This window comes from Excalfactoria chinensis, chromosome 3 (assembly GCF_039878825.1).
Source record: "Excalfactoria chinensis isolate bCotChi1 chromosome 3, bCotChi1.hap2, whole genome shotgun sequence".
NCBI lineage: Eukaryota > Metazoa > Chordata > Aves > Galliformes > Phasianidae > Excalfactoria > Excalfactoria chinensis.
This window is the reverse complement of record NC_092827.1, coordinates 31,003,411-31,497,476: the sequence shown is the minus strand read 5'-3', so window position 1 is coordinate 31,497,476 and position 494,066 is coordinate 31,003,411. Positions and strand designations below refer to the sequence as shown.

At 39.4% G+C, this 494,066-nt stretch overlaps 8 protein-coding genes across 19 annotated transcripts; 4 read left to right on the top strand and 4 right to left on the bottom strand.

Annotated features, from left to right (window-relative positions):
• Positions 1 to 3,107: 3,107 nt before the first annotated feature.
• On the bottom strand, positions 3,108 to 11,889 carry PRSS35 (serine protease 35). Its single transcript, XM_072330856.1, has 2 exons — positions 11,647 to 11,889; positions 3,108 to 6,178 (listed from the first exon to the last, which is right to left on the bottom strand). Exon 2 carries the CDS (start codon positions 6,161 to 6,163, stop codon positions 4,922 to 4,924), a length of 1,242 nt encoding a protein of 413 aa, XP_072186957.1. The 5' UTR covers positions 6,164 to 6,178; positions 11,647 to 11,889; the 3' UTR covers positions 3,108 to 4,921.
• A 37,761-nt stretch (positions 11,890 to 49,650) lies between these two features.
• On the top strand, positions 49,651 to 203,135 carry ME1 (malic enzyme 1). Of its 2 annotated transcripts, none has more exons than XM_072330846.1 (15): positions 49,651 to 49,711; positions 50,199 to 50,411; positions 88,969 to 89,102; positions 93,074 to 93,223; positions 112,703 to 112,778; positions 114,918 to 115,079; positions 132,688 to 132,791; positions 171,815 to 171,924; positions 178,334 to 178,431; positions 179,861 to 179,974; positions 191,238 to 191,343; positions 193,242 to 193,384; positions 195,063 to 195,236; positions 201,322 to 201,420; positions 202,977 to 203,135. In XM_072330846.1, exons 2-15 carry the CDS (start codon positions 50,310 to 50,312, stop codon positions 203,133 to 203,135), a joined length of 1,731 nt encoding a protein of 576 aa, XP_072186947.1. In that variant the 5' UTR covers positions 49,651 to 49,711; positions 50,199 to 50,309. The 2 variants fall into 2 exon arrangements, with proteins under 2 accessions (XP_072186947.1, XP_072186946.1); XM_072330845.1 differs by lacking the exon at positions 49,651 to 49,711 and adding an exon at positions 49,868 to 50,089.
• On the bottom strand, positions 136,040 to 137,729 carry LOC140250502 (uncharacterized). The gene has a single exon (XM_072333247.1). It carries the CDS (start codon positions 137,583 to 137,585, stop codon positions 136,101 to 136,103), a length of 1,485 nt encoding a protein of 494 aa, XP_072189348.1. The 5' UTR covers positions 137,586 to 137,729; the 3' UTR covers positions 136,040 to 136,100.
• A 1,913-nt stretch (positions 203,136 to 205,048) lies between the features above and the next one.
• On the bottom strand, positions 205,049 to 207,152 carry RWDD2A (RWD domain containing 2A). Its single transcript, XM_072330855.1, has 2 exons — positions 206,844 to 207,152; positions 205,049 to 205,726 (listed from the first exon to the last, which is right to left on the bottom strand). Exons 1-2 carry the CDS (start codon positions 207,039 to 207,041, stop codon positions 205,049 to 205,051), a joined length of 876 nt encoding a protein of 291 aa, XP_072186956.1. The 5' UTR covers positions 207,042 to 207,152.
• On the top strand, positions 207,090 to 217,258 carry PGM3 (phosphoglucomutase 3). 3 transcript variants are annotated; one of them, XM_072330847.1, is made up of 13 exons: positions 207,090 to 207,235; positions 208,272 to 208,477; positions 209,000 to 209,184; positions 209,677 to 209,744; positions 209,922 to 210,055; positions 210,242 to 210,437; positions 211,567 to 211,724; positions 212,426 to 212,509; positions 213,321 to 213,419; positions 213,741 to 213,857; positions 214,478 to 214,600; positions 215,188 to 215,361; positions 215,939 to 217,258. In XM_072330847.1, the coding sequence occupies exons 2-13, from the start codon at positions 208,274 to 208,276 to the stop codon at positions 216,023 to 216,025; spliced, it is 1,629 nt and encodes a 542-aa protein (XP_072186948.1). In that variant the 5' UTR covers positions 207,090 to 207,235; positions 208,272 to 208,273; the 3' UTR covers positions 216,026 to 217,258. The 3 variants fall into 3 exon arrangements, with proteins under 3 accessions (XP_072186948.1, XP_072186950.1, XP_072186951.1); XM_072330849.1 differs by lacking the exon at positions 207,090 to 207,235 and adding an exon at positions 207,564 to 207,690; XM_072330850.1 differs by lacking the exon at positions 207,090 to 207,235 and adding an exon at positions 207,704 to 207,733.
• On the bottom strand, positions 217,258 to 282,613 carry DOP1A (DOP1 leucine zipper like protein A). 7 transcript variants are annotated; one of them, XM_072330837.1, is made up of 39 exons: positions 282,487 to 282,613; positions 273,245 to 273,436; positions 271,858 to 272,039; positions 269,720 to 269,890; positions 268,160 to 268,349; positions 267,529 to 267,627; positions 266,913 to 267,012; positions 263,984 to 264,093; positions 261,823 to 261,931; positions 260,037 to 260,157; positions 259,267 to 259,386; positions 253,788 to 253,902; positions 253,391 to 253,420; positions 252,755 to 252,988; positions 249,968 to 250,592; positions 248,462 to 248,736; positions 247,659 to 247,811; positions 244,614 to 244,714; positions 243,099 to 243,358; positions 240,428 to 242,435; positions 240,207 to 240,318; positions 239,405 to 239,587; positions 237,157 to 237,282; positions 236,052 to 236,186; positions 232,617 to 232,672; positions 232,109 to 232,213; positions 231,586 to 231,652; positions 229,866 to 230,010; positions 229,521 to 229,600; positions 228,889 to 228,998; positions 228,636 to 228,785; positions 228,210 to 228,271; positions 227,261 to 227,413; positions 225,931 to 226,067; positions 224,677 to 224,732; positions 223,639 to 223,803; positions 221,991 to 222,120; positions 220,138 to 220,197; positions 217,260 to 217,868 (listed from the first exon to the last, which is right to left on the bottom strand). In XM_072330837.1, the coding sequence occupies exons 2-39, from the start codon at positions 273,380 to 273,382 to the stop codon at positions 217,563 to 217,565; spliced, it is 7,479 nt and encodes a 2,492-aa protein (XP_072186938.1). In that variant the 5' UTR covers positions 273,383 to 273,436; positions 282,487 to 282,613; the 3' UTR covers positions 217,260 to 217,562. The 7 variants fall into 7 exon arrangements, with proteins under 7 accessions (XP_072186944.1, XP_072186945.1, XP_072186938.1 ...); XM_072330840.1 differs by having other exon boundaries at positions 263,984 to 264,066; XM_072330839.1 differs by lacking the exon at positions 282,487 to 282,613 and adding an exon at positions 274,293 to 274,406.
• LOC140249369 (syncytin-2-like) lies at positions 255,178 to 259,233 on the top strand. Of its 2 annotated transcripts, none has more exons than XM_072330851.1 (2): positions 255,178 to 255,457; positions 257,042 to 259,233. In XM_072330851.1, exon 2 carries the CDS (start codon positions 257,563 to 257,565, stop codon positions 258,898 to 258,900), a length of 1,338 nt encoding a protein of 445 aa, XP_072186952.1. In that variant the 5' UTR covers positions 255,178 to 255,457; positions 257,042 to 257,562; the 3' UTR covers positions 258,901 to 259,233. The 2 variants fall into 2 exon arrangements, with proteins under 2 accessions (XP_072186952.1, XP_072186953.1); XM_072330852.1 differs by having other exon boundaries at positions 255,178 to 255,453; positions 257,042 to 259,200.
• A 1,524-nt stretch (positions 282,614 to 284,137) lies between the features above and the next one.
• On the top strand, positions 284,138 to 364,426 carry UBE3D (ubiquitin protein ligase E3D). 2 transcript variants are annotated; one of them, XM_072330854.1, is made up of 10 exons: positions 284,138 to 284,263; positions 284,408 to 284,607; positions 285,706 to 285,796; positions 293,031 to 293,262; positions 298,648 to 298,717; positions 301,060 to 301,129; positions 301,888 to 301,996; positions 306,403 to 306,572; positions 329,070 to 329,208; positions 361,582 to 364,426. In XM_072330854.1, the coding sequence occupies exons 1-10, from the start codon at positions 284,202 to 284,204 to the stop codon at positions 361,600 to 361,602; spliced, it is 1,164 nt and encodes a 387-aa protein (XP_072186955.1). In that variant the 5' UTR covers positions 284,138 to 284,201; the 3' UTR covers positions 361,603 to 364,426. The 2 variants fall into 2 exon arrangements, with proteins under 2 accessions (XP_072186955.1, XP_072186954.1); XM_072330853.1 differs by lacking the exons at positions 284,138 to 284,263; positions 284,408 to 284,607 and adding an exon at positions 284,722 to 284,867.
• Positions 364,427 to 494,066: the final 129,640 nt, after the last annotated feature.

Below are 494,066 nucleotides of genomic sequence, written 5' to 3'. Positions count from 1 at the left end.
AAATATTGCTTGTATTGGATGTGGTGGTAATTGCTGCTGTAATCATTTCTAAACTTTCCATTAAAACTTTCCCAAACAGCTTTCATTCTTGCCAGAAACCTCTCTTTTTACTGCCAGTGATCAAATTGCCACTGGCTTCAAGGACACAGAGAGATATGATAATGCTAAGAGCCAGCACTGTCATATTTTACATATTTCTGACTTGGCCTGGTTCAAAAGCTCTCCAAGGTAAAAAATACAACAATTGCTAACAGCAGAAACAGAACTAATTGCTTATTTTAGAATTAATAAGTTGTGGCATAGTTTGTGAGTCATTTCCTTGCTGAGACATTTTTTTTTTTAATCATCAAAGTTGCTCACAGTGTAATTATCTTGAAGACAGGAGTAGGCAGGGAAAATTTTCCCATAGCAAATTTAAAGAGACATTCATTAGTATCTTGTGAGGCCACAACCAAGAGGATCCAATGAGAACATATTAAAGGTATTCACAGAACAGATTCAGTTCAGCGACGATGTGGCTGACAAACTGCATCGTGAAAGAGGAAAAGAAAAACAATAGAAAATATTTATTGACGTAGTATGTGCATCGAATAACATCTTAATATACCAAAGGTTTGCATTAGTTTTCCCAAGTGAGCCATCATTTTGTGCAGCTAAGAATTGTATAAAAAGACACGTTTTTGAAGTCTGCTGTCACACTACATAAAGTTAAGAGCATTAAAGAATGATACAAGCCACTTCTTGGGGTTTTTAACCTAAATGCTATATCACACTTAGAGCAAATGATGGTGCAAGCAAAAATGAAAACCAGGGACTCAAACCTGCTGCCAAATCCTTTGAGATCCTGTGCAAATTTAAGCATTTGGTCTAATAATATTATTTATTTTTTCATTCTGTTCTCAAGTCCAGTAAGTTGTCAGTGGAAGTATCTGCAATATGTTGTGCTTTAAAATTAGAATTGGCTGATTAAATCTCTACAAAGACACAAAACAAACTAAAGCTATTTGTAAAAAATGATTGGCTAGACTTTGTAGGTATATGCAACAAGAATGGAACCACCAGTTCAAATTTGGGATTTCTTTCTCTTTCCAAGAAGGAACGGCCTTTGCAGAAATCCCACCAAAACATCAGGTTTGGAAAACTTCCCAGGGAAAAGAATTCACTTCCCACTCTGTTGGTGACGCGCTGTTCTGGGAGATTCTGACCCTTTGGGCTTTGGGTCTGTTGCTTCCCAAGGACTCCGACTTACTGTGATTTTGGGCAAGGTCTGTAGATGTGGGTTGGCAGCTGCTGCCTGCTTGTGGTCCCTGCCAAAGCCTTAGCCCTGTCAGCCCTTTCCTCACGGCTTGAGGCTGGGAAGAAGAGCCTCAGGCTCGGTAGCGGAAGGAGTCTGTCTATGTGACTTATGATTTTTACATCTTAATCTATACTGCTATGCCTTTACCAGATGCCTGCTACTGCTTCCAGTGGGTCCCACTGCTACCTCATGGCCATTTCATCTGTTACTCTCCACACTTTCTTTACTCCTTGCATACCACGCCATCTCCTTTGTGAAATACCAACTTCTTTTGCTCTCTCTGTCGCCACTGCTGCCAGCTGCAAGCTGGTCCCTTATCAGCAGACTGGGAGGAATGCCCCACATGCCTCTCGCTCTCTCACATGAATTATTATTATATGGAGCCATATTCTGGGCTGATTCAGACTCTGTGCAGACTCATAAATCTGCAGAATTTGGATCTTAAGTTATAAACTGACTCCAGGGGTTTCTTTATGTAATTTTTAAATCATCAGACACTCTATTCCTCATATAACAGAAACAATCTTGCGTTTTCCTTTTGTAAGATAATACAAACTTAATTTTTCACATCATAGATAACCCCTTGACTTCCATGGCACTTCTCAGAGCCCCAGACTACATGTGCACAATTGCCTTGCAGAACCTGGTCTGGGTGCGTTAATGGTTTAGACATGAGATGTACCCTTCTATTCTGGGAAGCCAGCCTTGACTCCTGTGCACTACACTACTCACAAGGAATACCCTTCTCCTTCATTTCTTCATAGATAGCAAGATGCCAACTAATGCAATCTGAAGGAAACCTGAAGCTCGGAAGTCCTTGTGCCACTTGTAGTGGTGGGTAACTGTAGCTCTGTGCAGTGCGTTGGCCAGTGCATAAATACTTGATTTATGAACTATTCAGGAAGCAGTAACAATGCCTACCACAAAACATTTCCATCTTTACTGGGGTAAGTGGCAGATCTAAATATTGTCTGGCATTAACATTTTGTCCATTCATGTCTGCTTGGCCTGACAAACAGCACATACTTTCCAAACCTATATATTTGCATGTCTGTGCATGGGCACTCAGACACAGAAGCTTGGTGAGGCATCAAGAGCAGATGATTGTTAGAAGATCAACTGAAAGCTGACAACAACATTTTTCATTTTCACCTTGTCCCCAGTTCCCAAACTAATGAAGAAATAATGCCATTTCTTTTCCTAATGAGCACATCTAAGGAATACTTCCTAAAATAAGGAATGTACTATGTTACCTTACTGTGATCAGTTTTGAACCCAAATCAAGAATGAATCCCTGGAGGCATTCAAGGCTAGGCTGGATGTGGCTCTGGGCAGCCTGGTCCAGTGGCTGGCAGGGAGGTTAAAACTAGAGGGTCTTTAAGGTCTTTTTCAACCCAGGCCATTCTATGAGGATGGAGTTGCATCAAAATCTATGGAACTATGCTGACTTCTATTGATCAGCAATGTGGTACCTCAATTGTTACCATAGATATGAAAAAAGGCACTTAGGAAAAAGATTACAGAACTGCCTAAAGAATATTATAGGCCAGCTGCATAGAGCAAGAGCATTAAAAACTGAACTGAGGGGATTTAAAATTAGTCAGTGAAGGCATATATCTTAATTAAGATGTTAACAACAACAACAACAATAATTAACTTTTAAATTACTTAGACATAAATTTCTAAACTTTAACAATTATTATGAGGTTGTTGGGGTTTTGTTGCTGTTGTTTGTTTGTTTTGCAAACAATCACAAAAGTCTTTAAAAAAAAAAAAATAAAAAAAAAAAAAAAAAAAAAAAAAAAAGCTGAATGTTGCCTGAAATGGCTGAAGTTGAAAGAAATATTTTCCCTTAAAGTGAGATAGATCCAATTAGTGGAATGTTGTAAAAGTTAAAGTATGGAAACAAGTGTTAAATTTTTTACACTTTGGCAATAATATGACAACATTGCCTGCACATTCAAAGTGTCAGGTTTTAGGTTTTCAATCATCTACAGAAAAAGTAAGTTATTAAAAAGGATCATATTTCACTGAAAAATGTTAAAAGCATATTTGAAATATACCAACAGATGAATAATATTTGAAAATCTTGTTATACTTTTTCCTTCTGTGTGGCAAGAAAAAGGATTTTGGTCAGTACAAACTTATCAAAAAATGGAAGATTTCAGTGTTGAATAATTAGGAATGCAATTAAATTCAGCAGATGCATCTGAAGTACACACAGCATCCCTTTATGTTAATTAGATTAACATAGCACCATAACAACCCTGTGCACTTCAAAATCTTGATATAAAAAAAACAAGATTAAGACTTGCAAGGCAATTAACAGCAACCCATCTTTAGAAAGGCGATTCATGTATAGAAGCATGTAGAAGTCAAGCTCACTTTGTGTTTTCATTAACTCTGTGGTTCAGCAAACACATTATACCACATGATTTGATAACTACTGCTGCTACATAGCGTGATATCTCTCATAATGCAGTATAATTTAGTTGGGAGTTTTTTATTTTTGTTTTTGTTTTTTTAATTTTACCCTAGAACTCAAGTTTTGATGGAGTCTCAACATGATGTGATTAAACTACCCACTTTGTAAAACTAAAGGCAAGGAAATACTGCTTTCCAACTCCCAGCCTAATATCCAGGGCATTCTACCTATGAAGCTGAATTCTTATAAAGTAATTTTAAATGCCTGCGAAAATGGTTAGCACCCAATAAAGCCGTCACCTGTGGCTTTGAGGTGAAGCTCTAAATGATTGTCAAACAGCCACCGCTTTGCCTAATGGGAAAGCTAAACATTTGAAAAGAAACTAAAGCTACGTCTCTTTAAACGCTAACTAGAAAATAAATCCATATGTTTAAGACTTGTCTAGCTTCTCAAAGGATATTTAAAGGCATTAAGTTACATTCTAAGGTTTCCTCTTCCAAGCATGGAAACTTCTGCTCATTAATTTCTCTTTGTTGTTTTTACTGAGCAATGAAGCAAAACTTGTCTTTTAGGTCTGGTCATCATCTAGAGAAATGTGGGATTTCCATAGGAGCATTCCTCCAGCAACCAGAGCTTTCCAAAATAACAAGCTTGAACTAGATGGCTGTTTCTGAACACAGAGCTGTGGTCTTTAGAAAATGACAAAAAAAAGTCTTGGTCTCATGCAGTACACATACATTCTGCGCATACAGTAAAGTGATGTATGTGCAACTTGCATTTGTAGAATTGAAATAGAACCCTGAGAAAAGCAAATCCATTGGAAAAAATGTATGGTGTTAAATAATACCAGTTTGAGAAGTTCTAATCCTTCCCATGGGGGAAAAAAAATGACAAACAAGTGTTGCCATTTTTTTTTTTTTTTTTTTTTTCTGAAGTGAATGAATTTATCAAAATTACAAATATAAATATAGTTTGGGATTTCAAGTGCAGACCTGGAGTTGATTACAATTAAAAACATGTTGTTTGACAATGCTACCCATCCCCCAGCCATTCAGAGACACTCAAGTCACCATAATGTTATTTGTGAGCATTGAGTTTGAAGGCATCCTGATGTGGAACGATGTTCTTTTGGTAGCCACTGGCAGCAGATTTTCACTCTGTGATATTAAGGGTGCTTGGCAAGTTGGTATAAGCTTTCTTCAGCCTTGTGTGCAATTCTCATCTTTCCCGTGTATCCAGAAGCAAATCTGGGCATATTTGAGAGGAGTAATTCTTACCGCTACATTGTAATCCTGCTGTTCCCCATTGACATCCACCCACTGGTGGCCCGAGAATACAGCAATGATCTTGCGTTTCCACTTCCTCTTGTTTGGCTCCTTCAGACGAAGATAGACACCAGATCCAGTGGAGCCAGGCTCAGCATCACAGTACTGATAAAAAAGATCATTGGACTCATCAGAAATGCTACAAAACCTGTAGACCAGCTGCCCGGATCGGTCATTGTCAAAGCCTGAGAAGTGGATCATACTTCCAGGCATCATTTTGATGGTTGGGCTGATTCCCAGCTCCATGTATTTCCTTTTGTGGGGTCGCTTGAGCTCAAGAACAGCATAATCGTAATCTAGGGCAATATCTCCCGAGAAACCCTTAAACCAGCCTTTTGGGATGTGGGTACTCTTCACTCTGGTCCACTGGAAGGAGGGCATGCCATCTGAGCTTCCCTGCTTCCTCCCAGATCTCCTCTGCTTTCTCCCACCACCTCTGGACCGTCGCCTTAGGCCTGTGGTAATTTCAGGATCTTCTTGGGCCTCAGGTGCTTCTCTCCTACTTCTTTTAGCACCTTTGCGTTTCCTGCCATCACCCCTGGACTTCGTCCTCATCAGACCCACCCTCAGCCTTTTGCTGCCCTTAACATAGTCCTTGCCATCATGCAGACAGTGGGCAGCTGTGAGCACGTGCTTTGGGGAAATGAGAATGCCGCTGCAGCCAGTGGAGATTTTCACAGCTGTGTTGAAAGGGAAGTTGGTTATAAACCGCTTGTCATAGATGCTGAACCTACTGTCTGTCCCATATATCTGCCTTTTCTTTCTCAGAGATCTATGTGTCGTTGTGTTTCCAGCTGGATCAAGTGTCAGCCCAAGGACATTCACTTCAGTCAGGGTCCGTGTGCCATTTTCAAAGATAGTCTCATAGGATAAGAGATCCTTCAAGTCAGACAAGCTGGGCACTGGCAATTTCCTTTGACATTCAATTCCACATACACTGTTCAGCTCCAGGTTGGGTTTTGCTTCAAATTTGGGGCTGTCAAGAGAGAAAGTTCTTTCACTCACAATCTGGGGAACCTTCTTTAAATGCCAGGTAAAATCTTGCTCAGTTCCTGTTCCATTAGCAAGACCCAGTGCAGGCATGAAAAATACGAACAGCACCAACATGTTCTCCATCTTGTCTGGTTTTTTCTGAAACAAAACAGAGAAGTTTGAAAATACCCTGTTGAAATGCATACAAATATCTTAGTTTCTAAAAAAGCAAAACCATGCAATACTAGGACTGACATCAGTGGAACAGAATTTAACATTCTGCTCAAAATAGAAGTGCCTTCAAATATTCCCTGCACTGCCTGTGATGTTCCCAACAGTCCCTAGTTAGGCGGGTGTGACTAGTCAACCAGCATCTACACTGAGCTACCTACTGATGAACAGAGCTGAGTTTTACCTGCTTTTCCCTCAGCAATCATAGTAGTCTCAGTCATTCAGCTCAGCCAGCTGCCTGGTTTTATCTATACTGTATGAATGGAATTATCTTTTAAGATTCTGCTTCTTTACAGGTTATACTGGTTATAAGATACTAGTGATAAGCAGAACATGGTTGAATGTTATTGACATATTTAAAAGCTATCCAGAAGTTGGCATGCAGACAAAGATGAATAGACAGACTGTACCCATTAGATTAATTCCCTTAGGAAACTGGACCAATTACAATCTTTGATATAATGGCCAAAAATGGTTCTGCCCTTCTCATCCAGCTAAGATCTGTGAAACTGCATGCTATGGAAAATAGCATTTTTCTAATTGTTTTCCCAATGAACATACTTAGAATGACCTCTTTGCCAAAGGTCTTATTTTCTGGAAGTGACAAAAGGAACAATTTTGGCATCTACAGAAGGCAGCCAGTGCCATTTTAGACACCCTCCATTGCTTCTGCTCTGAGAAGCAGGGGTCTCCAGCATCTCCTGAGTTGTATCTCCTGCATGCTAGGGCCACCAAAACCTCCTTCATTTCTTTTGCATAGGCATCTCAGTTACAGAATTTCAAAATCCATGGTTAGAAGGGCAGAAAGCTGAGAGAAGAAGGTGGTTGGTCTACAGGAGACTCCTGGTTATATGCACACAGGAATGCCCAGCCAAGTAAGAGAGACAAGTCAGCTGACTCATGACATGCCTTTCTCCTGGAGGATCCCACAGAGGCTGCACAAACTGTGCAGTCTGTGTCATATAGTCACATGTGGAAAACCCCACCTAACTGGGGTGATGCACCACACAAAGAGCAAATATCTCAATTCTGAAAGACAAGAAACTGTATTATTCTCATCAGTAGCTAGGAAACATGCAGAAAGAATGTAAAATTGTTAGAAGTTTGTGGCAGAGCCAGAAACTGAACCCAGAACTCTTGATTCTGAGCTCAAAACATTACTGAAAAGACCATTTTTTTCCCTTGGCAGCAGTGATGTCAGTGGCATTAACCAATTACTGACCAGTGCCATTGGCACTCCATTCTCATATCCTTTATTCCAATTACAGGGAAACCTCAGCAGTGCATGAAGAGCCTATGATTAAACCTTAAAAACCAAGCAATTCAAGGGTATATATGTGGTTAAGCTTTCTGGTTTACATTATGAGGGCAGTGTAAATCAGGGTAAAGACAACCGCTTTTATTTTCCTGAGCTTTGTTTAGAATAACACAAGTAAAACCATACAGTGAAATAACCTGGTTACGGGCTAGCTAAATATATAGTATAAAAAAGAAAGGATCATGTGTGCAACATGGGGGGAGAAAAATAAGTGTTAGTCTCACTTTAAGAGCGATGCAACAGATCAACAACTCTTAAAATTTGATGCACCTACACCATATTGACACAGCACTTGGCTGTAAGAGGCAACATCCATCACTTTTTATCTGACTAAACACTATGCCTCAAACACTGCTTGTTGATTCTGATGCCAAATTCAGAGAGCAGCGTTAGAATAATTTCTAATGCTTTTCACCTCAGCCTGCATGGAATGCTGACTTTGAGCTGGGGTTTATTTACCTGGATATGCTTAAAACACATTTTACAATACCATATATATTCTTATCTTGGCTTTAAAGCAGCTTACTAAGGTTTTGAAGATGTGTAGACTCTTCCAAGACATCTGGAGATTAGAGTGATTCACAGGCCTAAGCTCTGGGGTGTATGTAGTCATACTGAAAAATATTTGAAGATTTTGAAAGCCCAGCAGAGTCATTCCAGTAGCAGGGAAGACACCACTTGGCCATACCAATGTAGGTCACTGGTATAACGGAAATCAGCATATTTAAACATTATTATTTATCTACAGTACTACTTTCAAGCCCTCTTTTCTACTTTTATGTCCCTCCTTTCTCACACTCTCTCAGCTTGTAGCCACTTGCATCTCACGGACTTTAAGCCAGGGACAGTTTCTATAGTGTGAATAAAGCACTGTGGACTTCTCTTCCATAATGTTGCCCAGTCTTTCCTTGAACCCCCAAAATCATTGCCCCACACATCTCTGTATCAGGGCATTCCACTGCTTAACTACATGTTGTATGAGAAAGCATCTCCTTTTCTTCATCTTAAGCTGACCACAGACTAGCATGATTTTATGATAAATCACATTATACAAATGTGAAAAAAAAGCTGGCTTAGTTTGCTGTGTCCTATTATAGAATTTGAAAAATAAATAAATAAATAAACAAATAAGGTATTAAGAAATCAGCTTCTTCCATCAGGCTTCAGAAGAGACTTTCTTTGGCTTTTCTCCTAAAACATTCTTCCCTTTCTCAGCTCTTCTCCAGGATCTGGGTAGCTGAATTCTGTGAGCACTAAGGAAAGTTGATTCACTAACTGCTAGTTCATATAGAAAGGTGCCTGGCTTGAATTACCTTCCATTGAGATGGCCAAAGCCTTCCCAGCTGGACCTGCAAGGAACTTTGCTTTGCATGGAGGCATTCTGCAAGCAAATGGGCAGAGTACTATGCCTCTCTTTAGCCACTCTTTAAAAAGGAGGAAAAAAACAACAAACACACAACCCTGAGCCTTCTGTTTGAAACACTATACTCAAGTGCTCACTAGTTACAAGGAGTCATGAAAGCCAAGGTTTCCATCAATTATAATGAACCACTTGTTGTTTGTGATGAACTGACTGGACAATTACACTTCAGTAGAACTGGATGAAGTCCAAGCCAAGGACTTTGATGAAAATGGTAATTCTTGTCATTGCCATTTACAGCCAAGCACTCAGGTTCTGTTTACTAAACTGAATTCTGCTGCTTAGGAAGGCCAGCATCAAGCACAGGCAAAGTGAGCAGTTGCTATGGCCCAGTGTGGGCTGCTGGCATGAGGGAAAACAGGGAATTCTCTTGCCAGACAGTGGGGATGGAAACAAATTGACAGTCACAAGGACACTCCTGTAGAGTGAAAGAAGGGGAGAGAGAACACAGGCTCCAAAATGAGGAGGATGGGCTCAGAAGGCCACATGATGGAAAGGAAAAAAGATCCTCAAAGTCTTACTAATGCTTTGTGCCACACTGTTCTCTGCTCTTCTTCCAAACCCGGATCTCTGCCCTCTCCTTTTCTTTGCTCCTTTCCCATACACATTTTGGGATGGCTTACAATAATTAGAAGCCTTCAGTCAGCTCTGTCTTTATGGCAGGATGAACTGCTTCAGAGAAGAAAGCAAACAGAAACTGGGAAGTAAAGGAGTGTTCTGGCTTTATGATTATATCAGAATTCTCCCTCTGGTTTCCAAGCCCAGCAAATAGCCCAGCAAGGACTCTGTTCAGTGGCATTCCAGCACCCATATGTACACATAAAAGCATTTTCAGCTTTTCTTCAGTGTCGAACCTTTCTGCAATCACAAAGCATACCCATACCCTACCTTTTTAGGATATCCTTTAAACATCTTGTCAGCATGACCTCCAGCAGAATCTACTCCAAAATGCTTCTCTTCAGGCTACCAGAAACACAATTTGCCTTCTAGTGTGGCTCAGACACAAGAAAAGTTGTGCCCAGCTGCCTCCCAATGCCATATTTTGGTCTGTTCATAGCAGCCTGAGCAGCCTGAGCCGTCTTATTGTATGAAAGTCAGCACATGCCTAGATTTACATTCAGATTTCAGACCATAAAATAGAAGAAGCTGTAACACTAACCAGCTCCTTAAATGCTTTTGGCCTTGCTCTTGAAATGGTCTTGGAATTGACAGTTCACCTTTGACACAGCGAAAGAGAAAGCAGATTTTGGAAATCCTGGAAGGAAGCATCACCCTAACCCTGCCCACTGCTACCTCCACTCCTATGGAGGTGCTCGCTCTATACATTTCATCCTCCACTCTGACTGATTTCATCCTCCACTCTGACTTATGGAAAAACAAACAACGCACACAACAACCACACAGTGACTCCTGGGTTTTGTTTGTTTGTTTCTTTGTTTCCACAAGATTTAAGCTGCCTCAGCGTCTACAAGAATGAAATTGGCAAGGAGTTTGGAAAGCTCACGTGGACTTACGAGATCACACCAAAAAAATAACGGGGAAAAAGGGGGAAAAATAAATAAAAGAGAGGGAAAAAAAAAAAAAAAAAAAAAAAAGAACGGGAAAAAAAAAATGAAAGAGAAAAATAAAATAGGTGATGACGGAACTGGCTTCACCTCGGGCCCAGATTTTCTGTCTCCCGGGCAGAGCAGGAGGACCGCTGGGTGGCGCGCCCGGACAGCGGCACGACTCGGAGCGCACGGGCACAGCACGGCACGACCCGGATCGTATCAGAGGGGCTCTGATCAGAGGGGCTCGGCTCCTCAGCTCGAGGGCAAGAGAGGAGGACGAACGCTTCGCAGCTTCAGTACAAGCGGTTACCCCTCGCCGGGAAGCTCTCCCAGCCGGCAGCCCCGCTCTCCTCCCCGCCGGGACATGGGGAGGGGGTTGGGAAGGGATCCTCAGCCGCTCTGTGGCTGCCGGGGTGCGGGGGGCATCCGTAGCAAGAAGGGAGCCGGGGGAGGACGGCGACTGCGTTCGTATCTTTGTTTTTCATTGCCCACTCCCCTTCTGCTCACCGTTCCGATGCACTAATCGAGCAGAAGTGTGGTGCTTTCTTGGAGGAGTGGGAGGAAGGCTCTAAAGCCCTTCGGCCACCCTCTGTCCCGCTTTCGGGCGTGACTACGGGGCGCCCTGCTTTCTGCGCCCGACCCGAAGGAGCTCCTTCTCTCCCAGTCCGCAAGCTACATACTTGGCACAGCTTTCCGCGATTCCGAGATAAAGCTTTTTCTAACAGTGACGAATCTGGATAAAATTAGTGTCAGTTCCAAAAGGAGGGCAGGAATGGCAGCACAAACACTACGGGGGTGAATCAGAACTCAAGGAGAGGTTGTTTTGAAAAACATAGAAGCTCCGGAGCTGTGCGGAGACAAAACCCTTGAAAGCGTAAAGCAATGAACGTGCCCCCCCTCCGTTGTCCGCGGAGCCGTCTGTGCTTAGAAAGGGGATCAGAGATCTGCGTCACTTTTTGGTCCTATCAAAAAGAAACCCACCAGGACGGCAGGGTTACTCAAAACCCGAGGCACCGACCCCTCCGCCTCGCTTCACAGCGGGCCCAAGGCCACCTGCACGCCGCGCCTCCCTGCCTGCGGAGCCCCCCGAGCCCGTCCCTGCGCGTACCTGGCAGCGCCGAGCCCCGGCCGGGGGGCAGCGGCCACATCCACGCAGAGCCCGTGTCCCCGCTCCGCCGCCGCTAAGCACCCGCCGCTACTGAGCACGGGGCGGGGGGGAGCCGCCGGGTCTTCCCAGGTGGGGGAGGGGATGGAAAAAAGAAGGGAGGAGGGAGGGGGAGGGCCAAGGGGAGCCGAGGCAGAGCCCCTCGGATGGGATGGGATATGGGATGGGATGAACGGACGGGGCTCTGCCTGCGGGGCGGGGAGTGCATCGCCGTGGGGAGCCGGGGTGACCCGAGCGGAGCTGGGGCGGGAGCGGCTGCTGGGAGAGTAGGGGAAGGCGGGGTCGGGCGGGGGGGGGTGGCGGGGCCCCGAGCCGGGAGGGTGCCCTCCCCTGGGGCGCCTCGCTCCGCCCGGACCGCGCTCCTCAGGGGCTCGGAGGCCGGGGAGAAACGTCCCCCTTTCTCGCTTCTCAGAATCACAGAATCGCAGGGGTTGGAAGGGACATCAAGAGAACACCAAGTCCAACCTCCCTGCTAGTCAGATACCCCGCAATAGTTCACACACACAGGCATCCAGACGTGTTTTGAACATCTCCGTGGAAGGAGACTCTGCAACCTCTCTGGGCAACCTGTTCCAGGGCTCCGTCATCCTTATGGTAGACAAATTCTTCTATATGGGACTCTATGTACAAGTTTTAGGCCATTACTCCTTGTCCTGTCGCTATGCACCACCAAGAGAACCTGGCTTCATCCATTTGCCTCCCACCTCCTTTCATGTATTCATAAACATTAATCAGATCCCCCCCTTACTCTTCTTTTCCCCAGGCTGAACAGACCCAGATTCTTCTTTCTAACCCCTCTTTCTGTCTTCCCCTGCCCCAGAGCAGTGAGCTCCCAGAACCCTGCTGGTTGTAGCCTTGTGGGGAGATGGAGCACTGGAACTTTGGTGCTCCTTCCCTCACCACTCCCTTTGAGACCTTGGGCTGGTGTTTTCTGCTCCATATGTCCTATTCCAATGTGGGGACAGTGTGGGCCTTCTGAAGGGACCAGGAGACCCAGCTGGTGCCCACAGTCCTCTGCCCTACAAGTGTTTCTGAAGCACTCTGATGCCACACGAAGAAACTCATTTATTAAGGACTTCTGCAAGTGCTTGACTTGAACCATGTCAATGAGCTCATATGCTGAAAACAGCTCCCGCTAGAAGATGGCCTGCTTGGTTTGCCAAAACCATCAGGAAACATGTGGCATTGCTAGAGATCAAACTGAGATCTCCAAAGTGCTATTTCATGTCTCAAGGATAAGAATATCTTTCCTTTCAAAGACTTTGCTTTTGAAATTTAGTGGAACTATTATATGAATGGGATGAGAATAAACTATTGGCCATTCTTCATAACGTTCATTTTCTTGCTGTTTTGCTTGTGTTGCTGTCTGCCTGTACAACTTCAGACCAAGGTGTAATGGTAATTTTTCATGCACCTGAGAAAATGAGCCGAAGAATTCCCATTTTACATGACGAGGAGAGATAGAAATCCACATTATGAGGCAGTTAAATTTTGCAAGCAATTTTTTGTACTTTCACACTGGTTCAGGCCAAACCTTTTTTAGACCAAAAGCCTATTAAAGTGTATTAGTGCAGGGCAAGATCATGTGGTATTCCTCTTGAGAACTTTCCCTACCACCAATATTTCAGGCTCAGAGGCTTTATGAGGAATATGCCATTTCTACACACTACTACTTTCCCTTAAATCTATGTAGACCTTTAGTGCCCACAGCCAGCTCTGGTGGCTAGTTCCATAGGTCAGCCATACCTTATGCCAAAACCCATCTCTGTGTGTTGTCAACCTTACTACTCCTAGCTTGCTTACACTCACTTAGAGTCACCCTTCACATGCCACATCTAAATGTACAGGTCTTCATCACAAAGACCCTGTAGCCACTCTCTCACCATGAAGGATTCTAGCTAAATAAGCTGTGTTGTATGTGAAAATAACTCATTTCTTTAAATCCTACTTCTGATGCACACGGACAAAAATGACATCTGAAGGATGATGGGGGTAAACACTTCTTGGTAGTGGCAAGTAAAAACGAGGAGCAGTGGCCACATGCATTGGTAAGCTGTGTTAGTATCTGCAGCCTGGGAGCTTCAGCTTGACCATCAGAACCAAATACCAGAAGAGTCATAGGATCATAGAATCCTTAGAGTTGGAAAGAACCTTTAAAGTTCATTTAGTCCAACTCCCCTGCAGTGAACAGGGACATGCACAGCTAGATCAGGTTGCCCAGGGCCTAATCCAGTCTTGCCTTTAAAGTCTCCAGGGATGGGGCATCAACCACACCTCTGGGCAGCCCAGAGTCATGCAGCATTGGCACAAGGTGCACAGAGGTCTTGTGGAGTCACTGTCCTTTGTGTTTTTCAGCCCTCAGCTAGACAGAGCCACAGCCCTGGTCCAGAGCTGGCAGTAGTCCTCGGTAAAGTGGCAGCCTGGTCAGGGTGACCTGCAGAGGTCCCTCTCAACCAATATTTCTATGATTCTTTACCTCAAGATGCAGGCAAAGTAGGATTTCTGTGGCAGCACAAAGGTGTTCTCTGTCCTGTCTACTGTTGATTTCCCAGCACCTCCTACTTTTGCATTGTTTTGTTGTTTGGTTGGTTGTTTTTTTTTTGCCAGATGTTGAGCACTATGCTGATGTTCCTGTGGAACTGCTTCCAAAACTCCAGTACTCTCCCAAGAAGCACTCACCAGATGACCTGCATATTCATTTGTGAAGTAAGAACCATTTTTTCCCCGTGTGAGCCACTTCACATTTGTCTACATGGAACTCCATCCCCCACTCTATTGCTCAGTTATTCCCTTTCATAAACTTTCCTGCAGTTCTTAGCTTTGTCTTTATTAATTAACCTATATGATTTGGAAGCCTCACCAGACTGTGCAGCCCAACCATTCATCCCTTTTCCAGATCAATTATGAACATTCAGAATAGTGCAGGGTACAACAGGTTGTTGCTAAACTGTCACCCCTACAAAAATTAGTTACTTAGTACTCCATTCAATCTCTTATTTTTCAGAAGAGACATGAGGTTTGTTTCATTAAATAAACTCAAGGTAATGGGACCAGTGTGCTCATGTGGTGTCACCCCACTCTTTCCTCCTTTCTCAGTCTGCTACAGGTTAGTTTGTGCTTTCTTGTTTTTCTTTTTAACTTGAAAAATTGGCTAATAGGAATAGGTTTTGTTCCCGATTTCACATTTCTGCCTCATCTCAGGTGACACTCATTAGGAGTTGTCAAGATAAATGAAAAGTCTAAAAATAAAATAAACAATTTTAATAAGCATAACGTATATATATATCTGTTTTCTATTTTTCTTTTTCATTTTTTAACCAGGTTCCTGAATACTGTTTCATTACGAATACTTCATTTCTTGCAATAGTAAGATTATGCATTGTGGATAACTCTTAGTGCAAATTTAAAGATGTTGGAGGGAGAGAAAAAGTAATTATTGCATTTAAAATACACCTCAAAATAACTAAAGATTATTAAAAGATATCAAGAATATGTATTTCATAGTAATGATTTTTTAGAAGCGTGCTGCATAATATACATAGTAGGGCTGTACAAATATAATTGTTGGGAAAGTTCCAGCATGCTAATTTTATCCTTCAGAAGTAATTTTACCTCATTAGAAGATTAGTGAGCCCTTATGGTATTTCTACATGTCCCAAAAATAAGTTTGACATCATATACCAACTGAAAGACATTCACTTGGAACTGTGCTTTGAAAGACTGATGCCTAAGAGAACAGAGAAAGGGAAAATGAAAAGCAAATAAGTATTAACATCAATAATGTACTGTTTTCTATTGAAGTTCTTCACCATGGATCTATGGAGAAAATAAAGCAAGTTTTTACCACCAGATTTGAATGCACTCAAAGAACTGTAATTAGCTGAAAGTAGATAATTCAAAAAATGAGCTACGAAATGTTCCCAAATAAGATTCTTTTGGATTTTTTAATTTTATTTTTATTTTTTTGCATGTAGACATCTGAGATAGGAGCCTCAGTTTTCCACGTGGGCAGCACACACAGGGTGTGGACGCACCAGCTGCATAGACGCTCCCGGAATGTAGTCTGGCCTTACAAGGCTGGACGAATGCATTCTGCTCCCAGGCAGGTTTTGTGCATGTACGAATAGTTTTGGATCATAGCAAGAAAACGTCTTGTCCACAATCTCAGGATTTTACTCCATGTAGTGCATTATGCCCAAACAGAAAGACAAAGCTACCTACAAAGTACTCTTCTGTGTAAGAGCTGTGGGGAGAGAAAACAGAGATGCACCTCAGGAAAACAAAACAAAAAGTTGATAGATGTCAAAAAAGAATACAGATGCCTGTAGCCAAATTAAAAGTTCAATGCACAGTCCCTTGCCATATTCGATGTGCAGAGATTAAGTCAGTTTTACTCTCTTCCTTTCATTCTGCCACCCCACATGTGTAGATGTATACCTCATTCCAAAACAAGCAATTACTTGGGTAGTGCATGTAAGCCCATTTCCATCTCCCTTTAATTCTCAAGTTCATCTCAGTGCTCTTCCAGTTCAGCAGATAGTGTATATTTCAATTCCTTTTTACTTTCCCTGTCCAAAGAAGACTGATTTTTATGAGCTTTAACACTTTTCCTGTCCCCAAACATTACACTCACAATATCCCATTGGCTCATGATGAATGGTTGTGAGATAATTCCTACTGCTTTCAGAACAAAGGGATGTGAAATACAATAGATCTTTCTTACTGGATCAAGAATGGTCTCCATGGCAGTGCCTCTTCTGTGGCAGCTTGTTGCCACAGAAGCCCTTTTGTTATGTGGACCAGTTGGGCTTGGTTATTGTGCTACTCAGAGGTTCCTGTGACACAGTGCTGACCGGTTAGACTAAGACATTAAATGAAACAGACCTCTGTTAGAGACCCTGGCACTGAGGACTTGGAAAATACGCAAGAACTGCAATAAATCACATCATTTTTTAAGACTACACACCGTGAGGATAAAGAAGCATCACTGGCTCAGGAGGATTCTGCATAGACTGATGGACTATCACAGTGCAGGTTGTGAGGTAGTTATTAAATTTAAATTGGGTATAGGTGTACAAGGAAGTATGGTGCCAGAACAAGGATGTTAGCAATGAGTGCAACGTCATCAACAGAAGAACTTACAGATGAAAAAAGAAACAGGAGGAATGTGGGACACAGGGCATCTGTTTGAGACTTGATTTTCACCATGTGACTCTATTATATGAGAGATTAGGAGGAAAAAAAGAACGAGAAAAAAATAACCCTACCATCTTGAGGTAGTACAAACAGAAAAAAAAAATCCCATTTCAGAGGTAAAACTATGTCAGCCTTGTGGTCAAATCAAGAGGGTGCTTTCTTCAGAGAAGCAAAAAGAAGAAACAAATGTGGAAATGTAAAAGCATGTGACCCACATGAAGGAGACTGTGAGTTAAAAGCCCAGCCCCCAAGGGCTAAGTCCTGCCTTCCCTGGCTTTTACTCCCCCCCATATCTGCAGCTGAAGAGGAAGCAATACAGACTTGTTGCTCTGAGATTTGTATATGGTTAGTAGAAGAGCACAGTTGGCTGTGCAGTCATCAGTGCTAAAAGAGCAATGCTTAAAATTCTTAACTGATAAGAATCATGGAGATTTAATACATATAGAAAGCAATCACTTTCCTTGCTGAAAATTTCCACAAGGAGAGGTTTTTCTGGAGAACTGTCAGATGGCAAATATTATATTCAGCCAATATGTTGGCAAGTTGCTGGTAGGTACTATTAGGGGGTGAAAAATTCTAAAAACAAACCAAAGTAAAAAGAAACAAGTATTTTTGTGAGCATACTGCTTTGAAGCAAACTGTTTCCTCCAATTGATATTCCCATTGCACTGGAAAATACAGTGAACTGTGGATGGTAAATGGAGTACAATGATATCCATAAATGACATATTGATGTGAGGAGAGAATAAGTGAATGTCCAGAGTTTGAGAAGCTTTGGAAAAACACCTGACTTTGCCTGGCTAAAGCTGGATATTCATTCCATCCCTGGGCCTCTAGATTACTATAATGGAAACAGCATACTGCAGAGGAAAATTAATAGAGTGATGGTGACATGTTAGATAAAGATTTCTAGCTACCATCAGCATGGTTGACACAACTGATTAGAAAGGGATTCTAAGGAAATTAAAACTATTGAGGGACATTGTGCATAGTATCAGTATTTAAACTGGAAGAAGGTCATTGGAAATGAGACATGTGTCTTAAAAGTTTGAGCACTGATAAGTATTAACAGAAACAGGTTACCTGAGAAAATTTGACATTTGGCATAAAACTGAGTGCTCATGGTAGTGTAGCACTCTTCTTCTGGAAGCCCGGTCAAATTAGTAAAAGGAGCATTAACAGAAATTACTTTTTGGAGTGCTCAAAAAGAGAAAACAAACAAATAAAAAAAGAGATGTTGGCCATAATCCATTGGTAATAAGAAATACAGTCTTCATTTTCTTGAAACACTTTTGATTGAAGGTGATCATAAACCGCTATCACAAAGATGCCCAGAAGAGAACAAGATTAACTTTTCAGCTACCATTGCACAATTTACTCACTGAATAAAAACATGAGAAGAAATAAATAAATAAATTTAAAAGCCTTAAAGAATCATTTGTTTAACCACATTCCAGAACTGTGCTGAATCAAAAGGCAAATCTGACTGTTTATTCTTAGTAAGCTCTATGTATGAAGAAAGAGTTGAAGAAAACCTGGTGATGCCATTTTCAAATTCCATTCACAACCCTAAAATAGCTGGATGTTTCTGCTAAAATTGTTAACATCCTAGTACCTATTAATGTTAACTTTTATAGGGTTTCATTTGAGACTTCAAGCTAAATATCCAACTGAAATGAGCCTAGTCATTTTATACCTCTCAGAGCCATAATTACTATCTGCTGCCTAGGAAAACAACGCTGGAGTAATTGCCAAAATCCATGGTGAACACAGCATCATGTTTGCCAAGAATGCCTCGTTGCTGTCCAGTGCGTGTTAAGCGAACATTATCTTTGGGTCTCAGCAGCTGGCAGGAGAAAACGAGGGCCAAACAACATCCAGGACATATTTTTAATGCTTCCATCTTCTGCTTCACGTCCCACATAGATCTCTCCTGTGTCGTCTGTTCATATATTCTCACTCACCTCTGCTGAGCTGGTCAGGAGACAGGCTATTATCTGAGGGGAAGCACAGCTGCATCTAACTTAATAGGGAATCATTTCTGGGGGTGTTACAAAATACATATATGCTCATTACTATCCTTAATAGCTCTAAAATCTCTGCATATTTCTAATAGATTTAATGTTGTCTGTAGGCTTTCAGCTGGAATCATTTCCACATGCCAACAACCCAGTGAAAAAAGGGGAAGGAAGGCAGAAAGGCTTTGCCCTGAGCAGAGTCCCCTTTGCACTTTCTCAGTGTCAACTTCTGCAGCAGTATTTGCACAGAATCCCACTTCCTGTCAGTCATTGTGACCTTGCTATTGCTCTAAGAATTTCCAAAGGTCCAGTGTCATTCTCGAGGTGTTACAGGCAGAAGTGTCCTCAAAGACAACCCATGGGAAATATGAATAGATATTGAGGGATAGCTTAACATATATTCTAGGTGATTTTTGTCTTTTGTTTTTTTTAAAAGCCTGACCTAAAGTTCACATTTTTCTTAGTCAAGAGGTGTTTTCAGACTGCCCTACAACTCATCCTCTTTCACTGCCTGTTGTTGTCCTTCCATGCTCAAGCAAGGTGCATCCTTACGCAGCCATGGGGACTGACTGGTACCTCTCTCAGAGCAGTAGCACCATGACTGAAGAAAGTCAGAAGGAGCAAACAACAGCATGCATTTTTTCCCCTGCAGTAGGTTAAGAACTCACAAAATATGTTAATGGACCTGAAAAGAAAGTAGTAATTAGAAAATGTGTTATTGATGTCTTTTTCAGAAGTTGTTTGAGAAACATAAAGAAGAGAGTAAGTCTAGAAAAACAGGAGCTTTTAACCATGGTACAAGCCAAATTTCTTAGAATATTCTGCTTCTCTTGATTTCTGCCTCAAAACTCTCTAGCATGTTGTCAAGTTATGATGTTCATAGCAAAACATGCAGTGAAAGCAAAGCAGAGCTGATTGCTGATAGCTGCAAGTTGTTTATATCAGACTTTCAGAGATGTTGTCTATACCACACCAGATCAACAGTAGCACTTTGATTTCCTTTTCATTTGAAATGAAAATTGCAGTACTGATGGGATGACTTTGTGAATTAAACATGCTACAGAATTCATCATTGGTGGCATCTTCCATGGCCCTACAGATTATTTCATATCAATGTGATATTCTTCTTTAGTCTACTTGCTAGCTCAGCTGGTAAGGTATGAGAGACAAACCAAAAGCCCAAATGAGATGGTGGGATGACTTTTTTTCACTTTACAAGCCTTTGTATCTGGTGTCAAGAGAGAAAAATGATGGTGAAGATTTAATATCTATATAGATTCTCTTCCTCTACTCATTACAATTTTTGCTTCTGATTATCTCTCCAGCCCATCGGCTCCCTGAATTCTTCAACTGTAATATAGCAAAACAGATGCAAGAAGATTGACTTTAGAATGAATTTAATGCAAGTTAAAATAAATGGAAAATTACAGCCCCAACTTGTAATGGAAAACTGATACTCATCTGAAGAATTATCACTCATCCACATACTTCTCCTTGGCCAAGATTTTGAAACTAATAACTTCACACAACTCAGTTACCAAATCCCCATTGGCAGGGTGCACAGCCAAAACTTGCTGAGATCGGGTTTGTCTGTCTCTTGTGTTTGCATGGACCTCACCTCATTTTCAACAGAAGCCAACAGTGTTATATATTATTAACAGAAACTGAAAAACTTCTTACTGGATAACTCTCTATTGTGGCAAGAATAAGTTATGAGCCTTCAGCTGTTACTTGTGGTTCCCCATTTCACTTTTATGAAGATGCTGAGTATTGTTGTGGTGCTGACTCCCCTCTCTCAAGATCATCCAATGTCTTCCAGTCATTAAATGTCTAAGCAAGAACCATCCTCCCTCATCTTCTCTGGTGTTGTCTCTCACCTCCTCATTCCACTTTGGAAGAAGCAAAGAATCATAGAATTATAGAATCAACAAAGTTGGAAAAGACCTAAAAGATCATCCAGTCCAACTGTTCACCTATTACCAATAGCTCCCACTAAAGCATGTCCCTCAACACAACATCCAATCATTCCTTGAACACCCCCAGGGTCGGTGACTCTACCACCTCTCTGTGCATTTTTGTTACATCATGATACCCTTTCAAATCCTTTCATAGAGCTCCTTTCTGTGATGCTTACAGGATTCTCACCACACTTAGGCTACTGATGGGTTGCAACCAAGCATACTGACTGGTATCATTTTGTTATCTCTAGTACCCTTTCTGCCCATATTTCCTTAAAGATACATATCAGCAGATGACTATAGGACAATTAGGATGGAGACACTTTGAGCAATAACAGCTGTATGGGAGATTGGTAATCACAGCCTGAACCTCTGATTAATCAGCTGAGGCAAGTATGGGGTCAGCTGTGGGAGCACAGGTGAGAGTGATGTAGCTGTGCTCCCGGGAGGGGTGGAGCTTGACTCCATCCCCTCTGAGACCTCATTTAAGGGCTGACTCCCACTGGAGCAGTATCTCTTGGAGATTGCTCACCAGGGAGGACTGCCTCAGCTGCTTCAGTCAAGGCACCACCGTTGGTGAGTTTTTCCTTTACTTATTCACTTATATACCTTCTGTACATTTTGTTTCCATCTGTACATTTAAAACCAATACATTTGGCGAGCCAGGCAGGAGCCTGCAAATATCGAAAAAAAAAAATGTCTTTCCTGTGGAATGTGTTTAGCTGGTTCAAGGGGGAGAAGATCACCCCCTTAGGGAAAATCCTCCCTGGACAAATACCAGGGTTTGAGGCGTCCCCATATTTTCAATTAGCTACGATTATCGAACAATGGGGGCCCTTACGGGTAACGGGCAATATGTCCCCTTACCATCTAACTGAATACTTTCAGGGGTTGCAAAAAGATATTTTAACAACCAAGGAAAGGCAAATGGCTGCATCCATGGCTGCTTGGCCTTTATTGAATGCTTTAAATCAGGCAGAGGTTAAATCAAATAAGATTGAACATGAAAATCAATTATTAAAAGCCCGCATTGAAAAATTGGAGGGCGAAATTAATCTATTGACGGGGAAAAATTCATCATTTTTTTCAAACACCCCCCAAATTAGATATATTACAATGGATGATAGTAGGGATCCTGAAACATCGGATCAAACTAAGGTCACTAAATCTGACCTAGAAGAGCCACTTAAGACGGACTTATTAGAAGTCCGTCCTATGGTAACTCAAAAAACAAAAAAAGTCCAGGAGCGACCAGCAGGGGTGCCTCCTGATCAATGGACCCCTGCTGATTCCTATTTACACGTAACAGCACGTCCATACACACCCACCGAACTTATGGATCTAGTACAGCGCTTCAGGCAAAGACCGAGGGAAAGTGTCCCAGCCTGGCTGCTACGATTATGGGACTCGGGAGCAGAAAGTGTAATAGTTAGCGGCTCCGAGGTATCTAAACTAGCAACTATAACAGTCCATCCTGCCCTGAGGCAGAGATTGTACTCAGGGTCCCAATTCCCTGAAGAGAATCATTCAATCGTAGATTGGATAATGGCTGCCTGCCGTATGGTATGGTCAAATAAAACAGACATGCCAATACATACAGGAATGTGGTCTTCTATGGAAGACCTACAAAATTATATCCGGGAACTAGGCATGCGAGAGGCTGTCTATGAAGATGTATCTGTTAGTCCGGACATGGTGAAATTTTCCGCAGGAATGAGGGACCTAATTTTACAGCAGGCTCCCTCACATATGTATGGAACATTGGTTTCTATATTGAATCCTTTAGTGGCCGCAGAGGCAGCAGTCCAGCATGCTGCCCAATTGGTAGCGGACCTGGGGGAAACTGAGCGCCTGAGAACCAAGCGCAATATTAGAGTAATTGAAGATTCTGAAGTTTTTCCAATAACCCGAGCCAGGAGATCGGCTCCACGAACCTCTCGGGCGGGACCCATTAGGGTGTCCCGAAAACAAATGTTTAATGATCTACTCCGAGCAGGTGTTCAATTTGCCAAAATTGATGGGCAGCCCAATCACGTTCTGCTTCAGTTGTGAAAACAGCTGAAGGATGAACAAAAATTTCAAAACCGCCCCAAAAGACCGGGGATAAGGCTTATAGAACGACGACCAACAACAGTTTGGAATCTAGAAGACTTTGTCGTACCAAATAGGAAAAAGAGGCCACCTCAGGTGCCTCGGGTCATAGTACCAGAGGCATCAGAGGTAAAAGACCTGAATCTGGCCCAGTTTATGGCGTGATGAGGGACGTCAGTCACCCTAGGGCCTCTAGACGGGACCGGAGGCCCTATGTGGAATTGACAATATATTGGTCCCGAGAGAATGTGCAGAAGGTTATGGCCCTCGTTGATACTGGGGCGGAAACATCTATAATATATGGAGACCCAACAAAATTCAGAGGGAACAAAGTAATGATTGGAGGCTTTGGGGGACAGACCGTTCCAGTCACCCAAACTTGGGTAAAATTGGGGGTCGGGCGCCTCCCACCACGGGAGTACAAGGTATCTATTGCTCCAATTCCGGAGTACATATTGGGAATTGATATCTTGTGGGGTCTGGCTCTCCACACAACAGTGGGAGAGTTCCGGTTACGGCAGAGATGCATTAGTATCCGGGCAATTCAGACAATATTGAGAGGCCATGCAAAACATGAGCCTATTTGTCTGCCCAAGCCACGTCGGATTACTAATGTAAAACAGTACAGACTCCCAGGTGGGCAGGATGAAATAACAAAAACAGTGCAGGAATTAGAAAAAGTGGGTATTATAAGGCCTGCACATAGCCCGTACAACTCCCCAATATGGCCAGTGCGAAAATCGGATGGAACATGGAGGATGACAGTGGATTACAGGGAATTAAATAAGGTCACGCCGCCCGTTCATGCAGCCGTACCCAATATTGCCTCCCTAATGGACACACTAAGTAGAGAAATTAAAACGTATCACTGTGTCCTAGACTTAGCGAATGCATTCTTCAGTATTCCAATTAGTGAAGAATCACAAGACCAGTTTGCATTCACATGGGAAGGCAGGCAGTGGACTTTTCAGGTTCTGCCGCAAGGGTACGTGCATTCACCTACTTTTTGTCATAATTTGGTGGCGCGTGATCTGGCTAAGTGGCAGAAGCCACATAATGTAAATTTATATCATTATATTGATGACCTCCTGTTAACATCCGATTCATTAGAGGCGGTGAGACAAGCAGCAGATTTATTGATAGCTTATCTGCAGAAGAGAGGGTGGGCTATAAACCCACAGAAGGTGCAAGGTCCGGGGCTATCTGTAAAATTCCTGGGAGTAATTTGGTCCGGAAAAACCAAAGTACTACCCAGTGCAGTAGTGGATAAAGTCCAAGCGTTCCCAGTCCCTACAACATCGAAACAGCTACAAGAGTTCTTAGGTATATTGGGGTATTGGCGCTCCTTTATACCTCACTTAGCTCAGTTGTTGAGGCCATTGTATAAGCTTACCAAGAAGGGTCAATCATGGAACTGGGGGAAGGTAGAACAAGATGCTTTCCAACAGGCAAAGCTGGCAGTTAAACAAGCCCAGGCATTGGGTATATTTGATCCGACCCTCCCAGCTGAACTAGACGTTCATGTTACCCAGGATGGTTTTGGCTGGGGCCTGTGGCAACGCCAGAGTTCTGTTCGAACCCCCATTGGATTCTGGTCTCAGGTTTGGCACGGAGCAGAAGAAAGATACAGCATGATTGAAAAACAGTTATTGGCTGCCTATTCAGCGTTACAAGCGGTAGAACCAATAACGCAAACAGCAGAGGTTATAGTTAAAACTACATTACCGATCCAGGGGTGGGTAAGAGATCTAACTCACCTTCCTAAGACAGGGGTGGCCCAAGCACAGACGGTAGCACGATGGGTCGCCTATCTAAGTCAAAGAAGCAGCCTGTCTTCGTCTCCACTCAAGGAGGAATTACAGAAGATCCTAGGCCCAGTGACATATCGCAGTGATACGCCGAAAGAACCAATGGTCGCTCCACCAGAAAAGAGCCCTGTTCAGGAAGGAAGATATCCTATTCCTGAAGATGCCTGGTATACGGATGGGTCCAGCAGAGGCAACCCGAGCAAGTGGCGAGCTATAGCATACCATCCCTCTACTGAGACAATCTGGTTTGATGAGGGGGATGGTCAGAGCAGCCAATGGGCAGAATTACGAGCCGTGTGGATGGTTATAACTAAAGAACCTGGTGATGGCATCCTGAACATTTGTACGGATAGTTGGGCCGTGTACCGGGGGCTTACTCTGTGGATTACGCAGTGGGCTACCCAGGAATGGACTATCCACGCCCGACCGATCTGGGGGAAAGACATGTGGGTAGACATTTGGAATACAGTCAAACACAGGACGGTATGTGTCTACCATGTCTCTGGTCATCAACCCCTGCAGTCACCAGGAAACGATGAAGCGGACACACTGGCCCGAGTTCGATGGATTGGGAATTCACAATCCGAAAATATTGCCCGATGGTTACATCAGAAGCTACGGCATGCTGGACAAAAGATAATGTGGGCAGCTGCTAAAGCATGGGGGCTGCCTGTACAGCTATCTGATATCGTCCAAGCATGTCAGGACTGTGACGCTTGCTCGAAGATGAGACCAAGACCGTTGCCTGAAACAACATCCCACATTGCTAGAGGATATAGTCCTCTTCAGAGATGGCAGGTTGATTACATTGGGCCCCTCCCTCGGTCTGAGGGGGCGAGATATGCCCTGACCTGCGTTGATACTGTAAGTGGACTGCTGCAAGCCTATCCCGTACCAAAGGCAAATCAAGCATATACAATTAAGGCACTCACTAAACTGATGTCTGCATATGGGACACCTCAAGTCATCGAGAGCGACCAAGGGACTCACTTTACTGGAGCGATGATACAGCGCTGGGCAGAAGAGAACAACATTGAATGGCGATTCCATCTGCCATATAATCCAACAGGGGCAGGCCTTATTGAACGCTACAATGGTATTCTTAAGGCTGCCCTGAAGACAGACTCCCAGTCCCTGCAGGGGTGGACAAAAAGATTATACGAAACCCTGCGGGACTTGAACGAAAGACCTCGGGATGGCAGACCCAGTGCTCTGAAAATGTTACACACTATATGGGCCTCCCCTCTTAGGATTCAAATTACAGGTGCTGATAATGAGGTAAAACCGCAGGTTGGTAATGACAATAATCTTCTGCTCCCTGCCCCTGAGAATCTAAAACCAGGAATCCATAAGATAAATTGGCCCTGGAAGGTGCAAGTAGGACCCAAGTGGTGTGGCCTACTTGCACCTTGGGGGAGACTATTGGAGGTGGGAGGTTCAGTTACCCCCTCGGTGATAGGTACATGGCCTACTGACATCGTGGTCAATACTCCGGTCTTTATTGCTAAAGGGACACCCATCATGTCCCTATGGCAGATCAGGACTCCTCCTCTGGTGCCAGATATAGTTATACAGCCACAGATATCTGGCCAGAGGGTATGGTATCGGAGGCCGGGACATAATCCGGTGCGAGCAGAAGTATTGACCCAAGACAAGAATACGGCCTGTATCTTGCCCTGGAGGGCAGACCTTCCTCTCCTGGTACCCTTGAAACATCTGTATTACTCTCCCTAAGATTCTAAGCCTCTAGGACCATCAGAGAACAATTTGTGTGGACTGATGAAACGCAAATGGACCTGCACCTCGAGATGGCTTGTCTCCAGTAACATCTATCAAGCACTGGCCCACGGAAGATCGTGAATACCCATCCAATCATCATTTGAATAACATCAGCATTCGGTGCGACGGGAAATTGTATCAGCGTCGCGTTGGGTCTCTGTGATAAGGGAAAACTCACCTAATCATTGGTTCACGCTGTGAAGGGGTGGAGTGTATGGGAGATTGGTAATCACAGCCTGAACCTCTGATTAATCAGCTGAGGCAAGTATGGGGTCAGCTGTGGGAGCACAGGTGAGAGTGATGTAGCTGTGCTCCCGGGAGGGGTGGAGCTTGACTCCATCCCCTCTGAGACCTCATTTAAGGGCTGACTCCCACTGGAGCAGTATCTCTTGGAGATCGCTCACCAGGGAGGACTGCCTCAGCTGCTTCAGTCAAGGCACCACCGTTGGTGAGTTTTTCCTTTACTTATTCACTTATATACCTTCTGTACATTTTGTTTCCATCTGTACATTTAAAACCAATACAACAGCACAAGTAAAATAATTTTTTGCAGCAGGAGATGAAATACAGATGTGTACCTACTTTAGTGTAGTTGCTATAATGTTGGGCATTGGCAAGATTTAAATACATATTGTTACTTTGTTTGTGCCAGTATCTGTTCTGCTTTATTCATAATTACTGACAGCACACTGCTGTGGCAGCAGCTCTGCATTTCCACTTGAATATCTAAAAACTAGCAGTTCACAAACTGCATGTAAAAAGTATCCTCTGTTAAAAATAGGCACTAAAGCTACAGCGTATGAGCAGTTTCTATTTAGTTCAGGAATTTTATCTAAGAACACAAAAGATACAATTGCTGTTCCAGAAAACATCCTTTCATTTTATCATGTTCAGAACTGACTTTGATGACATTGCTCTGTATTTCAATTATCTAAAATATGAACTTTTAGAAATAGAATCCATTCACTGTTATCAGCTCTGTACTTCCTTGTCCTTTGATAGTTAGTGCTGAGTAGCAGTAGGAACACACTGGCTGCAGTCCCATGGATTGGGGGAAGAAATACAGAATGCCAAAAACCTTATGGAAATGCCCAATTCTTTGACTTACTTTGGCTGCTACATGCTGAAGACTATATGCCTAATTTACACATGCTACAGAAGAAAATGGCTTTGGCCTTCCAAGTTAAATAAGCGCCTAGCCAGAAAAAAGGCTTCCCAGTCACTAACAACAGAATAAACAAAAGGGAGTTCTCCCTGACATTGTAAAACTCTTCCAGAGAGTGAGGTTTCCATGTTTGTTTGTAATTCCTCCTTCAGTTTATTTCCTTTATTCTCCCTCGTGGCAGGGCCTTACAATCTGTAAGTTTTACTCTTGCCTGTGCTGGGCTGTATGACTCTTGCAATGGTGGACTGAAGCTACAGAGGCCTTTAGGGACTCAAGCAATCCTTCTGCACCTTTCCTGCCATATCTGTCAAATCATGGGGCAGGAGATAGAAAGCAAAATCCCAGTCTGGTTGGCTTGACTTGTATTTAGCACATGATCAAAGAATGCTTGATGCCAAATTTTTCCCACAGCTGGATACGTTTGACCTAGGGCTAATGTGTTTGCCTCATTCCATGGAACTTGCTGAAAATCTGACTGGGGATGTGGCAGTTAGCAATTTATAGAAAGGGGACACAAACTCTGTAACATCATAAATGTAATACCTGATGAAGTTTGTGCAGCAATCTATTAGAATTTCTCAAGCTGTGTGGTTACATAGGCCTAGACCAAAATAACCTCTGTCCACATACTGGCGTAACTGTACATATAAATAGAGCAATGCACACAATGCACACGTGCATTTGCTGAGACTAAATAATGCAGGCATGTCATTTCTGCAATATTGCTAAATGGTCGAGTTAATTAATTCATTTGTTTGAGTATCCTGTGACACAAAAGTGCACTAAGGGCTCCACATAAATAATATGAGACTGAAGATGCAAATATAATGGATCAAAGTTCAAGACAAAATTCACTACAACCCTCTCATTTTTTTCAAATGATGTATACAAGCAGAGCCCACCAAAATGCAATTATGTGTGCAAACTGTGTGGGGGAAACACCAACTTCTGCACAGGAATATTCCCCCAGGGTAAGAGATTGCTCATCCAGATTATTCACTGGGCTACAGAAAGCCAACATTTTTAAGCAACAGTTAGCAATTTAATAGTTTATGAATTTGAGTCCAAGGTTAAAATTGCAGAAAATGAAGTCCAAAGGGAATGAGGAAAAAAAGAATACCAATGAGCAAATACAGTGTCTGAATTTTCCTCATGTACATTAGCACAGCCATATTTTCAGCTGAAATGCAAATTGCATTCCTGCTTAGTAGTGCTATTATCTTAACACTAAAATATTCAATTAGTATTTTCACAAACAGGAATAATCAGAGAAACATGATGGTACTCCCGGGGTATGGTCCTGACTTCACTATTTTTTTTTTTTTTTCTTTTACTTGCCAGAAAGCATGGGAAACACCAAATTCAGTTCCATTGACCGATCTCTTTCTAGTAAATCATATAGAACTGCAATTGATTAGTCTCTGTTTAGCAATTCCTGATTGGGTCTTTCTGATATGACTTGAAGAAAATGTCTTATTTCACAAGATGTTCCTATTTTACTTCAATGAAATATTTGTTTTGAATTTTAACATGATTGCAAAAAATAGAATGAATTAATTACTGTCATTAACCAATAAAACAGTGAAATACTATTGAATAAAGGTTTTAATGCATGAAGTTGGCCAAACTAACATTTTAAAAATGCTAACATTTGCAAATATCAAATTTCATTGCTCAGTGATAAGCAAGCATTACAAAACTGGCAACATCACTAAGGCTTAAATTACTGAACATGTCAGTAGATTTATGTAGGAATCAAGATTATACTTTTAAGGTTGAAACTGGTACTGGATAAGTAGTTCAGTGGGCTAAAACTATTGTGTTGTTAGGCCATTTTGAGCAGATCACCAAATTTGGAAGTGAGTCAATGAAAACATGACAGGTAAAGAAACAAACCTATAGCCCTATTGTATTGGTTGTTAATATACAGATGGTAGCAAATGTACAGAAGGAATAAGTAAAGGAAAACTCACCAGTGGTGGTGCCTTGGCTGAAGAAGCTGGGGCAGTCCTCACTGGTGAGCAATCTCCAAGAGATGCTGCCTCAGTGGGAGTCAGCCCTTAAATGAGGTCTCAGAGGGGATGGAGTCGAGCTCCACCCCTTCAGGGAGCACAGCTACCTCTCACCTGTGCTCCCACAGCTGACCCCATACTTGCCTCAGCTGATTAGTCAGAGGTTCAGGCTGTGATTACCAATCTCCCATACACCTATGGTCAATATTATATTGATTTAATCTAAATCTTTTCCTTCACCTTTCATTTGCAGCCAAAATGCCCTGCACAGTGCAATGAAATAGCTATCCCCATTGATTTTAGCCCAAGTCACTGACACAAACTAAAGACATAAAGAATTTAAGTAGTCTTAAACCCACTATCAGTTGCCCCATCACTGCACCAGGGATAACAGCTAAGGGAAAATGTACGCAGTCTTTTACACAGTAGGGTTTATACCCAATTCATAAGAAGGAACTAATAGCAAAGACCTGCTTTTACATTTTATCAGCCTAGGCTTCATATAATACAAAGTCATCTAAGTGTATGCCAAGGCAAAATTCTCATTTGAGCTGTTTCTTTCACAGTGCATTGTTATCATAGCTGTCAGTTTTCCCTTGCATTCTTTAGAAATGAAATGACCCATGGATTGCTATTATGACAGTTTTAGCATCAGAGAATAAGATCCTGTATTATTTGTTTAGCTACAGTGCATCATTAACCACAGTTTCCATGAAACATTAAAATAAGCAATCCAATGCTATCATAATGTGTCTCTGAAAATAAACGGTGTGTACTGGGCATCACTGTAAAATGAATGACACATACCTCTTCCCTGTGGTTGACTGCTTTCTTACAGTTTACTGAATTTAGCGTTTCAATATCACTGCAAAGGAAAACAAGCAGCAAGGTAAGAAAATAGCCATGAATCCCTAATTAAGGATTCAGTTACAGAGATTTCTGGATTAAAGTTTGAAAGTTCAGGTTTTGTGGTACGTTCTCCTTTAATATTTTCAGGACATTTCAATCATTAAATATTTTTTTGAAATGGGAGTTTAAATCCAGATTTTTACATAAAGTGAAGTAGAATCTGCCTCTCCATGATTTCAAGAGTTTCATGGGAAGACAGGATCCATGTATCTTTTACAGTCTTTGCTACATCTTTTTAACAGGAAAACTAGATCTCCCACAGTAAACGCACCTAAAATATTTTCATTCCTATTTCACATGCCGCTGTTTTACTTTTCTCTTGCTATTAAAATGGATCTGATCAGGAAGAAACAAGTTCCAGTACTTAAGAGGTGATTGTTCACACAAATTCCTTTCTCCACAGTGTAATTACAGAGAGAAGCAAAATATCAGTGTTGTGTGCAGTCACGCTCCCTACCAGGCCATGTATCCAAATCTATCGCAAGAACACTGAGTTTTGAACTTTCATACTTTCATTTGAAAGCTCCAATAGATTTACAGAAAGAGAAGGATCTCTTTCTTTTCTAAATACAGAAATCTGCAAGATATTTGTACCTTAGGTTTTACCTAGTCAAAATGTCTCTTCTTGTTGCCATCTCACCAATGCAAGCTAAGGCTTGACTCATTCACAGATAAACTGTCAGATCTTCATGCTGCAAATACAGATGCACCATAGATGAAAACCAGACACTAATGAGTATGCTCTGGGATTTTTATCAGCTGTTTTAACCATATAAGTGCTTTGCACAGTAACAATTCCTTCAGCTGTCTGTGTGAATAAGAATTTACAGTCAAAACTAGAGCTGTAATTTTAGGTTTCAAATGTGAACAGCATTGGTTTTGAACTGAATTTGGAACATCTTTGCATTCTTGCTATTTTTCTCACAATAAAATATGACTTGAAACTACATACTTCTATAATGAAAGGCAGAAGCAAAATACCGTATTTTAAACAATTTTTATTTTAATGTTAATGAACTAACTGGCTGTAATTCAGTTAATATCTGGCAGAGATGTCAGAGTTAGTAGAAAAACATACAAATGGGCAAATTTCATTAGCATATTTAGAGCCTTTACGGGTTTTCCAAGTATAACTGGCTAGTAAAATGAAATACTGGATCAAGGCCTGAGTGCAGTACAGCCTGGTTCAAGGGAGCCAGAGAAAACTAACAGGTCTGAGGGTCTGTGCCCAAGGATTTCAACAGGATTAGCAAAGGCTGATGAGGATAAAAGAGGAGGAGATAGGAAATTCCCCACTGGCTTCTCTCCCCTAGAAGAAAGAGGGCTGCTGGCGTTGGAAATCTTTGTCACATTCTTTTGGGTTAGAGGCTGCAGGGTTTGATACATGTTGTGAAGAAGTGTGAGGATGTAGCTCTGTGCACAGTCAGCATCAAGTCGTGCCAGAAGGGAAAGACCTGGACAGCTGTTGCAAAGGGCAAGCAGAGAGTCAAGGAATCTGTTCTCAAAGGGTGAGAGAACACTCCAGTAGCCTCGTGCCTGGTTATGATAGTAAAGAAGTAAAGAAGATAGCCAAATTCCCACTTATCATACAAAGAACAAATTTTACTAAATTACTTCTGCCTTTAGCTGTTTGCTTATCTACTTTGAATGCTGCACGCTGCATTCTCAAGACCAGGCATCTAGAAAAATAAATGATTTGTTTTCTCATGAAATTTTTCTGAAGTTAGATCATAAACTTCCTTGGCAATTTAGCTCATGAAGATGATATATGAAGACTGATGTGTTAGGTTTCTCTGACTGGAGAAGAGATCAGATTACCTAGGGAATAAATGGGAAAGGTTACCACTGGGACCTAAGTGACTCTCTCTGAGCTCCTGTGAGGTCTTCCATTTCTAAAAGTAGCCATAGTTCAGCATGGAAGAAAGAATAGGGAGGAAAAGTTTTTGAAGATTTCCTCTCTCAGAAAACCCTTTCTATTAAAGTTCTCACAGCATAATCCAACTTCAGGAAGAAGTAGATTTGCAGGTGGTCACTGAGTAAATTAAAGATGAGCACCATTTTGAAGATCTGCAAAAATATGTAATAAGTTTGATGGGAAGATACTTACTGAGTGACTAGGCAATAAAATGGCAGATAAAATTCAGTACAGATTACTGTAAGGTGATAGGTACAAGAAAAAAAACAACTTCCTTGATGGACCTCAAGTTGACTATTACCATTTTGATGTGAAATCATGCCCTATAGATAGGCATTTCTATGAATATATCACCTTGATGAGCAGCTGTAATGCAGATGGAAGGTTAGGCATTATTAGGAAAGAACAGAGAAAGAAAAATTGTACTACACCACAATATAATATAAATTAAAGAAGTCCCAGTGTCTTGAAAACCTTGTATAGTCCTTTTCTTTCTCTAGGAAATGACGTAGTAACAAATGGAATGGCAACAAAGAAGATGCAAAATCTGAACAAGTTTGCATGCAAGAAAACTGACTACTCATTCTGAATAACAGCTGATCTAGAAGAACAAGACAGAGGTTTATAAAATCCTGAGTGGCATGGGAATAAGAAATAGCTAATAGGAAATTATTTTTCTTTACTTTCCCAAAATGGGAGACATTCAGACTAGCAGGTTCAAAATTAAGAGAAGGAAGTACTTTTACAAGCATACAAATATAACCTGTGGATCTCCTTGCTGCATAGTATTGTAGATGCCAAAAGCTTGCATAAATTAGAAGAGGTCTGGACAAATTCACATAAGCAAAAATCTGTTCCAGGCTTTTAATGTAAATGAACTACCTCTAAATCAACCTCACCACTTCTAACTCAGTTGGCTTCTGAGCCAGAATTCAGGAGAGTATACTGGGAAAAGTCACTACATTGTTTGATAGAAACCACTTGTGTTTCACTGTTTATTTGTTTTAACCTAGGTTGACTTCTATCAACAGCAGAAAAGGGACAGAGAGCATGGTTTTCCTTAAGGTGGAAGATGCATATCAGCTTATTTTACCCACAAAAAACACCTCACTTCATGGAAACTGGATCATTGAGACAGGTGATCTCAGAGAGTTTTCTCAAAAAATGGAGCAAGACCAGTGCTGGGAACTCTGGAAAGAGATCATATCATACTTCTACAGATGGTATAATATCTGATGTTTTATGGATCTTGAAGATACAGTTCTAACAGAAGTTAATATTTGTCATATTTTTTCATATGTGAAAAATTGCCTGTATTTCTTTACTGTGTGTTATATCATGAACTCATGGGGAATTGCCTCCAGGCTGTTGGCTCTTTGCCTTCAGTCCTCAAAAAGTACAGTTCTTTGAGGGGTACAGAATAGCATTTCAGTTCAACATCAGTGCTTATTTCTTCTGTGTTCTTTTGTTCACCTTCAGGAGCTGCAGGAAATTGTCTCTGCTCTTCAAATATTTAATGTGCTCACTATTCACATTTGGAGATGGTGTTTGGGGGTAAGTGGGTCCTTGGTCTGATCCCATGCAGTTGTTCTAATGCTTCCATTTGTCTAAGTGCTTTCCTATGTGACAAAATCCAGAGACCTGAATTGTCAAAAAAGTATTTGCTCCTTGTGTGGTTCCACTCCAACTCAGAAAAACATTGTGAGCTACCTAATTACTGGAGTGCATTTGGGTCAAGCTGCAAATGAAAGACTCCAGCCTACTTGAACCCTCTTCTGAGGAACCCAAACTTGAAGGAACACAAACTACTCTCTGTCCTCCCTGGCCTTAGAATACATTGTAAGGTTCAAGATCCATTTCAGATAGTCAAGTGCTCTTTTGTGACATGGAAGATGTGGAAGACTCCATGGAGCTATCAAGCCATACCAAGATGAGAAGAGTGATAAGCCCAAGGCTCCCAATTACTTGGCAAATGTTGTAATCGCTAAGGTGCTAGTGGTTGCAGTTCTTCTCTGTTTGTGTTGATTAGCTGAAGTCCTTGACCATTTTCTCTCTACTAATAGTGAGAATTAAGACGTAAAGATTAGGGAAATAAAGATAAATAAATATACATGCCTAAGAGGAATTTGCCCAAATGAGACCAATATGCTGCTGCAGGGATTGCTGGTTATATATCTATGGAGTGAACATGGTTTGTTTACTTGCCAGATGAGCCAAAGATCTGATTTATATACTTATGCTGCCTGTACCATAATCTGAATGTCTTTCCCATCCACTAAAAAGATACTGGAAAAAATCCTGGATATAGCAGTTAGAGCCTCTGTGCTAAAGGAGTCAGTGATAAATCTATATTGTCCTTAATGGAAGCTAGAAATGATCCAGTGTTTCAGCCTGTAAGGTTTATTATCACTTTGTCTTCCCTGTTCATTGTGGCCAGCAGCCAACCAACAACTTTTCTTCAAAGTTTGGAAGTTAAACTAAAATGCTTAGGGCTGCCAACACATACAGAACAAAATATATATGTGAGGTGTGTAATAAATATGGAATATATGAACAGCTCATATATAGATCTGACATTTCAGACTTAAGTCTACATAATTAGACTTTGTGAAAGAGTTTCTTTACATTTGCAATGCTGCACATTCTGCTGTTGATCCTGTTGAATCCTGTTGACAAAGCAATATCATTATCAAGTTAAAACAGTCAGCAAGTAGCTTTAACACCAGCAGGTATTTCCACCATAGCTGGGAAATGAAAAATATTGCCAATATATCCAAATTAACAAAATTTACTGTTTTAAAAACTGCATGTAAAAATTACTGTGGTATTGTTGACATTTAAAATAGAAGTACAAAAGCTTGGTGTTGGTATCAGTTTCGAATCAACAATTAATTCCTTAATTCATCTTATGTAATGTTGCGAAGCAATAGTCAGTACAGGATTCACACGTACTTTAGAAAGTCAGCATTTCATTTAGTGGTTAACTTCAGAATCTCTTTTTCTATTGCAAAGACTCTCTATCAGAAATAAATAAATAAATAAAATGGAGAATTAAAAATTACCTTTTAATTATTCCACAAATTAATTTTAGTCAAGGTTTAAGGGACACACATTGTAGGTCATTGAAAAACAAAGAGAAGTTGTTTAAATAAAAAAGTTGAGAAATAAAATATCTCATGGCCTGTTCACTGAGTATGCCTACAGTTACACCTTTCCAAAGTAGCCTTGGAAAACTGGGGAGAATACAAAGCTCTTGAGCACAGTTTCTTGAATTCTCTTCTCAGTTTCATCAGCAACTCAGTGTGTCCCTGTGCCAGCCCACCTGACCTCTGCCACTCTACTCCTTTTTCTGTAGCTTCTGGGGAAAAAAAAATAATGAATGAAGTTCTGAAATGTTTTACTGAATGAAGGCCTTTCTCTTTAAGTAACTTAAGGCAGGATCTGTGTCTATAATGTTCCCCGCCCCCCTACCCCCCTCCAAAAAAAGCATCAAATATAGAATCACAGAACATCATCAAGGATATTAGCAGCCACCATAATACAAATTAATTACAACACCTCCTTTGTGCAAAGCCCAGGCTGAGTAACATCAAACCATGACCTTGCCCTTAAGTATAACATGCAGCTGCATATTTCCTGCCTGCTGGTTATTTTGACTGCTGTCTGCCATCCAGGATCAATTGCAGGAGGGATCCATCACAACAGTGGCATGGTGTGGGAGTCTGCCTGTGCACCCTCTGTGAGCTAGGTCTGAGCTGCACCTCCCAGTATTCTTTTTACTGTTCTAAAACTACTTACATCATTGCTGCTACAAAATGCAGTACAGTCCAGGTGCTGCTATGTTCTGAAGTGGTTTCCTAAGTAGATTTACACTCATTTGTCAAATAAACGATCCTGACACATTCCTTAATACATTTGCATTTCTTTTAACTAGTTGTAAATCAGTCTTCATCAGTCAAAACTCTTCATGCTCTGCTGGACTTTAATCAAATATTATAAAGAGTTATACTGAAACTGTGTAGGATTTCAAATCGCTGCAGATTATCAAGATCACATTGCTAAGACTTTTTTTTTTTTTTCACATGCCCAAAGATTACACTTACAAAATATCTTCTTACTGGCTCTGCACCTTATCTTCCAGCCGGATAACTGAAACTAAACCACACATCCCTGTCCTACTTAAACTGGAAGTATAAAGGGATCATAGTGTACAGATACAATTACAGGACTGGAAATTTCAGAAAAGGAAGTTGCCTACCAGAACTACCACAGGCACTTCGTGCAGCTCTCAGAACTGCCTTAGAGAGAGATTTTCATAGAATTGTAGAATCAGCAAGGTTGAAAAAGGCCTCAATGATCATCCAGTCCAACCATCCACCTACCACTGGTATTTCCCACTGGGCAATGTCCCTTAGTACAACATTCAAGTGTTTCTTGAACACCTCCAGGGATGGTGACACCATGACCTCCTTTCAGGGAGTTCTAGGGAGTTAAACATCTCCCTGATGCTTAGTTGGCTTCATCCTTCCTGGGCAGATCTGATAAGAGGAGTATCGTTAGTCTCCCTTTGTTATTGGGTGCAAATAAATCAGGGCTTGCTAATAACACACTGCACAGGGAAAATGTGATAGGAATATTCAAATTAAATGCGGGGTTGGGTAGTTAGGAGACAAGAAGAGCCACCTTCTCAGAATGTTTACAGCATTTTGCACATCATTTCCTAATAAGCACAGATACAGTGCTGTACTTTACCTTAATAACTTCAGTACCTTTTGGATGCTCTAGCTTTACATTCCAGTTCCTCTTGCAAGTCTGACTTTCCTTTCTCTATTACTTTGCAGAATTAAGAAATGTGTGTCTGCAGCATGTGTACATCAGGGATTTTCAGAGAAAGAAGCTCAGTAAGTTCAAATCCTCTTTTCAGGATGTTAATTGCAAAACTTTTCTGCCTAGAAATGACCTTTTTGCTTTGCACTTTTGCAAAAAACTAATACTCATATATCCACTGTTTACTGAAGCACAGATTTTCTTGTGCTACTACCAAGTTACTGCTGCTCTTCCCCTCAAGGCTTTCTGATTTCCTTATGCATGCTAGCACACAACTATGTGCAGATCAAAGTACAGATAATTACTTCAGTAAGCCAAACTCAGCACAAAATACCTAATTTGAACCCAATTCAGCTGCCACCCCACTTTAGTAGTTGCCTCCCAAGCAAGGAAACAACAGGAGGTGCTGGGAGGCTGAGCTGTTCAGGCCTGTGTCATGGTACCATGAAACATGGTGGCAAGGAGTGCGAGCTGCTTCATGCCCATCTCTATTATTTAAGTATATGCAGTTGTATGAGTGCCTGCTTACAGAGATAGATCTCTTCTGGACACTGTCAGCAGGATGTAGTGTTTACTCCCTCTCTTGGGGCTGGAGAAAGGACAAGAGTGGTTTGTCCTGTAGGAACAATTAAAAGCCTGTGGAGAATTAATTAATTGTCTCAAGAGCCACAACAGTAGTGTAATGGGTGCTGGAGTGAAAGCTGAGGTTTTCTGGCCCTCCTTGGGAAAGGACTTTTGGATCCTGACTCCAGGGCTAACAGAGGGAAGAAGAGAGGTTGCTCTTGCTCCTTACAGCTGGTCAGGAATGGTTCAGGCTTCCCCCCTTGCCTTCAGCTTTCTGAAGTAAGGCATGCCTTATGCATTAGGTAAGGGTGTGTGTGTGGGAGGGTGGGAGAGGAGGTGGAATATATTATTGTTTAAATAAAAGGTCAAATTTAAAATTAATTAATTTTCCTCTTTTTTTTTTTTTCTTCTTTTATCAACAAGATACATTACAAAAAATATTTGAGTGTCATTTAAGTGACAAAAATCTTTTTTTTTTTTTTTGCCTGAAAAGTTGCCCCTTTCAAGTACCACACAAGCTACAGGGACACGGTGATGTCCTTCTCTCCTTTATCATGACAGGACACAGCCACTCCAGTACAACAAAGCACAGCTTAGAGAAGAAACAGTAACTCTGGGGTGATATCAACCGAAATTTCAACTCAGAAATGCCCACAGCCACACTGACTTCAGTAGAATTAATACAAGTTACACTAGAAGGCAAATTTTGGATTATAAAACTTCTGTAGAATATTTGTATATATTCCCTCCTGGTACACTCTGAAACCAAGCAGAGCCAATTTGTGCATCTGAAATTGTCATTCTTCCCTCGGTTCGCTGATTAGGTTGCTATGCAAGTCCTTGTCTTCCAAGAAAAGATTTGTTCTTTGTTATTACTGTACTAACCCTATCTGTGAACCATGTTGTTCATTGTTTTTCCACGCAGTTCACGTGCCTCTGTGTTCTTGATTCAAAAATAATTAAGGATTTATTAGCTATGTTGTTTTTCTTTTGTGCACTGGGGCAAATTCCTGGTTCATTATTGATAATGGAAAGACAACAAATTTATAATGCGGCCTATATAGTGTTAGATTATCTTAACTGCTAATTTATTTTTATTAATAATTTATTTGTTCTATTAAAGGTTTACACAGATATATACACCTTATAATAATCTTAGCATAATTACTAGCAAAGCGGATGGGACTGTAAACTGAGCTGACTTCAGGGTCCCCCAGTTTAGCTTAATCATTTCTCTCTTGTCAGATAAACACATCAGGAAGAACAGATTAATTTCTTTATCTAGGATGCATCTTCTGACAGGAACAGAGAATAGATGACCTCTCTTGGAGCAGATCTTTATCCGGAAATGTGCTAGACACAGATCTTAGTCCAGCAGCAAAGTATCCAAAGACTTTGATGGAAGACAGTGGAAATTTCCAAGGCTGGCAGGAGAGAGGTTGTAGTGAGCAGGAGGCAGGATCACTGCTGCTAGAAGTGCTAGAGAGGGCTGTGGCATTGTGTGGCTCTGGTAAATAAGTGAGAAGAAAGGCTGTATATGTATATAAAGGGGGATTTTAAGTCTTTACTTCATGTACAGACATTTAAATAAATTTACAGTTCCTTGGAGTCTGGATCACCAACCCACGCAATAGAAATTATTTTGAGATATCAAATATTTTAAGAAAGGACAGGGGAGGCTCATCACTCTACAAACAGGTTCAAATGCCACCTATATGTGTAAAGGAAAAGATTCACATTACACCTATGCGACATATTGCACCTGAACCCCATAAGAAAATCTAGACATGTCACACACTATTGAGGAGTTTGGGGTGCAAAGGGTTTGGGGGCATTGAGAGCCACTGTAAAGCAGATGAGCTGCAGAGGTTAAGAGGTCTACAACTGTTAACATCTTTAATATAGAAATGTGATATTTTCAGTTCTAGAGTGGAACCACAAGAGTAGATAGAGGATATATAATTCATTCACAATGTTTTTCATATATAAAGCATGATAGTTTCTTAAAAATACATTCCATGAAAAAAAGTGTGGCCAGAGAAAGCAAAGTAGAAAATGAAGCCATGGTTGAGAAAACAGATTCGTTTTCTTTCTTTTAAACTTCAAAATTAAATTGTAGTATAAAATATTTTATGATTATCAGTTCAGGAAACCATTTACTTTCATTACAAAGCCATAAATGAATGTGAAAACTATTCTGGGTAACTGCTTTCTGCATTCAGATACATTAAAGTTGTGTGGGTTTTTAAACTCTAAACATGTCTTACTGCACATAACCCTTAGTAAGGAATGTGCACTTTAGTATATACGAAAATACTGGTTGGGAGACAAAGAGGTCTGATACACTGCACATGCACCATTCATTAATTTTCCCTGACAATTCACATGCATAGCTGTTAAGTTATCCAAATATAAACTTGTACATACCCTGAGAGCTTGAAAGGTTCACACCCTTTTTAAATCCAGGCAACCTTTTTTCCCTGCCTAATTCCCATTAGGCCTCTATACAGTACTTGCCAGAAGGCTGGAGCTCGGCAGGTGTGGTCTTTCTGTAAATTTTCCCCAGCTGATGTTTAAATGGGAACCTCTTGCACACATGAAAATATAATATTCACACAAATATTTGCAGGATTGTGACCCCAGTTTGAAAACACTGTGAGGTGAGGGCTACATCCCGACTCCAGATCACAGTCTTGCCACAAACCAATAAAAACAGCAATGAAAACCCTGAACAGTCATTAAAATATTCCCTACAAAAGCTGCTAAATCATTGAAAGGCATTGTCCTATAAGGGCCATAGGCTCATCAGAAACAGAAGATATTCTTGATGCTCAGCACTCTGTATGATGGACACACTTTTACTGGCATACTGTTTCACAAGATGACAGGAGAAATGTGCAGCTACATGTTTCCAGAGAGGTGACGTGAAGATCGTTCACTTCATCTTTACAAAGTACTTGGAAATTAAATGTTATGCAAAGGCCCTGTGTTGCTGAAATATGTGCCCTCATTGCAAATTTGTACTGTCAGTTTCATTATGATTTATAATTATAGAGGTATTCTTATGACATGATTAAATTTCTGACAGCTTATGTTTTTGACCCAACCACAAAATGTTCTTCTGGCTATTACTCAGCATAGAAAAAGGTTTGGCGACAGCAAGCACTTCATGCCATTTTAATTCTTTATAAGAGAAGTTGTTTAAGGACTTAAAATCAACATCACACAATGTGGGGAAGTTACTATGGGAACTCTTGCACTGAAAGCAATCAGTTTATTCATTCTTGTGATGAAAGGGAAAGAAAGGTCTTTAGGTGTCTAATTTATGGGGCAAGATCTCTTAGTGATGGAGAAACACTGTTTCATTTGATGAAGAATACTGGCTTTTCTCTCTAACATAGGTTAAATGTAGCACTTGTATCCCTTTCTGAATTTCACAAGTCCAATTCCTCCACCTGGAGTCAACATTACTAAGATAAATACATACCAAATGTTGTACATCTACATTAATACTTTTTAGCAACTCAGATTGGTGAAAGAAAGGCTGACTGTACATGCTCAGCTACAGGAGGGAGGTCAGGTGAGATACAGTTCCAAAAGACTTCACAATATCTACTGAGGTAACAAAATGGTAGATTAAATATTTAATCCTGGTGTTACCTACATACATTGAACTGCTCTAACTTACTTAAGAGTTCTTAGGAAAGTGGTCACAGAGCCAACATAGCTCATTCTCTGAAAATTGGCAGACTATTACAGACAGTAAGAAAAGTAAATAGAGTTTCAGAAATCATTTGTATAAATAAATGGAAAACTAAAGGCAAGGAATCAGTGTGACATAAAGTTAGACCTAGTACATCTGCATTAGTGGTCATGTCAACTCCAAAGTTTTTCAGCATAGGTAAAAGGTAAAAATCATTTATCTTTTCTAACACTGCAAAAGTAGGGGTCATCCAAAATATTATCTAACAAGAAATGAAAACATACAACATTTTCAAACAAAATATTTTCAAACACTAATGTTGTTAATTATGAAATGCAGCACTTCAAGGATAAGCCAAAGCATAGGGATTCAGAAAAGAATCAGACAAAATCCATTGCTATTAGCTGTAGTAGTTTCATGGTAAACTCTGGCTTGGGAAGTCCCTAGTCCTTGCAGTTTATTGCTGTGAGCTGAGATAGGATGCCAAGTAATGTTATATTTCTCAAAACCTTTCTTAAATTAACTATCTACTGCTTTTAAAACCAGGATATTGTGATAGGTGGCCTTTCAGTCTGACCAAGTACGAGAGTTTTCAGATTTTCATACCTGTACATTAAAAAACTGTAAGATTCTATCACCCATAAATAATTTGGAACTGGATCAGTATGATTCATACTGCCCAGATGATTATGGCACACCAAGCCCTAGATCTATGCAAAGCAGATCACAGGTGTTTTTGTGTGCCGTAGTGTCAGTATTCTGTGGTTGTAGACCTGACACTATGGCCCCAGCTGAGCTGAGCCCAGGGAGCACATCACGAATAGATGCCTTCTGTGCTTACATTCTGGTAACAACAGAGTGATAGAGGATAATATCAGAGTTTAATGTTGGCATGTAGCAATGTGAAAGCTTCAAAGGTCATCTTAAAGGGTCATCTGTGTTTCAACAGTGCTTTTGCTGTTTCCTTTCACCTAGCAGTGTATTCCTTCTAAAGCCTGTTGCATGGGCTGTATGGAGGTGAAATTCACTGAAAATAAGTACTGATCTGTTTTTAATGGGTATTTGGACACTTTGAGAAATTATATACTGGAGATGCATAGTGTGAACATTCCCTGAAGAGTTATGAGGACAATATAAGCAGTAATGGTAGGATAGTTTAACAGGTGGTGCTATGTTGCTTTTAGGCTTACTGTTTCTACTGCTTTGATTAAACCATTTTAGGACTATTTACTTGTTTGTTTCTTTATTTGTTTGTTTATTTTTACATAAACAGTAATAAAAAATAAAGAAGTATCTTCTTGCTTCTTAAGACATAAATCAACAGAGAAGCTTGCAAACTGAAGCAGGAAGATCTGATTATTTGACAGGTAAGATATCTGATACTACATAGTGTTGTAGTTATTAGTCGTCTCTGTGTTTTCTACATAGAATTTCCCACTGAGTTGTATTTCTTCCCATGGCTAATTCATAGTAAAAATTTACTTAATTTTTTTTAGTAATGTTTCCTGAAATAAATAAACTGTGCCCTTCAACTGTTCCCTGTGGTTAATTACGTTAACTGGGACAGCTATTCTTTAGACATCCTATAAAACACTGAAACACTCATCTGAATTAGGCCACTAACTAATTGCTATGCACAGGCAACAACACCACATTATTTCTGAAATCTTGTCATCATTGTCCTGTAACAGAAGATCCATGATAATGGTGAACTATCTTCTGCAGGACAACTTCAAATCAGAAAATCTCCTGCCTAAACAAATTATCTAATATTTCCTGCATTTGTAATGACAGAAAACAATGCTACACATTTTTACAAGTAAGGTTTCAGCAGAGACAGTCTTAATATTTTAGAAAAAACATAATGCTATTTGAAAAATACAATCAATACTCAAAATGTCTGAGGTAGTTCTTCAAAATATTATCTTAGAAATATTGCATCCTTTTGGATTGCCAGTGTGGTGAGTTACTGTTTTATGTGGAGAAATATAGATTGATTTATTTACCTTCGAAATCTGTTGTCTGTATTAAGGATTCAAGATATGCGTAACCACTGAGTAAAAGCTATAGTATACAGACTTCTGAGGGCCCATGCATCTAGAATGGCTCCTTAAGGGCAAGATGAATGGGTTTGGCAGTGAATAAATTCACGAACTACTGACTACTATCTCCTGAGTAACCATAAGTTTGAGAAGGACATCAAAAAGTTAGAGATAAACACTCTTCTTTAACTTCTGGTGAAGACAGGCCTCAAAATAATGATCTCTGAATACTACCTTTGAGCCCTTACTCAGGTCTCTTCTAGGTGCTAAGCTTGGTAAGACTGTAGGTAATGCTCTCTTTTGCTTTGTACTCATGCTGAAGTTGTCAAGGCCTTATATAACTATTAAGAGATCAGGCATCATTGAAAGGGATGCTCATAGAATGATAGGATTGTTTGAGTTGGAAGGGACCTTTAGAGGTCCAACACCCCATGATTTCCTTACATCTGGTCTACAGATTCTTGTTAAAGCAGTATGCTACTCTTTGCACTGGAATACAGTAATTTTTTCTCAAAACATTTACCTCTTTCTTCTTCTCTGCTGACTTAGGTGATTTTTATCTTTCATTTGGATATGTCAAAATTATTTGTATATATATAACCTAAGAGCGGCTGGAATATTGTGAACTAAACCTCCAGTGTTTTGGGAAGTGAACTGCATGTAATAGACCCCACACAGCTTCCCACGGTAAGGAAGGGTTGCTGATGAACTAAGGATTATGCTTGAGCCTGTGCCAACATTTTTGTGAGAAGATTTGTTTTTAACATTGCTAATGATTTGGAAAACAAAATGGATTTCGTGGGACAATCTCCAAAATACTTATGGTAATTAGCAAGTGTGGAGAAAAATCTTTAATAGGCTCACAAGACCATCTATCCTTGCAATGAGAGGAAGTAGTTAAGAAATTTCTAAGCATGTTTTGTCAGTTGCTATACCATTAAAATTACTGTGCCAGACATAACTATGGTGAAAATAGAAGTGAGTGGAAACAAGCATCAGAAATGCACTCACTAAAACTATTCCAAAATAATCCTAAAGGTGTCAAAGTTTTTTAGAATTATGCCTGTAATTGACAGAGATGAAAGAATTCAACACATTTTTATAAACAATGGCCGGAGACTCACAAAGTTGCTACTCTTATTTCTGGAACACACATCTGATAAAGCAATTTAAGTAAAAATGCTGTTTGGGGCCTTTTTCTAAATCCTATTATTCCTAGCAAGACAGTGAACTCCCAGTATTAAGATACAAATCATACAATAATGTCACAGTGATTTTATTTTGGCATTGAATAATCCTCAGTTCCAAATTCATTGTTAACACAGCTAAAACAAAGCCAAGAAAAATTTGTTCTGAGACACTTACCATAACAGTCAAAAATTTTAGTTCTAGTAATCTGAAATATTCTCTCATATTATCTTTAAAATATTTGAGATGGAAACGTGTGCACACTTTGTAAATGAAGGCGTTTGCATTAGCGATGAAAAGATACTACTAACAAGATTTCACATCTTTCAGATAAGCAGGCTTGGTATTCTAGAAATAGCTGACATTCCTAATCACCAGCCAATTCAGGAAATTAATTCAAAAAGGATATTTCAGAGAAGATTTTCTTCAAACTTTTTTGAATAGTGTGAAGATAAGGTATGTGATTTTCCACTGCTTTATGTAGGTCACTTAAGCTACTCCAGAGTGTCTGTATAACCAGAATAGAAGCATTTTATATCAACTTTGAAAATACATTTTTGTTCACATTACATCTGTTCATGTGTGAAGGATGTGGCCCACAAGTAAAAACAATAAAACATCATTTATTTCTTACTCTGCCATAAGAAAATTGTGCAGCAGAAATGAGTGGTTCTATAGGCATGCAATTGCCCTATGAGTCCTTCTCCCTTCTCTTCAGCCTGCTGATGTAAGTAGATATGTGTGTGTACTAAGTGGAAATTCTCTCATAGTGCTTCAACACATCTGTCAACATGCGCTAGACAAGTGTGAGTTTTTTTCCTACATTGCCTGGACTATGCAATATCAACTAATTGAAAGTACAGCAGGCATGTTTATAGTATATTATAGTTAAACATGTTTAGGTATATTTGTATTACACTGGAACAATTTTAATTTCCATGTATATAGCATCAGCTTCCAAAATTGTAGAGATATCACCAGTTGTTGAAGTTATGTGGTTTAACTAGATTTAAGGCATGCAGAATATAATCATTGCAAGAAAAGACTGAAGTGTTACAGAAACAGTTATTCTGGATATAGATCTCATTGGACAAGCAAATATATGTAAAAGCAGGGAAAAAAAAAAAAAAAAAAAAAAAAAAAAAAAAGCCAGAAATGTAAGAGAAAGATCATTGAAACTTGAGTTCATGAAGAGCAAAGGCCTTTAGCTACCATGATGAAATTCTTGTAGATATGCCAGTGTGTTCAGAGAATTTGTCTTTCTCAGTATTATGCAATTCATTAAATCACAGAAAAGTCCAGGTTGGAAGGGACAGCTGAAGGTTCTCCAGTTCAGGCCTAACCTTAAAGTGAGACTACATCACTCCAGACTTTGTCTCAAGTGTTGTCTCCACAGATGGAAATTCCTTCACCTCTATGCAGCCAGCTTCAGCACTCACCACTCTTCTGGTGGGAAACGTCCTTAGGGCCAATTGGAGGTATCCCAGGTGCAATTTGCTTCTCTTCCCAGTTGTCATTGTATGTCCTATCTCTGAGAAGATCCTAGCTCTTCTTTCCGGGCAACTGTCCACAATGTCAGAGCACAGTGAGGGACAGTGCTTTCCTTGGAACCTAAGAGGCTCCCCATGTGAGCTGACATGGGAGAGTCTCACCAGTGAAGGCCCACCCTATCATCCACAGTAAAAGAGCAGAACAGGCTGGGGGCAACTGGGGACAGTCTGTTGGCCAGGTCCACTGTGGTGAGGTGAGGTCAAGCTGGGAGCAAGAATAAGGGTCAGGCCCAGAGAGGGTGGCCAGGGTCAGGTAAAGCTCATGATTGCTGAGTGACATAGTGATGAAGCCAGGCTGAAAGCACACTGGGATCATCATGCTGATTAGTTTCAACATGCCACGTGTTAGATCAACAGGGCCCATGGCCAGTCATAGGTGTAGCTGTGCCAGAGCTGGGCACAGACAGGGACTGATGGCACTAGGGAGCTTGATGAGGGGTACTGTGCTGTGAGCTGGGTGGGGAGAGCCCTGAGGAAACAGGGAGGGACACCAAGTCTCTCAGGATGCTGGTACTTCAGATATTCCAAAACTACCATTAGGTGCCTCATTCAGCTTGAAGAGTGCATTACTTACTTTAAACTAAAATAAAAAACAAATAATAGCAGCAAAAATCCGACTTCATCTTACAACTCTTTTGTATTACCAGAAGTTATCCAACTTAAAATTAAAGAATAATGTTGCACTGCTTGTGCTGTTTAGTCTTTTCTTCTCCTTCAGCTTAGCTAACTAAAAATACACTTCCCAATGACTAAAAAGTGAATTTCCCTTTCAAACTACCAAGTACAATTCTGGCTTGCTACTGCTGTTGTAAAATGTTTACATAATAGAAATGTTACAAATGTTTCAGTTCTATTTTTAAATCATTAAACAATTCCCATTTTAAAGCTAACCTTGTGTTTCTGCCAAATTTGACATGACATTGCCAGCTCATTCAGACTGCTCCCCTGCAGGAAAGGACATGGGGTTACATCGGACCACAAACTGAACATGAGTTGATGGTGTTGCACTATTGCAAAAAAAAAGCAAACATTTTACTGAGAAGAATAAACAGAATCACTATTGGTCAAACAAGTGAAGTAAACCTCTCTAGTTGATCTAGGTGAGGTTTTGACTGACATAATGTGGCCTATAATAAGCCTTCAACAGCACTTGAGGAGTGTGATTAGGATGGTAAGGCAGAAAATATGACTTGGGAGGAACAAGTGAGGCTTGAGGGTCTGGGTAAGAGACATGATGGAACTCAGGGAAAGAAATCTTCTAAAGTATCTCTTTCTTTTAAAGAGGAATTTCCCCAGTGCAGTACCACAGGAGATCCCAAGGTTCGCTGTAGTTCAAGCAATGGTTTGACAGGTTCCAAATACATTTGATCAGTTACAGCCCAACACAAGAGCTCATTAATAACTGCTTCAGCAACTGGGAAATCTTTTCTTTCCTGTATCTTCTCCTCACTGTTGGGTTGCCAAAGCAGGTTGTGAGGTCTCATTTTTTTTGCAGCTATCTAACAGCAGGTTGAGACATGAAAGCAAATGAGATGACATCCAATGCTCCTTCTAGTCACTTTTTCTAGGACTATTTCTCATAGAAAACTTTCCATATATCCATTATACAACTGGGGAGATTTGGTGGACAAAGACACACTAAACAATTGAATGGAGGAGAGCAGGAGAGGAGGGTGTGGAATCTTCAAGAACAGCTATTTCAGGAAAATCTTCAGCAGAAATTTGAACACTGTGCTGTATGGACCATTTGGGAAGAAGGATGAGGTGCCTGCCAGAAGAACAGCAAATCCACTGTCAGAAATACCTTCAATAATGTATAACCCTTACTGATTTATTTGAATGGGTGTTAAGTCTTTTAAAAATACCATTATTGTATGCTTAGCCATTGCTAAAACAAATAAAATTAAGAAAATCTGCCAGTTAAGAAGATTTTATTAGCTTTATTGTACAGTGCAGTCTTCTACTGTAATAATCACCTCTTGCTGCAGATGTAATTGTTGAATATTATTTCTCTGTGGTTCAAATATTGGATATAGTCGGTATTAAAAGCCAGGGACACACATATCATAAGAGATGGGCATGATTTTGTTTTTATTAGTGGTTGAACATGACAAACAGAAATAATCATTTGGGGAAGACAGGAAGAAATTTGTACAGCAAATAGTGCAGTAATTTTTTTTCCTGAAGTCTGGTTATATAAGGGATAATAGAGCCACATTGACTTCACCTGAATTAGCTGTTACATTGCATGCCTTTAAAAGCAGGAACGAGGTGAGTTGGGACAAGTTCTTAGTAGGGGTCAGATGTCACAGCTGTTACAGTGTTTCCTGATGTAAACTAGAGAGCTTTTTTTTTTTTTCATTTTATTTTTAAATAGTTGGTATTGCAACATTGAGGTAACAATTACATCAGCGCACCTTGCTCTCTCTGGGACAAAAGTATCACCTTTGTTACTTTGTTCTATCAGAATGGTGTCAGCCTGCCTGCGAAGAAATGGAAGAAAATGAAGTTTCCATTTTGCTTTTTCATTTGTATTGTGACCAAAGGAGGCCAGCAGCATGAGCCTGATTTCCATCATACATCTACTTAAGGTAAAATACAGGACTTAAGCAGTATCTGAGCTATCCAGACAAGCCTCAGGAAGACTGGATTGTTAGTCAAAAAGGCTTCAGGTCTGAAATTTGCTCAAAACCTGTTATTAATACCGCTCTTCACAATACTTCCTGAGGCAGTGGAGACTGGGAGAGGTTTATTTACTGAGCTTGCTGCTGACTAGCTAATCAAGTTTCAAGAAGCATAAGCTGGAACCCTTCCAACTTCCCTTTGTTAATTAACCCCAAGTGAACTTTTTGGAGCCACTCAACAGGAAATTTGGAAAAGGTCAGGTTCTGGGAGAGCCTCTTTAATAAAAGATGAGGCAGCGGAATGGATGCAAGTCCTACAGATTGAACGCAAGGAGATAAGTTTAAAATAGTTTCAACATCCACATCTTTGTTGCTGCTCAACATTGCAACATCAGAGTAAGAGCAAAAACCTCAGTCCTTGAGTAGTCTTCTACTCATTAATTTAAAACACTGTACTTCCTCTACTACAGCCAGATCATCCATTTAGCACACAGTTTTAGGATGTGTGGCACAAACTGGACCAACACCTGCCCTGGACTGCTCTCCTCCAATCTCCATCCCTCCCAGCCATACTCCTGCTGCTCCTCCCCTCCCTGAAGCTGATAGCAGCTCATGCTGAGCACTGCACCGAGCTATGTAGCTGCTTCCCTCTAGAGAAGGTTAGATTTCACCGGCATTTAGTAATAACATAATGAAAGCGAAACTCGGTTCCTGTGAAGGAAGGCAGCCCTAGCTCAGCGTATAGCTGAGGCCGGAGGAGAGCTACCAGCTCAGGGCCAACCAGGTCCACCGGTAGTACCGCATGCGGAGCCTGCAGACACCGAGCAGCTTGGCTCCCAGGGCTGCACCGCGTCATCTTCCGCACAAAAACAAGCGTGAGGAGGCAGGAGCACTGTCGCAATTCCTCCCCAGCAGGGATTAGGGAGCAGCCTGTTGCCGGCAGCCCTCGGCGTTAGACGCAGCGAGGCGGGGAGCGGCCTCAGCACCGAGGCCTTCCCCTCCCGGAGGGGGCTGGCCGCCCCGGTCGGGCTACGCCGGTGGGTGACTCAGCGCGGCACCCGGTGACCCTCGCCTGGCGGCGGCGCTTCATCGCGGCTCTGCCCCCTCCTTTTCTCCCTCCCCCACCCTCTCTCTCTTTCCTCGCAGGATCATCCCACCCCGCCGGGCGGTCACCTCAGCAGGAGGAGTCGCCGTCGTTTCGCCTCCGCTCCCGCAGGACTTGACGGCAGTACGCCTCGCCGCGCCGAGCCCGTCGCCATGCAAACAGGGAAGGCAGCCGGGTGCCGGGAGGGCGGCAGGCCCTTACAGCTCACCATGAAGAGGGGCTACGAGGTGCTCCGTGACCCGCACCTCAACAAGGTAGGGGCAGGTGCCGGTCCTCTGCCCTCCGCCTCCCGTCTGCGGGCCGTGCCGTGCCGTGCTGGGCGCTTCCCCTCCTATGGAGCCTGCAGCTGTGCTCTGCCGCTCCTCGGGTTCACCCTTCCTCGCTTCGCAGAGCGGAGCAGCAGCACTCGAAGAGGATGCTGGTGGGCTTTCACGTGCGGGCATGCTGCTCCGCTGCCAGCTGCAGCGCTTCCCGGCCCTCCATCCACAGCGCCCTGCTCTGCTTCTTGGGGCAGCGTGCACGGTGCGGCCCCCGCGGGTACCGGGAGGGCTTTTGTCATTGTGTTTCTACTGCCAAGTCCAACGCCCGTTCCCCCTGACCTGCATCCAGTGGATGCACTCTGCTTCTGGGAGACGCTATAGCACAGGAAAACCTGTTTATGGCATCTCTCATGCACTTAAGCACACTCAGCTTGATAAACTTTGTAAACATGTGAAAGGACCTGGACTAAGAGAAAAGGTGAGTATGGATTTGTACAGTGCTGATGCAGCTGTGATGTTCAGATAACAAATACTTCATTGGTTTTCCGGGCCTTGGATTTGCTGCTAAAATGATATATAGGGAAGGTCAAAGGTAGGCAATAAGCCTCGTGTAACACGTGAGACCTTAGTTAAGCCCATAACCACAGCTTTGTCCCTGTGTGTTGGCTTTACTGCTCAGCTTCTGTTTGTGCTCTGACTGGTACCTCTGCTTTAAAATGTATAAACGGTCATTTTGCTTACTGCCAGGTTGTATGAATTGACAAAAACTGTGTCTGCAGCCTTACTGGAGAGGTTGACTCATCAGTAAAAGCTCCATATATTAGTTGGATGAATGGCGCTTCTATTAGCGTGGGTGCTTGGATAAACAGTTTCCTCAGCTGGTGTGTGGTGTCTGTGTGTGTCCCTTGAGGTCAGGTAAAATGGAAACTAACCAAAAGGTGAAAACCCCATGAAGAACCAATGAGGGGCTGTTTCGCTTGGGATTGCTTTTAGCAGTTACAGTGTTCGTGGAGAAGACTGGTTCAGAATAACCACCTCATCGCTACAGTTTTCCCCTCAAGCATCTTTCTCTTGAATGCATAGCTGCAGAATGAAATGCTGAAGGTGAAGGCTCGTGGTTCATTTCTTGGCTTAGACTTTACTCTTCCATCCATCTTAGCTGTGCTATGGCCCGCATGCTGCATAACAGAGAAGCTGGGAGATGTATTCTCACAGCCACCTTCTCCCAGCTCATAAAGCATTCTGAAAGATGCAGGGAAGGTTGTCTTACATCTACATGCCTGCCTGTGTAGAAAGTCAGGTCCATGGCCAGGAAAGGACAAGCAAGCTGGTTTTGAGATAGGTGATCTTTGGTGGGTATGGATGTATCGTATCTTACAAGATATGTAAGGGCAATGAATTAAAACAACAACTGGGAGTTCAATATGGTTAGCTTTCTAGTGGTTTGTAATATCCTGCATGCATGGGAGCTGGTACTCCATGTTCACTTTCTGGTGCCAAGACTGTTAAATAAGCATCAGGTTGTACAGAAGTCAATCTGAAGCTGACAAAATATCTCCTTTAATGATTCTAAAGTACGGGGCTTGTTTGCAATTCTGAAGAAGTGCCAGAACTTTTTGCTATCTCACGGGCGCTGTTTGAGGGCTACAGCTGCTTGGTATCAGCACTTTCTTTTAGGTACTGTGCCAGTTCCAACAGTCCTATTTACATACACTCAGCAAAAGTAGGCAGTGAGCACCAAGCAGTGGTATCTACCTGTGACCTAGAAAAGCTGTAGAAAAGTAAGACAATTTGTATGTTTGTTACTACTTCAATCTTGTCTGATACTCCTTGTCTCTCTCCTATAAGTAAAATCTAGTTTTTGCAGCTTACATTGCAGACTTCAGCAAATCAAAGCTGAACACTGCAGAGTTGTTTTCAGGGATTCTTCAGCCGCAGCCATTGGCCTGGCAAGCAGAGAAAGCTCAAATATGCATGCTATATGCAGAAACTTACAGCTTGAGTTCTCAAAAAATCTCCATTTTATCGGGAAGATTTAAAGGAAAATTTCACGAAGAATCATTTATACTTGAACTTCTTTTAAAAATAGGGGTAAGAGGAAATAAGGAGCGTGAGTTTGGATACCTATCGGTACCTAGTGCTCTGTTCATCCAGTAATGAAGATGAATTTCCGCACACTCAGCACATTTATCACATTTTATTCTTAACCTCAGTAACTGGGAAAAGTGAAAAGGGGGGCTGTAGGAATGTCAGGGTAAACATCCAAATTTCTTCCTTTCCCTTCTCTTCTACCTTGACAAAATTTTCAGAGACAGAATAGCACAAGTAAACTGAAGTATGTCTTTCACTGTTGAGTTTTCAAATCTTTTATTTTTCACTCTATATAATTCACAAACCTACAGACTTAGTAGGGTATGTCTGAGCTACTATTATTTGAGTATACTTTTTTCCTTTGGAGTGTTTTGTTCAGGTAAGAAGCCATTTCTTCTTTCTTTTTGATGCATGAAAGATCACATGGGACAGCAGATCTTAGCACACTGAGTCAATTACATAAGGACACACAATTATGTAAGGACACAAGTCTAAGCCTATGAACAATAGTCATGGTTCAGTTTATCATCTGATATTTTAAAACTCTATGGATCTATAGCATCCAAGGAAAATGTCCACCCCTTAATTGATACAGCTGGGAATGTGACCAATGAGGATAAGGAGAAGGCTGAAGTCCTCAATGACTTCTTTACATCTGCCTTTAATGGGCTGACCAGTTATCCTCAGAGCACTTTATGCCCTGATCTGAAAGTCTGGGATGGAATGCAAAATACACCCCCAGTGATTCAGGTGGAGACAGTTAAAGAGATCCTCCTCCACCTGGACTGTCACAAGTCCATGGGGCTGGATGGGCTCCACCCTCGGGTGCTGAGGGAGCTGGTGGGAGTGACTGCTGAGCTTCTCTCTGCTACCTACCAGCACTCCTGGTCAACTGGAGAAATCCTGGAGGATTGGAGGCATGCTGACATGACTCCCGGCTGTAAGGAGGATCTGGAGAACTACATGCCTGTCAGCCTGACCTCAGTACCTGGGAAAGTTATGGAACATCTTGGATGAGATCACATGGCATGTGCGTGGTATCTGGGGGATCAGGCCCAGCCATCGTGTGTTTATGAAAGGCAGGTTGTGCTTGACCAACCTCATTTCCTTCTACAACTGGGTGACCAGACTGGTAGATGAGGGAAAGGCTGTCAATGTAGTCTACCTAGACTTCAGGAAAGCCTTCGACATGGTCTTTCACAGTATTCTCCTGAAGAAATTGTCTGCCCATGGCCTGGACAGGTACACCCTCCTTTGGGTAAGGAACTGGCTAAAGGGTCATGCCTAGCAGGTAGTGCTTAATGGAGTGAAGTCCAGCTAGCAACCTGTTACAAGTTGTGTCCCCCAGGGGTTGGTACTGGGGTTTATCTTGTTTAATATCTTCAATAATTACCTAGATGAGGGGATTGGGTGTACCCTCAGCAAGTCTGCAGGTGACACCAAGTTGGGAGGTAGTGTTGATCTGTCTGAGGGTAGGGAGGCACTTCAGAGGGGTCTGGATAGACTGGATCGCTGGGCTGAGGTGAAAGGGATGAGGTTCAACAAGGCTAAGTGCTGGGTCTTGGTCTTTGGCCACAATAACCCCATGCAATGCTATAGGCTTGGGGTTGAGTGGTTGCATGACTGTGAAGAGAAAAGGGACCTGTGGGTGTTGGCTGATGATTGGCTGAAAATGACCCAACAGTGTGCCCAGGTGGCCAAGAAGGCCAACAGCATCCTGGCCTGTATGAGAAATAGTGTGGCCAGCAGGAGCAGAGAGGTAATCATTCCCTTTGTACCCAGCACTGGTGAGGCTGCATCCCAAGCATTGTGTTCAGTTTTGGGCTCCTCACTACAATAAAGACATTGAAGCCCTGGAACATGTCCAGAGAAAGGCAACAAAACTGGTGAGGGGTCTGGAACACAAGTCTTATGAGGAGTGGCTCAGGGAGCTGGGATTGTTTAGCCTGGAGAAGAGGAGGCTCAGGGGAGACCTCATTGCACTCTACAACTTCCTGAAGGGAGGTTGTGATGAGAAGGGGCTTGGCCTCTTCTCCCAGGCAACAAACAGCACCTGAGGAAATGGCCACAAGTTGTACCAGAAGAGGTTTAGACTAGACATAAGAAGGAACTTTTTCTCTCAGGGAGTGGTCAGGCACTGGAATAGCTGCCCAGGGAGGTGGTGGAGCTGCTGTACCTGACAGTGTTTAAGAGGCGGCTGGGTGAGGAGCTCTGAGATCTGGTTTAGTGGTTTGCTGCAGCTATGGTAGTGGGAGGATGGTTGGACTAGGTGACCTTGTAGGTACTTTCCAGCCTCGAGAACCTATGATTCTTTAGAAAATTGTAACTTTTTTTTTTTTTTTTTTTTTTTTTTTTTTTTTTTTTTCTTGCACAACTAAATACACCATGAGTAGGGATTACAAGGAAAACAAATGGAGTTTTACTTCTTTTCTATGAAAAGAGCTGCATTAGGAACTTTTGGCAGCAAGCTGTATGCTCCTTAAGCTGATGAGTTACAGCAGTATGACAACAATTGGCTCTTTCCTCTTGTAAATCTTTCATTTATGCTTTACTCAATACTAGGGTTATTTTATAACACATAAATCATAAAGAAAATTTATGCTAAACTTTCATCTCACGTTTAATTTTTTTTACCCTTAAATATTGTTTAAACAAGTCATAGTTTCCCTTAACCTGCTTCTTTTCAGTATCTTGATGGGAAGATATGCGAACATGTATTTTAATACCAAACTTTTCAAACAGTCTTTATTGGTTGCCAAGTCTAAATACTTGCCTGATTGAGAAACTGGGCCATTGAGAGACTGCCTTTATATTCCAGCTAAGCAATTCAGTGAGCAGAAAAGAAATAGTTCTGTTGAATCTAAGTGCTGGATGGCCCTTTCTCTTTGCCTTATGCTTCATTTTAACTACTCTCCTTTGACTGACCGCTGTCATTGCTAACTGTGGTGCTTGTAAAATGCTAAAATGCAGAACCCTCTTCCTTCTTTCCCTTGAGTCTGTTTCTACTAAAGTGGTGGATGGTTTCGGAACAGACCATTTGATGGGGCTGCTGAACACCTGAGAGTCCTAGATCTCAGTCCCATCTGCAATGACAGTGATGTTTTATCCTTAGCACCTTCTGTAAGTAAGGCCCTTGGATCCCAAAGGGTCTTCAACTTACTTTTGTTTGTTTTAATGTTAATGTTATTTGTTTCTTGAAGTTGACTGTGAGTCCATTGGTTTGCTACTGAAATCACTGTACAACAGCCACTGGAAAAGACCTCTTATCCCAATGTCATTATTTCTGACAGTGACCAAAATGAATCCCTCAGGAGGAGTAAAAGAATAGGGAGATCAGTTCAACTGAAAGGAGTACTAAAATCTCATCCAGTCCAACTAATGAAAGAAGAATCTAGTGGTGTTTTTCCAGAATAATAATTCCAGGCTGAGAGAATGAGTAGTTTACAGTGGGATTGTTTAGGTTTCAGTGTTTGGTTTTCCTAATAGGTTACATGAAGTGCATGTACTAATTTATTGAATATATATATATATATATATATATATATATATATATTCAATATCCGGTCTTTGTCTGGAACCTTTTAGAGTGAAATTTTATTGGTTCTGCTTTTGTGTTATGTGAGCATCATAGTATTGATCTATCATGAGGGACTGTGAAACAGGAGTTGCAGTTCTGTTGAATAGCATCCTCAAAGAGGGGGTACTTCAGGTGGGAATTTTATTCATGCCAGAACCATTTTCTGTTTAACAGCCATGACCATAAGTTTTATATTGGCAGAACTGCAGCTACGTCAAATGTTTGCTATTTGGGAGCAAGGATGTGAGCTCAGTGATAGCTCACCATTACCTACCATGTGGTTGGTTGAAGAGATTATGACATTACCGTGTGTATTCTTCCTTCTTGAAACACAATTTCTCTGTAGAGAAAGTTAACTTGTATCTTGAATTGTATATGACTTCCATGTCCTAGTTTCTTGCTGATCTTTTCACTGCCTGTTCTTTCTGTGGTTAGGAAAAACTGGACTTTATGGGGTGTGAGGAAGGAGCTGTGGTGCAGGACTAATTTTGTAGGAACTCTTTTATTTTCAGTATGTGTGGAATGGCCTTAAAAAGGATTTCTATTCTTCATTCCAACTTACTCTCTTTTTTCAAGACAGCTTAGTCTGCAAAAACAAACTTATGCATATACAAGCGACTTTCCATAGCTGCCATTGCATCATACATTACTATGCTAAAATGTTTGGGCAGGAGTAGCTTGTGGTGACTGCCTTACCCAAGTCACAAGGATATTCTCCCTGTCTGAACTGGACAACTTTGTGTGCAAGAGACAGCCCCTCTGCTGGGGCATGGTGTGGTCTGGAAGTTGTACAGTTGAGACATGGAGCCATTTTCCTTGCTAACCTTCTGAGGAAGGGAAGAGGTCCAATTTCCTAAGCTGTGTATGAGGAGGATGTTCTGTGCAAGAACAACTGCAGGCCATTTTAGTTACTTTTGAAGGCAAGATGCTTTGGAGATGGGCCTTGCTCATTCTGTGTGACTTGGTGAGGGTGATCTCTGTAAAAGTGGATCATTAGGTGTGGTGCTACCTCATCTCTCCACTTGTCCTCTCTTTCGCAGTAGCAAGTTGAATGGAGCAGCCCTGAGAGACACCAGACTTGTCTACTAGAGCAAGCAGCCAAGCAGGGCCAGAGGTGAAGGTCTTCAGGATAATTATAGAGACTAGAAATAAGGAAAAACCCCTGCTATCGTGTGAAATGCCTTTTTCCACCACATCTTCTCCATTAAGGTGTCTCTGCTAGGTGAGATAACTCATATAACTGAGCAGGGCAGGGTTCCAGTCCTTTTTTTCTGGAAACAACTCTGGAAGGAGAAAGGTCAGTAGACAGTCCAGTGGGAGAAGTAAGGAGTCAGTGATTGTAAGGGAACAGTAGGGTCTCGATAAGGTGCACGTGTTTAAGTAAATAAAAAAGATGGTAGAGAAGAGTAGGGTGGATCAAGAGAGCTCCTTAAAATCAATTCAAGAACGTGCAGTTTATCTTCTGGGAAAATAAAGGTATTTCAATCAGTTTATTTTTCCATCACATTCTATTTTATGGGTATAGCCTGCAGTGCACTTTGCCTTCTGGTGCTTTTTTTTTCCTGATCAAGTAGGTAAGTTGCAGTTGTTAGCATTACATTCTCTTCTCTCTTTTGGCTTCTGGTTCTTTGCTTGCATTTATGAACAAGAGTGCTGGGTCAGCACAGCAGGAAGAAAGCTCTGTGACTTGAATTAGAAATATATAAAATAAATGAGAAGTTGTTATGTAGCAAGCTATACATGTATAAGCTGCTAGCAACTGAAAGCTGGTATGAATAGTAGCAAGAAACTGAAAGAGTTGTTTTGCTGTGAAGTTGTTTCAGGCATTAAAAGTAGTTTTGGTTGTGTAATTTTCTTGTAAACTTCAGTAACTAAAAGCAAACAAACAAACTCAACTCTTTTTCTTGAGACTACTTGAATAGTAACAGTGCTGGCAGAGAGCACCATCCAGGCAGGATTTGCGTATTTAAAGCAGATTAGATGCGGTTCTCTACAGTAGATTTTATAGAGAAGCTGTAATGACATGCAACTTGTGGGCTTCTGATTTCACTGATGGATGCTTAAAGTAAGTATGATCAGGCTTGCTCAGAAACTGTACTTCTACCTAAATAAAATAAACAGAAAATAATATGCTTTCTGCAGAGAACACGTGTCAGAATCCATACGCTCTTATTTTGAACTTTTCCCTTCATGCATTAAATTCTGCTGTATCAGTCATTTGTACTGAACTGTTTGTGGAGGAGACAGAAGTTGCAGCTGTGGCAGGCACAAGCTTCTCCTATCCTGCTTCCCTTTCTGGGGAGCTGAGGAAGTAAAATGCGTGTGGCAGTGATGTTTGTTACTAACCTGTGACCCCAAGTTGAATTGTGCTTGGTGGTTAAGTACTTGAATACGTGCAATCTTTGCTTTTCATATTTTTCCCTTTCCTTTTCTGACTGCACTGTGATTCAGATATAAGCTGTGCATTCAGAGTGGTCGTTGATGCTGGGATTCTGTGCTGAAGGCCTCACTGCTCCACGTTCAGATGACTAAGCAGCAGGGGCTGTCTGCTGTCACACTAGATGTTATTGATGGAGGTCCAAAACATTGATCCTGGGGTCCATTGTAACAGGAAGAGTAACAAAAAAGAGGGAAAAAGGTGACAACAGAAAGGAGAGCATTGCTGGTTGTGGGTGCTTACGTGCCCAGGATGGTCTGTCTGTTCAGCCCCTGTATCTGAAACAAAGAAGAAAGAAATTGTATTCTGTGAGCAATGGTAGGAGTGAAACAGTTAGCATGTGCTGGAACCTATTGGGCTTTCTTTTTATTTTGCTAGATAGTAATGTTGGGCATGGTGGAGTGCTTTTAAAAAATACAATAAATAAATAAGCAAGCTGGTTGCATTCCTTCAGCAAAGGTGCAGCGTCAGGGAGGAGCTGACATCTGCTAAGTGCCAGCTGGTGAATAATAGATGTCCATTTGTGTTCAAGTATCCATTGGCCTCATTCAGTGCTGACTGAGATCTGCCTGTTGAGACAAATACCTGTGAACTTCTGACACAGAGATGTGCATGCATGCCTGTCAACGGGGCATGGAATTGAATTTGAAGAACTGTATTTTTCATGGTTTGGTTACTACAATATCTCAGCAGTGCTCAGATGTCTCAGGCATCAGTGAAAATGGATATAAATTAACCTGGATCCCTTGACTTTCATGAGTAGTGGTTTATTTGATCTCAGTGTGATACATATTATTTTTGTTTAAAAAGATGGTGATTTGTGACTTCTTTTAAAAAGACTTTTTCCAGTCAAATGAGCAAGGCTGTCATTGGAAGGCTCAATCCTACAACATCTGAAAATAAAAAAGGATTTCATAACATGTGGTAGGTCAGTGGGGATCTTAAAACTGCCTTAAGGAATTGTCAAGATTATGTATGCTCAAGACACCTCCAGGAGCCTGAATAACCTTGACATACAGCCTGTGGAATCTAGGTTAGAACATAATTGCAAGTAAGGTCATGGCTTTTAGAGTGACAATGTATATGTGTAGGGTAATATTTGAGAATGACTAAGGACTTAATTCTGATGCTGGTTTTAGTAGTTTAAAAGCAGAATAAATTAATGGTAGAGGGATGCAAGAGGGGACGCTGCTGCAAAACTGGCACAAAATGGGCACTAGTATGTTGATCCTACAATAATCCTCCTTCGCCACCTTTAGAGTCTGAACCCCATTAAGCTCCAAAGACTTTTAAGACCTAATTCCTAGCAGCCTATCGAGAAACAAAGTTTGAAATATGTATGTAGTGTGCAGGTTAAATAATTTTTAACTAATCAGATCTTTCTGAGATTATAAAGGTTGTAGTCTCACTTTAATTTTAGCCATTTTAGGTAACAAAATTTAGGTCTTTTTTAACAATAAAGATAACTTTAAGCTAAATCTTTGTGTGACTTCAGGGGAAAATACATTGTGGAGGAATCTAAACATTTTTCTGTTATAAAATATATCTCCAAATTCATTTTGTATTTGAATTGTGTGTATTACTTTTTTAAGGAAATTGTTTAATTGAAAACCCTTTAATTGTATTAATAAGAAAACAACTTTTGCTCTTATCATAGTTTAAGCTTTGCTACTGTAATGTGTTGCATAATTCAGGAAGTAAAAATCCTGACTTAGTAGTAGGTGGAGGTCATAGGGCACCCTGGAGAGAGTTCTTGCAAGCACCACGTCCTTTCTGTTGAAATCAGTCTCTGTTGTTTACTTGAATACTATTGCCTAGTCCTGTGTGAAAAACAACACTGCTTGAGGTTGTTTATGATACAGAGGAAGCGCAGAATAAACACTTTATAGATGCATAAATTATACTCAATGTAAAACTGGAAAAAAACATCAGTTGTCTACTGATTTGAATACTTAGGACTTTTGGAAATATGTCAGGACATAATCGTCTGGTATAAAAGTTCAGAATGCAAGCTCATCATTGTTTTGCTCTTAATATAAAAGCATAGGGCAGCAACATGTTTTATCATTGCATGTTTATGCTTAGGTTTTGCTCTCTTGATTGTTAAAGTAGCAACAGTTGCAAAAAAAAAAAAAAAAAAAAAAAAAAAAAAAAGAGAGAGAACTTTCTCCAATAATTAAGTTAGTGTTAAAACAGAAATCATTCTTATGCATTTTTCCTCACATATTCATAACATAAATACCCCTACAAGGGATGTGAAAAATTACAAAGACATTTTGTTAAATAAAACCTTGCTTAAATACACTCAGTCTTTTGTTCTGAGTTTGTATTTTATATCAGTCTATCTTGTTAATGGATAGCATGTACCTTACTATGAAGTTTAAATTATTTTGGCATCTGGTTCAGACTGAGACATTGCAGATTAGCTTTCTTCCCTTTGTCCCCAGTGAGTGGTACATTTTCAAGTTTGCTTCTGGAATGGAGATATGATAGTATCGTATGTGTGTTTTTAAGAACAGATAATAATTGTTATGAAGTACATAATTCCTATAAAGAAATTCCTTCCTTTTCTATAAAGGCAAATATAATTTTGTCTTTCACTAATGACATTTAAAAAGCCTTTGCCTTAAATCCTTACTGGATACAAGTGCACACCTGTCATGACAGAGTACATTATAGCGTTTTCAGTAATAGTCTTTATCTGACTTATTGGATTTCTTTCTGCAGGTATCTGACCTTAGAAAGCAGATTTGTGAGTGGAGATATGCTTACAAAATAGACAGTAAAAACTCTTTACGTAAATAGTACGAATGAGCCCTGCTGTTATATGTAGAACTCAAAATGGTAGAACACTGCAGAACTAAAGTAGAATGAATACCTGAGACTGTAAAGCACTGAAACTTATTTTATTTGTCTTGAATCTCTTGAATTACTGTGCAGTGTTACTTTGGAGGATTTGGGCAGGTGAGGTTCACATGACACAGAAAGCCTATCTATAGGTACATAGGTAGTTTTATAAAGGTATTGATGGTGCTCTTGCATATTTATTCCTTACACACACTTCTCTTCTCTGAAAGCCATTAGTTAATAAACTCAGGTTACATGTCTTTGAGGATTAGGTTTATCTACTACATTGTTTTCTCTAAGTAGAGGCTGGATAAGGCCTTCCCCTTGCTTGAGTGACAGCTTGGAACTGGACTCGGAATGTTAATTTATTTATAAGGTCATTCAAAGGTCAGATATAGAAATAAGGAATGCCCCTTATATTAACATGATAATTCTGAAATGCCTTTCACTTTGTTTACGGCATATAAATTCCACCTTAGGTTTAGGACTCTGCTGTGGGAAAACTAAGTATGATGACTATAGATGAGAATATTCAGCGCACTTGTATGATCAGGTATCAGGAAAGATAACTTACGCACTAACTGCCTTTTTTGTGCTTTAAAGATAGCTTTCACCACGCACCCGCAGCAACTACTTGAAAACAACATTTTGTCTAAGCTCAGGAAGAGTACAACATCTCATTTTGTGTTTCACTGGAGAAACTCAACCAGTTCAGCTTAGCCTTGTAGCCACTGGAGTTGGGTTAGCCAGCAAAACAAAAGTGTTCTAGGTCAGGAGCTGGCCTGAAACTAGATCCCCTGCCCTTCTGCCATACTGGAGAAAAAAGTTCTCTGCCTCCTGAAGTAAAGGTGTAAACTTAAAATGGAACATTAAATAATAAATAAATAAATAAACCAAAAATGCATCCTTCTGAGATGTAATTCTTACCCACACATGCACATAAAAATACACAAAAGTAAGATAAAGAGAGAAACTCTTTGAACTAAGGCAATTTCCTAACCTTCTTATTGATGCATAGATTCTGTCTTCTGGAAGCAGGATAACTGTGTCCTCCAATTATTCTTCTGCAGTATAGATGTAGAAGATAAACATGGCAAGAAGAGTAGATGAATGTGGAAAAAAGGACTATTTATTTGTCATCGCGTTCTATTAGCAGTTCAAACAGACCTACGGTCACCCTTTATGGTTTACTTTGAGGTGTATTTCAAAAGCTTTTAATTAAAATTTCAGGGCTATTTAATGAGTATGGGCGCACACTTTTTTCATCCTTTTGGTGAGGTTTATTTCTGCAAGACAGACAGAGTATTTTACTAAGTTGGGCACTGAACTGGAAACTAGGTCACTAGTTTTCCTTTCTCATCTGAAAAAGCAAGCAGCATCTGAGAATTTTTCAGAATAAAAAGCAGTGTAAACTATTTGATACTGTGAGGTAGATCTTATATTTCGATGATCTGCTTCCTGGGAGTTCCACTGTTCTGTCTTACCTTCTCAAACTGCTGTAGGAGAAAATTTTTCTTTTATCCCAGCTTCGTAGCACATGAAAATGACATGCTTCATTCTTCTAACTGTTAATGTCTTCTGACTAAGCGTGTCTAATCTATTCAGTCCTGACATATTTTGTTCATATTCCTTCTACCTACTGCCATATTGCAATTACCTGTGGAGTGTGTCTTGGTGGAGGTGCAGCCTCTTGTCAATGCAGTTTCCTAGATCCATGGAAATCCATTTAATAGGATCACAGATTATGGCTAGTGTTGAATTCTGGGAGGGAGAAGGCAGGTCTGAATAAGCAGGAACAAATGATCCATCTGTGTAGCTAAACCTATTCCCGGCTTCAGGCCAGGCTGTGCCACATACGGATTAGTTCCAATTAGATGAAGCAGTAACTGACCCTTGGCTGCCTTCTCTGAGCCTTCTGGGCCTGGGCAGCACTGATAAGTGTCACATCCATTCCAACTAAGTAGAAAAAAGAAGAGAGAAAGTATTCAGTATTGATATGCTGAATGCCCAAAGAAGCACAGAGCAGTGCAGGCAAAACCTTAAGCTAATGACTAGTTGGTAGTTTTTAAATCAGTGGAAATTAATTCCTTCAGGAAGCTAGAATTCATGATTCTAGGACTTAAATACGTGTGATTATGTGAATGAAGGGTGTCTTTCTAAAGGTATATTTATCTGAAGACTTTGCTAGCTATTGAATGGGCCAGGTGATACGAATTCAAAAAGAACTCCAGAACTCTTCTCCCCCACCTTGGATCTATGTTGACTATCTAAAGAAAATATCTTGCATTGAGAATGTCAAAATGCTGAATAAAACTTCCACGGGAGGTTGCTGTTGCTCACAAAGACTTCTTTTTAATTTTTCTTTTCTGAAACATGATGATATAATGCACTTGTGTCTTCTAAAGCACAGGAGCTGCACTTTCTTTTTATGATTTGTTAGGCCATTCTCATTTTGTTTCATTAAATAACGAGCAAAATAACTTGATCAAGGTCTAACAACTAGAAAACTGAATTCATTTTTGTGTCACAATAATGAATTCTGTTATGGGGTTTTCAAAAGTGATGAGAAAGGTGAAGCTTCTATGTAGACAGCAAAGCAGTAAGGCAGTTACCCATATGGCTGTGGGAAACAGGCTGGACCTGCTACACAGTCTGCTTTGCATTCTGAACCTGTTATCCATAACAAATCTTTTCACTGAAAAATAAATTTTGTTAATCTCATTTAGGAGCAGTGGGTGTTGGAGTCTAAGTACTGATGTGATAAATCCAACTCAGTTTGCAGGTGGTGTGACTAATGTTGGTTTTCCTCCTTGTCTTCTTTTTCTGTTGACAATATATTCTATAGTCAAATGATTTTTGGTTTGCAGTACCAAACATGTCTGTGTGAGCTCAACCTGTTCTGAGATGTGGTGTGAAGAGAGTCTCAGCCTATGAATCATGTGTTCTTCCATTCTACCTTATGCCTGGAAATCAGTAGTTAAAGACAAGATAGCAAAGGTGATGTATTATCAAATATGACATATGGGACAGAAGTACTCTAGTCATGACAGTATGTTCTGGGTTCTAAAAGAATATCTTCTATTCAAAATTACTCCTTCTTTAGTTTTTCATGCTAAGGAACTTGCAAAAACCGTCCTTTATTTTATCAGCTTTTGCTGTGATTTAAACTGCCCATTTTATTCTACAATCTGGCATTTTATCTGTATACTAAGTTCTGTCAAAGTAAGTTAGTTTAATTTTGAGGAAGAATTGTTTGTGTATGTTTAATGCACTGCAGTTGGCCTATTCTAATGCTTTTCCAACACTTTGGCTCAGAATCAGCTGGTTTACACAGATGTGTGAAACTAACTTGAGTGTGCACTCAGGCTTTTCCCCCTGCCTGTCTCTGAGTTATATCAGCAACAGTAATAACACAAACCATCTGAAATGAGAGCACCTGGCATTTCTGAACACAAGATGTGTGTGTTATTTTTCTGGATTTATTTATTCATTTTAAAATGGCTGTCGTTCTAAAAACTATAATGCCTCTTTAAATGATGCTTTGATGCAGCCTCTGATCCATTGTGGTGTCCCTATACTGAACAAAGAACAGTTTATAATTATTATTATATTTTGGTAGGTTGAATTCTACAACACATGCTGTCTGATTGCCTTGTAAAGTAGGATGATCGTTTCCCTCAATCCATGTTCCGATTAATATGATATGTTCCTGCTAATACAACCCAGGATACTGTTGGCTTTTTTGCTTGCTGGTGGCTCCTTTTTCGGTCTGCTGCCTACTAAGGCCATCAGATCCTTTCCAACAGAGCTGCTCCTCAGCAAACTTATATTGTTTTCTTTCAAGTTGCAGAGCTTTGCTTTTGTCTTTTTTGAATTTCAGTGTGTTTCCCTCAGTCCATTCCTCCAGGCAGAGAGGTGGCCCTTTTCTTGCTTCTATCCATGATTCTCCCCATGTCAGTGAGTGCGTGCACCATTACCTTTTCCAAGTCACTGGCAGAGATGTTGCATAGGACAGATCTTGTTACAGACTCTTGCAGTACTCCACTTCTAATGGCCTTCAGGTGCATGGAATGAAACCAGACTGGATGGAGTCTGGTAGGACATGTGGGTGTTTACCCCTTTTACTTTTGAGTGCCTGTGAAAGGCATGTCCCACTGCTCTGAAGTTTTGCTGAATGTCCCTGCTACTTACAAAAAGTTTTGAAGAAACCCCTGTGGCACTGATTCATCTTCTTTGCTGTGGTCTTGACCTGCACAATCTCTTTGGAGATCTCCAGCATCAATCACCTCAGTGAATGGGGAAGAAACTCATCTCTAGCTACATTAGTTATTGTGCTTGCAAGAAATAGGAATGAATGGAATGAATGTAGAAGCCATAGTTTGGTTAATGATTTTAAAAACATATATAAATTGGACCTGCACTTGACCTAATCAATTATAGTAAGGTAGAAATAGCACAAAACATCTTGGTTGCTCTGTTGACCAGGAACCTCTTTTTAGGGAGAAAGCCAAAATCTGCTGCTGTTAGTCCTCTTAGAGCTATAGGCTGTGTTTTCAGTTTGCAGTTGGTTTGAGCCATGTGTAATTCTTTGTGACTGAATAATTCAGAATAATTTAATTATATTATTCTTGCTTATGTTAACGTGTCAGTGGAAATATAACAAGTACACCATAAAAAAGAATGTGACATTTTTCTCTTCTGAATTCTGTTGAAGAGAAAAACAGAGTACATGCACTACTCCGTGTTCATGTTAGGAATAGTTTCTAATCCAATTTCTTATACCTAAATTAATGTTCTTGCCCAGACAGATTTGAGAGTTTATCAAGTAATAAAAACTCTGCCTTCTGACCTACAGTTTCAGTAGTAAATAATGATAATCTGTCAACCAGATGACCACAGTATATAATTGCAAGGATTTTTTAGGACAATCTAAAGACCACAATTCATAACATCTGCATTACATTTTTGGGAGGTGAGTTTTCTAGTTTAGATTTTATTTTATTTTTTTGTCTTTTTTAAATGTTTGTTTTTTTTCAATGGGAATGGAGAGATTTAAGCATTTTTGTTTGTTTGCTTTTTAATTTTGGGCTAACTGTAGTCTGAATGGCTGTCTACAACTGGAACATAATGGTGGACTCCTGGGACATATCTTTTATCAGTTCAAAACAATTCAGTTCAAATACTTTGAGACTAATCCATTATAAAAACATGTTAGTGGAGTCAGTGCAAATCTGTTGGTGGAGACAATGAATATACTTGATTCAAAAATGAGCATCCTGTTACAAAGAAAAGAAATATAATGTGCATTCAACCTATATAAATAATTGAAGAAACACTTCATACACCCTATCATTAATAGAAATGTTTCACAGGATAAGTGTTGCTCTGAAAGCAATGCCTCCTATTTAATTCCATGAAAGCTTCATCAGATACAAAGGGCACAATAGCTGTAATTGATAGAAAGAATTTTCAGCTACAAAACATCATTTTTCAACATAGTCACTGCTATTACCTGGGCATTTTTGCTGGTAATGATCAAGAGCCGGCATGCTGTGCTCACAAAAATCTGCATGATTGTAGCTCTCATAACAGAGGAAAGTAAGAGTTTCCTCTGTAAATGAATAAGATCAGTGAGATTAGACATGCAACAAAAGGCATGCGGTACTTTCCTAGGGGTGTTCTGTCTATTCTTTACACTTGTAGTGTGTATAGAGAAAGAAATTTGTTGTTTGTAGAATATAGTGGTGTAAGAACTATTTTAAAAAGGTATGGAATAGTCTATGTACAATATTCTTCTTTCCATTTACACATAGGAAAAATCTTCTCAGTTTGTTGGGAGCAGTGTTTACTCTGTGTGTGTGGATGCGAAGGCCGGGTCATGTCCTTCGTAGGCCATCAAAATGTTTCATGTTCTGAGTCTGACTGATGAAAATATTTCTGCTGCACTTGGTTTGCCAGTGTTCTAAAAATCAAGCATGGCTCAAAGCGTAGTCACACTGAATCCTGACATTGAATGGTTGGCTTAGAGTTTGGCATAGCCAGCAGTCGTTCCTGTGTTTCTTTTCAGCTTCAAGTAAAGCAGAGTTGGCAGTTCTCTTCTGTTTCCTTCCTGGCTTTTTTTTTTATTATTATTATTTTTTTTTTTATTTTTTATTTTTTTGTATAGAATGTGTGGTATAGCTTTAGTAAGCATATTTTGAACTTCATTTCCTTGGTTGTTATCTAATCACTTTGAATGGATAATGCTTGGGTCAAGTATGTTTTTGGATGTTTACTCCAAACACTGGAATAAAAAAAAACAAAAAAAAAATAAATGAGATTTTCTAGAGCAGGTGACATGCAGTCAGAAGGTTTGATGCTGAAGTTCCTGTGGCTGTTATTATTGCTGGATGGCTGCTGCTTTGATCCTGTGTAATGTCTTAGTTAAATATTAATTTGTATGGAAAATTAAAAGGAATAATTTAATTGACTGTGTTTAGGCTGTTAAGTTACTGGCATCATCTTACAAAGTCTCTCTTAATGTTGTTTAATGCTGAATAAGATGCAAACAGAGGAAATCAAACTAATCTTTATGTGGGGCAGCTTCCCTCTACTGCATCTGTTTCTGAATGGCTACCAGAATGTCGTTCATTCTGAAGCTTCTCATTCTGGCAGGAAGATAGATAATCAAAGTTCCCTAATTCCATTGGCAAGTGATACCTTGACAAAAATAAAAAGGTTAATTTGCAGAACATAGAAGGGGTCTGGATAGGGATTTTGAAGCAGACTTTGAGGTCAAGGCAAAACAGGAATAGTATACCTTAGCACTCCTAGTATGTCATAGCCTGGGAGGATTCCAGAAAGTTTTCTTATTGCAAAAGTAGGTATGTTTTCTCTTAAATTTTTACTACAGAATGTTGATGAAGTGCATGCGAGAATCACCTCGTTCAAAGAACTGGAAAGCTTCAGGTTTTGTAAATATATTCTTCTTGGAAGATATCCTGACTGTTTATTCCTTCCCCTTCCCTGCTTCAGAAATGACTTGTATGACCTTGCTATCTACTTTGGCTCAGTAAAGGAAATAACACACCACTTTTAATTTCAGTCAGGGTGCTATATTAACCTGGATTATATATTAGTTTCCATTTCATTGGGTACAAAACTGGTTTTGACCATGTTGAAACAGTTCTCAGTGTGTGCATGTTTTTAAAGGACTGCTTGAACACGCTGTTCAACAGAAACACGCTATGTTGACCAAAATTATTTAACCAGGCATACATATTTTATGGCAACTGTGCAGAATTGCTCTTGCAGGCTGTGTGAGAGCTGAGCTGTGACTATGCACAGGGCTGCTGCTGCAGGACTCTGCTGCTGCAAGTGTACCTGCAAGAGGAATTTACTGAGCTGTTGATCTTTGCTACTGTCCTGGAAGATTTCAACTGATCTTCCGAAAGTATGCATCTGCTGGCATGGACCTCAGTGCTACTGCTCACATAGATGTTTGGCCAGAGTTCGTAACATCCTCCTCCAGGTTGACAAAACTGTCTCTATTGCATTAATGTAGGCTGATCCTGTGCTGTACGGCTCTACTTCATTGGTCAACCATCAGTGATCACTTATCAGAGTATCTGTAGATGTTTTCTCTCCTTCCCCCTGTTACTGAAACTTTTTACCATCTGCAGTGTTTCGTTTTTGTTTTTTAATTTTTAGTGATTTGATTCTGAATTACTGTTCTTTATTCCACTGAAAATGACCCCTTCTGGAATTCATCTTTTCAGTTCACATTAGTAACATACTAATCAGTTGGTAAACACTGGCGAGGACTGTTGAACTGCAAAAATTCCACCTGCCGAACAATGGAATATTTGTATTTTGATGATCCTCATAGAATTGATGCATTAAAAAGTTGCAACAATGTGTACTGTTGTTTGTCTTTAAGTAAGAAATGTTCAAGGTGAGAACTGAACCCTCCAGCAATGTCTTTCTTGAAAAGTCTGTTCTTCAAATTGTTTCTAAACTGCCAAGTAGTGCAGGATTTGTAAACACAACTTGAAATCATGGGGAAAAAATATTTGTCTTTCTCTAATTATCTGGGCTAAGCTGAAGGAAAAAAAATCACATCATTCTATGACCTAACTTAGAAACAATATTAACTGTGTTTAGGACAGTCCAAAGGAAAAAGAGATGATTATCTCTCAGTCATTAGTTGTTCATGTACCTATTAATATAAGGCATGGACAAAGTGAGATTGTTAATTACAACAATGAAGCTGAGTTCATCTTTCTACCTTTCATAATCTTGTCTGAAAAGTTCTCACCAGTGGATGTAAAAGTGACTTTAAAAAGAAGTTCAGTTCAAGTGAAAGAAACATTGCCACATTAGCAGATACTTATTATGTTTCCTTTTGTTGCAGAGTATTCACCCATTTTGAAGAGAAACAAATGAGCTGCTAGATTCTGTCCAGAAAATGATGTGGTGAGAAGAGGAAGCTATTGTTTGAACCTCTTACTCATTTTCCAGGATGAAAATGTGAAAATAATTCCTTCCAACTCTCTTAGGGGAAATATTTCTGAATCTTTTTTGTTTGTCTTCTCAAAGAACTATTGCAGACTGATCCTTCCACTTTCTAAAAGCATATATTTAGGGGAAAAACAAACAAACAAACTAAAAGTCAAAATCCAAAAGATCCTGACAAGAACCACAGAGAACAGAGATAAAAGGGAACACAGACCAAGTCCGGGAGAGATAAGGAGACAACACAGGAAAAGCCTACAAAGAGAAATTGCAGGTTGTCCCTTTTCTCATTTAATATCACAGAGAATATATGGTAAAATACTTATCTGCGGACTATGCAGATTTTGAGAAACTGAGGGAACACTGAAAATCCAAAATAAAATATTGTGTAGAGCTTAGAGATGCTATTCTAAATGGACTCTGAAGTAATTCTGTTTTCAAAGATGAAAGTACGAATAGCCCCAAAATGACATTGCTGCTAAAGGGACAACTGTCAGTGAAAGAAAATGTAAGTTACAGCAGTTTCATGTGGTTTCTTACTGAAAAAAAATGTTACACTAGATTATGATCTGGGTGAAATTCTCACCTGGTTGTTGCAAAGGAATGCTTTACCTGTGACTTGTTCTGAATTCTGCTTGTGCAAGGGGAGACATAGGAACAGTGCTGAGAGATGCTTTTTTCAGATCAGTTCTTCCCTGCTCTACTTAAACTCAAGTATTCTTCTTCTTGGGAAGTAGACCAAAGCTATTCTTCCTTCACTTAATGAGGGAAGATTAGACTTTGCTAATATGATTAGAACTTGCCAAGTTAAACAATTTAGCACCTGTATGGTGAGTGGGACGTCATTATTTGTAGCATGAGAGGACTATGTGTGTACTGGAAAAAAGTTGGTTGGAACTACATAAAATTCCTCAAAGGCAAGTGAACAACCACGCATTTAGGGTGGAATAAGCCCATGAGTGTATAGGCTGGGAAAGCAATAGAGAAAAAACTGCTCTGTAGATAAAGACCTGGTGAAGTTAAAGATGAGTTACCAGTGTGCTTCTACAGTAGGGAAAGCTAACTGCAACCTAGGCTGGTTAGACAAGCTGGAATGTGAGAAATTCCAATAGATAAAAAGTAAAAAATATCACCATGGAGATGATCAAGCTGCCTGTAGGGAACTGGAATCTGCATCCTCAGTGAGACTTGGTGCTCACCTAGAGATGGCCCTGGTCCTATAGCAGTTGAGCCAGGAAACCTCTAGAAATCCTGTCTCACCAGAATAATTCTTTTTTATTTGTGGTTAATATGCACTGCATGATTAAAATAAAGGCTTGGATTTAATGCTAGTTAGGTTACAATTTTTTCTCCCCTTAAAATGATGCCTAGTTATCCTTTTCTTTCTAACTAAAAAACAAAACAAAACAAAGTTATAACTATTTTGAGTACTCATGTCAGAGAGGGAAAAAATATTTAAATATTTTTTCAGGTAACCTATGCCTATTCTTTAAGGAGGAAGACTGGTTCGTTTCTTAAAACTGACTTGTTAGCATGTAGGTTTTTTTCCATCCAGCTCTCAAAAAAGCATGGAACGTATTCTGGTGGTTTCCTCTATTTAGAAGAAAAATAGTAGAAAAACCAAACAAGAAACATAGAAACCAGTCTAGACCTACTCTATCTCCAATGGTAATTACTTATCAAATACTGCTAACCTAAGCAGATATTACCAGTTGCTGCTCTGACATTTCATTATCCAGTATGTTGGTTTTGTGGTGATGGCAAAGGAGTGAAGGAGGGGTTTAATGTTGTTTTCTGTTACTTGGATACTGTTTTATCCAAGCTGACTACCGTATTATTTATGGAACCGACAAACCCATTTCTGTATGATCTCAAATTGTACTTCTAAGATGAACACAAATGTTACTCATTGTGAAAACTCTGGAAAGAAAAGAGCAGAAAGATATGTTTTGTTTGTTTGTTTTAACAACAACAAAATCAAACGGTGAGTTTTCTAGTACTTATGTGTATATATATCTGAAGAGCAGGGTATGACAAGATACCCAATTGCTTATTGGGTTTTGTGGAAGATTTGCTTGAATGAGTTAGAAAGTATGCTGAAGTCCTTGGGATATTGTTCATCTGAAATAAACAAACAAAAGCTTTAATTTTGGAAGAATGTGAATTTCCTATAAAATAGTTAAGTTGACTGCTTTTTTGATTTTTGAATGAACAGATTTTCTTAATAGTGTAATTAAAGCAAAGAATGAAAGGGCATTAAAACTTGGCGTAATGATAAATAAATGATCCAGAAAAGAAAACAGGAAGGGGAAAGACAGTGCTGTGAGAGCCCACCCAGAAGGTTCTAGCAATCAGCTTTTGGATAACAGTGAATTATCTGGCAGTGACAAGTTAAAAATGACAGATAACAGATCTACAGTATTGCCATAGGTAATAAGCTAGAGAAAAGCTGTGAGACTTTGTTATTTTGCACTAAAAAAATTGCAATTTTGTTGTTTGTAATAGGTGTTTTTTTCCTTTGGTAAAGTCTTTGGTAGAATCATCTAGTTTGTCAAGAATATGTCTTTGTATGCAACAGGGTAAATGCTGTGGATTCTGCGTATACAAACACAAACACAGGATTTTTAAGTTTGCTGTTTTTTGGGTTGTGTATCTACCATTTCAATTTGTGTCCATACTTGAAAAATATAAAAGGTTAGTAATGTTTCAGTGCTGCTTAGCTCATTTTCCCACATGTGGGAGAAATTAGAGGATCTAGCAGGATTTTTATTGTTTTCTATAACTATTACTAATAATAGACTCCATTAAGCCTTTAAACAAAAGCATTCATCTTGCAGAAGACTACTAAATAGTTCTGGTTGAGCACAGTAATTTAAACATTCCAGCTTTAATAACTTGCCAAGCTAGGAGATACTTTCCCAGGGGGATGACTTGTTTTGAGTACCTGCTTTGTCTAGGACACCCTCACATTCCCTCCAAGTTTGTGATTTGTAATTCCTTCTGAAGGCCAACAGGGGTTTTGATTTCAGTAGGGAAGTGCAGCAAGCGCGAACTGGTTCTGAGATGTCTCTTGTGGAGAGCTTTTCCCAAGATGATAGATCAGAAATGCTGCCTTTGTACATGATGCCTGTAGATTGCTTTATGCTCAGGGCCATCAGATTGGTGTCTCAAGACCATGTATGTGGTGGGAAGGCAGCCTGGAAGGTTGCACGTAATTATGAAATGAAATGGATACATGAACACTTCTTCTGTCAAGGTGCATGAAAAGAGCTTGAAGATGCTAATATTGGTAAATTTAAAATTTAGGTTATAATTACTGGAGGGAGCAAATAACTTGTCCAGTTCCAGAGTACTGAATGTAGGTAGAGAGGTGTAATCAATACAACCACTCATTCATTGGGTTAAAGGCTTTCGTCATTGTTGGAAAGCTCTGCCTTACTTTCCAGTGCAGTGCCCATCTCCTTCACTGCAGAGGATGCCCTTTTCTGCTGAGGAAAGGAAAGATTACTTTTTGCAGTGTGACTTAAGCTTTTCTTCTGAGCGTAACTAAGAAGCAAAGAGAAAAGATGCCTTACATGTGTGTATGTCATGCATGAAATAGTTCATGGCAACCCAAAGCTCTTTTGACACAATTGTTTGCAGCTTTTCAGTATTGTATTCTGAGGTCATTCTCTTCAGCTTTTGCCTTTGCATTCATGCCTTGGTATTTCCATGCACAGGTTAGATTTGCTCTGTGTTGTTCATGACTCATTCCTGTAAGATCTGTTTCACTAAGTTATCAATAGAAAATAAATCCTGCAAGTGTTTTACTTGCTTAGTTTGCTTTTCCTTCTCCATCCGCTCGGGCCTTCTGCTGAACTGTTCCACTCCCATTACTTTCTATCACAGCATTTAATTTTCATTCTGCACTCCTTCTCTGCTCAACTTTGTGTGGTGATCTTCCAGCAGCTCTCAGCAGCTCCTTTTTGTGCCTTTCCTGTTTTTACTCTTTCCTAGAAAAGTCTATGACTCCCATGAGAGGCAAATGGACAGAACCATGTTGGGTCTGTGTCCTCAGGAAGGCCAGTGACTTTCTCATATTCAGGCGTGCTTCCTGTGAGCAGTGAGAAGTGTTTTTTCCTATAGGAAAACCAGTTTTTCTCATGAATCTTGTAAATGGATTTCTAAAGTTCTATCTATGTAAATCACATTTCCTCCTAGAAAAAATAAGCTGCTGTTGGAAAATTTTGCTTATTAAAGCTTCAACATATGGTCTTATTTTGAGCGCCAGTACGGATGAAAGAAATCTGTTCTAAGGACTGTGCTGAGAGACTCAGAATTGACACAGTACCAGTCCAGGACCAAAAACTGCTTTGAAACCAGTTATTTTTGGAGCAAAAATAACCAGAGCAACATCTCTATAAAACAACTGTGCTTGTTTAGAAACTTACAAGATCCTCCTCACATAGAAAATAGTGGTAGGTTTGCTAAAACTCAGAAACAATGGGGAAGTAACAAAATATTTTTATTTTACTGTCAGACTTCAGATACCAAGTCAGTCATCAGGAATAATAGTGGAGATTCAAAAGTTTTATATGTTCTTGTGACACTGCCTCTGTAATAGTGTTTGCAGTATTATTGCAGTACGGGTCGCCAAGATGCAGACAACCACTGTGAATTTGGCCCACCATTCCATTTAAAATTTCTGTCATAAGCTGTTTAAAATGTCTTAGTTGTCTGAAGCTAAATAGCAGCCTGTTGTTCTTATTAAAACACTTATGGCTCAATGTGTTCCGTTGTTTGAGCTAAGGAATTGAGTATGTTGTGGTATAATTTTTAGAGCCATTTTGTGGGCTTCCTCTCATCTCAGAGAAAAAGCTTGATATTTAGAAGAAAAAATGTTCAAATACAGGTAGAAATTGTGTGAATAATAAGGTCCAAGGCTGAGGCTTCAACTAAGTTTCTTGCAGTAGATAAAATGGAAGTGCAACTTAGGTATTCTGTATTCTACTATTTTTAACTTCATAAGGGATTGAGTTTATGAACATTAAACTTCATTTAATAACAGCAAAGAAGTGACTGTATTATCAAATAATAAAAAAATCCTTTAGTTTTGCATAATACACTCAGAAAGCTAATGCAGATCAAAGAAAGCTTTTTGGTTATTCTAAGGTAGATCAAAGCTAGAAGCAAAGGGGACCATATAAATGTTTATAAGTATCTAAAGGATGGGTGTCCAGAGGATGGAGCCAGGCTCATTTTGGTGGTACTCAATGACAGGGCAAGGGGTAATGGGCACAAACTGGAACACAGGAGTTTCCATCTGAACATGAAGAAAAACTTGCATATTGTGAGGGCAGCAGAGCACTGGGAACAGACTGCAAAGAGAGGATATGGAGTTTCCTTCTCTGGAGGTATACAAGATCCCCCTGTATGCTTTCCTATACAACCTGTAGAGATCATGCTTTAGCAGGGGGTCTCTCCTCTAGGGAGGCTTTGAAGCTGAGGCTTGCTTTTTCATGTGGCTTCATTATTGGTGGCCCTTTTTGCATGTTTCCATCTTCTGATTAAAGGGTAATGAGAACATGCCATTTGAACTGTAGGAAATAATTAAGTAAGTTTAGTGTGTTGATTTGTACTATGGAGGTTAATAAACAACCAAAATATGTGGATTGGTTGTTGGTTGTGTGACTTATGTTACTGTGCACTGTTGAAGTATTTTAAGAACCAAACAGGCATATTTTATACTGATCTGATTATGAAATAAATTAAAACTGATGACCTTCACCTCTCATAAACTGAGTAGATCTCCCATGTTGCCTAAAGTATGTCTCAAATAGGTGAGACATATTTTGTCTCAATAGCTTAAGGATCCCAGACACAGGAAAATGTCTTTAGATTTGTCAGTTCTATAACTTGGTCTTCACTGCATAAATTTTGTCAGCTTTTGGGAAATATTTTAGCTATTAGTTCATGCATGTTCTGGTTTCCTAATTTATCTCCAAACTATTTCCCCTCCTGCATTACCACCCACAGTGTGTACTGCTGTGTAGGTGCAGTGTTTATGGGTCTGCAACTCCCTGAGTTCAGAACAATCTTGCACCAAGGACAATGCTGAATACCAGCTCCATATTAATCAGATTTAAACATGATATTTGTTCTCATTTTGCACGAGCGATGGATACAAAACAATCCTTTCTTCTGTGGCAGTTGCGTAGCTAGAAGAACCTTTTAATAGAAAGGAATAATTAGGTACTAGAAAATGAGAATGATGGAAACAGAGGGACAATATTTCCTTCATGTTCAATCAATCAAGTATATTTGTGTTTAACATTTACTCCCAGTATATCTTTTTCACTCTTCATGTGGGAAATGTTTTGCTTACAACAATTTCTGTTTTGTTTTGCTCTTTTGCTTTTATTTCCATGTTTGTTTTGTTTTGTTTTTAGACTAGGATTATTGTGCCTGGCACAGAAAGACAAAAGGATGAGAAAATCCACGGTTTGCTTTGAAAACAGTAGCAACTTGGAATGAATCAGTTCTCCTGTGAGAGGATTCTTTGCATTTTTTCATCATCAAAGATTTTCTTTCAGGTAGAAATCTTGTGTGTCTGATAGCAAATTCAGATGGTTTTATGTTGGCTGGTTTCCTTAACTGCTATTCAGGTTTTATTTCCATAACGTTCAGTTTTCTTTAATCCAGTATTTGCTTTTGATCAGTCTAATTCTTTTGGAGAGCAGTCAAATGCAAAGAAAAGTGATATACCCCATTTTATCACAGTTTTTCCATACATTTTCCAATCTGATCCTTTCTATGCATCTATCCCACCCTAAGCAGATAGAACTGATATGCAGGTTGTATTTTGGCAAAAGCAGAATTCTGTGAATCCACTGGGTATATCTTTTTAAAATGGAATTACTCTGTCATCAATAGAAACCTTCCTTTGATCAACTTTTTCCATACTCCAGAAGGCTGTTGCATAACTTTGCTTTCTCTAGGTAACAAGTTAAATGATAGTTTTAAGTAACAAAATCAGAACCCATGCTAAGATTCTGGGTTCAGTTCATATTATTTTTCCCATTGATTTTACATGCTAAGGGTTTGCCTTCTTAGTCAGTCTGATTCTTTCTTTTTTCCTCCCACATTAACTAAAATGATAGAAACAAAATCTATGTTTAATCTCTGTAGCAAAGTTCAAATAAGCTTATCATATTTTGTACAAATACTAACTGTATGACCAATCTATGTGCACTCAGTTCTAACTCTGCTGTTGACTTGTGCTGAGCTGATGTTTGCTTATGGTTCTAGTAATGAGAACAGCTACTGATGGCTCTGCTTAGTGCTTAAGGATGCAAAATAGGAAAACAGATCCTGTCATGAAACAGATACATCATTTCTACATACTTAGCAAAACTGAAAGACAGAATATGTGAGGAAAAGAAAGATATGGATTGTATCTAGGTTTGTTCACTAATTTTTGGTAATACTGATAAGCATGGAAATGTGCTACCAACTGCTTCAATTTATTATTGAAATTGAGAAGTTTTGATTATAATTATTTTGTCTGTTTATGTAACTAGAAGAATTTCTTGCTCCCAGCAAGACTGTTTCATTAGTGAAAGATTTAACTTATGTATGCTAAGAATCTTGTGAGGCACTTTTCAGATGCGTTAGGTGTGGGTCTATTATCTGATTTTTTTTCCTCAATATTTGACTTCTTGACAGTTGCAATGTGCTTTTATACTTGCAATGTATTCCACTTAGTAAACCAAAGGAGTAGTAGGGCAGCTCTCAAAATGTAAAAAAACTGTCAAGAATTCAGTATTTGGCAAAGATCTGTAGCAAAATATAGGATTTTTATTTTTATTTTTTGCATTAAACATGATAAAAACATTCACAATTAATATCCCCATATATTTCTTTTCTACATTCTTGAATAGCCATCTAATATAGTCTGGAAAGTAGGAGTTGAGGCCAAGGAAATTAAATGACAATTTAAGTAATATGAGTCTGTCTAGAATAGTTTATCAGACAGTATAATAACCTAGTCACATAATCTTTCCATGTATTTTTTATTAATACTGTATAAGCCAATTAAGATGTCTAAAGTTTCTACTTACTAATGAAGGAAGCAGTACAATTTATTGAGTGCAGTTATTGGTTATGTGATACTACATTTAAGAAGAAAGAAATGATTGGCTTCTAGTTCTGATCCAAAACTAACTAGCAAGGCTATAAGCCTCAGGTCTGTTTTGCAGATTGCAAGGCTTGGCTGTGTGCTTGGCCTAGAGATGTCAGTGGAGCAGAAGTCAGCTGTGTCACTAGAGTGATTTACTACTATGGTTGTGTACTATATAACAAATCTCTTGCAGTCTTTCCAAGACTATTCAGTGTGACATTGTATGCTTGCCTCCCGTTTCTGTATGCCTTTAATTGCAAGTTTGTACTGTAACTGTCTTCATAGTTGCAATAAAAAAATTAATTCTGGGGAGGCCTGAGAATGAGGAAAAAGAAAATGTTCTTTTTCAGAGTATCAGTAAATTCTAGCAAGACTGAATGGGAAAACAATGCATTGGTGATTACAATTTCAAGGACTGATCTGCAACTCTGTGTAAGCACTTTTTTTTTTCTTCTTTCAAGTAGAAATCGAAATGTCCTTGAATCTGGTTGTTGAATCTTACCCATAACATTTTAATCTGTTATTTGAAAGAAAAGTGTTAGAAATGTTGGCTTGTTCTTGTGACATCTGAAGAATTGCATCCATAACCACAGTGGGATAGCTGAGTCATCTAGGTTGTACGTCATGTTGTACCTGCTTGATTAGTGCTTTCTATTACAGCCACATATCTCACAACTCCAGGGAAGACAGAAATTCAGAAGATTGTAAGAGTTCCATCTTAAAGTGAAAGCTTAGGATAAGATTTAAGATCTAGTAGATCTTACCAGAATTGTTGTTTATTTTCCTAATGATTTTGGAATGAAACTACCTTCTAAAGAAAACCACGTATGAAAGAAGAAAAGAGCAGAATTTTGCTTAGCTTAAATTACCCATTGAAAACTCTCTCAAGAGAAGAGAATGACTTTTACTTGAAAGAGAATGCTGCAAGTAGAATGCTTATTGTTTTGGCAAAATTATTATTAGATAAATTATCTATCTGCTGGATAGATATTTTATAGTAGATAAGATAAATGGCCAGATGAGCTGTGCTTTGGAAACAGGTGCAATCAGAGAGTAACTTTGGTTTTAGTGTACTACTGGGTTCCAAGAACAAATGCCAAGGTTAGATGAAGCAAGTTCCCCAGACAAAAGACTTGGACAGTCTTTGCTATTTTCATATATTTATATATTTCCTGTTCTTCAACTGAGATTATAAAAGGAAAAATACATTTCAAACCATAGAATGAAGAAATACCTGATATGCATGTAAAATGTGCTTTTATTGTATAACCAAAAAGATTTACAGATGATAGATTGTGTAATCCACAATAGATCTGGATTACCTATGACAGTGGAAAGCTTTTAGTCCAAAATGGATGTTTTCATTACTCTCAGTCCAAAAAAGAGAAAAATATTCAACGTAGTGACCAGTTCAGTCTCTCTGTGGAGTGAGCAGGGTGCCCAGAGATCTGATTTAGAGTAGGACTGCACTACTCATCAGTCATCTAATAATATCCATCATTTAGGTTCAGCATGTTTGGTACCAACAATTCTCTGGTCAAATCTTTTTCCAGGCCACTCTTCCTGGAGCTGTATCACTTAACAGAATCATAGGATCATAGGATCACAAGGTTGGAAAGGACCTACAAGATCATCTAGTCCAACCGTCCTCCCCTTACCATACCTTCAGTAATACCACTAAACCATATCTCCTAGCTCCCTATCCGGACGCCTCTTGAACACTGCCAGGGATGGTGACTCCACCAACTCCCTGGGCAGCCATTCCAGTTCCTGACCACTCTCTGACAGAAAAAGTTCCTTCTTATGTCCAGTCTAAACCTCATCTGATACAACCTGCAGCCATTTCCTCGGGTCCTGTTTGTTGCCTGAGAGAAGAAACAGAACAGGGAGTGTCCTATCAAGCCGCTGCTGTTGGTACTGTTGTAGGTGTGGAATGAGCTGCTTTAACACTCTAATCTTTGAGCCTTAGCCCCACATCAGTAGCAGCAGCAGTGGAAGGTTTCAAGGAAAAGTACCTACTCAGGACAACACGAGGCCAGGAGTAATGTGTAGAAAATAGATATAAGGTTTCTCTGTGACAGCAACTACAAATCAAATAGGCACATAGTATCTTGATCATGAGAGGGAAATCTCACTTATTTGAAGTTGCTATAATTAGGAATATGTTTAAAAATAAATTTTAAGGTATGCTAATCTTTGCTAGAAACTTTTCAAGTTTTTGAACTGCCTGCTAACTAAACCTCAAATCTGAGCCTCCTATGCTGATCACCATTTCTTTCTGCTTCCTTCCTTTTGCACTGCATTATTTTAGACTGTTTCTGTAGATTTCCTTCTGCTATTGTGGTGCTACTAGAAGAGGAAAACATGCACAGTTTAATTGCCCTTTGCCTTTCTCTAAGCAAACCTAAGCTACAGTATTTAAAATATTTATTTGTATTAATTATTTTTCATGCTGCTGAAGAGAAACTTGTCCTGTCAGGAGCACAGAACACAGTAGTTGATAATCGCTCTCTGAAAGGCAACAATAAAATCTGCTAAGCATATCAGGTTTATCAAATCCCCTCAGGATTTCAGGGCTTACTAACCTGTATTTGGATAAGTGGATATTTTAAACAGATGGACTTTTTGGCAGTCACTGAAATTCCTCATCTACCTACATGGAAATCTGACTGACTCTCAAATAATATCTGATTTTGCACATGTAACTGGCATATTGGAGACTGCATACGTGGAGTCTGTCCCTTATATAATATTTATGATTAAATACCTTCATTTGGCACTTCATTTGGAATTGTTCTAGTTAGCAATACATGTCAGATGTCAGTGGATATTACACTCCTCTAAATTCTCTCCATAAATAAAGATTCCATGTTAGTTATTCCACTGATAGCATTCCAGACGTCCTTGATTATAGTTATACCAGTACTGACTCACAGCAACTTCTGCTCAAGAGAATTCATTTCTATAGCAAAATGAGAATTTCAGGTAAGGTCCAGTAAAAATTAGTGGCATCTTTATTTAAAAAAATTCACTACCATCTCACTGGTCACTTTCAAGTGGGTGCTCAGAAAGCCCTAAGTGCCCTTGTCCTGCAGGTGTCTGTCTGCAGTCCTTGGCTGCACCCAGCAGCCACCTCCTTCTTGGATGTGCCCCAGGTTGTGCAGCTCAGTGGCAGCCTGTGCTGGGGACCTCGAGCAGGTCTGACGTCTTACAGGATTCTGAACTTATCAGCCCTGGGGGGTCAGCAGTATGACTGTTCTGTGGTGCTCAGCATGTCATGGGGAACTTCCATGGGCAGTTCCTCAGTAGACTCGGATATCCTATTGGGACATAGGGACCTGCAGAGCGCATTCTCATCAGCTCTCACCAAAGGGGTTTTATGACAACCCTGTATTACACTTGTATCTCAAGGGACAGGAACAGTAGAGGAAAAGATTAGATGTTGTAGTTGATGCTGAAATGTGTAGCAGTATGTCAGACAGCAATATTGGCATACTCACATTAAAAGTAAAAGGACAGGTAACTTAACACAGCTGTTCCCTGAGTGGTATCTCAGATTCAGGTACTGCAGGAAAGCTGTAGAGGTCTGTGGGTTTGGATGGTGAAGGCTGGGGGATCCTTTCTTCTTATCTGCTGCAGTTTGCAAATGACATCATGTCTTCAGAATTATTTGGAATCTACTTTCAAGTCTCATAGCTCTGATTCAAAGCATACAGATCCAGTTCTTGTAATTTTGGGGTTACTTTGAGCTTAAGCATTTCTGTAATAATACAAAGGATTCTATGTAGGATAATTCAAGTGGGACAAATGGATTTGGAATCAAAAGGACCTTTGGAGCTTGATATAGTGGCTTATGTATCATAGAATCACAGAATGTCCTGAGTTTGAAGGGACCAGCAAGGATCACTTAGTCCAACTCCTGACTCCACACAGCACCACCGAAAATTCAACCCTTTGTCTGAGAGTATTGCCCAAACACTCACAGAATCACACACAGGATTGCAGGGGCTGGAAGGGACCTCAAAAATCATCAAGTCAAACTCCCTGCTCCTTGAACTATTGTAGCTCAGGGCCATGCCCACCACCCTCTGGCGAAGAACCTGTTCCTAACCCCCACTGTCCCTTCAGGTCCTGTTGCTGTCATCAGGGAGCACAGCTCAGCGCTTTCCCTCTGCTCCCCTCATGAGGAGCCAGAGACTGCCTTGAGTTATATACTTAGGCTCCTAAGCTCTGGGCTGAGCAAACCAAGGGACCTCAGCTATCCGTCACTCATTTTACCCATCTTTGTAGCATTCCATTGGATGCTCTATACCAGTTTTATGTCCTTCTTATACTGTGGCACCCAGAACTGCACACAGTGCTTGAGGTGCTGTTGCACCAGTGCAGAGCAGAGTGGGACAATCACTTCCCTAAAAGTGGCATGTAGGTAACTAATGCTGTTTGAGGTACACAGGTGTGTTGTGCCTGGTGTTGTGCCTGACTTTCACCTGTTGCTGTCCAAGTATCCCATGTCTTCTTGAAACTGATTTATATCATTGTCATAATGAGCTATGCCATATTGGTTTCTCCAATACCTTAGAACCTCCCAGATAACAGTAGGCTCTTATGTGCACACATCTGAATTTGGTTTGTAGACAATACAGTCATTGGAGCCTAGGGATAAATTTGGATTATGGATTGCAAGGTATCTTTTCTAGAATGAAAATGTGTATTGTAAAACTGTAGTAAAAGAATAGGTTCCTAGATTGCCTATGAACATCTAAATTTAGTGTCTAACTCTAGATTGTACTTCAACATCCTCTGTATTTTTATACAGTACTAACTTGATGACTTGTTTTACTCTTCAACTTATTAATCTCTGCTATTTGTGCAATATAGCCATCACAAACTTAAAGTGAGGAGAGATTATGCAATGCAAAAAGATTTTACTGTATATATGTGTGTATAATAAGACAAATATGTACCAAAACTTTCTTAATTGCTTTCTTTCAGGTAATTGTTTACAATAGACTAAAGGAAGATTGCCAAAATAAGAATGCCACGACGTGTCATTTCTAATGTGCTAGCCTGAATCATGCTCATATGAAATCCCCATTACCAGATCACTGAAAGGCTGCCAAACTGCCCACACATTCCCATGATGAATTTGCCAAGAGAAGTCTGATCTCTTTTTAGCCATCTGCATTTGTTTTGAGTCTTAAGGCCCTGGATGTGTTTATTAGCTACTGTACTTATTTGTGGTTTATTTGTTAGTAGCTGTTTGTGACTTTGGTTTCAGTTTCCCTTGGTGACACGACTATTTAAGTTTGTATTTGAAAATCCTATGGACATAGAATTGGACTGTGATTATAACTCAAATCTCCTGACTTTCCTTAAAACTTGAAGTAATTTTATGTGCAGTATGCAGGTTTATTATGACTCCTGGAAAACAACATTGACGTTATAAGTGCTAAATACCAGAATATAGCTAGCTCTTCAACTTAGACATAAGCTGCATTTAAAAATATGCACCAAATCCAACCCATGCCCCTTGACATTTTATAGTGGAAACTGGGGTAGTTTCTCCTTTTTTGGGTGTGTGTGACCAACACTGTGTCCATCAATTATAGTGCATGGGTTGTCTGAGGGTTGCAATACATAATTTGTATTTTCATGTTCACTATTCATGTCTGAGCTTCATTTTGATATTAATATTTGGCATGGGTCCATTCTTATTCCTGAGGTCCAAATGATGATCCTAGATAACAGAAGACCATAGCTTGGGTGGCAGTACTCAGATTATTCCTTCTCCTTTGCCATAGTGACTCTTTGTGTCTGCTCTGGCCTAAACAGCTGTACAAAGAAGAGGAATTAACTCAGATATCAGAAATAGTTGTCTGTGCTTGTGATATTTTGTGGCAATCATGACAAGAATGTTGAAAGACACTAGCAGGATCATCTTTAGCCATACTTAGTGATCCAACCCAATGTCTTGCCATCCACATCTGTTTTTAGAAGAATAAGTTTATTACTCATCGCATCTCAGAGTAATATTCTCTGTTTCCTTGGGTGTTGTCCCTTTAAACAAGTTTTGGATATGGAAAATGTATTCTTCTGCTTTCTCTGAAGTACAGAGTGAAAGGGAAAAGCTTGTAAAGCTTCATTTTTGATTGCATGTGGAGTATTTCTTTAAGCACAAATAATATAAAATATCACAAAGGGATCTGCAGATCATCAGACTCTTAAATGTAGTTTAAAATGCTTGAAAATTCATGTGTGCCATATTCTTTTATGGAAATTTTAATAAAGTTATTTGAATATGTAAAATTTACAGAAAAAAAATTAATATTCTCATCTTAGAGGGAAGCGCAATGTTTTATGTGGTTGGAAATGTTTTCATTTAGCCCAAATCCAGCAGGACCATATGGATATTATGCTGTTTTCTCAGCCTACAAATTCCTCCTTAAAATAAAGCAAAAAGAAAATTGTTGTATTTGTTTTTACTTGGATTCTTCCCTAACAGCACTGCTGTAGTATGAGGAGCCAAAATTATGAAAGGCAAAAGTAGGAGCAGCAAAGGAATTGCTTGAAGAGTGTTATTCATACCAAAGATTAAGTTTTCTAGAGAACCACATGTCATTCTGTTGAACTTCTGGAGACAAACTTGTGTATAGAATAGTGTGAGCAGTATAAGATGTCATGGGACTGGCAACTAATAGTGATATACCTGGGAAATCTTGAGGAAAAACTCTTCTCCAGTGACTGGAAAATGTTTTTAATTCTTCAGCCAAAATCTTACTTCTCATTTTATTTTCCTTATTTATTTATTAATTTATTTATTTCCTTTTATTGCTATTGCTTTTTGAGGTACAGAATGGCAGAGTTCTGTCTGTAGGCATATTTCTTCAAAGAAGTGATTCAAATCTTTTTGCAGATTTGCATTTCTTGCAGCTGTGGGCTTTTCTCTGCACGTTGTGTGCCAGAATGCCTGTGCTCTGCTCCGTGTTACCGGCTCTTCCAGCAGCAGGCTGCAGGCTGTGGCTTGGAGCCAGCTCTGCTCCTTCCAGCTGCACTCACAGATGTTCTGCATATCTGTATCCCTTGGATTTGAGTGGTTCTTTCCAGATACTGTTGAAATTAGTTCACTCTTAGCATTTTGATACATGGAAAGATCTTTTAATTGAGAGGTTTTTTTTACTTTTTGCTTGGCTTTGAGACAACGATCAGCTATTGTCTGCTGTCCCCAAGATATTTTAGAGACTGTGACTTTTATCTAGCAGTATCTTAGATCAGCAGTCCAGAAACATTTTCTTGTAAAGTAAATGGTACTTCTAGATACATTTTCATTTTAGTTTCCTCTTCATTCCTTCCTTCACCCATGCACAGATCCTTTATGCTCAACTACGTGTGCTGCCACGTGAGTTCAAATGTTAGCATTGCAGGTTGTCTCCTGAGTCCTGGGGATGTATTGAGGTCTGCTATGACCAGAAGCTGAAGAAAGAGTCACCACTTTTAAGACCCTTGCATGTGAGCACGGTTTCATCTTTTAAGACAGTATTGTACTATATGCTATAATGTTAGGAGCTGTGTGCAGTGAGTCCTACAAGAGATAAGCTTTTCTTCTGAATGGGTACAGGTTTCTAAAAATGTTGGCCTACTAGAACAAAAGAGCACTAGGTCTTTAAAGAAACTGAAGGAGAATTACTAAGAAGAACACTTTGTTGAGATTGTTTTAGCTGCCCATTAGTGGAGCTGAATCTCATTAGTGCACAGACAGCATGTGCACATAATTCTGGTGCACTGTCTTATTCTTAAGGAGTTTATGTAATCTTTGGAATCTAATTTGTGTTAAAAGAGAACTTGTCTGCTTGCTGACTGTGAACTGAGACCAAGATAGCTCTTGAAATATTTTGAATATGTTCTGTCTCCTCAAGCAGAACTTGTCAATTTGATTGAAAGGTGCTGCAAAAGGCTGTTCAATTCGAAGTGGTGTTTTTCTGTTTTTCCTGTTATGTGGCTATTTCTGAACAAGGGAACTGATGTGTAATTGCATGAAAATAAGCATGTAATGGAGTGGACTGTGGGAAAGGAGAAAGGCTGGGCAGAGAACATAGCCAAGAGCTGAATTAATAAACTGATAAAGATTAAATAGCAAAAGAACACTGAACTGTAGTAATATAAATAATTGTTACAAGTATTGTACAACATTGCAATCTGAGTGACGAGTTCAGAATTAAATGTATTTGCAATGAGTTCAACTTCTTGAAAATGAAAAAAAGAAAAACAGGCATGAAAAGCTTTCTGTAAAACTGAGGGCAGGAGTTGTGCACAAGGAGCAATAAAGTAACTGATAAATAAATAAATATGCCACTTCTGCCAAATGGTTTGTGAGAAAGGCAGGTAATGAGGAGGATGAAGATGAACTCAAGGTATTAACAAAGCCAGAATATTTAAAGAAGCATATGAAACAAAAGCATTTAAGACTTGAGAACTCTTACCTGTGAGACTTAAACATGATTCAGTTTCTGATTAAAATGGTATATATGTTGCCTTTTGAAGACACAAAGCGGTGAACAGAAGGAACAGGATTTAGGTGATGTTAAATGCTTACAGCTGCAGTCTCTTGATCTTGTGTTGTTTTTAGATTGTCACATTATTGTTTTTGGACAAATTATTTGTAATACAGAGCTCAAAATGAAAACGTCCATGGTTTTATTATAGTTGAGGTACATTTAGAGGTTGGAAGCCTGCCCCATTCAGGTGTGTGATTAGCTCCTTACAAGGAGAGCGTAAGCCAAGCTGAACTTAGAGCACTCTCTGCTGGCTGGCTGAGAAACAACACTTTAAACAGTATCCTGCAGTAGAAAACTGGAAATGAAAAACTAGTACAAGCAATCTAACCCTAAGCCACAAAATGTTTGTAGGCTGGCTCTTGCTATTATAAGAAGATGAAACAGTCTGTGTTTGCTAAGTGAAATGGCCTTCTCATTAAATTGTCTTGCAATGTATTTCATTCATAATTATTCTCTCATAGCATACAAAGTATCAAAGAAAAAGGGAACTAAAATCCCACTTTATACATTTGAAAAATTTGTGATATCTGTTCTAAAGAAATGTACACAAGTAGAGAAACCATGTATAGCATAGTAGGTATAGGTGAGTGCTGTGTTTTTGAAGTACTGCCCAAAAGAAATTAACATTTACTGTAGGAGCTGTAGCAACATGTGGAAAATATGCTATTCCAAGATGAAACACTTTTTTAAAAGGGAACTTGGCAAGATGCAGTAACTTTTCTTGTGTCTGTTTTAAAATATACTTTCCAGCAAGAACACAAGTTGTAGAGTAGTAATTAAAGTTGCTATCTTATTCCTACAAGTGAAGGTCAGCACAAACATTGAAAGTGAAGGTAAGCACAAATCTCTCTTTCAGAAGAATCCTCTCTAAGAGATATAGGAGAGGGGGAAGCAGAGGGTAATTGGCTTCCCGCTTTGTTGTCAACACTGATCCACTGAAACTGTGAAGCTCTCTTAAGTCCAATCATTTGGAACTGCTGCTGCAGGGTGTGTGTGCATGAGCAAACATGAACAGCTTTTATGCATTTCCTGAGGTGAAAGAAGTCTATTGAGGATAGAGAAACCAACTTTGAAACCCTTGAGGAGTGTTGACTTGTTCTTCTTTGTTGGTCTTTCAAAATGTAATACCAGCTGAAGTCACTCATGGCATACAGGGCCACAAAAAATGTGATGTTAGATCAGGAAAAAAACAAAGCATTTAAAATCCCTGGATATCTACATGCGTGGAAAGCTGTAGCAAAATGATAATTGGCCTTTACTAAACTTGTTTTCACTCAGTTTATTTGTGTGAAAGAAGTATGTTCAATAGATCCAGAATTGTTTGGTATTTTGAAAAGATTTCATCATGAATTTTGCTTCTCACAGAATCACAGAATCACAAGGTTGGAAAGGACCTGTAAGATCATCTAGTCCAACCGTCCTCCCTCCATCATACTCATTTCATCAACAGTCTTCTCTGTCTGCAGTTACTGTAGCAAAGTAAAATTTCAACTTTTAGGATCCTTAGTATTGATGTACTACACACACCATCATCTTTCTGCTCTAAAGGCATACTATTTCTTTCAATAGCTTAAGTAATTTCTGAACACATTTAGAGAAACATATCTCATTATAAAAGCAGATCTTTGCCAGATATTTGGCAGTCTACCAATCTTTAAGCTGCAAACATTTTGTTTCATGACTATTTAACATACTAACTACTTTTTAAAGTCTTCTGGATGCTATGAAGAAATCCAGTCTGTACCAAGAGTTTTCTTACTGTAACTGAATGCAAATTTGAAAAACAAAACAAATTTGGGTCTGAATTTATACCAAACTCACAATGGCCATGTTTCTGTTGACTGACTTCACTAGGTTCTGGATCAGCCTCTTTGACTATAAAAGGATAATTACTATTTCATTGTACTATGGCATTCTGTTAAAAATTCACGTGAACATCTGACATAACCCAGATCTTCAAAAACTTTCAGATACTATGTTCACAATGTTTACACTGAAATGAACATTATCCATGCTCTGTGTTTAGAAGAAAGCCAAACAAAGGAGTGTTTAAGGGCATTCATTCAACTTTCAAAACCTGTGGATTCCTGTTCTGTACTTGAGCTGTAGCTTAATAACTTTTCAGGGAATAATACTGTGATGTTGGAAGATTTTAACTCATTCTGTTCTGGAATGGAGCTGTTGCGCTGTACAGGAGCGTTCTCTTGTATTCAGTAATTAATTATTTATTTATTTTTTTTCCAAAATAATTTCATAATTATTAATTCTGTTTAATATTAAACAGGTTATTTTTCTGATGCTGACTTTCCTTGTGCTATATTTTGCTGAATGGTAGTATTGAAAGATATCTCTCCATTTATATCTCACTTAAGTATATATATATATATTCATTGCAGGGCATGGCTTTTACCTTGGAGGAAAGGCAACAACTGAATATCCATGGTCTGTTACCACCTTGCTTTCTCAGTCAAGATGTCCAAGTTTTGACTATTCTTAAGAATTTTGAAAGACTGACATCCGACTTAGACAGGTAAAACATGGCTGTAAAATTGGAAAATAAGTATCAAATGTGATCCTTTTTTTTCTCTTTGATGGTAGATGAGATGAATTTTGAGCTGTTGCTGCTGCTGAAAATTGAGAATCATTACACTAAACTCAACAACAACTTTATCTGCATATAGATACAGTACTCTTCTGTATATAGACAAAACATTAATTCCAGCATGCACCTAGTCTTCCTTCCCGTAGGAGCAGTGTTTGAGAAGAAAGGGATGCTATTGTCTTATTTTCCTAAAACTAGAATTTGATCATGCATGTGTACTGGCGTGTTTTACATCCCAGTACAAAAGATTACATACGTGCTTTTGTATGTTTCAGTAACAGATGCCACTATGTACTTTAGATAGAAGAGTATTACCTGATGAAACATGTGCTGCGTAAGACAGTTCTGTACACTGGCAGGATTGTAGCCTGCTCTGGTTTTGATTGGAAAACATATCTGTGCAAATTCCTAAAGCAAAGCTGATAGTACCATGGCATTCCATGTTTTTGCATGGCCGATATTCCTTTGCTGACTTGCTGTATGGAATCGCTGTGTTCTGAAATACCACAAGTTCATATATAAGATGAATGTGAAACAGAAGCAAGTATACTGCCTGCTATGCTTGGCAAAAAAGAAAAAAAAAAAAAAAAAAAAGAAAAAGCCAATAATAGAAAATAAATGTGCTCCTCTAACTTAAATTGGAAAAGCTGCAACAAATTCTGCAAGTAATCTGATTTTTCCCTGCTTAAGTTCCTGATTGTCTTTGTTTTTGCTCCATACTGACACTGAAATCTTTGTCCCTTAGAAAGACATATCTTCCATCAGAGCTTTGTTAGCACCAAGAGAGGGGCTATCATATCTTTTTTTTTTTTTCCTTAGAACATTGTGTAATTACTTTTTCTTTAAGTTCACTATTTTAAATAACATTTATGTATTGGCACTGTTAATTTAAAGAAACACATGCAACTCTACACAAGTTATACATATATGTATATGTATTCCAAGTTTCCTTTATTTACTCTCATGTCTTGCAAGCTAAGAGCAAACATGCTGCTGTTTTTTGTTACGTGTTTGCTTTTGTTTCACAATTCCATTTTAATTTGTAAAATAAAAGTCATTAGGGCACATGTAGAGTAAATTATCCTAAGAAATAGTCTAATTTTCCAGTAGCTATATCAATTTTCCTTCGGTTTTGGGTAATATTTGGTTGGTATCCATTTGTTGCTACTGTAATTGATTCTATTTTTAATAGAATCATAGGATCATGGAATGGCTTAGATTGGAGTGAACCTTAAAGCCCACTCAGTTCCAACCCCCTTCCATGCACAGGTCTGCCCCCCACCAGCTCAGGCTGCCCAGGGTCCATCCAACACAGCCTTGAGTGCCTCCAGGGATGGGGTACCCACAGCTCTCTGGGCAGCTGTGTCAGGGCCTCACCAAACTCTGAGTAAAAAAATTATTCCTAACATATAGCCTACACCTCCCCTTTTTAAGCAGTCAAATAGCAATTTAGCAATACAAGTTCCTAGGTGAAGTAAAGGCAAGGAAGCAGAATGACAGTGAATACTTGGCAGTTTCTACTGCCTTCCTTGCCAGTTCTCGGTTTTCTACTTCTGAACCTTTTCTCTGAAATCTTTTTCAAGGCTCCTTACATGAGAACAGATAGTATTTTTCTCCCTTTTTATAGCACAAATGATCATTCTCCACATTTTATTGCTTGTTTTCACTATGTTTTTAATTACATGTGGTCTTTAGTAAAAGATTCCATGAAATACTGCATTTTAAATATATCTTTTTTAAAACACAATGCTGAAAACTGCTTTGTGGTTTTAATTCTGTAGATTACTTGGATTTCACTCAGAGATGCATAGTTGTTTAATGCCTTATAACCAGCACCACATTGAGGATGAGAGGTTTTTGGTTTTCCTTCTTAAAAGGAATTTCTCAGAAAGCTGAAACTCGTAAGAAAGTAGTTCGAGGAGATATTTTATACTCACCACTGAAAAACAGCCTTCTGATCAAAACTGTTCTTGTCTAGAAATATTTTTCTTCTGATAATAGTATCTATTATATTGATTTGGTCATGGCCATATATGAAATATTTTAAAATGTGATTTTATTTACTGTGTTATTATTATCTTTGTAATTTTTTAATCATATCCCAAATGTGAAAGTGAGACATAAATACAAATAAAAAAATCAAATCTTGATTTATTGCCCAAGTACAGAAAAAATAGAATGGAGACTTTTAACAAACAGAGCGGAAGCCCTTGAAAAAGCCTTTTAAAAACCTTTTATTTTACTCTGTTAAATATTTCTTTACAACATTTAAAATCCAGGATTGCTCTGAGTAATAAGAAAGGGCAATGAAATGGTATTTTAATATTTTAAATAGCTATTTCTCATTTTAAACAAAACTGATAAAAAGGATTAAAAATATACTGGTAACTTGTTCAAAATATAATCACCTGGCTTGCATGAATGGTTGTAGTCTTTGGTACAGAGCACCTGATAGTTTCTCACACCACTGTGAGATCCTCTGGAAGCAAACAAATGCCCTCAAATATATTTGCAGTTGAATGTAAAGAAACTTGAATTTGAATGTAAATTCTGGGATAATTGTTCTCAGCAGAAAGGTTTTAATAAAGAACGTGCTCCAGGAAAAGAAAAGGAGGTTGAAAGACATGCCATATCATGATAAAGTGCTTGGAAAATTAAAGGTTGTAAGGATATGTACTAATATGACGGAAAATTAGTTTATATGTATATACAGCTGAGAGCTGCAAGTGTAGGGTATAATTGAATCCTGGAGAACATTCAAAACTTCCATGTAAAGGGATGATAGTTCAGGATATCTCATGATGGTGGTATTTAGAGTACACTTTCAACATTTTGGTTTCAAAATCTTTGTCTGTAAAGTGGTTTGAACACCCTTAGTAACACAAGGGATTTAACTGGTTTGCCTCTCACTCCTACCACATCTCTGCAGTCTCCACTTGCCAAAGGGCATTTGTGTTGGGCTTGTTGAATATTTCTTTAGCTGATGGATAAAGCTAAGCTTTAACAAAATGACTGAATATTTGCCAAATTGCTTAGGCTAATCAGATTCCAAAATATCAAGTTTTCATGAACTGACCAGGCTCGTACCTGAGAAATAATTTATAAATTGAAGTCACTAGAAATGAAGACTCTCATTTGCAACATCATACTCAGTGATCCTGGCTGGTATCTTGAGTAGTTCAGTGTTAGAGTGATGATAGTCAAAAGTAGACAGAATAAGCAAGATACTTTTTCATTTTCACTTTCATTTTCCTGACACTTTAACATGGAATTTCTTTTTAAATAAATATAAAACCATTTCAAATGCAATCCAAATTTGATTTCTGTTAGGAAACAAAGAAAAAATTCTAGATTTCATTAGAAAGATAAAATTCAGTTTTGAAAGATATATGTCAACTTTGTTTTTGAAAGCTTTGCCCTGTAGCATACTGGTAAAGTATTTATTTGAAGTATTCATCTGGGTTTGGGAGAATTTGTTACGGAGGCAAGAGAAAAAAACTATATTTTCTAGTTTTTTTCCTGCAAGTGAGTAATTTTGTTTATTTTTTCTTTTAATAGCTATTTAATTTTAAAGGTTTTGACAGACTAAAAATTATGTTGAATTATCTTGCAGCATAATGTTTTATACCTGGATCAGCTCAGGTTTAGCTTCCTGATGGTGGTGAGGATGCCAACATTGTGATCTTTTCAGCTTCTCTGTCTCAATCGGTTAGATATCTTTTATGTCTGAAATAGTATTGTTGTTAAGACAAAGAGGAATTTAAATATTGTAGACAGGAGGATAAGAAGCTGTTGCAGTACAAACATAGCTTTAACTAATTAACCAGGCACCTTTTTGTTTCTGAATTTACTTTCTATATTCACTTGATGCCTGCCTAATTATATTTAATTCTCCACAGATATATTCTACTAATGAGTCTTCAGGATCGAAATGAAAAGCTTTTCTATAAAGTGCTGACATCTGACATTGAAAAGTTCATGCCTATTGTTTATACTCCCACTGTGGGACTTGCGTGCCAGCATTATGGTTTAGCATTTCGGAGGCCACGGTATGTAAGTTCCAAATAAAAGTAATTGTATCTTATTTTCTTCTTGTCAGATTTTTGCATGGGGGGTTCTAACATTGCTGAATGTAAGCCAAAACTGTAATAGTTGAGATAAATCGAGTTAAACTTTTGATCTACATTAAACAATCATTTGTGTTGCATTAAGAAGGTAAGTGCTTGTTTTAATTGTGTCAAACATGGATACATTTTTTATATCTTCAACTTAGTTTTACTTTCCTGCAATCCAAGCTGCATGTTAGAACACTAAAAAAGAGTGGATCCTTTGTCTTAAATTTGTTTTATCAACCTTAAGAGTATTGACTTTTACCTATATATTTATATTATAGGTGTTCTACATACACATACATAGATGAAAATAGAATGTATACAATCTAGGGGTTTGTTAAGTGTGTACATATGGACATCATAGAAATGATCAATAATCCTCAAAGCATCTGTTTCACTGCTCGATAATGTGTGGTTTCATAGGCTACTGGAGTACTTTTATTCTGTATATGGTACCTGTATTTATAGAGTAATAGGGAGGTGGTATGAAAAAGATGCAATTTCTTTTGACTTCTTTTTGTCTCTTAATCATCACAGAGTCTGAGATTTATGGCGGTTGCTATTTGAAAAAGTGGTGTGTTTCAGCAGCGCACTCAGATTTTAGGGCCCATATTAGTTGGTAATCTCTATAGCGAAAGCAACATTTTTGCTTCAGTCAGAAACAGTTCTGGAGGCTCGTAAGTGTGAACAATGCTGCGTCTTTGCTCCAAATAGAAAATGGAACAATACATTGAACCATTTGGTTCTATTTTCCAACAAATAGAGATAAATGAGCAATATGTGCATAACTGTGTTAACAGAAATGGATTGTTTTACATCAGTCTTTTTCTTTTTTAAACATTGTCCAAAAACAGGTTTGTAATACTAAAGGCATTGACTGCTGACATTGTCTTCAGCAGGAGGTATTTGAGGTACAAGGCTTAGGGCTTCAAGGTTTTGTTGTTAATGTAAAAAATCATGTTGGCCTTGTGACTGAATGAGTCACAGCCATCTGGCCAATTACACAATACAAAAATTCCCACTTCTATAGGCAGAAAGAAGTTCAAAAATACCTCAAGAATACTTGATTAAACCTCTTTAGCAATCTGGCTTTTAGGTGCCTCGCCTAGTAAAAGAAATCATCTTTTTTCACATCAGTATTATCACCATGGTGATTTTATTGACCTTCCAGAAAGTTATATATTTGTTGGTAGATTAAATCTTTGTCAAAACTGCCACTGTTTTGATATCTCTTGCCATATAGGATGTTGCAGAGAAATCTTGGTCACAAAGCAAAGCATTATAGCAGTTATACAGGTATGGTGCACTCTTGGGAAAAAGCAAGTTGAATTCTCTCAACTCATATAAAACTACCAGTACATGTCACATTGCATGAAGTTGCTATGTTGCCCATGGATATTCCTGTGTTCTTTTTTTTTAAAAAAACAACAGCCATGTAAGCTGGCATATGAGTAGTGAAATTACATTCTGATAATGCATTTAAATATTCTAAACAGCGACTGTCTGATGAGAGAGCAAGGTACAGGTGCTGTTTAAATGTCCTAACATTTGTATGCTCTTAAAATATGACTTTATTTGCCAACACTGGAAAGATTTTTCTCCAAAAAATAAAGAACTTACTTTCCTTAGTGAAAATTAGCAAATTCACTACTCAAAATATTTCACTACTTCAAACTATCAATATAGTTTCCTTAACCTTTTAGCCTAAGAAAACCCCATATGACTTATAGGACAACCCCCTATTTGACATTTTTTCACTGCAGTTCAGCTGCTAATGAATGAATGATGTTTGAAACAATATTAAGTAACAGTTCACTGACACGCCTGTTGGTATTCAGTTTTATTCTTGAGCTACTGAAATCAGCCTTGGCTGTATTCAACTGTCTGCTGCTTTCCCAGCTACATATGAGCTTTGTTTTTTATGACTGACTGTCTTTGGAGATGTGAAAGATATTTATAAGAGTTTGTTTTGTATCTAGTCTGGCTGGATTGCCTCACCACTTTCAAATAAGTGTCTTAGTGACTCATGGAAGTAAAGATGGCTGAAAAATATCTATAGTCTTCTGAATCTCATAAGAACCTCATAATTTTGTTTTGTTTTGTTTTGTTTTGTTTTGTTTTGTTTTGTTAAGAAAGAGGACCATCAGCCAAGTCGGATGTTTACTGTTCCTTTGCAAATTCCCAATAGTTATGTACACAGTGGCTTGCTTCCTACTCTTACATTCCCCAAGCACTCAACTGATTCCAGTGTTCATCAAAGGTCTCAGAAGAAAAGTCTGTGAAGTGTCCCCTTTGGCAGATTCCTTACTACTTAAGAAATACCTATGTTTTCTCATCTTCCACTGCATTCTGTTAGAGAGATCTCCTTCTTTTCTTTTCTTTTCTTTTCTTTTCTTTTCTTTTCTTTTCTTTTCTTTTCTTTTCTTTTCTTTTCTTTTCTTTTCTTTTCTTTTCTTTTCTTTTCTTTTCTTTTCTTTTCTTTTCTTTTCTTTTCTTTTCTTTTCTTTTCTTTTCTTTTCTTTTCTTTTCTTTTCTTTTCTTTTCTTTTCTTTTCTTTTCTTTTCTTTTCTTTTCTTTTCTTTTCTTTTCTTTTCTTTTCTTTTCTTTTCTTTTCTTTTCTTTCCTTTCCTTTCCTTTCCTTTCCTTTCCTTTCCTTTCCTTTCCTTTCCTTTCCTTTCCTTTCCTTTCCTTTCCTTTCCTTTCCTTTCCTTTCCTTTCCTTTCCTTTCCTTTCCTTTCCTTTCCTTTCCTTTCCTTTCCTTTCCTTTCCTTTCCTTTCCTTTCCTTTCCTTTCCTTTCCTTTCCTTTCCTTTCCTTTCCTTTCCTTTCCTTTCCTTTCCTTTCCTTTCCTTTCCTTTCCTTTCCTTTCCTTTCCTTTCCTTTCCTGTTGTAAATTATTCCAAAGCTGACTGTGAAAAGCAATCATCTTTATTTGGCTTGAAACTACATTCTAGAGTGTGGCTCATTTAGTATTAAGTATTACATAATTACAGCCCTCATAAATAGCACCCTCTGTAAGCTGAATTTGCAAAGAAAAACAAATGGACATTTCAGTACACAAAAGGAAGAAAAGAATAAAAGATAAGCAATCTAGTCTGATCATGATATTCTTATATTTATGTTCTTATATTCTTATTACACTGAAATTTGCAAGGTAATATCTTAATATCCAGTTAAAATCTGTAAGTTTTTTTCTATATTTAGTTGAATCTCTGTGTGTTGTGTTGTGAAGCGAGCTTAAAACTCCTGCTTCACAAATTAAGTATTCAGTCAAGGAGTTAAGGAAAAATAGTTTAAAGTTAAAAGATATGTGTCTAGTGGGATCAGTGAATGAGATCATCATTTTTGCTTCCCTTGAGTGTTTTTAGAAGAATATATCGGCTCACAAGACGTACTTAGAGTTACAGAAGGACACTGTGGCTAAGACGAGATGTTTTTCATCCCGAATCAGTGTTTTGCAATTATAGAATGAACATTCTTGGCTGGTTAGCTGAATGTGTGATTAAGCAATATGTCTCAAGAAAACCAGCTGCAGAATAACTCAATTCGCTGGTTTGATGCTCATTTGGATAAATGACACTTGCTTGTAAAATTAAAACTCTACTCAGAATTGCATTACTCACTGTAAATATTCAGTTTCATTAGTATAATCAATCCATTGGTATAATGAGCAAGCATCCGATGTTCTAGAAACAGACAGATCTGATAGCCAGTCTCTAACAAATGAAGATGAGGCTCCTATGGGGGTTGGTAACTGAAGGATTGCAGACCTCTGTAAGAATTCTCCCCACTTTATCTGTTTGATATACTGTTCGCATATACATGGATTTAACAAATGTACAGATAAATGTTTTAAGGGATTATGCTGGGAATGTAGTGGAATATCTCAGAATCCCTATGAGGTAACTTTCTGGTCAAGAGTTTCTACTTGTCACTTAAGTAAAATGTTCTTTAATTGAACAAAGCATGTACATGATATAACTTTTGCTGAACTCACCAGGAAACAATTTATTTCTATAATCATTTATCTACAATACAACAATATTTTCAGTTGCTTTATTCATCCAGAAAATATAAATATGGGAAAGTTCAATGGAAATTTCCTCTAAGAGTCCAAAATCAACTTTTTACATAGTTGAGAGAACAGCCAAGAGCTTCAGATTCCTGTGTACACTCAGTGCTCAGAGAAGGGAGGAAAAATCAGTGAGTATTGCTTCTTTGAAGACTTGGGATGTTGATAAAATGTTAGGCGACTCTTTACGTTTTTCCATTCCTGGAAGGAAAAGTCATTTCAAATATAGAAAGAATTTAGAAAGAGCTAGCCCTGGTAACTATTGCAGTCACACCGCTGTGTCAGAGCTCCTCGGGAGTAATTTACTGAGGCAGTCATGTGCTGTTAAGCTGACTGGGGGCAATTTTAAAAGTATCTAAATTGAAATTGATGCTGCATACTAATTACTCAGATGCTGTCGCATAAGAGGCGAAGTATGTCAGCCTGAGCTTAATTTTAAAAAAAAAAAAAAATCTTTTTTCTTTTTTTCTTATTACACACATATATACAATCATATCTTCCTCAACTTCTAGATACTTGCTCAATAAAATCTTCTCACAGAAGTTTTCTTCTCTAATAATTAATTCAACATTGCCCTTTTTTCTTATTTTCCTCATATGAGTAGAAATAGGAAACCTAAAATTCTTATTCTCTCCAGGTCTAAGCAAGATTACATTTTGAACTGACATTTAATAAGTAGTTTTAAAATATATTTGATTTAGCTCTTTTCGTATGTTTAAAGAACACTTAGAATGTTATTGGTGGTTATTAGCACTCATATTTCACAGAACAATTTGGTATGTCAAATATTTAGGTTATAAGTGCTGAGATTGTACTTGTTTGCCACTGTATTGAAGTATCTGATACAGCACATACAAATCTGAGATTCATAGAATCATAGAATTACTCAGGTTGGAAAAGACCTCAAAGATCATCAAGTCTAACTGCAGCCTAACCATAGTACCCTACCTCTAACAACCCTCTGCTAAATCATATCTCTGAGCACCACATCCAAACGGCTCCTAAACACATCCAGGGACAGTGACTCAACCACCTCCCTGGGGAGCTTATTCCAGTGTTTAACTACCCTTTCTGTAAAGAAGTGTTTCCTAACATCCAACCTAAACTTACCTTGGCACAACTTGAGTCCATTTCCCCTCGTCCCGTCACCTGTCACCAGTGAGAAGAGACTTGCCCTGCTCTTACTGTAAGCACCTTTCAGATACTGGAAGAGAGCAATAAGGTCTCCCCTCAGCCTCCTTTTCCCCAGACTAAACAGCCCCAGCTCCCTCAGCTTCTCCTCATAGGGCTGATTTTCCAAGTCCTTCACAAGCTTTGTTGCCCTTCTCTGTACCTGCTCCTGTACCTCCATGTCCTTTTGTACTGAGATGCCCAAAACTGAACACAGTACTCGAGGTGAGGCCTTATCAATGCTGAGTACAGGGGCAGGATGACTTCCCTAGTCCTGCTCACCACACCATTCCTGATACAAGCCAGGATGCCATTGGCCTTCTTGGCCACCTGGGCACACTGCTGGCTCATATTCAGCTGACTGTCCATCAGCACACCTTTCCATCAGGCAGCTTTCCAGCCACACCTTGCAGTGCATTTAATAATTTTTATCACAGTTTTTAATGAGGTTTTCACTGGAGACTTTATTATTATTATTATTATTATTATTATTATTATTATTATTATTATTTTGTTAATTCTTTTGGATAGATGCCTCTAATATCCAAGTCTCTTCAGAAACAAGGTTTGACTTACAGGAGCCTAAAACGCTCTCAAGTTCTCCTGGATCACAAGGGCCAATCAATTTCAGATCCTGGAGCTTCCTTGGGAATGCCTGGATTCATTTAAAGTAACATCTTCACCAGTATAACTGCCCCCTGGATTTTTCTGGGCATCTAGATTGTTTTTCCAAGGAAAAACAGGTTTAAATTTTGAGTCATTATTAATCTGATTGTTACTCTCAATAATTACCTTGGTAGTATCTTCACTTTGTAAAAATGGATACTTATATAGCATAAAATTATATTAAAATTACATTAAGCTTTTTAAAATTTCTTTTTTATTCATTGAGCTGAGCATCGTTGAATATTTAGGGCAGTCTCTGAAACTGAAATGTGTTGCTACAAAGGCATATCAAAGGAAAGATCCTTGTTTGAAAATAATGTATTGGAGTTCCATTCTCCAACAAGTGCCACTGTGGGTTGTATGTGTTAACAATATGGGCCACTTCTGAAGTAAAAGTTGGTTTGTCGTTTTCACTTTTGTCTCTTGTGAGAATGACAACTGTTGACATTTTCCAGACAGCTTTCCTTTCATCCTTTCTTTTTTTTTTTTTTTTTTTTTTTTTTTTTTTTTTTTTTTTCCTACTGAATTAAAGCACCATAATGCCTTCATGACACTCTGTAATTCTACTCTTTGGCACAGTTCTGGTCTTCTCTGCTACCTCCATCAAACTACAACTTAGCTTAATATTGTGTTGCTTTCTCAACTCAAAAGTAAGGCTAATAGATTCTTCCAGTGTAACTTCTTTCCTTACTCTGAAAAGCTGGAAAAAGAGAATTAGCACGCAATGAGAATGTTGAATTTCTCTCTTCTCCTAGACTGTGTTATAGAAGCATACTACATGCGATAGTGCACAAGGTGTGTTTTACTCAGTATGTCACCAGTCAGTAACTCTGCAGATGGAGCCGTGAGAACCTTTGCATGGAAGATGTCAGCTGGCCTCATTTTGATCTTAAGAGTGCTGTGTAAATGTTAAGCCAATATCTGAGTCTAAGAAATAGATGAATGAAAATAGTTGTACCTTGATTTTGAAAATATTAGGATATGCTTTAGGTTATATGTATGTAGCAATCTGGTTTCTCTTGGACTGCATAAAATTCATGACTTTTCGCAATATGTTGACAGTAGGTTTCACCACCTAGTCATCTTGTGAACTTTTCTCTTTTTATTAAAATTTTACCTTAGAACAGAACCATGAATGATAACTTATGCTAAACTGAAAATATATAGTCCTGATATAATATTATGAAATATAATATCCTCCATGTGGTGTTCTTTCTATGCACATAGTGCTTGCAAAATTCACAATTTGAGGCAGTCTTTCATTTAGTCTTGTATGAGTTGAAGCTTTCGTTGCTGTTAGCTTCCTACTCTCAAGCTGCATGGATGATTTTTTATGCAGGTAATCTTGGGAATTCTCTTCATGATCATAAAAGAAACTTTGTCCCAAAACACATCACAAGCATGGAATTTTTGGCTTTCAGCCTAAGTTTGTACCTCTTGATGGTGCATTGCTCTGTTTTTTCTGGAGGGAGAACATCTGGGCCATGAGTAGGAGGAAATGAGGCCAGAACTACTCAAAACATGACTCTCAAAATGTTTGGCAGCAGTCAGAGCTGGATCATTTTCTTTCTCTTTACAATTTTCTGAGAAAGCCTCGGGGCCCTTCTATAACGCCATCCTTGGTGGTTTTTCTTCAAGAGTGCCAGAACAAATGTACTGGCCTTACATGTTTCCCTGTCCATGTCTTTCTAATCCTGGATGTTTCCAGGGGATTCCTGTTCTCGTTTGATTTGTAGTGTTGTATTTTACACTTTTCCATCACCTCTTGTAAGAGATTAGAGTCAAAATTTCCCTGTTCTCCATAAATTTGAAGGATTCAAATTGCTCTTTTCAAGGGCATCTGAACTCAGAGCCAGTGAAAACCTATACTTCTATGAATTTTGACATATTATGATTATCTTCCTCTCTGTGCATCCTACTAAAAGACTCCTCTGAAACACAGAATTAACTTCCTGATGCTTTTCACCACACAGAAAGGACAGTTGGAGTGATAATTTTTAATGTAGTTGTCGTTAGACCCTTCTCATGTGGGTTGTTAAAACAGCCATTTAGCAGATCTGTATGCAGGAAACGGGGCAGAAATATAGTGTACATTTCTCTGACTAATCTTTTCTTCCTAGTGCCAATACCGTATAAAAACTGTATATCAACAAATTCACTATAGATATATGACTCCCCTTTTAAAACAGTGGTTTTCTTTCAACAAGTTATAGTTCCCTATAAATAATTAATATGTGCATGTTCTTCTTCAGTATCTTCCTCTTTTTTTCCTGAACCTTTAGGGAGTTTTTGACTTTGTGCCAACCCACAATACAGTCTTCTGGTTATAAGCTTCCAGATTTCCCAAAGTAGCACATTCCTTAATAAAACGTACAGTAATTTTATTTAGTTTTATGCCTCAAGTTGGCCAAAGTCTTACGAGCTATACTAATTCACCAGGTAATACTGTAAGGAAGAGATCTACTTACTGGCTCTGTCCTACTCTGATATTTATCAACCACATTTTTCTCTTAGTGAAACAGCCTCTGTCAACCTGCCAGATTTATACAGTGCCCTAACTGTCAACATCATTTGGCCCTGAAGCAAATTTTTCAAGAGCTGTTTGCCTCAATGAGAGTCGTAACTTTCCTTAGATCAACACTTTTTCAAGGACAGGCTATCAAGCTCTGAGGAAACACGTCAGCCTGAAATCTCATGGAAGTTCTCTGACAATTTTCCCTGGGATTGTATAGTTTGTGTTGCTTTGTTTGTTTGTTTATTTTTAGAATTGGCAATGCTCAAGCTTCATTTTCTGTCCCTTTTTAGGGACCCTTTTTATTAGTTGCTTCAGGAGGAAATACAAAAGCAGTTGGATGTTGAATAATAATTGGTTATTAGACAATTTTTTAGTTACAAATATTTTTATAATTATTTTTATTTCTTAATTTTATATTTATCATTTTAGTTATAAGAAATGTATGCTAAAAATAAGCTTCTCCATATAGGGGTCATAGTCTTTTATTCAAAAATACAAACTCAGTTCTAGTGCTATTGATTTGTTTAGTCCACAAGTAGAACTGAAAAATGGTTCTTGGCCTTCAGAATGCTTATGTCCCCGTCCAGATATTTATTCCAACAAAAATGTTTCTGTTCCCAGGAAATAGTCCTAGCTCCTGAAGTCAGCAGGGAATCTTCCAGAAGAGTTATCCTTGACTGTTAGACACTTAAGACTGCAAGAAATACCAATGTCTTCCTTTGAAACCTCTCATTCAGAAAAACAACTCTTAGTCAATCTGACGAGGATTGTGTACATACAAGCTCTCTACATCAGACACAGACAACTGGAGATCTCACGTGACTCAGCACTTAGAGTTAATACAAGCTGTAGGAATTTCCCATCATCTGTCTTCATAGAACCACTTCTGTTATTTGAATCCCATAGTACCCCTGGAATCCTGTCTCTGGACTTAGTAAGGACCTCTTCTGACTTGCGTTAACAAATATCTTCTCTGGTGGAAGATCCCACGTAATGTCTGAAAATTGATGCTACTTTATCTTTTCCTGTTGTGCAGATTGATAGATAAAGTTGCAAACAAACAGAACAGTACAAGATTTTTCATCTGTTTTTGAAACAGAAACATGAATTATCAGATGCTCTTATCTGGAGTCCGTTAATACTTTTGTGGGTGGTCCTAGGAAAGTCAGATCTTTAAAGACAGTGCTTAAGAGAGAGAGAGACAACTTATACTGGTAGTCTGATCTAGGCCATAATTTTTGTTTGGGGGCACGAGTTCCTTCTCTTGAAGACTTGAACTTTTTTGGCCTTTGGTGGTCTTGAGTATCAGCTTTGCACCAAAGTGTCCTTAACTCTGTTTGTAACTGCTTTCAGGGAAATAACATGTTAACTTCAATCTTCAGAAACATACTTAATAATGACATATATCTACCACATTTTGTTCCAGGGCTCTGGCCACCATCTACGGCTTATTCTATTTTGCTCTTAGGCTTCTCTCTAGAGTAATGCAACTGATTTGCTGTGAGACATGAGGCATTCCAGTGCAGCTATATACAGACTATGAAGTCAGAAATTACTTAACCGTGTGTGGGGGGAAGTCTATTTTTTAATTAAAAGAAATTGGAAAAGGAGGATAAGGCACAGCTTACTTATTAAGACTTTTGTTTATACTGAAGTCTAAAACTTTCAGTGTTAGGCGTTTCAGTTTGCCAAAAAAAGATCTTTTTAGATTACATCTATTACTTTGTGCTGCACTGAGGCATCAAGCGGACTCTGTCACAGAAAGGAGAAAACAACTACACGTATGTTGTGAAGTAGTTAAAATGAAAGTTATCAGTACATTGTTTCTTACATATTTATGCTACAATGTCTTCCATGACATCTTTGCTGTTTATAGTAGATACCCGTACTGACTATTTAACATTTTTATGTGAACTTACTGTTGCAAAGAAGTAACAGAATAGTAAACAATAGCCCCTCAGAATACACTGAAGTAGGTACTCTGAAGCCCTCTTGAATATATTATACAGAATTGCTTAGCAGGGTGCATTTATGCATAGAAAAATCACAGAAGAATATCTGCTACATTTCTGTGTCTGTTTGTGGAGATGTGAAGACTGCTCTCTCACACATTTGTGTTGCGTTTAAACTTGCAAGTTATTGCTTGAGAAGCACTGAGAGAAATGTGCGCTGTTCTTTCTTCCATCCTAGGACTATGCTGTAGTAGAGAAAGAGAAAGAGCTATTCTAGCTATCAGTGTCATAAAAAAAGAAATGATATTACTGCATGCGTTTACAAAATATTTATAGGCAACATGAGCATGTAGAAAAGAGCTACTACAGGTGATTGACAAGCATTCAGTATGTTCTTTTACACTGAGGTCTTTGCAGAGGAAGAGGAATCCCACCCTCTGGCAATGTGCAGAGAACTTTCTCCAGATTTCCAGTAATTCCCATTACTGTTTTTTTTATTTTTTATTTTATTTTATTTTATTTATTTATTTATTTTATGTTGTAAAAGGAGGTGCCAGTAGTATTTCAGATGAGACAACGCCAGTGACTTAGGAACATTACAATGCTTTTATTAGCTCATTCTGTATATATCATTCTGTCCATGTCCAGAGGGCTTTTCCTTTAGGGGTATGCTTACATTGGAAATTCTCCAGCTCTTGTTTTCTGTACATTTGCTGCACGTCCTTCACCACCACCCAAATCCACTATTTACCTACTCAGCAGCTTCTCTGTTTGTTATTTTCTCATTACTCAGCAGTCCAGCATACTACTGTTGTTGCATTTTGAATACAAGATACTTTAGGTTTAAAAATAGTCTTGTATTTGGTGGAGCCAAAAACAGGAAGTAAAAGCCTCCAGCTCTTCAGTAACTTGGATATGCTAAAATCAGTGTTCTATCTCTGACTAGAAGCCTTATAAATAGATCTTAAAAGAGGCAGTTTAAAGTGAAAAGAAGGCATAGCAATTGTCAACCTTCAAGAGCACGATAATGAAATTATTGTGTGTATAATACATCCCATGTTTATATTTATATTTATATTTATTATGTTGTATATATTATGTTTATCAGCTCTGAAGATTTTTTTCTGCACAGTTTTTGAGACAGGTAAATGCCTCTCCTGGTAAGGAACTTCTGGAAAATGCAAGAGGTGAATGTCTTAGGGTAAATATTTTGGGGTAGAATTAAATATACACTAGGTAGACAATATAAATATACATTCCCCATTTTTTACTGGTAAAATTTAAACACATTTCTTTTGTTACTGACTTTCAGAGAAGAACTTGTTTGTTGCAACTTTGTTGACATCGGATAACATACTATTAAAAACAGTCATGTATGCCTCTCAGTTTTTGTGTCTGAGACACATTTGGACATACAGCTTTTTTCCCCATGTAAAGCTTTTGTTGGACAGAGTCCTAAGACACATGTCTGGCTCGTATATTCATGCATGTTAAAAATCTAATAGGAAATACTAGCAGAAATAGTGCTAGCCAGGTTGTTTGCTTTTTACCATTTTAAAATGTTGTGGTTTTGATAGTTGAAAATATGGACACAAAATGATGGAAAATATTATAGCAAATATCAATTCAGTAATTAAAAAAAAAAAAAGGCTAAAATCTAAATATCAAAAGAAAACAGTAAGAAATAGATATATGAAGAATGTGCATCTGAATCATTTGTATGCTAAGGATCTACTACTATGAGATTTCAGTTACTATACCCATTTTAGAAAGTTGTGTTTAAATAAAATTCAAACACTCTTGTTTAATTTGGAAAGTAGTCAGACACAGCTCTGATTTTTAGTACGTTATTATGGGTACGCATAGTCTGTCAGTAGTCTAAATAAAACATTGTTAAAGCTACTTCAGTTTTTAAGTCTGTAAGAATTTCTTAAGTGCTATTATCTAGTGCTAGTGTTGCCAGCAGGATCAGGGAAGATCTTGTCCCTCTTCATCTCTGGTGAGGCTGCACCTTAAGCACAGCATTCAATTTTGGGGCCTTCACTACCAGAAAGACCTGGACCGTGTCCAGAGGAGGGAAACAAAGCTGGTGAGAGGTCTCGAGCACAAGTCTGGGGATTGTCTGAGGGAGATGGGATTGCTGAGTCTAGCAAAGAGGAGGCTCAGGGGTGACTTTATTGCTCTCTACAACTGCCTGAAAGAAAATTGTGGCAAGGTGGGGCTTGGCCTCCTCCCAGGTACCTAGTGATAGGACTAGAGGGAATGGCTTCAACTTGTGCCAGGGGAAAGTAGGATTGGATATTTGGAAAAAAATGTTCTCTGAAAAAGTGGTCAGGTTGCTGGGATGGGCTGTTCAGGGAGTTCATTGAGTTACCGTCCCTGGAGGTGCTCAAGAGACATTTAGTTATTGTACTAAAAGGCATGGTTTGGTGGAAGAATATTGGTGGTAGACGGACAGTTGGACTGGATGATCTTGGGTTTCTTCCAACCTTGATGATTCCATGATTCTATGATCTAGTTATTGAGTGATCCCAAACATTAAAATAACAATGAAAGGGAAGTGACCCAAACAGACTTGCTTCTTATAGTGAGAATAAGTTAATACCAAGCTAGTCACAGCATCACTAAACAGTGATTTATTTATTCTGCTTATCAGTTTACATGCCTACATTTTCATGTGGGAAAACAAACTGCTGACTAGTCAGCTTTGTGGTGGAATGAACTATCAACAGAGAAACTGTGTTACTGTAAAGCATTGACTCAATGCCCTGAAAATTCCCATTTTGGAAGGTTTCTTGCGTTTCCTAGAAGCCACCAAAGCCTGTCTGCTTGGTCATGATGGTGGAACAAAGGAGTCCACTTTCATACAGAAGTGGAATAGAATAATGTGCCAGGATTTCTAATGATGAGCCTGTGCTTAAACCAGCATAAACCAGCTGTTTTAGAGTTAATGGTAAAAATCTAGACTGCTAACTGAAAAGATTTGCTAGTGAGGAATTTATGGAATGGGTGAAATGTGGAGTGAAGGCTGCTCAAACATTGTCTTTGTATCAACTGTATTTCAGAAAAAAGAAGGTCACTGAATGTGATAGGCAGGTAGCTCAATCATGGATAAACCAGCACTGTTCTATGCCTGGAAACTCACTGGCAATCTACTACGACAAATCTAACTTGTGTTCTTTCTACATTACTCTGCCTTCCTTTCTGAATTTTGTCTCTTAATGCTACAGCTCCCTGCATGAAGAGCTGTTGTATCACTGGGACATGAACTTGTCCTCAGTCCCTTTTCAGCTGTGGAGGTCAGCTGTACAAAGGGAAGATAGTGTCGGTTTCCAGAAATGACTTCTTCATTAAAGTGGAAGTTGAGTAGGATGTGCCATAAAAAGAAGCCTTTTTAATAAGTCCTCACTTTTGTCCTTTTAATGGCTGTTGAGTGCAAATGATGTCAATTTAAAGGTCAATGAGAACTGGCTTAAAGGACCTTATTGTCTAAATCCTGGAGTATTTCCATGTTCCAATGAGCAGAGACAGGACAAATTGTTGAAGTATGTATGTAGAAAGACAGCAATTTTGCTTGTTTGAGTACTTCACAGTTTAAATAACATTTAAAAAAAAATTCTTTAAACATCACTAGCATTGCAGATCTCCTAGTAGAGACACAATTGATGCTGTGATTATTGTTTTTTACACAGTATCAGCATAAAATAAAATGAATATAGTAGCTATTGAAGTGGAACAGCAGGATATTTTTGTCTTTAGAATTAATTTGTCTGGCTCTGGTGAAATGTTCTCCCAGTAACAATCTTCAGTTCTATATGAGTCTATTAGGGTGTAATAATTAAGTTATTTATTGAGCAACTGTCAGAAGAATTTAAGTAGCTTCTGGAGTAAAATAGCTCAGGCTCTTAAATACTGTGTTTCTCAAAGTCTGTCTTTTGCTTTTCAGACAAACACATCCCATTTATAGACCATTATGCTACCGTGGTTCAGCAAGAATATATACAAATTGGTTGTCTAGATAAATGAGATTTTTGGAATAGAGTAAATTCAAGAAATTTGTCTTTTAAGAAATGAATACTGAAGAGAGATTATTTTGTCTGCTCTGTTATTATATTAAAAGGATGCATCATTATAGTCTGAATAGTTAGGCCATGAAGTGCTGTGCTGTTGATTTTGTGATTAAAGGGGGTGAGACAGTAATTTAAAAAGTTTTATCCAGATATGCAATAATGACTATTAAATTCTGTAATTCAAATGCCTGCAATTAAAAAGTCTAGTAAGTGCTGTTTTTATCATGAAGAATTGTTAATTTTCTTCCAAAACATCTTGAGCTACACATCATGGTTTCCAAAGCTAAATAGAGAATTATGTAGCAAAGGGACAAGATGCACTTGTTTTATGTATCACTTCAGAATCTTGGTTTAAAAGTTTACTGTGTAAGGCTTTCAATGATTTATTCTGATTGCTTTATAATATAAATAGTGTTTGTGTTAAATGAGAGCAGTTGAATTAGTTCATCCTATTGCTTCTTATTGTACAAAGCTCTGACTTTTTTGCATGTTTATGGAGCCACTGACATTTTGAAGAAGTTAAGAGGTATGTTTCAAGTACAGTTAAGTTGCTTTTACAAACCACATCATACACTTGAAGTATCAGTATACTTGGTAGCAAAAGCCAGGCTCTCTGAGAGCTGGAGTTGACCGGGCCTGTAGATAAGTGCTAAGACAGCATTCTGTGTTTCAGCTGTTGAGATTTTTTTATCATTTCTATATTTTATTTGCCTTCAGATTGCATTGCTGCAGGCATCTTGCTGTTTTGTTTTTTTGTTTGTTTGTTTGTTTGTTTTGTTTGTTTGGTTGGTTGGTTTGTTTGTTTCCATTCACCCTCTCTGGTGTCTTATGTTTGCAAAATATACCCTGCAAGCTTCAGAGCATGTTTCAGATCTATGGTCAGCAGCTCCCCCAGGCCTTCTCTGATGGCTCACCTCTGATCTATCATGTCTGCTATGTGGAAGTTATTTTTAACAGCAGAAACTGTTAAAGCCACTTGGTATCAGGGATTGATAAATAGCTGTGGTGAACTTGGGAACTCAAAAGAATGTTGCACAGGCTGCAAGCAGAGATTAACAGTGGCATGAAACAGCATTTTTAAAAGGAAGTCTTGAAATAAGACTAACTTATTTGCTTCTGTAACATAATGACTTATGATTGTGTTCTTCTCTTTTTTTATTATCTCTCTGCAATTGTGCACCAAATTAGGTTTTTGAATTACTATAGGATTTATAATAATGCTTTTGTTATTCTTTTAAATTCAGCTAGTTTGAGTTGGCATATGTCAGAATACTTGAAAACAGCTTCTTTGGAAAATAGATATTTATCATCAGTCATTTAGGAAACCACATGCCAAGCATGTAAACACACGTATTATTTAGAAACATGTATGATTTTTTAATGTATTTCCCAGGTCAACACCTTATTTTCCATTGTCTTTCACTTACTGTTAATATTTACCTTTTTTAATGAACTATACATGTCCAAGCTTTCAGGAATGATAAAAGCATGTACAGTTCATTTAAGTTGCTGTTCCCATTTTGCTGTTGTTTTTAGATTTAATCTCTGTTTTGCTTCCTACAAAATTTTATGTTTAAATATGGTTTGCATATGCATTGTCTAGAAAGGTTAAAGACTGAGTCTCTCTTTACTGATGAATTCAGGATGGAGCTCAGAATCAGCTGAAACTTCAGTGGCAACTATTTTCCTTCTCGAAAAAAATACTTTTGCATTAAAGTAATGAAATTCACTGCCATACAAATGGAAATATTAAAGCAAAAAAAAAAATAATAAATCTATAAACATCTTCTTTTTTTAAGTCAGTCCATCAGTAGTATCTATCAGAAGTCTTGGGAGGAGTATCACTAAGAAAAAGAACTTAAGATGTAATTAAAGCTTGAGTACTCTTTGTACATGGCAGGAGACCACACTGAAAAGTTACCATGGGAAATGCTATTATCTCTTGTTGAATAAAAAGCAAACAATTCTATTCTTGGGATTTAGGTACTCTTAGTTTTTAGTACAGTGTTTATATTGTACCACTTTGTATAATTTTAGCACAAATAGTAGGGAATTTCAACAGAGGATATGACTTGGCTTACTTTGCAAAGTGCAGGAGTTTGGGAAAGTGAACACTCAGAAACTGAAGCTGCTTCCTGAGAACTTTTATTATTATTATTTTTAAGCTTGTCAATTTAGATGGCATGGGGAATTGGAATCACTTCTATTATAATTTTTATACAGTCCATAATTCGAAGAAAGTTTTCAATTTGGAGGGCTGTGAGAAAAGTTTGAACTTCTCCATTCAGAAATGTTTGGCATTTTTCATGTCAGAATACCTCCTGTTTTTATAAGAAGAGGAAAGGATTATTCTGTTACTCCAAAATATTTTTTCTGAACTATAATAGAAAGTAGACAAATACATTGATGGTGAAACATTTTTTCCTTGAAGCATGACAAAAAATGCACTAATCGTTTACCTTGTGCTAACAGACTAGAGTTCTAGTAAAACAAAACCTAACTGTGTGATTCAGAACAACCTTCACACATGGGTAAAATCTACAGTATGGTGAAGTCAATGAGCCCCCAGATAACCATCCTTTTTTCAGTGGATCCTGAAGTCCTGGCTTGGGTTCACTCATCACTTTTTAGGGCTCTGGTCTTACTGATGCTGCGACGAGAGAAAAGGAGGAATAGTAAATTCTTTGCATAATTTTTGCTGGACTGTATCTTCACATATTTTCTTTCTATTCAAAATGACAGGACAAGAGGGAATGGCTTTAAACTAAAAGAGGGAAGATTTGGATGGATTAGGCTTTAGGAAGAAACTTTTTAGTCAGAAAACAGTGAGGCCCAGGCCAGGCAGCCTGAAGAGGCTACGAGCACCCATCTCTGGAGGCCAGGTTAGGGGGTATCCTGGGCAGCGTGATCTGGCCGATGGCAGGGAGGTTGGAGCTAGATGATCTTTAAGGTCCCCTCCAACCTATGCCATTCTATAAAAGGGACACAGATATAAGTTACACCTTTGGTTAGATTGGTTTGAACCACTTCTGAAGTCCAACTGGAGCCAAAATAAGTAAAGGTGAGCATTGGTGCCTATGCACTCAAACGTTCCATGTAGATTGACATTATGCCAAGTTACTTGTTCATTTGCTGTAGCTGCTCCAGCAGAGTCAAAACCATGGACACAACATGGGCTGCATGTTGCTTGATTCTGGGTAGTGAGCATTGCTGACATCACTTATGCTTATTAACTTTATACACGGATGGAAAATTCTGTCTAATTTCTGAAAGTTTTTCTATAAACTAGTCCTATTTAAGTTGTGTGGCTTGCAGCCTGCAATGTTCTGTGGCTTGAGATTGCTGCCATGCTGCTTTCTTGATTATTCTCATGGTTATGCCTTGACAACCAAAATGTAACTGTCATGTCTACTGGGTGGCCAAATACCTGGCTGCCTGATTAGCACTTGTCACTGTTGCCCGATAATACAAACCTTGTTCAGCTATTGCTATTTCTGGCCGTGGTATAGTCTCCTAGATAAGAAAAGAATATATAACCTGCTTTTCTGTGGTTGCATGCACGTAGCATTTCTAGCCTTAAAGGAGAAAAGAGTTTCAACTGAAGATTTGAAAGATAAGGACAACCGATTCAGACAAAGATTTCTTTCTCTTTTCATGTTCTTAACGAACAAGGAAACTGTGCCCTTAAAATTAACAGCATCTTCTCAGTTAGGACGATACATTCAGAAATGTGTTAATAACCTATAGAAAGCATGAAGGGAAAGGTGGAGGGAGGGGAACAAAATGCTTTCAACATGACTTTGTTTACACTTTAGCTCCTATTTTTCATTGTTGTTTGAATGTGATCCTTCTTGGACGGATTTCTGAAACAGGCTCTGAATACATATTCAAATGTCCTTACAAATGTTTGGACGAAGTTCCTTCTGGAGCTGCCACCCTGCATTTATTTTCCTCTGCTGAGGAATTCACTCCATGGAGACCTTTCTCCCTGCTTTGCAAGAAAGAGGTCATTTAACCACACCAAGCTACTCTGGTGCTTTAGAAAATCACTGCAAAATCTTACTTCATTTAACACCAATCTATTAGGTCTGTGTAAATTGGAGAGAGGGGAAAGGAGAAGGGTAATATCTTTGGGTAGATTTCCTTCTGCACTTTACTTTCTGTTTAGCATGCTTATCTCTTCAGACTGGCCATCTCTGAAACTAGCAATGTTGACAAACTGTGTTTTATGCTTTATGTAAGCAGTTTACACAGCAGTTTATAAAAAAACAAAACAAACAAACAAAAAAACCCCACAACTTTTTATACAATGCATCAGAAAGGAAGCATTAGCATTTATTTTGCACTTCTTCTTTACAGTATTCTGGGAAGGACTGTATTTTTCAGTTTAAAAGCACTCTTCAAAGTAAAAATTCAGTATGCTCAGTCCTATAAGGCAGACAATATACACTTTCAAATTAGAGGTTTTCATTAAATATTGTACCACTTTAGTCTAGTTAATTAAGCAGACTGTTTTCTGAACGTGTAACTGGATGCTCTTGAATTAATGATGATAACATTTCAATTTTCATTTATAGATTAAATCTTTGGTGTGTTTTTGCCTAAGAATGTTAGGACTGCATGAGCGTTAGTGATCACTGCTATAAAATGAATATGTTTTTTCAAGTCAGTAAGTGAGTGCTTTTGAATGTATGTATCAAATACTTAGGGAGTTTTAAAATCAAGCTTAATAATTTGCAGAATAAATCCTGCAGATTTTTACTGCTCAATGAATCCTTGAGCAGTTACATTTTCTCTCAGTTACGTTTTCTCTGACTTCTAATTAATGCAAATATTTAATCATTTAATTCCAAAGAAACTAAATATTTACTGAACAGAATTAATGTATGCATGGAGTTAATTTATGATTTAAATATTTTAGAAGGGAATAATTGTTAGCTTGTGTATGTTAAAAGTATTTATTCATTTGCAGGGGTCTTTTTATTACAATACATGACCGCGGACACATTGCTGGAATGCTGAAGTCCTGGCCAGAAAGTGTCATCAAGGTAAGTTCAGTTTTGTTGGCTTGACAAAGCTGATATTGTCAGAGAACATTTCCTGCATTGTTTTATTTCTTTCAGAGTGCAATTTATGTTTTAGCCAATTCTTTATAATTGAGATTTAGGAGCTGTGCATATGATACATAATTGTTTTTTAAAAAATGTATTAGTAATTGAATGTATGGAATTTTGAAATATATAGAGAGCTTTATTTGTATCATAAAAATTCCAGCAGATCAGAAAAGAAAATACAAGTCATATTTATGAGAGAAGTGGCTGTTGGCAGCAGGAACCATAAAAATTTTAACACCTTCTTCTAGGCCACAGGGTCGATTGTCAGATTTTGATCATATTTAATCTGTATTGCATTCTGAATCTATTTCACAATGTTTCTGAGAAGGCCTTTGCATGCATTTGGCAACCTGATACTGATATGTAGGTGTTTCATTTGCTCTCTGTCAATCTTCCATGTCTTTTGTACAGGAGTTGCACTTCATTGCTCTTGCTACAAGAACAATTTTATGGTTCTATCTACTTCATTGTGACTGAAATGTTAACACAAGAGTTTGACTGTTGGACCTGTTGGTCTGTAGCTACAGCAGAGACTTTTTTTTTTTTTTTTTTTTTTTTTTTTTAAATTACTTTATATGAACCTGTTTAGTATTTTGTCTCTAACTTTAGATTTGTATTCATGAATACATGGAGTGTATTTCTGTCATCTCATATGAAAAATCTTCCTTATTAGTGCACACAACTTTGTGGGTTTTACTAAGTTTCTCTATTTTGTATCAGCAGAAACACAGTCCCATATGTATAAATATGACAGAGCACATTATTTGCTCAAGAGAAAAATAAATACACTTTCAAAGGGTAAGAAGTATGTGACTGTAGATGGCCCTGTGAAAAGCCAGCAGGAGTGGCTGGCTCTGGTTCTCCAGGAAACAGTGATGACAAAACCCAGGAGTCTGGGGATCCATTTTTTGTGGATAACTTTGCTTCCTATTCTGTTTTGATGTTGTTGACAGAAAAATGTTAAAGGGAACAATGCCAGTTTCCTTGTAATGTAATATGAAATATGTCTCTTGAGTATTCTGAAAAGTTTTACATGCAAGTCCCATTTATGATGAAGCAAAAATCTAAAATAGTGCAACAAAAGCACAGTGATATACAATAAACCATTTCAAAAATCATAGAATCATAAGGTTGGAAAGGACCTACAAGATCATCTAGTCCAACTGCCCCCCTTTACCATACCTACAGAAAACCACTGAACCATATCTCCTATCTCCTTATAATTACAAATAAGAGAGGGAAAGAATCTGGGGGTGTTAGCTGGCAGCTGGCTGAATGCAAATCATTAGTGTGCTCAGATGGCTAAGACGGCCAGTGGCCTCCTGGCTTGTATTGGAAATAATGTTGCTAGCAGGAGCAAGGAGGTGACTGTCTATACTTGAGACTGGTGAGGCTGCACCTCAAGTACTGTAATCAGTTTTGGGCCCCTCACTACATGACAGACCTGGAGAGTGTCCAGAGAGGGGAAACAAAGCTGTGATAGATCTGGAACACAATTCCTAACGGGGAGCATCTGAGGGAGCTGGAATTGTTGAGTCTGGAGAAGAGGTGGCCCAAGGGAGACCTTATCGGTCTCTACAGCAACCTGAAAGGAGGTCATAACAAGGTGAGGGTCTGCCTCTTCTGTCAGGTAACTAGTGATAGGATGAGAGGTAATGACCTCAAGTTGTGCCAGTTGTGCCATGGGAGATTCAGATTGAATATTAGGAAAAATTTATTCTCCAAAGGAGTGGTGAGGCAGTTGCATAGGCTGCCCAGGGTGGTGGTGGAGTCACTGTCCCTGGAGTTGTTTGAGAAATGTGTAGATGTGGCACTGAGGGACATAGTTAGTGGGCATGGTGGTAATGGGTTGACAATTGGACTTGGTGATCTTAGTGGTCTTTTCTAACTGTAGTGATCCTATAATTCTATGATTTCATGACTTCTGTTTTGCTGTTGAATTATTTGTGCCAGTTGTACTGGTTTTTAAATGAAAGTTTGGAGAACACTGATATGATTACAAAATAATTTCTGTGTACAAAAATGATCTTAGCAAGGAACTGATTTTTAAAGTGCCTTTCTTTCTTCCTCCAGGCTATTGTAGTGACAGATGGAGAACGTATTCTTGGTCTTGGAGACCTTGGCTGTTATGGGATGGGCATCCCAGTTGGTAAACTGGCACTTTATACAGCATGTGGAGGAGTAAAACCTTTTGAGTGCCTACCTGTGATGTTGGATGTGGGAACAGATAATGAGGCAAGTACTTTTTTGTGGTGTAGTGTTACAAGTTTTAAGGAAACTGTATGAAACTCGAGCCATAAATTTTTTGTTTCGCTATTATGATACAGTTTACAATTAAGTGGAAACTAAAAAGTCATATGGAAAATGTCTCATCCTAAGGCACAGTATAGATTATTTACTACGGCTGGAATAAGTAAGGAAGACGTCGTCTGTAAAAATGTGCTGTGTGCACCATGTTAGAAAGTTGTATAGGAAATTGCATCTCAAGATGGTGGGGATGATAGAGTTAAAACTATGATAAAAAGCAGCATTCTTGCTCTACCTCTGCTGCAGAATTCCTCTGCAGTGATTTCAAATGTGAGTTCATTCTGGGGGAACAGCTTGAAGTTATTGCCTGATATGTGTTGTGAGTGAACTTCTGTGTACTTCAGTTGTATGTTAACTTCAGCTATAGAAATCTCTATAATGCTATGAGTTTTCCCAAAATGAGGTACCAGTGCTACAAAGACTTTGCCTTCCTTGATCTGGCTTTCTATTTGTATGAAGTAGATATAAAGGCAGCTAGCTATAGAAAATTGGTTTTGTTATTTCCAGAGCTCCTGGAATTACTTGTAACTACTAGTAATTACTTGGCTTCTCTTGTTCCCCTTTTTTAGCTGAAAGTATATTTGAATTGGTGATTCTTAATGATATTAAATATCGTCAACAATATCATTATGCAGAGGTTAAACTACGAATGATGCAAGCATTAAACTTTGTGAATGATAAATGTATCAGAGATTTATGTGTACTGAAGTTAAAGCATTCTTATACCAGTGAATTTAGCAGAGATTTTGAGATTGCTGTGCTGGGTGTGTGCAACTTCAGCTTCACCTCTGCCCTTGCCGCACTGGGATAGTTTAGACAGTACATCATGAAAGCACTACTAAAATTAGGAATAGTCTGCTGCCCTCTTTCTCTATATTCCCCAAATCCTCTCCTGAAAGTGGACAGATTTACTTGTAAAATGCATCTGAATACTGGCACAGCCATATCAAGCCACATACAAATCTTATTAGCTATAAAATATTTTTCTTCCTGGTTTGAGTAGGTGGGACAGTCATCTAATCTATGAATAAGTGCTTTTAAGGAACAAATTTCATCTGTTACTTCTGATACTGCAGTAGTCTTTCCATTTTTCTTTTATGCCGAGTTTCATTATAGTTTTTAATCTTCAATGGGATATTATTGTCTTGAAATATATTAAACACACGTAGGTCACACAAAAAGAAATGCCTCCTATTTATTTCTAAGAACACTACCACAAATACAAATATTGCAGTAGCACTATTTGATAAAGTATCAGCTATATAGTATTGTTTTTCAACACAGTCTCAACTGTGCATTTTCACCAGCAATGATCATGAGCTTACATGCTGTGTTCATAAAAATCTGCACCAATGGAAATGACCACTGTCACTGTGACCACTGTTGAAATATCTCATGTACTTTCTAACTGTGCTCACATCCACATAAATGTTCAGGAAGTGTTGACAAATATCAGTAAATGCCATTTTCATTTCACATAGAGGAATCCAACAACACACCTTTGTTTCATATGCACTTCCATGTTAGGCGTCATTTTGTCAGACTGCCTCTCTGCTGTCATTTTTCACACAGCAACATCATGTAGTGAAACTCTGACAGAAAGGTGCAACTTCTACTGCCATACCACCGACATCCACTTCTCATGTTGTGGATCAACATTAAAAATATAGGTGTTACTTTCAGAGCAACCTCAGTGCATGTGTGTGTGTATATATCTATATCTGTAAGTATCAGAAAAAAAGTGTACATGTAGTAGAAGTTCAACTTCATTCCTCTTGTGGTTAAACAATGAGATCAAGTTTTCTGAAAAGGTGGTCAACCTTAAGTGTTACAAGATGCAAACAAACTCTGTGAACTGATGTTTGTCGATGCTCTGGCACCTCCTATCAGGAGGACTGCCCAGCCTTTTAAAAGCCTCAATTAAATTTACTTCTGAAAGAGGCCTTAAACTAATCTTCAGTGAATGGATGGCTGATTAAAGAGGCTTTGTATTTGATTGTTGTTTTTTTTCCTCATAGTTGTAGTGGTTGCAAGAAATTATATTAGCCTACAATTCAGCACTGTTCATGCTCATCTGAGTTTTTGCATTGGTGAAGAGAAGTCAACAGCGTGTGAGAAATTAAGTTTCTGAGTCACGGTTGGGTTACCAACTAGAGGCTCTTTTGGGGCTGTGCTAGACTGCACTTCAAAGAGTAGATGGATGGTTGTTTTTTTCCCCAGTTGGGACTGCTCAGATTTATAAGCATTTATCTTTGAGCTGTAACTGGGAAGGAGATTCCAGAATTTGCCACTTGACTGAAGAGACTGCATGGGCCTGATTCTATTTGTTGTACATCTGGAGCTTGCATCGAGTCTCTTGTTACTTCAAGAATGTCAGGAGTCCAGGGACACCTGTTCTATTAGTTTCTTCCTTCTCAGTCCCTTTCTCTGCCTCACAGCTCCTGTTCTCTCTGTAATGCTTGTGTTTGTCTGGCCAGGTGTTGATCCACTTCAGGACTAATCCAATTGTATTTGTCAAGCTGGCACTTAACTCACTCGTCTTAAAATCTAAACCTTTCTGACAAATAGCAGTGTTTTTATGCTGTATTTTCTTAGTCAAGCCAGAATTTTCCATAATCAGTTGCAATTGAAATCACTCTAATAACTTGAGCATAAATAAATAATAATTATGCTGAACATAGTTTTTATAATGTGCAGATGTTTTCCATTTAGATTAGTTCCTACTCCCTTTCTGTTGGGGCCTCAATGCTTTAAAATGTTTAAAAATATGTATTTTTGGCAACTTTAAACCTGTTTTGCAGAACCTGAAAATTATCCAGAAAGATTAAATCTTACTTTAAAGCAGATTGCAAGAAAAACTTCACAATTTTTCATCCTGTTTTGTTTTGTTTTGTTTTGTATTTTACATACAGGACACAAAATAGCACATGGGAACTTACTCTGTTCTGATGATTATTGAATGTTTTATTACTGCTAGTTTTAGCAGAGGCATTTTTAGAGTTGGAATTATCCTGCTACTCATAAAATGGGGGAATCAGAAGAGAAGAAAATGCAGCATTTTTATACAGTTGCCCAGATAATAAGACAAATGAAAACTGCTTGCTAACAAGTAAAAAATGATCTAGTAGAAAGACTTGCATGACTGAAATAGTAAATTTCTCTGTATAATCAATACAGAACTGAGAGTCTAAAAGGAGTGGTGTTGACTACTGCTAAAAATAGTATGCATAGTGTGTAAGTCATTGACAAATTGGAGGCAAGCAATCACTGTTAGAACATTTTTACACAAATATTTTGACATTATATGGAATACTGCTAATTATTTACCATGACAATTTCAGTGCAAGTTGTGTCTTATTCAGTAAGTGTGTATTTATAGAAGGTGAAAATTGTGTTTCTCAGTTGGGATTTCAGTCCAAGTTAAGCAATCTAATACACCCATTTCTGTACTGATATAAAAGTGTTGGGAATGCTGAGGTCATGTGGTTTCTGGATTCTGGGATTCATCAAACATCAGAGAGGCATATATTAATTGTCTTCTAATGGTTAAAGGATCTGCTTGCAGAAGAATAATGAATAGTTGTCACAGTACCATCAACTACAAATTATTGAAGACTTCCCTGAAATATTCTCTCTGCTGTAAGTGGGATGTTTTAAGGGTGAAGGAAATAATCAAGAAGAATCAAGGAAAAACATTTAGGCATTAAAATACAAATTATGTTTATTTATTACTTAAAACAGTTAGCAAATTCAAAGAATAAATAATAAACAGTAGGTATGTCTGTTTGTTAAAAACAGCCATGCTCACAAAATGGATTCTGTATTGGGAATGGCCTGTTGTGGAAACTGTGGAAGGATTTGTTGTATGTTGGCATTTAAACATGAGCCATTTACCATACATTTTAGTTTAGTAAGAAAACATTCAACTTTTATTATTTTTTTTAATTGTACTTTCCCATAGAACAGAGAAGTCATGACACCTGGTGTTGAAGCCTCTTGGTGTCCTGGAGTCATCTCAGGATTGCTCAGCAGACTCAGTAGGGTTAGGCTGACAATTGGACTTGAATTGATCTTGAAGGTCTTTTCTGTCCTAGATGATTCTCTGACTATGACTCAAGCTGCATCCAGAATGGTTTAAAGGAAGCTGGACAAGGAGACTTTGTTTTACTCTGGATAGACAGAGTTAGGTAGAAGGCTGGTCAAATATGTATATGCCATTATTGGCATCTAACATCATACAGGTGAACCATGACTGTCAATGCACTTTTTGCAAATGTATATCTGATGCTGTTCCTCTATCATATCACTGACAAACACAGTCATGTAAGTACTGAGCAGTGCACAAGGGAGAAAAATGTGCAAGGCAGTTGCTAGGGCAGCTCCTACTCTTTCATCTGCCATACCTCAGGGACTGTAAAAAGCTGGGCTGTAATTTCAAGCTATTTCTCTCTCATGCATACTTTGGAATATTTTTCCCTTAACTTACTGCAAGTATTTAAATGCAGGAATGTGACAGCTCTCTCAATTGCCCTAAATAGGTCAATAAGCATTACTGGGTTGGCAGTTCAGATATTCCTGGAAGAATGACAGGCATCCGTGATAGAAGACTGAATCCAGAAAAGCTGAGGTGCAAATTCAAGCTCAGTTATTCAACTTGATTCTGTAGTTAGCTTTCTGCATTTCCCCAGACTACCTCCACATATCATAAGAACATGTACCAATCTTCAACTTTCACATTCTTCCAAAATATTATGCTACGAATGTGATAAAATGCTGCTGATAGAACATAGAGACAAACTCACTTCTATTTTTTGTATTCCAGTCAAAATACAAACTTGGATAGAGGAAAGCTCACTGTAGCAGAAAACTGCAGTTTCTAACTGTCAGAGGTTTGGCCTGCTTCCTGTGACAAGTGGGCAAAGGGATCCTTGGAATCATGCCCTGGGAAGAAGAGCCGGAGGGAGGGAAATTGTAGGGACATAGGCCTAGGTGAGGAAAACTGTGTGATGTTATGACATGGAATAATGATGAAATACCATAAAACCATGGCACTAATCAAACTAAAGATGCAAGCAGATAAAAAAAAAAAAAAAGGCCAGTCATTGCCTACAGCTGTAGGGATTTCTGAATAAAACATAGTCACAATTAAAATTCGTATGAAGATGAGTTGCACTTCTACACTGTTACTTGGGTAGTTAATGCATTATAAAATTGTTATGATCTCTAAATTTAAAGAGATCATATTTCTTTTGCCTTGCTCTTGGATTATGACTGGTAGAACTAGAGCCAGCTTTTCAGTGATAGTGTACTGAATAACAATAATGATGACTAAATGAAATAAAAGAATAAATTATGATGGCACTTCCTGAATCCCATGAATAGAAATTTTTATTCAGATAGGAAGAAGGAGTTATCTTTGTAGCTAAGGATCTACTTTCTAGGATATGTTCTGCACATGTTTTCACTAATAGTTTTGAGCATTTCTGGTATGCAAATGACCTGTGTGGGGTGCAGACAGTAGATTTCTAGATACACAAGTTTTCATGTAGCTCTGTTAAATGTAAATGATCAGTTTAACCCACCTTACTGAGGTATGTGGTCTCTTCTCCATGTTCCACAGAACACTGAGCCCAGGCCAGGTACTCAAAGGCAATACTGAGGCCTGATCTCCAGATGTTACGATCTCTAAAACTATTGATGGAGTAAATCTCCATTTTTCTAAGAGTGCAGCGTATTTCCTGCTGCTGCCATTCTGGCAGGAGATGGTTGTGGTAATCTTTTCAGGGGTTTAGAACTTTTCAGGATTTTTTCTTGCTGTTTGCACACTCTTTCACAAATTTGGTGCTATTTCACAAGTAGATATTTTTCCCCTTTATCTTGCTTCAAGATCCTTCCGTGGTAGTGCACTTGAAGTGCCAGCACTTCAATAAACATGAAAGTTCATGAATATTCCTTCCTTCTTCTTATTTCTCCCTTCCAGTTGGAAAGAAAATATTGCAGTAGGGTATTACTTTTCATACACACCGTTATGAATCATTTTTTGTTTTCACTGCTCAAAAGTACTGAAAAGTCAGTTCTGAATTACAATTCTGTCCAGTCTGCAGTGCTGAAAAAAAAAAACCCTAAACCAAAATTTTTTGATTTGCAGGAATTATTCCTCTTCTTCTAAATTTATTCAGTTATTTGGAGTGGACTAAGTCTGTGGTAGAGAAGGGTGTGGACAAATACAATGTGTTTTTCTTGTTGCTTCTAAAATTAGGGTGCTTGGATACAGTAGAAAAGATCCAGAGTATAGTTAATAACCATTTAAAGGCTGAAGAAAAGGAGAAAAAAAAATAAATGAGTAAGAGGAGTCTAGATTTTACGGTCTATACTATGGAGAAAATGGAAAGTCTGAATCTGAATCTGGCATTTCCCAAAAATGCAGAAAGGGATATATCTAAAAGTGTTCTTTGAGCCATGATCTTAATGAGAATCTTCAACGGGTTAAGGATTTTTGCACTGATACCATTATGAAGCTAAAATGGAACAAAACAAATACAGGATTGTGTTTGCTTCAATGCAGAATACTTGTCCCTATGCCATTCTCCTGAAGATTTCACTTCTAAAATAAATATGGCATTGGCCATCTCTCCTAAAAATACCTCATTAAAAAACAAGCAAACAAACAAACAAACAAACAAAAAAAAAACACAAAGAACAAAAAGAAAGAAATACCTGAAACTCTGCCAACATCCATACTATTCTTGCGACCATAAAGAAGTTGGAAAGGGGGTGTAATTTATGACTGCATTTGCCCTTCATTGCAGAGGCCTTTCTACAATTCTCTTGAGCTGGTCCCAAATATCCGACAGCTGATAATTTTTGGCATTTTTTGGAGAGCTTTTCTTCTCTTGCTTTTAAGGGGTCTTTTACTGAGTAGTTCTGGTAATGAAGCATTTTGAAGCATTCACAATGAGAAAATATCAAAAATTCTTTTGCCTCTGAATCAGATGTTTTGAGAATTTTTAAGTGTAATAATAAGTCCAGGTTTGCCATTTGAATGTTTCTGCCATATACTGCTAATTTGTTGTTGACACATGCAGACTTCAGTCTTTGGACTAAGCTGTAGCTTGCTCTTTCAGTCTCAAAGTATTATTTCACGTCAGACCATTCTTCCTATTTCTCAGATTTTGAGACTTGTGACAAAGTGGGGTTGGATTGTCAGAAAAACAGATAGAAAATATATCCAAATCAATGGCTTGACAAGGCAAGTCTATACCAGAGGAAATTATTGGTATAAATTCTTAGTTTTAAAAAAAACTAGAGGAGAATTTTTAGAGGTTTTTACTATGCAACCAGAAGTACATTATTCTCTAATGTGTTGGTTTTGTTTGTTTTTCTTTTTTCTCTTACTTATTATTATGTCTAAATGATTATGTATTTCCTTGGTTGTATTAAACCTTATGATTCTTCAGTCTGTGGAAGACTGTATGTAAATGGCTTGTGCTTCCTAAGGGATGCACTGTGTGCTGAGCATGAAAACATTGCCTGGCCCTTTTATGAAATAGTCATGCAGAAAGGGAAACAGCATTTCTTCATTATATTAACTCTTTTGATCCATTTGAAAATGTAGATGATATGCTATCTTTGCCATGGCGTTCCCAGAGGAATGCATTACTTCACCTCCCTTGCTTCGTTCAGAGGTTTTTCTTATATTTTGTTAGGCTCAGGTCAGTAGCTGTGATTATCAGTAGATTTATCAATAAAATTCCAGTATAAGCGGACTTTTCTTTTAAACATTTGCTTAATTTAAATATTTTTCAGACTCAATTATATATTATCAACACTAACCACTTTTTGATTACTAGTATATTCATTTGTAATTAACTTCTTTCTTTATTTAAAGAGTAAAAAATACATTGTATTTACATTATTTCTGTTACAGTTCATGTCCCCTTTTGTTCTAATACAGAAATGAAAAATACTTTCCTCTAAATTTTCATTCAGAAGATAAATACATACAGCCCTTTGTCAAACCAATGAACTAATCACACATTTAAACAAACAAAAATACAACAATGTAAAATCATACTTTTCTTCATCATCTTTTGCTTTTGCCATTGTATGAGTTTACTGCTACCTATAATACTGTTCTTGCAGTTAAATTAGAGACTTTCAAGTTAATTTTACCTTTCTAATATCTTTAATATTAATAATATAATATTGTATATAATATTACTATATATTTCATAACTGGACTGAGTTTCACTATCATTCTATTTTCCCCCACTTAAACTGTATTGTATTTAGATTTCCATAAAATACTGGAGAACAGTACTTGTAATCTCCTTGTAACCATCCAGCTTTCTTGTATTTCTTGAGTTCTTGACCAAAAACTTGGCCTTCCTAGTATACCTACATAGATAACAATATTTTTGTCTATCCTCTATTATCTTTTCCATACTTGAGATTCAACAGAATAGACCATTATAATCTCAAATCTGAATAATTCATCTTGAGAATTTGGCCCAGCATTCCTGAACTGAGTAAGCTCCAAATGACTGGTCAAGAGAAAAGTACCTTGAGAGTCATCTGAACCCAGGCTAATCATCTGAGGCTAGTTTTATGAAGAGAAGTAGATAGAAGTAGATATTTTTTGCCTCAAATTTGTGTAATGAATTGTATCTTAAAACTATCTATTTTTGTCCAATGACTGCTAAAAGAGCTTAGATTAGATTAGATGTTGAAATATCCAACATAGATTCTTAATTTAGATAAGATAAATTCATACTTGGTTTGCCCTTCACTTTCCTCTCTGCTACATGCTTCTTCCACATTGTTCAAACTTCTAAAAAGATTTAATATATTTTTGAACACATCTACTGCTTAATATGTGAGAAGACCTCAAAATTATCTCTCACTTTTGTTCAGTTGTCATCCTCCAAACTTTGCCATTTTGGCTAGGAGAGTGTGGCATTCTTTTCCCTAGACTGTTAATTTATCTTTATGAAATACGTTGTTTATGAATATTTCTTCTTTGAAATTATCTATTTCATTAGGCCATGGAAAATATGAGAAAGCCAGATGGGGTTTCAGATTGTCACATTTACCAAACAGTGTATCTGCAATGACATTATGGACCCAAGAAGAAGCAGAGGAGGAAACAGCTTTAGCAGAAAGAACATTAATGGCACTGGATTTATATCTCAGTTTCAGCTCATGTTAAAGACTGTGAGCTGTATACTGACATTACCAGCAGTTCCATCCATTCATTTCATTTCTTTTCACTCCACATTTCATCAAAAGGAGATTTATAAAAGGGTAGAAATGAATATCTGGAAATGCTTATTTTGGATAGTATGCATGAATATCCATAGACCAAACTGATGGCAGACCTTATTACAAAATACATCAAAAGTTTCCAATTCTTCACACTCAGAAGGCAGCAACAGATACTGTTTGTTTTAGTTGGCTTTTGTTCTTTCTGAAACTAGCTCTCTGCTTCTGCAGCACTTTGACAGTCAGTGGAGAAGATGAGAGTAGGAATGAGCCATAAATATAGCTATTATAACAAACTGTGAGATAAGATGTATTGTCCGTGTTACCACAGAAATAGACCTAGTTTCTGAAACAAAACATTCTAGGCTGATGGTGAGGTTGATCTAAGAGATCTACCTTGTGCACAGAGCTTGTTAGGAAATCAGGCATAATCAAATACTGAGATGTGAGTACCAAAAGAATATCAGCAAACTTGGATAGTAATTTTCAGTCTGTCAAAGGGTCGTTGTTGATGTGACCTGTATATGTAGGAAGAGACTCAACATATTTGGTTCTAGTAAAGATCACGGCTGTGTCAGCGCTGGAGACAGGGATGTCAGGGTGAAAGATATTCTGGTGAACCTCCACAAGGGAGTAACTTATGGAAGTAAATGAAATAAATAGATACAAGTTTAATAGAGTTGAGAATAAGAGGGCACAACAAGTGATAAAGATTTATATTTACATCTGAAAGTAAACAAAAATCATTGCAAAATATCAGAACTGTTGATCAGAAAGATGTACTGATAACATGGATTAAGATTTGCAGTTTTACAAGCAGTGCATCTACTGATATGTTAAAATTCCCTTCATTCTGCTGTGTAGTGGTTGCAAGACAAGCACTCACTGAGTAGCATTCTTTCAGCATTTTAGAGTGGATATTTGTATTTTCCATTATATGTTTAAAAGCAATAATGTAACAGTGTTTGATTGTGACAATCTATGTAGCTTGTTTCCGTCCTCAGGCATGTTCTAAAATATGGGCATGTTAAATGTCTTGTGATGTGTGGCAGGACATACAGATTGAGATTTTAGCTATTTAAGTGCTGGAGCCCTAGGAGGAGAAATGATAGTCATCAGCTGTTTGGGGGCTGCTTATAGTCAGTTGAACTGAGAGCTTAATTATTAGTCTGAGCTTGTCCTGAGGTTAAGTAAAATCTTTTATAGAAAGTAGATGTCAGGGATTCAGGAAATTTATTCTTGTGCCTTCTGATAATTACATGTGTTAAATGTAAGACTTACTCTACTTCTCTGCTTTCTGATTACTGTCTCTATTTTAAAATATGGATTATTTTATGCAGTGTAATCTGCTGAGGTCCTAAACAGTGTCAGATTCTTCAGGACTATTGTTGTCTCAATAGGCAAACAAGATTAAGATTTTCAAGAAATGCCACTGGCATGCAGACAGCCATTTGTTTTCAGTTTTACTGTATAAAAGAGTTATGCATCCTTAAATTGCATCAGATGAAATATTGCTCTGCAACCATGGTTCTGAGAGTCTCCCAAATTCCAACTCAAATTACAGGCATTTGTGGATTTGGCATGGTCCCTATTCCTTCAGACAGATGTTAAGAGAGTTCTCTGATATTGTTAAACATAATACAGTATGTTTATCTTGGTGTTTTTATTTTAGTGCATCCTAAAATGCAAAATGAATTGGGCCTCTCTGGTCTCTTCACCAACTCTGCTAGATGTGGTTGTGTCAGCATGTCACTGATGCAGTGCTAGCCTGAATTACTGCATCAGTGTTTACCCTTGGATACTGTGGTAAAGCTGTCCCTGTGACAAGATCATTTGTGCCCTCATAAGAGGATGAGCCAGAAGGCAGTATTAGATAGGGAGTAATATATTATTTCTAAGGAAGTTTAAAAAAAAAAAAAAAAATTGTATGAAAGGAGCAGGCTGTTTTCTGAGCTTTGTTAATGGAAAGCTGCATTTCTAGATCCATCCAAATTGTCCAGAATTGAGTTTTCAACAGATATTTCCAACTAGCATCTCCTTCTAAGAGCTTTCCAAACCTGGGTCTTTTTTAGCCACTCTTGACTTTATCCTGTTACATGAAAGATGATGTTTGTTTGTTTTTTCAGCTATTTTATTTGTAAAGCTGTTTAAAAAGGTCATGTCAAGCTGAGGATGAGTAACATAACCAAGAAAATGCATTGAAATATTAAATGAAGTTGACCATTGTCTTCAGGAAAATCTGACGTACCAAGGATAATTTTACTTCTCTGGAAGATAAATTCACAGGAAATTCAAATGAACTGCTTTTAGCAAAGTGAAATCTTAAGATCTTAAGATGAATTTGGGAAACCCGTGGGAGCTGAATCATACTTCCCACGGAGCATGCAGGGCTGGAAAGCAGAACCAGAGTGGCAGAAGCAACCCTCCCCACTGTGCGCCTCTGTTAATAGCATTACAGGGGAACTCAGGGACAACAAGCGAAATGATATTGTCCCAGCTTTCTCAGCTTGCAGGTGTCTGCTGCTCTGTCTTCTGTGAGCACACACCACGCTTCTCAATTCAATACAGCTTAAGGCAAATTACTTTTACTCTAATGTGCAAATCGATTTGCACTTTTAACACGCTACCACAAGACTTCTGTTAAACTGTTAGTATTCTTGTTTTGCAATATAATGCCCAAAATGAAAGAAGGAAGGAAAGGGAGGAAGGAATGGAAGGAAGGAAGAAAGGAAGATACATTTGTCCCCTATAAATTTTAAATTCTGAAGATGTTTCAAAAGCTTTGCAGCCAAACTGAGCCAAATTCTTGCATCAAGAATCCAGTTTGCACTAGGTAGTAATTCTGCAAAAGTTCAAGAGAAATATATGTTCAAATTTATGCTGTTTAAAGAAAGGGCTAATTGAGCCAAATATCTGCCTTGAAACACTAGGTCTTATCCTCCTTATGCCACTTTTAAATCCTTAATATATGTAAGCATTTTAAATCCATAGCTAATACTAAAACTCAGAATGTACTCATAAGACAACTGTATAAATGTATTCACCTATTCACACGGGATATTTAAAGCATACTGAACTCAGTGTTTCTGGGGCATGTTTAAACTTTCAGTCTGGGAAGTCTCGCAAGCCCAGACAATTAATTCAGTGACACATCGCTGATGAAAAGCTTGGCCAGCTATATACCAAGAGCCCGAAATTCCTTTACAGCTCAGTGCCTTCTACTTTACAAATGTTACAGTTAGACAAGAAATAGCCCAAAGTTCCTTTATAGTCCTGTTTGGAACAATGTATGAAGAAACCCAGGGCAAAGACAAAAGAACTAAACATTCTACAAGTGAAAAGAACAGTAGTTATTTCTGAGCTGTGAGTGGCAATCCATTGTGGAGCTTCTCTGTTTCCAAAAGGCACTGAAGAATGAATAAGCTGCTTAAGCACATTATCCTGTTATTCAGGTCAACACCATGCAAACTGGGTCCCCTCTTGTTTTTTGGGGGTTTTTGTGTTGTTTTTTTTTAGTGTTCACACATCTTGAGAGATTAACATTTACTATGGGCTATTTCATGGCTTTCAAAACAGATCACTGGAGAGAAAGTTCTCTACCACAATCAAGTGTGTCAAGTTGACATGATGATTAGGTACTTTTCCTCAATGACTTGGGTTCCTTTTGTTCCCCAGCTTGTTGTCAAAGCTTAAACTTTGTTTTGTTCTTTTGGAAATCTAATCTCCTGTGAAACATAAGTCTGCTTTTCCCGGTTAGTGGGTTTGTTATACATATTAAATGATACTGGAAAAGTTGACACGAGTTTATTTTTAGGCACACTTAATTCCAAGGCTAAAAAACTCCTAAAACATTGAGGTTTAGCAACATGGCACAGTTCAAACTTTAAGCAAAATAATAGTTTACAAGGAGAAAGGGCTTAATTGAGGTTCTGGTACTAGGAGGATCATATAGATCTACTTAAAATTAGCTGTGTAAAATAACAAAAAGTCCTTTGAAGCACCACCTGAGTGTATTAAAACTGTAATGACTTTCGGGGTTTTAAGAAAAAGGCAGTCATTTATACCATCTTACTTGTACACAATTATAGTAAAGAGATCAGCAAACCATCAAAGTTCAGGCAAGGCTTGAGCTGCGCACCTGGCTCTAATTTAGCTACAAAAGCCAAAGCAGTGAGAAACAGAAAATTGCACACATGTATACTTCACCAGTAGAGAAAAAACATGCGGAAATGTCATCTATTCTCAAACTTGGCACCAGGAAATTTCTTTGGAACATATATAATTTAGTGTACACATTCATGGAAAACTGAAGGTTAAGAACTCAGGGCTGCAAGATGCTGAGCCTCTTTGTTAGCAAAGAGATTCCAGACCTCTCAGTGCCACCTATAACATATTTGGTATACAGTGATGTTTCAGAGCGAAAATTCCCCCAGTGCTGCAAAATTATCAAAACTCTCTATTTCTACAATGAAAAATGATATTCATTGGAGCCACAGTTACAAAACTAAAGGAAAACTACAGCTGTACAGAACACCAAAAGTTTTGGGACAAAGATGTGCCACTTCCCAGATACAAAAAACATTTCGGAGTACAATTGGTCCAATGAAGATTGGTCCTGTAAAGCATACAGCTACCAAGAAGAATGTAGAACCATTGACACCTTTTCAACCGTTAATATTTTTGTATATTAAAACAGTCCAAATTCTTCCTGTGAGCTTCTTTTTTCTGTTTTCTCAGCCAGAGGAAGGGCTGGTGAACACAGTGGAGTTTCTGTTCTCCAGAAACGTCAGACATTTCAAACAACTTTTTTTGTTTCCACAGGACTGAAATTTTACTCTGTGTGAAACTTTTTCCAATAAAATAGTTCATCGGTAAAAAAATAACAATGAAACTGTGGACACACCAACAGCTTCCATCAAAATTAATTGCGCAGTAATCAATCTGCGTTCATTTAAATTTGCACTAACATGCTGAATCATGATTTTCTGCGCTGTAAGAACTGCTTGCAGCTGGAAAGTGTTTTTAAGACATTAGGAAGAATGGATAAGGTTTCAGTTTGCATTAGACTGTGATGCCTATTTTCTTTGAACAAGCTTATTTTGAAGTCTGGCACACAGAATTTAAATACGTGTATTAGATTCTTTGTTTGCAAATGCTGACTGAATTGCGGATGAGCGAAATCCTTCAACTAACACTGACATTACCTGGGTTTGAGGGTGTAGAACACTTTGCAAAAAGAAACTTCATAATCAGGTAACATTTTTCTTTGAACTATACTGCCTCTTTTACATACCCACCAGTAAGAGATCAGGGCCCTTCCAACCTAAGGGTGAGAACTTTGTCAACACGTTTATAAAATACAAGGAACCTCTTGCAAAAGAAAAAAAGGAGCTTTGCCCTCTGTTTCTCCCCAGAAGAAAGAGACTTCACCTTTGGGATGAGCTAACACAAGTGCTAGCATCAGCTCACCCTTTCTCTAGTCTTGCCCAACAGATATGTACTGGCTATAGTACCAATGAATGATAATAAATATTTTCCCATCTGTAACTCTATCACTAAAACCTGCCTACTTGTCAGAGCCCAGAATTTAAAAGGTGGTATATTCATCATGTTCCTATGACATCAGTCTTAAATACAATTGCTGAAAGAACAGTTTCTGTGGAAAAAAAATAATAGCAAAGAATGTTCTGTGCATTCACTACAGTCTGAAATAACTATTCTATTGTTTTACACTACCAAGTTAGAATTTTTCAGTTAATTTGCCTTAAATAAGTCTTCAGTCCAGTTTGCTATTTCCATTCATGATGTTGTTTATCTGCCAGTTTTATCTTTGCATCCTTTGCTTGCCTTTTGCTCAGGAAGCCCATAAATTTCTTAACCTGAAGAGGAATTAACAGTCACAGCTTTAACTTGCATAGACACTTAACCCTATTGCTCATACTCTAGTGTTGGCTCTCACACACACAGGCGGCTTTGACCGGCTGAAGAACTGTCAGTGCCACGGAACTTTAATTAAAAAACAACAACACTGTAATGGCTGGAAAGAATGCTTCATGAAGGAATCTTGTAACACACTACAAAATTACCGCAGTTTGTCCCCGAGCAAGAGGCTGCTGCACAAAACCAGACTGAGCCAAGGACATTCTGTGGAGGCTTCCGGCATATATCTGTGGCAACAAATAAAGAGCCCAGTGTGCAAAGGCTGTGGGCAGCCAGGCATGATGTGTGCCAAGCAGACTCCATCCCTTCTGCCCTTGTGCAGCACAGCCTGCCTCCTCTTGTCCTTGCAATACAATATATATAGCACCAGGCAAGCTGCCCCAGGATGCCAAACTCATTTCCTTGCTTAAGTGTGCAGAGCTAACACCTGTTCAGACTCAGAAGACTAACATTTATAAAGATGTATAATGAGTGGTTGAAGAGCAGCCCCACAGAAGGGCATCTTTACTATGTACAATTTTGGGAGCTACAATACAAGAAGGACATAGAACTATTAGTCTGTCCAAAGGAGCACTACTAAGGTGGGGAAGGATCTAGAGGACAAGGTATTTGAGGAGCAGCTGAAGTCCCTGGGTTTGCTCAGCCCAGATCAAAGGAGCTGATGGAGGCCTCATGTCAGCTGCAGCTCCCCACTGGAAGTGGATGGGCAGCACTGAGCTCTGCTCTATTTGACAGCAACAGAAACCGAGGGAATGGCATGAAGCAGTCAGGGGAGGGGCAGCTGCAGGTGAGGGACAGAGTCTGCACCAGAGGGTGGTGGGTATGGAACGGGCTGCCCAGGGCAGCACTCTGGGCACTGACCTGATGGAGTTCAAGGAGTGTTTGGACAATGTTCTCAGTACTGGGTCTGAATTTTGTGTAATGCTGTGCAGAGTCAGGAGTTTGTCTCAGTGATCCTTGAAGATCTCTTCCAGTCTGTGATATTCTGTGAACCTGTGATGCTGCTATCCCTCAATAACATCGTAATACTACCAAGGGTGGTTGTGGTTGTCTGTTTCGTAAGATTGTTACTTATCAGTTTTCAGCTGAGGCTTTTGACCCAAATATTTTTTTGATTGCACAACATTGAAGAACTGGGAAAACAATTCATGCCCTTTTCTAAAGCACAGAAATTAGATTTCTCATCTCCAGGCCAAAGGAGGCTGAACAAGCTCTTCAGCCTTTTCACTTTTTTTTTGGCATATGTAAAGCTCTCTCTAGCATTGAGAAGTGGTCTATATTTTTCTTTATGATGTTTTCATAGTAGAAGTTGGTGTACAGTTTTCTTCAGTGGTGCTGGTTTTGGAAACTTCTTTCAGGTGACAACAAAAATCAGTCAGCAGTCATACTGATTGTTTCCACAATCTGTCTGAGAATGTGTGGAAGGACCAAACACAAGATACAAGAGAGAAATTATCTTACTAATGTTTAGATGTCTTTAAAAAAGAATGCTGTTATACATGAGATCCTGTGAGAGCCAATGAAAATGTTGGACAAGGGAATTGCTGTAGCTGGAGTGAGTTGTCAAATGGGATGGTAAAATACTTCCAACACATTTGTTAAGTTTGTAAGTTTTAATGTGGAAATAAAGATGTCCAGTAGCAAAGACATGGAATGAAACGAGCTTTCTGTCTTTGTGGATATAGGGCAGATTCTGGATCATAAATCTCAAGGAAGAGAAAGTGCAAGATTTAAGCAGAGAAGGACTCAGAAATTATATCCAACTGATGGGCATGGATAACTGAAATGAAGAATGCTGTAGTCTAAATTGATGTTTAAAAAAGTTGGAAGAAGAACATCAAGGACTTGCATATGTTTTGGCATAGTGAATTTTAGAAAGCAGTACATTATCTGAATATCAGCTCATCAACACAGCTGGAATGATGGACTAATTATTCCCTGAGAGAGATTTGTTAAAGATGATGAGAAAACAGCTTCTTTTTAATGTCAGGGCTCTGTCAGGATATAAAGGAAAAAGAAAGGAACTAAATAAAGCTCTAAAAAGATAGTTTTGAAACTTGACTTCCTAGGTTAAACTTTCTCTTTTTCACTTGGAAACAATATCCTTCTTTTGATACTAGGATATCCATTTTCCTTGATACAAAAGGCTGTTTCTTTAATCCCTTTGTTGCGTTTCTTCAGTCTTTCTGTAGAGGTGGATAAATGGATATGTATTTCATATGCTTGGGTTAATCCTCAAACACTGTATTGTTGTCCTCCTTTTTAATATAGAATGTACTTGTGTAACTTGTTCCTGTAATAGTTCAAATAGTTTTTTTTTGTGTGTGTGTTTCAGGCATTGCTGAAAGATCCTTTGTATATTGGGCTGAGACATAAGAGAATTAGAGGTCAAGCTTACGATGATCTTCTTGATGAATTCATGGAAGCTGTGACTTCAAGGTATGTGATAGATTTGTGCTATTCACTGGTGAATTCCATTGTGAACTTCATCCTGGGAGAAATAAATGTCCTTCTCTATGTAAGAAAGAAAGAGTAGTGAGATCAGAATTGCTAGGTTCCTGATTTTTTTTTTATTATTTATTTATTTGGAGCTCTGTATTTTATAAGATGGTCAACTGTCTCTAACTTGCTTTAAATATTGCCGTTTTACGAATTCACTGCACGAGTGTGAAAACTCATCTTGAGATGACTGAATTAACTTTTCAAAATGCTTTTTTGAGGGTTCGTTCTGACTTGATGTGTGAAGCACCAGCATTATGCTTAGAAAATTGTTTTTGCAGCCTGCTTGCCATCATGTTTAAATCTCCCTTCTCCTCAGGTTTTAGGGTTGCATGCACTCTGAGCTGACTCCCTCTCTATTACAAACAAGAATAACAACAACAAAACAGAAAAAGGAAAAGAAAGTCATCCTAGTCTTTGCCCCAACCCAAACAAACATGGGACCAAGCTTCTGATGTTTTTTTTAAAATATCATGTTATAGACCTATCCCAAATCAGCTTTTTCTTGTTTCCTTCTCTGCTATACAGAAAGTAGTTAGATTCATTATTAGAATGTATAGAATACTACGTTCTATGTCAAATGCCACATTTGCTTACATTTACTTTTTCATTAAAATATTTGGAGTTCTCACTCCACGTTCAGTGTGTGTACATTAAATAGCCTAAGTACCAGAATCCTTATCAGAAACTGCTCCCCACTTCTGCAGTAAACTATAAAGCCAGGAGCGAGCTGTGGGACCAGATCCTCAGTCTCAGTTTTTATCACATACATGTTTTGAATCCATCTTGGGACCTCACCTGGATGTGCACAATCTCTATTCTCCCTGCCCTGGATCCTGTGTGAAAGAAACCTAGGCAAGAGAGTAGTCTTAATTCCCATACTTGAACCACTGATTCCCATACATATTGCTGTACTCTTGCCCATCACCCCCAATTGGCTGACAGTCCCTTGTTCATAATCTTCCTATGTTGTTGTTGTTTTTTTTTTTGTTTGTTTGTTTGAGTAATCTCTTCCAGACAAAACTGATGCATTTCTACTTTCATAATAGAAGATTCAGAACATTAAAAATTACTATATGGACCAAGTGTCTCGCTCCAATTTAGGAGTGAGGCAAAGGTTCTTTAGATATGTTATGCCCGGCGTGAGATTAAGAAGAAGAACATTCAAATGTTGATCCGACCAGTTTATTAGAAATAATAGACAATTGAGAGGATGGGGAAGGGAGAGCGGTGAATGCCAAAATTAGGGTGATGGGGAAGGGAAAGTAGGCGATAGAAAAAGGTAGAAAAGAGCAAGAATTACGTTAAAGCGGGGAATAGTCACCTCCTGGAAGCAGCAGCGTCCTGGAGCACGTTGTTAACGTTGGTCCGGGGCAAAATAAGCGTAGGGGAGAGCAGCAGCGAAGTAGCAGGCCGCAGATCGATGAAACGCAGAGAAGATGGTCAGAGTAGCGAGGTCTTGGGAGGCAGAATCTCGGGCAGCGAGGTCCCACGAAGCAAAGTGTCGAGCAGCACTCCCAGAAGAGATAGTAGGCAGCAGTAGGACAACGGTGGAGGGATCTGAGGTCAGATACCTAGAAACCCACAAACCGTGGTTTGTCCGTGCCCTTTTTATACTTCTTTCCAGCCTTCCAGACATTTCTGGACAGCTCGGGTCAGAGTCTTGTGATTTCCTCAGAGATGTCAATCTTCCTTGAGATGGGCCAACACCACTTAAGACCACTTAAGGGCCATTAGTCCTCAGAGATGGCCACCTTCCTTGAGATAGGCCAACACAAAAAGACCACTTAAGGGCCATTGATCAGTATCTTATCTCCCTTTCATAGCTCCCGGACTTGTCAATCTCCTAAACAAAGGGATTTCTCGAACCTTGGTTCCTGTGTATTTCAGACAAAGGCAGTCCTGGAACCTTGGCCAGGATTTGCCTGAACTTGTCCATTTCAGCAAACTTTGAGACAGTACTGGAAAAACATGGCTTCTCACACCACCCCGTGACTCAAAGTTTGCTTAAAAAATGGACCACTGCTGATCCAGGATGGTGAGAGAAAGATAGTAAGCATGAGGGAAAAAGGAGAGGGCAGGGGAATTAAAATGTTTCATGCAATCATTACAAAGGATTTTTCCTGCTTGGTTACAAATGTTGCACGGATGTGCTCGACTTTCTCATCACTTGATGAGGTTACAAAATACATAGAAGATACAACATGTTGAATAAGTTGAACAAAACATGGTATCATACATGGAAGAAACAGTAGAGTTGCGACAACACACAATAGATAAACATGGTATCATACATGGAAGAAACAGTAGAGTTGCGACAACACAAATCATAAAAGTAATCCCAGAAACATACACATCTCTTGTCAAAACTCAGACACTTTCCAACAACTGTGTTTTGGATGGAACTCCTGAACTGATGTGTTACTGAAAAGCATCAGTGCAAAGGGTTTTATGATAAATTTTACTTTTGTGACTACATCTAAAAGATATTAGATGAGTCCCATTGCTCACTTCCCAATTCGTTAATAATTTGGAAACACCATGGAGGAGTTACATGCAAATCACAATCAGTTTAACCAAAAGGGGTGAAAGAAGGGGTCAGAAGGAATTATACCACTGTGCAGGAAGTACCAGAAAGCCAGGATGATCTGAAAAAACAAAAATCTGAACCAAATTGTGAAGTTTTAACAGATCCAAGGACTGATATCAATCACAACCCACAACAAACCAAAACATAATATTATTGCTTCTAGCATGATCACATCTTCAATTTTTCTGTCACAAAACACAAATGGCTATAAGCCATTCTGTTCAGTCAGTGTCCCACGGGAATCTTCTGAAAAATAAAACAAGACAACAACTTGCCCTTTTGGGGCTTTGTTAATACAATTAAAAAAAAACGAGGGAACAATTCGGTGAGAATATGTTTTACATTCCTTGTTTAGGGGTGTCCTTAGCCTTCCAAGGATTCTTGTTAAGGTATTTCATTAATGTTAGGGGAATTGTCCTCAGGTTAGCTGAGTCAATTGACACAGGCTGGCCAGTGTTTCCCTAGTTTATCAGTTTAACTGTATTGTGACTCACAGGGGTAGCTGGTAGGAGTGGTGAGGCCTTGGGACAGAAGGTGTTAAATGGAGAATCTTCTCCTTTTGTTGTGAGCTTTCTAACAAACATCCACCCTTCCCCCCCCCCCCCCCCCCCCCCCCCCAGCTCACTTGAGGAGGGTGAAGGAATTAGTTTCCCAATTTCTCAGGTATCTCTTCTGTAACTGTGGGGGGGGACACTAGGAACTGGGGTCTCAAGTTTAGTCGGCCAACTGGTCACCAGCATCTCGAGCCTATCTGTTGATAGTCCATTCATTAGATCTCGAGGAATACCCTTTTGCAGGCCCAGGGTCCACAGTCTATTACGTTTGTGAGCAATGTTTCGCCTACCTGTTCTTACTGGCAATGAAACCTTTTCCATTCTATTAAGTTTCGGGCTAGGTGGCCTAGGAGCAAGGGTGGCTGCTGCAAGCCTTACTCCCTTTGGCTCAAATTTACTGGTAGAAGCCACGGGCCCAAATTTCCTTTCATAATTAATCAACTCTTGGGCAACCTCCCCCCATGTCCATACCTTAAAACCAGACTGTAAAGAGCCTGAAGTACCAGCTCCTTCTAAAGCAGCTCGAGCTCTCTCTCCCTGGGACATGGCCTGTATTTTACCTTGTAACTGTATACCAATAGGTTTCAGCGATTCTGGAAGCCCCCTAATTAAAGGAGTCATCCTTTCAGGATCAACAGGCATCATCATGGGGGATTCGTGCCGTGGCTGCAGTTTCCTGTCATACATCATTTGCAGACAGGCAGCCTTTTGAACACTTTCAACCAATTGATCCACCGTCCCATTAATAGCAAGAGGGTCTCCCCTTTCTAAAGGGTTGAGACCACCAGCCCAATAAGCAGCCCTCTGTGTTAGGGACCAGGGAGCACGATTGTTGCCAGTAGTTAAAAATACTCCTGGCCCCCAATAACCCTCAGCCTCCTTTTCGGTTAGCATTATTTGGTCTCCACCAGTTAGACTGACTCTCCATACATACTCCGTTTCCGATTCTCTTGGAGACCGGCTAAAATCCTTTTTCAATTTAGCTAGTTCAGTAGCTGAAAAAGGAATTTCTTTAACATTCATTTGAGGATCAAGGTCCTCACCATTATCAAAGGTATATTCTGTTTTTATAAGAGGACGCAGAGGGGCTACTGGGGTTTCATTATTAAAGCTTTCTTTTGTTTCTCTCAATTCCTCCTGAGGATAGATTTTCTCTTGTGGTGCACTATGGATAACAGTGTCACCCGTATCTTTATATAATAAAATTTCCTTAAAAGCCGTTTGTAACAACACCGAATTATGCTTTTCTCTATTCAATTGTTCTTCTAGATTTCCAATTTGGTTTTGCAGAGCTTTTACAAGCTCCTGTGTTGTTTTAACCGTTTCTTGTAACGACTGTATTGTCTGGTTTTCCGCCTTAAGCTGCTGGTCTCGGAACTCCACGGCTGCTTTTAAAGCAGCACCGAGTACCGCACAAATAAATGATTTGCCTTTCCCAGCTCGGGTACGAGCCCCATGTTGCAAAACACAAATACGGTCCGAAACAGCCTGCAAATTATGCCAATTTTCTCGTGCCCAGTCCAACCCTGTTAACGATGGCCTAGACGCATGCTTTTCTAGCAAATCAAACAACATATTTTCACCTTCCATAGCGAATATACTTTTACTCACTATAAAGACAACAAAATCTACAACGAAATCTACGCTGAGGGAGGAGGTGACTCCTTATCTCCTCAGAGAGGCAAACACTTAGCAAAACAAAACCAGCAACTGCTCAAAACACTCCCTTACACAAAAGACCAAAAAGATTCAAATCAACACTTCCAAAGAAAGTGTAAACACCTCAATCGCTCCTGGCTATCCTGTCAGGCCACGAAGAAAAACTTCAACCTTCAAGCCACACAAGTTAAAGAATAACTTATAGGTTTCTCAAAAGTAATAAACTTCTTGGAGAAGCACACACGTCAAAAAATTACTTCCTCACTTCCCCAAGAGGCGCACACACAAAACTTTCAAATCCCGAAGTACGTTACAAGATACTTAAAACCACCACAATGCAAAATAGTCTTCCCGGGGAGGCACACACATATAAACAAAAGCAAATAATCAAAATTAATTCATACGTCCCCGAGAGGTATACACGTAAGAGAGACAGCAACAAAGTTTCAGGATATGGAGCGGTCTTCCTGGAGAGGTGCTCACGTCAAAGAAAGTTATCAAATTTATCGCTCCTTGCAACTCCAGGAGAAAGAGACAGAAAAGTTTTAGAGAAACTGGAAGGACAACACTCTCACGACGAGTATCCTGCCGACTACGCCAATAAAAATGTCTCGCTCCAATTTAGGAGTGAGGCAAAGGTTCTTTAGATATGTTATGCCCGGCGTGAGATTAAGAAGAAGAACATTCAAATGTTGATCCGACCAGTTTATTAGAAATAATAGACAATTGAGAGGATGGGGAAGGGAGAGCGGTGAATGCCAAAATTAGGGTGATGGGGAAGGGAAAGTAGGCGATAGAAAAAGGTAGAAAAGAGCAAGAATTACGTTAAAGCGGGGAATAGTCACCTCCTGGAAGCAGCAGCGTCCTGGAGCACGTTGTTAACGTTGGTCCGGGGCAAAATAAGCGTAGGGGAGAGCAGCAGCGAAGTAGCAGGCCGCAGATCGATGAAACGCAGAGAAGATGGTCAGAGTAGCGAGGTCTTGGGAGGCAGAATCTCGGGCAGCGAGGTCCCACGAAGCAAAGTGTCGAGCAGCACTCCCAGAAGAGATAGTAGGCAGCAGTAGGACAACGGTGGAGGGATCTGAGGTCAGATACCTAGAAACCCACAAACCGTGGTTTGTCCGTGCCCTTTTTATACTTCTTTCCAGCCTTCCAGACATTTCTGGACAGCTCGGGTCAGAGTCTTGTGATTTCCTCAGAGATGTCAATCTTCCTTGAGATGGGCCAACACCACTTAAGACCACTTAAGGGCCATTAGTCCTCAGAGATGGCCACCTTCCTTGAGATAGGCCAACACAAAAAGACCACTTAAGGGCCATTGATCAGTATCTTATCTCCCTTTCATAGCTCCCGGACTTGTCAATCTCCTAAACAAAGGGATTTCTCGAACCTTGGTTCCTGTGTATTTCAGACAAAGGCAGTCCTGGAACCTTGGCCAGGATTTGCCTGAACTTGTCCATTTCAGCAAACTTTGAGACAGTACTGGAAAAACATGGCTTCTCACACCAAGCATTGAAATTTTCTAATTTAATGCATTCACTATTTCATCCTGTCTTTAAAATAGACCATAGCTAAATTTAGATCATTTTGATCATATACTGAATTAAATCATCAAAGTCAAGCAGAATACTATTTCAGTAATGTTTGATGGTCTGGTTGATTTGTTCTCTTGTTCCTTTTACTCAAAAATCTTTATAAACTGTAATTTTGAGTAATTTTTAGCAATTTATGTTAACTTGACCTTCTGAAAGACCACTTTATTCTCAGCTAAATCTGTCATGGTCTACAACATTGTCCTTTCATGTTTGAAGTGAAGTACTTAAAATTCAAGGTTGTCAGTTGTTTTGGCTGTAGCACGATGTCCAATTATGATACTCATTTGCTAAGATGAAGGGAGAAGTGATGTAGCTAAGACATAGGCAAGTCCATTTGTTCAATAATTTAACATACTCTACTTTAAAACTTAGATCCAGTTTGTCACTGGTAGATGTAGGGCTTGCAGTTGGTCCTAATGTCTTGGGTCATACTATTAAAAGTACAGGCTGTGATTTGTTTTACCGTGCATTATTTTCTCTTGCTGCCATTACAGTGACTTAGGTAATTGTATACTTTACTCATCTTTTCCTTGTGAAAGTTTCTTTTGTACTTGTTCTCTTTTCACTTCTCTTAGCTTTCTACTGGATGTTTCACAGAGGAGAATTTGCTTTACAGGTCTTAGATTCATGTTTGGCCTCTTACATTTTAGGTTATCTGTATTTATTGGCACTTACTGCTATGATACTCCAAAAGTGATTTTCTTATTTAACATTGCCTAATCAATTCAGAGAATGGGAGAAGATCTGGGGAAATCTATTGTCATGTTTTCAGTACTGTGGAATATTCACCTCCATGGTATACGTAGCCATGAAGAGCAAGGCTGTTATGTCTCCTTAATCTAATATTAAAGGGCAAACTTTAAAGGTGATGACAAATATTTTAAGGAGCTTAAGTTGGAAAACTGTACTGAAGATGTTTTTTTTAGATCTTTCTTACTCTCACAGTTCTCCAGGGAAGCCAACTCTTGTAGAAATTGAGGTGAGGTTTTATCAGCTCTGTTGAGAATGTGTGGAAGTAGGCAGCTGTACAGGACTACATTTTATATAGGCTTCTCATTGGCTTCCCAGAAATCTTCCTAGACATGTGTATCATATTGACTGATTGTTAAATTTTGAAAATCTATCAGCTGGTGCAGCAGCATTTATAGTGTATCCTATTGGAATGCTACTTTTATAGAGTAAATGTTATGGTACATAATAATGTGCTCTATAAAAAGGCCTGTCATATGAAGGTATAATTTCATCAACTGTAATATTTTCCCTTTCTCAGCCTTCACTGCTATTCACCCCAAAAAAACTTTTCTTGTAAATCAAAATCATTTTTGAATGACTCTTTATTTTTTTTTTAATAAAAGCACATAAAGACTTAAAACGTCCACTAATACAGGATTTTGGTACAGTATCCACTGTGTTATCTTAGCAGAATGAAACTAGTACAGTGTGATTTTTCCCAGATGTGAGAAGGCACAAGCATATGGAAAGTATCTGGATTTCTTCTGGCGTAAAGTCAGTGAACAGCTTTTATTTATTTACCTATGTCTCTATCTGTCTATTTATTACTATTGCCAGCAGCTGCCTTTGCTGTAGACAGGTGCTGTAATTTTTGTGGACATTACCAAGTATTTCTTGCTTTGTGTTGGCGTGGTAATTTAAGGGTATAAGGACGTACTAAATGGAAAGAATGTTTTGTAATATGGGAACTAAAAAATAAAAGTTAACTTCAGCATTGAATAGTGCAAATCAAACATTAAAACCTATTCATAAAGGCTTGTTATATTCTACCCAATGGAGAAATGGGTGATAAAACATTCTGTACAGTAGCAAATTTTTCCAAATGACAAGTTGTTCTTATATATCTGTGTTTACAGAGGAAACTCTGAGAGGAGGGATCACTAAACAGGGCTCTGGTAGCTTGGAATGATCCACCAAGGCTTCTTATAAAACCAGAAGAAGTAATTCCAACTTTTTATTCCAGTTTCCATTTCTTTCCTACTTGCTTGCAGTGATGTATTCATTTACAGCAGTGAAGGGATTTTGGAAACACTTGAGGGGAAAATAGGTAGACTAGAGATAGAACAAAAAATGAGGGGTGAAGAAAAAAACACCTTCTTATTAACAGGAACTTTACTTGTCTGATGCCAAAAGTGGACTTTTTCCTTTTTCTGAAGACTTCCTTTTAGCAAATCTGGTAAAGATAACTCCAGCTTGAACTCCCCTGAAGAGAACCAGAGCAGGGAAGAATAGTGTGTTACCAGCTTGCTTTCTGCTGCAGATCACAAAAGTCACTGTGCACTGGGGAAGGAAAAATGCACAGCTCAGAGGGACAAGGCTGACTTGTACCGGTGGTCTGTCAACAGAGAGGGAACATCTAGAAAATGAAAAGTAATCTTATGTAATTCTGGAAGGTAATACTGAAGTCCCAGAGAGTTTTGCAGAACTCTTTTTCTGTTATAAGCCAAAATTTGAAGGGGTTTATGATGTGGAAAAGCAACCCCCTATCACTGAAATTGGCTTTTGTAGGCAAGATGTCTTCTCTATTTGTGTGTTTTTCAGTTTCAGTTCAAGGTGCAATAGGTGTGAATCACAGAAAAGTAGTCTCATGTATCATTTATGTTCCAGTCTGTAATCACATTTTAATTAAATCCTTCCCCAATCCTTTCACATGCTGTGCTTTTCTTAAGCTTGTGATGTACAAACCAAGCTGCTGACAATTGTAATTTGGTATGTTCTGTCTTAAATAATCAAGATGCAGTCATTATTACTCATTTGCCTGATTACATTATTCACAGATGTTAATAGTGCTTTATTTCACATCGTACATTACTCTAAAATGTTGCTTTATGGTAAGTAAGGCTTATCTTTGAAAACAACTGAAAGATTTATCAATCATAAAAAGAAAATTGCACAAATACTTGGGTCACTCAAAAAATAATGCCTCCTGTTTACATCCATGGAAACAACAACAGATCAAAAAGCATAACACCATTTGATAGAGCAAATTCTCAGCTACAAAACACTGTTTTTAAAGATAGTTGCCATCATTAGCAGTGCATTTTTTGCTAGAAATGAACAAGAGACTGCACGATACACTCATCAAAATTTTTATAGCCACCAGAAACACCATTTCAGTGGCTCTTGTCTTTGCTGAAACACACCACCCACCACCTCACCATGCTCACATCCACTTTTGTCTCCATCAGTGTTCCACAAGCACTGACAAATGTCAAAGGGTGCAATTTTTTTCCTTACAGAGGAATTCAGTGACACACTTTTGTTTCATCTGCACTTCCGTGTCAGTCCCTCTGCTGCTGTCTGTCACACAACAACAAAATGTACCAGAATTTTTCTTTAAAATTCATTTGTACTTTCATTTACTAGAAGCTGAAAACAGATTGTATGCATTGCTAGATTGATTACTGCACTAGATAACCAAGAAAATGTCTATGTCTAACTTTCAACACCATGTTTTCCATCCATCTTTTTCAATAACTTTTGTTTCTAGTGCATGGGTTCTGTCAGTTTTACAGCTTAGCACAGTGGATTTCAGCTTGTTTAAGCCCATTGTTTGACCCTGTTGTATAAATAGTCAATAACAACACATCTGCTAAAAATAAGTCCATGTCTCTTGTCACAGGAGAAGTTCTCATTTTTTCCCAAATAACAATATTTTGTGCAGAAGCTCTGATCTCAGTCCTGTTCCATCGATGTCCTTGGCAAGAGAAGGATCTTTGTTTTGTCATCTGAAACCACAATCAACTTTCACAGTGATTTAAACTGTTCTGATTCATCATTTCCTTTTGCTTGCACGCTCTTGAGAAATACTGACACCATGCCAAGGCAGTAATAAATAAACATAAGTATTCCATAGTTTGGATTTTGGTGACAGTCAAAACAGCAGTAATGAATGCTGCTGGGAGTACCTTATATGAAATAGAGAAGTGGAATGTGCTGCACTACTGTGAGGAAAGGCCACCACAGCCATTTTGTTTTCTCGAGGTTCACTTCATGGAAAAATATGAATGAAGGTGAAGTCATATTAGGTTTTTCATTTCATATGCGGAGATAATTTGAATCTCCTGCAACACAATATACAGCCTTTCTGAATCTCCTTTAATGCTGCTTGTGGTGAAATAATCTACTTAGTTGTTCACATGAGATAAGTTTGTACAGTGATACCTAATGACCAAGTGTTGAGCCTTTCACAGTGGAAGAAGTCAAGAAAATTTGCACTTGCGAGAATTACAGGGTTTGTTTGTCTGTTTTTTCTTGTCCTTTAAATAAACTGAAATTAAAAATCATAGAATCATAGAACTGTTTTATTTGGAAGGGCTCTTTAAAGGTAGTCTGGTCCAACTCCCCTGCAAGTGTACAAGGGCACCCACAGATAGATCAGTTAGCAACTCTGCTAATGAATAGTGTTCCAAACTGTTTTTAAAACACTGAGAATCTAAATCTTAGACCAGAGCAATTTTTTCGAGTGTGTTGTTCCTTCTTTCATTCATACCAGGCTTTTTCTAGGACCTTGATTTACTCACTTTGCAGTGAGCAGAAAACAAGAATCAGACTTGGAGCTGCATTGGCAGCTGTGCCAATGGCATGAATCTTTTGGGGATTTTGTGATTGGTAACTTCTGACAGCCTTAAAGACTTTTACATATGCATTTTGTGATTCATTGCTGCAGGCTAAATTATATCTGATTGCTGGAAATGACACAAGTGTACGCTTTACAGGTTTTTCAGGCACAGTAATTGGCATAAGGAAAGTGAATCTGCAAGTGAAGTGAAATCATGGCAGGATAGATAGACTCTACTCACATCAAGTTTATTTGTAGAAAGAGAGCTATTACTGTTTGTACTGCAGAACCAAATAGAAATTCTTAGCAAAGATCAGTAGAGGAGTCTTAAAGATATAAAACCTCATTCATTTCTGAAAGAAACCAAGAAGTTGTAAGACTGTCAATCAGTACTGAGGGAGATGGCAATTGTTTTGTTTTTGTGGGGCTAAATAGAGAGAGCTGGAAGTATTTTTAATATGCTTCTTGTACTCCATCTGATTGGAATGGGATGTATTCATGTTCTAGTAATGCTCAGCTATGTCCCAGACCTTCTGTAGGTAGTCAAAACCCAACCAGTGAAGAACACACTGTTCTCAGGCTTTTCTTCTCCAACTTATTTCAAGATGGGATTTTTAAAGCAGAAAAGGTCTGGGTAATCTCAGTCATGCTCCTTCCTCTTTTTTAGCTGCAGTATATGGTAGGCAAAATCCTCAGTAGGAGTTAACTGATGCAACTGTGGAGCAAACGGAATGAGTGTTGATTTATTTTAGTAATTTGTGAGTAATATTTTAACATGCATGAGATTTGCTAGTGAAATAAAGCTAATCAAGGTCAATGACGTGAAACAAATAGTAGTAGTAATAACTTGCTGGTCTCCTGCTTGAGTACAAATTTCAAAGTTTTTATGCTACAGTAACAAGCAGATTTAAGTATCACAAAGATAACAGGAAAAGCTGGATACTGAAAATCTGTAAATCCATAAGCATGATTTTGCAAGTACAGTTTTTATAAAATATGGGATATTACCTGTTTTCTGTCTTCCATTTAGAACACATTAGAAAATGGAAGTTCAAACTGTATTCAGATATTCTAAAATGGCCTATTATTGTCTGCATCTCTCAAAATAACTGGCCAACTTGGGCTCTCCAGAAAGACTGCATTGCTTAGTTTGTTCCAAACTGAGACTATAAAACCTTCTCTGTTCCTATGCTGATTCACCAAGTAAGCCTGCATCTGTGCAGATGAGATGAATATAATCACGAACTTCTAGCAAAACTAGTAGTGCATAACATCAGTGATCCTAACAGATTCCAGTGGGATGCTGGGGAAGGAGAAAATATTTTAACATTCTGAATGTTTTGATACCAATGTGTTGTTACTTTTTAAGCCTTCAGCAAACAGTTGTACTCCCAGACCACAGTATTCTGTCGTATTCACAAAATGTAATGATGTATTCGCCTTGAGACTGTTGTGAAGCAAAGCACTTGCTAGGACCAAGGCCTCACAAACAATTTTTTGTACAGTCCTCCCAGAAAACTGCAATGGAAACTTCAGTTACTTCCCTTTCCATCCTAGAATCTACACCTGTAATATATCCCTGCAAAACAATATAACTGACTGAAGAGGGGAGACATGGCACTTCTGAAAATCAGGACAATTTTCATTTAGTACTGAAGTTTGGATTTAAATGCTGACTTGTGAAATGGAAGCATTTGACCTTATCCTGAGATTACTGTCAAATTAGCCTTTTAGCTATGCAAACCCCATGATAAGAACTGTCTGCCAGGGATTTGGAACTGGGATCAGAATACATGTCAGAGCTGAGCTGTGGAGTTGTGTGCATTATCTGCTCCAGTAAGTACGATCCTTACAAAGATAATATAGAGTACCTTAAATGAAGCCTTTTCTATGTCAGGAACATGCTACTTATTGACTTCGGTAGGTTTTTTTTCAGTCTTTAGGCATATTCAGTGATATTTAAAACATCCTCCACCCAATCTGTCTAACAATTTTGTAGTGGTGTGTAAGACTTCTTACAGTCATGCTGCACTTAAAGTAGTTGCAGATTAATACTTTTTTCTTCTTCATGGATGGGAAGTGAAGCATAAGATCACTGAATTTGAATTAGATGTCCTCCTGGGCACAATCCAATTGCCTAAACGCAGGAGTACAGCACTGTATCCTCTCCATCTTCCAACTGCTGGCCTAGGTTCTTCAGCTGTCACACACACTGAGTCCTACCTGCCAGTACTGTGCAGATGCCATGGATACCCCATGGATGCCTCAGAGGGCACTGGGTTCCTGTGTTTAAATATCTATATCAACCCCCAATGTCTACCTTTATGTGCTTGAAGGCTTTCAAGTGCCAGCACTGAGTGACCTTCCTACTGTTGCATAGATAGACTATTGGCAAGAAAAGAATCACCCTAAATATCCTTTTAGGTAGACTTCCACCTATAAAGCTATCCCTAGGAAACATCAATTTTGGATATAATTTTAATAAAGTTAGATGTTGGATGCAGATATTGTCATTGTTTTGAATGCTGACAGCTACTTCTCTCTAATTTTGCAGTCTCTCTATACCTCTCTTCTGCCAACAAGGCATACTAAGAGCTTGCTTAATTGAAAGCAGATAAACACTGCTGCTTTGAATGGTAATATAGGGTAATCTACCTACTTTACTGATTCCTATTCTTTTTTATTTAACCTAGACATAAGGAGACAGTATTTGAAGTCTACTATATTCTTGACACTTTTTGAAAATTCCAGATGCACATCTTCCTTCTGCATTAGCAATCACTAGTGTTTATACATCGCTGTAAAAAATATTAGCCTGGAAAAGGCTGAAAAGTGAAATACGACACTTCAGACCCACTACCATATGTAAGTGAAGTGAGCTGACATTTCATTGACGCCCACAGTTGTGCCAGAGCTAACAAACCCCAAATAAATAATGGAGTATGTTTAGCTCATGCATCTAATCACCAAATTATGAAAGTACTTAGTAATTTATTGTGAGTTTAAATGAATAACTGGATTACTGGCATTGGAAGGTTGCTGATTGTGTCCTCGGGAGTAGATAATATTTAACTAATGGGTTGTCTTATCTAAAAAAGGGGTGCATATGAATGGAAAAAGAAACACATTTTGAAAGTCAGACTGGAGTTCTAGTGGTTCAGTGATGTTTTTCTCGTAATCCCTCACTCTTTTAGATTTTGCTAAGGTTTGAATAATAAGGAGGAAGAATTTCTTCTGCTATCCCTGCACTGGCTCTTGAAAAAGGAAATTCTTTACAGTTTTATCTCCAGCAGCATTACTCCAATACTTTTTTCTCTGAAAATGGGATTTTGCTTAGTAGAAAAACAGAAAGTTATCTGTTTCAAACATTATACTTTGGAAACTGCAAAGGACGTATCACTTAGTTGGCTAATTTTATTTCAGAATTTAGTGGATTTTAACATCAAAGTTAATCATTCTTCTAGTTGCTGGTTTGTAGCAATGGCTACTGGAAAGAGACTGCTGGCAGGATTTGCTGAAAATGAGCTATGCAGATTTTAATAAGAATGGAGTTATACTAGTAGTATGTACTAGAAAAAGCTAAGTCTTCTTTCTGGAAGACTTACTTTTTTATATCTAGTTAATTGATACTCTACATTTTATTTTTAGCCCTGCTTTGTAACTATCTTGTACCTAATCCATATTGCTAAAAGGTAATTATTTGTTATGTATGAGTTTGTTTCCTTTTATTTTCAATATCCCAGTGTAAGAGTTATTTGACATAACCGCTCTTGCTCAGGATAGAACTCTGATCTAGAAAACACACCCAGAAGTTATTTTGCATTTTAAAGTCATATGGATAGCGGTAAGCTTATTCGTGTCAATTGTATAACCTGAAGGGTTGTAAGAACAGTTATTAAGAAGTGTCTGCAAATTTGAAAAATGCAAGGAAAAAAAAAAAGTTTTCTTTTAATAAGCAATTAGTTAATATGTGTAATCAGTTTCTGTACAAGTTTCCACCATTTTTAAGCAGATTACTTTTCCCAGGTGTCATTTGGGTTTATATTTCAGTGCTTAAGAATATTTGACACACGAATCTCTGAAACACTGCAATGCTCATAGTAATCTCTTAATTCACATGCTTTAAAAAAATTATGAATATTTTCAAATTTAGCAATAATTAAGTCCACTTACATGTATTTTCATCCTGCAACATTAGAATTATTATATTTTTTTAAGCTTCCTTAATTAGGCTCAGAATACAAAGCCTGTCTTGTTATAGGTTTTGCCTTTGTCACCCATGGAGGAATCTAAAAACTTATGAAGTCCATTTCTGTGGTTGGAAGTAACGAGCCAGACATTTAGAGATCTTTTTACAGTATTGAATTTTTATTAAGAAGACTTTGATTAATCTTTTCTGCTGAAAAACTGATTATGATCTGAGCATATGTTTTACTTCTGGAAAATGACATTTCTTCAGCTGTTTGACTGTAGTCATTCCACTGAATTTATACTGGGGTGTGGGGTGGGGTGAGAGCTCAAAAGCTAATTAAATCATTGATCCTTCACATTTATACAAGCTGATTTAAGAATGTCATAGCATCTACAAAGAAGTGCTCTAGTAAATCTGTTAATGATTCAAATTTGTTTAAACAAAAAAGATTTTTCAACTTAAGCCAGGCTGTACAATGTTAGGGTTTGTTTTCTTTTCTTTGCCAGAAGGTACAGAAGCTGTAAGTTATATATGGAAAGTATTTTTAAAGAACAGCATTTTCAGGATAAGAGAACTGAGTGCAGCTGGTTTGGTATATTTTCCAATTCAGATTTCAGAATGGGAACCAGCTGCTCCCATGTTGCTCTTAGCTAAAATGCCAGCATGTGCTGATGGTTGTGAGATGGCCATTTTGAAATGGTACACATGAAGAATAAAGGGTGTGATCCCCATATCAGTTTCTGTTGCTAAGTCCCTTCTTACAGTAACAGTACCACCTGTACACCATTGCTGGTCTCTGGACCCAAGAATTAGTGCCACTTTTCTTCCAGCCCAGATGCCTTCCTTTAGCTGTGCAGGCGAGTATGCTTTGGTACACTAATGAAAACTGAGACTGGGGGTGGCTGAGCAGATATTGCTAATTCATTAGGAGTGTGCGATGTATGTTTTTTAAATAAGGCTTGTCTTTAGCAAGAATGTGATGGCAAATTAAGAAATATAGACTGGATTGTTCATGGAAGACAAACATGAATGCAGTGAGCAGTGCATTCTTTGGGATTTTGATTTAGACAATAGGGGCTAAGCTATTTCGGTCTGAATGCAATTCCCATATTTAGTAACTATCACAAATAGTATTTAATCAAAATTTCCATAGTATTAAACACAAACTTTAATAAATCAGGACGTTTAAGAAATATATTTGATCAACATAAAATTCTGTAGTGGTATTGCTTATTTATTTTATTTGCACGAAGCTCATTGAATATTAGAGTGGTAAAAACACTGAATTTTGAAAATAAGCAACAGCAATATTACAACATATGCAAAAGTGATTCGATTAAAATCTATTCGAGTTTGCTCAGAAGCTTACTTAGAACACTTTTTCAACTATTATGTAGATTTCCAAGAGAAAGAAATTTTGATACCATGTCCTGAAATCATATTCCAAAATATTTGTGTTGTGCTCACTTGATAACATATTGTTATGCTTTCTTTAGTTTCGATCCCAGTACACTTTCATTCAATTGAAGGCAGCTTCTGCAAACATTTAGTATTGCTGGAAAATCTAGTCTTGACTAGGAAGTGTTGTACTGCTTATTGTAACTCTCTGAACATTTATAGCACTACAAAAGTGCAGTTTGCAATTGTAGCTGCTTGCATAAGAGCATTCTAGTGAGAAAATTTGAGGGCTGAAGACAAGAAAATGGCACTGTTTCATAGGACTCAAGTATTTGCACAACACGCTTTTGTTTTATAATTTGGTGTTTAAACAGGTTTTTCAACCCTGTATTTGCTGTATTTGGAAGAAGGGAGTCAGACTGCTGAGAACAAGGAGTTAATATGCGCTCAGGCAGTTGGGAAGGTTATTGGAGCTGGAGTGTTTTCTCAGTTGAGGCTTGTTGGCAGCAGGTTTAGCTTAATGAACAGAGGCAATGTCAAATAACCACTTCACAGAACACAGGACAAAACAGATTCTTGTCAAAAAAAAAAAAAAAAAAAAAAGTGTTCTTGGCTCCAAAGAAAACCACTGCCTTGGTTTCAGCTTCAGCAACTACTGTGACACTGTACTATATAAAAGTTTTTGAATGTTATCTCATTTTCTGTCATATTGCCCTCTTTCTTTGTTAGAAATCTTACACCAACTGAAAAAGAAGGGAAAGTCCAAGTGATTCTTTTTGGCTGATAAAGGGCAATACAGTTCTTGAGGCAGGGGTTTTAAGTAATGTGCTGTGTCTTGGCATTTGTTACACTGGAACTACTGCTTTCCTATAGGCGTTTTACTGTAGTTTCAGTGTATCCCACAGTGTTCTCCTGCAGAAGCTGACAGCCCGTGATTTGGACAGGTACACTCTTTGCTGGGTAAGGAACTGGCTGGAGGGCTGGGCCCAGAGAGTGGTGGTGAATGGAGTTAAATCCAGCTGGTGACTTGTCATGAGAAGTGTTCCCCAGGGGCTGGTACTGGTGCCTGTCCTCTTCAATATCTTCACTGATGACCTGGATGAGGGCATTGAGTGCACTCTCAGCAAGTGTACTGACAACACCAAGTTGTCAGGAAGTGTTGATCTGCCTGGGGATCCAGACAGGATGGATAGCTGGGCTGAGGCCAATGGGATGAGGGTCAAGAGGAAAAGAGCACTTTGGCTACAGGCTTGGGACAGAGTGGCTGTAAGACTGTGCAGAAGAAATAGACTTGAGGGTGCTGGTTGACACTCAGATGAACATGAGCCAGCAGTGCGCTGAGATGGTCAAGAAGGCCAATGAAATCCTGGCTGGTATCAGAAATAGTGTTTCCAGCAGGAGGAGGGAAGCTATATACTACCGCTGAAGTAGAGCTGGATGATACCAGAACAGACCTGGTGTAGACTGCTTTTCATCTCAGTGTGAAACATGCTGTGCATTAGAAATAGTAAAAGACTCAAAAATGAAGAAAAATAAAGATAGCCAATTTTTGTGGATTTTCATGTTTTCATGCAGGGGCAGAGGCTGCTAGAGACAATAAGTCTGCTGTGATGTAGCTTGGACATTCTTTGCTTAAGGCAGCAGCATCCTATCTCACCAGTCCAGGAGGATGGGAACAATCACACTGTCTATGCAGCATCTACAGCAGCTCACAAGCACAAGGTTATGTGCTAACAGGCTGAGCAGTATCCAAGTTTTATGTCACTGCAGAAATGAGACCTTTATGTTCTGAAACTCTTGTTCCCTTGTAAGAAGTGACTAACTTTTCATTGACTCACTCATTCCATATTTTTGACCATATATATTTCTGGTTTTGCTTACCTCCTCCTACTACATGTGGTATCTCATCTTGTTGCCTTTTCTCACCTATGGACTTTTCTAAGTTCCAGCTCATCTTTCTCCTTTTCTGCTCACTTGTCTATGAAGAGATTCATTTAATCCCATTCAAATCCATGCTTTTACCCATTGATTTTCTTAAATTATCTCTAATCCTTCTATGTCGTGACTGTTCCCTCTTCCATATACTTCAGAATTTTGATTCATAATTCACAGTCTGCTTTTCCAGATGTATCAATGATTTTTTTTTTATTTGTTTTATTCCTCTGCTTCATGATTTCCATAACTTTGCAATCTCTCCCCAACTATTTCAAAAACCATTGCACCAGTGTGATTTATTGGGGGTCCTGCCGCCTTGGCTCCTTGACTGGCTCTGTCAGAGCACAGAACAGACCCACCCTTCCCAGACCTGGCTTTCCAGCAGCAATTAAGTCTCAGGGAGCACACTGTAAGATCACATACTACAATGTAGTGAAGTCACAGTGAATATCTGTAGGGATGGGAGCTGAGGTGTGTTACAGCATGGATTTGCCTTGTAACATTAACTTTGAGAAAAGTCTCCAATTGTCTTTTTTTTTTTTTTTTTTTTTTTTTTTTTTTTTTTTTTTTTAGGAATTTTAAGACTTCATTTGCTCTGTTATTTTCTTTTTCTTTTTATTACTCATTTAATTTGCATTTTTGCACCTGTGACCTTATCCTTTCTGTATTACGGCTCTGTCATTTGATGTCTCTTGCTCCTCCATTACCTGTCTCAGGGGTACAATTCTCTCTTATCTCCATAAACATCTTCAAAGTTTTGTTTTCAGTGCATGTTATTTTCCTTTTTATACAGTTGCTTCTGTCCCGTGCTATATTTCCTATAGCTCTCTCACTGTATTAAAGAGAGTTTGTGATGGCAGCTCTCCTTTTCAAGCATGATCCATTTCACTTTGACCAGCCTAGGATCTCAGCAGGCCGGCTTCAGTATATGTGACTGAAGTACAAAGTAACTAACTCTTTGTTTTTACCATCAGTCCTGCTACTACTAGAGAGCTTTTTTGATTGATGTTTCTGAGCTTGTCCCCTTCAGTTTCTGTGTCAATGTCATCTAGCATTTTTGTGGATCCATGACACCATAAGTTCTCTCTGCCTGCTGTATCTGGTAACATCCTCATGGTGCCAGCACTGCTTCTCCAGATGATTGCATGATATGTCACCTTTATAGCCAAAGATACACCTTTATACTTGCATGTTTTGTATGCAGAAATTCAACGTTTATATGGTATATTCACCAAATACATACATGGTATGCCATTTATATGGTATATATTTATACCATTCAAGTTTTTTTGACATCTTTCTATATAGTCTAAAAAATAATAATAATAATTAAAAAAAAAAAAAAGGTTCTTTTTAGGGCTAAACGGATGATGAACAACAGCTAATTCTTTTTTGCTGCTTTGCTACTTCCTTTCTATCACTGTTCCCACTAAAAATAAGAGAAGAATGTCACAAAATCATAGGATGGCTTGGGTTGGAGGGGATCTTGAAGAACATCTTGTTCCAGCCCCTGTGCCACAGGTAGCGTTGCCAACCTCTAGATCAAGTTCTACATCAGTCTGCTCAGGACCCCATCCAATCTGACCTTGGACACTTCCCAGGATGGGGCATCCACAACCTCTCTGGGCAGCCTGTTCCTCACCATCTTCTCTATGAATAAATTCCCTGACATCTAATCTAAAGCTCCCTTCCTTTAGATTAAAACAATTCCCCCTATCTACTCCTGGAGTACAAATATTTAGATATTTTTTATAACTTTTTATAGATCATTGAATCATCCCAAATTCTGAATCTTAACTTTGTCTGAAAAGGGATTTAAGTGAAGAATTTAGTAACCTTGCTAAGTAATAAAGACTCAGCAAGATATTATCTTAATAGTCCTGTTTTAGAGTGATTAATACACTGTATATAAGAAAGGGGGGACAGATTTTCTTGCCACAAACATCTGTTTATGATTTAAGCACTGCAAAATATTCAGAAAAGATTTTAGTGAATACTGACTTAGGACTTTTGCCACGTATCAAGCTGTCCCTAAGGATGGCTCCTACACTGCTATTAATTTTGCTGGTTCAATTCCAAATCTGTCGTACTTACTTTAAAACTGTATTCACATACTCTGTCACTAAACAAAAATACAAAGGGAGAGTGTAGGGAGCATTTGTGTAGTCAATTTATAATGTTACTTGAACATGAAATTATGGTCAAAACCATATAGTCACTATCAATGAAATATGTTCTAAATAGATGTGAATATGTTTGAGAAGTGAGGTTTGCTCCACGTGCCTTGTTTTTCTCTTATGTGTGCATCTGTTCTTTTCCAGTGAAAAATCTCACTTGTTCCATGTAAGTCACCTTGTCTTTATACCTGAGTTGCAGACCTCTTTTTCACTTGATCACTCCCAGTTAAGTTTGCTCTAGTCAAGCATCAGCAGGCAGAGCTAACACTGGATTTAAATGGATCCAGTTGAACATTAGAATTTGTGAAGGCTTACTTCTGTAATAACATGTTTCTTTCTCCTTCCCAGCTATTGGCCCCAAAAGGAGTACATTATATGATCTTTGACTTTGCTGGGAGAAGTACTTTCCAATTTGTATGGTAAAATAGGGCAAGGAGTTCTTCTCAATGTTAATGTAAATGTGAATTTTATAGTTGGTTTGTAATATTGTGGTTTGAAAAACTGTGTTCTATTGTATGCAGATTTTTCAGATATCAAGTATGATCCAGATAGTTCTGGCTGAGGTATTGCATGTAGCTTTAGCAGAATCAGTTTTCTGTTTCCCAGTGTAAAGTTTATACTCCCCTACAGAGATGCTTACTGGATTGAAGCTCAAATTTGAGCAAGGATTGCAAAAATCTCAGGAAAAGTATGAGAGTCTGACATCTCAAAAATATTTTAACCTGTTAAGAATTTCTTTAAAGTACTTTGAAAATACAAAGATGGACAGTAGAAATTTTCTTGGATGAAAGACGAAAGCTGAGAGCTGATAAGTAATTTTGTAGTACCCCAGTAAAAGCCACAGTGTTACTCTTCCTCTTGGAAAGAAGTTGCCTTTGGTCATGGCATTAATATGCATGATTTCAGAATTCTAGAATTTTTGCTGGAAATCTAAGGCAAACTCAGAAAATTGTTCAGCTGTTAAGTTCTACGCTTATGAGCCCAACTGGGCACATTGTCCCGTGACACATTAGTTTTCACAGTGCTTCTAGGTTCTGTAGATATGGGATAAGGAACATCTGGAAGTGGACAAGTGGACTTCCACAGCTTTTATTTTTAGGGTTGCTCTCTGTGGTGACTGTTAGATTTTACGTCCTGCAGTAGCTCATTTCTGCTAGCCATTGAACGCTAGCTTTGAGTGCACAATTTGAGTTGTCTTTGCTGCTGAGTTTCAGTGGTATAACTACTTTCAGAGGACTCTCCACCCTCCCAGACTGCTTTTCCAGGAAGCTCATCCCTCAGGACAGTCTATTCTCACTCTGAATTCGTATCCCAGAAATGATATAGTATTTATGAATTTCAAAAGCCTATTATTTATTTATTTATTTATTTATTAATATCTCAAACAGTGAGAGAGAAACAAAATATTTGGATACTTCTCTGATTTAAATATTTGGAGATGGGTGGATACTTGATTATTTAGCTGAATCTTGTCAAGATTTGAAACCCTAGCTGTCTATACTGAATGCCAAAAAATGTAGACATTTTAAAAGACACATGTGCGTATATATGTATAAATTTATAAAACAATACTAGTTCCAGGAGTATAAAATTGGCTGTTGTCCTAGTTTTCCAGTTAAAAATAATAGTACTGGAGATACTGAGTGGAATCTCATGGCATTAAAACTGTTTTACCAGATCATTGCTAGATGCTTTTCTTATTTAGTAGTCTTTAAGCATTTCCAAAAGCTCATTATTCCCATCTCCAGGAAAGTGGCTTTGCAGACAGCTACAGTTATTGAACGTCTTTCCTGGACTTCTTTAGGGAAGATGAGGGAGAGAAGCAGTGCAATGGGTATGTGTTTCCTGACCAAAAATCCATCCAGTGTCTTCGGAGCATTCGGATGAGAAGCTGAATTAATTCATTTAAATAATAAATAAATAAATAAACACACTAAAAACTGACTACAGTGGTTAATGTCTTTGTAAATGTGATCTTGCCCCCTAAATCATGTAAGGGAGAGATGCAGGAGAGGAGACTTTCTTGTGCTAATAGTGTCAACTGTGAGAAGTTTACAGGGCTAATCTCAGTTCACCATCTGATCCTGGTTTTCAATGAAGTTCATTTTATTGCTGCCTGACAGAGCTCTGAGAGCAGATTAAAACAAAAATGAACCAGCTGTGTTTCTGGCAAGAAGAAATGTTCCTAAATTCTAGAGGAGTTTCCTTCACAATTCTGAAGGAGGATATTCAATAGTGGTGTAACCTATTAGTGGGAGCAGATTATTCATATATCTCCCTTTTTGGTGGCTGTGCTTTCATTCACAGGGTAGAGTCAAATGGCAGCTTTCCCACAGGTTTCAACAAGTACGTCTTGCAAATTAAACTTTTTATTAATATGCATCATATCTTCTAATTTTTAAAAGGTTGCGGGAGCAAGATGGACAGTCTGGCTTTCTAATTGGCTTCTGCATGAGCTTTCCTTTTCACCCTTTGAATGGAAAATTTTAACTGTAAGCAAATACTCCATTTCAAAGCACAATAATTATTGTGCCAATCTTATTCTTTCATCACCCTCTTCTTCTGAAGCGTTTTGGAAGAAATAGTTGCATTATGTTCTGAACTGCTTGAACCTGATTCAGTATGATTCATGGTTCTGAAATAGTATTGTTTATTGACTGTGAGAAGAGACATTTGTTATTTCCTTTTTATTTTATTTTATTTTTATTTTTTTTTTTACTTTAATGTACAGGGGATCTTGCCAGTGTGTGCAAACCTCATGATGTAATCACTCTGAATCCTTTTTATATTTTTATCAACTAAATCCTGGCAGCAAATAGAAGTGGTAATTGGGATTTAGGTCAGTCTTTGATTCAGAAAGTTATGGAATTTGTAGACTTAGGGATGAGAAAAGAAACATAGCTGACAGTCTTGTATAAAAACAGAAGGTATCAATACACAGTTTTTCATTAAAGGAGTCCAGATGATCATCTCTGATAGTACCTGTCAGTCCACGCAGGAGGAGTAGAAGCTGATAGCACAATTCTGAGGATAGTTATTATGTCACGGATACTATGAATCCATTGCACTGTAACCAGAGAGCGAGGGGTGGATTTTGGGAGTGACCTCAGATGAACGTTCAACAGTGAATGTTTAAAGTAACCATTTAGAAATTTGACATCATGTAAGCTGGAAACACTATTAATTCTGTTATAACACACATTTCTTCATTAGACTTCTTCCCATGCAAATATTTTTCCCAGAAAGGTAATATGCATACATGTATTTGCTTCTTCATGACTAGAAGAAAAAAATTACTAAAACATTTTTTATCTGCTTCTTCCCTGTATTTCTGCAAAAGTATATATTTTGAGAGTCACCCAGTGTTATTGTCACAGATGGAATAGGGTGTGCAGGTTAACTTGCTTACAAGCTGTTCTAAGTTTTTGTGTGGGGTGTTCAGAACTTGTTGTCATTCCAGCTTGTAAGGGTGTGGTAACCTTTAAAAATGTCATGCATGTCTCGTGCATGCACGAGACAAGGAAATGCATGTACATTCTCCAAAGTCTATGTGCTACTGTTATATCCAAGGATTCTGGTATATATCTGTCATTAGTTTCTGAACAGCTTGGAAAAATAGAGAAAGAAAGAAAAAAAAAAAAAAAAAAAAAAAAAAAAAAAAAAAAAAAAAAAAAAAAGAAAAAAAGCATCTCATTGGTGTGATGTCTCCGTGGTCTAAAAGAACAAACCAAATATCAATATTCAGTTCATTCTGTAACAGAAACTGGGAGATCATTTGGTACATGTCTGAGGTTCCATGGTGAAGCCCTTAATGATAGTGTGAAAAGGATATAATTTAGCCCACCAGAGGGTTATAAGCAGAGCTGAGGAGTGTGCAACAACTTCCTTTTCTCACCTACTCTCCAATTATAAGAGCTGCAATCTTATGCATTGCTTTTCTGAGGTCTCCGATATAATCCCAGTATCTTGACTGTTTGAGGAGACTAATGGGAGAAGCCATCTAAAACACCTAGCAGCCTGTTTTATATGTTAAAAAGAACACTCCTGGGACCTTAATTTAGTCTCCAATTAACCTTTTTTTTCAGTGATTTTTAATAAATATTTGAATATAAGTTTACCAGGGAGGCAGTTTGGACTGAGAAGTTTGAAATTGCTCCAAAGGAAATTTTTAAGAAAGCTAAATTCACAATGATAAAACACAACCCTAGCCACTAGCATGGGCTACAGTAATGTGTCCAGTATAGGGCAGCTGCAAGTGTTGCCAGTTTTTCAATGTTAAATGCAATGCTCATACTTTCACTTTATCTCTAGGGATTTCTGTATGCTCCTGTTTCTGCAATGAAAGCAAGAGAGGCTATTATTTCTTTATGATGACTTCTGGAAAATACATTACTCTTATAAATATTCCGTTCTATTGAGCTTTAGTATTCCACTTCCATGGCAAAGTTTATAAACATTCCTCCAGATTTTCCCAAGTATAAATCCAATCAGGGATGATTTTGATGTTAATATGTGAAGACTTGACTTTATTTAAATAGTAATGGTGGCCGCAACGTTTGTACTATTGAAGAGCCGTGAAAAGGGTTTTTGTTAGTCTTTGAGGGTTTACTTTGTGTGAAGTTTGGAGTATCAAAATGCATATAAACCACAGTATTAAAGCTGTAGAAAAAAAAAATAAATATAGTTAGTAGTAAAAAAAAAAAAAAAAAAAAAAAAAAGTGAGTTTCTGTTGAAATCTGGCAAATAATTTCAGAAGTGTTAATTTTTGAAGCACTTTGAAAAAGTTTTCTCCCAGGTCTTTTTGGATTTTGTTTTCTTTCCTTACCTTTAGAGGTGAAGTGCTGAATGTCATCTGTAATAACTGCTGTTTAGTTGAGAGACTTACTGCAAATCTTAAATTTTCCAGGGTCATTGCTCTACTAGTTTTGTTTTTTTTCTGTAAACTCTGTTGTTATTTCCTGATCTAAAGTAACTGGAGAGTCATCCAACACAGATGAAAGCAGAGAACAACCAAGGTGCTACAACTTGGTTTTGTAATGGTGGTGTGATTGCTCAGAATACCGTGGATGCCAATGGAGCAGCAGAACACTTCATATTAGAGTGAGAAGTGCTCATGTCTTAGACCAACCATCACAAGTTGAAGAGAATTTTCCTTAGAGGCATGTAGAACCCATGGAAGTCCTCTGAACTTCTACTAATTTCTGTCATCTTCCACATGATACTGGCCTACTTCATCTTTCTTGTGACAGCTGCTTCAACTTAAACATAATTAACTTATTAATTTATGTTGCTGTTACACTTGCAAAGTTTTTGGAAAAGCAATTTATTAATACAGAATGGTAACTTTCTGGCATGACCTAAAAATATAAGGTTTATTTATTTCCTAGAGAATCTCTTACATTAAGGCATGGCATGGAAGCTAAAATCTAGATTCCCATTTTTTTATGCAACTATCTAAGAAGGGTAAAGCCGGCTTTCTGAGGAGAGGGAGGTCACCATGCCTAGGAATATACACAACACATACATGTGCTTATATGTTTTCTGGTTTGAGGTGTTTTCTGTATGATGTACACTGGTAGAGCTACCTATTTCTAGTGATGTTTAATTTCATACTGAGTCAGCAATTGCTTTGCTGGTTTTGTCCTTGAAAATTACACTGCACCAGCCAGTGCTAGATAATTAAATTACACTATTACTAATTTAAAGAAAAAGGAAACAACACAAAAAATATCCAGTTTTTCTAAGGGAAGTAAGTGTTCTCTCCATCTTTGCTAGGATGTATAAGATTATTCTGACATCTTTCTCTGGACATGATTCTTTTCTGTGCTTGTCTTTTATTAGGGAAGTTTTTAAAACACTTCAGACTTGTATAATCTCTGTCTTGGATTACAGTAATTTCTGGCTTTCCTGTTACACACCTGGTTTCTTTCCAGGCAGTCCAAATACTATTGCCAAACTCATCTTCCTCTCCTTCACACTATTCATACTTCTTTTTTTCAAATCTCTTTATTGGCTGCATGTTGCATTACTACACCAGAATATTTTTGTTACTTCATGGTTCTGCACATTTTCTATTTTCTACTTCCACCTAATCTTCACTCTTGTTGCACAGCTCTGCTACTCATCACATCATGCTCTTTTAATCTTCTGTTTTGAATGCCTAACCCTCTTTTGCAAGGTTTTTTCCCACTTTCTTTTTCATTTTTCAGGTAGTTGAAACTCACCTTTTGTAAGTCTTTTCAGTCATTCCATAGAGTACTGACTACATATACACAATTGAGTTTGTGGAAATGCATGTGAGATTTATTGTATAATATCTAAGCATTTTTCCGGCCATGTGTACTCCAAGTTTAAAAGGGAAGAAAAAGCTTTTGCAGGCTCGTCTGACCTTCTGCATTTAATGGAGCATTTGGTTTCCGTCAGTTGTTTTTGATATTAAATTATTTAAGTATAAAATTCAGAAATGATCAAAGTATTACAGCTTTGGTTGTACTATACCAAATTCAAAAGAAAGATTATTCCAACTGTAGTAGATATTCCCTCTGTCTGTACAGTCGTTATATACAGTGACTACTTTGGTCATGATATTTGCTGGGCATTGCAAAATGTCATTGCTGATAGCTTTCTTTGAAATGTACCTTTCCACAGATAAGTCCTTCACCTTTGGTCCTTGTTTTATAGGTTTACATTTGCCCAGATTTTATTAATTATATTTCTGTCTTTACCCAGGCTCCAAGAGAGGAACCTATTTCATCAATTATGACAAACCCAAGTTTCTGTCATGTTTAAACTTCAGTAATAATATTTTTTTTCTCCAAGTTGTTGCAGTCAATAAAATATTTAATAACATTGTGTCCAAGCAGTAATTCATGTAGGCCACCCCAGAAGGATAAATGGTTCTTGATTTCTTCTTCCATTCCACCTCCTTTCCCTTAGTTTCTTCCATACCAATCTTCCTATGATATTTAAATCATCTGTAATAGAGAGCAAAGATTTAGTCCTGCACTTTTATTATCCGAGTGACCTTACAAATATAAATAAAAGTGGAGAGGGAAAAAAGATTAAATGCTTTAGATATATAGTGGGAAGATATCTTAAAGCACTGTAGATGGTGTTCTTGGAAAAAGTTCACAAACTGGAAGTTTGTTTCTCTTTGGGTATTCAACTGGCACAAAGTTTAGACTACATACAAGTTATGGAGCATTGTTCTGTTGGTTTCCAGAGTAATTCCGTCTAGGACAGCGAGATTGGCTTCAGGCAATTGTAGATGTCAAGGTTACTTCTTCATATGGAAAAAATCTCAGCCTAGGAGGATGATAGCAGAAACTGCAAAATATTTATGAAGAATTTATTCAAATAGAATGATTTCATATTTTTAATGGGCATAAAACAAAGAAATGATCTTGATGTCCATTAGCAGAAGTGCTATACTTCTCTTTCTCCTTGAGTCAGAGTGGTACTGTGGAGTTTCCTGCAACAGTTCATTTTCTTCTCTCTTTATGATCAGAAAACTTCTAAAGGTTTGGAGCTCTCAAGGGCATAAAAGTTGATGGTTTGCTTAAGAAGCCTTGAACCCCATGTTTCCTGGCTATAGTCTTTGAGACTATAGTCTTTGAGACTCTGGCCTGCATGCTGCAGAAAGTGGTAAACTAGGGATTTAGCCAATTTCCTGAGATTAGTACATTCAGAGCCTGTCCGAACTTGATGACTTCAAGCTGATTGCTCTTCTTCCTAAGTCTCTGAGAGGATAGTTTACTAAGCAGGCGTCCTATAGACTGACTGCAGAAGGAAAGTGTGTCACAAGAGACAAGGCATATTTCTGTCCAAAATACAGAACCCATATAACCACACCTAGCATTTTAAGACACTGCTTTTTTTCTTCTATGTGTGATGGTACGCTGGATTGAAAGAACAGGTTCTACAGCACCCAAGGCTGTGGTGCACACCCTAAACATAAGATGCAGTTCTGTTCTGTAATACTTTAGAGGGGATGTGACACTTCTTTTCAACACTTGTCCATCTTCTCCTACTGAAATGCCACTTAGATCTCAGCTCATGCGTTTACACATTATTTCACATGACAGAGCATCTTTTTGTGAGTCTGCAGTATTCCCTTTGACTAAAGGGATTCTAAATTAAGTCTGAGCTTTTCTACCTCCCTGGTTTTTAAACAGATGTATGCTAAAACAATTTCTAGGTTATATTATCACGGCTATAATATATTGGCTACTAATGAGTGGTGGGATGTATTACAAAGTTCAGTGGTTGCTGATGCAACCATTCCAACCACTATTCCCAGCTCTTTTTCCTCTACGCTTGGAATAAATTTCTGTTACATGCTTCACTGTCTAACAAAAAATATGCTTGAAGAGAATGAGGACTGACTTGAGGAATATACCATGCCATCCAGTTAGTGATGTGGAATATTTTTCACATAGGTAAATGATGATCAGTATAGCTATGAGCTATTTTGGAAAGAATGTTTCTTACTTGTCCAAGGTAGACTGCAAGTTTTCATGTTTTTTAACTATGGAAACTTGAAATTAAAATTAGGAACTGTAAAACCTACCAAAACATTCTGGTGCAGCTTACTTTTCCCAATCTTTATGGACTTAGAGAATAGACTTGAAGTTTCTTTATCAACAAAACAATGTCAGTATGTGGCTTTAAATGGCTCTTAAATACTCTTCTTGAAGTTCCAATGTTTTGTCTGATTCTGGCAACTCTTTGTTGAAGTTGATCTTGTAATATTTGTAAAAAAAAACTGAATAATTTCTATGCAGTGGAATTATAGCTCTGTTGTGAATTTTCCAGTATGCTGTTTCATACTTAGTTAAGATTTACAGAGGGAAGGCAGTATAGCATGCTGAATTCATTGCAGAACAACTGTAGAACAACCATTAAAAAATGAAGTGGATAATGGAGCACAGGCATAGTTTGCCCATAGAGTCATACAGTCTCCTCAGTGTGCTCCTAGGCACCCTGCTCTGGGAGTCTTCCTGAGCAGGGGACTGGACCATATGGATCTGGATGTCCCTTCCCACCTCAGTTTTTCTGTGATATTCTTACGTAACATTTGTAGTTCTGCAAGTCAAATGATATGCTGTATAAATAATGCTCAGATATGAATAAATTCTACATTCTCTATTTCTCTGATCTAACCTCCAATATGATTCTCGTGAGTAATTTGTATTGCAGGTAAATAAGATAATTTAATGCTTTAAAAACACCATCAAGAATTTGGGGAGGGTGTGATCTGTTTTGTAAATGATCAAACAGTACAAAAAATTGTGGAATGCATTTAATCTTTTGGAAATAATTTTAGAATTCCTACTATCAGCCTTTTTGACATTTCTGAAAGGCCATTACTTTTTGCATTTTAATGGTCGAGGTGAAAGCTGTCAGTGGTAAAAGCGAGATTTCCATCTGCTTGTTATAGCTTAAGCAGCAGCTGAAAAGAACAGATGTGCTGCCCCAGGCTTTGTACTAATTTTCCAATCCAGTTGCATCTCCTATATTAGAGAACACATCTATAGACTAATACAGATCTATTTAAATACAGAATTAAGTGCAAGCATCTTGTTTTAACCCCCTAATGGGACTTAGCTAACTTTAAAAAGACGCAATACCTTTTCCAAAAACTCACTGCGTTTGCTTTAAATCACTCAAGTCTAATTCAGTAAGGCAGCAAGGCATGTACTTAAGCTAAAGTAGAGGAACAGCCTTGTTGATCTAAGCTGGAATTCTCATATGTTTAAGTACCTTAATAAATTAGCCCTTATTGAAGTAATATTTTTAAATATAGTTAGACCCAGATGTGTAAAATGGGGAAAAATACGAAACATACTAATGTGAAATCATCAGCCAAGGATCCTTTTTATCTTTATTGCTTATAGTGCAAACCCTCACCCTTTTTTAGAAAATTGGGGAAATTAGTATCTGGGCAGTGAATATACAAAAATTCATTCTCAAGAAAAGATAAAGCTTTTATAAAATAAACTAATTTTATGTGCAATGTTGCTGTGCTTGCACACAGGCGATGCAAATTTAATTTGTTCAAATGAAACATTTTCTTTCTCAAGTGCAGCTTTCATTTTAAAATAGAAATTTGAGAAGTTGCTCAGAGAAACATCTCATGTCCATATTTAGGAATCCGGGCTTCTCAGAACATGATTCCACTATTTACTGTAATTGTTAATATATCCAGTGCTGCATCTTCCATCATATGGAAAGTTTCTCTGTGACATTCCCGTGTTATTTACTGACCAGCGCTCAAGTGCTACAGTACTTATTTTTTGATCATTTTCAAAAAAATTTAGAGCATTGAAATCTTTTGTTTGAAAAGTTTGTTGGTGGTGCTTGGGAGAGCACAGCTCTCAGCACAACTGAGGCTCTGTGATGCTTTTCTTGGCAAATTAAAATATCATGACAGACGGAACCAGTCAGTAGTAATCATAGATTTTTAACAAATGCTTAAAAACAACATCCATAATATGGCCAGGAAACAACTGTTTGAAATCAGATGCAAATGGTTTTAGTTGGATACGGTGCCTTATAATATACATGTGATGTATCTTATATACTCTTTTTTAATATATAACCTTTCTGGCTTAGTGTAAAGCCACTCAATTAAGGCTGCTCATTACATTTTGAAAGCTTGAAGAGTTTTCTAAAGGTCTCTTCAAGTTTGAGAGGGCAAGGTGTGATTTGCACCTTTAGCTGCAGGTAAGGACTCACAAGGGATCAAGCTGCTCACTCTTTCCAGGTGAGATGGATTTTTCTCTTGTTTCTTTATTTTACTGATTTAGTCTGCCCAGAAACTTGTCTGCTCAATTTCTGAGTATCTTCCTTCCTTTTCTGGAGGTCATGCTGCCAAGCCTCCAAAGAAGAACCGCAGTGACTGAAAAGAAAAAAATAACCTCAGATCACTGGTCTCAAATCAGCACTCATCTCTTCTAAATGAATATAAAACTGAACATAATTTTACCTTGTTCGTTGGTCAAGACACAGTTAGAACAGCAAGAACAGTAACACTGAGAAAAGAAGCAGAAAAGCTAGGAGAAGCAGAATCACATTTTCCAGAGTTTTACTTTTTACTTAGGTGGGATTAGGATCATAGAATCATATCATAGAATCATAGAATGGCCTGCGTTGAAGTGGACCACAGTGATCATCCAGTTTGAAACCCCTGCTATGTCCAGGGTCAATACCCACCAATGCAGGATGCCCAGAGCCACATCCAGCATGGCCTTGAATGCCTCCAGGGATGGGGCATCCACAACCTCCTTGGGCAACCTGTTCCAGTTCATTGCCACCCTCTGTGTGAAAAACTTCCTCCTAATATCTAACCTAAACCTACCCCTCCCCAGTTGAAAGCCATTCCCCCTTTTCCTATCACTGTTTACCCTCGTAAACAGTCATCTCTTCTGCTCCCTTTGAGTATTGGAAGGCCACAATGAGGTCTCCCCAGAGCCTTCTCTTCTCTAAAGAATCATGTGACAAGTGAACCAGTGCAGATTCATAAGGAAATGTCACTCTAATTCGCTGTACTGCTAACTTTAAGTACGTATGGAATTTTTATTTTTATTTTTAAGGAAGAAAGTTATCAACATTTATAATACTGTTCTGTTGTGGGTTTTTTTGTTGTTTTTTTCCTCCCCTGATTTAATTTCAGTATTGGTGAAGCCTGCCTACTTCCGCATTTGTGGAAATTTTTGTGTGGCATGTTTTCTTATTGCAATGACCTGGTCTATTAGTACTGATATTTGTGTATGCCAAGAACAAAGTGTAGGAGTTTGGCTCATGTCTGACTTGATGACATTTCAGAAGTATAAATTATTTTTTAACAAGCATAAGACTATCTATGTCATACAGACACCTTCTGGCTGAAGGGACTTGAATAATTTCCACAGAGAGAGGAGGCACGTTGGCAGAGTCTGCAAATAAGAAATAAATTTGATCACACACAGTGCAAGACTGTCTGGAAGAGGGAGGTATTTTCATGCTACAAAGTCTGCAAACTAGTTGGTTTTACCTACTTGGTCTTACACCTACATATTCACAAGCATCAGTCATGTGTGTCCTGGTGGTCTGCCCAGGGATTGCTCATGAACAGCACAGAAGGCAGAAGGGCCTTGACTGTGAAGCCTATAATGTGTTTCCTGGGTTCCTTGTGGCAGAAGGAGACAAACTTATTTTAACAAAGGTCTTCCACACCTTTAGGATCCAACAGCTGTACTAGCTCGGTTCCTTTCGCCAAAGGTCTTGGTTAGTTCGATCTCCAAACATATTAGACGAAATTGTTGTCTGTTTGTCTGTGTGCTCTCATGTTGAAGTTTTTTAGTCTGTGTTCTGACTTCCTGCAGCATCAGTGTGTGTGGAATGTGCTGTGGTAGCAAGCTGCTGTTGCTGCTGTTTTCCTGTGGTCAGAGTCTTCCTTATAAGTTGAGCTCAGGTCTGCTGCTCTTGATTAATCAGGAATTTTTTTTTCTAATTTTCCTGCAGTCAGTACTGTTCTTTATTATCGGTGCAATCTGTTGTTTTTATATTTCCAGTGCTTTTGCTCCTGGTGCTTTTCTATATATTTCCAGTCGTAGCTCATTCATATTAGTACACATCTTTCAAAAGAGTCTATAAGTATGCACTGGAAAAGCCAAGGTTGTGATTGAGCCCTATTCCTAAGAACACTGTATGAAGAACTTTAGAACAAACATCTAAATGCAGAAACAAAACGAAACAAAACAAAACAACAACAAAACCAACAACAACAACAACAACAACAACAAAACGACTAAAACAACAACAAAAAACCCACTCAGAATGACAACAGTGCTATCTTAGATGAGTTATTTAACTGTCTTTAGGTTTAACAGCCTTGAAATATCTAATTGCTAATTCAATCATAGAATCATAGAATTACCCAGGTTGGAAAAGACCTCGAAGATCATCAAGTCCAACCACAGCCTAACCATAGGACCCTAACTCTAACAACCTCTGCTAAATCATACCTCGGAGCACCACATCCAAACAGCTCTTAAACACATCCAGGGACGGCGACTCAACCACCTCACTGGGGAACCTATTCCAGTGTTTAATGGGATACTGAAGTAGAGGAAAACTACTTTAGCTTCTCTAGTGACCATCAGTATTAGTATTTAATTGAGCAACAAATGCACAAAAAGTAAACAAGATATCTTTAAAAATATTTTCAATTTAATATTTCAACTAAGTCTTCAAAGAGCAAGAAGTAGTCTCTACAAAGTGTGATGCAACCAAGTTTATGAAAAAATAAGTTAAAAAATAGACCATCTTTTCCTTGTAGTAATTGTGTATGTTCCTGTACTGCAAAAGCTTTCAGATTATTTCCCTTCTTTCATGAGAAGCCCCTTATGTAAGAGGTGATTAAGCATGGACTGAAAATCTTCTTTTGTTTGTCTCCTTATAAGAATCAGAGATACTCTCCACATAACAGACTTTCCTGTGGAAAGCTGAGATGCTGACAGTTCTTTAGAAAACGTTCTGTAGAAAATCTCTTCCTGTGAAGAATGCTATGTCTCCACCTTGCTTTTCCAATTCAGGACAAAGAGTGAAAATTATCTGTTATTTAAAGATATCTCTCCTGGGAAAGTATTTTCATTGCAGCACTGTCAGGAGCTGAGTACACCTTGAAGGGTTTTCTGTCCGGTGCAGCTGCAGCACATCAGGTTTCTAAGCGAGTGTTTCTCATCTCCGTCACTTTTTTTCCATGGAACAGACAGGTAGTAATTAGTGCGGAAATCTCCATCCCCCTCTGCCAAATTTAGCTGAAGTTAACCAGAAGGTTCAAATTGTATTAGAAGTAGGGGTATTAGTATGGATGCATGATGAAACAAAGTTAAAAGCTAGGGGAAGAGAAGATGTCCAGGTCAGAGGAGAAATTGGGAGGGACAGTGGAAAGACATCCTTTCCTGAAATCTTTGGCACAACAATGAGATCATAGCAGTGATTGTTATGCTTTAAGTCTGCTTTGAGCAGTGAGATGTATGGAAAGGAGTAAACTTAGAGCACTTGGAGTAGGAAGGAATAAGATTGTTTCCACATTGTCTTGGTGCACTCACTATAAATGGGCCTGGCTGGCAAGAGGAGCTGACTGACGCACAAGGAAAAGGAGAGAATGCCAATATTGCTACCATTTTGGTTCAGCCCCTTCTTGGGAATGGATGTCAGCAGCCAATTCTGATGGTTTTTAAGTCTCTTCCAGACCCCATGAACAAAAATATATATATATTCGTATAGGATTCTGGAAAATCTAAAAGCCTGAAAAACAGCTACTTGCCCCTTTAGGAAGGTTTCCAAAACAATGGCTGGCAGTAAGAACAAATGATCTAAATATATTTCCAGAAAAAATTATTTGCTGCAGAAGTAAGCATGGATTTTACTGATCATATGGTTTGAATTCAAAATCATGCCCAAACTTTTAATGCTCCCATTAGATTCTTGAGGGTTTTCCCTGTTTGAGGTTGCCAAAATGCTAGTATTATGTATTCGGTATTGTCAAGGAACAGTGGACATTATTCTCCAGATTGTTACATAAAGATATAATCCAGAAAAATATTTTGAGAGATGAACATTGTTGTCACATAATGTTGAATATAAATATATTTATAAATAGAACAAAATAAACTAAGGCTGCTACCCAAGATATGTTGTGAATAGGCAATAGCGTTAGAGCGTTTTCTGACAACCACACATAGTTCTAGTGGACTGTCTCTTTTTAATCCATTGTCCAGTATTTGCCTCCAACACTCAGTGACAAATCTGAAGTTACATACTTACCATCACTCTTGTCAGCATTTTCTGTTCATAACAGAGAAAGGAAAGATGCCTTTGATTTTGTGTCCAGTTGGATTGTGATTCAGACTGCCTATGTGACTTCAAGAGACTAAGTTACAAGTACACTAAATGATGTGGGTGATGAAACAGGATTTATAAGGGAGAGCAGATGTCTGAATTATCACTTTTTAGGGATGATTTATAATTATTTTCATCAGCTAGCACAGTGACAGAGTCTAAGCAAATGAAAGAGAGGAATCTGCAGCTATGAGATACTTGCCTGCTGGAATTTAGCAGTCCTAGCCAGATTACTGAAGCCAAGCTACTGCTACCAAAGAAATATTTTCCAGAGACAGAAAATAGTTAAGAATTCTGTAAGACATTGCACTGAGTGTATACCTGATATTCATTTATTGTGTGTGTTGCTAGTCTAGGACTTAGATTTACAGTTTCTTGAAGTTGTGACAGTTGATACTCACTAGTTAAGTTCTTTCTTTGGTAGTTTGTATTACCTTTCAGTTTAAACTTGCATGTTAGTTATGTGCTTCCCCACTTTCCCAGTTATCCCCTATATATACCTGGGTGAGGCACAGTGGTAGATGCAGAAATGTTTCTATTTCAGGCAAGTGATAAAGTGTGATATATTAGATGTGACTCAGACTTGCAGCACTGCAGGATTATTTAACTTGCACCACGTAATGGGCAGCAGCAACTATTTAATATATATTTTTTAATCTTATTATTTCATTTGTAGCAAATCTTACCTATTTCCTTCTGAACCTTCCTGAGACATTGTGTGTCATCTGAGGAAACTCAGTGAAGTCAATCTGTGCTGTATCTGTGTAAAGAATTGATGAACAGATGTTAAGAGTGTCGGGCCTTAGGAAGTTACTGTCAACAGTTTGGGTCTTAGTAAAGGTCCGTTTCTGTGACTAAATGGGGCTGGAGAAACAATGGACCCATGTTCTGATGTAGGTCATAAGGTCACAATGCCAGAAAGGTAAAAAATAGGGAGATGGTCCTAAGAACAAAACAGCAGCAACAAGTCAAGGGAGAAAACTAATCAACTAAATATGATAGCAGAATGCAAGATAACATGGTATAGTACAATACGATTGGAACTGAAGCCAATAAATCAAGGCCCTAGGGCCTTACTCTAATGCTGAAGGCAAGACAGCTAGGGAGCATACACTAGAGAGACAAGCAATAAAGTAAGGGGCAATCTCCTGACTCATGAGCAGTCATATATTTCCCTCTAAGTGGAAACAAACAGTGAAGTCTTCTGGGAGATGTAATTGTTCTACTCAGTAGAGGGTACCTAGAACTATTGACAATCTATGGAACTGGAGCATTAACTCTTTAGCTCCCAATGTACTACGTGATGCTATGATGAAATACCAGTAACAAAAATCAAAACCATGACAGTTGCATACTTAGCTATCTTCTTACCATAATGATTTAAAAATGATATGAATTACAGCACTGTAGTGGCCCACAATTACTGTAGTTTGAGTGATGTGAAAGACACAGTGGGGTTTGATGACCTAACTTGGGCAAGCAGTGAAGTCCTTCAGTCCCTTCTCATCCAGCAGACATTTGTCTACCATACCCATCTACGCAGAGGTGCATTTCCAAACTGTAAACTCATGATGAAGTGATATGAGGCGCAAAAAAAAAAAAAAAAAAAAAAAAAAAAAAGAGAAACATTGTTTTCATGGGTGTTGATTCAGTTTCTCTTTGTAGTGGAGAAATCCCTAACTGAAATCATTCAAAAACCAGTTAATTATTGCAAGAGGGTTTTCTGAATTGCCTGAGGCTTACACTTCTGCACTGCTTCATCTACATATCTCACCTGTTAGTGGTTTTAAATAGCAGGTGCTACTGGGAGCAGAAGTGCTCCAAGCAGGGAAATGCAACCTTTTTCTTGGCTGTCGTGGGTTTCTTCTCTTATATGAGAGTTCTTATTTGAGCTGTGGTTTACTATACTCAAATACTGACTAGCCAAGTTGTCTTTTAATGATTGCCTGTCATTATGCTGCTGAAGAAGCCTGTGTTTTTCCATAGAAGTTGAAAATATGTTTATTTTCAGCAGGGATTACCACTCTTCCCAGTGGAATCTTGGTAGCTCTGGTTAATTATAATGTGGCTGTAAACATGTGATTTCCACGGAAATTAGTTTAGCTATGGGAGTTTTTTGCATTTTCTATACTTATGTCTGTGCTAAACAGAGCTGACAAACATATGTACAGTCTGAAGAAAACTCAGTTACCATTAGAGCAGAGTATTTATAGTGAACTGCTCACTATATGCATGTATTGCTTTTCCGAATGAAGCAGGGACTGCTTGAGATCTTGCCTGCTTAGTCTCTAATGGAAATAATTTCATAACAAAACCTCACTTCAGTACTCTTTAAAAGTTTTCATCAGAAAAACTCTTACTGTGTGAATTGACATTAGATTTACTAAAGTATAAAATACTTTTTAAAGACCTTCTAATGTTATTCCAGGGTAGGATAAAGTTTATGTGGTATTTCCAAACTTCTACAGGCAGTTTTACTTCTGACCCTACATTTTAAACTTCTCAAGTTGTATTCTTTTTTCCCCCCTCATGTAAGTATTCTAGTTATGTTTTTTGTTTTGTTGTTGTTGTTTTTTCTATTGCTAATGTGCTCTGCTGCAAATGCATACTATAATTTCAAAATATGGTGTATTCATATAACATACTTCATCATACGATAGAAAATGTCAGTTTGAATTATTTCATTAGCTTGGAGGACAACAAAGCATTGAAATGGTTGATAGCTTTGCTTCTGAGTGCACTATTTAAGAAAGGTTTCAAATTCATATCAGACAATCCATTCTGACAACCCAGTCAAACAGTAGATGTAACATTCAGATAACATTTTTTTAACTACATATGCACAAAGTTTTCATATATTTTAGCCAAGTGTAACTATTCAAACTCTCAGCTATTAGTTTCCTTCCTTAACGCATTGTCATATGTTTACCATTTGTCTAGATTAACTACATTGCTACTAAAAGCTTCCTTTATAATAGGAATGGTCTAGTGTGGCTCTGTGAGTGACATTGAGTTGCTGATCTGTGAAATAATATTAAAATAAAATCCACAATCTGAATGTGTTACTTATTTACTACCCTCCCTTATGGGACCAATCTTTTTACTCATTAGGTGATTGATCTATGAAGACTGCTGCTGAGATGTCTGCGAAGAGATGGTCTTATCCTCAGTCTTTTGTTTTTAACCTAGAACTGAGTAAAGAACATTAGCACTCTAATTATTCCTTCTAGATAATTTATATACGTATATAGATACAGAATTTTACAGAAACATATTAACAGATGTTAACATACAATCATATTATACTTGTATTCAAAATCTGATTGCCAATATTAGTAGCTTTATAATACACAATTACATATTTTTCATAATATAATGCATTTTTTATTTTGTCTTTCCAGTTATGGCATGAACTGCCTCATTCAATTTGAGGATTTTGCTAACGTTAATGCATTCCGCCTGCTGCATAAGTACCGTAACAAGTATTGCACTTTCAATGATGACATTCAAGGTAACAAACCCTTTTTCTTCCATTTTGCTGCTGAGAAAAAATTTTCCCTATGCTACTTGAGGATGTTAGTATGGGGTCACATTTAGCCTTGGGTTTCCTCAGCATGGCTTTCTGCTGAGCTGTCCTTGACCTTAACCTTTCCGCTCTCATTTATTTCCCTTCTCATGCTTTATTTAGATGATCATCTTCAGGGTTTTTTTGTTTGTTTGTTTGTTTGTTTTCAATAGTTCAGTGTATGCTTAGCTTTCTGATATAAATGATTTACTTCAGATCTTTGGGCAAATGTCAAGTTTCGAGCCTGGACTGCACTTCTGCACTTCCCTCAGGTTTTTATGTTTGTTTGTTTTTGTTTTTCCTTTCCAGTTACAGCTATCATTTCTCAGTGAAACAGAGCTTTCTTGATAAATGTCAACACATTTCAGTTCTTACACTGACAAGTCAGCTAAGTATCCTTCTGATTTGTGTTGCAGTCTCAGGGCTGCATTCAATTTTAGAGGGAAATTATCCCCCTGACTCTGCTTTCCAGTCTGAGTCATTTGTAGTAACTGACGAAAGAAAAAGGTCAAAGATGAGAATAAAGATCTCCAATGAGAAAAGTTGGCAGCAGAAATCAGAGCCTGTGTGACTGTGCTCTGCTGTGACTTCTGGGGTTTTTCCTGGGTCAGTAAGCAATGGGGTTGCCTCAGTGCTCAGTCTCACAAATTTTTCCTCCTAAGAAAGGAGACAAGTTCCTTTGTGAGTTGTCTAAATTCTTGTCAGGAAAACAGCACTGGAAAATGATTTCTCCAGGGCCTTAAGTGCACAGTTTCCTTGCTGAGAGACTGAAGATGCAAGTACTGGGGAGAAGCACCCAGGGGAGGAAGGAGCTGTGCACTCAGCTGCCTCTTGCCCCTTCATAACTTCAGGTGTTCTCAGTACCAGTGAGATCAAAACTGGGAGCTGAACTGTCTTAATTTCCAGCATCTATCAAGGGCACAAAGCCAAGCATTGGGTGCTTGAGTTTTTGAAATCACTTTTATGTTGCTCACGGGACCTAGATCCCATTTCAGGGACTCATGAGTTCTTTAGTCATGCAACCACACAGATTCTTTAGAATTATTCCGTTTCTGCAATTTAATTTGTCTTTGAGGGTCTTTTAGTATTTCCCTAGGTGACATTTTGGACTTCGGGGTGAAGCCATAATGCTCATATATCCTCCAGAAGGTGAAGGAATATACAGTTAGCCTGTTTTAGCTCTCTGTCATTTGTCCTCATATCTCCACAAAAAAAAACCTTTGGTATCTTTTTTGTTGATTGCCATCTTCCCCTGCAATGGGGGAGTGGAATAACAGCCCATATATGGACTTTTTGCTACTTGAGCACAATCAGTGGCTCAAGGCTAGTTTCCATGTCTCGGGAGTTGAGCATTCATTTTATGTGAGCCTTGCAATGTTCATCACACAGTGACTGCTTTTAGTCACTGCTGATGTGGATGAATTTCTCTAGGTTGCCAATTATTTCAGCCAACACTTGTGATATTCTCCACCTTTGTACTTCAGAATCGCCTCCATGGGAAATGACAAACTTTTACAGCATAAGCCAATCTCTGTAAGATGTTTCTATGTGCATATAATTTTGTAAGTTTTTATTAAGCATTCTAGCACTATTTTATTGTGCCATTACGGGCGCAGAACCCGTACTTTACGCCAACAAAAATAATTTCAATACAGTGTAATTTCTCCATGTAAATAACTTCAATATTCATCATGATCTTAAGATGTCATTTGTTTTTAACAGCTGTGTGCTGTTTAACTGAATCAAAACTTTATTAAAAACAACAAACCTAAAGTAAAAATGTAGAGCACATACAGTTCAATATTATTATTTCATCTTCTGTGTTTTGATTTAAATTATATGATAATTTTTTTAGCAGATCACTTCAATAATTGGGGAAATAAGACCTGAAAGTTACGTTATGGCCAATTCAACATTTAGTCAGTGCAGTTCTCAGAAAACTGAATTCTCTGTCAAAAATGTTCTCCTTTTCAAAATGTAATTCTTTTAAATGCTAACATTGAAAACGTTGCATTTGGTATCTGGAAATTCCAGTTCTTGAAATCAAATGGAAAAAAGGTTTTGTTTTTGTTGTGATGGGTGTGGGGAGTCCAATCCATTCTCTTATAAAGAACTTGGGAAATGTGAGATTGGGAGACATGGTAATTGAAATGCTTACATCATATCTTGAATTCAGATAGTAAGCGTAAACTGTACAAACTTCTTTCCTAACATGGTGTGAAATGTGCTTACAGGTGGAACAGAAGTTAGAATCTTTTAAATTTAATAGCAATGATAGTAATAACAACCCTATCAAGACCTATATACCACAGGGATATGTGAAGTGCTTTTTTTTTCTGGTATATGCTTGCTGTCATCTCTCCAGCTGGTTAATTCATGCTGAAATCAATTTGTTTTCAAATAAGTCCCCCAGAGTAGTTTTTTTTATACCTTTCCAAGTGTATCTACAAGAATGTGTATATACAAGTATTCTTCTCTTTCATTTTTCCCTCATTATGGGTGAAAAAATCATGCCTTCAGGCAGTCTGCTCCAGGTGGCTCTGCATGGGAAAGGTCTTGGCACTCCATCAGTCCCTTCCAGCCTCAGCCAACAGCAATTCTGTGCTTTATCCCTCCTCACAACATATTTGCTCTTTTAAAAGGGCATGTTCCTTCCCTGCATGTTCCCACCCTCTTTGCACTGCCTGTTCTGCAGTGTGGAGCAGGAATAGGATTTCTATGGGATGTGAACTACCCACAGCCTTTACCTCACTACTAAATGAGATTGCACTTTTTAGATAGGACACTTACTCTCACATTTATTTTCCAAGTAGGAATAAAAGAAGATTATGCATTTTTTTTCCAGCACTCTGTGTCAACTGGAAGAATGACACTGTTAACATAAGATTTCTGTTATGTCGTGTTTGGAGAAATACAAGTTTTGGTTTTACCACTTCCTGATGTTTTAGCCCAGAATGAATACTTAAGATTTTAGGATGTTCTGCAAAGCTTCCTCTCCTTTTGTTTGATTTGTTTGCCTGCATTTAAAGATGCTGTTGAGAAAACAACATAAAGGAATTAATGATCTGACTACATTTTATTAAATTTAAATGATGTGTAAGTGTTTCAGTGCAATAAATCAATTATTGCTTATTGAAATTAAACTGCATCCAATAAAAAGTAAGTTCCCCATCCTTTTGTTTTGGGGCCTTTTTTTTTCTTTCTTTTTTTTTCTTTTTTCTTTTCTTTTTCTTTTCTTTTTCTCTTTCTTTTTCTTTTTCTTTTTCTTTTTCTTTTTCTTTTTCTTTTTCTTTTTCTTTTTCTTTTTCTTTTTCTTTTTCTTTTTCTTTTTCTTTTTCTTTTTCTTTTTCTTTTTCTTTTTCTTTTTCTTTTTCTCTTTCTTTTTCTTTTTCCTTTTTCTTTTTCTCTTTCTTTTTCTTTTTCTTTTTTCTTTTTCTTTTTTTTTCTTTTTTCTTTTCTTTTTATTTTTACATTTACTGAAAGAAAACTGCTCTGTAAAGCATTTTCAATGTGCCTGCCCTGAAGTCTGTGGTTTCTAGGGTTTCCTGTGCCATATTCATGCTCGATCATACTGTTTCCAGTACCAAGCAAGACTAGAGTCTTTTGAATTGAATATAAAAACTTATTAAAGAATAGTGCACTTCCACATTTCACATCTAAATCTACATTCCCTTAGAAAAATGCCTTCCATTATTAATCTCACTTAGGCTATTGTGTAGAAAAACTGGGAGAAAAGAATACCAGTATCCATTTTGATCTGCACACAGAAGATTTAACCTATGCTCTGTGAGAGAGGCCAGGAAAGCCATTTCTCTCTTTCACATGTGATGAGAACAGAAAAAGCAGTGAGATTCTGTTTCTGCACTGTAACATCCTCCAGAACCAGTCAGGCTCTGGCAGTTTGATGTGAATTGCATTTTGATCCTTTTCAAAAACCTGACTTAGTGTTCACGGTGAAATGGAAGATGGGAGCAGTTCCGGTCAGACAGATCTGCCTTTCATGCAGCCAGCTGCCCTCCTTCCATGAGGAATGAATGAGGGAAGCTGCTGACGAGGAGTGATGACAGCTGCTGCCAGCAGCAAACGGTGATAGAGAACTCAGTGCTCTAATAAATAAGGTCATTATGCTTTCTAGAGTCAAATGTCTGAAAAAAAGAACAATACAGAGTACATCTAAATTACCATTTTCAGGGCAGTTCTTCTGTAAAAATTGTGATTCATTAGAAACGTAGAATTTATATGTTACTATCCTAAACTGTCTGAATCATCATCAGAACGAGCAAACAGGTAGCAAGAGCTCACATAACGTGCAAAATTGTATTGGCTTTCAACATAGTATAGGGTCTCTACCAACTCAAATGGTTCTATAATTTATTTTTTGTATTTTGTCTCCTTTTCCTTAAAACACAAGATGGCATTTAGTTGACTGTTAAAATATTCCAACTGGTCAGATATAATCACAGTCCAATTTTCCAGCTAAAAATCTTAGCAATACACCAGCCAGGAAGATAAGCAGGATTCCAGTATTGCCATTCATGATAAATTAACACTATTTTATTTCATCTTCATCACTAGCAAGCAGCCTGGAGAGAAGATTTCTTGGCTCTCCAAGAGCTCTGCTGCTGTCAGAGAGCTGCTGTGCTGTGATTTCTGGCCATCTCCTGCCTGACAGAAGGGACAGCAGGAGCTGGGAACGGGGCCTTCTTTTTCAGGAGGGCAGATTGATGGCTTTAGGAGTCAGCTATGTTATGTCAGCTTCCTCCTCCTCTCCTGCAAGCACAGCTGCGTAACATAAAATAGGAGAAAGCACTTGGCATCCAAATAGAGGATGGGGTTTTGTTTGGTAGAGTACCAAGGGAAACTGAGAAGGAGGTCTGACTTCTCTGGTTTGCCATTATTGGTCTTTGCCAACTTGGCACTTTCCAGAGGAAGACTTAAATTTGTCTGGGAAAGAAACAAGCTAACTCTTGGACACTGCTGGGTGGAAGTGTCTCAGCCTGACACTTGGTGTTCCTGAAGCTAAGCCTCAGAGGAACCATTTTTTATTTATTTATTTATTTTGAAATGCAGGAGAAGAGAGTAGATGATCTCAGCTCTGAGCAAGTAATAAAAATGACTAAAAATGACAAAACTGTGTGGTCTAAACATTAAGTGGGCTTAGAACAAGATGTCCTGTATTCCTGATTATTGAAGGAAAACACCATAATCAAAAGCACACGACAAATATTTTTTTCTTTAGTCCTATAGAAGTGCTTTTTAACTGTTCAGATAGCCTTCCTGGCTTTAAAATATTTGCTTGATTTATATCAAGGGTTACATTTTCTTTTGTTTTTTAAGTAATTATTTATGAAAACTAGATGTTCCTACATAAAAACCGCTGATCCAAACCAAGCTTACAACACCAAATAATGTCTGTTAAGGACAGGTTTACCTACTCCCAGATTTTCTATTGCTGCTATTCTTTTAACTTTTTTGCTACCTGACACTTGGAGGATTGTGTGCCTACAATACAAAAACCTGTTTTGACCATCTCCTTGAGCTTAACATAGAAGTTACAGCTTTAAACTTGTCATTGCTTGTGGGAAAGTGAGCTTGTGAATAGCAGAAGTACCTCATGCAGGGGAACTGTATGTTGAGGGGAAACAGCCAATGCACAGTTGGTCAAATGCTCTTGAAGGGCTCAAGTTCCTCTGAAGGAAAAATCAGTAGTAATGTCAACTGTACCCTCAAAAGAATTATTACAGAAGTTTTCAGGTGCAGTGGGAGGATTAGGGCCTCACATAAGCTGATCTTATCCTTTCAGATCCCTTGGTTTCTCTGTAAATGCTTGCAATTTGCTTTTCTACTCTGACAACATCTACATGAGAAGTAAGGGTTTGTTATTATGTAGTAGCATGGCCATTATAGCATTATCAGTTTTCAACAGCTCTGAAGAACTGTTATCTCCAGTAGATTTGGTACAGACACCTGTTTCAAGAGTGAGTCCAGTCTTAATTTTCAGTATCCGGAACCATTCAGAATGCTTCTTTTTGGGCTATCCATTTTTTTCTTCCTGAAAGATATTGTAACAAGAATATTTTGTAGTATTTTGATTGTGCCACTCATAATGCCCAATCAATAGAATCAACTGATCAATTGATCATATTTTATTTAGTGTTAGAATGAAGATATTCCCACCTACATCTTATTTTCATAAAGACTAAGTACAGAAAACAGCAGTTCCACTGAATATTTTCTCACTAGGCCAAGTATCTGTATCTTAGATGAAAGAGACTGTGAAATTATATGAAAAGTATGCCTAATGCCTTGTAGTTCTTTGTGTGGACTAATAAAAGACAACCATTTATTTCTTCAGGAACAGCGTCTGTTGCGGTTGCAGGTCTTCTTGCAGCTCTGCGTATCACTAAGAACAGGTTATCAGATCACACAGTGTTGTTCCAGGGAGCTGGAGAGGTATGTGTTTGTAGACAGTAGAAGTGCTACCTTGAAATCGTTTCTTAATATTTATTTAAGTTATAATGCATCCAATTTGCAAGAAGACAAAATAGGTGGAATTATCACTGAGGCCTGATAAAAGTCACTGCTTAATTCAAAGCTAAACTTATCTTCTCTGATCATGTAGTCAGGCATCATATTTTTCACCAGAAATTTTTATGAACATTCATTTTTTGATACTAGTTGTTCCACATACATTCCCAATCTACTGACATGCAAGTAAAGGTTGTACTTATCCATAGCGTGGCTGTCAACTGGTATATGAGGTAAGCCTATGGTACCATAAAAACTTATGAAAAATATCATTCATGGTCACAAACCCCCTTTGTAGGTACAATAGATTAACTCACTTTGGTGTAGTCCAGATATTTTTAATGTGATTCATATTTGGTTTGACTGAGGTTGATCAGGTCTGTGGCTTTCAGAACGCCTGGTGTATGTCAGTGCTTTTTTCCATCATGACTGTCGGTCTCAAATGTTCTTTCTCCTGACTTCGTTCCATATTCAGCAGACAGACGAATTCACTAACAAATGTTTTGGGGTTCTCTTACTAGTATTGTCAGTGTTTCTGTACTGCGAAGAGGTTATGGTAGATATTCTCCCAGCCATGTGAGCTCGTTCTTAATAAAAGTATGTATCTCTTAACTGTTAGGTAGAAAAAGGGAATCTGACTCAGTTGATTCTTGGTGAAACTGAAAAATAAAGAACAAGAATCAGAATCAACACCACTAATATATGTGAGTTGGTAATCAAAAATACTGTGTGGTCTACTGGCTCATTTTGTTTCCTGCTTTTCAATCTATTCCTACATTTGATCTGTTGGCTGTAATATAAAATCCATTAAGAATGATACGTTTCAGCAAAATATTGATAAGTGATTCTTTTCTTGCCACTGCATTCACTGGGAGCACGGCCAAGTCTAGAGTTACAAAACACATGAACAGTAGGTAAAAGGAGAGATTACCTTCTTGATGGACATTTCAAAGAAAGATAAGGAACAAAAATCCTTTTAGGACTGCATTTTACTTTCTGGTAGAATGTGGTTTCCTTTGGTTTAAATTACAAAGAAAAACAAAACTTTAAGAACAACAACAAAAAACCCTACAAAGAATATTTAATATATATATTTTATATGATTATATGGAATGAGTGACAGTTTTAACATTTAAATTAGAGTTTGTTTATTATCCACACTTAAGTTGCCACCCTAAGATGTATCTGTACTTTTCAATATGGTTTCTAGTTACTGAGGATTAGCGTCCATTCATTATTGTTTTATTGTTAAATAAAATGAGGTGACTTATTTAAAACAATTGCTAAAGGAAGCAAGTCAGTACTGGATTTATTTCATTTCTGGTTTCATATAGTTCTTTTATTTTTCCTACAGGCTGCACTGGGGATAGCAAACCTAATTGTTATGGCTATGGAAAAAGAAGGGATGTCTAAAGATGCAGCTGTCAAAAGGATATGGATGGTTGACTCAAAGGGTTTGATAGTGAAGGTAATACGATTTTCTTATTCCTTTAAATGTTATGATAGTTAATAGCCGTCCATAGACAAAGGCAAAAACATATTTTTTATAACTGAGAATTTCTCAGCAGTTCATTAAAAAAAAACAAAAACGGTGTAAGGAAATAAGTGTTCAACTTGTAGGTTTAATATTTCCCACATTAACACTGCTATTATTTGTTAGTGCAGTCTTGTATGAAGATGTTTGTATATGTGCTATTAGGAAAGCATTCAAAGATTTGTTTTAAAAGAAAGAAAATATTTTCAAAGAGAATGTTTTCCAGGTGTTGCAAACATGTCACCCTTCTTTGAGAATGGAGATATATTGCTTTGAATATCCTCTATGCACGGCGATAGAGATCGTACTGCAGATGTTGTGGTCTGCGGTGCTATCAACACTGATCAGGATTTGAAATTGCTGAGGGACTGCATCAGTTACCCTTACTTCATTCCTTCTGTGTGCCAAAATAAGGAAACATGTATTCCATGTGCCAGAATAAAGAAACTGGGTATGTTTTAAAAGGTGGTTATGTATTTAATGGTTTGTGAGCTACTTAAAAGAAATGTATGAAAGGCTCATTGGCTCTGCTTTTTATAACCTTACTTTTTGGTTAGCATTGTTTGTGGCCATCTTTGTTGGCACTGTACTCCGTTGTTGTGTTCTTTAGTTGTTTAATATTTAGGATATTTTGTAATTCACGTGCATTTGAATTAGGAGCATGTATTCAGCACTGTGCATGTGAGTTATCATATTAAACAGTATCACAACACCTTTCATTTGTCTTATTACAGGAAAAATAGTAAGATTATAGACACTGAGATGTAAAAACACTGTAGAAGCCATCTTGGACATTTTTTGCTAGGCAGCATAAAAATTATCTGATTAGGTACAGAAGAAAACTTTAACTTGCTACAGTTTAAGATACAGATGTTCTTCTGTTTGTTTCAGGCTTTTTAAACAAAAGTTTTTAATGCTTTTGGTTTTCATCTAATATGCATAACATGTTATGGGCCCAGACACAGATCTGGTGTCTGTATCCAGACACAGTGAAGGGCTGTGCATCTACTGTAGCTGATGAAACTTAGAGGTTGCCTAAGACCAGTAATGCTTTGCTCAATTTCCTCCACTGTAGAGATTGGGACTATAATTACAAAAATAATACAACTGGGGGTGTTATGGAAGTTAACTGTCATGGTAGAAATTTAAGAGCTTCCCGGCCCCAAAGCAGTAAACCTGGCCTTGTAGCATGGCTATGCTGCTGAGGTTGTTAAGCAACCTTTCTTCCCTCCTGCTTCTCTTATACCTCTCACTTCTGCTGCTAATTTGCTAGTCAGCCTAGAAGCCAGGTTGTTGCTCTTGGTACTCACAACTCATTCCTTTCACAGTTTCTAGTTTTTTAGTGCTTCAGTGACCATATTCTTTCCTCAACACCTTCTAGCTTCAGTGCTCTCAAGCAGGGCCAAAACTAATCACTCCTTTACACAGTTCACAAGTTCCCTTCTTCTGCCTGCTCTTTCTGGTGGGGCTTTACTTGGGTTTTGTCCAAAGAGCAGTCCACTGAATTTCACGTCCTGCCTGAATTAAATTTGTGAACTGTTCATGACAGCCAGACATAATAGTTGTCTGAGATAGATTAGGGCTGACCACTACTTGGCTTGCCAGGGAATTTGGGACCAGATGTTGATTCAAGCAGCGGGAGCCAACAGTGCACATTTCAAGTCCATGCTTGTTGTCCTGGAAGACATGTAGGCAATGGCCACCAAACCTGGCAGAGCTGGATGGTCTTGAGAAGGGGTGGCCACTTGCAGCTGTGGTATATTTTGTGGCAGAGCCAGCTGGAACTGACACTAAGGAAGTGACACTAAAGTGCCAAGCCTGAGCTGAGTGTGAGGAAATTGGTCAATGGTCAAGAGCTTTGCAAATCCTGCCTTGGAGTTCTTCTGTAGCCAGATATCCTGAACAAAAATAAAAATAAAATAAAAATAAATATCTCAGGCCTCTTGAAGCTGGTGATTTAACTGCCAGGAAGTCATATTTACAGTAAGCAAATGTTTAAATTCTTCCTGATACCGTTCTTCTGGTCTGAGAAGGAATGCCATGCTTTACACACACTTAGGAGATTACTCTGGCTTTAGCTGATTGAAGAGAAGTGTTGCAAGAGACAAGAGACTTTCCAAACTCTTAGAAATGAGATAAGAGAACAGGAACATTTTTGAGAAGGCTGAACAATAGGAAGGATTCTATTCCCAGAAACCTTTTCATTATTGCTAACAGAAGATTTATCAAACCACAGAATAGCTCACCCATTAAACAACTTTTGCTTAACCTGAACTGACTCTAGTTTCTTACAGCTATCGAGAAAACCTGTACAGTGAGAGTCCCTTAAGATTTTCCTTATCAAAAACTACCTGATTAAAAGTAATGTCCTGGAAACCAGGAGGCCCTTTCAGTCCCAGAATTATTCTGATCTCTTGCTTTAACAGTATGAAGAATAACAGAATCGCTAAAGGCTCAGCAATTATTTTGTCCAAGTAAATTATTTTTTACATCTATTTTTTTTTTTTTTCTGTTCTGTCCTTTGATCACTGATTTTGCTGTGCATGGTTATAGATTTAATCACTGTTTCTCCTTTCATCTGCTTTGAATAGAATTTCAACAAGTATAAACCAAAGAAAAATAACCTTGGGACTGTTGTTGACCTCAGTATGAACATCTTCCATCTTTTCTCCCTCCACCAGCCCCAAAAGATGCCACGAAGTCACTTATTAGGCTTTTGCAGCTGATTTTTCCTTTGTGGGTTTTTAATTGTTCAAGTACAGCTGTGTTTTCATTCATTTGTGTTTTATGCTTTTCTTTTTCCCTTGGGAGCAGTTTTTCTTCATTATACAGTTTGATGACCAGCTTTTCTGCTATGTTGTGGTGAAAGAGCTGGTGGTGAAGGTTACATTTATTATACTGTCTACAGTTTTGCTCTCTGATTCATTCTGAATACCTTACAATGCTTGTATTCTAGAGGGCATGTTTTGCTTATACTATTAATGTATTTATTAACCTGCTTATGTATTGTCTCCCACATTCCTTTTCTTTCCTATTTGCTATCCTCGTTTTTCTTCTGTTAATGGCACTAAACATAAACGTGATATGTTCTGAATGCATTTTATCTTCTTTAAATCTACCTAATGTTATGCTTAGCTACATTAGTGACCAAATCTTCACCCATATACTTCAAAGACAGTGTGTTCATTCATCTCAAGTACCTGAGAAGAGGCAAAAGCTAAAGAAGAGTTTGAGGGAGTTGATCCCAACAGCAACAACAAAAATTGATGCTCGCTGTTGAGTGTGTTTTAGTTATGTCCTGCAAAACCTCCCTGCAGGGCAGTTCTTGAGCTGCCTAGAGAGACTGTGCAAGTAATAAGGGAGTTATAATATTTAAAGGGAGTGTACCTATGCTGCAAAATATAATCTAATCCTTTTGTGAGGTTTACCTGTAATTTGTTGGATTGTTTGTATGCCATGTAATTTCCAGTGTAAAAATGAAATTCCATAATGTGGGGATAAATATCATCCTTCATTCTAAAGAATATATCAACATAGAATACATTGATCTCAGCAGTTTTTTACTCCATATTTTCTACTTCAGCACATCAACACTTGTGTCTAATTGAGTACTTTGTATTTCAAATGTCTATCAGATATGTGATTTCATCCCCTGCAAGACTTCTGGGCAATCTGGATGAAGTCCAAACTGAGTGGCAAGCTCAGTGCCCCAAAATACTGAACTCTGTAAGAGGAGGATAGCAACACCAAAATGTTACCATTTTATGTGGTCTTAATTATGTAGATCGGAAACACCTAAGTAATCCTGGGGATAATCCTCTAAAACATTTTCAGAGGAGCATAAACTCCTTTCATAGTTCCCCTTTTACTACTCACTTTTGAATATCTCTGGCAATCTTATTTGGTAATGTTACTCATGACCAGTTAATTGTCAGTGGGAACAATCATCTTTAAAATTCATGGCGAAAACAAAATTTAGTTCATACATAATCTTGGCTTAGAGAATGGTGGAAAAGAAGGGAGGACAATTGAGACTGACAGAATGACAGTGCCATCTAGGTGTGGCTGCTCTCCCAACAAATGTGGCAACTCCTAATATGAGAGTGATTCAGTGCTCAGAATCAAATACCTGAATCCAGCTCTGACTCTTACTGATTTTTTAATATGCTTCTAATCAATTTTATAAATGATTGTCTAAAAAACCATCAAACAAACAAACAAAACACCTTTGAATTTCAATCTAGGTTTTAAAACCATTTGACAATGGGCTTAATATTTTATATGTTGTTAAATGTTATAACTCCTTTTTCTTTGAATTTTTAGTAAACTCTGCCTTCCTTTTTATCAACAGGCAATTGTTATGACTCTTTACTCCTGTCTTTCATCAGATCTTTTACATCTGATTGCAACTGCCCCCGACTTTCTGAGCCAAAAGACTCTTGCCTCTTAACAAAGATGCAATGTCTGGGGTATCTCCAAGTGTCATAGACACTTAAAGCAGTTTCTGCCTTATTTTACTCATGTATTGCCTCAGTGGAGTACTCTGTGTATGCTTTTTCTGTTTTTCTCGTGACTGGGGAAATAGTCTGTGCAGTTTCATCTTGAATTTGTCTTGTTTTATATGAAGTATAAATTTTGCAGAAGGAAAATGCATTAATTTGTCTTTGAGTGCTTATGAATCATTATACTTGTGACTCATACTTGAAAAGTAATCTATGAAAGCAGTTGAAGAGAAGGCAAAAGGCTGGTTGGTGGAGTGTATTCGATTAATACCCACATTATTTTCTTAAAAAGTGACGGCACCAAATATTTGGATGTTTAATTTGTTGCCACGCAGCTATTCCCTCTTTGACACCATATGCATAGGGTGTTCAGCTGACATGATTACCTAATCTGGATGGTTTATGATTTCTTATGTTCTGAAATTGCAGTGAAGGATTCCTTTGCCCCATTTTATTTCTGTTGTTCTGCAGGCTTCCAACTTGCTCTACTTCTCAAATCTTCTTGAAATAATTGTCTTAGTAAGCTTTGTCCTGCCTGTTATTCTTGTATGCTTATCTGTGGAAAGTGTATTTTGTATGCTTGGAAGGACTTACGTCTTCTGACAGTGTGTTTTTAAGTTGACACAAGAATGATAGTTCTTACCTAAATCTTATGTTTTACTGCCAACAATTATGACATTATCTGGTCAAAATGTGGCAGCTTGCTCTTATATTTTTTTTTGTTTTATTGGTTGGTTGCTTTTGTTTCCTCTATCAAAAGATTTGGTATCAAATTATGGTCATCGTGTGTTCAGGTCTTTTGTTTCTAAATGAGGTAACATAGGAGTGCTTGTCACCTGCAAGTCCTTGATCTTCAGTGATATGCTTCTTTTCTTTTTATTTTATTTGCTAAGTTTGGTAATTGATATTAACCTCAAGCTCTACATAGGGTATCCCATAGTTGCTGCCTCCAGACATGGAGCTGAAGTCGTGTAAAGATTATCTCCCAACAGAGGGTTGTTTCACCCTTTCTCCCATGACTCTTAACTGCATTTCTCCACCCCCTTTTTTCCTTGATGCTTTAATTATTATTTTGCTTAGAACTCTGCAATAAAGAATTCATTTAAGAAAGAAAACCAAACAAAGCATTTTTTCCAGTTGGAAATGCTGTGCTTTTCCACTTTGCTTTTTTTTGGGGGGTCTGCAATTCTCATGTTCTTTTGTAGTTCTCATGTCTTAAGCATTCAGGAACCTTAGATGAATTTATTAATTTATCTGAGTACTGATCTCTGTTCCCTTGTTTAAATAAGCTGCAGTTGACACAGCCAAATGGAGGCAAGTATTTATATAAATAGATTTGTGCCTCCCTGGTTGAGAGATGGGACCAGTGCCAGTGCAGCGTCTAATGTGGGACAGAGCAGTCATCAGGGTGCTCTGGCTTGTTCTCATCTGCCTCCGAGATGATGGAAATAGTGAGTCTTGGAGAGCTTCCAGCCATGCCACTTGCCTGCCTTACGTAAAGCTGCTCTGCTCTTTAGCACTGGTACACAGGGCAACCCCTGGGGGACCAGCTCAAACGGACCATGGCATTAGATTTCTAATTGGTAGCATTCATGAGATTTGCCCTCTTCATTTTTTTCAGTGTCCCATATATATCTCTGCTGTGCAGCCTGGGCTCCTGTTTTTACAGCTGTTTTCTATGAGTTTTCTCAGGGTTTTTGATGGGTCAGTTTTGTTTATTATCTCACCCTCCATGTGATTCTATGGTACAACGATATGAGCAATTTTCTATGGAAACTGTGATGTACGTTTGCATGAAGTCTGATCCTGGGATATCCTTTCCTTGTGATGTTCATCAGCTATTGTAACCAACAGCTAAACATAAAAAATAAAATAAAATAAAACCAGAAAGAAACACCCTAAAGCCGAAAATTGCTTACAGTTCAAATCCAACATGCAAGCAGTTTTTCATAGAACTGCTACCTATTCAGTTTTGTTACTTCACTGTGCTCCTTGGATACAAAATCCCAGTGCACAAATCTCTGTGTTTTACTGTTTTTAAGGATGATATCTAATATCAATGACTCTTTCTTATCCATTAGAAAGTATAGATGTTTTAGGTTTGCCAAGATCTTTTGTTCACAATGTCACCATCAGAGAATGCTGCTATTGTTTCTTTATCTCTGTACTTTGACTGCTGAATTAACAGTCTACACTGTAACTCATTTGCTAATAAAGAATTTAGCTCATATTACTTTCCATCTGAGATACTACAGTAGCTTCTAATATAGCAACCTGTCTGTTTTGAGGTGTTTTTGTGCTCTTCTGTTCAGATCCAAAACATCCCATTGGTTTCTTGGTACTAAATAATACTCTGATAGAAGCAATATTTTTCTCCTCTGAAGTAATTTCTGATATTTTCATTGACTCTCTGGACTGAGGTTTCATTAATCTTCTGAGAATAATTCCCTTCACCTTCAGCAGTCTGGAGAAAATGCATTGTGCTGTTTCTCAGTACATTCTCAGGCAGGCTGAGAATGCATTAAAGATACCGTGGTTGTCTTCATAGTATTACAGTATTTAGTTTGGGGCTTTTTATTCAAGCAAATTTTGTATGATGCACAGGGAAAATTACCTATTCTATACAAGTTAATGAAATACTATGAGAGCATGTGCCATTCAGAAAGACTTGCGTAATGAAAAGTTGTCTTTCTTTCCTTTTCTTCTATGTATTTATTTTTATTTAACTTCCTGGGATGCTGAATACATTTAGGAGACTAAAGCAAGGAGAATATATGACCTTCTTTCTAACTTTACCTTCTTTCTTCTGTCGAAAGAGTTTGTGTCTTCCCATCTGAATAACTACCCAGCTATCATGAAGGGTCTGTTGGTTTGGCTGTGGATTTTACTGTGAAAGACTTTCTGCTTTTATTTGGAGACTGTTATCTGATGCAGGAAACGTGCTTGACATAAATCATAGAAAACAAGTTAAGATAATTTAAGATTATTACTGTCTGTTGCGGATGAGTCTTCAAAGCTTTGTTTGAACAGTGGTGCAAAAACATCCTTTGATAGGAATCCCTGCTAAAATTCCTCCCCTGTTTGGCAGTCCTTAAATCTTGCAGTAAAACAATGAGAAGATATTCAGGCTCGGCATGCTAAAAGGGATGCATCTTTAGATCACTGATTTTCTGAGCAATTTTCATTGAGTGAATTTTTAATGCTAAATGAGCAAGACAGTGGACTCAAAAGGGAAATTCGTATGTTAACAAAGATGTTTCTATTTAAAAGTATCAGGGCTTCATACAGAGGCCCAGAGCTCATTGGAACTCTTTCTTAGTGTTAGAACCTATTTTGCCTATTGGAAGAAGTACCAGTGAGCTACATGCCATGGTAATGTTAGGATTATGCCAGGGGGCAGGCTTGAGGCTTCTGGAAGACCTTTGATTGCTATGCTGACAGATCTGTTTGCATTGCATCCCTCCTGAGTCAGGAGTGAGAGAGTGCAGAAAATGGCAGGAAGCCAGAATGGGAATCTCTGAGTTTTGGCTCTATCCTTTTCTATCTACTGTCTGCAAAATCTCAGGGAATTCCTGTTTTTTTTTCTGTGTTTGGGTGGGGGACACTTTGTAGGCCTCTACTAAATGAACCTGCATCTCCCTAGTCTGAGGTCAAGCACTCAGAATTGTTTCTTCCTTCCTGTATGTTTCTTCCTTTGTGCAAGGCTTCCCTGTTGGCAGGGCACTAAAGGATGCTTGCAGTGCTTTTCCCGAACTCTGTATTTTTGCTGAACTTAGAATTTATACTCCCCAGACTGGTGAATTCTTGTCTAAAACACTGTTTTCTAAATCATCAGTGTTTTGGAACCAAATTTCTGAGAAAGTTTTTAGGGAGGCATTGTGTAGCTCCTTTAGGATCACTGAGTTAACAACTAAAAATATTTCTTCAAATCTATTATAATATATACATATATATATATATGAAGCATGTATATATATGTATATATATATGTATGTATATCAAACTCTAACCCTAGATTTCTCTTACAAACATTTTCCATGCAAAAATCCCTGTGTACATAACCCTTGTTATTTTTGCTAAGCCACAGAATTGAGTATTTCATTTTTAGTTAATATGCTAAAAAAATATTTACTTGGAGACGTGATTCATTCTGACTAATGGGATCAAACTAATTGAGGTCAAAGCCAAATAAAGAACTTTTTTTTTTTTTTTTTTTTTTTTTTTTTTAGAATGGTAGAAATTGAATATGTGAAATTTAGATAGGGTAGAAGTGATAGCCAAGAGCTTGTGAAGAGATGCAATGGATCACATCCAGTTTACTGTCTGAGTACACCCTTATAGCTAAGTTAATGGGATGATTGTTAGTGTCAGTAGGAAATGGGATCTGGATTCCTTGGTGTTATGTCAGTAGGTATGTGGGCAGTTCTTCCATGATGTTGGTTTTAAAATGCTGGAGTTCCTCCTCAATAGCCAACCAAACATACGACTACACTAAGAAAAGAGTGCCAATGTATTCCTCCATAAGTAAGTCAGCCTCTGGCCTCTTAGCTGTTACTGGTGGTGGAAAAACAGAGCGTTTCATTTCCCCACCAATCTGCATGCTCCCATGCTCAGAGCTGCAAACACGTAGGCCCTGAGAGTCTGGGTCATAGCAGTTAGAGATTTATTTTATATTGGGTAGCCTCTGGGAGACTGAATTCAAAGGCCAGATTGAAAATAGGCTTTCCCAATAGCTGCCTGATAAGTCATCAAGAAACAGGTCGAAAGGGCAGAAAGGGATGAGAGTTTTCCACAACACCCATTCATACCCAGTCATACTCCCATTGCAAATATTAGGGGAGATTATGGTTTTGAAATGGATGCATCTAAGATGTGTGTGCATAGACTGTGGTGACATCTGCTGGAGTACTGGAAAATAGCAGATGGGGAAGAGATTGAAGCACAAACATACCTGAAACTGTCAATACTGCAGGAATCTCTCAAGGCTGAGAAGTTTACATAGTACCCACAAAAGAAACTAAGTGCCTTTACGGTGGGATTTCTCTGGTAATATTTCCAAGAGAACCCTTAAGACCTGTACATACACACACAGATATAAGTCTCCTAATTAGAAAACTGTATTTATAATATATATTTTTTAATAGAAAACTATAAAAAAATAAGGACCTGAAAAGTATAAATCTCTGGAAATTCGTTGTCATCAGGGATGAGTCAAGAGGAGCTGGTATCCTGAGGCAGAACAGCTGACCGCATAACAGACGTACCCTGTTTCCTGTGGTACCATCTGGAAACTGTTCTTACAGTGGAACATAAAAATTTGCCTTCCTTTTGGTGTACCAGTTCCTGTGGTTGCTGCTCAAGGAGCAGCAGAGGAACTCCAGCATTGCCACACTGCGTTGTTTAATGTGTACTAACAGCTTGTTCATTCTTGTTAAAATTAAGCAAAGAATGTCATTTTTTTAAATGACTTGAACCCAACAGCATGTGCAGTACTAAGCTGAGTTAAAATAGCCAGCTTCACAGGCTTCGGTGGAATCACAGAATGAATTCTGTTCCAATACTTCAGCATGGTTTTAGTGATCTTTCTGGGGTTAAGGAAACTTTTTGTATAGGATAAGGCTTGGCTATGGAGATTAGGACACGCTTTGTTCCAGCTATTTATATATAGGTACTATGGTTAGACTACGGTTGAACTTGATGATCTTTGAGGTGTTTTCCAATGTGAGTAATTCTGTGATTTTGTCAAAATTATGTTTCATATCCTATTTTCCTCCTGCACTTCCCTACATATCTTTATCCTCTTCTACCTGCTTAAAGGGTAAGGTGTTTGAGGGTCTGGCACTGCCTCTGGGATGTGAAAGTGCCCCACACAGTGGTGGGACTGGAGGAGGCATACATGCTTTAAACAGTTTTGGCTGTTCTGCTGCGTGTGTATAGACAAAGATCCACACATTTAGGCAATGAATGTAATGTTTACAAATGTGGCACCCTTCATGCCCCCATTCCATATTGCTTACACTGAGCTTTGAGCCTGTCAATGTGCTGTCCTGTATAGCCCTTTTTCCTGCATCTGTCATGGAAACCCCATTGGGCATCAAAGGAAATTGCCAGTGTAGATCACGTTGATGTTTGTTTCACAGCTAAGTTAATTTTGTTAATTAAAAAACAGTGCACGGAGCAGATGGTTAGAATATTTTTTTATCATTAAGAATGAATGACTGAAGTACAAAGAAGCATGAAGTAAAATAGTCTCCCTTACACTTTCCCCTGCATAGTGTCTCTATTTTTAGGCAAGAACAAACCTGAAAAAAGCTTCCTATCCTGGCACTTTTGTGTTGTTTGATGTATAACAAAGAGTTCGAGCAAATGTTAGCAAGTATGACAACTTTAAAAATGCTTCAAAGAAGAAATTAGTGATGTGTTTCATTGTTAATTCAGTTGTTTCCTGGAGCTTTTATGACTATAAAGTAAAATTATTGAATTTAATTCATCTGCTTCTTAGAATTGTCCTGAGCTATCCTAAGTGTGTTAGCTGTAAGCAGTGTAATGTATTCCAATATGGTATTTGTTGACAGATGCAAAAGCAGAAGTGAAGATAGGATGAGTTGAACCAGATACTTCGTAAACCGATTATCCCAGGATATTAGGTTCCAGAGAGTTTATAATAAATATCTTTTTCTTTTTCCCTTGCTCAGGGACGTGCCTCAATAACAGAAGAGAAAAGTCGTTTTGCACATGAACATGCTGAAATGAGAAATCTAGAAGACATTGTTAAAGATATAAAACCATCTGTGCTAATAGGTAATTTCTTTGACTTTAAAGCAATGACCTTATTCTTTGTTTGGAAAAAAAAAAAAAAAACCCACACAGAGATGTGGCTTTGTCTGAAGACAAGATCAAGTTCCTCTGAACAGAGTTTACCTTTGTGGTTTTTTAAAATACACCAGGAACATAATGGGCTCTATTAAGCAACTGAACAAATATCACTTATCCAAGCATGTAATGCTGCTCTCACTCCAAACCATCAGTTTTAAGAGAAAAATAATCCAAGTTGTTTTAAACATCTAATAGAGAATCGTATCACCTTCCTAAATTACTTCTGATCTAATGAGGACAATGTAATACAAATGACCTCAAACTTAGGCTGAGAAAACAGAGTTAAACAAACGCAAAGCTGCGCAATTATGAGCCAGTTGCATCTGAATATTCTTTATTCTTTTCCTTTGCATTTAGGTCCTTAACCATCAGTCCTTTGTAAAGACCAAAACACAGGTTTTACAAAGGCTTTTGCTTTTGTATCAGTTGTGGGGTTTTGATCTCAGAGTAGAATTATTCAACTGACTGCATATTGGTTGTGGTATTTCAGTGACACTTTCAAGAAGGAACAGCAAATACTCTTGAATTGTTACTTAATATGTAAAACTTGAACAATTATCTGCCTAGTAACATCATTTATGAGATGCTAGAAAATCTGAAATGCCACAGTGAGAATTATGCTACGTTTTGACTGTGCCTAGAACACATTGCCCTTATGCAGTAAAATCTGCTTTTTGACAGCAATCATAAAGGAGGTAAAGAAATTTGGCTTTGGTTTGTATGTTTGGTGCAGGCACCAAACTGACCTTTAGAATTGACAGTGTTGGGATGCACCTTTAGGCATGAGTTATGAGAAGTTACAGTTCTGAATGAGGAGACCCAAGCTGCAGAATTCCATCTCCTGGCCTGCATTTTGGATCCTTTCCTACTCCCTCATTCGAGCATTTTTTTCCTGCTTTGGAAACTCAGAATGCTGTGTGGAAAGCAGAGCCAGGTGTCAGAGCTCTGAGCAAGAAAGAGGCCACCTTCTCTACAGCCTATGTGAGAGGTTTTCCTGAGAATATGGAGAAATAAAAGTTCACTCCAAAGACTGTTAGATGAATGGTTTCCCATGGAAAGCATGGCGATCAGAAACCTGACCCTTGGATTCCCAGCTCTTGTAGGTTAGGCAGAAATACAGGTTTTCTTCATATCCCAAAAACATGATTTTCTTCTCCCCCACCCCTCATTTTTGAGGATCTGAGATCCAAGTTACCATACAGCAGCTACACGTCTACACTGCAGCAGAATCCAACTTAAATTAGATGCTTTCATACTGCAAGGCTGGCACTTGGTCCTTCTGGAAAGCATTTATAAGTGTGGACAGGACTGGGGAAAGAAAACCATTACTTTCAATCTCTGGTAGGATGGAAAGTGTTGTATTTTAAAAGATTATTGCTGTCAGGGAAGCCTCAGACTCATAACTGCAATTATCTGACAGCTGAGGCTGGAGATGACAGCATGAGCAGCTGTAGGAAACAGAGGCTGCAGTTCATCCTCTTCTTGTCACACAAAAAATTGAAGTCTGATACACTTGGAGTAGTCATGAGACTTAACAGAAAGAGATACACCTGTCTACTCAGTGAAGTGAGAAGTCCACCAAAAGGCTCAGAGACGTATAGACCCTCTCTTACGTTGGAGATAACACTTAAGTTTCACTGTGGCAAAATCTTGTATACAAAGCTTTGTTCTTTTAACCACATGTGTTAAGAAAAAGGTTGAGCTACATTTTAGAAATGAAGGTATGCAGTAAAAGAAGCACTGATCTTCCAAGTGTGGCAAGTGTTACTTACCTAGAACTAATTACCTTTTCTTCTTGTCGTATATGCGTTTTTCTTCCTCAGGAGTCGCTGCAATTGGTGGTGCTTTTACTAAAGAAATTCTTCAGGATATGGCTGCTTTCAACAAAAATCCTATTATTTTTGCTCTCAGCAATCCTACCAGCAAAGCAGAGTGCACTGCTGAGCAATGCTACAAATATACAGAGGTAACCAAAGATTAATATCTGCCCAGTCTATGTTGTTTAAAGCAAACCTCAAATTGGAAATGGGGAAAAGGCAGAGGGTGTAATAACAGGTACTGATAATGTTTCTACCTGTTGCTAAGATTCTAATTGAATCAAGTGACCCTTTTTTTCCACATTGTATCAAGACAGTGTCATTGAAGACAATAAAAGCTTACACTCCCATTAAAGAAAAAGTAAAAGCATATTTGGTGTGACTGAAGGATCAGTAACTGTCAGTTATTGAAGTCTTATGCCTGTTTTTGTACAGTACCATTTGTTTACTGCTGTTAACAACAGTATGTGTTTCATTTGAGACATTACAAACACACTCTGCAGTAAGAAAATACATCAGTAAAGGAAGAAAATAATTCAGATATAAGTTTATTAGCAACTACTCCACTTGGAGCAATTGACTTGTCTTACAAGGATTTCTGTTACGGAAATATAGGAGAAAATAATTTATTATTGTCATATGCAAGTGCTAATGCACACATAATCCTGTCATTCAGTCTGGAATTTGCCATGTATAAGTAGCTGACTGTATGTATTTTATAGCGGTTTATGTTTGGATTTCTTTCTGAATACAGAACAGTTTGAATGACAGCTTCGGTGTTTAAAAGACAAATTTAGCATGGCCATTGCCCACTGAAACGTACACAATTACAGTGCACTGCAAGAATCAGGGAAACGGACTGCATGGAGGGCTGGCTATAATGGGTAACAGCATCTGGCAGGCAGAAAAAGGGATTTACTGCAGCATTTGATCTCTCACCAAAACATACAGTAAGCAGGCCAGGAAAACATTGCATGACACCAAACTAAACAGAATTATCTTCTGAAGAGCTGAATAGCAAATATGGTATATTTTAAAATGCACACTTTCAATTCTCCAAAATAGGCATGGATATTTCTGATACAGAGTGCCTCTGAAGTTTTTAACGTGACATTTATCACCTCAGTAGTGCTAGCATAAATAAAGGCCAGCTTCTCTTCCCGCCTCAGTTTACTACTTAAATACTAGGGTGCTTTTCCCTCGGCTGGGCAGGAGCTCAGAACCTTTGGTGCAGAGCCTCTGATATATCACTGCTTCCCTCAGTACTCTGAAACTGATTGATACCAAGCCTTGTACTCCAGTTGCCTAGTGCTAAGCTTTTAGCAACATCAGCCTTGTGTCTATATCTGGCCACCCCATGTGCTTCTGCCTCTCTCTGATGGCAGTGCCAGAGCAGGCCCCATGCAGCCTCCCTCCTGGTCAGCAAGGAAGGTGCTTGCAGAACACCACACTCGGGTTCGGTCCCATGTGCTCTGAAATGTAAAATGAGTTAGCTGATCTTTTCATCCTCAGGACAAGTGACATGGAAAAGCTTGTATCATCCACACAGCTATGCTCTCTGATAACCCCAAACAGGCTGGCTTTTCCATGCTGCCTGCTGGTACCAATCAGTGTTTGGTGCTTGGGACACATGATAGCCACAGACAATCACAAGTAATTTCTATGCTGTTGAATATTTCTCAGCCAAATTAACAATCTCCCAGAAAAAAGATTAATTAGATTAAACCTGGCTTCCACAGGGGTCAATATTTAAAAGGGTATATGACTCTATGTGAACAGCATATTCTCAAATAACATTATTCCTTTGGTTTCCACTTTACAATGTAGGGACGTGGTATTTTTGCCAGTGGAAGTCCTTTTGATCCCGTCACTCTTCCAAATGGAAAAACTCTATATCCTGGGCAAGGTAACAATTCCTACGTGTTCCCTGGAGTTGCTCTCGGTGTGATTTCGTGTGGACTGAAACATATTGGAGAGGACGTGTTCCTCACAACTGCTGAGGTACTGTATTAATGCTTATTTACATTTCTTAATATACTAAATTGGTAGTAATAAAAATTATACGGAAACAACTAAATATTATCTTTAAATTTGAGAAAATAATGACTTTTTTTTCCTAAGAATTTATTTACAATGTATACACTGTTTCTTTCTAACAAGGTGATAGTTGGTCCAAAGGACATCTGATGGAAGCTTCATGTTCTGTTAAAGTGGAAATGAGAGAGACCCTTTGGCATTGCACTGTCATGTGTGCCTATGTACAGTTTACATACGTGTGCAGACAGGTTTAATTTTAGACTTGTATTCTGATGTTGGTAGCTTTGGGTAACTTTTGTGGTGTTTTGCTTGCAAAAATGATTTAATTTCTTCTTCTTTTTCATCTTCTTTTTCTTTTCGTTAGTATTGAGTAGAGTGGTGGGTATCATTTTCTGGACCTCTCCTGTCAACAGCTGGTGAATGTGCTGCATTGCTTTCTGGTTATTTGCACCTCAGCTTGAGGTGCTGTTATTCTTCCCATTTTGTTTCATATCCTTTTCTGCACTGGTTCTTCTCTTTCCACAAGCAATATATTATCATCTTTGTTCATCATTATTATCCATCTGCTGGTCTGTCCTCCTTTGTCTCCATTGTCTCCACATTACAAATGCACAGGACTGTCTCTTCAGCACACATAAGAGAAGAATCTGGCCAGAGGCCCTTCATCAATCAAAATAACCAAATCAAATCAAATGCTCTTACATCTGCTATAGGCAGATAATATCCTTACCACTCTGCTCTGATTTTATCCTTGTCCTGGCATTCTTGCACTGCCCTGATGTTCCTCCCTCCTCAGCACCTGCACCAATGTAATGAGCCTCACAATGTAATGAGCTCTGTCCATTTACATTCATTCAAAGCCTGATGCTTTTTTTTCCTTTGTTAATGGTATGGAAAGAAAAACATGGCTGGCCCCAATTTCCCAAGGTAACTATAATTGATCTTGATTCCGTGCAATGGTGATTTTTACCCACTGCAGATTGTACCCATTTGCCATCCACACAAGATCATGAAAATGCAGTGTCCTGATCCGTAGAGAAGCTGTATGGGAAGCTGGAGAACACATTAGTAGTGGCTTACACAGATTAAGCCTAAAAGCAACCAATTTAGAAATTATGGAACAACCAAAAAAAGAAAAAGCTGCAGCACACAGCAAAAAAAGGGAATGCCTGATGCAACTCTAAACGATATTGCATTCCAGTATTCTTGCTCCTTGTGTCCACTTCATGGATTAAAGGGAAGAAAGTGGCCCTTCACTATCACCCCGAGGCTATTTGTAAGCAACATGATTCTATCACTGATGGTACGGGGTATGAAGCTTTCTTCAAGGGCAGACAGTTTCAAGCTGCCACTGCTGGGTTTCTGATATTTTGTTTGAAGGTGCACACTACAGAATCTTTTAAGAGGTTTGCCAGCAGTTTTCATAGCCCTCTATGAGAAAGACATTCACAATTTCCATATTTAAAATTAGTAGAAGGCTCAGACTGTCTCCACTAGCTTTAACCATCCTAGGAGGGCAATGATCCATCTCATAAGTCTTTGGATAATTATATCCTCCCTTTAAATCCTCCCCTGTAATTTCAGTTGGACACGGTGATCTTCACTTGCTCGTCTAAACTGCCGTGTTAAACAGTTGTCTTATTTCATTCTACATGTTGCTTTTGTTTTGGGTGAAATGACTCCTGCATATAGAATGCTGACAAATGAAAGGTGATACATATGTAGATCAAACTGCGTTTTAAGTTGCAGTCTGCTAAGTCACCAAAAACTCATTTTGAACCAAGAAACTTAACTGGAAATAAAATGGTATCAAAAATATTGAGGAAATGCTATCTTGAAATAGATGTTCTCTCCTGACTCTTCCTCTCTGATGAAGATTTTCCTACATGAGAACCCTTCCCCCTAATAAAATCCTTGGTAACACTTGACACGTCAAACTATTTTTTGCTGCATGGAGAGTCTACACTGGCACCAGGTTCAATGAGTAACTATTTACAACACACCTGGAACTGAGAGAATTCACATTTGATTTTCCTCACTGTGTGAGAGGCACTTTATTACTGGGGGTTCAGTGAGTTCAAGACAGTTTACTGAGCAAGGACAGACCTGGCAGATCAAAGGATCTTTGCCCAAAGAGTTATCACAGGTCTTAAGGACAGGAGGGCTGCTTAGGTCCTTACCTATCATTACAGTACAAAGCAAAGGTACATTTTCTACCTGTTTCTTTTTTTTTCTTTTTTTTTCCCTCTAGATGTTTTCTGGTGGAAAGAAAGAAATCAGAATAGTCCCCTGTGTTTTTCAGAAGCTTTGTTAGTACTTTGCATTCAAAATGGAAGGGTTCAAGATGCTGCAAACTTTATGGAGGCAAAATATGGTTTTAAGTAAAGAAACCTTCTCGGTTTGTAGTGGTAGCTCACTTGAAAAAGCATAAAATCCCAGCAGCCCAGGCTGCATGCCTGCTGCTGCTGCTGCTTCGTGCTTTGCTGCCTCTCCAATTAAATCTGATAAAAGTCACAAATAGCTTATTGTAACTACAACACTTCCAGTGTTGTTTTCTTCATGCCAAGTAAAACACAATGTGACTTTGATTTAGGTTTGATATAGCTAAGGTGCTGTAAAGGTGTAATATCTCTTAACTGTAGGCCATTTCTCTGGATGACAAGGGACATTACCTATTCTATGTCTTACCTAACACAACAGGAGGGTAAGAGAATTATGAACCAACTGAATATTCCCGGCATGTATGATGTACAAGTTACTCCTCTTGCTATAGAATTTTTGTGCTATAAAAGTCAGGGCACTCCTATTTGTTTTATAGCATTTGCCCAGTCTTGGCTGCCTTACACTTTTTTCTGTTAAAAACTGTAATTAACTAAACTTTGAACAATGAAAAGCTGGAATACTGGGTTGGACCTAAGACCCAAAGAGCCCTGTACTTTTCTGTGAAGGGAATGAGAGCAGAAGCTGAGGAAGAGAGGGCAAATAAAGGGAAAGGACAGAGTGATCCCTCTGCTAAAAATGTCTTCTCAGCAATCCCTGCTGTACAGACTGTGTGAGTTGGAAGTTTTATCCCTGCGTGGCTTTCTCTCACAAACGAGACCAACCTCTTTTAAAACAATTGAGTATTCCAACATCTTTTAGCAATTAGTAGCACAATTTAATTATGAGTTCCGTGGAAAAAGAAATTCCTTTCATGATTTCCTGCTGTCTGATGATTTGGGTTTCCTACAGCGTGGTGAGAAAGAATCACCTTCAGTTGTCTTATATTTTGTTGTATTCTCTTGCAGTTTTCCTTTCTCTTCTTTTGGGAGTCTGTCTGATTTCCTTATACAAAACCTAACCTTCTGATCGCCCTTGTTATTCTTTATACCATTCATGATTCTACCCTATTCTTGCCTGAAGTAGGTAAAGAAACATGCACAGTGATCTTGCATCCCAGATTTATACACCCATGATAATTACATTTGCTTTGTTGCCTCTCATTTTCTTAATAATTCCAATTGTTGATTCATTTTTCCCACTGTCATTGACCTAATGATCCCAAAGATTGTTCTTTCAGAGGCCACACAAAGAATGTGTCACTCACTTCGAAAATGTTTCTAATACTTTTGCTTATATAGGAGAATATCGGAAGGAACAGCCATCTGTACAGGCTAAGCTTGCTAACTCTCCCACTTTAAGCATCACCTTCATGTTTTATGGCTTGCTTTCTCTCAGCCCTGTCCCAGTACAGAAGTACTCTGTCCCTGACCTTTTCAGTGATGGGTTTCACTGACAGCAACTTGCTGTTGATCATTTCAGATTTCATCTTTTCTGCAGAATCTCACTGAACTGTGAACAGCAAAACTCTCGTGTGTAAGCTCCTCCTTACACATGCACATGTATATGTTGTTTTACCAAAGGGCCCTGCACCATTTTTAGGTAACCCAGCTGCTGTTAACGGAAAGCAAAAACTAGATCTTATGTTATTGTAGCTCCCCCTAGAGGGGTGTTATGTCAGCTTTATTTGTCAATATCAGATTAAAAGGTAAACAAACAATCTTCCTTATACTGAATTGGAGTGTGCAACCTCTTGCTGCACTTGTTACAGTTTCACCTCCATATGGAAAATGCTGCTGCACCTAGCAGGGTGTCGGGTAGATCACAAAAGAAGAACAGGATCTCTTTGAACCTGCAGTGACTGTCGTGTTAGTCCTTTAATTCCAACATTTAATCTGCTGCTGTCATCAGGAGGAGCTGATGATAGCCAGGTATCTTTTCTGCTGCAGTATGTAAGCAGTGTGCACAAGGCCCTGTTTCCCACATACACAGCTCCTAGCTGTAGGAGCTACTTGGTGCTCTGTTACAAGTATGCTGCTAGCTCCTTCTGAGGCACCTTTCTCGCTTTCTGCTTGGGCCTTGTTATCAGAAGGACAGACTCCAAGGGCAAGCCTGATGTGCTAAACTGCAATTGAAGCTTCTTATGAAATGTAACAGATTTAAAAAGCATGAACTTGTGCTTTTCATAAAAAGACTCCTTTTCTTGTTACTGTTTTGCTCTGCCAGCTGTTCAAAGAGCAAGCAATGCCCACAGTGGGGTGAATTCTTTCTGTCCCCAAGACAGAAACATGAATTTATCTGCTTTCTTAAAATAATCCAACATTTTCATAATATTTGAAAAAGATTCTGTTTTGAGAACTGTAATGGTGACTGCTAGAGAAGACAGCTCTTAGTTTTTAACTACGTGAAGCCAGACCATGTCTAATATATGAGTTTTGTGCTTAGTTTACTCAGAAGTTATTTAGATTTGTTCCTGACTGTCAGCTCCCTAGAAGATACAAAGGTGGACAGCTAAAGAACTGAACCCATCAGGTCTACCAAAGAGATTCCAGAATAGAAGCCAGGTTATTGAACTGACCCCAGATGATTCTCAGGCTCAGCAAACCCAAGGCTGGACAATCTATTTATTTCAGATCCTCGAGCACAACATTTTAGCGCTCAAGTCTAATGATATTTTTAGGAATATCATTAGACCCAAAGGCATCTTCAAGATCCTTTGCTTCTTAAAAGTTATCTGTAGTAGTAATAGAGGAAGTTTATGAAAAAAGACAATGTGTGCAGTCTCTCTTCACTCTGCTGAGATGCCCTCACACTGCATGGTAATAGGTTTTTCATGGGGCCAATGAGGAAATGGTCAAGTTTTCTTCAGCTTGCCATGCTTTCCTGACCCATTCATTGCTGGAGATGACTGCAAAACAGTTCCAGTCTTGGTGGATGGTCCAAGCAAGAATATCCAGGCTGTAGAGGAGATACTTGGATGTGAATCAGAACTTCTAGGAACTAGAGAGAATGGTTTCAAGCTACGGCAGGGGAGATTCAGGCTGGAATTAGGAAGTGTTACTTCTCAGAAAGGGTGGTCAGGCACTGGAATGCACTGCCCAGGGAGGTGGTGGAGTCACCGACCCTGGGGGTGTTTAAGGAATGACTGGATGTTGTGCTGAGGGACATGGTTTAGTGGGAGCTATTGGTAATAGGTGAATGGTTGGACTGGATGATCTTTTAGGTCTTTTCCAACCTTGGTGATTCTATGATCCTATGATTCTGTGTCATTGTTTCCCCTAATCAGTCTGGTGGAAATGACAAGTAAATCAAACAGAGATTCAAAATAATTTCATGTGTCTTAGTGAACCATTTGCTAGCTTATATGCCATGGTCTCACTAAAGATCCTGTTCAGTGCCCCCTGTTCTGTTCATTAGACAGCCTTTCAATGCTTTTACGTCAAAGATTTCCCCTTACATAAAGAATTAACAAAGCAGTATCAGATTTGATATTAATAAATATTTATTTCATTTCTACTCCATAATCAGAGTGAGAAAAGGGCATAAATCCTTACATTTCTAAGCTCTTATGTAGCTACACCTAATGATCAGGCAGATCATTAAAAACACTACTAGGTAAACTAAGCAGTACCTGTGTGACTTGCCAAAGCAGGACCATTTATTTGTGTAAGTCAGTGTTTAATGAAGCCACAGCCATGTCTGCATTTAAACATGTCTGCCTTATTTCTAGGTAATAGCTCAGCAAGTTTCAGAGGAGAACTTACAGGAAGGCCGTCTATACCCTCCTTTAGTCACAATTCAGCAGGTGTCACTGAAGATTGCTGTGAAGGTAAGTCATTTCAGTCTTCCCTGGCTTCTTTTCTTCCCATGCTATCTAACTGAGCATTCGATTTCATCAGCTGACACATCTTCACACGAGTTGATTTACAGCAATATCGGTCTAGTAGTAAATTTATTTCATTTCAATTCATAAATGTTACCCCAAATTTAACCCCTATCCAAGGAGGAAGGAGTTGGAACCCCAGAATGTTTATTTACTGATGTAAACAAATACATTCCAGTTATTGAATATCCTTTTGAAACAATAACAAGGAGTCTTCATGCATCAAACATTTCCCATAGCTTCACTTAGTCTACATTTAAACCAATAATAATAAAATCCTTCTTGCCACTTTCTTAAGCAAATGATCACTTTGTCCTGTAAATGTCAAAACAACCAAGATTCATCAGGCTACATCAAACTGCCTACGTGGCAAAAACACAGTGATGGAAACTCCTCTGTTGTCTCTGATGAGATAACTTGAATGTGTGTTGAAAAAGGAAAATGTTATTGAACAAGTCTGTCTGCCTGATCTCTGCTGTTATTCCTACCAGTACCTACTCTGGCTTGTCCAGCACCAGAGGCTGAGTGATGGCCTCTGTCCTTTCCAGGGAATAAATACTCTGAGCATTTTTGAAATACCAAATGCAGAGTGTAAATTCAGACCTCATTCAGCTCTCATTATCGTGCATGCAGACCTGAAGGGAAACTCTTACATGAATACACACAGTCAGCTCTGGTTGGGGCTCCAGATGAATTCTAAAAGGGAAGCCAACATTCCATAGCTCTTCCCCTTGGAGTACTGGCTTCTCACCAAGCTAAAACATTTATGTTTTAAAGTGATGGTTAAGGAAAGCAGGAAGAAGACTTTGCCTTCCCTTCATTTGAAGTAAGAGCTTTTGTCTGTTTGCCAGGTGCAGCTGAAGCAGATCTTAACAAAGATTACTGCTGCTTTAAACTAGCGTGTAAACCTTCCTTTATATCACAGAGGAGCATCTAGTCAAAGGATGTATATATCTCAAGTTGGTGTTCTTCAGATGTGACAACATGCTTTGATGCATTGAGTGAGCTCCAGTCCCTTCCAAACTTCATTATTTTGCTACAGCAAATTGATGCAACGCAGGATGCTATTGATTCTGATCTCGTTGATTTCTCAGTGAAAAAGCACACAGGCTTTTCCCAGTCATACAGAAATTAAACCTGTGCACCTTGTTTTGCATTCACCTTTGAGAAATGTTTTATCAAACTGGCAAATAATGAACTTCCCTCATATGCAAGGGGCATGGAGACTCGGAATAAATCACACTTGTCTTTATAGAAGGTGGTAAACCAGGGTAACCTGCTCAGAATGTAATCCTGTGAGTTCAAAAGCAGCACGAATCAGACAAATAAATGCATGCATCACCATATTCTTCATCTTTTTCGATGCATGTTAGCTCAGATCCAGCATAACTCTGGCATCACCAGAGAAGATGGCATCTTGATTTTGACTTAATTCCTACTTTAAGTTTCTGTTAAATGTATTCAAATGAAGCACTAATTGGGATTTTAATGCAACTTTCTAGATTGCAGAAGAAGCCTACAGGAATAACACTGCCACCACCTACCCTCAGCCCAAGGACCTTGAAGCCTTCATCCGTTCGCAGATGTACAGCACTGATTATAACAGCTTTGTGGCTGACTCATACACCTGGCCTGAAGAAGCGATGAAAGTGAAACTGTAAATACTTCACGAAGAATAAGCAAATCAGCAGCAGTGGAAAAGCACTGGAATATTCAGAACGTTTCTGCCTAGAGAGCCGAAGAGTAGATAATTTTGTAAGATTCAGAACAAGTTTTCTAAATCGCAACGTTTGATTAGAAACTCAGATTAAGAAGCCGTAATGATACACAAAACAAAATAAAAATTAATCTGAGGGTTTATTTGTGTTGGTTGCTTTCCAATTGTTATTGCACTTGATGCGTCCTACGCTATGGCTGTACGCGTCTTTGGATGTCAAACTGAGTGGTTGTACCTTGAGTTCAGAGATTTGTCATACACGTCAATGAGAACTTCAGCAGACTGATGGGAGCTAGGAGATATGGTTTAGTGGTTTTCTGTAGGTATGGTAAAGGGAGGATGGTTGGACTGGATGATCTTGTAGGCCCTTTCCAACCTTGTGATTCTATGATTCTATGGTACAGTGGAAAATGAAGAAATACATACGATTACTGTTTAATCCATTACAAGTCACAACGTAACTTGTGTAAATTATCAAGCTGTTACTGAACAAGAACAGTAAGTTTAGAAATACTTTCCTCCACGTAAAAGCCTTACTGGTCACCCCTGCGTGCAGCAATGAGAATCTTCTAATGAGAACTGAACCTTCAGAGCCTTTGCTGACAAATTATTCAGTGGCATTAAAATATTCTAACAACGCAGCTATAGTCCTGTGAATTATCAGAGATTTCATTTCCTTGGCAGGATAACCACACTGCAATCATTTGGCAAAAGGCAGTCAATGTCCCTTGCAAAGAGAGAATATCAGAGTATTAAAAATAGGCAGCCAAAGCATCTCCATTATTAACATTGTAGTCATCGGCAGAGCGTACTGAAACAGAGCTTTTAAATAGTTGCTAACCAAAAAGCTTGATTTTTAGATTTGGGCATCCAAACCTCAAGAGTAAGGGTGGTTTTATTGCTGTGTACCAGTTTTCCTAGTATGTTGCTTAGGCAGAAGGCAGTACTGTGGTGGTTCTTTAAGGCACAGCTATTTCGGACTCCTCAGACACAGTCTTCATCTACTGATAACATTAAAATATGACAATCCTTATATATGTGTATAGACACACAATATATATATTTTCTTATGTAGTAGCTTACACACCTTTCAGTGTGCTAGGCCTAGCAATACAAATGTAAAAAAAGCATGAGTTGGTCAACTGTTACTATTCAAAATTACCATTAATATAACCAGACCCTAATGAGATGAGAGGAGAAAGATACTGGAAATGGTGGCAATAATACTATCATTGTAAAGACAGATACTACCCAAAGCCTACAAATGATGGGGTGATGTGGGCTTTCTTCCCCCTCCCTCCTACCCCTCTATTAAATGCAAAACTCGGTGCTGTGGTTGGGCACAAGAGTCTTTGCTTTTCTTGGATCGGCTGAATGAAGTGAGAGCAGATGTTTCATACAGCAGTAAAAGACAGTGAATGCAGCAAATCTGGACTCCCTTTGGTGAGGTGTACTTCTATACCGGAAACTGTATTAATCTCTGACTGTGGCCACCTTGGTGACCCACAACGAAATGAAGAAGTTAACTCTGCGCCTCTGCTTAGTAACAAAGCACAGTGTGAATGATTGCACAGAACAGTGTCATTGGGGATACCACCATGTGGGATTTTTATCACTTTGCAAGCGCTTCCTTGAGATGCGGCTCAGTGATAAATGCTGCTTTTAAGGTTTCCGAAAACAAGTAAACAAGCATCTCTTTCAAAAAACACACTGCAATTCAAAACAGAGCCAGGAATATCTACTTCAATTGTCCTTCTGTGTTTCCCTTTTCACAGCAGCCATAACTAGGGACAAATGACCACGTCAACTTCATCTCTCGCTGTCCAAAGCCAGCATTCTTTTTTATGGTTTTTTTTCTTATTTGTCTGCAAGTTTGCCTTCAACACCAAATAAAATCCGAAAAACATGTTCACTTTGATGCTGTTTCAGGAATTCAAGGAACTGGCCCAGATCCATGTGATAGTCGTTCCTTAGGCCATAATCACCGTGGGCCTGAAACTGCAAGTCTTCAAACGTTTGAAAGAGGCGCGGATTATCAGCGCTTCCCTCTGCTTCCACAGTTTCAACGTGTTTGCATGAAATATGCTTCCAGTTGGGATATCTGATAACACGCCAGAACTCCTCACAGTTTGCTCTGCCTCCCTCCACACAGATCACCCCGGGTTTTCCTGTCAAGCAGAAACCGGTCAGGTTTAATTTCTTGGCAGACTCAAAGATCTTCTTCCTCAGTTCCTGCCTGTATATATGATGGCTGTAGATCCACATACGTTGAATTGTTTCTTTAACTACTGCTTCCTTCGAAACACTTTCAGCAGAGCCCTTGCCGTTTTCCAAATACGGCAGGCTGTTCTCTTTCAGCCACCGCACAGCTTCACATACGCACAGTTCACCTGAATCCAAAGAGCTGATGTGAGAAGCGAGAAGAGTGTTGAGCTGCAGCTGTTGCTGCCTGTGCAGCGCATCTGATCTTGCAAAAAGCTGAGGAGCCACATGGGGATACATATGAGGCAACTGCACCTGCAGTTCCACTTTGACCTTAAAAACAGAGCACACAAGCACAGCAAGAAAATGAATTCCACAGCTAAGAGAGACACGCTAGATTCCCTTCCATGCCAGACTATGTGGAGATGTAATTAAGATAGAGGTATCCTAAAAGCTGGAATTACTACTTGCATCTTTTGTCCCTATCATCTATTCTTTCATCCGGTCCTTCTGTTGTTATCTCACTGGGACTTTCCCAACATACGAACTGTTATCACAGCTGCTCTCTTCCGCCCTCTACAGAAATGGTGCTATGGTTTGAAAGCAGGTGCTACTTATGGGACATTCCTATTTACAGTGCATGTTGTCAGTATGCGCTCAGTTTTGTTACAGTGACAAAACACAAGGGCCTTCAGAGGGAAGTGGCATTGAGAATCACACCCCTTGCCAAACATACTTCTGAACAGTGAATCCAGCCCAGCTGACAAACGTATTCCCGGAACACACTGAGTTATATGAAGAATGCTTATGATTACACACACTATGTGTGGTATTGTTATTATTATTAGAGGTATTATTATTACTATTTTAAGCAAATGCCCTAGGAGATGAAGCTGTTGTATTTCCTTGGTTATACAGCACCATAAGACACTGCAGCACTTCAGTTCTCTGGAAACCAAATTCTGCCTACAGTCAAAGAGCAGGAGTGGACTCACAAGCCCTCAGTGCTCGATGCTCCATCCCTGGAGGTGTTTAAGAGGAGGTTAGATGGGGCCCTGGGCAGCCTGGTCTGGTATTAAATGTGGAGGTTGGCGGCCCTGCCTGTGGCAGAGGTTGAAGCTCGATGATCCTTGAGGTCCCTTCCAACGCAAGCCATTCTATGATTCTATCATTCTATGAAATGATTAAAAACAAGATCACAGACTGATAAGAGGTTGGAAGAGACCCCTGAAGACGATCTAGTCCAACTCCCTGCTCTCAGGGGAGCATCCAGGTGGGTTTTGATTGATTACCTGCAGAGAGGGCTCTACAGCTTCTCCAGGCAGGGCGAGGTTTTATCACAGCCAATGATTCCCCTCCCCCCAACCCTCATCCTCCCATTAGGGCAGACGTTCAGCACCCGCACCACCAGTAAGGCAGGCGCAGAGACCCACCCAGGGGCAGCTCTCACCTCCGGCTCCCCGACATCGACAGCGACCGAATAGTCGAGGCGCGGGGGCAGGGATTCGCCGCCGTCCCTCAGGTAGCGCTGCAGGGCGGGCACGGCAGCCCCGTCCAGGCTGATCTCCCCTTTCTTGGGGAACATGGAAAAGAGCATTTCCACCTCCAGCAGCTGGAGCTCCAGGCACTCCCGCACGGCGGCAGCCATGGCACCGCGCTCACACGTGATGGCCGGGGGTGGGAACCTGGAGTCTGCGTGACGTCTGCGAGGCCGTGCCAGATCTCGGCGGCCTCGCTGCTGTTAAAGGAGAATCTGCCTTGCTCCGGAAGGCGGATAGCAGCTCCGTGTGCTTCTGTAGCCTGGTGGGGCGTTATGAGAACACGGGAAGACGCAGGGAGCCGGTGAGTAGCTGTCTGAAACGACGGCACCGCTTTGGTTTGATGCTTTACGTTTCCGTTCCGTGTCCACGCGTTATCAGAGTGCTGCCTGACACGCGTCACGCCTTCATTGACACGGGTTAAACGGGGCATCATCAGCTCAGCGAGGGGATACTGTACATGCTTTAACGCGGCGTACCCGCTTAAAGGGCTGATCCCACCCACCCTCAGCGCTGGAGCATTGGGTTTTGCCATCGGAAAGGGGGAGGGCAGGGCTCGGACCTCACGTAGCACCCCATAAAGCCCCTGCGCCGCTGCCGGCTCTGCCCTACGGCCCACCTCCCAGCGGGCTGATCGGACTGCCGCGTGGCGGCTGCTTGCCCCGCCCACCGCGCTGCCATTGGATGGCTTCTGTGAGGGGGCGTGGCCTCAGCGGACCCGGAAGGAGAGCGTGGAGGTGGCGGGTGGGCGGGCTGCAGGTAATGGGGTGCTCCGTTTCAATAGGGCGCTGGAGGCCAATCGGTGCCTGGTTTGCAGCGGACAGCGGGCTGGTTATGGGCTGGGGGGTGAATGAATGGGGCTGTGTGAAGCGTGTGACAGCACTGCAGGAGAGTTACTGGGAGTCCCGGAGGGAACACAAATGATAATCCGAGATCTGCTTGCCCAGATCGCTTCGTCTCTTTGTGATCTAGTCGAGCTCTTTTGAGCTAGTGTTGTACTGGGAAGGTAGAGGCTCTGGTAGTGGTCCTCCCCACAGCCCCACACAGGGGCGTATGGGGTTACAAGCAGAGTTATAGAAGCAGAGAGTGGCTGAGATTGGAAGGGACCCCGGAGATCATTGAGCTGCACCCTCTGCCATGAGCAGGGCTGCCCCCCACCAGCTCAGCTGCCCAGGTTCCATCCAACCTGGCCTTGAGCCCCTCCAGAGATGGGGCACCCACAGCTCTCTCAGCTGTGGCAGCTCAAATAAAAGTCAAAGTCAAATAAATTGCAAGATGTGAAATGAAATTTAATGACTTGGCTTCTCTTACCAGTGCTTTTTTGTTACTTCTTTCTCCAGAAATGGATGTTGAAGGACTCAAAAGATACTCAGCTTTGCATCCCAAGCCCGCTGGACTTACTCTTCAGTATGGCACCGCTGGATTTCGCAGCAAGGCGCAGCAGCTTGAGCACGTCATGTTCCGCATGGGAGTGCTGGCAGCGCTCAGGTCCAGGGCCACGGGAGCTACTATTGGTGTCATGGTTACAGCATCTCACAATCCTGAAGTAAGAGCAGCTTTTTGTTTGAATGAAAAATAGATGTGGCCTGAGAGTTACCTTTCCACGTACGCAGGGTGGTCATTTTCTCACATGCAATAAAGTCAATGTTGTAATATAGGGTGTTTGTATGATGGGTAAGGCTAGGAGTGCCCATCAGAAGAGATGAGCCTTTGAGCAAAATCTGCTAGCAAAAAAAGAATGAAGCAGTTACAAATCCAGTGCTTTAGTTACAAATCCTGCTGCTGTGGAGTATTCCTTGGTATTCCCATTTCCCTGTAGGTCATTTTAATACCAGATGAACTTCCTGCCAGGATTATAATGGGGCAGGGTGAGGAAACAAATGACTTAATACACTGCTTACTTTAGTTATTTGGGCTTGTAGGAGGCTGAAATAAACAGCTGGTCTGTGGCTTCCTAAAAACGTTCCATGTTTACAGAAGTAGCGTGGTTAAACCTTACCTCGACTGCCTTCCATTTTAAGTTTCCCACTCCTAAGCTGAGTGTGTTTTGTTCTCTTTTCTTCCTAAGGAAGATAATGGTGTGAAGCTGGTTGATCCTCTTGGTGAAATGCTGCACCCATCGTGGGAAGAATACGCTACACAGCTAGCAAATGCAGAGGACCAGGAGTTACAGAAAATAGTAACTGAGATCTGCCAGAAAGCAGCAGTGAACCAGCAAAAAGATGCTTCGGTTTTTATCGGTAGAGACACCAGGTAACTAGAAAACACTGTTAGACGTGTGCTGCTTTTACGGAGGTGGCAGCAGTTTGTTCATGAGTGCTGCTGCATGCTTAGCTCTCTACAGCCAGGTGTGCTACCCGTGCCTCGTCTGCTACCTGGTAAAGTCACTTAAGACTATAGCAGTCCACAGCCATTTTCTAATGTTGTTCCAATATGAGCTTCTCTGATAAGTACAGGAGCTTCCTAGCGTTACTGATCTGGATGTCTTATTGATCTTTTTTGTGAGCACTGTGTCACATGCAGGTATGACACACAAGTTCATCAGAGGTTCGCTCATCTCCACAATTCTTTAGGGTAGTGACTTTCAGGCTTCTCTATTGTTGGCCCCTTCAGTTGGGAAAGGCGTGGATTGACTCAAAACCTGCTGGCAAGGAACTTGCTTTTCATAGTCATCTTCCCCATGCTCTTCCTTTCCAAATGCGCGTATAAAGGTTATCTGTAAAAGCTGTGCTTTTTATTTTGCAGACCAAGCAGCAAGGAACTTTCACAGGCAGTAATAGATGGTATCTCTGTTCTGGGCGGTCAGTACCATGGTATGTTGAGCTTTCACTACTCTAGTCTGATATCAAGTGGTTTTTGTAAAGGTGACTCTGCTACGTAGCCCTAAAGCAGTAGCCCAGGTTCGATTTCCTTTCCTCCTTTCTTCCTTTGAAGGAGGAGTTAATTCAGTGTTCTATTTCTTAATATTGAGACCTTTTGTTTTATGTTAGATTATGGTCTGGTGACCACACCGCAGCTGCATTATATGGTCTGCTGCCAAAACACCCAGGGGCAGTATGGGAAACCAACGCTGGAAGGCTATTACCAAAAGTTATCCCAAGCTTTTATGGAGCTGATAAAAAAGGTGAGTATTGGTAATTATCTTCTTCCTGCAAATGTACAACGTGGGTATCTTTTGCTGTTATCTTGTTTGGGTCTGAAGTTTTGAATGCAGCATGGGGTGGCAGAGTTTGGAATTCAGGTGGGGTGGCAGAGCCTATGGTTTCACTCAGGTCTGAGTTCACTTTACCCTTTCTTTCTGTATGCAAAGTCACTCAGCTCTGGAGAGGCTCAGAGGCAATTGAAGATTGATTGTGCCAACGGCATAGGAGCTCTGAAACTGGCAGAGATGGAGACTTACTTCCCAAAGGAGGTACAAATTCAGATATATAACGATGGAACGAAGGAGAAGCTCAATCACCTGTGTGGTGCTGATTTTGTTAAGGTTCATCAGAAGCCGCCTAAAGGTAAGTAGTCAGTTGTTTTATATCCTTCTACATCCTCTCTAAATCTAAACATGAAGGGTGTAGCAGTGGTGTATCAGCCTCAGGTGAGCCGAGTGCCCTTGTTTCTTACTGAGTGAGTGATTGCAAGACTGGTTGTGCTCATGTGATGGAAAGAGAGACTCCTAGGACAGGTTTTGACACAATCTTAGGTTATTATTCTAAATCGTTTGGTGGACTACAGCATGTTTTGGCACATTGGAGACATGTTTGACAATCTGACATGAATGTTAAGCTGGTGGAGCCCAAGGATCAGCCAGGACTAGCTTTGCTTTACCTTCCTTTACATTAACAAGAAGTATTTACATTGTGGCCTAGCATTACAAATCCTTTTCCGTGTTCCCAAGGAAGAGCGTATTTAATACTTTGGTGCCAGCGAAGTGACAGCTTGACATACACCACAGTGGTAACTATTTCAACCAAATTCCTGCAGAGTGCTTAAAAGAAAATCCCTCAGCTGGGAGAACAGACTAGTTTGAGTATTAGATTATTTGAGGTTAAACTGAGCTGTCTGTTCAGCAACTGCTTTCCTGACTGAGACTGTCAGCCAAACCTGAATATCAAGGTATGGTGGCATTTCCTCTTTGTCATGCTGCTTGCAGGGACAAGTTTTGGGGTATAGTTTCCTATGCTCTGAAGGATAGAAGGCATCAGCAGCATGGGCTGGTTTTCTTGTCCACTTGTGTGCTAAACTGTGTCCCTCCAGGAAGGGGGATAGAGAAATGCAGTGTCCTTTGGGGCTTCCCAAGATGAGGATGAGCCTAGGAATGGCCAGCTGCTATTTCTGACATACAAACTTCAAGGTTAACAGCAAGATCAGCATCTCGGATAAGAGAAAGGTTTGCACTGATAAAAGGGCAGTTTGTTTTTCTGAGGCATTCTCTGTCAGGTGACGACTGCTTCCCAGCTAATTCTGTCTTGGCATTAAGCCTAGAAACATTTTGAGGCAGGAACTCCTTACTTATTTTATACGCTGTTTTCACTTAGCAAATGCAGTGTCAGTTTGGAGCATCTGTTTCATGTGTCTGTGCAGAGCTGATTTTGTTTCTTTATTCCTGTCTCTAACGTGCATCTCTTACTCTGTGTGTATTAGGGCTAGACATGAAGCCTAACGAGAGCTGCTGCTCATTTGATGGTGATGCAGATAGAATCGTTTATTACTACGAGGACACAGCTGGCCATTTCCACCTAATTGATGGAGATAAAATAGCAACTTTAATTAGTATCTTCCTTAAAGAACTTCTTGCCAAGGTAACTTTGATGTGTCAAATGAATGCTCACACTTGAAACAGGAGAAGTAAGTGTAAAAATAATAGTCTAAAAGGACTGTGTTGATTTGTTCACAGGTGGTCTTTCCATGTTTGCCTATAAAGTGTACCCACTTGTGTTCCCAAACCAGTACCTGCAGCAAAGCATTCTCCCCCTTACAGGGAAGAGAGAGATAAAGCTTTTCTTTTTCAAACGTTCTCTTGGATTAGGTGTTGATGATAGTTAGCCTAGATGGGTTAGCCTGGTTTTCTTCTCTTTGACACCTGCTCATTTCTTGCACCATGGCAGACATGGCAGCCAGCAAGGAGAACTTGTGCTTGCCACCTACCAGCCTTTGCTTGCTTTGAACTAGAAGCTTTCTTTCAATTTACTGCTTGTGGTCATGGCCCCGTGTAATTCCATGTCTCTGGCCAGTGTGCTTATCTTGCTGAATCTGAACAGTGGTTTGAAAGTCTAAGGACAGCTGCTTCAAACCAGCCACACCACCTGTGGCACACAAAGGCTCAGTACAATTCATGCTGTCTATATATTACCATATTCTCTGCTCTCTGATGCTCAGCAATTTTAAGTGTCTGCAGGACAGCATAGATTTACTCCCATACGCTTTTTCTGGTTATCCATCTGTTCAGCCTTCTGTTCATGCCCATTGCACAGTAAAGTGCTTTGCTTCTTTGTTTGCTCAGGTGGGACAGACTTTAAGGATGGCAGTGGTACAAACAGCATATGCCAATGGGAGTTCAACGCGCTACCTGGAGGAGACAGTGCAGGTATTCTCAACTTTATATCTGGTACTATTCTGCAAATGTTGTTTACTGTTTTTACTAAGTACAACTATAATATGATTCCTAGGAAGGCTTAAACTGTGCTAAAATCAACTACTGAAAACTGTTTCAAAACCTGCAGCAAAACCTAAATTATTAGTGGCAAAGGAGATGGAAGAGAGAAAACCTGGAAAGTTCAACTTCTACTAGTTAAAATCAAGTCTGGCAAAAGTAAAGCAAAATCCTTTGTTACTCCTGGAATAACATGAGGGATTTATGGCTTTGCAACCAAGTGTGAGCAGGAAAGGGCTCCTTGGTACTTAGATACTGATTCTTTCATTTTCATCTAGCAACTGGTTCACTGTTGTTCAATAAGAATATGTGGCTTAAGGTCGGTTGGCAAAAATGGAGTTAGGTTATTTAAAGTTCGGATAGAAATCTGTTATGTTCCCTGAAATAATAAAATGCATTAAGGTGTACAGGCAATTGGAAATCAATCATGGAATTCTAGAATGGTTTGGGTTAGAAGGGACCTTTATGATCATCTTGTTTCAACTCCCTGCTTATAGGCAGGGACACCTCCCTGTAGACCAGGTTGCTCAAAGCCCCATCCAGCCTGGCTTTGAATGCTTCCAAGGAGGGTGCATCCACAACCTCACTGGGCAGCCTGTTCCAGTGTCTCACCACCCTCGCAGTAAAGAATTTCTTTCTGATATCTAGTTTAAAAATTGACCCTCTTCCAGTTTAAAGCCATTTCCCCTCCAGCGTTGGTAGATGGTAACACAGTTTACACTCTCTGTATGCCCTTGGGTTGTAGGTACCTGTTCACTGTGTCAAAACGGGAGTGAAACACTTGCATCACAAGGCCCAGGAATTCGATGTTGGAATTTATTTTGAGGCAAATGGACATGGCACAGTAAGTAGGAGCACATTATACAAAGTATCTGCAGCCAACACATAATACCTAAGTTAAAATTGGCCTTTGAGGGAAATCTTTTCATTGTCTGCTTACATCTGTAAACAAGACTTTTCTTCTCTCATATATTGAGAACAGGCTTGTTTCTGCCTTTATCATAGCACTGCCACCACCTCTTCTGTTTTGTGTGGGGAGTGGGAATTGATGTAGGCAAACCTTAATGATTATTATCTGGGCTTTAAGGGTGAAAGGCTTTTTTCCTTATATCCCAGTTCTTGATGCGGGCTGGTCTTGACAAATTCTCATCTTTTTTTATTCTAGGTACTCTTCAGTAAGGCTGCTGAAAACACAATCAGACAACTGGCAAAAGAGGAGAAAGATGATGCAAAAAGAGAAGCAGCAAAGGTGCTTGAGAACATGATTGACCTGATTAATCAGGTAAAAGCCAAGAGACACAAATCACTGTGCAGACAGGCTTGGTCTGTTTGGTAGGACTTTTCAGGCTTCTGCCAAGGACCACTGGAGCAGGAAGGGGTGTTGTGCCATGATGGAAGGGACCAAGAGGAAAAGGGCAGTAGTAGTCATCAGAGATGCAATAGCTTCTCAAGAATGGATGTAGGATACTTTTATCTTGCTTCTGCATTCAGAATCAAGAGGGGATGGAATGATGGGAGATCTGAGTGAGAGCATGTGACTTGTTCCTGACTCAATAGCAATTCTTCATCTCATGTTTTTCACTGATCTTTGCAGTATGAGAGGATGGGAATGTTCCAGTGCCCATGACAATCCCTGTCTTAGCATACAGATCGTTCATTCCTCCAGGAGCAGGGCCAAGTCACATTTCACAGGCCAGCTTTAAGCATTCTGACCCCTGAACAGTCCTCATTAGGAAGGGTGAAGGCTAGCACTTACCCTTGGCAAGTCAAAACTAAAAAACAACTATCCAGACCAAGGCTACATGATGATTTTCTTTAGGTGGGAGCTTACTGATCAAAGCATGCCTTCATTTCTTTGCTAGTGAATTCTGTAAGTCTTCCCTTTCCCCTCTCTGTTAACAGACAGTTGGTGATGCCATCTCAGACATGTTGGTTATCGAAGCAATCCTGGCTCTGAAAGGTCTGACTCTGCAGCAGTGGGATGCCCTCTACACTGATTTTCCAAGTCGGCTGCTCAAAGTTCAGGTTAGTTGCACTTCACACTGTTTATGTTTCATCAGCGTCTTTCTTTGTAAAATTCATACTTCCATTTCACTTTTACCTCTGGTTGAAAACTGGAGCATTAGTGTGAGAGAGACAGGCTTAAGTCTTGCTCTGCTATAAGTCTCATTTTAACTCTGTCCTGTTTCTCTGGATTTTTCTGCCACTTGTATAACTAAAATAGTCTAGTTCTTTCTCCTTCCTTTTCCAGTATTTGAAGAGCTTGAGCAAAACTAGCTCCCAGCTGATAACGTTGTCTTGCACCTTTGGGCTTTAACATTAACCAAAGACAAGAGGTTATGTGTTCTGATCTACTGAGAAAAGCTCCAGCATCCAGTTGATGCATGTTCAGAACTGATCCTTTTTTCCAAACCAGAAGCTGAGTCCTTTCAGGACTTGGTTACCACGTACTGAGCAGCAGCTGAACAGTGGGGTCAAAAGCCTTTGAGTTAGCAGGCAGTGAGCTCTTATTCTGATATTGAAGCAAACCAAAACTTTAAGTTTGGTCCTATCAGGGACCCATTTCATTCTGCTACAGCACAGAAATAAACTGTCTGTTTCTGATGTTGAAGGTTGCAGACAGACAAGTTATTGACACAACGGATGCCGAAAGACGTGCTGTTACACCTCCAGGGCTACAAGAGAAAATCGATGCTCTGGTGAAGAAGTACAAGCTGTCACGAGCATTCGTCCGTCCGTCAGGAACAGAAGATGTTGTGAGGGTCTATGCTGAAGCAGACACGCAGGTCAGACCTTAGAGTATTTGTTTGTTCTGCAATGTTTTGCTCAGCAGTGGGTGCTAGGTATTTAATCAAATGCAATAGGTACTAAAGCTGGCAGAGGGAGGGAAAGAGGGAAACAGTGGTAAAAATTAAATCACTTCAGCTTTCCTTATATCTAAAAATGCTTTAATGTTCTTAACATTTACCTTTAAGAGTTTTATGCTTATGAAGGCAGATGTGATATTAAATGATTTTGAAAAGAAAACCTTCTGAGAACTCAAGAATAAAGTTATCAAGGCAGCCAGTAACTGCGCGATTTCTTACAAGGCAAAAAGTCCAGAATAAACTTCAGGTGCTATAAAGAATTAGTCCAAATGGGGACTTAAAAGCTGCCACCATAGCAATAGACCACTTCTTCCCATGGTCACACACTCCTACCCCCCTTCTTTCTGCCAGCTTGACCACAGTGGCAAAAGATACCTCAGCATGATGTGAGGAAAATGGTTTTTGCATGAAAACTTTGGTTGTGGTGTTGTTTAGAATCAATGTACTTCTAATACTGTAGAAATTAATTAGTCATCTCTTTGTCAATATCCCACAGGAGAACGCTGATGCCCTTGCCCATGAAGTAAGCCTGGCTGTTTACCACCTTGCTGGTGGAAAAGGAGCACCGCCCCAACCTATTTAATGACTGAAGTTTGCAACTGGACATATTTTTCTAATGCTACTTTCTTTTTACTCTGTACTAGTGTGGATGTATCAAAACCTATTTGATTGTAGCAAGGATTAATGAGAACTTAGCAGAATACTACTTCACTTATTTCTTACCTTGTGGTTGGCAGCTTACCTCCTAATGAGATATTCTTGCTGCAGCGTGTTCTCCTCCTCTCCAAGTCTAACTACCGAAGCTGTTTTAAAGGTGGCAGGTGTCTTGGATGCAGTTTCTTAGCAGCCGATGGTCTGTCTAGGGTCACAGGAGCTTAGTCTTTTAAGTCTATGGAGTCATCTTTTGTACCGGCTGCAGTCTGGTTACCAGCTTTTCCCATATGGCATGCAGGGAAGATGAGCTCTGCAGCCTGGGCCAGAGTGCCTTGCTGGAGCAGAGGCTCCCTTCAGCTGTAGCACCTTCTTGCTACCAGGCACCCAAAAACCTTTAACAGAGACAGCAGCCCATCTCCTTCAGCCAGTCATGCCAAGCAGATATTTCTGTACTCTAATGTGAGGTGACTACAAATACGTAATAAAACTACAGCTTTCAGCAGCTGTTGTTAATTAAAGGGATGCCTCCAGCTTTCACTGATTAGAGGACTCAAGCTGGATAACTGTTAAATTTCATGTTTTAGTGTTACTGTGATCAAATTCCTTTCTATCCCCCGCTTCCCAGCTTATCATCATGTTACACAACCGGGCTGACCTCCTCCACCAGTGCAGCCACAGCTGTAGCACAGCCCTGCTGCATGCACACCTCTCCTGCACACCCACGGCAACTGAACTGCGCTTGAGCAGACAGGGCTGGGGAGCAGCAGGCCCTGAGCCTGAGATAGTCAGTGCAGTTCAAGGCAGGGACACTGGCGTGTTGAGAGAGCACTTGCAAATAATACAACCTATTATTGCAGAAATGTCTTCATTAGGCTTTTTATGAAAGTAAAGAGATGAACAGAAATTAAAAGTGATCAGGTGTTAAGGTGGACTTCTGTGACCCCTTTCTCTCCCCATTGGGGTAAAGGGGCTGTGAGCCAAGGAGGAGTAACACTTGCTATGCACCCATATCACCCATCCACGTGTTTCAGTTCAGGGTATCTACCTCTGACAAAAATATTAACCATATTAAGTCCTGGCGTGGTGTTTTTTATATTGTTAAATAAGCACAAGTGCCAACGGATCCCCCAGACCATAAGACAAATAAATCGGAAGCAAATTGAAAAAAAAAATGTGCACTTTGTATTTTTTTAGGGTTTTTTTGTTTGTTTCTTTGAAGACAGAACTCGAGACAACAGAAAGTGTACTGTAAATAGTAGGCACCAGAATCAATAGGAGCCACCAATAATTACACTTGATTCAGGCCACATCCAGAACTCTTATTTACAAATATGTAACTTAAATACAACATTAATTATTTCATTACATACAAAGTAAGAAAAGAATAATATACAACTGGGGAAGAAAGGTACAGTATTGAATTTGGATACGTACATTATGCAGAAGCTGAACAGTACCGGTTTGGTTCACGTTTTTATGACGCCTTCCAGAAAATCCTTCTCAACCATTTCTTCTATCTTTTGCCTTGCTTTGCTGGAGAATGTCTTGAGGTTCTCCATTTTTATGTCCTTATTCGGAAAGCAGTTGGGGTAAAGGACAGGGCTCCCTGAGTGTCCAGCGCATCTGCTTGTGACTTTGCTGTTAAAAACTTGGCTGAGTACGTTAAAGAAAGGCAAAAGCTGCTCAATGCTGCGAACGGTGTAGATGGTTAGAAGCAGGTGACCTGGTTCCCAGCTTAGTGTTTTCCCTGAGCTGTCCTCTTCTGGGTTTTTCTGTAAGTACAAAGAAACAGGAAATAATGCAGGACAAAACAGAAGTAGTATGGCTAGACATAGAAGATAAGTGTTGATCCTTTTTTGGTTGTTGTGGAAAAGGAATAAGTAAACTGCCCAAGGCACAAAACACACCAGGGTGCAGCTTTTGAAGCAGATCTGTTCCTCCCTGCCATCATACGTGGCAGCAGTGCTGGCTGCAAAGGGACAGCTGACACCCACATGAAAGCAGTCCTGGATGCTCAGCCCAGGGCAGTGCAGAGCTGCGTGCCCCTGTGCTGCTCTGTGAGGCCACAGCCCAGTGGGTGCCCTGAACAAAACTCGAGCTGCTGCAAAGCTGGGGGAGCTGCAGCTGCTGGGAGAGGTGGTGTGCTAGTTGCTCCCTAAAGCAGGCTGCCCTTTGATGGCAGCCCTCACACCGTGCCCTACTGCTAGCATTAGGGACAACAAAGTCCTGAGGGAGTTAAGATAAAACCAAAGGATTTTCAATTTGTAGGTAGAGTTCAGAGTTTTCAGAAGAGCATGAACAGCTCTTTTTCTCTCATTTAAATATCAGTGATAACAGGTCAAGAGACTCTTGAGCAGACACCAAGATTTCACACAGGGAACCAGATCAGTGCTTGCTATGTGAGCTCAGGAGACTTTGTTTAAACAGCTTCCACCTCAGGGGAAGATTTAAAGGGAGTGGACATAAGGAACTCCAAACACAGACAGCAATCATACCCCTACAGCTTGCAGGCATCAGCAATGGCTATTTAGGATCGCTTTAAATATCTGCACACTTGAAACATCTCAGCTCTGCCATGCAGCTGCTTATACAGGCATTTTTACTCATTTCCTATTTTTACTAAAAAAAAAGAAAAAAAAAACATTAAGAAACCTACACAATAAGGTAATATCAACTCAAGAAATGCCTTGTTTGGACAACTATTGACAAACCAGTACAAAAGACTAACTACCATGAAAGCAGTGTTCCACAATGAGGTTTATTCATTCCCTGAGTCAGGAGAAAAGCAGCAGAGGAGACAAGTCAGTGAGAGCCCATCCCAGTTGGCCTCTGAGCAGCTCCTTGCTGCCCACACAGGCAGTGCCTTGAGGTGGGGGCTCAGGGCAGCACCAGCTGCTTGGCCACAGGGGCAGGCCCTGCTCCTCCTGAGCTGACTCAGTAACTGAATGACAGGAGAGCAAAGCGCAAGGAAAGGACTATCAATTGCACAGCCTTTGAGCAAACAGATTTCTTCAAGAAATGGCATTTCACAAAACCTGTTTTTATCCTTTACGTGAAAGCAACGGCCTGCTCCAATTCTGGAGCCTATGACATCTGTTTCACCAAGAGCAGTTAGATGAAACATGAACACAGGTGGTATTTTGAGCTGGTTGTGTGGCTCCCTGCCTCCAGAGATCATAGTATCATAGTATCATAGTATTGTGCGAGTTGGAAGGGACCTTAGAGATCATCGAGTCCAACTCCCGGGATTCGAGCCCTCTGTGTAGCAGAGCGGCACTTCTACCCCCTGCTCCACAGGGGGGGATTCGAACCCGGGCCCCCTGGTGTTGCAAACGGGAATTCTACCGGAGATGACTACTCCTCTTATGCTGTTTATTCTCTACAATAGTTCAAGAAAAGGAGAGCCACAAAACAGACTAGACCAAAGGGAAGCCGCCTATTTCTACAAGAGTTTTAAGATTTCTCCCTCAGAGCTTTCACAGTGAATTCACAGAAGGGAAACATTTCAGCACTGGTCTCTGCAGTGCTTGGCACAACCCAGTGATGTCCGCAGCCCATCCCAAGCATGCAGTGAGCAGTAGTGCTACACAGCAGCCAACCAAATGGGTGCACGTGCAAATACTTCTGTTCCCACCGAGCAGTAAAATATACTCTGTGCAGGCCTCACAGCATCACCTTTGCAAATACCACTGATTCCTCAGATATTCAAAGCAACAGTTAATTTGACAGAGATTGAATTAGGGATTGCATTCCACACATGCCCATTGGCAGAAATAATTATTTCATTTTACAATGATTTGTGAAGATGACTCATTTTAGAATGAAAGTTGTTAAGTTCATGTTGGAAAACAAAAATAAATTTATATGGTGTCTATAAAAATGAGGACCCTTACAGTTACCTCCCTACAAAAGTCCCTAAACCCTGAAGAGATTCATCTCTTTCAGTTCTTACTGGCAGTTAAATGCTATCCTGGGCCCTGAGGTGATGGTAGTATTATGGCAAGCTTATTTCACAACTCAAGCATCAAAGGCCACCCTCACCTGATGCTTGGCCATCTCCAATCCCTCCAAAACCATCGTTTTAAAGTCCTCCTGTTTGTCCTGTGGAAGGAAAGAGGAGAACTTTCAGACTGCATTTCACACATCATACTAAGACTTTGCCATGAAGGCCGTGCAGTTGCTTGGTTGGGTGCTGTGTTTCAGCAAGAAAAAAAAGTAAAATTCACCTGCCCCAAAGAGCCCAGAAACCACAGGCTTTGGGGCTCTGGGACACAACTAGACAGTAATAGTGACTGAGAGTTTGTTCTTCTGTGCATTGCAGTAGTGCCAAAGGAAGGCTTTTAGCACATTTGTTTTAGACAGAGCCTGAGAAATATACCAAGTGAACAGGAGCTTTAGTCAGAGAGCTCCAAGGAAAAGCTGAAGTCAGTTGAAACATTTTGCTCAGAAACTACATTTTCTAAGAAAAATGCACAGCTGTATGCAATAGAGTTCTCCTCCATTCAATGAAGAAGTGGTCTGGAAATCACTTCACGTTCATCTCATCCTCACACCCGCAGTTAGGGCTCACAATGTGCAACTAGCACCACAACTGGCAGGCTGTGGAAATCCCAGGAGGCCTTCTGCTTTCTGTATGCATGCTGTGGAAGTCCGGACTTTAAGCATCTATCTCAACATACAGTACTTACCAGCACATATATGTCATACATCACACGTATTCCCTAATTTGTGCAGGGAGATTTTATTTGGAATGTGAGAACCTTCTATCAGGTACAACATGTTAGACTGAACATAAGAGCTAGAGGATCTTGGTTAAATCAGTCAGTTAGAGCTCATTATTCATTTTTACATGTGAGAGGAAGAGTTTTGTTGTCCAAAGACAATAGAAAAAGAATGTGGATGTGCTTCCAGTAGTTTCTTTACCCCTATGACATGAGCTTTGTTAAGTCCAGACCTGTTTGCAACTAAGTTATCCCTAAACTCTCTATTTAGCCACTTGTATATAAGTAATTGTTTATTTGCTCAGAGAAAACATTTAACAGACTGTAAACCCCTGCTACAACCCTGACCATGCCATCCTGATACAGGAGGGATCCCCAAGAATGAAACTTCAAAGCTTTCCAGGTGTCTTTGAGCTTCCTCCTCATTTTCCAGGCCCACACGACAACCCATCCTACTTGAGAGCCTGCCTGGGAGGTTGTGTTCTCACAGCAGGAGCAGCAAGGTATCTGACAGCAATTCTCTGTCCCTGTAGCAGCAGACAGGAGCCTCCTTGGACAAAATTTGGTCAGCTTCCAACAGCTGACCAGGCTGACACAGACAATCTTGGGTTTTGACAAACCTCATGTGCCAATAATGACAGCTCTAATTCTGCTCCTACTCTAGAAGTTATGCAGCTAAGATTCCCTCCAGAACCACTTCCACTGCTCTACACCTTCTTCTATTCATGGCAACTACCCTGAGGAGAAACTCATTGTGCCCTGATCCCACACTACTTCAATACTGTTATTTTTAGAAATGCAATGGTTTTCTAGGTACTTAAATGTGATTGTCATAATCAAAAAAGCTATACTGTTTCAAAAGGTAATAATCCTACTACCTGCATATACGACTGTCTATCTAAAAATGACTTAGGTTTATATTAGACTTTTAATTGGGAAACTCTGGGCTATTAGTTGAGTAGAAAGTAAAATGCACATCAAAGCCACTGACCATAGTGACTCCTTTTAAACACCTATTTACAGTTTTTGCCTGATGCTGGCCTGAGATTACTCTAATAAAAATCTCCCATGCTACTTATGCTCCTTTCTGCTCAACAACATCAGAAAACAGTGCTGCAAGATTCTGTACTTGAAAGTTTTCAATATATGCGGAACTGAATGGAAGTAGCATACCTTTGCTTTCTTTCGCAGCAGTTTTGCTAGGCGCACCACATAAGGTTTGAATTCCCTCTGATGTGTTCCCTGCCTTCGTACCTCCAAGCCTGAATCATCTGATGCTTCTGGAATAAAAGCCCAGCGATACCTGCCATGAGATAACACAAGCAGACATTATTCTTACTGAACGAACAGGCTCTTCAGCTGGATCTAAGAACATGAGATGCTGAGAGAATCTAGTAAAATATCAAAGAAAAAGGAACAAAAGCCAAAACTCAGTATTTGACAAGAGAGAACAGCAAAATCATATTCTGAAAAGTAGAAATGTGGACAAAAAAGGTGGAGTTATTAGGGTTTCTTACAGTATTTAGGGATGCCAAAACTGAGGCAGAGAAGCTAGAAGTACTTATACTCACATCTTCATTGTGTCTAAGGGAACCAAAAGGAATTGTGAATTACAAAATATGTAAATTACATAAAACACACGCACATTTGTGATACTTACTATAACACATCAAACGTTCTCAACACATTTGTGATACTGTAACACATCAAAGGTGCTCAATATAATGCGTTGATAATAGGAATTGATTTCTGTTACCTATTCATTGGCCAAAAGGATAAAAGGGACTATTCCCCCCTCTTCCACTTGCTGCACTGTAAAAACTGACAGCTTGAATTTTATACTGTAAAGGAAATCGAAGTTTCTGACCTGAAGGCTTCAGTCCCAGTCTGTGAGAATGTTATAAAAGACAGCTATCCGGCATGACTAGTGTCTCTCCAGAAATGTGCAGCAATGACCTCAATAACACTGTTGTGCGTAATGCTAGAGATTAGGATAGCATAGAAAGCTTGGAAAGAATTATGAGCCAAATCTCCAGTAAATAAAATAAGAAACTCTTAAGATTAGTTTTAAATTTAGAAATATCGTTGGGCATAACTGGACAGTGTGTTGGTAAGTCCTTGCACCATCTAGAACACACAAGAATCTTTTCAACAATAGGACAACTTGAGCCATCCAAGTATCAGCAGAGCTGTGCCAGGGATAGTCACCACTGTGACATGTATAGGAAAAGACGAGATGCTTTTGTCCTGAGCTGCCTCTACTATAATCCCCAGCATTATTTTGCATTCAGTTCTTCCAGCAGATGGGACTGCAGAGGCACCGAGAAAGCAGTTTGCACACATGAACACAGTTGCCCAGAAGCAATCTAAGGGATCTCATTAACAGGTTTATTGAAACACATTACAGTGAGATCTCACAGGAGTAATTTTTGCTAAGTCATACTGAGATCATACCATCAGTCATCTGATCTGATTACTCACTCACTGAGACACATTGGGTGTATCTTAGCTTCTTGGACATTACCACAACTAAGTAGTGGAAAAGCAAAGTATTTGAATAAACTGCTGTTACTGATTAGCTCATCAGAGGTGTGGAGAATCTCCAGCCAGAGGCTAAATCAAACCAGCCTGAAATAATCCACTGCATAGCACTGTTTGCCTTGGGGGCCACTCTGAAACTGGGAAGAATGGACTGCAGGCTACACTGGACGAAGGCCAGAAATGGAAAGGAAATAGGAAAACAAAGGTTTTAAACAGCATAATTTTACCAAGAGGCACAGTAAAACATCCAGAGACTCAGATGATAGCACCTTCTACTCACATCTGAAATTGAGGAAGATTTTCAGATGGTAAAGCTAGGGCCAAATCCAGAAATTTGCAAGCAGACAAGTACAGATTCAGCCATCTCTGGCTATTGTAGGATGTGGAGAAACCATTGCCCCCTGTGTACGTTGTCTCCAGACCAGCAACAGATGGGCCAGAAGTCCTAAAACAAAGTACCACAGACAGGTGAGCCAATGTTGCCTCCTGCTCTATGGGACAATCCTCCTGTACTTGCCCTTATAAACAACAAAACCTCTTTACTTCCCCAAATAATCCCAAATCCATAAATCAAAATAGAATATTGCATGGTTGTGCTATGGCTGGAGTTTTCTAAGAGTGCATGTATGTAAATAAAAATTATACAAACATGTATAAGAAAAATACAAAACTATATTATGCTGTGTCTGATTCATGTCAGTCATCAAAATTAAGAGGGAGCTTTACCTTGCCAGCCAAGTGGATATCACTTTATTTTACAGGATATCATTCAAAAGAATAAAGAGAAGCTAGGAAAAAAGTAAAGAACTAGACTTGGGCAAATATCCCTTTTTGTTCTTTTGAGCAATCAACTTCTATTGCCAACATTGACTGAAAATGCATCATGCTATACAGAAGGTAGATGTAATAGAAATTAACAATAAAACAAGATAGAAAGATCTAATTCATTTTTGTGTCTAACACTACGAGGTGTTACCTTTTTATTAAAGAAAAACTATGCAATCTTATTCTAAATATATGTATGAAACAGAAAACTAAAGTCATGCCATGCCTGTTTTAATCAAAAAAGCAGTCTCATCTTAGCATGGAAGACACTAAGAACTAACACACTTGTACGTTAACCCTACAAGCAAGTTGGGAATGGTATTTTTGTTTTACTCTGAATGTGCTCCTCATACTGCAGTCAGACTGGAGTACTCTCCACTTGTACTTTTCACTTGGGCTTGGCAATTGTAAGACAAACTATTCTAACAAATGACAGCCCATCAACATACCAGGACACTTAACAAGCTAGAGAAGTGGAAGTTCATAACTTTACCTGGAAATGTCTTCATCTGCAGTAAGCTCCTGTTCCATCAGTAAAAACACTTGCACCTGAAGATCAAATGCTGTATTTTAATACAACTTTTTAATGGACTGTTACCCAGGAAAATACTGTAGTGAGGTGTGAATAATAAGCCTTAAAGCTCTGAACAACAGTTCCCCTATTTCCATTCTTGGATGACAAAATACTCCCTGTACTACAAGTGGAAATTGGCACTGATACGTATGTGGAAACTGAAAGTCAAATATAGCCCAAGTAGTATGAAGACCTGACTTTTACGGTCAGTATTTCTTAGAAAGGGAGCCCAGCAAAGAGCAAGACCTAAAGGAAATAAGAATAAAGAATCATACAAAAAAGTAGTCAAGCTCAGATGTAAATGCCTGAAGATGACACAGGTCTGTTTGATAGAAGCAATTTCTTGACTGAAGCAGCTTGCATAAATACCAGGGTACAACACAGACACAAGAGAGACACACTACTCTCAGTTTTTAGCAGTTCTAGCAGAGTAGAATGATATTTCTACTACTTATGCTACTAGCAAGCTTAAAATTAAATGCATGTACTTCTTAAAAATAAATAAATAAAAGTTATTTATCTTTAAAATAAAATACAGCTCTTTAAAATAGGGCTTTTCTAATCTATTGCTTAAATCTGTGGTTAACCAAGGGCTAGGTTAGGTACCAACAGATATCAGAAAAATCCCAGAAATGATTCTGATTGCCAATTTGTGTTAATGCTGTAGAAACTACTTTACCTACAGGTTCATGGACTGCAGGATGCACCAATGTTAGATACTGGACACACTCATTTGGGTTTTGGCTTTGGGAATAGGAAGAGCTCCAGATGACCATTAACTGTCAACACAGCATAGATTCCAACTCTTTCTTTAAGGGCTTTCTCAGCTTTATTGTTGCAGAAAAAGAACAGAATGGCCATGGAAGTAGCTACAAGGACCAGGAATGGTGGAAAAGGTACGTATGTGTAAGTAGAAATTGAAGCACGAACCACAAAGGTAAATAGAAATTTAAGTCAGGAGACACCTGAATGGCTTCAGTAACATAAGCCAACAGGTGCTCTGTTTGGTTGGAAAAAATAGACTACAAAAATAAGTTTTTTATTTGTGTCTATTTTGTATAGTTACATGCATAGTATCTAAAGAAGATTTAAAAAACAAATCATTATGGATATGGGTTTCATATCTCCAGCTTGCACCAGTCTTCCAAATAATGTGTGCTAACTACAACTCACCAGTTCAGTGATCATTGTAGGCCAAAGAGAAGTAAGGTGCTGCGGAGACATTCTTAAAAGCAATACTCTGAAAAACAGGAACACTTGGGAATGAAGGGTGGGCACCTGTGGCAAACGAAGACTTTCTACCAGCCTTTCTGAAACAAAAAGCCAAGAAACCTTCCTGAGTTCAGAATAATAGAGTTACTCCAACTAGTGAGAGTAAATGCAGGAATAAGAAAATACTTGTGCTGTTTTCTTTGTTGTTGTTTTTTTTTTTGTTTTGTTGCTGTTTTAAGTATTTTTTCATTACTTCTTTATATTGACAGAATAAAGCTGTGGCAAATAGCCACTTTTACCACACAAGAAACCTCAGAACAGCAGTGTGTTTTTATTAAACTTCTCCACACAAATGCAATATTTCATCTGGGAGTTTTGCTCATTTTACGTGGAGTTTGACTCGTTCCAAAAAGACGATTTAAGAGATTCCAAAGAATATAACAGCTCAAACAACTAAAATATGTATTACTGAAAAAGCTGCATCATCACAGTATACGAAATATTATGCAAGGATAATGCGCTATTTAACTACAAGCACCGCTGTGCTTTCAACATGGAGGCAATACTTGAAGAAGTTTTTTAGTCAAGCCAATACATGCATTTTGCAGTTCAGAGCAGCAAAACCATTTGTATCTTGAACATCATAAATCAGCCACTGACAGACTGGGAAAAACAAAACAAAACATGATTCCAAAGAATAAATCCTGGAACAAATGTAATCAGAAAGATGATGCAACTGACTTTCTGTATGAAAGAAGAGATCAAGGTGCACACTTTGGTAGCACTAGCAGACAACATATCAAGAAGATGATGCCGCAACTATTTGCATCATCTTAGAAGAAAACCAGCCAGACTTCATTCCCAATCATGTAAAAAAGGTCAGTGAAAGAAATATTCTTCAGCAATAAATAGGAGCAGCAGAAAAAAGTACTATAAAAGTAAAGATTTCAAAAACTCTTCAGGGTCAGCTTTGGTATTTACCCCTAGTTGAACATTCAAGGTATAAGCACCTAGCATGTCAAAGGGCACTTTCTGGGTGTCCGAGGACATTGATCAAGGTATAAAATGACAAATGATGTCATTTTACATTTTACATTACATTTTACAATGTGCTTTGTAATCATGTAAGACTAAAAGTGTTCTGAGGAAAATCCATAGTAATTCCATACTCAGTATACACCAATATACATTCCAGGGAACAAATTTACCTGCTGTTGTCCCGTTATACAAATAATTCCTCAGGTAATCAGATTCCAGATTAACTCCATGAATTGCTACGTTTTTTACTGACCTTGTATATCTGGAAGGTATTTCTGGTATTGGTCTATCTCACTACTAAAAATTGCAAAAGCCAATCTTTTCAGGAGCATAGCACGCTGTTCCAGCTCTGCTTCTCTATTAGCAAAAAGATTGAGAGAACTGCTCTGAGCCACAGCTACTCGTGCTGAAAGAGAAAATGAGTAACATGGATTAACATTAAATTTCCTTTTCGTTTCACTTAGAGGGGCAAGTAACTCTTAGATTCACTGCATGAATGTAGCTCAAAAGCAGACATTAAGAAGATACATATTTTGCAATTTGCATTCTTAACAACAGTGATTTCAAATATCTGTTTGAAAGAAAACTCATAGTTATACACAGTACAGCTGGGCTTGGGGGCATTCAGAAAGGAGATCAGCCAGTTTGTTTTTTATAAGTACAGTTTTCAGGTATAGATGTTCATAAGTTCTAAACATGCAGAACCAGTTTTTCTTAAGCAGGGTTAGTGTTGTATCTAAAACAAAAGTCTGCTCTGCTTAATGAACTTGCTACAGGATAGTCTCAAATTCTCTCATGTATGGATCACTAGAAACAAGCAGTTGAAAGAAAGAAGGAAACTTATTGGATAATTCAAACAAGCTGGAATAAACACTGAACAAGTGCTCTCTTTCACAGTCACAGTATCACAGTATCGTGCGAGTTGGAAGGGACCTTAGAGATCATCGAGTCCAACTCCCGGGATTCGAGCCTTCTGTGTAGCAGAGCAGCATTCTGCCACTTATGCCACAGGGGGGATTTGAACCCTGGGCCTCTGGTGTTGCAAGCAGCAACTTATACCACTGCGCCACCGGAGGCACACATAAATACACTTTGAAATACTTAATCCTCCTCCCCACCTCCCCACACCTTCCCCCTTTTTTTTTAGTTCCTCTACAAGGTTTCCTTGGAGAAAAGTCACTGCTACATCAATGAATACTTACTCATCAGATCTCTGAATGTGGTTTTGTCATGTGTCATCAAATTATCCATTATAGCTCTCCAGCTAAAAGAGAAAGATTGTACACAAATCAGAAAAGCAGGAAATATTTACAGGAAGCTCTTCTTGTTCTTTTAACTAATACAAGCTCCAAGCTCACTATAGTACCACTTATACTGTGCAGTTTGATCTGAAACTATAAATGTTTATCCCTTTTTATCACGAAAAATACTTTAAAAAAACATCTTAAAGTTGAAAAAAAGAAGGAGAAATACATTAGGTAAATGAGTTTCATAATTTGAGAGGTAATCTAAAAGAGTGCATTTCCTCCCCATTTCTCTCAACACAAGGCTGTTGGAAATTTTTGGTCTGCATAGGTAAAACTTGTAGCAACCCTCAATATAGGCAGAAAAAACAAAAAAAGTCTTACTGATTAACACACGAAGCATCCATCTGGAAGAAGTTAGAATCCATGAAGAGATCAAATGCTTCCTTTTTCCATGCTCTCCTTGTATACTGATACCCACTAAGACTGCTTAATAACTGAACACAGGCTCGGTAGCTGGATGCATTGTGAGCACTAAACAAAATAAGTCAACATGAAAGAATTACAAATTGTTGACAAACATCAAATTTCAACTGGCTGTAGAGATCTATGTATATTGAATACATTGTAAAGATACCTGTGATTACGGAGGTAGGGTACAACATAGTGCATGATATTTACAAGCAAAGGAATAACCCTCTCCTTTTCATCACTGTAGAAAACCATATCCAAGAGATGAGCCAAAACCTGCAACAGATGAGAAAATTACATTATTGTGCATTCCCAAACTATTTATTTACTACACAACAACTTATACTATAATATCTTTCACTGAACATTCAGGTTTATGATAGAGGTGATCAAATTTCAGGTACTATACAAAATTCAAAGTATAAATGTCCCTTAATTTGTTTTAAAACAAACATTAAAACATAGAGGCATCAGCTCTTGGACAAACCATTCTACAAAACAATCTGTAAAAGAAAAATACCAGGGACTGACTGAGATTATCATCAGTAAATAACACAAAAGATAATTAACACATGAAATCTCTCACCATAACAGCAACCCATACTACGCATTTGAAAACGCATGCTCTATTTCACATCAATCTCATTGATTATTTATAACTGGTTTCATAATAAAGTTTCATGTATTGTTACATGACAGGAAACAGAATCCATTCAAATCAGTGTTTTCCACCAAAGCTCATTTCCCAAGCCTTTCATGATAAAAAAGTTTGAGTATTACACTTGAGGAGATACATACCTCAGAAAGTAGGGTCAATGCATGGACACTGTAAACCGATGGAGTTATGCTTGAAGTTTCCATTGCTGGAGACAACATATCTAAATGAAGATAACAGTAGCATGAAGTCCAAAGTCACTTTTCTTAAGCCATTATTCACCTTGCAAGTATATTTTAATGACAAACATTTTGCAGGTACACAAACTTTACCAAATCCACTGCGTAAAGCAATAAAGCTTCAACAATACTGAAGCATTTTTAATGTACTCAAATATGTTAGAGCTGTCTTCTTAGTTCATTTTGGTGTGATAATTAATATTTATTTAAAAGTTTTGTTTAGGATAAAAAGGATGAAAACAAAACTACCTTCAACATCTGATTCTAAGTTGTTTCCATCAACCATAATCTTAGGGGAAGGCTTGACCTCTAAGTTTCGTCTTAACCAAGTAGTCTGTTCCAATGAAGAACCAGCAATGGCCCCAATAGCATCCACTATCTTGTGTGTTACATCCTGAGAGAAATAAATAATTGAACAAATAAGTAAATAAATCAAGCTTTTAGGATCTTTGAGCAGAAGTACTACTTTATGGTCCTGTCAGATGTTTCTGTAGAAAATCTCCTAACTAATTAAGTAGAAAACTGCTTTAAAAAAAAAAAAAATCACTTCTATTCATTATTATTCTGTTCATTCTGTGATGAACACCACAGAAAATGAGACTTTTCAACAGTTTATGAACAACACTAAGTAGAAGATACTAGAGATTCACTTGAAAGTACAGAACTGACATATGAGATAATTCTAGTACATTCAACGAAGTCAATACAATAAAAATCCATGCCAAATACATCATCCTGTGAGATAGGTGGACTAGAGTGTTTTCATAACATCCCTTCCTACCACACGCGCTGACTATAGCTCTGAACACACACCTGGCTGTGACAGCAACATTCTCACAGTAAGATATAAAAGATACTGAAATAGAAACATAAGCTTTGATCTACGGGCACTGTTATTATTTGCATAACAGTAGGAAGCTCTATTTGGTCTACAAACAATTTCTTAACTCAGGATGGACTCTGCATATTTTCCAACAGGACGTTATCACATCATATTGTAACTGAATCCCAGCCATATCTAACTAAACACCTTTGCTTGTTAACCAAGAATAATGTTAATTAGGTACTTGGGAACAAATCGAAACATAAATTGAACATGAGCTTATAAATGCATGCTGCTACATACATATTAAAACATATTTCAGTATTTTAATAATAACAGAACCCCTGTGGTGAGAGAGAGAAATTTCTTCTATACCCTCTGTCCCATTCAAATTTTTTAAGCTACTGTTCTAAAGGAAAAAAGAGTTCAGGAAATCTAGTAAGAATATTTTAGGAACAAAAAATTATGACAAAATTAAAAGAACAGGCAAGGCCCTGCTGTAACTAAAGGCACTGAAGACTTAAAAATGTAAAATAAGAACACAGACAAAGAGAATAATACACAAATGCTTAATTGGGGGAAATAAATATTAAATAAAACAGCAAAGGGCACATTGCTTCAAAGTTTAATAAAGACTGTTCTATTATAAAGGCGTTTGATGTTTGTTTCTCTCAGTCTGCATTCCAGCCCCACAACCCTTTGGCTAGTGACCACCTCTCTAACAACTCCCACCATCTGCCTTTCCCACTTCCCCCAGTGACCTTCCCCTGCAACTCCCCCTTGCTTTCCAAACTGTTTCACTGGAAAACTGGCAGCACCTGGCTGCTGTCTCTCTCTGAGTAGGAGCCCTAATCAGCTCTACAGAACAGTCAATTTTCAGAAGTAATAATATTTTTCAGGACATCTAAGCCCAAACTTGAGCATCAGTCCTTAGACAGATAGAAAACTTTCTTCAGAAGCTACAATAAATAAAGCAGTCAACTAATAAATGAAGTTTATCTATTAACTGTCTTATTAATTGCTTAAAGAGCATTTTTATAGAGAAAAAAATCACTTGAGTAAAGCACTGTCATTCAAATAATTCTTCCAAGTTCAGCATTTATTGTTCAACATTTTCAAAGACTTGAACATGTAAAAATTTCTTACCTGAAGATCTCGTTGGTCTTTCTTGTTCTCCAGGCTTGGATTTTTCATAATAAACTCATTAAGAACTCTGAAAATAAATTGAAGTAGACACTGATTTTATAATAAGTTATTCAGTAATTTTGAAAGCTAGAGCAAATGTGAATCATTACTATTTCATACACTTAGACTGAGCTTTTTTAGAAGCATCTCTTCGTGGAGAAAAGATGGCTCTGAGGAGAACTCACTGCAGTCTTCCAGTATGTAGAGGGAGCTTAGGAATAGGTAGGAGACAGCCTTTTTTTATTGGGCAGATAGTGATTGGAAAAGGGCTTTAAACAAAAAAGTGGGGAGGTTCAGGTTAGATGTTAGGGTCTTTGGAGGCACGCAAGGCCAGCTTGGATGAGGCTCCGGACAGCCTGATCTGGTAGGTGGCAGCCCTGCCCACAAGAGGGTTAGAACTGAATGGGATTTAAGGTCCCTTCTGACCTAAGCCATTTCACGATTCTCTGATTCTTTAGAAACTGCAAACATCAAGTGCACTTACCCAAGTATGAGGAACTGTCCTGGAGCTGGAAGACCAACCTGGATGGAATCCTTTAACAGAAGCAGCAGTGCAGCCCAGCTATCCACTAAGCTGGTCACTGGAATTCTAAAATACAGAACAACGACAGCAATAAAAACAGCAACATCTCACTAGGTATTCCCCAGGTTTTTTTGGTTTGTTGTTAATTTTTTTAACCTAACAATTCTCCTATCAGATAGTGCTAATCAACAATTACACAGGCTTTGTGGATTGCTTTTTTCCCCTGCTGAATATTAGGTAGCTACATTAAGAAAAGGAGCAAGGCAGAAGAACAACATAATCAAGAATGGAGTGGAACTAATGAATTATAGCACAACTAACATCAGTTTTCCTTATGCTGCAAGGAGATTTCCTGCAGGATTTTTAGAGAATTTATATTACACCGGCAATTTATCTCCCTACAGGCTATAAAACATCCAGACTGTCCACGTATTTCTGTCATCAGGACACATCTAACTTTTTGTCTTACCTTTGAGTATAAGCATAGAAAAACTGCAACATGCAGACTTCCAGTGAAAGATGTTTCTGGGAAAAAAGATACAAAAACTGTCAGAAGAACAAACTGACTTATTCCTCACTTGTTACAGCAAAAATGAAAACACAGTTATTGCCTACACTTGCAGATGCAACTTAATTCATTAACAGGGTTTTATGAATATCTATAAAGGCATCTCTTCATAAAATTTGTCTTCTCTTGTTTCTACCTCTTTCCCTCACTTCCCTCAACCTGACACTAGGGTATGCATCCATTTCCTTAGAACTGCTCAGGTTGGAAAAGACCTTCAAGATCATCCAGTCCAACCTTCCAATACTACCCTAACTAACAACCCTCCACTAAATCATGTCCCTGAACACCACATCCAAACAGTTTTTAAACACATCCAGGGATGGTGACTCAACCACCTCCCTGGAGAGCCTATTCCAGTGCTTAACAACCCTTTCTGTAAAGGTTTTCCTGATACCCAATGTAAACTTACCCTGGTACAACTTGAGGCCATTTCCCCTCGTCCTGTCAACTGACAATAGTGAGAGGAGATCAACCCTGCTCTGGCTGTAAGCACCTTTCAGATACTGGAAGAGAGCAATCAGGTCTCCCCTCAGCCTCCTTCTTATCCAGAACAAACAGCCCCAGTTCCTTCAGTCACTTCATCTCTCTTTGTGCCAAGCCAGGATGTTGTACATCCTCACTATGAAGCCACAAGTGGACCAGGCTTTTTGTGGGTTACTTTTAGAGCAGATCATTTATCTCATCTTGTTAATCACTATATCAACACTGCCTGGGTGACCAAATGTTTGACAAGAGAGGACTTGAGAGGAAAAGAAGTGGAATGTCAAGGTGAAATAACAAGACAGACTTCTCAACCCTCCTTTGGACACTCTATAATAGTTTAACATCCTTCTTATATTTTTACTTTGGATACAAATTATAAAACCACATACAAATGAATCAAGTTATTAAAACTATTCTAGCACAGCTTTTAAGAACAAAATTAATAAAATATTGTTATTAGATATGTAAAAATAGAGTAAATGAGGTAGCTGTTGCAAGCAAATTATGCTAATATGTTTTCTTTAATACAGTCACTTTTATAGATCTGTTGATCACATGAATAAGCAGAAATGAAGGGGGAAAAAAAAAGTTGTTAGAAAAGTGCATATCTCTCAGGCAATCGCAGCAAAAGAAGATAACTGCACTGAATGAAACTTGCTTTGTTTTAATATGCTTAAGACTTAAGAGTACTGTTATCATCTAGAAAAATATTTCACTCTTTTTACCTGCACCATTATACTCACTGAAAATACCACTGACTTGTGGTCAGTGAGAGTGGCATTAGGTATAGTTCTCAAATATGCTGGCAAACATCCTCAATAAAAGTACTATTTCCGAAGTCTATTCAACATTTGCATTTCATATCTAATATGAAGGTAACAAACAACACAGGCTTCCAATCACCTTTACAAAACAACCAAAATTGCAAAGCACTAATCTTATATATGCACACTACATAGCCTCTGCATCTTTAAAATTTACTTAGATATTCCCAAACAATGTCTTTTATATAACAAATCTACTATTTTCCTTAAATTATGGACTTAAAACTTCAGAAAGAAATTCTACCATAAAAAAAGAAGTATGCCAGTTTGGATACGTATTTAAGTCACGGCATCTTTAGTCAAGCGTCACATTGTGATGTCACTGTGATGACACACGGTCGACATGGTGATGCTTGAGCCTCTCCCACTGGAACTCTCAACAGTTCCATAGGATTTCACTTCCCAACTGGCAGGGTAAGTAGTAGCTCCCTGTAAAACCAGTTGCGAGAACGAAGCACAGTCAGAATGAGATAGTAGATGCTGAAAGTGAGCAGACTGCAGTAGGAACTTCTGTTTCTGATCCAGAGGGTCTGGTTGCATCCCCAGGTTCTCCTGATCTTCCAGGTCAAGATAAAGGAACAGCTTAGGCATCAAAAATGGATGAAAAAGATGTACTAACTCATCCTGATGAGGAGGAAATCAAATGTGTACCTCATGCTTCTTGTGAGGTGCTCACATACAAAGACATTATTATCTCTGCAGCCCTCACTCTTACAGAGAAACTCTGGATACCAGTCAAAAGTCACCAATTTAAGAGCACTTGGTGGGATCACAATGGAAGCCACATTTAATTGACAAAGAAATGTTATAGATTGAAGTACAGGGAAAGAAAGGATCTTTGAGGGTCTTTGGGACAGAAAGCATGAGAAGCTTTATCCATCAAATTAATGTGTACAGATTCACAAAAACACAGCATAACTTCAAAAGGTCTCCTTTGCTTCCTGAGTTTCTGGCAGAAGAAGAGGCATTTGCAGCTCAAAGAAATGTAAATTAGTTGCTCCACACACAATCCAACTTCTTCTCACCACTTCTCTGGTAGAACTTATGGAGAGCCCAATAAATAAGCCTTGGTAATAGAGGAGATGAGGATGACAGTAAAAGTTCAGATCCTCATTTCTTCTATCTGTTTGCAGAATTGTTGAGTACTAGAAATGTGGGTAAAATATATTTGGGTTTTACCCAGTGAGTCTGAACTCAAGAAATGGAAAGATAAATAAGTGAGGGTATGACGAGCCTATTTATTTCAATGTATCTTGCTTTGGTCAGCCTAAGCCATAAGTTTAAACCAGCCAATAGACATTTTAATATCCACGTCTGCCTTTAGCAATTAAAAGTTTAAGTTTCTGTACCTTGCTCTTCCTAATGACTTCTGAGGGAAAGCAGAGACTAATTAAACAGCAGCATTTTAATTACTGAAGACTCAGAAAGAGAATGCCACCTTAGTAGAATGACTGCTGACAAGATACTGCTCTACACAGTCAGGCAATAGTAACTCTTGATTTAATTTCTGGGCTAACATTCACCAAGGGTCTGATAAACCAAGTGCTTTGCAGAAGACTTCTTGGGAAAAATCAGAGAACACTATTCAGAAGACCTGGAAAGATACCTTGCCTTTCTTGTTACAGAAAGGTTATAACGGATATTAACTAGACAACTGCCTTAAAATGTAAGATCCCATTTCTTCAACATCCTAAACTCTATGCACTGTATCAAGAAATCAGTTAAAGAAATATCAAGAAGGCAGTTCAAGAAACAAAGTAACCTTCATGTAAGTAACCTATTCCTTGAAAACGCTTTGTAGAAAAGCAAGCAACAGGACTCCAGAGTTGTTAAAAAAAAATTGTACTGACCTAAGTAGACTATGACTTCTCTCCAGAAGTTCATCCATCTACAAGATATTTAAAGATCCTGTACTTACTGTGAGAATAATTACTTCCTCAGTATTGTTCACAAAGTATTTATATCATCAGTGTCCTAAGTTGTGGTAAAGACATTAAATAAACAAATAGCACTTCCTCAGTTTTCATACCTTGTCCTTTGCTATGGCAGGAGGCTGCTTCAAAACTTCTTTCACCGTTTGTATAACAGTCTCAGTTCTCATAACACTGATGGACCGAACTAGCTCGACCAGCAGAAGCTGTTCTTCACCTGCTGTAGGTATAACCTGGAAGAATCAGATACTTTGCGTTATCATCACAAAGCCTACACTACAATTAAGACAATTTGCCTCATGGGCTTGCTTCTGAAGTAAATGGAATTAAACCAACTATGATAGAGGAGAAACAGGATCCAGATCAGAAATGCCTTGCAGAACAGCATATTTATACAGACTACGAAGCCTCTCAGGGATTTGTCTTTACAGCTTATGATGCTTTTAACAAAGCACTGAAGGAGTAAACTTCTACGAACTGAAAAACAATATTCTGATAACAGAGTAAAAATAGCTATGCTTGATATATTAGAGAAATCTTTACAGAAGTTGTTTCTAGCCAGTACATGATTCAAGTCAAAAGATTCTACAAAGACATCACCAAACTGAGAGTATTATCTTAAAAATATAGACTAAAGAGGTTGAGCAGGGCATTAAGGAAAAGAACATAAGTTCTGTTGCAGTGCCTGAGATAACTGCATAAATAAAGCCTGAAATATAACACATTTGCAGAGGCATAATAGTGGCTTCAAAAGCAAAAAGGCAGCAAGTACTCTATTTGAGCAGATCTAGACAAATAAAAAGGATAGTGATGAAAACCTGACATCTAACTGAATACAGTGAACTATAAATTATTCAACAAAATAATGATTTTAACAGGCTGTGGAAATACAATATATGAACAAAAAAATCTCAACTATTCATGGAGGTACTTAGTGCGCATCCACATCGCTAAGCCTGTGCACAGATTGTTACTTGCTTGTTTTGCAACAGTGCAGCTTTGCTGGCAGGTGTAGTTTTGGAGTCTAGAAAGGTATCGAAAAAAAAAAAAAAATACAAAGTTTCAAACTGGTAATTCCCTGAATATACAGATACTAGTTAAAAATGTTTTCCATTTCAATGATTCCAAGTCTCAGACCTTACATTTTTAAATCACTTAAAGCTGTCACTGCTATTTGAAAGGACTGAGTTAATATAAACATACCTTTGTTCTGGAAGCATTTTTATTTTGTCTCCTTTCATTCCATACAAATGCAATGGCAGCCATGAAGTGAACACCATGATTCATTGAAATTGGACCCAACAGCTCAAGAATCTGTTGCCTCAAATTCTGAAAGACGAAATAACACAAATATTTAGATAAGCACTCCCGCACTATGTGTAGAACAACTAGTTCTAAAGCCAGACTTGGACAGCAACTATCGCTGATTTTTTGTGAAAATAGAAGAATGCATTCAGAGGGATCATAAAGCTCTGCTTTACATGTGGTAGTCTTCAATCATTTTACTAATGACTAAGATGAAGGAAGAGAAAATGCACTTTGTAAATTCGCAGACGATAATGAAGAGGGAAGAGACTGAAAGGAAGATACAGAAATCAAAAGAGATCTGACAAACTGGAAAAATGTCCTGAAAAAGGTAAACTACAGTAACAAACTTGAGCTTTGCATGCAAAGGTAGGGGAAAAACAACTGATTATTCACGATGAAAAAGTATTTAGATAACAGTGCTGCATAAAAATAAAATCTTTGGATTATAGCAGATCACAAATTCACTGTGACAACTTTGCAAGGAAAGGGGAATAAAAAAAGCATTTATAAACAGCAGCACTTCATGACAGACATTAAATATTTACCCTGAAAGAAGATACCATGTACCATGTCCAGTTTTGGACACCTTACTTCAAGAAATGTACACAAGCTGAGAGAACTCAAACTATAAAAAACAAGAAAGATTAGTGATACAGAAAGCGACCTATAAGAGGAAGAAATGGGTATGTACAGTCAGGAGATGAACATAAGTGGAGACATAATTATCAATTGTGTGAGAATTATAAAGAAGAATGAAAACATTTACATCTACAAGTAGGGATAGACTTTATTGCAAATGAGACAAAAATCAAGTGGGAGGAAAAAAAGTCTATAAAAAAAAAACATGTTACTCTAGGAGACTGAAATACTGTTGAAACTATTGACAACATGCGTGTGCTATCCTTCTTCAGGCAAGTTTGGGTAAAGAAATAGAGCATTTTTTTGCTTAAGCTACCTTTTCATCCTGTCCTTCATCCAGGTGTGGGTTGTTTTTGTGTGTGTGTTTGTGGTTTTTTGTTGTTGTTTTTTTTTTTTTTAAATGACAGGAAGATTTCAGAGAAAAAATGCTCTTCATCTGTTTTCTGAACGTCATTTCTAGTCTGGTCAGATACATTCAAGCAGAAACTGTATAATCCTGCAAGAAACTGTTATACAGGATTCTGGAGTTTGACTATGCGCTTATCACAAGTGTGGCTGCCAGGATTAAAAAGGATTTCTTCATGCACAGCATGTGTTGGGTGTTATTAAGAATACTGTGGATTAGGGAAAAATAATAATCTTAGATTTACAGAAAAGTTCATGTTGAGCAGGAGCATAAAAGCTTATTTTCATGGAAGCAGTGTATATCACATGCCATCCAGAAGTGCAGACTCTTCTCCTCCCATTGAGAAGGAAGCCCTACTGGAAGCCCAAATAGAATCATGGATAACGTCTGTGGAAACACATGCAGTCTTAGGAAGTTATGACTCCTTCAGCCCGAATGACAAAGGTTGAAAGGGATGTAAAACAATAAACAAAAAAAGTACTCAGTGTACCTGGATTAACTATGTGGAAAACATTTTTAAGTATTTCAGACTTAAATGTCAATTTCACACTTAAGAATGTGCGGTATTAGAAGTCTGAAGTGTTTCCAATATGAGGCCTAGGTAACATTCTCAGTATGGTCCTACTCGATTCCCTTCTCAGATTGTCTTCATTACAATTGCTGGATTACTGTTTGCCTAGATTATTTCCCCATGCATAGTGACATCACTGTATGAGCACCGAATAGACAAAGGAACTAGTTCAAAAATGTCCAAGTTCAAGGTGTTTTAAGAGGAGAGTTCTCTTATGATTTTAAATGAATATTTTACATCTCTTGAGGCATAAAAGGGTGGCTTAAATGGTTCAAGTACTATTCAGGATAGATTTTAATTTATTTTTTTTTGTAGAAAAACAGGGGAGATGCATTGTTGTCAGCCAGTAACATTTAAGTTTAAACGTAGATTCAATACCCATTTATGAAAGCCTTGTTTTTCGGCAGGATGTGTAGATAAGGACAAATGTGTTAAAAGCCAGTTTACATTTAAGAGATGCAAGTGGATTTACTTTGACAAAAAGCACTTAGGAACAATTTAAATGATGTTATCCCTGATATCCTGACCTTTGTTGAACCAAGATTAATAGTGGTAACGGATGCAGCAGCAGCGGCAGCAGTTTTCTCTGAGGAGTCTGCTAGGTGAAGAATGTTCCACAGCAACGTCACAGAAGACATGATCATATGCAGGATAGACAGAATCCCGTTGCGAGCTTCAATCAAGTGCTTCTGATCGACATTAACCAAAAGCTAGCGGATTTCAGGGGGAAAGAGAAGGAAGAGTATTAAATACCTACATAAACAATATTAGTAAAATAACATAAGTTGAGACAACGTACAAGAAAGCTCTATGTCTTGATTTTTTCTCAAGACATTGTTTACATAATTAGTAGAGTATGTACAGGTTGAGACTACCAAATAATCAATTAAAGAATCTTTTGATTCTTAGTCATTCAGTATGGAATGCATTCTGAACATGTGGTACCTCATGACTACAGCAATCAGTTTTGCATCGTGTAAAAATCTTTGCAAATCATTTATTTCAGAATTTGAGGTTTGCACGTACAAACTCTTTTCAGTTATTTCTAAATGAACAGAAGGCAAATAAGAACAAAAATAAAACAGAAAAGGATAGCTGAAACATAAGGACAAAAGTTTTCTTGTAGAACGTGGGCCAAGTTCCTAAGAGACTGTGTTCACACTACGAGATCAAAAACATTGCTTGATTAAGAGAAAAACTGAATATAAAAAAGAAAAAAGATAATGTTTTGATACAGTGCATGACCAATACAGCCCAGTCAGAAACTGGCAGACAGATATCAGCAGGGAAATACACTGCATTAGGAAACACTCAGATGACCAAGTTTACCTGATGATACTGTGTTGATGGATCTAGGAGGCAGTAATGAATTATTGTTGTAATCCCTTCCAGTAAGGTTAGAACCATATCTGGAGGAGTGACGGATGCCATCCAAATAGGTCTAAAACAGATAATATATTTTGTTTTTAAAAATACATTTATCAGTAGACAAAGTAATTCAACATAGTCAAATACATTTTACAAAATTATATGCCTCTACATACACATACCTATTATCAGATAATCCCGTTTCATATTTATACTGTTGAATTAAATTATCCAAGTTCCTGCAGAGCTGAAGAGTTACAGAAACAACCACCCTCTGAAGAACTTTTCCCATGTAAGGCAAAGTGGAAGTGATAAGGCCAATCCACTGAGGATGCATTTTACAGGCACAGTGTTGATGTAAAGCTCTTATCACTGCACAGAGAAACATGCCTTGGCAAGTTATCGGCTGGGAATGTAAATACTGAAGAGATGTCATTGGCTGCTGGGGACCAATGTGCTCCAAGTCTGTTATGACAAAGTCAAAGCCTGTTTCATTTTCCTCAGGCACAGTCATTACTTTATGTTCCAGCACAATCAGCCGCTGAAGTACTTTTAGAAGCTGTGACTGTAGAGTACTGCCATTGTCAAATTCATCTTCAGAAAAGTTTATAAGGCTGTCTTCAGAAAAACCTTCTTCTACAGCCACAATGTTTTTTCCAGCCATCTTTTCACTGTGCCATTTCTGCGCACTAAAGATAGAGGAGAGCAGACAATGCAGGATGACTTTCTGAACCTTGCACTTGGATAACATGTCCGAAATGAAACTAGGAAAGCCCTTTGCAGAGCTTTCTATAACTTTTGCCAGTTCAGCAAAGAGAAGCGTCAAAATTTCTATACTCATCATTTGCATATTACGGTTTCCTATTAGATCTTGTGAGGTCACTTTAACATGAGTAGGGTAGTGGCTCCGCATATAGTATAGACACAAGGAGATAAGAATTTCTATGTACATAGAACTCCGAAAGTTATGGTTAGAATCAACCGGGATGTGACTGTAGAAATCCTTGCCCATAACAGATATTCGATGTCTAGCTAGAAGATTCTGGAGCAGTGACAACTGAGGAGTGTATGCATTGTTGACGCTGGTAGTGGAGATAGCACTTACAAAAGCTGAAGGATTTGTTTTCAGAATTGCTTTAATTGCAGAAAAAGCATACAAGGTTCTTGAAGAGTCATACAGCTGAAGATAAAGCAGCACGTGTTGATATAGTGGATGGATATTAAAGTTGGGAGATTTTCGCATTCCTGGGGAACCCACATCACTTTCAATTTCTGAAATTTCTCCTTCCCCACAACTGTACCAGTTTTCTAAATCAAGACCATCACTGAAGAAAACATTTGTCTGTTTAAGCTTTTCTGTTTGTGCTTTCTTCTTCTCTTCATCTTTCTTTTTGGCTATTTTCACCTTTGGTTTTGCACCTGGTTGCTTACCAGCCTCTTTAACAATTGTTTCCTTCTCTGACATTTTTTCTGGTACTTTTCCTTTGAAGCTGAACTGAATGCTACTGTGGCTTCGCTTTCTGGACTTGGATTCTGTGGAAGTAAGAGTGAGATCAGAGAGGGATTGCTGGCTTGCTGTAATGCAGGGTGAAGAATTATTTCTTGAAATTTCATCTCTCAAGCTCTCAAGTCCAGTCTCTGTTGATGCTGATAATAATTGGGAGCTGTCATTACTAAGCAAACTACTTTGACTACTCTCAATATTTTGTTCCTCACTTTTAGTCACCTCTTCAGGATTATCCAAAGGATTGAATTTACATGAAGTATCCTCAGTGCACAGACTGTATTTAATTGGTTCATTCTCCTCTCCAAGACTGCTTACAACTTTGCATATAAGATCAGTAACCACTTGCTGCACAATTTCATCAGGTGAATCTTCTCTGAGAGTCTGAGAGCTATCTTGAGCACTCAGGCTTTCTGTTTCCACCTCATAACTGATGTTGTCTCCAGTAGATGACTGAGAGCAGCCTGAGTCAGAACTCTGCAGTATTTCAACCTGATTATCAGGAAGGTCAAAATCAGACACAACCATTGGAATGGTCTCACTGCTGGTACTTAACAAGGAAAGTCTGTCACTCAGAGGGTTGACAGTCAGGCTGAAGTTCTCCATTTCATCCATAGCAAGCTGTTTTTCATTGCCTTCTTTAGGTATGATGAGTTGTCCTTGGCTTACAGGCACATGAGTAAATGCTTGAAGAGAAACAAACAATAAATTATACACACTATATTTTGTTATTCAGAATAGAATCTAAAATTAAAATTTAGAATTTTAGTTATCACCAAGACTTCTAATTATATAAAGTCATGATGAATAGATCTTTTTCCACTCGATAGCAGAAACACATTAGAACGAAAACAATATGTCCATGTAAATGAAGCAAGATTACTTTAGTACTAGACCTTAGTAAAACAACATAATTCTCTCGGGAAAAATAACAGTCATACCTACTCGTGATTTAATTTAAAAAAAATAGTATGTTGCTAAAACTATACAATAAACAGAAAGATCTTTAAACCAAACCAGTATGTTTTCAGTCAGCTCCACATTATTTGTTCTAATTCACAAAAGCATTTCGATTCTTTGCTAAGCTTCTACTGAAGTCTGTAGGATATAAAACATGCTTTGCATGAGAACACGAATGTATTGCCTAAATATATTAGGGCAATTAAACTTCAGTAGTACTGAGGACACCTAGATTCAAATTAAAAAACATGTATAAGCGCACACATAAGCAGCAGTCACACTTTATTTGGCTAATTATGCTGCACAAAATCTGTATTTTAAATATCTTACGTAAATAGCAAATGAAAAAAATAACTAATGAACTTTGTAGAGTTTTCTTTCTTACATACCATCAGCACAACTGAACTTCTGCATAAAGTGCTTTTCATTTTCTTCTTCAGGGTGACAGGGAGACTTAGTCCAGTAACACTCAGCCTGTACTCGCTGGACAGAAACTCGTTGAGTTTTTGGATGAAGAAGCAGTAGGAGCAAAGGCTCAAGGACCCTTGCAATATCATGTCTTTGAAGTACTTGATTTAACCAAGCCTGTCCCACTGACCAAGTAGAACCATCCAAGCTGTTAAGGCTGTCCAGCATGATAAACAGAGATCTAGAACAGGAAGAAGAACAAACTTCACATATTCTGTACTATGTAGTATAATCTTGTTTGAATTGGATACATGACAAATCTCTATGGAACATATTCCAGTATGCTTTCCCTATAAAACACTATTGTCTTTGGAACTCAAATTTCACAATCCTAGGTTTTGCATTTTAGTCAAGTCTATTTAAGAAACTGCTAGGAAAAGCCAGTAATAAAGTCAGTTAACACAGCTCTTGCAGTAACAGTAGTATAGTCAAAGTATTTGTTCAGCTTCAGCAAGGTTTGGTTGCATGCAGATACTACCATAGCACAAAATGATAAAATGCTAATTCACACAGCTGCATGAAAAATAAGACAAGTTATTAAAGGAACTTCTCTTCAAGATCCGATAGAAGTGTATTGGCATATCAGTTCTTCCTACCATCATTATTTTCTTCTTTTTATAGTTTTAGCTTTTAGTACCCTTTCCTAAATTGGGGAAAAATATGTATTTACATATATAGGACTCTGAATTTTACCAACTGTTTCACATCCTCCAATGATACAAGTTCAAAAGCTCTCAGCTAAGTACAGAATTTATAGCTACTTCTGAAGTGAGTCACGGAATCAAGGCAGAGATAACCCTGTTGATCTGCTTCCTACAGCTAAGCATACACTAGAAAAACCAAGTAAGAATCTTCCCACAATATTTATTTTATCTGAGGAAGATAAGTCCAGTTTGAAGTCCATATCATTCAGTTCTTTCTAAAGTAGCGTGACATAGGTAGAATGCAAAAAGGAGATCCCTTGCTGTCTACGTGACACTTCACACAAATCACAGATTAAACAAAATAGCTTTTATTTCAGTGCTAAGTTGCAATTGTTCTTTAGTGTTCTTATTACTTTCTGTTTTCATATTATTCATCTTTGTGTACTTTTTTTTTTTTTTTTTTTTAAACTAGATCACAGTGAGAACTTATATATTACATTCAATATAGAGTGAACCACATTGGGAATCAATGCAATACAATACTACTCCATCCTACTTTACAGCTAACCGAAAAGCTTAACAGTTTATATAATCATCAAAGTAGTTTGCTGAACTTTTTATTTGCTTCTTTTTAGGCTCTCAGTTACACCATATTCCACAAATGTTTTAGCTCTCAGTTACACTGTATTTCATACATGCTAAAGATAATATATATATACTGCTGCCAGTATGACTTAGTTAAAGTAATTCTGCCTCAAAACTTTTAACTGGATCACACTTGCCATCACTAACCTGTCAAAGGTACGACCAAAGGAAGATGACTTGTTAATATGTAGGTCACGAGTGAGATGCCACAGCACTGCAAACTTTGCATGAGCTTCCATTCTTACTTTCTGTGAATTAAATTATAAGTTAGATCTATAACAATTTGGCAACCCCTGACAACAACTGGAGAGAACAGGTATAGAGCAGTCTAAAATATACCAAGTAGGTATTTTTAACAACTTTATATATTCAAATTCTGCCTTCTAATAGTAAAACCAGTAATAGAGAACATATCTTTCCAAACAACTTCAGCAACATTAAAGATTGTCTTCTCTCTTCATCTTGATCTTGTCTTAGTTTCCAGGTACTCAGATCATTTTCAAGCCATGCTTAATACACTAAACCTGAACAGTACTCTCATGACTTACATGCCTCTGTTTTCAGTTAGCTTATCTGTATCAAAGCTCTAGTGAAGATAAAGAGAGAGCAGGAAGAAACATACAAACTTTTTAAACAGGAAAACTCAACAGAAGCAGAGTGGCAGACAGAAAAAAGTACTTACAGTTAACCAGCTGGTAGTGTCTGAAATCACAAGATCACACACAGTAACCAGGGAAACAAGGGAACGAAAATACACTGGCAAGGGAGACATAAGAATTCCCTTGCCACATCGGATAGAGTTTATCAAGAAGACACCAGTTTTCACTCTGGAACTCATAGTTTTGTTTTCGACAAAGAAAACATGATTACTGCAGCAGATGACTTCCAATGACTGTTAATAACTTGGAGAACATTTAATGGTGAAAATGGTATTAAACTAACAATCTTTATGCTTTTCTCTCTTCACTGCAGCTGATTAACAAATGAGTTATTGAGGAAAACTGTAAACACAACAGTGAATGCCACACCATGATAAGAACATATGGGTAAATCTATGAAAAATAGCTTTGTTAAAGAGACAAGGAAGCTACTAACCAATTGCAGAACTGAACAAGCAAAGTATGAAAATCAGGATGGTTATACTGAAAAAAAAAGTCAAATACAATCAATATCTACAGTCACACAAAACTTTTTGCTAAAACTTGCTGAATAAAGGGAAAATTCCACTTCCGCAAGGACTCCATATAAAGCCTCGCAATCCAAGCTGGTAAGATATTAAGTTACTCTCTTCACTTTACATTTAGCAAAAATGACTGAATGACCCACAACAGTTCACAGACCAGTAAAATAATTTAACCTATAACTCATTAGCAGTTTCATCAAAATGCCAAGCTGTGAACTGCAGTGCTTAACAAACTGGCTCACAACTGCTTTTGTTGACCTGGTTACCCTGGTAGAAAGGCAGAAAGGCAACATCATCTAAATGACACAGCCTGACAATTTCAGTGCGTGTAAGCAAGGAGTGACCTATAATTCAATCTGCTGTGGTTGTGAACACAGGTCATTTATTATAGAGTTTAGAGCACTAGCTAAAATGACAGCAAAACAGAAGCTATCATTATGATAGCCAAGATAATTTCTAAAAAACAGCCAGCAGTGAATCAAGCAACCTCTGAACAGCAAAAGAAAATGGGAGAAATCCACCATGTTGGATCAGGAGCAAACATGATAACCTGCGGTAGCAGAACAAGAGTAGGACAAGTTGCAAAACAATAACCAAACATCTGTCACAGAGACAAAGAAGTAGCATTCTTTTCACTGAGAGGTTCTGTTCAAATTGCACTCTACAGCTGTTTACAGGAGGCAGTGATGGAAAATAAAGACCTTCAAGGACAGAGAAGTTTTAGCGGCATACTGAAGAAAGGCACAAAGACAAGTCAGATCTCAGGTGCCGTGTCACTTTGAGAGGATTAGGCAAGCACCACACTTCCCATGGACAGATGCAAAACAAACAAACCCTAGCAATTACTGTCACAGCGGTTTAGCAGACAGCCTGTAAGAACAGGCAAATGTGAACATTCAGCATTCAACTCTTTCAGTGATATAACTATAAAAGAGAGGGGCCACATAACCATAAAGAAGACTCTTCAGTGAGGTTATCTAGTTACTATAACTTCCTTGCTTCCTAAAAGGGGAAAAGAATCTCAAAGGAAAGCAAATAATTAATGAAGAGAAATGTCAGATGAAGCTCAGACAGCACAGCTCTTGGGATCTGCATGTAAATTACACTTAAAAGCTACTCTTTTCTCTGATATTTACATTTATTCTTACAGAAAGAACCATAATCAGATAATGCATAAATGGCCAGAAAGACAAGAAAAGAAACTTCTTGCTGCCAAAAAAAGAGAAAGGATATGACAGAAGTGATACAAGGCAGAAACAAATACCATCACATGCAGCAGACTTACTAAGCTTCTCAATGAAAGGATAAGAACTGAAAGCAAATCTCACACTTCACATGGAAGACAGTGACAAACAGAAAGGCAGTTAAGGAGGGCACCTTGACCCAGAGACAGGGATCCACACAGTGCTATATTAAGAGAAAAGAAATTAAAGTCGGAGACAAAGCAGTTACAAAAAAAAACTTTATTTTTTCCCCTCTCTTTCTGCACATACTGGAGAGGTAAAGAAGGAGGAAAGCACAGGTACTACTTCAGACAAATTATTAGAACAAGATGCAAGAGTCAGATGAAATAGGAAAGAGTATGCCAGAGGTCAGAAAAAAGAGGTGGTAAGGATACAGCAAAACAAAGGAAGCTTAAAATTAAAGAAGCTGTTCAGGGAAAAAGAAGATGTTAGAAGAAACTACCATTAAGAACACTTCTTATACATTTCTGAAACACCAAGACATCATGAAAATGGGGATCAGATATAGAGATTAGGTTAAAATTTCTTCAAGTGAGAATGTAGGAAAGAAGTTCATGGTGTCAGGGTGGAAGAATCCAACTCTCTGCATGTAAAATAAGAATATTTTTAACTTTTAAAACAAACTTAGCAACACAATGCAACATTGTAAACTACCAAAGTTTATTAACATCCTCCAATGAGGTACCAAGTCCATTTTCCAAATGTATTTCACTAATATTAAACATATAGTTAAGCCATCTTTCAGTAATCACACAAACAACTTACCTTGTCTCTATGAGTCAGCTGCTGACTAATAACATCTTCGCAAATGCTAGAAGATGGAACGAGGTTGTGCAGCTGATAGAAGAGCTCCACACTCTTCTGATGATGCTGAGGAGTTCCATCACCCAGCTGGTCCCAAAGAGTTAAAGCTATATGCTTTGGACATGAAAACAGAAGTTGTAAGAAAGACAAGTGAATGAGTATCACGCCTTATCTTTTTTCTGAACTGTGCTGAGTTCTATGCAGTTACGGGCAGTATATCTGATGACTGCATATGACAAAGAGGCAATCCATAAAACTGTTCTAATTGTATGAAAATACGCAGCTATTTGAAACACTGCAATAGCTAACCATACAAAGAAGTCCTGTTATGAGTCAGAACTCACAGGTATCTCCATAAATAAACTTCCACTTGAATATAATTAACTGCATAACATACCCTGCTCCTGATTTACATTTGTAATTTTCAAAAGGTAATCAAAAATGCAAAGCGTGGTTTACCAGAGTCTTAAATGATGTATATCTATCTCCACTTCATACTTTTGTTTGTTCAATCAGCTCTCATTTACATTTTCAAAATACAGATTCAAGCAAGTGTTTTCACCCAAGCAGCCAGTAGAACAATCACAGTGGGAAAAATTACTAAATATATTCATTTAGAAGTCAACACATTACAACTGTTATCAGAACACTCAGCAGGGAAATCTTGTTTATCAAATTAAGAATGACTAAATGACAACAACTGTCAGTCCTCATCAGTCAAGATAAAAGTATAAAGTAAGCATCAGTGAGGTGCTGTGCCGTACCTTAAAGAAATCTGTCTTTTCAGCCATGTATCTCAGATTGCCTTGTGTAAGTGGAGGTCTGATGACCACAGCCACTCTTCCCTGGTTAGGACTAAGAGGCTGAGCTGTTTCCACATTGTTCAAATTCTCTCCAGTGACAAGTGCAACAGACTGAGTCAATCCAACCAAGTCCATCACAAGGGAAATAGTTACACCTTGAACGCTGAAATCGCTTGCTTGCTTGCAAGCGTTCATTAAAGTCTGAAGCCACAGTGGGGGCTGCACTTGTTCACAGTCTGAAATAAAAAGCAGATGCATAATAATATAATAATATTCTGCCAAAGAATTTAGAGCAAAAATATACCTAACAATCCCACATAACATTCTACCACTTAGAGATACAGATGTTGTTTTGAGATGTTGTTTAAAATGGATTTGAGTCAATTAATAATAGCACACTTATTTGAGAAAATTAGAATGCAGCAAATTTTAATTACAGTTATATTCTCTCAAGATTAATTTGGCTCCTTCACATAAACAGATGACTCTAACTATTGATTAAAGGCAATTGAGCTATCATCAATATAACTCAAAAGCATTTTCCAAACTTAGGAACCCTTCAATAATAACAGCTTCCACTACAGTAAACAAACATTGCAATGAAGAAAAGGCTGGTGTGAATTACAGGAACTACCTTCTCCTGTTTTCTACCCTGCCAGCAGCAGCTATAGGAAGCAGAACTCTCTAGGAAGCTTTACAGTCCCATTTCCACTGCTACTCCCGTCTGCCATTGTGCACAATTTATGTTCACATCTGAAGCAAAATCAAACCCCTTCAGTTAACTTCAACCACATGCAATTCATACACACTTCTTAAAGCCAAACTGTATAACAGACTCCAAATGTGAAAGCTCAGATGGCAAACAAGCAACACAAATTAAAGACACTTAGCAAAGTGAACGGAATTCCTAGAAGTACTGCCTTCACGTTCATGATACACAAGTTACTATTCAAGTTTTATGGGCTTTCTCCTTTGAAATTCATATGACAATGATGATCAGAAGTGTACAGAAACATAATAAGCAGGTAGCTGATATTTCAAGGTTTTCTCAGTCATCTGCCACAACACTCAGTTGCAGGCTAGTACTATTTGAAAACAAAACAAAACACCAGACCATTAATTACATATTTCAGGGTCACATTATACAACATTATTAAAAGACATTCCTAGATTTCCTTAGTAAAAAGGAACACTTGAAAGTCTGGATCCTACTCTCAGGCTTCAGTTTCTATAATTCACATTTGTTATCCCAATTCTAATTGCTTTCAAATCCCATGGCAGCACTGTTCCTGAGTAAACCTATGAAGAAAAAGTTCAGCTTTCAAAAACCAAACAAACTGATAAAAAAGGAAACGTTTATTTCTGAGAGGAATTGTAAACAGTAGCACACACAAAGAATTAACACTATTACTTTAAAAACATTTTGAGAGGAAGAACTTTAGAAATGAAGAACAGAGTCCAGCTTACCAACTTCAGGCTTGCCGGGATGTAATTCTGAAGTACGGTTTCCCTCAGCAATGTAAACGGGAAAGCTTGAACATTCGAGATAAAGCTGACAAGCAGCAATAAAGGCAGGAAGGTATTCTTTTGGTGAATTTTTCTTGTTCGTTTTTTTCACCTTAGCATCTCCTTGTGGTTCTCTATCCCATTTTGTGGTCTGTCCTTGCTCTCTGGCAGGGTCTGCAGGAAGCTCTGTCCCTAAGGGTTGAGACAAGGAATTGCTCTGAATGATATACAGGTTGATAAATCTGGTTAGAAACTGTTGGACATACTCCAGACAACACTGCATTGCTGTCTTCTGTATCGTTTTCCCACTTCGAGATGCTGTTCCTTGTGTTACTATGGAAGGAGGCTGTACAACAGTTTCCTCAGATCCTACAGTTGATGCCGTCTCAGTCTCTGAGGACGTGCTACCTATAATAGGAATGCCAGGTGCACCATGACCTTCATTTAGTGCTCTGTCAATGTCATCAGTAGTATCTGCCTGGTATTGTACAAACTCTGTAAATCCACTTTCTGATGATCGGCTGCTTGGAGGATTTTCACCATCTTCAAACACGTCACTAGGATTCTCAAGAGAAACTGATGGCACCTAATTAAGACAGAAGTTAAATAACCAATTATAAACAGTCATTCATTAGTAAGAAAATATTTGTCACAAATGTATCCCCTGGTTTTTCATTCTATTCATGTAAACACGTTTTCTGCAAAATAACGTACATTGTGCCAAGAGCTTTTATGCGCTCTTTCAGTGAACTTGGCAGACCAAATGATAAAAAAGCAACTTGAAATGCACTGTTGATCAAGCTTTTAAGAATGGAAGTGATTACAATATGAAGAAAACTTTCAAAGAACTCTGAAATGCACATACACAGGTATTATTTCCTTATAATGTGTCATAAACCAAAATATACATACATAAAAGAAACACCCTCAATTCTAGCAGGAAGCAGAAGATCGAATGATGGTGCCTGTGGTCATTTGAGCTGGTAAGATTCTAGTAATACTTTAGATTTTAGCACTAGCTATACAAGAACAACAACTACTAGATTTCTTATCATTGGGAAGGCAGGATCAATTAGTGTCATGCGACATCACAATGACATATTGTCAGACTAATAATAATAAAAAAGATGAGCTATGCATCTGTAAATGAAGAATAACAGCTTTCATAATCTAAAAAAACGTTCTTCACACTTCCACAGTTATACCAGTACATTCACTTTGCATTACAAATTGTCTATTAAATTTGGATGGAATCTTAATTCTTAAATACATGCAGTTTAGCTTCCTTCCTTTTCTGTATCTATACTGAAGTCTGGAATCTGGGGATCTCCCTCAAATAAAAAGTTATAATTACTGGAGAAAAAACAAAACAAAGCAAAACACCCTTTCATTTAAGAACTATTTTTTCTTTTTAAGTGGAAATGGTTAACCACCTCCAAGAAACAAGATGGGCTGCTCCAGATGCAACAGTTCTTCATGATGCATTACATCTATCAATTCTGTATCAGTCCAGTACATATGCATAACTAACGAATAAACTCAAAAAGATCCCACAATGGCTTTCTGTGCTGCTCTAGCCCCCTGTAGCCTTGTTGGGAACTGCTAGCACAGTCTCTATTTGCTGGTGAGCATGAGGTGAATAGAGACACAGTTCAAAGAATTACAGAACTGTAGGGGTTGGGAGGGACCTCCAGAGATCATCGAGTCCAACCCCCCTGCCAAAGCAGGTTCCCTACACCAGGTCGCACAGTTAGGTGTCCAGGTGGGTCTTGAATATCTCCAGAGAAGGAGACTCCACAACCCCCCTGGGCAGCCTGTTCCAGTGCTCCGTCACCCGCACTGTAAAGAAGTTCTTGCACACATTCTGTCATGGTTTTGCAATTTTGTAATTTTGCTATCAGTATTCCACATCATAACATCATGATAAAGCATGGATAATTTTAACAAATGTGCTGCTCACAGAAGAAGACTGCATGTCCCAGAGAACATCACGGTCAGTCACATGACAAGGACTCTATATAATCTCACTTCGGTGCTGGACTTGCTCTCTTGAATCCTGCCTGCCAGGGAGGGAGCGTGGGGGAGCATTCCAGCCATTTTGCCTAGAGTTACAGTAGGCCTCTCGGTTTCGAGACTCACTCTCTCCTATTTTACTTGATTTGTTAGCCTTAATTCCAATTATATTGTATTATATTGCGTTATCCTTTATTCCAACATAGTATTTAGTAAATAAGTGTGTCTCCTTAGATCGTTGCCGCTGTTTTCTTTTCCTCTTGGGCTAGCAGCCCATTCCAGGCAGACTGTCCCCTGTCACGGGCGCAGGTAGATTTTAGGTTACGTGACAGATTTATGCAAAACTTCTCATGTTCCAGTTTCTGGTCATTTCCCCTTGTCCTGTCACCACAGGAATTCTTTTAAGTCCAGTTATTCTACAAGATCAGACTACTGAAGTGCATTACAACTAGAAACAGCTGTTTTAGTTAATTACTCTGAAACACTTCCAAATTAAAAAACTATATATATACACATGTTATATTAAATCTAGGTAAAAACCCTTAAGAATTAAGGCTTTTTACAACAACAATGTAATTTCTTTTGATGATCCAAGTTTTATATATATTCCTGTATATTAAGCTAAATCTAATGAAAACTAGGTAGACCAACACCGACTCAGAAAATCCACTTTTCACTGAAGGAAAAGAGACAAACAAAAAAGCACCACTTTTTTTCCCCAAAATAATCACTTACCTTTTTATTTTCCCATTCTTTGATGGAGCTGCTGTGTCCACTAGGAAGCTGCAGTGTACCATCTACACCCGCAGAGAGCAGAGGAGGTTGAACCTTACTAAGGATCTTTGAGCAGAGTCTGAGAGAATCAGTAAGCTCAGACAAGTGCAAAGTGTGAAGATGGCTCGTCAATGCAGAAATCATTCTGAGCAACAGCTGAGGCAAGTGCTCTGTCTGTATTTCAATGTAAGTCTCCTGAAAAAGAAATAGTACATCTCAGGTGTTGTTAACACAAACTCCACCTTAAAATTATTTGCTATGACAATGTTACTTGCCATCTGATTAACTGTGTTCTAGACGCATTGAAAATAATAATAATTAAAAAAAAAGGAAAATGAAAGTCTTTAAACTGAGAAGAAGAACTACATACTTACAAAAATTTAGAAAATTAACTTTACAAGTGAGTAAACAACAAATACACTTATTTTTTTTCAAATTATACATCATGCTCGCTACGTACATGTTATAATGTATTTTAATAAGACTAAATAATACTATTATTTTAATAACCTTAATGTACAAATTTAAGAACGACAACAAAAGATAAACAAAAGTGTAAGAAGTATAAATAAATGGAAAACAGGCTGATTGCCATACCTGACACAGCACTCTCATGCTTCTAGTAGGCTTTGAAATGAGAAAGCAAAGAATTGAAGAAAGACAGTATAGAAAGCAAAACAGTTTCAACAGACATTGCTACATTAAGCAATGCCAACAGATGATACATTATCATGACATTTAAAGGAGTCTTAAAAGAAAGTCGCATACCTAAACTGACAAATAAAATTACAGAAGACTATGCTTGTAATTAATACAGTGCCATTTTGAGAAATGAAACAGAGGACAAACAACAAAAAAAGTCTCAGGTATAAACATCATAACTTCATTTAAATATGCCCAACAACTAAATAAATTTAACAAAGCAGATATGCTACTTCCATAGACTTTAAACATACAGCATTCCAGTATCAGCAACAAATATAGCAGTTCTTACCAAAGACACTATATCCAACAAAAAATCCACTAACAAGCAGAAATTTGTCAGGGGTAACTCAGATTGTTCATTACCACCTGCAGGCCCAGTTTGAAGTCTGGCATGTAATGTCCTCCTGTAAAATTCAAACAAAGTTTAATGTCATTCTTTCTCCTCTTTTATTATTTATTATTGTAAGTTAATACAAAGCTGTGCACAGGAAAGACAATCCTTAACAGAAAAAGGAGAGTTCCTCACTTGACCCCACTGTGGTTTCTACTGGAACTATGCAACCATCCTTTAACCGTAGAAGAGGCTTTATTCATAAAATAACGAAATGCAAGCTGAAAATAAATTGTATTTGTACACCACCATTTACAGAGACATTTTATGCCACAAACATGGTAACCAATAATAAAATCTATCACTGGCCCTCTTGGCCACCTTGGCACATTGCTGGCTCACATTCATCAGCTGTCAATCAGTGACCCTAGGCCCTTTTCCGCCAGGCATCTTTCCAAATGCTCTTCCCTCAGGCCCATAGCATTGCATATGGTGGCTGTGACCTAAGTGCAGGACCTAGCACTGAGCCTTGGTAAATGTTCTGTGACTGGACTCAGCTCATTGATCCATCCTAGTTGGGTTCCTCTGCAGTGAGGAACCCTCAAGATCAACAGCCCATCCCCACATCCGGATCCAATAAAAATGTTAAACAAAACTGTCCCCAGCACTGAGCACTGGGGAATTCCACAGGTCAGCTGCAACTGAATCTAACTTCAGTCACTGGGACTCTTTGGGCCCAGTCAGTGCGGCAGTTCTTTTCCAAACTGTACACTTTTCAAAGCAATGAGCAGCCAGCATTTCTAGAATACTGTGAAAAAATGTGTCAAACACTGTACTAAAATTCAGGTAAACAACAATCACAGCCACTTGCTCATCTATTAAGTGGGTCACTTTGTCATAGAAGATAATCAGGTTAGTCAGACTTACAACCTAGATAATTACATTTACATTAGGTTAAATTCTATGAAGAAAACAAAAAGAAAAAAATGATAAAATGTGGAGAGTGTTTATGCAGAATGGCTTCGTGAGAAAGGACATGATGAAACTCCATTAGTTAAATTGTAAGAGAAGGTATGTGACTGGAGGCAGCAGCTGAGGAGAAATCAGGATGTGAAAGACAGGATATGTAGCTCAAGACAGAATATGTAGCTAGAGGCAAGGACGGCCTAAAGGGAAAAACAAGATGTGTAGCAATGTGTAGGCATAGCTGTGAAGAAAAGTAACCATAAGGCTAACCACAAAGGTCAGATGAAGTAATGTATAACCCACCAATCCTGAGCTTTACTTTTGCAATATGCATGAGCTTATTACTGATTGTATAAACAAGATGTTGTTACACTTAATAAACGAGACCTGTTGACCATGATAGCATGAGACTCGTCTCCCGCGGTCTTTTCCAACAAATGGCGCCCGAACAGGGACCTTCTTCTGCTAAGTAAGAAGAGACGTGATCCTTGCCAGGGAAAAAAAGAGTTGCCACAAACGGGGACTGCGTTGGGTTCGGGTCCCGCAGCTAGACGGACGACGAAAGAGCCGAATTTGGGGCTCCGCGTCTCGAGTGACCACAGCGGTGGGCTCGACCGATACGTGCTGCCGAAGCCTGGAGGGCTGCAACGACGTCGACGTAGGTAATCATGGATAGGCAAGCAGCATATGATTTATTTACAGCTTTCCTTAGGCAAAGACAGTTTAAGGGGCTAGAATTATTTTCTTGCTTTTTACAAAAGCGTATGGTTAAGGGGATAGACCTGCAAAAGGAACTCCCCGAGTTATCAGCGTACGGATATGCTAAAGGGTTATTTCAAAATCCGCATTTGGTGCATGATCTTACTGAGTGGCATAAAGTTGGAGATGCAATTTTTCAGGGAATGATAGAAGGGGAGAAAATGGCTAAAAAATGCGGAAAGTGGTGGCGTGTGGTTTATAATGATTTGTTGCGATATCAGGAAGAAAAGACAGCGACAGAGCAAGCTAGTGTTGTGCAGGGGAGGAATAAGAATTATAGTGAGTGGTCAGATTGCCCGATGCCCCCTGCTGCGTCCACCGTAAATTTGCTGCCGGCCGCCGAGCCTGCGTTGCCAGTGGCTCCGGAGCCGAGTGCCCCATCTCCGCCTCCAGGCACGTCTGTGTCAGACGAGCCGCCTGCATCCACCATGGCGCTACAGCCGGCCCCCTTGACCCCCCTTAGCAATGAGCCGCTCCCTGGGGCAGGGACTGACCTAGCGGAGGCCGTCGCGCGGGAGCGGAGGGGGGCCTGGGCTGCGCTGGCTCGGGCTTGTTTAGAGGCCGGGGATGGTGAGGCGTTGGAAGCTGTGCAACAGATGGCATTTCCGGTGGTGTATGCACCTAATCCTGCAGGCGGGATACAGGCTACTATCACTGCGTTAGATTGGAAATTGTTGTCACAATTGCGGTCTACGGTCAGTCAGTTTGGAGTAAAAAGCGAGTCAGCGAGACAGATGTTGGATTATATCTGGAGTACTCAAGTTTTGTTGCCATCTGATTGTCGGGCTATAGCTAGGCTGATTTTTTCGCAGCACCAACAACTGCTGTTTAATGCTTATTGGCAGGAGATGTGCCAACAGAGCGTTTCGATAGTTAGGCAGCCGGGAGATCCCTTGTATAATGTAACCGTTGAAGAACTTTTAGGGGTGGGTCCTTTCATCCGGACGGGGGCCCAGGCTTTATTAGGGCCAGTTAAATGTAGGGAGTCAATGTATCTGGCCAGACAGGCTACGTATAAGATCAAGGCACCCCTGTAACCCGACACCTCACAATGTGTTTTGCAGTCATGGGAGTATGCAAACAGTTAAAAACAGATAATGGCCCTGACTACACGGGTCAAAAGGTTCAAAGGTTTTTACAGCAATGGGGTGTTAGGCACATTACGGGCATTCCGCACAATCCGCGAGAGGGCAGGCGATAGTTGAGCGAGCAAACAGCACCCTGAAAACTTATCTTAAGAAATTCTCGGAAATTCAGGACGTGCAAGAGAGGCTCTCTAAGGCGCTGTTTGTATTGAACTATTTATGTATACTGGGATCCTCAGACTACTCTGCAGCTGAAAAACATAGGTTACAGAGCCCAGAATCAGAAAGCATCTCAACGAAGAAATGTGGGTTAGGTATAGATGTTTGAAAACTGGAGAATGGAAGGGCCCTGCAAGAGTGCTTTATCTAGGGTGAGGCTACCTTTTGTTTCGACCCCTACAGGTTCCGAGTGGATCCCTGCTCGTTGGACGAAGCCAGCGAGGCCACCACATCCTGGAGAACACGGTGGACGTGGATGAGTGTCTTCAGTTCGGTGACTGCGGAGCAGTTGGAAGAGTGTCTCCTGCTGCTTGAGGAGCCACTCCGGACCTTCCTTCGGCATGTTCAGTCAACAGTAACTGAGACATTCTATGGTCCATATCTCAAACTGGTGCGAGCGTTAATGGACTTACGAGGACCGATTCCATCCATTCGCGGGTGTTGGGGATGTGACGCGTGCGCGTAGGCTGTAGGGCCCAAGTGTTGCTCTGTTGTGGCGGTTGTGGAAAATTGGGCTGGTATCCACAATTGACCTTTTACGAACCACACGCTTTGTGGTGCAAAGAGTGTCGGAAGAACTGGTGGTCGCAGGACACAGACACTGAGGGGCTAGAGCAAGGATCAGTGGCCCGTGTTTGCTGGAACCTTAGGCATTGGGCTAAGAGAGCCCAAGCTTCTGGAAGGTCTCGCATCATAAGCTACCAATGTGGCCTTGGAATCAAAGCTCTTGGGGCCTAGCAGCCCTAGGAGTACTGGTTTGGCTGCAATGCTGTGGTGCATTTTGGGCTCCTCCACAACCTAAGGAAAATATCTGGGTTACGCTAGCTAATAAGACAGGCCAAGATGCCATATGCTTAGCATTATCATCTCCTGGCAACCCCTTTTCCACCTGCTTGGTAGGTATACCCTTGGATGCTTCTCCGTGTCCAGAAGGTGTCCCGCCTTGCCAATCCAATGATACAAAGGGCTACGCAGACAATTGGGACGTGTACATACCCCATTTTCCCATAGCCCCCCTGGAACCACAAGAATTGGAAATTCTAGGATCGGTAAAGGCCGATTGGTGTATATATTTTAATTGGACCGGCAGTTATCGAGTTGGACCTGACAGATCAAAAATCAAACCAAGAAGTGTAAATTCTAGCCTGCTCATATATAGAAATCAATCAGTATGGTGTAACTATACAAGCACCAGTATATCTGTCTCATCTAACAGCCCTATAACACTGCCCTACGGAGTGTTCTTGATATGTGGAGATCGGGCTTGGGCAGGAGTCCCCTCTAAGATAGTAGGAGGACCATGTACATTAGGCCGTTTAACACTGCTTACTCCTAATACTTCCATGATCCTCCAGATTCATAGACAGCACTCCAGGGTAAAAAGGATGACTCATGCCTTTACAACAGACTGTAAAGATGGGGTACAATTTTGGTCTACAACAGGAACAATATTTGCCTCTATTTTTCCAGCTAATGTTGCCGCTGCTAAAGCATCAGCCATGCTGAATGGTTTGGGCTGCTGGCTAGCAAAACAAACGAATGCCACTTCAGAGGCATTGTCTCAACTACTGATGGATGTGGATTCAATAAGGCATGCTACACTCCAGAATAGAGCAGCAATTGATTTCCTGTTATTAGCACAGGGGCATGGGTGTGAGGAGTTCGAAGGCATGTGCTGTATGAATTTATCAGACCACTCAGTATCTATACATAAGCAGCTACAAACACTGCACACGCTAACCAACAATTTGCAAGTAAATTCTGGCTTTGGTCTTGACGACTGGCTTAGAGGCTTAGGTTTAGGCCCTTGGCTTACTTCTCTGCTACAGCACTTGATCACAATCGGCCTGGTACTGATGGCCATCATATTAATAGTTCCCTGCCTCTTTAAATGTTTGCAAAATGCACTAATGAGAATGATCGACTCAAAATACAATGCCTCCTTAGTTGTTCAAAAAGAAAACGGGGGAAGTCTGGAGAGTGTTTATGCAGAATGGCTTCGTGAGAAAGGACATGATGAAACTCCATTAGTTAAATTGTAAGAGAAGGTATGTGACTGGAGGCAGGAGCTGAGGAGAAATCGGGATGTGAAAGACAGGATATGTAGCTCAAGACAGAATATGTAGCTAGAGGCAAGGACAGCCTAAAGGGAAAAACAAGATGTGTAGCAATGTGTAGGCATAGCTGTGAAGAAAAGTAACCATAAGGCTAACCACAAAGGTCAGATGAAGTAATGTATAACCCACCAATCCTGAGCTTTACTTTTGCAATATGCATGAGCTTATTACTGACTGTATAAACAAGATGCTGTTACACTTAATAAACGAGACCTGTTGACCATGATAGCATGAGACTCGTCTCCCGCGGTCTTTTCCAACAATAAAAAGAGATAAAGTATTATGTCCTACCTACAACACTCTTCAAACCAACGAGCAATGTAATCCCACATATAATAAGGCTCAAAGGAATTAAACAGAAGATTGGCAGTTTTGATCAATTCTGCTGTTTTCTTGTTTTCTCTCAGTTTGCTAAAAGAAAATAAAAGGAACATTTTATATTTTTATGCTTAATTTCTGAGTTACTTAATCACACATCACGTTTATCCACCAACAACTGATAGTGACAAATCACCATCTCCCCCAGCACCAACCTAGGGTTCAGTATACCAGTAGGCTCTGTACACCCATGTGTCTATATGGTTGCCAGCCTTCCTGTCATCACTCCCTTAGTTGTTCCTTCCCCACTTGGAGCTTCCCTATTCTGCATTTTAAGACACTTCTCTGAAAAGTTAAAATACTTTGCATACTTCTCTCTATCTTCAATTTTATTCTGTGATAAAGCCCAGCATAATACTGAATTTAGGCTGTATCAAGCCATCCTTTTTGTCACAGAAAAAAAGAAAAAAAAAAAAAAGAAAAAAAAAAAAAAGGAGTAAATTTCATTCTAAATATTGGAGGGAAAAAAAAAAAAAAAGGAACAAAAAAAAAGAAAAATAGAGATACCCTTGCAGACCTTAGCACAGAACACAGAAGTTGCAATTGCTATCAATGGAACCCATATTAGGAAGAAAACAAGGTCACAGGCTTTGCAGTCATGGCCTAGATACAGCATGCTTTCAGACACAAAAGGCTTTTTGTTTTGTTTTTTAAATACAAAATACCTTCCACATATCATTCACCTGCTTAGCTGCGTGTGGTCTTTGTTGAAAGAAGGCTCTGCCTGAAGCTCCAACTCCGTTTTGCACTGTGTATATAATGTTCGAAATACTTCAATCAACACATCCTCTAGGATGGCAGGGCCTAAAGAGAAATACCAGCAATTAGAGAAATACTTGTAAGTTATGCCACCACAGCAATTTACATGTGACACTTAACAAATCATTAAGTACCTGTGGTTAACAAAGCTAGAAAATTCCTTTCATTCAAATTCATAAACAATGTAAATTTCAGAGGGTTTTTTTTTTTTTTTTTGGTTTGGTATTTTGCTTTCTAGAAGTAAACAGGCAATTGTAATAACCAGAATTATAATAAATCACAAGAGATTTTTTTTTTCCCCATATATATATATATAAAGACTGCTTGAGCACAAACACATCTAGTTCAGAGGCAAAATGCATTAGCATAGCACATGTTCAAGCAGACTCTGAGGTATTATTAGCTCCATGTAAATGTGACTTCATAGATTCCTAATCAGAGCTGCTTTGGAATACCTGCTCAGAAGCTAGCTCAAGTTGTTAATATACAAAAAATATGCTCAAATATTTAAAAGCAAATAATGCAAGATAAAATATTTTGAATATCTTCCTTCTAAATCAAGGCATGTTTTGTTTATTTCCAGATAGAAAGATGAGATTATTATTGTTTTTAAATACCGACACCTTTAAATCTGAGCTAAATTCTGAATTTCAGAAGAGTAAAAATGGTTAACAAACAACTCCTTTGAGATTAGTTGATTAATTCAAAAAGTGATGCTGCTTGAAATATTTGCTTTCTGGTCATGCTGCTCAGCCTCATTTAACTGCCTTCAGTGACAGAACAATCATCGAGTCAAGTTGAAATCTCACTAGCTTCTTCTGTGCCACTTTCATAGAATTACTCAGGTTGGAAAAGACCTTGAAGATCATCAAGTCCAACCGCAGCCTAACCATAGTACCCTAACTCTAACAACCCTCTGCTAAATCATATCCCTGAGCACCACATCCAAATGGCTCTTAAACACATCCAGGGATGGCAATTCAACCACCTCCTTGGGGAGCCTATTCCAGTACTTGACTACCCTTTCTGTAAAGAAGTATTTCCTAACATCCAACCTAAACTTACCCTGGCGCAACTTGGCAGACACAGAAAGTTCTGCTAATTTTAGTCACCTTTGTGACTGTTGTAATAAATAAATAATAATAATAAAAAAAAAAGCTTAATCATTGTCAGTTCTTTATCTTGCCCACTTTCACTCTCAGTCCTTTGCACTTAACTGGCTGAAAGTTGCATCTCAACACTTGAAACAGTGGGAAAAAAAAATAAAACATAAAAATCAAGTAACGCTTCCTTACAGATAATTTTGAAATTAGGTGTTTTGTTGCTAATATCTCTGATCTCTACGTGTACATCAGCAGAACGAACAAAATATTCCCAGAAGCAACACCTGAGATTTAAAACAGTAAAATCACTATTTGAATAAAGAAATGAGAAAGATCCTATTTGCATTTCTTTCTACATGCCTTTATTTCTGCCTTTGACATTAGCTTCCTGTTCCTTGTAGTGAATGTAGAAGAAAATGCATTTGAATGAAGATAAACCTAACAACCACGTTAACTTACTAGCTGGGAAGGTCTAAAAAACCAGCTGATATTAACACTATCATTAGGAATATAACTTTCCTTTAATTTGACCAACAGAAGAAAAAAAACAGTTATGCAAATTCATGTAAAACAAAATAAAGATGAGAAGTAGTAAAACCAAAATTACCCAGTTCAGGCTTATCCAGCAAACTGATAAGAATTCGAAAAGGCTTTAAGTCTTGCATTAACGTGCTTTCTTCTCCATTTCCATTAACTTGTAATATTCCAGTCATGGCCTACAAAGAACAATAGCATAATAATAATAAAAAAAGAAAAATCAAACAGAAAACAGTTTTTGATGAAATCAGCAGGGTTGCATATAAACGGAAAATTCTCAGTACTGGAAACTATTATCTCCCTGCATCTCATTGTCTCGAATCTTTAATATTCTCTCAGCTTTACCAATGAGATAAAATTCTTATTCACAGAAATATTAACAAGTATATACTAAAAGTCAAAAGAAAATAGAGACTGCCCAGTAACATATTCTAAATAGGTAACATCGCACAGTTTCTCAAAAATAAAAAAGACAATAAGAAAAGTAATGAAGAAGTGGTTGAGAATGTACGGCAGATAGATGCAGAATTTAAGGAACAAATAACATAAAAATAGTCTGTCCATCTAGCACACACATATCTGTGTTGTACATCACCTTCTTGACTAAGTTGAAGAGACAGTAACGACAGCTTCAAACAGAAAAACTGAGTTTCTACAATGAAGCAGTTTAGGGTACAGGCTGTAGAATTAAAAATAACCCAACTAAACTGTTACAGATACAGTTCAGTTCTTTCTGCTGCTGACATTATTCTGAGTTGAAAATTATTTATTTATTTATTTACATCTGAAGAAGAAGAGAAAGAAGGGAGAGAGGAAATGAGGCAGGAAAACAGATTCAGCTTTTATATCCATTATAAATCAGGTGGCATCAGCCAGTATTTTGAAAGAGAAGTCGTCTGCACCGCAACATGCCTTTGGAAGGTCAAAATTCTCATTACATTATCTCAGTGAATAAGATGGGAGGAATAAAAGAATCTGAAGACTGATAGAGAAGGCAGCAAAAAAGATTAATATTTTTGAAGTCTTCTGAAAGGCAGCAAATGGTTTTTACAAGGCATATGTGATTCATATTGTGTAGACCAAACAATTGCTTTTGATGTCACGGAAACATTTCAAAGCAAAAAAAAAAAAAAAGACAGTGATCTTCATTGTCAAAAACTGTCACTTCCCACTCCAGTGCAGCAGTGGGGCCTGCTTAAAGAACTAAACTAACAGAAAAGCTTTTATGACACTTAGACACACAGACAGATTCAAAGGGACAATCAGAACTTTCTAACAAGTGCTTAAAGGATCCTAAAAGCCTACCAGATAGAAAGAAAATTGTGAATAATTTCTGAATTAGAGGCAGAAGGATGACAAAAGAAGGATGAGAGAGTACCAGCGACATCCTTGCTTCATTAGAATTCAGGTCACTTTGTCATCAGTAAAACAGCAGATGTCATTAACTTCATTTTAAACTGGAAGTGCTAACTCTCCACTGGATCTCGCCTTTAAGTAGTTGAGAGATAAATATGCTTTTATCAGCAAATCATTTTGAAATCTTCACTATAACTCCTATACATAGTACTGCAATTCTTACTACAAGAAAAATTTCAACATTACCTATTTAATAAGAAAAAATCTACCTGATTTGAAGGTCAGACACAGTACCTTGAAAGACATCTGTATCCTCCCATTATTGTGAGAGAAGGAACACCAGTCCTTGAGACTAGGTAAACTCAGCACATTTAGTAAGGCTTTAAGGGTCAAACAGCATAACAGTCAACTTGCTCAGCTATTCTTAACGATCAGTGGACCAAAAAGACCTTCTCCTTGCATAGGGGGGAAGAAGATCCTTTGTGCCCAGGCCTTCTGAGTAACTTTATCTAAATAATCAAAATTTTATGATTCCCAAAGCAGAGGAATTTTCTGAACCAGTGTTAGTAAAAATAACTCCCCAGCTCTGTCTTTTTACAGAATAAACTTCAGTGTGTTGGGCTTATAATCAAATATGTGTGCTGCATTCATGGAAGAATAGGACAGACAAGAATCTAATATTTGTCCTGATCATACTGTCATTTTAAAGAATGATATTATCTCATACTTACTATGTTTTTCACAGAAGTGATTTCAGAAGATGAGGACAAGATACCACAGTAAGACAGAAATTGAGATGTCAAGTCAAAAGACAAAGATAGTAATTTTGATCAGTACCTACTTGTATGCACCATGATAAAATATTGTATGCCTACCTGGACTAACATTTCCTTAGAGAAAGTGTTAAAATAATAAGTAGCATGCTCCTCGGGATTGCTGTGCCGTGTACTTCTGGGTCCTACAAGGGCACCATTATTATCAAAACCTTCAAGCAAACAGAAGACAAAGCAAATAAATACTTGTCTCTTACTAGAATATTTTGTCAATTTCTTTAAACTACAAATCAATACACTAGCACTGATAACTTACCAAGATGATGTCCAAGTAATGTCGGCAAGAGAGAGATGATTTAAAAGAGTTTAATATAGGAACTAATTGATACTTCCATACAAGCAGATTGTACACAAATTACAGAATTTAACTTCACACAACACCACCAATCAAATTACTTATCACACAAAATTAATAAGAGTTCAAAGCCTGCATAGTTCTAAAAAGACATTCTAGGACTATATCTTGTAAGAATATGTAAATAAGAGAATAAAAAAATTCAGTATTTTAAATATAAAGAGATAATCACTAAAAACACTCTGATATGACTAAAATACCTATGCAGAGAGAATGTTAGCCACCTATTAATCATTCATATTCCAGAAAAATCAACTTTATAATAATAAATCTAAAAGATAAACTTTCACTTTATAAGATTTCTAGCTTTTCTTTTACCATTTTTATTTATTTATTTTCAGAAAGGCCTGTGGAGAAAAAATGTTGGTCAGAATCTTTCTCCATTCCTCAGTTTTTGTTCAGAATTGACAAGAGAAAAAAAGCAAGGAAGGAAAGTCTAAGAAGATTAATTCAATTTAGCAGCAACTTAAAACAACCATTGTTATCAATGGTTAAGCAAGCCTGTGTTTAAAGAGACAGAATGCTGTATTTAAGCCTAGAGACTTACAAAAAGACTATCTCTAGTTGTAAAATAATAAGGAACAGCCAAAACTAGAATTAATCTCATGAAGAATATAAGACTTCAGAGTCCTCAAATATAGCTGACTCCCTTACACACACATGCAAAGTAGCACGATATATTAAAAAACAAAAACAAGCAAAGCCATATTGTCAATTACTCTCTTCAAAGATACACAAAATGGAGGCACCAGCAATTCATAAAACAGGACCAGAAAAATTCATTATGAAACCATTTTCTGATGTTTCAGTATCTTTCTGTGGAGATGGCTGTAGAAACTTACACACTGTGATTTTAAAAAAGCATGAATTGTCTTCTTCAATGACAGTAGATGATGCATCCAATCCCCCAAACTTAGCTGAAATGTTAGTACAGTGCTTAATTTGGGAATTATTGTTCTCTACATTGGATAAAGTAGGTATCTGAATGCATGATTGTGCATTGAACTTTCATTCATTGTAAGACAAGCAATTTGCAAGTGACTCAGAGGTCATTAAGGCATGAAAACATTTTAGTTAGTTTATCTAGTTATATAATGGATTATTTCCATCTGGCAATAAGTTACGTGAATTTAAGCTACAGTATTGTAAAATAAATAAACTTTTTAGTTCTATAAGCAGTAAAACAAAAATACAGATTTTTATTTTTTTTTCCATATTAATCCATTAAATCCCTGCAAATTCTGCAACAAAACTAATTCCCTTACACACAATTTTGCTGACCTCACCCCTCCCTTACTACCTTTAGTTCTCTCTTTCATGTTCTCTGACTATTTAATTTAGACTAATTGCCCACAAACTACCTGCCTTTCATGCCATATCTACAGCTGGGAAATCAACAGTTGCTGGGAATGTCTCTGAACAGCTTGAGAAGCTCACATGTATTGGGCTGGTGAGCTGGAAAGCTAAACAAAAAAGGTAAAAGCAGAACATGAAACAGTCTTCCCTCCATTTTCCCTCCACTCAGTCTCCAGATTCTATGATGCTTTTAAGAACTTACAGGTCAGAGGTGCTGACTTAAATATTAAAGTGTTCTGACAGTGATCACAAAAAATAACAGGCCAGCTGCATGCAACCACTGATTTCATTTGCAAAAAAACAACAAGACTGAATAAAAGTAATCCAAATATTTTTAAGTTTTCTTATTTGCTAAATATACCCAAAGTAGTTACTAAAGTCTTCCAAATACCTCTTCTTCTCATCTATCACTCTTTTGTGGCTGTCAATTGCTTTCATATAAAAGAATAAACATGTATTATATTAGTAATCTATCATTTAATAGAGGTGGAAGTGTCTGTCATGTCATCAGTCCATTTTAACTCCCAAAAAGGCGATGAAGTTCTACATTAGCACCATGAAGGCCAATTAAAGTGATTGGTGATTTGTTAATTCAACCTCACAAAGATTTAGAATCATAGAATGGCCTGGATTGAAAAGGACCACAATGATCATCTAGTTTCAACCCCTCTGCCATACACAGGGCCACCACCCACTTAGACCAGGCTGCCCAGAGCCACATCCAGCCTGGCCTTAAATTTAATAAAGCTTGAAGTTAAGGTTTGCACATTCAATCCTTTATCAATATAGTATCAACACATTTTGAAATGTTTTACTTTCATCCTGTCATAGTTTCATAATTTCTGCTTTTGATATTCATACATATAAAGCCATGACACATCCCTTCTTTCCTGCTAAGTTCCAACTGTCCAATGCTGCAATGCCTGTTATCTCTTCTTCCGCTGTAAGATTTTAGGGAGACAAAAGTTTCCTTTCCACTCATGCAGGCCTATTACACTGGGCTTTCTTCCTGAATGAGGTCCATAACCACTGACACAGGAAAATGCACAAACAATTTATGTAACAGGAAATAGTTCCAGAATGACATTCCACACTGGTTATGCCAACAGAGAAGGACAGTGCTCTTCTTCCTAACAACAAAAAAGATATTTCCCTTTTCCAATAACCTTTTTCTCCTTAACACAAAATGCAGCCAGTGGACACATTTTTCTTCAACTTCCAGTCAATACTAAAACAAATTACCTAGTAAAACAAACCTACCCAGAAGCCATGCATAAAGCCTTCGGTTGAGTGACATATCCCTGCGCAGTACTACATGAAGGGCTGCTGACAAAATTCTGATCATGTCGGGACGTGTTGCCTGAAGAAGTTAGAAACATGACTCTAATTATGAAAAGTAACACTTTCTCTCATCTAGCAGCTTAGCGTACACAAAAACAGTTAATTCCATGCTCCCAAATACAGTTATTATTTGAGTAGACTCTTAGTAACAGTATGCACTCTTTATGAACTGCAAAATTGCTTGACTTCATTAACCACTCATTTTTTTCTAATTAACAAAAATACCTTGTAAAACAATCCTATGAAGCAAATTACACTAACATCTTGTTTGCAGATCAAAACAGGGCAAATTAAAAGCTCCTGATTAGGCATAACACTACATTGGGTTTGTGGGCACAAAAGTTAAAAGGTAATGCATAAAGTTAGAAAGAACAAGGGCCAAGACCATGACATGAGAATAACCAAACCTATCAGAGCAACTCTTACACATGACTCTATTCAAGCATGGAATAAACCATTAATAAATATTTCTAAGTACTGCTAATAATTAAGCAGTTGAGTCTGTTAATTAGTATCTCTTATATTAATAGCCTACCTGGCTCATATGAAAAGGGAAACAGAAAAGTATAAGGTCCAGTGTGCTCCGTTGTACTAAAACACTGGTATCTTGCACTGATGTGCTTACTGCTTCCACCTAAAGTAACAGAATTGTTCTAAGTAGATGTAAGTGAACATTCACAAAATAAAAACAGTTGCTTATAAATACAGCGATATGTATAATATAGTTATTTGAAAATAATTTTAAATAGTTAAACAAGATAAAAACAGGAATAGTTATTTTTTTACCACTGAGGAAACACAATCAACAGATTCCCTGTACTATATAAATACTAAACCTTTGCTCTATAATATTAGTATATTAAAGAACAAAACGATATTATATATTCTTCAGAAATACAAAAAGCAACTTTTTTTAACTAACAATTAATGAATAGACAGGTTTACGTAAAACCTAAGTATTTCTGAAACATTAATTCAGCTTTGCAACACTTATCGTACCCCAAAACATCAGATTATTAATTGGAGATATAACAAATAAATACACATTTTTTCTTTATTTTCAAAGACTATATTCAAAGATACAGAAGGCATCTAAGCTACCCTGGATGTATGCTATTACATAACCAAGTCTAACACCAATTTTATTGGTGTCAATAAAACATTACCATTAATTCAATATCACTGCCAATTATATAGAGTTGATCTTCCATTGAAAGCTTCCTATTCAAATGTGAGAGAACGTAAGTGATTCCAGGCAAGCGAACTGCAGGGCTTGTAAGAAGACTACCCCAGAGAGCACTATAGAATGCAGACTGATCCACAGCTGAGGCAACCTTCTCCAATAGCGTGTTTGTTCTGCAAAATAGAGTTATCAGGTGAATTAGGTCATGCATCACAATCCTCGCCTCTATCCCCAGTTCTAATAAATAAATAATGACTTCTTACAGGAAGACTAACATTGTATTTTGGGTGGCTGATCATGTTCTGAAACACTAAATGCAACCTGGACACAATGATATAACCCAGCAAGCCAGCCTGGCTTATAAGATGCTTCTGCTTGCCTACAGAAGGTCCAACTTCTCCTTATGTTCAAAGAGGTCTTTTATCTGCTACTTAAGGCAACTGTTGCTAAAGACAGAACAGGAGAGCACAGCTACTCAAGGATACAGCTTTTGTTCTCTCATTCCTTGCACCAAGCATTTCTGGCAATAATAGGGCATAACAACTGAGCATTCCCATCCATTGCCCTCATTTCTGCCACCTCATGTGACAGCACCTTCACACAACTATGACAGACTTGGGAGACAAGCTGAGCGTAATCGAAACAATGTAGCAAAGAAGTAGCCCCTTACCTACTGAAGTATGCATACCAGCTACACTGTATCTAAAGGAAAGAGGTACAGTTACAATTGCACTTCACGTACAAGTTGTAAAATCCCAGCGTCTGGAGCTCCAAGCAACTTTCTTGGAAATACTCAGAATATGCAAGCACATTAACAACACCACTAACACAAAGACTTGGAGCACAACTTATCCTTTGTTTTGTTAAGATCCCAATGCACCAGACACTATGGCCAAGATGCCCAGAAAGCCTAAGCCCACTTAAGGTAAGAACTATTACCTCCTAGACCACTCTGCTCAAAATATATTAATAACCTATGCAAATAAGCAGATCATCGCTGTCTGTCTCTAATGTAGGTGTCCTAATGATAATTTAGATATGGTAAAGAATAAATCTTAACAATAGAACCTTGGGCTGTGCATCCTGAATTCAGTTACGTATTTTAGACTAGGACTAATACTGCAAATACAACTTTGGTAGAAATCCATGGGAAAGAAACAAGAAATACATTCACAGAACCCCAGAATGGCTAAGGTTGAAAGGGCCCTGTGAACATGTGGTCCAGTCGCTGCCCAAGCAAGGATGCCCAGAGCAGGGTGCGAAGGACCACATCCAGACAGCTCCTAAAGAGCAACAAGGAGGAGACTCCACAGCCTCTGGGCACTTTGAGCCAGCACTCCATCACCTGCACAGTAAAGAAGTGCTTCTAGACTTGAGTAGTTCGTAGTTTCTCTAGTTCCTAACATGCTATACATCTTCAGAACCAAATTATAACACTAGATCTACTTAATGCCAATTCTCTTTATATCTACAAATATTTAATGAAAAGTTGAAAGAAAAAAAATAATCAGTCATATTGATTTATTAGCGTATCCATTCTTACCTTTCATAATATTCTGACCCCTCCTCTAAACCAGGCAGAATTCCAGTTAACAGTCCTTGCAGACCCGGTTTCAAAGTTTTCCCCAAAGGGAGATAGTAAATCTCATACAGACTCAGTAACGTCGGCTTGACAGACATAGCGGCATTAGCAAGGAGTGGAAATAGCCCAGAACTGTGGGGAAAAATATGTGTATGCATATATATGTTTTTTGAAATTGCTCTAGTGAGACAGTTTATGTTTCCAACTGTATGGGAAACTGTTGATCACAGCCTGAACCTCTGATTAACCACCTGAGGCAAGCAATGAGTCAGCTGTGGGAGCACAGGTGAAGGTAATTCAGCTGTGCTACTGGAAGGGGTGGAGCTTGGCTCCACCTCTCCCAGATCTCATTTAAGGGCTGACTACCACTAAGGCAGGATCTTCTTTTGGAGATCACTTCTTTGTGGAGTTTGCTGTGAACCTTCAACATCGGTGAGCATTTTCCATTTATTATAGATTATCTTTCTATCACGATAATATTTTGTATAAAACATCTGTATAACCTCTATTTACCTACTGACTGTATAACTGTACAACTACAAAATACTTACAGAAAAAAAAAAGTTTTAGCATTTAACTTGAAAAATCAAAATTCATAAAAGGAGCAAACAATCAGTTAAACAAAGGAGAGCTTTCTACGTAATGAAAACATTTTTGCTAGTGGTACTGAATATAACTAATGATTACAAATAACATCAGTAATCAAAAATATGTGCATATCAAAATGCAATCATCAAAATCATTGATGACTGATGTTAAGAGAATGAAGACTCTTGTCTGAAGCTCTTTTTTTTCTTCTTCAGACTGTCTATTCATCATCTTCTCTACATGACATAAAATATATGCCTGTAGATCTACTATTAAAAATCATTTTGGATACAATTTTTATAGATATTACTGAAAGCCTTTGTATAACTGTATAATCTATTTTCGCCTTTATCCATAAGAAATGCTGTCCTGCCATTCTCAACTGTTTTGTTTTTCTGTTTTCTGTAGAAAAGCCCTTTTTGTTCAATAAATGAAATGCTATTTCACAGTCTTTCTTTGTAAGGCTACTACTCATCCCTCAAGATGCTTAGACACAGTCATTCTGCTTACATGAAAAATACTGGAATCTTTGATAATGCAATAATGTAAATGCTTTAGTCTCCCCCAAGCATCAACAACAATGGCTCTTAGTTACATTACACAAGGTAGCATTTTTCTCTGTCCTAGAACTTACTGTTACTGAGATACTGCAGCTACTGAATCGAAGCACAAACAAAAAAAAATGAGCAACATGTTCAAAGAAATTTTTAAGAAATGATAACCAACATAGAACTGAGATTCTTCCTTCCAAGAAAAGGCAACTATTTGTGAGCATATTGCCCACGCAAGACAGAATAGGTGAATTTAAGGTATACAATTTGTTTCTGAGCATTAATGTACACTTCTGCTACCTCATCAATTTGAGACCCAACAGAATTCTGATGAAATATCAACCTCTAGGGCTAGCTGAAGATTAAAATCCACATGTGACTCTGTGTGCACGCATCAGCATACATATGGATTTCTTGCATATAAATAGCTAACATCCTGCTTTCCATCTGACAGAACCTGCTGGAGGTTTAGGAAACATATTTTCACAACACCCTCTTTTCAAGGTTCTTTCACCTTCATTATCTTCAATCCCAGAGACAGGCAGCAAGATGTTTTGTACTTGCCCAGCATTCTAACAAAAGAAACAGTACTGTTGCTTTGATAGCTCAGAAGAGTAAGTTTCTTGTAATAAGCTGTACTCAAATAATGGAAGAAAAGTAAATAAATGTTAATACCTCAATTACTGTAGATATTTGCACAAAGTTTTGTTTATTTCAGTGAAGAAATAATGAATTCCAGGTTTCTTAGCAAAAGAGAGCTTGTTCCCAGGGAAATTTAGGTAACCTGTACGTCTTCTGATATACAGTATTCAGAAGAACAGTATTACACAAGCATCAGTAACTTGAGCAAAAAAAAGTTGATTCTTGCCATATAACAAATCAGTATTATTAACATAAAATGCAGAAAACCAAGAGAATTTCAATGATACATTTGAAATATGACTGTTTAAACTGTAGTACCTGTAGAGGAAAAGATCTTTGGCCAACCGTTTGGGTCCAATGATTTTGAAGATGATTTCATATGTTTCAAGAGCCTTCCGATGAACTCCACCTGGCAAAGCTGGATGAAGGCATTGTGCTAAGCGTTTTCCTATAGTCAGCTTTTTAGGGACTACCTGGTACTTTGCATTGTTCTGTAGTACCTGATGAACAAATCAGTGCATTAAGAAAAACAGAACAAAATGGGGAAGTTAAACATCATATGCATGTTTTCCAAATCAGTTCCCAAACATGGCCAATAAGTCACAACACACAACAAACCGAGCTTTTTCTTTGCAATGCCTCTCATCTGTACAGTACATCCATTACAACTGGAAAGGTCAAGGCATTCAAAACTTCACTTGCAGTAAGTTCTGCACTTACAACTTATTTGCAGAATTTTACTAGGCCTTTTCTGCCATAATCATGCTATGGCAGCTCAGGACAAAAATGACAGTCTACATTCATCAAAAGACACTGCCAGTAGTTCAAAAGAGAACTACTAAAATTATCCCCAAAGAATTCACAACCAAGTGGTTCAAAAGCTCTATAAAGGCAACGTACAAGAGTTTAACACTGCCTAAACCTGCGTGAATACTTCAAGACACAGATTTATACTACCATCTTTATATTATTCTTTCCAAATATCATAGCTTTCTCTATGAAAGGCAGTGTTTATACAAAGTAACTATCCCACTGATATTGCCAACAATATTGCTGATGTTGATTTTCCATAGGATTAAAAGTACAAAACGCAATTACTTCAGACCTGTATTTTTCTGTACTAAATTCTGTAGAGCTTCACATTGGCAAAAAATACACATGTAAAGGGAACTTTGTGACCCTGACTGAAGATGCCTAGAAACTCCTCACCAGATTGATCAGAACAAAATCTTACAGAATCTGTATGCATTTGTAAGTAGCTATTAATAGCTATAGTCCACATTGAGCATACTATTAGCATGAATCAGAATAGCATTCTCTGGTCAACAAATAGTTTACAAATTCTGTAACTCATAAACCATATTAAAATATTCATATTTAAACAGGCTTCTATTTTTCACACCATTTTAAGTAAAATTAAATGAGATCAAAAGTACGTGTTTATGAAAAACATGTTGCACTTAGTTGCACCAGAAACACAGACAACATTCCCTCTTACTTATGATAAGAGAGCATTCGACTGTAAGATTCAGAAAGTCATTTGCTTGATTTTATTGCTCTCTGCCCATACTCAACATACATTTCAAATTGTAGAATATTTGCAGGCATGTTGGCACCCTGCTGAAACCTTACTCTTTTGTATTATTTATTGTACACTCCTTGTCAGTTCCTGAATTTTTTCCCCAGAGGCACCCGATGGACATACCTTGTTCAGCTTTCCAAGTGCTGATATTAAATCTGCCCATTCACTGGAATATTCAAAGTTCTTCAGTGCTTTGTCAACTGCTGCTACATAGTTTCTATACTTGGAATCTGTCAGTAGCTCCAGCTCCTCTGTGTTCATCCTCCCACAGTGTCCCCACTAGAGACCAGCTTGTAATTCATGTACAATCATTACCTGTTCAAAATACACAAGCAAATAAAAACAGAGACACGTGACTAAATCAATTTCATTCAGAGAACGAGACATTTTCCTCAGGAAATGTATCACAGAAATATCAAACTGAAGTTAGGCTATTTAAAGCAAATCCTACAAAAAAGCATACATACTGCCCACAGATATTTAAAACAGGAGAGTATATTTATAATCAAATCCTCTTAAAAAAGTTAGAAACACTTGGAAAACTAATGCCTTACCCCCAAAAGCTTTATATTCTAAACAATACAACAAGAGGATTCTTATTTTTCCCCACCTTTGAGCCAGTCCATCAGCAGAAGGAAAAGCAAACAAAATGACAACAACAAAACAAACAAAACAAACCCCACCAGCCCTTCTGAAAACAGAGAACACCATTTTATTTCTTTTTAGAATTACTTCCAAGTAGAAGACCGAAGCGCGCACATAAGTTCACACATTATTCTGAAGCACTTTCATGCCTCAGCCCTTCTAGAGCACTCATATTCCAATTCAGAAATACCACTCTACTCAGCCTTTCTTTTATTATCGCTCACACATACCAGAAGCGTAAGTCTAACAGTGCCCTGTAATCAGAGGCTTTTGAAATGTTCCCTGTATATTTTAATCGCGCACTTTTTACACGAGGTAACTAAGATGTTCTTGTTCATGACAGTTCTATTTTGTGAAACAGCACCTCATAAATGATTTATGCCCTATGAAAGTATTTCATGAAATTCAATCACTATTTTTATTTTCTTTCCACCCACCCCCCCCCTCTCTCTCCCCACGCACACACACTTTCAATGCTACTTCAGCCTCAAGCACTTACGATCCATAATGGGAAATTCAATTGTACCATTTCTATGAAAGGAGACTTCTGAGTCCCTTCTATCTGAAGCCATTTGGGAACTCTCTGATATTCAACTTCTGAAAAGACTTCACACTCAACAAACGCTGTTCTCCACCGTCTTGATTAAAGGAAAGCAGGAAGAAAATAGTATGTGTGATCATAGAGTGAAGCAGATAAAAAACAACCATGAAATAGCAGTAACAGTAAAGAAATTGCATTCACAAGACTGCCTACCAGGTACAATAAATAGCAATCATGCTGAAAACAACAGCTTTAGTGAGATCTTTCATCATGACTGAAGAGCCAGCCTCATTGGCACCAATTCTTCAAGCAGCAGTATGGCAAAACAGTGGCAATGTTTGAAATCAGAAGCGTCTATGAAATAACAGAGCAGAAAGACTAATAGAAATAAAAAATGATTGTCTGATTTCTGGTGGTTCTACAGCTGAGGGATATAAAAATATATTTTTTTAATTCTACTAGGTAAAGTTCAAGGTTTTGAATGAGTTAAAGAAGACTGAAAATTCAATTTGTATTATTTCATGTAATAAATGCAGCTATGATGTGGATCCAAAACAAACTTTTTTTTACCTTTTATCATATATTGTCAGTTTAAAACTCCTAATGAGGACACAAAATCCTTAAATTTATATTTTAACTACCTCTTCTTTCAAGCAGAACTCTACCCAAAACAGTGTGCTATTTCCTAACTCCATCAATAGCTCTCATAAGAGCTCATCACTGTCTAAGCATTGAAGCCTTGGTTGGGATCAGCTGCTCACCATTTGCAGCTGCCTGAAAGCCAACTCTTTAGCAAATTCATACAAAAACCCTCAACACTATAAACTGTAGTGGTACTTGTAGTGGAATTGCTAAGTCATGGCCTGAAACAGTGATTGAGCACCTGGTGGGAAGGCAAAGCCAACCCAGGGGAGCTCAGCTGCATGCAACAAACCTGCGTGACCAGAAGGGGTGAAGCCCCCTCCCCCCCCCTCCCAGACCTCATTTAAGGGCTGGCAGTGGAGGTGAGAGTATCTTTTTGGAGATCCCTGCCACATGAGGCCTTCTAAAGGTAAGCAGTTTATCTCCCTGTTTCTGTGTCTGCTGTATTTGTGTTGTCCTCATTTCTTGCAGCCCAGGATTGTGCCAGCCCACTACTGTCGCTGTACTTTTCATCACGCTATAGCATTACAGTATGTTTTCTCTCTTCAGCACTCCATAAGGTAAATGTGAAGAAAGCGTGTTCCAACATCTCTAAATCAGACAGCCATAAATCAGACTTGAAATGTCATGGCTGTGTCAAGCTTATCAGATAAGTACTCTAGCAGATTTCTGCTCCCTTTTTTTTTTTTTTTTTGTGTCCCTGTACTTAGCAGTTGCTTCTGAAGATCAATCCACACGAATCCATCTCTAACCCTCCAGAGCCTCGTTTTTTTTTTTTCAGAACATTTTATAAAAGTAGTATTACTTTAGTCAGAGGCAGCACAGCACCATACTAGGTAGTGCAGAGGGAACCCTAAGATGCCACTAACCACCAACCTTCGTGTCACAGTACCAGATGCTTTCTGTCTTCTTCCCTCATTCTATTGACCTTATCTCTTTGAGAACAACCAAGATTCCACACTACTTTCTTTTAGTTTTGTTTCTGCTTTACTTCTCAGGTTGTTCTTGCTCTGCTCACATCTCAGCATTACAAGGAAAGCAGCAAAAAGAAGAAAGTACTTAGTTACAGACAAAAGGAGTAAAAGTCTAACAAAGCAGGAGTGAATAACAAGGTCTACACCTACTACCTTTTTGCACTTCTGGTTCTGATGTCAGGCTAATGACAAATTGTCTCCAAGGCAGAACAGAAATGCAGAGTATTATTTCAAAATATATTCTGAGTGCTAAACCAATAGTTTTCCTAATATCCCAATGGCACAAAAGACTTAGACCTGATTTTTTTACTTAAAGGTTTATTCCATGTGGTTTCATTTTATAACAACTATATTCTCTTTGGATTAAGGCCAGAAAGGGAATAGTTTTGCTTTGAAACAGCTATAGAATACCAACAGATTTCTCAAAGAGACCATAGCAAGGCTGCCAGTATTTGATCTCCAAATGTAAAGTAAAATGTTAACACTAAAAAGAAGAAAAGACCAACGTACAAAAGCAATATGATTTTCCTTCTCCCAGGCACAAAGGATTGAGGAAGAACTTAACACAGCGAATAATGGTTGGTTTTTGGTTGTTTCTTTTTTTGAGTCCAGAAAGCATCATTATCATCTTTTACTCAGCTAACACATAAATGCAGCCACTTATGGCTGAGTGAAAAACAGGACTGTCTTCCTGAAGTGCTTGAAGAATCTGAAAGCCAACAATTTGGATTGATTCAAGATGATCAAAGGTCAAACAAAAACAGCAGAAGTTATTTGGTGAATCAAGCTATGGAATGTACAGCAAAAGAAAAACAGATAACCAAAAAGCAGATAAGAAAGATTTCATATTTCACAGTACTGCTGTTTAATTTTAAGCTGTGCCCACATACCAAACTGATAACCACAGAAACATTTTTATTTAACTGTACTTAACACAAAGAGATTTGAATACACAGAGAACACAAGTCCTTTCCAATTATGACTAAATCTGTTTCTAGAATTACAGAGTCCTCATATTCAGAATGTGTTAGAAACAGATCTTCATGCCTTTTGCAGAGCAGCTTGAGCTTGTTGCTTCAGCCAGCTGCTATTAAATACAGCGATGAAAGATGTAAAAGATGAGGTATGAACTATTTTTCCACAGAAAAAAAATGACACCCGGTCAGGTGTTCATATTCTTTTTAATGTCATTATTCATATTGACAACTTCTAAATCAACGTGAAATGTTTTTCTGAGAGACTTTCTCATTTAATTCTTGTTTGAACGAGAGAATCAACAAACATGGCCTGTAGTACAAAGACTAAACAACTAAATGGATGTGCTCCCTACTGGCTTCAGAATCTATGAAACAAGCTTATCACTACATTTAAAAGAACCCAAACACCTGCCCATACAAACACGGTAATTATTTTCTTCCTTTATATACATGGGAAGTCACAGAAGAAAGAACAAAAGGTTCTCAGTTGATCAGTGAGAGAATTCCAATGGGAATAGATAAGATATGCAAGGTGTCCTTCCTGCTTTTGCTCTTTTATGGTATTCTAGAGTCTGACATACACCAGATATAAGTTCATCAAGAGTAATAAGTAACAAGCTCAAAAATTCTTAAGGAACATCCAGCAAGCCTTTTGAGTAAACAGCTTCTCTATTCAGTATTTAAGGACACAAATCAAGATCTCAGATCTAGAAACGGTCAGCATTTCCTTCTTATTCAGATACACGTTTGCAGGAAAGAAAGGCACTCAGAATTTGACCTCTGCTGTTTTGACATTTTTGCAGAGTTTTCTTCCTTAAATTTCATTTCACCTCAGCTTTACACAGTCTTTATAATGAACTGAAAATCTAACAGCAAAGCATCTGTTTAAAAAAAGAATAAACAATCTATGTAAAGGTATTTTCTGATTGTCTTCTATAGTAGTGTAACCTTTATTTAAACCCCCGTGCTGACATTTCAGTAATTCCAATGGCAAGATATAACATTTAAGTATTGACTGATTTAAACATGAAAAGTAACCACTCAGAGTAAGTCAGTCACTGTGACAATGTCAAGACAAAGGGGAAACATTAAATCCTACCTCAGAAGTATAACACATGTAGTCCATCACCTATTCCCTGCAGCACAACCAATTGCTACCAGGCTGACACTCGGTATTGGGCTTACCATGCTGTATTAGTGCAGCCTTTTTCAGTTGTCCACAATCAAATCGACAACGTCACAGTTAGCAATTACAAGTCCGTATACTGGAAAACAGGCTGTTTGTGTTACTTTGAACAGAATATGGAAAGTATTTATCTGACATAGCTAGATCCATGGTAACCACACAAATTTGGAAGGCTGGAGAAAACAGCAGGAAAGTGAGTGCTTGTGCTGCAGTGTACGTGCACCTGCACCCCTGCTGTGCATCACTGCTGCCTCTGCCCACAGTGAGCTCCATGCTCTCCCTGCCATTGTCTATGTACTCACTCGACTCCCACCCACCCTACTGTGCAACAACTGGTAGGTTCATCATTTGAAAGAGCCACCTTCTCTCCAGGTATCTGAACACAGGAACAAGAAAAGGTTTCTAAAATGAACTGCAATTAATTTTTGCTTTTATATGTTTCAGCCCCATTGCCTCAAGTGGCCATTACACCCTTAATTGGAAAGACTTTAACTACCTAGCTCTTCTGACCTCCTCCAACCGTTTACTGACTGCAGACTTAGCTTGAGGTATTCTTTTTCTCTTGCTTACGCTTTACTGTCAGCCAACTAATAAATCCAATTAAGGCAGTAAGGAAGTTTAAAAACAATACAAACAACAACAACAACAACAAAAAACACCACAGCAACAATAACAACATAAACCCATTTAAACCCAAATTTGTACTGCATTTGCTTTAAAGAAGAGTTCGCCAATTCATACATACATTTCAGCCTGGAAAACAACGAAGAACCACATGAGTTTCATTGCTTTACATTGAGTTACCACCTATACTCCTCCTCAGAGAGGAGCCTTGCTTCCAATGTAACACTGAGTTCACATTGTGACATCTTCAGCATTCCATTACTGAATTTAAAGCAAAATCCACCAACTTGAAATAAATAAATAAATAAATAAGCCTGATCATGTATTCCTTTATTCATCTATTCTTTTTCATTCTTTGCTCACGATAACTTTAAAATTGAAGAATTAAACAAAACTCACCCATACCTGTTGTTCTAATACATAGCTTCAGGTAAGTTTGGCATTCTGTCTCTGTTTGGTTGTGGTGCTCAGGGATATGATTTAGCAGAAGGTTGTTAACAGTTAGGGTACTATGGTTAGGCTGTGGTTGGACTTGATGATCTTCAAGGTCTTTTCCAACCTGGGTAATTCTATGATTCAAACAACCCTGATATTTCTTTTTGGTGTTCACAAAAATGTTTGTCATAAGTTCTCCATACTGAGTCTTACCAGTGTCACATTTGGGTAACACTCTAATTTCCTTTCTTATACTTTGAAATCTTAATTCATTTATTTCTCTTTCCAATTGAGTTCTATCTTTTGATGCCCATTTAAATTCTGAAGTAAGCGTGCATGCCACGTGCATACCCACATATAACCTAGACTGTAGTTGTATTTCGCCATGTGTTTGATCACACATGTTCAGGAGATGGATTACAGAGAGCTTTGTAAAGTAGAGTCTTCTTATGACCGCTCTGGAAACAACTCCATTGGACCAGAACTTGTTCGCCTTCTTGTTCTCAGAAGTAAACCAGAAAGGACATAAATGATTACATTCTCTCTGATTTATAAAGATACTAGAAATCAAATTAGATAAAACACCTTTCCTTAGCTTTGCTTTTTTAAAAAAGGACAAGTGTCTAATGTTCCTCCTGGTTACAGAAAATTGTACTAATGGAAAAATCCATCAGTGTCTCCAGTTATGCACGCTCAACTACACAGATACTCTGAAATCTCTCTAGTGAGAAAGCACATACCATAGTCTGAGGAAGAGGAGGCTGAGGGGAGACCTTATTGCTGTCTTCCAGTACCTGAAAGGTTCTTACAGTGAGAGTGGGGCAGGTCTCTTCTCACTACTGACTTGTGACAGGACGAGGGGAAATGGCCTCAAGCTGCGCCAGGGCAAGTTTAGGTTGGATATTAGGAAGAACTTCTTTACAGAAAGGGTGGTTAGGTACTGGAATGGGCTCCCCAAGGAGGTGGTTGAATTGCCATCCCTGGATGTGTTTAAGAGCCGTTTGGATGTGGTATTCAGGGATATGATTTAGCAGAGGTTTGTTGTTGTGGTACTGTTTTGTGGTTGTTTTTTTTTTTTTTTTTTTTTTTTTAAGAGATAGGCTACTGGTTAGGCTGCGGTTGGACTTGATGATCTTCAAGGTCTTTTCCAACCTGAGTAATTCTATGATTCTATAGAATAAACCACATTAGAATAAACTGATAAAAATAGTGTTGCATTGACCAGTGTTGCAAAATCATCTCCTGAGTAGTTTTGGTGTTGCATTCTTTTTTCAGATACTGGGGACTAATAGTTTATTCTTCACCGTTTCTCACCCATAGCTTGGGGAAAAGAAGAAAACTATTTCTATTACTTATAGTTTAAAACATTCTCAGCTGCAAGTCAAGGCAGCACGACTATTAATCTGAAAAACAATTTAAATGCATACAAATAAATTCCACTGTATGAAGTTCTGCTCTTCCATTCCATACTTAAGCAGGTGCTCCCTCTTTTTATTGTCTCTAAATTCTGTCTCTTCTATTTCCTATTTATCTCAACTGTTTTCAAAACATTTTCTTTTTAAGCAACAACAAAGGTAGAACAGTAATGAACATTTTCAGTCTCACCCAAGCAACCCTCCCCCGATAAGTGAGAAGACTCTACAAATAAAGGTGGGAAGCAGTAAAACCGGTCAAGACAACGAAGCCAGCGATGAACTAAGAGAATCATTCCCCCTCCCCTTATTTAATTAAGTAATAATGGCAGATGAATACAATTCCACCTATACCAGACAGACTGCATTCTTACCAGTTTAGTTTGCAGTGCATGTGATGAGTGTTTCTAGTGGTCAGTACAGTATGCCAGCATTTGTGCACAAAAAAAGCACTGCCAAAATAAATATAACCTCTCCTATGAACATAACCATGCACTAAAATGTACAGCCACAGCCCTACTGGAAGACGTATGCTTATTTATTTGTGCAAGATGCTGTTTAAATACCTGCTGTCACAAGCATCACCAACAGGTTGCGAAAATATGACATTCTGTAAGTCAGAGATGCAGCTTTCTTCACCCATTTCTCATTGATAAGCTACTTAGGTTCCAGAAGTGCCTATTCTCGTTTCAGTTAGAAGAAAACCAGGAATTATGCTGCTGACATTTTGCCTTTTTCTAAAGTGGCACTCGCCCTCATTCAACCATGTTATATTGAAGGTGACTGTACTTTTTGGATAACCACAGCGTTCAGACATCACGCTATCATTAGATGTGCAGAGGAATATTACCATATTTCAGCCTGTTTTATGGAAATGTATCCATATTTAAAGGACATTTGACAGCTAGTCCAGGTAAATATTTAGATACATAGGCATTTAGAACAGATACAGATGGAGGCCTGGCAACAAAATTACAAACTACTCAGTCTTACACAGAGCCCTGGTTACCTGCAAACATTTAGGACACTGTGGCTTAACAGTCTTCCATCCGTTCCCACTCCTGTAGGCAGACCTCAGGTAAACACACTGTGCGGTTATCTGTGACCTACAGCATTACTGCACATGGGAAGAAGGTACAGGAATGCTAATTGCTCAGCAATGAGAATGCAAGGACTCTCCCAAAGCAAGCTCACCAGAAGCACTGCTCACCTCCAGCAGATTTTAGGATATTTAAAGAGCCTAACTGCTTAGGCCTCTGGTTATTATAACAGCCATGCAAATGTTATTTGTAAAAATGTGCAGCACAGAAGCAGTCCTATGTTTATCAAGTGGGCATCACAAGATACAAGGCATCACCAGACGAAATTTAACCACCACAAGACCTAAGGCCACTCCAGCATCAACAGATGGCAGTTTAACCCCTTGCTGCACAAACGGCTGACACACGACATTGCCCACACATCCTTCCAAACATCACACACTGCGGCCAGCGGAACCAGAGGCCAACAGCTCAAGGTCAAAGCGGGACATCCCCGAGCTCGGGCCCGGGGAGGAGGACGTCTCCCCGGGCAGGATGGCTGCCCCGCAGGCACGGCGTCGGCCCGCCCCTCAGGCAGGGCACGGCCGGGCGCCGGCGCTTCTCACCGCGGGGCCCGCTCAGCGCTACCGGGCAGCCGGCGGGGCGCAACGGGAAAGGCCGGCCGCCACAGGTGAGCTGCCGCACAGCGCACAGCGGGCTGGCCGCTCTCCCCCGCACCTGCTGTCCGCTCTCGGGCGGACGCGCCGCCGGCCCGGCCTTCCTTGGCGAGCCGGTAGGGAAGGCAGCGGCACACGGGCCCGCCTGCGGGGAGAGAAGGGCGAGTTCGGTTCCCGCTGCTCACCGAAGGGGGGAAGGGAAAGAAGAAGAGAACGACGGGGAGCCGCCTTACCTCAGCGACCCCGCCGGAAGAGCCGCGCCGCCACCGGCCGCCCCGCGCCACCCTGACAGCTCCCGGCGTGCCCCGCGCGCCGACACACCGCGCCGCCTGGCGGAGCGCCGCGTCAGTAGCGGGTGGGGGTGCTGCTCACATAGAGCCCGAGGGGACTCTAAGCGCTGTTCTAAGTCTGCTATAGCTCGTGGCTTGTGTTAACAGCCGGCAGCTTGAAGGAGCCCGGCTTTGTTCTCCTGGTGTGCACAAATGGGAATCCCTTCCTCATGGAACTGTTTGAGGACTGCACAAATTCAGATTCAGCTCTGGAAGGCCCCTGGTTCCCTGGGATATTGGCGGGCACTGAGTACAGCCACACAGCCTGTGTTTCCAACTGAAGCAGTGTGTTTGCCCTTACTTTTTGTTACAGAACAGTACAAAAAGCACCTGAGATTTAATTCCTACCCAGAAGTCAGCAGTGTATATAGGTCCTCTTAATATGGGGAGCAACTGCTTAGGCTGAGAGTGATAGGACAGGGGGGAATGGTTTAAAACTGAGAGAGGGTAGCTTGAGTTAGATGTCAGGAGGAAGTTCTTTGCTCAGAGGGTGGTGGCACAGCTGCCCAGAGAGCTGTGGGTGCCCCATCTCTGGAGGGGCTCGAGGCCAGGTTGGATGGAACCTGGGCATCTGAACTGATGGGGGGAAGACCAGCCCACGGCTGGTGACTTCAGACAACAGGAGAATGCTGTCTTCTCTACCTGCAGATCTGCAACTGGAGAACAGGCTCTGTGCTGTGGTAGCAGATGGCAGGATGAAAGGCACCTCTTGAGAAGTACTAGAGCTCTCCAAGCCCTGTGCACATGGCAGCACCACTATAAGGAAGCAGCAGCTGGTGACTCTACTGTGGAGGACAGACACCTTCTGCTACCTGGGCTTTTGGCCTACTGCCCCCAACTGGAACTCTTGTATGAGGCTGTGTGACAGCTTGTGATTCAAGATCCGAAGAGAGACTGCTAAGAGTGGCAGCTTGGCAGCCACTTACCTGATAAAAAAAAAACACATAGAATCATTGAGGTTGGAAAAGACCGCTAAGATCAACCATTGATGCATGTTCACAAACCATATCCCTCAGTGCCACATGCACATGGCTCTTAACCATCACCAGAGCCACTGACTCCACTGCATCCCTCACCACTCTTTCTGAGAAGTTACCCTAATGTCCAACTAGAACTTGCCCTGGCACAATGTGAGGCCGTATCTTCTTGTCCCATTGCTGTTACCTGGGAGAGGAGGCTGACTCTCACCTCACCACAACCTCCTTTCAGGGAATTATAGAGAGCAATAAAGTCTCCTGAGGTTCCTCTTCTCCAAATGGAACTACCCCTGCAAGACTTGTGCTCCAGACCCTTTACCAGCTTCTGGACACACCTTGGTACTTCAGTGTCTTCCTTGTCGTGAGGGACCAAAACCTGAACATAATACGTGAGGTAGGAAGGGGTTGATGCAGGGAACTCTGTTGTCCCAGCGCCTGGTTATGGCTTCTGCTGCCCTCGGAGCGGACCAGCCCTGCGCACCAGCGTTGGCAGAAGCCAGCAGCGCTGCGAGACGGTGGCCAGGCCGGATAATGCCGGCGCCCAGCTGCAGGCGGCGCTGCGGTGGGAGGCCGCGGGTGCACTTCTCGGCCGGCGGAAGAGCAGCCGTTTCCTGCGCGGGCTGTTGGAGCTGCTGTGCCGGCATGGCGTGCGGGTTCTTGCTAGAGATCCGGCGGAGGACGCAGAGCGCCTTGCTCGTTATCCGGTAGCGCGGGGACTCCGCCACCCTCCTTCTCTCCCTCCCTCCTGTTGGGGCTGAGCGGGGCTGACACATTGCGCGGCTCTCTGAGTATCGGTTCCTTATGCGGGGTAAAAAAAAATAATACGAAACCTGTTTTGCCTTTTGCAGCGAGGCGAGCCTGCAGAACCTGCCGGCCGACATCACGGTGGACCCGGACCGGCTGGAAGTGAGGAGCGGCGCTGCCTGCGGGGAGGCTGCGCTGCCGCCAGGGGTCAGCCTGGCTCCGTCCTCCTGCCGCGGGTTGCGGCGCCTGCCCGGAGACGGCCTGCACCTGCGGCTGAGGTTGCGCGATGCTCCCCGCGCCCCGGGTAAGGCTGTGGGCCGGCGGGTGGTGCCGATACTCACGACTTCTGAGTGCATCGGCAGCGATCTGCTCTATAAAGCAGAACTGCATGAGGTGACGCAGAGAGGGAAGCTTGCTGAGTAACTTCTGTGTGGGAGTTTAAGAGCTGTATTCAACTCCCTTCCCCGCGTTTTCTGCCTCCTATTTCACATTTAGTAGCTAAAAATGCAGTAATATGACTCATTCTGGCTATAATGCAAAAGTTTTGAATGGCCGTTTATATAAGTAAGTTTTATATATGTTTTATCTCTTATATGTTTGCAAAACTTGTCTCTTATGTGTCTGGAATGCCTTTAAATGCCTTTCATTTGTTGTTGCAACCTAATTCGTAAATACTAACGACCTTTGCTGAGAATATACTTTGACGTCAGAAAGTGGAGGACTCAAAGTCTGTTTATGCATAGAGTTAGGCTTACACTTTTTCTTCTGCCTAATGCTATTTGTTATTCTCTGGATGGTTTTGTAGGGCTTTTTAAAAATTATTTATTTATTTATTTATTTTAATTTAGAATCTTGTATTTTAAGCTGCCTGGGCTGTCTACTGAGATTGCATTCTCTGTATTGGCCTGTAGAGGGTATTGCTGACTGTTCTTTGAGTGGTACCACCACAACTGTGTTATCTGACCTGGCTGAGAATTGAAGACTGCTGCCTTTTTTTTTCCATGCACCCAGATATTTTTTGTTGTATATTAGGAAGTACCATCGTATGGCAGAGACACTCACGAGTAGTATTATCTTTACACAAGAGAAGCAATGAATTTTAGGTTGTACAACCTTTGTTATGATACTCATCTCCTCTGACTGAGAGAATACACACAATTACAATAATTATTCACAAACTGAATTCCTACCCTGCAATGTGGGGCATGAGGTGGCAAGTTTATCCAAAATCTCATTACTTGCTTCTGTAGGTAAATAAATTAAGGTTCTGTTTAGAATGTCACTGTTTTGCTTTATTTTTTAGATTCTTATCTTGCCTAAGAGTGAAGTTCTTGGAAATATTTTTATGTATGAATGAAAACTTTGCAGAACCTTGAAGATTACTGTCCTCTCTTGTTTGTAGAATTGGTTTATAATCTGAGGGAAAGACTGAAACCACAGAAGAATTGCATCTTTTACTGCCAGTCCTGTGGGGATGTCATAGTAAAAGAACGGTAAGCACTGCACTGTCTTGCACTTATGTCAGTAACTGCCATACTGATTGATGTTTGTATTATTTTCTCTAGTTTGATAGTTAAAAGATGTTTAACTTGGTTTTGTTAGTTGAGAATACCTTGAAACACTTCTGCAGATGACTAAAATCAAAATCACCTGAAGCAACTTTTCATCATTTATTTATTCATTTTTGGCTTAGAATGTAGAAGTAGCTAACTAAGAGCATGTGGTACATTGCCCTGCAAGCTGGGAAATCTGAATTCTTTTCTTGGTTGTTGGCAGTGCCTCAAATAAGACATTCCTTTTTGTGGCTGGAATTTGCTGTGCATGAGAACAAAAAGCTGAAATATTTTGAATTGCAAATATTGTAAATAAAAAGTTCAACGCATTTTTAATTTTCATTGATTTGAAAATACTCATAGTCTATAGCTGACAGCTCTGCTGTATCTAAGGGACCCTGTTCATTGTAGGGGAGTTGGCCTAGATGACCTTTGATGGCTGCTTCCAACTCAAAATGATTCTGCAAAAACTAACCTAGACTTCTTTCTAGGGGCTTATATTCACTTGCTGCATTGTAGGACTTTGCTGTCTTGCTATCATTGCTATGCTTTCCATTGCATTGTAGCATCACAATGGGGCATTCACAGCCTCTTTGGACAGCCTGTACTAGTGCCTCAGTGAAAAACTTCCCTGGATGCATGGTGTATATCTCCCCTCTTATAGTTGAAAACTGTCCCTTTTTGTGCTGTTACTATCCATCCATGTAAAAAGCTGATCTCCCTTCTCCTTGTAAACTCCTTCCAGTAAACTACTGGAAGGTCATAATGAGGTCTCCCAGGATCTTTCTCTTCTCCAAGCTGGACAAGTGCAGGTCTCTCAGCCTTTCTTCATAGGGTGGGTATCCATCCCTTCTGGTCCTCCTCTAGATCAGCTCCATGTTCTTCCTGTACTGGGGCCCCAGGCGTGGGCATAGTACTCCAGATGGGATGGAATAGAGAAGGATAATCACTTTTCTTACTCTGCCAGCCACCCCTCTTTTGATGCATTTCAATATACTGCTGGCCTTCCAGACTACAAGCATGCTGTATTGCCTCATGTTTAGTTTTTCATCTACCAGGACCCTGAAGTCATGTTTCACGTGGCTGCTCTCAGTGAGTTCTTTCAGTCTTTGTAGGTATTTAGGGTTGCCCTAACCCAAGTACAACCTCTTGCGCTTGGCCTTATTGAACCTCATTAGGTTCACAAGGGCTCACTTTTCAAATTTCTTCAGCTCTCTCTGGATTGCATTTGTTCTATCTGTTGTAACAACTGCCTCTCTGAGCTAGATGCAGTCCACAAACTTACTGAGGATGTACTCAATCTCATCACTTATGTCACTGACAAAGATTACTGGTCCCAAGATAGATCCACTGGGGCATGTGACTTGTGATCGACCTCCATCTGGACAGAGAGCCATTGACCGCAACCCTCTGACTGTGACTTTCCAGCCAATTTCTTATCCATTGTCCATCATTTGAACCCACATCTCTCCAATTTGGAGATAAGAATATAGTGTAGGGTCATGTCAAAAGCCTTGCAGAAGTCCAGGTAGTCTGCAGAGTGAATGAGGACTTTAATAAAAAGGCGCTGTATTTTCTGGGTCTTGTGATCATAGAATCATAGAATATCCAGGTTGGAAAAGACCTTGAAGATCATGAAGCCTAACCAGTACCCTATCTCTAAAAACCCTTTGCTAAATCATATCCTTGAGTAACACATCCAAACAGCTCTTAAACACATCCAGGGATGGCGATTCAACCACCTCCCTGGGGAGCCTATTCTAGTACCTAACCACCCTTTCTGTAAAGTTCTTCCTAATATCCAACCTAAACCTAAAAGAGTGATGAAGAATTTTGACAGCTTCAGCTGGATATTTATAAAGTGTTAGAGACACACTTGCAGCCTCTTATGGTCTGTGTCACTCCTAATACTCAAAATGGTAAATCAGCAAACTTCTTTTTCTTTCTTGTCATACATAAAGATTTGTGGTTGGCTTGAACGTTAAGAAGGGAGGGTTTGGGGCTTTCTCTGATAAAATGTCTCATCAGAAAGTCTAGCAGTAAGTCTCTGAAGTGTTTATAGCATAATGAAACTTGTAATTCCTAGTCACAAGCATTTGCTTTCAAAAGGTCTCATGCCTTTTATAAATTTTCATCTTGGAGTGAATGTTTTCCTAAATTTCAGCAGGCCAAATTCTTATGCATGGAGCATATTTTTGTTCCACATCCATGTCACATAATTCGAATTTTTAGAAAGGAGAGAAAAAAAGACATGCTAATACATCACAAATAAAGCATTTCTTCTCTGACTCGCTTGAATGTTACTTCTGAAATATATTGACTGAGGTAAGGCTAGAAAGTTGGAGCTGTCAGTGTGGCCAGCAGTTTCTTTTTCAGCTCTCCTGTTCTTCCAAAAAAAAAAGACAATACTTTCAGAAATGAAATTTATTTGTTATTCACTGCATAGTCCAGAGACCTTGCTAATGACAACATAGGTGATGGGATTGAAGGGAGGTTGCATAACCATGTAAGTGAGAACTTAATAAAGTGTGTACTGCTTGAAAAGCATCTGTAATAAGATCAACCTGATATCTCGAAAAGGATATCTTTACAAAGAAATTGAAAGAAATGGAATTCAGTTTAGATGTCTCCTAGGAGACATAAGAGTCGTCTGGTATGTGCATAGTTGCTGCAGCAATGGTAGTAATGGTCTTTAGCTGAAGCAAGAGGTTTTTAGGTTAAAATGAAAAAATGTGCTCTAAAGCTTGTTTGTTTGGTTTTTTTTACCACTAGAGATAGGAAGTCTGTGCAGTTTCTATCATTTTAAAGAGTAGATTAGAGAAGTATGTCTGGAATGGTTTAAATGTTGTGAATCCTTCCTTTAGACAGGGAAATGGGCTAGATGAGAGTTTTCAGCTCAGTTTTCTGTTATTCCATCTTTGTTTTTTGAGATCTGCTGGATTAGTCTGTCTCTCTTTAGGAGTTTTGATGGCTCTTCAGTCGTAAGGGTTATGCTCTCTGCTTCCTCCACATTTATGCTCTCTGCTTCTTCCACATTATCCTCACGTTATAGGAAGTGGTTTAGATCCCCCCCCCTCATAATTTAAGAGTTGCAAAGAATTTGGGGTATCTTCTTCTTTCTCTCCTTACAGTTATACATACATACAGTGTGAGTGTAGCTCATAAATAAAATAATTATCTAAGACTTTGTAATATACTGAAGGCTGAATGTTGTGAAAAATCACAGAATTACGGGGGTTGGAAGGGACCTCCAGAGATCATTGAGTCCAACCCCCTGCCAAAGCAGGTTCCCTGCACCACATCACACAGGTAGGCATCCAGGTGGGTCTTAAATATCTCCAGAGAAGGAGACTCCACAACCCTCCATTGGCAGCCTGTTCCAGTGCTCCGTCACCCTCACCATAAAGAAGTTCTTGTGCACATTCATGCAAAGCTTCCTGTGCTCCAGTTTCTGGATGTTTCCCTTGTCCTGTCACCACACACTGCTGAAAAGAGTCTGGCCTCCACTTTTTGTCCCCCACATCTCAGATATTTATAGACCTGGATCAGGTCCCCTCTCAGTCATCTTTTGTCAAGGCTAAACAGACCTAGTTCACTCAGCCTTTCTCCACAGGGGAGATGCTTCAGTCTCTTCACCATCCTTGTGGCCCTCCGCTGGACTCTTTCCAAGAGATCCCTGTCTTTTTTGTACTGGGAAGCCCAGAACTGGACACAGAACTCCAGATGAGGCCCTACCAGGGCAGAGTAGAGAGGTAGAATCACCTCCCTTGACCTGCTGGCCACGCTCTTTTTAATGCACCCCAGAATGCCATTGGCCTTTTTGGCCACGAGGATACACTGCTGGCTCATGACCAACCTGTCGTCCACCAGGACACCCAGGTCCCTCACTGCAGAGCTCCTCTCCAGCAGGTCATCCCCCATCCTGTACTGGTGCATGCAGTTATTTCTCCCTAGGTGCAAGACTCTACACTTGCTTTTGTTAAACCTCATCCGATTTCTTACCATCCAGATCTCCAGCCTGTCCAGTCTCACTGAATGGCAGCACAGCCTTCAGGCATGTCAGCCAATCATCCCAACTTTGTATCATCAGCAAACTTGCTGAGGGTGGCCACTCTCCCCTCATCAAGGTCATTGACGAAGATCTTGAAGAAGACCGGACTCAGCACTGACCTCTGGGGGACACCGCTAGCTACAGGTCTTCAACAGAACTCTGCACTGCCAGTGACAACCCTCTGTGCTCTGCCAGTCAGCCAGTTCTCAACCCACCTCACTGTCTACTCATCTATCTCGCACTTCCTCAGCTTTGTTGTAAGGTTGTAGTGGGAGGCAGTATCAAATGCCTTGCTGAAATCAAGGTAGACTACATCCACCGCTCTCCCCCCGTTCACCCAGCCAGTGACAACGCCAGGTTGGTCGAGCGTGACCTCCCCTTGGTGAACCCATGCTGACTACTCCTGATGACCTCCTTATAAATTGATTCTTTAAAAATTACTGTTTATATTAGTCCCAACTCTAAGCAACTTTGCTAATTAAGTATTCAATTGAAAAACTAATTGCAGGGGAAGTCTTCTAATTGGACTTTCATTCAAGAGTAGCTTTAAGTTTGACAGCTGTCAAGCTGGTCTTTCCAAAAAGATGGCTGCTCCTAAAAAAATCCAGTTGGATCACCTGTCTTTTCTTCCTCTCTAGAACAGAAGAGTTGAATACCGAATTTTACTGTCCATTTTGCTTTTAGTTTGAGGCATTTTCGATAAATAGGATGATGTTATTGGCTGCTTAAATGTGAGTTAATAATGATGATAGAGAATGTTTATACTAATGTAGTTTTACAATAATCTCTATGGCCAAATCCTCACCTTAGCGAGGAAGCCCATTACTGCAGCAGTCTTAGGCTAGTGCTTAACTTTCAACTTTTTGAAACTTAAATGCTTAGACTTTCTGTTTAGAGATAGAGCTATCTCTGAAGGGCAGATTAGCCTCACTGTATTAGGTGCTTTCAGAAGGAGACTGTGTCTCTTAGTTTCTCTCTGGCTAGATAACTGCCTTAAAGTAGAAACTTAGCTATCAGTTATCAAGGTCGTAGGTTTTCTTTATAGGCTAGGTTTTAGTATTGTATTTAGCAGCTTTAAGAGAGTCAGCTCCTGGTAGACTTCAGGCTTCTTTTTTTATTGTTGTTGTTTCCTGGAAAGCTAATTTCAAGTAAGTGTTAGCATCTTCCCAGTTCTAGAGACAGGATCTAGAATAAGACTTCTCAACTCTGAATGTTGAAAGCCTAAAATAAAGTGAGAAAGTTATATTTTCTGTATAGCTCAGGTGGGAGGAACTTACTTAGGAGCTTCTTTCTGATTAGAGTAACTGCTTTTTGTTTGCCAAGTATTCAACATCTTGATGCAATTCACGAAGGGTACTCCAAGCTATGAAGGTAACGAAAGAGTAATGTAAAGAAACTGGGCAGCATTGATCTGCAGCCTAAGGTAATCTTTCTTTTTCCTTTAACACTTTAAAAAGTATTGCTGAGCAATACCAGTTTTTTGTTGCTGTAATATGACAAATGGTACAAGGGAATGAAAACCTTTTTCAATGTGAGTCCAGGCATTAGCACCATCTATATAAGACCGGGAAGAATAATAAGTCTTTAGACCTCCATTTGAACCATGATAATATCTCTGACAGTATATAAGACTACAAAGAGTGAAGTCAGCTATGCATAGTGCTATAAGGTGATGGTTACTCATAATGCTGAAGCTGGGCAGGAATACCAGTTATTCCAAGTTCCATCTGCAGATGGGGCAAGCACAGTTTAAAATGTATTGTGGATTGAGAAAGAGTGAAGATTGTATACAGAGTTTTACTTTGACTCACTCAACAATACAGAAAGCACAGTGAAATGTGATGGGACAACAGGCATCTTCAGAAAAGAGCAGTCTGAAATGCAAGGAAAGGAGGGTGTCTAATTGGTGCCTCATTGGCTTTCTGGTGATTTGCAAGTTTTCAACTAGGAGCAGAATAGAGAAGGGATGTGTGAGGAGTTTGGGCAAGAACAGACAAAAATATGAGAGCAAAAATAAAGCGCTCCAACTAGACAGATAACAAAACATTGTGACAGGCTGCATCTAGGAAATTATTGCAGAACACATGGTTAAAGCTATTGTCTGTTATTTTGGTAAAGAGGCAGAATTTTTTCCCAGTGCAGCAGTTTCCTAGAAAACACAGATTAAAGCAAATGTAAATATGTGGATAGTATTCATCAGTGCTTTTAAATTCTTGATAAAATCATGTGTGGTGAGAATACAGAATGGCTGTAGGAACTCCAAGCAGAAAGTATTGAAGATTGAGCATAATGACTAAGGTAGTATTTCTATAGTCTCATGCATTTATTCCAGCTATCAGTGTGTTTTAGAACTTAAAACAATGCTTCAAAAGTTTAGCTTTTAAAATCCTCAGATGCTGTGGGTAGCCAAAGGAAGGAAGTTGAAAACAAAATGGATAAAGAATGCAAAGTGTGGTATTGCCTGTGGCAGACACCTTGGTCTGTATAAAAGCCCAGGAGAAGAGGATTTAATTTAGTGAGTGGGTTGGTTGGTGTTGGTTTGGTTTTTTTTGTCTGTATGTTTTGAAACTCAAATCTGAATATAAATTAAGAATGCATTGTTTCATCCTTTTTTCTTTTTAATGGATCCAGGCTGTGCTATTTGTGAGGATTTAGCTTTGCTTCAAAGTCTGGTATCTGACTTTCAGAGGCTTCAAAAGACATTCTCTCCCTTGCTATGGCAGCTTTAGTTTGTTTTTCTTTTGTTTTCTTGTATATATTAAAGCTTGGTGCAGTGAAACTTTGCAGTAATAAAAATAACTGTGTAATATCCATTGTTATATTTTTCTTGACTGAGTAGATCTGTTTTATTTTTACCATGTGATTAGTTACAAGGAAGTTATGCCAAGTTCTGCTATATAATCGTTGGAGATTCACCCGTGGGAAAAACTTCATTGCAAACTTGGCAGGAAACACTTAGCCATTACTTTCTCAGAATTCATCCAAAGAAGGAGAGTCAAGCACTTCCTTTTGGAGAAAGTGCCATAGTTGTTTTTTTTTCCTTCTTGTAAGGAGTCCCATCTCTTTGTTAGTGTCTCAGGAAATAATATATGAAAATATTACTGTGTCTTTTTTCCCTGTTAGGAAATTTCTCAGAGTTCTTCCTCTACCAAGTGAAAACTGGAGTGCTTTAGTAGAAGAGTGGTGTTGTCACCCTAATCCTTTTGCAAGAAGTGCTTTACACCCTCAGCGTGACGACTGTTTTCTCGGAGACACTTTTTTGCTGTTGAATTCAAGAAATCAATCATGTGTGCTTGAATCTCCCAAGTGCAGCTCAGAGAGTGAACATCACACTTCTCAGAATGACTCTACCTCGGTAAAGTAGTTTGTTTTAATAATTCTTAAGGGAATGTATTTGAATTTTTTTTCCTTGTGAAACACATTGTTATCACTGGCTTATTTAACTTATAAGTATTACAAGGGTGTTTTGAAGGTCAGAAATAGTTGTTGGCATTCAGCTGCGTAGAAGCCAGACAATACTCTGAGCTGTTTTTTAAAACGTGCACCGTGTCATGATACTGACCTGGGTATGAACCATTTAATGATATAGTTCTGGAACCAAGTATTCCTTCTTCTGCCCCCCCCCAAAAATATCCTCAGTGGGGATCGTCAACATTTATTCAGATAGTAACGATAACAGGTTAGGTGTTTGTCAAGGGGTAGTGAAACAAAGCAGAAGGAGAGAACTAGAGTAGCAGTGCTTTGTTTATTTTTTTTCCTCCAAATATGAGTGGATGCATAAATATAAATATTATCAAAGAGAAATGTGAGTTTTGTGGGGTTTTTTTCTTTTCTTTTTCTTTTCTTTTTTTACTTTAGTATGATTTTAAAAAATCAGGATGTGTTTCAGATGTAGCTCCCTTACACTGGCAGAATGAAAGATGAATGCTGAGCTCATCTGTGTGCTCTTTGTCTGGTGAAAAGGATCTGCCACTCCAGGATGTAACTGCTGAAGGTGACTTCTGTGAAGTGCTCCAGGAGGAGATATCCATCAGCAGAGCTTGAAGGAATATGGCTACCATTTGGCTTAGAAACATCAAAATTTTGTTGTTGCTCAGGAAAAAAAAGAAAGTGTTTGTAGGCATAGAGATGTTTCAATAGTGAGATGAGGAAATAAAATAGATTGCTTTACTTGTCTTGGAAATCCAGCACTCATATAAAAGTTTGAGCAACAATTACTACTACCACCAAAAGAGCATCAAGGAATTTAGCTGGCATTTCCATTAAAATCTTTTCTGCTAATGTACAGCTCATCTCTATTTGTACTAAGACTGATCCTGCAGTTATTTATTTATTTTCTGCCATCCTATGTATTAAACCTGGTTGTTGAAGTTTTGGAAGTTGTTACTGCCTTGTGTGTCTGTAACAGCTGATATGCAGATTCCCTGCACCAAATTCTTCATCTGTTGAAAGTAACATCAGAGGCACTGATTCTTATACAGTGCTGCTGTTTATTGTTGTAAGGGATTTGTATTATCTCCTTCTTAAATCAGCAGGATTCCAGCAGATCAGTTGCTAATGGTGTGATGCATCTGAGTGAGCCATCTGTTTTGAGAACAGTTCTGTCCTCTTGGCTGTATCTGCAAGTCCTGAAGCTGTGGTCTCTCTGATTTCTTGCTCCGTTGTTCTTTGAAAAGCAGAATTTGGGGAAGGGAACGTAAGAACTGACATCTTGAAAGGATTTCAGCGTGAGAGAAGCAGATTAATCTGGATTAGCTCTTGGAGTTATTTGACAATTGAAGTTACGTCTTCTAAGTATTCTTAAGAAGGTGGATAAGTAGAAGATTTGAATTTCCAAAAGGACAATGACTTCTGTCAGAGGTCCCCAAAATTAATTATCTTACATTTCAGTAGTCTCAAAAGAGATCGTGGAACAATGGGAACAAAGATGGGAAGAGGCAGTGTCTATGGAATTCATACTGCAGCCCAGAGAAAGAGGAACAGTCTGCCCAACATACTGCTAAAATCAATCAAAGAAATGTTTGACAGGGAAATGTTGCCTTTGAGGCAGAAACATAATAAAAAAGATACGGGACAAAAACGTTACTGAGATATGGGTCAAACCAGAATAATAGCAGAACTTTGAATGAGGGAGGAGGCTATTTTCTGGCAGAAACATACAATACTAATTTAGTGCAGTGAATCTTCAGATTGACTCTCTTGTTTTGAAGTCGAGAATTCTTTCCTTGTTTGTGTCAAGTCCCTCTTTCTACATCTTTCAGGCTTACAATGAATTCTAATTTGTGTTTTCGTATTTCTAGCATCGCTCAGTTGCCAAGCAAATGAGCAGAAAACTGTAAGATCAAGCAGAAGCTGAATTAATAAGGGAAAAAAGCCCTCATACTGAAACAGAAATTTCTTCCATAATATGAGAGTAATAGAAGCAAGATAGATTGCTACTGGCATAAATGTTCTCATTTTATAGAATACCATTGTGGTCTGTCTCAGTATGAAAGTTCTTCTTTAATTGCATTGCAGTTCCTCGGAAAGTGTTTGCTTGTGACCAAAATAGTAGCAGGAATATACTAGATATGCTTAAACAATCTTTTCCAGCCTCCTGTGGGACCAAGACAGCATCCTTCCATCGCAAACATTTCTCACATCTATTAGTCTTCCAATGTAACATAGTTTTTAAATGTCACATGGTTCTGCAGCATCCTAATAGTATCTCTTGGGGAAAATATTTTTCCCTGATGCCGTATCAAGGATCTTTAGGAATAGAAGCAGAAAATACTGGGCTGGTGATCCACCTCCATCTGCAGGTTGCCAGCAGCTGCAAGTTATCAAATAGATATATTGATTTAATTAGCCTAGCTAAAGCTATTGCTTTTTCTGCTGAAGCATGATACGGTGAGTTAGTGGTGGTTTATAGGTACAGTACCGCACAATTCTCAGCTAGCACCTGTAACTATAGTCAGGAAAAAAACATCCAAGTTGTAGCTTTCAAAGAAGTGCTGCATATATAGTTTACTATGCAGTATTTGTACCATCCTCAAAATGCTCTTTCGCACAAATACAGTTTCCTTAGCTTTGCTCTTCACGTTAAGCAATTTTTGCTGTTTGTGTTTAAGAACAGGAATTAGGAAAGGGAATAACTCTGTAAATATGAGCCAGATGTTTTTTGTGATCTTCATAACAAGGAGGCTGCAATTCTGCTGTAGCTCTCTGAAGTTTTCACAGAGGCTGTAGGGCTCTCTGTTGAGCTTTATTTGGACTCCTGGTTTATGAGGAGGGGGAATTTGCTATCACAGTCTGTTAAGAGCTTAATAGAGAGTGCTGAGAATCAGGACTTTTTCATTGTGAGCTCAGATTTTGTGGGCCACTTCCTTGTTTTTGGGGAGCTAGAGCGGTTCTTCCTGTTCATTTTAGTATTTGCATAGTAAAGATCAGAGAACTCTTGCTAGACATTCCCAGCATCAAATCTTTCATTTCTTTGAACTATAGCATGACTTTGAGAAAGACGTCAGCTACTGATCTAATAATTCAAATGAAGGCAACTTTATCACATTCTTTGTTAAACTGTTTCAGTGATTAATCAACCTGAATCTTTTCTGCCTACTTATAAAATTAAACACACTAAGAATTGTAACTGTTGTCTCTTTTCCTGTCTATTTATTTTCTGGAAAATATTTTCGTAAGTCTTCCAATTATTTTTAACACTCTTTATGGATGCGTTTTAGCAAGAATCATGTTACTAATTCTGGAGAATTATATTCTCTCATTAGCCTTGCAGTGGAAAAATTCACATCCTGAAACAAATGCTGTCATTTTCTGTTTGAGCATGTGCTGTTGGACTAAACATAAGTTAATGGTCTGGACTGATGCTTATAATTCATCTATCTCCCATGTGTAACTTCCCCTCTCATTGTAGCAAGAGGTACCTACTGAAAAAATTGGTCCAACGTATGCATTTTATTTGTCTATGGTCTCATTTATCACCTCTTCCATGGCCCCTGAATCAGAATGGATCAAATAATAATGTATTACTTAATAGTGACAAGGATAATAAGACTTGGATATCTGTATAATCTGGAAGCCCATCATCTAGATTCTGAAGACAATCTGTAATGGGCATACCTCAACATTTCCCTTCAGAAGATGAAAAGTGTACCTAAGCCTATAGGATGTATTTCATACAGCTCTTTAAAAAATAAATAATTAAATTCTGTAATGTGATAGGCCATGCAACAGCTATTTGTGTTCTGGACAGCAGTCTACGAGAGCTGTCTTGCATCATATATTTTAAAACTCAGGGACAATAGTGGTGGCAATGAGTGTAAACCATACTTCTCAAGAGGCGTGTGTGTATTCTCTCCGGTTGGAATGTATGGAAACTGCAGGCATCTGTTAGGCTGCAGAAAAAGATAAATGCAGAGTGGAAATACTCTAATCTAATTTGTGCTAAATTTAGACAGTCTTACTTAAGCACATCCTGTGGTATGGTTTCTTAAGTTGATTCTGACTTGTTTGGATTTTACCAAGCCTGTGAGACAGTAGCTGTTCAACTATACATAGGTGTTTTTATGCACTGTGTATTGAGTTAACAATTATGAAGTTATTTATACAAAGACAATATAGAGGTCATCTCATTAGATTCCAGAAGATTTGTTGTGTTGTTTTTTTTTTTTAACTTAGGAACATCATTGTGTTTGTCTCTACACGTTACTTCCAGGCTGAAGTTGTACTGTGCTACAGCCAGGTTAATAATCTGACAAAGAACCAATTCTGGAGTTTATATTTTGTGTTAAAGTAGGAGTTGTGTTTACTTGTATCAAAAGTAGGAGTTGTGTTTACTTGTATCATTCTACTGATAATGAGTTTAAATATGAACACTGGAATTAATAGAATAGAGCTGAATCCACATCACCTTTCTGAAACACCATAACACATTGTGCTCTTTAGTTCTTTCCTAGTAGTTCTGCATACTCTATAGAACTTTTCTACTCTGCTGAACGTTAAGCTGGTATTCCTACAACCCTGTTCACAGTGGTTAAAACTTTCTACCGAGTGATGGTAGTGTATGGGAATTGTTGAGTAACGGCCTGAACCACTGAATGTGCATCTGGGGAAAGGACCTGGTCAGCTGTGGGAGCCCAGGTGAAGGCAGTTCAGCTTTGTGACTGGAAGGAGTGGAGCCTGGCTCTATCTCTCCATTTAAGGGCTGACTGCCACTGTGGAAGGATCTCTGGCTGGAGATCCCTCCCTTGTGGAGTTTTTCCCCACAAGCCTAGATCCTCAGAGATGGGTGAGCATTCCTTCCTGTTTGTCCCTTTTGCTTTTCCACTCCTATATCACCTTTCCACCTCACTAGTCCTTCTGACTGCAACAGATAGTCATGTTACAACATAATATTTTGTATATAAAAATTAGGAATAGTTCTCGTGTGCTTTATTTTGCCCTTTTTGAATTCACCTCATCACTTTGTCGTACAGTCACTGGATATTATGAGATTGTCTTGTTATCTGATGCAGGTTGTCCTGTGTGATTGGTAATGGTGCCAGGTTTTAAAATTGGTATGAAACTTAAAATCATGTTGAGGTATAGAAGACTGAAATATTCAATGCACGTCTCTGTATATGTGAACATAAAGGGAGCAGACTAAAGTATGAAGTTCACTGTACATTCCTGGGAGTATGTTAAAATTACATGTTTCTTTTTCAGAATAACAGCAGTGTTTAAACAGTGTTCCTTTTTCCTACAGAAATCAAAGGAGAATACCAGAGTAATTTGTGAGCGCTGCAAGACAACACTGGGAGAAACAGTATCATCAGGTATTGCATGTGCAATCTGAACTATACTTGACTGCGTCAGCTAATGAGTATCAGAGGTTAAAAACTGTACAGGAATGTTGTTTATCAGAAAAAAATGTAGTTCTGGTGCCAGTGTATGTGTGTCATTCCCTTCTGGAATTGCTTTCTCTGTGAGATTTTGAGCTTGACTTACTGCAGGGATGTTCTTCATCTTTGTTTTTGTGGTGAATTTGCTTAATTCTAAAGCTTTGAAAAACGGGAAGCGTGGTTCCAGTTTAGTACAAATCCCAGTTGAATAGGAGACCTGACAAGCTGCAGATTGTTTCTTTTGTTATCAGTCAAAACAGAATAATGGAAAAGTTAATTCGTAACTTACCTTGAGCTTCTAGTGCTTTGTTAACTATTATTGCTAACTTCAAGTCTGGTTTCATGGAATGGAAGGCTCTCATCATTTGACAATGAAATTTTGAGATTCTTGGTTTTCTAAAAGCTGTTGTGACATTGAGTATTTGAGGCTTACCTGAAGTATTCGGAAGATGTTCTTCAAACTGCAGTTTTTAACAGGGAGATAAGCAGTGATAAGACTGTTTCTAGCAGGATTTTTTTTTCTTTCATTCTCCCTCTGCTCTCCTGCAAAAGTGTGAGTCCATCTCTGTTCAGAGAATATAAAAGTGTAGCAGAAAGTGCGAAGCCTGCTTCTGAAATAAGTCACAAGGACACAGAAGACAGAAGTTTGAATGATTATTCTGTACAGAGATCTAAAAAATACAAGTGCTAAGAAAAGCACTTTTAAGGTAAGACATTTGAAATCCTACAAAGCAAGTTGCAAGGCTAGAAAAGATCTTTACAAATCATCATGAATTAATGTCCTCATCTAAGCTTTCAGGCAACTCTAGCAACTCATAGTTAATGTGATTGTTAGTAGAGGAGACAGGAAACACAGTGTAGATGTGCAGAGAATTGTTCTGGACTCTTGTGTTTTGATGAAGTTAGCTTATTGATTGTTTTCAGCATATTTCAGCAGTAGTGTAGGTACTCTATGGAGAATTTGAAGGACAGACACAAATTTGTCCTTCTCCCCACCTCTATTCTCATATATGCTCGGGCTTTTTTTGGGGGGGAGGGAGGGGAAATTCCCACTTTCTATTTCTGTGGGCAAACATCTTCTCAGCGCCCTTGCAGCAGTGGAGCCAATTCCTTGCTTAGGGTAAGCCGTCTTGGACAAGGCACAACATGGATTAGCTCAGAGTTAACATATAATTTCTTAACAGTGAGGATAATTAAACAAACTATAATACTTATCTAGACAAGAGGTGGAGTTGCCAAGACATTAGAATCATTAAAACAGGATTAAGTGTCTTACTGAGAATCATAGAATGAATTGGGTTGGAAGGGGCCTTAAAGATTGTCTGGTTCCAACTCCCCTGCTGTGAAAAAAGAAGCTTATTTTCATCCAGTTTTTATGGCGTGTCTGGATGGTTGTCAAATGAGGCAATCCATTCTACACTTGAAATTTATGGAACTGATGAATCTTTACTATTGCTCTTATATTAAGGCTTAGTGGAATTAATTTATTACTTTGTATATGTAACCTTTTCTGCTTGCTGTTCGGTTAGGCTGTGTGTGTAGCCTAGACTTGGAGCCTCAGTGCATTAGTTTTTTACATTCTTGATGAAGAGTAAATTCTGAACTCAAAAAACTTCCATTTGCTGTTGAAAGAATGTCTTACTGGAGCTTTTCAGAAACACAGTGGAACTTGGAACATGTGTTTCATATATTAGTATTATGTTAGTGCAATTTTTGGGAAGAGGTTCTACTCTGCCTCTTTTGCAAAGAAGAAAATCATTTCCATGTGTAATGTTACTAAAACTCTTGTGGTTCACTGCAGCATTAGTGAGCAGAAGAGGGTACTAAAATACTGTGTAAGCTATGCTGATCTCAGTACTTTAGGAAAGTCTTTTTTTCAGTATGTCTTTCAGGTTTGTCTTGATAGTGCATAGTGGACGGGAGTTAATTGGCACCAGCAATCATCAGTGTGTAAGACATTTCAGTCCAGGTGTTTGGGTTCTTGCATACTTTGTTTCAAGTTGATTGTTCCTAGTGCTAAACAAGGATCAGTGTGAATGACAAACTGCTGATCACGTAGTTATTTCCGACCAGTCTTCTAGCAGTGTTTTCTTATATTAGATTGTTCTCCCACAGACCCGAGCAGGAATTTGATCATGTGCTGCACATCTTAATTGACTGTGGAACAAGAAACTAATTATAGTGTAATTAAATATAATGATACAGTGACTTACAGTCTATTTGTAAAACAGAAAAAAAAAAAAGTCTTCGTTCTTTAAAGGTGTTTTTCATTTTAGATACTGTTAAATACTATGTCACTGAGGTGATTATTTGGCCATCTGAAGAAAATTTCAGCACAGTGCCAAGGTAAAAAATCAGATAAGTTGCTCAGTTATTTGCATTCAGGAAAGGCTGTCAGCAACCTAGTAAAATTCTAAGTTTTTCAGTATTTAAATATAACAAAGTGCTGCATTTTAAGGTAATATAGTCACTATTCACTTGTGCACGATTTTGTGTAGATAATGAGAGATTACAATTTGTTGCAGCATTTCCCTGTTCAGCCAATAAACAAAAATAAAATACTTATTTGAATTATTTAAGTTTTCATGGCATTTGTTGACTAATTATTGAAATTAAAGATTGTTATATAAAGTTAAGTAAGCTTGTAATGTTTCATTGGAAGTGGGGCTTTTGGATTCTCAAGTAATTAAATCTGTAGCTGAGATGGCACAGAACTTGATCCAATGATCTAGTATTATATACTTTGTATTAGTCACTGGCCTTTCTATTTGTGAATTATATTTGAAATATGTGCATTTTTCTGAACTTTGTGTTTTTATGTGTAAAGTATAAGGAAAAGCGTTTACTCATCATTCGACATTTGGTGTTGGTCAAAGTAAGGGATATAGAGCAAATTAGACTGCCAATCTGTTATAGTTCCTGTTGAAGGAGATAAAGTGGCTTTGGGGGAGACGAAGATAAAGAAGCTCAATTTCTTTGTAAAAATGGATAGTAGGATTGTGGTGGAATTGACAGTAGGAAGTTGCTCATACTTGCACTGTACTGGTATGAATGACCTTGCTTGTGTAGTTGTAATTAAAATGTATGATGTGTTTCTTTAACAGGTCTCAATTCATACAGAGCATGGTTGCTCAGTGTCTGGTGGAATTGTCCTCTGCTAAAAGCACGTTTAGATTCACCATAAAAGGTGACAATGGAAGGATCTATATTCTGGTAAGTTTTTTATCTTGAAAAAAGTTTGTTAGGTAAAGCAAAAGCTGTGTGTGCAAGCAAGGCAAAATAGGGAATCCATTCTGTACTTTTAATCAGCAGGCTGGTATTCAGCTAGTTCTAGGAAAGAAGGGCTCCTCATATGTAGCAGTTTATTGGGAGTATAAACACCATCGCTCCCAAGGTTATTTTCCTGCCTCCTTTTCCCTGGCTATTGTTCCTGTGCATGATGCCCTTTGGCCAGTTCAGATCAGCTGTCTTGGCTGTGTCCCCTCGCAGCACTTTGTGCATCACAGCCTCCTTGCTGCTAGGGCAACGTGGAAAGAAGATATGTCCTTGGTTCTGTGTAGGCATTGCTCAGCAACAATGAAAACATCAGTGTGATACTGCCTCTGCTTTCATCCTAAATCTGGAATGTAGCATTGAAACAGCTACTATGGAGAAAATTGACCCTGTCCCAGTCAAAACCACAACACTGAAATAACTGGAATTTCTACTCAGAAAATATGGAAAGCTTAGATCTTGGCTTTGTAATACATATCTTTTTGTTCCACTATTTCTTATCTTTAATCGCTACAAGTTCTTCAAATCGTATGGCATCTTTCACAAATGCTTTTTTAGATCAGGAGAAATTACTCATGTAGTCATTATATTGCATTGGAAAGTGAAATGTAAACAATAATAAAATTACCAATTATACTTGATGATTTAATGCTGTTTGCCTATTTAGATAGTAAGAGCTAAGTTCTTCAGTCTTTTATGGTGGATGGGGATTTGAGTCTAGAGTTTAATAATGGGGGCTAGCTTAGCCTTTTAATGCTCATTAATAATCAGTATGAGGTTGAGTTAGCATAGGGGCTAGCTTCTAATTGGAATCCCTTCCTTTTTATTAGGGATTATTTTTCTTTATGTATGTGTGTTTAACATCAAAAAGGCCTTATTCATTTCCATGGTGATATTCTGGGAAAAGTACACACACCAACAGGTGTTCTGGAGTTACAGCTTAAGTCTTGGGGCTCAGAGGCCTTGTGGGCACAAGTGTAATGTAAGAGGTGTTTATACTAATATTTGAAAATTTAAAAAAGAAGAGTAGTTGCTTATGGCTGTGTAAGTACACGGACAAGTGGTCTTGTTGCTGATGTGTAGTGGGCTGGCTGTTCCATTTGTTTGTATTGAAAATGAACCTGTCAAAGTTTTCCATTTGTAATGTTTGTGCTTGTATACCTGAATGTACACAGCCTAGGCTGTGTATGTAATAATTAAGGTTGAGGTCCTTCCTAAGTCTTTTAAAAAGTGTTTTTTAAAGCACAAGTTTTATATATACTCATTGTTCTTATTTTCTCCGTATCTATCACTTAACATTACACTGTTACCTTATCTATGGAGATCATAACTTGAGCTTCTTTTTAAATTGATGATAACCAAGTTTTTGAAAGCTGTGTACGGAAGGAATTTTTTTATAAAGACTGAAAATAAATAAAACTGTGACATCAGACTAAAACGTGGCTCGGGCAGATCTTCACATATGCTGTCTGTATCATTTCATGGGTAGGATTCACCAAGTAAAACTCTAAAAGATACATCTTAATGAAGTTGTTCTTTGGAGTAGGATTAGGTAAGTTAGCTCGTATTTTAGCAGTGAGTGGGAAGGTAAACAAAGAAAAGAAATGAGACAAATGGACTTGTCAGTCAGATACTGATCACATTTTTGAGGGTGTGAGCAGAACAAGTTTGCATTTGTCAAGGCCAGGGAAAGGGACGTAGTAGCAATCAAGATGTGATGACTACCTTGTTGAGAATTAGCTAACCAGCTCTTTTAGAGAGTTGTATTCTATGTGGGGTATGAATAAGACCGCATTTAATCCACATAGTTTAAATATGTGTATAACTGAGATTTGTTGCAACTTGTTCCCTGACATCATCTTTGAAACTTACAGGCAGGATAATTTAAAAAGGGAAAAGCCACATGAAAATACTTTCACTTGAAGCTACTATTTGAGAAAAGGTCTTCAATCCGCATTATGAATAAATTCTAAACTTTATCTGTCTTTGAAAGTCCTTTTCTTATTGGAGTTGACGTCAAAGGAATTTGCTTCAGCGGGCACTGTTTTTATGCAAAGTAGTAGAAAGATTGTACATTTTCAATAGAATGGTTGAAAGCACAGATGAAAATCTGAACGCTGTGCTAGCCACAAATAACATGTATAAGCTGCTTTGAGTCACTGCACTCAACTTAGTGAATAGTTGTTCATTCACAGCAAAAGCAGGATTTGAAAATTATTCATTCATAGTTGATAGTTGTAGAATACTATGGGGGAGGGGGAAGTATATAAAGTGTTTATTCCTCTCTTTTAAAGATTCAGTTGATTGTTTTGCACTGTGGGCTAAATTACTTATACAGACCTGTGGCATCGCTGTTGAGAAAAGGACTGACTTTGGACAAGTGGTAGGAAGCTGCTGTCAGAAATCACATATCAGCACTTTTGGTAGAAGTACTTTTTACATAGTTCACATTGCAAATTAAATGGATTAATTCATAGAATCATAGAATCACCAAGGTTGGAAAAGACCTAAACGATCATCCAGTCCAATCGTTCACCTATTACTAATAGCTCCAACTAAACCATGTCCCTCAACACAACATCCAGTCTTTCCTTGAACACCCCCAGGGTTGGTGACTCCACCACCTCCCTGGGCAGTCCATTCCAGTGCCTCACCACCCTTTCTCAGAAGTAATGTTTCCTAATGTCCAGCCTGAATCTCCCCTGCTGCAGCTTGAAACCATTCCCTCTGGTCCTACCATTAATGACACGTGAGAAGAGGCTGACCCCCAGCTCACTACAACCTCCCTTCAGGAAGTTATAGATAGCAATAAGGTCTCCCCTGAGACTCCTCTTCTCCAGGCTGAACGTTCCCAGCTCCTTCAGCCTCTCCTCATACGGCCTGTGCTCCAGACCCCTCACCAGCTTTGTTGCCCTCCCTTGAACACCTTTCAGGACCTTGATGTCTTTCTTGCAGTGAGGGGCCCAAAACTGAACACGGTACTCGAGGTGTGGCCTCACCAGAGCTGAGTACAGGGGAACAATCACCTCTCTACTCCTGCTGGCAACACTGTTTCTGATGCAAACCAGGATGCCGGTTGCCTTCTTGGCCACCTGGGCACACTGTCAGCTCATGTTCAGCTGAGCATCAATCAATACTCCCAGATCCATTTCCTCTATACAGTCTAGCAGTCACTCTGCCCACAGCCTGTAGCGTCACCTGGGGTTGTTGTAGCCAAAGTGCAGGGCGCGGCATTTGGTGTTGTTGAACCTCATCCTGTTGGATTCAGCCCAGCTCTCCAGTCTGTTCAGATCCCTCTGTAGGGCCTCGCTACATCTTCCAGGCAGATCCACACTCCTAGCCAACTTGGTGTCATCTGCAAACTTACTGAGTGTACACTTGCTTCTTCTAAAGGAAGATACAGGAAAACTGATACACACAACTCTTCCATAGGCTAATTGTAAGGACTGTCACCTTCTAAAGAGCATCCAAAGGGGGCTTCTTCAAAAGGAAGTCTTAATTTCAGAATGAAGAAACTCTTAATTAAAGCTAATTGTGGTGGTAATGGCCTTAGTGTTTAGGATGCTTTTTTTCTGTCCCCATTTTCTCTGCCATCTTCAACATGCAACTTAAAGCACTGTGTGTAAAAGCCCTAGCTGGTGAGGTATGTTTTGCACATCAGTTTATGAATGTGTACTTTGAGTTACCAGGACAAAACTGATAAATAGCCACTTGCTAAGTGTCAAGTGCAGTTGCCTGTCATAATTAATGTGTGTAAGCTAAATTGATTGTCCTCTCTCAAAACTTATTTATCCATTCATCTCTATCCTTATTTGTGAAATTTTCACTGAAATTTTCTGAGCTTTGATCTCTTATAGACTGTGATTATTACATTCAGTTGTGACATAAACTATGTGTCCTATTACCAGCGGCTTTTTCTCTCACTGTACATGTCATATACCTCATACCAGCCTTACCTTAGACCGTTTTAATTGCTGTTTTTCTCATTGCGTTTCTTAGATCTGTCCAGTCATAACCATATGTTTTGTAAAATTTCTTACTTGTTTGCTCCTCTAGTGCACAGTCTTTCAGTTCCCCCGCCTTTAGTGTGCAGTCATTCAAAATGATGTGCTCTACTATAGAGAAAGAGATCTTAATAGTGAATGACTGTATTAATGTCTGGTTTTCTTCTCTAGGGACATGTAACGGTGAAAATAAAACGTCAGTTTGCTATTGTTGTTTTTTTTACACTTCCTTGGAAACTGTTGTGTTAGTGTCAGGTGTTCATGGTACACCAGATTTAAGATTAGAGTAGAAGAAGAAATTGATTTCATCCTCAGCAAAATAATTTATTTCTTTATTTATAGATATGGCTTTTAAATTCTGACACGTTGCTGGTGGAGTCCTCAGGAAGTTCCTCCTCCCACGGTGCCTTTACATTGTTTGGTGATAATTTCATGCCCAGCTGTGGACCATCGAAGATGTGGAATGCTGTCAAAGTTCTCTACCAGCCATGCATTAAGAACAGGAATAAGGAGTAAGTATGGCCTTTTCTGATTTCAGATGATGATCTTTTGATTCATTTTGCTTTTCAGGTCAGAAATATTTCTTTGAGGTCCTTTGGAGAGTGCAGGAATCTCAGAGGTTTATGTACCTTTTCAGAATTATGTGTTTTACTCTTTTTTTTTTTCCTTTTGGTAACAAAACAAAATAAGAGTTTGGTTTGCCCTTAGAGAAAAATCTAGTGGTTAAATTTTTGCAGCATAATTTTAATACGTAGAGAAGAGAGTAAAGCTGTTCTTAGAGGCACCTACATAAGTGATACAAATAAAGTTATCTCCCTTACACAGGAGAGTGATTTTTCATTTATTTATTTATTTTTCCCTTTCTGAACTCACTGTATACATTTAGAGCTTGGTCTTTTCTCCAGCCCTGTTGACAAATGCTGGAAAGGTTGTGGTGCTGTGGATTCCAAGGAGGAGGAGTGAGGTCTATCCATACTGTCTCAGACATGCTGCTCTGTGGCTGTAGCTCTGGGCAGCATAAAGGAAGGATAGGGGAAAATTGAAGAAAGATGAACATGGACTGCTGTTTGAATTATGTTTGAGTTTAGCCAGGTCTTCCTCTTTGAATTCAATTTCTGTGTTTTACATGAAAATCCCATCTCATCTGTCAGGATACTTAGGGGACTAATCCTCTGTGATTTCCCCAGTAAAGAATTTGGGCATCTTTGGTATAGCTCAAATCAAGAGGGCAAAGGTGGGTTGCTCATAATTCAGCAGATTTTACCTGTCTGTTCCAACTTCAGTCTTGACCATTAAAATTATGCTTTGCTTTGTAAGAGGTAGAGTTTTGTACAGGACTGAAATGTCTTAACCCAAGCTACCTTTGCTACTACAGATCTTTTCTAGTGGGTCACAATAAATTAGTATTAGAATAATCCCTGTTTATGTGGACAATGTGTTTAGCTGCACCACCGTTTAAAATATACTTCTTGTAACCTAGAAGAATGTGAATAATGCTATACAGTACATCAGACCTCTACTTTTTTGCATTAATTATTAGCAAAGGAAGAGTCCTTTTTAGATGATGCAGAAATTCAGCGAGGTGACAAATGAACTTGTGTGTGTAACTGTAACTTGCATTCAAGCCAGTGGTGGCAGTATCTCAAACACAAAGGAGGCCTAAAGGGAAGGGAAAAGATAAGAGATAAGGGAGGTGGTTGAGTTGAATGCCATACCAACGTTTTTTATGTTTCCAATCTGCTAGAGTCCTTAGAAAGGGAAAATTTTATTTGAGCAGACTTTAAAAACACATTATGACAACTGTCCTACCTAGTGTATTAAAGCCTTTAACTGTTAGAAAACAAAGATATGAGAGTATTGATAACTCCAGCATTGACAGGTGATAGAAAAATATTTCTAATACAGTTTCTTGCTTTTAGTTCTGTTGCGGTGGGGCAGACAGCAATGTTTTTGTGTAGGTCACACTTAAATAGTAGTTTGGTGTTGTTATTTTTCCTTTAAACTTTTAGAAATTAGATGAGAGTTTTGAAGAGGTATGGATATATTTAAAATATGGAAGGCGTTCCCACAAGATTGAGTGAGTACATGACTAATTTATAGCCCAAGAGCTCATAAAAGGACAACAATAATGTTGTCTCACACAGACAAGGAAATATGCATACACATCATACACATTTAAATGTTTTCATAGGAGAAATGTGCACCTTGCAAAAACGTGATGTGTTATAGTGAATATTGCCAAGTTTATCTGTTTTAATTTTCAAACACATTCCAATATTGAGTAGGTGAGAAAAACTCTGTAACGTGGGGAATAAATTTAAAGTGGTGCTATTTGAATAAAATGATGAGAGTACAGGGCAAACTATTACTGTTGCTCATGTAAGAGAAAAGATTACTTTTATGAATGGAGTAGCTTCAGAAGTTGGCATTGGAAATCTGTGATCTAAAATGTATTTAGTGAGCAAAAATACATCTTGAAGGATTTACTTTTAAATTGCTTACTGATAGAATGGGGGATATGAGAAGAACCACTACTTGCTCTTAAAGATTCTTAGTTTACTGCTTTTAAGTCACAGAGAGTTGTAACTCACAAGTTTGTGAGATTTAATTACCTGAAAACATACTTACTTCTACATAAATTGAGATAAAAGTCATCTATTTAGTCACTTGCCTAGCATTCAAAAGTGCTTTTCTTGAGTAGTGTTCTCAGCAGCAAAATTTTACTATGTGAGTGTATTTGCTTATTCTGTTTTCCCTGGCAGATTGGTTACAGTTCAGTTGTTTTTGAAGTTTACCTTGTATTTTATTTTGGAATTTGATAGTGAACCTAAGGCACAACTCAGGTTTTAATTCTCCTCTAGCAACAACTGTTCTCCCCTTGGCTTATAATGTAAAAACAGAAGAGAAAGCACCCTATGGTCATTTACAGGTTTACTGTAATTTCATTTTCTCAAGTATGTTGGGATCTTTTGTATGTTTCGGTGTAAGCGTGGTATAAGAAATTAAAACACAGTCCACTTAGTACTGTTAAGCCCAAACATGTCTTACCATTTGCGTCTTATTGCATGCTTGTTTCCCAAACTGTTTGACATTTAAGCACATCGTTGTCATTTCTTCCAGTTGTGGATTTTAAAGAACAGAAGAAAACTGTAGATGTCCCTACAGGTTTGTGTACAAGTTGTTATTAAGTGTGCTAATTCATTCTTCTTCCAAAGATAATGTGCTGGAGCAAGATCCCTCTTGCTTAGTGCTGTGGCACATTTTACATGTGTGGTAGTCCAGTGTTCTTTATGGAACAGAATCATTTGGCTTGTTTTGGTGATGAAACAAGTGCGTGTTGGTTTAAAAGAATGGTTAATTTTTGTTTGATTCAGTCTACGTCAGTATTGCCTGTAAATGTCAGATCACTGAATCTCAGAATGACTGAGGTTGGAAAGGGACCAGCCGAGGCCATCTGGCCCAGTGCTCTGCTCAAGCATGGGCACCTGTGGTCAGCTGTGTAGTATGGATGACTGAGTAGCTACACCTCAAACTACCTGTGGTTTCCTGTGTGAAAAACTACTTCTTGAAGGTGGTGTTCCCTGCTTGCACTGACTGCCTAGAGGATTTGAGCTCTAAAGTAACTGCTTATGGTTAAGAATTACTGAGAGTGAGTGAAAAAACTATACAACTTTTGAATCTGAACCTGGCAAGCAAGTGTGTCTAAATTAGTGTGATTAAAACTACTGTTTTATTTCCTGTAACGCTAACTCAAAAGAATATGTTTAAGTGCCACATCAGATGTAGGTGTGCAGTTGAAATTGCACTGACTCATAAGTCTTAGCAGCAATATTTTTTCTTTTGCACAGTATTGATTTTGGTGTCTACTGATTTGATTAAAGGTTTGGGTTTTTTTTTTTGTCTGATGTTACTGTTGTGATGCTTGAAAGAACCTTGAGGTATGAAATGTGTAAAACAGATGTTGGTGATTTTTTTTAATGTGACTCGAATGTATTAGTGGCTTAGATGGACCAATGAATTTTAAAATAATGTGGATAGCCAGTAAGTAAATTTACCTGTTCACTGTGCAAAGGTAGGGAGGGTTGTGTTTTTGACAGGCAACTTCTGCTGAGCTGCTTTATCTGTGAAGTGGTCACAGCTCTCAGTTCTGCCCTTACCAAAATAAGTACAAGATTCTGGACTTTGAGATGGAAGAACAAAAATATTCAAACTGCTACAATGACATGTATCTTTAGTCTGTAGTACTTATCTAGACAAATGCATGTATGTTGTGGGGACAGGAGAGCTGGTTGTTCTGTTATGGTATTGGTTGATGTGTGACTGTATTCTTTCCTTCAGAGGTGCAGAAACCAAAGTTATTGTTGGCCTAGTACTGTTTTCCCATTCTTAGCTGATCTAGCAAAGTGCAGTAAAAATGACATAATGCTTCAATCTGTTTCCACATTTATCAGTTGGCTTGAAGTAGTGCCTCAACGCGCAGTAAGAATGAAGCCTTGTGCACTGAACAGTAATGTAAACACAGCAGAGGAGAAAGTATCAAAAATAGTGCAACTTGTTTAATGCATTGTGTTTGCCTTTAGTTCTCATATAGATTTCAGGAATTCTGAACAGAATGTCCAATTTCTCGAATAGTGTTTCAGATACCATATTCCAATAGTAATTATAATACTTCAATTGTTCAATTCTGCATACACATCTACCTTTGAAATATTATAGAGGTTTCAGAACCCATGACCTGTTGTAAGGGATTAGAATATTGTTCTGAGCTTCATGTTGCCCGTGAATGAAAGAATCATCTCTGTTTGTTCTGTTCTCTAGGATAGTGGCTGAAATAGTGAACAGAACAGATCTGAGGACATATCATGTAGAGCCTTGGCAATGAATTATTAACAGCTGTGCTGTGGGTATTTTTTTTCCAACAAGCACTGTATATTAGAAGAACATTCAGCAGCTAATAAGGCAGAGTGAAGTTAAGACATGGATAGATATATCCAGACATGCTATTTATAGTGTAGCCCTTGGCATTTTTCCTTGCAGAGCCCTATTCCACTGATCTTTCTGAGGATTGCCTTTTAAGTGTTGTATTGACGTAACCTTTGCATCTTACTTCTTCAGCTATTAAACAGGGCTAGAAACACGTCTCCTGTGTGTGATAGCGTGAGTCCTGAGTAGGTTTGCCAACAGTTAGGTTCCTGCCCTTGTGGGAGCTGTATAAGCAGTCTTTCTACAACAAATTAGTTGAAAGTACATGCAGAGGAACAGTACTCTGTCGTTTCTTAGTGAAGGACGCCTCGTGTATTTTCTGTTCTGTTCTGAGGTATTTATTGGTGCCTGCCACTCTTCTCACAGCAAGGCTCCTTTTCTCCACCTACAAATCTGCTCTGTAGACAGGAGAGGTGTTCCTTTCAAGTAACAGGTTCTTGGCAAATAAGACATTATACAACCAACCTTGACTGCTGGGAGTGATAACGTTAAATACTGCTGGAGTGAGTATGTTGTGAAAATGTGTGAAGAAAATAAGGTTATGCAGCAATTTGACTGTAGTTGGTCTCAGAAAATATTTGTGAAAGTACAGTTAGAGGAAATTATACTTCTCCTTTTTAGTAGTGTGTTAGGTAAAGCTTTAGTTTTCAAAAAGATAGTGATAGCTTTATATTTCTTAAATGCATCCGGAGTCTTTCTGAATGGTTTATAGCTTTTGCGGAAGCCTTCTCCTGGGTAAGAATTCACTGCTTAGCATTTCAGAGTTGAAAAGCAGTTTCCAGGATTTGTTTGCTTGTTGCTTTTTTTAGTTTTTTTAGTTTTAGTTGTAGAAGAATAGAATAAGCTAGAAAAAATGAGTTTGTGGCTCAGAACTTGGTGGTTCTTTTTTTAGTTCTAGCTGTTACAGTTTTTAATTACATCAGAGTCTGTATATAATGAGATGTTTATGCTGCTCTGTTATTGATGGATTGCAGAATATCAAGTTGTTTATTTGCCCCCAAAGTGGTTTTCATTCCGTGTATGACTCCATAGTAATTTGCCTCCTATAAATGTACCAAATTGTCCTTATTCAGTCTGAAGTTTCTTAAATTCCACAGTATGTCACTGATTCTTACATGTCTGAAATAGAAAGCCTTTTCCTAATGTTTCAGTAACTCTGCAGAGACCCAGAGCTGACTGACAAGAGAAATGACCAATCTTTCACTGTTCTGTGGTTTCTTTAGAATGACTTTTGTAGTAGAAGCTGCTTATTGTGCTATCTCTGGAATGATTAAGTGAGTGTGTTTGCAAACAGATTGTGAAGAATCTGTTTTATTTTGAGTATATATTTTTTTTCTTTTCTGTTCCCTTCTTCCATTCTTTCATAGTATCAAGAGAGCTGACACTGCGGATGGGGTGCTTTGCCTTAAAAGAGCTGACGGAGCAGAGCTTTTTGGATGATGTGATGACAGTCAAAATACTCTTTAGAGTTCAAGGAAGACATACGTGGAGGCTATAAGCCTGATGAACTGTGAAGGAAGGGATGATGGTGCTTTTTTTTTTTGTAGCTAGGGAGAGGAAAGATCATTTCTGTAGTAGTAACATACTTTTCCCACCTCTAGGAAAAGATGCATGTAAGTATTTAACTCTGAGGAGAAAAATACTGATCCTTGTTTATTGAAACGAGACCTACTGTGTGCAACACTCTGTGATGGTTACTGAAAAACATTCCTAATTGATTTTTAAACAGAAGTATCTTCCCAACTCTTTTGTTTTCTATGTCTAATCTTTCCAAGTTTTAATAGTCCCAGAAGTATTAACTGAGTTAGAGAAGAATAAGAAAATCAGAAAAAGATACCAGAATAAACCTTTGTCTACCAAATGAGGTGTCCTGGATCTTTTGCTCAGGTCATGCTCATGTTATTCCAGTTGGGCTTATTGCTTAGGGTGCCTTTCAGCCCAGAGTTTGAAATATAGCTCTGAAGTCAGAGGAGATAGGATTCTGGCTACTTATTGTTTTATTATATAAAGATGGATTTTCAATCCTGATTCAACTGTTTGTGAAATTTTGATGAATAGTTTCCCTTTCCTGTTGCATAGCATAAAAAATGCTTATGTTTCAGTACTCATCTTGCAAGGTACAGCTGTTGAACTGTGCTTTAGAAGTGATAAATGTTGTATACACAGTAATTGGTAATGTACGAAGAAGAAATTGAATATAAATACAATTGCTGATTTACTGCTTGGGTTCTAAATTTTAGGAAGAAATAATTAAGATTTTCTATCATATTTAATACACTTTTTTGAATTGGGATTTGTGATTCTGTAATGTGATAGGTGAAAATGCAATTCAGGCTTATATTATTTTTCTTATTCTTCATATTTATTAATGAAGCACTAATTCAATAAGGCAGAGGTCTGGTAGTTCTCATCTCTCTCATTCATATCACAGTTGCTCGGATCTTTTGGTCATACCAGAATTTGTGATGAGAGAAACTGATGAGTTGGTTTGGAAAAAGTTTGTGATTAAAAGCGGCGGGACAATATGGAACTAATTTAAAATGTATAGCTTGAAACAGCTGCACTGTCAAGTAGTTAATTCCACTTTTATGAGATCATAAGGGTATAAGAAATTCCATGCTGGGCCAAATCAGTGTTCCCTCTATTCTTTCTCTGAGATCAGGAGGTGTTATTTAGAGGAGTATGTGAGCCTCAGGACATTCTTGTACTGCTCAGCTTATACTGTTGTTTTATTAAGGATGTTAAGGGGATACAGCCCTCCCTGTTTCCTTTAGTATCTGTTCATGCATCTTAGGACCATCTTTCATATAAACACTTTTTGACCTTAATGGTGCTTTCTGCCTCCACAGTCTCTTAAAACAGCAAGCTCCAGATTTTCACTACTGCTGTAGAGTACTCTTTTTACTTGTTTTAAACTGATCTCTTGCTAGTTTCAGTGAATTGCCTCTAGATCTTGGGGGATCTGGCGAACAAAACTCTGCATTTATACTGGCAAAATAGTTCTTGGTTATATTTAGATTTACTGTCCAGTTTGCTGGGGAGACTGCGATGTCAAATCTGCGTAAGTCCTGCTGTAAGATGTGTGTCTCTACTATGTTTGCTTTGGTTTTCTTGCAGCCTTTTTTGAAAGCGCAATAGCCTTAATGTCATAGTGATGTTACACTGAAAATACTTTTATAATTATAGGTCAAACTATGGCAGCTTTTCCCTTATGCAGTTAGAATTTGCTTCTGAAAGACTTACAAGGACTATTGGGTTTACTTAGGCATTGAGTATTTACAATTCCTATAATATCTTTTAAATGACAGGATCCATTTGAGAAGGAAAGAAGCCTATACTGAGACAAGAATGAAAAAAAAGAACTTACAAAAGCACCTTGGACAGATTGGAGACAAACATCAAAACTTGATATAGTGAATTCTAAAGTCTGTTCTAAACTAATTAGTATTTGTTGTTTCCAGTATATTTCTCCGTGACAGGCTGTGTAAACTAACAATAGTTAGATTAATGAAATGATTTAGGGTGGTAATTTTACTTGAAATACTTTGTGTATCAGTAAGGCAAAAGCAAATGGGGAGCCAAATGACTCAAGACCATAGAAAGTTAATTTGTGAAGTTGCTCTGGATATTGTTGCTTGCTTGTTGAATACGTGTGGTAGCAATATTGCTGCTGGTTGCTTATTTTAAATGCTGTAGCATTAAGGATAAACAGAATTCAGCAGTTCTTGTGCTTGTCCTCTGAATACTGGATTTAAGCTGTAAATGAGATTGTGTATGACTAATAAGCGTAATTGATAGTGCTGTGGATATGAATGTGTGAGGCAGGATATCTAGGTGGAAGGTACTGTTTCAGACAATAAAATTGCTGAAGATTTTTTAGGTTTTCAGTCAAATACATTTCTGAATTACAGTCAGATAGTTGCTGAAGGCAGAACTGGTAGATCTACCCAGAAGTCTGATTGTCTGTACCTGTTTCCCCTTTCTGTGTGATTAAGAGTATTACATTTGGTCTACATTCTTCCCAGCCTGTATGCTCTACCTACGAATGTCTGAAGCCTTACTTCACAGTGATATGAACAGATAATGATTTTATGGAGTTGTTTGTGCATCTGGAGGCATTTGTTTAAACTGAACACCTATGTCTCCAGTGCACCAACTTGGGCCTTTAAGCTCACGTTGATCAGTTCTGTTGATGGCTGATCAAGGCTGCAGTGTGAAGTCAGTAGCAGAGCTATTTAGAAGTTGCTTTTTAAACTAAGCGCAATTTTTTTTTTCTCCTTGATTTTTCTATGCTGGTTTTTCTAAAGCTTCCAGAATGGTTTTATTTCAGTACAGAAATGTTGCTGAAGTGCATCAGGCATTGTAGCTGCACTTTGTGTACCACCTTCTTTTCTTTTCGGCTGGCTGTTCCTGTTTGTCCTGTGTCCCTCACAAAGCAGTAAGACAGTACAACAATATGTTGTATACTCTCTTCTTCATCAAAAGTTGATCTTTTCTGATAGAAACTGCATGACTGACAGGAAAAAAATATATATATGTTGAAATATTTCCATACATTTGTCATCTGAGCACTTTTTTTTTTTCCAGATTTTAAACTTCTTTCAGAAGTTGGGGAGCAGTTTTTTTAGTTAAGGAAAGAAAAAAAGGGAATCCCCAGTGATTCTGATCAGTTGGAATTAATGCTGTATTGTGAAGATTCATCTTCTGAAAAAGAGGCTTGCACGTTACTGGAAGATGAGCCTTCACGTATTTAATGATTCAGTGCATTTTAAGTCTAATATCTTTATGACGTGAGCTTTACTTGTTGTAGTCACACCTAAAGATTTGTTTGTTGTTACTTCCTGTTTTCTTCTATTTGCATATTATTGCTGTGAAATTATATTCCACCATTGTATTTCAAACAGCAGTGGCTGTGTGTCATTAATAATATTAAGGCCCGTGAGTTTTGAAGCATATCATGATGACTAAGAATCTCTCAACTCAGAGTTTGCATTTGTTTTATTGGAGATGGAATTTTGTTCCTTCTGAAACTGCTGAAACTCAGTGGCTTCTGTAAAGGGAAAAGAGTTGATGAGAAACTGTTTTTGTCTCCCAGTGTAGTAGCAATTCTGCAAATGCTTCTAGCACCTCTACAGCTCTCTTGTATGGGTAGGACCATTAAATTTTATTCACAGTTATCCAACTGGGTTTCTTTTATCACCAATTAAGTACGATGCAAGTCTTTACTCAGCAAGTTGAAAATGAAGTAGCAATGGGTACCAGGTAGCTGTAAATGTTCATTGATTGTCTTCAGAAGAAACTGGAGAGAACAGACTGATATAGTTGGTTATGAAGACGTTAATCTGAAGATAGGAAGATTTCTAATATCTGAGCAGTGAGGTTCCTGCAAAGTCTTTCAGTAGGAATAATTTCTAAGAAACATAACTGCTTTTAAGATGCAGCTCGAAAAGAAGATGGGGAGAGATTCTTTGCTAGAGAGTGTAGTGATAGGGCAAGGAATAACAGTTGGAAACTAAAAGATGGGGAGATGCAGGTTAGATATTAGGCAGAAGTTCTTTCCTCAGTGAGGTGCTGGCACAGCTGCCCAGAGAGCTGTTGGGTGCCCAATCTCTGGAGACACTGAAGGCCAGGTTGGATGGACTCTGGGTGGTCTGAGCTGGTGGCTTGTGTCCCTCCCTGAAGCAGATGGGTTGGAATTAGATGATCTCTAAGGTCATTTCTAACCCAAACAATAATTGCGTGTTAAAATTGCAAAAATGAATACTTTGTCAAAGTTTCATGCAGAGAAATAAGGTTACTGACTTGGAGGTACCTTCAGTGCTCCAGCTCTGTCACAGACCTACCAAAATATTTCCCATCTCTCCTTTGCCTTGTTTGCTCTCTCTTTAGAGTGGCATGTTATCACGGTCTTGACTGAACTGAGCTTAGCAAGTAGTTCAGCGGTATCATTATATTATTTCTTTACCAGATTAAGTTTATTTGCAAAGGGTTTTTGGTACATTACTAGCAGCTGCCTTACTTTTGCTGTCGCAGCATCTGTTTGAATGAACTAATCTACTCAGAGGTTCTATTTCCACTGTACTGGTGGATGTGAATTAGTCCTTGTGTGTCTACTTTCCTTCTTTAAATCAAGTCTGTGTTTTGCTCTGTCTTTAAAGTTCACTTTCAGCACAGACTTTAACTGGCTAAACTACATTTAGTCTTCTATTTAAATACCTTCTCCTGTTTTTTACTTCTAGTACCACTCTTGATCATGTCCAAATCTCAGCTGCTGTGCTTCCTTTCCTGTTCCTCATCCTACTAAGCTGAGATGAGACTTTTGTTCTAGATCCATAATTTTTTAAAGAAAGCTCATAAAAAATTAAAGAGCCCAAATCATCTGTATTCAATTCAATGGGCTCCCCATTACAAAAAAGACAGGGATCTATTAGAAAGAGTCCAGCGGAGGGCCATAAAGATGGTGAAGGGCCTGGAGCGTCTCTCCTGTGAGGAGAGACTAAGTGAACTGGGTCTGTTTAGCCTTGAGCAAAGAAGGCTGAGAGGGGATTTGATCCAGGTTTATAAATACCTGAAGTGTGGGAGCCATAGTGGCGAGGCTGGTCTGTTTTCAGTAGTGCGTGGGGACAGGACTAGGGGTAATGGGCTGAAACTTCAGCATATCACAAATGTGCACAAGAACTTTTTTACGGTGAGGGTGACGGAGCGCTGGAACAGGCTGCCCAGGGAGGTGGCGGAGTCTCCTTCTCTGGAGATATTCAAGACCCGCCTGGACGCCTACCTGTGCGACGTGGTGTAGGGAGCCTGCTTTGGCAGGGGGGTTGGACTTAATGATCTCTAGAGGTCCCTTCCAACCCCTACGATTCTGTGATTCTGTGATTACCTGACTGTGTCAAGGTATGTGTGTATGCCCAGTATAGCCCACCCACTGTTACCTCAGAAGGGCAGTCAATAGTTTGTGATATCTCCAGCTCTGCCTCATGTCTGCAGCAGGATTCTGGACATCTGTATAAATGCTGTGGGAGGCTCCAGCAACATGGCTATGGACTATACCAACACTGTTAAATTTCTGCAGTAACGAACATTGCAAGCTTCTGAGCGGCTGAAGGATAAAACTTAGGAACTAGTTCTAAAGCAAGGCAGGTAAAAATAAACAAGGGGTGGTTTTGTTAAGGGTTGGGTTTTTTATGGAGTGGCACTTGAATGCACGTAAGAAAGCTGACCTGGCTGAGGAAAGGGAAAAGGGGCATGTGGAATGCTGTTCTTTATAGATTTGTAGTTGGTTTTGAGGATTATTTTTAGGAGATGAAGCTGTGTGCTTGGTTGCTGATTTTATTTATTTAGTATTTAATAGCTTTTTAAACTTGACTTGTAGCTGCACGTAATATTTTAATGTCAGTTTTGTTTTCTACCCTGCGTAGAGGAGACATCTGCACAGATGCTATAGTCACATCAGTGAGTAAAGAAAATGATGATACAAGTGTACTGTTCCAGGGAAATAATAGTTTCAGCGGGAAGGCAAAAGTATGGCATATGGGAAATTTTAACTTCAGTAATTAGACTTTATATTGGCAGAGGTGTGGACTGAATGAGTGGAAAGAAGTTTTACTATTCTGAAGTTCTCGGGATCGACTGATTCTGTGATTTGTGGTGTTCCGCACTTTGCTGCAGGTTCTTGTAATTACATTGTGAAATACTGAATTTGCTTCTCTCCTGAAGACAGTACAATGGGGGAAAAAACTAAAATAACTTGAGAGCAGTAAGCTGGGAGCATTTTGTGAACAGTGATTGCAGCATTTATTTCTACAGTGGGATAACTTCTCCCTCCAGATTCAGACATAATGTTCTGGAGTGTCTGTTATTTGTGTGTACTTCTGTATGGAATATAAGCAGCACTGCGGAAATAATTTACCTTTACCCAAAGGTTTAAAAATCAGAGGCCAGAAAACATTTTAATCTTTATAGTGTTCTGAAAATCCATTTCAACTTCAGAAATGGCCTCCTGCTTGGTATAATAGGTCTTAAAAAGGGAATTGAGGTTTATGGAGCATATGCAAATGTTCATGTGGCACAGTTAGTATGAATAACCGGCATGAGAACATCAAGGAAAGTGCTTTTATGCTGTGGCTGTGGAACCCAGGGGTTTAGTTAGGTACAGGGCAAGAACGACACTGTACTGTCACTGATTATACAGAGTATTGTTCATTCAACCTTGATTTGATTTTTTTCTTTAATAACATTGCCACTTGCCTGGTTGATTATTCTGAGAAAATAATTGTTATTCCTTGTTAGTAGTCTAGAGCCCTGAATGTTTACCTGAAATCAGTGCTGTTGGGATAGGGTATTGAAGACTCTGTCCATGTGCTCCTAGATGCTGGCGTTAAGGTTGTTGGTTGCTCTTATGGTGAGGAGGAGGAGGAACAGTGCAGGAAGAGAAGAGCAGGCAGGCAATTGGAAAGGCCTGATAAGAAAATACTTGCATCTAACACGAGTGCAGTTCACACCATTTGACTGGAAAACTGAACAGAGGCAACTTTGTCTTGCTAAGTGATCAGGTAAGAGCTCTGTGGCATATGGACCATAATTCCTAATGCCATGCTTCCCTGGTCTATACTGGTGATTACAAGGGATATGTTAGCAGAAGGGGATGGGTACCATATAACTTACTGGGTTTGCAGTCTGCCCATAAGGCAAACCATTTTGATGCTTCCTCCACTGACTAGATAAAGAACTTGGACAGTCTCTCTTCAGCCAACCACGCTTTTCATTCACAATTTAGCATGGATTGGCTGCTGAGGTCACTGTACTGACAACAGCTGTTGGTCCTGCCTTTGCAGCATGGATATCAGAGCCACCTGATAGTCCTTAACTGCTGCAGCTTATAGCATATGGTTGAAAGTAAATTTATGCTAGTTTTCTGATGCTTAAAGACACTGCTGTGAACTGTGTCAATTTAGGAAATGAGCGATGAACAGTTTAGATATCTAAATAGGGTCTGCAACTGGGGATGGTCTCCCATCAGCTCTCCCGTCCCTGCTCAGTCAGGTCACTGGTTGCCTAAAACTGGGTGATTTAAATATCTCCTAGTGCACACAATGCACAGAACCAACAAGATACCAGCTTTATAGTGTTTAAACTTTGGTTCTGCATGCTTTCTATTTTTGGCTTTAACAGTAATTTTTTAAACAATTAATCATTACTTAATAAACCTGTGCTGATTTATCATAATTGCATCTATAAATCTATTTCTAATGACTATACACATGAATTCCAATAGTCCCTTCCCTGAGACCACATTAGTCAGCATGAGCTCAGACTGATACGTAGACTTTTTTTTCCCAGACTCATAAGGAAGTGTAAAAAATTTATGATCTTGCTTTAACGAGGTCCACTGAGATTTGGGTTTGTTTATCTAAGTCCTTACTGAAGACAAAAACTTTTCTATGTTTAGCAAAGCAAAGCTGCTTTTCAGATTGTACAGTGCACTTTAAAACTGACAAGGTAAGTGTAGCTGAACACATGGAGAGAAGGAACTATGAGGGTTCTTTCCTACATGTCCCTTTGCCCATAAGCTAAAGTTAATATTAAACATTGGTATAAAAAGAAAAATGTGTTTACAGCACCCCCTGAATTTTAAGGCCATTTTACTATGCTATGAACCAGCAGCGGGGAGTTTCTGTCACTGTTATAAAGGAACTGCTTGCCATACTGAAGAAGAAACCAGAAGATGCAAATGATCTGCTTCATTCTCTAGGAGAATTCATTCTTCTATACAATTAATATGATTTCCTAACCTCATTTTTCAGCACTTAAATCTCTCCTTTTTGTACATGAAACAATTTTATTCATGTGTACCTTTGTTGGGACCTCAGTTTTGCATCTTCCTGCCGCCTCCTCCTAGGAAGCTGTAGAAAGAGAATTGAATGGACTGAAGAGTTCGGACAGAGTGTGTGTTAGGTTTTTAGATCTTTTCATACTGAATTAGTTATATATGTGTATATATATATATATGTATGTAGTCTATCTACGTTTGCATGGTATGTTTTGTATCTGATTTTCTGTTTAAGTTTCCACATTTTACATAGCACAAAGTAATTTTCACATACTGAATGTAATACTTATACACAGGGACTCTTGTGTTTGTGATATGATAGTTGACACCATGTGTTTTATTTCTACAGTATGCTATCTCATTCGGATCATTTTAAATTAAAGTTGTATTTTCATGAAGAGCTGTAAAAGCACCTATGGGGAATACTGTTATTGCTAGCATCCCGGTATTCAAAACTCAGGATGTGCCAGTATTGGTAATACATCTTCCTGCTGAGTCTTCCTGTTATACTGTGTTTGGAACTCCCAACCTGAGGAAGGGAAAAATCTGTAAAATCATTCCTGCATGAGAATTTGGTATGCATGAGAGCCCAAGAGAGATCAGAGAAATTATGTGTTTTCTTTGGGGCTTCTGCCTACCATCATGATGCCTAGAGAGGCTGAGAGACAGTCTGTTGTCTCAACCTTTTTGGAGGGAGGAAAGCTACCTGGAGAAATGCTGCTCCATGTCCATGCAAGGAGACCTGTTGCTTTTACAGGAGCATCATTAAAGTTTAAAGGCAAATAGAGGTAACCAGCAGAGCTGTCATTCAGTAAGATTCTATAAGTTCTTGGGATTGGTTTATGGAAAAAAAAATACAGAGATAAATACTGTTTCATTCTCTGAGGAAGTTAAGTGTGTGTGGCAGTACTTGATATCTGCTTTGCCAGTTACCTACCCCCTCCTTCTGCCACCCTTGACTTGTAAGCGAGACAGACAATTTTAGAGATAAACCTTTCAAGACATGACTTACTTGAGGAGGTTTACGCCTATTTTCCCAGCTTAGAGCAATGACTAAAATGCTGGGAGGTTTAAAAGGAAGAAAAAAAAAAAAGGGGGGGGGGGCAGGGAGGAGAGGAATTTGAATGTTTTGTTGATCAGAGGCTATCTTTATGTCATTTGTACGTGCATTTGATAGTCCTTATAAAGTGATGTGGTAGTAGACGGGCTTTTAGCAGTAGGTCAGTAGCCTGCTGCTCTGTATCCTCTGAATCCATCCCAAGCACAGTAGGCTACAGTTATTGACATAGATTAGGGAAATAAACACAATCTGTTTTAGTTTAGCTTAAGGTATATCCCAGGAAGGAATCAAGAGGTGTTAAAGATGAATTATATTAAGGAACATACAAAGTCATCCCCTCTTTCTGAGCTATAGGCATACCTGTGACTACAACCAAGAAACCTTCAATCTGCAGTCACAGTAGAACTGTTGCTAATCTAGATGGTGATAACCACTGGTACTGCCATCCTCCAGTATGATAAATTGTTTGTTAACAGTGATGTGTCTACAGCAATCTGTATTTTTACTGTATTCAGCAAGATTACTTGAATTCTTACCACCTGTCTTACAGTAAGGCTTACAATAAGGCATTCTAAAAACTGCAGCTTAAAGCCTTAATGCTGCCATTGAACTGAAGCAGCACATTCTAAAGCTTTGGCCATGCAGTTTTTACAGGAGCAATTTGCTACTTCTTTTAGAGGGACCACATTGCTTTGCTGCTGTGAGAAGTCTGCAATTACATTGTACTTTGGAGCAAAGCCAGCAATTCTGCATAAAGTTGGGTGTTCAAGAGCAGTCACAGCAGACTTCAGCCAACACCCAGAAAGAACTTAAGCTCCTGTGCTTTCTTGTTCTGTGTTTTGCTTGGTTTTTTGCTTGTTTGTTTTTTGTTTTTGTTTTAAATGAGAAATACTGTGTTGAATTTCTACTTTGTAGAATAGTGAGTTCTGCTCTTGTGCTCAGTTAAGAAAAAGGATGTAGATGATCTTAAGAAGTGGTTCAAAGGAATATGTTGAATTATTTTCCGTATTTTCTTTATTTATGTTATAAAATAAAACCTTTCCACACATAAATATTATCTATTTCTGTGTGGAAAGGAGAGCTACAAATATTGAGAAGGGTCTGAGGGCAACCTGTATAACAAGTGGCTGAGGTCCCTGAGTTTGCTCAGCCCAGAGCAGAGGAGCTGAGGGGAGGGGACGGGCTGAGCTCTGCTCTCTGTGGCAGCACCAGCACGCAAGGGAATGGCATGGAGCTGTCAGGGGAGAGCCTGGTGGGGGTTAGGGACAGGTTCTGCATCAGATGTTGGTAGGCATGAAACAGGATGCCCAGGGCAGTGGGCACAGCCCTGTGCTGCCGGAGTTCAAGGAGCAATTGGACACTGACCTCAGTCACAAGGTTTGAATGGGTGGTGTGTGGAGCTGGGAAGTAAACTTGATCCTTGTGGATTCCTTCTAACCCTAGATTATTCTAGTCTAGCACCTATCCACTTGAGCATCAGAAGTCCTGCAGAAGCTTTGTTTTCTCCATGAGCTTGTATTGTTTACAGTCAGATGCTCTGTTGAAAGGTAGAGCTGATGATGTATTTGTTTGTTTGTTTTTTGTAGCTTGGACTTTTACAGCTTTAGCTTTTACCACAAGCTCTTGATCTTGCAGAATAATGAAAAAATACCCCATACTCAGTCACTGTTATGGATTGACTCTGTGGAAATAGGTGCTGTTGCAGTACCTTTATGCACTCTGGTTTTGCTGGTAGGGCATGTCATAGGAAGTAGCCAGCAGGCTTGAGCTTTTTTATATCCAAAAAATAATGAGCACACATTGAGAAGTATTAAAGTAATTTAAAATACATAAATAGAATGTAGTTAAGATTCTTATACAGTTGTCACGTGCAAACAAAACCATTCAATACCTGTCTTTCACTGCACTTTTTATCATGAAGTACTTAATCTGTGCTACATATTGGAGTTACAAATGAGAAAATTACAGGTGTAGCATTTATGAGATCAGATAGGATGATTTTACTTAAAATGCCCTTTGAAATAGTAAGAACATTTGATATTTCTCATGCCAGCCATTTTGAGAGGTATTATGGCAATGAGCAGGTGTGTGAGATTAAATTTGAATTTGCATTATAAGCCTTTCTTATTAGTATGAAATAACTTGTCTCCTTCAAATGGTAACACGTGGAATGTTTAAGGAGGTCTTATGTTTTGTGGGATAGGATGTTTTAAACCTCCTCTTTTATTCTGGATATCTAGCTAATTTCTTTCTTACCCACCTTCAGAAATACATGGTTGCTCAGTTTAATAGAATAAAGCCAGGAGAATCTTACTAATGGTTGTTTGTGTATTCACATGTTCCTTTATGTCACTCTATATTCATTCATATGAAATTATATAGTCATATAATATACAAATAATTTATGTATAAATACATATGTGATGTAAATGTCAGAAGTTTTATGGTAAGACTGTTTGAAACTACAGAAGTTTGGTGGTAAGCTGTCCTTTATATATAGTGATTCAGTGAAAAGCAAAAAAGGTTCACATCTTAGAGATGGAGTTAAAATGCTTTTCTTATTGGCCACTGTTGTCCATTGCACTAAATATACAAAAAAAAACAAACCCTCATTGTGTGGGTTCCTGGATTACTGCTGTGTGTCCTCTTATTCCCCTTGATATATTCCACTGCTCTTGCTCATCCCCATGTAAGGATACCACTGGGTTACATTTTTTATTGTTGCCTTGTCACTTTCAAGAGATTTAATATCTGTTAATCTGGGATACCATACAACTAGTGAAGATCCTAGGGAAAGTCTGTTAAAAATATCACTTGACACTCTCAGCTGTTGAAGGAGAAAAGTAAACCACATTTGAACAAGACTGCAGATGTTGTTTTAAGAGGAAAACAGTGTCTCGGTTCTGTAAAGAAAGTTTTTTTTTCCAAAGGAATGTATTGCAGGCTTTGAAAGTACTGCACTTCTTACTGTTCTGTATTATTTAAATTTTGGCAAGAGCTTAGAAGCTAATGAGCATGCATTGATTTTTGTCATTTTTAGATCATTGCACGGATAATTATATGTATAAATAACTTAGCCTTCTGGTATATTGAGTATATAGACTCATCATCAACTGTAATTTAGAATTGTTTTTAGATTAAATCATTTTCACAAATAGTTATTTAATTTAGCAAGTTTGTCCTTGGGTTCAATAAAGTCATCTGCCATATATATCAGAGCTGCAGATTTTGGAAAGGGCAACATTTAACAACATTCTGTGAACCCAGAGAGTCAGGACTGAGCTCATTCTTCAGCATGGCTCTTATTTAACAAAACACTGAAGCCACAGCTACCTTGTACCCATCTCCTTCAGGTGTTAAACGGTGTTTGAGGCCTTATCTGCAGAGCATATTTACTTGGTTTGTAAATAATCAAGTGAAATTAGCCCAGTGCCTTGGCAGTAACATTGCGTGGTTCTGAGTTTGAGCTTTTTCATTATCCATTTTTGATCTCTGTAGACTACCCAAAGTTAATCTACCAAGAGAAGTAGCTTGCTAAATAAGAGATGGGGATAAGATTGCTCTAGAAAGTGAAAAAGGACTTACCTATTCCTCTTTGAAAGCAAACTGTTTTGTATTTTGCTAAGATGGTTGCATTTTGAAGTGAATGTCTTGCACAGTAGAAGATGATTACTTTTGATAAATAACCTTGACATAAATGAAAGAAGAAGCAGCTCAACTTCTGGGAAAAAAATAATACAGTCTAGTGAGACAACTTGTCCAGTTTTTCAAAAAAACTTAGATTCTAAAATTGTAGATTCCAATCATTTTTCTAATGACTTTTAGATACAAAGATTTTTCTTGTTTTACTGGTACGCCATGACCTGAATGGTAACTGGGTTTGTTTGCTAGAACCTAGAGTCAAGGAATTGGGAAAATAACACCAGTTATTTTGGTGTTGTAAACCTTGCTTCCAATGACAATATTTTCTCGTCTTATTCTGTCTTATGTAGGTATGGATCAATGTTGTAATGACCATTGGAGAAATACTCCATGAATCAAATTTAGCATCTGAAAACATTGTGGTCAATTACTTTTGCTGGAGAAGTATCTGGTTAATCTTTTGTCCTCCCTGTAGTTTTATCTGAATACACACTTTCAAGTCTGGCTCATCTCTGCTTTCAGAATCAGTTGTTTGAGTTTCAGGAAAGATTATTTATTTGTTTATTTATTTCTTTTAAAAAAGTGGTGAATGTTGTATTTATTACCTAAACTGCTTTGAAAATACTCATTATTATTATTATTATTATTATTATTATTATTTTAAATGTTCATTCTGTTGTAGGAGTTTTATTTTCCTGGCTATATGGCTTTGACTGACAGTGATATGGTCTAAACTTCACACTTCTTGTTCCTTGGAGAAAGTATTGAAAGGGATGGGGGGAGGGCAGTCTTAGCAGTTAGAAAGTTTAGCACATTGCACATAGTTACTTTGTATCAGTGGAGTAGCTAAATAAGTTACCTCTTGAGTAGAATTTCGATTCTACTGTGCTAATTTCAGTTCTGGAATGTCTGCTTGAAGCATGTTAACTGCTTTTTTAGCATCGATCATGTCTTTCGCAAAATGAAAGTTACATGAAGATCTTACTTACATGCTCTAATATTATGCTTGTTTATTGCCTTTTCATGGACTAGATTAATGCGTGTCTTGTAGTTGAAATATGAGTTTGAGATGTTACTTTAATCTGTAAGGGCAGCATCTCAAGTTTGAATTAACACTGGGAAGAACTCCGATTCTTGCCCTTATGGGGCAATGTCATTGTCACCAATCCTTTTCCATAGAATCATTTGAGTTGGAACAGACCTTTAAAGAACATCTAGTCGAACCCCCCTTCAATGTACAAGGACAGGGATTTTTGTGTCTGTGAGATCACTGTCAGGCAAAACTGAATGATGGTAACTTATACAGGTGGATTTAACGTGCAGTGGAAGAAAAATTCCTCCCAAAGGTGTGTGTTTGGCCCAGTCTGCATTCTCTCATGAGAAGCTTAGAAGCAAGAACTCACAGCTGAGTAGGGATGGAAGGAAAGAAGGAAAGAAAGCATGCACATACTCAGTCAAACCTGTATCCATAGTTATCATGAGCCCATCTGAATCCTTCTGGTGCTGTCCTCATCTTTGTCCTTTGGGCATATTGTCAGAGAGAGTTTTGGGGAGGGCTATCTTAATGTCAAACTCTATTACTCTGTTTCTAAAATTAGGAGAGGAAAACATGATTTTGGATCCATGGCTGAGGAACTTTTGGCGAACTCACATTGTTGACATTTGGGGTTGGTTTGGTCAAAGCTGTCCTCCATGGCTTCTCAGTCTTCTGAGAAGCAGAGTTAACCAGTGTGGCTCATTCAGTAAATAGAAAGCAAATAGTTTCTCCTGTACTGGAAGAGAGACAATCCTCTTTATCCAGAAGGGTTCTCTGCAGCTAAGATTAAAAATCAGGATTTGTTTTGGTTTTAGATATTTTTCTCTGTCCTCTGCAGTGGAGACTGTAGAAAAATAGTCCCATGAATTATATGGGTAAAGAATAACAAAGAGACCTGGCCTAACAAAGCACAAACTTACCGCAAACTCTTGTGTTAGATGCTGCTAAAGGACAAGTCATAAAGACTCTTCCATAACATGGGTGTTCCTGGAGCTGTGAGTGTTAGGACACGTGTGGTTTGTTTGTAATAAGGGAACACATTGCAGTCATTTCAGGAAACGGTCACAATTGAGCTATTAATAAACAAAAATTACAATCTAATTGGGCTGGATGTCTTTATAGCAACAATCCTTCCCTCAGATAAGTCAACAGACTCAAAATGCCCTAATGCAGTATCAGTGCTCTATGAATGAGGAGGCAGCTCCAAAAAAATTCTAAAGTCAAAAAATAAAAGTAGAATCAGGGTAGTGAATTAGGTTGTAATGTTTTCAATATGGCCTGGAGTTCTGAAAAGTTTATTTGCAGAAAGGGTGTTGATTTGTGGAAACACCTCTCATACCTTATCATAACGTTACCTCCACTCTCCAAACGCTCTTAACTGTGTTTGAGGGTGCCTGCACGCTGCTTTGTTTAGACTTGCTAGATTTACCTAAATTTGCCTGTATCACAAGACAAGATTGTAAAAAGTGTAGAACAAGGACACAGTAGGGATTACCAAGGTAAATTTCTAATTATGTTTGGAAAAACTCAGTCCTTGTTTTTTGGCAGCTCAGTGCCCATTATGTAGAGCAAGATGTTCTCCCCTGCAACATTGGCAGAATTTCTGGACCAGTCAGGGTTACCTCTCTTGGGCTTGGCCATTCACTCGTTATTTTTACAGAATCCTTTTAATACTGACAGTGTATTTGGGGACTTAGGTGCTCACACCTTTTAAAGACTCCAGGGTGTCTTCTGAACAGTTTGCTTTCTTGCCCCAGCAAATAGCATTTGTGGTAGCTTGAAACAGGCTTTTGCAGACTTGTCTGACACAGTGAAAGTGTCTGAAATAATTTATGAAGACTGGCTGTGCAGAAGGTTTTGGCCTCTGTTCCTTTTTGATCTTAGCCATTTGAGAAGACCTTGAGTGGTGCAGTGCCATCCAAACTGCCTTCTCCATCTCTGTGGTTTAGAATTCCCGTGTCAAACTGACCTGCATGCTCTAGCTTTGGGTTGAGGAAGACATACTACGTTTGTCGTTCATGGTTAGTAAGCAAAAGAGTTGTGGACTGTTGGTAGAATTCCAGTGAGAGCATCATAACATCAGTCTTAGAAATCATCTGGCTTCTGGTGGTTTCAGAAGTGAAAGGACTTATTTTAATAGAAACAGAAAATGGAGGCATTATGTTTTAGGTAGAATGCTCTATGTGTAAAAACATATGCTTGGAAATGGTAGTTGAGAATTGGTTCAGAAGTACTCAAACTTGGATTCAGAAATGTGAAATCTCTTTGTAAAATTGACAGTAGGCATAAAGTGCTTTAAATGCATCTTATATTTCTGTTAAAAGTTATCTTTAACTGTAAGGATAGGAGTGACAAGTGAGGAGAATCTTTCATCACAGCTCACTGGCATATTCTCTGGTACGTGTTTAATTTTTTTATTAGATATATAAATTATTTCATTTTATTTTTTGACTTTTTAGCCTTGCTGATGCCTGGGAAAATGATTTTGGAGTTCATCCTTTAAAATTTCCATCAGAAACATGTTTGGAATTACTTCTGATACTGAGTTTGAGTACTGCTTCTCTACCCCCTTCACTTCAGCGCATGAACTCTTTTCAGGTAAGGAACAGCTGCTGTTTCACTATAATGATGTTATTTTTAGGAAGATTTTTTGTCCATGGGGGACAAAAATGCTTTCAGACTAATGGTTTGTCTTCTGGAGTTGAGTAACTTTTCATTACGTAAAATATAACAGTAGAGAATTTCTTTTCATCCTCTGTTTCTTTCATTATTTTTTTTATTATTATTATGTATAGACCAGAGCAAGCAGTACAGAATCACAGAATCACAGAATTATAGGGGTTGGAAGGGACCTCTAGAGATCATCGAGTCCAACCCCCCTGCCAAAGCAGGCTCCCTACACCACGTCGCACAGGTAGGCGTCCAGGCGAGTCTTGAATATCTCCAGAGAAGGAGACTCCACCACCTCCCTGGGCAGCCTGTTCCAGTGCTCCGTCACCCTCACTGTAAAGAAGTTCTTGCGCACATTCGTGCGGAACTTCCTATGCTGGAGTTTCAGCCCATTGCCCCTAGTCCTGTCCCCACGCACTACTGAAAAGAGACCAGCCTCGCCACTATAGCTCCCACACCTCAGGTATTTATAAACCTGGATCAAGTCCCCTCTCAGCCTTCTTTTCTCAAGGCTAAACAGACCCAGTTCCCTAAGTCTCTCCTCGTAGGGGAGATGGTCCAGGCCCTTCACCATCTTTGTGGCCCTCCGCTGGACTCTTTCCAAGAGATCCCTGTCTTTTTTGTACTGGGGAGCCCAGAACTGGACACAGTATTCCAGATGAGGCCTCACCAGGGCAGAGTAGAGGGGGAGGATCACCTCCCTTGACCTGCTGGCTACGCTCTTTTTAATGCACCCCAGAATGCCATTGGCCTTTTTGGCTACAAGGGCACACTGCTGGCTCATGGCCAACCTGTCGTCCACCAGGACGCCCAGGTCCCTCTCAGCAGAGCTCCTCTCCAGCAGGTCTTCCCCCAACCTGTACTGGTGTATGCAATTATTTCTACCGAGATGCAAGACTCTACACTTGCTTATGTTAAACCTCATCCGGTTTCTTACTGCCCAGCTCTCCAGTCTGTCCAGGTCTCTCTGAATGGCTGCACAGCCTTCAGGCGTGTCAGCCAATCCTCCCAGCTTCGTGTCATCAGCAAACTTGCTGAGGGTGGCCACTATCCCCTCATCAAGGTCGTTGATGAAGATGTTGAACAAAACTGGACCCAGCACAGACCCCTGGGGGACACCACTAGTCACAGGCCTCCAGCCAGACACCGCACCGCCAATGACAACCCTCTGCACTCTGCCAGTCAGCCAATTCTCGATCCACTTCACCGTCCACTCATCTATCCCATACTTCCTCAGCTTTGTTATAAGGATGTCATGGGGGACCGTATCAAAAGCCTTACTGAAATCAAGGTAGACTACATCTACCGCTCTCCCCCCGTCCACCCAGCTAGTGACATCTTCATAAAAGGCCACCAGGTTGGTCGAGCACGACCTCCCCTTGGTGAACCCATGCTGAGTACTCCTGATAACCTCCTTTTCTCCCAGTTGTCTGGAGATGGCATCCAGCACAAGCTGTTCCATCACCTTCCCTGGGACAGAGGTGAGGCTGACTGGCCTATAATTACCCGGGTCATTATTTGTACCATTGTTTTTGTCACGGAGTTATCTAGATCAGTCTATAATCATGATGGGGGGGCAGTAGGCAAAGTGTCTAAATGTTCCCACTCTTAGACACCCAAAAATGGGAAGGGGAAAGGGAAAGAGGCAGGGATATAGGCTCAAGGAAACAAATAGAGCAGTGCCAATGATCTGAGGAGGGAAACTTGTTTTACTAACTATGATATTGGAATGCAAGGTAACACAGTATAATACAATCTAATTGAAATTGAGGCTAATAAATCAAGTAAAATAAGAGAGAGAGGTTTTCTGTATACTGAGAAGGCTGCTTTGAAATTGAAAGCACATGGCCTGGAAGCACACCCACACCCACTGCCAGGCAGTGGGAGAGAGAGTCAGTGTCACTTCCATAACGCATTTCCCTCTCTGACTGTGAGGTCCTCTGGGACATGTAGTTCTTCCATGTTTTGCATGATGTCATGATGTGGAATACCAACAGCAAAAATTACAAAGCCATATGACAGTTTTATTAAGCACTGAGTCACTGTTTAAATTCAATGTTTAAAGAAATAACATAAATTTGCAAAGTTGAACTGGAATGGCTTGAATTATTCAACTCTCTTGAAGTTCACCACTATTTAAAATCTTCTTATCTTCAAAAATAAAGTGTTTGTAAAGTCCTCAGCTAAAAATGAAGATTTACAGTGGTGGAAACCAATCTGAGTAATGGGACTAGATATGCAAGCCAGCATATAAAATTAGCAGTGAAGCATTCAGAATTTCATTCTATTTTCTGTTTCTGCTGAAGTTCACAGTCACAAATTTTCTTCAAAAATACATTGCTGCAGGCATGTTAAATTGTGGTTTGTATGATCTAAGTATGTTTCTGGACATGCTCAAGTCTTAAAACAGAGGCATCTAAATTCATCTTTATGCAACATATGAACTCAGCTTTTGTGTGTGTGTGTGATACTTGTCTCTTGTATGTGTATATTCTGCATTAAAATAATACTTGTATTTGAACTGAAAGTCACTGAGTTGCTTCTTACCCACATGTGGCAGTTTCCTGGAGGCTGGGTTCTAGGCTACTGAGCATTGGATTTTGATGCTAAGGGCATTTGCAGAGAAGTAGCCCAGGGATGTGCCTGAGCTTTTTGCTTTCCTAAACGTTCCCACTCTTAGACACTTGCTATTGAGCTGAACAGATCACTAGTTTCCACTCAGGCATGTTCTGATGCAATATTTTAAAATGAATCTAACAGGCAGCTGTCTTTGTTGTGATTTGAAAGTTACAGCTTAACTCCTGAGATCCCATTAGTAAAGCTAATAATACATAGCTGAATGTACTACCAACTGCTTATAGCTGACTAGGCAAAAATTATCTTATTCATACCCATGTGTTGTTTGAGACTGTATTTACTCCATCTCTTGGTAGTATTTCAGTGTTGCAGTTTTGACAAGCCAAAATCTTTAGTTAGTGTACATATGCAGCAGGTGTTGTTTAAGTAGTAAAACCCACATGAAGTAAATGTGTTTAGCTGCTAATGATTTCTGTAATAAACTCTGTTCTGCTTTGTGCTCCAGAAATGCTTTCCAGGACAAACTTAACAGACTCCATATCTGTTCTGAGACATAAATTACATTTTATTTTCAAACACTGTGCTACTGCTTAGTAACATAATATTTGAAAACCCTTTTCATTCCATTTTGATCCTGTGAAGACTTTTCACTGTGATTTACATAACTGGAGCAGCCTGTAAGAAAGAAGCAGCAGCAGGCTGTTCACAGTTGCCTGATTTTAAAGGGGTAGGGCAGTCACTGTAGCCAGCTTTTAAGCTGCCTGTTTCAGCTACAACAGGCTGTTGATTCTAGGTCCTAAAAGGCCTTTGTCTCATATCTCGTTTTGCCTGTTTGGTTATGGTAATGTTTTCTGGTAGACTGTAGAAAGTCAAATCTTAGCAAGCTTGAGCCTGGAAACTCTTGAAGAACCAAAGTGGTAGACAAGTTCTTGTTGATCAATGACTGCCCCTCAGTTTTCTAAGAGAACTTGAATTTGCCATCCTGACTTGCAGCTTCAGGCACCATCCTGACTTAAAGCCTGACTAGGGTGCCTAGAACTAGGAATTAAGATAAGCTGAGATTATCTGATATTTATCCTATTTGTTCACTTAGCTAAGCAGAAAGCAGTAAGAAGTGAATGAGGAACTGGCTACTCGAAATGATTCAAAATTTTCTTAGCTTGCTTTTGCTCTGAATGTTGTTTTGCCTTTCTTCATATCCTTTACACTGTACAGAAAGCTGTGTTACCACGTTCACCTCTTGATCTCTTTCTCCACCCACCTGAGGTGACATCTCTTGGCTTTAGGAATCGTTGGACTTGAGTTTATGTATTATACAGAATACTCACAGACACTTGTAGCTAGCACCCACTTGAGTTATCATGTGCTTTATCACTGAACTGCTCAGCTGCTGCTTCTCAGTGTAGTCTGGTAAGATGTGTTGGTGCTTTAAAGTTTACAGCAAAAAGCAGTTAACGCAGAGAAATGCTTTAAAGTGACATGTAATCTCTGCTCTGTTTTGCTAACCTTATCTTCCTCTGAATTCAAGCACAGCGAGCAGAAAGTGTCTTGGATATTGAATTCTTATGATGATACATGGGGCTGCTCAGCACATTCTCTCTCTCTCTCTCTCGCGCTGGTGTTATTGTGGGAAATCAGGCACTTCACTTCCCACACCGAGGCTACATTCATAAGGCTGTAGACTGCAGAAAGAGTTCTCGGAGTTGAATAGATCAGTGTTATTTTTATTGTTACAGTTGCATGAAATTGAAAGAAGGTCGGGCTTTAACGATGGCAAAGCTGTTTAAAATTAGTTTGAAACAGTTGTTGATATTCTTCAGTGCTGCACGCAGTGTCACTCTGAGTTCTCAGCACACTGTCTGCTTGAGTTAAGAGAAGTAGGTAGAGCCAATATTGAAAAAGAGAATAAAGAAGTATTTGTTCTGTTGTTGCATTAAGCATTCTTAGGGGTGTCTGTAGGAAAAGTTCATTTGCAATTGTTTTGCTTCCAAAAAAAGAAGTAAAAGCTTCCGTAGAGCAAACTGTTGAGTGCTGTCATTTGAAATAATTCAGTGTGGAAAACATTCTGAAATACTCAGTGGTAGAGATATAAAATAAAAAGTTGCTCAGAAACTATAAATATTAATTTAGAAAAACAAACAAACAAACAAAAAAAAAACAACAGCTGTAGTTTAATAATAAAAAACTCATGGAAGGCAAAATACCAAATTGCTACTGTCTCTGAGGTATACATATGGTCTGAACTAATGGCTGACATTCGGTATTTTCTAGGTGTTGAGACATAGATATATCTGTAAGCTTGAAAAAAAAAAAAACACTTTCAAACTTGTTTAGGGCAAAATAAGTTAGGATGTTTTGGGAGCAGAGAATAGTTGCAGATGCACCTGTGCTTTCTGACAATCCTTTTTGAAACCAACTGCCACTTCAATTCAGGAAAATCTGCTCAACTCCTCCTTTTTGTTGCCTTTGGAGTATCTGGAGCTGAAGATGTCACAGATTCTTTTAAGTTGGACTCTACTCCTCTGGAGTACTGTCAAGCAGTAGCAAAGAAGGAATAGGGAGATACTCTGGCTCAAAATGATTTGGGAAGCAGTGATATAAAAGATGACAATATCAAGACAGAAGGAAATTCACCTGACCCAGAAATGAGGAATGAATCCATTTGTGCACTGAAATATTTTCTTTTCAAACATTTTTTAAATTAGGCTCTGTATGACTTGCTTACTCATCTCCCGCAAGATGACTTACAGATTTGGAGATGTATGTTCTGTAGAGTTCTGCACACAATGGCTAGGATCCCAAATCCCATAGGGTTTCTGCAGACAGGTGTATCTTCATTTTTCTGACCCTCAGTGACTGCTTACATCTCTGAAATTTTTGAGCGAACACTGTATAGAAAAATGAAATGGAGACATTTTTGTTTCCCTTTGCAAAATGTAGAAGAATCATAGAATCATAGATTCCATTCTATTCCAACTCAGGTTGGAAAAGACCTCAAAGATTGTCAAGTCCAATCGCAGCCTAACCATAGTACCTTAACTCTAACAACCCTCTGCTAAATCATATCTCTGAGCACCACATCCAAATGGCTCTTAAACACATCCAGGGTCGGTGTACTCAACCACCTCACTGGGGAGCATATTCCAGTGTTTAACTGCCCTTTCTGTAAAGAAGTGTTTCCTAACGTCCAACCTAAACTTACCTGGTGCAACTTGAGGCCATTTCCCCTCGTCCTGTCACCAGTAAGAAGAGACTTGCCCTGCTCTCACTGTAAGCACATTTCAGACACTAGAAGAGAGTAATAAGTCTCCCCTCAACCTCCTTTTCTCCAGACTAAACAGCCCCAGCTCCCTCAGCCTCTCCTCACAGGACTGATTTTTCCAAGCCCTTCACAAGCCTCGTTGCCTTTCTCTGGCTTCAGTACCTCCATGTCCTTTTTGTTCCGAGGTGCCCAAAACTGAACACAGTGGTCGAGGTGAGGCCTCACCAATGCCGAGTACAGGGGCAGGATGATTTCCCTAGTCCTGCTCACCACACCATTTCTGATACAAGCCAGGATGCCATTGGCCTTCTTGGCCACCTGGGCACACTGCTGGCTCATATTCAGCCGACTGTCCATCAGCACACCAAGGTCCCTTTCCATCTGGGAGCTTTCCAGCCACACTTCCCCAAGCCTGTAGGGTTGCCTGGGTTTGTTGTGACCAAAATGCAGGACCCGACACTTGGCCCTATTGAAACTCGTGCAGTTAACCTTGGCCCATCGATCAAGTCTATCCAGGTCCCTCTGTAGTGCCCTTCTTTCCTCTGGCAGATCAACACTCCCTCCCAACATGGTGTCATCTGCAAACCTACTGAAGGTGCACTCAGTCCCCTCATCCAAATCATCAATGAGGATGTTAAACAGGAGCGGACCTAGCAGTGAGCCCTGGAGGATGCCACTCATGACCAGCCACCAACTGGATTCCGCTCCATTGACCAGAACTCTTTGGGCCCAGCCATCCAGCCAGTGTTTCACCCAGCGGAGCGTACGCCCCTCCAGACCATGGGCAGCCAGCTTCTCCATGAGAATGTTATGGGGGACAGTGTCAAAGGCCTTACTGAAGGTCCAGGTAGACCACATCGACAGCCTTACCCTCATCCACTAAGTGGGTCACCTCATCATAGAAAGAAATCAGGTTTGTCAGACAGGATCTACCATTCATAAACCCATGCTGACTAGTCCTGATCCCCTGGCTGACCTTTAATTGGTCCATGATGGTTCCTGAGATTATTAGTTCCATAACCTTCCTGGACACAGAGGTGAGTCTGATGGGTCTGTAGCTACCAGGATCATCTTTCCAGCCCTTTTTGAAGATGGGCATCACATTCGCCAGCCTCCAATCCACCGGGACATCCCCAGTCAGCCAAGACTGCCAAAAAACGATGGAGAATGGTTTGGCAACCACATCTGCCAACACCCTCAGCACTCTAGGGTGCAATCCATCTAGCCCAATGGACTTGTAAACATCCAGCTTTCAGAGCAGATCCAAAACTATCTCATCTTGGATCATGAAGGGCTTATTCTGTTCCCTCTCCCCATTTACCAGACTCTACCATACTCTAGAGAGTAAACCTCTTTTGGTGCTATTTCCCCTACGTTAATGTGCTTTTTAAATGTATGCAGATTTGGATAAAAGTTCTTACTGATATCTTTTTTCCAATTTGGACCAATTCTGCTTGGTTGCCAGAATGACATAGGATGGTTTAGTTTTGTTTTGAATGCTTTTATAGTTTCTTTAGAAACTATTTTCTATGGAAAGGACTGGAAAAAAGCCACATGCTTTCTCCTAAATGTTTGGATTTCATTTTGCATTACATCTGCAAATAAATGTTTTATTCCGATTATTATGTGGGAATTTAATAAAGATCAATTTTAAACAATTTTTCTGTAAATAGGAAACAAGTACTCAAACCTTAAAGTACTTGAAAGGCAGATGTTTTCTTTCTAAATAAGCATACAAATATTTAATTGACTTGAAAATGTATGAAGTTATAATGTCTGTGTATTATGTTTTGCTTGCTTGCGTGTGCTAAATGTCATAATAAGTCTGTTTGGAGACTGCAAAATAATTAGAAAAAGTGACAGTGATTTTGAGGAAATGCTGACAAGCAGTAGTAAAAGAATGAGTATTTCAAAGCCAAATTTAAATATTACATTACAGAATGATAGAAATGTCTAGATTCAGTCAAGAGATTGTCTTGTTTTTCTCATCTGCTAATTAATTGTGTTTTATTAAAGTGAGTTTTATCATGCTACCCAGGCTATTCAGTGTTTGCCATAAGCTACCTTTTAATAAGTATCTCTAGAGAGGTCTATGGTATTTCTTTAATACTGAGTATTTTGTTTGTTTGTTTGACAAGCTTGGGACCTCAAGATGACTTTTTGTGTGTGTGTGTGTGCTTGTATTGTAATTATGTACCAGTTTGAAGTCTTTGTTGAACCATAACCAAAAATATTTCCTACTATTGATTCTTCTTAAACTTCATTAACTCAGTGTCTCTTACCTGAGAAGTGTTCAATACAGGTGTTCTCCATACATAGGAGCATGTTGAGCAATGTCTTGTATCTCCCCTGTATGTCCCTGATGTGACTAATCTGCAGGACGGGCAGTCATTTCTGCACTTTGGTTTTATGATTTCTGGTGCTGCTGCAGAGGTGCTGGTGTAAAGGTATTATCCTGCTTACCTAAGATCTGGTATGGCTACACTGCATTTAATGGAAGGGAGTTGCTCATTTCAATTAGCCTGAAGTCAAAGAATTCAGTTACATCTAAACCATAACTAAAACACTGAGTTTACTGGTGGAAGTACAGAATTTTGTGATCATGTCAGTACTTGGTGATGGATAGTTGGGACTAAACTGAGATTTAACATTTGTCATCTGTCTCTCGCAGTTGAGTTCACCAGTACAAAAGAAATCAGAGGATGAATCTGGAAATGTTGTACAGAGAAAAACTGAGTTTAATTACAAAAACATGAGCCTTCAGTGAGAAGCAGTGTATGTGTGGTATACAGGCAATTGCCTTTCCTGGTAATACAGTTCTGTTTTGCTTGAAAGGGGAAATCTGAGAAATCAACTCATTTTTCAGTCATTTCTCCCAGTCTAGACTCCAAGAACACAAACCTGCGTGGACCTCTTTAAAAGCTGAGCACTCACTTGCACACGTTTTCAAGTGCAAGGTCTTGTACCTGGTTTGAGGCAACCCCTGCTGTCAATAGAAGCCAGAGGATGAAAGGATTGAGCAGAGCCCATTCAAAAAAGACTTGGGGATACTGGTAGATGGATGGGAAGCTGGACGTGAGTTAGTAATGTGTCCTTGCAGCTGAGAAAGCCTGTACTGCATCTAAAGAAGTGTGGTCAGCAGGTCAAGGGAGGTGATCTTGCCCTTCTATTCTGTACTGATGGGACCTCAGGCAGGGTATAGCATCCAGATGTGGAGTCCTTATTACAGGAGAGACATGGACCTATTGGAGTGCAACCAGAGGAGGGCCACAAAAATGATCCAAGGAGAGGTGTTCCATCCCTATGAGGACAGGCTGGGGCTGTTCAGCCTGGGAAATGTACTAGGGAGGCCTGAGAGCAGTCTTTCAATATTTGAAATGGGGCTATAAAAAAGGACAGGCTATTTAGCAGGGCCTGTAGAGATAGGACAAGGAAGAATGGTTTCACATTAAATGAGGGAAGATTTTAGACTGGATATAAGGAAAATGTTTTTTACAATAAGAATAGAGAAGCACTGGAACGGCTACCCAGAGGTGCAGTAGATGCCCTGTTCCTGGACATGTTCAGTGTCAGGCTGCATGGGGCTCTAAGCAACCTGATCTAGCTTATGAGTCCCTGTTCACTGCAGGGGAGTTGGACTAGATTTGAATGTCCCTTCCAAGTCAAATGCTTCTATACTGAGATGACAGACCTAGGGGATGGAGTATAATGTCAGCATTTGATAAGACATTTCATTGATGTTTTCTTAGTGTTCAAGTATGTTATTAGTTGTTTAGACCGGAATGCAAAATTGATTACAGGAATCCAATTTAGATAGCATGGTACAGCCCATGATACCAACTGCTTGAAAAGGATGAAGAGAAAACTAATTTGGATTGAAAAGGCCTGATTGATACCACTCATTTAATTTCCTGTTTGCTTCTGTTGTGAAAGGTCTGATTTTCCCAAATCATTTTGAAATCTAAAAGTGTAGCTGTTCTCTGATGTCCTAATTATCCAGTACTTGTCTCTAGCATGCTATTAGACACAGAGTGAGAGTTTATGTTCTTTATGAACACACAACACTCCCAAAGAGTGTTTATCATGAATGCGTTATGAAAAGAGACCTGTCAAATACCCGTGTTTATGCACCTAAATATGTACATAAAGAGCCTTCATATGGGATGTCTGATGTATTTTAGCGTACCCATTTCTGTGTCTTAACTGAGAATGTCATCTTCCTGATTCAGAAGCAAGCTCATAATTCATGGCCCCTTGTAAGGCCGAATGTTGCTGGATGTGTTTGGCATAGTTTATAGGTAATCTCTTCCTTTTGGGTTGCTTCCCTCCAAAACTTCAATTTACCTGAGTTAGTCTTAGCTGTGTCCAATTCATTATTAATAAATTGACTTAAGTTCCAATCTCCTAGCCAACAAGGTGCAGAAATAGACTTATCAGCTGCATAGAGACAGGCAGTCAACTGTTACTGTGGAAATCATACTGAGTCACTGGACAGCAGTGATTTTGTAATGGAAATTTTTCTGTAAGTTTTCATGTTGTTGTGCTTTGAATGGATATTGTCATGGAAAACTATGACACACACTGTTGTTCATTTCCTTTTGAGTCTAGATGAAAGTTTCGAAGCTACTTAAGAAGTTTGTGAAAATCTGCAGGAGAGAGATGTATTTATAAGGATGTTTCTTAGTAGACCTACGAGTGCTTTAAAAACAGATGGAATCAAAGGTACTGAGATTGCAGCTGTAGGCTGTAATAGGTATATTATCACAGATAACAAAATTTTGAGGGATTCTGAAAGAGTATGTCACTGAATCCTTTTTATGTATTTATGTATTATGTTAGCAGGCAGGGCATCTTGCCAAGGCACTCAGAGCAAGAGGGTTACGCGTTAAAGAGCGGGAAATGGTAATGATGTCTTCAAGGAGACAAATGGACAAATATACAGACGTCTGCAAAGCCAGAGCCTAATAACTGAATCAGTGACTTGACTGTGATAAAGTACATGGTGGATGGAAGGAAAGAGGATTGTTAAGCTCTTCTTTTTTTTTTTTTTTTTTTTTTTATTGTCAGTTGAAAATGAGTCTGGAATGGATCTTTTGGTGAAGTCAGTAATGCTTCCAGTGAGAAACATACGGTTTGCCTTCTCAGGAATAGAAGCCCATCATTCTGTTGTAAAGAGAGCGCTGGGCTCTGAATCTGTGCTTAAATCATAGGTCTTTGGTCTGTGGTTGATGGCTGGTGACAGATGGTAGTGCTTGAAAGCACTTGCTTGTTAGGGGAGAAAACTTTAGGTTTAGATTTTAGGAAAGCTAGAATGGGAAGAAACATAGGTATGGGAGATATATATAAGGTATCAAATTGCTGTCTGTCCAGAGACGGGAAGAAACATGAAGGAAAATGGAAGAGATAAGCAGTTCCCATTGACATAAACCAGCAAAATTCTGACAGACCACAAAAAGGGTAGGATTACTTTCATCTTCTTTTAAGTTTCTTGCTGGTTTGATCGGTAAGAAAACCAGTTCTGCAAACATTTGTTTGTACTATAGCTCCACTACTTTTCAATTACAGGAAATTGTCTTACGTATGAGTAGCTTTTCCTAGTGCTCCTAAAATAAGATTTGGAATACTCTACAGGAAGAAGAAAGAGAAGGGCAAAAGGAGATGTAGGTATTAACACAGCCTACTGAAATCAAGTTAGCCTTTGACAGCAAGCTGTTATTGCCTTGAGGTGTAACCTGGCAACCATTTAGGAGTATGTAGGAACACTTGCAGTAATCTGAAGAGGCAATAGCCAAGTGCGATCACAGGGAGCGTTGGGTGGGCAGAATGTGATCGGTGGTTGGACTTGTGCCAGGCATTCTGCTTAATGTTTCCTTACCTGTCTTCCAGCAGCTTGACAAGTGAAATAGGAAGCGATTCTGCCTTAAGGAAAATAAATATAAAAATATTTTCCACGTCGTTAACATAAATCATAAAAATATATTCTGTAGAGAAAGAGACTATTTTAACACAGCAGTTGCCAGTCTTCATTATTTTTATGAGCTTTGGCATTATGAGTTAACTAAGCAGGTCAGGGAACTGTATTCTTTCTGTTGCTTTTCGTGAGCTTGAATTTATCAGGAAAATAGAAAGAAAAGTGAGTATTAAGCACACTGGCTACATGAAAAAGAGTCTTTTCTGCAAGCTTGTACTAATGAAAATGTTGTTTTAATCTCACTGACTAGTTTGGCTGCTCAGTCCGCTTGCAAGTTTTTCCAGAATGCCTGACATTCCGAAATGCGTGCTTGAAAAAGGCTGGACATTGTATGGTTCAGATGTTCTCACTTTCTGTAATTACTGCCACCAACTCTAGTTCTTTCTTTTTATCAGTAAATAGTTGCCTGTGTTGTTCCGTTTTAGACAGAATTTCTCCTGCTCTTGGTGCTCCAGTCTTTGACACATTTTTTGTTCCTATTTAGATGTTGTACTGTATCAAAAAAGATAGTGATCATTCTGTAATGGGGTGTGATTACCTAACAGATATCTGTTCTAACTTACCAAAGAGCCTGCTGCTTACTCTTTGTGATGTTTTCTTACAAAGTGTATTCATCATCTGCCACACTTTTAAGATCTCATTAATTTCTAGCACTGCTTTGTTTTCCTCTTTGTTGACCACTTAGGCTGTCTACAGTGGTATTTCCATGTCACTTAGTCATTTGATTAGGTACTGTTTGTATAGCACTTATGAGGAGACAACCCTGTAATTCACTTATGCCCTTGTATTGGTTAGAAACTTAACTTTTAGTACTTAGGATTGTCTAATTGTATTTGCATCTATCTAGATAAGGTAGAAAAATAAGCTGGGAGGTGAACAGCCTGGCTTTCTATTTTTCTTTGGAACAGTGTAGAATCAGCTTTCTGCTGAACACACAGAAGCATTCTGAATTCAGGTTACATTCTGTGCTTCTGTAGGAGGAAGATACATTTTTAGCTATATTTTTATAGAGCAGTAGCTAGCGACTAGTTTAATTAATCAGGTGTCTATTGTGTGTGGTTATCTTGGGGATATATTCCATTAGTGACTACTTTTTTCTATTTTAAGGTGATATCTAGTGTGTAACTAAATACTGCCTGTAGAATTTAATGTGTTCTTTTCTGTAAGTTTTTGCTTTCCTCCTCTGCTCTTATTTTCTACTCTTATTTTCTACCCATTTTTTCCCTCTCACGTAGTGTTCTTTCTAAAACCCAGGCGTAATATTGGCAACAACAGTGAACAATGTAGTAAGTTTTTCATTTTAAAGAGTTTAATGTGGAATTTTAAGAAGAAATTCAACAGCAAATAAAATCCATCTGACACCCCATACAGCTAACCCTCAAGAGTTGCAATTTATCTGTGTAAGTGAATAAGAATTTTGCATAAATTTCTCTGCTCAAGTGCTGATGCTATTCACAGAATCACAGAATCACAGAATGACCCGGGTTGGAAGGGACCTCAAGGATCATGTAGTTCCAACCCCCCTGCCTAGCAGGGCCACCAAACATACGCCTTTACTAGATCAGGTTGCCCAGAGCCCCGTCCAACCTGGTCTTGAACACCTCCAAGGACGGAGCATCCACAACCTCCCTGGGCAGCCTGTTCCAGGACCTAACCACTCTCCTAGTAATATTGCTATTGGAGGACTGGAAATGTTATAGCAATGTGCTGCTGCACTGAACTATTTGAGGAGGAGCCAAGATATTGGTGAAGCCACAATTTGACAAGATTTGAAATGAAATGGCCATTTGGTATTTGGGGATAAGAGATACTTAAGTATAGCTTGGATGCTGAAGAAAACCCTTCTGAAACATAACCATTTTATGTAAACCTTTCCTGTCAAGCTAGAGCATACATTCCTAACGCAGAACAATGCAAAATTCAAGAGCAGCTTTTTTATAACAATATAATACTGGTTAGAGTGATGATACTTCACTATAAAGCGCAGATGCTACTTGTGGAAAATTTAGCTGCTTGTTTATATTCCTTTCCCAACCTACAGTCAGATGGTTTACAGAACAACCAAGTGTCAGCTTAAATTTTCTGAAGTAGTTCCCCAAACTACTTATTACATAATCTTTATTTTATTACTACATAATCTTTATTTTATTTTGTATAGAAAGGTAATCATTTTTGAAGAAATCGTAAGTTGCGAGAAGGATTTAATGTAAAGGCGTGTTCTTGGTTTCATATTCTGCTCTGTTCATGCAAAAGTGATTTCTGAGTCCGTTCTTGGCCGTCCTAGTTTGAATTCATGGTGAACTTTAGATTACCTACAGTGCTCATTGAAATAAATATGTAATGATTTTGAACACTGTGTGTCTCTTGTGGGTGTCCATCTAAAGGTAAAGGAGGCTGGTTCTAATCTTGTAAGCTTAAAAATACAAGAGATGATCCCATAATAGTTGCAAATTTGCTTTAATTAATTTGTTTCATATTACATGAATGCATCTGAAGTTCAGCATTCTAAGCAAGAACCTCAATCTGTTGAGGTTAATGTCAAAACTTGGCTTCAGTGTTGCAGAACTGGGCTGTAAATGAATGAAGCAGCCAGCTGAATATATTGTAGAGAAATAATTATTGTGTGCTCTCTGAAAATTCCTCATTAACACTTTTGGATGTGAACTTTGTAAGAAATACTTGGAGCTAGTCTTTGGTAACTATTTGTTAGATGAATTAGTAACTCTGATTGCTGGTTCTTCATGCAGAGGTTATATTGGGTGCTTTTTTCCCCCCTTATGTTTCTTTCAGCACTTCAAACAATATAAATGATTAAAAGTCTTCACTCCACTAGATGGGGAAAAAAAGATGTTTATAGTATAGTACTTTCTCACACTCTAAAGTTATTGATATGATGTAATATTTTTATGCTTGGGTAAGTATAGATTTTGAATAAAAGAATTTAATTAACATTGAGTAAATGTTCCTCATAAAGGGAAAATTTCCCAGTTCTATTTCATTAATGCTTCATGCTCCTAGCAGTTAACAAATTTAATTTCATTCCTGGTGTTCAAGGTCTGTGCTTTTCTCTCCTGTCTTTCTATCTGTCTGTCTTTTAAATGAGCTTTGTTTGTATTTTATGACTGGGAAGAGAAGATCAGTCAGAAAGAAAGCAAAGGGGAAAGTGCAAAGCATTTTTTTTCTTTACTTGAACTTCGTTGAATATGCAGTGAACATGTATCTGCAACTGTGTGTAACATAGATGTGATGTGATAAAAAGGTATTTAAAATTATTTCTGAAGTTGAAGGACTAGAAGCCTATTTTAAGAAGTCAGTTCCAGAAAAAGAAATTGTTTAAAATAACTGGAGGTAGGTAGGACCAGCTGTGTTATAAAAAAAATAATAATAATCCTCATGTTTTCAGACAACTGTTCTCATTTAATTTAGCTTACTGAGGAATATAAGAGTTTGGGGGATCAGCATGTACCTAGACTTCTTTATGTAGTACAGTAGGATTTGTACGAAGTTTGGAGTACAAATAGGTTAAATGTGGCTAAAGTGAATAAAAATATTTGTTCAAATAATCTTGTGCTAAAACCTTATAACTTTACAGGAGTCCAAAAGAATCTCTGAGGCAAACTGTTCTTCAGTTTCGCCCCCACCACTGCAGACTCATTAAAACTGAAGTTTTTCATGCAGAAATATGAGGTTTCAGTCTTTGCTACTACTTGGTGTTTAACTTATGAAATGGATAAAGTTTCCCAGAACTTCCAGTTATTTCATTGAGATCATGCTATGATCCTCAACTGTAGATCTTGCCTATTTCTACCTATATTCTTAATTATTGTCTGTCTACATTTCTGCTCTCTTATGCTGGTTTTCATTCATTGAATATTACCAAGTGCTAAATTTATTTATTTTTATAATGAAGGTAAATTAGGTTTTAATAGCTTTTTTTTTTTTTAGTGGTCTTTCTCTAAGGAAGGAGTTTTAAACAGTATTTTGAAAGTCTTAGAGCAGATCAGTGTGTTATAATAATTGCACTTCAATAATCCAGAATGATAGCTCAAGGGAGCTATGACTATTGAATAAATTGTTCATATATACTTGTCCTTGATAGTAAAATTGGATTAAAAATAAGAATAGGAATAGAAAGAAGCTGAAAAACTGATTATCTTTGAAGGTCATTAGTGTTTTCAAAAAGAAGATTAAAAAAAAAGAACATGAAAACCTGACTTAAAGGAATAATGTTAGCTTTGTTTTGAATAATAAGATTTTTATCACTACAAGAAAAGGTCTCAAAATAATAAAGTCTAATTGTTATTTTCATGTGAAACAGGAAAGAATTGCTGAAAAAAAAAAATGAAGAAAAGGGGGGAGGAGGGGAAGCTTGAAGAGAATATTATGGATTGCATGGAACTGTGAGTTCAAGGACACACTATGTTGTAATATAAAGAAAAGAGGATATGAAAGGTGTAGTAAACCAAAGCTACAAGATAATATTTAGCTCAGTATTCCCCGCCTGTTTGACTAAAGTATATTTCAAGTGAGGGGAAGAAGCTGATATATAAAAGGAAGCAGTCAATCTAAGTCCATACAAAACCAGCCTAGACTGGAGTGGAAAAAAATCTGTTTTGGAGAGTCTCACAACTATTGGAAACCTTTGTCTTGAAGCATCTTTAATGACCAGTCTTTTACATGAGTTTGTTTGCTTGAAAATATATGCATCAGAAATATATATGAGGCACAGATTCATTGAGGTTGGAAGTGATCTTTTGATATCATCTCCTCCAAGCGCCTGCTAAAGGAGGGTTAGCTAGACCAGGTACCCCAGAAAAGTTACCTTTCAGATATTGTGAGGATGGAGTATCTGCAACCTTACTTGGCAACTGTAACTGTGTTCAGCCACCTTAACAGTTGAGAGGGGGAAAAAAAATAAACGTTTAGCTCTCTCTTCTTATTTCCTCCCAAGGGTATTTAAAGATGGTGATGAGTTTCCCCCTGAGATGTCTTGTCTGGGCTGAACTGACCCAGCTCCCTTGGCCTTCCCTCATGGGAGAGGTGCTCCAGGCCTTTCATCATTCTTATGGCCTTTCCTGTGCTGGGGAGCTTGAAATTAGACGCTGCATTCTAGATGTGACATTACCAGAGTTGAGTTGAGGGGAAGAATCTCCTCCCTCAGACTGCTACTGGTGCTTTTTCTACTGCAGATCTATGTCCACATTGTTAAAGGGTTGTGCAAACTGGTCGTCCTTCACCAATGCAAAGTCATCTCGTTGCAGACTTTCCCACTGATCTCAAGGGCTTTGTGATTCTTAAAAACCAGTCTTATTAGTAAAACCTGAGGCAAAGGTGTTCAGTACCTCAGCCTTTTCTGTGTTTCCTTTGTCAGCAGCACTCCTGGTGATGTTCAGGCGGCTGCTGCTCTTACTGCTTGTTCCTCTCTCAGAATCTTGATATGAAGACCTCCTGGCTCACTTAGAATCATAGAATATCCTGAATAGGAAGGAAGGAACACTCAAGGGTCATTGAGTCCAACTCCTGACTTTACTCTGGACCATCCAAAATTCAAAATATTTGCTTCTCATCCTCTGCTCAATTAGTTTCCTGTTTATTGCAGTAGCTGCTGTTACACTTTTATTTAATTAGGAGAACGGGGACCCAAAGACACCATCTGCATTCCCACAATGTATGGCTGTGACTGTACCTGTTGGATGTTGCTCTAGATCTTCTCATTGTGGATTAAGATGTTTATGAGTTACAGGACCTTTTTCTGTAAGTGCAGATAGTAATACAATGCACAATCTTGCATAATCTTATTATCCCACCCACTGAGATGAGCAACCCCTAAGTATTCCATACAAGTATATCTCAGTTATGTCTTTACCAGCACAACTGTTTAAACGTCCGTTTTATTTTGAAATGGCTCTCATTTCAGCCAGTTAGCCAGAGTCTGCATGTGAGCTGTGCTTTGCTGTGATATATAAGTACAACTTGCCTCAAAACCCATTTGTTTTTTTGCTTAGGTTCTTTTTCAGAATGTGGTGGGTGACCTACTTTTGTGGGGATGAAAAATGATTTTCCTATTCCTTTGTGACGTTGTGGGTCTTGTGTTGTAGGCATTCATGAGGATTTGGGATGTGACGTGATGGTACCTCCCCTGTTCAGTCCTGGCAGCAGTCTTGTAAACTGTTGCACAGTCATTTGGAGTAGGTGGCATTATTAGGACGGGTATTCATTATTTGCAGGCTGCTGATGCATTGCCTCTGCATGATCTGTATTTGTCTCTTGAATGTTCCTCATCTCTTGCTGATTGTAGGTGATCTTGAGGGAACTGGCTTCCACAGCTAAACAGGCTACTGTAGCCTGCAGAATGGTTTTGAATTGTGCTCAAGAATGCCATGAGACAGGTTACTCATCAACCACCCCAGATTTTTTCACTATCCTGGGGTGGTTACATGCTATTACTACTGCTCGCTTACCTCAGAGGAATGAGCTTCCTGCATCCCCTCATCTTGACTGCACATAAATTCCTTTCCCCTCTGGTTCCTTGCTTGTTAAGCAAATAGTTTATCTTATTTCTGTTTTTAAAAGCCTCATTTTTTAATGTTATTTTGCTGCCTCTTGGCATTTTTACTCTATTTCATCCATTACTTTTTTTAAAAAGCAGATTTAATCTCTTCAGCAGATTTTATGATTACCGTTACATCCATCATCTGAAACTGAGTAGGAAAAGAGGTTGTGTTGTTATCATTTGTTTTTCTGGTTTTCAATTTTGCTTATCTTAAAAATAGTATCTCAGTTTCCCTTTCTTTCTCTTCCTCTCTCTTTCCTGCACCTGCTGGCCCCTTGAAACTAGTAATGTGAGAGACCTCGTCTGAGACAGGATTAAGAGCCAGGAAATCCTGACTCTTCCCATGACTCACTGTGTGTGTCCTTGGGCAATCTGTTACTATTACAGACAAAAGCTGCATGCAGCACTTGGCTGAAAAATTAAAAGCAGGGTGCACGATCCAGGGAGATTATTTTCAAATTTTAATCAAAGCACTGCAAATGTAGATGGGAAAGAGAGGCTGTAAAAGATGGTACCTGAGGAGTAGTTTGTTTGTGAGAAGTGTAAATTGACTGTGAAAGGAAGCAGCTATTACTAACTGTAATTTTGTTCTTTATGAAGCCTTTGGTTCCGTCACAATGCAAATATGAGTTGTGGGTTATGATCAACACACAGTTCTCTGTTTAAGAGCTTTTGCATTCCTTCTTGAAATGAAGTACATAAGTAAGAGTGATGAAGGAAAAGAGAGGCTACACAGAGGTGTTGATGAATTTGTACTCAACTTCAGAAATCCAACTCTGAGGTGGATTTCTCATCTTTGATTAAATATGTGCATATGCATTATTTCAGTGTTGGTTTTTGTTTTTTTTTTTCTCTTTTTCTAATTTTTTCCCTGGTTTTTATTTCCTGAACGGCATAAACTCTTCGCTGTTTAGAACAAATAGCAAAGACCTTTGGAGAGAGCAAATGCCTTTTCTTGGAGATCTGGGAAGATAAACAGTATCATTTACCTATCTTCCATAATGACTCAGATATAAAAATAACTTCCACAAGTATTAGAATATGATATAATCGAGAAAGCTTCCTTCTGTATTGTTTATTGAATGTATTTGGATAAAGCATGAGTGACTATAAAATCTGTCTACATGCTGCTTCAGGGTGCCTTTCCAGATATTTTAATACCATGTCCACTCAGTGTTCATTCACATGATGTTGCTTGTAGTTTTATTTTGTGTATTTTAATGGCCTGTAAATTAGCACCACTTGCTGTGGTATCTACGGAAATATTTCATATTCAGCAGCAAATTATTAAGTCTCCTAGCCTCTTGTTCACATCATCTTGTTTTTGCCCTCTGCTTTTTCTGTGTTATCTGGGGACTATACAGCTGTCCCAACAGCTTTGGCCAACACAGCAGGGGAGGGAGGTTTGCAAGAGTATTTGCTCATGGTATAAATTGCCACCAAAAAACAAGCATATTTCTGCATGGAAATAAGTTAGTGATGGCTACCCTGGCATTTTTGTATAATCTTTGACATTTCTTTTGGAGACAAAGACTGTTTGGAATGAGAGATCTGTTTTTGACCTATTAAGTGACTGTGTATTTTTGTTTTCTGGTTTTGGTAGTGATGGCTTACAGAGGAGAGAAGTATATTGGGGTTCTGCGTCTCAACGTCTTCTGATTTATGTTAGGTTATGTCCAAGATCATTGTCCTTTAAGGTTAGTCCTACCCCTACAGTGGAAATTATTATTCCCATATGAGAGAATGTCATCCATCTTGTTTCTGCTTGCTGAGCATTAACTTGCATTTCCCAGTGTAAGTGCTGTGTCAACAGGCTGGCATGAGAATCTGATGAAAAGACCATCATTATCCTAGTTTTTGTGATCAGATTTTATCCTAGAGATCTGCAGTAGTTGGTGTGGCTTACAGCAAGGGCCACTTGGAACTCTCATGTATCAAGTGTAGTCCCCTGCTATTGCAGGTAACATGTCACTTATAATTAGTTAGTCAAGCTCCGCCTTTAAATCTCTTCAGTTCCTTGCATTTTGGAAGACCAATTCATTTTTATCCAGTGGTCTTAAAAATGATAATTGATTGGTGCATTCATTAAAATTCTCAGATTCTGTCTCAATGGAGAGTATGTGTGCAGAGTTATCTGATTCTATCTGATCTCTGTTAGTGTAAGAGACACATAAGGCATTTGTGGATCTAGATTTGAGTCCCATAAGCACTTCACCACATGAATAATTGCCTCTCTTAGACAATTGAGTTAAATTGACCTGTTCAGAGTTGTTCCAACATATATGCAGAATCAATGATACAGGACCAAGTTCAGCTTCTAAATGTTCCTGTTATTACTGATAAAGTCATTAGAATCTAAAGGACATGTGAATTTGTATCAGGTCAGTATTCTTTTCAAAGAAAGAATCCCTCATTTAAAAACCAACCTTAATGTCTTGCTAATTTAATAGACTTGTTCTCTTGTGGGTGCCTACTGACAATAAATACTTAGAAGGGATGCATCTTAAGAAGACCAAAGAGAAAAATAATTGCATTAAACCTTCTAAAAATGCAGAAATCATTTAATACCAAAAACAGAAACATTTAGTATTCACTAATTGTGTTACTACATTCCTCAGTCAGTAGTTCCACAGGTTACAGGAAAACTTTTTAATGGTGAAAGACATGAGGTACCTCAGCATAATCTGGACAACTGTTTAGAGTTCTTATGATGCTCTCTTTCAAAGCTCAAGCTGGAGAGTCAGCAGTGCTGTAAGTTCCTATAGCTTGCTATCCTAGTCTCGTAAGACACAGTACTGGAGATTAGCAGTAAAGTAATAATAAACACCATACATCTTGCAAAACATTCCTCCATAAATCTTTGCCTTTCAAAGTCATTAGTTTGTTTAGTTTTGCTGTTGTATGAAATTTTTAGAGCATATCAATGCAAACGTATAACTTGCAGAATTTGAGTTTGTTGAAAGGTTTATTTTTAATTATCTTGCTTTTTTGGTGAGAGAAAGTGACTAACGATGGTGATGTATTTTATTATGAAACTTCTGGGTTAGTAACTTTTTGTTTTCCTGAAAAAAATATCTGTGTGTTTGTGGGTTTTTTTGAGTTTGATTCACCTCATGGGTAGTTTCAGCTTTTCTTCTGACTGCAGCTGGCAAAAGAATGTGCTTGATCCCTAGAAACAGAATTCCTTCTGACCCAGTAATGGCTGTAGGGATCTTTGAGGTCAGGGATCCCCACTGTAGAAATGCCTGGAATAATTTAGCAGTTAAAATCTACTGATGTTAAACTCCGTTTTGAGGCTTTGAAAAAGTTTCATTTCCCACCCAGCATTAAATAAATGAAACTTTCTTATTGATTATGTAGTCTTTTAACAAGCAACCATGAGCATCTACAGAGAGGGAGACAAGCAGAAACTGAGGCACATCTCTGCTCAGTCATGAAAGGAAGGAATCTGGCAGAGATGTTCTCCAAGATACCTCACTGTTATTTGTATTTTGTGATTGTGTTTGTATGTCTCTGTAAGTCACAACGTACGAATGAATACCACATTTAAATTATTTTCCTTTCATTTTCTTGGCAGGTGCTTTTATTGCCATCATATTGTCTTCTAAGCACCTGTTCCCTTTTTAATTCAGTCCTAATCTCTTGCCAAAATCTGAACTCTGGGGTAGGAATGCAGTAGTCCCAGTAAGCTATTAAAAATAAAAATAGTAGTTGATACTTTTATACCCCTTTATATGCACAAACTAATTAATTCTCATACCTCATGCAGGGAAGCATTTATTCTCTTTCCAATTTTAACTGCCAGGAAGAAAAAAGAATATAAGCAGCTACTTTCTGAAGCTTCCTGGAATGTTTTCAAAAGATAACCCAGCGAAGACACCTGTTCAAACTATCTAGTTTCAAAGTATTACTCAACAGTGTCACATTCTCCTTTAACCTTCTCTACTGCATTCTTTTGTTTTATTGTAGATCTACTGCTTGGACCATATTTGTTCCATGTAAATGTGAGCACACAACCAAATACCTCTCGTTAAATACCTCTTTAAATGCGTCCATTCTGTGTCACGCTCTCTCTGCCTGCTTTCCACATCATTTTGGTCCTTGAAATGATATTTCCAGCAGCATTTGGTTTTGGTCTGTGAAGAAGTAGCTGTTCATGCAGGAGATAGCCCTGTTGGGCAATTTGGCAGTTGCTGTACATGTGTTAAGATGTCCCGGAAGCTTCATCACTGCATCATAGAGTGCTGTGCTCATGTAGCCTTTGCTGGGGGAGACTTTTTAAAACTCTATTTAGGTCTGTGCACTGATTTCTTTGGCATCTAAATCTAAAACATTGCAGGAGATGAAGATAATAGACCTTTACTTAGCTTACAGGCTTTGGCAAATTTTCTTTGGGGATATAAGTGAAACAGTTTGGAGACTAAAGCAGAGATAAAGTGCGATTTCTCTCACCAGGCAGTCAGCAGGTAGAGTGTTAAGATGTGGTTGGCTTTGTTTCTTTGTTATCTCTTTACTTTTAAAGCACTTTGCCACAGTGGTTTTCATTAGACTTTTTCATGGCAGTTTTAAGATAGGGTAAGTGACCTCTGATGCTACCCCATAGTTTATTCTGTTAGGGGATTTTGTTGTTTTTTTTTTCCCCTCTCCCTTTTCAAGAAACGATATGATCAAGACTGCACGTGCACTTGTCTCCTACTGTAATGTCTGAGCCACAGCACAAATTACAGGTGAATCCTCACTGAAAGTGTATTATGTGGGTTTAGAGGAGAGGAACTGATTGATGCAAGAAGAAAAATGTTAGGTGTAGTGGTTAAAATAGGAAGAATACAAGGAGAGTTAATGTCTGAGTTAATTTGGTGAATGTTTTGATAGTAGGGAATAATGTAGAAAGTGTAAGTTTATGGTGAAGAAAAAAATTGGAATTAAAAAAAGACTATGTTATTTTTTTTTTCTTTGATTTGGAAGACGCAGAATGTGAAAAGTCACTTTCCTGTTTTACTGAGTTTCATATTACTTTGTGGCTAAAGGGGACGGGACAAGGAGAGGACAAGAGGAGACAAATGCTAACTGAGAATCCAGCCAAGCATATTACTGTGCAGTAATGAAATAAACCTAGTCTTTCTCCTTCACATTTGTGAGCACCTCCTTCTCTGAAAGGCATAATAGAGTTGGAATACAATAGATAGAACACTGAAATTAGGTTCAGAGGATACCACCAAAGGGCATCTAGTTCAGAGCAACAGCCACGCAGATGGCCAGAATGTTGTCCATCTGGGTAAACAAGCATCTAGTCAAAGTCATACATGAGCTCTCACACCTGGAAAGCTCCATACCCTCTCAGCTCACTTGAGAGAGGTGATTTGATGATACTGTGATTCAGATGTAAGGTTTTTGTGGCTGTTGTGTAGACCATTAAAGTAGTCATCCTTGCTTTTGGAGGAGCAAGTCACAATATCAAATTTTAAGTTGTTGTGACTAAGGACATTGTTAGACCTTTTTACAGTTCACCACTATTGGGTTATATTTTACGGTTGTCTTTCAAATGATGCTCACTTTGTTGGTTCTGTTTGGTCCCTCTGGATTTCAGTACCGCATGTGTGGTTCTAGGTCATGAAAATAATTCCATTCATCTCTGTGTCTAGACCTTTCTTTTAAAAGATGTAATTGGACTACACTTTTTTGAACATTCTTTTTTTCATTGCTTAAATAGTGTAAGAGCTGCAGTTGCTGGATATGGTAGCAGAAAGTGCCCTACTCCTTTCCCTTTGTGGGGAAGATGCGTCTGTGCTTTGGTATGGATGATAATGGTCGCTTTAAAAGGATTCCGAGGTGTGCAAAGAAACCTTTGTGTTTCACAGAGAACTGCAGAAGCCCAGCAGACCCTTGGATTGAAATAACTTCCAGGAATCTGATCTGAAGCAAACGAGTGCTGTATGTTTAGAGGCGTGGAATGCCTGGCTGTGCATTAGGGGGCAAGTCTCGGGAAGGCTGGCAAATGTAGCCTTCCCTGAGTCAGCATTCTGCATATCTTTTGGTGGGGCTGAAAAGTTTTTAGGGCCTGCATCATATGCTACTGTTTGGTTTGCCAAGGACTGGTCTCTTCACACATGCCTAGTTTTAGTGTACAGCTGGCATGATGTAAATGTACACAGCAGCTTGCAGTGCCGTGTTAGTTTTATGTTAACCTGCGTCTACCAACTGCCCGTACATGAGGGTGCTTAAACAAATGTCTTATCTACAACAGTTACAACCATTTTGTGCAGAAAAGCATGTGCTACTGCTTGTATAGCCTACTTAGCTGAGGACTGATTTTCAGCATAGTAATTACAACAGTAAAAAATGAACATAATGTGTTGTTGGGTAAGAAAATCCTAAATTCTGCGGGTTTGGTATCCTAGTTGGGTTTGAATTAGTAACTGCAATGCAATATTAGTGTTAAGTTCCATCCTCTACTGCGGTTTGCATTCAAGAGAGGAACTATAATTAAGGCTAACAAAGGTAAATAATATTGCTGTTTCTGCATCTGTACTACTTTCGGTACTCAGGATTATTAATGTTTGCAGCAGAAATAAAAGTAATACAGGCTACTGAAGAGGGCTTGACAAAAGACAAAGCAGTGGATTTTCAGATCTTCTCATACTGAGATGTAAAGAAAAAAAGATGATGAAGAACATGGACCACTTAACTCAGGAATGCACATAAAATACTTTATTTTCATGCAGAGAACTACTTGATCTACAAGAAATAAAGAAAGATTGCCTTCGTATACGCTAAAATGTACAGAGATTTATTTTCTGCTCTTTTTCTTTTCAGCTGCTTATAGATTTCTCTCTTAAGATTGCCCTCCCTTGGGCAAGTTTCAACGTGCAACTATCAACATCACAGGAATCTCTTGTGTTTTTTTCCTCATTTATCTCTGTCACAAATCAAGTTATTATTCGTATAAGAAATTAATACTTTTAGGAGGGATTTGGTGAAAGAGTGCTTGCTTATATTGTAAATCTTGAAGGGGCATTACGAGATTGAGAAATCATATTTAAAGAATAAATCCTCACTTTGGTTACAATTAATTCCACGAAAAATTGAATTTAATGAATCTAATTCCCTTTCTGCGTGGTTGTTCTCATTATCATTTAGCTTTTTTTCCATTTTAGACAGAAGAAGAAAGTGATTTCTCAAGGTGACATTCTCCTAATAAGTTTCCTTCCGCAGTGGAGACTTACACTATGTGCTTTTCATACCATACAGGAGCTGAGTTGCCCTTCTCAGCAGTACTGAGAAATTTGGCTTTTTAAGATGATAGGTATACCGAAGCAATAAGCACAAATCAGAACACGGGAGTTTCACTCAGAACACCAAGATGCACTTCTGTGCTGTGTGGTTAACTGAACGCAGGCACAGCTTGTCCAGAGGCTGTGTAGTGTCCCCTTTGGAGCTCTTCAGGAGCCTCCTGCATGTGGACCTGGACACCCAGTTCTGGGTGACCTTGCTTGGGCAGAGGTTGGGCCAGGAAGATCTAGAGGTCTCTACCCACCTCAGGCAACCTGGGATTCTGTGAAGCCAAGTTTTCCCTAGCTTTTGTTCCTACTGTTATTTCTTTGTATTCCTGTTGTGCACTGTCAAGAAGTGTGTTAACCATAAGAGCTTAGAGCTGCTTGAAACCATTTCTGCTACCTTAAAAAGGTATCGGACATATGCTGAAGAAATAGAACTAGCAATAGGACTACAGGAAATAGCTTCAAGTTGTGCCAGGGAAGGTTCAGGATGGATATGTGGAAAAATTTCTTCTTGGAAGGATTGATGAGGCATTGGAACAGGCTGCCCAGGGAGGTGGTGGAACCATTCCAGGGGGTGCTCAAAAAACATGCAGATGTTGTGCTAAGGGGCATGATTTAGTGGGGAAAACCTGGTGGTAGGTGGGTGGCTGGACTAGGTAATCTTGGAGGTCTTTTCCAACCTTGGTGATTCTATGAAAACCTAGAACTCCCATGGAATGAAAGAGATGAGAATCCTTCTCAAAGTGTCCTTCATGCCCAAATTTGAGCCCATAGATGTCAGTGGGTCAGACTGGAAAGCTGTGTTTCCACGTTTCCCTACAACCCAATTTGCAGGATTTGAACTTGCTAGGATAACAGTCTCACAACCTCTGCTTCTGTTGGCCCTATCACCATGACTACATAGTTCTGTGCAGCACAGTGCTGCTATGTTTTGGCTGCGAGAGCATTCTGGCTATATTTATGTGGTGTCAGTCTCCAGTACATTTCTGGCATAATATCAAGTCATGAGGACTTTTATACTGGCACTAGATTTTACAGCTTATTTGATGAGATATTTGAAATTCAATTTGTCCAACTGTATCTGTTCAATCAATCTGTAATATTTTTTCATGGCTTTCTACAGGAAGTCATATCCTTCTATTGACACTTTCATTTGAAATTGTTTGTTTGCATTGTAAAGTATTCAAGAATTACCAGCTTGCTGGTGTGGGTTCTGCTGCTGTGAGGACAGACTGGTTCTTCAGATTGCTGAGTCAGAAATGCTAGGGAAGGGGAACTGTATAAAACATTTCATGCTCAGATGTGTGCTCAAAACCAGACATTTCATTATGTGGCATTTGAAGCCATTTCTCTATGTGAGGGGACCTGAAACTATCATTTTGGGAGGTTGTAATAAGTGGATAAGTGGCTGTGGAGGTGATTCAGAGTAGACATCTCTTACATACACAACCTGGGTGGCATAAAAAAAAGAGAATGAACCATCAGTATTATTGAGGGCAACTTGGTAGACAGAGTATAGGTGGGCAGCTTGCAGTCTATTAGAGGCCATCTTGAAGTAACTAAGCCCTGCCCTGTCAAGGTAGTGGGATCTCGTGTATCTGCTGGTATCTCAGCATCCTGTGGTGCTCTTCTATTTTTTCCTCTTAGGTTTGAGTTTTAAAATGCCTTTGCCCTCCCCAGGAGCAGCCTCAGGTATGTAGGGATAGTATGTAGTGACATGGTAGTGTTCAGTCTAGAAAACGACAGCTGTCTTTTTAACAATCTGTGGGTTTAGTAGGAGAGGATTCTAATATAGCAACTAATGTGCTCTGAAATCTCTAAATCTCCTTTTCAGGTCTGTGCTTCATGGCCAGTCACTCAAACTGGTGTCAAAATATGATTCTGGAACAGGTATTTGTGCACTCAGTCACCAGCTGAATAAGTTCACCAGAACTGATAAGTAAACTCTGTGGCGTGGACAGGCAGGCAAATTCTTAAGTTTTGCGGTTAGACTTGATGATCTAAGCTTTAGTGTACTTATAATAGTCATTGTCTGTAGCTGCTTATTCTCAAGGTGCTGGTAACAGCCATCAGACATAGCAGCTTCTGGTGGTGTTGCAGATGAGCACTGTTGTGCCTCAGAGAAAGCAGTGTTGACCAGAAACTAGATGTTCATAGAGCTGTGGCCAGGGCATGGTGTGGGTGCTTTAATCCTCCCACTCTTTGATCTATCTTTTACAGCGCTGAGATGAATCAGGCGGAATAATGGCTTTCTCTACACGTTTATGCATGTTGTGGTTGTGCAGGTGTGTTATTAAATACAGGGGTTTTGTAAGACATGTAGTTGTACTTAAGAATGTATTAATTTCACTCCTTCTGATTCTTGTTTCAATGTAGGCGTGTATTCTATGTACAGGGCATCTTGATTGTACCTGTAATTGCAGCCACCCAAGCAGTTCCATTAGCTGTAATAATTGAGGCTTAAACCACAGCATTTAGCGTTAGCTTTTGTGGCAGTACAAATCTGTCTGTGAATTAGGCTTTGGTCTGAGGCTTTGAGTGTGTTATCTTCCAAATCCAGCTGCACCTGTGGAAGAAAATGCTATTCTCAGCTTTTCACTGTTGTTCCAAATAGAGCTTAGTCTCTCTCCTGCCGTCTGCCAGCAGAATTGTCTCTGTGGGCCCTCCCTTTCTTGTTTCTTGGATAAATCACTGAGGTTAGCATAGACGAGAGTTTAGCTTACCAGTCCGATTTTACCAAACACTGAATAGAAAGTTTGAAAAGGCATTCTGTAGGGAGGGAGGAACTGCAGCAGAGAGATACTGAACCTGTGAAGTTAATTGCTTCCACCAGTGTGTCTGGATCTAGGAACAGAGATCTGCCCACTTCCTCTCAGGAAGGATTTTCGGTTCCTGTGCATACGTGAATGGCATTACCTATTACCTGGTCAGTTTTGAGTGGTAATGAGTACAGCATTTGATGTTGATTACAGACCATAGCTTCATTGGCACTTAATCAGAATTTTCTCTACAGTCATTCAGTCACACTTGATTTCATGCTAGTACCTGTGCAGAACCAGAGCATGGGAGTTTATGTCCAGATTAGCTGCCTGCTGTTGGTAAGATATAAGGGAGCCCTAGAAGTTGCTTTCTTCTAAAACGAACTGCTGTGTTATGAACCGTGTGTGGTAGTGTTTAAAAATGAGTTTAAATTGTTCAAAAGAAACAATTAACATAAAAATGTGTTTTATACATTTCATGCTCAGACTGGAGCCCTGTGGTAGCCTTTTATTCTTTGGTGTGCAGCGGAAAAGCAAAAACAGAACGGTCATATTTCAGGAAGGGCTCATAGGTGTAGCAGGTAATTATCTTCTGAAACTGAAGCATATGTAACTACTTTCTTCCACGGTTTTCTTTTATAATTATGTAGGAGTAGACAGAAGTACTAGGGCTGCTCTGAAAGTAATGTCTCCTATGTTGTTATGTTGGCCCACAATGTCAGAGATCAATGTTGGTGGGATGGAAGTAGAGGATGATGGAAGTAGGAGGCATTTATTTTGGAGCAACATACGTACAGTTCCATCTCTTATACTGAAAAGAAATTCTGTCATGTATACCTGCTTTTGTTTAATTGTTGGAGGAGACACAGGTGTTAGAAATTCTGTGTCCTTAACTTTTAGAGGCATACAAAGGGATCTTTTTTTTATGCACAGTTCACTTGGTTTCATTCCTCTATAGGGAATACAAACAAGAACAGTTTTAAACTTGGTTGAGATTGAACTACTTTTCCTTTTCTTAGCTGAGAAAATAACTTTCTTCTGTTGCTGCATATCCTCTGTCTATTGTCAGCTCCACAAAACAGATTGTCTGCACTGGATTTGCAGATTGCATTTCTTGAAAATTTATTGTTTCCCTGCCTCTAGTCACGCTTCTGCTTCTCTTACACCAGTCATCTGCTTTGCCCATTTGCCCGGTGTTACCATTTTGGGTAGAGCAGATTTCTTTCCAGCAGCTTCTGCCATCTGGAACCATCCTCTTTTATCTCCCTAGCTCATCATGACTCCAGAGCTTTTCAAATATTTTGTAAAGTTATAACTTTTTTTTCTTTTCCCTGTTACTCCTCAGGGTATGATTCTGTGACTGAATGCCCTATTCAGTACTGAATGTCTTCGCCCACTGTTGTTTTCTGTGTGGTTTTTATCATATGAAGTCAGGAAAATGATGAAATGCTCCATGGAATTAAGAGAAAAGGGAGAGATTCAGAACAACTGAAACCTTTTATTCTTAACTAGGTGATACACCTCAATTTGTAGATTGGGTAGCTGTTGGGTACATGATTTTTCTTCTAGAGTGCAGTGGTAGCAGTGAAATACTGCAATTGTGAACTTCCCTAAAAGTCTGTAAGTAGACTGGTAGTTGTTCATTTGGCAAAGAAAATATCCTGCTAAGTGAAGAGCAGAGGGAGAAGTACTCCCTCCCACTTGGCCAACTCATAGGTTCATAATTTTGAAACCAATGTACAGTTCCAGACTGCATTATCTAGAACTTACAGCAATCCATGTGCATCTGGATACAATAAAGGGAGTCATTTTACATGCTTCATATTGAACTTTGGTTACGGAGGAGCTTTTTAAGTTATTTACCTTGAGTAGTTGTTGTCCTCGAACATCTTCATGTATCACAGGTGTTTTTTAAAGAGCTTGTTATTTCCACGTGTTAGCCCATTTTTTGTCAACTCTGTTAACTTTACGAATGAGCTGATGTGCTTTGTTTCATTCACATTGATATTAAATGTAAATGCAGACACTGAAAAATGATTCCTTTTGACATTTTTCATTTTACTGGGGAGTAGGGGAACCTAGAGGTCCAGAAAAACATTTTGTTGCAAATAATATTCTCAGGGGAATGAATAAGTGCATTTCATACATTATAAAATATACCAAGTAGTCAAATTAAATATATCCATTCTAATGATACCTCAGAAGCATGTACAAAAAATCCTGTAGTCTTGGGCTTGAAAAAAGGAAATGCTTAATATCTTAACACACCCATTTGCTCACTCTTTGCTCACTCAGCTCTTCCTGGCCAAGCAGTTGGCCCGGCCCCAGGCATGCTTCTATCACTCAGCAACAACCAAAGCATCATTGTGCTATTGATGCTGTTTCAAGTGAAATGAGGATGTCTTTTCTGCAATGCAAGGGTAAATTTATGGCCCTGTCAAACTCAGTGTGAGTTTTGCCTATGACTCAATTTGGGCAAGGATTTCCTTCCTAGTTGGTGTTACAACTTCTTCGCCTAGATAAGAATTTACATTCAATTGTGTATCTGTCTCTATTCATCTAAGTGACATGAGAAAGGTAATAGGGACACTGGTTCTTTTTAGGTTTTGTGTCTTTGAGGTTAGGACTCTTTGACCAGTAGATGAACAGTTTCAAGCCTTTACAACAACCCCTGGTTGAGCTGACAGAAATGTTTGTGCTGGAGCAGCTTCCTGTTGAAAGTGCTGGGTAAACTCAATGAAAACACACAACAGGGATGTGTCAATGTGATGCTGAGTTTCCCAGGAAAATCTCAGACTTCCGCTCTGACCAGCTGACTGCATACTGGCCAGCTTTACCTCCAGGCATTTCTGGAAACATATGTTGTAGAGGAAAATTCTTTTCTTTGAATTTTGTTCCACTTTGGAAGAACAGAGTGACTCAGTAATATGGAAGCTTTTGTGGCTCTCTGTTGTCGTGTCTCTGTAAATAAGCCCTTTCATGTAGTAACACTGCAGCTTTCTCAAAGGGTACTGCTAGGATTGTAGGAGAAGAAAAAGTTATTCAGGAAGTGATGTGATTTGAGTTTTACTTTTCTAGCCAAGAATTTCTGTTGCTGTATCCCATTAGCACCTTGTAGTCGTGTTATTTTAAATGTGAATCCTTTGGATGAATGATTTTCTGAGAATCCTCTTAGATATGTTCAAACTTGCTTAATTTTTTACATCCTCAATAGCAGACATACAGCTCTCCATTAAACATTCTTTGGCCATAGGATAGTTTCGTTGTGTTTTTTTTTTTATTTACCCTCTGTTCTAAATGCTTGGTGATATTTTATGCTTTAATTCAGGTCCTTCTGGCTGATCATGCTTCCTGTATTGCTTGCTTACAGTATCAAGTAGACCAGTTATTGGCTGTCAGTTCATAAAATCCAAAGTGATAACTAATTTCTTCACTTAATTAATTGAGTGCAGTTGAAAAACTCTTGGAAGAAAAAGGAAGTGTCTCTATTCATCTGTGTTGCTGTGGTTTTCGGGAGTCACTTGTGTAACATATGGTCTTTTTTGTTTTGTCCTCACATGATGATATCTGCACCATCTTTTTTTCAGTCCTTGTGATCTGCAAGATGTGGTGCTTGTTCCCAGTTCAATATCCAAAACAATCTCCTTGTCAGATAAGAATCCTGACATATGATTGTGTCTCCAGTCAGTTAGCTACTTTCTTAGTTAGTATCTTTGGAGAGATAAATGTTAGGCAAAAACGTGGTGGAAAAGTAACTTATTTCTAATATAGCATCTTTTCTCTCATCGCACTAGAGGGTTTGCTTTTACGTGAAAAGATTATTATACTATGTAATTTCAATTAAACATGTTAACCCGCAGTGATGAGACTAACCACAGTTCTGTTTTTGCTTCCTTTTACAGGTTGCCTTTCTGAAGATGTGAAGAACTCGGATACCTACGTGGAAAACTCTTCAAATTCCCTTCCATCAGACATATACATAAACCTTCCAATGGCATGACACCCATAAGAAAATCTCCTGGCAATACAAAGCAGAATGAACTATAGCATGCATTATTCTTTCTATCTGGAAGAGATTCAAAGCCAAAGATGGAGTTAGCTTTTACATCCAGTACGCTCTTAGATGTTACTGTAAGAGTGACTACTCACATCAAGCTGGGCTGAATAATAAGTAGTCAGTACTACCTTTTATCAGACAATACTGGTAGTCCTAAACAAACTGGCAGCAAAGAGGGGATCTAAAATATTTAATATAATGGATGCTGAAGAGTGTTCTGTCCTTTCTTTGCTCTAGGAAAGTTAGAAGGCCAACTTTAAAATACAAAATCTTGTTTTTATCTAACTTGTATGTTTATCATGTTTATTATTTCTACATTAATCATAGAATCACAGGGTTGGAAAGGACCTACAGGATCATCTAGTCCAACCGTCCTCCCGTGACTCATACTACCACTAAACCATATCTCATGGCTCCTCATCCAGATGTCAAATGTTTACTTTTTTTCTTGTGAGTGAAGAAAGACCCTATTCATGTTACTATACCCTATGCAGTATTTTGTGAAACTGATAATGTTTTGAAGAATCAAGGTTTTATGGTTGTTTGGAATAATTATTCCTTCAGGTTCAAAAAGGATATCCACATGAGAACTGGCTTTGCAGAAACTGCCAGAAATGAAAGATTATTGTAGCAAGGTAGTACAGCTTCTCTGAATTGTCCATCCCTGCTCTGTGTGCTTACCTGCCTTTCATGGGAGTGACAGTGTTTTTTTCATTGGACACAGAATCTGTTACCATTTTTGTTTTTGGAGTGAGTTTGATTTCTTTGACTACCCAGAATATGACTGAGCAATTGCACAGAAATGCTCCAACTTTAAAATCTTTCCCAGTCTGTTGAAATGACCCATGTTATGGTTTTGCAAATATAGAGCTATTTAGGTCACAAGATACATGCTTTTGGGGTTAAGTCTTGGTGGCGTCCTGCTTCATTTGCTACTGCGGCCATACAGAGTAAATCTGACATTAGTATTGTATTTGGATGCAGAATGATGTATGTAGACACTTCATCAGGAGTATCTGGGGACAAGGGAAAACCTGGAAATGAAGTACTAGAAACTTGCATCAACCCCATCCTGCCATGTTCCTGCTGTGGCAGTGCTGCAGCTGGCTCAGGAAGCAAATCCTGAAGGAGCACCAAGTCCAGCTTGTACACTGATAAAACTGAGCCTTTTAGGAGCGTGTGTCCTGCTGGCACATACTTAACGCTTCCCCCCTCTTTTTCTTTTTTCTCACCTTGTGCATTGGTGTACAGGGTCTGACTGGGATGGAGTTAACAACCTTTGTAGTGGCCATGCTGTGGGCTGGATTTGTGGCTCCAACAGTGCAGATAACGCACCACTGTTCTGGTTGCTGCTGAGAAGTGCTTGCACAGCACCAAGGCTGGGTGTTTTTATTTCCCTCTCCGCCCACACCTTTCCATCAGTGAACAGACTGCTGTTGAGCAGGAAGCTGGGAGAGAACACAGCAGGGACAGGTGGTCTCAGCTGGCCATAGGGTTTCAGTACATATGTAGCTTGCTTACCTTTAAAGCATGTAAGCAAACACCATGCAGATGGGAAACTGCTCTAGACAGGGGCTGGTAGTCAGCTTTTTTGTTTTTTGTTTTTTTTTTAAGAAAATATTTGATTTTACTTACTGCTTCCTCTGTTTCCCCATTGTTTTGTATCTGTTACACTGCATTTTTTTTTTCTTGGCTGAGAGTATTTTGCTTTCTGTAGTGTCAAGTGCAGCCTCAGTCTTAAAGCCATAATAATAAATCAACTATGATGTTAAGAAGTACCCACTCACATTAATGGAGATAGATGTGCCTCCTCTACTAATGTGCAGTTTCCAAACAGTGTATGGCAACAAGAAGCTATTTAAAATGTCAGCTTTAATTCTTACATGCTATCAAGTTATAAAGATTGCTATTGGTGTGGTGCAGAAAATACCTCCTATGTGTCAGACAAGGGGTGTTCTCCATTAGCACCAATAGACAACAGTCTTTTTCCTGTCATTAACAGGTTACCTTCTTTAAACAAGCTTGACCATTATAATGAACTGGTATAGCTAAGCTGTCATACCAGGTTAAATCCCTATGTGATTATTTTCTCTCAGAAATTAGGGTGACTTTCTAGTTTAGTTTAAATCACCTCCAGTGTGATCTAGGATATACTGAATAACATTGACAAAAGGATCGACACAGGGAGCTTTGCTGGTCTTACGCTGTGAGCTGAAGGACAAGTTTTGCCTTGTCTGTTTCACCTTCTTTCAAAATGGACTGAATTGCCTCATGGCAGATGACAAGGATCTTCTAGCAATTTTCACAGGATTTTGCTGGTCCACGTGCTAACCTCTCATTAGCAACATTGAGTCTTCCAGTATCTTACTGTGACATACAAGTGTGATATTTCTCTTATTGCAGACAGCAGTTGCTGTGTTCAGATCTCATGGTGCTATAGTTTAGGACAGTTAGGTGGCATTCTTTTAATCATAACCATGAGGATTTTCCTAACTGCAAATCATGTCCAATGGCTCTTGCTTTGTCTCCATCCAGTTGTCTTAGATATGGATTGCACTGGTCATTGTATTACATCCTCAGTAATAGATGCTCCTTTTATCTGATTGTATTCAATTCTTGTATAAATGCCTATCGATTTCTCATTGTAAACATTAGGAAACAGTTTATTTTAAAATATAAAATGTAATTTTAACTTGTGTGCTTTTTAGTCACTTCTTCAAGGATGTGAAGAATTTTATTGTGTGTCGTCTTCTGTGATGACAGAGCAGGCTGTGGATGAGTTCTGTGTTTTGTTAGTGTCAGCTACAATGGCTAGGGGGTTGGAAAAGCTATTCTACACCTTAATTATATACACATGTTAATTACACCCTAATTGGCTGGCTTTTTTTTGGGATGCATTTTCTTACTGGTCTGCCTGTATCATTGAGGGCTGGGAGGGTTCTGGTTCTCCTGTCAGTGACATTGTGAAAAAGACCCTGTGGACATAAGTTAAGTTACACGCATTTGAGACAGACTGGTGAATAAGATACATCTGCCATTCCTGTCATGGTTTCGTCAGCCAGCAATAATATAGCATGTGCAGTAGGGAGACAAAGGGTCTTTTGTTCAGTTTTCACTGTCACTCCCACTTCGAAATAGAGTTGGGTTGGTATGTATCTAGAAGTGGGGCCAGATATGTCTGAGGAGGTCCTGGGATGTGTCTGAACAGACATGGAGTTAGTTGTCATCATGGGAAGGCTCAATCTATGTGGAAATTGAGTGGAAGGACTCTCTGTAGAAGAGCAGAGAAAGGACCTGTTGGAGCGCATACAGAAGACCACAAAAATGATCCAAGGGATGAATCTACAAGAACAGGCTGAGCAAGCTGGGGCTGGTCAGCCTGGAGAAGAGAAGGCATCGGTAAGACCTGAGGTCATCCTTTCAGTATCTAAAGTGTGTGTGTGTTGGGGGGGGGGGGGGGGGGGAGAGGGTTGGCTATGAAAAGGAAGGCGACAAACACTTCAGCAGGATCTGTTGTGAGAGGAAAAGGGGAGATAGTTTCAAACTCAAATAGGGGAGATTTAGACTGGCTATAAATTATAATTTTTGTTACAGTATTGATAGTGAAACACTGGCACTGGTTGCCCAGTGATGTGGTGAATGCCCTGTCCTGCAGACACTCAAGGTCAGGCTGGATGGGACTCTAAGCAACCTAGCTTAGGACCTAGCTGTAGGCATCCCTGTTTGTTGCAAGGGAGTTGGATAGATGGCCTTTACAGGATTCTTACAACTCAAACAATTCTATGAATTCAGCTAGTGCTCTACCAGCTCTCCACAGTAAATTAATAGGCTTGTTGGATTATTGAGTGTATTCATGATGTAGCAGCCCTTCTCTCAATTTCTTTGTAAATTTTGTCAGAAGTTTCTGTCTGTGACTAATAAGTTATGATTTCGAATCTGCAATGATCCAATTGTGTAGTTAGTGTCGTTTGTTTTCTCAGATTACCAGACTTGCTCTTTACTGGGCTTTGGTTTACATGGATCTGTTAGGAAGGCAAAAGCAGTCCCCTGTTTGAGTTTTGAAAGAAAATGTAGGTAAGGAACTATTTACAGCTTGTGTTTCCCTGCCAGAAAGGAAAAAAGGGTTTTGTAAAACTGCTGGAACAAATATTCTCAAACACGTGACCCAAAATGACAATATACTAAATTAAGAGCACCTTTTAAATTGATGGCTTTTGAGAAGAACAGGTGAGCTGTTGTTTTAATTGATTCAGGGTAGTTATAATGGTCATATTTTGCAGTTGAGATGAACAAACACAGCTCAACTGTTGCAGATCATCTTGAGTATGTGAAGAGCACTGTGTTCCCATCCACAAGGACAGCTGGGACGGGTCTGGTAGGTTGATGCTAGGTAAGCAAACAAAGCATGAGGGAACACAGCATGGCAGAGGGATCTGAAAGATGCGTTAGGATAAGAGATTAACAGCAGGCCTGAAGGAAATTATTTCCTGTCCTGAAAGATGCTTTTATGTTGCTGCAAGCAGGTAAAGAAACTCTGTGGTGGTTGGGGATTTTGGAATCGTCGCTCTAGTTTATAAATCGAACATTTCCTCGCCTGCTTTGTTTGGTTTTTTTATGATCACACAATCAAAATATTTTTTCTTAGAATAACACTGGTACATTTACATTTTTTCTTGCTGTCTCTGGATTTGGTACGGTATGCATTCCAATCTGCACCCTCATCATCTAGATTTTGACACTTGCTCTACAAGTTGCCATTTGCACTTGAGCATATTAGCTTTCATTTAATATAGAAGATTTTTCTTTAAAGTAGAAACCAATAGAAATTTGTTGTAGTTACCAGAATAACACTAAATAAGAAAGACCTTACACAGGCTATTTACTTTGTTGTGCAGACTTTTGTCTCTTGATGTTCAAAGGAGGTCAACAAAGCTGGTGAGGGGTCTGGAGCACAGGCAGTATGAGGAGAGGCTGAAGAAGCTGGGAATGTTCAGCCTGGAGAAGAGGAGGCTCAGGGGAGACCTTATTACTCTCCATAAATTCCTCAAGGAGGTTGTAGTGAGCTGGGGGGTCAGCCTCTTCTCTCATGTCGTTAGAGATAGGACTAGAGGGAATGTTTCAAGCTGCAGCACGGGAGATTCAGGCTGGACGTTAGGAAACATTACTTCTCAGAAAGGGTGGTCAGGCACTGGAATAGACTGCCCAGGGAGGTGGTGGAGTCACCGACCCTGGGGGTGTTCAAGGAGCAATTGGATATTGTGTTAAGGGACATGGTTTAGTGGGAGCTATTGGTAATAGGCAAACAGTTGGACTGGATGATCTTTTAGGTCTTTTCCAACTTTGGTGGTTCTATGATTCTATGTACTAGACATATATTCCGTAATTATTATTAATCATTTTTACTTGACCCATAGAACATTGTTTTAAAGCGTCTTCTAAAGAAATGGAATTCAGAACCTGTAGGACTTATCTCCCTTGAAGCCAAACAGTCTCCTGTTTCTGCTGGCACTCTTCCATAGGGTTATGTCTCGTACACCTACTTCCATATCCTGATCCCACATAAATTCAATTGGTTTCGTTCTTTTATTTTTTGGTTCTGCTACACTTAATGGAAACCTGATCCAGAGCCTCACTTATTTGATAAAAATCTGATTTCTGGTGTATCTCTGGGTAACTTGTACCCATTTTTTTGTTGTTGTTGTGCAAAAATTCTTTACTGTAGAAGTTAGTTTCCTTCTTGTATTCTTTAAACATATTTCTGTGTTTGGGGAACAATCCTGTCTCCCCTCAGAGTTCATTTTACTAATGGTTTCCTTCGTTTAAATAGATAATGTGTTTTACCAGATTCTGTCTATTCTGGTTTGAAGTAATCTTCCTTGTGAAGGCATGAACAAACCATCCCAGGTGGAGGTCTTAGCAGGGTGACATCTACTCTGTAGTTCCTTTGGGAGCACTTTGCATTGTATGCCAGAGCGTCTGGTTTTTTCCACCTTTGGATCACACTGGTGGTTCATAGCAAGCACTACAGTTCTACTCCACTTCTGTTGCTAACTGTGGTGACCTAAGGAATGCCATTATTCTCTGGCAGAAAATCCAATTACTTCCAGAGCAAAGAGTCATGCACATATGATGTTTGATCCTTTCTCAAGTTTTCCTGATCCTCATCTTTATTAATGATGTTTCTGACCGCTATATCAGCAAATGTTCTTAAAACATTTCTAGTGGACCGTGTCACCGCCATGGTCACTGTGAAAATGTTTAATAAGCTTGGTGCACAGAAAAACCTACAATGCCCTCTAGCCTGTTAATTCTCTTTTTGGTTCCCACTGAGAGATTTGCCTTGGGGCTACCATTCAGACCTCAGCAGGAATCAGGATCTCAATGCCACAGTCTTAAGCCCTGTGCCAGTCTTTGCCTACCATGCAGGAAAAGCCCTTCAGCTGTCATTGACAACCACTAGGGGTTCCAGACCATAAATGTGAAGTAGATGCTCTAGTAAATTAGTCCCCCATCTGAGGAAGATATTATGTATACTATGTATTACATATTTTTATTTGTAGGTAAAAATATTTTGTTCTTATTTAGTTCTCCGTCGCTGATCCATTGGATATTTGGACTTGCTTTTTTTTTTTTTTTTTTTTTTAAACAGTCTATAGACAGAGAATTATGGAATCTTGCATTAATTTCAATGTTTGTTACAAAGAGAATGTCATTTCCATTATCAAATTCTTATGCAAAAACCTAACATTAAATTCCCTCTCTCCTGATATGAATCTGATAATAAATCTGATGTTTGATACAAACTCTGTTGGTGAACTGAGATCAACGTATAATAGTGAGGGAAAGACACTGGTCAAATTCCAGTAGTCATTCATGAAAAGCATCACTGTTCTAGAAGAGCTAGATATTTGGTATTTTTGCCTTAGAAGCTTTGTAGCTATCAAGAATCTGACAGATAGAATATAAGACAGGACTTGGGTGTGGTTCACCCTTTTCCACTGCACAAGGCAAGCACAGAGGACCTGTCATCACCAAATGACAGGCTTCTCTTGGGTGCATAAACATCATGCTTGGGTCATAGCTCTCCACTGTGCCTGGATAATAAAGTGTTTTGACTTAGTCTTTGAGTCCTAGAGTTTTGAAATGTTTGATAGCTATGTTGGGTCCAGCTTTTTGGTTATCTTGAAGAGAACACTTGAGGTCTTGACTTAGAACCTCATTGAGCTGAGATGAAGAGACCAAGTCAGTTATTGGGCACATTTTATTGCAGACCACATTGTCCAACCAGTGTCACTGCATTCCACTTGTGCTTACTGCCACAAACTGTTAAGTATTTTGTGTTGCTTGAGCTCAGTTTCCAGTAACAATTCTGAGTAGTATGTGTTTTGTATATTAAGACATATCATAGGTTATATTACCCTAATGTGTGCACAACAATTGTGCACAAATCATCCACAGCTGCAAAAGCTGAACTAGATTATTTTGATTTATTAGTTTAATATGAGCCCTTAATTAAAGATTATATGGTAATGCACAAAATGCAAATTTACTTGGTATTTTCTGCCTTGAAGTGTTTTGTCACATAGTCCAAGCGTGGTTTTAAGTTTCTGGTGAGATGTATGAAAAGGCCTTTGTTTATTTGGAAGAAAGCATTAACGAATTGTGAGCTTATCGCATGTTTAGACACAGTCTCCTATGTAGCATCAGGGATTGCACTCACTCCTTCAAATAGGAATATCTTGTACATCTGATTTCATGAAGAATTCGAAATTAAAGGTCACATAGAAGCAGTCTTCATGCTTAGTCTATTGGTAACAAAGCACATCGTTGGCTTTTTATCCTTCTAATGAAATGGTGTTGCACACAGTGCAGAATTCTGGTAATTTTATTTTACTGTAATTCCTAAAATAATAATAATAATAATAATAATAATAATAATAATAATAATAATAATAATAATAATAATAATAATAATAATGGATGTGCTGTAATGCACTGAGGTATTTTACTAGAAAATTGAGGGCCAGTCTTCTCTCTGTTTTCCAGATAACTTCTCTCCATCTGTCTGTGTTGTGATTTTTTTTTCAGAATTGTATTGCTTTGGTGCCATCTCTCTCCTGCTAAAGGCAATTTTGTTAAATGTATTCCCATATGCTCTGATGAAGTTATAACTGTTTGGCAAAGGCTTGAAGACGAGGGTGCTGCACTGAAAAACGAGCCTTGTCAGCTGGAAACCGATTTGTGATCGTGAAATGCGGACAGTATGGTCAACACTGTAATATCTCTTTGCCACCCACTTTCAGGTGCATCTGCTGTCATGAGAGAAATGTTACATGTCAGCACCATGTATGGGCTCTATTTTCCTAATCAAATTAGATCAGAGTTTTTTTTCTGTTTCTCAGGAGTACAGCTTTTGCTTGGTTCTACTGGCTACTAGCATTTGGTCTAGACTGTTTGTAAAATGCTGTATCTTATTCCATTCTAAGTTGCACAGTGTTTTGGTATGTGTGTGCAAGGCCATTGCTCCCAGAATCCGCTAGGAGATGATATTTCCTTCCCCTAACTTGTAATGCATTTACCCTGACTATGATTTATGTGGCTAAGAACAAGAACTGAAGCAGTTACACAGTGGAGAGGAAGGGTTCCTTGTATGCCAGAATTATTAAAACCTAAATCTTAATATCTTTAACCCAGAGGATCATATATCATAGGACAATGCCCTAAACCTGTTTGTATTTATTTATTAGTTTCACTACTGTGTTATTTCTACACTGTTAAATGGCAGCTGATACTTTCTCATATTTTGTGAGGCGCTGGGGTGTTTGTTGCAGTTGTTCTGTCCTATAGACCAGCAGAGTAGCTGAATACCTACAGCAGAACTTGTTCAACCAATAAGCCATTAGTGTATACTGGTCTAGGAAATTATGCTTACTATTAAACTGCATCAGCTTATTTATAATCTCACAGAGTTGGCATTAATATAGTATCCAGTCTTTCTGAGATGCACATGGCTTGTTTTGTTCCAGTCCATTCCATGTGTTGCTTTGATGACAGATTTGGAATTTCCTGCCTTGGTGAAAGAGGCAAGGATTAGAGTTAATGGTAGACTTCAGCCTCGGCCACCCAAATCTAATGCTTGCCTTGCTCAGGGAGGAACAGCCCTGCTTCTACAAGGGATGCTATGAGAATCCCCTTCTCTGAGGAGGACACGACATTACCAATTCATAGCCACACTCCAGATGCTCAGATAAATTGCCAGGGGTGTCATTTGTTTTAAAGACAACTGCTAAGACCTAGGACTGTCTTTCCTCTTTGCCACCAACTGAGGACTAAAGAGTGACTTTCCATGAACTATTTTTGTTTAATGTTAGAGTACTGCTGCACATCCTACCTAGAACATGGGTCACTGGAAAGAGTATGTGATACAGGAAGGTTTAGCAGAAGGACAGGCAGAGATGTTCTCTCCCTTGTACAATTAGTATAAGAAAAAAAATCATGTATTTAATTATGTTCCCTTGCTACCTGAGTACTCTACAGAAGAAAGAGAACCTGAAGAGTAAGGCAAGATCCTGAAGCAGAAATGTCATTAACAGGTGAGAAAGTAAAAGGTTGAAGTCTATGGTTAGCCCTGGGGCCTACTTGCATTCTCCCTAAAAACCTGCTGACCTACTCACTAGACTCTTTCCTTTTGTGTTACTGGTGTGCCATGCAAATACTCTGATGCATGTGCAGCCTGGATCTCTTGCATCAGTAGGAATGCTGCCTGCAGTCACCCTCCTGTCTCTGAAAGGAATGGCAGCTTCCCTGAGCAAACATTTTGGCCACTTTGTGTGAGAAATGGCCTCTAATTACTGCACTAACTATAAAATGAGTAATAATAACACATTTTTATATTACTTCAGAGGAAACTTTAAAAGATAACAAGCAAGTGTGAAGGGGACTAAGAGAGAAGGAATAGAACTGTATTAAGCTCTTTCTGTTCTGCATGTAATGGAGCCAAAACAACATAATACCCTTCTCTGTAGCAGAAGACATCTTTCAGACTGGATCTGCCATGTGGCCACTGTAAAGGAAGTTTAAACATTTTTGAAGTAGACTTACTGAAAGAGTTGTGTGTGGGCTCTCATTTCCAGCATCTGTGATCAACTCCAAGGCATGCAGAAGCATCCGGCACAGCAGCCAATCCCAAACCTGTCTGACTACCACTTGTGTGGATATTGGTAACGGATGCTTTCCTGCCCCTTCAGTGTGCTGAGGTTGTAGGGATTGCAAAGCCCTCCTTTGTGGTGTTCCACACTATCTGAATCTCCCATGGATGGAGATCCTTTGGAGCAGGGGCTCAGCTGTGCTTCTGACACAGTGCAGAAGCAAGGAGGCTCTGGGGATGCCTTTCTCACTCTTCCTGAAGGAACAGAGGCTGATGGAATTAACCAACATGGGTCCTGTTACGCTTTTTATTTAAATAGGAGCTTCAATTAATGCAATAGGTACTTAGGAAAGTATAACAGCTCCCCATGCACCATTTAAAACCTGAAACAACTATAAACACTTGCAAGGCACTTTTCACAAGCACTTGATAAATCAGGAAACAAAAGAGGAAATGATATTAGAAGCCTATTTTTATTTTTATTTTATTTTTTTAAATAATAATTTCACACTAAAAGTAGGGAAATTCCAATTAGAGGCAAAAATACTCAGTGTTAGAGGGGCAGCACTGAATGCTGGAAGATACCTGAGCTCCCAGCTGACAAAAAGCTGCTAATTTAGGGCCAAATTAGGCTGGCATGTATCCCCTTGTCAGTTTCAGGAGCTTGAGTCTTACCCCCAGTGTGGCTGAGACCGTAAATGAGCCCTTGAGAAGCTTTTTTGCTACTGAGAATTCTTTCAGAGCCTTATCATTAAGTTCCTTCCTGAATAACGAAGAGGCAGAAGCAGTAGAGAAAAAAAAAGACTGGCAGGGACTGATCTGCTGTCATAAAACAATGCAATTGCACAAAACTTAAGGGCTCCAAGTTCAATGTTAGAGATAACACTATCTGAATAAGTTTTTGTTGTTGATGTTTAATTCCCTTAAACATTGAAAATCCAGAAAAATCAGATAATTAGTAAGCTGAATTTATCCAATTCCAATGTAAAGCACAGTGCTATTCATTTGGAGGCTGTTGGTCATTGTCAGAGGCTTTTCATAACTGTCTATCAGTGACTTTTTTCCCCAGACTAAGCAAATCAGATCTGTGTGGCTGGACACTTGGGTGGTACAGGAGGTGTGTTACATCCAACTCTGACCTTCAAACACCACTGGAGGTGGGTACATCTCTTCTGGTTAATGTGATAAATGAGGTTACACTGGCTAATTAAATCAATCTGTCTCATTAGTGCCATACAATTTCTGAGGTTTTTTTTTCCCACTCGATAGTGCTACAGGTCACCTCTTGTATCTGCCTTTCTTAGATCAACAGCTAATTTTTTCCCTCTTCTTTCTCGGCTCTCCATCTGCTTGAGAAATATATTTAGTACATCTAATAAGAGGATTGTTGAAAGGTAACCAGTAGCACCTCCTACTTCCCCATTAAATTCATTTTCACCAGTTCATAAATGGAGGCCCTTCTGAGTCCTTGGCGGACTTAAGTTATGAACTTAATGGGAGTAACATTTTTCTTGTATGCGTTATAAATTGTGTTAATGCAGAGAGAGAACAGGAGCTGAAGGATTTTTTTTGTCAGTGTGTTGTATGAAAGAATGTAGAGAATCCTACAAGAATTTTCACTCCTGCAGCACCTGCAACGATCTGAGATTGGAATATGCCAAACAGTATTGCCCCTATGCCTATTGTATGCGTCTCTGTGCTTCCACGTAATAGGAAGCTTCTTCTGTTCCCTCCTTCACTGTAGTCATGTATTAAATACCTAATAATAGAGGTTTAAATTCTTCCAGTGAAAAACATGAAGAAAATGGCCTAACTCTCTCTTGGAAAATGTTGATTTTCTTGTATTTTTTTCTTTTTCTTTCTTTTTCCCATTTTTAATACCACTCCATAAACCACACATAAATGTGTGTGTTCCCCCCCTTTTTATTTTACAAGGCTTTTTTTCCACATGCAAAGCATGAGATGAGGGAGCAGTTCTCTTTACTGTTAAGCATTTTTTATTTCCTGGAAAAGCTTGGAAGAAATAGGTTTCTACAACAGCTAAACAAGATGAGACAAAAAAAGAACAAGTGCCAAAGTTCTAGGCAACCCATAGCAACAATCCATGCCAGGATAGCTTGCTGTGATTCACATATGTGTTTTACTGGGGGAAAAACAGTGTCGATTGGAATGCACTGAATACCAGTAATTCCCAAACTGAGAGCTTCCCACATCTGGGCAAGCACCAAATCTGATGTGGTTGCTCTGATATGAATGAAGTTTGTCATCATGTCCTAATGCATCTGGATCTGTTCTCATCCTTGGAGCATGTCAAGGCTTCAGAACACAGCCTGCTTTGCCTAGGACTCCAGTTTGGGATTGTAATGAAATGATAGAAAAATCCTTGAATAGAATCAGAGATAGCTACCCTCTCTGCTCTGGTACCTTTTTAATAAGCATGGCCCAAACCCACTAACACCAGGTGAATATGTGAATCCAAAGCATCTTGTTCAGTATCTTATTTGGGTGCCTTGGGCAGGCAGCTGGCATCTGCTTTCAGGAGGCTGAGCCCAGAGCCATAACACCTGCCTCTTTCTGCCTTCTTTGCACTATATATAGTAGGTATGTTAGTAAAAGGCCTCGATATAAGAGAAGTCCTCAGGATATGTTGCTTCATCTACCACTAACTCATCACACTGTGGCTCGTCCTGCAGGAATCTGGGTTGCATTCAGAAATCCAGCTCATTATCCTGAGGTGGTGCAACATGACATTCGCCCGTCCTCTTTTTGCAGCTAATGGAGCTGTCAGCGCTGCTGTCACTCACTTATCACCTCAGCCAGAAAGGCGGTACAAGCCCTAAAGGATACAGATCATCCCAAGACCAGACTATTTAAATAAAATTGACCCTTATTCAAATGTATGCAAAAAATGAAGTGAACTTTTCCCTTCGAATGTTGTTTTTTACCAGGCTTGCCTTTAATTGCAGAGAGTTAAGGTGGGTTGAAAATATGTCATTTTTCAGGAAAATATCTGTTACAGGTTGTTCCGTTGTCAGTGTTTTGTGATATTTTCATGGCATATTTGGAAAAAAAGATTTTCACCCGTCTCTTTCAGTTGCCTTAATCCCGGCACTGCCATGTCATTCAAGAGACAATCATGACCGACTTTACTTGTTGCACTAGATGTTTGTGCCGAGAACGTTCATGAATGTTCTCACTGGCTCTCAATATAAATTTCAGTAATGAGAGACGCCTTCCCGTCAAAAGCAATTGAGTTGCCAAAGCAGGGAAAGGAGAGGTTAAACAGGTAACGTGGCACCAGTCAAGAAGGTGCTGGTTGGCAAGTAAAGTGCAGGGGATGACAGCTGGGCTGACAAAGTGACATTTGTATCTCCAGAGAAGTGAGACTTTCTTAATTTAACTGCGGAAGTGTCAAGATCATCTTCTGAGTGACTTTGAAGCAAGCAAGTTTCAAATGGAAAGAAAGAAAGTTTCAAGAGGAAAAATTAAATATGCTCAGAGCCCTTGAAAATGGAATTCATTATAGAAGTAGGTGAGCTCTGTGGAGGAAAGGTTTTTCTCTAACAAGTGCAGCCTACAAACCATGACACGTGAATAAACGGAATCTCTGACATGTCAGGAGAGCATCTGAGTGGGATGTGGAACGAAAAGGACCTTTTGTAATTTCTCTTGTAAGCAGCTTCACTGTGGTCTTCTTCCTTAGTCCTTGAAAAACCTTTGTTGTCCATTTTGGATACCGTAAGAAAATAGTTTAGTTTTGCTATAACCCTGTATGAGCTGAAGTAGTTTATCATAGTTAACACATTCCTTGGCTAACAGTCATCTGGGGAGGATACATCCAAGGAGTGAGGAGCTGAGGTCGCCATTCCATCTGGGAGAGATGACTGCATAGACTTTATCAGAGTGCTGCAGAGACACTGGAATGTCTCCCCAGTGCACTTGAGTCGTTGTGTTTTTTCATTCCTCCCTGAAAGAGCAAACCTCCCTGTTAAGGGGGAGATCATCCTTTCCTAGTCCTTTCTTTGCTTGCAAGCAGCTCTTGGTACGCTGGGAATGCAAGTAGCTTACCAGCAATCAAGTCAGATTGTTTGTCAGCATCAAACTCCCTCTTTTATTCAGTAAGCAGCAAAGAAAATTATTGCTGCCATCTCCTGATCTGACCCAGCTGTACTACCTGTACTACACAGTCCTGCCTGCTAAGCAAAAGAAATCTGCTCTATATTCATCACAAATCTGCTCTATATTCATCACAAAATGCAGCACCATACCGGTCATTATGAAGAACATTAATTTTCTCAGTCCAAACTAGGACACTCATTTAGGAATGATGAAGCATGGACTTTCTTCTCTTTCTATGTATTTTCTACTGTAATATTTTCATTTGAAATCATACTTAGCTATTTTCAGGTGTCTATCTGTTGTACATAATAAGACTGCAGTGGGAAGAGAAGTGGGTAATTGGTAGGTTTCTGAAGCAGGTCCTGAGCCAGTGGAGTGATCATCTGTAGATTTGCAGCATATGGTCTTCAGTTAGTAAGTAAATGAGGGAAGTTGAGTTTTCCATTCCAAACTCAATACAATGTACAATTTTCATGGGTGACTTTGTGCTCCAGTGTGTTCTGCTTGCAACAAATACTACTGAAATGAATCAGCCCCTGGAGGAGATGCACAGAAAAATAACAAGGCAAGGTAGGTGACAAGTGTCCAACTGAGAAGATTTTACTACCAATCACCACTAAATAACGTGTCAGACCTGTCAGTGTGACCATCGGGTAGAGAAGTTAAAAGGTAACAAGGCAATCACTATAGCTGACTTTTAAGTATATGTTCCAGTTCTTATCAAAAGTGGTTGTCATCATTCCCAGGCTTCTTTACAGCAAAAAAATAAAGAGGCTATATAAATGCTAGATTTCTTCCTCTTGAGATTTTTCAGTGACACTGAAAACTCACTGTAGCCCAGATCCATTACTGCAGTAGAGGCTGTGCACTTGGGAACAACATTCTTCCCATTCCTACATGCAGTGGTTGGAAACTTAATGTGTGGTTCAGAGCACCCACTATCTGCAATCTGTGGGCATGGCTTATTAGGCAGGCAATTACTACAAGAATTTCAGTATCCACAACAGGCATTCATAGTGTGAGGCTTGAATTGAGCCCTAAAGCTCTTTGGTACCTTTGGAATCCTTACAGGATGGCCAATCTATTTGCTAATTTATTATTATTATTATTGTATTTAAAAGCTTTAATTTTGAATTTTTAAGCAAATACAAATATGGAAGAATTACAAATGTTCGTCTTTTTGCTGTGCAGTCACAAAGCCCCAGAGTATTGATATGCAATAATACTAGCAAGCTAATCTACTCTGAAGATTGTAACTGAGCCCACTGAATGCTTAGTCCCCTCCATTCCAGTCACTCTGTCTCCTATGGTTAGTAGACATACTCCCATCAAATTTGGCCAAAATGTCATGTTAGCACCTGGATATTTCACTTATTTTCTTGACCGCAGCTGCCTTTTCTCCATCAAGACACAGTGCTGTTCTGTTATTAAATCAATGTTTATTCTATTTCCTCATTGTTTGTTCTGTTTCTTCTAGGGCTCTGCAGTCAGAATGATTATACTTCATTAGTGTTGGCATTAAGGGGAAATTGTCAGATCTGAAATGATCCGTTATTGAAGCAGTAGAAACTCCATGGCTTCGGGACATTTATCTTGAGCTTAAGCAATTAAGTTGCTCTGTAACAGCCAGATTTAGGATTTAGAGAACTTACTTTTGAAGCAGCTTGTTCTGGCTACTGTTGGAAACAAGACAGATGGCAGTTCCCATACAACACAGCAAACCTTGTATTCCTTACCAAGAAGATCTTGCCTTCCAAAATAAACCTTGGCCAAGGAAACAGAGGAGCAATGTGTGTTTCTGCACTTGTTTCACTACAGTTTGGCATAAATAAAACTATGCAAAAGTTATATAGTAGATTTCATTCATAGTAGATGGTGAGACACCAGCTGATACTGCCTGTATATTTAGGTTGAATGCCTGTGTTAAAAGTACAGACAGTCTGGAGCATAATAGAGTCAAGTTCTGTTTATTTTTGGTAAGGTGACTCCAAATCATATTAGGAGCTGGGAAACATCATCAGTTCCTGAGGCAGTCACAATAGCGTTAGCTTTATCAGCACTCATTCACCGTTTTAAAGAGTAAAGGTTAATAAACAGGAGATAGATAGAATATTTATTCTAATACAGGTCCCTGGAGTACTAAGTCATCGTTAATGAGAAACAAGGTGATTACCAGCTCTGCCACCTTACATCTCTCAGATACACATGAAACTGTTTAATATGAGCCCTGTGTCGTTCAGTGAAATTTAAAGACTTGCAAATTATTGTAAACCACAGCAATATCACTCTATCAATGTAAAGACAGCAAAGACTGAATATCAATGGTGTTTGGAACATTTCTGTTACATCAAAATTGGATAAGGTATCAGAAGAAAAAAATAAACATCAGTCGTCCCGGTGTGTTTTCACCCCTATAATTACGGCTAAATAAGAGAGACTTTTTAGTTGGAAGTGGGAAGCATAGCAGAAGAATTTGACTGTGAAAAGTTTAGGAAGGACCAGTTTCCAAATCTGCATCACCTCCCTGTTTTGCCAATTGATGGAGTCAATGGGAAAGACACAGGCACCAACAAAAAGGATAAGCTGTCTATTCTTTACTGTCTATTTAAGAATAATAGATAAATAAAGTGGTGCTTGTAGTCAAAAGATAAGCTTAACAGTAAAGAAAATAAGCAAGGAAATGCATCTAATCATTACTATGTGAAGTTAGTGATAGTGATTAAGAAAAATACACCACCATTTATCCTAATGCTCTGCCATCATCCAGACCCACAGTCACCGGAGAGCCCTGGTAGCAGCAAGGATCTGGAGAACCAGCCTCAGAAACTGGTATGTCCTACAGTGGTGCCTCCATCCCATAGGTAAGATCTCCAAAGTCACTGAAAGCAGGTCCAGTTTTTATATCACCGAATAATCAAATCTGCCTAACAGTCAGGTGAAACATCTGTTTTCTTCTTTCTCATGTTGATTTCACCCCTAAAACCTGGCCAGGGTTCAAGGAGGAACCAAAGGACTTGTGTTATCTATTTTGGTGCACCACGGGCCTCTTTGGCAAGACAAACTGTCTGCCCAGATCCCTTCAACATGCTTAATTGGGTAACAAATGTTACAGCAAAGTTCCCTTGTGATCAAGAAAGATATAATTTGACCATTATTACTGCATAAACGCAGGAATATACATATTCATCCTGACATGGAAAAAAATGGATAAAAAGCATCTTATATGTGCAATTAATACTATACGTACCAGGTATACTGTGAGGTTGTGAGGTTCATTGTCAGGTCAACTTTGATTGAAGGCCTATCTCAGACCCCAGCCTTTCACTCCCTTCCACTCAGAAAGCTCATAGAGAGTGATATGAGATCAGCTAGGATGGAAACCAATTGATCATGAAGAAAGAGCACAGAATGGCTCCCACAGTTAAAGACAAGACAAGCAGTCAAGCCTCTGTAAGACTGCAAGCCTCATTTTCCTTTGTTTTTCTCTACTTGCTGGATCAAAGATTCTTAAAGTGGATTTGCCTTTCTGTGCCTTTCTGCAGTGTCAGAGCAGTGTGAAGGAGATCCGATGCAGACAAGAACCACGTTCTGCAGGATTAGGTTATGGAAGGATAATTATACAAACAGCTCCCACCCACATGCCACACGGTGCAGGCAAGATTTAAAATGGCTTCAGTTATGGAGGGTAAAATAAATAGTTGCTCTCATTTGGCCATAACGTGCCAGGCACACAGCCCTCTGGAGGAGAATTTCATCCTCAGGCAGTTTCTGCCCCAGGAGTGTGGTCTGGAGAGAGCCCAGCAGCAGTGAGGAACCTGACTGCTCCTCACTGCTACAGGAGAGGCTCACCAAGGAACAGGCTATCCCCCTGCAGCCCATGGGCATTACATGGAGCAGATCTCCACATGCAGCCATGGAAGAGCCCGTGGTGCAGCAGTGGATGAGGTGTGAAGGAGTTGCAGCCCATGGATACCCCCCTGAGAAGCATCCTGGGCCAGACCTTCAGCCATGGGGAGCTATGTGGAGCCTTAAGGGCGGGCCCTGTGGTATGGAGCTGTGTTGGAGCTGTGCTGGGAGAGCTGCAGCCTGTGGGAAGCCCATGGGGGATCAGTTGCTGAAGGCTGGCATCCCATGGGAGGGACCCACATGGAGCAGGGGTCAAGTGACCATGGAGGAGTGGCAGAGATGAAGCATTACGGACTGGCTGCAGCCCACATTCTCTGTTCCTGCACTGATCTGAGGAATTGGATAGAAGAGAGAGAGATGAAGGTGTCTGTAGTTTGCTTTTAGCCTTTCACTACTTCAGTCTATTAGCATTAGGCAATAAATTACATCAATCTCTGTTATGCTGAGTCTGTTCTGCTCATGATGGTAATTGGTGAGCAATCTCCTTGACCTTATCTCAACCCATGAAGTTTTTTCATCATATTTGCTTCCTCATTCCTTTGAGGAAGACAAGTGTAAGAGCAGTGTGGAGGAGCTGAGTTAGTTAGCCCTCAGCGTGAGTCCACAACTGCCTCAAGAAGATTATGCTCGAGAGGACAGAGTGGCTCCTCTTGCTTGGCCTGAAAATCTCAGATGGCAGAGAGGCCCATAGTTGGGTGCAGAGGTGAGGGCCAAAGGGGAGTGGAAGAACAGGAGCAATAGTACACAGAGCAGGTAAGGTTGAATTCAAGTCACCATTTGGTGAAACTGTGGGGGAAAAGGCATCTGGCAAAGCTGTGACAATACAGAAGTTTCTGCCTTTGGAAGAGGAGTATCCACAAAGAAGCAGTGTGCATGCCCACTATCTATTGCTTTTCTCCATGTAAACATTTATTCAGCTTTCAGGAGTCACTGGAAAGTGGCTGATGGTGTTGTTCTCGGGTTATAGTTGCTAAACCACCTCTAGGCTTGGTTCATTACAGAGTAATGATGGCTTTGCATCTTCTTTTCTGATCTTCAATAATTGTCCTCTTGAACGAAAGTGCCTATTGACCTGAACGAAATATAATTGTGTCTCCCTTCAACTTTCAATTTTTCAAAAGCATTGCTCTGCTGAACTGGCTTTCTCCAGTAACGATTGTATCTGCTATAGATTTCCTTGGCAACAAAACACTACGGAAATAAGGATTTGTACTAATCCTTTCCGCTTCAGTTCCAATATGCAATAGTCATTTTTAAATCAAGAAACCGCATCTCGCTTTCACTTCAGCGTAAAGGTGAAAGAGCTTCTCAGCACTGCTAGTGCAAATGATGTTTCTCTCTGCTTGTCTGCGTCACAGCTGCTCAGCAGCTCCCTGTTCCTACTTACTCAACAGGGATAAACCCAGCTCCCAGCCCTGCGGGTGCCGCAGCATCTGCAACGGGTTGGCACCTACTTGCAGCTTAATCTGTAAAGACAGCTCTCAGAACTGCTAGCACTGGCAAATCTACTTAAAGATAGCGATAACCTGCAGGCTCTGATAAATCAACCTGTTTTTCATTCTTATTTGAAGGGTTGGAAAGCTCCCAAACCATGGAAGGTTTGGGACCATCCTTCTCCTTCCCTCCTCCTGGTGCACTGGATGGGGAGTAATTGGGGGATTCACTACCAGGTGGGCAGGGAAGCGACCCAGCAAACTCCCAGCTAACTTTGTGCTTTGATACTTTCTCCATACTGAAAGATCAGCAGTTTTATTTAAAACTGTGCGGTATAATTCTGCACTGCTGACTACTGTCATCGGGAGCATTGATCCCTTCCCAAAACTGCATATAGCACTTCTGAGTGTAATTCAGCATTTTGGGTTTATCACCTCAATAGGCTGGAGAAAAATTTTCAAGACCATTCCGTGCAACAATTAGATGTTTTGTTACATTTAATTAATTCCAGTTTGTGTGATTTAATGAAGCATAAACAGCTAGGTGTTGAGAAATGGAGAGCATAAAACTAAAATTCAGAGCACTTGTTTCTTCAAACCTGACTATTATTCCAGTTTTGTTTCAGAGGCCAGAAGTGGGTTCTGCTGACAGCAATGGGTTACCAAATCATTTAAAAGCACACCGTGGGGTCTATGTATTCTGTACAATTTTCACTATGGTTATTTGGTGTGGGAACTTAAATATTTCATTTAAAATTCCAGCATATGCTTGTTCCACGTGAAAGCCCACTGTAAACAGTCCCAATTACTGCTAATTGATTTAAACTCAGAACTCAGTAGGAAATCACAGATGTTAACTTCTCGACGATGCACTAAAACTTCCTAACTTCCTCACAAAAGATTCAGAGTAATTGCAAGAGAGCTTTTTGAGGCTGGGGATTACATAAAGCTGTTCTAGGGAGAGCTGTTCCACAAGAACACTGATGTTAGGTTTGTAAGTCTGCTAAGGAAAAGAACTTGTATTTGTTTTGGGACTTTCAGACTGAAAAAGGCTGAAGACAACGTACAACATTTTTTGCACCACAAGGAAGAGAGAAAGTCCCTCTTTGTTTAGACTCCTTTGGAGGATCCCAGAACCCTTTAAAAAGAAAATTAGCTGTTTTCTTCAAAAACTATAAAACGATGAAGCATGAAAGCTTGAAAAAAAACGACACCCAATATTAGCAAAAAATGGGTCATCGAAACTGATGTGCAACACTGAAACTGAAAGTTGAGGACAAGGAAAACAAGGAAAATGTTCCAGAAGTCTTTGGTTATAAAAGCAGAAAGATCAGCTTGGACCGTCTGGGAGTCTGAAGTTAAATTATGGACCTAATATTCCATAAGAGCAGGAGGAGGATGCAGTGACCACTTAAATGTGTAGAAAGACAAGTTTCTGCAGCCTTTTAATTCTGCTAGAATTAAAAGGTCCATTTCCCTCCTCATCTACAGAAACTACCTACCAAAGAAATCTGCTAGCAAATCACTGCCTTCGTTCACCTTGCTGTGGCAGTTATGATGATCTCTCTAGAAGAAGCGATTTGTCTGAAACTAAAAGAAACACTCAAAACAAACAAAAAACATCAACAAAAAACAGAGCTAGTAGTCTGGAAAAAAAAACAAAAACAAAAACAATAAAGCATTAAAACATTATTAAGAATTCAGTAATATCCCGGGCAGATGGTGAATCTCCCAGCAAGATGTAGTGCTGCAAGTCAGGCACTGGCAGGTTTCCCAGCAGGTGAGTCAGTAGCTCCGCTTGCATGGTTTAAAGCTCTAGGGCATCTCTGGGCTGCAGATTGTTTTTCACCGTGGATCTGGGATTTCAAGGGTTGGTGGCTCCGGCACAATACAGACTTGGAGCAACAGCTCATGGGAGAGTCTTAGTTAGATAAAACTTTGAACTATGGATCAGGAGAATAAAGGTCTGCTGTGTGACTGCCATTTTCTCCTTCCTCTGCATGCCAGTTGTAAAACAAAAGCATTGTTTGAATCGTGTGTAGCTTTCTGAAATCCAATTGGAGTGGTATACAACAGAAACGTGGTGTTGGCAGTGCAGCTGGGGTGGCCCAGGCATAACTCCCAGCCCAGAATAGGGCCCAAGGACAGTCCCTTTCCTAGGAAGTGCTCTTTGATATGTTAATACCTGTTAATACAAAGGGAATTAAAATGGCTGTCCTCCTGTATGTCTGAGAGGCAATTGCACTTGACAGAGATGTATGGCAGAACAACCATATGAAGAGGGCACACTGGCCTCAGATGAAGAGGACAGTGCTCAGTTAAGCAGGATTAGGGAATCCTCTCTGTCTTCACCTTCCTCCAACCCATCCCAAGGCACAAAGTCTCCTCTGTCCCATCCTATCCTCTCCAAATCTGGTGACACACATGGGTTTGAGAGGACCTGGGATGTCCTCCAGATCCAAGCCAGCTCTCAGGGCAAAGTCAACATCTACTAGGTTGTGCTCTCTGTCATCTGAAAAATTCAGAGATGAGGAATGGGAGATGGATGGTATTTATCCTAGGAAACAGCCCCAGAAGCTGGAGTAATGTATTTCCGCATGTTATTATACATACACTTTGGAAATGTTATCCTGCTGTTTGTTTAATGAATTTGTTCTGGGGAACACGGGAGAAGGATATAGATGTGGGAAATGTGTTCAGCAACTCCTTAAAAACCTGAGTGCTGATGAACATAAGGTTTATTGCTGTACATTTTAGAAACTCATTTTAAAGAATTTCAATTTTGCTAGGTATTCATATGCATACAGGCAGTTCTGCCCCTTCTTCCCTGTAATTTCACTGCAGCTGTAACAGAGATTTTGGAAATCAAATGCCTTCCACTCTATTTCAAAACTCTGCCCATGCTAGTGAATAGTATCAGATTCATGAAAAGAAGGAACTATTCGCTCCACCCTCTGTCTACCTGACAGAAAAATGCACTAAACTAAGATGATTACATGATGATGTGGGTGGTTATAAGGGAGATGCCGTTTTGAATCTCATAAAAGCTTCTCCATCATTGACTTCAAACTTCAATAGTGGTCTTTTTTGATTTTTACTCCTCTGTTCCATGCTGGATGCAGCAAACAGGATGATACCTCTGTTGGCTATTGGGTCTTCCTTAATATTGCTACAGTATTGGTCCCTCAAACTTGTCTGTCATTTCTGCCTTCTTCAAATTAAATGGAGTCCTGGAAGAGAGGATTTAACCTCTCCTGAGATGGCTACTGCCATTGTATTGCTTTCTTTCAGACTTCTACCAATTTTAGCATCTGTTCTTTAGATAACAACTTTTCGAGCACTATCCTTTCAGTAACTGGAGATGTTACTCTTAGGAATAAGTCAGATCCCATTATTTTGTAACTTATCAACCAGTTTTAATTCAAAAGTGGCTCTTGAGACCAGATTCCCTTTCCCTTCCAGCCCCACACTGTGGATCCTGGGAAAGTCTTGATGAAAAATCTGTGTTACTGTGTATTAAACCTTCCATACAAGGATTTCTCTGTACTTGCCAGTCTCCTTTGGAAGTAGTGATGCTCAGTGCTGACCAAGATCTAACAGATTACTCTCTTCCCAATCCATTTTTAGTTATGAAAATGTACTTGATATAAATTTATTATTCATTTCACCTTAAATCACGCCTCTGCTTACCTGATTTGAAATGTTATTGTGTGCTTTTTGAAACAATTTTATCAAATCATATTTAAGCCTTGGAAATAGAGCTGAATAAGCTGCAAACAGAACTTTATGTTGCTAAGAATTTTAGAAGGGTGTTGTTAGAATATAACATCTCATAGAAAACTGGAGAGATGAAAAAATAACCTCAGTACATCTGGATACTGGTTTTGTCATGGCATTAGATAGTTGTTATAGAACTGCATGCTATCTTTCCTGCTGAGAAACAAGAGGTGAGAGAAACAGACTTTTAGACATTTTTTTTTAATGTTATTAAAAAATAATCTTGCTTGAAAATGCTATTCCTGAGATCTCAGCAGTAGTGAGGTGTCTGTATACAGTAGTATAAACCACTCCTTAGTGATTTGTGGGGCTGGATAATAAATTTGTAAATTGCTAAATGTACCTGGCTGCATATCATTAGATGAGAATACTGGTAATGTTATTGGCCAACAAACTATCCATGAGATCCATACAATTTCACAGTCGTGTAGCAGACTGCAGCTTCCTGTCTTCAGACTTATTTACTGTCTTCCAGACGAGCCCAATGCTCAAGAAAAAGTAATATCTGTCTTATTTTCACTTTCCAGTATCTCCTTAGGCCTTGCAACAATAAAGAAATATTCTTCTTGACTCTGAGAATAATTTTAATCTACCCTTAAGAACCCAACAAATGAAAGTAAATGTGAATGCTACTACACACCATTACCTCTCCCAGATTCCTTGCAAATAATACAGTTATTGAAAGCAGGGTGCGAGCGCCTGGGTGCTGGCATCACCTGATGCACAACAAGGAGTGTGTCAGCACTAAGACCCACGTGCTGCTGCTTGGGGCATGACGTGTGCAGAACAGATCTATGGCTCCACTGGGGACTTTTTTGATATTAGATTGGTATTATCAATCCTTGCTCTCCCTAGAGCCAGATGGAAAGCTGATGTAAAAAGGACAATGTGGAAAGTAAGGCAAAATGCAGAGGGCTGATGTGTTCAATGTTAAAGTGTTGCAAAATACTTGCTAGGGAGCTTAGACCAACCTAGAGAGCGATGAAAATCACAGTGGCACAGGCTTTATGCATTATTAATGTCTCTATTTTGCTCTCAAAATGACCCAAAATAGGGTTAGAGTTAAAAGTATGTGATTCTGGGCACTGAGCTAACCGAATCTTTCCTCAAATGCTCACAAATATTGTGAAATATATCTCCCAGGCAAACTTGCATCATCCAGTGATGAAAAGGCCAAGGAAAGTTCAAATGCTTGGTACCAATCCAAACGCATAACTCCATGAAAGGCCACTGAATGCAGGAATACTTTTAACCTAAAACACTGTAATTGAACATCAAATTTTACAATTTAGTCTCAGGTGACTGCCACAGGTTCCCTTGTGGCCATGGGCTGCCTGTAACAGTGTGTTCAAGCAAGTGGCTTTGAAACCATGATGAAAACATGTAAGACTTCAACCTGAATTGTGTAGTTCAGTGCTTCCAGCCTTGGGGCCCACAATATGAGCATAGAGAGGACATCATGGCTCATGTTTCTGTCCTGGTTATTAAGCCCCTGTTGTTAATGATTATACACAAACAAGTTGCATGCAGTACTGGCTGTAAATCATGTTCACTGTAAGTCTTCACTGTTTATCACAGGATGGTTTCGGTTGGCAGAGACCTCTGGGTTTACCTGGACCTACTTTTGCTCAAGCAGGGATACCTGGAGCAGGGTGTCCAGGACAACATTCAGGCAACTTTTGAAGATCTCCAAGGAGGAGACCCTACAGCTTCTCTGTGCAACCTATACCAGTTCTCCATCACCCACACAACACAGCAGTGCTGTCAGGTGTTCAGAAGGAACCTGCTTTGCTTCAGTTTATGTCCATTGCCTCTGGTCCTGACACTGGGAACAACTGAAAAGAATTTGAATCCGTCCCCTTTACATCTTCTGTTCAGGTACTTATAGATGGTGACACAGTGGTAGAATTGCTGCTTGCAACACCGGAGGCCCGCAGTTCGAATCCCCCCTGTGGCGCAAGGGGTAGAAGTGCCGCTTAGCTACACAGAGGGCTCGAATCCCGGGAGTTGGACTCGATGAGCTCTAAGGTCCCTTCCAACTCGCACGATACTGTGATACTGTGATACTGTGATACTGTGATACTGTGATACTGTGATACTGTGATACTGTGATACTGTGATAAGATCCCCTGACACTCTTCTTCTCCAGGCTGAATTTTAGTGACAGTATATCAGAAACCTCGTTAACTTTTGGTTAAGTCTTAATTGCTGTTGATGTGAAAAGGCTGGATTTGAGATCCCCTATAAAAAGTTTCAGGAAGCAAATTAACCTTCCAAGGACTGCTACAGGACTTGCTTGGACCAGGCACGGTTAGCCTGGCTGCAGGGCAGCTGATACTGGACCCCAAATGATGCAGTGATCTGACATGTTGTCTACTAACCCTGAGGTCTCAGATCTGTTTCAGAAAACTCAGCTGGGATAATGTGCTAAGAAGCTTTATAGAAGACCAGGTTTCGGCTGTACTCTACAACTAGTTGTGACTGCACAGAGCTGGATGAAATGCCACACTGGCCACGGAGGTTATTCAACAGAAGTATGACCATCTGCCTGTGTCTGCTCCAGCTGATGCCTGTACCACTGAGTAGCTGGTAGCACTTTGATAAGCACTAGCGATCATGGAACCATAGTCTCATTTTTATGAATTTGAGATCAAAAACAGTCTTGAAATGGTTAGTTCTTTTTGCTTAGTGATAGCTTTGCTAGCTAATCTTTTAGATACACACTTGCAAAAGGGCACAAGTTGTTGGGGAGCATTATAAATTAGAGGAGGAGTCAAACCATCTTTCTCCTGCACTATTACCTTTTATGACTACAGCAGGATTTGTAAGAGAACGATGCCTTGTGTCTTCCTCTCTTCTCTGATACAGAGCTGGGTCACTAAGGCTCGGCTAATAAAGTCCATTTGGGTTGTCTGAGCAATTTCCTATGCATTTAACAAAGGAATAAATTCAATCAAGTGTCCAGTGATTAGCTGATCAATGTCAACTGGAAGCAAAAGGGAGCAATACTGGTCTGCCTCAAAGCAGTGATGGATTCTGATCCATTGTTTAAAGCACAGTATTCCAAAGTGTGCTTTTATCTGTCCTCTACCAAAAGTGTCTTTAACAGGAGCAGTACAGACACTTGTCACAGTCCTGATGTCTGCTAGCTATCTCTAATTCTTACAAAGCACTGAAACTTATAATGCTGCATTAAGCTTGATTCATTACCACTGTGTTTTGCTCACAGTGTTCCTGTTTTGTCAACAAAACTTCATGAAAGGCATTGCCTTTTACCCTGAGGGGACTGATAGCTGTGTTCCTTGTACCGCAGCCTTTTTTTTTCCCTGTCAGATCTTATCTACAGTTATTTCAGCTTTCTTTCTTCTCCTCTATGCTGACTGAAGTTTAAAGTTGCAATAAGAACTTTTGCTAGCTTTTTCTGTTAGGATTGTTATTAGGGTAAAGATAACATATTCTTTTTCTAATGAACCATGTTTTCCTATTGAATATTCCAGGTTTGCAGGGCTTTGTGACGTACTCTACCTAATGTTGAGGGGATGAAAATGAACACCGGGTTATGTGATGCTGCAAAGCTCAGGTTAACTTAGCAGGCTGAGCAAGGGACCAACTCTGCCAGAAATAGCTTTTCACACATGCACACCCTGTCAGTTGCTGCCTCTCCTCCCCAGTAAGTTGGTGACATTTTCTGGTTCTTCAGGTGTGTTTTTCCAGCAGTCATTTCTACATCTACTTTTCAGGTCAGGTGTTAAGAAAAGGTGCTTCACCAAAGGGTGGGCAGGCACTGGAACAGGCTCCCCAGAGCAGTGGTCATAGCACTGAACTTGCTGGAGTTCAAGAAGCATTTGGAGTATGCTCTCAGTCGTATGGTCTGCTTTTTAGGTGGTTCTGTGAGGAGCCAGGAGTGGAACATGATGATCCTCATGGGTCCCTTCCAGCTCAGGAATGATTCTGTGATCTCTCCAGTGGTTTCCAGTGTGATTTTCTTCCAGCCCAATGGCCCCCATGAGGCTCACATTGCTCTTTTCATTGCCCTGTTGGCTATGTCTCACTATATCAAGCCAGACTGCATCACGCCCAGCTCTTGTCCCAAACAAAGCTGCAATGCTCCTGTGTCACCTTGAATTGTGGAAATTCCTGCAGTAAAGCTTCACATCTGCTTTGGATCTGGCCCTAAATCTCTTCCTTTTGATTAAATAAAGAACTGATGAAAAAATATACGTTATTACTGTCTGCTTTATCACAGCAGAGCAGACCAGAAGGCTCACTAATAACAAAGACAAATAAATATCTCCTTTTTTGTTCTCTCTGACACAGTAACATTTCATTTAATTCCCATTCCCATTTGCCTTGACTTAGCTGCAGGTCCCCCTTCTGCTCAACTGAAGGAGAACAGATGTACCAGAGCAGGGCCCCATCCTCCACTGACCATCTTGGACAGGCCTTGGCTCAGCTGAAAGTATGGAGGGAAGTGCTTGGTTCTCACAGGTGCTGCTCTCCTTAGTCTCCTTGTATATGCAGAGTGCGTGCGCCATACCCACACCTCTGTCATTAACTGTTCTGTTGGGTGTCATCTTGCCAAGTCCAAGTACCAGTTTTGGAGTCTATACAACCCATTTGTTCTGTGGCCTAAAATGGAAAGCATATGGATCTTGTTTGGGTAAAAAATTAAATTAAATTAAAAAAGAGGAAAAACTGATAGCGAGCTTCAGAAACAAATCCCTTTTCTCTAGTGTGTTTCAGGAGCAGCTGGTTGTAAATGGTAATTGTCCCCTATTTAGGAACAATAAATTAAAGCAGAGTGAAATAAGGGTAGTGATATTCCCAAAGACCTGCTGATAATTTTTAAGGGCTTGTAATCACTGTAATTAAATGTATATTAGTAATCTATAACTGCGATTCAAAGATGATTTAAAATGACAGTTACTCTCATGCACCACGTACCTTTTCCCACTGATGATTGTATTGGACTATTAAACTGTTCTTGTAGTTTGCTGCACAAACCTGTCAGATTTGACAATGACAGCCTTTCTACAAGCATTTCCAAACGTTAAGAGGACACCGGGCTTCAGACTTAGGAAAAGACTGAGTGAATTTCTATCCTACATTGTAAAAATCTGCAGGTGCGGGATTATCCGCAGCAGAAACAGATACATACAAATTTCAGCTGTCAATGTGTGTCTGCAAGGAGCAGCTTTCTGAGTTTCAGGGCAAATAAGATCATGTTCCCATTATGAAGTCCCTGCCTGTCACATTGTGTGCTCCCTGCTAAATGGTATTACAGAGCAAAACCTTGCTTCCCTTAATGAGATTCCTAATTAATTGCAGAGTACTGTATTAAATTAAAACCTACTTTTTTTTCTTTATTTATTTTTATTTTTTTTTCTTTTTTGGTAACTAAAGACCCCAGACTGGAGATCTGGGAGTCCAGGTCCCCAAGAACACCAGCAGTTACTGAGAGCTCTGGAGGAAAATTCTTGCTCATGAAAACAAGCCTTAAATCTTCCAATAAATGGTTCTCATTAGCAGCTGTTCAATGGTTAATTATGTCTCACTGCTGTTTCTTCATGAGCCTGTGTGCCTTCTGCCTCACTTCACAGATACCTCATCTGGATCTGGGAGGGCAGTGTGGCAGTGCTCTAAACTGGCACCTTTTGCCTGGAATTAGAAAATATATTTCAAGTGGGAATTTGGAAGGTGAGTATTTGGGGGCTCACAAGTCACAGTTTCTCAAAGTATGGTACTATGTTATCTGATGGGAAAAGAAAAGGCTCTGCCTTATGTAAGTCTGAACTTTTTGCAGTTTTTGGATGAGAATTATGTGCTGAGATGGAGCATGCTTGCCTGAACTGGAACAGAAGGAGAGGAAAGGTCAGACTGGGCTTGGAACTCCTTTCTGAAACACTAGGCTTGAGGGAAAGTCCTTCAGACATGGGAGATGCAAACTACAGTTACTCAAGCAAAGTCTTCTTGTGGTGGGTCAGCCTTGGCTAACATCCCAAGTCCCACCCAGCTGCTCACTCACTTTCCCATCCCCAGTGAGGCGTAGGGAGAAAATACGAAAATGCCATGAATAAAACAGCTGGTGGGTTGAGATGAAGATGGGAGATCGCTCATTGCTTGCCATCTCATGCTGGATGGTCATCCAGAAATTGAACAGAAATGCTTGGAAAATGAAGGGCTTTCTGGGAAGGAGTGTGCAGTTGGTAAGATCAGAAATGCTGGCATGTTGCTGATGCCTTTCTTCCTGACAGAGGAAAAAAATTAGTAAGGAAACACAGAAGTGCCAGTGGATATGAAAGAAATGCACACATGAGTATAAGCAAGCCAGTGACGGTGAGGTTGAAGATGCAATGCAAATAGCAAATGGCAGTTTCCTGTGATCTGGAACAAAGAAGAATTAACGTGATTGTTGCATTTCAGCTGGCATCTATGTGCCACCACGATGTGCTGGCATTTCTGAATATCATGTTGCCAGATTGCCACATACTGCAAGTATTTACCTAGTTACATAATTATGTACAACTGCATGAGTCAGATAAATACATTAGAATTGACAACATTCTATATATGTGCTATCTCTTTCATAAACAGTGTTATCAGAGTAAGCAAATAGCCCACTGAAAATAGGCACACATAAGAATAATTTTCTTCATATATCCATATCCGTCTACACTTAAGTTGCTGCTAATTACATATATGCCTGTAATTTACTGCTGTGAATATATAGGAAGACTTCTGTTCATTTTTCAGGGAAAGGAAAAAAGAAAAAAGGAAGCCACAGAGAGAAGTGCTCCAAGTAGTTTCATACAGATGGTAAAAGAAAATATTAGTAAGCATCCATCAAGATTTATATTTGATTTGTTCTCACTTAAGCTTTCAGTTTTAAAGTACCACTAGAGGTGCACCAGCACAGGGATGGCTTAATGCTCGTTTTATTCCTGCCATCATTTCAGTGTGAGTAATGAAGTACCATGGGTACAGATGACTCTTAGAAGGCACAGCCCTTATTTTGGGAAAGATTCTGAAGACTGGAAGCATCCAGTCTTCATTGGAATCACTCCAAAGAGGACTGAAGATGAAAACAAGCTCAGAAAATGTGAAATGGGAAAGGAAGGTCTGTGTCCTGTACACTTGTGGGTTTTGATCAGAACCAGATGGCCATCAGCAGTCACTGAGGAGCCAGAAAGCAGGAAGCAAATCTTCCCATGGACACTGGCATCAAATAGCAGGGAGGAGGGGTAATGCAGGCTTTTAGCTACCAAGAAGTACCTTTTACCCTACTGGCTGTATAGAGACTGGTTTGCTAACAATATGCATTTCACTGTCTGAAAAACTCAACACACAATTCAGCTGTCACTTCAGTGAGGGTCATCAAATAAAAGCAGAATGAAAGCGTTCTCAATTTCCTCTAAAATAGATCTCATGCAATAGTACGTAATAACCATGTTCTCTGCACTGAATGTGATTTTCTTTATTATTTTAAGTACCTTGGCATGATAGTAAAATCTGCCAACCTTAAGAGCTGCCCTGAGTGTTTGCTACAGTTTCTCCTGTTCACTTCAGTTGGCAGCGCTTTTTCTCATAATTGGAATCAGAAATGAAGGGTGGGGTCAGCCTCATCTGGGGTAAACTGAAGTCAGAGTGAATGTGACCCCTGCACAGGAGTAAGGTGATTTTCTTACCTTTGTTTTCATCAGAGGATGCTGGGAAGAGGCTTCCTCAGTCTTTTTGATTATGGAGGAAGAACCGACGCACTGTAAGAGGCTGAAGAAGTCAAGTGAAGATGTGTTTGTCAAGCCATTTAATTTGATGTATGGAAAAGCCACCAGTTTTCTGGACTGTGCTAATCCAATCTTTATGTGTGTTCACAGTAAATTGGCAGCCTTTAACATTATACCCTAAGGGACTGGCAAATGCCAAATATTTATTCATTTAAAAAGAAAACCAAAGTAATAACCTCCCCCCTGCTCCCCCTCCCCCCCCCCCCCCCACACACACAGTAATAATGACTTGGGCAATTGTGGGCCAGTAGTTCTCTTTTAGAAACCATAAAGAAACAGATGATGCTTTGAAGCAGCGTACTCTTTCATGAGCTTCTCATCTGTCATTCTTTAAACGGAAGTCTCCCTAAGAAAAATGGGAGCATGTCAGCCAATTTCCCCCTTAAATGCAGTCAGCAGAATGAGTTGATGGGGAGGAGGATGCTGCCCCACCATCATTCCTTTCTGTACAGGGTCATAGTTGCAGATCAGCACTTTTCCTCCTTTACACATTGCTCCCGAAGAGTGATAAGGACAGTGAATGACAGCACAAATTCATGAGTGCTTCTGCATGTGGGAGGATGAAGGCATCTCTGAGGAGTCATTCAAAGAGTCCCAATAAGTGCTGAGCCAGCACCTTGGGCCTGATACCTTACCTTCTCCTTAATGCTAACTGAAGAAACTCTCTGAGTTACTTTCAATAAATAGGTCTTAAAATCTTTTATATGGGAGAAAAAAAATTAATAGATGATATCTTGACTGATTCAAGAAAATACAATGGAAATCTTTTTTTCAGATGCCATCTGTCCCGAATTTAATTTCAAATATATGATCAAAGTACTGTATATAAAGATCCTTCTAATAGTGGATCAAAGGATAAACAGAATGACTCTGCTTCCGAACCATTTTTTTATCTGCATAATTAAATCAAGGCTGTGGATAGACATTTGTTGAAAAAGGCATCATTTTTGGATGTATAATTAGAAAGGAATGCAAAGTAACCCCAAACCTAAGTACAAATCTGTCTCTTGTTTGGGAGATGGCTGATTTAATCTTGCTCTAAAACTCTTGCTTATTCCTAGGCCAGTCTGATGACTTTGCCTAAATGTATTTCAAACTTTTTGAGGACACTGTGAAAGTAACAAATGGAAAATAAAGACTTATGTGGTGTTTGCCAGCATGCACAACGTCTCTATAATAGCATGTATACAGCCTCTTCCCCCCAAAAAGAGAAAAACAAACTAAAAAAAAATAACTTCAGCCAATTAGAAACTCTTTAGAAGTTCCCATATTTAAAAATCCAGTGTTTGAAGAACAACAGTTCTGCCTCTTATTGGGCAGAGTTCATTCGTACAGTGTCTTGAGGAATGCTGACACATGTAAGGAAATCATGACCGTGCTTTAATCCCATCAGTGTATGTGCATGCACCTGGCCGACAGACACTTACTTTAGTTTCTGCAACATGCACACGTCTCGTAAGGGAAAGTGGCTTGCCTTATCTTTGTGAGGAGCATCAAGATACCTAGATAGAGCTGGAGGGATGGAGCATGGAAGAAGGGCAAGGGTGGAGCTGCTCCCAGAAGTGCTTTCCATGGTGACAAAATTCTTTCTCTCTGCCTGAACAGTTCAAAGCAGATTAGGGAAGTAATCTTTGCAATTTTACTAAAAGGGAAAACCCCCAATAAAATGCTTTTCTTAAAAACCTCTAGCCAAGATTGATTGGGATTTATGAGATCAGTCTCTACACACATTTCATTTTCAAGAGCTAATGCAGAAGTCAATCGTGAGAAAAAAAAACCTGTTCTAAAAATCAAAGATGTTAAAGGTATGTTTGCTGGTGCACATTACACCAGTGGAATGGTTAATTCTTTGTATCCTACTGATGAGAAAAACTTATATAGGTAGCTCCTATTCAGTTTCTCTGCAATGCCAAAATACAACCCTCTTATTATAGTGGAAAGCTGTTCCAATAGACAATAACTTAAAAAATTATTAAGAAAGTATTTCACTTAGGCAGACATAGGATACATTTCTATTCTTACATTCCTTTAAAGTGTACACGTGTGATTTGATCTAAGCATAGCAAATGTTCACAAGCATGGACTGCTTATACTACATCTGCTCAGGATCTTCATTACCATTTCAGCCTTCAAACTACTCTATCTATGCAGTTAGAATCAGGTCTATTTGGGAAAACTACTCTTAGTGTTTCTGAGATTCCCCTTCACCAAGTTATGGTTGAAATCCCAGTTGCAGTGTAATGGAGGCTGTAGGGTACCTGTTAGGTCAGGTGATTGAACTGGTGATTGAACATCTGGTGAAGGGGTGTGACAGGCCCAGGGAACACAGGTGCATCGTTTGCACCTGTGCTCCCAGCCTGACCAGCAGGGATGGACTCAGGTGGAGCCACTCTGTGCTTGTATAAGGACAGCCACTGAAAAGAAGGTATCTCTTGGGTCTAGGCTGCTTTCTAGGGGATAACTGCTGTATCACTGGAGAACCCTTGCACCAGTGGGGTGAGTGCCATTCTTCTTGCTGTAAGTGACTGTTGGTCTGCCTGTGAATATTTTACCTGTTATTACTAAGGAGTTGTCAGGAGCAGTTTTCCTTCTTTGTGGTCAGAGCAGAGGCTTGTGATATGTGGTATGATAACCTTTTTTTTTCTGTTTATGTTTCACCCCAGCCACACTAGGCTCCATGAGAATCATAGAATCACAAGGCTGGAAAGGACCTACAAGATCATCTAGTCCAACTGTCCTCCCTTTGCCACACCTACAGTAAAACCGTTAACCATATATCCTAGCTTCCTATCCAGACGCCTCTTGAACACTGCAAGGGATGGTAACTCCACCAACTCCCTGGGCAGCCATTCCAGTGCCTGACCACTCTCTGAGAGAAAAAGTTCCTTCTTATGTCCAATCTAAACCTCATCTGATACAACTTGTGGCCATTTCCTCAGATCCTGTTTCTTGCCCAGGAGAAGAGGCTGAGCCCCTCTTCATCACAACCTCCTTTCAGAAAGTTGTAGCATGCAATGAGATCTCCCCTGAGCCGCCTTTTCTCCAGGCTAAACAATCCCAGCTCCCTGAGCAATTCCTTGTAAGACTTGTGCTCCAGACCCCTCATAAGCTTCATTGCTCTTTTCTGGATGCGTTCCAGGGCTTTGATGTTTTCCTTGTAGTGAGGAGCACAAAACTGAACTCAGTACTCGAGATGTGGCCTCACCAGAGCTGAGTACAGAGGGATGATCACCTCTCTGCTCCTGCTAGCCACACTATTTCTAATACAGGCCAGGATGCTGTTGGCCTTCTTGGCCACCTGGGCACGCTGCTGGCTCATGTTCAGCAGAGCATCAACCAACACCCCCAGGTCCCTTTCCTCTTCACATTTATCCAGCCACTCAGTCCCAAGCCAATATTGCTGCATTAGTGCAGGACCTGGCACTTGGCCTTGTTGAACCTCATCCCATTAAACTCAGCCCAGCAATCCAGCCTATCCAGATCACTCTGTAGGGCCTCCCTACCCTCAGGCAGATCAATGCCACCTCCCAACTTGGTGTCATCTGCAAACTTACTGAAGAGTACACTCAGTTCCCTCATCCAGGTCATCAATGAAGATGTTAAACAAGATGGGCCCTAGAACCAACCCCTGGGGGACACCACTTGTAATGGGTCGCCAGCTGGACTTAACTCCATTAACCACTACCCTCTGGGCATGAGCCTCTAGCCAGTTTCTTACTCAAAGAAGGATATACCTGTCTAGGCCACGGGCAGCCAGTTTCCTCATGAGATTAGACTCGTGAGGATTAGCCCAGTTGTGGGGCCAGTTCTGGTTTGCTCATTCCCCTGTTGCTCAGGTCCTTCTGTTCTACTCAGATGCAAAGTTAGAGATCACTGCAATGCAATAAAGAAAAAGTAGAGGAAAAGGGAGGAAAGAAAAAAAGGTTTTGCTCAAGAAACACTCTGATCCAAAATCTAAGGATGTCATTGACTCTATGTGGCTTTAGTGCAGTTCTTGTTCCAATAGGACTGCAAACCTGCTTTCATGATATGGAAGGAGGAGCTTTACCTGGGCTTTTGTACAGGTTGTATGTTCCCAGTGCACCCAACAGGTGCTAATGCATGAGATTTCCAGACTTTTATCTAGTGCTGACAGCACAGAAGTTGCCTTATTCTGTTCTCAGCTCAAAGGAAAATTCCTGTTTAACATGAACATAACAGAAGATAAAAGGATTACTTTATTTCTAAACCATTTCCTATTCAATTATGATTCCTGTTCAGCAAGCATGATGGCGTGTACTATGTGTTCAGACATTAGCAGTATCTGTTTTCTCATGCATCTAAAGCACCAGAAGGATGTTTAGATGCTGCATCCTATATGAAAGGTTACTTAGATCTTTGGTTCTTACAGAAACCTGTCACTTTCTTGATCTAATGACTACTTACTATTTTTTATTCTTCCAAAAATTCTCAGAGTAGAATGTTGGATTTATGAGTGCGGATGTGTAGTATTTGAAGGAGAAACATTTGTAAAAGCGGAACATGTGGGAACCTGCAAGTGGCAGCTTTTGCACTCGGTGCAGTTTGCTTATTTTTACAGCACTTCCCACTCCAGTTTCCTTCCCTGGCAATCCCAAGGTCAGCATCTCACAACTCTGAGCAGCAGGTCACTTCACCTGCTTACCACTATCAGAGATGGAAAGTGGTTTTTTAATGCTTACTTTAAATTTATTTTTTCTTTAACTTCAATTTGGATGCTCCTTATCCAATCTTCTGCACTGAAGCTAAAAAGGAAGCTTCTCTTATCTCTGTTATTTATGATTTTGGTCACTTCTATTTAATCTCTACTTACGAACATAGATTTCTAACTTGTTCTCATAACTCATTTCTTTTAATCTCAGGATTAGCACTGCCCTTCTTGGTTCTTTCTGACTCAGTTCCAAGAGCTGTACTTTCAGTGTTTCCATGTTTCCTGTGGGGAGTTTAAGTCAGTTTTTTTTTCCTTTTTTCCCCCACATATAATTCTTGCAAGTAAAAGAAGGAAATAATGGGAAGTGTCTGACCAACACTAAAGCTCAACATAACTTTTGTTTATCTTATGATTTCTATTAACAAAGATCATGTGCAAGGGGAGCAAGTGGTTCAAGTATGCAGTTTTTTTTTTCAAATCAAGGGCCACTTGTGTTACATTTGTCTTTCTATAGGAAAACTAGTGCTAACCCAATGTTTAGGTTGAGCATTACATGCTAACATAAAAATACTTGGAGCCTTTTTATAAGAAAGTCAGGTATTCCCCCATTGTTTTTGTTGGGCTTTTGAGATTCTCAGCTGAAGAAAAATCATTAGGGTAGATATGCTCTTTTCTCTCCACTTCTGCTAATGAAAATTGATTTACACCTAGCTGAGTTACAAGCTGCTATGTTGTTGCCCATTTCTCTTGCTGCCACTCTTCTGAAAACCCTTGTCATCATACCAAACATATGTGAGATGGTCCTTGAGCAGCAGCATGACCACAGCTGATTTACTATGGGAAACTTCCCAATCAAGATATCTGAAGACTGCTGGCTCTTGTGTGTGGATTTACAAATTCATACAATGCTATTTTTTATCATGCCTTCCTTGGGTGTTTGGGTTCTTTCTCCCCAGCACCCCCTCGTCCCCTAGCCTTCAAACCAAAAAGAACACGAGTACTGGTGGATGAAATGCTGGTCATGAGCCAGCTGTGTGCTCTCACAGCCAATAAAGGTAACTATATTCTGGGTTTCAAAAGAAGCATGGTCAGCAGGTCAAGGGAGGTGATCCTACCCATCTTCTCTCTCCTGGTGAGAGTTCACCTGGATTACTGTATCTGGATGTGGATTCCTCAGTGCAGGAGACACATGAGCCTGTTGGAGTGTATCCAGAGGAAGGCAAAAAAATGATCCAAGGGATGGAGCACCTCTCCCTATGAGGATAGGCTGAGAGAGCTGGGGATGTGAGAAGGTTCTAGGAATAGCTGTTAGCAGCCTTTCAGTATCTAAAGGGAGGCTTATAAGAAAGAAGGGACAAATGTTTTAGTAGGATCCCTTGTGAAAGGACAAGGGAAAATGATTTCAAACTAAAAGAGGAGAGGTTTAGACAGGGTATAAGGAAAATGTATTTTACAATAAGGGTGGTGAGGTATTGGCACAGGTTGTCCTGAGAGGTGATGAATGTTCTGTCCTTGGATGTGCCCAGGGTCAGACTGAATGGGGCTCTGAGCAACCCATAGCTGTAGATGTCCTTGTTTATTGCAGGGGAGTTGGACTAGATAACCTTTAAAGGTAACTTCCAACTCAAATGATTCTATGATTGTAAACACCCATTTTTTTTTTCTGTGCCTAGTGGTTGTTGGACAGTGTGCTTTACAACAAGCCCCATCATGCTGTACAGCCATGAAAAATAGACAGAAATCATCAAATAGCTGTTTTTCTTTTTTTTTTTTTAAACACTCTCTCACTTGCACTCACATACAGTGCATATGAAGAGTATTTGAGTTCGAGTCCTGCAGCAACAGGTGGGTTTTAATTTTTAAAGGTTTTAAAGGATCTCGTCTACTTTTAAAATGCTGCCAGGAAGACTTTTCAGTTCCCATAGGAGTGGAGTATCCTTTAGCTGTTTGGATAGTAGGTCTGGCAGGTGGAAGATCTTCACCCACCACCTAGTGCTTAAACCCCACCCCACATGGGCATGATGATGTAGACACAGCTCTTGTTGTCCAGCTCAGAGATTTCATTTATCTTTCTTCCATGCAAGATTTCAGCATGTTAGGAGAGCTGACATATAGTATTACCTGTATGTTTGGAGTACACTCTGAGCCATATTCGCTAATGTCAGTTTGAACTCAGAGTAGTGTTTTATAGTGCATAAATCACAGCATAAGATAGAAAGGCACCCATTTCTTCACTTGACTCGTTGTGCCTGAAGATAAGAAGTCTAAAAGCAGAGTTTTTCCAGCCCTGTGCAGTCTGACAGGCTTGTCTGTCTTTCAGATCTTTCCAAGGAAGTGAATATAGAGGTGATATGTAGGAGGCATCTAAAGGGGAAACTGTAAAAACTCTTCATGTCCCTCATCAGACTTCAATCCCTTTAACCTAATCCTGCATCATGGTTGTAGGAAAGACTGCCTTACAAGCAGTGCTGCTGCTGAAACCATGGTCTGGCTGAACAGGATGGCTTTTTGTTATGTATAAACTTGGTTCCTTGGAACCTTGATGCTTTAGTCAGGAAAGTAACAATCTGGAAGAGTTGCAAAATAACTGAAATAGTATGAAATATAACTTCTCTGCTTATCAAAGCATTTCTTGGTTTCTAAACTGTATTTACCTTTTTTACTTCATAAGGAATAATTTTTGTTCAGCTTAGGACAATATCTATTCTTCACTTGTTTGTTCATCCAGGCTGCAACTTTTCCTTTAATCATGTTTTCTTAGTACCCTCCTTTCTAAAAGAAGCTTTATAAAATCAGCTTCTTACCAGGGAAAAAAACACTTTATAAATCCCTGTAACAAGCCTTATTCCCTCTCTTCTAATGTGTCAGTAGAGAGAGCTGGAATACTCTGGTATTATTAAATAAATACCTGTGATGGATAAATTATCAACTGCTGCACACTAGAACAAGTTTTACTTGTGCTGTGAGGCAAGTCAAACCAAAATAAACACTCTCTTGCTGGTGGAATGAAATATATCATAAGGATTTGGTTTGCCAACTATTGTCTCATCTATTTTCTTTGCCTAAGCAGAGGGATAGAAATATAGTAATTCTTGTTGATAAATGCCACTTCACAGTGCTGACTGCTGTACTTTCCAAGGACTCTCATTGCTATATAACTGCTGCCAGTTTTGACAAATAGTGTTTGATTAATGGAAACTTCCTTTTTCTAAAGCAAAATACTGGGAAGCCCCCTCCTCAGTCAGGGGAGGAGAAAGCTCACGAGTGTGTTGGCAGAGGTTTTACAGAATCATGAAGGTGCCAAGCATTCCAAATGCAGCACTAGTAGCCACCAGCTATCCTGGACAGAGGCACTGGCTGAAGCAAACAGATCAACTGAAAGCAGCTGTGCAGGGCTGCTCTGAAGGCAGATGCTGGGCTCTGGGTTGTGTCATCAGTGAATGTGCCAGAGGTGTCTGCAAGTTGGAAAAGGAATTAGACACTTTTATGACTGAGAAGTTTCTAAAAAGATGTTAGCATTGTCAAGTCTCATGGGCTGCCATGAAGAGCTTCTATAGCTGTCACTGGGCTATTTGCACCATTGGTCAATGACAGCAGTGAGTTATGTCCTCAAATGTGGAAAATGCAAAAGTGCTGTAGGTGCCTGCAAAAAGGGCTTTGTTACTTCTTCATGGTGTGCAGGAGAGGGAACTGGACTATCAGCATGGAAACTGAGAGTCTGAAATTATGAGTAGTAGTAAAGAACATTTCCAAATGCATATATGAGCCTCCCTTGAATCTTAATGATTTACTTCACACAATTTTTATACAGATATGTTTTTGTTGCTGTAAATTATAGCAAGGAGTTCTTTTCAAATTATTTTCCTTTTGTTTTGCATGTATCTTCACACGTCTGGTGAACACGGCATGTTAAGAAACCCAGCAAGGCAGTTTGAATGGTGTCAAATTGTGCTGCATTATCTTTCAGCTGCCTTTGTCTATATCAAGATCTGTTTCTGTCTGTTTTCTCAGAATTCTTTGGAGATTCAACAATAGCCATCAGTTGTGAATATAATTGCAGGAGCCCACTTTGTTTACAGCTCCCTTCGCTATACTTAAAACTGTTCTCAGTGGGAAGTTTAATTTAGTTATCACTTTCTGCCGAGGAAAGCACATTTTTAGGTTTTGTTTTAATTTTAAGTTAGTTTTTATCCTCTCCTTGCTGAATCTAAAGGACAATCTGTGTTCTTTCCTTGTCATTCATCACAACCTTAACAGGGAGGAACCAAAGACAAGCTCCTCTGGGAGACATCTGTGCAAACATCAGGGCTGTATTTCTATCCATCAGGTTTTAATCTGGACCACTGCTTTTTCCATTCTTCTTTCTGCCTTATGTTTCTCAGGGCTTGTGCAGCAAGCTTTTGGTTTTTTGTTGTTTTTTTTTTTTTGTTCTCATCATAAAGTGCCCAGAAGCTGCTGTCATTGACTGAGACCCCATTGAGTGGGAGGCAAAAGACAGCTGAGGTCTCCGAAGATTTATTTTTAGGTGTGGACTTGAAAGAACTTGTGCCTCCAACACTGTAAGTAAAAATCAATATGCAGCGTATGGCAGTCTGATTCATAAAAGGCAGTCCAGGATAAGCTAGGTCTTGTCCCTCAAAGTAGTTACTGAGGTGAAAATGATCTCTCCTCTGTAATGACAGAGAAAGGAGTCCAACTAAGTGATTATGCTTCATTTATAAACCAAAATATGTTCAGTGTTTTGCTTAGTGTCTAACCTAATATTGAAGATATAGTAATGTTCAGAAGAAGTGAGGAGTAGGACTTCTGTTAGTCCTACATAACAACACCAAATCCTCACAGCCTGGAGAGGTGACATCTTTTCCCCAGGAGAACCCAGGTGTTTTTGTGGTTTCAATGTTGGAGTAACAAAGTCAAAAGTTGTATTCCTACTCAGTTAGGTTGTCAGAAACACTGATGCCCCATCTTGCATGAACTTCATAAGGAATTTCAGCATCTGTCTAGAAACAACCAGTTAGGTACTTAACTGATAAGTCAGACCAGACTCTCATCAACCCATGAAACAACTCTGCAGCATGCAGCTCTCACCAGTTTCTATGGAGAACTTTTTCTCTCCTCTTGCTGACAGTGGCTCTATGATTCTGATTTATTCTGAGCTTTATTCTCTGTACTTTTTAGTCTTTAATAGAGTCTTATATTGTAATCACAGCTGAAATCTGCAGATTATGCTGCCACAATAAATCATTCAGATGTGCTACTTAGACTTCATTTTACTGAAATGGTTCCATCTCCATCAGTGATTGACAGTTATTTTGGAGTATTATTTAGCCTTTCACACTACAAATCAGGGCTTCTCCCTACTGCCAGCTTCAGTTTCAAGTGCCAGATTTCCATCTGGCACTGCAACAGGGAGTATTTGAGCAGGACACACTGCCTTATTTTAGAATCATATCCACAAGGCTCACAAAGAAAAAACAGTTTCTTTTCGCTGCCGAGTTTAAACTTATGTATTCTGTAAAACATCTTCTAAAGTGTTGAGATGATTTTAATAGCCCTAACTGAACAGTAAACAGAGCTGAAACTGTGATGTGGAGTTGGAACTTTCAGTGAGGTATAAACCATCTTTTATTAATAGCCCCTCTATTGGAGGGGGAAAAAAAAAAGTTAAACACTGTTATATAGACGTTTCTGTCATGTTCCTTCCTGAGCAGCAATTAGTCCTGTTCTTCCTTTACCATCCAGCTGGAGCTCTGTGGAATTGCAGAGGCTTTCAGCAGGGAGTAAGGCACCCTGCCAGCACCCAGCATCCATGATGCTGTACCAAACCATCCTGACCATTGCAGCCTTCCTGACTTGTCAGATCTTCAGTGAGGAGCACAGTGCCCACCTCTGTGACTCTCTTGGCATCCCATCCAAAAGACTGTTTCCTGTGTTGGTCAGCTGTGTGAGCAGGACTTTGCTCATGTTTTGTAACAAAAGGAGGCAATCTCCAGAAGTATTATAATATCAGATGCTTCTATCTTAATTTCTAGGTCATTGTCATTCCTAACAAACCAACATAAAATAGGTGGTCCTTCTACGCCCAGCGTTTTTACTTAGTTTTTTTTTGTGATTGTGGAAGTGTCATTACCCAGTCAGTGTCATTTCTGGCTTGCTACTACAAAGTTGTTTCCTAGGGATGTTCCTGGTTTGGATACCAAAGAATGTGACCACACTTTTCTCTCTTTGAAGGAGGATTTTGGTGTTTCTTGGTGTTTTTTTTAGTTCCTTTTGTTTTTTGTTTTTTGTTGTTTTTTTTTTTTCTATTTCTCTTAAGAAATACATTAGTAGCTATTTATACCTGTTGTCTTCTACCGCTATCAGAAGTTCAGCTGCAATATTTCAAGAATAAATGCAACACAGCATGGGGCTTTTAAAACACATTGTTTTAATATATCTCCTCTTACTCTGCTTTCTTCTAAAATTTAGCACAGCAAATTAATCTGTGAGAAATCAAAGGAAGTAGTTTCAGTGTTTCTGCCTGGGCTTGTTTTTGCTCCTAATACTTTAATGACACATCAGCGGAAACCCACAGTTGGTGGGTTGTAGGTTTTTTTGGAGGTTTATGTGAAGTATAACAAAACCGTAGCTGTCCTGACTCCATGTCCAATTCTTGCTCCTGTACAAATAGGCACCCACATCTTCTTCTACAGCCAAAACCTTTATCTCCTTTCTTCTTTCTTCCTGCCTCAGAATCACAGAATCACAGAATTATAGGGGTTGGAAGGGACCTCTAGAGATCATCGAGTCCAACCCCCCTGCCAAAGCAGGCTCCAATATAGTAAATCTGTCATTCTCCAACCTCAGCTAAACTATGAAGGCTACGCTGAAAGCAATGCCTTCTATTTTATTCTATTGGCCCATTATGTCAGCAGCAGATACTGGTAGGATGGCAGTAGATGTTGAGTCTTCCCACCTGTGTTCCGTTTCATGTTGTTGCCAAGTGAGAGATGGCAGCTGAAGGGCAGTCTGACAAAACTGCACCTGACATGGAAGTGTGGGTGAAGCAAAGGTGTGGCATTGAATTCCTCTGTGTGTGTGTGTGTATGTGTATGGGAGGAGGGGTGGAACCTGCACCCACTGACACTCACTGATGCTTGCTGAACATTTAGGGAGACCAAACAGTGGTTGTGAGCACAGTGAGGTGGTGGGTGGCATTTTTCTGCAGGGGTAAAAGTGACAGTGGATCACCTCTGCTGGTGTAGATATCTACCAACATGGCATGCAGGCTCTTTTTCATTGCTGGCAATAATGCATTGTTAGTGCTGGTGACTGTGTTGAAAATTGGTGTTTTGCAGCTGAGAATTTGCTCTATCAAATAGTGTTATTGTATTCTTTGTATCAGTCTTTTTTTAATATTTGACTCAGATGAACATGTCATTCTCGTGTTTGATTCTACTGCCTTTAATTATACCTATGAGTGGAAGGAAAAAATACCCCCTAAGCATGATGTTTTTACTGGTTAGCATGTTGTAACTACTTATCATATGTTAACTAATACCTTGTAAGGGCCAGAAGTTGTTCTGAATGCTTGCCAAAGATAGTGAGGAAACACAGCCTTTAAACCTGAGCTTCTGTGTATGTATCAGTGGAAGCAGCAGTTGACAGAGAGCTAGAATACTTAGGTTTACAGTATCCAAATATATTTACATATGAAGCATAGTTTATATATTTAAATAAGTGGTGTAGAAGTGGCACTTGATAGCTGGATTGATGATCGAGGAGGAGGGCTGAGAGGAAAGCTTCCACAAACATAAGCTGCATCCCAACTATCTTCTGGCTGCTGCTTTTATAGAGTGTAGACACATATACCTAGGAGTGTGCATACATATGGTTACAGGTGTACAGTACTTTCCACAGCCTTTTCTTGGGGATTAAAAAGATATGATATAGCTCACTAGGAGTCGTGACTTGCATATTTAATAGAATAGAATTTAAGGTGAGTTATATTGTTAGCTCCACCCTCCAGTGTTGTGCAAGAACTTTATTGTCTGGTTTTAGCCAAGTGACAACAGCACCATTCTTGTTTTGCCACATTGCGCTCCATTCATTCTGGCATAAACAAGCTTATGTAGAGCCTTATCCCAAGCAGACCACAAGCTTTGCCCTTTGTTTGACCCAGACTGTTACATTCACAGTTCCTAGAGAACAAATTCTAGTTATGGCATGAGAGTCTTTGTGATTGTGGCCTTAAATAGCTGGAATAGGAGATTCCTTTTAATAAAACAGGATTTCAGTTTGCATATTTAAGCAGCTACAGACTTCTGACATAAAACTGTACCATTATACAGGCTACTGAATGGACCAATACTTAGTGTTGTGCCTGGGTTACCATTAACTGATGTATATTGTCAGAGTCTGCAGTACCAGAGGGGTACTGAGATGCTGCACAGTGAAAGGACAACCAAATTGTTTGGTTTTCATTGATTGTCATTCGTGCAAGGCCTCATTCATCTTTGGAAGAGATACAGAGAAAAAGAGAATGAAATTGCTTGAAGTTTCCAGAGAAATAACATATACCCTGCCCTTCCCCCTTTTCACATAAACACAAGTCTTTGCAAATCATGCTCCTTCTTTCAGAGTTTAGGGGGGAAAAAAAGAAAACCAAGAGCATTTTAGATCAGGATGCTTTTTCTTTGGCTGTTTGACAGTGTTCTTACTGCCGTCTAGAATTTGTACTAATTAGCCGTGAATATTGCAGTGGCTTTGTTATGCCAATCAGATATTGGCATTTTTATTTTCTGCACTAACTACAGTCTATTTTTGGTTGTTGTGACTCCTGTTAGCAGGGGCCATTGGGTGCTAATGAGCCCTTTCCAATGAGAATTGCCTGAGAAGTGCTGTAGCAGGGATGGTGTCATAGTTTTGTGGTGCTGCTGTCAATATTCCACATCATAACATCATGTGCAGTATAGATCATCCATACTCCAGTTCCGTAGAATAGTAGCATCCCAGGTGCTCAGCTCTCGGAGAAGAACTACATATCCCAGAGGACGCCGCGGCCAGAGATAAGTCACGGGAGGAGGACATCTATAATCTCACTCTCAGGCTGGAACTCTCTCTCTCTCTCTCTCTCGGACTCTCAGGGAGTGAGAAGCATTCCTGCCGTGTCGCCTAGACTTCACAGTAGGCCTCTCGGTTTTTCGGGGACTCTCTCTCTCTGTTTTGTTCAATTTATTAGCCTCAATCATTGTATTCCGATATCATATTTAGTAAATTAAGTTTTCCTCCTTAGATTGCTGCTACTGTTTCATTTTCCCTTCCTTTCCGGGGCCCCGGGAGGGGAGGCCCTACGGGGCGGCTGCCCTGTCACAGATACAGGTAAATCTAGATAATCTGTGACAGATTATTGGTGGAGAATGCGGGCATAGGTGGGCAAAAGTGGGCAAAAGTGGGCAAAAGTGGGCAGAAGCTGCTGTTTTTCTGCTTTTCCTTTTGGCTTTTACAGAGCTACGAGTTTTTTTTTCCTTTAAGGAGCTATCTAAAGTTTACGTTTCTGCGCCTGGGAGCTTGACCTTGAAATTCCAGGCGAACTGTCAACATTCAGGAGTAGCTGTACACTCTGAGCATTGCTATCTTGCTTTCGTGAAGAAAGCAAAGAGATTCTCTTGCTCTCTCTGAGCACAGCTAGCTGGCTCTGACTTTCACAGTGTCTGCTAATTACTACCAGCTATGAATCTACTCTCCATTCCAGCTGCTCTGTTTAAGGGATTGAAAGCAATTATGATCTTCTCAACGTATTGGCCATTTGTCCATCCCATGATTTTTTGTTGTGGTATTATGTATATATATAACCTAATAAGGGCACTGATGGAGACACCTGCCTGGTATTTATATGTGATATGGTATAATTTGAATGTTGGCACTTACATCCCAGATGGAATGGTCAATTTTTCAAGCACTTGCTTCCCAGATGGAATAGACAATTTTACAGACACCAAAATTCTCAATCCAGTGTACAGGCTGTACTCTCAGATTGCCGCACATTTTTCAATAGCCGAGTTAGTGCCCATACTTGTGGCCATGTTATCAATATTAATGAATGTATTCCAATACATTCATTCTATACGGAAGTCTTCTCTAAAACCAGAAAATGCTGACTGGCAGGGAATATGGAAAGGTTTAGGAAAGATCTTAGAAGCGTGGGGACCCGCAGTGTCGTGGGATTTCACTCTTGAACACCTGAGGGACCCTGAGAAATTAAGTGAATACTTGGGTCAGAAATCTAAGGAGGTAAACATTATTTGGGGTTTGGCTTACGCATACCGTGCTCTGTATAATACTATTCTGGAGAGAGAGAGTTTCCGATCTGAGATTCAAGCCAAAAAAGGAAAATCCCAAGTCAACTCTGATCAGTCACAGGAGGCACCAGTAACAATGTCAGTTGCCCCTGTGGAAGGCAAGAAATGGAAACGGGTGTCCACGCGTCTAGAACGAAGAGAAGGAGAAGCAGAGCAGGCAGCAGAAGAACCAGGCCCCTCGTCTGGATCGGCACCAAAAAAAGCAAAAAGAAAAACCAAGAGGCATGAAGAAGAGACTGATGATGAGGAGGAAATTACTTATCGTCGACCTCTGAAGCTGACTGAAATCCAAGGCTCAAGAAAAGAGTTTACACGGCGTCAAAATGAAGGTGTCCTTGCCTGGTTGCTTCGCTGCTGGGACAGTGGGGCCAACAGCTTGTCCCTAGATGGTAACGAAGCTCGCCAACTAGGAAGTATTGCCCAAGACCCAGGTATCGACAGAGGAATTAGCAGAAGTTCGGATGGAGATGCCACTCTCTGGGAGCGACTGTTAGAAGCCGTGAGAGAAAGGTACCCCTACAAGGATGCTTTGAAGCCTAAAATGATTAGGTGGGATACCATCCAGAAAGGTATCCAGTACCTGAGGGAAATGGCCATGATGGAAATGTTGTACAACCCTGGTCCAAACGAACGTGATCCTGAGAAAGTGAGGACCGGTCCTGACATGTGGCAGAAACTCACAAGTACAGCACCAGAGAGATATGCACAGTCACTGGTAACAACTTTTGGAGGATACGAGGACCAACAGAGAAGGCCTCAAGTTGTTGAACTGATTATCACACTTCAAAACATCGAACAGCAGCTCCCCCCACTGCGCGCCGCAGTTTCTGCCATCTCACGGCTAGAAGACCGACTAGATGAAATGTGCAAGAAAATGTTTCCATCAACAAATCGTAGTGATCCCGTGGTAGTATCGGAAACGACTGACGAAGGTCAATTCCCGTATGAGCCACCAGGTTTAATGAAGGATCTGATCAAACTAGTCCAGTCCTATTCCTGCCCTGTACCATCAAAAGTCTCAGCTATTAGACGCACACGTTTTCCAGTCCGAGCAAGGAACAACAGTACAATTCCACCACGTGTTTCCATGTGGCGCTACCTACGTGACCGCGGAGAAGACATGAGGAAGTGGCACGACCAGCCTACTTCTGTACTACGAGCACGGGTGAGAGAACTACAAAACATCCCAACCACCAGCACCGTTGCTCCAGTCATCACAGGTAACCAATAGAGGGGCCCTGCCCTCAGTCAGGGGAGGGAGAGGGATAATAGAGTTTATTGGACTGTGTGGATTCGATGGCCTGGCACATCAGAACCACAGGAATATAAGGCACTGGTGGATACCGGTGCACAGTGCACTCTAATGCCCTCCAGTCATGAAGGGACAGAATCAATCCATATTTCTGGAGTGACTGGGGGCTCTCAAGAATTGACTGTATTAGAGGCCGAAATAAGCCTCACTGGTAAAGACTGGCAAAAACATCCTATTGTGACTGGCCCAGGGGCTCCATGTATACTGGGTATTGATTACCTCAAAAGGGGACATTTCAAGGATCCTAAGGGGTATCGATGGGCCTTTGGAATAGCTGTTGTAGACAACATTAAGCAGCTGTCTGTTTTGCCTGGCCTGTCAAAGGACCCGTCTGTTGTGGGGCTGCTACGAGTAAAAGAGCAGCAAGTACCGATTGCTACAAAGACAGTGCACAGGCGGCAGTACCGCACCAACAGGGATTCCTTGCTCCCCATTCATGATTTGATTCGCCAGCTGGAGAATCAGGGAGTGATCAGTAAAACTCACTCACCTTTTAATAGCCCTATATGGCCAGTGCGTAAAGCCAGTGGAGAATGGAGGCTAACAGTAGACTACCGTGGCCTGAATGAGGTAACACCCCCACTGAGTGCTGCTGTGCCGGACATGTTGGAACTCCAGTATGAGCTGGAGTCAAAAGCAGCCAAATGGTATGCCACCATTGACATTGCTAATGCTTTCTTCTCCATTCCTCTGGCCGCAGAATGTAGGCCACAGTTTGCCTTCACCTGGAGGGGCATTCAGTATACCTGGAACCGTTTGCCCCAGGGGTGGAAACACAGCCCAACCATTTGCCATGGGTTGGTCCAAACTGTATTGGAACAGGGTGGTGCTCCTGAGCACCTGCAGTACATTGATGACATTGTTGTGTGGGGTGATACAGCAGAGGAAGTTTTCACAAAAGGAGAGAAGATTATCCAAATTCTGCTACAAGCTGGTTTTGCTATTAAGCAAAGCAAAGTAAAAGGGCCTGCCCAAGAAATTCAGTTTCTAGGTATAAAGTGGCAGGATGGACGTCGTCACATCCCAACAGATGTGATTGACAAAATCACTGCCGTGTCTCCACCAACTAACAAGAAAGAGACACAGTCCTTCCTGGGTGTAGTGGGCTTTTGGAGGATGCACATTCCAAACTACAGCCTCATTGTAAGCCCCCTTTATCATATAACACGGAAGAAGAATGAATTTGCATGGGGCCCTGAGCAGCAGCAGGCTTTTGAGCAGATAAAACAAGAGATAGCCCGTGCCGTGGCCCTGGGGCCAGTACGAACGGGACAGGATGTAAAGAACATCCTCTACACTGCTGCTGGAGAGAAAGGTCCCACTTGGAGTTTGTGGCAAAGGGCCTCAGGAGAGACCCGAGGCCGACCCCTGGGATTTTGGAGTCGAGCGTATAAGGGGTCTGAAGAGTGCTACACTCCAACTGAGAAGGAGATCTTAGCCGCATATGAGGGGGTTCGGGCTGCTTCCGAAGTAGTTGGTACTGAAACGCAACTCCTCCTGGCACCTCGGCTACCAGTGCTGAACTGGATGTTCAAAGGACAGGTTCCCTCCACCCATCATGCTACTGATGTCACCTGGAGCAAGTGGATTACGCTGATTACACAACGAGCGCGGATGGGGAACCTCAATCGTCCAGGAATTTTAGAGGTGATCATGGACTGGCCTGAAGGTAAAAAGTTTGGAACATCACCAACAGAAGAGGTGTCACGTGCTAAAGAAGCCCCACCATACAACGAGCTACCAGAAAATGAGAAGAAATATGCCCTGTTCACTGATGGATCATGTCGTATTGTAGGAAAGCATCGCAAATGGAAGGCTGCTGTGTGGAGCCCCACACGACAGGTTGCGGAGGCCACTGAAGGTAAGGGAGAATCAAGTCAGTTTGCAGAGGTAAAAGCTGTCCAGCTGGCCTTAGATGTTGCTGAACGGGAGAAGTGGCCAATGCTTTATCTTTATACTGACTCATGGATGGTGGCAAATGCCTTATGGGGGTGGTTACAGCAGTGGGAACAGAAGAACTGGCAGCGGAGGGGTAAACCTGTTTGGGCTGCTGAACTTTGGAAAGACATTGCTGCCCGAACAAAACGTATGGTTGTAAAGGTGCGTCACGTGGATGCACATGTGCCCAAGAGTCGGGCTACTGAAGAACAACAAAACAACCATCAGGTAGATAAAGCTGCCAGAATTGAGGTGGCTCAAATCGACTTGGACTGGCAAAATAAAGGTGAACTATTTCTGGCTCGATGGGCCCATGAGACCTCAGGCCATCAAGGAAGAGATGCAACATATAAGTGGGCCAGAGACCGAGGGGTGGACTTAACTATGGGCGCTATTGCACAGGTTATTCATGACTGTGAAACATGTGCCATAATTAAACAAGCCAAGAGGATGAAACCTCTCTGGGAGGAAAGGCGATGGCAAAAGTACAAATATGGGGAAGCGTGGCAGGTTGATTATATCACCTTGCCACGATCTCGCAGTGGTAAATGCTATGTGCTCACCATGGTGGAGGCAACTACTGGGTGGCTTGAAACATACGCAGTACCCCATGCTACCGCCCGAAACACCATATTGGGTCTTGAGAAACAAGTCCTGTGGCGGCATGGCACCCCAGAAAGAATTGAATCTGATAATGGGACACATTTCAAAAATTCCCTTATAAATACTTGGGCCAAAGATCATGGCATTGAATGGATTTATCATATTCCCTACCATGCACCAGCTTCTGGTAAAATTGAACGATATAATGGGTTGTTGAAAACTATGTTGAAAGCAATGGGTGGTGGAACATTTAAGCACTGGGAAAAGAATCTAGCAGAAGCCACTTGGTTGGTCAATACTAGAGGATCTGTCAATCGTGATGGTCCTAGCCAATCTAGCCCCCTACACACTATAGAAGGAGATAAGGTCCCTGTTGTACATGTAAGGAACATGTTGGGAAAAGCTGTTTGGGTCCTTCCAGCCTCCGGAAAAGGAAAACCTGTTCGTGGAACTGTTTTTGCCCAGGGACCTGGGTGCACTTGGTGGGTAATGCAGAAGGATGGGGATGTTCAATGTGTACCACAAGGGAATTTGATGCTGGGGGAGTGCAGTCAATAATTCTATGTATCTATGTATATATTTGCATGTGTAGTGTGTTTTAGTTATTATAATTATACATTCAATTATGTTACATTTAAATGTACTATTTAGCTATCATAGTTTTATATACGTGTATATATATGTATATATATTAACCATGATGTAATAATGTAGAATAAGGGGTGGAATGTCATAGTTTTGTGGTGCTGCTGTCAATATTCCACATCATAACATCATGTGCAGTATAGATCATCCATACTCCAGTTCCGTAGAATAGTAGCATCCCAGGTGCTCAGCTCTCGGAGAAGAACTACATATCCCAGAGGACGCCGCGGCCAGAGATAAGTCACGGGAGGAGGACATCTATAATCTCACTCTCAGGCTGGAACTCTCTCTCTCTCTCTCTCTCGGACTCTCAGGGAGTGAGAAGCATTCCTGCCGTGTCGCCTAGACTTCACAGTAGGCCTCTCGGTTTTTCGGGGACTCTCTCTCTCTGTTTTGTTCAATTTATTAGCCTCAATCATTGTATTCCGATATCATATTTAGTAAATTAAGTTTTCCTCCTTAGATTGCTGCTACTGTTTCATTTTCCCTTCCTTTCCGGGGCCCCGGGAGGGGAGGCCCTACGGGGCGGCTGCCCTGTCACAGATACAGGTAAATCTAGATAATCTGTGACAGATGGCTTCCACACCCACCTACTTCTCCAGAGCTTACATGCATACATCCAGACAGCTCTGCCCCAGTGTTTGTGTGTAGCCCATATCCTGAAAAAAAGTAGTTTGGGACCTATTTCAACTAGAAATATAGTGTAGTATGGAGTGAGTCACCTGTGCCTCTGACTGCAAAGACCTCTTCCTGCACTCTTTCTTGGCTCACCTTTGTTGTTAGTGAGTCACCCTTCATCTCTTTAGTTCTATCCTGGCAGTAGGTACACTTAATGGTAAAAAAAGGACTCCCTTAGCCACTGCCAGCACAAGGGAATCAGTGTAGAAATCAACTGGAATATTGAACTGTTTTTTTTCTGGGGGAAGATCAGTACTAGTGGATGTGTTTCCAAGCTTTTTTAAAAATAATAATGAAATAAGCATTTTCTGGCCATAAAGAGATGGGCTAACACTCTGCCAGCAGAATGTTCATGAATTCTTCTAACTTGTGCAATTTGGTATTCAAAGAATACCAAAAATGTCATTAGAACTGAACTTGCCAGTGAACATGGCCTTTGGGGAGGTAAGGATTGAGGGGCTGAAGCAGATGAATTCTAAATTGAAATAATCAACACATAACGCAAAGCTTGAAGTGCTGAAGGGGCAAAAAGAATCAGATGAGGTAATATTTGTCCAAGAGGCAACTGAGATTTCACCAAGTTGTATGTGAGCATATGCTGTGTTTTGTATATGGAAACTGGTGAAGAAGCAGTGCTAGAGGCAAGGTGATACCTTAGGATATGTAGACTTCTTTCAGCACATCTGGAATAAGAAAGGGTTGGTTTTCTTTGCTTCTCAATAGCATGTGGCTTAGGGGCTGTGATTCTGTATTTTGTAATTGCTGGTGAAGATGAATGATGTCAGCTTTCCATGCTGTAGTCCCTGAAAGAGAAATCCCAAAGGAGAACTCTGGTTGCTCTGGCACACACCTTGATTTTTCACAGAAGTTAAAGACTGATGCCAGTGATATGGGGGGAACTTTCTGCAAACTATGATGAAGATAGTGAAATCCCAGGTCCTTGGGATTCTTTGAAGTTCTGTTTGTGTGGAAAAGAACAAAATCATTCAGTGAGTAGTACCTAGTTGGGTCTGCTGCTTGCAGACTGGAGTTTCCCTAGAGTCTTAATGTAGATGAGATGGAGACATGTTGAATTAAAGCCTTTTGTTCTTTACAGGATATGCACAAGAAATACTCATTGCTGGCCTCCGAGCTCATGGGTCTGTGTAAAAGTTGTCATAAGTTCTAAATAAAAAGTTCCAAAATCAAGACAAAAATATGTTGTCTAACCTCCATAGGAAAAGGGCAGCGCACCAACTGAACACAGCTGCCCCTTACACTCATGAATCTTCCCTGACATGTAGGAATATCACTTTTGGCTACCATTGGAGCTGCACGTTTTATCAATACAGGATTATTACTTCATATGTTGCTTAGGGGAAACAGGATGTTTTGATGACTGTACTGTTATACATCCTTTCCTGTAAGGTAAAAATTACACTATCTTCAGTTAAGTACCATCTGCTGCTGGCACTTAGGGAACGGTGAAGATGTAAGTAGAAGGGCTTGGCTTTTGGTGCATATTACATTGTTAACCTTTCCTCCCTACTTGTAAATGGTTACAAATCAAAAGCAGTAGGTACGTATGCTCAAATTCCAGATTTATATACATCTGCCTGGCACCTTCTGAGCAGGAATGCCTCAAAGGCACTTTTAGGTTGGTAATATGTTGCTAAACATTTCGGATGGCATTCAGACTTCAACGAAGATTCTGTTTCTTAAACAGATGAGATGCAGAAAACAGGGGAAGCTGCAGAAACACTTAAATGCTGCTCAAGATCTTGGTAGAGGAAGAGAAGGGAAAATGAGATTTTTCCAATGAATTTGTTACTGACCTGAAATTGTTATTGGACTAATTCTGTTCTAATTTTTCCTGATATCAAGAGGCAGCATTAAAAAAATTTCACTCTTACAACACAATAAAAGAATCCAATAAGCAAAGAACCTCACTTAAAGTACTTCAAGTACCACTGAAAAGCGAGAAAAGGTGATTTAATTACATATTTTAAAACTAAATTGCTGTGAATTACCATAATATTCTGAAGAGAGTTCTCTTCAGTTGGTTGATTTTGCAGTTGAAAACCTACATCCCAGTATTGTTCATTTCTCATGGAATAAAACAGCCTCTATTTTTTTGTTATTTTTTTGTTCTGTAGTTTATTCTAACGCATGCAAAAAAGGAAAATGTCATAACTTTCCAAAAGAGTACTTCATCATAAAGAGATCTTCTGGGAGTTACTTTGTATGAGGACAGCAGTAAATGGATTATTTAGCAGGTGCTTGTGCTCACAAAATATACATTTAAGGTTAGAGTCAGTGTTTCCAGAATACTTTATCTCCCAATCCCATCTTATCTGATCAGAAGTTTCTTCACAAAGAGTAACTTGAAATTGAGTATACATTGTGTTATTGCTTTTCAAGTTTTTCCACCTGCTGTTAGTCAAAATAATTAGGACACTTGAGAAATGAAGTGTCTGGTTAGTTTCACTTTTCATAAATATACTTCATCTATTTTTCTTATACAGAGTGAAACAACCTTAATTACTGGTGCTGTACTAAGTGCCCAGAACCACATCCAAATGACTTTTAAAGACCTCCAAGAAGGAGACCTCACAACCTATCTGGGCAAGCTCTATCACCTGCACAACACAGCAGTGCTGTCAGGTGCTCAGAAGAAACCTGCTGTGCTCCAGTTTGTTCCCATTGCCTTCGGTCCTGGCATTAGGAACCACTAGAAAAAAACTAGCTCTTTACACTTTCCCTTCGGATATTTACAGACACTGAGATCCTCTCCCGAGCCTTCTGCAGGTTAAACAGCCCTAGTTCTCATAGGATAAGTACTCCAAAGAAGTCCCATCACTGGATGCTCTCTGGCAGCTCCATGTCTCTCTTGTATTGGATTTCTCAGAGTTATAATTGGTAACTAGATAAAACTACTAATTAGTGTAGCTATGCACTTGAAGGGGTCAGCCCCCCTGGTTTCTAGGAAAAGCACTTAGCAAAAGCTGTGCTTGATCATGTGCAAAACCAAGCTGCTGGTGCTATCAAGGGGTAGTCTGTATGAAATGTATATTGCCTTTACTGTGCTGTCCACATAAGTCTGAATATTAATACTACATGTCCCAAAGCTATGCTGACTAAATTGATCACTGATTGGTGATCACCTCAGTCTATACACTTATGGTTGACGTAGAAGAACAGAATGCTTATTCAGTGTCGTAAAGTCCTGGCACAAGAAATGAAGTTTTTCTGGCTCTGAAGTATTCACACAAATCCCTGTAGATTAGTCCTCAAGGAACAATAGACCTCCCCAGCACCTTGGTCTGAAGCCAAGCTATACAAACAATAGAGTAAGGAGACGGTTTAAGAGCAGCCTTGAAAGCAGCAGAAATTGCTAGTGACTCTATGGAGAAAGTAACTTCTTAGGGACAGCTGTGTCCTCAGGATCGATGTCCTGATTATCCAGGCCTCAGGCTTTCTGCCAGGGTACTTATTTTCCAAACCTCATATGGGCTTTGTTTAATGTTTGTTGTAAATGAAAGATAAAAACTAACTTTTCTCCCCCGCGAACATTAAGGTTCTGCCTCATTATACCCTGAGAATCCAAATGACAGATGATGTAAAGAGAACCAGAACACAGCGTTTTGTTTGTCCTGGCGTTAATGAGTGTTTGAAATGCTGATGTGTAGGCAAATCTATTTTTGTTCTTGTATTTTGCATATATATTGCTTTATACTGCCTTATGGGGGGGAATAGGAATTTAACATCTAAATATTTTAATATTCATCAATAGTATGTACAAAAAAGGAAGGATTTTTTTTTTTTTTCCCCTTCAGATATAGTAGTGAATGTTAGTTTGGCTTCATGCGAGCATTTACATTGTTCGTACCAATTTATCCATCTCATTTAGGATTGGTGTGTGTTAGTTCTTATATTCAGGAAGTAGACACATCTTCACTTGTTCTTTACATTTGAGGTCACCTCTTCTTTGTCTAAAATGATGTACACTGGCAAAAGGATTTTGGTATGCTTACTTCCAGGCAGTGAAAGACATTAAAAATGCCTTGAGCTGAATCAGCTCCAGGTGGAAGTAAGATACTTGTTTTCAATGTGCTGTAGCCAGCTAGAGTTACACAACACACCTGTCTGTTGGGGATTACCATGGCCCCAGACCTTCAGCCAAGCCTGTGGGTCCTGCTAGAAGGCACTTGCTTGTGTTGCCCTATGGTATTGATAGTTATGAGCCAGGGACAAATGGGTTAGAGTCACATCTTGTTATGAAGTCCAGAATTTGTAATCAGAAAGGTCCCTTCTCCTCTCAAAATATGTCAGTTTATTAACTTACTGGTTTACTTAATTTGATATAGACAAATTATAGAGATATTATATTCTGCGAGGTAGATGGAGACAGTGAGAGAGGCTTACAGTCAAATGTGAAACAGTAATCTATCAGCCGGTGCCATGTTAATTGTTTTTGCCCTTAGCGTATAGAGGTGTGCATTCAACATAATTTCTACTTGTCTGTCATCTAAAATCCACCTAAGTTAAATGAAAGTCTTTCAGTGAATGGGAGGAGCAATAGATGTGGCCACAGGAGTGTGGAATAAGCACTCCTGTCCTGGTGACCCATCATAGCAATTTTTTTTTTAATGGATAAAACTGCAATCAGTGGGGATTTTGCTGGTCTGGGGTTGGCCAAAGCAGTGAGTTGATATACAACTCCGCAAGTTCAGAATTCAAATTATTTACTCTGAATTATGAATAAATAATGCTGCCACCACATGACATCTATGTATGAAGAGTGCCAGGAAGTAAGGCTCCCATCTATCTCTGTGCCTTCAGCAAAAAAAAAAATAAAAATGAATGCGTGTATGGATAGTGGTCTTTTAGACTGTGGATGAAAGTGTTCCACAGGTTATAAAAGGATTTTAAAGCGTACAAGGAGTGTTCTTTTTTGGGTATTAAAAACACTGTACACATTGAACTCCTCCTGGATTTATTTGTGCTGTTTCTAGCTCATTCCATCTTACGGTTGAGCAACAATTTATCATACAGACTCTTTAGCCTCCTTATTAAAGACCTTTCAGATTAACTCATTGCTTTCCTCAAAGCTGGTGTGCTTTTCTCATAATACAGCTTGATTCATGTAGTTTCTTCCTAGAAAGCTAAATCACTAGGATCTGTAACCAGAATAGCCTTTACTTATGGTGTTACAATGATTTATTTGCTGTAATTTGATTTAAATCAACACGATCCAATTGATTTATTTTTTCAGAATCTGCCAATTGTACTGAACAGATGCTGTATTTTCATAGTAAGGCATGTAAAGTTTCCTCTCTTGATGCAGGAGATACTGGCTGCAATGTAACTTGCACCTCAGCGAGGGAATAACTCCCTACAAAAAAACAGAGAAAGCGGATCTGCTCCAACTACTGACTCTTGTGCCCTAGAATTATACACAGGCATTTTTGCCTATACTGCTAACTTCTGATGTAATAGCACTCTCACTTGAATCTCTGTAGTCACCTCCAGTTTTCATCTATATTTTGGTAAACTGGGACTTTTACTTGAGTATTTAGTTTACATTTACTTTAGCAAGGGACTAAAATACAAGATAATTCATTTAGAAGTGGTCATGGTTTGAAAATGTAAGGATTTGAATAGAATGCAATGACAAACTTTGAGGTACATGAAATGTAACAGCTTCAAGGGAGAGTTCCAAGGGAGCTCTGTGCTCCCTTTGGTAACTGTGCATACATATTTATGCTTTTCTTTTCAAATTGATGCTTTTGTTCCTTTTGCTGGGATTGCTTTTTAAAAAAGAAAATCCAGATTAAAATGAAGAATTTGAGGATGACTTCTGAATATTTGTTTCTGATTATGCCTTCTACAAGGATATAGTTCTATTATAGCACTGGAAACTCACTCAAACAGGAGAACATAATGTTCTGAAGAATTGTAGAATAGCTTTTATTATGTAAATAACTTCCAGGTGGTGTTTTTTCATCAGATACTTAAAATCAATATTATTTTCATTTATCTCAGCCTCAAATTATGCAGTCCAAAACTGCACACACATTTTCATTGAATGAAATGAATTATATTTGGAGGGGTTTCTTCAAACCTTTTATCATGGTCTTATTTTTTCCCCCCAGTTCTCATCTCTTCTGTACTCCTGCAACTTTTGGAAAATCATGGGGGAATGGAAAAACTAAAGAAGAGATTCTAACACTCTTAAAATGGATGTTCAAGCTTGAGAAAGTTTTCAGACACTCAGTGAAACAGGGGAAGACAAAAGTAGAAACTAATGTGCATTCAGTGACAGAGAAAGAAAACTGAGAGGTGGTACATGGGGAAACGAACACCCAAACTTCATGTTTGGTGTTCAATACTTAATACTTAATGAAAATAAAACTAGGGTAGGAACCCTGTGTGCTTTTTGCAAAATATCTGGGTAGCTGAAATGCTGAACCTGCAGGGAGGAATGAATCTGTATCTTGAATCTGTATCTTCATGCAGATGTTTCCCATGTACCTTGAGCAAGGCACCTTTCCAGTCTCTATTGGCATTTACACTGCCAAGCAACAATGAGTAGTCATAATTTGGTCTACCAGTTAGGGCAGGCAGACAGCTATAGGTAAAATGTATCAGTATTTACATTAGACAAAACTGGATTAGAACAATAATATTAGAACAATAATTAGAATGAGGCCAAACTCATTCAACTCAGTTGTTCAGCAAGGGATTCTCTCTCCTTGTCATCACAAATATAGCAGTCAGGCTGCACTCCAGGGGCAGACTAAGAAAGCACTCTGAACCAATCTCCTGGTTAATGACTTGTTTTGAAGTCTAATAAATCTGCACTTGACTACAGGGCTTTTCACTGTGGAAGTGAGAAGTATTCATATACCACAGTGCTGCTGGCTGTTCAAGAAAAGCCTCAGCAGAGGAGGTAGGAGTAAGCTGGAGGCCGTGCAGCACAGGATAACACAGCTCCTCATTGCTTGGGAAGGCTTCTCATGACAGAAAGCTCTGTAATTTACAGGGGCAAAGTAGAGAACGGTTAGAAGTAACATATAGATAATCTCAGACAAAAAAATGAGGTGTAGGAGGGCAGCTGACCAATCAAATGTCCTTAGGTATGTGGTGGATTTTCTGCTGCTTTAAGTTGGATGGCCATAAGAGTAAAAGTGCTGCACTGGGAGAAATCCTCTGAGCGCTCCAGGTCTTGCTGCTTTGAGTTGCTGTGTTGTCTGAGCACAACACGGTTTAAGCAGATCTGAGCACAGGAACTGTTGCTTTATTTAAGAATAAACACAGTTGCAGTGGAGAAGGACTCCATTGCATTGTTTTCTTTGAATTCTCTCTCTGGTACTCACTGGTCTAGGTCAGTTTGAAGTTATTCAGGGTAATAGTTTCTGCAGTCCTGCTATATGGAGTTGGTTTCTCATAATGCTTTGCTGTTGGAAAGAGCAGAGACAGTGTGCTGATAGTAGAAGTGATATTATAAAAGAGAATAGATATGAAAGAACTGCTAAAAGCCTCTGGAGATCTTTTTGTATAGAGTATATATAAACAAAGTTGCCGGTGTAAAATTTGGGATGTATATAAGTAGAAATAGCAGAGCAATAAGGCAGAATGGAATTTGGGGCAAGATAAACCTGTAAGCTACTTGTTTCTGTGATGAGCTTGCAAGGTGGTGAGAGGGTCTGCTGTGCTTGAAAAGATATGGAAGATTGACAGTAAACCTTATTGGTTTCATATGCATTTTTCTGTATACTCATACTTGGTTCAGCTTTAATGTTGAATAAATTCCTAGGAGAGCACCAAGCATCTCTGAGAAATGAAAAAAGGGCAGAATGGCAATTTTGAAAACAAAATTGCAAAAAAAAAGGTAATATAAATGTAATGCACTATATGGTAATAGTGTGCTAAGTAAGTTATTAGAATGCAAGAGTTAGGAGGGAAACTAAACTATTCTATGGTCTGTTCAGTTTAAAAAGAAACACAATGGTTTTGTAAAGAGTGTTAATGGGCTGCATATATTATCTTCTACCTGAAGTAGAAATACAAACGATTTACAAAGAGTTATTGTGAGACTAATTTATTTAAAAGAGCTCCCTGAAGCTAATAAGGTAGGCCAACTTGGAGCTTGATTTAGAGTGAGTAGCACAACAAGGAAATAGCGAGGTTTAAATGAGGAGTAGGAGAAGACAGAGTTTGAATGTCTAAAGAGCAAACAAATGGCTATAACTTACTGTCTGCAAATAGACTCTGCAAATCTGATGTTTGTGAGCAAATTCATGGCCTTTGTTCTGTTCTGACACAAAATCCTGTTTTTTTCTGTTATTTGCCTTTTTTTTTTTTTTCCTTTTGTTGTTTATTTGTTATATTTGTGTATTTAAAATACCATCTTGGAACAGTTCTTAAAAATAAGAATCATCCTGTGAGTGGCATAACTTTTGGCAGGAATGAGAGACCGGAGAAAGTCTTGAAGCTGGTGTATGTCAAGGAGTGAGACAACACAGAAGAATGAGCTGAGACTAGTATTATAACACTAATCGTGACATTTCATGTATCAAAACGTCTGGTTAGGATGAGGTCAGGACCCTAACAGTTTGAAACAGTAGATAGACCTGTAGGAGATCCATGGAGGAATCATCACCAACGTGTCACTGGAGAGAGAATGAGTCAACCTGACAAAGGGTTAAAGGTTGAAAATGAAGGCATGGATGCCCTCCTGAAGCAAAACACGGTGCCTGAATCCTTAGATCTCCTCTGAGCTAGTATATGCCATGGTGGCATTAGCAGGAATAGGGAAAATGAAGCTGTAAACAGGTTAAATAGACCAGCTTTTTTCTTTATGCAGAAGGCAGTGCAAGTAGGCAAGTCTAGGCTATTGGGAGGTTTGTATTTGCTTCATTTCTCATCTTCCATATGCTTCCCAGAGCTCAGCAGTTAATGATCCAGGTGTTTCTGCCCCAAAAGGGAGCTCTTGCTGGCAGTCCTGTGCTGCTCCTGACTGCAGCTTCTTTTCCAGGTTGCTGTATTCCAGACACATATGCAAAGATCAGAATCATTACCGTTTTTTTCCCCCCTCATAATCTTGTTCCTTATAAATAAAAGACAATCGTTCTCATTCAAGGTAATAAATATTCAGCTTGTATATATAAATGTTTACTTGCTGCTGCTTTTCATTCCTTAAAGCCATAACATTAGACACTGTAATTGTTCCTTTTGTAACCAGTGTGACAAGTCAAAGAACTATAGCCAAATAGAAGGCTCAAAGCAAATATCTTTAATAAATTTATCTTCATTGATGAAAAGAAAATCAAAGCAGCTCACATTTTTCCTTGAGACTACCTCAGGGATTTCAGCATTTAGGTGCTTTTATTATTATTTTTATCTTGGATAGTATTTATTTAAACTTTGAGATGTTATTTAACCACTGGCCACAATTTGCACACTACAAGCCACTTTATATTTTGGATGTCTGCTATCTATCATTTTATGATAGACTGACTTAGATAGAAAGGACCTTACAGATTCAGTTTTAGTCCCCACCATGGGCAGATCTGCCCTCCATCAGCTCAGACTGCCCAGGACTCCATCTAATCTGGCCTTGAGAGCCTTCAGGGATGGGGCATCCACAGCCTCTCTGGGCAGCCATGCCCATGCTCTGAGTGAAATTCTTCTTCCTAAAATTCAATGTTAATCTTCTCTCTTTAAGTTTAAAACAGTACCTTCTTGTCCTATTACCATCAGACCATGCAAAAAGTTTATCTCCCTCCTGTTTATAAGCTCACTTCAAATACTGGAAGGCCACAGTGAGGTTTCTCCACAGACTTCTCCAGGCTGAAATGTTAGCTCTATACTTTCTAGCATTCCTTTATCAAGAACTTCACTTTCTGAAAGTTCTGTATCCAGTGTTGGCAAAGAAAATGTACTGAAACTTTAGAAAAAAAATCCTCTGTTCCCAAATAACTCCAGTGGCTCTGAAGTTGTGTATGTCTGGAAAGCAGAACTGAACTCTGCTTACTCCTGAGATAGCCATCCATGCTGAGGTATTAGGTTGCACAGATGGGTAAAAGTAAAATGGAAGCTTGCAAAATGAGATTTCAAATACATAAACAGGTTTCTGTTGATGGCAACCTAATAAAGGAGGTAATTCTCTAAACATATTGTTCCTATTTTGTTTCTAATTACAGTGAACTACACGGTTAGTTCTGCTCTTTAGGTGCACTTTAATTACTCTCTCAATGTTGACTTTCTGCGTTATGAATCCTTTAACACACCATAGGAAATAGACATTTAATTAACCAGATGTCACTCAATAAATCTTCTCTCTGAATCAGAAAAGCCAATGTTATCAGGCATAAAAGGGACAAGATTTTAGAATTACTTTTTGCATGTAGCTCTATGAGCCCATAGTTCATGCCATCATGGCAACAAGTAGCTGTAATACGAACACTTAGGGCACGTAGCAAACACAAGGTTACAGCTAGGAGCAACTCCTCACTCCAGAGGAGGAGGTCAGAGCTTGGCATCCTGATATCCTGCTGATCCCCCTCTGGACCTTTATGGAGATTAGGTTAGTACCACTGCAGTCATCAGCTCTATTTAGAGCTTTCTGAAAATTTCCAGTAGGCTTAAAGTCAAATGAACGCAGACATCCACACAGGCTGATGTGTGGATAATGATGATAACAGCCTAAGTTACTGAAGTGTTTCAATAGCTAGATGGTCTCTTCGGGTGTATTAGTCTGGTATGTCAAGAATTTGTTAGAGATTTCTGCACTAACTTGCAACAGCAGTCTACTTCCCTGACCTTGTCTCCTTAATGCCAATGTCTTGTTAGAGACTTCTTCACATCTGACCTCAGTCCCAGACCCACTTCCTAGTTATTCTTGCTCAGATTTTAGAAGCCTTTTCTCTACTACAACCACATCCCATTACTCCTAACTTGACAACACTTTTAGCCTTCCTTTGCAATGTCACAGAATATGGCCAGAGTCCCATAAAAGAATACAACAGGGCACGTTCTTCCATTAATAATTGCCGTGTAAAGCTCCTATTAAAATTAATGGGCACTCCATGTGCACTGAAGTGTAAAAATAGCCCCCTTATTCTTACAAGCTATTTTAGTTTCTTCATTCTTTCGAGCTAAAGTTTCCATTTCCATTACACCTGATGTTATTCCAAAAGTTGTTCCTTGGTCTAACATTCACAGTGGAGACACTCAAAAGTCCCTTCTTCAAAATGGAACCAGGCACATGTTCTGTAGCTCCTCTGAGACTGTATTTTGCCATTTGCCAAGAGTGACAAGGTATAATACTAAATCCTTTTGAATCTTTTATTTATTTATTTATTTATTTATTTTTACATCAACTCATACGCAAAGGTACTGAGACCAGGGAATAAGCTGTTCCTACAGGGTAACTGTCAAGGATTAATTGTTTTTCCAGTCTTGTTCTTTGCTTTTTTTGATGTTCAGCTGCCTTCTTATTGGATCAAGGGCAACTTTTTAAGTTTGGCCTCTCAGCCACAAGGTGCTGGTTTTGCTAGTATGGTAAACCCACTGTTAAATCTCTTATTGCATCTCCAGAGAAGATTCTTCTAGAAGCTTGCTGTGCCCTGTTTGGAAATAGCTACAGCCAATACATTTTATGAACCGTGTGATTTCATCCAAGTGACAGAAAATAAGAAGCAGAAGAAGGTTAATTTGCACATGGGTCCCTAACACTGAGAAAGTGTTAAGTCTGATAAAGCTTCCAAGATCTGGTGGGAGAATACTGCATAAATATGAATTTCAAAATTGTGATTAAAGCCTAGCTCTTTTTAAAGTACTTTGCACAGACATCCACAACTTCAGCGTAGCCCTTTTAGAAGGCAAATCAACTTGTTTGGTACAGCAGACCCATGTAAGGCAGGCAGGGTGTCTGAAATTTCACCTCCACTTCACAGCAGCATCCCAAATAACTGGGGCAGAGATCTGCTGGCATAACCTTTGGGTAGCCCCAAATAGCCCTAGCAGCAGCTCCTACCATGACTGGAGCAGCAAGTGGGCACCATTTGTTGTTTGCCTTTCACTGCCCCTGGTGAGGACATTAATGGAATATCTCACTCTCCACTTATGACCAGAGGCTGAGTTCACCATGATAGCCTGAGGAAGATCTCCCTTGTGGTGGGACTGGGTATCCAGATGCATGCTCTGTGAGGGGTAGGCTGGTCTTACCTGTGAAGATTGCACTGAGAGATATTTTTATTTTCAGTGCATAAAAACAAATGTCTCCCAACTGATCACAGTTTCCTGTTAAACTTTGGATCAGCAGTACAATTTCTGGACTGGAATTTCCTTACTTCTTACTTCCAGTAGTGTCTAAGCTCTCCTAAAGGAAATAACTCTTTAGTTGCTTAATTGAGCTCTGAGTTTAGGAAGGCATTACCCATTCAGAAAGCCTATAGCAAATTCCCCTTTATGCTAAATTGACCAGGTGACTCATCACTACATTTTAAATAAAAAATCCTATAACAGCACTACAGCAATAGTTTCAACAATTAAAGTGAACAGTGTTGAGCAAAATAGCTTCCCAGTGATGAAATGGTATTTGCCAAAAAGTCAATTCTGGTACCTGGTTGTAAGAGAGCTCATCTTATGGCTATGCCTTTACTTGACTCTTGAGATTTGGACTTTCAGTAGTAGTTCCCATCTGGCCTGTTAGGCTGCTATTTAACTTGGTAACGTATTCTACCTGTGCCTTCTTAGAACGCATGGTCTGGTTTCTCTTATAATTCCTCTGTAACTATTTACCCCTCTCTCTGACAATCTAATAAGCCTACCCATAAAGCAAAATTCTTAAAGTGGCTGAGCTTTTTTCAGGATGCCTTTTATCTAGAAAATTTCCTGCTTTAGCACAGGATTTTGGGAGTGCTTTGTCACCTGCCAGAGAGAAGGAAAGGGGGTGGCCAGCACAAGGGAGTAAACGGAGACATTGATTCCAGAACAAACAGAAAAAAGATCTGAGAGATTTTTAGCTCCACTCAGTCCTGCTTCTTTGGAAAATACCAATAATCCAAGCCTCAGGCAGGCTCCTTGTGAATATCGATTGGGTCATTAGCTGGATGAGGACTTGCCTTCCTTATTGAAAGCAGCTCTGCCTATTTTATAAAGCAGTTTATTAATTTCATAGAAAGATGAATAGACAAGAACTAATTAATCCAAATTAACAAACAAACAAACAAGCAAACTCCTTTTACTGTACTTCAGTTCTGTGCTAAAATTGTGGCTAATAAAAAGGACTGTGAAGACAAAAATGACTAAATGCAGTGTTTACCAGTGAATTAAGCAAAAGGAAACTCAGTATGCCTACTAAAAGGAGTAAGCACTGACATTGTGTTTGCCTGGTCCTATGTATTATGGGGTCTCCCATGTCTTCTTAAAGCCCATTTAAGGCACACATCTGAGTTAGAGAAGGACCTGTGTGATAGTCACCAAATTGGGAGCAAAAGTTTCAGGACAGTTTAGCAACTGTGAGGCTCCAGTTCCTTTTGCTGTCCAAGCACCAGATCTGCTTCTCTGCTTTCAGTTTCTTATTTCCAAAGGTGCATCAGATAAGCCCTTTGTGTCCCATAGCTGACAAGAGCCTTCCTGGACTCAGAAAGAATGATGGACTGAGTCATGGGCTTGTTTTCTTCCAACAGTGAGTCTTTCTTTGGAAGAAAAAACTATCTAAAATGAAGATTTCTGACTTTGATATTGTTCTTCCTGTTCTTTATGAGTCTTGCTTCATCTTTAGAGAAACAGAAACATTTAAAAATAAGCAAACAAAACCAACCCACCACGAATAACAGCAGTCTTCGTATTTCACAGCTGTTTCCCTTTATCCTCAAATTAATCCCTCTTCTCCCAGCCCCCATCCTTAATACCATCCAAAAGGCTGACAAGGTTGATCTTTGGATCACATATTTTTTTATTTTTATTTTTTTTCTTTAAGGCAGCACATCCCCACCTGTCAGATTTCATGGTTGAGAATGTGATCCTGTGTGAAATACATAACATGACTACTGCCTAGTATGTATTTGTCAGTCAGTTATGTCTTCTTCAGTGGCCTCTCCTGACCATATCACTCCAGCTGAATCTGAAAGCCACTCCTTCACTCCAGGAGAATTACCCATATGCAAATTCTTTAAATTGAGCAAGATAACATTTTCTTGTGTTGCACTTTGTTTGAAAACAGGTAGTACTCCTGCATATTTTAAATAGCTTCCTGAGGCAGGTGCAAGTGATGGCGAGAGTGCCTGGTCAGCAGAAACAGAAGCAGTAATTGGATCTGTTGTTATTGAGTCCTGTGTGTTGCCAGATGGGAATGGATTTGTCGAGAATCATGGAGTCATTCACCATTTCCACTGAGGCCAACTGCAGCAGCACCAGGAGCAGGGTACCGCACCCTTCTGTGTTCCAGAATGACCATGGCACTCGTTTTCACATTCAAATAATTAATTACCAGTTGCAATTTCAGTCATGCTGGGTGGGAAGCTGCAGCTGTAATTAGTGGCAAATTTTTAATTAACAAGTTAAGCACTTCTTATTAACAGCTGTTCGAGAAATAAGCCAAGATTATTTAATGTGTCCCTTGGATCTACAAAAAATTAGACTTACATTCTCTGCCTTATTGTGAATGCTGCCGTCGTATTTATGTCATGTCTATAACTATATATCTCCAGAAAATGCATAAGGTCTTGCTATATACATTGGCATTAAGAGTAGGATTTACAAGTGTTTGGTTCATATGAATCATTCTGTAGATAATTTAATTATTGAGCTCCTATACATTAGTAGTGGAAGCCTAGAAACTGTTTGACCTTACAGAAATTTATGAAGACTTGGGGGGAGAATAAATAAAAGAATCAGGCAGTGTTTAAACATAAAAATATGTCATCTGTCACAGAAGAACTAATGTAGTTTAACTTTCATGCAAGTAATTGCATTTGATATAATTGGAAAAATTATCGAACTATTTCACATCAGCTAAGTCTATCTAAGAAACAAACATATTTTTATGTATTTATAAATATATGAATACCATATGCCATGTTTCGGGTCCAATAGGTTGGATGCATCCACCCTGGTTTGGAAGTGATGTACCATGCTAAAGAGCATCAAGAGCTGGAAATTGGTCCAAGGCATACGGTATTTGGTAGCAGGAACATATAGCCTTAATTTTCCCCAGTGATTAATAGTGATTGTTTTTGTTAAAAGATCTGCTTTGGGAATTTTCCAAGGCTGCACCAATGTTTTTTATTTACTTGAGAAATAATGGGCAAGAACATTAGTATACTGGGAATCTACTTTTCCTTTGTTAACAGATACCTTCCTCTGTTCTGCTCCTGCTGAAACTCTCCTCTCTCCTTTCCTCCCATTCACTCACTTATGAGTGTGAAACACACTGTTGTCTGTCTCCAAAAACTGGATACTGCTTCTTAGTGCTATTGAGGCTCTCACTTAACTCCAAACCCCATGACAGCAATGCTAGTGAATAATATCAATTATTTTTATATCCTTGCCTTAGGGGCTTTCTTTTTCTCAAATAGGACATTTTTTTGATGATGTAGGTAGAATTTTTTCTAACTGTGAACAGGTTTTGACAAGTGCCATCTTCTCAATTCGCTAAATCAAATCACCCTACAGGCAGTCACCTACTGTATGGAAGTATTGTTTGCATCTCCCCTTTATACACTCAGGTCTTATTGTTTGACATATTACTAATTGCAGGACCTGGAAATTACCATAGGGCCAATTGTGTTCAACAGGTCATGCTTGTCTGTTGTTATCAGCATCACAATTAAGGGTCAGCAGATGTTTCTGACTAAAATAAAAATAGAGTGAGAAGCTTGTCCTCTTCTCAAATTAAACCTGTCTTGAATTTTGGGAAAATGTCATTCCTTTTACTGATTTATTTTTCTGCATTCTCTGCTTTTGGACAAGAAATTCAAGTAAAAGCATTAAACGCCTCTCAGGTGGTATCAGGGAAGTATTTATAGTGTTGATATAAAAGTACTAACCAAAAGAAGTAAAATTACCTTATGCCTTGAAGATGTAAACTTGTTTAGATGCACAGTTGATAAAAGCAGAGAGTCTCTGCTATGCAACGGATGTTGCCTTAGGTTTTGGCTTCCTTTAATGAGGTTTTAATATAATTTTCCCAAAGTCTTGCATCAGTTGCTTTTTCCAGGACTTAACAGTGCCTGTGGACACCATACAAATGCTGAGTTTCAGAGTTGTGCAGCTGCCATGTAAGACTCTGGTTCACCCCAAGTTGTGTATTACCTGCATGCATGGCCATAGCTCACACCAGTCCTTTACTGCTTCATTTCTCCTAGATTCTCCTAGGTTCTCCTAGACCTGTGTATAGCTTATAATTTCTTCTCTTGCCTGCTTTAAATAACATGTTTTTTCCTTCCAGGTATATTTCATTTAGTTAATATCTATGCTCTAATCTTTCTATTCCTTATCATATAATAATTCAGCATTACATCATTCTCCTGGCCTCCCATTTTAGCACATGTCATATGTTTCCCAAATCATCAGTGGAAATTCTTTACAAACCATTGCCATTATTTACAGGTGTCTGGATGACCTAGAAAATTAAACTGACTTTCTGACTGGACTACATTTGCTTTCCCAATAATAGTTCTCATCCCATTGGATTTGAAATGTGATGATTTCACTTTAAGATTCAGAGGTACCTCCTGAGATTTTCTTTGGTTTTGGTTCCTATGAGAATCAAAATCTGGACTTTAAAGACTCGTGCTTTCTTGAAAATATTATCATAACTAACAGTCATTTTTTTCTGTACCTCATCACACAGCTCCTGAGATTTTATCACAAAAACTATTTGTTATCCCTTGTTACAGTTCCTTCATCTCTTTGCAGACCATTTGTTCACATTCCAGCCTATCCTGACGTAATCTTCTTGTAGATTGCATTCCACTTTTTCACATGCTTTTCAAAATCAAAATGACCTATCTATCTTATTCTCATTTTCCATTTATTTTCATAATTTCATCAAGTACAAAACTCAGATTTCTGGCATGATTTATTCTTTAAAAATTCATTTGAATTCTTTATCACAGATCACGTTATCTTCGATGTGAATATCTATACATAAAACTTGAAGTGCAGATCCTGGTCTTAACATCTGAATTTCCATCATTGCTAACCTAGTGGATAAATAAGAAGTTTTCCAGTCAGAAACAACAATACTTCATATCAAATTCTGCCTTGCTCTCCATTTACTTCACAGTGCTCTTGTGATTGGTCTGAGTGACTAACAAGGCTTGTGCTCCTAAGGAAAAGGTAAGTAAGGCAGGCTTGGGAATAAAGAGGAAAGGAAACAGAGGCCCCTGGGTCTTCATCTGCTGCCTGTCTCCCTTTGCACTTGAAAAATAGCAGCTGCCTTTTAAGAGGGGAAGATGGAAGCTGTAGACAATTTTTAATGGCATACCTTGCAAAGTTCTTTTACTTATTCATACTTTCTTCTCCATATTCTTTTTTTTTTTTTTTTCCAAGCAACTATTTCCAGTATTCCAATTAAAAGTTTAACATTTTCCCACAGCAGTATCATCTTATTATTTTGTATCTTTAAATATCATTCACAAATGATGTGTAATCTGACAAGTGTAATCTGACAAGGGTGTTGTGTGTAATCTGACAAGCACATTCCCCAGGCGTTGACTGGAGAATGTCACCTGGCACACACTGACCCAGGAAGGGGATGTAACCAGTTCTGTTCTGGCTAAAAGGAGCTGGTAGAAAATGTTGCATGGCTCACAACTCATCTCAGGGCTATTGAGGGAGTTTGCATAAGCAAGTAATAAGTTGTGTGCTTTTAATCATAACTTTGCAAATATGGAATGGAAAACTGGCCCCTACTAGACAGACATTCACTTAACATGCACTAGAGAAGGTGAGCACTTACACTGGTTCAGTTCACTTTCAGTTCAACTGAGAGCATGAATTATGTTTTTCCAGTTCTTCTTCTGAATATACACACATTCTGCATTATTTTCATGTGAATTCCCTGAAGGATGTCTGCAAGCTCCCCCTCACTTAGTGATGCAGCAGCATAAGGGCTGGGTGCTTCAGCAGTGTGAGTAGAAGTAGACTCATAACCCAGACTCCACATCTTGAATCCTCCACAGCAGCAATCCTCCACCTCTGATTCCCCCCAGCAGCCTCCTGGTGCAGCTGGGTTCATACTTTCATAAAGCCTTTCTAGCCAGGTCATTGGAATTGCTGTTAATGCTTGTGTGAATGCAATGTGACATCCTAAATGAAGTTTAGGAAGTCAGTTGTATCCTTTAGTATTTGTGGCACAGTATGCATCTTGCCTGTTGTACACTTCACCTTTACCAGATCTCTCTTGTGTACTGAACTAAGGATTTCTAACCTACTTTTAGAAGGATCCCAAAGTGCTGATAAATCAATAGGATTATTTTGAATGGGAGCAGGAGTAGATGATAAATTACTAGCACCCAGTGCTTAATAAATAGCTGACTCCCACCATGCAGTCAAAGAAGTTGAAGGGGCCTGGTGGCCTCCCTGTCCGTGGTATCTGCTTGTTACCCCAAACTGCTGGGCTGGGAATCAGAATAAATGATGACAATTGCATAAGCAGAACAAGGGGAGCTATTAGTGTATGAAACAAAAGCTCTTCTTCTGAGTGTTCAGACATTTTTAGTTTCACTGTCCCAGAAATGTCAGTGAATTAAAGAAATGACTTCAGCCATAGCTCAGCTCTGTTGTCATTTACATGTCAGGTTCTCACACTTCGCTAGCTGAAGGTAATGGAGGTGGGTGTGAAACAGATCCTTAGCAAATGCTTTAAAAAATGATTGCTTAAAAAGCTAGACTTCTGCTCTGCAGAAGTGCAGATGTGCAGGGCTTGGAAAACTAACACAACCAGACATAGGCAATAGGCACTTCCAAGCCTTATTCATCCAGTAGTATTTGTAATCTGGTAGTACTCCATTCTGCTGGCCCTCTTCAAAAGCGAAGGCAGATCATCAATATCTCAGTGGCTCAATTTTTACCCAAAGGCCAGAATACTTCTGGACTTGAGAGCTGGTGAAAACTGACATTACGTTTTTGCCATCTGTCTGGTCCATCTGCATTAAGGTAGCATCAGAGATCTCAGAAGGCAGAACAGAGTTTAGGGAAATGGAAAACTGAGTTACTTCAATAATACTGAGGCACTGGAACTTCAATTCAAGCCAAATGCAGGTTGAGAGGGGTTCAGAAATTGATCCCATGAAGTGGAAACCAGTGCTCTACTGTTTCTGAGTTTTGCTTCTGGCTCTTCCAACCTGACATATTTTATAAGAATCAAATTCATGCTAAAATAAAATGATTAATATGAGAAATGTGAAACTTATGAAAGGAGGGGAAGCTTATATTCATCACTGAGATGATTGCTTTGCCTAGGTTTTTTCTGTGAGCAGAGCAACTGCATTGCTCCTGATTTGCTCGGCTGTGTTGGAAAGTTTATCCAAAAATCTTAATGGCTTGCAAAACTTGAGATTAAGATTTAATGGATGGTTAGCAAAACACATTTTGGGGCTTGTAGCATGATTTCATGCTATGATGCCTACAGTGACAGGTTTGTTACAAACCTGCTTCAATTCTCCACTACCAATATGTTGCTAATTAGCACAAGTATAGCTGAAATATTGAAAATCTCTTCCTTTATCAAGGAGATGTAGGGCCTATAATTATTCTTCCTGTTTTTACCTTCTTTTCATTCCTTTCCCCAAGGGGATTTTGTCCTCCTTAACACTTCAGAAAACCTCACTCTCTCCCCAGCTTGCTAAGCTCCCTCCCTCCTCAGCACTGCGCTCACTGTATGAGCAGGTGATTTATGGGAATGCTAAGCCCACAGACCTGCTCACGCAGAACACCAGCACCATCATTCATTTCTTACTTAAAATGCTTTACAGGCACTTTGTGGGAGGATGACAACAGGGCACTGCTGCTTACAGGAGTTCCAACCCCACTGCAGCCAAAGCAGCATGATGGTTTTGGAGGAGGCTGCTGCTCTGCTTGGCTGAGGAGCTGACTCATGGAAATACAACTTCCAGGGCAGCAGCAGGACCCCAGCCTGGCAGTATCATGCCCTGAGCAGCAAAGCAAGGCAGGTTCTTCATCCCAATCATGTCACCTGAGGACTGAGAGTGTGTGTGTTAGAGGAAGAAGCACTGAGAGTTCAAGCTGAAATGCTGCCTGCTTTGCGCACTATGATTCAGGGACACACAGAAGGGGAGAACCATGGAATGGGAGACTTCAGAATATGCCATAAATCAAAACTGGTTTGTATAAGGGACAAAGAAGTGAGATCATAAAGTGCCGCTGGCACCAGTCCCTGGTTCAGGTGCATTTTTAATGCTCTCTGCTGCTCTGATCCCCACTCCCAGCTCAGAAAGTGTTCAGAGGGCTGGGAGAGTTCAAGAGACAAGGGACACAGCCTCTGCATGAGGAACAGCTAAGTGAATGGGGATTATCAACTGGGGAAACAGCAATGGCAATACAGCAGAGGCCTGTTCAAATGCAAGAGGCCTGATGGAGAATGAGTGCAAAGGGATAGACTGTTTTCTATCCCTATGAAGGATGAGCAGGAACCAGATGATGCTAGGAGGAGCAAGAAAAAAACAAAGGAGTTGGTTCTGTATCAATAAACAGTAGAGAAAATGTAAGAAGTTTACACTGAAAATGAGCCATGATCACAGAAGAAGTACACCAAACACACACTGGGTGTGGCAGTTCCATATCTTCAAGGCATGGAAGTCTGGGGGGCTGAGGGAGTATTTTTGGATGCATTTTCCTATCTTTTCTATTCATATATTCTAGGCATTTTCCTTTGCTCACTTCTTGGGTACAAGACTCTGAGCTGGGTGTACTTTTTCTGACTGAGTAAAACAGTTCCTACATGCTCTGTGTTTAAGGAAATCTCTGATTCTCATTGGAAATCTGATCCACAGCCAAAAAAAGAAGAAATTACAGGGGCTATCACCATGTGTTCAGCAAAAGCTTATATATCATCTTTGGGACATGCTGCAGCAGCACTCATTGCTGTATATATAGCACAATTAGCTGAACAATTAGGGAGTAAAACTATGGTTTCTTTGCTGTATGTTACACATATTATGCCATATGAGACAGTCCTGCTTCTAAATTTGTGCTGTGAGTTCAGTGAGAGGTGATGAAAAAAAAAAGCCCATTTACTACTGTGACTATTTCATTTCAAGAATGTTCAGCCGTTGTCCAGTTTATAGCAGTTAATAGAAAGTTTAAAAAGTCAACAAGATCTGCAAGTTCTTTTTCTTTTGTAAAACTGGTGCTCAAACTCACTGCTGAACACAGGAGATATAAGGCCAATAGGAATCTGGAACTGTGTTTCTCCTTTCTGCTCAGTTTAAGAGACTGAAAGTTTTTGGTATCGCAAATATTCTGGCTTTGCACTACAGTACATGCAAACAAAGCTGTCAGCTTTACAATTAAATGAATATGGATGGAGGAATGTTTGCTGCCATTACTCAGTAGGACCCTTTTGCTGTGTGTTCAGAATTGAGAAAAACCTCCAGTGAATCAACACTACATCACTTCGTTATCTGTCTCCATCATTCTACATCCTGGCAGATATAGAATATAGATGTAGCTCTGCATTGAAATTACTGTGCAGAGCTATGAGTTGTAGAAAATAAGGAAGGGGAGAAATCCGGCTGTTCCACTTATCAGTCAAATTGAACTGATTTAGGGTTATGCATTCCCAGTCCCCTGTTTTGACAGCCTGTGGTTTCATATTTTCATTTGTAACATTTCAGTAGGGATTATTTGATTTGTAAGGGGGGAAAAAAAATGGCAGTTTCTGCAAAAGTTTCTACAAGGCCCTTCCTTTGGACCCACCTAAAAGCATTGTGTTTTACAAGCTCACTGCTTCTCTGGGAGGGAGCTTCACATTCAAACATCCTTTTCTTTTAAGGGATATGATTCCTTTTTAGCAGCCCAACGCTTTATTGTTGAAAGCTGTTGGTTTTGGAAAAGAAAGTGAAGTTGCAGGATCCTTGCCAGCACGTGGGTAAATGCTGGGGAAACTTAGCCACTGGCCATGAATAGTGGTAGTGGTGATCTCATACCTCCTCCCAGCTGTGTAAAGCTGGTACAAAGGGAAAGCTACTTTGTTAGAGATGTAGCACAGCAATCAAGTGTTTGGATGTGGGAGACCAATATAGATCTTACCCCAGGAAGAAGGTGAAAAATGTAAAATTGCCAATAAAGGCTGAGAAATCTTTGAGAGTAACATCCATGTTTAAACTTTCAAGGAGCTTTCTTCACACAGGGAGAGACTGAGAAACATTGAGGCCTTGCAGGAAAGCCTGCCCTCAACTCTCCCCTTTGTAAACCTGACATAGTAATGACAGCAATGAGACCAGGGAGCGATGTTCAACCTGGTATCAAGGAATCATCCCTACAGCAGGTTGCATTCTTGAAATTACCACCAAATAGGCAGACGAAGGTTAAGAAGCAAGAAAGTATTTAGCCCTGCTAGTGCTTTTCTTTCCTCTGCAAAGGAAAATTCAGGGCTGCAGAATGTAGCAATCTTATCAGAAAGCAGTGCTTTCTTGCACCTTCTTCCCTCCTGTTCTGTTGTCATATATAGACTTTAGGATGTCAGTCATGGTCCTGGGATAACTCCTTGTTTTTCCTTCTCGTTTTGTGTGTGCCTGCTCTTTGTTCTAGTCGAATTGACTAATCATACAAATAATCTGGTGGCCTTTTGAAAATGGAAACAAAGTAAAGATTAAAAAGGTTAAAATCTGCATCCGCACAAATACCACCTGCACCCCAGGGAATCAAGCAGCTCAGTATCTCCAGCTAAATTAGGAAAGTGCTGATGCTGCCCTGTGTCAAATGAGGGTCTGCTCCTCCCCTAGGCTTCCCCAGCCCTTCGTTAGGGTGCCTTCACTTGCAGGAAGGGAGTGTCCTGAAGGAAGAAAGTTTACCTTCCCTCCACTGTCCTGTATCTGCCCACAGATGCTGCCTGGTTTGGAGGGCTGATCACATCAGTAGATCTCCTGATTCTGAGCCACATATAGAAGTACCTATGTCTGAACAAGGAATGCCCAAAACACTGCTCCTGGCATGAATAGAGAAGAAGCTGTATCTGGATAGCATAACTGTTGCTGTACCTCCAGTTATGCAGCTCAAAAAACTGTTTTCCATTAAAAAGCCCTGCTTCCAGGTACTTTAAGCCTTGGCTGAAAAAAAAAGGCTGAAATTCCCCATGCCACCACTGTGGGCTTTAGGCTGAACTTATCTGGCTGTGATATGCTCAGTAAGCAGTGTCATATTTTTTTACCACTAATAAGCCAAGGGAATAAAGGGAAAATACTAATATTGTTAAGATTTACCAAAGCTGGTGGGTTTACCTGGCATGCTTCTTTTAAAATACATTTAATTAATCCTCTAAGCTCATTTCTGAAAGCGGGTGGCTGTATCACTGCAGGCTCCACAACACAAGGATATGTCTGCAGGAGTGGCTTCAGGGCAGCTTTTGGCATCTCCTGCTTTGAGGGAGCAGCCACTGCTGAGTGTCTGCAGCTTCTTCAGCCATGCTATTGCTCTGTGCTAGGTCACCTCTGCCCACAGAAAATCAAATATGAAACTCTGGAGGAGCTTCAGGCCATCTGGAGAGAAGGTCTGGGTTTGCATATGAGCACTGGAAGCTGGAGAGGCAGTGATACTGGGAGAGGAAACCACCAGAGAAGGCACTGCTGGGGTTTGTCCAGCACGGTCCCTGGACCTGCAGTGTGGTCCTGAGGCCATGGTCTCAGAAAGAATGAGGTTGAAATGGTTGCAAAACCACAGAAGGATTGTACATTAAGGTGGGGCAAGGGAGAACTGGTGGGAAATGCTGCAGTTATTCAAGTTTTATTTAATGGAAAACAGGGATGATTCTATATTGCCCAGCCAAGAAGCTGACCATCACACTGCAACCCTTTACTTCCTTCTAGAGCCATATTTTATCTGTAACATTAATGGATATTACCTATTACCTGTCTTCAGACAGTGCCCACTCCCTCCTTGCATCTTGGAACAGATGCCTCCTACAGACTTAAATAAGGCAAACTTCATTTTTTAATTCTACGAGTCCCTGGGGTGGTTTTTTTTCATTCATGGAAGAGGGGAGAGCATGTTGCACAGATAGAGCATGTTGCACAGATAGAGCATGTTGCACAGATAGAGCATGTTGAACAGGTAGAGCATGTTGCACAGATAGAGCATGTTGAACAGGTAGAGCATGTTGCACAGGTAGAACACATTGCACAGATATTCCTGGAAAATATTTGCCTTTTTTTTTTTTTTTTTTTTAAAGAACCTTTCATCCTGTTGATCAGTATTGAATGAAAAAGAACAGGAGACCCTTTTGGCCCCTGCCAAGGATTCTTGCCAAAATCCTGGCAATAAAAGGATCCACTGCATAACACAGAAAAACACTGGTTTCCACATTGTCTGCTCTGCAAGGAACTGGGAGCCATGCTTGAGGAATAGGATGATGCTTACCACACTTGTGTCCCAGACAAATGTCAGCTCTCCCCTTTAAGCACCAAAGAAGAGCCCTGCTGGTGCTGTAGGACTCATAGTATATGCTCTCTCCCATAAATTAATCCTTCCCTGTCACTGATACAATGCCATAGCATAATATCAGAGACCACAGACTGCTGTTGCTTTTGCTTGTACTCCATATCAACAGTTTGCTCTCTCATTCTTGCATTAGATTTCACCTATGGGAAATGTAGACAGAACATGTATTTTCACTGTGTGTGTTCTGCTTTCCAAACAGCATTTTGGATTCTTGCTAATTTTCCCTTCAGAAGCAATAGGGTACAGTACTGCCCTCATTCCTCACCCAAGGCTGCCTCAACTCTCATGCCAGGAGCTATTACTCAACCGCAACAGTGAGAAGTGCCCATTGCACTCCAGCTGCTGGGACATGCAGACTCTAACCAACATCCAGAGGCCTAAGAAAGACTGAGTAGAGAGCAGTTTTCACACATTTAACATTGCTGCCTGCTTGCATTACACTGATATCTCCTGATTTCCCCTCTTCTCATTGGCAGTGATAGATAACGGAGAGGGTTACAGAGAGCTGGAGATCTTTGAATGAAAGGTGCAGCCTCCTGTGAGGCTTGGGTGACTCAGGAAGGAGGAGAGAGAAGGAGAAAAGCAGAAAGATTAGACAGGACCAACGGGAAGAGAGAGGAGAACAAGGAGAGATACAAGCACCACAGAACATGCATCACATGTGTATGTGCCAGAAGCAGCCTGGCTGGGTGAAGCTGCACACCACAGTGCCAGAGTAGCACAAGGACCAAGGAACTGTCTGGACCTGGTAAAGAGCCATGGAGAGGCTTAAAACTTTGAAAACAGTTTGTGGAGAAATAAAAGGCAGCCTGGGAGAGGTCCAGACCAAATCTGGAAATTATAATTGTAGGCTAGGGTAACAGCTGAGGGTTCAATGAATTTCATGATCCAGAAAAGAAATGTAGTAAAATGGCACATGGAAATACAGGATTCAAAAGCATGCTTTCTCTGAGTTTGATTTTCTCTGAGGAGAGAGGCAGATCAGAGACCACAATATGTGAGATGACAGGCCACAAAGATGAAAAGTTTAATTATTAACAGTCAAGGCAAGGACATGAGGTTAACAGTAAAGAAGTCAGATGAAAAGGAAGAAACCATGAGAGTTTAGCAAAAGGAAGGGAAAGGCAGACTGTTTGCAAGTGTGTGTGATAAAATGCTGTTGCAGATCCTTTGAAATGTTTTATTTAACAAAGCAGAACTTGTGGATCTTCTAAGCAGTGCGAGGTTGGGTCCACTTCTAACTTAAATGGGGGCTGTGAGGTATGGTGAGATGGGAGCACACAGAATGTTGTTAATGGGGAAAATTAATGTGGAGCGAAGGAATGAGGGCTCTGCAACAACAGCACTGGCAGAAGAGGAAGAGAAGAGAAAAATCTTGTACTGCAGCCCTGCACAGGGTGCTGTAAGGGTGGGTGTCTGTGGGATGGCTCACAGCTCCAGCTATGGAGGAAGTCACTGATGTAGAACATCTCTTCCTGGGTGAAAAATTAGAAGTCTCACTCTGAGTCTGGACAGTTTGGTCCACAAGACTGAACAGGCTCTGGCAGTAGGAAGCCCATGTCTACAGCTTCATTTTGTTAATAACCTTGAGATGCACAGGGAAGGTGGTGGATATATCCTGTGTGTGATGCTCTAGGGACAGAGCTACAAATCTCAGGAAATGTTTGCTAAGCACTTCGTTTGTACATTGGAATAAAACAATATAAGCCTGTTCACAGCTGCGTCAGCTGCTATTTCATTTCCCTGTTCTTCCCCTTTCTCTCTGTCTCTTGCAAGCTATGTTCTGGGATTTCTCTCCCTGCTCATCCAGCATTTTCTCTCCATAAGCATGGAATCCGAATGCTTTGACAGTTATCATTTTATTGCTGCCTTCAGATTATCACTAATTTGTAAGTTGCTGCTTCGTTTTAACTAGAAAACAATAGCTTTTTGTTTGCATTTAGTGAAATAATTACTTAAGCACTTACAGGACTTATACAGTTAAATTATTATAATTTGTGTTAATATATTATCATACTTGTGTATTTATTTTTAATAGTCTCAAATTTCACACTGTGCTCATGTGGAAAAGTAGTATTTTGCATAAAGGACTATGACCTTTGTGTTGTTGATTTCATTAGGATATGACAAGTATTGTTGAAACAGGCTTTAAAACAGACACGAGAGAGCCAAGCAGTTGTGAGCACTACAGTGCTCTGTTCAAGTTCTTAGTTCTTTGTATAGTGTTCATGACTCTATCTATAACATGACAAATGTTATAGAAATTGGGTACCCTTGTTACAGTTTTTACATATGCTTTATTTTAAATGCTGCTATCTCCTTTCTCCGGTTTTAATGCTTGCATCCTTAATGATTTCTTTCTTGCATTTGTTTCTTGAAATGTACAAGTGTTAAAGCAAACAATAACAACAAAGCCTTTTGTAACACATTCCTTCCTCCAAATAATTAACTTTTCCACCCTGCCTGTGCTGTCCTTCTCTTTCTTCTCATGAGCCCTCTGTCCTGCAGCAGTGCCCAGCTTGCATTCTTTAGTATGCCAGGCCTCAGAAGCTGTGGGTGCCCACTTGCACTGTGGGGTCAGCTGCTCTGTAGCATAAAATAAACTTAAGACACAAAAGATTCCAGGACTTGTGTTTATGCTGTTTGACATACAACAGTGATCTGCACGTACATCTCTTATTGCAGCTCATCTGCTCTTGAGCTAACAATGCTGAGGTTTATAGAGGGCAAAAGATGACGGACTGCAGGATCCTGTAAACAGTACTATTTGAATCTGGAAATATTTGTTTTCTGCTCTCTTCCAGGATTTGCACCCCTGCTCTCCAGCTTTCCCCATCTGTTTGAGCTGCGGCCTCACATGAACCTCACTCAGAAGTTCATACACCTCCTTATGAGTAGCCAGACCCATCACTTCTGTTATCTATTTCTTCCCATACTAATCTCTTTCCTTGGCCTTATCCATCATTTTCATAATGTCTAAATCAACACATTCAACACAGTTATTTTCAAGTCCTTCCTAGGTGTTAGCCCATAGCTACTGTGATCTCAAAGTATCTCCCATCTTCTTAACCCAGGGTTTCCATGCCCCTGCCCACCATGGAGCACAGTCCTCCTCCTGACACTCCAGGTTTTGTGGGAGGGAAATTCAGATGCATGATATAGCCAGATTCGTTGTTTTGATATTAAAGGCCTAAGTTTTAAATTTAAACTTTACTCATCGTGTTTGTCTTAACGCATGAAAATGTCTATCTGAGCAACTAATTAGAAATATCATGGGGGGGGCAATAATACAGGGAACAATTTGCTGCTGAAGGAGTAGAAACTCTGTAGGCAGATGTTGGACTTAAAAAGCTGGAGAATGTGGGAGTTTAGCTGATATAAGAAAAAAAATCCTTCAGGATCTCACATCAGCAAGGGTCAGAAAGCCAGCTTATTCACCAACAGCAAAGGGATGTATTCATTTAGCTTGTATAGAGTAATGTAATCTTGTATCAGGGCTGTCTGGTTACCTTACACAGATTAATACGACATTTATTAGTGGAAAATTCTCTCAGATATATGCATGCAGTACCAAGCCTGGTATGTACAGATTCTCTGAGATCACCTTTGAAGCAGATTCCCTGTGTTTAGATGGACCAGATGACATCCAGGAGCACCTCCCAGCCTCAACAATTCTGTGATAAGCCAGGTCAGATTTCTTTCCTACCAGACAGGCCAACCTGCAAGAAAAGCAGCCAAAGTACAATATGGAATTTCCCTGCTGCTTAGTCTTCCACTGTATCATATCTATTCTGAAAAGTGTCAATTCATCAAAACTCTTCCTGTAGCATATGTAGATGGAGAAATCTTTCTGCTGCCCACTTAGCTTTGAAACACCGAAACTCAAGATTCAGTAATAACAGAAGAGATTTCATTTGGTGCCCTGTTCTGTGTGACTGGAGTTTGCATGTGTTACTTTGAAAGGTCAAAACTTCAGTATGAAAATAATGGCCTTGAGGACCATGACACAAGTATTGTCTGTTCTTCAGCAAAATGACAGATCCATGTGAGAAAACTAAGAGCAAATTAGAGAAGACACATTTTTATGTAACTTGAGCCTATCATTTTCACAGCCATGGAGCAACTCAGAAGTGGTCTGCGTAAAGACGTACTTGTTGACTCATTACCATAGGCATGGAGATGCAAGTGCATCTATCGCATTGAGAATGCAACTTTTAATCTCAGCATTGCTGCCAAAACCATAAAGGTGAGAGATATGAAATGGCTTCCTGCCTCCTCTCTCCTTGTCTGCCCCCACTCTGGCATAATGAGAGGTTGTGTGGAAGTCTGTGCAAATCTGGATAACACAGCTTTAAGTGGTTGCACTCTGACCCAGTTATGTTAATAGAATAAGAAGACACAACAGTATTTCTCTTTTGCAGGGGGTACAAATACCACCCAGTCTTAGTTATCCCTTCTATGTTTGCTGGCCAGGGGAAAGCACTTGGGTTAAGAACTAAATGTTCTAAAAGCCATCCCTGTGAGAATGATAAAATGCAATTTGAGTTCTAGCAAGCTGGCCTGGAGTAGCTTCTTATTAAACAGCTGCAATGATTGTAATTACAGTTAGATAAAATTAATAAATAATATAAATGCTCTTCAAGACCTACAAAGTTATTAATGGATAAAGCATAAACTGGAACTGTAGTCAGCTGCTTTGTTTGAAGATACAGTAGAAGACCAATAAATCCTGCAAGCAGATTAGTTGGAAAAAGCCAATAAAAATTATTTACCTAACCAGCCAGCCCACTTGCTATTTGGTTTGACAGATTCAATTTATTTTCTCCTTTTAAACTAATTTTTCTTCTCTTTATTGCAACAGTTTCTTAGTTTCTGGAAACCGCTGAGATGGAGTATAAAGTTGTGCTTGTATTTCTCCCAGGGTCTATTAGAGTTTGGGGAGCCTAGACTTTAAGACCAGATATGATATACTGAGCAGCTGAATGGCTTATGTGTAATCAAGAGGCAGAGAAGCTTAAGTGAGAAACTTCACTTGCCCAGATCAGTGATCTCAAAACATCCTATTTCAGTGTTCTTACATTTGTCTTTCCCTTCACACAACAAGGAAATTGAGAGGAAAGGATTAAATTAATGTTTGTGAGTATAGTCTGATAGTGCCAAACACTGAATTATTTTAATCCTCAGAAAGCTTTGGTATGGGTCACGGGAGATCCTATTTACAGAATGCTGGCTGGTTTCAACACTGACCTGGAATGATCACCCCTCCATGTTAATAAAAAGGTATTTGGTCTTGAATGTGAACTGCTATTTAAGTGTGACTGAGTTATTATCACAGACACCAAAATCACTGCTGCTTCTTGAATAACCAACCAATCCTGCTGGAAAAACTCACTTCGCAGCTGAGAGATTTCACTTTTAACTTTTCACCCTGTGAGAGAATAAATTCACCCAGCAAAGACCAAAGTTAATTTGCATCACTCTTCTTCCGTGGAGCTGAAGAAGTTAAGGTTGAAGAAGCACATGATAAATAACTACCTGCCCTAGAAAAGCTTGGAAATCAAAGCAACATTAGTGGACAGCTGAGCATGGCTGTAACATGGTGCAGAGGTCTGCAGCTGTGGCATTAAGCTGGAGCTTGAGTCTCGTGCCCAGCATCCCCCTTGGGGAGGTTAAAATGTTGAGGTCCTTTGTGACTGCAAATCTCCATGTAAATGGAATTGTCAGCAGAGAGAGTGCTAAGTGGGGAATTTGTGTTCCTGACAGGGAGTGGGTGAGAGAGACTACAAAAACTGTGATGATCCCACTAAAATTAGCCATCAAGGATCTATCTTTACCTCTTCCAAATGATTTCTAGAAGCTATATAGCTGTGCACTTCAGTACAAAATTAAGGTGAGAAAAAAAAACACTGTTTGCTTTGTGTCTAAATTTGGCCTTCATTAAGATGTCTGACAAGTTTAATTTCCATGAGGCATGAATGAATGTGTTTCAGCTTTCTCTTCTCACTGGACAGGAGCTAGCCTGCACATCAAGGTAACCCTGTCTGCTGCAGATCAGTGGGGCTGATGGGGTAGAAAAGCGTGAGATACTATGTAGGAAATTGGTAATCACAGCCTGAATTAATCAGCTGAGGCAAGTGTTGGGTCAGCTGTGGGAGCACAGGTGAGAGTAATTTAGCTGTGCTCCCGGAAGGGGTGGAGCTTGACTCCACCTCCTCTAGACCTCATTTAAGGGCTGACCACCACTAAGGCAGCATCTCTTGGAGATTGATCCCTGGTGGAGATTGCCTTAGTATTTCCCAGCAAAGGCATACATGTTGGTGAGTTTTCCCTCATAACTAACCTTTTGAATATCTGTAACCATCTTTGTTACCATCTCTGTATTATTCCACCTTACAGATATCATGTCTTCTTGGCACAGAAAATGCTAAGATGAGTGACTGCAGGATGCATCTGCTGGAAAACAAACAAACAGAAAAGGCACTGGGATTTATAGCTACTTTGCTTTTGGTCACTTTTCTTCTTTCCTCCTCATGTATCTCAGTCTTGCAAAAGAGAGAAAGCAAAGGTAATGGTAAGGGTAGGAAGTCATGGAAGCAGGGCACAGTTACCTCAATTCCTCCACATGTAAATTCAAGGATTACAAGTATTACATGTGAGATGGGGTGTGGTCAGTTTTTTAAAATGAAAGAAGTAGTCAAAATAATAGTGAATATGTATCTAGGAGATACTCTAAGGCTCAAAAGGACAGTATCATATCATGGCATGTGTACCCTACCAAGGTAGAAGAAAGCAGTTACTCTTCTAATTTATTTAGAATTAGTTAAACATATTGTTTGCACATTAAAAGTAAATAAGGAAGACCCCTGATGTTTATCATGGTTACCACTGAGTATCAAGCAGCCTGTTGGCAGAAAGGCCAGGCCTTGTTCATTGTGGAGATATTATTTCAAGAGATGGAGGCCATTGAAAGGAGTGTGAAGGAGCAGGAACAGGAATGGAAAACAAGTCAACTCTTGGTCTTGACTACAGTCAAGTCACCACACTTTAATATTGTTTGCACCTCAGTGCTCTCCAGCCACAATTGTCCCACCTATACCTCAACCAGTGGTGATTAAGCCTGTTCCATATACATATCAGGTGTCCCCTCTATTGGATGAACCTCAGGTCTAGCACCTTCACCTTCTAAAATACAGTCACACGTGAAGTAGTTTAGGCAGTGCTGTGTCAATGCACACAGGGGCATCATACTCATGTTTCTACCAAATTCCTGGTGTCCTGCTTATATCAGCCCTTATCATGAAGAGCAGAAGCTCTGTAGGCCACTCATGCTGGTATAGTAAGCCAATAATTTGATTAGCAAACATTTTGAAATGCTAGTGCACCTTTCTGTCCTTCATAGGACAGCTGAGAATTATGCTACAGCAAGCAAACCTGCTGCTGTTAACATACACACCAAATAGGGATACGTATTCTGTTAGCATGAGATTAAGCTCTCCACACCTGTACTATGCTGAGAGAAAGGAAAGCCCAGCTGTTTTTGACATCATACTGTATTTTGCCAGTTGTATAAGGGAGTTAGGTATGTTCAGCATATGTAAATGTAAAATATTCAGTGCATTTCACGTCTAAACCTCTCCCAGTCCTACAAGTGGATGCTTTAACAGAACAGAATTAGATCAAGATATGTTGATCATGCCCCAAATAAATAAATGAAAAATAAAAGCCTACAGTTATGTGGGAATAGATCTTGGCAGCTCTCAGGTGTAACTTGGAGATACAAGAAACATGTTATGGGATAGTTTTAGAGATGTTTTAGCTAGTGAATCAGCAACAGGGCTATGCATAGCTGTTTGAAACCATGGAACCAATATTCAGTAACTGGCTGGTCAATGTTGTTCTTTCTGAACAAACTCCCAAGGTGTGTGACCACTCCTGGTACTCCTGGACTAATTAAAATATTCTTTACCGTCTATTTTATTATATTTTATTGAGTATTTTGGATTCAAGCTACTGATCAGCTGAATACTTTACTACCTTGTATCCTCTCTGATCACAGAGCCACATAAGTTGGACAATAAGAGGGGGCAAACTCCATGTTAAGTGAAGGTGCATGGATGTGTAAGTATGTAATCCAGCTTGTCAGAGGGAAGGGGTTAGAAATAAGTTCTGAAGCCCCAGATTTTGGAAAGCAGCATTTGTTTTTTCAGCTGTGGCCAGGACATGGAGAAGACTAGAGGCAGATCCCAGGTGGAAAAAGATGTGCCTAGAAGCCCTAATATATATTACTGCACAAAGAAACAGTGAAATATTTTGTGAAGAAACTGAAATATGCAGCTGAAACAAAGAAGCTCAGCAGCTTGATATTGGCAGAATGGCTTGAGGAGAAAGAGTAATCCAATGGTTTGGTGGCCTTCAGCTGCTGTTTGGCAGCAAAGTTTGTGACCATCAAGGCTTTCATACCATCAGCACAGGGTATAAACAAATCTGAACTTCTAACAGCATCCCTAGCTGTCACATGGCCTTTCTCTGATAGCCACTTTACATCTACTGATTAAGTCAGTCTCAATTCATGCATCATAACACTGTTACTTCACCAGAGCATTTCTGGTTGTACAAGAATGTGGTGCAATACTTTACCTTGTAAAAGATATAAGTGGAAAATCTCTCCACAGTTATCTTTACTCCAGTTTAGTTCCCATCATGAAATTCAGACCCATCCCCAATATACCATAGTCATTGGCATCAATTAGTCTCTGATTCTGTAGCTCTCTCTTTGCTATACCTTGTGTCTGATGTCAGTCTGGTGTCAAGGACTTCTGTGAGATGCATCACACCCTGAGTTTTGTGAATAAGGGCATCCTTTGTGACCATTGACACAGGAGTACTTTAGCAGAGGCACAGCACTGATACGACACAGCAATGTCACTTCCAGCACCCATGCAAGGATGTGAAGGGAGTGGTCTGTGCATGGCTCAGCCTCCTGGCTGATGTGTAGGAAACTCTGTGTTATTCCACAAAGAATTCAGATTTTGTCAGTGCAGTTTTTCCCAGCTCTGAATAGGATGAGTGTGCTCTCTAGATCTTGGCATAATCTGGGATGTGCATGCCTCAGATTCCTTGCTTGGTTTGAGGAACAGTTCCAGGTAAATCCAGAGGAGGACGGGCACTGAAAATGTTTTCAGTGCTTCTTTCCAGTGGGAGGTGATTAGGAAGTTCTTTCCCACCATTCATTTGAAATCAGTTCCTCCTGGTTTCAGAAATCACCAGGAGAACAGTAGTTTAACACAAGTGAGATGGTCGAAATCAACTCACATTTCATGAGGTCTTCTGGGTAGAAGCAATGTTTATTCAGAATTAGTTGCCTGTTAAATGTAGAATGCTTTCTAAAAATATTCTGACTGAATAACAGTCTGTCAAATGAAGAAACAAAGCTATCTGGCTCACTTAAAATTTCTATATAGTAGCTTTCCTGGAAACAAGGGAACCAGAAGGAGGTATGCTCAGATGAAGCTGCTTTCATGGTGACGGACTGGTTGAGCACTATTTGGATGCTCATACCTCTGACCAGGTGCTGCTCTGAACAAACCTGGGTTTATTTGAATTTTAACCTTGATTCCCTAAAAAAAGAGGTTTTAGGCAGCAAACAGAAGTGTTTACAGAAGTGCAGATATTACTCAATCCGTCAAGGTATATCAAGTTCAAAGAATTAAGTTGCTTAATTTAAATAAAATTGTATTTAAACCTATATAAACTCCCAAGAACAACATTTTAGAATACAGTCATTTGAATAGTAGTATTTAAAAGTTCACTGTTCCTAGGAGCTGAAATCAGCTGCTATAGAAACCTTAATGTTTCATCATCTTACAAATTAAAAACATTGATAATATTAATGGAGGCTTCAGCACTTACCACGTTTCATTAGTTAAAACACTCACTTTTGTTACATCTTGAAGAACAAGGAAAATTACTTTAGCACAGCTTCTGTTGCTCATAATAACAGTGCAGAGCTGAATAATACAGCCAGCTACTGCTGAACTGTACTGCAGTCACTGGGCTGTTATAGCCCAGGTGATGCTAATTGAAGATAACTGCTAATTGAGCTGCCAGGTAACTGCTAATTGAACTTTACCACTCCAGTGTTTCAGCTCAGCTAAGTGTTGTTTTTGGCACCTCAGTTTATTGCTCACATGACTGTGGATACGGAGGTTTCATTTTCAGTGTGGATTTCTTAAGTAATGAATAACGTGAACAAAGCAGAAGTGATATTAAAAAGCATCACAATGAGCGAGGGGTCTGGAGCACCTATGAGTCATATAAGGAGTGGCTGAGGGAAATGGGAATGTTTAGTCTGGAGAAAAGGAAGTTCAGGGGGAACCTTATTGTTTTCTACCACAACCTGAAGGGACGTGGTGATGAGGTGGGTGTTGGCCTCTACTCCCATGTAACTAGTGATAAGGGAATGACCTCAAGTTGCACCAGGGAGGATTCAGGTTAAGCAATAGGAAATGCTTCTTTGAAAGAGCAGTCAGGGACTGGAATGAGCTGCCCAGGGAGATGATGGTGTCACTGTCCTGTGAGTTGTTCAAGAAACACTTAGTTGTTGTACTGAGGGACATGGTTTAGAGGGGAATGTTGATGATAGGAGGACAGTTGGACTGGGTGATCTTGGAGGTCTTTTCCTACCGCGGTGATTCTATGATTATTGTGTTTCTATGCATTGTGAAAGGTGATTTTTGTCAGTTTCTTTTAACTTGCATTTTTTATTCTGAGGACTCTATTTTTTTTTTTTTTATTTTTATTTTTTTTTTTATTTTTTTTTTTTTTTTCCCCTTGTGCTTCTTGTAACTATCATCTCTTCCAGAGCAATAGATACGAAGTTTCCACTGTATGTGAACACTTAGCAGTTTTAGTGGACAGGCATCTATTTTAAGCTAGGTCAGCAGGGAGCAGGTTTTAGCATGAGCATGGAGCAAGATGAATGTGTACATTTGGCATTGCAGTGCATCATCTTACCTGCTGTGCTGCTGGTCCCTGTAGCAAAGAACGAGTAGCTACCTGAAACTGCAGTTCAGGAAATGCATGAAAGATAAAGGAAAAAGAAGTGACTTAGCTGATTGCCTGTTGTTAGAAAATGAATACAGAATTAATGTCCTTTTCAAAATTCATCTGCATTGAGTGGTAATTTAACCAGCTTTTAGGAAGTAAACAGTAGGATGAGTAAAAATGAGAACGATCTTTTGGTGAGATTCCAGTTTATAACTCATGATGGGTTTTAATATTGAATAGTTCTCAAGTGCAGAGGGAAAACATGTACCTACAATAGAAATGACATAGTGAGAAATAAGGAGCTATTCTGGTGAATGATATGAGTTGAAAACACTTCCTCCACCCCAGGTGGGAGGCTTTTGTGAGAGAAAAAATAAATCCTAGCCAACAGTTTGCTGAAAAGAATGGTGCCAGTACCTATGACAAACAGCCCATTATGTGGTATAAAAAATGATGGAAAAGATTTCCCTGAACCTAAGAAGTCTTCCATTTCATCTTTTCTATTTCCCTCTCCCTCTCTCTTTCCCACCAAGGAAATTTACACAGTTTTCAGATTGCAAGAGACCAACTTATTCCCTTCATATTTCACTTGGGTCTGCTGACAAGTGATAGAGCCACTTCCTCACTCTGGCCCAAGCTGCTGCCCTGGGTAGGCATTCATTAGGCTGAGGGACTTTCAGAGTGGCAACTGTGGATGAAAGCCAGACCCTCTTGAGGAAAAGTAGGAAACCATGCCTTGCATTTGGTAGAAGAGGGTGTTACCCTGTTTCTATTTCTGCATCTGTCAAGCACCATATCTACACACTACTGTACCCATGTAACAGGGTTTGAAGGTTTAAGATCTTGGCGCAGAGCTATTCTGATATCAGTCCTTAATGATAAAATACTTCCCTCTGCATCCTGTTCTTTTCTGTGTTAAATTTCATGAAACAGAGAGGCCCCCATGAACGATTCTTGCCCCAGTGCAAATGAGGATCTTTCTAGCCTTACATTTGGGCATCTTACACATGTATCAAAAAGTGATCAGACAGATTTCTCTGCTTGCTAAAACAAAAAACAATGGCTCTGTAAAATAGCAGGATCTGGGAATTTTCTCTGAATATCACCACAGCTACTTATTGTTTTCTTTTTGTTAACTTCAGAGTATAAAGATATACACATCATTTTCCTTCTTGAAAGCAGCTATAACAAGAGTACAGCAGAGCTCATCCTCATAACCAAGAGACTGGTTGTTTCCTTTCCAGTAATATTTCTTTTGCAGAAAAGCTTATGCATAAAAATACCTTTTCCCAAAGCTAGCGTTAGAGCAGTAATTTGAGCAGATTGGTGCTGTTCGTAATTAGTGCTGCATTTCGTATTGACTGCTGTGCTGGTGGAGCTTTGTGACACCGGCTATATTAGTTATGGATCTCTTTCCATCTATAGGCAGTCAAGAGGATGTATAATGTTGAGAGTAAAGTGCCTCCTGAAGTCTTGGGAATGTTCCTCTTGAACCACAGGTATAAGGTGATGGAATAGCTGAAATCCTCCCAGGGCATCACCCTGATGGTAAACAAACAGGAACGTGGGCTGCTCAAGATGTGTGCAGACAAGACAGAAAGTGGAAAAAAAGAAAGCATTCATTTGGAAATTTCCAGCTGTACCCTCCTGTTTATGTTCATGTTTTAAATACCTACGCTACCTAAGGGAAACTTTCACTGCAGTAACAAAGGGCTCAACTTTTTGGGTCTTCTGCAGAACAGACTAGAAGGAATGTTTGCATACTATAATTTTAAAAGTCCCCTTTCTCTTCTGCCATTCACTAGAGCTCAGCTTTTCCTCTAAGGGACTGATTCAATGGATAACCTCCCCACTGCATTGCAGAAGATTCTGATAAAAAGGACTCAAGATTTCTTTCATCATTTTCTCATCAGGCAGACATGGTGCTTTCAGTCTGCAATTTCACATTACACAGATGTGGAACAAAAAGCTTTCGTCTCCTTGCACTCACCAGCCTGCAAAGAACAGCTGCAGCACGGGGAGAACACCAGCAGCTCGCACAGAAGCTCTGTGTAATTGCAGCCAGTCTTTTCCTCTCACCCCTGGGCATTGGTGATGGGACAAGCCAGGTCCAAAAGTGCAGCTTAAGTGAAATGAAGCAAGTACTATAATCACTGCAAGTGTTCATAGCCACTTGGCACTCACATAGTTTGTGATTCCAGATCAGTGGAAACATACAGAGGGAACTGCCTGAGGCACGACAAAATTGCCAGCAGGGAGTCGCAATCTTCCCTTTATGACCCTGTGTCCAGTGCGCTTCCACTAGCAGGTGGTTTCAGGTTGTACTTGTCCAGAGAAACAGTCTAGGTACCAGAGACGAAGCTGGAATAGGAGGCAGGGGGCCTTTCTACCTGTAAGAGGGAGGAGATGCAAGCTCATAGAGAGTAAGTGGATGCTTTAGGAATAAAGCTGTGCCCAGCTGGTTTTGTGCCCAGTCTCTTTCCTGCAGTCACAGACATTTACAAGCATCTTCTGTGCTTGCATATGAATGTCTTCTGACAGATGTGCTAAGGCACTCATCACTGGGATTGAACCTTGCCATGCAAGCTCTGTGGCATAGCAGAAAGCCATCTGATTGCATCCAGTAGTTACTGTGCTGTAGGCAGGTAGAATTCTTCCTTTTTGTTTCAAAACTAGAAATAGCTTCTTGCTGTACAAGCAAAATCAGAGAGAACAGTGGACACCATGCCACTGCTTTCCAGTTTCCCAGCCACAACTGTTGAAGCAGCTTCTGGTTCTGCAAACAGGACCCCCAGAACAGCAGTGATGAGACTCTCATGGCAATGGCTACCATCACTTTTGATGTTTCAGGTGAGATTTACTGGAACTGGCTTCTGATAATGCTGTTTAGGATAACACCAAGAGAGAAGAATTTTGAGCAAGTTTTGCATATAGGAATACCTGTTTCTCATGGATGGTAGTCAACACACAGTGTTCAAAAAAAATAGTGGTCAAAAGAATGATGTAAAATCCTGTTTGGGATTTGCAAGCGTGCCATTATGAAGCTTTTTTGTTCTTCTGTAATATTTAAGAAAGAGCCAGCAGATGTAATGGTTCTCTGCAAAGAGTTAACACTGGATTGCTATTTAAACAACTCTGCAAGTGATCTCTCAAGGGATCTCATAATCACTTGAATTGCTTAGCTTGGAGAAAAAGTCACAACATTTTTGTGAGTGTTGTGGAACTGGCAAACAAATTAGGACTTACTTTATCACAATTCTTTTTAATAGCATGCAGAATCACAGAACTGTAGAGCGAGTCTGAGAAGTGCAGAAAATCGTCAGTTTCCTCTGCTCCTTGTTTGATATATTAAAAAGGAATTAAAAAACATTCTTCAAACAGAAAAAGAGCAGTGCCTTTTTATTATCATTTACTGAACATATTTGGAATACCAGTAGTTTCTTTTTCCATCCACAGAAATCTGCGAGGGCTTTTCTCCCCATTCAATTACTTGTTTACGTTTCAAAGTGAAGAAGGAAAGATGAATCTGCTGGGACCTACCATTATATTTCTAAAGCAGCTGTTAAAAATCATGAAGTTGCCAGCCTGTATAATCTCTGCTTCATAGGCACTGTATTTGGTAAAACTGAGGCACAAGGGTATTTAATGTTGAAACAAGTGAACAGTGAAGGCAAGGGGTCCATTGCATAAAATCTCCAGGTAGTATCTGACCAAAAGCCTTAGTGACCAGAGGCTCCAGAAGGTTTCTACCTTCTTAGCTTCTGATCATGCTGATATAACCACATAGGTCACTAAAGGGTAAAACAGGTTTACAGAGGAACAGAAGTCTGCATTGAACATTCCCTCTTCATGACAACAGCGTTGTGTCCAAGATATATTCTTATGTCAAGAATATATATTCTTATGTCAAGAATATGTGGAGTGAGAACAACAGCAAAGTGGACAAAGGATGTACAACTGATGTCTTAAACCTAGACTTGCTCAAGGCTTTTGACATGGTTCCATGCCATAACCTTCTGTCTAATTTGGAGAGATATGGGTTTGGAGGGTGGTCTATTCAGTGGACAAGGAATTGGTTGGATGGTTATGGCCAAAGGGTTGTGGTTAATGACTCTATGTCCAGGTGGAGGCTGGTGATGAGTCATATTCCCCAGGTATCCATCTTGGGACTAGTACCCTTTAATATCTTTACCAATGACATAGATGATGGGATCAAGTGCACCTTCAGCAGACAAGGCCAAGCTGAGTAGTGCAGTTGATACAAAAGAAGGAAGAGATGCCATCCAAAGGGACCTTTTCAAGTTTGAATGTTGGGCCCACGTAAACCTGATAAAGTTCAACGAGGCAAAGTGCAATGTATTGCACTAGGGTCAGGGCAATGCCAGGTATGTGTGCAGACTGGGAGAACAGCCTTGAGAGTAGCCCTGCAGAGAAGGACTTGGCAGTCCTGGCAGAGGAAAAACTTAACACGAACCAACAGTGTGTGCTTGCAGTTGGGAATGATTCTATCATTCTAAAATCTAAAAGGTCACCTAAGGGTGAAGGAGAATAGAGGAGAGAGATCTACTCAGGAGAGAGATGAAATGAAAGCATAGGGCTTGGGTTTCTCTGCGCCTTTGAGCAATGAGAAATGACCTTAAAGGAGTTTTTCAGAAGAGCAGGAGAGGCAGGATGACAAGTGGCACTCCGGAGTCCCTTTCACTTGGAATTGCTTGAGAAATTCTGTGCTTTCCACATGCATGTCAGAACTCTTGAAAATCCCCATTGAGAACACTGAGTCCCATGCAGGGATGCTGAAGCAGCCCTAACACCATCCTTGCTCCCAAACTGCTATGCAGCAGAGGCAGGTCAATGACTCTCAAGTATCATTTTCCATATTGTCTCCATTAACAGATCGGCATTTTAACATACATCTTTTAATCTTCATTTTTACTTATCAGAAAATTAGTGGCATTGAGAAACAGTCACCAACTTGTTCAGCTGCTCCTGCCAGGATCTTCTTTCCAGCTTGTGTTTTCTAATGTCCATCACTAAGCTGAACAGCAACTGGAAGGTAAGGTCATTCTACACCCAGGATGTGCAATACATTGCACTCTATGGAGGATGCTCTAAAAGTGAAAGAGAGGGTTTTCCTGACCTCACAGTGCCTATACTAAATCACTGAGCAGCTTTTAATGTTTTTCTCACTTCACTTTCACTGACTTGATATGCACTTGCTGGGTTTATGCATCCTCTGTCACAAGTGTTGCTCCTTAATGCTCCTGTAGGCATGTAGTGAAGAGCCATCCAGCAGTGAGCCTGTTCACAGCACCTCTGCATGCAAACAACGTTTCTTTTTAGATAATTGAGATTTGGATGAGGCTTTGCCACTCCAAAATAATAACAACAAAGATGTTGCTACAGAAAGCAAACAGAAACTAGAGGAAAACCCTATGGATGTTCCACCTTTCTCTACCAGCAGGACACCCAAGCTATTTGCTGAAACAGGGCTTCCTGTGGCTGGACCATGTTTGATTCCAAGCATATCTTTGTATTGTAAACCTCTGCTCTGGCAAGTGGGAGATAAAAAGCTGGAAAGGTTTTGGTGAAGCCAGACCTGATGAAGTTATGACTCGGCTTGGGAGGAAGAAGTGATGTGAAATTCCCGCAGGAGTTTAACATTTTAGCCAATAAGATCTGCAACCATTTTCTTAGAAAAAAGGGAGGGTAGGAGGAATTATCACTTTTCTCTATCTTCTTTCCAAGTACATGGTAGTATTCAGGAATTGCCTGCCTAGCATGAAAAATGGGGAAGTTGGATTTATTTATTTGGTCCTGTTCCAGAATGACATGGGATAACAGCTGCTGAGTTTAACACTGCTGACAACCCACGTGCCAAGCATGATGACAGCTATCTGTTTTTCAGGAGGATAAGATTAACTAGCTTGAAAGTGCCTCAAGAGTCAGAGAGAAACCTGTAGAGCTGGAAAGCAAGCACTAGCAGCCATAACAAGGAGTATTAGCAATGACAGCAAAGTAGGTGACTTTCTTCCCAGTCTAGAAACCATGTAGTGTTCAGGTGAAAATGATTCTTTGATGATAAGTAGTTTTTAACTTCGGCTTTTTGTGTCCTCTGCATCTATTTTTGCTACAGAGCGTGCTGCTTGAACAACGCGGCAAATGAAGGGCACATCTGCAGGTCCTCTGGGAACAATTCAGGTGACTGAACACGTGTGTCTAGAGCCATCAGAGCTGCCCTTGCTTTGCTGTCTGACTTCCAGTTTCTGTTCCAGAAGGGCAACTGCTTTCCCTGTGTCATCCCTAACAGCCCTGACAATGGGGCTCAGATGCCCTCAGGCACATAAACTGGCATTAGGTGAGCATTTTCAGGCACACAGTCACTCCTTGATGGGGTTTGTTTCAGGGTTATTACTGAAAGGTTTAGGAGGTTTAGGTTGGATATTAGGAGGAAGTTTTTCACACAGAGGTCTGGTGATGCACTGGAACAGGTTGCCCAAGGAGGCTGTGGATGCCCCATCAACAGAGGCATCCAGGGCCAGGCTGGATGTGGCTCTAGGCAGCCTGGTCTGGTGGTTGGTGACTCTGCTTATGGTAGGGGAGTTGAAACTAGATGATCTTTGAGGTCCTTTTCAAACCAGGCCATTCTATGATTCTATGAAATATTTCACTCTGCACCAAGGTGAGTGTCTGGTGGCAATGCCACCCAGCCCACAGCAGCCTCCCTGCACTGCCAGGATGAGTAACATCACCAGGGGAGCACTGCTAATAGGTTCAGTTTCTCTGGGACTGGGATCACATGGATGCTGGAGAATGGTACCCTTCCTCCAGGGCATAAGGATGATGATAAGACTTAATTCTGCTGGGAGATTAGTTTTTCATGTGATGCTTTTGTCCAAGTTTTATTAATGGTCTAACATACCTTATGGGAAACTGTTGATCACAGCCTGAACCTCTGATTAACCACCTGAGGCAAGCAATGAGTCAGCTGTGGGAGCACAGGTGAAGGTAATTCAGCTGTGCTACCAGAAGGGGCCGGAGCTTGTCTCCAACTCTCCCAGATCTTGTTTAAGGGCTGACTACCAAGAAGGCAGGATCTCTTTCTCTGGAGATTTCTCCTGTGTGGAGTTTACTGCAAACCCTAAACCCTTGGTGAGCATTTTCCATTTATCATAGATTATCTTTCAATCACGATAACCTTTCATATGAAACATTTGCTTAACCTCTGTTTACCTATTGACTGTATAATTGTATAACGTACACATACCGTTAGCATCAGATTCTGACCTTCGTAGCCCCACTACAACTCTTCAAGTTGATGACACCCTCTTGCATAAGATTACGGAGAGAACGATTGGGGTGGTGCAAAACAGTGGCCCTAAAGAATGCTCTGAATCATTCACTTTCCCACAAGAAACTAAAGCAAACACCAGGCAATTTGGACCAGCATTTAAGAATCTCTGAAGCTCTGGCAGAGCTGCAGCACCATGAGCAGGTGTAAGGAGGGCCCCAGCTCCCTGTGTAGATGCACGGGAAGGCAGTGGTGGGTGGGAGCCATCAGCACTGCGCTGCCTGTGAGGAGCATCCAGGGGCATCCAGAGGCCTGTTTCCTTTTTAGGAAAATTATTAATGACCACGAGGAGAAAAAGTGATTCAATAGCGAAAACTTGCTGCGCACCAGCTGTTGTTTGGAAATGGATTTAACTAAAAAGAGCAACACAAACGGTACAATGAATTTACCTCACTTGATCCAGTGCGTGAGCCAAGATGCAGTGCTCTTGCTCTTCACTGTGCTTTCAACTGCTGTTCTCCATCCCTCCACTGACAACATCTTTTTGCTAAAGAGGATAATTGTTTTCACTTGAACAACAAAACAATCTAGAAAACAGGGCTGAAACCACACAGCAACAGCACACATAATTTCAGAGGTGGAATTAATTTAACCCAGACTGGAACTCTCCACACGATCCCCTTCTTATGCAGGGGGGTGATCAGAAAATGTGAATTTTTTGTTTGGTCTTGTGCACCTGAATTCCACACCTGACTTTCCTCCCTGAGTCCAGATAAGAGAATGTGAGTTTCTTGTTGTAGGGCACAGAAACTGTCTCTGGGACAAGGAAACCCTTGCTGGTGGTGAAAAAGGTAGTAGGCAGCATCAAGTCTGTACTGAAAGTCCACTGCATGCTGAGGGACCTTCCTTGCACTTGCTGAACATGGAAAACAATGTATATTGGGATTTCTAAATGTGCCTACACCCCATCCCTGGAGACACTCAGGGTCAGGCTGGATGGGTCTCTGAGCAACTGGACCAGACTGTGGGTGTCACTGATCACTGCAGTACAGATGGACTAGGTGGCCTTTGAGGGTCCCTTTCAACTCAGATGATTCTCTGAGATACAATCTTGGGCTTAACCTCCCAGTTTAAACAGACAGCTTGTAGACTGTTAAAGTTTTTCTGGAGTTCGTATCTTTTGGCCTAAGAATGGCTGTGATCACTTACTGGCGGGCTTACAAATGGGGCTTGGAACACTTTCTAAGATTTATGAGTTTGAGTTGCATGTTTCTCATTCTTCAACTTGCAGATAATTTCAGGAAAAAATGTGCTAAAAATCACCTTTATTACTGATTCCATCTAGTGCAAGAGTATGACACTTTCAGTCCTCCCATTCAAGAATTACATTATTCAAACCCCTTATATAACTTCCGTCACCACAGAGGGAAGACTTTTGTTAGGGGTATTGATTTGGTTTTGTTTCTTGTTCTGTTTGTGTATGGAGTTCAAAATATCCTTAATATACTAAACCTCCCAAGTGAAACAATGAAAGAGAGAGCTGGTATCCTAGGGCCGGTTTTCTAATACCAGCTGTAGCTATGAGTCCCTGTGGAATTTATAATCTACAATAGCTTATTAATTTTGCACACAAACTCTGTTTCTGGTTAACTTATTAAAACAACTTTTCAAATGCTTAAGGATTGTTTCTCAGATCTGTTGTCTGAGTAGTTCTATGTACTGTTATGGGTAGTTATTTTCTATAACCTAATTTCTAATTAGCCACCTGGCATAATTCAATAAAGATTTCATGAAGATGAAAGAGCAACTGTCAGGAAAAATAAATAAATAAATAAGTTAAAAAGTTGGGATCTAAACATAAAAACTGGAAAAAATTCTTACTCAAACTTTCTCCACCCTTAATGCAGATTCTACTTTATGGAATAGTCCAAGCATCATGGGAGGGAGTTGGAAAATCTCCTCAAGTAGCCCTCCTACCATATGGGAGCTGCTGCAAGAGAATCTACAGAGAAGTCTTTTAATGTTTCTTCTTCTGAGTTTCACAGATGCTTTTTAAGCCTTCACAGCTGTCATGTAATTAAGCTTTGCTTTTTCATGACTTCAGGAGCAAAAAGCAAAGCACCAGAAGTAGCACACTGTCCTCAACACCTGCCTTCCTGCAGTCAGCTTCAGCCTATGCTCTGCACTCAGGAGCATGGAGTTGATCTAGTTTCTGATGGCAAGCCCTGATTCTCCACTCTGCTGTCCTTAGTGATCTGTAAGTTTCCTCCCCATCCTTCTTCACTGTAGATGCCAGCCTCTCTCGTAACATCTAAAGGTAGAATTCTACTGGAGAACCCCTCTATGGTGAGTTTCAAGCTCTCCTTGTACAATGTAAATAGCAGTCATCTGGACTGCTTTCTGCTGTGCTGCTTGTTGCAATAATTTTATAGCAGAAATACAAGCAGCCTGCATAGGTGCAACAGCCTCTGCTTCTACTGCCCTTTTCATCCCTAAGCTATGCTTTAAAATCTAAAATATACAGCCTTCTGCCAACTGCCTAGCAGCAGAAGGAACCTCCTATACCTTCTCAGAGATGTCCTTAGCAGGATGCTCTCATCCTGCAGGCCACCCTTTGTCAGTGATGAGTGGTGCCCATATGAGAAAAAGGGCCAGCCCTGCTGAGCATCTTGCATCACTGCTCTGCTCCAACCTACCTGAATGTTCCAGTCTTAATATATTCACTGGTGTATGCTGGCTTCTGCACTATCCCAGAACTTACATGTTCAATACAGGACTTGAGATATGAACTTCCCACACCTTGTTTTTTCTCACTTCTTTCTCTGCTCTATAAATTAAATCCCAAAAGAGAAAAAGTAGCTTTATACAAGGACTCCCATTTCCCACCCTCAGCTTGGGTTCTATTTCAGAGTTAGAGGAAAATTGTTATAGATCTATCAGCTTTTCACCTGCACAGGGCATGTGTGGGTGTTTGGACTTCCACAGCTGTTGATGCTGACTGCCTAGAGAGCTCGCCTTGTATCAGCCGCCTATCCTAGCAAAAGAAAAAGCTTGTAACAACTCTCTGAGATGCGTCTGCATGTTGTGAGCTGTAAAACCGGTTAGCCAGTTTCCAGTCACAAGTGAGATACTGAAGCGAGTAAGAAATGTTAGGTTTGTGGGTTTTTTTGTCTTTAATCTTGGCAATGTCTTTCCTTGTTTTATGCTTTTGTAGCTTTGCTGTTGCTCTTCTCTGTGTCCTTGTGTGAGTGTGCTGTGTTATCTTCACATCCTACTCAGGAGTAAAGCTACCTGCGGGTTAGATTGTGAGCAGTATGACATTGTGCTGCTGCCAGCTTGGTTGCTGATCAGCTCCTGCTGCATGAGACAACCTGTTAATGGTATGTGTCTGCCATATCTATTTCTAGTTTGCAGTGAGTGATGAGCAACTTGAGAAACTCCTCCTTATCTAGGTCCCTCCCTGGAAACCAGAGCAAGTATCCAAAGGTATGAATTTTACTCTGGCCACATCTGCAGGAGAGCCATTTCATGTGATGTTACACTGTAGCAAGATCCAGGAAAGACACTATATATTTAATAATACACTTTCAATCACTCAGCCATCATCTGAGTTGGTCTGGGACCAGCTGGAGCTCCTTTTGGCTGAAGTTCATTTTGGCAGTCACCTAAGTTTGTTTTGTACCTCTGGGGCTGGAAGTCTGTGCAACTCTCTGTGCAGGGGCCAGGGAGTTTGAAGATCCTGGAGTTAGACTAGCAGAAAGACTGGAGCCATGTTTGGATATCCCAGCCCTTGGTCCCTGTGTGGGGCGATGACCAACATTTGTTGTCCTGGAAAGTGGGTAGAAGCACGTTTGCATACCATTCTCCTTAAACCCAAAACAACAGTGAGTCACTGGCATTACAAGAATCCTTTGAAGGTCCCACTTTGGGAAATAACTCTGTGTAGGTTAGGGGGAGTGCTAGTGGTGGTTAGCACTACTAGCAGACCTGCTGAGGCTACAGCTGGCAGGCTTGGGAATGTTTCCTTGGACTGGTACTTGGAGAGAAGGATGGACAAGAGGGAAGAAGGGAGGCATGAGAAGGTGTCCACACCTGAGCCATAACAAATAGCTGTCTCTTTAAAACTTGGGCTCCTAGTGTTTCTATAGGTTCTTTAGAAATCATATTTGTCAGAGCTGGGTATGAGACTTTCTTGGAGGCAGGTGCATCTACTGCACCTGGGGGAGATGTGGACAATCCTAAAGATATCTACTGATTCTGCTGTAGCTAGGTTTCTATTACTGCAATTGTATGCATGATGCTGATTGATTCAGCAGCAGTACAGGTGTTTCATCGGGGGGCTCAGCTCCTGATTGTGATAGGGCCATTCCACAGGACTTTCTTCACAGAGTCTGGCAAGATGCATTTACAGAATCCTGGCCCTCCAGAGGCAGATTATCAGCCCAGAAAGTTCTTCCTCAAGATGATCAGGTGTGGCAGCAGCTCTTGGTGTTAGGATTTTCTTCCATAGACGGGGAGAAGGCAGAGGACTGTGAACCACTGATGGTTCCTAGTGGCTTGAACTTCAAAGACCTCTCAAAAGAGTTCATAAAAATGGCCTGCTGACATAAGATGGGTATTTGTTCTTTTTCTCTTTTTCCTTTCAGCCTCCTTTTTGAACTTGTTTCTCAGACAGATCTCAGCTTTGCTGTCTGACACCTGGAATTTTTTTCTTTTCCCTGCAGTTGTTGGGTAATCTTTCACTCACCTTGGGGCTGTATGCAGAAGAGCTTCCAAATTGCTGACTAGAAATAGGTGAGCAGCTTTGCAGCATAACAAGTTGGCAGAAGCTTCCAGTGACAGCTTAGTGGGTTATGGGCACCAAGGCTTAGAAAACCTTGTGAGAACTCCTGAAGGGCTGAAGCAAAGCCAGCTTGAGATGATCCACATGGCCTACAAAGGTAGGGCTTGAGCCACACCAGACCCTCACCCATGGCTCTATGGTGCAAACAAATCCATTGGCTAATGTCAGGTTCCTGCTGTGCAGCATGGAGGCTGTGTGAGCAGTGTGGGACTTGTAGCTTGCACAAAACTCAGGGTTGAGCCTAGAAAAGTACAGGCATAAAGCATATCATGCAGGAGTTACTGTGACAGTAAGAGTGTAATTTGTGTCATGTAGGATAGATGTGTTCCTCTCATTGCTGTGTGCCAGTACTGTGTCAAGAGACATGAAAAGAAAAAGGAGTTTTAATGTAGCTCAGCTGTTGAGTTTTTGTATTGATTCAAGCCTTTATATCACACTTAACAAAGGAGGAAAAAAACCATCAGAGAGACAGGTGGTAACAAGTGAGCTTTAGATGGATATGAATCATTTCTTTCTGAAGGTTTGGAAGTGATGCTGTGATTTTTTGCTGCTTGCTCATCTCTTTGCCTTTGGTGCCTACAGCACGTTCCCAGCAATGGTTCAAAGGACATATTCTACATTGTTGGAAGCTGTGATGAAGAAAAATGATTTCTTCTCAGAAGAAAGTCATCCAAGGCAAGGAACTTTGAGTAATCATTCAATATCACTTCACAATCTGCTGTGATTATATAGAGGGAAAAATGTCAGAGAAATTGGAGAAAAAAAAAGTAAGCCAGAGATTTTGCTTGAGATCCTCCAATGAAGAAGGGTGGGGAAGATCAAGATGTAGGTAGGATGAGGGGGAGAAGAAATGTGACCCTCAGTGAGACTCAGATGGAACTGTGGAGTTCTGGTCCTGATGGAAACCACAACTAAATTCAGTGGGATGAATATACTGTCCAAATATTCAGATAAAATTTGAGGAAATTGGTGGAAAAATATAGATGGAGCCTGAATGGTTGTGATAGGTTGTGCTGTTTTTATTAGCGTACAGAACTGAAGCTGTACCACCAGCTTCAACTACAGGGCAAATTATTGGCTTTTTTTTTTTTTTTTTTTTTTTTTTTAACTGATATCAGTGTAAAGTACAATCTGGCTTTCAATTTCTTTAGGTAAGAATAGCTCTTGCATTCGGTTACACAGCAGAAAAGTTAAACTTTTAAATTTTTTACAATCTACACCACCTGTGAGCATAAACACATTTATTATCTATATTTCCTGTCTTGTTAACAGATATTGCAATAATCTACGCCCTGTTGGCACAATTTTTCAGTCAGTGGGGTTTCCTGTGGTAATGGGCAAAAATGCAAAGTGGAATGAGAAACAAAGCAGAGGCCAAAAGTCACAGAAAGAACAAGAAGTTGTCATTTTTCCAACAGCCTGAAGGGCTGACCATAGTGTAGCATTACTGCTATGAAGAGTACAGAGATCTTTGCTGTCTGCCAGGAGTTTTCTGATGTGCTGCAGAGGAAGAGTGACTCCACTCTGCCCATTTGCAGAGCAGAAACAGAAAAGGCAGTTCTGCAGGGGTATGAGACGCTTTTATTATTGCCGCAAACACTTTGTTTCTTTCCTGTGTGCTTTTCCTAAACAAATAAACAAATAGAATGAACTCATCCTTCCAGCTGAGGAACAAATTAATTCCAAAAGGATAAAACAGATTTCACCTCTGATTTTCAGCATAACCTTACTTCTGTGGGATTGTGTCCTGGGAGCTCAGTAGGATAACCATAGGAATTGTAGCAGTAGCTGTGGAGTCTCTGAAGAGTCTAGTGAAAGTTTATTTCTGGAAAATTCCCAGTAGTCATTCATAAACTCTCACCTGTCTGATGAAAATTCAACTCTTCCCACCACTAGAGCAACACTAGAGCAGAGGTGTTGCAGGAAGAAAAGATCACAAAGTTTGTTTTTATTTCAGAAGTTATTCTGAAGGAGATGTTTGCCTAATGCTTATGTGCCATGATCTCAATTTGCTTCAAGACCTTGCCAATAACTACTTTCTGGTTTTTAATTTTGTGCAGAAAAAGACACAGAAATGTCACCTTTCAAAAGTTCCCAGTGGGCAAAATACTTGAATACAATTTCCCTATCAGTCCAAGGAGATCCTTATACAAGGAAATTAACTTTCCTCCATAAAAGTTTCTCTTGGCTCCCAAACTCTTCAGCCACATCCTGTGTGTTTGGAAAGAGGGTGGATGCTCTGGAATCACTCTCCTTTGAGGAAGCTGGCTTTATTTTGCATCTCCCTATGCTGTGTATTTAATCCTAAATAACTACTCAGGATCTGAAAGTAGATTAAGTGCTTGTGCATGTTAGGAAATTCTCTGATAGATCTCTTTTATTTTGACAGTTATTTTTAGTTTCTTTAAATACAAATTTTGATGCCAGAAAAGTCCTGAGCATCAAATCCTTCTTGGTGTGCAGTGGCTTTCCTTCCTATCTCATCAGGTTCTGTAGTTTGAGGTGGTGTTGTAGGATGGAGGCTGATGCTGCTCTTTCTGTGACTACTCAGTTTGTGGAGCTGAGTACCTTGCAGCTGAAATCAACATTTCTGTTTCACTTTCCTTTGATCCCTCCTTGAGGTGCACTTCACTTTCAGTGACTGAAGATGATGTGTTATCAATCAAATCTGCTTTGCCATAAAACAAAAGAACGTTTGACCTAAAATGCATCCTGCGTTCCCCATGTTAGTAGCTTTATTCAAAATTTGTGAATTCCCCATTGACATCATTATATAGACACTAAAGTTAGTCACTTTTAGAGAGATTAGTGTGGAAGGAGGAATAAGAGGGAATGTAGTTTCATACAGAGTAAAAGAATTTTCTCCTTCTGCAGGAAAAAGGAGAGTGGTTATTGTTTTAATATGAGAAGAGGAGCAGCTGCCTGTCAGCATTTAAAAGTTCCCTAAGAAGTAATTCCCAACAAGCTATAAAGTATATAAGCCTGAAAAAAGGGGCCAGAGTGTCAGTATCACCATTTGTTACCAGAGATGTCTCAGGTGATGAAGGAAAACCCTTCTTTATACCTGACACCAGATCTTCACATCATCATCAGCCAGGACTTTACTTACACATACCTAGTTATAGATTATGTTCCGTGGTAATGTACAGCAAGGATCCTCAAACAGGGCACTGTACAGCTAGCACCATTGAACATGGGTCATGCTTCATTGAAAAGGAAAATAAACTAATTGAGGTCAGTTCTCTATTAGATGTCCATAAGATTCCTGTAGCAAAGACCAAAGAATATGTTTAGCTGTTCAGTGGGGATTGTTGAATCTTAATGCAAATCACACTGTTTTTCATCTTTATAATATAGATCACCAGCAAGATGATTCCCAGATGAACTTGCCCTCTTCTAGTCTCAGTGACTTTTAACAATTAAGAATAAAATTACCCTTAAAAGTAGGATTCCTACAGATCTGCTTTTTTTCAAATAGGAGTTATCTGGGTCTTTGTATTTATAAGGCTTTATTTTAGCTCATGTCAGACTGTTAACCCTTTTGTATGTAAAGAGGATCATTGGGTTCAGGTTTCTTCATGCAAAGTCAATAATAAACTTATGTATGCACAAGTAATGTTTTTATTCAAAGGCCAAAATATTTTATCAAAAACCTCATAAGGGAGGCAAAGCTTTGGTTCTTAGTTTTCATTGTAAGTGAACAGTGTCTGTATCTGCTGAAATTCAAAGGTGAAGATCCTTGCCAGATCCCATTCTATCAGATAGAACAGTCAAAACATGGCCAATGACTTGATGGTTTCAGCATTTAAAAATAAAAGTACATTCTAGATCAAGAACTTATACCTTTTTGTTTGTTTGTTTTTGTTTACTTTTCTTTCTTTTCATCTGTCGTCCATCTGCTTGTCCAACTAGTTTGTAGCTCTACTTGGTCAGTTATTTATTTCAATTCTATTTTCCTGTGTGTGTGTGTAGGATAAAGAAATAGTTGTTTGCTATTAGAAAAGTCTCTGGATCAGTAAGTAAACCTGTTTCGCACTAGAATGTGTGTCATTAAAACTGCTAAGAGCTCAAAAATGTGCAGTGTATATGTCTCATACAGGGAAAAATTATAAATCTAGGTAAAGGTGCTATATGTTGTATGTGGACGAAAGAAACTAGTAAATTAATAAGCCTGGTAAAGGACTAAGATTGTTGCCACCTAGAATCAGAAACGAATGCACTCCTTGGTAAAGCAGAGAAATATTGGATGCAATGTATCTTCTTGGCAATGCAGCTAAATGAACATCTATTTATTCTAGGAAAATCTTGCTTAAAGGTAGAAGTAAAAATAAGTATGTGTTATTTTCTTTGTTAGTCTATACACTGTGCATGGTTGTATGGTTTCTCTGTCATATATTGCTCTACCGGTTGTTGAATACATACAGCTCTCCTGGGAGCATGAATAAAAGTGGAGAAATAAGAGGACAGATGTGTATTAAAGATGATCTACACTGTGTAACAATTGCTAAAATGTACATGAAATGGATTTTTCACAGATCCTACTGTGAAAGAGTAGTGAGGCAGGAATAGCAAGTACAATATAATCTTCAGTAGATACTGATATCTGAGAGGCTTGAAAATGAGAAGAGAGAATGTGATGATGTTATTTCATCCACTAAGAATTCATACAGGCCTGTAGCAGCATGTTGGAACTTCTCATGTCTATAGAGTCTTTATGTGTACCCAGAGGCATACAGACAGGCCTGGTGCTAGTACTCTTGTCTCATCAAAATATCCTTAGAATGGAGGGAAAACTTGATTAGGAGGACTCTGAGTTTGTCTGGAGCTCTGCATTTATCTTACAGATGCTGACATCACAGTCATCTTCTGTGTTGTGGCAGTTACTGTAGAAATACAAGTGTTGCATGTTCAGAGAATTATGTGTCATGAATGTGGACTGACCACATATCAGAATCTTCCAAGCCCTCATTTGAGATATGGGTACCTGAAGGGAACAGGGGCTGAGCCTAGAGGGCGCACATGAGGTGACGCACATGTCCCTCAACGCCACCTCCTGCTGCTTGCTCCTTGGCACCTGTAGGTGGTACCTGAAGGGAACCTACATCCAGGAGGGGAGTAAACTCTTTGAAAGGGCTGATAATACCAGGACAAGCGGAAATGGATTTAAGTTGAAAGAAGGTAGATTTAGGCAGGATGTTAGGGGGAAGTTCTTTACTAGGAGAGTGGTGAGGTCCTGGAACAGGCTGCCCAGGGAGGTTGTGGATGCCCCGTCCTTGGAGGTGTTCAAGGCCAGGTTGGATGGGGCCCTGGGCAACCTGATCTAGTAAATCTGGAAGTTTGGTGGCCCTGCCAGGCAGGGGGGTTGGAACTTCATGATCCTTGAGGTATCTTCCAACGCAGGTCATTCTGTGATTCTGTGATCTGTGATTCTGTGAGATCATATTTGGCACAGGCACCACATGAAAATCCTCCATCAAGCACAAGGGTATCTACTCTCAGATCCTTGTTCTGGAAGCTACAGGACTATACATGTTGCCTGGGCTCTTCCCTCCTCTTCACCATGCTCATGATATTCTTTCTTGCAGTGAAGAAATGGCCCTGTTCTGTCCAGTGCTTAGGAAAATTATTTTCCTATTCAGTGAAATAAAATAAATGCCTAATGTGCTCCTTTCAGAGCATATGGTTTTGGGTTGGAATGTGAGGAACGGAAAGGGATGGCTCACCCAGCTCATGAGGCCAGGCCCTTTGAGATCTGCAGTCAAAACCAGGCTGTGACCCTAAGCTGACAACTTCCAGCTGTGAGTATCAGTGGCACAAATGTGTACAGAAAATCAGTCTTGCCAAGCTCCAAGACCACATGATAGAATTCATGTAATAAGAGAGAACATACAATCCTTTGTGTTGTGCTTGACAGCTCTGTATATAGCTGGCTATATGATGAACCCAAAGATGATTTTCTCCCAGTAGCTTTTGCTTCAGAGGATGATGTTTTCTAAATCGGTTGAACTGAGGGTTCAGAAAATGTGAGAGGAGGAAGGAAGGAGACTCCAGGCCAAGAGCCAAGTTTAAAACTGAAAGAATGGCAGAAATGATTGAGGGTAGTTTTTGAGAGAACCTTAGGCTGACATGCTTCAGTTCATTAGGAGGTACTTCAGCAAATCTCCCTCAGATAAAGAGGACACAGAGCTGCAGAGGTTGGAAGGTTATGGGGTTTTGATAGATTGTAGGGTAACAAACACCTCTCTTGAAGAGGAAAAAAGAAAAAAAAAGGCAACAATTACACCCTGTAAATGATGTTCTTTCATTCACAGATCAGAAATATTTCAAGTTACAACTCATTAAAATGATTCTCTCTGGGCTTCTGTCCAAAACTAGTGCCAGCTTTCTCCAAGCATTTGAGCAAACACAGCTGCCACCACCAGTGCTGCCTTCCCAAGGAAAAAGCCTTTGATGCTTGGTGGCTGTTGTGGGTTTGTCCACAGCTTCTCACTGCTTCCTACAAAACACTACCAGTTTGAACAGAGTAGTGTGGCTGGGAGTTTTCAGAGCACAAGGTCACTTACACCTGCTTGCCTTCCCAGGCATTGCACAGCTCCTACAATGTGTTATCTGAGTGGCTGCAGGTGTGATACAGGCTAGCTGAGTTAATGCTAGCACAAAAGCTGAAAACGTTCTGACTTAATTGCAATGGACTCTTGTGACAGAATATATCAGCAACAGCATAATTTGGCTTTTCTTGTGTTGTCTGAAAACTTCTTGGTTGATCTACAGAGCTGCTGCTAGGGATTACTTCAGCCCTGACTACTGGGCTGCCTCACTGTCTGTTGGAAACCACAACCTACTTCAGGTCTTTCTACAAGAGGGAGAAAGAGGATGTTCAGAATGAGATGGAGGAAGTCCAGACTGCCAAGAGCAGAGGCCCCAAAGGAATAAATAGAAAACTTGGAAGATAGAATCAAGCCTGACCTCCTGCTCCTTTTGGAAGCACAATTCCCTTGCAGCAGGCTGCAGTGCTATAGCGATCCATAATAAAGATTCATAGTCCTCCAGCCACCCCTGGGAATGGCTGCTGAAACCAATCTTCCCTCACAATGACTGAACTATTGAGGGGCTGTTCTTCCCTATGCCAATGCCAAGCAGATGGCAGATAAGGTTGAAGTAATTCTGGTAACAGCTCCAGGGGAGCTTGGGGAAATGGCAGTGCTGCCTTAGCAGATGTGAAGTGCCTTGCAGGATTAGGAGGCATCTGAGCAGGGAGCTGAAGTGATGTACCTGCAGAAACAGGTAGGCAGCACATAAATAAATCTGCTGTGAGTTGCTTTTAGTGTGAGTACATAGTTTTCCTGCTGGGGAAAAATTGTAAGCAGAGGACAGCTAACTAGGTAGCTCTCTGTGGGCAGCTCCACTGGCTGTATAGAATGGCCCAGACAGGCACTGCTCAGGCCCAGCATTTTACAACCAGAACCTCTTGCTCCAGGCAGGAGTTGCAGACCCAGATTTCTGGACACAAGTCCAACATGCCACTACATGGTCTGGGTCTGCTCTGGGGAAGAACAAGCTCTGCAAGGGAAGCACTTCCAATTACCAGCTCTTCTTTAATGGAGATCCTTCCTGGCCTCAGTGCTGGTAGCCTAGATATGACCTTTGGATTGTTGCTTGTTTTTGGTTTCCCATAGGAGAAGCAGGAGTTTTTGACAAAACACTTCTATTCACTACCTAAAAGGGACACTTAATATTTCATGTCTGGAAAAGATCTAACAGTTGCTTTGTGCCTCACCAGAGCAGGATCGCTCCCTGTTTCATACTGCTTGGCACTTGTGTTTTGCCAGTTAAGGACAAAGCACTCTGTAAACATTAATTAACTTTCACAAGATTATGAGAAGCTCAGTTTTCTGACGGAACACCCAGAGGGCAGAGATCTTTAGCAAAGTCACACACACATCATCATCTGCTCTGGGAGAAGATCCTCAAGAGGGAGAGAAGAGCCTGAATGCGGACTTAGAGGGGACTGCTGAAGTGGCTGCTGAGCACAGGAAGGGAGAAGACTTTTGCTGGGCCAAGAAGAGGAGAACTGCCTCAGGGGCAGTGGAGATCAAGGAGTGGCTGCAAGATACTCTCAGGAACAATTATAGCAGGTATGCTGGGGAGATCCAAGCAGAAAAAGCTGCTGCCAAAGCAGCCCTGACACACAGGGATTAAAATAGCTGAAGTGTTCCTGAACTGTAGCACTGAGAACAAAGTGTTGAGTTTCATGAGCAGTTGTCAAGGAACTGCTTTTGCTGTGACACTTTAAAATGTCAGCACTCACCAATATTCCATGGAGTGGCTAGCTCAGCTGCACACCCTGCCCTGAATTATGGACTCTGTGATAGAAAAAGAAAACACGATGGTAAATACAATTTTGGGTATAAGTGGGAAATAATTTTAGACTGTGGCAAATGCAAGTCCCCTTTAAGAATGAAGACTGCAGAATTTAGTTCTAACTTCATGGATGCTAAGTAGAATTAACCCGCAGAAGCTTGTAGTACATTGCATAGTAACACTGAATTCACAGCCTTCTAAGATGTGACAAAAGAGTTTCAAAGGATTGTAAAATATGTTGCACAAAATTATCTATTTATTTATTTATTTATTTTCCCCAGAGAATACTTTTTATGAATTAATAAATGAACTCCTACAAATGTTCTCTCCTGGGACTTCGCTTACCTTTGCACATCTGGTAAGCGATTCGGGAAGAATTTAGTACAGGTGCCAGTTGAAAAAGTCACCTGCAGCCTGGGGATTACTTCTGACTTTTTTCTCTCTTTTTGAAGCAAAGAAATAATACAGCTTGGCAGTATAGTATTACCTCACTGACCAGAAAGGCAATTTTAAAAGTTTCAGAGTTGGAATACGTTTTACTGCTTTTCTTAGTACACAGCTCTAGAAGTTACTGCTCAGGCAGAATGCTTATTCAACAGATTTTTGCCTGGATAACGACAATATTAAAGGTATACAGCTATGGGTTAAGCCTAGTTTCACAAACCCACCATTTCTCTTTGAACTGTTTTCCAGTTCTGCAGCAAACAATGTAGTGCTTGCTAACATCTCAGAATAAAGAGCGATTGCATATGTGGAAATCAAGAGGGCTGTATTCTTGGGGTGAGACTGATAGCCTTTTGTTAAGACTGGGGAATGATGGCAACTCACAAAAAGAAACAGAGATAAGTAAGATGGCAACTTCCTATCAAGTACAGTTGTGGAGATGAAAGCATTATCTGGGCTTTCTGGTTCTGACACCAGTTAACACCAATGTCAGAATTAACAGAACAGAATTGCTTTGAAAACAGTATTGCAAAACACAGTCCTGTCATGTAAGCTGTATAATTTTGTCATATTTTATTATCTTTATAAAAAGCTACTTTAAATACACCTTTCAGTGAGCAAATATATCCTGGCAGACTGTTTTCCTGAAGGTTAGGGAGTATACCAATATATTACCTTATGTATTAATATCATGATATTATAATTAGTAAGTTCATCTAAACATGTCAGTTTCAGTACTATATTTGGTCAGTTCTGGAGCATAATTTAATTGGCTTACTGTATTTCAGTGATAAGTTCAGTACAGCAAGCCCTCCTCCTCCACTTTCTATGGTTCTTCAGCAAATCTTTCTATAAGTGAAAATGTAAATTTCGTTGGCTGTACTCAGAAAGGTATTGTTAAATCTATAAAAAATTCTATCTATCATAATACCATTTGGGAAAACTAAGCCTATTACCAGAAAATTCAGCTTCAGGTTTGCACCTGAAAAGTAGGCCATTAAAATAACAGATGTGTGTTGCAGAGCATGAATTCCAAGTGACTCCTATCTATAGATATATGGGATAACTACAAAACTGGAATCAAGTCCTTCATAAAGAAATGGCTATAAGAGAAGCAGATTTTTCTCATGCACTGTGAGGAATCTGTAAGACTGAAGCTCTGAAACGAATTTTAAATCCTATTTCAATAGTTCAAAACTCTTCTTATTCAAGCCCCAAACAAAAGCAAATGTTATTATGCTGTGGCCTTCTCCACTGAAATAACTGAAGTGTTACAGAGGACGTAATTTGTCTTCAAGAGCAATCGTTACTTGACGCTTGCAGAACATCAGTAGAAATCATGGAAAATGTACACCTGCACATTTTTTTTCCCCAATAAATGAAACTCTGGACTGATTACACTGACAACTTTTGGAGGATCCTAATCCTAATTCAGCAGTAATATCATAGCCGAATTTCTCACCCTCTTCTTTAGCTCTTCGCAAATGTCTGACAGTTTTCAGTCCACTGGAGAGTGTTAAGAGGCAACTTGTGTTTTACGGTAAGGCTAGCACACAGCATCAGCCAGATAGTGAAGTTATTGAAGGGGCTGCTAAAAGGCCTTATCAGAGCAGGTGTCCTTCATCAATATGGCAGTGACTGTGCAGACACCCATCTGACTCTTTCCAGAAACCTAAACAGAATCTGGCTGTTTGAGAGTTTGTACAGCTTGTCTTTCCTTCCACCTACTCTAACTCTAACCCATATATTGTCCAGGGCTCAGCATGCGTGCACTGGTGTGCTGCATTAAATGCATCTATTATTAGTACTACTCCTATTGCTACTCAAAATGTGACTGCTGTTTTTATAGGATGATGGAACTAGAAAGCATTACAAGTGCCTTTGGTCCAGGGGAGGGCCATGGATCAGAGGTCTGGAGCACCTCTCCTGTGAAGATGGGCTAAATGAGTTGTGGTTGTTCAGCTTGGAAAAGAGAAGGCTCCAGGGAGATTTCATTGTAGACTTCCTTTACCTGAAGGGTGCCAACAGGAAAGAAGGAGGTAGGCACTTTATCAGGGAATGCAGTGATAGAACAAGGGGGACTTGCTTTAAAATAGAAGAGTGTGACTTGCTGTCACTAGTAAAAGAGGAAGTTATTCCCTCCAGGGAAGTAATGGAGATCTCCTTTATGGAGAAGAGAGTTTGGTATCCAGTCCTGGCCCAAAGCCCAGCCAGAGGGAACTTGGTTGTGGGCAGCAAGCAGCTCATTTGCCTTTGAAAATCCAATATAGCCCTCTCTTCACGCAAGAACTTGACAGCAGTGTAATAGACATGTGTGAATTATTGATTTATCCTTCAATTTCTCATCTGTCCTTTCTTTTATTAATCTAACTTTATGTCTCAGGTTTTATGACTGATAGAAAAATATAATTCCTTTTATGTTCTCAGGAAATGTTCCTCAAGCTCCCTTCCCTAAGGGAAACAGGTGTGTAACATGACCTCTACAAACATGTGGTCCATTCCCAATTGAGACTAAAGGTGCTTTTAGATTTCTCCATAGTCACCTGAATGATCCAGAATACATTTTTGTCCTCAGTCAGAGAACTGAAGCAGTTCTTATCTGAGCAACAAGAGTTTCAGATCTGAGCACATATCTGTATTTAGCCAGTTCTGCTCTACTCATGAGTTTTCTATCATGTTTGATCTGAAACACTGAAGATAGATTTGCTAGTTGCTGTTTCCCATCTTTTCTTTGCTGATGGATTCCCTTCCTGCATGGTGGCTTGCTTAAGTGTATCGCTGAAAGATAGTCATGTATTGTTTAAGCACACTGCATTCTCATAAGTTAAAAACAATAACAACCAAGATTATCATTATTGCTGTCCCTGAGGTTGATCGACAGTCCTCTGTTTATTTCTTTCATTCATTATTGTGTTTTCATTCAAACCATTTATTTATCATAGATCTAATTATTATTTTTTCTTAGCTCACTGCTGCATTTGTCATCTGAACAACACCATCCATCACTTTAAATTTGAGATCAGACTGGGAAGGTGAAGGAAGGTCTGGATGATTTTTAAAGACCATGTGCAAAAGAGGTCTGAAATACTTTGCATCAGCCTTCACTTTGGCTTTCATGTTCAAACACAACTGCCATTGAGAGTGAAGTATTTAAACTCCCTGTGTTGGCATGGAATCCAACCCATGGTTTAGCTCAGTTAGAGGAGAATGGAGGAGAGACTCAGCTTGTCAGAGCCACAACGAAATGCCGCAAGAGAAATCAGTGGTAGATTATGCTTGGCTGCCCAGAGGTCCTGGGCTTCTGTTCTGACATCCAGGAGTTTGAAATACAGAGAGTGAAACAGAGAGGTCAAATGTATAGCTTGCCTGTAACTATAGGCTTGTTCAGAGTCTGCCCAAATTCCCCTGCTCTGGCTGTTGATACACAGGCCCAGTCCTGCCCTGTGGAGGTGTCTTTACATGATCTGAATGCATAAAAAATTGTTTGAAAAAGTACCACTGACTCTGTAGGTCTGTGGAATGTCTGGGCACTTTGGTATTTATTCTAAATTTCACAGACTTGAAAACCACTGCAGTCATGAATTTCAAAACTGGCTGTGTTATTTTTATATACTAATATATAAATATATATCTATCAGATCTAGCTCTTCTTGTATGTGTGAGAGACACAATAAATATAACAATACAAAACCCACATTTGACTTGTACACTATAAATCTTTTCATCTATTTCAGACTCTTCAATTTTTAAATGAGCAATATATGAGAAAAATATTTAGGTCTAAGTAAATCTTTATTAGAGAATAATAATTCACCCAATTGTGTTTCTGTGAGGAACATTAAATGGTGTATAATGGTCAAATGAACATTGGATCCCCCTCCATACATGTGCTGTCATTATATATCCTTCAAAATACAAAAATATCACTAAAATCCAAATCATATCCAGTTGTTAACGTACAACACAGCTGATGTCTCGTATGATGTAAAGCATGATCTACTGTTTGGATCTATATCCACATTCTCAAAATGTCTAGAAAAAATTCAATCAAATCTTAAATATTACTGAGATACTGTCCCTGATCTCATCAGACAACAAAATGTTAACATATTCTTTGTATTTTAAATTAAGCAACTGAGATTAGATTTACAATTTAAAAGCAAAGGAAAAGTCGCATCTAGCTTCAAATTCTTAGTTAAAGATGCTTAGGCAGCCAAGTTAGCTAAGGCTGCCAGATTTTAACAGGCCAACATGGACTTTCTGAATATGAGTTTAAAAACCTGCAACCTGGGGGAGGAATGTTGTTGGTTATGTTAAATCCATAAATGTGTAGTGACACACAGTAGGGAGTCAGTGGTAGCTGCTGTGCACAGCCTTTATGTATGCAATTTGCCCGCAGTTCACATAGCATAAGAGAAAGAGGCCATCTGAAAAGAAAAGTAAGGTAAGGAAAATAAAGGAAAAGGGAAGAGAAGTACAGTTTAGAAATCTACAGTGCCAGCCAGTAGTGACCTAATGAACATTTTGATAATATATTTAATGTGATTTTAAAGTACTGTCAGTCAACTATTTGTCAACTGCTGTATTCCAACTGCTATACAAGCATTCACTGGCTATGGCCATGCTCTTTGGTTACACTCTCAGAGTATACCATGTTTAAACAACAACAAAAAAAATGAAATATAAAACAATTTAATCCACAGTGGAGACATATCTGGAAATGTGTTGGACTTAAACTATTCTAGCATCCTACACAGAGCCCACTAATACATATAAGTCTGTACTTTTTTCACATATTTCTATAAATGTGAGTCTCTTTTAGCCCCAGCCAATATCTTTGTAAATTCTTCCAAATTGTGATCGCATAACGGATCTCTTCTCCAGAGGATTTAATTTTGCAAAGAAGAAACTTTATCCAAAGATACAGCAAGGTGAAAATAAGGCAGAAGACTCATAGCTTCAGTATCAAGTTTTCCTTTGTGGATGGGCTACATATTGCTGCTTATTAAAATACATCTCTTATAATGAAAATGATTGCGTAGAGCACCATTACTGCAGTTCTCTTACTTTGCTAATTATATAGATGTGTAAATGTACATATATATATTTACTATTGTTTTTGAGTCAGGGTAGGAAATAAAGACAAAGCCATAACTGGGATTACTGTATCCAAACAAGTGGAGCACTTAGATGCAGACACCAGCTTAACATGATTTGTCTCTTATTATGTTGATTCTTCAAGACTTTAGGTTTTTTGTCTCACTCTCCTGCTTTAATTAAGTTACCAAACACACACAAAAAAAGGATCTAATCTGAAAAAATAATATGAAAACTACACCAAAAATTCCCTTAAATCCTTGCAGTTTGCATTTACTTTGTATAAGGTAATATCCATTCTTAAATTATAAAATAGAAAAGCAGTTACAGGTATTGTGGGCAATGTGTGGATGAAAACAAGCTGCCCTTTTAGAAGCATTTGTCCTCTACACAACTATTATTTTCTTCCAGCAGTGAATCTGTACAAAGGGCTTCTGCACTGGGAATAAATTAATGGATCTATTTAAAAAGGACAAATATTACACTGCAAGTCATGCTCATGCTATCACGGCTGAGCAGATGCAGGAGAAGCAGCACTTGGACATTGTATTTGCAGAAACAAAAGGTTTATCACTGGAGTGGTATAACATTAACAGGAGTGCTGACCTACTTACACACCATAACACTCTGAGGAGCATCTGGGGAGACAGGGGGCTCTGATGCAGGGCATGTTTTACAAGCTAAGTCATGAGACTATGATCACAAGCACAACTTTCCTTGTAGTGGCTATTTATCATCAGCTGAGAAGTACTCCGTTCATTTATTTCCATCAAGGTTTAGTTATTTAAGGCATAGTTGTCATAGTTGTTAATTCCCCACTGATCACTCTAGGTTTTCACTATGTTGCTGAAGAGCAACCCACACATGCAATTTCTCTGACCTATTTCAGCTACCTACCTCCAGATAAGATGATTTTCTCTCTGGATGTGCCTGCTCCTCCCTCCTCCCTATGAAAGAAGGCAGAATAGCCAGCTGAAAGTCTGACAGCTAAATTTTTGAGACTTAAGTGAGATACATTCATCCCACCCATGGTCCACCATGACCAAGTGCCTATATGACTTCTGAATGCTGGAGTTAAGCCATGTAAGGAAATCAGCACTTTCTAATGAGTCTCTTATGAATGTGACTGTAACCAGTCAGCCACTGCCTGAGCTACCACCTCCCTAGACAGCCTGTTCCAGTAGTTAGTTCTTCAAAGTCTCTAGAATACATTTGCCAAACTAGTAAGTGTCCCTTTCCAATTGTAAGGAGGTAATGGAAAACTGGTTGTACTGTTGCTGAAATTGTACAGGAGGACAGAAATTTACTACTAAGCACAGTTGCCTCTGCTCAGGTGAATTTGCTACTGGCAAGTAACCAGATATGGCAGTGGCAGATATATGCCCAGTTAGCAGCACATTATCCTAGGGCAGCAACACAGCATGCTCTGATTTAAAAGCAAGAGGGTTAATATGCTAATCTCTTGGTGTTCATGTTACTTGATACACAAAGACAAATTCATTCTGAATAAAGCATAACAAGATTTGGTACACAAGATGGGCAAAATGGAAAAGTCCTTACTAGTGTCTATGTTAGGATTTTGCTGGAGAAATTTTGAGCTTTCCAGCATGTTACTGTTTTGTTCATTTTTTGCTACTCATATAAGCCCATGGTGCTTCTGTAACTAAGTTTGCAGGCTCGTACTTTGACATGGAAATGGAATTAATTCTGTTCAATATACTGTTTTAGTCTAACAGTCCGCTATATTATAGGCTAATATGCAAGACTAAAAACCTCAATGTGAATGTTATATATGTATGTCTGTGTGTATTCTCCTCTTTTTTAAAGATAGATTTAGTTAAAATATTCATAATGCTATTTATATTGTAATTGAAGAAGAAAAAGGGAAGATCAGTAAGCACAGTAGAAAGCTAATAGTCCTTCTGTGCAGAGTGTACTGTTCCTCCCAAGGCTCCACTGCTGAAAGTGCCTCACAGAGGTGAGACTGACTCTGAGCAGTACGGGCCTGAGAACACTGACCATGGCTGATGATATATTGTCACAATTTGGTCATGTTAGATACTGAAAAATCCTTCTGATCACACCGCAGAGGGGACTTTTGCCAGCTTCTAACTCTTGTGACTTTTTTTTTTCTCTTTTTGCTGAGAAATACAGCCTTTCCCTAACTCTTCTCACCTTTGTTCTTTTTTAATGCTGTGACTGAAATGTGATGTGCTCAGCACAGCTTGTGCAGGACAACCATAATGCAAAATGGCACGTCAGGCTTTCTCGCCTCTTGTCTCCTTCTGCCCTCCATATGGCTCATGCATATCTCCCGTGGGTCTTCGGGCTTTTCCAGTTCCCGCAGCTCCGCTGAATTAATGAGTGGCTGAGGGCAGCCCTCACTGCTTGCATGGGCTGTCACCACTTTACATCAGATGTGTTGTTTGCAGTATCTCAGAAACCGTTTGACTGATTTTATTCCAGTGCATTGGAGGGGAATTCCTGCTGGTTTTCTGGCTGGCATTTCAGGAGAGCAGCTTCATCTCACAAGGACAGCCGAGGCTAAAAGTGGGCTTGGAGACTTGTCACTGAGAGACAGTTGTTTCTTTGTAATGAAGAGCATCAATCTTTCAGGATTTCACTGCATCTCTTACAGACTCTCCCCTGTCCTGCTGCTTACACTGCTTTTTCTTCTGACTCTCTGAGCTCTGGGCACTCCTTTAGTGACGCACACAATAGTTGACATTTAGGTTGCTGCCAAATGCCACCCAGTGATTTCTGCAGCCACTTTTACTTTCTATATGCTCCTACGCTTCACTTCTTCCCCTTTATAGTGAAGCCCAAAGCACCTCACAGTGATATTTTTGAGCATCAGATTTGGGGCACCTTGTAACTAGGAGCAGAAGGAATGTGTTGCTGTTCCCAGCACCCACCCAGCTCTGGCTGAGCTCAATGTCAAAATGCTGCTCAAGAGAGAAGGAGCAAATTAGCACAAGAGACTCATGGAAGCAATTTCACTCATTACCTCAGAGATCACTCATTAACTCAGAAGGCAAGCTCCTCATTTGGCTGGAGGCTAACATTACAGGACAAGTTCTTCATGCTGGCAATCCAGCTGGATTGATCAGAAGTTTTTTGTGGAGACATGGCAAGGAAGTGGTCTGTAACATGCAGCCCTCAAGGCCTACTGCATTGCAACTGTTAAACACTAACCAGAGACTAATCCAAAGAAATTGAGCAAACCTCTAATGACAATAAAGAATGGAGAGCTGTGAGCAAGCACTCTGAATCATACAATCACTTATGTTGGAAAGGACATTCAAGATCCAACTCCCCTGCAATGAACAGGGATACCTACAGCTAGAAAGATTGTTTTGTTGCTTCTCATCCTGCACCAGTTTGGGGTCTGCCAGCAGAGGTTTAATTCTGAGGGTCACATGTTGTCTCCAGCCTTTCTCTGCTCTGTGGCCATGAGTCATCCAGCCCCAAAGTGGAGAGGAGCTGCCCGTCATCATGGCACAATTGCATGCCACCTCTCTCTTACTTACTCTGTCTCCAGATGGGAATGAAAGGTAAAGAGCGACAGAATGTTTTGTAAGGAGCCCCAGAGCATGACAGCCCTGGCAATCTTCAGCTCTCGTCAAAATGAAATCCTCTGCCAAGGGAAAGGACGGAAAACCTAATAACTTGGACTTGCAGTGAAATAGACAGCAGACGAAGTTATACAGTGCTTCAGGCCACACTTATTTAGGGATCTAAATATGGGTCTAGGTGCCTAACCAAGCTTTAGCTCATTTTTTATTCAGATAGCAGCTTGCTTATTACAAAAGCTATGCTTGGTCCTACATTTATAAATATAACCCCAATAAAACAGTAACTCTGTTGCTACTGAACAGCTCAATATACAGGCTAAAAATATCCCCCAATCGATGTAGAGTAGAAAGGTTTGGGAAGTTACTGAACTTGTCTGTTTTTTTCAAACTGAAGGTTTACATGCTACTGTCACTCTCGAACTCTGCATGTATCAGAAAGCAAGATATTTATTAAAATAATCAGCTATATGGGCAAGGAAAAGATAGAATAAGACAGTTTAAGGTAAGATGGATTGTACTGTAGCAGTCCAGGATCTTTTCTTAAACATGAAAATGCAGTATTATATCTTGGATTTAAAAATATATCACATATGACTAAGTCTGAGTGTTTTGTGTTTGTCAATGAATTCATCAGATAAATGAAACTGTGTAGTAAAGAAAGCTGCTGTTAATGAAAACCTAGAAGTGCCATCACTGCAAATGAGAACATCAAATTAGAGAACTTGGCCTAACCTCTAGTTTGGAATTACAGAAGTGGTAGGAAATTTTACAGGAACTGTTAGTACGTGCTGTTAGAAGCTAGAGATTTGTCTTAGGAAAGGGAAGAAGAAGAAATGCGTGTGATGGTCAGTTACGTTCTATCAGGTAATGTGAGAGGGAAAAAAAAAAAAGAAAAAGAAAAAAAAAAGAAAGAAAAAACCTCCCAGATTAGATATTCATTCTGTAGATAAACAAGTGTTAACACCATTGTACAAGCAGCCATTGCGGGCTCTGTGGGAAACTGATGGGAACTCTGGTCAGCCCATTTGGAAAAGAAGCAACACAAGTCATGAAATCCATCAGCCGTGGGTGCAGAGGAGGGTTGCTCCAAGGGTCAGAGAGTTTCTGTCATCTTTGGGCTGATTGGAAAGAGGTTGTCTTGCTCAGTCTGGCAGAGCAAAGTTTGGATGAGGTTAGAAATGTTGTGATAGTGTAGTGGAGCTGAGGTTAGCGCTGTGCAGAGTGAACAGCTCAGATCAAGGGTTTCCATGCCTAGAAACCAAATGTGCTAAAGCTAAGATGGGATTTTTGGAGAAATTTTGCATCCTTCTGGAAATAACTAACCTTGTTTAGAAATTGGGCAAACATCCATAGCGTTTTAAAGATGGAACAAGATAGATTTATGAATGGGTTTATGTGGTGTGATTGCGGGAGATAGCAGGGATCTGAATCCGATGAGTCAGAGGTGACACCATCCTGTGGCTTACTGTATGTTCCTCCTATATTGCAGGGCTGAGAGGGTCAGTTTATTCCCTTACTTGCTAAAAAAGTACCAATTTCAAGCCATGCAGCAGACCACACAGGAAGAGGGGGAAAATATCACATACCCACCATCTCTGTCTCGAGTGACTGAGACCAAATGGTATGAAAGAATAAGGAAAAAGACTGAGGCTTGACAATGGGCAAGGTCCTTCGAGCATTCCTCAAAGTCATATTTCTCCTCAGAAGCTGGCTTCAATATCTGGATTTATTTTAAAGCATTCTTGCCATGGGTACCTGAAATTCTCTCCTCTTTAGTTTTAAATTCTATCCTGGGTTCATAAAATGCATTTTACTGAAGCACCTCTGTTGCTCTCCTTCTAGATTCCAGGAAATTTGATAGAACAAGGGGGAATGGTTTTAAACTGAGACAGGGGAGGTTTAGGTTGGATATTAGGAGGAAGTTTTTCACACAGAGGGTGGTGACACACTGGAACAGGTTGCCCAAAGGGGTTGTGGGTGCCCCATCCCTGGAGGCATTCAAGGCCAGGCTGGATGTGGCTCTGGGCAGCCTGGTCTGGTGGTTGGTGACCCTGCACATAGCAGGGGGTTGAAACTGGATAATCATTGTGGTACTTTTCAACCCCAGCCATTCTATGGTTCTATGAATTTGGGGGAATCTTCTTCACCTGAATTTTTTATATTTTTATTCCTGCTAAAAACAGTGACTTCACCCACTTTTTTTTTTTTTTTTTAAATCATTCAAAGTAATTATCTTAGTAGAACACTCCTGAACTGAACCCAACAATGGCAAGGGGCAGTGGAGGGAGGTTAACAAAGCAGTTCACAAGTTCTCTCCTTTTGTTGTGCCTTTGCTGCCAAACTCTTTGCTTCTTTTCTCACAGCATGCTGAAGATTTTTCTGCCCATTATTATGGGGGGTTAATAACCCCATCCTCCTCTTTCTGGGACGCCCTCCTGACACCTGAAGGTCTACATCTCATTCATTGTTCTCCTTCCTCAGGATGTGCAGAAAGAAGTGAAGAACTTATCTGTGCGTGGAAAGGGTGGTGCTGGTGAGGTGCATTGACTGAGTACTAAAATATTTCTCAATGTGTATTTAAAAGGAGTCTCTTGATGCTGAACCTTTATCAACAAAAGCCCTGCAGGAATCAGAGAAACTGTTTTCCAGCTACATGGTTAGCCACCTTCAGCCAGGTCCACCACAGAAGCACAGCAGATACCTATCTGAGCGAGAATGAAGTTAACCACCTTTCTCAACATAAGGGATCCAGCCTGGGCAACACTGCACTTATGCAGACTATGCAAACCAACAATTTTGGAAGGAGTTGCAGCCCACACTGAGCTCCTTGTTACTGAAGCTAAGCTACCATCCATCATGGCACAGTGACTGTGTGATAGACATCTTCTATGTCTGCAAAGTGTGATGATGTTAGGCCCACAGCTGGTGCAAGGAGGCTGCAGCATGGAGCCTCTGGCCCCCTCCAAGTTCCTGAGTGATGGAAGGGCAATATATTTGCAATGTTTGCTAATGCCTGTTCCTGTGATGCCATATAACTATAAATTGAGTTCTGCATCTTCGAGCTGATGAAAGTTGTTTATCTCCAGCTGAGATGTTGGGTTTGATTTATATTAGGCTACTTTTTCTATTTCTATTGAGTTATCTACAAGACAAACCAGCTAGGGAAGAGATGAAAAGTTTTTTTTTGTTCCCTTTTTTATGTGTGTTTGTTTGACAGTCTGTCTCACTGACTGTACGGATCCCAGAGAATAGATTTAATTAGGGTTGTACCATAGCTGAAATTTTTCTGTGTCCCAACAAGGTCATTACTAGACCTTGACTAGACTCAGAACTTCGGACATGTAGGGTTAGGTGAGGTCTTGCAGCATTTCCTAAGGGTGTAGGGTTATCTTTGCACAGACTTTTACTGGTGGACTAAAGCACTAATAAGTTAAATGTGCCTGTGGCAGTGCATAGAATCATAGAATCATCTGAGTTGGAAAACATGTTTCAAGGTCACCTAGTCCAACTTGCCCTGCATTGAGCAGAGACACCTACAGTTAGATCAGGTTACTCATAGCCCCATCCAGCCTATCCCTGAGTGTCTCCAGGGAGAGGGCATCCACCACCTCTGGACAACCCATTCCAGTGCTTCACCACTCTTACTGTAAAAATCTTTTTCCTTGTATCCAGTCTAAATCTCCCTTTTTAGTTTGAAACTATTTCTCGTTGTCCAGTTCTCTGGCTCTGGGACAAATGGTCTACAGAAACACACTCTGAAGCTTTCCTGCCTTGCCACAAAGGATGCTACCACTGAGCCTGTCTGTTGAGAGTGTTCCTTGCCCATGTGAAATGTCAGACCCCACTTGGGAACCATTCAGGGAATGCTAATGGACCCAGAACAACTTGGGCAGTTATCAAGGGAGATGTCAGAGTGCCCAGGCCTCTGTTCTAATATTGCTGTTACTAATATCAAAATAATGTGATACTTATGAAATGATGGAGATTTCATAATCTCCTGGGATGACTATACTGCCTTCTCACTACTCTCATCACTATGAAGCCCTGAGTACTGCAAAATTGGAAAGAACTTTGCAAAGAAATTTGTAACAACTTTTTAATGACAGAATATTTCAGTTCCTTTCACAGTCTTTTCATTTTCTATACTGAACAACCCCAGTCCTTTCTGATCTATCTATATGTTTTTTTCTCTGTAGGTCTCCTTTTCCAAACCACTTATTGCTCAGATTTCCTTGTATTTTTTTCTGTCTTAGAATCCTGGACATGGTTCTCCAAGTAATACTGCCAGCATTCTATACCAGAAAAAAACACCTCCATCTTATTATAAGCTCCATTTCTGTTCCCAAACTTAAAGTTGTCTTATTTCTGCTAGATTGCTACATCTGTACCAGTTTTGTAACCCTTATAAACTCTCTCACTGGCACACAACTGTCTAGCTGACTATTACACCCATTGATTTGTTCTGTAATAATAGCTTGCCAGGAATAATGCCTTCACATTGAATTTGAGGTGAAGATGGGATGAATTCATCTTGTTGATTTTGGACAACTACATTGCCAAATCATTTCAAAGTCTGTTCTTATCTTTCACAACTTTTGCCACCCCTATAGCTGGTCATTAACTGTGTTTCAGCTCTACAGTTTGAAGTTATTAATGACTTCTGGGATATTCATGAAAATATTGAGTAGAATGAACAGAAGAGAGATTCATAAGGAATCAGTCACACTCAAAATGTCTTACCACTTTGTCTCTCTGAGTGTATTTTAATGATCAGTATTGAACTGCTTCATGGTATTTTAATCTAGGCTTGATTTCCTTAGGTAGCAGTGGGGAAGGTGTGCCTGACTGCACTGGAATCCTTCCCCTAGTTGCATATTGTTCAGGTAAAGTATATTCCATTTTTCACTGACACGTGTATCCCACATTGCCGGAAAAGCCCTTCCCTGCACAAGCTTCTTTGCGTAAGAAAGGTGCAATATGGATGCATGGTTAGTGGTTCCAAATGTTCAGTTTGGTGGAAACCTCAGACAGTGTTTACTCGGGGGTTTCAGTGAACTCACTTTGTGTTGATCTGCCACAGAGCAGAGTTTCTGTTTGTAGAAAATGACTGCTGTTTTGTCTGTATGTAGCAATGTTGTGGATGGAACTATGATCCCCCGAAGATCAAACTTTTCTAAATTACAAACTTTACTTGCCCAAATAGGTAACATTTGTAAGCAGGGATAATATCTTATATGAAATAGGCTGATATAGCTCCTTTTTAAAATAAATTATAACTATAACAGTAAAAATAAAGGAAGAAAAGAAATTGTTTTCATGCTATTATGGTAATGAGTGCATTAGAAATGCATACAAAGAACATCACAGTGACTTCAACAATTGCTTATATAAACTACTGGCTCTTAGTTTTCTTTTATGTCTTTTCTATTTTCCACACTATGCTTCTCAAGTGCTATAACCCCCACTAGCTGCAAGCATGGAAGCTTGGACCTTCTCCCTTGCAGCAGGGAAACTGTGAATACTATATTCACCCTACCAGGCAGGAAAAGACAGGATGTCTGTGACCATTGAACGATCATTGTAGGTATAAACCTTTTCTATCTCACAGTGAGATACACTTTCTGGTTTGCCATTTGGCCTCCAGCACTGGGAAGTCTACTGGGGAATTTGATGTCACTGTCCAAGGAAGAGGTTGATGTGTAGCCTGCTGTTAGCTGGTTAGCATGTCTTTTAAGATGTTTAGGATGAGTTGTCTTACTGCTGGACTAGATACATAGCTCAGACTGGGAAATGGAGCCAACCAAAAATCTGAGACAATGTGGGGAATGAGCAGACAACAAAACATTAGCTCACCTCATAGCAACACTGATGCTGCAGATCTTAACATTTTCCATTTGCTTGCTGCTTATGGGATCTGCTTAGTACTGTAATTTTTAAATACACTCTCCTGGGGGTCTGTTTACTGCACAAATGAGAGTGTTTTATACTCAGCTGCTCTTTAGTGTAAATCTCCTTGATTAAAATATCCATCAACTTGGCCAAAATGTAGGGAACCGATTCTGAGAAACCATGGTGCGCTGAGTATGTGCTGACATCCTTTGGACAAGGCTTTAATCCATTTTGCTTGGACAAGATTAAGTGATAGCAAGTGTTTCTTTGCTTATTTCTATTCTGGCAGTTTGCAGAGCTTGGTGTGCTATTTTTACTCACGAGATGTGGTACAAGCTTAGCAAAACTACTAATAACAGCAGTTTGCAAAACTCATTTCCATGCTGAGATGTAGAAGGTGCTATATTATTTCTTTTGTTAATTAAACCAGAAAATATAGATTTAAGGGTTGCTACAGGGGAAGCTTAAACCAACAAAAGCCAAATTGGAAACAAAACTTGCATTTTAACCCATCTGTTGTACAAGTTTTGCACTTAGAGCATTTGAGATGCAATTATGAGATGTTATAGTGCAACTTCATCACCTTTTATTGCTTAGCCACTATGCCACAACAAAAATTACATTTTACAATCTATTTATAATTAAACCTTTTTTAATTTTTATTTTATTTTATTTTTTGAGGGAAGTGCTGTCTCTCTTGGAATATTGGGCTTGTTTAGCTTTTTATATGGCTGCAAGTGAGAACATTAAACACTTCCAATTTGGAGCTGTATGCAGATGACAGTCCTCTGAAATACACAGTCTTCCTTTCCTGTGGACACAAGGTTTCCTTGTCAAAATTACACACTTCCATGCACAATGCCTCCTTTGAGGATACATGTCGAGAACCTACGTGTGCAGATGCTCACACCAGTGTTCTACGCATTATGCCAGTTACTGTCCAAATTTTCAGCTGACTGATCCTCTGAGCTATACGCAGGTTATGGAGGTCCTTGCTTGTCAAATCCAACTTCTGAGACCTTGTTCTGTATTCTAGGAAAGAAAACAACCAAAAGGACTGCAAAACTGGGGTTCTCTATAAGATGGGAAAGGAGATGATGAGTATTTAAATCCTACTATGTGCATTCAACATGGGTGTCTGCGTTCATCTATAATCTGTCACATGCTCAGTGGTACAACATTCAGCATGAGGCTTTGTGTGGTCCTGCAATTATGCTGGAGTAAACTGCTCATTTCTAATCTTAGCCTAATATGTTGAACCTTCTTCTGTCTATTGAATTTCCCTTTAATGAACAGGCCTGTTCGTGGGGTTACTGGAGCAGAACTACCCCTTTCCTTACACAAACTGTGTACTTCCTGTAGGTCAAGAAGTGTGTGGAGAGGGCTGTAAGCTGTGGTTTATGGTCTCTTCCAATACAAGAACAAGGAACATTAGGAGAAGATGAGAAATTGCAGGTTCAGACAAAAGAGATGCTGAGGCATATCCACATACACAATTATTATTAATGGTATTAGCATCTGGTGAAGTGTGTTGACTATAAAGATAAAAAAAGGTTTGGTGACTTTTGTTTAAAAAACAAACAACAAAAAACACAGAAGAAACAAAAAGAACAGGGATAGCTTGTCACAGAACCCAACCATGAAAAGCAGTGATGAGGTCCTAGCTGGCTGTGCCCCCACAGGGACTGCCTCCAGTACCACAGGTGTCCAGGATGAAGATGACAAGGAGTAGGAACCATGCCTTTTCACTGCAACCATGTGTTTTTCATCAGAACCTGATGAGGACCTTCTTGTTCCTATTAGAGTTGATTGGTCTGGTCTTATCAGCTGCAAATTTTGCATATTGATTGTTAAGTTTCCATGCATGTACAGTGTTGCAGGAAGTGCTGCAGTGCTGTCAGTTCTAAGGCCTAAAGGTGTCCGGAGTTCTGGACTATGATATGATGTGGAGCTGGAGGAAAGATGAGCAACTGAAGGAGAACTAGTAAGCAAGGAAATGTCTTGTTGAAGTGATCTGGCATTTGTGTTGCTCAGATACCAAATGATATCCGGAGGAGAGGGAGGTGAAGCATTTTGTTTAACAGCTCTCAAGAGTATTAAATAGGAAAACTGGATAGACAAGAAGAGAATACTGTGTAGGATTCAGTAAAGCTACAGTTCTCTTTTAAATATACATAGTTTAAAGAGTTAACAATCTTAAGAGTTAATTTGCCTGTTAATCTGGGTTAAATACTCTTATTCTTGTATAGAAATGCTGGTACACCCAGAACAATTCAAAATAATTTGGAGACTTTTATTTACTTACTGAGCCAGCTGGAAGAAAATAAGCAAGGCTTGCCAGCTTGACCCCATGCACACTGTGTGACCCCCTATGTGGTATTTTATCGAGTGTTTATAGTTTCATATTGAAAAGGCTGAGATTCTGCTATGGGAGTGGTACCTGGTGCTTAAAATAAAATCTCAAACTTCATAATCCTGTTTGGCCTCAGGCCTGATGAATTTGAATCTTTTCCAAATGTCAGAAGAAGCAGACTTTCACCTTTCCAGACCTTTTGTATTTTCACTTTCACTGGGATTTTCTCTGCAGAAGACTGTATCTAATGTGTAAGTTTAGGTCAAAGAAAGAATTTTTATTGATGCCCTGCAATGTAAGTGGGTACCTGCCTGTATGAACTATATCTAATTCTACCTTATGTAAATATAATAATTTGGTACAAGTTGGAGGTAAAATAGAGCTAAGGCTTTCGGGCCAACTGAATCAATAGGATACAGAGACATACACCTACACTTGTGATGTGTGTAACTTATGTTTTTGAATATTGTTTTAATGCCTTGGTTTTAAAGCCTTCTCTTCACTACCATGAAGAAAACCAGGTAATTTTAGATAAATGTTTCTACTTAACTTAAGAAATGCAGGTTTTGGGATTCCTTGATAATTATATCTAAGTCAAGTGAAGAGCTGTGTCACAGATTAATGCATATATACACAGGCTGACAGTTTAAGAGTAAGCTCACCAGACTAAAGGATCAAGATCTTGGTTTGAGCAGAGTCCTGGGGTATAACAGGCAGTGTATTTTAACAGGAAAAGTGGAATAATAAGTGGAGGAGGTTGGTGTTTTGTTTTGTTTCTCCCCCTAACAGTTGTATGCCAACACTCTCCCATAAATATGAGGTGAGAACACAAATACATGAGTATATAAGCTACAGGTGTAGTATAGCACGTAAACAAATTCTACTCCTGGTGCTTCTGCTTGTTTGGTCTTGTCTTGGCAGCTCCCACAACAGCTGCAGAAGCTGTTGAAAAATATTAGCATGCAGAGCCAATGTAAAGTATTAATTCTTTTTTCCAAAGCTGGACAGGAACAGTGACAGGAACACATCAGCTTTTTCAGACTTTAACCAAGGAATGAAGTAGTTGGAAGCTGTGACAGAAATGAAAGGATGAAATTGTGTATTGGAGGGGACCGTATTACATTGTGCTTGGAAATAAACAGTCTTTGTCTTCTTTTGGATTCAAACTTTGTTGTTCATTTTCCTTCCCATTTCATGAGTAGCAGTTATATCTGTTACCGTGTTCCATACTTCAATACTGTTGAGACTTCTGAAAATGCTTTGAATGGCAATAACCAACTCAATAACTTGACCTAAGTAAAGAACATAGGTCAGGTACAGAGTTCTGAATGCACTGCTCTGAATAGGATTTAGGGGTTATGGTGAGCAGATGATTCAACATGAAATTCCAAGCTTGTGCTGAAGCAGGAAGGATTAAGGCACTATTTGGTTATGCAAGCAAAGAAATAGTAGGCCTAGTTGTATGCAATTTTACTTTGGTACGCTGTGATGGTGAACCCAGCCATCAGGATAACAGACTGAGATTTCACAGACATAGTTTAGAAAGGGTTTATCTCATTTGGAAATAGATATGTGAGCTGACAGGAGTGGAATTATCTTCTAGCAGGTGACTGCAAAGGGATCCTTTCACAGGTCTGCAGTCTGATAAGTCCAATCTTTGCTGCTCGCACTTTGCTTGCAGCATGTTGAGAAGTTAGAGGCTGGTCAGAAGAGGACCATGAAATGTTTTAAGAGGAAGAGAGTTGTAGTTACAGGCTCAATCTCCTTAGTTTATTAAAAGGAAACTTGGAAGAGACATGATTACAGTTTACTTTGAGGAGGGGAAGTAAAGGCCCTGAAGGTTCTTTATCCTGATAGACACAGGCATAAAAAGAAGGAATGGCTGCAAGATCAGGCTTGTTAACTTCAAATAAGAAATAAAGAACATTAATTACTAGTAATCAATGGGAAACAAATTGCCAGGGTTGGTAATGGATTCTTAATTTTTAGATAACTTCAGATTACTATTGGATGAAAGACACACTATAGCAGAACCCAAGTTATTGGGCTTAATATAATCAATCACTCTTTATTTGCTGTTTTTAATAGGAATGTTGAACCTTTTCAGTCTCTGAGGCTCTGGAATGATACTCTATCTGCTGATTTTACTCTCATTTCTTTTTGTTCCAAATGTGCTTAGAAAACTACAGTATAATAAATAAAGAGCACATATAAGATACATTTTCAAATGTGGCTCTATTTCCTCTCAAGAGGCTTGAATCTAATATTTGTTCCATGCTGAGCATTTCCAGCAAAATTCATGCTAATAGATTCCATAGCTTTGGTTCTTCCTCCACTGCCCTGACATACTCAAGAACATTGTATTAAAACACCAAACATAAGAGTAATTCTCATAATGATTCTAGGCAAAGAAACTACTTTAGAACCAGCAGAACTAACACAGAAGCCTTCATATGGGTTTCCTTTTTTCTGTGCCTCATTCCTTCACTGCACCTACTCAGTGTGTTCCCTGCCATGACATCACCTCCTATCCTAGCCTGGCTTTCCCTCCTGTTATCTCTGTTTTACCTCTTCCCTTAGACAAAGAGTGGTGAAAGAATGACCAGAGAGACCCATTTTCTTATGTCCACAGTACACTTATGTTTTAGTTGCAGCCCCTTCTCCATACATTTGTTGGCATTGCATGTGTATGATAGATTTGTTCCCAGTGGGTTGCTGACAATAACAGACTCACTCCATAGCCTTTCCCTCTGCACAGGTTGTTGATTTAGATCTTTCTCATCTGCCCTGTCTCAGTCTTTTGTGAAATCTGTAGGAAATTATTTGTCACTGATATCTTACCTTTCTGCCAGACCAGGTTGTAGGCAGCACATGATAGATGGAGAGGCTGAGACAGTGAGATCGCATAGGCTGAACTCCCCTGGGAAACGAGACTGAAAACACATAATGTACGTGTTACAGAACACACTGCTTTAACTTTTCTGGCCTGTAAATGTGTTTAAAACATAAATCTTCCATGGGAAATATATGAGTTAGTGAGAAGCAGAACAGAGTGTACTCAAGATGAGTTCAAGATGATAAACTAAGTGTCAGTACCTCAGAAAGTCTCTCTCCCTCTTTCCACGGACAAGTACTTTTTAAATATTGTTTTCATTTGAGTAATAGTGTATCACAAACACCATTAGATACTATAACATTTCATAGAAATATAAGAATGGATTTCAGAAGCTCTGTTCTTATACCATTCGTAGTCTGAAAACTGTTAACATGTTTTCCTTCAAAGGGCTCTGAGCTAGGCATAGGGTCACATGAAATCTATTCTTTTTGTTAGTTAGGTGTTTTGTTTTGTCTTATTCCCTGGGTGTTGTACCTGCTTTCTTGTCACCAGCTGGACCTATGAAGGTAATTGAACATGGGGCGAGTGACCCGATCAAGTCCTAAATCTGCGGTGTGGTAACTTTGTTATAAAAAGCAGCGCTGGAGGCAACAAAAGTCTGTGGCTCCCTTTGTACCCTCATGTAAATAAGTGGGACAGTAACACAGTTACAGCTGGGCTGGGTTACTAGTTACTCTAACAACACTTAAAGTATCAAGCATGCAAACAGCAGCAGTGAAGTCAAATATGTGAAGGTTCGTCGTATGTGGTGCAAAGAACAATTTTACATCATTAAAATGGCTTTGGCAGACAAACTTGTGCGGATTTCTCTGCAAAAGCATTGTTAGAGACATTAAAGAGCAGATAATGAACACTGATACAAAGTTCATTTTGAAAGAAGTATCAATTAAGCCCCACATTCCTTGAGGTCCTTGGAGAAGAGAATAATGACACTGAGCCTAGAAAATCCAGATATATAATGTAAATGTATCTCGGGTTTGAATTGCTAAGAGAAAGTTGCCACTATGTACAATGGCTACTCTGAATGTAATGCCTCATGTTTTATCCTGTTGGCCCTTGATGTCAGAGGCAAATGTTGATGTGGAGTCTGAACCTTCAGGACAGTATTTCATTGTTTTGTTGCAGCAGGTGGGCAGTCTGACGACATGGCATCTGACATGGAAATGCAGATGAAACAAAAGTGTGTCACTGAATTCCTCCGTGTGGGAAAAATGGCATCCACTGACATTCATTGAAGCTTGATGAATGCTTATGGAGAACAAACAGTGGGTGTGAGCACAGTGAGGTGGTGGGTGGTGGGAACACCAACAGCGGGTCTCCTTTGCTGGTGTAGATTTTGAGGAGTGCGGCATAGGCTTTTGTTCACTATTGGTGAATGCACAGCTAATGGTGGTGACTGCTGAAAAACAGCAATTTTAGCTGAGAATTTTCCCTATCGAATAGTGTTGCTGTCCTCTTTGTTATAGTTCCCTTGAAAATAAATAGGAGGCATTACTTTCAGAGTGGCCTACATATAAATAAACCAACTCTCCAGTTTCCTACATAGGATGAAATTGCATAAAGAACGGTGTGGAACTAATTTGATATATGCATTTCATATTCACTTCCATATTTTAACATGGCTATATATTTTAAAGAACTGTTATTGTGGAATTTAAATTTTTCCTCCCCTTTATTTGATTTTTGACAGGCAATTTTTTTTCAAACTAGAATTGGTCTCTCTCTGCCTAGTGGCCACATTTTTCCTCTGTCAAACTCACTTTAAGTAGCTAGCAGACAAAAATAGTGCACATTAGTGATAATGGGCACTATTTCTACCAAAGCTGGCATTCTAGATGATATTTTCCTAAGAAAATATCACTCTGAGGAGAAAAACAATTTTTTAATTATAAAAGTCCTTCCTGTATTGCACATCCTGAGGAATTACTCTCTTTCTAATGTTTACCTGTTTCTCATTACATGATCAAAAGTAAGTTGTTCTGATTGTACTTACTTCTAGTGGCTAAGTTTAGGGACAAAATAAGGAATAAAGAACAAGTACAGAAAGATTTTACAAGGTTCTACCTCTTTGTGAATATACGCTCTGTGCTGCTCTTATTTCTAGGTAGGCACAGGACAGAAATGCTGGAGAAAAAAAAAATTTACCTGCCCCTGAGAAGAGTCCTCTGCAAAGTCAGACTGAGTCCAAAGGGTGTGATCTGACATGCTTCCTGTCTTCTGAGAAGAAAAATGAAGATCAAACTATACTGATACGGCCATAGAAGAATTAGTCCAAACTTAGTTATTGATTTGTTCCTCTGGGGTCAAGGAGACCCATAACATGTTAACATTACATGAACTGGAACAGACCTACGAGGAGTCTATAACGGTGCTTAAAACCACTTCCTTTGAGGCAGAGTAGGACCTTAGGCCTGGATCTTCAACATCCCAGGAGCAGCTCTGAATGACTGATATGCTTCTTCTTGTCAGGCTGTTCATGAAAAAGCAAGAATTGACACCAGATCCACTGAAGTATTTAAGCTTTTAGCTTTCACTGAGAAGCTGAGAAGGAGTTATAGGCTTGATGTCTTGTGAAGCTGCCTCTTAGTTTAGAGGCTGCCATTTGCAATGTCCTTAATGAGCTGGAGAGACAAACTGAGAAGAATCTCATTAAGCTCAGCAAGGTGAAATGCGAAGTCACAGCCACTAGTATCCCAGTGTCTCAATAGAAGCTTTGGCCATCTGGCTTGGAAAGGACCTCAACAGGGAAAGTCACGGGGGTTCTGATGAACAACTAGTAGACCATAAGTAGGTAACACACACTTGCAGGAAGAATGGCTATCAGCCTCCTGGGTTTCCTTAGGAGTGTTTCCAGTGGGTCAAGGGGGGTGATTTTTCTTCTCTATTCAGCACAGTGAGTCCTGGAGTACTGAGTCTGGGTCTGGGTTCCCCATTACATGAGAGACATAGACATACAGGAGAGAGTCCAGTGAAGATCCATGAAGATGATGAACGACCAGGAGAATCTGACATATGAATGGGCTGAGAGAGTGTGGGCTGTGCAGCCTGGAAAAAAAGAAGATTCCAGCAATGTGTGTAAATACCTGAAGATTCCAGTAATGTGTGTAAATACCTGATAGAATGTATAAAAATGATGGAGCCGGGCTCTGTCCACTTGGGCCCAGTGGCAAGAGAGAAAGCAACAGATAGAAACTGAAATGCAGGAAACTTCATTTAAATCCAGGGAAAATAAAAAAATAATAATAATAAAAAAAAAAGTGCTTATTTTGCCACAAGGATGTTCAAATACTCACTCCAATGTGAGTTAATTTTCATTTACGTGATTTCTGATAGGTGTAGTCCCTCCAGTACCATGCGGGTACAGGTACCTGTGGCTGAAATAATGCGCAGCACACCACAAGCATGTCCAGATAGTGGGGAAAGCCAGCAGAACCTTTTGAAGCATTCTGAATGTGTGCCAACATAGATATTGGGATTGCTTGTTGTATTGTATAGTGAGATGTTCCCCAGAAGCCAAGACGTTGTAAAATTTCATTTAATCATGACCATCACGTGTTGGGTTCCTTTGAAACATTCTGGTTTCTGCAGGCAAATTAGTAATCTCTATTTCTTGACTCTTGCCTCGTAGGCTAGAAACTCACTTCTGTAAAAAAATAGTTATGGACCAAATTTTCAAGCATCTTCTTATTCTGTCTCCAGGGCTTCTCAAACAAACAAAACCAGGCGTCACGAAACTCATGAAAGTTATCAGAGAAGGAACTCCATGTCTTCTTTAAGAGTGACCAATCAGAATTTTCCTTCTGTGGCAAATTCCAACTAGCTTATATATTTATTCTTTTTTCCTTACCTTCCCAGCAGTAAAATGCAAGTTTTCTGCAGTTCCTTGCTGCATCTGTCATATCAGTGCCTCCCCCTCTTCTCAGGCTCTTTTGTTTTTGATGAACTGTTTTTGTGAAAAAGAAAGTGTGAGCTAAAGCTCAATGAATAATGAAAAGAACTGAATTGCATATATTTTATTTAAACTTTGGTGGAAATTTTTCTTTCCATAAATTATGAAAATGAAAATGAATTATGTAAGGGGAAAATGTCATTAAAGGCATTGAGTGACTTAGTTGAGGAATATATTCAATAATCCTTAGGGAAAGCAAACAACAACAACAACAACAAAAAGCCAGCACCACATATACTAGATTTCTAACTTGACATTCTCAGCTTTCCTCATACTAGTCAAATCTTCAGGTGTCGAATTTGAGACTGCAGTTTCAAAATAGCCCAACAGACAAAACAAACAAACAAAAACCAGGTTTGTAACAACTATTACAGGTGATAATCCTGGGAAAATAAGGCTCCTTGAAGTTGATCATTTCTTTTATTTGCATCTTTCATACTTGCATTATACTGAGTCATTACACTTACCTCTGTCCCCTGTATACTTATGATATAATCTGGGAAATCTTAAATTTTGTTGAAGCCTTTGGAAAAATCTCCTGGTCACAAGTCCTATAAAAAATA

Bases quoted from the DNA above. Each gene is read 5' to 3' on its own strand.
- LOC140249369 (XM_072330851.1), top strand. From the start codon at position 257,563: ATGTGGCCTTGGAATCAAAGCTCTTGGGGCCTAGCAGCCCTAGGAGTA.
- LOC140250502 (XM_072333247.1), bottom strand. From the start codon at position 137,585: ATGGAAGGTGAAAATATGTTGTTTGATTTGCTAGAAAAGCATGCGTCT.
- PGM3 (XM_072330847.1), top strand. From the start codon at position 208,274: ATGGATGTTGAAGGACTCAAAAGATACTCAGCTTTGCATCCCAAGCCC. The intron at 213,858-214,477 runs GTAAAAGCCAAG...CTCTGTTAACAG, and splicing joins TGATTGACCTGATTAATCAG to ACAGTTGGTGATGCCATCTC. The intron at 215,362-215,938 runs GTCAGACCTTAG...AATATCCCACAG, and splicing joins ATGCTGAAGCAGACACGCAG to GAGAACGCTGATGCCCTTGC.
- DOP1A (XM_072330837.1), bottom strand. From the start codon at position 273,382: ATGAACACAGAGGAGCTGGAGCTACTGACAGATTCCAAGTATAGAAAC. The intron at 261,932-263,983 runs GTAGGCATACAA...TGTTCTTTGTAG, and splicing joins CTAAGGAAATGTTAGTCCAG to GCCATGACTGGAATATTACA. The intron at 236,187-237,156 runs GTATGTTTATAT...TGATTCTTCCAG, and splicing joins AAAATGCTTCCAGAACAAAG to GTTATACCTACAGCAGGTGA.
- PRSS35 (XM_072330856.1), bottom strand. From the start codon at position 6,163: ATGGAGAACATGTTGGTGCTGTTCGTATTTTTCATGCCTGCACTGGGT.
- RWDD2A (XM_072330855.1), bottom strand. From the start codon at position 207,041: ATGGCTGCCGCCGTGCGGGAGTGCCTGGAGCTCCAGCTGCTGGAGGTG. The intron at 205,727-206,843 runs GTGAGAGCTGCC...TCTGTTTTTAAG, and splicing joins TCGATGTCGGGGAGCCGGAG to GTCAAAGTGGAACTGCAGGT.
- ME1 (XM_072330846.1), top strand. From the start codon at position 50,310: ATGCAAACAGGGAAGGCAGCCGGGTGCCGGGAGGGCGGCAGGCCCTTA. The intron at 115,080-132,687 runs GCAAGTACTTTT...TGTGTGTTTCAG, and splicing joins ATGTGGGAACAGATAATGAG to GCATTGCTGAAAGATCCTTT. The intron at 191,344-193,241 runs GTAATTTCTTTG...TTTCTTCCTCAG, and splicing joins AAAACCATCTGTGCTAATAG to GAGTCGCTGCAATTGGTGGT.
- UBE3D (XM_072330854.1), top strand. From the start codon at position 284,202: ATGGCGTGCGGGTTCTTGCTAGAGATCCGGCGGAGGACGCAGAGCGCC. The intron at 301,130-301,887 runs GTAAAAAATCAG...TTTCTTTAACAG, and splicing joins AATTTCAGCACAGTGCCAAG to GTCTCAATTCATACAGAGCA. The intron at 301,997-306,402 runs GTAAGTTTTTTA...CTTTATTTATAG, and splicing joins ATGGAAGGATCTATATTCTG to ATATGGCTTTTAAATTCTGA.